We start from the raw sequence: 568,818 nt of genomic DNA, 5'->3' as shown, positions 1-568,818 counted from the left end.
ATTTGGTACATTCACACAGCCATGAAATGATCTCAGCCATATTGAGAATAAAATCATGTTGTAAAAGTAGCCAATTCACATGTAGACCAGGTAATACATCATAGAAGGTTAATATTAGCACCCACAGTGGACAGTTCAGTGGGTGATTGTGATCGTGACATCTGGCTAGAATTGTCCATGCAAACAGACAAGCAACAACAGTCATTCATTTTCCATATTTGAGTACAATGTACAAAATGTATTTCTGACAGTGATGGAACAGTGTAAGTTTGCAGCCACATTTGATTGAACATTAGGACATAGGATATTTCAGCAGATCTTCAAAGGTGTGGTCTGTGCTGGTCTTCAACGAATGACATTTGACATTCAGTTATCTGACTCATATGACATCCTAAAACTCCAATATTATAAATAAATAGGAACCTCTAATAGAAATAAATTTCACCCTACATTTAGTCCTACAGATGAACCCATGACTACATCCACTTATTTCAAGCAGCTTTTAACATTCTGTGAACTAGACATGCATGAACAATGTTTAATACCTTTAGGACTCTTAATGCTGAAGGAATTATTGCTTATTAACTGCTTAAACAAGACATAAGTGAAACAAAAATGAATGTGCAGATCACACATTTAGCAGCCCTTTGTCCCTGGTGGGGGATTCTGACTGAGGAACATGTCTTTATTTTTTTGAAAAGTGAGACTGCCGCCTGCTGGTAGACATAAGCATTTTCCAAAAGATATGGAACAAAGACTTTATTTAACCCACAAGAATACATATAATAGAAACACATTTTAATAATTGACAATGTATATTAATTGGACAGAGTTATGCAGGTAAAAGTCAAGAGTGGATTTACATTCAAGCAGAAGCCTCTGGATCCCCTGGACAGAAAGACAGAGAGGAAAATGTGAAATTTCTTTTAAATATATATATATATATATATATATATATATATATATATATATGTAGTGCATATAAAATTGCATTTGTTACCTGCCCCCACTCTTAACTATAAACTTTACCATGAAATATGGTATGCCTATGCCTATGCCTATGCCTATGCTTTAGAAATATTTTTCATAATAAACTTGTGTCCCTAATATTAGTTGTGTCCCTGGATACATAATATATATATATATATATATATATATATATATATATATATATATATATATATATATATATATATTACTCCATTCACCCCCATTCATTTGGCCTGACTCTCAGTCTCCCTCTAGCGGTTAACACTGGGAGAGCTAGAAAGTGGGTCGGCTTTTGGGGATTTAAACAGAACACATTGCACACAGACATCAGTAGGTAGAAGTGTTTATGCAGCTTTAAAATAATCAAACAATAATCACAGTCACAATTTAAACTCACATCCTTTAACGACATAGCCACAAAAAGTACATTAGTTGGGGGGATTTACGGGAGTAAAAAATACCCTGCTTGTAAAAATGACTTTTTCACTAAATCCACACACCTTTCTCACACATTTTACCAATTTTCACTAAATCCACACACCTTTCTCACATTTTACTAATTTTCACTAAATCCACACACATTTCTCTCACTTTACTAATTTTCACTAAATCCACACACATTTCTCTCACTTTACTAATTTTCACTAAATCCACACACCTTTCTCACACATTTTAATAATTTTCACTAAATCCACACACATTTCTCTCACATTTTACTAATTTTCACTAAATCCACACACATTTCTCTCACATTTTACTAATTTTCACTAAATCCACACACATTTCTCTCACATTTTACTAATTTTCACTAAATCCACACACATTTCTCACACATTTTACTAATTTTCACTAAATCCACACACCTTTCTCACATTTTACTAATTTTCACTAAATCCACACACCTTTCTCACATTTTACTAATTTTCACTAAATCCACACACATTTTACTAATTTTCACTAAATCCACACACATTTCTCACACATTTCACTCATTTTCACTAAATCCACACACATTTCTCACACATTTCACTCATTTTCAATAAATCCACACATTTCTATCAGTTCTTTTTTCAGCATGTCTCTTCCAGGTTATTTTTCAGGGCCGGAGCTGCTGGACTGGCTGGAGGAGCATCACCCCGGTTTCCCCAGACCAGTTTATGCCCGCCTGCACGGTAAGAAACATGAATAATCTTCTTGTATTTTAACACAGAAATGAACTAGAATCAGCCCCGTTCACACAGCACTGCACTCCTGATAGAGAGTAACCCGAGTAAACTCAGAACAGCTAAAGAAAAGCTTTCTGAAGAAAATCCACATTATTGCTGAAGTAGCGTCGTTCTGAGTAAGTCACGTGACCCCAGTCAATCCCGCTGCAGATCACTTTGATCACTGATTACAGCTGCAGCTCCTGATCCAGAATCTGAATACAGATAAAATTCACTTCCGTTTTTACTTCAAAATGCGACAGAAAGCTGTTTCTCTTACACAGTAATGATCAGAAACTCAGTGATAAAGCAGCAGTTTCAGTACTGGATTACAAATCAGCATTTCTACACAAATCTCTCTCAGATCCCCCTATCTGGATCCATTTATTACATATAGAAATGCTGACATTTAGTATGTGCATTAAATATACTGGAATTATGATATATAAAATATCTGATGTTATTGATTACAGGTGAGGGACGTCCTTCATCCGAGGCTTACGTGTTCCTCAGTCCGGATTTTCCTCTGCATGGAGAAGATGGATTTGCTCAGTTCATCTCCCTTCCAGAAGTCGGTAAGTTCCTTATTATCAGTTCCTTATTTATCAGTTCTCTCTCTCACATACATAATCATGGATGAATCAGATCTATATACACATAAAATCTGCACATATGTTACAGCTGTTTGAATAGTGAATGAGTGTAGATGGTTTTGAGCAGCACTAATGAGTTTTTTTTCTCTATTTTTCTATCTATTTACTACCCCTTTTACTTCCCCACCCAGTGTTACAGCTGAGCCGAGTACTGGAAGTGGTTCCTGTACAGCCTGGTTGCTCACCTGATCTGCATGGATCTACAGTGGAACGAGAGGACCAGCTTCACCACATCCACCTGCAGACGCCTGGAGCCTCAACCACCCAGGAACAACAAGCGCAAGGGGCCCTGCGTTGTGCTCACCGAGGACGACTGGACACCACCCTGCAAGAAACATCGCCTGATTCTCTAATATCCTTTTTGCCAGTATCCTTTATTTAATTATCTATATATGTATATGTATATTTACATTTCTGATGTTTATTTTATAATTAATCTTTGATCTTTATAGAGTCGATAAGCTTTATGATAGAGTTGAAATGTTTTCTTTATATTTTTAAAGTTGATGAGTTTTTCAATGATTTCTAGAGTTGATAGTTTATTTTATATTACTTTTTAACTTTCACTATTTACTTGTTGAATCAACTACTTATTTGTTTAATTAATTTGATTAAGTTTAGTTATGTAGAAGTACACATTATATATTTACCAGCGTTTATAGCCGTTTTTTTAACTTCCTGTTGTAATCTAAACATACTCTTTTACATTTGAAACATTAAAGAAACAATAAAATATGACAAAAACATTTAGCTTTTAAAATAAAAAAAAAAATGAAAAAAAAAAACATTACGAAAAATAATTAGCTTTTAAAATAATAAAACATTACAAAAAATAATTAGTTTTTAAAACAATAAAATAATAAAACATTACAAAAAAATCGCTTTTGAAACATTAAAAATAATAAATCATTACAAAAAACTATTAGCTTTTAAAACAATAAAACATTACAAAAACAGTTAGCTTTTTAAATATTAAAATAATAACATTACAAAAACAATAAGCTTTCCAAACATTAAAAATATTTCTTATCTTTATATTTTATGTTTGTTTTGAATTTTCATAAGTTTAAATTGTAATATAAACAATTTTTGTTTAAAATGTTTTTATGAATTTTTGTTATTGTATTTGATTTATATTTGTTGAGAAAAATTAATAAACTCTTTTTAAACCTACATTTTGTCTCATGTCTTTTATTTCTTATACTTGTTTGTAAACATTAGCTACTCAGATGTGTGGCATGTTATTTCAGCACTGATAGCAGATATAGAGTTTCAGGGCTCTACTGTATAGATGCACTAAACATTCATGACTAATTTATTTATGATTTTTAACCTCTCATAAGAAATGTAAGCTAGTAATGCAACCCTTAACATCTATTTACTTTCTAGCAAAATACATCATTCTATTTTCAAAAATTCAATGAATATTATGGCCATGTGGTGGAGACCTGTTAGCTGTGAGTTGTTAAATGGTGAGCATGCAAAAGGTGTAGTTTACTTGGTGACATCAACACAGTATTCAGCACAGGAATAATTAAGGACTTTATTCAGCCTACAGTGTTCACAAATAACATGTAGCAAATATATAAGAAAAAAGGAAAAAATATTTGCATCCATTTACTAAGAAAAGACTGGAAAATAATAATAAAATATGAATCAACTCAAAATATTTAGAACAAAAGAAAGCATTCCTTCAGAACATAAGAATTAGTTTATGAACCTTAGAAAACAGTATACACAGCTGAAGCAATAGTGCTAGGACAGATACACAGTCACAAGAAATAAATAGCACCATTCAGTCCTACATTGTCCTGGAACAATTACACCTTGAACTAAACTCACACTCAGCATTTGTCTTGTAAAAAAATATAAATAGCTATCAAGTACAAAAATATGAATGTATTTCCTTAAAAAACCTTCTTAGCAGTAATAGTGTTTACAGAATGTTTCTAAAATACTCCTCTACATGGTCAAATATAAAATTCAGAAATTAATTGATGGAGTGGAGGGGGAAGTCATAAGTAAACCGATATGCTTCATTGCATTGTGAGGCAGAATTATTTAAATCAGTAATAAGTGTACTGTAATTGTTTTTTTCTATTGAGGGATGCATGGTCAGATTGCCTGTCCTCACTAATTTTAGTGATATTTTTAGAAATGTTTTTTTTTTTTTTTTTTGTCTGTATTTTGGTGTAACGTCCACACAAAAATGCTGGTTTTGGTCACTAAAAAATCGAGCTTTTTGAGAACACTTTCCAAGGTGAAGAGTAAGAGTCGTTTTCAGTGTTCTTCATACAGGCAATGAAAATGGAGCTTTATGAAACACAGATAGCACTAGAGTTCATATCTCAATATATGAATAAAATGTAACTACTGTTTTATTACAAAATGTGACTACCATGCTAATGCCAGCATTTATGTCTCTATGTGGACAGAAATATTTTCAAAAACAAAAGCCTTTTTTTTTTAACTTCAGTATCAGTAGAACACAATTAAATTAGCACTCTGCAGTGGACATATAGTTGGCATATGTTTTCAATTTGTGGATGAATTAATTTTGCATCACAACCTGATGTTGGGTTACTTTGTTAAACAATCAGAACTCTGTTTTCTACATTTGCAACACTCAAACACTTTACATTTCTCTGCAATGCCAATTCATGCAAATTTACCCCTCATTTTTAAATGTATCGGCACTGGCCAATTCAGTGCCTTGTTTTGTTCAGTTACTTACTATTTTGACTGTACTTGTATTACAAGGATTTCAAAAAAATATTACAATCCTAGAAGAATCTTTGGGTTGCTAAATTCACTTGCTTTGGAACATTAATTACATCAGTACAGCCACTGTGAGCTTAGATTATTTTTTAACTGAATATCTAAAAGTTATCCAAATCTGAACTTTGTTTTGCTGCTGGAGTTAAACTGTCTCCATCCTGCTGCCTGAGACAGCTGCTGCCATGATGAATTCCACCTCAGTCTTCGGCCTCTTCAGGGGGCTCTCTGAGCCCTCCTCCTCCTCCCTCTGTCTAACCAGACACCTGACAGCTTCTCTGCTTGGGCTGCTGGTGTCAGGCTTGGAGCTTGAATGGAACTGTTGGTCTGTTGTGTTGAGGTGTGAACTGTGCGAGGATCCATTTGTGTGGTCAGTAACACAGGCACGGGGCTGCTCTGTAGAGTGGGAGTCTGCGTGTATGAAACAGACAGAAATAGAGAAGAAGTAAAACAATTACCATTCCTGTAGATGCAATACAAATGTACAGTCAGTCTAACCATTGTGTGTTAACTGGTTACCACTGCAGCTGGAAGAAGCTGGACGAGTGACTGCTTGGCTGACCTCACTGCTCGCTGTTTCACTCAACAGCCGGTCTGTGGAGTCCCTAAACACAAACACACACCACCAAATATGTTCAACAGACAATATTAAATAATTTATAAACTCAGAAATAAAAAGGAAATTAGATGGGCAATCTGATCTAAAAAAATCTTTTAAATTAACATTTAATAAAAAAATATATATAAAACAGAAAATTCTAAAATATCATAAAAAAAACAAAAAAAACATTTGACATAAAATTTTTTTACAAAATATAAAATAAGTAAATAGATAATAGTAAAAGTAAAGTAAAATATTGAAAATGATAAATGATTAAATAAGTAATAGAACTAAGAACAAGAATGAAAATACAAAACGTTCAAATGAAATAAAAAATAAAAGTAATAATAAATAAACAAAACAAAAAAGATAAATAATATAAGAAAAAAAGATAAACTAATAAAAAAAATAATAAAAATAACATGTAGTAAGTAATTTATCATGCTATAAAATACTGTCCATAAACTTCATCAGCTTAAAAGAATTAGCTTTTTTTTGACAACTTTTCTAGTTTTTAAATCCAAAAATCTATGAACTCCAAGGTAGGGTTGGAAAATGATTTGAAAATTAAGAATTAAGACTTGAAAAATACACTGGCAAAAACTAGACAAAATAAATGCAAATTGAGATGTGTATGCTTACATATTATATCAAACAAAAAAACTGCCAATGTGTAAGCACATTTTCTCTTAAGATTTCTTAAAATGAGTAAAAAAAAACTCACATATTTTTGATATTTAATAGGTACTTGAATTTTTTTAATGCAAAACAGATCAAATATTTAAAGATATGAGCGTCCAAATGAGTCTGTAAACTGTGATGCCTTGAAGGCAAAATGTAAAATACACACATCATTTATGAGAAAGGCTCACTGGAATATGCAAGACTGAACTGTTATAAAACCCGGCACATCTAAGGAATTATGCACAGTTTGATGAATTTTAAACAATGCATTGTGCTGCAGCAAGGATTTTAATATAAAATGATATAAAAAGATACATCATTTTCGTGAATCAGTGTGCATTTTCCACACTGTGCTATGAATATCTCAGAAGGAGATCAGAGATCTGGCTAAAAGAGATGCTGTATTAACTGTACATTACTTAAAATTGACTTACGGGACATCAGGATGAAGGCTGGGTTTTCTTATCCAGAGTTTGATTTGCTGTTAAAAAAAGGTACCTATTAAATATTGGTATACAACATTTTTCTAAAAAGTTAGTTTGCCATGTTAATACTTTAAACAAGTGTTGTTTTTGTTTTACTTTATTATCTTCCGCTAAATTATCATTTCCACAGGCTTCAGCTCCTTGCTTAAAATCTTCGTGTTCCTCCTCAGTCCAAAAGGACAGTTCCTCTATAAAAAAAAAAAAGTCAATTAGGACAAAAAAATTTTTTGTACTGATTTTGTAAAATGAAAGGACTTTAAATACTTTTTGTTTTATGTAAGTTCTTACATATTCTGTATTAAAAAGGTCTTTTAGCATCAGACCTTAATACACATGCGAAAATGCATCTGTCTTTGTATATATACATTATGGTGTTTTACATAAGAACAATGTTGCAGAGAACTACGCATGCCCTCTTGTGGAGAAACTGTTATTAAACCATAGATGTACGCTTTATTAGCAAAGATAATCAATACAAATAATTTCAACAAATACAGTGTCATTTTGGCATTGTTTGTATAATCAGATGCTGTACATTTCTGTAAAAGATATTTTTTTGGAAAATATGAAAAAAATAAGTAAAATAAAACTTTTTGGGCCCTCGACAATATATATTGTCTCTAAAATAGCGTTTAAAGAATGGCACACACTTACGTTTATCAGGCTTTATGTCAAACTTTAGTTTACTTAAAGCTTCTTCCTTGTTAAAATTGGACTTGACCAACTCAAAGAGAGCCTGTAATAGAGACAATAAAAAAAAAAAAACAATTAGGAATTCAGCAACATAAGGAAAGCACGGTCTATTGTCTCACATAGCTTTTTTTTACTTACTATACAAAGTGGTAAAAAACTTTGCTTGGCAACACTAAAAACATTTGGTTCCTATAATAGATGATGCAAACAATTCACACTGTAAAACTGCATATATCAAACATTACTACTCTAAACTATTATTTAATTATTCAAATTCTACAGAGAATGTTTGGTTTTATTATTTAGTTTGAATCATTTTAAATTTGTTAGAATTTCTAGATTTTACTTTAGTTACCTGCTCGTTGTCTTTAATAAGTGGTCTCTCTGAGATGACTTCCACGCCAGGCTCCTCTCCAGTGCGTTTAGAAGCTTCTGATAAATATTCCACCACCTCGTTCTCCGGGAGATATTCCGGTTTCCACAGAAGCTGATCATCATTCTCATAAACTATAATTGCATAAAACAGATAAAAACAGGTAACTCAGATGTTTATTGTTAGCCAAATCATGTGAGCAAATCTGGGTACAAAAAGGGATACCTAAGCGACTGCTTAAACTGCTTTTGACAGATCATACCTTTTTCATTGTCTTCGTATTTGCACAGACCAGCAGGTGTTTCAGCCTGGAACATTGGCCCAACTTTAACTTCCTGGATGTTCAGAAGCACATACAACGTTAATAAAATCTGCATGTACCTGATATCTTATGCAAATGTGACACTGTATTTTTGAGATGCCTAGTCTTTAAATTGTACCTTCTTCCATTCCTCAGAGGGAATATAATCCTCATCTTCTGATTCATCACCATCATTACCTATTAACAATGTTCATTCAATCGTTGATTTCATCATTGTAGATTTTTTCATTTTAGAGACATTACAAAAAGCATTAAAATAGAGACAGTAGAGGCAGTACATCTCTACTATCAATATAGAAGAGATAGTATATGTCCCTGTACAATACTCAGTGATTATTGAAACAGCAGTATAATAAAAGTAGCAATAGGTCAGTATAAACTTGTTGTTGATCATCAACAAGAGTGTAGCACATACCATCAAAATAGCTGCATGGCTCTGAGCAGATCAATTGAGCTGTACTAAGTGCCCGTCTGCAGTGTGCAGACTCATCACTGGACGAATGGATGTCCTCCTCCTGATCACACGATTCCTTGTCCCCCTGAATAACCAAACACACACACAGAGAGGAAAACTAGTGAGAAACTTTACACCAAAAAAAATATAGATGACATTTTACTTTGGGATTTAAATGATTCTTCCTTGCCTTGACTTTTCCTTGAGCTTTGCTCTTCTGGTCACTTTCAGGAACATCCTGCTCTTCTGTGCCTTCATCCTCTTCTTCTGCAGAATCTTCCCCACCATAGCCGTACATCTTGAGCAGCTCATGGATGGGTATCTCCCCTTCCTGTACAACACACAAAGGGTAGATAAAATCCATTAAAAAATGACTAAATCTATTAAAATCTATTCTAATGGTATACCTATTAAATAGTATAACTATCTGGGTTTCCATTCACTTCTTTTTTTTTTTATTTGAGTTTTAGTGCTAATCTTTGTGCTAACTTTTTCACCTTGTCTTATAGTACAAATCTTTCTCTATACTTGTGTGTATTGTATTGTATTATTATTATTATTATTATTATTATTATTATTATTATTATTATATTGTTCTTGATACAGATTTCTGCACATGCTAAAAAAAAAGAAAGAAAAATAACAAGTCATGTAATGCAGGATGTGAATAATCATTAAGGTGATATACAGTACCAGTCAAATATATGGACATTGTATTTAATTTATTTTCCATGTTGTACATTCATATTAAACACAAGAATACAATTAAGGGACAGGTGGAATTACATAGTAAACAAAAAAGTGTTTGTCCTCCACAATCCCCTGACCTAAACCCAACTGAGATGGGTGATTTGCTGATTTTGGATGAGCTTGATCACAGCTTGAAAAGGCTACAACTATTGTCCACCACTCCCAGGAATTCTTTCAAGATGCTGAAAAAACTATTCCAGGTGACTGCCTCATGAAGACACTGAGATTAAAATACAGAGATTGTGCAGATGTGTCCTCAAAACTTAATGTGGATACTTAGAATAATCTAAAGTATAAAACATATTCTGGTTTAACACTTTTTGTTTACAAAATAATTCCACATGTTCCTGTATAGTTGTAATGTTACATTTTAAATGGAAAAATCATAAAAGGAAAAAAAAACAAATTGAATGAATACCAGTCAAAAATTGTGTCCATATTTCCATATTTCTGTAGCTACTGAACAACTGCCAACACATAACCTGCTTTATTAAACATAAGACCTATGGGAAAAGAAGAGGGATTTGTAGGATTTGGAAGATTTGAAGTGGCATGGGAGCTGAAACTCACTCGAGTGAGGTCGTCTATCTCAGAACTGAAGTTGGTCTCTCCTTGCAGCATCTCCTCCTCCTCAAGCGTCTGCTCATCGTCAAAGTCATGAACAAGCATGTCTGCAGACGGCTCAAAGTCAGCATCCTCATCCCGAATGGCTGAGGACCCTTCAATTAAAAACAGGTACATTGTTTTTGGATAAACAGACAAGTGCAGAGTTAATAAATCATCAACAGAATAAGTGACACTAACATGCAAGTTATTAGTAATCAGGAAAGCAAATGAATCTATGACTCTAATCCTGTAGTTATTTAGAAGTTATCCAGTGTAAAAGTAATAAACAGGGAAAATATACAATAATGAAACATACCTTGTGTAGGTGCACCACTTAAGGAAAGCTGCAAAGAGTAAACCAAAAATCACTATGAACAAATTCCTACTTATCAATGCTCTTTAATGCTACCTTAATTTTGGCAAAACACTATATGAATTAAACGTTAGACTAGGTGTAAATACGTTTATTTCTGTCCAAAGTGAACTCATAAAATCATACAAACTGAAAAGTGCAATAAAAAAGTGCAACATATATTTTAAAGCAAAGTAATGCAATATATAGCCTGCCAGCAGCTCACAAAATCCCAAACCAATTGCTGAAATTGACTTAAAAATATTCAGTTAGGTGGTAAACAAGAGAAACCCATTAGCTCTGCATAAAATGTGAGAGGTCATGCTCAACACTGAATATCACTCCTGAGAATTATGTTTCAAGACCTTTTTACGAAAGATGAAAATCTAATGATGATTTAAGACCAATTTCTGCAGAAATATAGAAAAATCTGAAGCTTTGCACCGCTTCAGCTAGCTAGCTAGCTAACTAGCTAACATAGCATTACCTCACAGCCTTCAGATACACAGGTTAACTAGTATATAAGTGTTTAAAGGAACAAAAACAAGTGTTGCCTATTGTGTTTCCATGTGAAATAAAGTTAGTAAAACAACATTTAATATTAAATGTTTGTGCAAACGCTAACATTTTTATGTTGAATCAACATTAAACTTAACCTTCTGCCTTTCATATTAGCATTTTGCATTTCATCACCAGACAATTTCAAAAAATGGTAGGATGAAGAGATGAAAAAGTGTCTTTTTTTCCATTTTATTGCTTTTTAATTTGGCACCAAATCTTCATCTTACCTGGGGGTATGTTTATGTTCTATTTGTTTTACAGTTAAGTAAGTTTATTGTTAACACTCTTTAACCATAGGATTTTCTAGTTTAAACTACTTGTAGTAATTAAGGCTTTTTGTTTGTAGTTGTACAGTTCCTACTTCTCAGAAATGTATATTCGGAGAGAGAAACACAATAAAAACAAAATTAACATTTTCATGGTAGCATACAATTTTGAGCATCCCGAATGTCAGCTATGGTTTATTAAAGGTTGAAGATACCAGGTTAAAACAACATTGCCATATATCAACGTTGACTCACTTTTCAAAATCAACACCATATCCAACGTTAATTTAACCATAACATCAACGTTGATTCAATTTAATGATTTTATATGTATGGTTCGTATTAAACTTTACTTACATTAAATATGAATATACTTTGTATATTTCATTTTTATAGGATGTACTGTGATTGTGTTTTACAGTGTAGAAAGGGACATTTAAATGATTAAATCGAGCATAGATTTAGAGCCCCAACCATTTAAAGCTTTTAAATGAACGTCATAATTTCATCCTTATCGCATACATATTAGGCAATAAGTTAAATAAAGGTTGTTTTTTTCCATTGCCAATATGAAAACATGTTATTTAACCAAACAATAACGTTTATTTAATGTTCTACGCTATCAGGAAATCTTTAAAAATAAAAACAGTTGAATAATTATTGATAAAACATGATAAATTAAACGTTAAACTCAAAAATCATTTCAGCTGGTATGTGGCGCGTATATACATAATTATACAAATGGCATTAATAATATTTCTACAGTTTCACAAACCAAAAATCTTTTTAAAACAAAGCAGATGTGGATAGTTTTTCGTACTCATTTAACGTTACCTCACGAACTATAATACAATCCGAAAAAATCTTTGGTGTGAAAATGTCCTTTACCTTTTTGGAGGGAAAATATTAAAAACAAAAACAATGAGGTGTAGCTTTATTTAACAGAAACGGTGAGTCACCAACTCACCAATACTTAATATTTATAGATGTTTATCTGTGTCAATATCCCAAACCCTGATAGCAAGGAACACTGGGTAAACGTTTTTTTTACTTTTTGCTAATTGCGACAGGCATCGATTAATGTAAACATTCATTGAATCAGCATTCATTCAAAGGTTTTGAATGGTTGGGGCTCTGAATCTACACTCACAATGCTCTTCCCAATAATAATAATAACGCTACATTAAGTAAAGTTTAATACTTAGCTACACTAGCTAGTTAGCTTCGCCAGATTACATAATTATATATATAACTGTTAGCTAGCTAATCACAACGTTAAATCAACGTTAAATCAATCTGACGTGTATTTGCCATCCGTGAAGTTTTTTAAAAGTTCAACAAACAAAGCTACAAGTTCAGCTAAGCGCCAGTTAGCTTAGCTTAGCAAACTTAGCTTGTGCTAGCGTGTTGTGTGAACTTACGGCAGCGTTATCACAGAGCGCGCAAACAGCGTCTATTAGATTTGGAATAAACCTGACTTTAATAAGATTACGGAAAAATAAACCCCTGAGCTGTGAAGAGCAGAAATCAGAGAGCTGTGAATTTTACAGTGTTTACTGTAACAGAAACTGCGCTTTGTTTCTTACCTCCGCCATTATTGATTATTACTAAGAGACAGGGTTGCCAGGTCCAACAGAAATATCCAGCTGAAAGTTAGCATAAAACCCGCCCTTCAGAAACTTAAAACTAGCTCAAAATATGTCTGTCACACGTTTGAAGCTTAGTATTTTGTTTATGAAGGATATATTACCCGTATTGCTATTCATCTTAAAGCCATTAATAATATTGAAACATTAGTGTTTTCTATAAATATAATATATATTTTTTTATCCGCGACTGGATTTTCAAACAAGCCCAATTTGGCGAGAAAAACGCGAACCTGGCAACTCTGCTGAGAGCGCGGTGAAGCGGGAGCCTGGACTATTCAACATAAAAGTCTTACCGCGATAAATTATTAATCACTTACGGTGGTAATAAAAACCCTCACAGGCTACAAAAAGAGCGGAGTAATACAAAGGACATTATTTCGGTGTAATAGAACCAAACGTAGTGGTATATTACAGTTTAATATTAGATAATAAACTGTAAATCCACGCACGACAGAACTGTCAGTCTCAGTAAGACAACCCCGCTCCAGAAAATAAAAATCCATCCCACGTTTTTTTTTTTTACAAACTGCCTGGGCGGCTCTACTGCAGCTGAGCTAAACACACAGAGCCGCCAAGGCAATTGGTAAAAAACTCTGGGATGGATTTTTACGTTCTGGATCTGGGTTGTTCACCTCTAGACACTTTTAGTTCTATAATGCGGAGAACAGCTTAGAGCTCCATCTTTACAGCAAACCCAATTAAAGACAGCCTCGCCGTCATCTGTTCTGTTAGTAAAATGTAGCTTTTAGGTTTTTAAAATGTATATATTGTTCAGTTTTAACTCTGCACAGAAATATCCAACACATTAATTCCCCCCTTGAATATGGAAGAAACGGCCTGCAGGTGGCACTGTTCTCAATGTTTGGAGAGAACGGAAGGTTTAGATAATAAACAGCCTTTAACCCATATTAAACTTAAAATAAAAAACATAGTGATCTATTTTAAGCATTTGTTTCTTTTATTGTTAATAATTATGGCTTACAGCCAATGAAAACCCAAAAAGTTGTCTGTCTCAGAAAATTATATAAAGACCAATTGGTACTATTGGCAGTGTGCTAGATCCTGCTCGAAAATGAAATCTGCATCTCTATAAGAGTTGTCAGCATGAGGGAAGCATGAAAAGCTGTAAGATCTTCCTGGAAAACACAGCACGGACTTTGGACTTGATAAAACAAGTGAAAGACAAAAGTAATACGATCAGATGAACAAACACAGATTCACACACTGTCCTGTAATGTTCTCAGGATGTTCAGTAAGGGAGTGCACTGAGTGACTTTACACAGCTTTTAAAGGGTCTGTCACACATAGGCCACCATGGGTTCTATTGGGTTAATAGAGGCTTAAGTTTTGGATCCTTTGAGTCAGTGTCTCATGATGTGAATTAAATCTTAAGTCTTGGACTACACAGCATTTTAAAGAGGTATACCATTAAAAGGAAAATATAGCCTATGACTAGGCTTAATCTCTGTCTGGGAAATAGACTTTTTGTGTCTTACTAAAACAGACCACAGACCTCATTTTAGACTAGTGTTAAACAGTAATTATTGAATGTTTATCTCACTGGAAGTTACTAAACGCATGACATCTGTAGGTAAAAAACAAGAAACAAACAAAAAAGACAAAACAGCCTAAACACAACAATGAGGTATTTTAATTTCTAAATGCATACAAGCTCAGATTCTCACTGATACAATCACTGAGCCTCTGCAGACATGAACTGAACAGAAAAATAATAAAAAAGTGATTACCGTAAATAGAAATGCTGACTGTCACAATACGTTGTGATCTTGAACTTTACAACTCTGACCAAACAAGAACAAAATGCACAGGTTTGTCTAAACCCACACATCTTTAAAACATTGAAAGTGTTTACACATCCATGTCAAGTTTAACAGCCCTTCAGCAGAAGTAAGCCTGTGTTTCACCAATGTTGCTATGCATTAATCAATAGTCTATGTGAAAATTACATGTTGGTGAAAATACATGCACTGCATACATTCAAAGTTACAAAGGATATTCCAGATGTATAACATCTAGATTCATTTGACAAAACCCCTGAACACATCTTTACATTTTGAACTGGTTCAAAAAAGTACCATTAATATAAATATCTCTCTGCATTTCTTACTTATTACTCAGTTATAGTTCTAAAACTAAGGCAGTTGAGTTAGTCAACAATTTAACAAGTAACAACTTCTTTAATTTACACTGTGAAATACCAGTAAACTGTTAAAGTGCAATAACTACACTGTTCACTTTGAAATGTAAAAAAGAGAATACCATAACAGGGCATCAGTACAAAAACATGTTACTGCATGTCAGCCCCTGCAGCAAATATAAAAAACAGAAAAATGAAACAAAAACAGAGTTGAAATATTTTGTGAAATGTCAGAAGAAACCTTCATAATACTGAGAGTAGGTATGTGGCACCTTCACATACACATTATTCAATGGTTTAGAATATTATGATCATCTCTTAGTATCATGATATTCATAATGTGTCTGTGTATATAGATGGCATAATATATTCTAAGAACTTGGGGAATATTTCTGTAGTTTTACAATAAAATAAAAAATATATGTTTTGAGCATACCCAAAAATGTTTCAAAATACAGTACACATCTCCCTTTGCAGAATCAAAAAAGAAGTACAAAAACTATTTCAAAAAGATTTGACAATAAATAATGACCTTTCAAACTAGTTCAACACCTTTTACGGGGACAAAAATATATGTGTAAAAAAAGGCAAAAAAAAAAAAAAAGAGAGGCAGTGCATCAGAACACTGTACATAAAGGCAAGGGGCTGGAGGTCATCAGGACTGATCACTTCTCCACTTAACGGAACAGCAGTCCTTGCTCAGTTTGTACCAAAAACTTTCAGATTCTTCTATTGATCACCTTGATTTCAAACACCAAAAGAGATCCCAAAACAGCATGACTAAAAAAATATACAGCTTTAACATTCATGCTCGCTGCAGCACAATCCTGCAACCACCCTGTATTTGAGATTATTTGAGCTTGAGATTGTTTTGAGCCGTCCACCACATATGTTCCGTCTTCTTCCCTACCATTAGTCAGGAGGGTAGCATCCTTCCCTGCTGACATTTCTTTCTGAATAGGCTGGTTTTCACATATTACACATTACTAAACCTTGCATTGAATTTTAACAGGTACAGTTCCCTTGTACCTGTGGAGTGTTGAATCGCTGGTCATACAGCCACTTTCCCCTTCACCTCCAGTTTGTTGATGCTCTCTCCCTGTTTGGCGGTCTGTTCCTCTGTGAACGTTATGTAGGAGTACACCAGACTTCCAGCAATACTGAGACAACAAAGACAAACATTTTTAGCAGAGAATAAACTAAGTGTGAGCTGAAATTCCTTAATAACTAATTCCTGTGATTGTTAGAGTAAGTAAAATTTAATTTTATACCTGATGTTCAGCCCAATGAAGTTAGTCCATGAGAAAATATAATCCCCTCCAAACACCATCCCAATGTAAGTCACTAATATGTTCTGTACAGACAGGAGGACAGATGAGTAAATTAATGAATGGCAGATTTAGAAGATCCAAATGATCAAACTAAAGAATATAATTATTACAACGAATCTTACTTTCAGGCACCCAACAATAGTAGTTGTTAATGCAGAGTTGTACTGAGTGCACAGCACAGTGGAGTACATTAAAATAAACCTAAAAGAAAAAGAAAATGAAAAAGATAAAAACACACTGCATTTCTACAGGTCCATTTAGGCAATTTTATGCATGTTAACTGAATTTACCCCATTATGCAAGACATGGTGAACTGTGCAACAAAGAGCATGTCTGACCAGCCATCATAATCCAGAGCCTAGAGAGAACATAGGGGGAAAAGAGAAAATTACAGAAATGTTGTAGTTTTACTAACAGGACAGAATCATCTTATTATTATCAATTATTATTTATTTTGTGCCTGCCAACCCCTTCATACCTCCTTGGAGGACTATTAATACTTTATTATTTCTTTTTACTCTCTATTTTATTATATTTCATTACAACAATCATTGTAGTTTGGCATTTAATGTTTTCCCCCATGCAGACACAGATGGGGGGGGGTTCAGAGTTGGGGGGACCAGGGAGTGAGATGCAGGAGAAGGTACAAGGGTAAATCAGCTAAAACATTTAAAACAACCAAAAATACTCCATAACAGTAGCCTAAGCTCAATAACAACAGATAATTACTGCTTATTTTGAAAATTTCACATTCACTTACTACACAAAGGCAGATTATTTTTGTTAATATCTGGAGCAGACATCCAACCCTAATATCAGATTAGCGCATCCCTCTTTAAAACCCACTTTTGTTTTTTACAATACAAAGCCAAAAGATACATACAGCTTATTTCCATACAGCTGGACACAGATGGACACTTCTGTTCAGTTAAAAATAAAAAAGAAATCTAACTGAAAATGTTGGTCCCCATTTCTTGTGGAAATATTTCAGTTCTCCTAAATTAGTTAAAGTAATATGGGAATTTATGAGCCATGTAGACCAATCACTGCTTCTGTTACACATGAACATTATTCTGAACTTTGGAAAAAAGTATGATAAAAAATTACCTTTGGATTCTTTAACAATATTCAAGTATTTCCTCTGCCTCACAATTAAGAATAGTCAGCTCACTGCAGTACATTATGACAAGTGATCACTGTTAAATATGAAATAAGGAAATTCTAAGTACTCTAAAACCTGGTGCCAGTTTAGTGTGTGCATGACTACAGACTACACAGACAGTGCTACAACCTTGTCTGGGCAAAAGACCAAACAGGCAAAAGCAGGAATTATTCAACATTAAGTGAGTGTGTATACACACTTTTTTTTTAAATACAAAAAGATAAATGAATACTATTCTAAATTCTGGGTTCACATTGTTGTTTCAAAACTGCAAAATGCATTTAATTCACCAGTCCACGAAGCCATAAAGTCATACTATTTACACTAATGGACATAATGGTGGCTTTGTGTATGAGGCACTGTGACTCCTCTGAGGCACAGCTTGCCAAATAAACTGGGGCCTCCCTGTGAACAGGCACAGCTATATAAATAAGGCCATTCATTGGGCAAGGCCTTGACACTCACAGTTGTGATTTGAAATCTGAGAGGATGTTAAACTTAAGCTAGAAATGTGTCAGTAAAAATACAGATTTACTCAAATCTGCTGGTTACTGACAATGGATTCACTTTTATCACCATAAAATTACTTCATTAACCAAGCTGATATACAAAATCCTTGAGGGAATTCTGCCAACCAGCAAAAGGAATCCTGAAGATACCAGCTCTAAAAAAAAAAATTAACGTCTGTAAAGGTCACCTCTATGCAGTCAACCAGATGCTCTGTCTGAAGCTGCCAGATATCTCTGAGGCGGAGGCCTTGCTGGTAGACAAGCACCACCACCAGGGTCATTTTGGGTCCTTTATATTTTAGTCTTTTTGCAGAAATTCAGCTAATTAATGGTTTTGAATCTGTTGTGCCCAACAACTTAACAGCAAAACCATAGCCCAGCTTTCTTACCTTGTCTATGTCTCCCATGACGTGTGCCAAAAGCAGTGTTGGCAGGATCATAAATAAAGCATTGTAATAGAGTAGACCATATTTTCCCAGCTCCTGGACCAGGGAGAGGGAGAGAAGGGGGATTAGAGGCAGGGAAACAGACTGGGTTATTTATGTCAGTGCACTCCTACATTCCTGCATGCAGATGTCATGAACATCTCCACTTCACTCGTTCTTTTACACACAAAACACACCCACAAGCACCTTTACTTTACTTTACAGACAAACAGCTGACAGACATGTATCTGTAAAGATGTGGTAGATATCAAATATCTCAGACGCGCTGACAGAAATGGAACTAAGAGCTTGCTTATAACTAAAAATACCTAAGCTTTCTATGCACACAAACATATTCCTGTTTGACAATGAATACACTTTGAACAGAACGTTACAGCATGCACAGTTAAATATTAACGTGGGTAGCAATTATTCAGACCAAAATAGAAACAAAACAACAGCAACAAGTTGAACTGCTAGCATTCAATGTTGAACGCTGACATTACCAAGATGTTAAAAAACATGAAACATCTAGATTTTAGCAAATTTCATTTTACTAAATTTGTTTTTTTATGTGAGAGTCATTAAGCCACTCCAACACTGTTATAGAAATATATATAAAATATAGTATGATGAGACTGATAAAATCAATCAAAAACACAAAAACTCATAATAAATGTCATCATAAACTAAACCTCTCTCACTCACAATCTCTCCAATATGAAAATATATACAGAAGACCACAAATGCACAAGTGCAGGTCAAAATTAGGTCCTTCTAACAAACAACCTTATATCAACAATTTCCTAATTTTACAAGGAATCTGTTGTTCCTTCTATTTTATTTCAGTTTTGACAACTTTGTAACATTAGAAAGGCAAAAGTAGGCACTATTTACACTTATGTTTTCATTCATGAAGGCATTTGAAACATAGGGAGTGACTTAATAGTAATCAATAAATTATTAAATAAATATCCAATTTCTTTCAAAGAGAGAAATGGTTGATGTTTGGCTATTCATTGGAAGAGCTCCATCAATCAATTATTAGTACTGCTTTAAATACTCTATTCATAAAGAGTCAAAAGTAAACAAAGGAAACAAAAACACTACGTCTTTAACAGACTGAAATTATCTTACCTTAGAGTCAAGCTTCTGTTTCACAAATGCCCCATTTGCAGCAGTTAAAACATCATTCAGTAAGATGAACACATACCCTTGCATGTCAAATGACAGGTCAGCACTGGACACAAAATGAACATGAGCATTAATTAAACTGAGTCACATTTAATGATTTCATTCATTTCAACTGTATCACTCAGTTACTTTGAAGTAAAACTTTGCAGATCCCAGACTTGATTGTGCAAACTCCAAAATTATTTCATTTACTTTATGGCCAATAAAATACACAAAGGGTTGGTTCCAAAGCCTAGAATTAATTTTAGTTCTGGATTATACATCACTGTAAATGGAGTTTCTCCCAAGAAAGAGATAGTCATATGAAAAAGTTTGGGCACCCCTATTAATCTTAATCATATCTTAATCTTAATAAATATTTGGGTGTTTGCAACAGCCATTTCAGTTTGATATATCTAATAACTGATGGGCACAGTAATATTTCAGGATTGAAATGAGGTTTATTGTACTAACAGAAAATGTGCCATATGCATTAAACCCAAATTTGACCGGTGCAAAAATATGGGCACCCTTATCATTTTATTGATTTGAATACTCCTAACTACTTTTTGCTGACTTACTGAAGCACAAAATTGGTTTGGTAACCTCATTGAGCTTTGAACTTCATAGCCAGGTGTATCCAATCATGAGAAAAGGTATTTAAGGTGGCCAATTGCAAGTTGTTCTCCTATTTGAATCTCCTCTGAAGAGTGGCATCATGGGCTCATCAAAACAACTCTCAAATTATCTAAAAACAAAGATTGTTTAACATAGTTGTTCAGGGGAAGGATACAAAAAGTTGTCTCAGAGATTTAACCTGTCAGTTTCCACTGTGAGGAACATAGTAAGGAAATGGAAGACCACAGGGACAGTTCTTGTTAGTGGCAGGCCAAGAAAAATATCAGAAAGGCAGAGAAGAAGAATGGTGAAAACAGTCAAGGACAATCCACAGACCACCTCCAAAGAGCTGCAGCATCATCTTGCTGCAGATGGTGTCACTGTGCATCGGTCAACAATACAGCGCACTTTGCACAAGGAGAAGCTGTATGGGAGAGTGATGCGAAAGAAGCCATTTCTGCAAACAGAGTCGCCTGAGGTATGCAAAAGCAAAAGCAAACCTCAGGCGACTCTGTTTGTGGCGAAATTATGCTGCAGCTCTTTGGAGGTAGTCTGTGGATTGTCCATCAGTTATTAGATATATCAAACTGAAATGGCTGTTGCAAACACCCAAATATTTAAAACTAAAAATGCTTAAAATTAATAGGGGTGCCCAAACTTTTTCATATGACTGTATGTGGTCCAGGACTAGGCTTACTGCCTGTCAAAGAAAGGAATTCTAAGAGCATGCCTACATCTGGCATTAACAGGTGTTTTGGGTGATGCTCTATGGGACAGTTTCCTCACACAGGAATTAAGCCTAATCATGCACTATATTTTCCTTTAATGTAAACTTAATTCTAAATGGTGTGTAATCCAAGGCTTAGTCTAATTCCTTGCTTGTGAACTGTCCAAATATTTTTTGTTGTTCTGCACTAATGCTAAATACTTGCAAATAAGTAATGGGTTGTGTCAACAGATAAACATCAGCCGAGTAATTTACCTTGCAGCTACAAAAGCCCCAAGAATCATTGTAAAAACAGTGAGCTGGACTGGCTGAGAAAATTTCTTCCTGTTACAAAAAAAAGAAGAGAGATTAAAAAGGAAGCAAAAATGTGAGATTAAAATATTTACTGTGTTGATTACTTTTTTCTTTTTTATTAATCACATACTAACTAAAACAGCACTACTTTGGCCGTTTACTGTTGACTCACTTTAACAAGAGCCCCTCAGCCAGCATTGTGAAAAGAATGGAAAACCTCCTTAAAACTGTAAACATTGGTAAACTGGAGAGGGACAAGAAGGGAATAAATATTTGTTAAATGCACTGTTTAGAAATCTCTTAACATCTGTCAACACAAAATGATATTTAAATACATCTACATCAATAAAGCAAGACAAAATCATCAACTTTAAAGAACAGTGTTTCTGTAGTGTAAGTCCATACTTTAGCCTTTTTGTTCCAAACAGTCCAGTTACTTGATTCCCTACATATAGAAGAGGTAGAGGAAATGTCTGAAATGAAAAGAGAAAATCAGTGAGGCTTATCAGAAACACACAACAGATAAAATTCTACTAAATGTCAAGAGTCAGAGTTATCTTTCAGCATCCTCCTGCAGTGTGGTAAAAGACAATGATGTTTCCTGTGATAGATCATGTGAAGATGTACAGTCTTCTTATTAGAAGATTCTAGAAAAGACAGTCACTCTTTAAAATACATACTGCCATTCTACCAAAAGGTTATCATTGGACATGCACCGAATTTATTTGAATATTAGAAAATAATTGAGTAAACAACATAACAAAATTGTGAATACAGTGGTATAAAAAAAGTTTGTGTACCCCTGATAATTTTCAGGATTTTCCTTTATAAACCATTGATTGTCTGCTATAAGACATATTAAACTGAAATTGCTGATCCGAATAAACACAGTGAAATTTGAGAAGTGAAATGAAGTTTATAGGATTTACAGAAAGTGTGCAATAATTCTTTAAACAAAAGTAGGCAGGTGCATAAATTTGGACATCTTTGTCGTTTTATTGGTTTGAATTCCTTTAGCGCTAATTATTGGAACACAAAATCCGTGTGCTAATTGCCCCTTGACCCACATACATAGGTGAATGCAAATACAAGCAAGGGTTAAGGTGCCAAAAAAAAAAAATAGTTTTTTTTTTTTTTTTTTTTTTGCATCTCTAGTAAAGAGTGGCAACATGGGAGCCTCAAAACAACTCTCACATTACCTGAAAACAAATAGTGTTAGGAGAAGGATACGAAAAGTTATCTCAGATTGCAGCTGTCAGTTTCCACTGTGAGGAATATAGTGAGGAAATGGAAGATCACAGGCACAATTCTAGTTAAGGCCCAAAGTGGCAGGCCAAAAAAAATCTGCATTGTCAACCCACAGACCAGCTCCAAAGACCTACAACATCAGTTTGCTGCAGATTGTGTCACTGTGCATTTTCATCTATTCAGTGCACTTTGCACAAGGAGAGGCTGTATGGGAGAGTAATGCAGAAGAAGCCTTTTGTGAGCACACACCACAAACAGAGTCACTTGAGGTATGCTAAAGCACATTTAGAAAAGCCAGCTTTGTGTTGGAATAAGGTGCTGTGGACTGATGAAACTAAAATTAGTTATTTATTATATCTAGAATGGTGCTAGGCTAACTACTGGTCAATAAATACATTTACATTTCTTAGATTTCTAGTTTCAGATGCAGTAGCAAGACTGAATAAAAAATAAGGATTGGTTCAATCAACTTCAATTCTCTATTTAACTGCCACTAATTGAAATCTGTGGTTCTCAACATGGTTCCATATATTTTATTCTTTATTCCTCCTCCAACACACATGCTTGTGAATTAGCTTGTGTAGTTGAATGTTAAATGTGTTGTAGCTGTGAAAAAACACTAAAGTATGCAGGCCCCAAAGAGAGAGTGAGTCTCCCCCGAACAGGAATGAGAACCAAGCAGAACCAATTAAAAGAGAACACGCTGGCACTCTTTTTAGTTGAGCCTGTTGCACCTGGAAATGATCCCAATGTGATCCCAATTCCTTTTTAAGGGTGGAGGAAATAGCATAACCACTGTCAGACACACTGCAGGTGGGGTATGCCCCTTCTAAAATAGGGGGCTCGGAGGGGCTTGGAAGTGCATGACAACCAAGACTTCTCATGACTCATGACTAGTCCAACCACAGGCTGACATTTTCAGTGCACCACCATTTTCTGAGAGATATCAGTAGTGAAAAACATGTAACAGGTATTTTTCGTGTCTACTACTTCAATGTCATTTCATGAGGGTCGCCACAAAACACAAAATATTCTGACTACCATTGATCTAAGTAGCAAACACTACTTTAACTATTAACGTCTGTTAACATTTTGCAACTTCCTCCTTTTTGCAGTTTGCAAATTACAACATGGCCATTTTTCCTTGTTCAGGATCACCACACTACTCCAGATGTCTCACGCTTGAGCAGTTATAAAACAGTAACAAAGTAGAACTACTTCAGTTCTATACTTAAGTACTGAGATGCTGTATCTGTACCTACTGGAGTACTATTTTTATCTACTATTTCAAGGTTTACTTTATTACATATTTTCAATGAGTTATACTTTTTGTCTAATACGTTGTTTAGGTGCTGCATCGCTATTTGTTATAATAATAAAAAGGTTACAATTCTTTCCAAACCCATATTATCACTAAAGCCAGAGCAGTAGATGTTCTGCATTGTCACCAGGTTTAAGGGAGATGCTTATCTCTGAGCAAATAAATCAATCATCGATAGAACTGCCTTATAAGAAGATTTCTTATTTCTTTCTGCTCTTGTTCTGACATTCACTTTATAAACTTTTGACAGCTTTTTGTATTAAATACATAACACTTCTACTTTCAGTACTTAAGTAGTACATTTTAGAACAAACTACTACCATTACTTAAGTACTTCTACTAAAGTGTGGAGTTGAAATCTGGTCTGCCACCTGTACAGTGGCAAACAGGAACGAGCTTCAGTGGGTCACTAAAATGTATATACACACTGAAAGACCTTCAGGCCTCTTATGTCTTAGAAGACCTTTATCTGTTTGATACGTCAAACGTCAGGCAGACGGTTCAGGGCCACCAAAACAAAGAAAAACAGACTAAAGGACATTTTTACTCAACTGCTGTAGGAGCTGTGCATGTTTTGCCATGAAATAGCCTTGTCTTAAAAAAAAAGTGCAGTATCTACAAACGTCATTTCAATGTCACTGAGCAATATGCACTGAGGCTGTTTATTTATATTTGTATACTTGCACTGAAAAAGGCTTTCAGCTTACATTTCAATGCACTTAATGCTAACTACAATGACAATACAAATGCGGACACTTCAACTTCTAATCAAGTCACTGTTTTTGATAGAGAACTTGTACTTTTACTCTGTAATGCTGGGTCTCTAGTACTTTGATCATCTCTGCTCTTGAGAATGCAAGCAATTACAAGTACGGTAACCTAACTTTCACCAACATCCCTGAAGATGAGGATGTTTCCTCACCTTTCTGGGTATGCTGAGGTCCCACTCTGGAAAGGTGATCACCCTGAGTGCCTTTCCCACCCATAACACCAGCACAGTGGCCAGCATCTGAGGAGAAGGAGAAGGTGAAGGAGGAGACAGACTGTTAAAGACCTCAGAGGGTAATAAGATCGTGCACAGGACTGCAGGAATGTTTAGAATAGACTATGGAGTTTCTCTTACCTGGCCAATACCGAGACATATCGAAGAGGGAAACCTGAAAATGTGGGAAAAAGAAATGTGTTACAATTTAGCATCAGCTGTGCAGCTGCACATATACTGCTTTGGCAAAAAAAAAAGTTAAATAAAAACCTCTGGAATATAATCAAGAGGAAGATGGATGATCACAACCACCAAACCAAGCTGAACTGCTTGAATTTTTGCACAAGGAGTGGCATGAATTTATCCAAAAGCAGTGTGTAAGACTGGTGGAGGAGAATATGCCAAGATGCATGAAAACTGTGATTAAAACCAGGGTTATTTTACAAATATTAATTTCTGAACTCTTAAAACCTTTTGAATATTAACTTTTAACGTTTTCTTTGCCTTATTTGAAGTCTGAAAGCTCTGCATCTTTTTTTTGTTATCAGCCATTTCTCATCTTCTGCAAATAAATTAAATAAATGTTCAAAATGATAATATTTTTATTTGGAATTTGGAGTAATGTTGTCCGTAGTTTATAGAATAAAACTACGATGTTAATTTTACACAAACCTATACCTATAAATAGCAAAATCAGAGAAACTGATTCAGAAACTGAAGTGGTCTCTTAATTTTGTACAGAGCTGTACTATTCTGCTCACAGTAACAGACTAATAGACCTCCTGTAGACCTCCTGTAACTCAGTCTAACTAGTGTGCAAGTCCTAAACAGCAGGGAAATGCAGCTCATTCAGACTTTATTAGCTAACTTAGATATCCTAGTTTCATTAATAGGAAGGGACTCATTGATGTGTCTGAACTTGTTCATTCTATAAACCACAGCCAGGAAAAACATGCTTCCCCCTCATACGTGGCTATACATACAGACATCCCCCATCAGCTGGTTAACTTAGCTAGTAATAGGTTTTTTAGCACTTGGTATCCCTGAGTGCTGAGAGGTGGTCTGAGCTGCATGGAGCTCAGTCTCTGTGTTTAATCCCTGCTCTGCCTGTAATTCAGTCACACATGAGGAAACTCTTCTTCTTACCTGTAGTTTGTCAGGACGCTCTTATTCACAACTACTATCAGGAAAGAGCTAACGCCGTAGAAAGCTGCAGCCAGAAGCTTGATCAGGAGTGTTAGCGTTTCGTCAGCCATACCGGAGCGTCCCTCTCCTCCCCAGCTTCACATTCCTCTACTCAGCCCAGCTCTCTCTCTCTCCTCTAACGCAGCTCTCCCTCTTCCGCCATGTTCAGCCCAGCCGTGTCGTCACCAACCTCTGTGAACCCAGAGGAGGAGCTCCGTGTCGCCCCCTGTCGGGAAGATAACACCAAACACCCCCACAGACCTGCTATTTATAGGTTTGAGTAAAATAAACATTGTTGTTTTGTTCTATAAACTACGGAAAACATTTCTTACAAATTCCAAATAAACATTAAATAAATATTTTTTATTTATTTGCAGTAAATGAGAAATGGCTGAAATAACAAAAAAAGGTAGATCTTTCAGACCTCAAATAATGCAAAGAAAACAAGTTCATATTCATAAAGTTTTAAGAATTCAAAAATCAGTATTTCGTGGAATAACCCTGGTTTTTAATCACAGTTTTCATGCATCTTGGCATGTTCTCCTCCACCACTTACACGCTGCTTTTAGATATCTTTTAGGTCTCTCCTGATGTAAAAATTCAAGCAGTTCAGTTTGGTTTGATGGCTGTGATCATCCATCTTCCGCTTGATTATATTCCAGAGGTTTGATAAAATGATAAAATTAACATCATTTTAAGTGCTCTAATGTTTTTCCAGAGCTGTATACAATAGTGCATCTTAAATAATTTTATATAATTAAAAAGTTACTTTATTTCAGTAATTTAGTTCAAACGTGAAACATATATTAGTAGATGTATTACACACAGAGTTATCTATTTTAAGCGCTTATTTGCTTTAGTGTTGATTATCATGGCTTACAGCCTAAGTCAGTGTCTGCTGACAACGTTTATGGAGATGCAGATTTCATTTTCCAGCAGTACTTTGATAAAAAAAAAGATAAAACTACTTTTTAAATAGAGAAAACTTAAAATGTATATTTTCAATATAAATGTATATATTTATGGAAATACATAATTTAAAAATAATAAATATTTTTTTTATTTCAAATTGGAATTACTTTTTAAAAGTATCAAGTAGCTTTTTAAAGGGCTATATCATTTTTAAAATTGATTTAAATTTATGAGAAGACCAGATCCCTCTGGTCTATTAGATAATCTAATAGGAGTCTCTTAAACAATGATTTAAATCTGAAACTGATATCAATTTTTTTTATCCTTTTAGTACACATTTGCAGCTATGACATTTTTAAGCCACCACTAAACTAAGCACTGGTTCAGGGCTCATTTAGGGCTGGTATGCACATACTGTAAAATGTTATATTAACAGGATGGCGTGGGGTCCCCAAATGCCTTAAAATGGCTCTGGAGGGGTATGTCCCAGTTCTTATTCAGTGCACTTCCACGAGGGGGTGTAGATTGGGGTTTAAATTGGGGCAGGGCTTCAGAGCTAGGTTGATTTCATGGTTGTAGGTTTGATACCCAGGTCTACTGAGCTGCCACTGTTGGGCCCCTGTCTGCTTCAGGACAGGGCTGCTGTAGCATGAACAAGCCTCTGATATGATCATGGGTTTCTCCGCTCAGATATGTGAAAAATTTTATTCTGGGGAAAGCTGTGGCCTGACGGTTAGCAAGTTAGCAAAGCAGATGAACCAGCATAACTGAAGTGGGCAGTGGCGGCTCAGTGGTTAGAGCCCTTGGTTAATGGTGACAGGGGTGTGGGTTTGATACATGATATCACTGCAATTCCCATGAGAAAGGCCCTTAGCTCTCTCTGCAATGCCACAGCAGAGCCTGCCCTCTGCTGCAGGCATGTATTCTCACTGTTCACTGAGTGTGTGTTTACTCTTTAGTCTATGTGTGTTCAAATTCCATCTGTGTCAGTGGTGGTCTTTGTCTTTCTAAGTGGCCTTAAGCAAAGGACCCAAACCAAATGACTGCTGTGGCTGACCACTGCTCTGGGCACATGTTCTCACACGTGTGTGAATGCGCGTGTGCGTGTGTTCCCTGCACAAATAATGAAAGTAGTGGTTGAGAGGAAAGTCAAGACTAAAAACATCTTTCAGAATGTAAAATAACACAAAATAACGATACATAATGAAACTATTACACAAGGTCCCAGTCACAAATGGCACACTTGCAGTCGTGCAGTACTCATGTGCACATGCCCGCAAGGACCACAAGGCTTGTGCTTGTGTCCCACTTCTCATTCTGATGATCTTCACACTTATTAAGCTTTTCAGTAAGGCCTAACAATTTAAAGCATTTCTTGAACAATTATTCAGAGATAGATACTAGGTCAGCTTTATCAGACACAAAACTTTTCACAGTCCCCAGGACTATTTTATTTTCCGCTTAAAAGACATAACAACCATTAGCTTCATCCCTTTCTGTTCCTGTGCATGTAAAGCCTAGTGCTACTGTAGGTACTTACTGCTGTATTCACTTTGATTTATTCTTGTTTTTCTCTGTTCTCTCTGTCAGAGATACAGTGGCTGCCTCACTTGTAGATGGTTTAGCTTCAGGATCTTGTGATGTCAAATATCCTGTTTTAACCATTTATCCATGATTATGTAAAATGCATACCACAGGACAACTCAGACTCTCACTAATAACACATTTTGTATTGCAAATAAATTAACCACATGTCTGCCACATCTTAAATTACATTAGCTGAACTATCTACATATTGGAAGAATTTTTAATTGGCAAAAAAAAAAAAAGGTCTATGGTCCACTTAACGAAAAAAAAAAAACATTAACTTTTCCAATCAAATAAACATAATTTTCTCTCCCTTTAGAATGGTTTAAACCAGGCACTCCCATAGCCCCTTCAGACCAAAAGAATCATGGTTCAGGAATTGGTTCAGTTCAGGCTTATAAGAGATTTGGTGCTTTTCAATGAACCAACCTCTGTTTGCACCAGTTTTAGCAGAACCGAAGATACGTTATCAACAGAGGGAGTTGCACAAAACAGCTTTTTCTTCTGGCTGTGACAGCTTTTGCTGGGTACCTGAGCAACTGTAATGCTACTAATGACATGGATACAAGAACTGCTGAAAATCGCAATCTTCATCTGCTCAGAGTCACAGATTGTTAAACCAAAGAAACAAAGAATTAGAACTGAAAATAGCTGGTAAGATATACATACATATATAAAATCACCAGATTCATTTGCTCTACAAGGATCACTCAAGGGCTGAAATGTTTCAAAACACTTATGAAAAAAAATCACAAAATGCTTATTTTGTACATGTTGTATTTCTGGTTTTCTAGCCTTCAGGAAATCCAAATCTTGTAAAGCTGTTTCAGGATGGTTTCATGACCGAAATATTGCTTTATAAGTTAAACAGCACTTTATGCTCCTTTAGTCCACATTTTCAGCAGTTGGAATTTTTATTATGGTCTTAGAACTATGCAGAGAATAACTCAGCTTGTTAAAGGCCTCATTGTCAGTGTGATCAGTGACCACGGCTTCATTTTTTTGACTTGTAGAGTCTTGGAGTCTGTGGTCTTCATCGCTGGTTTGTGAGAAAGAGCTCATCTCATGAGCTTCAAAAGTGTCACAGACACCTGACTGTGAAACAGGGTTTTCATACAGCTCTGTTGGTTCCTTGGAGAAGTTTTCCTTAGATGTGTGTTCTTTGGTGAAGTCTTTCAATTTGTTTTGACTGTACTTGACTGGTTTTGAGATTATTACAAAGTCTGTCTTGTTTCTTGGATTGCTGGCTATAGGCCGCTGCGACTGTGTGGCTGAGGTGTTACATCTGCTGCTTAAGCTTCTCCTTGGGGAGTCATGCAGTGGTTTAGAATAGGCTGAGAATATAGTTCTGGGGTCATGAGTGATTTTGGGGTTTTTGCCGTTAATGACAGGACCAACACAAGTAGATAAGAGCTCTTTCTTTTTAGGCACAATCAGAGGACTTTGTGTACTTTTACCTATAGGTTTAGACACAGATGTATACTTATGGATAGGAAGTCGGCCCAGGTTGGAAGACTTGACCACATTTCCATCTGCTGAGAGCATGCACAGGTTGAGATGATAGGCCCCTGCCCTCTTTACACTGAGAGGTGATTCTAGATCAGGCCTTGAACACTGAAGGTCTTCACTTATATGCTTTCCTCTCAGATTGCGCAGCATGTAGTCTGTCTGCATAGACTCAGTAATGTGGAAGATGGCTGGGTAGACCTTGCTCTGTCGGACTTCAGCGTCTTGGGTCAACGGTTCAGAGGGATCCAAAGAGTGAAATCCTGGGCTTTTAAAGGGCTCATGTTGAGGTTGCTGAGCTCTGTACACCACTGGATATGTTTCACTGACTATCTGTAAAGACAAGGATAATTTGAATACTGTTATTAAAAACTTGGACAGCTTGAAAATACTAAAAAAGTAGACACTGATTTAACATTTCATTATGTGTCTTGCGCAATAGAACTAAGCACTGCCAATTTCATTCAAGCAATTTTACTAAGCAATTTTACTTAAAAATGATGCCCTGCTAGCACATGCCATGTGTTGCATTTGGCCAAATGTCTGATGAGGCAGCATATGTTGTTAATAATGTGAACATAAATTCTTCTTTTAACAAACTGATCCCTGGACCATCATGAACAGTGGAGTCTGGCTCTACTTGTCCATGCAAACCTTTGTGAAATTATAAATTAATATGCATAATATAAATAAATGTAATTAATATTTAACATTAATTATAAGGCCACAATCTACATGAATTCCCCTCCTAAACATAATCTTGTAGGTTGTAAATAAGTAGGCTCTTTACAGAGGCATGTTTACCGGCAAGGCTTTATAAACAGATGCAGGGTAAGGTGTGAGCATTTTCACACTTTTCCTCTTCAGCTCATCTTCAAAGCTAAGAGAAACCGGCTCACGGAGTGTTTCCTCTTCAAATGAAGATACCTGCTCTTGGGCAAACTCTTTGTTCTCCTCCACCCTGTTATAAAAATAATAAATGAATAAATAAATGTGAGAAATGAACGTATAATAAAAAAAATCCTATACATTTATTTTGTCACACAAGCTAAAAGTTTAAACATACCTTTGTTTAGACATGCTGGTGCCAATTTTGGGGACATTACTTTCCACATCAGATAATCCAGTTAATTTAAGTTGTCTATTCTCTTAAAAAAAAAAACACAAACACAGACATACACTTATAAGCCAAAACATTATGAGCATTATTACAGATGCAGTAATAATATTGATTATTTTGTAACATTGGTTAATGTCAAGACCTATGATATGTTACATATCAGCTAAACAGTTTATTCTTGCATATTATATGCTGAATGCAGGAGAAATATGCACACTTAAAGACCTAGCCGACTCTGACAAGGTACTCTGAGAAGGTCATTGACAAGAAAGTCTTGCACGGCTGCAAACTGTTAACCCATGCATACCATCAATCGAATCGGGCCTAAAGGATGTCCTATTGTGTTACCTGGTGCTAGATAACACATAGTACCTTCAGAGGTCCAGGTAGATGAGCTGTATGGCACACCATTATCTATTGAGCTGGAGTGAGAGCACCAATGAGAGGTGTCAGTGTATCCAAGGCTGCTACCCATTGCTCCACAGGCATTTCTACTGTCCTTGTTTAGTGTATACAAGGAAGGTATGTTCTCCACCTGAAAGACAAATAACATTTTCATCAAATGCATAACTGTAACTACTGCTTCAATAAATAAAAGTATTTACACAATGATCATAACTTAATATGACTGAATATGATTTGTTTAATGGTCCAACTGCCAAACAGATGAATGCAGATGTATGCAAAATATTAAACAACCCCACGCTAGCTAAAACATTAAATACAAAGCAGTGTCATTGGAAGAACATGTCAGGCATGACATTTAGATTGAATGTTTTCTGTAAATATGAACAAAATGTGGTAAAGAAGTGGGGTTACACTGTGATCAGAACTATACAATTGTTAAAAGAATATAGGATGTCACCTCTTTTGACCAGTTCATTCTGCGTGGAGATCGCCTGTAAGGTCGAAGTGACTGTGGATTGTTTAAAGATGTGATTATGAAGCTCATTCCCTGTTTCTTTTTCTCTAAGAAAAAGAGCATAGAGTTTATGCTAGAACTGTAAATGTTTATGCAACATACTGTACAACCAGCTTTGTTGATTAATTCTTTATATTTAGGTAGAAAGGCATTTGTTGTTCTTGGATCAAAACGTGACACATTAAATGTACACTTTAAGATAAACAACAAATAAATGCTTATCAAGCTGAATTTAAAATCTATATCATAAATAATTTTGGTTTGGTCTTCAAAACACCAGCAAAGTATATTTCTTACCTTGGTATTCGGAGTGTCCTGTTGAAGTCAGATTTGTCCAGCACAGCAAGTTATCATTGCTTGTAAAAGGACATATGTTAATTACATTACTGATAACCTCCCCTGATTTACTGCCGGAGCTTCCTTTAATGCTGGTTGCCGGGGCAGAAGACTTTAAAAACCTAAACAAAAACACACTAGCATTAACAAAGAGTGGTTCCTGATACGCCTTACTGGGTGAAGGTTCACAGAACTCAGAGAGTCAGTTTTCAGGACAGGGATTAAGACTAGTCCTAGACTATATTTTCCTTTCAATTGAAAATCTCCATTTAAAATGCTTTATAGTTCAGAACCAGGCATAATCCCTGTGTGAGAAACTGCCACATAAGGTATTATAAGTAAATAACCATGACTGCAGCTTGTAATGGAAATTCAATAAACTAAGGCTTATTCCAAAGTCTGATCAAAAAGGTAAGGCTGTGTTCTGATTACAAATTTATGTGCAACAGTCAGTGTAGGTTACTAAACACCAAGGCACTAGCAAAACAGTACAGACTAAAGTTTACTGTTTCAGTCTCAGAGTTACCTGTAATCCAGCATGCACTTTACCTCAGCCTTTTACAAAGGTTGTCTTGTCCCTCAACCACATGTTCAGTCCTGGATGTGGGCTTACAGAAAGATGCTCTGCAACTGATCAAGTCTGAATCATAGGCCTGCTCCATGACTTTGTTCTCCTTATGCCTTGGGACACTTAGTTATTCGTTATTCTAAAATCAAAGGGACGATTTGTACAGGATGCAGAATGATGACTATATGTGGTTTAACTGTTGGGCAAATTCAGTCACTCTTCATGCAAGAGGCATTTAGAAAAGTGTACCACGTCTCTCTCACACTATCCTCCAGTAAGCATTCAAGACACTGAGGGATTCTGGTCATCATCTTTTAGCTCAAGTTTATCTGTTCAAAAATGAAAAAGAAAATAACATGCTTACAAAAAGGAAGATATGATTTACATGGTAGGTCAGACATACATGTATAATAGCACTGAGCAGGTCTTACTTTATTTAATGAGAACATACCTACCTTTATAAATTATGATATGAAGAAAAACTATAATTTTTTAATTTTATTTTGTTGATAGCTGGTTTTACTCTAGATGGATTAAGCAAGTATTTGATGGTTATGGTCACTAAAAATCTAGTCATCCAGGTAAAGATATATTGGTAAAGTAGCTGATTAGCCAGATAGCAAAATGCTGGAACAACATTTATTTTTACATTGATAATACATTATAACCACGTTGATCTCTGACATCAGAATTGATTTTACATTGATTCAACATTTTGGTTTTATATGTATGGTTTGTATTAACTTACATAGTAACTTATTATGTTACTTACATTTTATATAGGGCGGCACGGTGGCGCAGTGGGTAGCACTTCCGCCTCACAGCAAGACGGCCTGGGTTCGATTCCCGGCTGGGGCGTCCCGGGTCTTTCTGTGTGGAGTTTGCACGTTCTCCCCGTGTCTGCGTGGGTTTCCTCCGGGTTCCTCCGGTTTCCTCCCACAGGCCAAAGACGGCACGTTCAGGCTAATTGGAACTTGGTTGAAATTGCCCCTTAGGTGTGAATGTGTGAGTGAATGTGTCTGTCTCTGTCTGTCTGCCCTGCGATGGATTGGCGGCCTGTCCAGGGTGTATCCTGCCTTCCGCCCGATGCCGGCTGGGATAGGCTCCAGCACCCCCCCGCGACCCTTAATGGATGAAGCGGTTGATAATGACTTGACTTGACTTGACATTTTATATATTGTTTGTATTCTATTCTTATACAGAATATAGGTTGTACTGTGGTTTTGCAGTGTAGAAAGGACCTTTAAGTAATAATTATTATTATTTGTGGGGAGCACATTTTACCTAAAAGCTTTAACCTGAGGGTAGAGTCAGAGCCACAACCATTTAAAACTTTTAAATGACTGTCGATTCTATGTAAGACATTAACTGATGCCTATTAGGAAATAAGTTAAATAAAGAATGTTTTTTGGTTATTTTTTTGGTTCATCAGAAAAACCTTAAAAGACACAAATCAACTAAAAAAGGTGTAGGGGTGTGCCATATCGTATCATACTCATTAATATCGCCAACATTTTTGAAAATCGTGAACGGTTTTATACCCTGAAATGTGCCATATCACCACCCCTAATTATCACATCAGGGTACTACTTTTTTCTGTTTTTAGCAAACAAAAAAAATCACACTGTTCTCATTTCCCATTATATATCTAAAGAAAGACAGATTATGCACAGAGTGCATTATTAGAATTATGACATTCTGGATCATTGAGTTCTGTTACAAAGCTAATAAAATTCTTGTGTTTGTTAACTTCTCAATTAGGGGTGTGCCATATCGTATCGTATGCAATAATACAATTTAATATTAATTTTGTTGCAGTAGTGTATTCTTAAAATATTTTAATGTTTTGTCATATCGCCAAGAATAAAGTTATTGTAAAAAATACCATAAAATATTGTGATATTATTTTATGGCCACATCACAAACAGGTACAAACAATTACGTTTATTCAATGTTCTTTGCTATCAGGGACATTTAGTAGATTTATCAGATTAATTATGCTTGTAGACCAGCTGTGTAGTTATAGGTCAATATGTAAGCTTGTTAACCATCTTAACAGGTTGAAACCCATGAGCTGGCCTGCTCGTTTCCTCAGCAGATAGGTTTCCTCACACTATTAACAGGTAGAGATCCAGTTGGACGGGTTAGTTAGCTAGCCCACGGCGCTAACCGGTCACACGGGGTTAATTTCACACAGAGCTGATCTCCCCCACTCACCTGCTGACTCACTCAGCGCTGTGGAGCTCCTGTTCAGACCCTATATTCCTGTTGTCTTCACTAAAGCCTGTATAAACAGCTCCAGGCTGGGCCGCAGGCTCTCTCACAGCTCAGCTCCGTAAACACCGGCCGCTCAGGTACAGACACGCCGCGGGACCTCACCATGGAGACGGGCTCGCCTGAGTCTCTGTACCGATACACCGGGGCCAGCGCACCGATACCGATACTGATACAAATAGGTAAAGTTTAACTGTTCATGTACAAACATAACATTGACATCTTAACTAACTAAAATTGTATTATATTTAAAATAATTTTAGAATGAAAAAAAACTTATTCAATAAAAAAAAAAACACGTTTGTTTATTTGTGTAACATTTACAGCTCTGGAAAAAAATAAGCAACCACTTCAGTTTCTGAATCAGTTTCTCTGATTTTGCTATTTATAGGTATATGTCTGAGTAAAATGAACATTGTTGTTTTTTTCTATAAACTACAGCCAACATTTCTGCCAAATTCCAAATAAAAATGTTGTCATTTAGAGCATTTATTTGCAGAAAATGAGAAATTTATATTGTTGCAAATAATGGAATCACCGAGGGGTAATTTTTAGCAAACAGTTTATTCATTAAGACCTTACTACTGGTAAACAGCAATAGAAATAAACTGAGCTTTGGAAATGGATTTTAAAAAATGTAAATTTACAGAGCCTTTTTGGTAATTCAGTATTGGAACAGATTGTGTTACTGCACTCTTTACTGCAGCATTTACAGTACACAACACATTCAGACTTTTTTTATTATAGTAACTAGAAAAAGATACAGAAACACAGATAACTCTGTAACTATTAAAAGTATAAGTAATTTTCTGAAGCACCGAGCGGTGAGTACTGTTTTTTACACCTGCAAAAGATTGGAACTGAAGAGGTCTGTCTGACCCACATGACAATGCCTTTAGTTTAGCTTAACTCAGCTTTTTTTTAAAAGTTAAAATAAAAAGTGATTAAGCTGGGAAATATTAATTCTGTCTTATAATGACAGGTTGACATGATGAAATCTTGGCATGTTCTCCTCCACCAGTCTTACACACTGCTTTTGGGTACGTTTCTGCAAAAAGTCAGCTTGGTTTTATGGCATGTGATCATCCATCTTCCTCTTGATTATATTCCAGAGGTTTTCAATTTGGTAAAATAAAATAAAAAAATCATCATTTTTAAGTGGTCTCTTATTATTTTCCAGAGCTGTATTGGACATTTCAACTATCCTGTCTACTTGTATAAATCCATTATATAATAATAATAATATAATTATGTAGTGTTAAAAAATAGATATTTTTTACTGAAAGGAAATTAATTTGGTCATACAAGAAATAACTGGCAAACAAGTTGTTATGTCTCAAGAAGTGTATCTCTTAAAAGCTGTAGATCCCTCACTGAACACGGATACCATTATTTTATTTTTACATATTTTATTGTATTTTGCCAGACAGCGCATTCTGTTATCATGGTCAAAAATAGACATTCCTTCCTAAAATATGTGGTTGAAACAGATGGTGACAAATGGTTACCTATAGAAAAACGAACCTACAAGTTCCACCTGAACCAGAATTTGGTCCCTTATACAGTTGTCTCTGGAAAGGCCTTTACCTCTACATCTTATTAGATTATGACCCTTCTGTTTTTAGACTTGGCACCCTAAGAAATTATGTTCTTATGCTTTTTACATTAAGAGATATAAACTTAATTTTATCGTCTGTATTATACTGTTATCCTAGACTTTGTATATTGTATATTTTTATTTTTATATTGTTGCAAATAATGATATCACCGAGGGGTAATTTTTAGCAAACAGTTTATTCATTAAGACCTTACTACTGGTACACAGCAATAGAAATAAACTGAGCTTTGGAAATGGATTTTAAAAAATGTAAATTTACAGAGCCTTTTTGGTAATTCAGTATTGGAACAGATTGTGTTACTGCACTCTTTACTGCAGCATTTACAGTACACAACACATTCAGACTTTTTTTATTATAGTAACTAGAAAAAGATACAGAAACACAGATAACTCTGTAACTATTAAAAGTATAAGTAATTTTCTGAAGCACCGAGCGGTGAGTACTGTTTTTTACACCTGCAAAAGATTGGAACTGAAGAGGTCTGTCTGACCCACATGACAATGCCTTTAGTTTAGCTTAACTCAGCTTTTTTTTTTAAAGTTAAAATAAAAAGTGATTAAGCTGGGAAATATTAATTCTGTCTTATAATGACAGGTTGACATGATGAATAGTCAAAAAATAAGCTTTTGGGGTGAAAAGGTACATTATTCTGTTACAGATCACCCAAGTAAGCAGTAGGGATGCACTGATGTGCGACTTTATAATTAACAGAGAGACTAGATGCCCTGGTAACCCTAGAAATAGATAGGCTTTCGATCAACTGTATGCAACTGTATTTCACATTTATTTAGCTAACTGATCACAGCTTAAAACCATCATGTTAAATTAACAAGTTAAGTAAAACAGTTGAAACTAATACAAATAGATGAGAAAATAGAATGAAATTTGAAGTAGTGCAGTGTTGACCTGAATACAATAAATACATCATGTATTTGACATGTCTTTGAACTATGTAGACTTTGGCTGATGCCAATGATTCAAAAAAAAAAAAAAGGAATTACCGGTCAAAATATGTATAATTTTAATATTATTGTTTATTCTTAGTTCTGCAATTTGTTTTGACTGAGGCTTATATAATAGTACAGCTTAAGCAACCACATTTTTATTTCTTTCATAGAAGTGATGGACCACTCTGAGGAAGATTAAAATGTGTTTACCTGTGTACTTTGCACAGGAGAAGAGTAAAGAGTCTACAATACTGTGAGTTCAAAGCATGTCCTGATTCTGTTTTTCCGACAGAAAATTGAGGTCAACAGACCACATTACCCCTTCTGATTCTGTTGTAGAATCATAAAGAGCATGCACAAAGTGGCATCTCATTTTTCAATAAATGGTGTTGCTGAATCCCATTTGTTAAATTGATGTGCCAACAATTGCTAAACGTTTGCTAAAAGTGTTTTGGCTGGCAGGTTTAAAATGTCTTATCATTTTTTTTTTTCGGTTGCAGGTCTTGCATTAGATTAATACTGTTTTACACAACAAAGCAGGGTTCTGTTTTTATTGGTGAATTGGAAGTTGGGGGGGTAAGTTTTACTATAAAAAGTGTTTTGATTAAATATGATAAAATACCTTAGCTCATACATAAAAAATAATTTGAAAGCTGACAGTGGGCACGAAAGCTACACTAATAGTGAAAAGGGTTATTTTGTTTTCTCTTGTTTTCATTGCTACACAGAAGCCTTTTTTGGCAATCTACAAGGGAAGAAACATTTTTTTACATTTTCAATAGAAGTCAGTGTAAAAAGTATTTTAATTTATTTTGGAGCATTTCAATTAGTCTATTCATTATAAAACCTTCTAAATAATAAAAAGAACAACTGCCAAATTGTTACGTCAAGATATGAAAAAAAAACTATATATATTAGGAATAACCTTTAACCAGGCAAAGAGTCAATCATCCAAATCTTTTTTAATAGTGTATATGATATACAAATATGATAACCTTCTGAACAGCAGTATAAATTAGGTCTATTTACTGTTCAGCTGTTTAATAGTTCAAAATAAATGAGTCACTAATGATAAAAAACCCTAACATACTCAGCAATCAGTAGACTACAAGATCCTACTTGCAGTACTTAACCTGGCTTCAAAATCAGGTATTATTGGGTTTTTAAATAAAACATGTTGGTTGACACTCTGAAAAGGCATCTTTTCTTGTTCAAGAGGGAAAAGGCAGTTGGTTAAGATAACGGTTGATGGAACACAGTGGACATCAGTCAATCAATGATCAAAGCAAGATAATCTCCTACACTATGAGTAATTATTGGGTAAAAAAACGTTTAGCACATTTGTACGAGTAAAATGAAAATAATTTTCCCAGGGAAATCACCCAGGAGGTCATCTTATTTTATCATTCCATCACATTCTAAACTGTTTTAAATGCATAAGAAGAGGCAGAAATATTAGTTCTTTAAATTATAGCTTTTCATCAAACATAAGAGTTACAGTGAAACGATGTAAAAGAAGTTGTTTAGGGAGATCATTATATTATCCCTTTCCAGCTGCTCACCAGCATCAATAGACATTAATTTTAGGTTGAATGTTGGTCATGACATCAGATGACAAAAATTTTACACATTACACATTACTTTGTTATACTGAGTTTTTATTATTATTCACCAATATGTTTATTGCCATAAAGTGTTTAGAAATAGAACTCTTTAGATTGTCTTTAGTTCAGATCAATCAGATATAATGCTGAGGATTAAGAAGGTCAGTAGTGAGGAACAGGATGTTCAGTCTAGATAATTTCAAAATGTCAAAGATTACAGGGGCAAAAAAATAACACACAACATGGGGAATGTACATTTTAAAGGGGCGTGGCTAACACTAAAAAAACATAAATTGATGGATTAGATACAATGAGTTTTAAAACTTTGTGCTATCATTGACAGCAATTTACTTTTTTTTGTACCATCAAATACAGTTATTCACATTGTGAGGGCTCCTATAGAGCACCACATAACATAATAATCCTTTAGCAAAATCCTATAGAGCAACACATCTCTTTTTCTCTACTGGAAAGGGGAACTTATTGCCACTATAAAGGGCACTCTAGAACTTAGAGACACTACGGAAGGAGCAGTTGCCAACCCTGCCCCCCTTGAGGGCACCTGGTCGAAAAACTGTAATCAACCTTATCTGAAGACACATGAAGCACATACACAAATCAGAGTGCAGCGCCGCAGAACAGGAATAATAAAAACTTACACTAAAAACAGAGTATATTATAAAAAATTACAAACTGAAACGCTGAATAAAATAAATATTACTTATAGTTCTATATCAGTTATTTTGCTGATATTGGTAGATTGTACACTTGGACTACAGTAGAGACACAGCCGTGTTTACAACAATTCTGTGGTTTCTTCACGTTTTCATTTTATAAAGAATTGTGGTTATCACCTTTCTGAGGTGTAGCTCTGGGATTCTGTGCCGTACCAACTGCTGCGTTTCACATTGTCTCTGTTTTTATTATGTCACACATTTGTTTTCCATTTTTTAGTGTTGCGTTCCACTGGATTTTGGACAATTACTAATTAGGATACTTTTCCTGATAAACAGTTAACCCACACACTGTAATTTACCTACATGTTTATCTGTCTAAACGAAGGACTGAAAAATCTTTTGGTTTTTAGAGGGGTTTCCCCACAGGCCCTTTGAAGCAAGGATGGGAGTTAAAAGTGAAAAGATCAGAAACGTGGAGTAGACTGGCTTGTGCGCCGTTAGGTTCACATGCTCTAAATGGGACGGAGACACATGAAGACATGGTACAGTAATTCTATTTCAGCCTGCAGTGTATTTTATAGGATTAATCTCAGTTGTAATGTCAGTGTGTAATTACTATATATAATACATGCTTTCAGTAAATTTGTTCATTTTGTCTTATAGGTATTAAATCTTAGAAGGTTGTGAAGTTATTAACTGTATCCTTCCACAAAATCTGTCTGAGGAACTTTGAGGAACCTTCAAGAAAGCTTAAGGTGCGTCAAACAAAATGTTCTTCTAATAATTATTTTCTCGAATGTTGCTCAAAGCACATTAAAGAGGTTTAATTTGAAAAACATTTAAAAGTGCTTTTAACAGTACAAGAAAAGGTTAGTTTTCCTTTCACCTTTTGTTCAGTGTAATCAGATATTTGCAAAACAATCCATGTGTTTGGCTGACAGAAGTTAATGAATTTGTCTAGTAATGAATTAAAATATGTTCAGAAAGTATCAAACATCTGCCTCAAACTTCTGAAGCAGCTTGATCTTAAACAAAAGTGTGATGACTAAAAAAAAGAGGCTGATAAAGTGGGACACCCACATGCTCAAACCCAGCTCTGAAGTTCCAGCCAAGGCTTAAAAGCCGCAAATCTAGGTCATAGCACCTTAAAAGAGAGCACTAAGTGTGAGAAACCATGTAGATGCTAAGCAAAATGACACCAGACATCAGCACGAAATGGTTGGCGAGGATGAGCGCAAACTTTTGGGGGTCTTGTTTATGTTGTTTGTTCTCCTTTTTCCTTTTTATCATCAGCGATAAACCTAGATGCGATCGATTACTGAGTACACGTCCGGGGCTCTCTACATTAACAACGTGTGAGATAATCGTTTCATCAGGGAAGGAAGAAGAGCAAAGAAATGATAAGATGCTGTGGTGATGACCTCTATGTGAACGGTTAAACAGTTCTAAGAGAAGCAAGAGAGCGAGGAGATAAGGAGAAACACTTCATATACAATGTCATTTATCAAAGAGACCAAGAGAAGCCTGACATGGATTTTAGCAGAGAAGTCATGCAGATTGTCTTTCTTGTTCTGCTCTTCTGTAGATTGACAGGTGAGTGATCATAATCTGGTTTTCTATGCAGGGTATCTGCAGATCCTTAAAAAGTCTTAAACCTATCTTCTAAAGGTCTTAAAATGCCACAAACAGGCAATTTTAAGAAATTACCATTGTGGTTTTATTTGTGTGCATTGCATTTTGCAGTTTTCAAATTTGGAATGCACGTTAGCTTACTGATTTAACTAAGCAGAATCAAAGATAATATTTATGACTTTGTGGGGCACTATTTTCAGGTGCATTTACTTTTATCTAGCAGAAACAGAACTGTAAACATAACCCCAATTTTGCATTGGACCCTATACTTTTGTCAGATCATTGCCTCATACCTGCAGATACCCTCCCTATGAAGCTACTGTTCTTTGCAGTTTTGACTTAAACAGCTGTTTTGTCATTCAGTATATTTTATTTCAATCCTGATATCCGAATCTAAATTCTGCTGTTTGAGTTAATCTATTTCTGCTCCTTAGACTGCTATAGCGTCATCTGTGCTGGACATTTGACAGTGGATAAGGACATCATTCCTATGGGTTCCAACCTAACTGTCCACTGTAAGTCCAACACTGAGCAGTGTAACCGACTCTTCATCATCGAGCTCAATGGACAAACCATCCTGCAGAAAAACAGCTGCTCAAGTGTGACAACACAGCTGGTGGTCACCCAGCCCAAATTCAGCCTCCACTGCAAGGTGAAGCAGGGGAGGACAGTTCACAACGTGTGTGGACGGGACATTGTGGCTGACCGTATGTTGCCATTTTTTATTGACTTCTCTATATATAAGGCATTCAAGCTCATACACATTAAGAACAAATCCATATAGAATACATTTAGAGAACAACTTAATCCAAAAATTACATGATTTCTTTTATTGTAATTTTAAATGAGATGTTAGATTGGAAAAAGTTATGTAGGTTTAAATAACTGCCACAAAATAGTAGTAGTAGTAGTGAAAAGTAATCCTAAACCCTTTAGAAATTCTTCTTTGAATCACATATTCATGCCAAGAACTTTTAGGAATAAAGAATCCAAAATTACATTTTGTGTGTATTACATACTTAGGGTAACTACTGTTATTTGTCAAATATCTTCAGTAAACTTTTTTTTTCAAATGCAAACATTTACAATGGAAATATGTGTACACATGCAGAGCCATTTCTGTAAAGTACACATATTATATAACCCCTCTACATTATTTAACAACAACAGCTATACATGGACTGTGTGTAAATTCTTTTAGAGTGGACCAACAGAAATGCTCTAAAAATTGAAAATAGAAACCTCATTGTATTAGTCTAAATTAAAAATGTAAACAAATGATTTTGCTTTCATGACAAAATGTTAGATTTTTTAAAATTTAAACATATTAGAATATTTAATTTAAACAATATCACTATTATATCTCTTTTAATATATATATAATATATATCTCAGTATAAAACATATCATTAATCAGTTATACACACAAGGTATTTAATAAAGAAACAGATGCTTTTAGAAGTGCATAAAATTAGGAGTCAATTGTTTGCCTAAGGTCAATTTTGAAAAGATAATGTTTTGATACTTTACTAAACTCTACCTGAAAACAACTGAAAAAATAGTGTGAAGTCATACAAGCATGAATGTGGTAATAACTGAAATGAAATGATACTCACACGCATAAAAATACTCAAGTTATAACTATGGCTGAATCCTAGAAAAAACAAATACTTACACAGCAAACTTGCCAGTGCTACATTTTGGCACTAACAATTGTAATTTAACATGGATTTTACATTGGCAAATGGATTGTGTAGTCATGAATGTCCAGGCCATCCTGTTAGCTAGTCATTAAGGCTTCATTAGAATGATTACCTATGTAAGACTTTGTTCAGGATAGACCTAATGGTCTCCGCTAAAACTCTTTTTTTTTTTTTACGTTTTATTGCTGTAAAATGAAAATCACATACAGTTTGTACTAGTGAAGCAGTTGACTGTGTAGAATACTAATAATTTTATTCAAAGCTCTGATTCTAATTAGAAAGAAAAGTACCAATGTAAAAGCCTATGTGCAAAATATATAGGACCAGCACCAATTCTGTTCAAAAATGTGTTTTGACTAATGTGACCTGTTTAAATAGCAAAATGACCTCTATGCATAATTAGATTTCTTTTACTGAGTGAAACCAGTTTCACATTTGCAGCAAGAAACCCATAACTAAATCCACTGTTCCACTTTGTGACATTAGATTAGACAAGTCGTCATGTTTTGAATATTTTGGTGGTTTCCTGCTCTAATACAAAGTTTGGGGTTAAGTCTGCTTTGCATGATCTGTCAATTGTCTGTACTAAGGCCTGCATTTTTTAACCATTTGTAGTGATTCCAAGTGCTCCACATATCAAGACCATTGAGTTCACTAAAGGTTCCTTGTCTGCCACCATCCACTGGCAGAGCCCAGACAACATGGAGCTTCTGAAACCCAAGCTGAGGTTCAGGAAAACAGATGGATCTTCAGTCTGGGTAAGCTGTGGATGGTTTATACAGTATATGACTTTTTCTGATAAGTGAGGAGAAGTGTTCAAAGTTACAGACATATAAATATGAAGTCATATAAAACCTTCAACTTCTGAGATCAAAATGTACACAGTTTACATCACACAATCACAATAATGTCCCATTACAGATATAGGCATTCATTTATTAAAGCAAGCTTCTTTTTAGATACTAATGAAATTACTGTTATTTGTATCACATTAGATGACAGGCAAAGTGATTCAGCATTACAAAGGAAAAGTAATGATGCTGGATGATTTGGAGCCGCTAACTTCTTATGAATTCGAGCTGCGTGTCTGCACAATCTCACTGGAGATTAACTGCAGCCATTGGAGTGAACCAGTCAGAAAAAACAGCTCTGGACAAGGTAAAACTGTCTACTATTGCAATGCATTATTGGTCTTGCTGATATTATCGTACACAAAACAGTAATGTAAGCATGTTCATTTTGCTGCTTAGATATGCTTTCATAAAAATGTGTATCATATGTATATGAATATCTATATGAATAAACTTTGCAATACTCAACACATAAATTATTATTGTTAACAGTAAACTAAAGATGCAAAATGATATTTAAAAAAATATTGTATAAACAACACAAAGTACCTGGACACCTCTAATTCAGCCCCTTTACTCAGGCAGACGTTAGGTTTGCAACTTGTATGATCTCCACAGAAAATTACTGTGCTGATTTAAATGATAATGTACCCCACTCTTTGTTTTGATGGGATACTTCAGATTTTCAAAATATGATATTGTTTCTTTTACAATATGTTATATAAGTTTTCCAAAAAATGTATTTAAAACATCGCAACATTTTGTCTTGCTTACAGTATCACAATATATAGTGATATATTAAATCATATCTTCTGTATCATGATACATATTGTATCATCAAGTTCTTGCTAGTGTTGATTGAATTGGATACTCTGAAGAAGCCACATAAAAGCCTAAGGCCAATCATTAGTGTCAGCTAGATTGGCTGTAAAGCCCCCCACAATTGTAATATTGAGACTTTGCAACAATTTGACTTTGTGTTTCAACCTGATTGTCTTCCTCAGCACCTCTAAACAAGCTTGATGTGTGGAGAGTCATAAGAAGAAATGAAGGGAGTGACACACTGAATGTGACGGTATTGTGGAAGGTTGGTATCAAAGTCATAAGTCTAAACATTCTCTACAATCATCTTTTATTAAGAGACAAAAAATAACTTGAAGATAATCGATGTACCCTGGTAGGGTATACCTTTCAAAGAATTATAAACACATGTTTTACTTTCTCTAATGTTGGAGACACTCTAGACGAAGTCATTCAATTTTGAACAATAAAAAGGTTTTGTTGTTCTGTTAATCTGTTCATCTTTTAAATTTAAATTTTAGTTTTAGTTGTTCTCTAATTCATCTGCTCTTCTCTATCCTTTACCTTATCTTTTTCTCATTTCCTCCCCATCCTTGGTTTTTCTGCTCTTTTTTCCTTTTAGATGTTTTTTATTCTTTGCATAAATATATTTAAATTATTTGTTGTTGTTTTTTTCTCTTTTTTTGTATAGCGTTGTTGTATTCTCCCTTTGTTTTTTTTTTCTCCCTTTTCTTGCTTGTGCTATCATTTATTTGAGACCTAACCTTTTCCTCCTTTCTCTTGAATTAAGGATGTGCACACACACTGTTAAACAGCGTATTGATAAATATAGATACGCTGTGTGTATCTTGCACCTTGTATCCATTAACAAATGGATGTAATGAGTATGCAGAGAGGTCTTGACCTCAATGACGTTAGTGGTAATCAGGATCTCAGTCAAAGAGACAGCAGGTCTAAAACCTACACAAACCACAGATAGACAGATTTTCCTCATGTAGAACAGTTACAACATGTGACTTGAATGACAAGAAAGTGGAGCTAGAGAACAACAGCTCCCTCTACTGGTGGACTGGTTACAAACAGCACCACCATCTTTTATAAATTACTGATAAAAGTATTTGCCACACATTAATTTTAGATTTGTTTTTCACATTTTTACCAAAAAATACTGATTGTATCATATGAAAAAATAAGCACTCTATACACCTTTATGTTTTTTTTTTTAACAATGGCTCAACAACAATAAAAAAATAATAACCAAATAAATTAACCAGCCCTGTTGAATATGAACAGTTTTTTCTATTATAATCTCTCAGGCATGTTCAGTATGCTAAAATGTCTAAGAGTAAGAATGTTTTTGAAATAAATTATATAATATATATTTGGAGTAATGATGTACAAGTATTTTGTTACTTTATTTAAAGCAGCAGTTTTCCCTAAAATTTTCTTTCAACGAAAAGCAGCAGAGTTTGGAGAGGGGAAAATATTCAAATGAATAGTATCAGTGTTATGACATGACCCTTCCTGCAACTTTTAATATATTTGTTCAGACAGAGTGGTCTGGTATGTTTGTTTGGTGTAATTGCTCTCTACATTAGGGATAAATGTAGGGCTTTTCCATGGTCTGACAAACAAAAGGTTTCCAAATCTGACTATACAACACTGTCAGATATTCCATCATTATTTTTAATATACTGATTTTTATCACTAGTCTCTTGCTTTTGCAGATGATGTTGCTAAATGTGTTTGTGCAATTAGAACATTCTACTGACTAACACTGTAACATGGTGGTGGTAGTGTAATCATGTGGAAAGGCTTTATTGCTTTATTGCTTTTTTCTACCGAAAACCTTTGCAGGATAATGTCTGGTCACCATCAGAGGTGGAAAAAGTACTGAAAAATTGTAATTAAGTAAAAGTAACTTTACTTTGCTAAAATTCTACTGGAGTAAAAGTAAAAAGTACCCATCTAAAAATCTACTCGAGTAAGAATAAAAGAGAGAAATTTACTTGGAGTAAAAGTTACATAGTTACTTTTAATTATTTGATGTAAAAAAGTACAAATCATAAATTATTTGGACCTTTCAGGCAGTATTTGTTCAGACCACCCCATAAAACATTGTTTTAAGAACAAGTGACATAGGTTTCCGTTTTTTTTTCTTTACTGTTAAAAAGTTATGGTCATATAGGTGACCATAAACTGTATTTTTATAGTTTTACAGTTTATTATTATTTTTTAACTTGCCATTGCTATGCTTTAACTGCTATTTACATGTTATTTTTAATGTTCAAGCAGATTGTTTAATGTTTCCAATAAAAACATAAGGAAATATAATTAAAAACATGAAATCATACAAAAAAAATGTTGGTCGGTGCATGCGCAGTTCCGTTAAGCACATATTGATGGGTAGCATAAATCGACAGAACACCGGTTCCCCCGAGCACAGCTGATTCACACAGCGTCTCTCCCACTAAGCGAAATAAACACTGCTGGGGAAAGTTCAGCTGCGCTGCCATGGAGAACAAAAAAAAAATCAAACTATTTGTTTTTTCCCCAGCATTTAATTTTTTCTCAGTAATGGGGAGTTTTCCAAAGTAGTGAAGTAAATTACTTGTGTCAAAATGAACTTGAGTAAAAGTAAAATTTTATTTAAATTTAAAAACTACTTTAAAAATTCCAAATTACTCATAAAATCTACTCAGTTACAGTAATGTGAGTAAATGTAATTCGTTACTTTCCACCTCTGGTCATTAGTCTGGATGGTGATTTCAGTGAACATTCTTGAAAATCATGTGACTCTAAGTGACTCTTTACTGGCCTCTAGTGCTCATTAACTCTTTGTTTTCCTCAGGCTCTTTCTTCTGAAGATTATAAAGGAGACTTGCTGGGTTATGAGTTGGTTTATAAAGAGAAGAACACCACACACACTCTGAACTGCTCGGTCACTACTATCCAGTATACACTCCAGCTGCACCACGAGGTGACAAGGGTAAATGTAAGTGCGGTCACATCAGCAGGGAACTCTCCACCAGCTCCTGCATGGCTGATTTGTGCAGGTCAGAATCTTCTTCTCTCAATTATTTGTCCACTCCTATTCTACACCCTTTAATACTACTATGCAATTCTTTTTAGAATGCTATATTCTGCATGTGCAAAGTCACATATTTAAAGTATTTTGTGTGATCTTGTTTTAAGGATCAACATAATATATAGGTAAATCATGAAGTTTTTACTGTGAGAATAATTGAACATTTAAAAATTAGGTCAAGTCAAGTAGTTTTATTGTTAATACTGCATATGTACAGGAATACAGAGAAGTTGATCAAAGTACAATTAATAAAATTATAAATAATATAAGAATGAAATAGACACTAAACAAGAGACAATAGTCCAATATAAGAGTGTACCAGTTAGGTATAATGGGAGGATTAAAGAGCGACTGACAGTTTCTGTATGAACAATGTAAACCATAAATGTAACACTTTGCAGGAAACACATTTATAAATATGGACTATATATAGATTAGTTGATGTGTGTAGATGTCCATCTTAACCCTTCTGAGAAAATGCTATGTAAGTTTGCTTATCTGTACAGATTTTATGTGTGATGTGTAAAGATTTTAACTCAGAAGATGCCATGGTGACACATACTTTTTAAAATCTGTAGAAAGTACCTTACAGCACTCTGTTCTTCACTTTAACTCTATTCAGTATGAAGGCCTTAAGTGACATATACTGAACATCCTTGGTTAGTGCTGGAGATAAAACTAGTTCCTTTTAAAGGCACATTTTTGCTTCTACTGGTCTGATTTCATCCATTTTAACTAACTATAAATCCTTTAATTAAAGTTTTACATTCCAGGTACAGTACCTTGGTCTAAACTGATTTCTAGAACAAAATGTTAAAATATGAGTAATTAAATGTATGTTACAACAGGATTTTAATGTAATGTTTTTACAGTCACATGCCCTAAAATAAGAAATTTGTATCAATATTAAGGGAAATTTCACAACTACATGTATCAGAGGAAGCATGTGCTAGTTTTGTGCTAATCACCCTTACTAGTGATAGGGGGAGTCCTGATGAGCGGGTGTGGTAATTGTCTTTCCAAATTAAAAGTAAAAATGCATTTACATTTAATCAGTTTAGCTTTTTACCTTTTGATCCCAAATAACTTTTAATTTAACCATGTTAACCAATTCAACCAAGATGTGTTTGTGTAAGTTGTATGTGAAATGGTGTTTTTTAAACATTTACACACAAACAGTTTACAGCACTTTTCATACACAGGCCCAGTTTCCTATCCTTTGCATGTACAGTAAGAACTTCTTGTGACTCATAGACATCATCAGGTGAATATACTGAATCAGTACCTGTGGCAGCCATACAGGCACCAGCCATAACACCTGATCCACATGCAAGGTGTTCAAGCATATATTTCAAAAGTTTACAGAGTACAGAGGCAAATACAGGGAAATATACCCTGATTCCAAAGCTCAATGGGGGCATTGTGTATGCTGCCATCTGATTCATATGATAATCAAGGCTGTAATATGCACACAAAGCTAAGACGCTTTTATGTAGGGAGTCTTTTTATGTAAATCTATACTTTTATTGCCAAAAGATATATTGAAGATAGCACATTTTGTGACAACACAGAACATTTAAAGCATTTCTTTTTAACAAAACTTTATTTCTGAAATTATTGCAGAAACCCCAGTTCCAACATTACACTTAAGTCAAACAGCAGAGGGCAGAATTCACCTGGACTGGAACTCGTCTCATCAGTCCTACATCAACATCTCCGAGCAAACATCAGGTTTTGTAGTTCAGTGGCAAACTAGCCCATTCGAAGTGCAATGGAAGAGGATTAAAAAAGACAAAATCTCAACATTTATTGATGGTAAGAGTACACACACATCCAGAAAAGCATATTACAGTTTTAATTATTGATCATACACACTTTTTTATTAGGTTTCTTCCACTAAATAGTGTGTAGTTCTTCATGTTCATGAAAAAAAGTAATTGCATCTGCTTTTCTAACATATTATAATTATTTTTATTTCAGACATACCACCTTGCAGTACAGTGAATGTGTCACTGTATGTTGAAAGCATCGAGGGAGTATCACGTCCTGTTTCTGGACAAATTCTTGTGAAAGATCGAAGTATGTTCAACAAGTTTCTTCTGTTTTTACACACATTTACAGTTACAGTTAGAAATATTAGATAATGTATACAATAAAACCTACATTTAAGATTTATTGTAGATTAACTGCACTTTTTTGTGTTATAGAGACACATCAAAAAGTGTTTCAGGATACTCTTAGGCTGAAGCACACTAACTCAGTGATGAGGGCCTTTTTGTGTGTCACTATGGAGTTAAATGCTTTCGTGTGCAAGTGCACATGCAAAAGTGTGAGAGGGAGGGGGAGGGTGATGTGGGAGGGTGTGGGAGGAAGTGTGATGTGGTGTACAGTTTTTAAAAAAACATTATTATACACATTTATTTACACTCCATATCACCAATTCTACATTTCTATGCTTGTTAAAATCAACCCTAAATGCCCAAAACTTGGCCATATAAAATCTCTAGGTGGCACTCGACCTCCTGTGGATAATGGAAAGAGTTTATATTGCTTAGGTTTCAAACTGAACAGAAACAAACCCACAGTGTGACAGCAGGTTTTTCCATCATCGACTGAAAAACTTGACATCCACTTCCAGTAACCTGCACCTGTGAATTACCCGCCTGAGAGCAGTGCTGAACAGTTATGTCTTGTCTGAGCATACACTGTAAAAAAGCAATCAGCTGAAAGATAAATAGAATTCAGACTTTCAGAATCTAAAAAAAAATAAAAAAATTTTACTATTGTACATAAACTTTTGTACATAAACTTTGTTCAAGTTTTAATGTACTTGTCTATATACTAAAATTATCAGTCTGCAAAACAATGACAATAATGTAAAAAAAACATTTTTTTTTTCACTCTAAGCATATACACCATTAAGTTACAAGGTGTGTTTAAGCTTGGTCTGAAGGATACAGGGTAGTCTATCGAAATTTATATGTATCTAGTTAAAAAGTGTAGTAAAAAAAAACATCTTGTCTAATTCTATTAATTCTGTTCATTCAGGTTTATTTTTATTGTTTAGTCTTTATACTAAAATGCTACAAAACCAATGACAGTCCCAACTTAAACAGAGTTTAACTCTGACAGAACTCAAACAGAAGTTCATCTGCTTTAAAGACACAGCAACAAATACTACTACTTTAATAATATATAGTTCTTTTACATGAGAATTAAAATTTTAATAGGTGCTTGTCCCAATTCTTTTATCATGCTTTTGTTATTTTCATAAAAATAAAATTACATGGGTGATGGAAACAATAATTAAAAACAACTCACACCCAAATGGGATTGACCCTAGTGTCACCTTGGACTGACAATGAACAGTTTCATTGATGATACTTGCTTAGAAATCTAACAAATTATTGTGGCATATAAATGTTTTGGGACCCCTTGTTCGTTTCTGTATGTGAATAGTTAAATGAGTGAAAGTATTATTAAATACTTAAGTATTATAGTATTATTTTAGGCCTAATTTTTGCTTCCCCAATCACACTAATTCCGCGCCCCGCAAAACCAGCAAGCTGACTGGCTGTTTCTCTTGAAAGGCAGGACTATCCTTGACCCTGCACCATGATTGCCGTTAAGAGCTTTCCCATTCACACAGCAGTCTCCTGATTAATACTGTTTTTTTCATGGTTGTTCGTGATGGACACTGTCAGGGTCAGTGATAGTCAAAATGCATATACAAACCTATTTAGAGCAACCTAGCCCTTGTTTTGAGGTGTGTGTTGGATCATTGTCCTGATTTAGATCCACCATTTTTTTCACCATTTCTTTAGCTGATTAAAGGGCAAAGTGATGTATGTTCCTAGAATATGCTTTTTTAATAATAATATAAAACACAAATTGTGTTTATACTGTTAAAAAACAATGATTTAGCTTTAATTTTATGCCCTCTGGTGATCAATTCATCATCAACTCATTTAATTACAGTACCAGTCAAAAGTTTGGAAACAACTTCTCATTCGATGTCGATGTTCATGTCTTTATTTAATTATTTAATTGTTCTACATTTTAGATTAATATTATAGACAAAAAAAAACAATAAAGAAGGAATGAAGCAGCAACTATAGTTAAGCACCTCCAGGAACTCCTTCAAGACACTGAGAAAACTATTCCAGATGACGCTACCTCATAAAAACACTGAGACTTAAATACCAAGAGTGTGCAGATCTTTTCTCAAAGCTAAATGTGGTACTTAGAAGAATCTAAAGTATAAAACAAATTTTGGTTTGTTTATTGCTTTTTGTTCACAAAATAATACCACGTGTTCCTGTATAGCTTTAATATAATCTTCAATATTAAATTTACAATGCAACAAAAACTGAAAAAGAAAAAACACATTGAAAGAGAAGGGGTGTGTCCACACTTTTGACTGGTACTGTATTTACAGTAACAGTAACAGATGTTGTGACCAAGAGTACTTTTTCCTGACACTGCAAATTTCAAGTTCTACATTTGTGGCAAGGACAGTTAATACAGAAAGTAAATATTGTGGTATAATGTGGAAGTGTAAAAAGAAGGTTCCTATTGTAAAAGGTTTTGGCCTATTGTGTAAGAATTTAGAAAAAGTATACCACATTTAGTCTAAATATTCAATGATTAATTAATAATGAATAATACTTTTTTGTGGATATGGTGTTTCTTTAAAGCTAGAGATGTTGTTACTTCAGACATGTGATGTTTCAATGCTCTAGACATGACTAAGTCAGTAAGATGCTATTTTTTAACATGTGGTTTGAACTGCAACAGGAAGTAGGGGCAACAACGGAAGATATGTGTGCCTCTACACACTCTATAACTTTTTAAACTGAGAGCAATTCTAACCTTGTCACTTACACATACTATTGTAGTTACTATTGCAGTTGCTGAGGGATGGACTGCTGTGTTAAGACTTTTTCTTCTTTCATGTAAATACAGCAGGCCTGGTGGCTTCCTTTCTGAACTACTAACTGCTAGAGTAGATTTAGAAGACTTTAGTTTCAGTTTCTGAGTACAGCTTTTCTTCACCACTGCATCCCCCTGGGGTCTGTTGTGTGCAGAACCCTACCAGCCATCCATAAATAGATAATTTTCAGTTCCTGTTTGTTCATCTACAAGCAGTGACATGTTCAGTGTGCGTGTAAATACTATTAGAAGAACTAATAATTTAGCAACAGTATCATGTAATTCATAAGAGACATAAATATAGGATTGGTTTCCAGGACAGGGATTAAGCCTTGTCATAGACTATTTTATTTTCATTTAAAATGCATCTGCAGTCCAAGACTAGACTTAATCCCTGTCTTGGAACGTGCCTTATATAGTAATTCATAATTCATAGGTAAGGAATTTAATTATGTAGGCCAGGGGTCTACTTCTACTTCTCAACTTTTAAAATCCAGAAAAAAAATATTTTCTATATGGAAAAATGTATAGCAGTTTAAATGATAAACATTTTAGGCACAAATGAAATTGAAATTATTTAATTTTGCTGAAGTATTCAGGGTGCTTTTTGTGTTCTCACAATCACCAGACTTCAGATGTCATCATCTTTGTAGAATATATGATCTTAAGTCATGTTCCTATTGACTCATGTGAAAGCACAGTATCAGCCAAAAGGTTGGATGCACCCCTTTTCATTTAATGTTTTATTCTTTATTTTTATTCTTTTCTACATTGTAGATTACTATTGAAGACATCAAAGCTATGAACTTTAGATTCTTTAAAGTAGCACCTTTTGCTTTAATGCAGCTTTGCCCACTCTTGGCATTATTCTCTCAGTTGTCTTCATGATGTAAAACCTGGAATGGTTCTCCAACTTTCTTAAAGGAGTTTTAGGGGGCTGAACACTTAAACTGCTTTTCTGTCACTCCAACGCATCCCAAACCACCGGTGTTGGGTTTTCCTATCAGGTGTTTGTGAAGGCCCAACACTTTTTTTTGTCTGTTCCCTAAATGCATGTGTTTCTTCATTTGTAAGTCTTTAATATTGATGTACAATGTAGTAAATAATAGAAATAACAACACATATAATTAGAATGTGTGTCCAACCTAATACTGTATATTTTGTGTGTTGACTGTAAAGCTCCCTTGGGTTTCTTGAAAGGAAAAAAAAACCTTTAAAACAAACTTGCTGTAAAACAACTGACTTGCTTCAATAGACATGGTGTGTTTTCTTTTTTTCTTGTGTGTGCTTTCACTTCACACACATTGAAACCTATTTTTCTTTAGAATAGACATTTATTAGCCAGCCAAACCACAGATTAGCCCCACCCACTGCATTGGAAAACTAAAAATCTGCACACTAAAAGTAAAACATGGTAGCACCTCAGCTGATGTGTTAGAGTAAACACCTTCTCCCAACATTGTATGAGTTTTTACTGAATTGTATACGTTTTTAATGTTAATATATATATATATATATATATATATATATATATATATATATATATATATATATATATATATATATTCAAATGTGTGTAGAATAAAAGAAAAATGATATAGGAATTCTGTTTTTAAAGTTTTTAAACTAAGGTCTGAAAGGGTTGAAATGATCAAGAAAGGTAACTCTGAACCTTCTTATTTACAGAGAGTCCACCTGGCCCAGGACACAATGATAACAAAATACCAAAAGGGGAATATATTGTACCTGATCCAGTTAAGTCTGCTGCTGATGGGCCTGGCGGTAAGATGGTCCTTTGCTGTTTATTCAAGCTCTTGGAGTTTTATCCCTAGTGCACAGAATGAACAAGTTACTCCCTTTTAGTAACACATCATTAACCCCAATTACTGTACTTATTTTATATGTTTTATGGTGTTCTGGTAATAGGACACATTTAAAATCAACAGGCCACGCAAGTTAGATTTACACAAATCCATAGACTACCTCTAAAAGTGCTTCAAACACCTGGAGATACACTGTAATTGTCCTGGGAAAACATGTAGTACTAGTTTCCCAGACATGGATTAGATCATCACTTAAAGATTAAGTTCTCATATAAATAGTGATTCATGCACACTAATCCTGGTTTTAGGCGTAATCCATGTGCAGGAACTGCATATAGTGTACAGAAGACACACAAAAGAAAAGGTCTGAATGAAAGATAATGAGAAGCTCAGGAAAAGTCACAAATACACTGACGTGCCAAATGTTACGGGAAAAAAACTAGCAACATGTCCTATGACTCTAAATAATCACCAGGGGATACATGCCTACACAGTGGTCAGTGTCCAACCTTACTCAAAACAAGATAGCAAATCAGTGTATATTAGTCCAGCAAAACTTCATAGTTTCAAGGCTGACATTCTACTCATATTTATTATTTGATGTAATTATGATTATAATTATGTAAATCCCTTTTTTAAACCCTGTTCTTTTTCAGATATGGCAGTAATTGGGATCTGTGTAATGGCTGTGGTTCCAGTATTCATCCTGATAAATCTGATGTACCTAAAATGTGCTCGAAAAAGGTGATGTATTGTTGTTGTATTATGATTTTAATGAATTTGTAAATAGACATTTCCCAAGGTTTAAAAGTTGTACATATACAGTATATAAATCCCTTTTTATGGTTGTTTTTGTTTGTAGAATAAGGAATGTATGCATGTCAGTGGGACCTTCTTGGCTTTTTCCAACTTTGCCAAAACTTGGAAACAGCAACGCTATCAAACTGCTGCAGGTACGTGCATCTCTTTATATTTAGAATTTTGTTGATTGTTTGATTAGAAAAGATTGTGTTTCTAGACACTTATGTCATTATGAAACAAAACACAACCTACGCTTATTCAGTACTATATGTTTATTACTAATAATAACATACATACAGTAGCAGTAAAAAAAATGGACACACCTCTTTTCTTTATTTTTATGATTTTTTACATTGTAAATTAATATTAAAGACTTTATACGATATACAGGAGCACATGGAATTATAGCCTATTGTACTACTGTTAATGATTTTTACATATTTAATATTAATCTGCAGTGTAAATAAATAAATGAAATAAATAAAGCAAGAAGAACATTCAATGAGAAGGTGTGTCAGTGCGGTAAAAGAACTACCTTGGGTTTTTTTTGTATGAGTGATATGTGTTTGTGTGTGTGTGTGTGTGTTTGATGATCTTTTAAAGCTTTAAAGAAGTAGATTTAAAACTAATGTATTACGTAAAATATTCATCAAGTCACATCTCACGTCACTTTTACAGATATGGTTCTCTATGGATCCAAAAGTGTCTCTTTTGTGGCATTGTGGGATCTTTATTTTGAAAAGTATAAACATCACAACATAGTTTGTGTTTCATTTTCAGAATGAAAAATATGGTTCTGAAATATGCTGGCAGCCACTGGACAGTGATCCACCTTTATCTCCAGTTGAGGACTTCAGTCCATCTGTGGAACTGAGGGATTGTTACCCTGTTACTCATACAGAAGAAACCACAGACGAGAAAAGGGTTGAGCAGGACTGGGCAGTGTGTGCCTATAAACCACAAATCTCAATTGTTTCTCAAAGAATCGAGTCAGTCTCTGAAACAGCAGAAACAGAAGAAGATGAGCATCCTTGGCCAGTCTTCTCACCTGGCTTCTTTCCAAGTCAAGGTATTCATGGACCTCTGAAAAGCTGCTTGACTGTGGACGGAACACCAGTATCTGTGGATGTTGTTGATGGTGTCTTTTTTATAACTCAGAGTACTTTGGAAGAAGATGTGTGGAGTGTGGCAGGAAATGTGGCATTTGCAGCGGCAGGAAATGGTGAAGAGAACTCATGTCAAGGCCAGACCGTGCTGCCCAATGACTTTGTGAAGTGCTTGAGAGAACCTTCCTGTAATGTCAGGCCTCACTTACCAAAAAGTGAGCTAAACCAGAGTTGCATGTCCAGACAGCTCTAAATACTTTACAGACTGATGAGCAATTACCACTGTACTGAGCAGTTGTTTGGGGTCATTGTTTAATATCTGAACAGGATTTTCTTCATCATTCGTAGACTAAGCCTATCTGAGCTCAGTTGTGGAGAAATGAAAAAAAAAAAACATTATGTTTTATAAACTAAACTAGACTTTGTAAGGCTATTAAAACTTTATGGATGTTTTTGGGACCTTCACCAGTGTCACCAGGTCAGATATACAACCACAGTGACACTACTTTTAGCATTAATTTCTGTGGTATTTCTGTGAGGGAAATGTATACAGCCCTACAGGTATTCTGTAAATATAAACCATATGGTGTCCTAAATTCAACAATTATGTTTGTTTCAGAATATTTCAACTCCTATTCACTACTATTTCTGTAACTTTACCTTAGGAATAAGGCATTAAGATGCTGTGATGTAACACTGACAGTGATTGATAAGAGTTAGTATAACATTTGTTTAACACACAAGACGCTTCCAGATGTAATACAACATTATAGGTTTAATATGAAAAGGCTATTTAACAATAAGGTTTTGCATAAGCCCAGACATGGGCAAAAGCAAAGCAGAAACTCTAGAGTGAAGCAAAGACTTCAAAACACAAATTAAATCTTAAATGGGATGCAAAGCAAAAATGCAGAGACAAAACTTGGTCAAATTACAAAGTCAGACAAGGCAAACAGGAAATAACACTGGTAACTATAGGCAGAATGCAAAGAAGCCATAAAAACAAGTGCATATACTGTACATACATATACACGGGTGATAATGATCAGCACTCTGGAGATGATGAGCAGAAAAAACAGTTCCTGATTTTTGGGTTGTGATCTGGTGACCTTGATTTTAGGCTATGAGGGATCTTTGAGTAATGTACTGAAGAAAACTGACAAGGCTGAGGGAGAATCCAGAAGTGTTACACTTAGAGACACAAATAGAATAGTTTGGTTCTTTTTTTTTTAAGGAGGTGAAGATTTAAAGAATGTAAATACTATACATTTGTTTTCATTGTTGTATAGATTTTACATGTTTTTATTTAGGTCTGTTTAGGTTGATTAGGGACATTTCTCATAGTGCTGAACTGAAAAATTTAAATGGAAATCAGTACTTTTGAATAAAGGGTTCTTCAGTTGTGCATTTCCAATTATAGTTTTAGAACACTTTCTTTCAGATGGTTATTTAAGCAATAAGCATATTTTAATATAAATAAGTGTAAAGAATATTTACATTAGTAAAGAACCTCTACATTAAGAGACAGGTTTTATAATAATTACCAAAAAAGATTTTACACTCAAAAAGCCTGTTTTTTATGGAACAAAAACGGTATTATATTGAATACCATAACTGTTTTTTTTTTATTTGTGTACAGTACAGATCACTTGCTGTTTCTTTTGGTTTGGGCGAGTCATAAACGACAGATATTTACAGTAACATGTGACTGTAGTTCTCAGGGTTTGCGTTCCAACAAGTACATAAAGATACAGAAAGTGAAATACACAGAAAGTTGTAATTGTAATTGTAAGAATTCAAAGAAAAGGAAATGAAATCAGTCACAACCATAACCCCAACCTTTTATAACCTCTCATACACTGTTATGTACTAACCATGTTGCTGATTATCATGCAATTAACTTTATTACTTCTGTCCAAATTATATGACTGTATATTCATAAAATATGATTATATTGTATGTGTGTATGAAAAGTAAAGTATATACTTAATATTGGGAATTGCAGATAAATAGAAATAAATTAACATTTATTGCATGATGCAATCTTTTTGAAAATGTATTTGAACACATTTTGAGAGACCTTTAGATTGGCAGCTTGTTTCAGTACACGGTTTTAGTCATTTTCACACTTTGCAGAACCACTTGCCACAGAAGGCTGTTTTCATAGCTTCCTGAGAAAGTTCTCACACTATCCAGAGGCATGTGAAATGCGCAGCTGCCTTTTTCTATATGCATGCCACTCTTTGAATCAAACACAGCAAATGTTTTGCCATGTCTTTTAATAAGTTTAATAAATTGAATTTAAGACTTTAGGTGACTATTATTGACAGAATTTTTTACTTTGACATCATCTGAATCTGCCTGTTGTTCTTTACATTTAGCCCAAATGTCATAATGAATGGACCACAGAAATTCTCAGAATATTTTTTTTTTCTTTTAAAGTTTATATGTTTTTTCCCTTGTCCTGTAATGTTGAGATATTTAGGAGAAGGTTCATGTCTCTCGGTTACAATATTAAAAAAGTATTGTATTTCTTATTCCCTGCATAGTTACTTGAGCAAAGATGTTTATAATATTTAAACTGTAATGTCAGTTTTAAATATGACCTGTCAAACTATGAATTTTAAACTTAGGCCGGGCAAAGAAGCATTGCTTGTGGGTGCTAGCAACTGGATCAGATGCAGGATACAGTCTAAAATAGTTCACTATACTAAAGCATAAAAGGTTTACAGAATGTAAATCTGAATAACTCTTTCAAAATAATCACTTGTTTATAGAACACCAAGGCAAGACCACGATTATTAATTTTATTTTTCTAAATTATTCATTACAATATCAATGACGAATAATATCATTATGTGAAACAAGTAAACAAGTAAAATCTAAAGCCAACAAAAACATCTACATAAAGAGTTATTACTAGGGGTGATTAGTCAGTTGTTGTGTCTCAAATGCATTCTAAACCCAAATTATAATAAAATGAAATAAACTCAAATTATAATATCTGTGCTTTGTGTGGCATCCCCCAATGCCAGTACCTTATTTATATTATTAACTTTGAAAAAAGAATTAAGAGACCACTTCAGCTTCTGAATCAGTTTCTCTGATTTTGCTATTTATAGGTATATGTTTGAGCAAAATGAACATTGTTGTTTTATTCTATAAACTACAGACAACATTTCTCCCAAATTCCAAATAAAAATATTGTCATTTAGAGCAGTTATTTGCAGAAAATGAGAAATGGCTGAATTAACAAAAAAGATGCAGAGCTTTCAGACCTCAAATAATGCAAAGAAAACAAGTTCATATACATATTTTTGTAAGAGATCAGAAATCAATATTTGGTGGAATAACCCTGGTTTTTAATCACAGTTTTCATGCATCTTGGCATGTTCTCCTTCACCAGTTTTACACACTGCTTTTGGATAACTTTATGCCACTCCTGGTGAAAAATACAAGCAATTCAGCTTACTTTGATGGCTTGTGATCATCCATCTTCTTCTTGATTATATTCCAGGGGTTTTGAATTTGGTAAAATAAAAATAGTTTTTAAGTGTGCTAATTTTTTTTCCAGAGCGATATATTGTTATTGTTAAGTGTTGTAATTATAATGTATTTAATTTGCCTTGTTAAGACTGTTTGTTGCTTATATGGTTCAGAGGCACCAACCAAAATCTTGCCTAGGACACCACATTGGTCAGGGCTGGGTTTGGGTGAGAATGCTTTTAAATCTTGAAAAAGAGGCTACAGCTCCTAATAACTTCTACTTACGTACTGTTATTGTTTGACCTTAAAATCAGGCTTTTTAGAGATCGCTCCAAGAGATATTCTTTATTTGTGTAAATCTACAGTCATCCTTTCTCAGAGCAACAGTGAGCTGTAAGGATTTTCCTATTGTACTCTGTGTTGATCAATCCAATGAGTGCTGTTAAAAAGATATTTTTTATGTGGTCACAGAGCAAATCAAACATTGAGGGACATTTAATAATTTATAAGCAATAAGTAAAAAAGTCTAAATATTTGTTTAACTGCATACTGTATGTTTTGAACGCTGACTGATGGCACTTTTCCCTGCTGTGTGGCAACAGTGCCAACAGTTTTGCAGCTGTATCTGTTTTTAGGATGCAAAAAACACAGCTGAACACTGTTGTCTATCATAGCTAGTTAACTGTCATCTGGATATGTTGTGGTAATTTGATCCTCAAAATCAGCAACTCCTTCATCTATGTTTTCATACTCACTGAGGCCCCATCTTTACTATAAATATCCATTAAAGGATATGCCAGTGTAGGAAACCTTCGTACAAATCTAAAATAACGCAAATGTAGATGGCTCTGAATAAGAGTGTCAGCTAAACATCAAATATTATTAATGTTATTAATGTAAAGGTTTTTTTTACCTTGTACAGGCAAAAATTTAGTACTAAAGCTCAATAGCTTGAATCTAGTAATTACATTTTTTATGCAAATTTATCACGTTGCAAAATTAAGAGAGCCTGGTGACGCATTAGCAGTATTATTTAGAGATATAACATAGCAAACTTTACTGTTGAATTCAGAAGGTAGGTTACCATTTATTTATGCTCTCTTTCTCTCTCTTTTTCTCTCTCTCACACTCGCATGTTCATGCACAAACAAACACACACAGCTGATTGCACGTTTTCTCTTTTTAAGCTGTTGAGTGTGGAATATGGTGCTACTCTTAGCATTTATATCCTCCACTTAAACTCTCTGTTAAACTCGGTTACTCAGCTCATTACAATATTCCAGTTTAAAAAGCATCACATCTACCCTGAGATATTATAATACAGTAAAACTACCCTGAGATATTATAATACAGTAAAACTACCCTGAGATATTATAATACAGTAAAACTACCCTGAGATATTATAATACAGTAAAACTACCCTGAGATATTATAATACAGTAAAACTACCCTGAGATATTATAATACAGTAAATGAAAAGGAACTAATGTGCCAGTCTGCACACTATACCATTATATTGTCCTCTTTAGAAAAAAACAGTTAAGTAACAGCATTTAAAAATGTTATCATGATTTTATACATGATGTATTCACAGAATATTGTTGAAAAAGTGTGATTAATTACAGAATACGTTTGTGATTCATTTAATAATTTCTTAAAAAATGATTGACACCACTAGATATAATACTGCAATTCGTTTTCTATAATAAAATAATGCATGGCATGCCAATGTCTGTGCCTAATTTTACATGTGTGTGTTTCGTGCCACAGATGACTGCACATACCTCAGGGTTTGCAATTCTCATGCACTGGTTGTGAGCTGTAATCTCACACTCTCATGCCACACCTGCCATTTCTCACGCACTTTGACAACCACTTATTCCCCTTCTATAAAACAACCAAAAAAAAAACAACTTTCAGAAAAATTTGACTAATGAAACAGTTTGCTACAGGTGCCAATCTGAGTTTCACTGATTGATTTCACATGCTGAACATCTGCTGGAGTAAAGCTGAGCAGTATGACAAAATATTCAGTCACATTCTCTCTATTTATAATTACGTGGTCGTTTTGAATACATCTTGAAAAATGTAATGTTATAAAGTGTACATGAAACTACAGTACCAGTCAAAAGTTTGGACACACCCCTCTCATTTAATGTTTTTTTATTATTATTTTCTAGATTGTAGATTAATATTAAATTTTACTCAACTTTGCTCACACTTGGCCTTATTTTCTCAGTCGGCTTTATGAGGTACAACCTGGACTGGTTCTCCAACTGTCTTACAGGGATTCTAGAGGTGCTGAGAACTTGTTTACAGCTTTTCCTTCACTCTGAGCTCCAACACCTGGTTTGGGTTTTTATATCAGCTATTTGCAGACCTGAGCAAAAGTACAAGTGCTCTTTCAAACAAGTGACTAAAGTAGATGATCTTTAGGCACCACACTTAAGGAGAAGTACTAATTTTTTTTTATTTAAAGCATTGCAAGTAGTTTATTCTCAAACTTTACGTAGAGTAAGGAAGTAGTTCCATGTTGTTACTTTTCATTTCTGGCTGTTTGTAAAGGCCAAACACTGTTTTTGTCTACTACCTACCTGCATGTTTGTTTCTTCAAAAGTTTTAAATAATAATCTACAATGTAGAGCCGAATAATTTGTGCCAGTAGTTTTAACTTCAATATTGGCAAAGTCTATGGAGAAAATTGTTAGTAAACATCTTACCACAATCATAGAAAATCAGTTTGACTCATCACAGTTTGCTTATAAAGCACATAGGGGGCTGAACTCACCATAGTATCCAGTCACTTACAAAAGCATAAGGTCTACGTTCAAATATTATTTAATGATTTTTCTTACATTTTTAACATAATGCAGGTAGACATACTTTTACAGCGTCTTCTGGATTTGTGCACTGGATTGGGGATTTTTTAATTGATCGGCCAAAAAAAAGTTCACCTTTGACGAGATTATTTTAAATACAGGAGCAGCTGTTGAGGTTAACAGACCATGTTGACATTGTAGAAAGCCAGTCAGAGATTGTATCTAGTTCTGGGTTGATAATCAAATCTTGATGAAGGTTTATGCAAACTAATAGAGAGTGTACTGGTGTATAATATATCTATCTGGTACTGACATGTGACAACACTAGGTAAAAGCAAACTGTCTAGAATTATTAAGGTGGTAGGAAAAATAATTGGTTGGCAACAAAAATCAGTAGATATGCTTTATAATAGAGCATTGTCTATGTCTTGCCACAGCAAGAATTTCTAACCCAATCCATCCTCTTTGAGCTTTGAGCTCCTCCCTTCAGGCTGACATTATAGAGTGCCTTTAGCCCTATCCGGACGGGATTAGTTTTTAGGGGGACATCTGTGAAAAATATTTCACACTTCTAGTCAGTGATAAAACTCCTGCGTCCAGTCTGCAATAAAAAAAACAGGAGCACCAATGAGTTTTTAGAGTTTCTCGGTCACATGGCAGTGCGTTCAGTAGCTCCTCCATTTCCACTCTCTGTTGTATTTACGTGGATCTCTATGGAAACGTGCTCCCAAAGTGTAATTGCGGTGCACGGTAGTGGGCAAATAGGTGAGGATACGATACGAGATGTCCCTTGCGACCATGGAGTTCAGCAAGAAACAGTAAGTTATTCTGCCTGAAATTTTCTTAGAGATCTGAGAAAAAATTCATCTGAGAAAAACACATACATGTTTTGTTATTTATTGTATTGTTATTTATGAATCTTTTGTCTGTGTTGTTTGTTCCGTGAATGTTTCTGTTTTTTAAGTGTCCATTTTACGGTAAAAAGTTTTATTCTATTCTAGTCTATGTAGTAAATAATACAAATAAAGAACAAATATAAGACAGAATGTGTCAAAAATGTTGACTGGTGCTGTATGAAGTTGACACATATAATGTTTTTATGGTTGTACTGCCTGGACAGTAGTGTGTAGTGGTGGGCGGGGTCTACAGGATGTTAGCTCCTCCTCCCTGCGCGCGCTCTAGCACGAGCAGGGAAAGTGGACGAGCGCGCACGCACGAGCAGCGATAAGTATGAGAAAGCGGGGTGAGTTCAGCTGAAGGATTTTTATCTCGACTTTTTCGACCTCAACGTGGAATAAACCGTCTTCAGTGTCTTCAAAACTATGGACAGATGATCGGGTAAGTCTCCGTGCTCAGCCGCTGAGGGCTAGACTATAGAATATGGAGGTTATGGTTAATAAAAATGGTTATAACAGGAGGTTATGTTTTTCACCCTAGTACTAGCCAGTACCCCTCCTCACTTAGATCTACAGAGTTCAATATCTAGTCTATAGGTAGGTTATCTAACTGTTCAACAGCTCTTGGTGCAGTATTTTGAAGCTGTTTCTGATTCTCCTCAGCACTCGGCATGCTAGAAGCACAGCTGCTCCTGGAAAAAGTGGGTTCCATGCCTCTTAAATGCAGTATTTGGTCAAACTTCATTTTTCTGCTGGTCTTGGCTACTGCAACACCTGCCAACAGGGCAGGGCAAGACGGTGGGTAGCAGCACAAAGTTCAACACCCTGTTTCTGTTTCTCTCATGTTTTTTAACTAACTATGGTCCTTACATGAAAATGACTAGTTTTTCTGTATGACTCACAGTGTTTTGTCCTGTCTGTGTGTTACCTAGACAAAATATGCACAATCCACTCAAGCAAGGAGGTCCTCATGGGCTCCAGCTTCCAGATCTACTGCGTCTTCAAAAATGAATGCAACAAAATCATCTACCGAGACAATGTGCCTTTGCCTTACAACAGCTCTAATCTAACTGCCGTGATGAACATTGTGAAATTGACGCAGGCCACCACCTTCACCTGCAGGTGCAAGGACCGTCCAGAGCCCTGTGGGATGGACATCACTCCAGGGTGTATGTATGCATATATATAAGCGATTTACAATGTTATTAGTTCTGAAATTAAGTCTAGTTTATTTGTATATGTGCAAAAAAACAGCATAATTTCGTGCTATGACTATTGTTTCTTTTACATTTATTTCCAAGGTAGTTAAAACCATGCAAGCACAACAAAACGTGTCAATTTCAATATAGAAATAAAAGTTTAATTTAGCAATTTTAAGAAAAGCACACAGCTCTCTTCATTCATTCAAGCTGTTTTTTTTATAATCAACAAAGAGCAAAAGTAACCTCCTAATATTTCAGTTAAAGACAATTCCAAAATATGGAAATCACATAAAAAAGGAAATGGAAATCACTCACATAAAAAGAGATCTTCACAGGTTTCTTGACATAAGCACTATCTGCTATTTACTGCTTTCTGGCACCTACTATATGTAAAGTTGTACAATCTCATTTTCTAATTGTTTTGTAAATTGCATTAAAAAGCTCCAAATGCTTCCACTAACCGCATCCATAAAATAAGGTTACAGCTGCAAATCAACATCTGCCACTTTTGGGGAAGTTTTCGAGCTGAACTGTTACCGCTTAGTGAAATAGCCTGTAAGTGCTGAGTGTTACATGAACAGAGAACTGACTCGTGAAATTCTGGACTAAAGATAGGTCAGTGGACAAGTGCTGTAACTGGGTGGAGACTGTCAAAAAATGTTGTTAAACACGCACACTTTCTTTTTCAGATCCACCCCAAGCCCCACAGAACCTTTCGTGTGTGCAAGAAGGAGAACTTGGCAAGGTGAACTGCACATGGAAAACAGGATTGGAAACACACATCCAAACCACATCCCATCTGTGGTTAGTAATGACAGAAATCAGATAACCTTTGACAACACTTATTATATAATATGTGTGATATAGCCCAGGTCAGTATATCTTAGCAGTGTCAGTTTAGACCAAAAAACATATTTAAGTGCAGCATAACATTTACTGGGAACAAATTGTAATCTCTTGCTAAATAAATTACAATTAAAACAGGTAATGTGGTAGTTGTGAGATTAGCAGTGTTCAGTAAGCATAGGGTCAGTAACTTAGTAATGCAAACCTAAATATTTATCATTTTGCCCAAAAGCACGAATTAAAATATGATGCATATTGTAATTGTGAATCTTATTGTTTTGCAGGGTGCAAGGGGATCCTCCTGTAAATTATACAAGTAAAACCGCTTCAACTTTGTTTGCCGTTCCATCCACACAGACTAAACTTACAGTTCGGGCCACAGCCATCAACAGTCTGGGCTCAGCTACTTCGGCTGCACTCACCTTCATGCTCAATGACATAGGTACAGTAGTCTTAAGACACAGGACTAGTATTTTACAGTTTATCGGAAAGAATGATGCCAAAGGCATGTGTGTATTTTAATCATATATTTAGAAAAAGGAAAACTAGGGTCTCCTAAAGTCCTGTTAGTGATTGTGACTGACTAGAGCTGATAGCTTTTCTGTGGCCACATTAAAAGGGTTGTTGGTAGGGGTGTGCGATATGGCCCTAAAATAATATCATAATATTTAATTGTATTTTTGCGATAGCGATACGAATTGGGTTATGATTTAATATATCCCAATATATTGTGATAATGTAAGCAAGTTGTATTGCAATTGTTTAAATCAATATTTAAATTCACAACTCTGTGAGTACAACTCTGCTTTCTAACAGTCAGGATTTGTACACAACACAAACTGAACCACTGTCTGACTCCAATCTTTACACGTAAACTAATGCTTAAAAATCATTCAACCTTTTCTTACACTTCTAATACCAGTTGACATCAGGTAACATCATGCCCTGAAGCTGTTTTGCCTTCAGTTAAACTGATAAATTTCACAAAATGAATGGAATGAGGAGGGCTTAAGATTTGTATATATACATTTGAAGTTTTCAAAAAGCTTAAATAAACATTTTGTGTGGTGCACACTCCGTGCATTGTGGGGAAAAAAATCTGAGATCTCATTAAGAAAGTTAATTCATGTCCATAAAAATGTAAGTAACCCTTTGACCACATCTGCATGGTTATCGATATCACACTTTAAGAAAGGTCTGAAGTAGAATAATGGCCTGTATGCAGTACTGTGATGCAAAATGGAATGTAATATTTGCAGAAATTTAAATTGATTGGATTTGTTAGCCCTACTAACAAAATATGTGTACGATCTGTGTTTGGATTTATGCCTTTCTCCTGTTTTTTTTATTGCAGTAAAGCCTTTAAAGCCGAATATTGTGAAAGTTAAATGCAACTCAAGAGATTGCCAACTTTACACAGACAAAAGACAAAACATTCATCTGGTGGACATCAGGTACAAAACGGATCAGGAGAGCTGGAATTCTGCTTCGTTTAATGTACGTACACCTGGTACACCATATTGCAAATTCAGCCCGCTTTGTTGTATAACATCAGATATATAAACTGATAAATAAAATCATGGTATCACATTTTGAACACCAAAAACCACTTTTTGCGTAGATAAGATGCTTAACACATTATGTAAAGCAGCAAACCGTTGACTCAGGATGACACTGGCAGCCCACAAGACCAACTGATTAGGTTAGTCTGTAGAGCACAAGCCTTTTGTGGCCTGATTCAGATCTAGACAGATAAATGTCAGGGGATTTTGCTATCCTCGGAAGGTGTCAAAACAGCATTTTTTTGCACAGTAAAAAAGGTAGGAGAGTTATGTTTAAGTGTTCAGTTTTATAGTGTCTAAAGACACTAGCACTTAAATAGCCCATTTATTTTAGTGACATTGACAATATTATGTGAGAGACATTTCTTATATTGTAACAAGAAAGATAAGTAAATATTAATATGAAATACTTTTCTTTTACAAGTATTAAGATTATTTTGTCTTTTAACACTAAATAGCATTGGGTCCATCTTCAAAGGTTCATTTAAGATCAATTCTAGCAATTAAAATTAGCTTGTTTTGATTTAAAATAGATAAATTTGTCTGATCCTTAACTAGCCATCATACTACATACATCATTAACAGCATTGGTATTATCGCATTATTGCCATTATATGTGTAATTTTTTGTTGCTACAGGTTCTAGCTGTGGGACTTAAATTATAAATGCAGATCTGGCAGTGCTTCGGCATAGCAAAGGGGAAATGTGACTGAGAACTCAAAACTAAACTGAGACTAAAGTTCATCTTTAGGACCAGATCTTTACAGCTACCTGTGGCTGCTATTTTCCATATCTGATAGAATTCATATGGCATTGGTTGCAAATTAGGTAGAGACAGGAACTGTTTTTCTATTGTCGAGCAGTTTTGATGAATGTAGATGGCTTGACCTATGTATATTTTGTATTTGTATTTTTACTTTTGGAAACTGCGTCTTCGGGTGACTGAAACAGGAACAAATCTCAGAGATTACACTAGAACATTCACCACTAGTGTTTCTCAAGAACAAAATGGCATGTTTGTGGTTTGCTCGGAAGTACCTGTGAAAGTATAAGTTGTGTAGTTTTGTAATAAAGTCACATGGCTTGCATACATTATGCAGATTTTGCTCTGGTATGATGATTAGCTGATGTTTTATGTTCAATTTCAAACCCTGAAAAATGGGCAAAGGTGACTGAAGAATGAGTTATAAAACACTATAATTCACACTTTAAAGAATTCTGCTGCTGTGTCTAAAGTAGAACCTTTATGTAAGGTTCAATGTATGTATTTAAGATACTTTCACAATATTCAGTGTTTTTTATGATACATGTCAACACAGTCTGGCCAACTATAGTTTCCTGTGTTAATGAACACTTATGCGTATGCGGGTAAAGAGAACAAAAATAGAAGTGGATGCTGAGCAGATAAAAATAAAGAGAGAAAATTTATGAGGGCTGTGGAGTTTATCTATCTATTCTAGGCAGAGCACAGAATGCAAAATTAAAGAATCGCATCAGATTTTTATGTCTAAAAAAACTTGGTGTGAAAGAGTCTGTTTGCATGAAGAATGGGACGAAATAACACAAACATTTCATGGTTTGGTATCCTCAGTTCCAAAATATATTTGAAGTGTTTTTAAATGCGAAGGAATATCAATACAAAATGGCAAGTGCTTTATCTTCTATGCAGGAATGTATTTATATTAATAAATTAAATGAAGTTGACAAAACATGAAATTCTGAATTCTATACTGTCTAAAATGACAAAGTCAAAGTGAATACAAGAAACACTGGAGGTTGGGCTTGTTCATAAAACAAGGCAAGAAAGAACTATTATAAGAAATATTAATATGATGTGTGCCACTGATTTTGTTATGAAATACGCTGAATGTCAATATTTTAGATAAGTTCATGTCCAACTACCTTATCTCTTTGCAGCATGCAAATTCAAGCACATACTGGAACATAACGTCGCTGACTCCATACAGCCTGTATACATTCCAGGTCAGGTGGAAACTTGGCCCCTCAAGAGGGCTGTGGAGTGAGTGGAGTGAGGCTAAGGAAATGACTGATGAAGAAGGTAATTCATTAATGATGAGACCACAGATGATGCTTTTACACTGTTAAATGAGTTCAGACTAAGGAACTTCAGTATAAGGTTCATGAAATTGAATTCTGTAACCTTGCTCTGTTTAAGCATCAGCACTGAGTACAAGGTACTATAAGAGCTGATGTGTCTGATGGAAATTGTGTGAGATGTATGATGGTGTTAGATAACTCCACTCTTGTGTTCTGACGTAGGTTTTTTAGCTGTTATTTGTCAGAAAGTCAAAAGGTACAGCTTATCTTTCAAAGGCATCTCTTTCATACATGTATTTGTAGTTAGTAGCTATTTTCTATTATTAGTATAATCTATATTTAAATCCACTCAAAAAACGTAGAGGAACACTGTAAAAATATTTAGCTAGAAAAATAATGTTTTGTATTTAATAACTGATGGAAATTAAACTAAGTAACTTTGGGGATTCAGACAAATGGGAACTGCTGGGAGGTTCTCATGTGGAACAATTTTAGAAAAAATGGCGGATAAAAATGCAAATGAAGCAGCAACAGCAGTTTGAAAGTGGATTATTAGTACATTAATATGTACTAATCTACTAACTATGTACTAACCTGAACCACCTGCACGTAGGGCTGGGAGGTTAATCAAATTCATTTGATTAATTAAAGTATTGTTTAAAGGGATTGTACAGTTTTACATATAGAAGCTGCCAGAGGGAATCTCGGTACATATATATATATATATATATATTTGCTTTGTTAGAAACCTGTAAATAACTATTTTATGCTGGAGTGATTTACATACTATACACTTTTCTTAACTGAAATACAAGGGGGTTATTCTGTTGTTAAGTCAAAATGTTGAAATTAGATGTACTATTAATCGCATTATATATGTAGTTCGCAACTAAGACCCAGCCAGAGATTTTCAAAAAACAATAAGACACACTATGACCTATTGAAAAGAAGTCCTCCTTAGTCCTTTTAAAGCTGAAACTATAGTTGTGTCTTGTGCAAAGTCTCAGGTGAGGAGTGGAACTTAATCACCGCACACAGCCTGTGCTTTTGCAGTCCCAGCTGAGACCAGCAGAAGGAGATATTACAACTACCAATCACATACTCCTGTTTTTAGATTATTTTCTATTGGATTAAGAACTAGAATTTCTGGTGCTTTAACCAATTCTTTGTAGACTTACTTATGTTCTTTAGGGTTAATGTCCCACTTCGGGTTTAAGCATCGTTGTTATGAAATTTCATCCCATTTTTTTAATTAAAGGAGATTAAAGGCGTTCTTTAATTTGCAAAAAAAAATAATGTCCTCGTTTACTACCATTTTCTGATGGTAAAATATTGTTGGCGTGATCAGTCAGTAAAAACAACTGACATGGTAGATTTGGACAGTGAGATACACTGTGAATAATTACCCTGAATAAATACCCTTGTAAAATTAAGGCTATCCAAATAAGGCTTTTAATAATGAAGATTTTTTTGGGGGATTAGATAAACATTAAACCACATTTCAGGCAAAGCAAATAACAAAAACAAAGCATTTGTTAAATAAACGTTCTAGCGAGGTAAAAAGAAATTCACGTCACAGTGACATTTTGTTTTATCTGTATCTACAGACTGATAATGATTGTTGACTGTACTTTTGTTTATGATAACAGACCACTGAAAGACAGTGTTGTGGCTTAGCATGGTATTATGGTCAGAAATTTCACAACACAGATAATAATGAAACTTATCAACATGAAGCGGTAACCTTTACATGAAAAAGCAATATACCTGAACGTGACTACTGTGTTTTTCCCCAGCTCCTGCTGTAATGGTTGATGCTTGGTATTTTGGAGACAGCAAAAACACACATTTATTGTGGAAGGTAAGTGTTACTACCTATTGTATCATTACTACAGTACAAATATTGGCCACATATCAAAAGTTTACGCTTGGACAGTTTTTAAGGAAGCTTTAACAATGTTTTCACTAAAGATGGTAAATTGGTATCAGGGCAGTCTTATGCTGTGCAAAATATTTAGACATCTGCTCACATAAATGACATGTTCAGATGTATTTGGACACTCTTTTTTATTTATTATAATCAGCTACTTTAAATTGCACCTGTTGCTGACACAGCTTGTTTAGTATTGGCAACAGAATATGACTCTCTCAAGCAGATAAAAATAAAAACCTACTGACACCATATCTAATCCCATGCTTTCTTTTACAGCAATGCTCCAAAATCTAGTAGAAAGCATTCACAGTTACACCAACAAAATTAGAGTAAACTCATTTTAATACACTTGATTTCAGAAGAAACAGCAAATAAGAGGTAGTCCTAATATATACTTTGACAATATAATATGATTTAAAACCATGCATTCCAGCAGAAGGACTGTTTTGTATTTTAAAACACCAGATCACTTTATAACAGATGCAGAAAACATAAATATAAAATTCTAATCCTAAAGTGTTAGGATAGTTTAAAATAACACTAGACCTACATTAGAAGAGATTTAAAGAAACATTTTGTGTTAATGTTTTCAATTTAATTAAAAAACCACAGTACAGAGAGGCGATGTGGAGCTAAAGATAATGTAGGAAACAGGTTCTGAGTGTGAGTAGGTTTGATGTGTAAATATGCTCAGTGTTAATGTAATTAACGCAGGGTTGTAGAGCAGAAATGTATCACAGCGGGCAGTGGAGAGCCAGACTGGGCAACATCAGGAACAGGGCATCTCGATACATGTAAAAGAGATAAATATAGATAAAACAGAAAGAAAGGAAAGAAAAAAAGGGATTAGAATAGTTGTTTTAGAAATGTCATGAGTAGAGGGACAGTTTTTTACTAAGCAAATGCACATTTAATTTTTATTTTATTTTATTTTTTCCAATGTTTTACTTTTTTAGTAACCTGGGATATGTATTGATATGAGATTTTAAACATTTAAATATTTGTATTATTTGTATTTGATAAGAAAAGTTCATGACTAGGATAGGAGGATACAGGCCTGAAAAATACAGTAGTGGTTCTGAATGTATGGGAATGCATGGTACAGTCATGCTGCTACTCCAGACAACCCCCTCCCCAGGAACTACGTAAAGGTCAAACCACTACTGAGCAGTGACTTGCATGATGTGAACTGCATCCTTTCAACCACTCTGTTAAAGCAAAAGCAAGAAGGCTTTCAAGTTTCAGTTTATGAAAAATCAAGTAAAGGTTTAGAGGAAATGACGGTCGTGACTAGTATCCTATCCAGAGTTACTGCCTCATTGATTTTTCATGTTTCATTGCTAGAGGCTGCTTAGAAAGCATAAAACGCATGTAGTTACCAAAAATATACAATTATTTTAAATGTATATATTTTTTATTTAATTAAAAAATAATCTTTTATGGTTTGATTAGGAGCTGAGCAAATCGGAAGCAAGTGGAAAAATTCTGGGGTATAATGTGACTGAGTTGGATGAAAGGAAAAAAATCAGCAGTACCTTCATCAAACATCCTTGCAGAAATTACAGTGTGCGGTGCTCCATCTGTACTGTGTCCATCTTTGCCAAAAACTCAAAGGGGCACTCTCCGACCAGGCGTATTCAGCTGCAGCCTATAGGTAGGCCATTAATAACATCATAACAGGCGTTCTTTGTCTTATGTTACTCCTTGTGTTGTGTGAAAGAAAAACAAGCTAATATTTCATGACATTAAGTAAATTTGTATGAGATATATGCATTTTAATCACAGAACTTGCAGAGCTTTTTTTGTTATTAGCTATTAGCATGTTTAAAAGATTTATTACACGTCATTACACGTTTCTGATGTTTAATTCAATCTAAACAGCTCGTTTTGTTCTGTATTTTGCAGGTTCACTTCGATATACTGTTTCACACCAGATTCTGAATGACTCCTCTATCGCCCTCTCCTGGCAGAGACCTAACAATGCACCGGAAGAGTACCTGGTGGAGTGGTACCCTGTAGAACGTAAAGAGCAGCTACAGTGGATCAGAGTGGAGCGCCACCTGCACACCACAAATATTACAGGTTAGTTTAATACTTGTCTTTTATTTTATTTTTTTATCATTGACAGACGTGAATAGAGAGGTTGTTTGTGCCCAGTAAGTTATCTGGTCTACTAATTCATTTGTCTGAGAATAAAGGATGTTCATTTAGATAAATGTAGTGTTGATTGTTTCTGGAATTTAATGCAATGGATTATTGAAAAGCTTATTTTTTTAATTTCCTACTAATTTTTAATTTGTATAGAATAAATAGTAACAAAGGAATTTGTGTGAATACAGTATTCACATTTGGACCCAGACAACCACACTAAGACCCTTTGAGACAAACAACCTTTGAAATGGTTAGTTTGTGGTGGGAAAGTGATCCCACCTTGATCTGACACAACTATCAGATTTACTTTGTAGATTTGTGCTAAACAGCTTGCATGGCCAAATTTAACATTTTATATTAATCAGATAATTACCACAGCTATAAATAGCATCTCTGTTGCTCCACGTTAAGTTACACAGAAATAAATATGCACTAGTCTGGAGGAATACAGGACTTTCTTCCTGTACTTTCCTGTATTTTCTTGGTCTGCCCCAGACAAGTCTGACAGGTAAGCAAGGAGAGTGATCCTGCGTGGTTTGTTGTGTCATATTTTTGTGCTTTTGTATTTTTTACCATGTGAAAACGAAACAAAACCAGGTGGAATACCTTCACGTTTACAAACTCACAAAATGATATGGACCAGTGCAAACTAATTTTATATATGAACATACCCATAAATATGCATTGAATCAGGCCTCAAGGACCAGGGTTATAGATCACTCCAGTTGCCACTCCAGTTTTGTGGCTTTCAGTTTAATAGAGAAATGTTAGACATTTTTGTAAAAGGAGTGTCTTAGGATGTACATTGAGGTCGTATTTCAAGCAATGAGAGATTTTAACAACTTTTGGACCATATAATGGTCTATATGGTATGATATCACTTTTTTCAGATTTGTCAATATACATTTAACACCGTTGTGTACAGTAATGAGTATTATTGTTTTTGGGCAAGCCAGCTTATCTCTCTATCTCTATCTCTCTTTGTAAAGGTTTGCAGCCTGCTAAATGCTATGATGTTGCAGTAGTTTATCTGTTCTCATCTGGGACAAGAAAGGTTGTCTTCAGTGGTCTCTCAACACAGCAATCAGGTCAGAGATTTTCTCTCAAGTTTTATTTGTTAAAGGTCCATCATTACATTTTAAAAAGACAGGTGTCATAAAACTGTTTCCTTGAACCCACAGTTCCACAACAGGGCCCCGAATGTGATGCCACAGTGAAAAATTACAGTGTGGAGGTAAAATGGGAAGACATTCCCCTAGAGAGGAGAGGTGGCTGTCTGACAAATTACACCATCTACCTGCGGGATTCAGGGGACAAAATTAAACGTTATAGTAAGAAATTAATATTCTTTTTATCATTCTTATAGGCCATGGTTTACAAATAACACATGCATGAGTTTTATGTTTTGTGTAGGTTAAAAATACTAAAAGAGCATTGAGAATGCCAGTTTAGTCTGCTACACATTTAAAAAATATATACCATATTATGCTGTGTTTAAATAAATTATAATAAATATGCAATTTGTGTTGCAGGTATCGGTAAGCCCTCCGAGAAAAAGTTCACTATTAGTGACCTTTCCCCGGGACAGCAATACAAGCTCTGGGTCACAGCCTGGACCAAAGCAGGAGAGGGACCCAAAGGAAGAGAGCGCAACATTGCAACACCACCAGAAATGATGTCGGGTATGGTATCGACAGATTTAGACTTTAACCACACACCACTCAAACACCTCCCTTTACTGAGCCATAGACTGTAATGAGCCTATAATGAGATATGCTGCGAAAACTAACAAAAGAGGGGATAACTACTACCCAGAAATACAGAGTGTGTTGCACTACTTTTGTCTCATGCGGCACAATCGAACTACCCCTTAAAAAACAGTTTTAAGAGCTTCATGTTATAGCAAAATTGGCCTAACAAAACACAGCCCTCAACGCAAGAAATGTAATCTAAAGTTTGGATGTACAAATAAAATATCTAAAACTAATCACATTCCTAATACAGGTTTAAACTCTGTTAAAAGCAGTGTGGAAACATGCATTTTATGCCCAAAACGCAAAATGTACTGTACAAGCAGTCCTCCCTTATGTCAGCCATATTTGTTCTTGCCTTTAAAGTGATATGTCTATCCTGTATGTCTATCATGTAATTCCCACCTGATAAGTGCTTGGAAAATTTACCTACCCACCAACCTGCCTACCAATGTTCTAGTGTGCTTCCTCTTTCTGCTTTCAAGTTCAAGGCTTTTACATTTGTCTTACCTATTTTTCACTGATTTCTGACTGGTATATTACTTGATGAGCTAAATGAGCTACCCATCCTCCTCTTTCAGCTGAAAAACCCATGGCTCTGGTTGTGTCAGTTGGTGGTGTTGTTTTCCTGGCCTGTCTTTTTTTCCTTTGCATCTGTCACTTTTCGTCAGTGCACAGAAGGTGAGAATGCATGAATTTTTTTTTTTAAAATACCGTATTTTTCGGACTATAAGGCGCACCGTATTATAAGACGCACTATCAAAGAACGCCTATTTTCTGCTATTTTTCCATACATAGGGCGCATCGCATTATAAGGCGCGTTAAGTGACACTAGAAAGGGTGCCTATATCAAAGTGAACAGGGGTGGCGCCATGTTTCCCTTCCCCCACCGGGGGTGGTCGCTTGCCGGTGGAGCGTCTCAGTATACAAAATATAGCTCTTTCAAAGTCAAACGAGTGCTGGATATTAATCTACACAGATTCCTCTCCTGAAAACTGTTTATTTGGGTGAGTAACGTGCTTCAGTTTATTTACAGTAAGCTTAGATTTCCAGATGTCCACTAAGGCTTGCTGCACCAGCGTTAGCATAGCTATCCGCTAGCACGCTAGCTAGTCACCTAAACTAGTAAAGTTAACCCAAACTTAAACGACAGCGTTACACTGAGTAATCCTGCGTGTTCTGGTAAGACAGTAAGATATTAGCTAGCGATTCGTCCCCCGTAGCTTGTTTTAACACGGTAAACAAGCAGATTACAGGCTGATAAAACTCACCTCTGAGAGAGTTAGCGCTTAGCATCTAAGTTAGCTAATGCTAGCCAGGCAAAGCAGCACAGACTTACAGGCCGATAACTCACCTCTGAACGGTGAACGCTTAGCGATTAGCATCTAACTCTAATAATACTGCTCCAGCAGTATTAAAAGTGCTAAATTTAGAAAATACTGATCTCTGAACAGTGAAAAAGCTAGCTAGCTAAGCGGTTAGCATCTAGCTAATGCTATTTATTGCTGCTCCAGCCTCGGAGCGGCACGGCTCTGCACGGAGTGTGTGTTTACTGCTCCTTACACCTGACGGGTAAAATTTAGATAATACTGATCTCTGAACAGTGAATAAGCTAGCTAATGCTATTTGCTGCTCCAGCCTCGGAGCTGCACGGCTCTGGACTCTGTATAGCACTGAAACTCTGTATAACGCTGCACGGAGTGTGTGTTTACTGCTCCTTACAACCTGACGAGTAAAATTTAGATAATACTGATCTCAGTGAATAAGCTAGCTAGCTTAGCGGTTAGCATCTAGCTAATGCTATTGCTGCTCAGCCTCGGAGCTGCACGGCTCTGGACTCTGTATAGCACTGAAACTCTCTATAACGCTGCACGGAGTGTGTTTACTGCTCCTTACAACCTGACGAGTAAAATCCATACAAAAGGCGCACCGTATTATAAGACGCACTGTCAATTTTTGTGAAAATTAAAAGTTTTTAAGTGCGCCTTATAGTCCGAAAAATACGGTACACATTTTCCACTTAAAAACAAAAGATTAAGAATGACAGTATGATATGATCTGTTCTGCAGGTTTTCACGCTGTTGTCACTGCCTAATGCCTAGCATTGTTCCAGATCCTGCCAATAGCAAATGGGCAAAAGAGTGTGCAAGTGAAAAGGTAAAAATGCTGTTTATATTTGTCTATAACTATACAAAAAAACGGGGATTACAAAAATAAAGGATAAACACACAGTGAGTGGTAATATCTCAAGGAAGCAGAGAGAGAATCCAGGTATATACAGACCTGTTGACTGGGCAAATGAGAGTCGGGTGAGAGTAAGGGAGGAGTCTGCCTCAATAGTCCAGAGAGGCTGACCTCAGATCAGTGGAACGGCAGCTGGGTGTGACAGTATTTGTGTTTCAGACAGGAATATGCATGCATTGTTTCGTCAGCATTTCTATAAATATCAATTTTGAAAAATGTCCAGAAATGTTAAAGTTAAAGAAATAGTTGATAGATTTTGCTCATATTTCTAATCAATATTTGATTATTTATTTATTGTTCTCTTTGGCAACAAAGCATTTATGCAACACTGGGACATTGTGTGATTTACTCACATGTTCTACATTTTGTAACGTGACTAGTAGTACATTTGGAATTTACAGTTGTTTTTTTTGTGATTTTTCAAGCATGAAAATCGGTAAGGATTAAAACAGCAGACATAGTGGCAATGTGGAGGTAATGGTTAAAAGGGTTTAAAAAGAGTTTGTATAAACTCATACTGCTAAGTGAATTGCAAAGCAGCAACCATACAAATGCATTAGCACCATGTGCTGCCTAGAGTTGATTTGGTCCCCCTTGTGACAAAATATCTGAACACTGAACTTTATAAGACCTCTGATGGTTTCCTCAGATTATCAGTGTTTCTTTAGGGCTGATCTGTGTAGAAAGCATACTTTTTAGTGTCCGTTCACAAAATATAAAGTGTAATAAAGCTCCTGATGTTTTTTGTTCTCCTCAAAGGGTGAGATGAAACTGCAGCTGTACCTCAGTGACTCCAGTATGAGTGAGGAGGAGCCAGATACTGTGGAAGTGCAGGAACTTCCACAGGAAAAATTCAAGCAAGAAAACATCCCCAAAGATGGAACATATCACTCAGTCAGCAACCTCAGCGTGCAAGAGCAGGAGCTGGAACAAGAACAGGAACAGAAGCACCACATTCCATCATCACTCTATCAGGCTACCACAACCAGCTCATACCTCAAAAGCTTATCTCATGAGTCGGGCTCCTCCGACACCACTCAGGCCTCCAGGGGCACCGATATGACTGTGGACTACATTTCTTCTCATGGTGTGTTGAGTGGAGATGAAGATGAAGAAGTTGATGATGAAAACTTTTTTCCCTGTCCAACGAGTCCTTTTCTGTCCCCTCTGATGTCTATTGGAGGAAAATTGACTCTGGACACAGTAAAAATAGACTGCAGTGATTTCTTGGATTTCACGTGAAGTTATTTTTCTTCAGTGTAAACCACTAAACTGATCATCTACTGACTGATGTGTGTCTGTAATGTCTTTACTAGAGCAGGGTATCACCAGTAATTTTTCCAAATCGACTTGATTAGTTTTAGAGTTGATTTATATGCTCGATATTTCAGTTAAAATAACAAGGTTGGTTAAAACAAACTTACCAATCTAAAAAAAAAAATCTTACACATTGGCCCCACCACTTAGCCCTACTCCTGTGTTTTGCCTGTGAACGCATAGGGATAGGAAGTTCCAATTCTTGTTAGGGTAGAGGGGTAGGGGGAAGTGTTAGGGTTACAAACTGAGGTTTGACAGAGGCACACTTCAAAAAGAGTACTTAAAAAAACAAGTATTTTCCTTTTAAACAAATTATGATTATTAATAGCTATATAACCATAGTGTAATATGTAGTTTCAATACAATGTCTCATTGGCAATTTTCTTCATAACAAGCATACAAAATTGTTAGTAGTTCATCTCAATAGCTAAACTAGCTAACTTTCCTGTTCCACCTTAAGGAATGGACAATAGTAATAAAATGCTGCACCACATGTCCCCTCTCTGATGACATACAATGCCCTAAAGTTAACTTCAACCTGCAGACCACTGCTTGTGGCCTGGTAATGAAGCAGTATAAATTATATATTATTTATTGGCAAATGTCAAACCCTTGAAGGGTTGTCCCAATTCTTATGGGAGGATTTCACCACTTCCTCTTGTAACTTTTCCAATGGGAAGAATTACACTCAAAGACAGGGGTTAGAGGTACAAAAGAGAAATGGGACTGGGCCTTAGTGTTGGGGCTTTAATAAATCAAGTAAAAACAAAATTACAAAGATTGCCACTTGGAATCATTAAACAATTAGCCTTGCTCTCTGAGTAGTAGATGGTACTTCTTGCCATCTTCCTGCCAGCTTGCACAGGCAGCTGTTGTATTGAAGGTGGAAAAGCACACTTTCTGCAAAAATATACACGTTTATATGATTCAATGTTAGAGCATTTAGATTTTTGTAACTCAGCCTTATTTTTTACACATCATAATCGAATGTTTTTATCAGCCAAGATGACACCATTTTTTATCCAGTATCTTAATGCTTTAAAGTGAATGTTTCAAACTAAGCCACTGCAACACTAGCAAAACACTTCAGTATAAACCTACACTGTTTCATACTGTCATACTTTACATTGAGAAGGCAAGAAGACTGTATTTCATCATCCCAGAATAATCCATGCTGTGAATCACATCATGGTTTGGCTTGTAAATTAAGACCAATGTACCTCAGTTGTGTTTTATTGTATTGTAAATTGTACATATTAGATTAAAATAACAGGTTTGTTATTGGTTCTGTGAATTCAGCGTTTTTATTTTATTTTATTTTTTTGCTTTTTAGGAAGTGCTGCTGCTTAAATGAGTTAAAAGTTATGGACTGTGAAAAACATGTATGCATAGACACATGCTAAAATATTTAGTGATAAACTTTTATCATCAAAAGAATATTCAGTTACAATACAAACTTTAAACACCCATGACCAACATGATAGTTAATGGAAAGGGGACCCAAATTATTTGAGATGGAGCAAAACTTTATGGGTGCCAGATGCGTGGTAGATTCCATTTCCAAAGTAAGTAAAGTTAATTAATATTCATTGATTCACAGTGCCGTGTGTATCTCCCAGATCATAAATCTAATTGTTCCTGAATAGGCGATCGGACACATTTTATAATCACTCTTGCTGTTTGAAGGATTTCTTGCAAAATGCACATTTAGTTGCAAGATATTCCTGGATTGACTGATGCAGATTTTCAGTAATGCTAACGTCAAAGGATGGTGCAAGCTATCAAAATTTCTTGCATTAATACAAGTACTTCATAGTGATTTTGTATCATTGTCTGAGATATAAGTAAACTCCTGCATTGTTTTATGTACCCATGGATATGTTTTTTATAACACTGGCTGCCACATACCCCATGCTTAACACAGTTGGCAAGGGTTGCTTTGCCCGTCTAGCCAGCATGCAAGCAGTTTTAGCAGAGAGCTTTGACTTGCTGTAATAATGAATAAAAGGTACTGTAAGTGAGGAGTAAACTCATGAGAACTTGGTAGCTTCTGCTTTGAGCTATTTTGGGCATGATGACCTTAAGCTCAAGCAGCTGCCACAGGAGTACTCATCCTAATAGCATAACCATCTTTACCATTAAACAGCCTCCCATACCCAACCCATCAAGAGGTTATGATGTTTGAGTCAGTAAATCTGTGACCCTTTTCTAATAGCTCTTTATCCCATTAACATAGGCTGCATCGGTCAATGTATATGGCACCTTTTATATACACACAATGGCAAGAAAATTCCCATTACATGTATAAAAATACATCATACAACAATCGGGCCAGCCTTTAAAATATTGTTTCCTAATTACATGCAGTTTGAGTACTCCAACTGTCGAAAAGTACCAACCACCCTGGCTGAATCATGAAAAATAAATTTAGTCTAAGTTCAAGGGTTTTGACCCAGGACCAAACCTTCCCCTTCATAATTAATTGAGTAACGGTAAGATTAGTGCTGATATTCTGTACATGTTGAAAACCTCTCATTAAGTTCACACACAACCACTCAATATGAATAGACCATCTTTTAATTATGGACAGAGGTCTGAATAATAGCAGGGTTAGAATTCACACATTTTCATAGCACACAGTTGTTCCACATTGAACAACTAGTATTTCTTTCAGGACATCTACGCAGTAGTGCTGTTCTACAAAGCAATGGGGCAGAAAGAAAATGAAATATTGAAATTAAAACTGATTTAAATACAGACTGCTGTATTAAAATATTAACTTATTCATATTGGTATCAGTAAACAGGAGTGCACAGTGTAAACTCGACTTAAAAAAAAGGAAAAAACTCCTAGGGCATTAAATGAGTGCATTATTATCCTCAGAGCAACCTGAATATTGTGAATAGAAACCATTCTCATAATGGTCATTTTACAAACATCACATTTGAGATACATGACTACTCTTTTCAGAGGATTATCAATAGCCATGATGAAGGTATAATCAAATATTTTGGCATCAAGCTACAAATTAAATTTCTTGTTACTTCATTCAAGACATAATCGAATCTGTTAAAGGCCTACTGCAGGGTTCACAAACCAGGTTCCTTCCAAGCCAAAGTCCTGCAGAGTTTAGCACTTCTAACCAGAGTTCAACTCACAAAGAAAGACAAAAAAGAAGAATGCTAACCTCTGTAGTACTCTGGCCAAACACACAGCCTACCGTATACACAGGGACTTCAAATCTCGCTCCAAAATGTACACAACATTTTAAAGACAGAACACTTTAAAGTCCGGTATTCTGAGCAGACACCTGTGAGTGATCCCTAAGGAGAGGAAGAGAGTGTGTCTAAGGCATAAGAAGAAAGCAAGCCAAGGGCCACCACAAGCCAACTGATGCACTCTTCACACCTATTTGGAAACGCATATTTTCAAGCAGCAGTACAAAAAGTATTCATGAATGCATAACCTCTGAAAAAAAATACTGTATGAAAACATCCCTGCTACCTCATACTGAATACAAAACCTCTACCAATAATTTGCTTCTGAGTAGCAAGAAGTCCTTCCTTTTTTTTTGTAAGATTTTTTCCTTTTTTTTCTAAAACAAGTAAAATTCAGTCCTCAGGGGGTGAATGGGATGGATGACAGTCTTCCATCATTTCATCTGCTGAAGGATCCATTAGCATGCAAGCCTCGTAGCGAAGGGCCCTGGGAAGGGGGCTCAGTGGCATGGCTGATCATAGCTACCAATCGGCAGCTTAAGCCAGGGCCGGGAAGGCCTCCGGGTCATCCACATCGGGGACAGAACCTCCGGTTGCCTGGAAAAAAAAAAAAAAAAAAAAGACAGAACTTGTGAAGATGCGGTTCACAGTATTTCAGTAAAGTGCACTGTATTACACTGAGATTGTCATGCGCCTCCTTTAATTGCTTTTCTACAGTATAATTTGTACAAGATTGTTCCTTGTTTAGGCTAATTCCTTACACAATTAGCCAATATAATAAATACACTACCTACCTGGCATTATATGAAATGATATAACAAACAAAATTAAGCTCACCTTATCTGGCCTGCGCTCACGAGGTGGTCTTGCAATTCCACCACCACCACCACCACCACCAGCAGCTGCAGCAGCTCCACGGCCTCCTCTTCCTCCACGTTGGCCACCACGGCCACGTCCAGGGCGGCCAAGGTCCCCAAAGTTAATCTCCAGCTGGGACGTGATGTCATTGGCTGGCTTACGGAAGTGGTGATCACCAGATTCATCATCAGCAGGAGCCTGGTGAGTCGGAATAAAATCATCATTTTAAATTATGCAAAATCATTAAAATTTTGAAGAATCTGCATACATTCTGTACTGATTCAAACAATTAAATGTAATGGCTTTTACAACAGTCAGTGAGTCTTTTGTTAACAATCAGACAAAATTCCAACCCCCCTTAATTCCTTTCCTTCAAAGCTCAACACGCATGTGCATGTGTTCATTTTAAAATCTTACAAAATTAAAGATTAAACTTACATCCTTGGCCTTAGATTTATGCAGCAGGAACCCCTTCTTCCAGTCAGTTCCCTCGTTGGCTTTACGAATTTTGAAGTCTGAGACCTTGGCTCTCTCTTTATCCTGCTGGGCCTTCCATTCATCCAGAGTCATTTCCTTAGGCTCCTCCTCTTTCACCTCTTCAGCCTCATTTTCCCTGAGAGATCACAACAGGTCAGTGAGTAACTGATTACAGACCAGTTTATAAATGCATCCCAGCAACAGCAGCTCTGTTTCTGTTAAGGATGTCTACCTTTTAAAAACCCAAATATCCCCAAAAATACACATCCTCAGAACAGAAAAACAGAGCTAAAGCGTGCCACACAATGATTGCTGCATTGTTTCGTTTTACTTTGTAAAAAAAAAAAAACCCTGAGGTTAAAATTGTAATTTTGTTAATTTGGTGCTTTTCCCTTTCCAGTAAAGCTGATACAATGTATTTGCATGGTAGCTACAATATAGTAAAAAAATAATAATTCTACACATACTTGTTCTCAGAGTCAGCAGGTGGGTGCTCTTCTCCCTCATGGGTGTCCTCCGTGACATTTGACTGGTCAAGCTCACTGTAGAAAGAAAGAAGACATTTTGTTTTCTTCAACATTTATATTATATTGTATAATCAGACAGTTTGTTAAAGCATTTTTGATTTATGCAAGCATTAATGTATACTTAATTGTGTACTTATTCTAATTTATTCTGACCCCATGTGCAGTCAATCAGCCAAGACGTATCTGGTACCTGACATTACTAGCAAACACTGGACCATAACTGTGAATTACCTCAAGAACAAATGCCAAAAAAGACTATTGCACACATTTACATTTATAAGCAAAGAAAAGTGCTATAATTAATGAGAGAAATGTGTTTTCTTTAAAGCAGTATTTGTCTAGCATCTCATTCTAAACCAAAATCAGACACCACACATCTTGGCTGTTGAACTGTATCTAGCTAACTTTTGTTTCTTTAACGGTCTAAATACACATCCATTTACATTAACTATAAGTTTTACTAAATCTTTTACGTGAGCCCACAATAACGATAACCACGTTCAAAACTATCATTCTTTGTCTGTACTTACCTCAATTCATCCTTGACAGTACCCCAGTTGTGAGATCCACTGCCTCCTCGCTTCTCCTCTGCTTTCAGGCTGCTGAAACAAAAATTCACATTTAGTTTTGAGATACTGACACTATAGTTAGACAGTAATCTACCTGAGCAACAGATGAAGAGCTTTAAAGACATTAGATGTCACTGAAATCAGCACTGGAATCACTTACGAACGATCACTGCCGCTGTGCCTGTCAAATTCCCGTTTGCCGCGCACGTCAAATCCATCACTTCGGCCAACACCTCTGCCTCGTCCTCCACGTCCACCTCTGCCGCCTCCACGACCTCTGAATGGCCTCTCTCCACCAGTCCTTGAAAGAACAGATTACACATGTGAATCTTAATTTAGCTTATTACTTTTGCAAAGTAAACATAAAACAAATTTTACTTAATAATAATAATAATAATAATGACAGACTTCATAAAACTTATTTAAACTTTTCAATGATGCAGGACGCTAAGTGTGGAAACTCTTTGCACTTCGTGAAATGGGCAAGGGTAAGAAAGTTGAAACATTGTAGAATGTGCTTGATATTAAAATAGCCTCAACAATTAATCATAATTTAAACTTATCTAATACTGCTTAATTTAATGTCCAGCAATGTTTTGAGCTAACTTCACTTAAGCCAAAAACTTATTTCCACATTGTGTGTGGTCTAAGTAATGAATACCCTCGTAAACTGAAGTATAATAAGCAGTATAATATAAATAATAACTGCACTTAAATTAAAAACCCAAACACTGATTTGCAGAATGTAATTTTAATTTAACAAGCATTTGAATTTAACACGAAGTTACACATGAAAACGTAGGCCTAATAGTTTTAAAACACTTTTCCCATAATACGGTTTTAAGAACACATGTGTGTGTCTGCATCACTCACTTTTCCACAGAGAACTCTCCGCCCTCAGCTGGCTTCTCATCAGCAGGTCTGTCCGGTCTGCGCTCACGTGGAGGCCTCCTGTCAGGCCGCCTTTCTCCCTGAGGCCGACCCTCGCCCTGAGGCCGACCCTCGCCCTGAGGCCTCCCTTCTCCCTGAGGCCGACCCTCGCCCTGACCCCCCTGATGCTGCTGGGAGCCCTGCTGACCATGCTGACCTTGCTGCTCTGGGCGGCGACCCATTCGCCTCATGCCTGAAACACAGACAAAAGTAACTCAGTCGAGCACAACACAAATACATTACCTCACAACCCCTCCCCCCTCTTTTTGTTTTGCTTGTTTTGTTTTAGGGGGGAAAGTATCTAATTAAAACTAAATAATTAACTCACCAGTATATATGACAAAATTATCTAGCTAAACGGCATATCCTATATTGTGCAGCTATAACACAATGCGGGAGGAATTAATTAATTAAATGTAAATACACATTAGCAAAGCAAACATCTACTGTCTCCACTCTTATTACTGCTTTAATCTTCAACACAAGGGGACCAATGGCTTAAGTAACTACTCTGAAAAACGGTGCATGCTCAGCGGAGCATTTTATTTGGGCCACTTACTGAATGAAGAACTGGTTTTAAAAAGGCCATACACCCACTGTCAGCATAGCTAGCCACAATAAAATGGTAAACTGGCTAGTTTATAATGGAGCACCACTAGTGTAGTGCCTGGAAAGGCACCTCCTGCTGATCCTGATTCTCTAGCTACCAAAATAGCAGCACAGTGGAGCTGCACCTGTCTGACTGCCCTCCCTCCCACCCTCCCCTCACCCAACATGCGTGTGAGTCCTCAGAGTGGAGGCACAACACTAGAAATTACTAAAAACCCTCAGAAAACATAAAATTACAATAATTATTCTGTCTAAAAATATGAATAATAATAGCTGATACCGTTTTAGTTTCTCTAGTGTGAAAATGTTTAAATGTTGGAAATGTTTAAAAACTATTCAAAACCTATAATTTAAATATTTACTCCATCTGAAAATGAGTTATGATAGCTGATAATGTTTGTTTCTGGAGGCAAACACTGAAAATGATTAAAACCCTCTAGAAACATGAAATTACAATATTTATTCCATCTAAAGATATGAGTAATAGCTGATAATGTTTGTTTCTCTAGTGTAAGCCATTAAGAGTGGAGGCACAACACTGCAAATGATTAAAAACTATTAAGAACATGAATTTAAAATAATGATTCCACCAGAAAATAAGAATCTGATAATGTTTCAGTTTCTCTAGTGAGAACCCTCTGGAATGGAGGCCTAACAATGGAAATTATTATAAACTATTGAGAACATAAAATGAGAATATTTATTCCACGTGAAAACTGCTTTTCTAGAATGGTGGTAATGCTAGCTAACAGCTAACATGAAGCCAGGAAGCTAGGTTAAGTTAGCTAGCTAGCCAACTAGCTACTTAATTGGTTAGGTTAGCTTTCCATTTAACCAGCTAGCTCAGCTAACGCTAAGTTAGCTAGTCAAATTTGCACGCCTCACCTTCGCAAAAAATAAAGAGAAAAGATAAACTAGGCTAGCTAAGTAACTGCTTTGTGGAAAAATGGAAAGTACCTTCGTGTTTAGGGGCTTTTTACTAAAAGGGTTGAACATGAAAATGTGGGAAAATACTAGATTAACTATTCGCATGTGTCTAATAGCCGGTTAGCCTGGCTAACCCGCTCACTGCTGCTCTCCAACCACGAGGTTTGTCTGTTTGCGCTGATCCGCCCGCTCATATCGCGGTTATCTCCAAAGCGCGCCCCGCCATCTCCAACAGGGCTGAACCCAGGCCTGACAGCAGTGTGCAAAATACACAGCTAGCTAACTACACAGTATATCCACACTATTCGTGTTAATTAGCTAACAGTACACAGTGTCTTATAAAATGTATTAAAAGCTCGATGGAGATCACGTTAGCTAACTATTAACCCACACTTAATAGTCTAACGTTAACTGTATATACAAAGCAAGGTTAACTAGTGTTAACTAGGTTAGCTAAACTTGCTCCCCAGGCATGACAGACAGCACGATCACGACCAAAAGGCCATCACTACCCTCGTGAGCTTGGCTCTTCTGCAGCAACAGGTTTCAACAGGCCGTGTAGCATCAAAAAGAGCCGCAAACAGCTAGTTTTGCCCGCTGCACACGAGGCTTTCTATTGTGTCAGATCACAAACACAAACGTGCTGCTGTTGCTGGATGCGTGACCTCATGGTGCTCAACCTGCACTCACTCCCCGAGAGCCGGAGAAAAGCACACTCTCCCGGCAGACAGGTGAACTCTCAGCTCCCTTCCTCACCTTCCTTCTTCAGGGGGACAGGCGCCTGTGGCTCCTCTTTCTTGTCTGGAAGAGGGGCTCTCCTGTCTTTCTGGGACTCTTTCTTGGGCTGCTTGGCAGCCTGAGCCGCGCTCTTGGCGGCCCCCGGGGCGGGCGCGTCCTTCTTCTTGGTTTCTGCCTGCTTTAATAACTCGAACGGATCCTCTTCATCATCAAATAACTGGTCGAACCGATTGGTTACGACACAGCCGAAGCCTTCTTGCAGATGTCCGGGCATGATGGCGCCCCTTCAGCAGGATTCTCCTCCGATTCTACGAGGCTTGGTGCGAACAGCTCGCTAGTAAAGGCCACAAGATGGCTGGGAAAAAGACTTTCGCTTCTCTTCCGGCGTGGAAGACATCCGGGACCTTGCTGCCGGGGCTGCTGGGAGTTGTAGTTCGAAACGGCCTGACACCAGTCAAACACGTGCAGCTGTTATACAAAATGCACTACTACAAACAGTACATAGCATTTAAAGCAGTGGTGTTTAAATATCTCAATGTTTGTATAATTGCATATATAATTTAGAAAGCCCAGTTTATACGTTCAACACTTTAGTTTTGCAATGATATAGCTAGTAATATATTATACTTAGATACGTAGATACTTCAGTCAAAACAGGCATTTTAATGTGTGGTAGTGTAGTGTAGTGTAGTGGTTTTTTTTTATTATTTTAATCACAGAGGAATACAGCATTTTAAGATATTTATAAAGTATCTATAAAAGAGAGAAATCTTCTATAAATATTGGTTTTCTATTAGAAAATTAGTTCCATGTAAGTGGAGTCACTTAGGGACTTCATGAGTTAATGTGAAGGATAGAGTGTTGTAAAGTGTAAAGTGTCTGGGTCAATTACTTTTATATGGTTGTAATAGGCTTCTGTACTTTGTATTAACATGAACTATGCAATGGTTTTTAAAATATTGTTTTTCTACCTGAAAATGATCACATATATGCATGATGACTCACAGTGTCTTGAAATAATTGGGTAAAATCAAAATATCGAGAGAAGAAGTTGATAATAATGACTCAGTATCACAAAGCCATAAATTAGTATATCAAAATAATAACATAGCAATTCATATATGTAATATATAGGGTCTGTGGCACATATGTCATGGTCCTTTGGGTTACCTTTTTAAATTTATTTATTTATCAATTTATTTTAAATGGTGGGAATGGGCTTCTGTATTTTGTATTTACATGAACTAGGCAATGGTATTTTAAATAAAAATATATATTTGCCGAATTTCTTTGCATTAATTATGTAGCTTTGACAGTGTCTTAACAGTCTTAAAAATCAAAAATAGAAATGTCCATTTTTAGAAACTCCTGGTTGCCTCATAAGGATATATGTGGCATTTGCTTAATGTTAAGCTGCTGCACTTTTGCCATGTCAGTTATGAGGCGTAAACCAATTCCTGAGGTTTCCATGCATGCCTTAACCATGACACTCCTTCAACTACATTACATAAAGAAACTCTAGAGTGCCATATTCAATATGCTTTCCCAAGCTAACCTGTGTGGTCACTGTTAGGCACAATAGTCTATTGTACAACACATTTTTAAATCCCTGATCTTATTATTTCCAGTGCCTGTGCCATGTTTTATTCAGCTTACAAACACTGCTTGTTTTGTTTGACAGCTCTTTGTGTTGTTTTTTGCAGCTGACTCCTACAAAAGCCAAAGAACAGAAAGCCTGAAGCTTTCTGGTTCTTTATCACTTACCCCAGATGCAGTTGATCAGCTACAACATTTGATATCTGGTGTGTCCTTCTTTAGTTAAGAACCAGAGGTGCTAGGTGCTGGAACACTGATAACAAACACTGCACTTGGATCCTATTTTAGTAAAAACAGGCACAAACCTATCATTGTTTTCTTGTTTAGTAATACGTTTATTTTAATGCCTTAATCCTTAAAAATAAAATCTTTGCTTATACCATTTCACTTATGCACCTTTTAACAGAAATGAGCACATGCTGTATAACAGAGGTCACCAATATAATCTGCATATTGCTGGTGTGACTGCTGGTCTTCATTCCAACCAAGCATAAGCACACCCTATACATTTACCCAACTGTTTAAAGGCTGGGACCAGGTGATTAAACAGGTAGGAGCAAGTGTGCTTAGCCACACCAGCCCTTTGAAAATAAGATTGGTGAACTCTGCTGTAGGTTCTTATTTTTAGCTTTTCAATATTTTAAAAATATATCCAGGAAAAAAGTATTATAAAATAGTTGTAATTTTAAGTGTGATGTAATTTGCCATGGTTGTTCTAATGTGTAATGTTCTGTATCGTATTTGAGGTTAAAAGCAGCGTGTACTTTGCAAGAATATGAAAACAAGGTAAAAAGTCTAAATGGTAACATTAACTTTTTTAAACATAAAGTTAATCCAGCTGGTCGTCTAGAGAAAACATACCCTAAGCTGGTCAATATCTAGTCAAAGCGCAGCATAGGGCATTTTTTTCTGGTTGACCAGCTGGTCTTGAGCTGGATTTTTAGCACGGCAGTTTCATTTAAAAATAACTGCAAAAGTTCTTGTTACAGTGTTAAATGCTATGCAAGGATGGGCTAGTCTATTTTATGCAAAACCAGCAGAGCTCTCCAGTTTTCTTCAGTGCCCACCAGCATATTTTATTCTGAGGTCAAATAACAGGGCTGTAAGTATGCTTGTAAAACTGCATATTTTAACCAAATTCCCCAACAAAATTCACTTGCTTTATTTATACAGCAAATAAAACAAAATAATTTGTTTGAAAATGCAAAAAAAAAGCACTTTTGGTGTTCAGCTAAGTATGTGAAAACGCTGAAAAAATCGTACCACTTTACAATAAGGTTCCTTTATAAAGGGTTTAAAAGATAGTGTACAAAGGAGTTTATTAAAAAAGGCAACAGTGGCTTCCGTGTATCAAATAGTGATACCACATTGGTTTGTACGGTTAAATCTCAGATCTTACTAGATGCTTAACTTACTTTGTCTTATCCATCATTCAGCATTAACATTATTAAATTAAAATAACTTTATTATAATAACACATTCAATGACTAAACCAACTTTCTGTATTATTTTATTAAATGTGTTAAACTGTTGTTTTTTTCTGTTTGTGTTCTAAGTGTGTATTAATGTTTTTAAAGTATTTTCAACTTAATTTATAACTCTTTTGTAAACTATTTATAAACCTTTTATAAAGCAGCCTTATGTTAAAAGGGTACTGAACAACTTATACCAAACAATGACGTTTTTGATGATGCAATCCAAACTCATTTAGTTAAAGCTCACCTTCCGCGAAAATCCGATTTTTCTTGTTTTTTGTGGAATACAGTAGGTCTCTCCGAGTTGAATGTGTACACCTGCACATTAAACTGTTTTGCAGCCCCCATTGTCTGCAGGAGCTAAGCAAAGAAATCCCCCCTCCCCCCCCCCCCTCCGAAAAACGGGTGAATTTTGAATTATCTTTCTGCCTACGTAGGCAGAAACTCACAGACCAGCCCACCTTGGCTCGAGAAACTCCCAGAGGCGGAGCTGAAGCGACGCAACATCACCGCTCATCAGTTAGGAGGTGGGAGGCAGTGAGCGGCAGAGTGGTGGAGGGGCGTCGCAGTGCTCCTAGCCAATCAGAGGAGAGATATTTGCATACTGTTTGCATGTATGAATATTCATGGACAAAGCTGGAATCCGGTCATTTTGGACACACCCCTAAAACAGTCCATTAAAAAAGAGCTATACAGAGACACCTGAGCACTTTTTTTTTTTTACAAAAACGGCTCACATGTCATTCATTCATACTAGAGACCACAACTAGACATTTTAAAATGAAAGAAAAAACGACGGAAGGTGAGCTTTAAAATGTTTCAAAAGTTCAATAAATGATTTTTAATTATAGTATTGCAAAAAGACATAAATACATTTAGGCTATGTACTTTATGAAATAAATATTGGGGGAAAAAAAGCAAAATTGTTGAAAACCTGTGAATTGTGTGCAGTAGTTATTATTACAATTACAATTACAATAAAATCTTTCTTTTGGCTTAATAAAAATGTTTTGAGTGAATAAAATGAATGAAATAATAATGCTGGTATATATGTGATCAGTATCAGATGTGAATATGAGACCCAGATAGCAAAAAGCATTCTGGCCGGATCCGGGCCGAGTCTATCACAAGTTCCGCGCCGGATCCGTAAAACGGTTCTGGGCCGGGGTCCAGATGCACAACGGGCCAAAACCGTCACGGATCCGTTTTACGGAGTCAAAAAGATACTGTGCCAGCACCAGTCCAGACCAAGCGTTTCAGGTGTTCCTTTAGACCGAATATGGGCCGGATCCGCGCCGGATCCGCTTACCGTTACACTCGCTGGAACAGGTCCGTTACAGATCTGGACCAGATCTGGATCAGCCCCGGATTAGTTCCGTATTAGCTACGGCCAAGCCACGGCCTTTTCACGTTCCCCAGCCTACTTATTAATGATTATAATGACATATTTCAAAATAAAAGTAGTAAAGAAAGAGCACTAAGCTATTTGACTTCTTTTTTTACATTGATAAATTAAAAGAGTTTAATACAGTACATTAAATTACAAATGCAATATTTAAATAATATAATAAAAAAACATTAGTTGTAAATGCAATCCTTAATTAGGTTAGCTAAATGAAATACAATAATTATAAATGCAATACTTAATTAAGCTAATTAAATAAAATACCATAACTTATATATGCAATACTTAATTAAGCTAATTAATGAAAGTACCATCAGTTATAAATGCAATACTTAATTAAGCTAATTATATAAAATATCATCACTTATAAATGCAATATTAATTAAGCTAATTATATAAAATATCATCACTTATAAATGCAATATTAATTAAGCTAATTCAATAAAATACCATCACTTATAAATGCAATATTTAAGCTAATTAAAATAAAATACCATCACTTATAAATGCAATACTTAATTAAGCTAATTATATAAAATATCATCACTTATAAATGCAATATTAATTAAGCTAATTCAATAAAATACCATCACTTATAAATGCAATACTTAAGCTAATTAAATAAAATACCATCACTTATAAATGCAATACTTAATTAAGCTACTTAAATAAAATTTGATTTCAATTAAACAATTTATAAATCAACAGGCATTAATACAATTATTTTAATAATAAAACCACTTTTAATTCACATAATATAAACATGCAGACACAGACGTTTTTTGCAGCCAGCTGTGCCTCCACTGATGAGAGCATTCTTGGACACTTAACACCACTACAGTGCAGCCTATAAAAAAGACAAAATAAGAAAATATTTTATTTCAGAAACAGCAGAAAAGAAGTGGCTAGAAATGAATATAGCGTACTAAAATGACAAGTGTTTTTCATTTGACCAAATTTCTAAAAGATATATAAATGTCACAGCTGTATTTAATAGGGGCCAGCTAATTTTCATTTATACCATTTCACATAATAAATAATTACCATTTTACTGGAATTATGCACCCAAAATTAAAAGAAAGATAAATAAAAAGTGCACTTATAGCTTTGGGGTGCATTTCCCAAAAGCTTTGTAAGGCTAAGAACTTTGTTAACTCGTACTTAAAATTATATTGTATTTTATTTACAATAGAATATAAGTCAGCGGTTTTTGATAAATGCATTTGTTGTTGCAGTTGTAATTGTGTTTTTGCTAATAAAGCGGCCAGGTGATAAATGTTCAGGTTAACCCTCAAGCCCCCTTCAAATTTTGCACCCTCTGGACACGTTTGTGGTAAAAATGTACAAGCACCTAAAAAATGCTCTTAAATCATTATACATCAATATTTTTTTTTTTACATAAATAAACTTTTTTTTTTCATAAAATCACTTAATCAACTTCCGTTCTACCCAAAACTACCAAACATTAAATAATTTTCAGGATTTTAACCCTTTAAATGACAGTTTAAATATTTTAACTATTGTTGTATTTTGGCAAAAAAAAAAAAAAAACAAAAAAAAAAAAAAAAAAAAAAAACACAAAAATTATTTTCCACAAAACAAACAGCAGACAAATGAGGCATTGGTGACTATTAGAGTCTTGGACATGTAAAAGATTAGCAACAAAATTGATTTGATTGCATTATTATTTTTTTACGTAGTGCCAGATTTAAATTTTGCACCCTCTGGACACCTTTGTTGCCAAAAATGTACATGCACAAAATCAGCAATAAAATACTCATATACATTTTTTTTTGCTATTTTTTCATAAATCACTTAATCAAATCCAGCCCTGATCAAAATGATCAAATATTTAATACATTCCAGGATTTTAACCCTTTAATTGACAGTTTAATTACATTCATGATTAATTATTCATTAAAAACCCCCACAAAAGTTGTACTATTTCTCATATAATAAATATTAGATGTATGGGGCATTGGTAGAATTTTTTTATGTAGTGTCAAATACTCCCTCTGAACACCTTCGTGGCCAAAAATGCCCCATTGACTTCCATTGAAAACACATTTTTACTGTATTACTGTATAAAATTATTAAACAGTTATTTAAATGGTTAAAATCCTGATTTATGAAAAAAAAAAAAGCAAAACAATATTGATGTATAATGATTTAAGAGCAGTTTGTAGGTGTGTGTACATTTTTGCCATGAACATGTCCAGAGAGTGCAAAATGCGTCCAGAGAGTATGAATGACGTGAGAGTAAAAGACATTAGATTTCAAAAATTTAATGAAAAAGCAGGTTTTCTGCAAAAATGCATTCCCCTGGCTGCAACATAGCCAAAACGATCACCAAATGAAAAAAAAGTTGAGTCAGTACATCAGTAGGTGGGCCCATTACATTCTCATTGAAGGCTAATGCATCCAAAATTGATTTAAATGCTATTCTCAGTGGGCCCTGTTTCTTTTCAAAATAGATATTAAAGTCACCAACAATGATAACTCTGTCAGAGTTGAGAGCTACTGCAGCTAAAAAATATACTGAATTTCTTAGTGAATTTTGCATATGGTCCTGGAGGACGGTACATAGTTATCAGCAGGAATGAATGTTGGGTTTTGGTGGCAGTAGATGGGCCTGCGACTATAAGGTTAAACAGTTCAAATGACTTAGCTTCAAACTCTGTATTCTGATTTATTCCTATAACTGACGACTACACCACCACCCTGACCAGTCCTGCATGGGTAGATGAAATAGCTAGAACCTGGGGGAAGTGGACTCATTTAGAGCTAAATATCCATCAGTTTTAACCCATGTCTCATAGAGAGTGCATTGTCAATGATAATTTAACCTACAGTAACTGATTTAGGTGCCAGCGATCTTATATTTAACAGCCCCGATTTAATGTGGTTGTTGCTGTAACTCAGAAGGACAGACGAGTTTGTATTAATTCTAATGGAGTTGTTAAAACAGATTTTCCAGCTATTTTGATAACGTGTTTTATTTACACTATTATGAAGAATTGACATACAAATAGTACAAGCAGAAATACCAGCAAACAAACCTACTTGGCTGGTGTGACTGGGTAGAGACAGTCAGTCTCAGCGTAGCACCGCCTCGATGTTCACAGAGAGAAGCCTGTCTCTGTGGAACGGGGCCGGTCGCTCCCGAAAGCTCATCCCCACGTGGAGGGCGATGGTGCCGGGGTTCCTGCTTTGGCAATGCGCCCCAGGGAGCCGCTTGCCGACTACCAGCATGCAAGCATCTGGAAGACATGAAATTGTGCCATTACTCTTAGATACTTTTAAATGTCTAACAATTGAATCTCCTATAATGAGAGTACCGCCCTTGGTAGTTTTCCTCTGTGCTGGGGGAGGCGAGGGCTGAGGACCTCGAACCATTTTGCGGATACCAAATCCTGCTGAGAAAGTTGTAAATTAAATAAATTATTTTTAAAAAATCATAAATCGTGATTTCCGGATTTTTATTATGTCTCTCACGGTGGACATGCACCAAAGATGAAAATTTCAGACCCCTCAATGATTTATAAGTGAGAGAACTTGCAAAGTCGCAGGGTGTTCATTTTCCTCACTGTATATATGTGTGCCTCTAGGTCAGGGATGGGCAACTGGCGGCCCGGGGGCCGCACACGGCCCTCGTCATCACTCAGTGCGGCCCGCGAATAGATCAAAAATAATTTCATAATTTCATAATAAAAAAAAAATAATGTAATTCTACTTTTGACCGCTAGAGGGCGCGCCGCTGCCAAACAATAGCGGGCACGGGCGCTCTGTGGTCTAGTTTTCTGCTATTATTGAATGAGCTATTTGCAATCAGTTTTTAAATCTTTTTTGTTCTTTGTTATAAACAAGTTCAAATGCCTTTTGCACTTTTATAAGCAAATGTTTTGTCCTTGTTGCTTATGAAGGACTTGTTATAATGAACTTATTTTACACAGAGGAACTACTGTATTTGCAATCAGTTTTTTAAGCAAACTTTTTGTTCTTTGATATGAAGGACCTTTTTGCACTTTTTTTAAGCAAACGGTTTGTCTTTTGCCGTATTAAAATGCATTAATATGCAGAAAATAGTTGTTAATAAATGTTGGCGCTGTAAACATACAGATATAAATTCATATAAAATTTGTTCTTATTGAAAATCATTTGTAGTGCGAGGTCATGTGGCCCTCCAATGGTCATGCTGAAAAAAATGTGGCCCTCTCCATCATGGAAGTTGCCCATCCCTGCTCTAGGTCAACTCAGTTCCACAGAGTTCCACCATGTACCACCTAACTGCCCACTGATTTTATGCTACAGGTGGTTTCCTGCAGACAACTGGTGATGGTCACGGTCTTAGCAAGTGTGCAGACTCCAAGTCTGTGCATTCTGTAACCCAGTCGTTACTGCACCATACACACACTTATATGGAATTCCCAAGGAAATACAGGATTTACAGGAATTGCAAAGGGGAGGAGTCAACAAAGACGCTCTTTGAACTTTTTGCAAAGCTCTATGGGAAACACTTGAAGAACTGGCTCGTTCTTTTCTCACGTCATGCGTTAGTTTGTTTGTTATTCGCTAAGATTGATCACTTTCAGGAAAAACACCCCTGTCCTATTTAGTGTGTCATGGTGACCATGTGTAATTACAGTGAGTCTGGAGAAATCCTGCAGTAGTTCTCTCCAGCTTAAAAAAAAGCAAAACATTTAAAACTGTTATTTTTAGTTTTCTAGTCAGGAATAGACAACTGATTAGGAATTATTTTAGTTCAAAAGGTGGCAATCATTTAAGATAAAGCAAAGGGATGAAAAGTAATGAAATATTAGTACTTGGTTACTTTACTCAAGGGTATAGAGTTAGCACGGACACCAATATCCAGTGATTTTTTTAAATGGTCCCCGCCAACAATTTGATTTGATAATTTGAACCTCGATCTGATAACGCCTGATGTAATTGTTATTATACGTAACAACACAAATGTTTTTAAAAGGAAAGAAATGTATATTTCTTACCTTAACTACTCTATGTATAATGTCACTGCTCAGTGCATCAAGTACTGTTAGGATCCAGGCTCATCCTGCGAGGGGGAGATGCAGCAAGCGCAGACAGAAAACAAAACACAAACTTAAAAGCTATTCTGAACTTCAAAATCACTGTTTCACTCCATTGAGGTGTAATACACTGAATAATATTCCTCTTATGTCTGATCTGACCTCCGGTGTTGAAACGAGGCTGAGAAAGTTCTGATAGCAGGGCACTTTTATTCTGTATATTACAGCTCAATGGAGTGGAACACTAATTTTTATGGTTGTAAATTTACTTCTTTAAAAATGTATATAAATTAATCAAGAAAATCTTACAGTGTCCCTTAAAGTTTTTAGTGCAGTGGCACAACAAACAATTAAAATAAGAAAGTGGATAAATGCTACATTAAGAGCAAACATATCAAATCAAACGTGTATCAACAGACTTAAAGTCAAAATTAATTACAGAACTGCTGGAAAATAGAATTAATTACCTTGTTAGGTGATTTGATGGGTAAATGATTACACCTAAAAAACAAACAAAACAAAATTACATTCAGTATTGTAAGTTAATATGCCCTTTTTTATTATATTCCCCCAATGTTAAAAATGTACTGCAATACAACACAATATTATAATAAACAAGTTAGTTTGACTTAGCAGTGTGTTAGTGACATAAAACATGTTAGTTAATAATAAACTATTAACATAATATATGTTGTATAACAAACAAGACTACCATAATATTAAACATAAAATGCATTAGGTGGATCCAACCTGTAAACATACATTTTATTAGCTAAAATAATTGTATCTCACCTTATCTGGCAGGTCCCCAGCCCTCAGCAGCCCTACTAAGCAAATGCATATAATTAATATATTGTAGTAACTTTGAACAGGTGTTTTTAAGTTGAAATCAGAACAGATATTGTTTAATATTTCTACACATATGCTGATTTAGGCTAGCAAATATTACCCAATTATTATTCTAAAGATTCACATTTTGCTGATATGGACACTGGCCAGCTCCTTCGTGCGCCACGACGTGAGAATAAATTTAAGGTGGAATGGAAAAGTTTATGCTGGAAAATAATAAGTTAAATGCAGCCTCATATTTTTATTGACAGTAACTTAGTTGTGTTTATAACAAATTATAAAATTTATAATTACTTTTTTTTTTTTACTTTTGGCCAGGTTCTTTGTATTTCCCACTCCACCTTAAACAGTGCTTAAATATGTCAATGTCAGTAAGCCATTGCTGCACGATTTAAGGCGGAGCAGGAAAACGTCTGACGAGCTTTATTATAATTAAGCCCAAACACAACTATTTAAGGTTCTAAGAATAACTAAAGTTGTTTATTTTAATAAAAAAAAAGGTGTGTTACTCGAGCAAAATGAGTTAACAGCGTTTATTACAGCTAGTTAGCCTGGTTAGCTTAGCTAGTTATACTAGCTAATACTAGCATAACTAACTGGTATCGTTAACTGAAGCTTTTTGTCAATTTTGCCTACAAATTGACAACAATTAACATTAAATACACAAAAAAACAATTGATATTATCCAACATACACGTGATAAATCAACTTTAGCATATACAAGATTAAAAATGAGCAAAAAATGTAATTAAATGACGCTGATAGCTAGTTAGCTAGTTAACTCACCTGAAGCGCAGATTCAGCAGATGGCAGTTGGTCCTCGCGCTGAGTTTGAATTTCTCCCGCTCCTGTGCCGCTCCGCCGATGCGGCCCGGATCCGCAAAACGACACTGAGCTGACACTGAACTCACATCTGGTATCTGACTCCGTGCCGAAGTCATATGGAAGGCGTGAAATGAGACGGACTGTTATGCGGATTTACCGTCAGTAAAACGGATCTGAACGTGAGTCACAATCATAACCCGAACCCGGAGTGAAGCCGGACCAGATCCACTAAACAGACCTGACTGTAGCGCGGATCTGCCGGAGGTAAAACGGATCCGGATCGGAGTAGTCTGCTATCAGGGGACATACAGCTCTGGAAAAAAATAAAAGACCACTTAAAAACGAAGAGTTTTACCAAATTTTACCAAATTAAATACCTCTGGAATATAATCAAGAGGAAAATGGATGATCACAAGCCATCAAACCAAGCTGAACTGCTTGAATTTTTGCACCAGGAGTGGCATAAAGTTATCCAAAAGCAGTGTGTAAGACTGGTGGAGAACATGCCAAGTATATTTAGTGTATAAATTGTTTTTTTAGGCTATGTGGCAAAATGAATGGAAACGTGAATCGTGTACAGTAGTTATTATTATTACAGTTTATTAAAATGTTTTCTTTTTTTGTTATATGTATATGCAGGTATATGTGTGGTATATGCCGTATTAAATGTGAATATGAGATATATGCTAAGATTCACGAGGCTGTCTGGGGAGTTTAATAAACGCTTCATACGAATCGACTCATGCGAGTCATTTCAGGAGTCACTCTTCTGCTGCGAGTCTTTATGGTAGCAGATTTTAGCAGCTTCATTATTTTCTCTTCACGAGACTTTGTTTATTACCCCGTCTTAAGAGCAGCGGCTCTGACTGAGAGAGGCTGAGATGTCTCACGCTGTGACTGAAGCGATGATCGAGTCCTATGCTCTGATGATCCTGGTTATGTCGACGTTTTTCGTGTATTTCTGCGGCATGGTGTGGGCTTTCTGCAACCCCAAACTCAGCGGCTTAGAGGAGGAAGAGGAGGAGGATGAAGAGGACAGGTTACAGTGTGAGGGAGACACTGGGAAGATTAGTGAAGTTTCACTGGACCAGTTTTTTTCCTTCCCTGCAGAGATGCAGAGCAGCGCAGACTGGTGGGATCAAGCCCCCAGAGCTGAGTTACCGTGGGCTCACACTTGTGGAGATCCAGTGTTTGTGGAGCTGCCTCCTCACAGCTGCTACATAAATTCCTCCTACGACGTGGATTAGTCCAGAAATACACCTAGATATTCCAGGCTACAACAGTGTGAACCAACTGGAAGCCCTACCAACCTAAGGGTCCTGACCTAAGGTAAGAAGAAGAATTACTGGCCATGAATATATTTTAGGGTCATAATCAAACTACTGTGCCTTTTGGTCCTCAAAATAAAAAATTAAAAAATCAAAAATATCAAAAATGTTCACCATGTTGTTAAATTTGCAACCAGAGTTTTGGCAGTTGAGGATAGTAGAAGAGCTAGAGACACATCTCAGACTGCCTTTAAGTTTACAATGCTGTCTAGAGCAGCAGAAGCAAAGCAGATTTTGATTTTGTTTCACCATTAGTCCTATTTAAGTCGAAAATGTAAATAAATGTTAGTTTTGTTAAATTTGCAACCAGAGTCTAGGCAGTGAGATGGTTTAATTCTAAAATGTCAAAAATGTTTACCATTTGGTTGAATCATTGAGTTTACAATGCTGTCTAGAGGAGCAGAAGCAAATCAGATTTTTAATTCTTTTCACTATTTATCAGTCAAAAAATGTCAAAAATGTTTACTATGTTGTTGATTTGCAACCATAGTCTGGGCAGTGAGATAGTAGAATAGCTAGACACACATCTCAGACTGCCTTCATTACGTTTGCAATGCTGTCTAGAGGAGCAGAAGCAAAGCAGATTCTTAACTCGTCTGACAAGTCGTGATATTTAAGTAAAAAAATTCAAATATGTTCACCAAGTCTGGACAGTGAGATAGTAGAAGAGCTAGACATACATCTCAGACTGCCTTTATTGAGTTTACAATTCTGTGTAGGGCAGCAGAAGCAAAGCAGATTTTTGAATTCTTCTGACTATTCATCATATTTACCGGTAAGTCAAAAATGTGAAATATGTTTACCATGTTGTTGATTTGCAACCTTAGTCTGGTCAGTGAGACAGTACAATAGCTTGACACACATCTCAGACTGCCTTCATTGAGTTTACAATGCTGTCTGGAGTAGCAGATTTTGACAAGATTCTTCTGATCATTTATAATATTTGTATTTTAAGCTTACTTACTTTAGATGTTCACTTTGCATGTTTGTATTCATTCGATATTCCCTATTTGATATTGACCCATTTGCCTAGTGTTTTAATATTTAGTAATATATGTCATTAATGTATTTTTGTTGTAGGTGGGAGACACCTTCATCTTCTAATCCCACCCCCTGCTTTGGCCAGCAAAACCATAATAACTCCAGGAGGTGCTAAATGAATCACTGCATTCCAGAAGCATGCTTTCTATGACACTATAGAACAGGAAAACACCACACCTTATTTTGTAGAGTTTTGTTCTGTTTTATGCACTGTTGTTGATTTATCATAGACATTTTGGTTGGGAGTTATGTTTTTATCATGACACATGTTATGGGGTTGATTTCCCAGATAGGGATTAGGACAAGTCCTGGACCAAGCCCTTTTTAATTTAAATGAAGATAAAAATCTCGATTCAGAATGCTAGGACTAGGCTTAATCCCTGTTTGGGAAACTACCCTTTAATATCACTGACCCAAGGGTGAGTTTCCCAGACAGGAAATAAGCCCAGTTCGGGACTAAAGTTTCCTTTTAATAGGAAATGTTCATTAAAAATGCTGTGTAGTGTAAGACTAGGGTTAATTCCTGTTTGGCAAACAGTCACTCTAGGGCTAGTATTGATTTCCCAGACAGGGATTAAATTTAGTAATAGACTTTTTTTCCTTTTAATGATCTCCAATCAAAATGCTGTGTAGTTCAGGAGAAACAAGCCCAAAAGGTTTTGTGACAACCTATTCCAGCCTGGTCTTGGACTACACAGTATTTCAAATAGTGATTTTCCATTGAAAGTAATTAACATAATAAATGTTAGCATTTCATGTGTCTGGACCATGTTATCCATTTGTTAGTACTGCACTGTTCAATAAAAAGGCCAGTGCAGGTCTTGAATAGCTACTCTTGTTTGTGTAACTTTATTCAGAATAATTTACAAATTCATCCATTTTTAAAAATCCTAAACTCAAAGACCACCAACCTACACCTCCAGTGAGAACTGCAGCTCCATACCAGCCCTTTCCAGACTGGATTAGTGATAAGAAAGAACAGATGCATGGCCCTATGTCCAGGGTCAGCAACTGGAAGGTGATGACCCAGCAGATTCAGTCTCCATGTGTGCTATAGCTGCCCTCTATCTGATTTAGGCTCATCTCACACAAAAGGGCGACATCATCTTTATATCAGCTGCCAAACGATGCTTTAGAGAACCAGCATTAACTACTAAAGCAACCACAGACACCAAAGTCAGTTAGAAAATTCGGTGTTTATAGTTGGAATGTTTTAAAGGCCAGATGTTAAAACTAATGATACTGTAAAAAAAAAAAAAAAAAACATGGACCAAAATTCATCATGTTGTCGAGTCTAGGCAGTAGAGACCAGAGAACGAGCTAGACATAGTATCAGACTGCTTTCATTGCAGCAAAGAAAAGTTGTCCATTGAATGCACAGTTTGTCCAGTAAGTGTAACGCTTTAACAGTAAACGATCAGTTAATGTATTTCTAGTCAAAGTCAAAGTGGTTTTTATTGTCATTTCAGCTATATACAGAGTACACAGTGAAACGAAACAACGTTCCTCCAGGGACCATGGTGCACATAAACACAGTTCTTGACATTTAAAAGAAGAAAAAAAAATTTTTTTCAGTCCAACACATCTACACTATCTATAAGTGTTTGTTAATATGACCAAAAGTAAAAAAAAAAAAAAAACAACACACACCAAAACCAGTGATTTACAGCTTTGACTACAACTCTGACAACTGCTACTACATAGCATTTCTTCCAGACAAGGCTGTCAATCACTTTAACACCACTTGGATGGAAATTAGCTCTTTTGCCATTGAAACATTTAGGGATGGGTGGAGCATCACATCATACTGCAAACAGCAGAGGCCCAAAAAACTTTAGTTGCTTCATTTTTGAGAGACATTACGCTGTCTGTGCTTATAATTACAGTCATTGTAACCCATTTAACCCATTTCGGGCATAACTCTCATTTATAGGTTTTTACTGATCAGAGCACCCAAACAGTACATATTTAATATACTGAGCACTGTAATCATCAGTTGTCAGAAAGGTACTATACAGGTAATGACAATATTGTGCATGGAATGTGTAAAGTAAAGGCACTTTTTGCAAAAAAATATCTAACATTATGAGTACAAATATAATAACAAAATACAGATAAGATGTGATTTAACTGATATCTTATGTGTATCTTAACCCTTATTGATTAAAGACATAAGATCCTCCTACTCTCCACCCTTATTAACTTATTAACTATTAGATTACATGATTTAGACAATTTAGACATGTAGACAAACAACCATTCACATGAAGCCTAAACTTATTGGCCAAAGAAATTGGGGGCCTAAAATTGTGCTTCCTACTACTCTTTGTTTATTCTGAACACACTTAATAGCTTATTAAACAGTGTAAAATTACTATTCATTTTCCAATAACCATTTCATTAGTGTATGAATGATATAATTTCCTTTGCACCCTACATTTGGGTGATTTATGCTGCACACTCAAGATACTCATTTTTCAGTTTCTTCCGGACTGTGTCTTCCAGCTCTAGTAATTTCTTATAAAGCGCCTCCGCCATAGAGTCATCAACATCCATCTAAAATCACACACACAAACACAAAGATCAGTCTTCATATTGACAAATGGCAAATTAGACGCAGCTAGAAGGACAATGCTGTAATTTTACTCTGAGATAAGCAGTTCCATCCAGCAGGACAGGCCTGTGCTTTGTGAAGATAAGGTATTATAATGGAACACTTCATGCACAACACAATTGACTCATTTTCAGTGAAATATAACTGAAATGGAATATAAGGCTGAAAGAAAAGACTAAAGCCAGCTCTGACCTTGCGAGGCTGTGTGTAGTTGTTTCCCAGGCCGGAGGTTAAACTGTGATATTTGGCCATTGGATCCAGTGCCTCAGGTTTCTGATTGAACAGCCAAAACTGAAATAGAAAACATACCTTGAAGACTGACCTTGATGTAGCAACACATTCACAAAACTCTGAATGAATGTAAAAGTGCAGCACCAGACACCAGTCAAATTCACCTAAATATATATTGTGTATCTTCATAATTAAAGTGGTGAGAAAAGTGTTTGCTCCCTTTCTGACTAATTGTTTTTTTGCATGTTTGTCACCCGCTCAAACAAATTTAAATATTAGTCAAAGACTAAACAATTAAACACAAAATGCAGTTTTTAAATATAAGTTTTTATTATTAACCCTTGTGTGGTGTTCGGGTCTGTGGGACCCGTTTTCATTTTTCATCAAATGATACTAAAAAAATATTTTTTTCTAACTCAAACTCATTGGCATTGGGTCATTTTTTGTGAAAAACATATATCAAAACACATTTTCGATAAACACACACTGTGTTTAATTTTGCTGAATTAAATACAAGTAACAAAGTAAACGAGTAACAAAAATATGAACACCACACAAGGGTTAAGAGAAAAAAATCCAACCCTACATGGTCCTGTGTGAAAAAATGTTTGTCCCTTAAACCTAATAACTGGTTGGGAGACCCTTATCACCAACATGTGCAATAAAACATTTTTGGTATCTTGCAATAAGTCTTTCACAGCACTTTAGAGAAATTGTGGCCCACTTTTTGTACATTTTTGCCCAGGAGTCATGAACACTTTTTTGGATGATATTGTGAGGCCTTTTGCAAGCTCTTGGACGAGTCGTCGCTGCACTCTTTGGGGTAATTCAGCCGGCCACTTATGGGGAGGTTCATTACTGTTTCACATTTTTGCCATTTGTGGATAATGGCTCTGACTGTTGTTTGTCACAAAACTTTAGAAATGGCTTTGTAACATTTTTAGACTGATAGATCTTAGTTACTTACTTTCTCATTTGTTCCTGAATTTCTTTGGATGTTGGCATGATTTTAAGCTTTTGAGTATCTTTTGGCCTACTTCGGTTTGCCTAAGAACAGGTGTGGCAGTACTCAGGCCTGGGTGTGGCTAGAGAAACTGAACTCAGGTGTGATAAACCACAGTTATGTTTTTTCCGGGGAGGAGGGGTTTCCTGGGGGGTGGGGTAACACTTTTTCCACACAGTTGTTTTTAAGAACTTATATAAACTATTTGTCCGGGTGCTCAGATATAATTTTACAAGCCTGTAATTGTGAATAAAACATTTTCCTGTCACTTTTTTAGTTTTTTTAGTTTTAAACAGCTGTATGTCTGCTGCTGATTGATTACAATATTTTTACCTGTACTATGTGTTTTTTTTTTTTTTTTTTTTTTACCAAATTTTAGACATATATTGTATGTCACCAGTAATAAAGATAATGTAAAACTGCAGTACAAGTACTAAAACTGCTTGGCACCTACCAAAGCTTCAGCTCCATTATAAGGTGTGAGGGTGAAACTGTTTGTGAAGACTCTTATCTGATCAGAAAGAAGAATAACAATAGCTGCATCATTTACTGTAATACTGTAATTAGAGAGGGTATATAAAAGTATAATATAGAGACACATCTATCAAACTTATTAGACATATTAGACACTTACAAACCACATTATGGGCATGATGAGAGTCCAGAAGAAGGAGGGTAGAATGCCATAGGTAAGGTTAGTCATCACCAGTCCAGGACAGATTGCTGATGAATAAAGACCCTGTTGGACAAAGTAGAAACAATCGAGGTAAGTCTTTAGGGGACCAGCATTAATCATTAAAGCAATCACAGACATCGGAGTTTAGTTAGTTTAAAGCAATGATACTGAAGAAAACATGGACATTATGGTTTCATTCCCTTATGTCCTAAAAAATCCAAAATGTTTATCATGTCAAATTTGCAACCAGAGTATAGGAGTAGAGACCAGAGGAAGAGCTAGACATGTGTCTTAGACTGCCTTAATTTAATTTTACAATGCAGCAAAAAAGTTTGTCCAGTAAGTGTACAAAAAAAAAAATTAAACAACATTTGGACCAGAAAATTAAAGTAAAAGGAGAGCACTGCCCGAGTAACTAAAAAAGCCTCCTAAAACCTTGGTACAAAAACATAGGATTAAAATGATTAACTCACAAATTGCCTGACAGCTGATGGATAAAGACCATATTGAACAGAATGTAATAAATATGTTGGGGATGATAAACTATGGTTGTAATTATGTCAAGGCTGTGGAAATAACGCAATATGATAATATATGCTGTTTTTTTAAGCTGCTATCACCTTGCTGTTATAGTGGCGATTGAAGGCCAGGCTCAGCAGGTCTGAGGCATATTTGGAGGAGCTGTAAGGCTCTTTGCCTTGTTGGTGCTGAAGATCATCAAGACTGAATGCGGACCGGCGGGCGTTACTGGACGATGTCCAGATGACCTGAGTGCTACTACCAGGCCGGCACAACAGGGGCTCCAGTTCCCGCACCTGCAACATAAGAGACAGATATATTAATATTTATTACTAGTATGTCCCAAACATTTTACAAGCTGTGTATGTATACTGTTTCTAATATCGACTTGTATGTAACATAAAATTAGAAAAAATCAGCTTGTATGAGAAGAAAAGACAAGTACAGAAACATAAAACCTAAGGTTACTCGCTGTGCTGCTGTGCCTGCAGAAAACTGATACATGACCTACCGGCTGACCTGACCCAGCACAGCTACTGCAACTTTAATGCACACCTGAGCCAGTTTTCTTTCTACCACAAACAGCCATCTGCAGACTAACAGCTCTGTAATTCTGTCTCAACTCAACAAGCTTTTACACTGATGAACAAAGGAAACAAGAACAAGTGTGAAATAAAGTAAAGGAGCTCTGAGTGGTCCACTATGATCAGGAGATCGCAGGTTCGAATCCTGTTCATGTAACTTGCCATCGGCTAACGGAGCAAAAAGAAAGCACAATTGGCCTTGCCCTTTTTGAGTGGGTAGCAATGCTCTCTCCCCACATCACTCCAAAGAGTAATGTCACTCAGCACAAGGCATCTGTGAGCTTTCCTCAGAGCACGCTGTGATGCTACTCAGCTATGCTGCAACAGCAGCAGTTCGAAAAGAGGTGGTGGCTGACTTCACATGTGTCGGAGGTGACGTGCTAGTCTTCACCCTCCTGGTGTTGGGGCATCACTGGTGATAGGGGGAGCCCTAATGAGTGGGTTGGGTAATCGACTGTATAAAATTGGGGAGAAAATGTAAAAATAAATAAATAAATAAATAATGTGAATTTCTTTACTACTCACCAAAATGAAGTGACCGAAGAGATTAGTAGCAAACACTTGTTGTAGACCATCAGAGGTGACTGTGTCTTTCTGGGTCAGGAGACCCTCCCCCGTTGTAAACATGTGGATTGCCTTACTGTGAACAAAGCACATCTGCAAATTGACAACTTTGTACTAGGTAAGTTTGTGTATTTTTAATATGGGCTTTAAAAATCCCATGTAGTGCACACAAATTATGTACCCTAAAAGGATCACTAATTACATTTGTGTGGTGGTTTTATAGAGAAAGACAGTGTAAAATTATTGTTAAATTATCATTTTTCACCTCTCCCTTTTACTTAGAATGAAGCATCGTTTTTTCTTGTTCTTTTAAGACATACGGTACCAGTCAAAAGTTTAAACATACCTTCTTGTGCAATGTTTTCTTAACTTCTTTATCTAATTTATTCTCTACATTGTAGATTATTATTAAAGACATGAAAACTATTAGGGACACAGTTGGAATACATAGTAAACAAAAAACACGATCCCCTGACCTAAACCTAACTGAGATGGTGATTTAGTGATTAGGGATGAGCTGGAGCTTGAAATAGAGGCAATCTTAAGAAGGACTGTCCAATAAAGCCTTCTTTATCGGACAGCCACACATACATGGTTATCCACACATATGAAATAGACTAACATGGCACTGTGGCGATGCCATATGCGTACTTCACGTTGTGACCGTGTTGCACAAAATTGTGTGCTGTTCTATAATCATAATAACTAACCGTTTAAAACAAATACATTAGTGGTATTGTTTAGGTGGTATTGTTTAGGTAATATCAATTGCGTCCTCCAAATCCCTCAGAATGCTGCATTTCTTGGCTGTATACACAGTATCCTTCACTTTGGAACAGCCTTCTATGTAGTGACTGAGATGTGCAGCTCACCTCTGCTACAGCCTAGCCACTGGAATGCAGCTTCTGTTTGACCTCTATGTGAATGGGCGGGGCTATGGCTGTAGGCTGCCTAGGTATTGGTGCATGTTTTTTCAATATTTTCTACAATTTTCATTATGTCAGCCCATATAAGAATATATTTTAACAGCTTTTATACAGGTTACACAGAGAAAAGAGTTCTGAGTTTGTACCTGGAAAACAAGCCTTTGTAGAAAGCTTTGTGATCCACCTGTGGATTAGGCATGATTCCAGCATTAAGGTAAAGGCAGTCCAGCCTGTTGTACCTGTTCAAAACAATCATAACTGATTTAAAGACAACAGACTGCAGAGAACACAGTGTACTGTTATCTTATTTTGAAATATACAAACAGAATAAAAACATATAATACTATAATTTGTAATACACATTGAGCATTGAGAGCCTGTGATAAACATTTTAATTTATTTTAAATGAGTAAATTAATTTTACCTCTGTTTGATCTCCTGGGCAGCTCTAAGAACAGAGCGCACACTTCCAACATCTAGCTGGAATAGGGAAACTTGGGCCTTGGGATGGGAGACCAGGAGGGCCTGGCGGGCAGCTTCGGCCCTCTGTCCATTTCTACAAGCCAGACACAGCTGCAGCTGATCATCGTGGCTCAGGAGGCGCTCACAGAGGGCAAGGCCGATGCCACTGTGCACAGACACAAAGACACAGTGTAAGTTAGAAAGGGTGTCAGAGAGCATAATTAATGAATGATCCTGTTTTGTACAGAACCAACCAAAGGTTTGAACACACCTCTTCTTATTCAATGTGTTTCTGTCTTTTTACATATTTTTCATTGTAAATTTAATATTGAAGATTATATTAAAGCTATACAGGAACACATTTGGTATTATTTTGTTAACAAAAAGTATTAAGATTCTTCTACAGTAGCCACATTTAGAGGTGATGACATAAGTGCACCCTCTTGGTATTTTAATCTCAGTGTCTTCATGAGGTAGAGTCACTCTCAGCGTCTTGAAGGAGTTCCTGGAGGTGCTGAACAATAGTTGCTGCTTTCCCTTCATGCTGTGAACCTCTAGCTCATCCTAAATCACCATCTCAGTTGATCAGGTTAAGATCAGGGGATTGTTGAGGACAAACACTTTTTAGTAAGCAATTCCATATGTGTTCCTTAATAGTTTTTATGTCTTTATTATTAATATACAATAATAAAAACACATTTAATATAGAACCAAAGAAAAACATTGAATAAGAATATGAAATTAAAAACTTCAAAAAAGTATTTTATATATTACTCATTTTACATCTGGTTGGCTATATGAAGGCCCATAAATATGTATTTTTATTTGTATATTTTACGGCTATGATGAAAATACGTTCACGTGTAAGTACACGTGATGCAGTAAATAAAGCATATTATTAGTCGTAACCTGGGTGAAATCAGTATTACTGTAGTATTTATTGGGTTAGTGTTTAGTTTACCTGTTCGCCCCGGTCACCAGCACCACTCTGCTCATCCCCGCCGCTGCTGCTGCTGCTGAACTCTTCATGACAGCCCCACACTGTACAGCATGGCTACCTGCCGGAATAGGCTCCTCCCCCATGGTGTCATTGGATGTCCTTACTTCTTCAGCCAATGAAATCTTTCACACTGTCTGACGTACAAACCCAACGGCCAATGGCGTTGTCCCTACAGTCAGGCCAGCAGTGTGTGTGTGGAATTTGACTCCAGTGCTGCTGCTAGTGTGTGTGTGTGTGTGTGTGTGTGGGTGGGCAGTATTAGAAATATGGAGTGAATTTTGTGCTGCAAGTTTTATAAAATCCGCAATCAAAATTCTAAAAATCAAAAGTAAAAAGTGTATGTTGCAAATCGTGGCTGTCCAATGAAAAAAAAAAAACAGCAAAAAACAGCAATTTTACAGGAGAGAAAAAAAAACCTTCTAAACTTTCAGTGGAAGTCAATGTAAAAAAGAGTTTATTTCAGGTTATTTTGAAGTATTTATTACTATTGGTTCGTTCATCAAGAAATTTTGGCCCAGTCTGAGTCACAATTGGTGTGTTCAAATGATGTATTTGCCAAAAATGGAGATACTTGTTTTTCATTGTACAGCAACGAAATACAAAAGTGAGAAAATGTATAGCAAATATATTTTTTAAATATAGTTATTTCCTTTTTACTATTCTTTGCAGTTATTTAAAAAATAACTTTTTTTGCCAGTCTTTGCTTTCATTTTTGTGTTTTTATGGATTTTTTTGGATTTTGCTGCAAAATACTTTTGCTTCTGGAATCTCTGGTTTGCTCCCGTTTCATTTTTTTTTCTCAGTTTTGGCTCAGTTTTTTTTACGGGTGGACGGGGCTAAGAAGAAGGCCCATCGAATCTCCATTGGTCACCTGATTTTTGACTGACAGGTACCCTAAACCCTCCTCTGAGGCTGACCACGCCCACCCCGCCAGCTTCAAGCGTTCTTCCAAACAAGGTGGAGTGAACAGGTTCCAGTGCACAACAGCAGCAGACACTTTTCCAATTAAATTTCATACAGACTTTATGTTCAATGTTATATTTATTCTCTAAGTAAGTGTTTCACTCCATTAAAAAGCTCACTTTAGCGAGGTGTGCTAAATATTCATGCTTAAAGTATGCTACATTGAGCTTTAACATAACATAAAAAAACACCACACAGGCAGTCAATCCCAAATTCACTTCACTTTATTTCAGTTTACATTAATTCGCTTCAATATGCCCGAAACAAATGCGTTTAACAACAGCTGAAGGAATGAACTGAGAGTACAGAGACTAGAATTACTATACATAATCGTTAATATACAGCATTACCTGCACATTACATAATAAAACAAAGGCTGTAGAGGAAGCTGTTAGTTTGTCTGTGTGAAATCCATGCGTTTAAATAAGATAAAAATGGCGGGAAAAAACACCCGGGTTTGCTACAATATCTACACCCCCCTACCATGAACAATGTCTGAAGAAAAAAAAATGAAAGAAAAGAAGAATTTGAATAAGTAATAAGTAAGGTGAATTAAGGGTAGTTGGGAAAGTTAATTTGTGGGTAAGGCCAAAAAATAGCCAAACAACTGATTAAACCTCTGTGGCTATAAATGATATTTTTGGGATGAAAATAAATCATACCACAATTTGGGAGATTATTTCTTTTTTCAGACACTTTTTTACATTTCATTTTAACTCATCACAGCTTTATCATGAGGGGCCTGACAAAAAAGATCTACATAATGTTGCCCAAAGGTGACAAAAGTTTTACTAAGCTTACAACAATAATGTAAGAATATAGTAAGAATAAAACAGCCAAATATACTTTTTCTTGCACATGTACATATTTTTATTTGTGACTCACTTGTATGCCTCATTGTATTGGGTGTAGATATGCCTTGTAACATTATTTTAAGAAATAAAATAAATTAATTAATAAAAAAGGTATGTTATGGAATGGTGTAATAACGAAAATATGGTTTGTTGCCTGAGGGAAACATCATGCCAAACATAATTTTGTGGTTCCACAGTTAGGGCTCAGCAAATATGAAAATCTTGAAGGCTATATCAAAACTGTCCTATATGACCTTATGTCCCAATAACCCTTAACTCACCCTTAATCTCAACACATACACAAATGATCACTTTGATCTAATTCGTCAGCAATAAAGCAAGAGGCTTTAGAAAAGGTGGTAAAGCAACAATTTAGTTATCAGGTAGACTGATATTCAAATTGCATGCTAATTCTTTCACTGAAATAGTTCAACTACTTACACACTCTGAACTTCCAGAGACTGTCTGTAATGCTATATGGGGCAAAGTTCAAACTGATAGTTTAGAGAAGAGTTTAAAAGTTAACCATAAAAAATGAGGAAAATCTAGCTCAAGGTTAGCTTTTGCTGGTAGCTAATTTCAGATAGGTGTTAGAAAAACATACCCCATGCTGGTAAGCTGGCTATAACCAGGTTTTCAGATACTTTTGGTCTTGCTGATCAACCAATTTGGTCTTTCTGATTGCCCAGCATGATCATGCTAATTGACCACCATTGATGTGCATGTCATACCGGTTCTCTAGCTTTTTTAAGTTGATTATGCTTGTAGATCATGAAACTTAAAAACATACCCTATGCTGCTCAAAAGTTAGGCTGTGACCACCAAAACACTAAATCCAACAATACCAGCACTGACACTGATTACGGTCAGTGACCATAAATCACAACCAGTCAAAATCAGGGGTCTCAAACTCAAACCAGTGTAATTTCTCTGCTTTTATACACCTGATTTATCTCACAAGGTGTGGTTGTTGTGTTCAGAGCAGTGAATATGCCGAACTGCTCTGGACTCCAGTTCTAGATGACCTTTGATCTAGAGGATCAACAACATGCTTGTTTAAGCTGGCATACATTTAACACACTGAGATTTGTATGTACAACATTTATAGCATACCATACCACAACCTACGGTGAGTCTCCCTAGTCCAGCCCAGCAATAGCAGCCGATGATGTGACCCCAATAATCTGTCAGCTGGAGCACTGTTAAGATAACTGTCACCACTTAGACTCTGTCTTATGTTGCACATACTGTTGCACATACTATGTCCGATAACTGTGTCCCACATGAATCACCTTAAAACATATAAATACCCTCTTTGTGTGAACAATAATCTGTCTTCCAGCTTATAGTACTGTGTGGTCTGTGTAGTCTGTGTGTTTTTTGGGGCCTCAATACTGCAGGAGCATTAACAAGCTGGTGGGCACATACCTAAGTGGTTCGAATCCAATTAGATCTGCTCTGAGAGTAAACCTTACAAAAGGACTTTCTGCAACATTTACAAACATGCATCAATGTAAACAGCTGATCTTGACCTTTTTCATTTATTCTCTGTAACAATAGTTTTAAAATGATTTAATATGCATAGTGCATACTTTTTAATTTTAACAAACATCATACACAAACAAAAGACATTAACAGAACAGGAGAGAAAGTGAATAAACTAAAAAATAGATTAATCCTTATCCTAACTTAGTGTACTGATTTTACAAGTTCAAGCTTGCACTTGTAAAAGTAGTAGGAATGACAAGAATTTATTGGTAATACACAAATATGCATACCTATACGTGTATGTTCATATTTTGTGCTAAGATATAGTATAGCTATGGAAAATGGTAAAATAGCAATGTTGCGAAAGAGACCATTAAATATCCTCATGTGAAGTAGAACTACAAACTAAAACAGAAATCACAAAACATACATTAACAAAATGTTTCTCTATTAAATTCTGTATATCCTGCAATGTCACATATTGTCAGAAGTTAAAGGACAACTCCAGCTATTTTCCAAAATTTTTGCCTAACTCAATAATGAATTCAATGGAATCATTCTGCTCACTGAAAAAACATAGTCTGTCTTTTACACAATGATGGTGAAAACAGATGTAAATAGTATAATAATTCTAAATTTATTACCACTAAAATGAATGTATTAAATGAACTTATGAATGGGCCCAAAAGAAACCAAATGCCAAATGTTGTTGGTATGAAATCCTTTTACATTAAATCTTAGAGTAATATACATTGGATAGTAGTACATAAATTGGTTAATTGGTAATTGTAGAGGCATTTGTAAGAATTGTGACTCTTAATCAGCAAGGTTCTCTTTTTATAATGCACAATTTCACATTTAGAATATTTTGCGAATATTTCTCAAAGATTATATTATGCAGAATTTTCTTTTGGAAAGTGTCTTTTTATTATTATAATTTTTTTATTTCCAATAATGAAAGGTTTAGGTTTATGCATGCTTTGGTTTCATCCACTTATTTGAAAGTAGTTTTTTTCAGTTTGCTAAAAAAAAATAATAATAAACTAACAACAACAATTAAAACTAACTGAGATGAAATCTTAAAGTTTGTTGAGATACATGAAAATCTGGATTATAAAAAAAAACTGAAACTCTTATTTACATTCAAGCTGTCTTCTAATTAAACGCAAACAACAATACATAACAATTGCAATCGTATCAAGCTTCACTAAGTTTCATTGTCTTTATATAGGAATCATTTTCTGAGAGATGTCTTATGCATAAAATATTTAAAAATACAAAGTTACAAAGTTTCTTTTCAAAAGTGCCTGAACTCACTGCTACATTTTCCATACCCTCCTAGTCCTCTACCTTGTGCCAACCAAAGGCTTTTAGTTATAGGTGCATTCAATATGATGACCATATGTGTACCATCTATAGCTTTTATTTTTTCAGTCGTGAACAATGCAACTGAAAGAGAGCTGTGGAGCAAATCTGGATAGCTTTCCATGGGACTGTGCAGAAGCAGGTGTGTGTTAGTGTATGTGCGGTTGTGTAGGTGTCTGGAGTCCTGCGGGCACACTAAAGCGTCTCTGACAATGCTGCGGTTGGCAAAGGAGCCTGTACTAAGGTTTGCACTCCAGCAGTACTTGATGGATCTCTTGGAAAGACGGTCTTTCTTTGGCATTCCTGTTCCAGCAACTCAACATGAGCTTGTAGGCGGGGTCAGGACACAATGGTGGCTGCGGCAGGTAGATCTGGGAATGAGAATAAACACATAAATTACAGATATTGCATAGAACTATATGGTGCTTCTTAGTCCCGGTAATGGGGGAATGATTTGTTAGGTATTTATTACTTTAGCTTCCTTTAAAACACTTCTAATTAATTAATTAACTAATTAACACGTTCCTTTAGAGTAGGTGTGTTAAAGAAGAAAAACCAATCAATCATGCAAACTTGAATGCCTTCTGGACCTTCTGTACAATATCAGAATAGCAAGAAATCCAGTTTTTTAAAAATAAGGTCCTATTAAATCCTTAACCTTGCATGTTATCTATTTTTCCACAAATGCAAACTACCTGTCGCCTCTGGTCCCGGAAGAACTCCCCTGTGTTTTCGATGACCTGCTCATCCGAGAGCTGAGAGTAGGGCTGCTCCTTGCAGAACGTCAGTGTCTCCCAGAGAGTCACGCCAAATGCCCACACATCACTGGCTGTGGTAAATTTACCCTGTCAAATACATACAAATCAGATCAGATTCAAGACATTTTTGTGAGATGCTATGGCACATTCAGACCACACACAAAAGCACAAGAGTTCAACCTTAGAAAAGTTTTTTGTAAAAGAAAATATTTATCAGTTTCCTACCAGCAGGATGCTTTCCCAGGACATCCAGCGAATGGGCAGCACGGCTCTGCCCTGAATGCGGTAATAATCTCCACTGTACAGGTTCCTGCTCATGCCAAAGTCTGCAATCTTGATAGTGTAGTTTTTGCCAACCAGGCAGTTGCGAGTGGCAAGGTCTCGATGCACAAAGTTGAGTGAGGAGAGGTACTTCATGCCTGAAGCGATTTGGGTGGCCATGTGATGGAGGTTATTGTAGCTGAAGACACAGGTTCAACAGACATAAAATGATTGAGTATCATATTATAACACTTTACATGGAACACCATAGAGATAAACATTGTTATTTATCGTATTAAAGCATGACTACTTCTCTACTTTACTTCACACAATATAGGACTGTGTATATTGCTTACATTTACAAGACACATTTGCTCCACATTTGAAGTTATTTCATGTGCAAGTGAACACTACTGGTCAAAGGTATCATTTATCAGCTCACTTTCTATATTTAAATACTATAAGCACCATATTCAAATTTAGAATTTTAAATTATAATACTGTCTAATCCTACATCTAAAATAAAATTTAAATTAAATAAAAAAAATAATTGTAATGTTTTATTGGTTTTAGCATTACAGTAAACAGACACTGTTTGTTAGAGGGCATTTTTCCATTTCGCCACAAGCAGTTAATTAATATTAAACAATAGAGCATTATTTATTATTATTAAACAATAGAGGTAAACAGGGAAATCTACCTGACTGTTGGTGCGTTGCTGAGCAGGGCGATCATGCCCTCCGGTTCATGGCGGGACAGGAACTGGTTGAGGTCCCCATTCTCCATGTACTCAGTGATCATACAGAGAGGGTCTGAGCTCATGCACACTGCCAGCAGCCGAATAATGTTGGGATCTTTTAATCGCGACATGATTTTTATCTCTTTCAGAAAATCATTCCTTTAAAAAACAGACAGACATAAAGAGTTGCTTATTAATGTTTGTGCAGCAAGAGCATTCAAAAATGTTCTGAGATTTAAAGAGGATGGTAAATATAAAATAACAACAGCATAAATATTTATTAATATGTAGCATACATATTTATTAATATGTAATAAAGAGCAAGGCATTTAGACAATTTCCAATTGGAAAATAAAAAAAAAACTAATTATTCAGGTTATATCAATATATTGTAAGATAAGTTGATAATGTAATGAAGGCCTAAAACTGGACAAGAATTAGGACAGAATTAGACCTTCAATTTACTGAGAGTTGTGCTTTACCTGGCATTTTTATTTGCATCAGCTCTTAACATTTTCACAGCCACAAGTACTGTCTGGTTGTCACTGACATCAAAGGAAAAATCTTCATCCATGTAGTCCTCCATATCTTCTGCCTCGCACAGATGAACCTATAATGCAGAGAACAATAGAAAGTAGCCATTTACTACACAACACAACTTCTATTGTGTCTGGTCTAAAACTCACAGGACATTATGGCAGATCTAACAGAAGCTATATTGTACAAACCACTGCAAATGTACTTTTTTGTTAATAAAACAATTATGACTCTTGTTAAACATTCCCTTTCTTTTTAGTCGATGCGTGCACAAAAGCAGACCACTGAGTGCATCTTTTCACAGAGCAGACAAGAACTGACCTCTCCAAACTGCCCCTCCCCCAACTTCTCTTTAAAGGTCAGCAGTTTCCTTGGAAACTCCTCCACGGCTATGTCCTTTCCTGACAGCAGATCCATGGTGAGGGCCGGCACAGCATAGGTGTTGCCCCCGGTTACGCCTTGCAAGTTGACAATGTCTGCTTCAGCATAATGGGGGACACCCTCTTGAGCACTGCTCTGAGGAGACTTGGAGGCTGTGCAGGTCGATGCTTTGAGGAGAGAAACGACAAACAGCAGTAGAATTGCTTAAAGCATTTTTTTTTTTTTTTTTTTACTTCGCACAGCATTTGAAACCCACACAAGCAAATATAATATTTATAATATTTTATACAACTGCTGGGTAGCTTATAGCCTAACAATTAACATATACCATTTTTGTTATATTAGCCTCAGGTCTTGATTGACTGATTATATATGGGTTCATCATAAGGCTTAACATTCACAAATTAGATATATATAAGAAATATAAGAACTCACCAGTGTCTTCTGATGTCTGTGAGAACTCAGGCAGTTTGCGGACCAGGCGGGAGGGCTCCTGGTAGTCTGGGCCAAGGGGAAAGATGCGTTCGTAGGTGGAGTTGGACTCCTGCTCACTGGGTGCTGAAGAGGGGTTGTTGTTGTTGTTATAGGTGAAGGTCTCGCTCTGTATTGACAGACTAGCAGTTAGTTCATCGTCCAGCATCCTCCGAGATACCTGTAAAAAGGACGCTCAGTGAAGGAAGCCAGAGGAGCAGAAGAGGGGTGTAGGAACACTCCTGCCTGCTCCACGCCATTTAAGTGTGCAAACATTAAAAAAACTACTCACAGACAATGGATATAGCATATATAATACATTTGCTTTTTTTTTAAGTTCAAGAGTTCTGTATATGTTATACTCAATCAGTAAGAGTGAGGCAATTTATTTTATAATTGTGGAAGTTCTGTAGAGATATTTGATACTTCAATAACTGATGACACAAGTTATGTGTGTTTACATAGACTTAAGCTATCATGTAGCTCAAGTAATCATGTTAACATGTTCCTATTGACAGACATTTGGTCCTAAAATAATTTTGTTTTTGGTTAAACCCCTTTTCAGTAGTAATTGTGTGTCCCTGTTTACATAAGACATATTAATTTAAAATAAAAGCCTTACAATGTTTTCAGTTTGAATCAATTTGGCTTTTACCTCTGCATCAAACTAGCTTGCATTGTCTATATGTACTGGTCCTGTAAATAATATCACAAAGAGGAATTTATATTGTTTAATAAGACAAAAGTAGGTTTATTTTTTGTTTTCTCATGTTAGCATGTTATCAAGTTCAACCTAGCCATTCTATTATGTTTTTATTAAACATTTTACACTATTATTGGAAGAAAACAATCCATCAACTTGACTGGCATGTGTGAGGACTCAGTAACCTAACCTGAGGTGGGAAAAAATATTTTTTGGGCACTTAATATTTCATTCATGTTGTGGATTTAACAATAATAATTGCAACATGGAAATTGCTCCAGTTTCATTTTTTTAAGTATACTTAATTAATATTAAGTACAATTATCATCCTGATTATTTGCTTCATTTTGTACAAAAAACAGGTCTAAGGAAACACTGCAGATCTTTTGTGACAGAAAACCCAAATAATAGGTAATTGTGTCTTTCACCTCAAACAACAAAAAAATAAACAATCATTAGTAAAATAAATATCTGTTTGGCAGAGGTCTGGCTCACCTTCTCCAACATCTTCTGCCAGACTTGTCTCCAGAGTATGATGACAATGATGGCCACCAAGATGAAGATGATGGCTACCAAACAGCCAATCAGAATACGAGTGTTGCTGTCATCTACTTTGTGAATGGGATTATCCCCTGAGGAGGGGATACAAAGGGAGAGAATCTTTTGAGTGAACAAGCACTATGCTTAGGAGAAATGTGTCTATAGAGCCTATTGTCACAAAACACAAAGAGCTTAGCCCCTCAGTGGAGCGTAAAACGAATGATCAGCAGGACGTCTAACCTGGCTGAGTGCTGGTTGGAGGGCCCGACTTCGGGGGGATGAGGGTTGTGTTGTACATGGCCGTATCTGGGAAAGCAGAAGTACATATTGAGGACAAATTATGTTAATTTTTAAATCAGAGCAAAAACATGTATCTCTGTATGGAGCCTGTGCCATTGTTTGCCAGCAGAGGGCGATGGCAGCGAAAAAAGGTGGTTTGTGCTATCTTCGGCATTGGAAGAGCTTTGGGAGATGGACTTTTAAAGAATTACAGACACTGTGGCAAGCACTAAGCTCTCTCTCTATGTTTAATGCTCTTAATGCTAAGATACTTTTGGACCCTTTCTTGCTTTTCTTTTGATTTGGGTCTGTTCCCTGGATGTCACATAAAAAATGTACCAAAATTACATTTCTGGAGTTCTCAAATTAGTAAAAAAAAAACTAATTCGACATTGTTCTTGTTAATACTTTAAGCTCACCTGACTGGAAAGTGATTTCACTGAACATCATCCACATGTCAGAAAAGTAATACTGGCACTTGATGGCACTAGCCATGTGGTTGTTGAGGGAGACGGTGACAAAGCGAGCACTGGGGTTCACATCGTCCACCACAGGGCTGAATGACACAGGGGTGGGTTCCCAGTCTGACTCTGAACGAAAATAACACACCACTTTCTGGAAGGTCTTCACTCTCTGAGAGAACATGTTATTGCAGTGGACCTGAAACAAGAGAAGAAAAAAGAGAAGTGTCAGATAGACCTTTAGCCAGACTCAACAATGTGTCTTATAAAATAAAATCTTACAAGGCTTATTTTTCACCCCCAAATTTACTTGTTCCCAATTCCCACCATCTCATTACCAGTACCCCCCAATTATGCTACCAGTTCTGGGAAGGTGAAGGTCAGCATGTGCTTATTAGAGTCACATGAAATCAGTCAACCTCATCTTTCCTAACTGATGATAATACAGCATCACTGAAGAGCTGAACTTGTAGGAGAATGCTAAATGCCAGCTCTATTACATCAGCTTACATATGCCTGCACTGGTTAGCATCATGCTGAGTGATGATGGGGAAGATGCAAGGCCATCCAACTTTCCCAGAAAGAGAGCGAGAACAAATATGATCTCTCGGACTTCCAGCCACAGAGGGCTGTGGTACTAACAGGATTCAAACTAGCGATCTCCAAATGACAGGGCCAATTCTTAGAGGGCTGCAACATATAGAATACCTATAATAAAGATTGTCTATAAAAACATTTATTAGGGTTGAATCCAATAACAGGGCTGCACTCATTAACAGTATTTGTCTTGACACGACAATTTTTTTTGCGAATGTTGTCTTGGCCCAGAAATTATTGCGATAAATGATATTACTGTGATTTAAAGATAGTTAAATTCCACTAAAATAATGATAAAATAATACACCAAAAAATAGGTTCTGGAACCTGAAAAGTCTCCAAGTGGAACCAAAGTAGTTTAAAGTAGGTCAAGATCTTTTGCGCAACTTTCTCTGATGATAAGGTGAAAAGGACCAATATAAGCCCTTCGGTCAAAAGGGCTAAAAGTGTTAATGGAGTTACTCTAAGTGCTGGTTTTTGCACGACTGTTATATGTAATAATGTAATACTTGTGACAGACATAATTATTATTGATAATAGACAGCACCAATATGCTGAAGCAGTACTGATTGTTACATGATGATTCATGCCAGAAGTGATTATTGGTGATTATTATGCTACCCTACTTGCATGTGTTTTCTTATTTTTTTGTACCTCTGAAACTTTTTAAATATGTAGTTAATTTAACAGTAAATTCTACTATTTTATGCTTATTATATATTTTTTGGGATATACAATATTAAAATAACACCTGTACACAAAAGGATTTATAAGCACCTATCAAATTGTTTAATTTACAACTGGTGTTGCTCTCACAGACACAATCTGGCACTGGTGTCGGTATCAGATAGGAAAAGTTGGTATTAGGGCACTCCTTAAATTTATATGTACTTATTCTCACAGATCTATGGAAAGTTGGACAACTGGAGGCTAATCTAATCAAAAATGTAATCATAATAAACATCTTCTAAAATCAGAAGTAAACACTTTACATGTATGTGCTATGATCAGTTATTTGTAGTAATAATAAATGTTACCATTCTTAATTTTCTTTATTTAAAAAAAGGCTTGTCATATTAATGACTCTGCAATAGGAAGAGATGAGACAGAGCCCTGCGGTAACAGCATACCTTCATGGTGGTGAAATTGCGGGTTCGGTCGAACTCAAACATGATCTCTACATATCCATTGGGGAAGCTCTCGTTAGTCCAGCCCACATAGTCATAGCCAGGCCACACGTTGTAGACATGACTGAAAGTGAAATCGTCCAGACCACACATACCATCCGTCAACTGCCCCAACCCTTCTGTCATACTAGGGGGAGAAAAGAGGGAGCCAGAGAGAGGGAGACTGCATTCAAATCCACAATTACTCTGTAATTTGAAGCATAATTAAGCCCACACATTTTTCTAGAACAAAATTATACAAATTGAGGTGGTGGGAAATATTCGGACAATAACCTCACAATATGTGAAACGTTCACAAAACATACAAAAATATTTACTTTCTCTGCATTAACTGAAAGAAACAAATGCAACAGCAAAATAGCAGCTTTTTAAAAAGGTTATATATAAAAAATATATATATAATGTAAAAAATTGATAGCAGAACATAACAGAAATAATTTGACAGAAACAGTACGATTCAATTTGCTATTAATTAGTGTGCAGTCTTTGTAGGTTTTCTGCACTGGTGATAATGGATTTTTTACTATATCTTATATAATATAGTATAAGTCTTTATACTTTATATAGTACAGTATTATAGTGTAAAAATATGATTATAGTATTGTAATAGAATTGGCCTATAATTGGTCTTTTCTTATCATACCAGCAGTTGGTCAGTTTTCTAAAAGTACATACAAAAAGATATATTCTGCAATATATTTAGTCACATCATTTTACATAATCACTGCCTTAAATACTTTAATATTGTAATTATTGTATATTATTTCTCAATAATGTTTGCACTGAAAAAATGGCATTACAAATGATTAACCTGAATATGTAATAAATTCACAATAATGTAATAAGTTGGTACATTACTTTACTATTTTTTGTATTATATTTATGGATCTTATTACATTTTTGGAAATTACTGCAAAATTGAGTTTTGTAATAATGCAAATTATACCCCATTTTTAACATAGCTGATTCTCTTAGGAACACTATTATCAGTTTCCCCACTAGGTGACAGCACTGCTTCAATATATGACTGGGCTTTCACCCAAGAGAGGTCTTTCAGTTAGTGGTTATATGACTGTGAGAGTGTGGGCTGTTCTTTGTGGTATTCTGCACACACACACACACACACACACACACTGTCATGGAAGGCATTGTTCAGCAAGCCATGAGTCAAATCCTCCCATGAACGTTGAAACCACTCTCTCATCTCGGTCTTTTGCTGTAGTCATAGCAACCGGATGCAATAACAGTGCCTGGTCACTCTTCATCTAAACTGATCTGGGGTCAGTTTCCCTTCTCCCAGACTTTCAGTAACCCACCCAGACCTAAGTTAAACAAAATTAAATTAGTGTGAGAGAACCAAGAACTACTTCAATAAGCCTGTTAACATCAGACAATGGCTTTGACAGTCCATATTGTATATGAGCTCTGAAACAGACAAGCACATGGTTCTTCCTGTTACTGTAACGAGTCATTAAACTCCAAATAGACAAGCTTTTTATGTTTAGTTTGGATTAGTCTAAGCAGGAAGGACAGTTACATAATTCCTGTCCGGCTCTGAAGTTTTGTTTCAGGCTCAAAGTTAAAGAACACTGACCTGTAACTCATGGCACCATCATATACAGAGTCATTGAGGTAAATGGGCTGACTGTGGAGGATCATTTTCTGGCCCAGTGGAGCATTGTATGACACCAATCCATCTGCAAACACACACATATAATGAGAATGCAACAGTGAAATAAACACAATAATAAGACGAGCATACAATAAAGTAATCTGGTATACTAAATAGTTTCTTTACATTTTATTCTATAAAATAAAACAAAACAATAATTTGGATGCTGATATTTTTATATACTTAGGTTAAACAGAATATTTGACTCAAGCAATACAAAATTATCTTGAATAACAGAAGTATTGAATTATAATAATTTTTTTAATAATCTATCCCATGTGGTAAGCTGTACCAATTTTACGCATCTTCCATACTGCTTAATATATGAATATTTTACTTATACTAGTACTATGTGTATGAACAGTCTTTTTAATAAACTACATAAAGTTATCAGTGCCTTGTTTTAAGAATTTAAAATTACACCAGTGAAGTGTAAAGCTACTTTGTGCTTGTTAATAGTGTAAAAATAGCAATTTCTTTGCATGGGCAAAGCTATGTCGCAATCACTAGCATTGTAAGCCTGTTCGGAGCTACTCGACAAAAGTTTGTGCTCGTTATCATGTTTCACTACACCCCAATTCCATTTGACATGGATCTTTTCTTCTTTAAGTAAAAGCTGAATTGCTTTAAATATTATTTATGTTTTTACTCTAGTAAAGTTATAAAAAATATATTCATAAAGCACGTTAGGTACAAAAAAGTTAAAGATCTGTGAAAACGGGCTTCTATTTTCTTCATTGTAAAACATTTCTTAATTTTACCAACAGCAGAGTGTGTAATTAGCTGCCCAAGTGCCCGATTAAAAGTTGCTGGATAAAAAAAAAACTGTTTAAACAAATAAAATGTTAGAATAACAAACCTGTTTTTAAAAATGTAGTGTGTAAAAAGTTCATAAATGTTTTAAAATGAAGAAAATAGAAGCCCGTTTTTTACAGATATTTAACTTTTTTTTTTACCTTAAGTGTATTTTGATGCATGGACATTTTTACCTTTACTAGATGTTTAATTTTATTAATTTTCAGTGCTTGCTGTATATTTTAGCCAAGTGTCTCCAGTGCAGAATTAGTATAAGGTAAAAACTTTGCAAATCGGGATTTGTTGCACAAACTATGTCTTGTCACTAGTTTTGCTGGTAAGCAAAAAGATCTCAGCTGTATTCAAGTTAAATTATCAGAGGATGAGACATGAGGCAATTTGTCATGATAAGAGTCTTGATATAGAAACTAAACTCTGCTGCTATCTGTGTCTGTTTCATTTACAGCAGATAGAAGACAAGGGCAGAGGGGGACACTTTGAACCGTGTATCAGCAGCCGAACAGCAGCTAAACAGTTTCAGCTCATGCTTTTTATGGTTTATGTTTTAATCGTGTTTTACAGTTTGTTGAGCTATTGTCTTATTAGTGGATTCCTGTAAAGCTGCTTTTTGACAGCCTTAGCCAAAAAATTGACTTTACTTGACTTACTGTGGCCTAGTGTACTACTATTAATCGTTAATAACATGCTAATGGTGTGTGGCATTGTGAACTGCCATGTATTGTAATGCTGAATGTTAGTTGTTTTAATGATTTTCCTGTTAAAGATATCCATAGACAGTGTTGTAGTGCCAAACAAACAGCGACTGCTTTTATGGGCTTAATCATTAAGCATCTTTGGATTGGAGTCAGTAGGGTTTTTAGTCAGCATACAAAAAAGGGTGCTGTTAGCACATTTTCATGTTCCATATCTATGACCGTTCAGCCAAAGGGCACAATCACAGTCAAGCAATTTTTGATGAGAATTACTTTTTTAATTAGTGCTTTTTAGATTAACTAAACAAATAAATTCATACCTAGCCATTCACATCCGTAAAGCTCCACGCGCATACACACATTCATGGAGTGGTCGATTACAGGCATGAAGCGCACAAAGCGTGCAATGATTGGCGGCTGCAGGTCTTGCAGAACAACGTCATAGGCATTTCTGTTCCCCTCGATTACCTTAAACACAGAGTCACAGAGTTAGCCACACATTTCTTGAAATAAGAGATAGAGAGAGTATTTTTTATTTTATTTTATTCCCTGCTTACAATGTTTTTGAAACCCTTCCATTGATAAAAATATATGGAATCTTTGAGTATCAGCTAAAACAGCTGTGCAGGAGGGCGAGCAGCACCTCTTTAGCACGCACCTGCTTTCCATGACGGTTGCGCCAGGAGATCCAGCGGCTTCCATCCCGGCTGTATTTGATTTTATAGGTCTGGGCAAACTCATTCCCGATGCCTCCCGCGTGGCGTCCCTGAGTGCCCACCAGAGTGATGAAGTGCAGGGAGCGAAGATCTATCTGCAGAAACTCCTTCATATTCTCTGGTTCTCCAGGGATCTCCGGACACCACGCACCATCCCCCTCTTCACAGTCCAGCCTGCAACAGGGCATGACAGGGCATGACACACAAGGTAAGATACTCTCTCAGGAAGTGGAACTCAGCCTCAGTCTGCTCAATGTTATAAACTAATCTAAAGCTGTTCATTTGTGGCTGAAGGAGGAGTATTGATGGGATACTTTAGTCAAAATGACATCAGCATTATTTAAGGGGAAACTAAATTACATCCTTCCACTGAGGTTTGGTATAGGCCGCCCACATTTACCGTGATGTGATTTTCTTCATAATGAGACCACTTAGAGGAGAAAAACACACACACACGCTCACACAGTTATATAGACACACATACCTGCCATATTTTGCTGCTGTTGAATCAGACCACTGACTTGAAGCTGAAATGTCTTCATCTAAAATCTGCCCTCCGGACATGCCAAGAGGGGATCGACAAACACCTGCAGAGGGAAATCAATACACAGGCATCAACTTTGCTGTTTATACTTGCCCAAGAAAAACAGTTTTAAACATTTACAGACAAAACAGCAGGCTAAAAATATATTTACAGATACAATTTGTGAATAAAGTAGATTGTGGCCAAATTTTCACACTGCTTTTGGGTGACCTTATGCCACTCCTTGTGCAAAAATTCAAGCAGTTTAGCTTTGTATGATCGTATGTGATCATTCATCTTTTTTGATTACAGAATTATTCAGATTATATATATATATATCAGAATTATTCCACCAAATATTTCTGAATTCTGAACATTATTATTGTTGTTGTTTCTAACTGAATATGAACTTGTTTTCTTTGCATTTGTGGTCTGTGGCAAATAAACACTTTAAATAACAATATTTTCATTCGAAAAAAATTGTCTGTATATTATGAAACAACGTTAATATTACTCAAACATATACCTATAAATAGTAAAACCAGAGAAAACGATAATTTTTAAATGGTCTCTTACACTTGCATACTCTTTTTACAGAGCTGTATATCTATGGCAAACAAATTTGATTCTGATTTTGTATTACACCCATGTCACATAACGTTTTCTGCAGAATTTCCAGTAAAAAAAGGACTATGATATTTTAAATATATGATTTAGATTATTTCTGCTTAATCCTGGTCCTGGAGATCCAGGAGCAACTGATCATCAGAGGTGAGTGTCTGAAATCTCCAAGACTAGGATTGTATACCCTCCATACCAACTGCACAACATTATAACAGAATTTAGTCTCTGTATTTAACTCATCTGTGGCAGTGAACACACACATTAGTGATCACGGATAGCAAACATACATACACCCAAATGGATAGATTAGGAAGCTTAGTTGCCTTGCTCATGCAGATTTTAAAACTGAATAAAGCCAAAGTCTTAAGATTATAGTCCTAATTAAGACTTATAAGTCTTTATTCACTTTGGTGGCCAAGTTTGAGATACTGCCAGGCAGTATTTTAGTTCCAGTTCCAGGCTCCTATCTCTATGAACGGAGAGAGACCAAAATATTCTAAACTTAAGTACTGTGTCAAAAACATATTTTAAAATCAAGATTAAAGTCTAAAAAAGGTTTATAGCTAAAATTTATAGCATTTGACTCAGTTATGCACAAAAAACATCCTTTTCATAAAACATAATCAAGGGAACAAAATCACCAATCCTCCTCCACTTATCCGTTGTGTGGTGTTCATATTTTTTGTTACTCGTTTACTTTGTTACTTGTATTTAATTCAGCAAAATTAAGCAATTTTACATTAAAATGCTTTATACAGGCTTGCTTCACCTAAATTGCAAGCAATATAAACAGCTTACATGGATAATATTTGCCCTTTACCTTTCTTATGTTACATTTCTTTTAAAAAGTGCTACTCTTTTTTATTAGTTTTTTAATAAAATGTAAAAGAAAATGAATTTAACTCAAGATATGAGTAGAAAATTTGTTTAGTTTCAAATTTACAAAGGAAGCAATGTTTATTAGCCCTTGGCCAAACATACTGTATGTAATATAAATGTGTGTGTGTGTGGGGGGGGGGGGTGTACAGTGTGTGTTTATCGAAAATGTGTTTTGATATATGTTTTTCACAAAAAATGAGCCAATGCCAATGAGTTTGAGTTAGAAAAAAAAAAATGTTTGTATCATTTGATGAAAAATGAAAACGGATCCCACAGACCCGAACACCACACAAGGGTTAAGAGAAAACTATAAAGTTGACTGGCTCTTCTAGATAAGGGCGTGACTTAATCATAAACAGACGGCATTTTGAGCGTACTTATGACTCCTATTCATATTTTAACTATAATTTCCTCACCCACATAATCTTGCTCTGGTTCAGAGGATTAAACCTACAACCTTTTGGTTTCAAGCCCTTCAGTTCTAACTCCTCTAACTTTAATAAAAAATAAAACATGTTTTCCTGTTAACCCCAAAACAAGCAGAAATTGTATTTAATGAGTAGTGTGTAACAGGGTTAATGAGGTGATGAACTGAGTCAAATGTGTTGAGAGCACAGAGACTAAAACAGGCCCACCCAGGGTCGCAAAGAACTCGGAGAGTGGTATGACTGGTCTACAGAATAGAAATTATGTGTATGTGATTTTATGAAAATATTCCTAGCCCACAGAATATATAATATATCTGACAATGAGCAAAATCGGAACTGCAATAACAATAAATAAACCATACGTCTGAGGGCAGCACATGTTACCGAGGGAAAGGCGTGGGCACAGTTTGAGGTGAAACTGAACAGCACTCTTTCCTCCCATCCCCAACAATGTGGTTTCCCTATAGAAATGTGGTGGGAGAAATATATCATACTCGCTGGCTCGTACAATTAGTGCAGCCGCTAGACGTCCTCGATTGGATTGAAACATTGGTCAGAACTTCACGGCATCTCCTGTGTGGTCTCGGCTCTCTTATTTACTTTACAAGGACGCGATTAAAGCCAACCCACCTCCTGAGAAAGTCTTTAAGAGCCTTTCTGTAATTTAATCTAGTTAGTAGCCTGCCGTGATTCTGGGGTACGCTGTTAATGTTTATGAGCAAGAAATAGAATGTCATTACACGTGGATGCTGCTTGCTGTAAAAACAAATGATGGTGATTCTTTGATCAATATTATTACAGTATGGCACGGAGGAGCAGGAGGAGGATTTTTATAGCTTTACGATTCATTTCCGTGTGTCTGGCCGTGCCTGCGTGAGGCATCACTGCTGGGTGGCACAGTCAAACACCCACACTCAGCAGGATGTGCTGGAAGAGATGAAACACCTCACTGGAGTTCTATTGCTCTCTGATGGTTTGAAACACCAATGGCCAAGGCTGCTTTGACTGTTTTGGTACATAAACCTACAATTTTTTTTAAAGAAAACCCAATTACATGCAAGAAAAACATACAATAATAGACAAAACATATTGTAGAGTATGAGTCTTTTAAGTTTACTATATATGATTCTGGTTAGATGACGACTGTTGTACTTTTAAGTCAGTGCTCCTTCAGAATCTGCGCCTCCCAAATTCACTCACATTGAGATACAGCAAACTAAATGTTGCTGCTATACAACCAATTGTGTTTATTTACAGTATAACCAATATTCTCAAACAGGACAAAAAATACAGACCTGTGAAACAACAAAAGAAAGTAAACGTCACCCACCTACCAAATTCAAGAAAAAAGCCACAGAGCACCACCTCAAACTTACGAATGCCTCACCTAAATGTTTACCTATTTACCCTATGGTGTATTGGTTTGAAATCATATTCAGAACTGTAAGCTATAACAAAATAAGACTACCTTTATAAAGGGTTAATAAATGGTTTACAATTTGTTTATTAATAGTTACTAATTAGGTTGTAAATGCCTTAAAATGATTAATAATCAATTATAACACATACGTAGAAAGGGCAACAATATAGATGGCTGTGGGTTCACTATTTGGCAAACAACTACGTACATTTCTATGAATGTGTTATAACTGATTATTAACTTTTTTAGGGCATTTACAACCTAATTACTAACCATTAATAAACTAATCGTAAACCATTTATAAAAGTAGTCTTATTTTAAAGTGGTACCTAAGTGGTATTAGAAATGTATATGAAGTGGACATTTTGAGTTGCAGCATCTTTGTGATCTTTGATACACTGTTAGGCAGTGAGTAAAAAAAAAATCATATGTTACAATAAACTGCAATGCTGAAATGCTAAAATATTACACAATGCAAACGGATGACTCTGTGTATGTGTTTGTGTATCACGGGCTGGACATTAAAAGTGCAGTCGGAAGTGCACCAGGCCTCTGCTGGTCCGAGCGGCCCCTCCATCTCAACAGCAAGCCTTTGTGCTCCTGCCAGCAACAGCAAGGCGAGTGGAGAAGGCCTTTTTTGTCTTCCCTTTTCTTTTTTCCGGCTCTCCTCCAAATGTTTGCTTAAAAGTCAAGATGGGGGAAACCTCATGGGCTTGGTTTTGGCAATGACAAGCTGATATGGTCCAAAACGAGCCCAATCCCCCCACAAAAACTTCTTCCAGATGTGACAGAGCTGCCTCCTACACCCTATCTCCCTCACCACGCCTCCCGCTCTCTGGCAAACACAAGCCAATACACACAACTCACACAGAGTATAGACATTATACACATACTTTTATTAACCTAGAATTTACACATATTTGAATCCAGCCACTGCTTTGTGAAAGCTTGACTGCTTCAACTACTATATTAAAAATAACAGTAGTTCCAAAGGTTCTTTGAGCAATGTTGTATAAAAGACATATATAGATGTGTCAGTGTGAATAATCCTAAAATTTATAAAGAAATAGATTTTTTTCACTAGTTTATTAGGTCTGGTTATCAGGTCTGTACAGAACCAAAAGTGATTAATTTATGACATTGCTCAAATAACCTTTATAACCACCATTATTTTTTAAATAATACTTGCATTCATGAAGGAGTGACTGAATACAAATACGTGAATACACTACTCCATACTGCCTATACTTCTTCATACTGCTGTATACTCCGTACATTATCCTTTACTACCATAACCTCAATATAGTACCCTACACTCCCTATTCTACTCCCTATACTATTTACTTTAATATAGTCCCTGTACTACACTGTACTGTACTACCAAATGATTCCATATTATCCTATACTCCTTATACTATACTATAGTCTATATTTCCTGTATGATCCTGTACTACATGCATTACTCTATACTCTCTTAAACTCCCAATATCACCCTATACCCTTTAACATTGTAAAAACATTATTTTAGACGTTCTGAAATGCTGAACCAAAAGCTGGTGCGTTTGCACTAGGGGTGTGCCATATTGTATCCTTTGCAATAATATCGCCAAAATTGTTATTGTATTGTATTGTAAACAATATACCCTAAAATATCGTGCCATATCACCCCCACCCCTAATTATCACATCAAGGTACTACTTTTTTTTTTGCAGTTTTTAGCAAAATAAAATTTTACACTGTTCTCATTTCCCATTATATATCTACTAGAGACAGATTATATCAGTCCAGTATCATTTATTTTACTTTAGTCCTGGATATACAGAGATATTTTGAGTTCATTATTTGTATCATGACATTCTGGATCATTGACTTCACTGACTTTTGTTACAAATCTGATCAAATTCAGAATTCAGTATTTTTTTAATATCTTAGTTAGGGGTGTGCCATATCATATCGTATGCATTAATACAATTTAATATTAATTTTGTTGCAGTAGTGTACTCTTAAATATATATATTTTTTAAATCAATGTTTTTTCATATTGCAAAGAGTATTGTTATAGCGAAAATATCAGAAAATATTGTGATATTTTTTTATGGCCATAATGCCAACCCTTATTTGCACTCCCAGATGTTTTAATGTAGCTCATAATCAAGGTAGAATACAACATCTAAAGTTTCGCTGCATTACTGTAGTGTATAGCAACATTATTCTCAAAATTTTAGAAGTGGCTATAACTTTTGTAAAACTTTGAAAACTTGTCTACAGGTAGAAGAATGTATTCAGTTCTCTCAAGGCAACATAATGTATTATGTATTTTCTAGAAGGAAAAATGATTGCAGATCATAACTCCCGCTCGATGCTGTTCAGAAAAGAGCCTTCACTTGCAAACACATTTTACTTGGCCATACGCTATAGCATATGCGCTTGGAGCTTTGTTTACTCAGTATCTGTTTTCTTGCCCTCTCGGACTGACCCCCAAGGGAACGAGCATGGTTTTTATACAGCCCGAGGAGCAGGCCCTTCTAGCGTTTAGCTAAAAGAGCTAAAAATACCATGTGCTCCTGAAAGGTGGAAAAATACTAATATTGTCTGGACAGAAGGCAGGCTTCAGCCTATTCGTCTCTGTCTGTGTGTATGTGTGTGTGGCTGGCTATGGAGTAGTAGCTCATAGCTCCAAGTGTCCCTTTTTCCCCTCTCACCAAGGCAGCTTTTTTCCATGCCCTGGTCTTGTGAATGGCACATTTGTTTCACTGTGTTTGCTGTCTAACCGCTGGCTCCAAAGCATCTCACACACACACACACACACACACACACAGAATATTCACGTATGTGCACATACACAAAATTCTGGGAAGCCCATATCAATTTTTTTGCTAACCAAATTATTTTGTATACCAGAACATATAATTATTATCAATATTTAAGCGAGATTAGTGAATAATCTTTGCTTTGTACAATTTAAGCCTAAAAAACTAGAAAAAGACACAAATCCAGCACACATAAAATACACAATGAAATACCTTAAAAGGGTTGAAGGGTTTGCCATGGCCGCCACAGTACCCCGAACTAAACATCAACAAAAATCTGTGGCTAGACCTCAAAAGAGCAGTGCATGTTAATTGACCCAAGACTTTCACAGAACTAGTAGCTTTTTTGTAAGGAAGAACAGAAAAATCTGTCTTACAAGCACCAAAACAAGTCATGAACATAACAGATTATATACTTTCCTATGTTCTACATGTGTTACCGAGGCTTCCACTGTAGGCTTTCACTTGCTACAGCTGCAAGGACACATCATCTTCAAAACTTTCCATCACACTGATGCTGCTGAGTGGTGCACTGCCACTAGCGTTTTTGTGTGTACTGTTCTGGATCGCGAACACATCTAATGTTAGCTGCTACAAAAAGTGTTTTCAAGCTGAAACACATGCAAAGAGGATGTTACTAAGTACTGACCATTTCTGTTAATTTGAAATAGTAAAATCTTGCTTAACACAAGGATAACTGAAATATCAGGATCCTGAGGACATCCCCCCCTCTTGCCAAACACCTCTTACTGTCAGTCAACTTTTGTTATGTAAATGCATATGAGAGCGACCAGCATCTCCTTTCCCTCATCACCCAGTTCTCTGTCTCTCTCTCTCTCTCTCTCTCTCTCTCTCTCTCTCTCTCTCTCTTTCTCTCTCCCTCACAAAATTACAAAATAAATGACAGCTGTAGTGAATAAAAATCAATGTGCGTTGATATGCTGTTGGTTATTAGCATAACAATTGGGATTTTGTTTCTCTCCAAGGATTGAGAGCCCAAGTTCCCTTAAGAAAAACTAGTAGCTTTAGCCGTTCTAGTATTACAATATGAAGATTTTTGTCATCATTTTGATGTCTTCTGCAATCAGGTTATGTTTTACTCTCTTATTTTGTTTCTAAACTGAAAGCAGAGGCATTTCTAAAGGGAGAAGGGACAACATATTGTGTTTAATGGTACCAGTGTGCTGGAAAGACAAATATATTAATTCTAAAAACTGAGGTGTCGGGTCACTTTTCGCAGGAGTTCGTCTTGTCATGTCCCGCATCTTTATATACTTAAGTCACAGACTTTAAAAGAGAATCCAGCTCTGTTTTACTGAATGTGAGCGACTGGTGGAGCAGTGGAGACTTCAGAAGGGGAAACTCAGAGCTTAGTAGCTCATTCACTCATAGTAAAAACAGAGTGTGTAGTTGAAGTGAAGTTTCTGACTGAGTGCGCTCTCTGTCTCTGACTGAACATAACCTGGAATCGGATTCATCCGCTCTGAAAGGAGACTGCATCACACACACCCGCCCAGTTTAAAAATATTCTTTTCGCATGCTTGGTGAAATTACCCATTCTCACCAGAGAGGGCCCTAAATCCCAAAACTTACAGAAATCATTAATTTAAATCATAGCTTTAATGCAAAATAGATTTTGGCCAGTTGTCAAACATATACAGTCTAACCCATCAATATTAGGAAATTGCTAAAACTATTAGTTAAAAAAACAGATCATTAAACATATTTAAGCATTTGTAACAGTATTAAAATAATGGCTCAGCAACTCAGTGGTTAGAGTGCTGGGTCATACAGTCATATAGCAGGTCATATAGCAAGCATATAGCACTTTGGCCCCAGCTTTCTTAACTGAGATATACAAAAGCTGTTGTCTTTGGGTTATTAGTGACAGGGTTTGCCAAGCTGCCACTGTTGGGTCCTTGAGCAAGTCCCTTAACCTTTCCTTCTCTCTGGGCACCAGAGACACCACAGTGTGCTTACTATATCAATGTGTGTGCTCATTAGTGTGTATGTGTTTACTTTATAGATGGGTAAAAGGTGGAGGTCAAACATAGAGCAGAAATAGTGAAACTGAAAAGTGCACACCTATTATTCCGAAGGGAAAGAGAAACTGAAAAAAAATAGTGATATGCTGCTTACTATAATGCTTGGGAATTTTAAACAGGGGAAAATTGGCACAAAAGCACATGCCATAGTTCTTAAATTCTGCAATGCACTTTTCCTGCTGGAAAAAAACCTTACAGTTTAACTTCAGCACAAATACGATGGAGCAACTTGAGATTACAGCACGTTGGATTCCAGCTCATATTAAAGGTATGTTTAAAACAGTGGAAAATGACACAAAATGTCATCCTAGCTGGGAGCAAAAAGATGAAGAGTAGACACTAGCCTTTACATCTTCGAATTTGAGAAACCCCTTGCTTCCATCGCTCACAAACCGGGCAACAAAAAATCTGGGAAACATACAGAGGCTCTGGAAAAATTAAAGAAAGAGAAACCGATTCAATGTACTTTCCTGTTGTCAAAATGTCTGGTATGCAGTAGCCACAGACTCCAGCCTGATTGCTGAATCCACTGTAAACAGTCATGCTTGCTCTCTTGCTTCATTCAATAATAAACTCTAGGCAAGGTCACAATCCTCTAATAGATCCCAGGATTCTAGGTGCAGCCAAACATGGATTTGACGTACTGAATGATGGAGCCTGACCTTTTTACACTCCAGTGTTGCCATATCCTGTGGCCTTGCTCCCTTAAATGCTAACAGGAACAAACTTCCCATTCATCCATAACTGTCTATGAACATCCCAGCTAAACAGCTAGTGTTAAGCTACACAATCCAGCCAGATGCTAGCAGACATAAAACAATGCTTCATTTTTAAAAAGACCAGGCCGTATAACAACAGTCAGAGCATAGACCAGCCAAAAGGCCCAAACCATAGCAAACAGGACAGACAAGGGCATAACCAGAACGCTAATCTGAAACACAACCAGGAAGACGAAAAAGCAAAAAGCAAAAACAAAATACACAAGAACTGAAACATGATAACAAAACAGAAAGAAACACCCAGTACAGTATGACAAGAGTTAGCAATGTTTGTTTAGAGGTTTAAATTCAAAGAGCTTAATAAGACAGGGGTGAGAGTAATTAGTACAAAGGGGACTGGGAGCAAGGAAACATTTAATCAGTGACAAACTGGGGACATGGTTGGTAATTTGGTGGTATTGTCAGATGCAATGGGATTCTGTGAAATCCAGTCTAAAAGAGTTTTAGGAGGCACTGACAGGCATTATAGGAATAACAGTTAGTTTTGTGTTGCTGAAGAGAGGTTACCTTCTGTAATATTATGTTTGTAGCAGCAAAATGTGAAAGAATAGTCATTTAAGTGTAGCATTAGAGATTTTTTTTGGTAAAGAAGAATAGCAAGGTCCTAAACAAGATATTGTGTAACAATAAGCGACCCATTAATAGTTTGTAGTTTGTGGACTTCTTTTGAAATATTTAGGAAAAGTTAGAATTTCACTTTTACTTTCATTTAAGGAAAGAAATGGCAAAAAGCAAAAGTTGCGTTTGCAGAAAACAACTATAATGATTTATACTAAAAGAGATAAATATTTTGGTGGCTCAGCTTCAGTTTTCCAGTTTTTCTTTTTCTGTTTTTACTACAGTTAAATGCATATGTTGAAACTGTTTGGGTGTAACAATACCTAAAAGACTCATTCCAGCGGCTGGATTACCTGTCATGTACCAAGAGTTTTCAGTGAACTGGGAAAATCTGCTTTTAGCAACACTGCACCAGCAAGCTGGAATTCTTTACAGGAAAAGTTCAAGCTTGCTGGGATTACTGAACCTTTTTTATTTATTTTTTTTATTGATAGATTTTTTTTATTCAGTTTTTTTATTCTTATGTTTTCATTTTGATTCATATGTTCTTAGCTCATTATTATTAATTTGATAATTTCTTATCATTCTTATCATTTTACGTTACTTTTACTAATATTATCTTTTCTTAATTTTATATTTTATAATTCATTTTTTATGGTCTTTTGAGAAATTTCAAGTTTCATTAAATATCCATTTAAAATTTGTATTTCTTTTATTAATATTTCTTTTTACTATTTTGTTCCTTATTATTTCTAATTTCTTGATACATGTTTTCAATCTCTTTTAACCTTTAAATTCTCATTGAATTGTAAATGAGTGTCACCCTCAATGTATTCACAAGTGAAAATAAAGGTTGATTAATTTATTGTTCGATTAAAGGTAGTTTAAGTACCTGGCAGCTTTGAGAGCTAGCATCACAAAAAAGATAATGCATAAATGATGTCTTATATGAGCTGACAAATAAGTATAATGATAATGAATCATAATTTAATATGAACAATAGTGTATAGTTACTTTATAAAGCCTTGACTCATCCATGTACACATGGCAGAGCTAAACGGAATAAGATGGCTGTCTCTGGCAGGTCATGCTCCTGCAGCGGTCACAGTGGACTCCAGCATGATAAAAAGAAAATACAGATCTGGGCCTGCTTTTGCAATCCAATGAGAGCACAGCGACTGAACCGAAAGACGTAGACCTGAAATGACACATAGTCATAAAACCACAGAAAGCTGGGAGAGTTTTCTTTTGTTCTTTTGTTTGAATTTTTGGACACCTCTCAGATCAGCGATATAAAAAAAAAGCTAGCGGTGCTTCATGCTGAGCTACATATAATCATTCTAGCTTTGTGAACTGGTGTGTGGGGGTGTTGTCCAATCTCCAAAGTTCTCCAAAATTCTCAAAAAGTAATGTTAACCCAAAGTGCTTGTTGAACACCATATGTCAATAAACTTCCAGCATGAGAAAACAGTATTCAGAACAGCTGTGTGTGAGGCTTTTTCACGAACATGGAAAGCCATGAAGCCTTTAAAACGACCTCAAGTCCTTGACCAAAACCCCCAGGGACAGAACTTCTTTACCTTAAAACACACCAAACATTTGCTGGTAGCAAGCCAAACAAGGCAGAAATTAAACTCTGCTGTTAATCTGTATGAGGAACTGTACATTTTTCGTCCTTGCCGTGCCATAAAGCAACCTGACACGCAGCTGTAAAAGCAGCCATTAACCTACACTATACATTCCACATGCATTGCCCAGCCATGCTCTTACTCCTCTGTAGCTTCTCTGACTACAAAAATAACCTAATATACCTGCTAATAGAGCTTTTATATTGATATACTGTAACAGAATGGTGTGATTTTCATCCTCCAGGATCCGTTCTCTTCATTTCTTTCCCTTGGCTCTACTGTATCTTTGCCTGCCATGTCACTAGCTTCTGGTTTCCTTGTAAAATATAATTGAACCTCACATTGACATCACACTTTCCTCCCCACAAACCACCCATGCTGGAGTAGAACGGCACGGATCAAAGCTACGTAGAAGTTTCACATATAATCCAGAATAGAACTTAAGCAGCTTCCAAACCCGATTCAGGGCAAGTGGTCTGCTCTATTACAGCCAGTCCAAAAGCTGCACGGATGTAAAACTTTAAAGCAGCTGTCCATAAGAGTTTTTATCTGTTAAATTTAAAGCAGTAGTGTTGCTGAGTGGGGAGGGAGTAAAAAATATTAGAATAAATGGCTTAAATGTGCTTCTGCAGCCATTTCTGCAATGCCATGTGTATTACAGTAATTCTAAAAGCAGAGTGTCTGGTTGCTCCCAGGACTTTTCTGGCTTTAACAGCTTTTCATAGTTAACTTAGCGACCATGAAGTTATCTTACTGCAGACAATAAGATATCAGAAGAGCAAAATCAGTCTTCATCTGCTCTTTTACACATCATTAAACCAAATAAACACAATCCTTGCTAAAATCACCAGATTCATCCACTCTGCACATTTTAAAAGTTTGTTTTTGCATGCTCAGTACACGTTCTTACCAAAAATGTACATACAGTTTTATAGATTTTTTTTTTAAATAAAATTGTAAACTCACAATCAATATATATATAAACATCTACACTTAAGAAAACTTAAATTAAATATAAATTACTTTTTGTTTGGTGGGGTATGAGGCACGGTATTGTGGTAACTAACTGATAACAGTACTATTCTTAAACTAGTGTAGGCCTAGTCAGGTAAAAGCAACATTACATAGCATTTTTATGCTAAAATAACACATTTAAAATGCAAACAGAAGAACTACATTTCTATTGTTGCTACACTTTATTTCTATTGTGATAACAGCAATATATAACTTTGGTAAGGCAGGCAGGAAAATGCTCAAGGTTCACAAAAACAATAAAACACTTTAAAAAACAACTCAAATCATATTTATGCAAATCCTTGTAATATTACTCAACTGCCTCAGCCCACATGCTTCTTTCAATAAAGGCTTAAAGTGGAAAGTACGGGCAGCAAGAATTACGAATTCTCACATAATGCTGCTTTAATTTAATAGCAGAATCAATGTTGATGGATGTTTAAAAAAAAACACAATTTTCATCTGAATGGGAATTTTAATGACTGACACAAGCAGAAATGAAAATTAAATGAAAAAGTACTCAAAAGTAAATACTTCAGTAAAGTATAAATTATGTGAGGCATTTCCAATCATAAAAACTGTACACAATATAATGCACTGTAGAATGTAGAACATATGTAAAATAATTATTTTAAACCAAGGCCACTGATTTTCTCAATGTTTTGTAAGAAATTTGAGAGCACACTGAAAATATATCATGAAATAATAAAAAGTAAAACGTAAGCAAATGGCTTTACTTGGATTCACTTGGGATTTTGCAGTCCCTAACAGGTAAAGCAGAAGTGGTAATGGAAAGGGCATCTTCCAAAGGTGGTTCATCTCCTTTAAAGACCAGGCCTTCATTGCTGAGGAAGAGAAAACAGACAACAAACATTAATATAAGACCACAACCTAAACCAGTGTAGGAAAAGGTATATCAGGAACAATTCCACTAAATCTATCCTGCAGTTCTGTTGTAATGAGTTCTTCAGTACTATGACATTAAGGCACCAAGTCATGAGATAAATTTAATGGCAAAACAAACACATTTTACTGAAACCATGATTTTACTTGGGCCAATAAAGATGCAATAATTGCCTGCAGAGGCTGGTGGAATTTCAATTCATTAATCACACCACAGCCATGTGAGCTGAGCTTCTCACGACAAAATGGTGGGAGCATTTAAATTGATACACAGCACTTTGGACTGAGTTGATTAATTACCTCAGTACAAAAAGCCACTTACTAGATGTCCAGATTTATTGCTCTTCATAGTCATGGAATTATGCGGGAGGAGATGTATTTAGGTATGCAGGTGGAGGGAAATAATGCAGTTATAGACAGTAACACGCGTAATTAAAACTTAACTTGAGCGTCATAAAAATATTATATGAAGACAATGTTGCTCATGGCAATTTTTATGTTGCATTACAAATGTGTTGGCTTAGAGTGCTTGGCATTCCGTGCAAAAACAATCTAAGCAGGGGACTTAGAGCAAGGCGCCTGACAGTGACTCAGACATTACCTCAGCTGGACAGTGCTCACAGCACCAAAAAGAGCAACCATTTCAGCTTTATTAATTAGTAAACACGTGGAAAACAATGAAAACTGGCCAAGATATTCTAGAATAATAAGAATAAGGAATTGAAGCGTGAATTTATCAGTGGTTCATAGCCTTTTAAAGGCTTTAAGCTGTTGAAATATTTTAATTAAACTCAACCATGCAAAAGTATTTGTCCACAGTAAAACAAGTATTTTTACAAAATGTTCACACAATAGATGTCCTTTACTCTGTCTTAACGCGTTATGATGAATAGTCTGACAGAAAAGTGAGAAAACATGATTTAATATATAAAGAAAATTATGAAAGATGGATGCTAAACAGAATATAAATAATAAAAATATACTCTCGTAGATAGACCCATAGTCTTTTTAACAGAACCCTCAAAAAAAAAAAAAAAAAAAGAAATTTAAGCATGCATGATTTTTAACCCTCTATGGCATGGTGTTGCCCTCAGGCGACAAAACATCTTTTTGGTTATTATCCTGTACATTTTATTCTTTAATGTAGATTTTAAAATATTGTGGCAAAACTATATGGCTCTGTCCTCCAAAGCCACATGGGATGCAATGCACAAAATTGGTAAAATAAATATACTTTTAAAATGTTTAATTTAAAATACTTTTACCAATAAAATATGTATTGTTGAACTACATGTACTTGAATATGTAAATAAACACAATGAGCTATTAAAATATATATTTTGTTTCCATTTACTCACTAAAGCAGTGTTTTTCTTTTGTTGCCTTTGCAGTTGGGACATAATGCTAAAGCAGTACTTGTTGTCCTCTGAAAAATAAAATTCATAGAGGGTTGATACTTTCACTCTTGACAAAAATGTGCCACAATTTATTTTTTGATGGATATAATAGAAAAAAAAACACTGGTAGGATCTTCCAATAAACATTTGACACCCCTTTTTCTAAGAATGACGAAAATTATGTACAGTTATGTATTTGTGGAAAAAAATTACCCTTTACATTTTTGCTGTTCACAATGTTGTTATTTACTGACATTGAAACAGCAAGAAAAAAGATCAGAAGGTCAGACTTAAACCTGTGGAATATAAATTGAATGTGTATGCAATTAATACAGTGCTATTGTATTAGGAAATTACAAAATAATATCACTTTTGAGATCTTTGAGTTTTAAAACAATATTTATAAGGCATATTTAATTGAGCAAAACACTTTTTAACCATATCCATATAGATGCGAAGTAGTTTTCAAACATTTGAAAACTGCCAATTGCGGTTGGTGTGACGCAGTGGATAACACCACCTCCTACGACACCATTTGAAAGACTACGGTTCAATGCTGTGCTACACCAATAAGAGTCCTTCTGGCAGACTACTAGCACTACATCGGCCCACCTCTGTAATAGAAATAAACTTGTAAATCACTTTGGATAAGAGTTTTAACTAAATGCCATAATTGTAAATGTTATTGTAGCTGACCATCATCAAATTCATTAAATTCTAATGGCCTGTAAATTAACCTACCTATTTTAGTTACTTACCATCATAAGTACAGTATTACCACTCTACAGTTCAAATAACAGTAATTTCATAGTTGTCAACAAATGAAAGTGCTGTAGTTTAAATGTCTAACAGTTTATTTTTAAGGATCTGCAGGAAGAACGGGCCTTTCTGTCGAGAATGAGTGGAAAACAATCTGATCCCAACATGTTCATATATGGGCCACTCCTACGCAGCCCTGTGAGGAGAGTTGTGTTTGGCCGTGGATAAATACTTTTGGGTGGAAACTCTTCTGAGCTATCCAACAGGGATCCATGTTTGTGTTGCCCTTCAGTCACTCACCCTTTAGTCAGGATTTATATAACACTCGTAAACACACTGCTGGGCTTTACTTAAACACTCTGTGGTAGGAATTCCTAATGTATTGTCTAGTAGAGGATTAGTGATTCATGATAGCTAATTTACGTATGCGGCTTACATAACAAAACAAAAAAATATTACTATTGTTTGTAGGGTTGGGTGATATGGCCCTAAAATAATATCACAATATTTCAGAGTATTTTTAACAATATTTTTGTAAATGAAATGTAGTATAACATTTTCAAACATTAAGTAGAAATAAAAAACACCTGTCTTATTTGTAAACAGCTATAACTTATCAAAAACTGTACAAATATAAACAGCAATATAGACAATTATACAAAAATCTTTAAAATGTTATGGTAAATAAAAAAAACAAATACAAAATAGACTTTTTGAAACATTTCAGAGTTAGAGGCAGAATGCAAATGCAAAATTGGTTTTAGTAGTATTCATATTGAAAAACAAGCAAAGTAACAAATAACACTAAGACTAGAAAACAAGCAAAATTAATATTTGATAGACAAGCAAGGATCAACAGATCACAAGTCAAACAAACAAACCAACAAAATAAAGATAATAAACTACAACAAACGAGTAACAGAAGAAAAAACACCAAAGCACAACTCTGGGTCAAAAAGCACAAAAATGATGGGGTATATATACATAGACAAGGAACAGCTGGGGCAGATAATGATTGATATTAAATGTAAAAAGGGTGAAAATCTAAACTGTGTATGTCAGGATTGCTTATTCCTGGCCCTGGAGATCTACCACCCTGCAGAGTTTACCTCCCCCTTGTATCTCACAGCTAATCCAGATAATTAAGGCCCTTTGGGACATATGAACATTCAATACTCATGTGTGTTAGATCTGAAATCTCCAGAGTTGGAAGATCTTCAGGACGAGGAATGAGCACCATGGTGTATGCAGCAGCAGTGACATCAGGGCTACAGATCTGGATGGACATGAGAAATTTAGCAAGAGCCTTACCTTACATCCTTACACAGAAACAAAAATCTATAAGAAATCAAATATGAGCTTACATTTGTTGCTTAGTTCAAAGAAATGACAATGAACCACAAAAATTAAATGTTTGCTCATTTTTCTTTTTATTCTGCTGTTTTTGCTTTGAGAGTTTCTATCACAGCTGGATAATTGTGTGATTTGTTGATTTCCTGCCTTGAATAACCCATTTTCATATGCTTTCAGTTCATATGTGGCAGAGATGCATGAATTATTATTATTTTACACTTCAGAACACATGTTAAATGTCCTACAGTTATAGTCAGGTCTATTTGTTTATGACAGACTTTAAAAGTGCACCTTCACCACTTCTTAAAGCACAGTCACATCACTGCCATTGAGTGGAAGGAGATTTCAACACAAATGAGCTAGTGGGAAGCTAAAGCTCAAACATAAAGTTTCCTTTCTGGCCTTCATACTCTCCAACTCCATGGCTCAACCCTATATAGCTTCTCGTAGACTCCCCGTACAATAAACATGCTTTACCCCTCCAATAACACCAGTGACCCTGAGTTAACTCGTGTGAACTCGTCGGCATTGGCCATACCAGACAGAGAGAGAAGCAGCCATGACCCAGGTTATGAGGGACCCTCAATTATTCAGTGTGGTGCATGCTGGGGTTACAGCACAGTGGGGAGAAGGTTCTCCACTGTGCTGTACTACCAGCACTTCCCACAGCCACACACAGGCATGCTTACACTCTCACATAACTGCTTTCACACAGACCTGCGGTTCAAACAGACATATTTTAACTCTGTTAAACTGCAGGTTTTATTGTACAGTTATTAATCTTAGGGCTTTGTTATATCAATATAAAAAAGGGAATTTTCCCGATTTTACAAAATTTTCCCACAATTCACTGGTGGAAATGTAAACAATGTCATTCAGCATGGTTTAATGTGGAATGCTTCGTTCTAGAGAAACTCACTGGGCTAGATTGTTCTTAGCAGTGAGGAGAAAAAACAGTCGTTTGAGGAGTTTGTCTCCATAAGCTCTCCATTAAAAAGGTATTTACTGTGGAGGGGTGTGTACCAGTAGTTGTTACACATGCAAAAAAGTAGCCAAATTCATATAATACACGGGCCAATGACACCTGTCCAATTGAATTGTATGCAGGTTTAAATGCAAGACATATAGACATATATATATATATATATATATATATATATATATATATATATATATATATGTGGTATCTCTCCTATATATGTAATGTTATGTAATTAATTCTAATAAAAAATATTTGTTGTGGCTGAAATATTAATTACTGATATATTATTCTTAAATTGATGATATTTTTTTTTACTTTCTATCAATTTCATTTGATTTTCAAGACAAATATGTCTGATAAGTGCTGTCAAGAGGGCAACTATGAGATAAACACATTACACTATTGAAAATGTATGAAAAATGTTAAGGAAATAAATTATGCTGTGGTTGCACCACATGACATTTTGTAAGGCCACAGTAAATGCGTGTGGATGATCACCTAATGCAAAATAATACAGAAATGGGAAAAAAAACCCTTTTTTTAATGATTTCATGACTATGAACATTGGCCTTGTAAAGGCCTTTTGGCCTTTTTTTCAAGAATACACTACTGCAACAAAATGAAAATATGAAAAATTATTTTTTTTTATGATATGGCACACCCCTAACTAAGATATATATATATAAAATATATGTATTAGTCTTTTGCTAAAAACAGTAAAAAAGTAGTACCCTGATGTGATAATTAGGGGTGGGTGATATGGCACGATATTTAAGGGTATAATATCGTTCACAATATTCAGAAATGTTGGCGATATTATCACGTACGATATGATATGGCACACCCTTAAATATTAGTATATTCTTTCCGATTTATTTAATTATTCCACTATTTCACCATAATTAGCATTTTATAGAAAAACTAAAGACATCTGCAATTTTACTGGCTCCGTTCAATGAAGCTGCAAAGAAATACTATAGACTTTAAACAAGTCTAAAGTGCAGGGTTATAAACCCTGCATTCTCTAAAGTGATGGAACTCCATCTACTAACTTCTGGAAGTTGGAAAGATGTTTCTTATCCAGGATCAATTATCCACCGCCATCAGCACATCAGCACCTTACTGTTGCTCTTGTAGCTGAATGCAATCAAAATCTTACAGGTGTCTACTAACATCTAAACACATAGTGTATGTACTGTATGAGAGAGGGGAACTTGAGACTGGAGCCACATATGGATCTTACACATAGAGACATGAAATTAAACAAAGTTTTGGTGCAATCCCTCAGAACTATGCATTTATGTGACTCCGTCTGCTTCAAAATAATGCATAAAATGAGGGCTGATGGACTGTGGATGGAATTCACATTCACCTCCATTACTGTAAAGCCACAGAACCATCTGTCTTTGCTGTACTTGTTTCCATGGCTACATTGGCACAGGGCTAACATAAAAAATCTGCTCCAGTTCGGTTTAAAGTTGCCAATTACTTCAAATCCCTTACAGACATACGCTAGAGGAATTTTACTGAATGCACAAAATCAATGGGCAGTATCCATAGAAAACAGATAATACATTCTCTGAAAAATCTTAATGAATAAAAGTATTGGGATACCATTTACTGTTTCTACTAAAATCAAATGTATTGTAAAATAAGTTATCCTGCCTTTTTAAAGGTACTATCTCTAGAGGTCAAAAAAAACTTTTAACAAGGTTGTTAAGCACTGTTGTGAGAATCTGATTGCATTCAGTGAGAAGAGTGTTAAAGATTGTTAGGATGCTGGATTATCACAGCCCAACCTTATTCCCAATTTGTCAACTCATCCCAAAAGTACTGGATGGAGACTCATCATTCTAGAGAACACAGTTCCACTGCTGTACAGCTCTGTTCTGGGGGGCTTCATACAATTAAGCATGGTTTCTAATTTGGTTTTCTATTTGCAGTTAATAAATAAATGGCTGAAATAAAAAAAAAGATGCAGAGCTTTCAGACCTCGAAAAATGCTCAGAAATCAATTTTTGGTGGACTAACCCTGGTTTTTAATCAAAGTTTTCATACATCTTGGCATGTTCTCCTACACTACTTCTGTATTTTTAACTTATTAAATATTGCCCATATCAACTTTTCACCTCTATTTTCTTTCCAGATAGCATTGCAATCTATTATTTCCCTCTTGGTGCAACAATTTTTTGATGATATATACTTGAAACCACATAAAACTGAAGAATATAATTAAAAAAATGTAATCAAAGAATATGCAATTTCTCAGGACATCCTACCTTTTAGGGCTCTTATTAGCTGCATATGATTTGGACATTATGGACGGGACTTTTGTTGTCTATGCTGCCATAGAATGCAGTGTAGTGTAGTGTAGGTCTATGAATCAACTGATTCACAAAAGCAACAATCCATCCTAACATTGCCATGACATTAGCAGTTTACTGCTATATATGAGTTGTTAGCTGTGTAGTCATTATCGATTAGCATTTTTGCCCAATAAAACACAAGGCTAGATTACTATACTTCCATTCAAACATGACTGGGTGCCTTCCTACCTCAAAATCCTGTCTGAATAGGACACATTTCTGATATTTTTGATATAGCTTTAGTTTGGTTAGCTCTTGGTCTAAGGTTTCAATTGGAAATAAGGTTTCAGTTTCAGATGAATTTGGGAAAGGATTTGGAAATAAACTCTCAATATTGTTAAAATCAAGATCATATGGTTCATATGGTTAAATACGTAAAAATGTATGTTTTAATAAGGTTTTCTATTTTTTCCTGTGAGAGTACATAGACAAACACAGATGCAGAAAAAAGGTCATTATATAGCTGGGTCAAATAAGTGCAGAATGCTTCCAAATATGCTATACTGGCCAGTGTGGCCCTTCCCTCATCCCAGGCCTGGTTTGTGTAAGATTCCTGAGTCATTCTCCATCCTGACAGCTGCTCTGAGCTTGGGTAAATCTCACACTGAGAGATTTCTCACAGGTATTTCTGTACAATGCAGTCACACTACATGCATAAGCTTTAAATTCTAAAACTAAGACCATTCAACTTCATGTGTACTTGAAAACCTAAATATTGTACAACTAGTCATGTTGCTTGCGACATGTTGTGGCAACCAGTTTGTCGTGTGCCTTCACTCCTCTACCTCAGTCTACTGCCAGCATAGTTGTGTCATGTAAGCACTGTCTGCAGTATTAAAAACGTCCTCTGTTGCTGCTCAAATGTAACACCTGATTGAGGCTACACACTGGCCATCGTGCTCATGGTAAGGCATTGTGAATTGTCAGACTTTGAGCAAGGCCTGAAAGTGGATGCCAGATGGATCTTGGACATTTAATTTCTTGTTGTGCAGGCATTTAAAACTTTCATCAATCCACTGATGAGTGTCTTGCTAAAATTGTCCATGTGGAAAGACAAAGACATTCTAGACTTTCTACATGAAAAATTCCAAATATATATTTCCAAAGACATGTATTGAAGGTCAATGCTACATTCGTTAGCTTTCATGAGACAGAAATCATGGGACACAATAACAGTTTCTTTTTTGTGACATTTAACAGATTTGCATGCCTTTTTTATACTCTTCTCAAACCCTGTTTCAAAAATCAGTAGGACTCCATTTAAAAGTTGCTTATAATTACAAGGGCTATTAGAAGTTAAGAATCAATTAGTTGTTTGCTCAGTTTGCAAAATTATTTTAAAATGGTACTGATTGCTAGAAAGGTAAATCAGAGCACTTGTTTGACTGAAAAAAAAATGATGCACTTGTTCAAATTTACTGCCCAAATATACTCTTCATGAAAGTGACAAGTTATGACAAATTTTAGAAAAGTTATATGATGAATTTAAAATTTAATTTTGCAATTTGAAAAGATATGTGCAGTTTTTGATGAGTGCAGGATTTCATGGAAACAACTCATCTCCAACTGTTAAGCATGGGTGTGGATCAATTATGTTTTGGGTTGTGCTGCAGCCAGTGGCACAAGAAACATTGGACTGAAAAAAACAAATTCAATAAAATTGAACTTGTACTGAAATATCACACCGTATGTAAAGAAGCTAAGTATAAAAAGATTATGGCTTCTGCAGCATATTAATGATCCTAAATACACATCAAAGCCCACAACGGACAAGAAGAAAGCTGAAGGTTTTGAGGTGCCCATACAGTGCCCCAGCCTAAACATCACAAAAAATGTGAAAATCTGTGGATAGGCCTTAAAAGTACTGCGCATGGAAAAAAGCCTAACTACAAATCTCAGAGTTTGATGCTTTTTGCAAGGAAAGAAATGGAAGAAAATCCCCAAAAGAATTATAAGACTCTTTGCTGACTATAAAAGAGCATTTACAAGTGTTGCTTGCCAAAGGGAGGGCCAAATACTGACCTTGCAGAGTGCCCAAACTCTTTTGTTATGTTAAAACGGTATAAGAGTGAAAAAAAAAACTCTACCTAGCATACAATATTTAAAGAATGTGTCATAGATTTCTCACACTTGCCAAAACGACTCTCCTCAAAAAGGGGGAATTCCACCATTCCGCATGTTTTTCTGTCTGTTTTTTTAAGGTTTCAATATGAGTGTCTTCCACCCTACCTAAAAGTAGGACACGATAGTATAATGAAAAACAAGACATAATAATGTACAATAATAATAATCATTATCATTATCTTTTCATGCAGTATAAAATATAAAGTGACAAAAAGGTTCAGTGCTTTTCTTTATAACTGATGAACTGTTGGATCTGTGTGAAGCCTCCTGCCTTGAATGTAGATGAGAATTTCTTGTCTGTTCAAATGGCCAATTTGTTGTACACTGTGGGAAAAAATGTCTTAAATGACATATTCCTGGTGTAAACATGACACTGTGGATACAGGTGTGGGCATATCCAAGCTGTCCCCTGAGTTAATATTTCATGATCAAATTACAAACTGCTATCACATGACTTATGGCATATGAGTGGAAAAGGCTAAATGCAAAAATAAAGGTTTACATTTTAGTTAAAATGATTAGAAAGATTAGAAAGATGTTTTTAATTGTTTCTTAAAAGAATGCATTGATATGATTCGAAAAAAAAAGAAAGTGAGGTACTTGTAAGTTTATAAATAAGTCAACAAAAACACTCCCATTTCACCTTTAGTCCTTACCACTTTGCCCTCCCTTAATGTTAGTGTTAGGCTGGAGAGGTAGGGAAAGGTGTTAGGACTACATGGCCCTTCAGACAGAGATTTTCTAGAGGCACACTCCAAACAGAGGGGTATGAGAATTACTGACAAGATAGAGGCATGTATTTTAATATTAAAGTATATTTTATACAAGTATTTTCCTTGTTAAAAATATTGATAAACACTATATTACTATAGTTTATGGACATTTTATTCAAAACAAGCTACTAATGAAAAAATTGTCAGCAGTTTGTCTTAGTAGCTAATTTTCCCATTCCACCTCAAATGGTGCAACAGATGGCAAAGGCTGCAGCATTTAAGGTGGAATGGAAAACATTCAGTTCCTCATCACAGAGGAATTAAGGAATAGACAATAATAATGAATTGCTGTACCATCTGCCCCCTTTCTAAAGACATACACTGCCCTAAAAATATTTAGTTAAGCAGCAGTTGAATTGCTAAACTTTAATTCTCTGAGGCTATATATCAGTATCAGGTGCTTGAAGGGTTGTCCCAATTCTTAGAGGGGGGCTTACAATCAAAAACAAGAGGTATAGGTACAAAAGAGAAATGTGATTGGGCCTAAATCTATTCTAAAAGACACAAAATTGGTTGATCTCCTCTTTTTCTTTTTGTTCTGTTTTACCATATTTTATTATTCCGGTTTATTAGGAAGAATGTAAGAACACAAAAGTACCTTATGAAGGACTAACTTATGAAATCAACATAATGTTTTGGAATCCAACCTTCTCCACAGGACAGCTCACAGCTGCTGGACCTCAGCCTGGCTCTCTCCAAAAGTACCGCCACTCTGACGTAAACAAGTATTTTGTGTAATAAGGCCTTGAATATCACTCCTGAAAATATCATTACTGAAAAGCAAACAGGAAAAGCGTTGGGGCGGAAACAATCAGCATTTAGAAGAAATGGCGCTTTAAAAACAACAACACCTCTGCAAACAGGGACTGATGGTGCGTTACGAGGCAGTTCCCTCGAAGAAACCCTGCAATGTCAATAGTAGAGGATCTACCTGATCCCAAAACATAATACTGCCCCTCAGTGGGGCATAGAAAAGGGAACAAGTACACAGTTCATGCCCTCTGTGTGGCCGCTACAGTCAACACGGCTCTCACGCGAGTGGCAAAGGACGAGAGAGAGAGACAGAGAGAGAGTTATGAGGTGTGCAGGTTCTTTAGCAACCACATGCAAATAAAATATGGGGATGATGAAGTTAGTGCTGAGTGATATGAGTTAAGAGGACAGTATATGAACACACACAGTGGGGAAAGTATTAAAAAAGTGTAGAACAAAGTAACAAAGTAAGAGATTTAAAAGTCTTTAAACTTAAATTCAGACGTTCTGAATGCCATGATACATGAAATGAAAATGCTCAGTCTTTGCATAAGAGTGACCTTATGAATATATGGTATATTCAGATACATACAGTATGTCCTGGCATGCCAGCATATTTAGTTCTTATTTACATACTGTCCCTTGCAAAGGAAATTAGTAATTTTGTGGCCCAATTATGACCTATTGTCTCCAGTAGAGCAGAAACAGAAAGAGCAGTGTGGGCTCTAGGTGTATTGGCCAAGGGTTCAAACCAGCTGTTGGACCACCCTCCTTGCCACTTTACTTTTAGCCACCCCATATGCACAACCAACTATACAAACAGCAAAAAAATCTTGTACACGCATCCTGACTGTCAGAATGAGCAACTTATTTACGTCAGCAGATTTTGCTAACTCACTACTCTGTTGCTGTTTGTATTGTAGGATATGCATGAGTCAATCCCTTGTGGAAGGAAAGATGAAATCTGCATCCTGTAATAGATTTTCCTTTAAAGATGATACAGCAGTCAAGTCCTGCCAACTGTTACCCAATATGTTGGATAAAAGCCTAATCACAGGACCACACAATTTTATCAGTGAGGCCATGACGCATATTTGGTTAGTGAGATGTCCAGGTCTGTTTCTACCAGTTACTGTAGAAAACATGGACGCTGTGGTTTTATTTTCTTCCGTTCTTCTCATTTGGTAGACCCACCCCCTTCTCCCAGACCAAGTGTGCCTTAGGGTGTTTTCATACCTGGAAGTCGTGCCCAGTGTCCCAACCACCAAAGCTTATGTGTTTGTTACATTGTAAAAAATTGGTCTGGTTAATTTCGGTTTGACACTGAAGTTTGGTGAGAGTCACAATAAATGTTCCCACCGGAATTTTTTTTTACCGGAAAAATAAAAAATATCGCAACTGAATTGCTGCTGCATCAGCAGCGGTTCGAAAAGATGCAATGGCTGACTTCACATGTATCGGAGGAGGCATGTGCTAGTCTTGACCCTCCTGGTGTTGGGGCATCACTAGTAATAGGGGAGTCCTAATGAGTGGGTTAGGTATCTGGCCGTGTAAACTGGAGAGAAAATGAGCAAAAATTTGAAATAATAATAAAAAAGGCCTAGAGGTACTAAACAGTATGAAAAAAAATTATGCAATTTCAGGTTTTACATAAAAGTTGTATAAACATTGTGTTCTGGCTGTTTTTTTAATTGCCTGTGTTCTTTAGCTCTTTTAAATAGAGGAAAGTAGAAAGTATAGATAAACATCATACTTGCAGGGAAGAAGGGTCAGAAAAATGGTTCACACTTTTTTCAGGGATAAAAAAATAAATAGATCCTTGTTTAACTGGGATATAATAAATAAACTTTTTTAAACCTTTCAGGGCTGAGGTGACTGGGTGTTAAATAATGCATTAATGATATAAATATCTAAAATATATATCATAAAAAGCAGCTTCTGAGTACTTCTGATTTTTTCTCTCACGTTTTATGGCAGGCATTCATTATCTAAGGCTTCGGATTAACTTGCAGCACAGCTCAGCGTCAAAGTCTGTTAGCAATTAGTGGCACTGGCTGAAAATGCTAGGGAGCCCGGGCTTTCTGAGCACTGTAATTGTAATAATTGAGCCGAAAATGACAGTGAGGGCCCTTTAAACACCCGTCTTTAAGCATTCTGGTTACATCGAAAGTCTTCCACAGCTCATTTCATCTCATTACAGATGACAAATCAATAATTCCTCTAAACCATAAGAGTGTAAGAACACTGGAATTATCATGGAATTATCATGATTGTTGCAGAGAACTAGTAGTTTTAAGCTTACCCAGACATGTCATGAATTACTATAATGGCCGTTGGACACCTACGGCAATACTTTGAATGTTAGACATGTGTCTACATAATTACACGTAAATGTACATGTGCACTAGTATATACATGTATGCTTTTAAAAGGCCAGTTGAGGCCCTCAGTGTATGGTTAAAGCAAAGATTCCTGGTATTGCTACAATTTGGAGGGCACACAATGCCTCAAAGCATTCCAGTGCCAAACAAACACTTCTGACTGTGAGAATAGCTTATTAAGAAGGCAGCACTCAAGTTAGCATGACCCAGAACAATGCACTTTATTGGGCCTGCTACATGGTGTTGGGTGAACGCCTCATACTTGAGCTGATATTCACACACCCGTACACTTAAGCATGAAGGGAACATGTGCTTTTCATTTGAGGGCTCTTTTATTTCCCCCCTAAGGCAATGGACATAGCATTGTAGATATTTTATTTTTACGGGAATGCATGAAATCCAAATCAAATGGCAGTTCCAGCTAAAGTGGATCCAGGTGATTGCAAAAGAATGGCAGTGAAATAACACAGTCGAAGTAAACTGACTGACAGGCCTGTGTGTATGCATTAAGATTACACTATGTATTATTTTGTTGTTCAGAAAAACAGTATGTGTGGATTTATACAGTGGATGTAGTCTACAGCCCACTGTGGCATATGTCTGTGGAAACTCTTTAAATCTATGCATTCAGCTACTTTAAGTGGTACCTATTGCTGATAGATACAGATGTGCAAATGCACACACAGCTTGTCTAGTTCCTGTATTAAAGTATTGCCAATAGAATAAAAAATGATATCTAATGCAAGGCATGGGCTAGAAGGGTATAGAAACCCCCAGCATTGAGCTGTGTAGCAGTGGTAGAACTGTGTTCTCTAGAATGATGATGATTTCATACTTTTGGGATTAGCTAGATAGTTAGGAACAGTGAGTGGGACTAAATCTCATTTCATTAAATGCAATTTTTAATTGCCTACAATAAGTTAAGTTAATGTCAACCTACCATTGTGAAGAGCAATATAACCTGTATGGTAATGTCTTTATATTTATATTTATTTATAATCTTTTTAGGCCTAATCTAAGTCTGGAAAACAACTCCTAAAGTATTTGAAAGTTTCTATGCTGTGTCAAAAACAAGTAGAAGTGGATGCTTTAGACTAAAACATACTTAAGTAAAGCCAAAATGTATATAAAAGTAAAAAGTCCTCAAACAAAGACAAATAATCTTATTTTTGTAGGGTTGGGCGATATGTCCCAAATGTCAAGCATTATATTGTATGCGTTACATTATTACTTAGATTTACAGTTAGATATTTAGTATTTAGACAGAATTATACAGCATGCTATTTTTGGTTTTAGAAATACATACTATATCATTACACTTTGTTAAACATCCGCTGTGGGCATTTATGGTAGTTTTTCATATCATCCAGATTTAATTTATGTAGTTTTTTATTTTATACTGATATAAATTTGGTTGAAAAATCTACAGTAAAATCAACTGACTAGCAAGGATAAAATGGTAAAAGCTCAAGGCCTGTGAGCTGTGACTTCGCAATAAAAGGGATAAAAAAGTAAAGAGTGTGTAAAGTATAAAACACATGATTTTTTTTATTTATTATTTATGTTCACCCTAAATATACTAAATTAGTAGAGAAAAGTAAAGACTCTTTGTCCACCTCATCATTTTCTTTAAACAGTGCAAAATACTACCTAATTAAAGACGTTGTGTGCTAGGATCATACACTGACCTGACCTACTTTCTAATCAGTCGCAGTATCAACACCCAGTCAAACTTCCACAGCTGCTAACAGTATATTTTTAAGCCCCAGTTTAATGAAAAGCTGGTGTCAAACCCAACATCGATACAGGAAATCCAGCTGTTTGGTAAAAATACATGCCTGTGAGTTGTGGTTTAGAATGAAATAGTGCCTTAAGGGAATGCTAGTAGTTCTGCCTTTGCACCTGCAGAAACCAGGCCTAGCTGCCTGATCAATTCTACCTCGAGTTTTCAGAGTTACGTTAAACCCAGCAACCTTGCCTTGTGGAAAAAGTGGTCCTGCCAAGAAATCTTGTTCCATTTCCTTTCATAAAAGCAACACTCTCCTCACACATGGCTGCCTGTATGATGTGTGACTGAGACGTGGTGAAAGCTGTCAATGTCTTTTAATTACTCCTTCAATACATAATCTATAAAAAGCAGGTGGAGTTCAACGTATGAATAGCAACTTTGAGCTGAACAGATACGTAAAAACTAAACTGTTTAAGACTGTAGATTTTAAAGGAGGGACAGTTGCATTATGTGGTAGTAATGGCTTTCAAAGCTCAAAACACACAATTAACCACATATACACTGTAAATCTTAACTGCTCCTTAGTTTGTTTAGCTTATTTAAAATTAATTTGCTCTTTTTGAAAATCTTCCTGATTTCCGAGATTTGTGTGTGGTGCCTACAATAAAATCTTTAGTTCTCCAATTTTTCCAAAGCAATCAGGGCCAGACTGATCATATACTTTAATCAAAAATATGAAACGTCAAAATTTACCACTGAGATTTATAAAATACTGTAGTTTGGGCCAGGCAATAAGTTAATTAACTCAAGATAAATCATAAAAGAAGAGTTGAGTTACACACCCCATTCATTTTTGCAAGATCATATTTTAGCATATTTTGACTTAAGGTGAATGTATTTAATTACGATATACTGACTGAGTGACTTATTTTAGTGAGTGCTGTTCAAAGACAGATTTAGTCAGTAATTCAGTCTATGTGCCCTCAAGGTGACATTAACAAACATCATTACCCAGCCGGAAGCACTGAGGAGAATTCTCAGAAGGTAAATTAAATGGTTTGGTTAGAATCTGCAGTTTAGAACTACTGTACAGAGGAACACAATAATATGACCTCTGATACAATCTAAATCTAATGTGTCTTTGTTTTACAGAAGGGGGAACTATATGCTGTTAGCTGCACTGAACAGCTAATACTAATACACACAAGCAACACATACAAATCTATTTCAAAGAAAGAAATGTAATTTATTTAAAGAATTCATTAGTTAAAAACAACCCCCAGACTGTGTGCACTGAATGGACTGGATTTTATATCTATATATTCAGTTATAACCTACTGTGCATTGCCATATGTCTATAGTGTAAGTTATTGTAAGATCAATTAATTGTACATTTTCTATTTTATTTTATTTTCTACTCTGTTGTAAATTTTGTTATCTGCATACTAGCGGGAACTTGCACCCACGTTCTTCACTCACCTGTACATCTGTGCTCTTGTGATGTGAAAATAAATCTGACTTGATTTGTTTTGTTATGCTTATACAAGTATCCGATCAATGTTAATTAGCATTAAGAGGTTTAGGCAAAACTAATTTTAGTACCAATCGCAGAATAACTGAAAGCTCAGATGTCCAATATAAATGTACAAGTTTAATTAATTAATTAACCGTAAATTATCACAATTTTACGTCAGGAAGATCACATTTCCCACCCCTGGTAATCATACTAATAAACAGGCTTAGTTTAATTTTAGGCTTAATGAGAGACAAAGCTCACGTCATATTTAACCCCAGATTTCTGCTACTTTACTGGCATCTTTTATAGCCTCATCATGGTCCCATAGGGGAATGTAAACCATCTCATGCTGTTTTTATTAGCATTTCGCATCAAAGAAGCTCAATCCATTATATCCCTTTGGTGAAGGTGGGGCAACAACAGCAGCTTGTAATGGCTCAATTTCATCAGGCACGTGGCCCAGGCAGTTTTCTTATGTAAGTTTTTTGTACACCCAGTCTCAGTGTCGGCTGGTGTACTGAAGCTATGCTTGTTAAAGCTGGGTGGAGAATATGTGTGTGGGACACAAACCTGGTATTTTCTTCAGTAATGCATTCGACTTGGTTGCTATTTATACATGCAGAACAAGTTGTTGTTAAGACGGGGAATACTTCCCTGGTGTCCGCATTCAGCTGCTTTAAAATGGAAAATGGATTTGTCAGATGGTAAGCAGCAGAACCGTGGAGAGCTGGGTGCCTCAGATATTTTGAAGCTCGAATTCAAATTACACACCAAGCTTCAGTGTATCATTATGCCGGATATCACTGACGTCCCGCCAGTCATTCCCAACTGAGCTCCTGCCCAAGAGGCCTGCATCACTAACCTAAATGTCCATGATTTCAGATGAAAACAACTCTGAAACCTGTCATCACTCATGCTTATTCTTAAAAGTTTTGATGTTTAACTAAATGTTTAGGACTGGAAAAAAGATTTCAGATTTTGTGTTTCAATGAAAATATGTTTATGAGTATTTGCAAACATGTCACTGACTGTGGGCTTGCACTTTAATTTCTCGCTCGGCAATCTTCAAATGGTTAGAAGTAAGGATGGGTGATATGGCCCTAAAATAATATCACAATATTTCATGGTATTATCGCGATAACGATACTCTTGGCAATATGACAAAAAAATACAAAAACTTTAGCAGATTTGTAACAGATGTCAATGATTCAGAATGTCTTGATACTAATAATAATAATGCACTCCAAATATCTCCATATATCCAGGATTAAAGTAAAATAAATGATACTGGACAGATATAATCTGTCTCTAGTAGATATTTAATTGGAAATGAGAAATGTGTAAATTTGTTTTGCTTAAAACAGCAAAAAAGTAGTACCCTAATGTGATAATTAGGGGTGAGTGTAATGGCACGATATTGCAGGGTGTAATATTGTTCACGATATTCAAAAATGTTGGTGATATTATCGCGTACGATACGATATGGCACACAACTCACTTTTGTTTCCTTAAAGAACGTGTTTTTAAAGGAGATGTGAGTGTGAAAACGATTTTTAAGGTCTACAGATTTTTATTTATATGATGTAATAACACATCTATTATTAGTGTATTGTAAAAGTTTTCTATTGCAGCTTGCGATATCGATTAGTCCTTTATGTGACTCAAATTTAGGGGGAGCTCAAGAGTAGATATTTCAAATGTCCATAGTGTTGCTTTAACTACCATAATATTTTCTTTAATGAGGTTGTCAAATAAAATAAAAATAAATATCGAAATTATAAGTGAATGGTTCGAAACAGTTAACTTGCTAGTTTTTACTAAAGTCATCAGTAAATTTGTAAAATTTTGTAAAATTCTGTATCTGAATGTGTGTAGCATGTAAGTACAGGTAGTGTATTGAAATTTACAAACCTGTTGTATGTAAGTGTGATCATTTAAAACACATGTAAAGGCCATACCGGGTGCCTTTGCCTGTTTCCAGCAGTAAGGTCATGACCCATGTCTAACACAAACGAGAAGCATGCCATGACACACTAGTGCACCTTGTTTAAACCAGACCTTGGCCATAAAGACAGTTTTACAAACACAAAAAACTTTAAATCAGGCTAGAATTCCACTTATAAACATCACAACACTTTAATGTGATAATGTGCTGGATACTTAACTAGTGATCATTAACTAGTATTCAAATTTGTTGACTGGCAATGAAATGTGGGTTTGATTTAATGAATGCTAAACCTGTCCTTACTCTAAACAAAATCCTAAATCTAATAATTCTGACATTTACTAAATTGGAAACACTACAAACATCTTTAACTCTATATAGGGAATTACCAAAATTATGTGACCATAAACATTATTATTTGGACCAAAACTATTTTTTTAATTAGTATTGCATTACTACTCAAAATGGTCACACTAAAGTACTAAACTAAAGTTTGCTGTAAATTATTTCATTGGAATAATTGACACAATTGGAATTGTGTCAAGGTCTAGTTTCTCTATTCATTTTATCATTATGAACCGTAAAGTGGTTATGTTGGTGAAACTAATGTCACTTGTGGTAAATTACTGTAACTATACTAAACAGAAACCTGAAGAATGCTACAAGAATAAGAAAAAGGGAAAAAAAAGAAAAGTAAGACTATGTTTAAAAAAAAACCTAGTGAATGCATTTTCTTTGACTTTACTAAAAGATTAAAATTATATAGAAATCTGAAGCAAGCACCACATCTTGCAAGCAATAAACCAAATTAAGCACTATGATTTACAAAGTTCAGAGACATAAAATACTCTTACAGATGGCGTCCATATTGGTAAAGCAGTCCAAAACAGCTGGGTTTGCATCAGTTCACTGTGCAGTAGGGATCAAGTATCCGTTTGCTCTGGTATCCACTATTTTAGCCTGCCATGCAAACACTAGCCCTTCCAGAGAAAGTTTTTTTAGCGCAAAGAAGAGAAATTATGGCAAAATAGAGCACAAGTAATGTATGAAATATATGAAAGTTCTCAGACAAACAAAGAAACACATACCCTTTCTCTAAAATCCTGCTGAAGATGTTTAAAAAATAAGAAAGACAACATTTTCCACTGTTGTGAAGAATAAAAATAAAACTTACTGTTTGTACTCCACTCTTCTCAAACCATTTGTCCAGAGAGATCTTAATCCCAACCAGCGTAAAAGAGGACAAAGATAAAATCCAAGCAGTTCCTTTCTCTCTATATTCTCTCAGACCTCATATCCAGGCACACTGAGCTGATGTAAGACAACTCTGGAGAAGAAAAAAAAGAGAAGGGGCAATGAGAGGGAGAGAAGGAGGGAGGGAGAGAGAGGGGGAGTAAGAGAATGAGAGAGAGAGAAAAGAAAACTAACATACTGAGGATTCTTGGGTACATGCCAAAGTCCCAGAATTCCTCATGCCATACAGCAGGTTTCAATTAAGTCAGACTCCAGTGACCAATCAGAGAAGTTTTTTTTTCTTAAATGTATTTTTTTTGACAGCCAATAGAAAACAGAAAAGATCATTGTACTAATATTTATAGAGAGCAACTAGATTTTTAAAGCAATGTTGTGAATCACTGTTGATAGACACTACAGTAGTGAATGACTAACACTGATGTATGAATATGCAGAGTTCCAGAATAACCTTTTTCACAACAGTCCCAGAATCGTTCCAAAGTTTTCTGGCAAAAATCGCCCGTTTAAATTATTTTTCCCATTATTGTTGTATTATTCTACAAATATTCCTGACTATAGGCCCCTCCTCCTCTTGCAACATTACCAGCAAGGTGGTTGGCTCTATTTTGAAAGCCGTAATTTTAGCCGAAACAGACTATTCGCTAAGAATTAAGAAACTTTCCTCATATTTCAACCTCATAAACAAAACAACAATTTCACCTCACACAGATTCACCATACTGAAAGCATCTGAAAAGAGCTTTAGTCTCATCCAATGCGCTATTTTTGACCGTCATTGGGACCATGTTATTCTGGAGCCCTGAAAACATACTGGAATTGTTTGAAATACATTTTGAAATTAAGAAAAAAAATGTGTAGTTTTTTATTACATTTAGGGACATTTCTCAGAGAGGCATTACAACATTTTAAATATCGATTTTCAATTGAAAGGAATAAATAGTAGACTCTATGATTAGACTTGTCCTGTAAACTGAACCATAATCATGTTCTGGTCCTGTTCTGTGTCTTTCCTAGTCTGTCTCTGTCATTTCGGTCCTCCTGTCTATTTATTTTCCCTTAGATTCCAGCAAGTGGCTCTGTGTTTTCCCTGTGTCTCTTTCTGAGTGTCCTCACCTGTGTTCCCCCACATGACTGTAATCTATAGTTCCACCCCCTCGTTATCTGTTTCCCAGGTGTCTTTTGGTGGATATATACCCCAGTGTTTCCGCGTTTCCTTTGTCTCTTTGTTGGATTGTATTTCAAATAAAATTCTAGCAGCATTTTTTTATTTCAGAATACACTGACATGGAATAGAAGTACATTGATAATTAAGTGGAAACCCCTGACACTTGTATAAGTTGTGAGGTGTTCTCTTGTGAGTGAGGCTAAACACTAGTCAGCATGCTCATGGCAAGGTGACGTAAATGATCAGAGAGACGCCTAATAGTTGGTGACCGATTAATTAAACATTCAATTTCATAAGTTGTGGCAGAATTTTAGCATGCTTCGATCCATGATGTCATGTGTACTGGGAACATGTCATAAAATGGCAGTGTCTACATCTACATTCAATGTAGGAGATCCCACAGGCATAGGTCAATACTTTACCTTACATTGAACATGGCAAAAGTCATGAGTGGTACATATTTGTAACTTGAAAAAAATATAGATAAGGCATAAAATTAATTTAAAAAAAGCAAGGAAAGAATTTTTTTAAAGATACAGACCTTTCAAAAACTAGTTTTTCCATACACAGTACTGCTTACGTGAGATTTATGCAATTTCACATTTTCTGCTGGAATTCCTCTTTGACCTCTCTTTTATTCCCCAGAACCCTACAGCCCCCATTTTTGAGCCGTACTCATACTCCAACGTAATGCGAAAAGCACATGGCAGTCCCCAGCACCACATTTTTCTTCCCTTCTTTTTTTCTAGCGATCACGGATAGTTATGGCCAGGAACATATACTCAATTATAATTTATGGATAGAAAGCAGATACAGAATAACTGTTCAGTGCAGAAAAGGAACTGCAAATGTAGAGTGGGATTGTGTTAAACGTGCTATATATATATATATATATATATATATATATATATATATATATATATATATATATATATATATATATATATATATATATATATATATATATATATACACACACAATCCTGTGTAGAGTCAAAACCAAAAATTTCTTAATGTACCTTTTACACAATAATGTACTCTCAGAATTGGGTTCATTCTGTGTCATTTTCAATGCATTGATGTTTTTTTTCTGTACATATAAGACTTGTGCTTACACAAAAAGATATCATATATTAATGCTCATTTAAGGATATCCAAGCAATAGTGGTCATATTTATGTGAACTAGCAAATACAGGAGCTCTTTTTTATTTAACAATGAGCTCATTGACTTTGTGCTTAAAAAGGACTACATGAATATATGTGTAACTTCCATCAGTTGCTAAGATGATGAGATTTGTACAAATATGTTGCACAAATAATCAATTTAACTATAATGCAGGGTTCACATTACATGTTTATACATAAATGGCAAACTGCTTTTTTTATGTGTTTGTTTTAATAGACACTTTACCCTAAAACTGTAACTTTAGAAGACATATATATCACCTTTAAATAGTTTTAAAAATGTAAAAATAAAAAACATAAAAGTGTACTTATTATAGAGCCACAATCAACATTCATTCTGTTTGACAAAGTGGTGAGCTGAAAAATCCATACTTGAATTTAACAAAACCTTTTCTAAAGTTTATTTGCTAGGAAATTTTACTGGGCAATAAGATGTACTGCAAAGGAATAACAAAGAGGAGATGCAAAAAGGAGCTACAATAGAGAGCCAAACAATAGAGAGAAAAACCAAAAAAGAAAAGAGTGAGAGAGCACAAAAAAAGAGAAAAGCAGAAAGGAAGAGGGAAAAGGGGTAGAGAGAGAGAGTCTCAGACTGCACGTTGCTGAAATGGCTGTAGCGTGTGGTGGCTGTGCAAGCACTGGCCAATCATAACCTACCTCATAAACGCTGTGCTGGAAAATCTGATTCCACTCAGTCTCAGATGCAAAAAACATACCTGTTAAACATGCACACACAATAGGAAACTACCAAAACCTTTTTCAGTTGAGTAAAGAATGTATTTACTTTATTTACTTATTTATTTGTGAAAAGATTGATCAGACAGGAGGAGTTTACAGTAGTTCTCATGCTAGAAATTCTATTTAACCATTTTCTACTTTGTACGATTCTGTTATTTGATAACAGAAACAAAGCCAACAATCATTTATTTGTAAAAAACAAAAAAAAAAACAGAAAAAAACAACAACTTTGCATACTTGTCAGAACAAGTGTGTCCTTCCTATGAAGAACATTTAAACAAAGTAAAGAATCAGCGTATAAAAACAGAAAACAAAGAGGCACAAAGCATTTACCCCTAAACTTAATCAGTGTCTTGGAACATAATTTCAGATGTGGTAAAGCCCTGATGATGAGCTGCACCAATTCAGAGAACCACACGGTCTGTACCGAAAGCTTTTTTTTTTTTTAACCCATGTACCATACTTTTCATTGCATCACATTCATTCATTTATTCCAAAGGTGTGTACACATATAAATTAACAGCTACAACACATATCCCCATTCTAAGAAACGGAAGGAATTGATATAAAAATATGTTTTAGCAAAATAAATAACTTCCTTCATATTATTGCACTAGAATGTCACAGTCCTTTCAGCCTGGCAGGAAGAAAGTCGAAGGAGATGAAAATTGCTTCCAAACAGCACAGCAGCCAGCTTGCAGTTTACAGTCCGTTTCTCACTTGCTCATGGACATCGCTTTCATCGATGATCAGTGCAGGGTGGAATTCTCTGCCTTTCACAAGATCCTCCAGTCCCTGGGGAACAAGATTTGTAATGGCACAGAATACGTTACGGATACTGATTCCAGAAAGAACACTTTTATTCTAGCTTTTTAATAAAAGTTACAAAGAGAAAATAGAAGAACCAAAATACTAATTTAAGGTGTCATTACCATTTAAAAAAAAATATTTTGCTAGTTTGGAACCTCAGTTTGTAATTATTTGGGAAGAGACTGAATAGTGGGGAGATCATTTGAAACTTGCAATGATTCCACTGTTTAGCTCTGAAAAACTATACTAATTTTTTTGAGCCAAAAAATCCATACTTGTATTTAACAAAACAACAACCTTTTACAAAGAGAAAACAACAACAACAACAACAACAACAACAACAAAAGATCAAAAATACTAATTTAAGGTGTTATTGCCATTCATAAGAAATATTTTGCTAGTTATTCAGGAAGAGACTTAATAAAGGGAGGATAACTCTGCGAACATTAGTCTGGAGTTTAGGTGACTTCTGTCTTAGGAAACCGGTTCCCGTCTCTAATAAGTGGAGTCAGGAAGAGGAGCTTACAGTTTTAAAAGTTGGGAGACTGGTTGTGGTGGAGGGTTTTGATCATTCGATGTAAACATATGAATGAGCTAAAGATCGTATTCAAAGGATGTTAGATTAAGAAGAGAGACTTTGGGTATGGTGCTCCTTCCAAAATGTTGTTATTTTCATCTTAGTCCTTTATTAAAATATATGGACAATATTTTGGACTGTGGTATATTTTGGGCTTAACTTGCTTAAACAACCTTCACTGGCCATGTTGGTAGTTGTTTTAAATGTTCTCCTCTAGTAGCATTTGTTTTCCAGACAATGCTGCATTTGTATTAATTTAATTTTATTAATAACTAGTTTCAGATGTTTAGATACAGTACCTTCACCTCTTAGATACTGTTAAAATAAAGATCAAATATCCAATCCAGATGTTTAAAAAGATAAACGAACACACAAACAGAATCTGATCCCAGGCACCCCTTACCTCTCCTCCATAGGACACAAGTGGAGAGATCTCACATTTGATTGGCAGGTCAGTGCCGTCCTTCAGACTGTAAAATATTGAGAATTAAAACCATTAAATCATATTACTCACCACAGCTGAAAGACAGAAGAAATAATTAAACAGATAAATCGGAAAGAGTTGAAGTCGGATAAACTGGGTAGAAAAGGAGTCACTGGAGCCACCTAAAAACCCATTTCACTCACAGCTGAGTAAACAGAGGTGTATCAGTTATGAAAGACAGGAACAGCAGAAACAGTGATTTCACATCATTCAGAATATGCAAAATCTAAGCTCTGTTACTGGTAACTGAAAAGATGCGGTTTCCATTGGCAGTTAAGAGACGATTGATAAAAGAAAACTTGATTATAAGCAAGAAAGCAATTATAAGCAATGAAAATCTTTCTATTACAGTACTGAATGTATGAATGAAAATATTTAAAAAGAGCCAGCGCTGATTGCAAAACAAGCAGTGCCCTGTTCCCAGCATGCACCATTCTGCTGTTAGTATTTAAGGTCTGGATGAGAACGAGTCAAAGGCAGCAGGTTGAGAACACCAATCCCCCCAGCCCCCATCAGGAGAGCAGAGATCTCCCCTGCAGGCTACTGCATTCTCTATGGCTTACTAAACTGAGTAAGGGAGAAGCAAAAGGCCCATCACCATGCACTATATACAACTGTGGAAATAGTTACTTCTGGCTGCCATCAGGTGTGTGTGTCCCTGCTGGTCCGTGTCTAGAAATGTTACACAGGAAATAAAGTGTGAAAAGTGTGGACTGAGCCATAAAACACTGTGGACATGTGGTGAAAACTGAAGGGAAATGTGACTTGCTGTGTATAAACATTCATTCTAGGGTTATGTTGAACCTGTTTGGACCTCTCTTCTACATAAACGTCTGCAACACTACTTATTAACACCAGAAGGAGATGAGTGTTTGGTCAGTCAATGTTCAACTGCACGGGACTGTGAGAGAACAGAGAACAAGCTACAGAGCGTGTTTGTGTGTGAATGAGTTACAGGGTAGATAAACAGTAAAAGTGTAAAAAAAAAAACAGTAAAAGTAAAAAAAAGAAGAACAGGTGGAACTGATATGAATGATAAAATGTGTGTGTTTGGAAGAAGATGAGAAAGAAATGGAAGGAAGAAAAATAGCTGATGTGGCTATTTACCTGAATATATTAGACCTATGTGGATGTACAATGAATATTTAACTTTAATTGTTAAGTTGTCTGACCAAAGGAGGATGGGTCCCACTTATATATTAGCATTGATAATATATGTCATAGCACAAGGTACATGTGAGCTTTAGTTCCTCCCAAGGTTTCCTCCTCCTTCAGAAGAAGTTTGTCTTTGCCACTGTTGCTCACTGGGGGTCCTATGTTGTATGTTAAATTTCTTTTGTCTGTAAATGACACTGTAATCATGGTGATATATTGCCATACTTTGCAAAGCGTTATATTGTAAAACTCTAAGCAAGGCCAAATACTGCATTTGTCAAATTTTACCTGTCGAAATATAAAAAACACCATCAACCTGATAAAAATAAATGTTTTTATGCAGTCAGCACAGTAGGATCTTAAACAGAGTACAACACTGCTAAACCACTGTCTGCCACAAATCTTTACATTAACAATGTTAATTAAAAATGAACAAATTCTGCATTCAAAACCAGGCATGAACAAAAATGCTAGGACGGTATTAGTGTGCAGAACTGCATTCTAGTGTCCAAGTCTACACTCCTAAAAAGAAATGTTTCTACCATAGTGATGCCATAGAAGGAACATTTTTGGCTCCACAAAAAATCATTTTTGTAAAAGAGATATAAAGAGATCTATTTAAACCTTTTTTCCAACCTATTTAAACACACACACATGCATCTCTTACAAACAATCGTTCCTTATGGAGCTAAAAGTGATTTTTCAATAGTATTATTCAAAGAACCATTTAAATTACCTTTATATCTCTATACATGTACATACCTTTCATGTATATACGATTGAGTGTATGTGAGTGTGTGTCTGTAAACACATTCATCCAGCATACCTGGGAATAGCAGGCAGGCGCGTTCCATTTTCGTCAATAAAATGTCCGCCTGCGTTGAGGATCCAGCGGTGGTGCAGGGACATGAGTGCTTGTCGAGCGGTGGTGGGGTTATCCTTCCCCTCCTGACTGTCTGCATTCTTCAGAGGAGAAAACTCATCCTCCCTCAGCACCTCGTACACCACAAACATCCTGTAATACACACACAGGCATACACCTCACTAACGGGTACTAAACACTCAATAGTTTACCATCATTTACAGGGACAAATAGATTGCGTTTAACAAACATAACAAGAAGGCTGTAAATGCTAAAGGAAGTGTCTTAGACTTTGATGTGACAAGTGACATACTTATTTTCAACATAAGAAGTCATTTTAAACTATTTAAATTGTTAGCCCCTTAAGCTAAACTGAAACAAAACACTATATGTGTCACTTTTCTGGACAGGGATTTAGACTAGTCCTAGACAAAATTTTCTCTTTAGTGAAGAATAATTTTTAGCATTCACATTTAGCTGTAATCTGTTAATTACAGATTGTTATGTACAGTACTGTGCGAGACTAGCATTATTTATAGTTATTATACAACACTGGTTTGGTAAATCAATGTCTAATTGTGTAAAATCAGGCAATCAAACTAGTGATAGACATAACCACATCCATGCGCTGGACCAGATCCATATCCAAACAGCTAAATATGATATTTTATTGTGTATTCTGTTTATCGTTGGAGTAAACATTGGGTTTATGTACCAAAAAATGTACAAAAAATGTTTTTTTGTTAAAAAAATAGCAATATGCTTGAAATGTACCTAAACACACCTCACTTCCAAACTACCATGCACATTTGTGTTGATCAATTCCTATATAAGTCTTAATTGCTATATATAATTGCTATTTAAACAATGCATTCCGAAGGCGTGAAAATAGCCCCAAAAAAGTACTGTCTGTGCTGCAGTATTAAAAGGACATGGTTAAGTTTTGCAAACCATTCCAACTCTAATGTAGTACAAATGACTCATCCACACCTGCCATTTCTCTGAGACAGGTTACAGGAAAGTTTACCAAAAAGGAACAAAAAAAGGAATAAGACACTAACTTGGCAAATTGGAAAATGTCGAAAACAAATTTTTCCATCTTAATTCCGTTGGGTTTGTCAGGTGAAATTAGCTGTCCTCGAGTGTCCACAAAGGGGATTTTCTTCTGGGCCACATGGTGCTGCAACTGCGGCTCATGCATACTGACAAACAGACATAGAGGGAGACAGACAGACCAAAAGACAGAGAGAAAGAGACGAGCAGGGAAGTGAAACATGTTCTTTCTATTAGAATATCATAAAAATCACAATAAGAGAACAAATCTGGCAAAGTCATCATGTGTTTAAAATACCAGACACACAAAAACTGCAGATGTTCCTTCCTTGACTTTACCTCATATTCTCTGAGCACATTAAAGTCCGTTCCATTCTCCTACTATTTACAAGATGGCAAAGCTCATTGGAAACAGCTCATAGAAATAGCTGTCCAGTTTAAGACGTTAATGATGCATTTGTATAGAAACCAATTACACCCTGAACTGCAATTTAAGCCAAAGTATGAAGCAATTAATTCATATTTTTACTTATTTCAGTTCATTTACTATAAACATATAGATTTAATCAAAATAAATAAAAAACATTAATATAGTATGTTTTTTTCATCAAAAATAGTTTTATGCAATGTAGTGACTGACTGACAGCTGACTCACTTGACGACATCTTTCAGGAAGGGAAGGCTGAAGAAATGATTAGCTACATTGCTGGCACTGAACAATAACCGGCCGTCGCTGCTCCGCTTTTCTGCTGTGGACAATGTGATTTCACTGTACTCAACCACTTGGTAACGCCCATCCACTTTACAGACCACACCCACTGCCTCAGTCGGATTGGTTTTCTCCACAACCTGCAAAAAAAGCCACAATAAGAAGAAGCGACCATGAATTTCTTAGCATTTTATAGCAAAATACACATTCTGAATAATTATTTTTGAGAGATGTCACGTTAGAACCGCTTTCTTTTAAAAGGAGATGTGGGAGTATTACACATGTACCCGCATATCTATCACAAACAAACATATTATATTACAATAAACCAAATGAGCCCTTCCAATTAATAACCATATATTGAACATTTCTCCCTTTTGGTAGAAAGCTGTTATTCTTTCCTTTTTAATCTGAACAACAGTTTTTACAAACATCATTTATTAAGACATTAACAATAGTAAAGAAAATAACTGATTCCTCCAAAAGGAATCTAAAATATGGTTCTGCTATGCTTTCAATCAATTAAGCATTTGAAGCACATTTTTTAATTTTAAAATTGTATATAAGGAATCCTTAAATCCTTAAATATATTTTAAACTTCAGAAAGTACCGTATATAATCTCTTATTTGATTCACAACGCTTGGACCAAATCCTGGTTTAGCCATTATCTATGATGAGCAGTCTGGTTTCTTATTAAATACCTAGAGAATTCAAATATTATTTTAATGGCATCCAAACAAATAGTAACTTTGTATATAACTAGCCTCTAAAAAGTGTTTTAAGTTGAAAATATGAGAAAATAAAACTTTTAAAACACTTCCAGCTCTGCTCATTAAACTCTAACAACTGTTTTGTTCTCATACGAAAAGTAAAAGAAGACGTTTCCCACTCTTGCAACTTATTGCTCCTAAGCCCAGCTTCAGACTTGAGTGAAGAAGAAGACCACACACTTCATCTAGTTTTCTCCATGCCCGGAGTCTGCATTAAATTAAAGCAAAGGCAGAAGGGGAAAAAACCCTCCATCCATCTGCAAGTAACAAATTACAAAGTTCTAAGTTGATGATGGGTTAGGATGGGGGAGGAGGCTAAAGCCACATTAACTGCATGCTTCACAATTTATGAGGGGTGGGTGGGTTCAACGTTTCTTACAATCGTGCCTCTGACATGAAGGGGCTGTTTAATTACTAGTGGAATTCAGAGACTTGTAGTGGTCTGCTTTTTTTTTCAGCTAAATTGAGGACCGTATAAATCTTAGCAGACTGTCAAAAACCAAATGTTTATATTCACTATAAATTTTAACTTGAAGGTCAACAATAACATCTACAACTATTGTTGCTTAAGCAAATGTTAGGACACTGCAATAAAATCCATTGGAGGAACTTTGACACTGAATAATATTACACAGCGGAGTTTTCCATTTTTTACAGTGTGATGTGAAGCTGCCAGATTTTACCCTCGATTCACTTTACTCCATTTAAAAAAAAAGAAAGAAAAATCCACCGGAAACGTTGGCAAGCTGTTTCCTAAGCACCTCACAGGGTAAAGCACATCATAAGCTGACTGACATTTTTAAACCAGTGGGGACATTTTCCTCGCCTGCCTTTCTGCTCCAATAAAACCGATATACAAGAATGACCTACAAAACATCTGCGTATGCCACGAAGAAACAAAATAGGGAATGTATTGGTCTCTCTCTCACTCTCCAAGCCAAAGCTCTGCCAAGGGTCTTAAAACGATGTAAAACGATGTGCCAACTACACTTTCAAAAGAGAGGACCAACGGACAAATGCAAAGAGACATGGTGGAAGGGAATGTTTTCAGATGAAGAGTATTTTGAAACTAATTATGGCTAAGTAAGTTTAATCATATCAGTTCCAGACCAGTGCATTCATGCTGAAACTTCCCTGACAGTTATAAGGAGAGGCATTACCTGTCTTTGCAAACAATTAGAAGAACATTTAAAGCTTCGTAGCGTCATAACACCGTAGTAGCACTGTCATAGCACATAGTACTGGTAAAACTTGCCGATATGATATGCAACAATATACAGGATTTATATTTCAACATATCACAATATACTGTGATACTTTACCATATAGTGATACCGTATTGTAATATGCGATTGTTTAAGTCACATTTTCTACACTATTTTTTTTTTTTGTATAAAAAGTATTTAAAAAAAAAAACACCAAATATTTATAAAATCTGAGTAAAAGAAAAGTTTACTTTTTACCCAATCAGAATAGTGGGATCTAATGACAGAGTACAACACTGCTCTCTAGTGGTCAGAGTTTAAACACAACACAAAACAAACCACTGTCTGACTGTCAATAAAATTCAATACTGTGTTTTTAAACATTCTACTTCAAAACAAAATATAGCCAAACTGTCTAATATTAAGCTAATTATCAACATATCAGGGGAGTCTGCACTTACTTAATGCTCAAACGCCTTGAGATTGATAAGGTCAAGCAGTTTGTAGGACTCAGAATTTGTACTAGCTGATTAGTTAACCTGGACTACTCCTCCCATAACAGCTTCCTCAATTATGAATCACATTGATACCTTATACAGGACGACTGCTACAACTTAAGCACTGCAAAACTAAATGCTAAAAACACTGTTAAACCAAAACAAAGTGTACATGCCGGTTATGCATGCAAACACCACAAGGGCCAAATAAATTTGAGTTAGAACATTTTTTTCTATAATAACCACAGCACACTGTAAAGTAGTTTTCCTTCAGCAGCCCTGGAACACAAAGACACTATCCATTGTTAGTGGCTAAGTGCTTACAACGAACCACAGACTACCTTCTATTTATTCCTAAGGGATGAACATTTGCTTATTAAAGAACCAGTGTTCAGTACGGACTAATTGTTTCCCAGTTCTACTGGCCATCAAACATAGTTAGTCAGACAGCTGTATTGAAAATCAAAGCTTTTGTAAAACTACTAAAAAAAACAAAACAAAGGGTGTTATTGTAAAATAATCTTCCAGCCCCTGAAACAGAAAAGTCTAAAGAAAGAAAAGAAAAGAAAAGAAAACAAAGAAAAGTATTATAAGAGAGAAAGTGCCCCACCTAGTGACACATCAAGGATTGTGCAGGTTTCTTTTTCACGTTTAAAATGAGCTTAGGGTAAGTAAAAAGATTTGTAACTGAAAAAAACATTTTCATCTGGCGGGTAACTAGAATCATTGTAATCACAAGAACTCATTTTGATTGAGAAAGACCTCTGTGGTTGTGCAAGAGACCTCCTGCTGTTCAAACCACTTCTTTTCAGATGCCCGGAAGAATAGAAGAAGTAGAGTCTGGTAGAAGTCACATTGTTTAAACACACTGCCCCAACCAACCCACATAAAAAAGGACAAACAATTCCCCTCAATATTATTGATAATGCCTCAAAATTGGATTAGATTATGAACAGTTTAAATATCTTTAAAAAAACAAAAAAACAAACAAAAAAAAAAAAAACACAATACATAAATGTTTAAACAGCTAACATACCAACACCCTCAGGGTCTGAAAAGAAATTAGGTTGATTTGTTAATATCTACAATAAGTCTAATCATCTCATGGCTTTAAACAAGGCTTTGTATGTTGCATTCTGCTTTAGAGTTAAATGTGTAATGTCCATTTATAATGAATTCAGGTCTAACCACAAATTCCATTACATTCCTTTGAAGATGATGAATCACTTTGTGCTTAACATTTTTAGCTCCACGGAAGTCCTCCCAGTGTATTTTTACCACAGAAGTCTTTTCATGGTATTTCTGTGTATGTAAATATAAAAAAAAATACAATGCACACTGACTGAGGAATGTTGAGGAGTGGAAATGTGACTTAAACACCAATTGTGTCGGTTTCCTCACCAGGTATATTAGGCCCTGACCTGCACTACATTTATTTTCCTATTCATAGAAAATCTCCATTTAGAAAGCTGTTTGGTCCAGGTTACGCATACCCCCTTTCTGGGATTATTCTTTACAGAGAGAATAGGCTGTTTTTGTTACTCTGCCTTTAAAACTGAAATACGATCACTGTTCAACAAAAAAAAACATATCAATTTCCACCTTCAAAAGGGAGACTTTACAAGAGAAATGTCAGTGTCGTACAGAAAAGTTACTGGGTTCACAATGGGAAAACTAAAAAAAATAAAGGAAACAAAGGAGATACATGTTTTTAATTAAACTGTGGCAATATGTTCTGATGGATACCTTGTATTGTGTCTCATTCAAAAGCAGCTGGGTCTGAAACACTCCTTCAAACACCAGTGTCAATGGAATAGGTTAATATGTATACATATACATAAATTCACTGCTTTTGTCATATAACGAGAATAATAGCAGAAACTTAGTTATGTTTAAAAGTTATCAAACTTTCACTTCCTCAAATAGTGAGAAAAATTTACTTTATGATTTATGATATGGAATTTTTAAAACAATGTTTAGTCCCTGTGAAAACTCTGTTTTGTGAAAACTGGGTATTGGCACTGACCTTCGCACCACAGTCTGCTCCCTTACGCACACAAAAACCAATAAAGGCTGGGTCTGCCACTTTCACCAGGATATTGTCCACGCAGTAGACATAAATGTAGGAGATGCCTCTCCTCTCCATGTCTTCCACAATCTTATTTGCTGCCAGTGATCTGTAAAGACCTCCATTGCCATCTAAAAAATATTTTTTAAAAAACACAATTTTTTGTTAGACAGCAGCAAACAAACTACAGATTGGAGAATTTATCATAAAATAGTAAATAGTATGCTTGATGTACAAAAAAACAACTGTCAGTTATATATTAAGTAAAAAAAGGTTTTGGCCAGACTGACATTATGTATTGAATTAGAAAATAAGACAATAGAACATAGCAGTATGTGGAAAGTAACATTGCTAAGCATTATTATAACAGAAGTCTGCTTAGGTCTGTAGTTCTCAAAAGCAACTCAACTTTAATACAGTGATGATACCAAATGTGGTTTTAAGAAGAAAAGTTACAACAGACCAAACTATCTTTGCTACTTAGCAACATGATAAAATATATAAATCCAGACTGTTTGAACACATTTCAAAATATGACTTTTTTTGAGAACTCTTTTGAGAATATGATGTTTTTGAGCCCTAGAGAAGAGCCTAGAGAAGAGCCAGAGCCCTAGAGAAGAGCCAGAGCCCTAGAGAAGAGCCAGAGCCCTAGAGAAGAGCCAGAGCCCTAGAGAAGAGCCACAGCTATCACACACTTTATATATATATATACTGTACCTGGTGCCATGGCCAGTTTCCCTTTGTCCTCAAGTATAATTTTTCCATTGAAGTCCATGGCTGGAAGCATGCCTTGCTGAAAGAATATGACGTTCTCTTCTTTAAGGCCGAAATACTTGTGTTTGGAGAAGAACTCTTTAGTGGAGTCCATTGTTCTGCCACTCGTCATAATGTACCTATGAAACCAATTACAGTTACAATTAAATAGAATGTGATTTCTAATTCATACAGTTCATACACAACTGTATACCGGTATGTGTGTTTGTATGTGTTTATAATAGTATCAAATACATTACTGTTGTTAATTTGAAACTGATATAATTCTTTAAATACTCTTTACACTCCAATAGCAACTAATAAATGCAATGCCCTGACAATAAAAGAAAATGAATTGTTTCTGTGGAGGCCACACATTGGTCTGTCATGAAAACTGTATATCGTATGGACAATATACTGTTCCAAACAAAAAAAACAACATTGTCACTTTAAGATAAATTCATTGCGTTAATAATACTATAATACTCCAATACTATAATAACATAATGATGCAGAACACATTTTAATGTACTTTTAGTAATTACGAATATTCAGACCATATAATTGGAATATAATTGTTTACAAATATTTGAAATAAATAAACCATACATTAAATAAAACGTACTGATATACTAATTCATAGTAAAGAGCTCTAGTTGCCAAGAAAACACACTGGGTGATACTGAGGTCAGCAAAATGATTAAGGTTATGTTTGTACATTGTGCGGTAAGTCAATAACATAATGTTTGTGACAGGCCTATCCAAAAGACTGTTAAAACCTGGTCCAAACAGTTTATTTCAGAATTACTGGAGCTTTCAGACCAAATAAAATGATTGAACAGACTACTAAAAGCACAAGGAACAGATTACAATCACAGCCTATTAATGAATAATGCATAATCATGACTAACAGAGTGGGCGAACAATCCTAATGACAAACTGAATTACAATGCATAGATAATACATGCACACACCAAGATTAGCATAAGGTGTTTCCTCATTCAATGCAGATTTGAATAGCTAATAAATACAGGGAATTTCAGGGGAAAGGTCACAGAATGTACTTCCTTATGAGAATCATTGTGCACTGAATGATAATACAAGTGCACATCTGGTGATAAGGATGAACATTCACTGTTAAACACTGACACACACGTCTGACCTTCAGAACATAAGCCTGCTTTTATTTTTTTTTATTTATTTTTTTATTTTGTTTTTTTTTAACACAGCCACACTTTTACAAATCTTACTAAAGTGCAATGTTACGTCTATTATGAAGAGAAATTACCTTCCTTAACTATAAAAATGACTTGTCAAATACAATAAATGTTGAATAGAATTGCTCAGTTTTTGGAATAAATGGGGTCAAGGCTTTGCTTTTAAAATAAAAGGTGACTAGTTTTGTTTATAGATCACATTCAGTCAAACAAGCAAAAATATAAAGTACAAAATATAAAGATATATAAATATAAACCCAAAATTCAGACTTATTTTTACTTTACAGTTTTTTCACTGTAATCAACCATTTATATTTTAAACCATGTCTGTATCCCTGGTACCATTAAGGTCTACTTGAGATGTCCTCATAATGTTCTGAAATAATTTTGTTTGCAGTTTGCATTAGGCTAATTGGTGGAATATTGACATTCATTACTAATTAGCCATGTCAGCCTTCAACCTTCTAAAAAGGTATACACCACAAATATCTTGGTAAATTGACTACATTTTGACCACTTTATCATTTAATCACGTGCAAACCCCAAAACGTGCATCTTACCATGGAATGCAGCACTTCGTCTTGTGATTGTTCTCTGCTAGTTGCTCCAGTTTCAGGATGCGCTCGGCCTGGATCTGAAAGAGGGTTTTGTGGGATGGCAGGCCTACGTCGTACATGCCTTTGGGGTATGGAACCCCTAGTCGTGTTCCCTGACCTCCAGCCAGCAGTAGAACTGCTACTTTGTTCTGAGAGATACAGTGCAGGCCTGTGCAGAGGGATGAGAAGTTAGGTCAGTACTGGACTGAAGTTGTTGCTGTTGCTGCAAATTTATATTAAGACAGACAGTATGGGTTGCGGGTGGTCAACCTTTCCCTAATTTTCTTTATTAAACTAATACTGCAGAGTCTGTAAAGTGTTCTTTGGTAACAGGGCTGAAAGTACTAGTACTAATTATTAGTACTAGTACTAATAAAATAACACATACTAAATATAGAGTACAGAAATGAGTTCTTCAGAAGTCAACCTCACTAAAATGTATTTATTCTTATAGCAGAGAGGACTCCATTGTGTCCACTAAGCATATACTGCGTAGCAACAGCCCTGCTTCAACACCTGGTCCAAGAAGGACCAGTTTATACACTGGGGAGAACATTCAGGTGAGTAAAAACAAGGCAGGCAGCTAACCAACTCTATTTTGCTCAGCAATTTTAATAACGTTAAATGACTTTGCCATAGAAACAAGAATAATTTTTACTACATAACAGTATTTTAAAATGGATCATTATCACCATAGATAATGACATTTATTAGACCTGGGCAGTTTATATTTCAGCTGACCTATAGTCCCTTAAATCTTTGTATTAGTGTGATATAAAAGCATAACTGTCTGTTGTTCTGATTTGTTTCCTCTACTTTATATGCATCTTTGGGTTTATCAAGGAGTCATTACCTTTTTCATGTTTTCGTAACGTTGTTGTTAAAGAATTGGCATGGTTCTTAAATCATACATTTCATAATTTATTGTTATTAGTTATAAAAAAAAAAAAACAGGTTGTGCCAATCAATGTAAAGTTAGTCAACTGTAGTGTCTATTATTCTTGGATAATAATCAAAATCAAACTGAAGAGGACATCATGTAAATAAAGAAGAAAAAGACCACAAATCCTTTGAAAGCATAAACTCTCCTGGAATGAAATTCATAAACCATGCATTTCTGAACTTTAACAACACAGTATGACACGCCTTGATAAGATGGTACATACTTATCTTACATAAACTGCAGTTAAGTTTATTACTATCCAGTCCTACTTAACCTCTAGCACGTAACCTAGGTTTCCCTTCCTTTCGAGAATACACGCACACAGAGAGAGAAACAGGGGAATTTTGCATTCGGGAAAAAAATCCATGACCCTTAGGTCTTCAGACTTTGGGTCTTATGAAACTATGGAGTGATTAAGGCTTCACACAATGCTGAGTGACCTCATAAACGCAGAGGCAGGACCCCACTTACGTCAGTCCTAAAAAGAACCAGATGTTCAGGTCTTATAGTGAGTCCAAGCACAAATGGTGTGGGCTGCTGGGACAAAACCCAGAGAAGGATTCAGCTCTTGTAGTCACTTCAATTAGGACTTTCTTCCCTGACGTTAATCCTGCTATTTCACAATTGTTGTTTTTTTATCCCACTGAGGAGGAGCTTTTGGCTAAAGCGAGGCATGAGTAACAAATTAGGCCAGATAGATACTACTTCAAACTAAATGACTGAAATGGGACAAGAGGGTTGTTCTTATAGCTCCACTACACCCATGTAGACAAATAACAAACCCACATAGCTACAAGTATACAGCATTCAAGTATGCATTTAATTAATATGTATTTTTCTGAGATTCGCAATATCTAACCTTCCTCCTCCCAGTCTTTCAGAGACTCTCGATCTCGGGTCACACTGCCCAGGATCTCCCGCGGCACTGGCTCCATTCTGGTGTCCACATTGTCCTGCTTGGTCTGGGTAGAAGTCTTCATAGCATTCGTAAAAAAGCAGTTGATCTCTTTAAAGTCCATGTTCTCCAGATCAGAGACCAGGTCAGCTTGTTCTTCAGGGCTGAGCTGGTCCCAGAACTGCAGGAGGTGGGACTGCCCAGCCTCAGCAAGTCTCTGTGTGAGTCTGCTAATGTCCATGTCTCACAGGGTCAGATCTAGAAGAAAAACAAGCAAGAAACTATCAAAATACAAGCACTAACTATATATAATATCCAACAATTGTTAGTAGTAAGGAGACATCCATTTGTTTTGTTGATCCAGATTAATATAATAACTGAATCTTTTGTTTTTGTGCTGTTCAGAATTACTCATAAGCAGGACAACTTTTTAACTCTCCATGGCATGAATTATGTTTTTGGGGAGGAAACTAAATCACACCACTAATCGGGAGATTTTTTATTTTGATAACAAGCTGACTATTTGAATCACATCTGCTTTATCAAGAAGGCCTTAACAAAACTGATGTACATAATGTTGCCCAAAGGCAACAAAAAAAACTCACTTGTTTTAGTAAGCTTACAACAACACGAATGTATAAATATATAAACAGCCAAATGTGCTTCACTACATATCATTGCACATATATTTTTATGGCCCACTTGTATGCCTCATTGTATTGGATGTAGAGATACTGTGTAATAATATATTTTAAAAAAATTAAAACACATAAATAAAGTATGGTATGGAATAGAATAATGCAAAAACCAAGAGATGGTTTGTCGTCTGAGGGCAACATCATGCCATGGAGGGTTAAGAGATTAACAGTCAGTAGTTTAGTACATGTCTATGAGAAACAGTTCTGACAGTTCTGGCTGAGCTAATGCTGATTATAATGAGTCCTAATGGTGACTATTCATTCACGAGAATCAGCTCAACCAACTAGTTACATCTACATCTTTAACAGAGTCTCAGACATACGCCAACTGTAACTACATTAGGTTAGCTAGCATTATATCTACTGTACTGACACGTCTCCACTTAACACAGTCAGGAGGATTTACTAGACATAGATTTCAGCACCCCACAGCAACCAAAATACAGTATAACTAGCTTGTTGTCAGTGTGAAACCACAGCCTAGCCAGCTGCTGTTATCAATATAGGTGAACAACATCAATAATGATAATAAAACTGCTCTCCGACATAAACTCGAACTGGTTTACCAGCTAACCTGATAAGGTTTGCAAGGAAATACAATCTGCCTGTATGAGCTGAGCTGTGCTGAGGCGCGTGCTCTCTCAAAACACAGAGATTTTACACCCCTCATCTGAAATAACACAGGTTTTCTAATAATGTTCTTACCTTCAGTGTAGCTGACAGTCTCTAAAGCAGACTTCGCTTTCCCGTCTTTCAAAACGCGCTGAGTTACATTACACTACGAGAAAAGCCGCCTCCCGTTTCCGTCATTTGACGTGGCACCGATAGCGTGTGGGAACGCCCTGAAAAGAGTCACAAGGGATGCGCTCTATTAGCGCACTTGAGCCCTACATAGGGCGCCTATCCAGTGTTTAGCCGTAGTTTTTGAAACGTGCCCTGTGGAGTCCCTAAAGTATGTGATGGCAATACTTAGAGACACAAACCCTTTAACTGTTTAATTTAAACTAAGGTAACAGGTTTGTATATCAAGCGAGCAATTTAACAAATAAACCGTGGGAAGGGACTAATAAATTTATGGAGAGATGTATTAAATTGAGCAAATGATTAAATTAACAGAACATTTGAAGCAGCTCTAAAACACAAACAATATGGAGCTTGTAAGATGGCATCATGTAAAAAAATACAAAAAATAAAATAAAATACTGCTTGGTCACAATTTATTCAAGTATGGGAACAAGACAATTAAGTCGACAATTAATTATATATATATATTTTTTCACTTCGTTTATTTTTTTGTTTTACATGATGTCATCTTAGAGGGGAATACTTACTACTTAAGTATCTCTTACAGGTTTGTGCAACTATACAAAATCATAGTTAATGAATGTTTTATACTTTTAAATATAGAATTTTCAATATAGAATAATTCACATTTATTCATTATATATATATATATATATATATATATATATATATATATATATATATATATATATATATATATATATATATTATACATACTTTAAAAAAGGTACAGTATGCAGTATTTTCCTATGTGTCTGTTTACATTATGTTACATTTTTGTTTTGCTGACATGCTGCAGACTCTCCATGGTTGCATTTTAAAGCTCATAAACTGCAGTGAGCCCTCACAACATCACTAGGTAAGATTCAGCAGGTGCTACTTAGGTAATATTAGTTTTTGTAGAGTATTTACAGAATAAAACTATGTATTGCTCCTTTGACTATCCAGTTATAAGGTGTTATAGGTGTTACTCCTGCATCAGTTCACCAACCAGTCAGCTTACATTAGCAGTGATACTAGCGTCTTTTCTGCCTAAAACCGCTTGTTGTAGTAAGATTTACACATTATATAAATACATATACGCCATACATATTTGTATTTCCAAATTTAAAGGAATATAACGGACATGTAGTTAGACAGTATTTAAAAGTTGTGGTTTTAGCCGATTAGCTGTATTAACCCCATTCACTGAGGTCTCTCTCGAGGGCTCCCTCTAGCGGTTGGCGGTAATTATCTAGTACAGTGTAACAGGGGGGAATGGGGAGTGGGCGGGCTCTCTGTAAACTGGCTCTAGTAGTCTGAGTGTAAGCCTTTACTTCACTTCCGCTGCAATGGCCGCCAAAACAATGGCCGGAATTTTAAGTTTTTCAGCTCGTGAAAATAAGTTTATTCAGCAGCTTTACGTTTGAAAATAAATTTATTTCGCCTCTGGGTTTTTCTTACAGTAACCTTTAGTGCTAGGTATGCCGTGAGAGGTCAGACTGCGTGTGGCGGCGCTGTTTAAACCCCTGCTGCAGCTTTCCTGCTCCCTCAGAGTTGAAGCTAAGATAGCTAAAAACAGTCAGCTGATCCAGATTACTGACCCCTTACTTAACACTTAGCTTTTTAACTAACCCGCTAGACTGCCTAATACTTTAGTTGTATCAAACTAATGGGAACAGCAGTCCTTAACACCCGCATACTGAGCCGGTGTTAGTGTTAGTAAGCGGACTGAATTATTATTATGCAGTAGGTTCAGCAGCAGCGCAGCCGCTTCTTTCCTCTCGGACTGAAATGAACACCTAGCCGCTCCGTTAACTATGGCCTGTAGTTCAGGAACCAGCCCCGTTGGCACCGCGCAGCCGCCGCCGCAGCTCCCCGTAGCTTCGCCCTCGGCCGAGGCCATGAAGCCGGTTCTCTTTGAGATATTCGGGGAGATGTGGAAGGTCCAGGCCCGCCTGGGTCAGGGAGGCTCTGCCTCAGTGTACCGGGTCAGCTCGGTCAGTACGGGCAGAGCCAGCTCGGCCGCAGTGAAGGAGTTCCAGGCGGACGCACAGGGAGGGGATTACGGGTATCTGAAGGAAAGAGCCGTGCTGGAGGAGATCCAGGGACACAAGAATATCGGTAGGTGGGAGAGATTGCTAGCTAGCAAGTTCACAACAGTAGACTAATCTAGCTTCTAGTGGTTCCCAGGTCACTTCTTCAACAGTGTTTTTGAAATGGGTCCTGGGAGTCCCCTGTCCTGCATACTGTTGCCTGATCCAACTCACATAAAGCATGTCATAAAAATCTTCATGTGGAATAATGCAATGGCAGGGAATAGCTGAAACTGCTCAGGGCAGGTGTTCCTCATGACTGGTTGGAAAGTTGAGCAGAGGTTCTGAACCTATGCCACTGATGCAAGCCCTTTTTAGGGTTTAAAATATATTACTACCCATCCTAAATCTTAACACAGACCCTGAAGACTCATCCACACCCTTCAGTTCAGTCACCCATCCATTCCCTCACCCCATCTCATCCCAACACTTCCCCCTTTTCCCATCTCAACAATCACTGGCCCTTCCCCATTCCAAAATCACTCACCCCCCATCCCATCACTTACCCCATACAAACACTCATTGACTCATCCTCCATCCCAACACTCACCCACCACTCCGTTCCAACACTCACCCTTTCATCCTAACATTAATCCACCACCCGGACACTCAGTCACCCGACACTCAGTCACCCGTCCATTCCAACACTCATTCTTATCCCATCCCAACACTCACTCACCCCATCCCCCCCCATTCCAAACACTCACTGATCTTTCCCCAATTCGAAATAACTCACCCCCATCCCAATATCTCACTCCCATACCAACACCCACTGACCCCTTTATCTGAAAAATCACCCCCTCCCCCAAGAACAAGTACCCCTGTCACACGTGGAAGTGTTCCATCTGTACTAACTGCTATATTTTGTTTTGATCTACAGTGACCCTATATGGTGTGTTCACCCATCACAACCCTCTGGGCATAGCCACACGATGCTTGCTGCTGGAACTTCTTGACGTCAGTGTTTCAGAATTGCTGGTCCGAGCAAGCAACCAGGGTCACTCCATGTGGCTGATCCAGCACTGTGCCCGTGATGTACTGGAGGCCTTGTGCTTCCTGCACCGAGAGGGCTATGTGCACGCTGACCTGAAGCCCCGCAACATACTCTGGAGTTCTGATGACGAATGCTTTAAGCTCATTGACTTCGGGCTCAGCTTCAAAGAGGGACACCAGGTGAGGAGCTTCTTTTGGGCTGAGATGAAGGAATTGTCTGAGTTAAAGAAATGATCATATATCAGTACAGGAAGAGGATAGAGATATGCAAAGGCTTTTCATTCGTTTGCACAACCTGCAGGACGTGAAGTACATCCAGACTGATGGATATCGGGCTCCTGAAGCAGAGCTGCAGAATTCGCTGGCACAGGCAGGTCTAGAAGGAGACTCAGGCTGCACTACTGCTGTTGACATGTGGAGTCTGGGCATTATTCTGCTGGAAATGTTCTCAGGAATTAAACTGAAAGAAACTGTCAAGTCTCAGGAGTGGAAGGTCAGTAAAGATTGTTTATAGATTTTTGATTTATGTGATTTATATGTGGATTTAATAGTTGCAGCAATTGCTGCTCTCAATCAAATAATAATAATACAGTAAATTCACAATAAACCTCACTTCCAAGTTATGCTCCACAGGTTTGTAAAGGGCATTTTACATTTACAAAGATAGATTGAAATTGAGGTACAATTAATTTTTTCAACTGCAATTATATGTAATGTAACAACTTAATAGAATAAACTTAAGAAAATTAAATATCATGCTTACTGAGATACTGCATTCACACTATATGCTATGCTAATCCTTTTCAGGACAACAGTGCTGCAATTGTAGACCATATCTTTTCAAGCAATTCAGCGGTGTACCCTGCTATCCCTGTCTATCATCTGAGAGATCTGATCAAAAGGTAAATAATGAATTGAAAGTCTCACAGTACTATACATTCTTTGTCAGTTTTTTGCTCACAAGTAACATCAGTGTCTTTCTGCACTCAGCATGCTTCACAACAACCCAAGCCGCAGAAGCACTGCTGAAGCTGCACTGATCAATCCATTCTTCAGTATTCCTTTTGGTATGACCATTTAAAATAGGACTTATTTCACAGTGATTCATTAGCCAGATACATTGGCTTGGTAGGTAATTAAGAAAATTGCTCTGTTCTCAGCACCTCACATTGAAGACTTGGTTCTCCTACCGACACCTGTCCTCAGACTACTCAACGTAATTGATGACTGTCATTTACACAATGATGATGAATATGAAGGTGAGTGCTTCTGTCAGCAGTTTTGTTAAGTGTTTGAAATGAAAGTAACACTGAAGAAGGCAATGGTTTAATCAGCCCGTAAATTTTTGAGTGGTCGCTGGGGCATGAGATGAGTTTTTTCAATAATGTCTTGTTCTGTCAGTATGAGTTTTTCTGTGATTTGTCACCTAAAAGTCTAAGACAGATATGTTCCAGATAGACTGGCTGTACAAATGCAGAGATGGGGATTAATGTAGCACATTATTGGATTGATTCTTACACTGTCCGTCAGACCTATTTTGTTTTGTCTCTTTGTTTCAGAAATTATTGAAGACATGAGGGAAGAATGCCAGAAATATGGCTCTGTCATATCCCTGTTGATTCCAAAAGAAAATCCTGGCAAAGGCCAGGTAAGTCTTGTCATCTAACAGCACATTTATTCATCAGATAATCTGACAATTGGGCTAATTATTTTGTAATCAGTGTCACTCTATTTGGCACTCTTTCCATTGTAATTAGCTGCAATTATGCTTTCATTTGTAACTAGGTTGTAATGGCCCATCTGCTTGCAGGTGTTTGTAGAGTATGCAAATGCTGGAGACTCCAAAGAAGCCCAGAGGCTGCTGACGGGCCGAACATTTGATGGCAAATTTGTGGTGGCCACTTTCTACCCACTGAGTGCCTATAAAAGAGGGTATCTGTATCAAACTGTGCAGTAAGGGGCTACCTACACATAAAACACAAAAATGCACACAATCTGTTATCTGCTATTATGAGCGTTGATTAGCAGCCGTGACGAACACGCTGTGACTGTCAAGATAATCTCCTGTACTACATGAAATGTTTACCTTTGCAAGCATAGCATTATAAAAGGCACATACACTTACGTAGCATCAAGACTGGCACCCAGTTAGGTCTCTTCCAGAGCTCACAGATTACCTGGCAGCTTGCTTACACCATGCAATAACGACTGGTCGTGTTTTCACAGTTACAAAAGAACACAAGTGATCAATACTGCTTGCTTTTACATGCGTTTATGCTGTGAGAAACATAACTTGGAGAGTAGTATGTATGCTATATTAAGTGTGTTGGTTTGCTGCTTTGATCCTTGAAAACCATTGATCACTTTAAACTATGTTTACTTAGTCCTCCCTGTTAATTGCCTAAAATGTACAAGTTATTCCAGTCTGCACATATTTATGAACTACTGGCAAAAACATACTGCCTTTGCTTGCATTATAGTGTATATGTCTGTTTTCTTGAGAATTGCAAAACCTTAATCAAAATTGTCTTTGATAACACACTCTGAGCACAAATAACATTTGAAAGATATATATTAGCTGTGTTTCGTTTTCTGTTTTTTACTTGTTCTGCTATTATTAAGGGTTTAAAAAGGTGTAACGTGCAAAAACTACAGTATATTCTTTATGACTAGTGTAAAACCTTATAAAACACCATCTGTTATTCTTCTTTTTTTGTTTAGAATTTGTAGCTTTTTACTGTAGAGTTCTCAATGTATCATGTCTGTTTGAATACACAGTGGTACAAAGTTATTATTTTTATTTTTTTCTTTAGGTTCTTGCAATCTCTGTCTTTACAAGTCTAGGTTTCATGTAGGACCTTTGATAGCTGGTGGTGTTAAAGAGAGCAAATAGATGAGTTTGCCTTTTGCATTGATCTAGACTGCAACTGTGAATAGCCTACTACCTTGACTCATGGAATTATGGAGCTTTTTTATATTTAAGCTTATATTTAAGCTTAGTTACTTGTGTGCTCTGATCCTGAGGCATATTTCATGTTCTGCTGCATTTGTGTGTGTTTTTAAAGGTGATTAGTCCTAATTAAGATGCTGGTGATGCGCTGAATGCCTCTAGATCTTTTCATTTTGAATATAGGCTGATTTACAAAGTAAGAGAATTAATCTTTTGGCAGTTTTTTATTGTTAACTATGCTGTGGTGGCTTATCTAGTTGAAATAGTTGTATTGGTACTCAAATTAACAATAATCTTAAACTTAGCCACAATCAGGGATTTTTGGTATAGCACAGATGCAAAATCTAGCATTGAATTCAAAAATAGGTAAAAGTCTGACTGAGCCTTTTGACAGAATACTGCATATGACTGTGAGCAGCCAGATTTTACAACTGTAAGTGGTTTGTGAGGAAGAGAAGGCAATTCGAATCATGCCAGTTTGCATTTATAAATGAGTGATCTGTATTTGTTAAGAATATGAACAAATGTCCCTCTGTTGCTTTGCCACACTGTTAGTGTTGTGCCAAATTTTGACTTCCCATTGCATGTGCACATGTCATACAACAGTATGCATAAGTTCTGTTTGCTGTAAAGGAAAACAGAATAATAATAATAATTGTTTCTCATGAACAGAAACAAATAGGAATTGAGAGTTCCTAATCTGTTGTGGGAGTCAGGTTCTATTGTGGAGCCACAATTTTGCACCACACCAATACTGGCATTAGATGCATACGTACTGTCAAAAAGATGCATGTAATTCAATTGGACTGTTCACATTCATGTTGCATGTTCAAAAATCAGATCTGTGTATCCATATCCAATTTAGGGCTTATATACATAGCCCTAGAAATCAGATTAAGGCAAAAAAGTCACTTCAGCCTGGTAATGTGAGCACATGCTTCTGCCTACTGCCTTTAATAATAATTAGAAATACATTTTCAGTTTGGTAGAATTTTTTTTTAAAGTCTTGTAGCTTTACAAATTCCATATTGTGACAGGTATGGTATGCAGTAATTGTTTGGTATGCAAGTTTCGAATTTGAGAATATCTGTGGAAGCTCTCTTAAATCTCTCTTAAACAGTAAGCTTATGCAGTGGATTTGTATCATTAGTGTTTACAGGTGCTTTCTGGTAGAGATGAGCGCACTCTTTTTTTTTTTTTTTTTTTTTTTTTCTCATTGTGGTTTATTTGGTCTAGTCTTCAGAGCTTTATTTAATAATCCATCCAAAAAGCAAAGCTGTTCCCTCCATTGTCCATTAGTGCAGTATAGAAGTGTACAAGTATGAAAATAAGTTTGTTAAAGGCTGTTTTTATAGATGCAGTTTTCTGTCTGAATGCAAAGCGTGTTGAGGTAGACATTTCGCACATTGGTACTAATCAGAACTTGCGATTGTAGTGTGTTAAAGAGCGTTATTTGGAGAGATTTGAGGGTTTTGCTAGCATATATATATACGTATACATATATACATATATATACGTATATATATGTATACGTATATATATGCTAGCAATACCCTCACAACAATACCCCTATACATATATATATATATATATATATATATATATATATATATATATATAATTTCTTTTTTTTTTTTTTTTGCAAAGGTTCATTAGTCGAACATTAGTTAAAGCTTCTGTGGGAGTGTGGGTAAAGTAAATGTCTGTACTGTGCTCAGTGAGTACCAGCATTCTGATTCTGACCTGAAAGTCTTGTAAAGATAAATGAACTGAATCATGTGGTATAGGTCAGGGCTCAACACCCCTCACTTTAGCAGATTACATTCAAAGCCCATATCTTTCATTGTTAAGTAGGTTTTTTGCTGTCATAATAATGATTTAAAATAGCTTGAGTCACTGAGCAGATTACTGGATATCAGAGTAAGCTTCTGCTTGAAAGAGAAAAGTTCACTGGCCTTGTTGGCCTGGACGAGAACTGACTGAAATGTTGTGAGCTAATGCACAAGAACGATATATTCTGTTCCACACTCCCACCTTAACGTGTTACAGGTGATCTGCAGTTAATGATAAGCACATGAAAAGAAATGGGAAAAGGCCATTTATGTTCGTTTTTTTTTTTTTCAGAAAATAATACCTCAAAATACTACCAGCTGATATTTGTGATGGTCATAAATCTTTTTACAGGGTGAGATCATGGGATGAAAGGGTTTGCCATAGTTTAGATTAGAAAAGAGATTTGTAAAGAATTGGCTGTGACGTAATGATCTGGCCCATTTCTGCACTGGTGGGAAGGAGAAGTGAACATATTAACATAATAGTGGCAAAACCGGGTGTTCTGAGATTCTTTAACAGCTAATGAGGAAGATTCAATGGGGTAAAGAGTAAAGGTGTGTCATTGTTTCTGTGTAGAATATTTTTACACCAAATTCTTTAGATGTTTTCCTTTTACAGCACTGTCTGTCTATTATGGTAACTAGAACATCTAGAATGTCTGTTAAAAAAACATACTGCTTGTATGCCGGTCAGCCAAAACAAAAAAAATCACACACACACTAACACACACGCACAGTCAGTTCAAGAAGTTTAAGTTCAATCAAGCACATGGATTTTGACTGATTTTGATTGATTTTGACGAGAGCCAAAGTGTGATATCTCACAACTTGATTGGATCTCCAAAACAGCAGATTATATTATGTTCACAATAAACCAAGAATCTCAATATATTGTCTGGTTTACAATAGTGCAATATTTTTGCAATAAATGAAGACAGATAACTGCTGTACCATGATGCATTTCTTATCGCCAGGTCTTAAAAATAGACAGCTCTAGTCTTTAAATAAATTAGTCTAAATAAGTCCACGCCTTATATTATTCAGAGCACAAGGAAGACCTATACAATATTAGGTCGGTTTTATTGTTATGGCTGATCTGTGTAAAGTGCTTAAAATTATCTTTTTCTACTTCTTCTGGATTTACCGGTGTACCTGTGTAAATTTCAGCCTTCTCTGTAGAATTGGTCTGATTCATTCCTGAGTCAATTCTTTGAATTTTATCTGGAAAAGCTCAGTAGGTTGTGGAAAAGCTGGTCAGACCAGTCAGTTTAGATCATACATTAGGAGGGGGCGTGTGTGTGTGTGTGTGTGTGTGTGTGTGATGATTAACATCTAGTCGATACCAAGGATCTAAAAATACCACAGAATCATTTTAAATTAGTACAGCGTCTGCTTTTTCACTGTGAGATCCACTACGCAACACTGATCCTTTTTTTTTTTCTTCTTTTTTTTAAAACACTGACTTGATGGTGCAAATTACAAAAATACCCTTGAGAACATAGAAATTAATTCCCTCAGAAGAATTTGTTTGCTCCCCTCTTACTTTTTGTCTACTGCCGAAATTTATTGGGGGATTTCAGGATTGAAAAGCACAAAAAATACTAAAAATAAAATGTTACCCCTTGATGTGTAAAACTGTAAAGTTACCAACTATGAAAAAGTGCCAAAAGAAAATCTGAATTTACCTGACTGTTGAGAGTTGACCAATAATAGCAAAAAATGACCCAAGGCTGCTGTAAAGGTTGCACTGTGGATTTGTGTTCATTTTTATTTCCTTGGGTCTTTATTTATGTTTAAAAAATGTTTTCAGCTGAGCTTCAAATGCAGCTGCTTAGTGCTTTAACACCCTGAGCAGTTTATAGGGTTGTACGGGCTGTTGTGTGTTGTGCATATTGTGAGAGAACAGCGAAAGTTTGTAGGAAAATCCATGGGAATTGGACGTAAACAGGCAGCCGTGAGAGTAAAACGCCCTTTCTCTTGCCTGCGTCTCTTCAGAAAAGGTCGGGGAACAAAGCTGCCGGTTTAAATGCAACGTTCAAATGTTTTTTGCTGGGTAGCAGCTATTCACTCCCATGTCCTCTCACCTTTCTGGGTTTGCTGTTTGGCAATGCTGTACAATGAGATTATGAGACGTTTGCTTCTACTCCAAACTTGTCTTGTTTCAGGGAAACTCCAGAGATTATTTTAAGGGGGCTTGTCTCTAAATGTCAGAATGTTGCAGAGTGAACAGAAAGAGTTTTACTGAATGTTCATGTGCTGCTTCTCCAGAGGCTCATTAGGCCATGAACTACCATTGATGGTCAGGTTGACCTGCTCCGGAGGTTTCAGGTGTGGTTTTTGCTGACAGGAAGTGCGCAGGTTCTGTGAAAAACAGGTTTAGCTACTGAGTGCTTGTGTGTGTGTATAAAGGGCAGAGTCATCTTTGGATTTGGGTTTATGTTCCTCTGAACAGTCTGAAATAGGGGTGGGCGATATGGCTCTAAAATAATATCACGATATTTCAGGGTATTTTTACGATAATTGATATAATTGGCAAATAGTAAAACAGAATAATAATTAATTAATTTCAGGAATATAGTATAATAGTATAACTGTATAATCATAATGTGGCAAAATAAATAATATAGCATATAATAATATAATGCAGTAAAAATATTGCAGAATATTTTCACGCATATAAACTGCAAACAAAAAGTATAAACTAAAACAATTATACAATAAATACACAAAGCTTCACAGTAAATAATGGACTGCTTTTAAGACAAACCATCCCTATTATCACGATATGGATTTTTAATATCATGATATTTCTTTGTCACAATATATTGTATACGATATAATATTGCCCACCCCTTGTCTGAAAGCATCAAGCAGCATTCTATTTTTTGTATGATCCAATGCAGAACAAGAACAAGTTTATAAAATGGCATCTTGGTGCTAATATGATTACTAATTAGTTGAGTGAGCATAATTGCATAATTAATCTCTCTACCAGTTAAGATGATCTTCTTAACACTAAGGATGGTTCCACACCTACACTTTCTGCTCCACTTAAATTTGTCTTACATTTATTTTTATCCTTAATGTAATTAGTCTGGGCAGGTGTGTATACAGTACTCACTCTGATCTGGACCCAAATAACCAAACCAAGACCCTTAAGATCAGGTGGTCTCGGTCGGTCCTGTCCCAAATAAAGTGTGGAGGTTAGTTTGTGGTGAGAGTTTAATCAGTCCTTGATTTGTACTCCCCAAATTTAAACAAAAAAAATGTAGTTTAACCCAGTTTGTTTTTGTTGCACATGGATCTTTCCCTGTTTTAAAACAAACCGGACCGAAGAGAAAAAGTTGTTAAATGATTCGGACCAGAGCAAACAATATTTTTGTATATTAATAAAATAGGTATTTTTGTTTTTTCTTTCTTATGTGGATTCAAAAAACACCAGCTTTTTAGACTGTGAAAAAAAATCATGAAAGACTAATATAAGACTATATATGGTGCACAATCTTCCATTAAAGTTTAAATATGTTTTTCTTCTTTTTACAAAGTGAAAAGTCTTGTTCTGACCTTGCAAGTGGATTTCAAATCCTTTTTTTATTGAATCTGAAATGTAGTTCACAACTAGACTTAATCCCTGTTTGGGAAAACTAGCTCTATATGTATTTCTATTATTCTATTAGTCCTGATTTTTATTTTATGATTGCCCGAGTTGATTTCAATGCAGCATCCATTTCATTGTATGTTTTTTTTTTATTGAGTAAAAAGTTACAATATATACCCTGCACATTAAATGGCTTTAAGGCTAAGATTGTTACCAAAACATGTGTGATTAGTAGTGATAACCTCAGTATAATTTAACTGCAGTCTCTCAGACATTAAGCACCTGTTTGCACCTGGTCGCTACATACATTTGAGTATCAGGATTATTTATGGATAAAGAACAAGTGTAAATGAGTGAAATCTGTTCACTCAATCCACTTCAGTGGGTGCTTTGAGAGATACGCACATTTGAGCCACATTATAGCAGTGGTAATTCATCTAACTCTCCAAGACACATTTCACAATAAAAACTCATCCCAGTTTAACAGAAACCAGAAATAATAATCAAACAACAAGCGACTTTCTTCTCATACAGAAATCAGGATTCAGTCTGACTAAGTGTAAATGCATGTGGTTAAATCTGATCAAGATACAATCTAGATAATAAATAACATGACGTGACCAGGTGTAAACTGGGTCTAACAGAAATGCAATGTGGAAGGTACAACTACTTAACACTGTTAAAAATCATGTTAGTTTTTGTGTATTCAGACAATCACTAGTTTCTCCACTGCCTTCATTTATTAGTAATATCATATCCGTTTGACAGCTGTGTTAGACCATTGTGGCGAAGGCCTGCTGAGATGGGCAGAAAGAATGCATTTTTATGGAAGTTTCACCTTATGGCCCACATATAGCCTGCCTTATAGTGCTGAGTTTGGTGGAAAACTTGAATTTGAAGCTGTTACGGAGTAGAACATTAACCAAATGAAACATGTACACCTGTGGTGGTATGTTTACATACACTAATAATATACATAAATGCCCTGGATATTGGACTTTCAATGATTTCTTTGACTGCGTGGGCTAGCATTTCTTGCAGGTAATAACATTTAAAAAGTGGCTACCCATCCCAATAGCTTTACTTGCATACAATTTTAGAAAAATGTTTTTATTAAAGAGATGACTTCCAATAGACATTCCTGTTCCTTTTTTAGACCTGAACTGAGCAATTTGGACTTTTACCATTAGCATTTTTCCATTGTTCTTTTAGTAAATTTATATATTATGGCTGGGTGATTTCCATTTTCAAATATATAAGCGATTCTTATAAATTATTTTTTTTATATGTAAACAGACAGCAACATTTAAATTGATGCTCAAGCTTTTGTTTTCTTTACATTTATTCAGTAAATATTTTTTCTTCAAATATTAAGCAGCCCTTACCTTCAACCTTCCATGCAGATTTTATTTTAAACCTGGTGCAGACATTCCCTCTGGCAGCTTCTATTTAAAGATGTACGACTATCCTAATTTCAATATAATCCTATAGTCAAATTATTTCAGTGAACTTCCCAGCCCTCCTTCATTGTAAAATTTGGACTCCATGTAGTTCTTTGTTATTTTTTTCTATTAAGGATGTATTTCTTTTGCCCTACAATGATTTAAAAGAATGAACTGAAAGTCCAATATTGCCACGGTATTCCTGTCCATGATATGTACATGTAAACTTCTGACCACAGCTGCTGATTGAATGTGAAAGTGTGTGTAATATTTTGTTGTACTGAGTTGGAATCGAGTCTAAAAGGACTGCAGCCATAAGGTCATATTTACTATGAGAGAAGTGCTCTACTGACTCACAGTGACTAACTGATAGAGAAAATGTTTTAATAAAATGTTTTTACAGTCAGCTTAGAGCCTTTGGGGAAACTTACCAGAGCAGATTGTATATGCATTATAGATGATTTTGTCTCGCAAGACTCTGTACTGATTGAGTGATGGCCATGTTTCTCACAATAAAAATTCTATAACTATCGCATTGGTTTTATGTTTACTTGGCTGTTATCTACAGGACATAAATTCTTCCACGTTTATAACAGAACCTTTCTCCCCTCCTTGTTGTTTAATTGGCCTTGGACACCTGAAGAGAATTTATAGACAAGGCAAGGCAAGTTTATGTGTATAGCACCTTTCAAATACTCCCTGCTTTAAAAGCTCGATTCAGAGCTTACTGTGTAAATGCACTCTCTGCTGAGCCAAAGAACCATGATTCAGTAAGGTAAGGTTTATAAATATGAAAAACAGAACTAATTCTGAAAATTCTGCTGTTAGTATGTATGTATGTATATATACAGCTCTGAAAAAAAAATTAAGAGACCACTTCAGTTTCTGAATCAGTTTCTCTGATTTTGCTATTTATATGTACAATAAACATTGTTGTTTTATTCTATAAATTTCTCCCAAATTCCAAATAAAAATATTGTCATTTAGAGTGTTTATTTGCCGAAAATAAGAAATGGCTGAAATAACTAAAAAGATGCAGAGCTTGCAGACCTCAAAAAATGCAAAAAAAAAATCATATTCACAAAGTTTTAAGAGTTCAGAAATCAATATTTGGTGGAATAACCCTGGTTTTCATGCATCTTGGCATTTTCTCCTCCACCAGTCTTACACACTGCTTTTGGATAACTTTATGCCACTCCTGGTGCAAAAATTCAAGCAGTTCAGCTTGGTTTGATGGCTTGTGGTCATCCATCTTTTTTCTTGATTATATTCTAGAGGTTTTCAATTAGGTAAAAAGAGAAACTTCCCATTTTAAGTGGTCTCTTATTTTTTCTAGAGCTGTATATATAAATTATCAGTAAAAAGTTTGGACACACCTCTTCTTAATGTGTTTTCTTTCTTTTCATGATTCCTTAGATTGTAAATTTAATATTGAAAACATTAAAGCTATAAAGGAACACATGGAATTAATCTGTAAACTAAATGTTTACAAATACTTTAGTTTCTTCTAAGTACCACATTTATCTTTAAGGACAGATCTGCACACTCTTGGTATTTTAATCTCACTGTCTTTATGAGGGAGTGTCATCTGAAATTGTTTTCTCTGCGTCTTATGAGATGTTCCTGGAGGTGCTGAACAATAGTTGCTGCTTTTTATTTACGCTGTGAAGTGTAAAATCAAATCACCATCTCAGTTGATCAGGTTTATATCAGACATTTATTATTTTATTGTTTACTACGTAATTCTATGTGTTCCTTAATTGTTTTCATGTATTTAATATAAATCTACAATGTAGAAATTAATCAATAAATTAAAAATATTGTCCACTCAGTGGAATGTATTAACTGCTTTCTGACATATGGGGGCAGCACTAGCATTCTAATGGGAAAAGCTACCCAGAGGATATTTAACTGTGGTATTTCTGTTAGAGGCGGGACTCGGGCTGTTTTAATAGTAGAATTGAAACAAAAAGGGCTCCTGCTGCACAGTATAGAGCCCTGTCTGAGTCCAAAAGTTATGATGCACCATGTATGATGAAATAGTCTTTATTATTATATTTATTATAAACTTAATCTGTACAGCCTCAGAGAAAGCTTGCTCTATTACCACAACACACCCGCAGCAGGGTGACAGGGTTACAACTCAGACTGTATTAGGTTCCTCTAGCACCTGTTCATCCTAAAGGGGGTGTATCTTAAACTGCAAACTTAAATTTGATTAATAAATGCATGTTTAACAAAGTCCCATGTACATTTTATTGTGTTTCCTACCACATGTTCTCCTCTGAAGGGGCTTTCCTTAGGAAACTTCCCCTCATTCTCACTTATCTCGGGACACCCTTTACAGCTCTACATCACAAACCTGCAGATTCACTGACGTGGCATTTACTTCTTAATTAGTAAAGCACACAGCTGAATGCTTCATCATGTTTGTCTATCTCTAGGGGAACTCAACACGGCACCATGTTCCATTTTATCTACTGGAAAGGGCGCTCTGTGGGACTGGGACAACACTCTCTAGAAGGGGTGACAAAGAGAGCAATTCATAACAGCACCCGTCCTCTACTGAAAGGACAGCAGGACACCCATAGAAGGTCTTTCATGAAGACACACTATGAAATTATGAAATTATTAGTTTTATTGCAAAAAGGGCCACATAACTAGGCACTCATTTTTCTCTCTCTCTCTCTCTCTCTCTTATTTGCCACCGTAGAGGGCACTTTAGCTATCCTTTTTTTAACCATAGGCTCCAGAACTGCCCCAAAACTTTATCAAACTGAAAATTGTCCATCCCAAAATACATTTTCTTTAATTTATTTATTTCATTACTGTTGTATTTATATGTATTTTGTTGTATGTATTTTTCTACAGCTGTAATGCTATCTATTGTTTGGCTTTTTTCATCCTTCTCTTGCAGCATTACCATCAATCTCATTGGCTCTGTGGTAAAAGGTGTGACTTTATATGTAAACAGACTCCATGCCAAGCATTAGGAAAACTCTGTTATATTCCAATCAGCAAGCCATCTCCTGATAAACAGCTCTTAACCAGTTTCTCCGCTCCAAAAGCTTCCCAAAAGAAGTTTTGTTTTGTTTTGTCCTGTGTGCTATTTTTACAGTTCCCGGTACAGTGGGACAATGTTAGTCTGGAGCTGTCTGGAACTGTATAAAAAATCATTAGTTTCAAAGCAATTTGTGTATAACGGTACTAAGACTCAATGCTCAATTACGTTTTCTATTTTCTATTTTAGGTCATGGGACATCTTTTCTTCCTGTTAGTTGAACAGATTAGGCAAACAAATAATCAATTTTTGTAACACTGAAGATGTTCATATTGAATTTGTGGTTTCAAAGCAAGGGCTCAGTAAAAACATGTTTTTTACTTTACACAAGAAATTAAACCTTGTGTTAATAAACTGTCCCAATCACTCTTAATTTGGCGTACAATAATAGAAAAAATACACACACAAAAACAAACATGTAATAGCCGTTACATTGGAAAAGGAAAAACATTCAATAGATCAGTTAAAAAGGTATGTAAATATGATTTTGAAGCATTTCTACTAATCAATTCATTATGAAATTTAGATTCAGTATAAACAGGGTTTGTACGGTCATGAAAAACCTGGAAAAATCATTTGAATGTGAAATTACAATTTCCAGGCCTGGATATGTTTTGAAAAAAAAAATTAAAAATTCCCCAACAGTTTTGGTAAAATCATGGAAATTTGGTCTACAAACCTTTGTGTTTCAGTTCATCAATGGAGGAAATCTAGCTTATTTTGAGCTGACAAATACGTTAGCTCAGAGTTCATTCAGTAATTTAGCTCTACACAAAGAAGCACTTAGCATCTGACACATTTTATTATTGAATATTGTGTATCATTACTTTTATTAGATTCATTTTAGGTCTACTATAAACTATTTGGATTATAGTTTTAGTTATAGTTTTAGATTTTTAGTTGTATTGTCCATGTCTGCACTTTATAAATATTTAAAAAATCGTATGGGCAAATAAAAAATGGCCTGGAAGGCAATGGAAAAGTCATGATTAAATCATAATGTATTGAAATGTATTAGATAAAGGTGTATGAACCCTGTATAAAAACAAAACACAACCATGTCAAAAACAAAAATGTCAAAAACAAAAATGCAAATACACACAAGATTTTAGCTGTTAACTTATCATACGGACAGACCTTATATAGAAAATGTTTTGAATTTGTAATCTCATGTTTCTTGTAACCCCTCTCTCTCATTTATCTGCCTGTCATGTTGTGTAGGTTCACTACAGACGGAGAATGCAGTCCAGACCCTCCCCTGTAGAGCGTCTATATTACTGGCCTCCTGTAGTTCCTCTGTAGAGCTACATACATGCCTCCTGTTTATGGCCCCACATTTTACAGCTGGTCTAATAAAAGAAGCTGAGAGTGTCTGGTCTATTTGCGGGCGTACAATCACTCTCCACATCTGCAATTGAAGCGAATGAATGACAAAAGGAAAGGGATCACTAGCTGTTTCACCGTGGCAGCTCGAATGCCATAAATATTCACTGGAGAAAATGGCACGGCTCTATGCAGAATTCAGGAGATAGATCTTGCTACTGCATTACTTGGCAACCCTCTGTTCTTGCCTCAGACTCAGGCATGACTGCACAAACCCGTCTGTGCTGGAATTGTGTACACAAGCTGAAACGGCTGCAGAGAGAGAGAGAGGAATGCAGGATCCGTTTTGGGTCAGGTGTTGCCTGTTGATCACCTGAGTACCTATTCACTCCTCGCTTCATGCTCGCTGCACCTGGTCAATACCTCAGGTTCAAACTCTGAGGCTACACCTGTGGATTATCATGCATCTGAACAGCCACCTGCTGAAGCTGCACTGAACGTGTCTCCTCACACACCAGCCACCCATTTTTTACAGCTGTTTTCTTGTAGATTATGGCGAGCAAGCAAACAATCTGCACGAACGTACGCTGTCAGGATCAAGAATTCAAGGCTGAGCTGAATATCGATGAACAACAATTTCAGAAAGTGCTTGTTCTGACAGGCAGCGAATATGTGGAGTCTTGGCATCTGCATTAAAAATAAATCGCACTCATATATTCAAGCATTGCCCCCTTTTTTTTTACCAAGAGTTTAAACAGAGTTCTGTTATATTAACTGCAGTGTATAATGTATAATTAAAATACGAGGACGTCTATGCTCAAGAGATTCGCTGCACAAATGATGTATTATTAATGCTAAATGATCATGTGATGTCAGCTCAGAATGCTTTTTTTTATAAGAAATGTTGTGTTTTTGTGTTCATTCTTTTCTAATGAATAAAAATAGCCTGCCTGGCTAAAAAAAAAAAAAAAGTAAAAGTAAATGATCTGGGGTTAATTGCTGCAGTTGGTCAGGTCTAGGTTCAACAACAGTATGTGCTAAAAGAATGAGGTCAGCTGACTACCTGAATATACTGAATATAGACCAGGTTATTCCATCAATGGATTTTTTTCTTCCCTGATGACACGGGTATATTCCAAGATGACAATGTCAGGATTCATAAGGCTGGAATTTTGTAAGAGTGATTCAGGAAGCATGAGATCATCATTTTCACCACAGAGTCCAGATCTTAACCTCATTGAGAATGTATGGGATGTGCTGGATGGAGAAGGATTTGTGCAGTGGTCAGACTCTAACATCATCAATGCTGCTAGATCTTGCTGAAAAAATTAGTGCAACACTGGATTGAAATAAATATTTTAATCCAGACATTGCAGAAGCTTATCGAAACAATGCCACAGAGAATGCATGCAGCAATCAAAGCTAAAGGTGCTCTTATAAAATATTAGAGAGTGTGTGATTTTTTTGGGCCATGCAGTGTAGTAAAATATTATATATAAGTTTTTTAAATATGAAAAATCACAGTCTCTATAATATTTTTACAGATGTTTACTTTTTCAAAATTATTTAATTTATTAATATAAAAAATAGTGATGAGTAGTACGGCAGTTAATTTGGTATGTACCTTGATACATACACACATGCACACTCACACTTTTTCTCTTTTGTCTCAAACTGCTATGATGCTGATTGCACATAAATATTGTCTACATTCTACAACTGTTTGATTCCATTATATATATTGTTTTGTGTGAGGCCATGTAAACCCTATAGTAGTCAAAACTTAATTTTATAGGTTTAATTGTTGTACTTTAGACCTAATCACTTGCTGGGAAAATCCTAGTCCTAGTTACGGTTAATACATTAATTAAGTAATTAATACATATTCTGTGGTGTATTATGAAACTGCTAGAATCTGAATAAATACAGTGATCCACATATTAGGACGTACTGCCCTGGACTATTATGACCAGTAAAATAGAAGACATTTATGAAATCGTCATTTTTATTGTTAAACGTTTCAGGGAACATTTATTAACATTATTATTTATTAACATTCTAAAATAACTTGCTTTAGAAAACCTGTTAAGTTTTATTAATCTGTTAATTCATCCAAATATATTTCATTACCAAATGATATGTGAAAGAGATGCTTTGAAAATTCCAACATCAAGTATTTGATATAATGCAAACCACTTAAGTTAATCCCCCTGATGATTGAGACCTTTATAACCTTTTCTCTTAATTTTCAGGATAATTTTTTCTTTTCTTTTTACTGGCTGTTTTTAGATGGATACGGCTGAAAAAAAATAAGAATTTCATTTTGGACAGCATTAAATAAACAGGCTGTAGTCAGAGGCTTTTCCACTTTTGAGTGCAGAGACTACAGATCAGAGTGCAAGACAAAACATTCATATAACAGCATATACTGTATATATATATATATATATATATATATATATATACTTATACTGGCATTAAATACTGCTTAAAGTGCACTTTGGTGTATTTTTTTCAGTAGCCTTAAGGTATACACAATATGTGCATCAATATTCAAAGTAGTACATTTACAATATACTGCAAGTGTATTAAAGAAGTTTTAAAAAACTGTTTAAAAAAACATACTTAAATATACTTAAGTTGCAGAAGTTGTACGAAAAAGCACAATTTAATGCTTTTAGGTTTAATATAGATTATTTTGTATTATTTTGAAATATTTTAAAGTCGACTTAAGTCATTCCAAAATAGTAGCTTTAGTGTGTATATAAGTACATGTTTTAATTTTGTTGAAAACAGAATTCTGGGGGAAGAAACACTACTACCATTAATAATAATAATAATAATAATAATAATAATAATAATAATAATAATAGTAATAATAATAAGAATTAGAAAGAAATGCTGTTGATGTAGAGAAATGAAAATATGGAAATTAACAGGTGAGATTAATCAAATTCTCTTGATCAGTAAAAAAAGCATCATACTCTGCAGGAATCTGGCTCTAGATGACCAAAAATGCTCAATACAACATCTAATTTTATTATTTTTACATTCTCAAGAATGTGAATACAATGTCAGGAACTTGGGTCATAGACCTGCCCCAAAGCCATTTTTTCCTAACCAAAAATGATGTTTGAGAAAGTATTAGATATAACTGACTTTGTGTTTTTTTTTTTGACCTACCACATATACTGTATTTCTACAGAGTGTTGTGAGGCTGCATAGATGCACCTTTTCTGTCAGAAAGTTTATAGCCTGCTCCCACTCTCTGCTAATTGCTTTGGGCAGTAGCGTAAAGCATGAGACAGAGCCGAGCTTTCTCTCTGCAGCCTGCTGCACTTATCCAACAGCTTCTCTTTGGAGTTTGCCGCAGGCTGTTAGATCACACATGAACGCTTATGAAGGCAAGTCGTCAAAGATGAAGCTTGAAGGAACAATCAGTAATAAATGTGAGTGTGTGAAATGGCTTCAGAAGTCCAATTTTCAAACACTGGATAAGAGTTTTCCGGGGCACACACAGCTGCAAGCGACAACTCTGAGTCTTACTCTGTTGCTGATCGGTGAATATATATGTTTCAATGTCCAAAATTAATGTTTCAACTGCACTAGTGGTGGTGGTAAATTATCTAGCTATGGTTAGTGAACCTTACTGAAGCTCAGTGATTACCTGTTCAGCAGAAAAAAAGGCCATAGCTCGCCTGTTTCCGTGACTTCAGCAAACTGTTCTTCGTGCTGTTGATTATACCTGGCTAGGGCTGCAACTAATGATTATTTTTTTAGTCAACTAATCTGATGATTATTTTTCGCGATTAGTTGCGATTATTTCTGCCATGTACACAATCTCTAAAAACAACAGAAACAGCTGAACATGAGGTAAACATAAAGGCCTTTAAATGTCAAAATTTTGTTTAAACGTGGGAAGTACTAAATTTAGTAATTAAATATGTAATTTGTTGTGTCTGGGCACTATGGAAGCCCATTTCCGCCACCTGAAGAAAAAAAAACGTCCTCAACTAAGTCATAATTATGAGATAGAAAAGTCATAATTATGGGATAGTAAGTCATAATTATGAGATAGTAAGTCATAATTATGAGATAGTAAGTCATATTTATGAGATAAAAAGTCATCTCATAATTATGACTTACTATCTCATAATTATGACTTTTTTATCTCATAATTATGACTTAGTTGAGGACGTTTTTTTTTCTTCAGGTGGCGGAAATGGGCTTCCATAGGGCACTTTTGCAAACACACTGAGTTGAATTTAGACTGTTTGAGCAAGCCATTTACCCATTTAGCTGAAGTTTTGCTGTTTTTTAAATATCTGACAATATATCTTAACCATGGTATTGGTTACTACAGAAAATAAACTTCTTAATTAATGGTCCTTTAAATCAATCCAGACCAAACTAGAAACTAAAGGACTATTAGAACTGGAGTCGGGCTTCTGAAGAGTAGCATAAACATTGTGCGAGTTCCAGAGGAGCCAGTTTTGCTGTGCTACTGGATATTATTGCCTCCTATAGCTCACTATTTCCATTATGGTGGTGGTAATGTGATGGAAGGTAAAAATAGATCGGGCCACATACTCTCTCTTTCAGAAGGTCTCATAACACCCCCCGCCACCAACCCCTCCCTCACTACGCATACTGTACACACACACACACACATCACCTCAGCCAAGCTGTGAGAGCTGCACGACCGCACAATCGCGCGCTGTCTCTCTCTGAAGTGGAGCTCTCTCTGAAGAGCGATGAGAGTCTGCTGGGAAACGGTTCTCCATTGAGCAGTCACCTTATCTACAACAATGAACATGCGCTCCTGATCAATAAGACTGATGAAACTATACCTCACTCCACTGGAACAGGACTCATCCCTCCTCGCTGTCGTCCTTCTCCAGAGCTCAAGAGGTCGCAGTATCGCTGATGGGAATCTGCGTGAGACTCGGGCTTCTCTGACATTGATTATTACGAGGGGAAGGAGCGAGATGGGAGTGTGTCCGCATCTGAGGGGCTCAAAGCCCTTCTTGGTTGGGTATGACTGCTTATCAGATCGGCCGTCCCCTTCTGCCGTTTTATCTACTTATTTATCTCCACTGGCTGGCCGGTCCTGTGGTCAGCATTTCAGGAAAAGCCAGACCAGTCAATGATTTGCTCTGAGCGATCATCAGTATAATCTCAGACAGGCTTAGGCACATGTAATTTCTCGCAACTCTACTAATCTACCCATCTGTTTTGGGGTAACTAAGCAGATACAGTAGCATATGGATGAACACAGCGGTATGATGCGCACCAGAACTCACCTGGCATTGTAGTCTGGCTTTTCAAGGTCATTTGAGGACCATTTAATGTTTTAAATCTTTCTTGGCCTAGTTAAAATACAATAGGCCACGCTGAGTTGCAAGAAAAACTGTTCTTCTACCCCCACTGCCTGCATGAGCCAATAAAAAAAAAGAAAATAGACAGAAAAATGAGTGAACCAGGAAAAGCCCCCGTACTGACGTCAACCCGTAAATTAAGATTCACAGCCTCCCCATATTCTTCACATTGACCAATTGCAGAGCTGTGGAGGAAGTGATTGTCAGCGATTGTTCAGAGACGAGACTTTTGCATGTCATGAATATTCATGAGCAACAGCCGAAATCCTGACACTCTTCCCCGCCCACTTCTCCACCAAACTGAAATAGCCTAACAAAACAAAACACAAAATAAAATAAATCAGCTTACAGGGCATTCATTCATACTTGAGGCCACCACAAAATGTATGAAAAACCATGGAAGGAGAACTTTAAACATATATAGTGGCATAAAAAAGTATTTGCCGCCTACAGATTTCTTTTGTTTTTGCTTTTTTGTCATACTGATATTTTCATAATTAACAAACAAACTTAAATATCAGACAAAGATAACCTGAGTGAATATAAAAAAGCACTTTTTAAATGATCATTTTATTTATTAAAGGAAAAAAAAAACAATCCAACCCAGTCTAGCCATGTGTGAAAAGTGTGTGTCCCCTAAATCTAAATTAAATTACTTTGTTGTGCCACTCTTTGCAGCAACAGCTGCAGTGAAGCTTAATCAACAACTGGCAATGAGTCTTTCACATTTCTGTGGAGGAAATTTTGGTTCCACTCTTCTTTAGAGAATTGTTTTAATTCAGCTACATAGTAAATGAGTTGTCCGTGCCCTTTTGGAAAATTGTGGTTGGCCAGCCAGTCACTCCTGGAAAAGTTCACCAGTGTTCCAGGTTTTCTCCATTTGTGAATAATGTAGACTAAGGTGTAGGTTAGACACAGACATATAAATTGGTCTTTATTCTACAAGGAGGCGTCCATGCTTGATTACTTTGTGTTGGAACGTTTCGCTGCAACAGTGGACCATCCATATAAATCATAACCACAGTGGTGATAAACTTGAGAGATCACATCCAAGTCAACTGTGCTCAAGTTAAATGTTCAGATATTACCTAGCACTGTTTGCATTGTTCCATGTTAGCACTGTTAGTGATACCAGTTGATATCAACACAATATGGTGTTGTCATGGTGCATCCAAGCAGCAAACATTTAACATTCTACATAAAGTCACACACCCTGTGTGTGTGTGTGTGTGTGTGTGTGTTGTTCTCTGCTCTTTATGTTCATATCAGGACCAGGCACTCGTGCATGTTATTCCTGCCCTGTGAAATGTTAGTCCTCCCCTAGAGACTCTCCTGCATATCCAGTAATCTACCCATCTGTTTTGGGGTAGGTAAGCATATGGATGACTACAGTGAAACTCTACACACCAGAACTGACCTGTCTGTCTGTCTCTTCATCGAAGCCTGGCTTTTAAAGGTCAATCCATGATAGTACAAATCCACATACACGATACAGTACACATGCACTGGTCTGTTTGGCTACATATAACATATTACGGGCTATTTTTAGATGCTAGTAATTCTCCTAGTTCTAATTCTAGAAGTTAGAAGTCTTCAGTCATCTAATAAATCATTTTTTCTTTCTTCTGTTTTAAAATCAGTGTGAAAATACTGGACATTTTTTAAGTATAATTGGTGCTTCATTTAAAAAGTAAAAAAAAAATCAGTTTCTAGCCCTATTTTTTTGGAATATTTCATTACTAACTACTAGTAATATAATCCATGACTAAGGAGGGAATTCAGGGTCCAGTTTTAAAGAAGTTTGTCTAGGAGATCAACTAGTTATCTTTTAAATTATCTTTGTCCTCTCTACAGGAAAAGCGTTATCTTCAGAGAAGATTCCTGTAAAAAAGAAACAATGCAAACAAATAATTGATTTATATTTAATCTCAGGTTCATCCATATCTAAGAAATCTATACCTTATTAAAACAGTTTTTACTAAATTCTACATTTTTTTTTTTCATTTTCTGTTTTTGTTATTGTGTCGTTTTTTTGCCCAAATTAACTGTATTTGTTATTAATTTGTATTGATAACTAAAATATGACTAATAATTAATCTAAACAACTTTAGTTTCATTTAGCAGTTTCACCACAAGAGCGCTGAACAAGTAGCACTGATAGCTGTGGTGCGCACCATTTGAACTCACTGAGTGCGTGTTCGCAGCTATAAAATAAATGTACAGAACACCCTGTGTAAAAGCCAACAATAATATTCCTCATTAAATATATATTTAATTGGAATTTTAATTCAAATAATTAGTAATAATACAAACAACATGTCTGCAGTTATTATAAGCCATGGATGTGTCTAAGAACTGTTTCCATGCATTCAAAGAAAGAGAGAAAGTATCTTCTTCATTTGAGTGGTGTGTCTAACTTGGAAGAGCAGACTCCCTGAGCTTAATTCTACCCTGCTTTTGATGTGTTTTGGATTTAACATGCTTGCTGCAAGTGACTTTAACTTTATAAAATAGCTGTTTCCATAAGCTGATTCCTGAAAATCATTGGGGTGCTGCTGTGTTCTGCATTCTGCAGTTACTACTACTTTTTTTTTTTATGCAACTGGGATATTAAAATCTAGTCTGTTCAGTGTATTTTCCACACAATTTACCTTAGGAGTGCAGAAACATGGAAGCCAGTCAGTAATAAAGTTTTTAACATACACATTGTTTTTATTTTAATACTAAAATCTGACTCAGTTCCCGCAATTCTGTTCATCTTTTACACACTGTGGAAATCATAGGGCCTCACATATGGCAGAATGAAGTACTCATAAAGTTATTTATTGTGATATATTTTAGAATATCTCGTTGCTGGTGCTTGGTCCTTCTCTGCTTCTGTCTTTGCTCACTTTGTGAAGTAGAATTTTATATGACTTGTCCTACTACATTTCTGCAGATGCCTCTCAGCTCATTTTCCTCAGTTTTGTGACATGGCTGACAGACATCCCATCATCGATGGCAGGCCATCATCTAAAGCTAAATCCCAGGATGCAGAGCTGCCTGCTATACAAGCCCTGAAAATGTGTGTCCTCAGTGTGAGCTTGCTGTGCCCTTTTCTGGATGGTCAGTTTGTTTTCTGCTAAAAAAAAAATAGACTCATGCTGGATTTTTTTTTACCATTTTTTCTAGCCAATTGTCCGAGCTGCTACTCAGGTGTATGTCTCCCATTACTGGTGATACCACAACACCAGGAGGGGGAAGACTAGCACAGGCCTCCTCTGAAACATATGAAGGCAGATTCAGCACACTCGGAAGGAAAGCGCAGCGATTCAGACACATCAGCTCACAGATGCCTTGTGCTGATCGACATCACCCTAGAAGTGATGAGGGGAAAGAGTGCTATCTACCCACCCAGAGAGAGCAAGGCCAATTGTGCTCTCTCAGGACTCCGGCAGCTGATGGCAAGCTACTTTAAAGGGATTCGAAACAGCGACCTCCCGATCATAGTGGCAGCGCTTCAGCAGTAGTTCGAAAAAGAGAAGTTGGCTGACTTTACATATGTCAGAGAGTAGCAGCTGAATAGGTGGGACAATCAGCCTAGCTGAATTGGGGAGAAATTTTTAAATAAATCTTGAAAAAAAAAAAGAACTGAAGTATCAGCACTGACTGTGAGCACTGACTGTTTCCGGCTAGTATTGTTTCAGTTTAAGGATATCTTTGGGCTTATTTACACAAGCTCAAAGATAAATTCTGAAAGCACACAGCAAAGCACTTCGGTAAGCTAAACCTCAGACTAGCCTTTGCTTAGTGTCATAAAGATAATATTAATGTTGTTATAACTCCTGCAGCCCCTAATCTCCATAGGGGTATTGTAACAACAAAAAGCTTCATAGCGTTTGAGGGTTTTTCCATCTCCTGAGGTCGTCTGGCCCCGCCAAGGAGAAGAGTCAAAGCTGGAGAGTAAATATAAGACAGACTGGTGAATATTTATCAGCATGCCTGCACACTATCGAATGAGCTGCACCACCCTATCCCTCCACAATCTTACCTTGAATTATGAACGGGGCAGGAGGATAGATGTACTAGAAGATGACCCTGTCTTATTGAGGTCTGCCAGAAGACTGAGAACGACTGTGAATAAACATACTGCTGTCGTCTCCACAAGAGAAACTCCTCAGACTAGAAGAGTTCCAAACAGTTCATCATAAAAAAAAATCCCTGAAAACTCAAGGTCTCTGGAGTTTAAAAGCAGCGTGAAGTGGAAGTGGCTGTCAGTTCATGTGAGAAAATCAAAACGGACAAAAACAAAGTGCTGTGCGGCTGATGTGCCAGGGTAAAGTGGAATGGCGTTCGTCATCGTGCTTCTGAAGGAGTTTCAGGACAGATTTTGGGAGGCATTTGTTTCTACAATCACTGTTAATCATATCAGATCCACGGACAATACTGGAGCTGTACTCTGAATACTTTATTATTCTCCTTATACCCTGTTCTCTAATGACTGGACCCCACAGAGAAGCATTCTCTTGAGTGGATGATGAAATAATGTTTTTTTTTAAAAAGGTTTTGTGGGTGGATTAGGACAAAATAAAAGTTTTTGCTTTAGATGAAAAGTGTTTTGTTTGGAGAAAGGAAAACACTGCATTCCAGCATAAGACCTTAATCCCATTTGTGAAACATGGTGATGGTAGTTTCATCCCTTCTGAAAAGGAAGTATACTTACGAGCATTAAAAGTATGTTTAAATTAGGTAAAGAATACTGAAAGTACATTATCAATTTAATATACTTTATGAAAATACACATTAAATATACTTTCTCTGTATTTCCATAAAATGTATTTTTAGCCATGCTTTAAATTATACGCTGTGTTGATAGAAAACATATATAATGGCATTAAATATTGCTTAAAGTGCACCTTAGTGTATTTTTTTCCAGTTGCATTAAGGTGTACACAATATGTGTATCGATACGCAAAGTAGTATATTTACAATATTTACAATATCAATTATATTAAAAAAGGTCTTTAAAAACACAATCTTTAATCTACTTAAATTCGCAGGTGTTGCACGAAAAAAGCACTAAAAATGCTTTTATGTTGTGTTTAAATATAGCTTAATTACAACTGAAATATACAAGTCGCCATAAGTTGTTCCAAAATAGTACATTTAGTATGTATTTAAGTACATAATTTAATTTTAGAAAGTATTTACTTTTCCATGTTAAGTATACTTTTAAAAAATATATACTTAATACACTTTTCTTTTACAAGGGATTGTTTGGGTCTATTTTGCTGCATCTGGGCCAGGACGATTTGCCTTCATTGATGGAAACATGAATTCTGAATTATATCAGAGATTTTGAAAGGAAAATATCAGGACATCTGCCCATGAACTGAATCTTAAGAGAAGGTGGGTCATGCAGCAAGACAACGACCCACAAGCACACAAGTCATTCTACCAAAAAAAGGTTTAAGAGGAATAAAGTTAAAGTTTTGGAATGGCCAAGTCAATCTCCTGACCTTAATTCATTCAAAATGTTGTGGAAGGACCTGAAGCAAGCAGTTAATGTGAGGAAACCCACCAACATCCCAATGTTGAAGCTGTTCTGTACGTAGGAATGGGCTAAAATTACTCCAAGCTGGAGAGCAGGACTGACCAACTGTTACTGGAATTATTTAGTTGCAGTTATTGCTGCAAAGGGGGACCACACCAGACACTGAAACCAAAGGTTCATATACTTTTGCCACTCACAAATACTGTAATATTGGATCATTTTCCTCAAAGAATAAATGAATACAAGTATAATATTTGTTTCTTATTTTTTTGACTGGGTTCTCTTTATCTACTGTTAAAATTTATGCAGAAACTTATAAAATCCTAAAAGATTTACAAACGTTTAAGCACCACTGCATAGTCAGACCAGTAGTCACACTGAGGTGTTTAAAAACTCCAGCAGCACTGCTGTGCATTCACTGCTCTGCTTTGATGAATGGTATTTGAAACTGTGCTTCAGTCTGAAGGAGTTTCAGGACAGATCTCTGGGGGCTTTTGAGGAAATTCAGAAGTGTTGTGGGTTTTAATGAGATGGAGGTATAAAGAGCAGGCACTGTTAGCGACAGGCATTTCTCCAGGATAGATACAGATATCATTTGAAATTGCTTTAATTGATTTTTTAAGAGGATTTCAGGTTTTGTGTGTTCAGGTAGTAAAAAATGAAGCCATGCACGGCTGCCCTCGAGCCTCAGTCTCCGTGTTTCTGAACGAAAACAGAGGTAACGTTCACCAAAACACCGGCCGGGTCCAGTCTAATCATGGAGAAGAAGAATGAAATATAAATGACACGGACTACTGGAATCACAGCCTACTGAAGCTGCATTTAAAATGCACGACGACTCATTATCTCTCGCTTCCTCAGAAAAGCTAATTAAACAGATGCTGATCCTCTTTTTGGATGTACGATAGGAAACTCAATAAGAACCGAACCCTTCAAAGTACTTGTCCTTTTTATTCATGTGTGCACAACGTGCAGAACACGGTTATCTGCAGCACATTTCTTGAGAGCGCTACTTCTTTATCACAGCTTACCTAGATAGCAACACCCAGGAGACAATGTCTGGAAGGCACATGGCCTCAGTCTCTGCACGATTGTAGACAAATGCAGCAAATGATGTGGATGTTCACACATTTACATGTACGTTTATATATATATATATATATATATATATATATATATATATATATATATATAAATATATATATATATATATATATATATAAATATATATATATATATATATATATATATATATATATATATATATATATATATATATATATATATATATATATATATAAAGCACTGAGCATTGGCTTACAAAAGTGATCAGTCATTCAGACAGAAATTCCCAAGCTAGTCTCAAGCAGATCCAGACCCAGAATTGAAGCTAACATGATATATGACACTGCCAAAAATGAGTCACACACAGGATGTGTCTGAAACGTGAGAAATGCTGCCCATTCAGGCAGAATTCTGAGACAGGAAGACACCCAGTCATGTCTGAATAGAGATTTAGCAACTTAGACTTCTATTGCACAGGGCTAAATGCTAATAAGCTAATGATAACACCAGATATCCCAAGTTGCAAAAGTTGATTTCAGGGAGGTTGAGTTGTCCATACTTCAATAAGAAAATCTAGCCCACACCTAGAATGAGGGTTGGTGCCTAATTGTCTTTTCTGTTGGCAATAGTTTTGGCGGTGTGCCAAGTCCTGCTGGAAAATGAAATCCACAGAGAAAAAACTGCACTGACTTTTAGATGTGATATTACACAGTGGACCAACACCAGCAGATGACATGTCTCTCCAAACCATCACTGATTGTGGAAACTACACCACTCTTCCTCCAGACTCTGGTCTCCTGATTTCCAAATGAAATAATAAATGTACTGATGGTCAGTGATGGTTTGGTTTGGATGGTTAATTTGTCTTAAATAATATTCTAACAAATGCTTAAAATAGATTACTCTGTGCGTAATACATTTCTATAATATATGTGTTTCACGTTTTGAACTGAATCACAGAAATAAAGTAACATTTTCATGATATTCTATTATATTATAGAATGCATTGTATGTTATAATTTATGGGTATACAAAGACCTGCACCTTCTTAAATCATCAACATTCCTTGTGTCCTGGATTTACCTTTTCAATATGCTCATGATGCTAATGTGTTGGCAGGTAAGAAGAGTTTTTTCCAAGTAAAAGGTATAAGCATGGACGTAATTAAAACCCTTTTTTTTAATGGGGTCTTCAGCAAAGAGACCATCCTAGTACTAGTGAGTATATTATATTTTCTATTTGCATAGACAAAAGTGAGACTCATTACTGAAGATGAGCCACTGCCATTCCAGTGTTGTCTTGTTGGAGGTAACCAACAAATGTCCTCAGCACCAAGATGAATGGTTTGTTGTCATGCATCACACATTCAGAAGGCCTGATGTCAGTGTAACATTTCAGTGTTATATTAATAACTTCCTGTAACCAGTGGCCCTGTCTTTCCTGAATACACACTTAGGTGCACATTTTCAACAGGACAATGCTCATCCACATACTGCTGTCGTCTCAAGAGCTTACCTTAAAGACACAGAAGCTACATCTCTCCAAAACAATTCTTGATATAAAATGTTCAATAGGATGCTATTGAACAATCAATCAACCCTACACTCCTACCGCAAAATTAGCAGGAAATGTGTGTGAGAGAAAGTTGAAGCTGTATAAGATGGATTATCAAAGGACACCATTAGGAACCTCTACAACTTAATTCAGAGATGTCTGGCACCTTTGGTTATACACTACGTCCGTATGTGTAGCTCAATAAATATTGCCTGTATCAGTCAATTTGGTTTTATAATTTATTCTTCCTGGTAACCAGCATCTTCCTTCCAAATGTTTATAGACGACGAGTGTATATAAATCATCTCAAAATACTGGAAATTGGAAAGTTCAAAGGAAGGTTTACGTACTGTAATAAATGCATCACAGTGCAGTAAAAGGTAGACTCTAAAGGTAGAAGTGGCAGTGTTATTACACTGATATAAATTATGATGTAAACAGTTCACTCCACAATCTCCTTCACCTCCAGATACATCTTCTCATCCATTTTTATTACCAAATAAGCCTCAGCAGATCAAATAAATAAATAATATTACAGAAGTTGTTTGTTTCCCTATTCACACTATTCACTCTGCTGTGCAGTCAGGTTTTGATTACTACGCTCGACAGCACCGGAGCTCTAGATAAACTCCTCATCTCGGGCTTTTGGTGAAGCACAGGAGGAAAACTCTCCCTCATAAATCTGCTCAGTCTAAACAGGATGTCTGGCTGGCAGTGATTAATAGGACACAAGCTGCCATGGTCGCTCTGCACCAGGGAAAGACACAGTAAAACACAGGATATGCCGAAAATAGGCAGCGAGTCTGCCAGTCACTGAACTGAGCAGAGGATGGAGAAAGTTCAGCTTTCTGTGCTTCCTTCATCTGCTGAAAGGCTTTTTCAGTTTTTCACTCATGCTACTGTAAGGTTTCAATATTTCATTCCACAGACGTTACAGCTTGATTACGAGTCTCATCTCTCACAGACAGTACTGTCTGAAAAAACGTCAATACGCACATTTTCCCAACACTTGGACGAGTCACTCCCATTTCATTACAGATGATTCTGTTGAGCCAGGGCTTTACTGTTCAGACATGAGCTCTATATTCAAATTTAATGGAGTTTAGCAAGAGATTTCCTCAGTCTGATGGTGCTCTCTTATGATGCATGTGTTTATTAGTGTACAGATCATCCAAACCTGCATTCAATAATATTAAATTAATGGCTCTATTCATGTATCTGGTTTGCCTTATATATTGTTATTCTATGTGCTGCCTGCTTATTGCGAAGACCTGTATGTGGGGGGGGGGGGGGTCCTGTGTTTTGGACATCAACAGAGGTGGAAACATTTAATAAACAACACAAAAATCGATTGTCAAAAACATCTCCTGTCTCTTCAAATCTTTTTTTAATTCTTTGTACTTGACGCTGAGACACATTAAAGGTGCCAGCCACCTCTGCAGTGGATCTGGTCTTCAGCCTCTTGATAATCAAGGCTTTGGTCGCAGGGTGGATTTTTGGCATGTTGTCAGAGGTCAAGTTGCAGTTCAAGTGAAGAACTGGGGTGCTGGGGTTCTTTTTATACACACCCACTAATTAAATCGATTTTTTGTTGTTGTATCAATGTGTCTTGGCAATTATATTACATTACATTATGCTTTTGTAAAAAGCGACTTACAATAATAATGTACATATAGTAATAGAAAATCAAGGTTAAATTTTTTTTTAATTAAGACCTGCCCTAAAGAAGGCCAAAGGGTAATAGTGGGATAGAGGAGAAAAAGAAAGGAAAGAAGGAAATGAGGTTAGAAGTAGTTAAGAGGTGTTAGGAGATTAAGTGCTTTTTGAAGAGCTCATTCTTCAGGAGTTTCTTAAAGATCCTGATCTGGTAGAGGAAGGTAGTTTGTAATAAATCAATAAATCTTATATTGTTATTTCTCTTTTAAATGGATTTATAAGGAACTGAGCAGAGCTCAGTATATGTGTTGCTGTCATGAAAAAATTGTAGGATCTTCTCTGCCAATGGCAAAAAGCTTATTTTGCTGTTGCTATTAAAACTTGTTTTGGACTTCTGGTACTGCTAAACTTCCTCCTCAATGTTGTGCAAACTGCATTGTATGTTTGGTAGCAAATCTAATTTCAACTGTAAATATTTACTGTAAGAACAATGTAGTAGCATCTGTGTGGTTTTAGTTTAGTTAGACTGTGTTTGTTTATAATTGTAATAATCACAGCTTACCTTCTATAATAATCAAACCACATTTAATTTGTTATTAATGTTCTCTACTCTCTTCAGAAAACTCTAGAAGGAAGACTTTCCTGTCGCCTGGTGTGAAGAGACAGCAGACAGGTGCCCCAGAAATGCAGATTCCAGCAGACAAGGGAGAATCCTGAACCGTTTCGCACAATTCTGAAACACATTTAACAAATCTGCATAATAAACACACACATGCTTTCTTTAAAAAAAGAATCTTTAATAAAAAAGCCTGAACATTTGAGGTTCCTCTAACTACATTTTAGTGCGCTTATAATAAACCCTTCATAAACAGGAGTCTTTCCTTCAGCAATTCTGTAATTCCTTCATTTCAGAACATTGTGAAAGTGACCAGACCACAGATAATTAAGCAGTTAACAAACTATGAAAATCACTGTAATAAAAGAAAATACAATCATTCTTTTTGTGATAAATTCCCATTATTTTACCACAGCTCTGTATAAAAATCATCTTCAAAACTACAATAAACTAAAATAGAAATCTCATTTTTTTTTCATTGATTTTTTTTGTCCCCACCACATATACATAGCAGTCTTAAAAGGTATCATAAAATAGATCATAATAATAAAATAACTTCACATTTTATAACCCAATATAACATTACAATACAACAGTGAGTGGCCAGCATTAGTACAGCATTTATCTAATAGTGTTCATCATTTTCTCTATTTCTAGTGTTCAAATCTGCAGAGAACATCTGACAACTCATCCCATCCCATCCTGTTACAACACAGTAGCTCTCATTAACAATGACATAACAATATGACAGTGATAAACACATGAAATGCAGGACATACATGATAAGATATTTGCCCTTAAGTTTAAGTGACATTTATAGAACATTTCCATTGTTATAATAATGTGCTTAAAATGAACAACACATCCCTTTGTTACTTTACCTTGAGCATTTCTCACTTACACTCATTACCCTGACCTGCACTTAACTGACATTCTGTTAACCCTCTTCTGACCTGCTGCAATTGCACAACCCTCTTCCTGTAAAACACCTGATAAAAGATAACTGAATATTGCATATTTCTTATAAAACTGTGAAATGAATGCTATTTGTGGCTATAGGCACAGTGTACTGTACAGTGGCTTGCAGATGTTTGGGAATCCTTGGTCAACATAGAATATTTGTTACTGTGAAAAAGTGAGTGAGTAGACTATTCATGCAAAGAACGCCCTTCCAACTGTTAAGCATGGGGGTGGGTGATTTATACTGCAGCCAGTAGCAGGGGAAATTAATTTAACTAGCAGCAAGATCTCTAAAAAGCAAACACTACTCTGTTTGTTAAAGATTTTACCATGATCCTTAGTACTGCAACCTAAACATGATCGAAAAAAGATGACCAGGTGATTTATTTAGTGCTGAGCATGCAGAGTGCTTAGTCTTTATCTTTGGGCTTTTTTTCTTTTGAAATGGTAAAAAATTAAATCTGTGACTTTTGGGACTTTTTTGGAAATCAAGTTACGTTTTATTTACTTTAGTTGTTCATATTGTTCACAATGTCTACATAATTTCTATATAATATCTGTATAATTTGTGAAACTACACATTTTGTTGAGATAATATTCCTTGAACGCAGTCTATTTTGTATTTGTTTTGCAATTTACTGTGATGTTTTATGGGTATATTTTGACATTCATATGCATGCACTAAATATACTGTTTTGATGCGCAAACCTTAACAATGGTTTTGTTTCTACTGAATGTTTGAAACTAATCTACTGGTACTACATATGTTGCAGTACTAAGTTTTTGAAATTAGTAAGTAAAAAATATATATTTTTCAACATTTTGCCATATTGCCAACAATATCGTTATCACAAAAATAACCTAAAATATTGTTATATTATTAGGGTCATATCGCTCACCCCTAATTCACAGTAACAGAGATTTTACCTAAGGATGCCTGCACTTTTTTGTGCACCACTTTTTATGTATATATGATCTTGAAGTGCGTCTGAAAGACAAAAATTAGTTCAACACTGAAAGCATCTCTTGAGGGTTTGGGGAATCAGTAGCTGCCTCTGAAGACAAGAGGTCAGCTGAGATTCGTGCAGAGTTCCGACATTCCTCGGCTACTCTGAGCCTGTTCTCATACCTTTCCGCTGACGGACGCCTCATTAGTGCCATTTCACAAGCCTGCCATCACTTTAACGATTATTGCCATGACAAACCCACAGCCACTGTAAGATCCTATAAACTCGGTCATGCAAAACCAGTTCTAACGGTGCCAAAAAACCTGCTCTGAGCCTTCTATTCCAGTGCTGCCTTACCTAGTGTGTCTCAAAAATGACTGAAATAGAGATTCTTCTTTCCAGTTATTAATTTTCATTAGAGTCACATTACACTGTATATTCATACTGAGTAATTTAATTACTAAGGGCGTTTTCACACCAGCACATTTTATTCTGGTTTATGTGAACTCAGAATTAGTTTGGACAGGTGTGAATACAGTAAATGCACTTGGATGTGTAATTTGTTTGGTCAGGTGTGAATACAGTAATTGTATTTGGATGTGGACCAACACAACCACACTGAGACCCTTGACAGGAAGTGATCTCAGTCTGGTTTCAAACTAACTCTGGAGAAGTGTGTTTGAGTTGAGGAGAATGTGATCTGGCCTCAGTTTGACCCATCTCTATTATTGCTGTGTTAAACTGAACAGAAATAGGCCCTAGTCCAGAGCACAGGACATTTTTCCTGTATTTACCTTCTTGCTCCTGCCCCAGACAGATCTGACCAATAGGAGGAGAGAACATTCTCACGTTTGTTGTATTTTTCTATATATATTTTTTCAAACACGTTTAGTTGAATCAAATGATCCACCCATTTACGCATTAGGACTATCACAAGTAATGCTTCAAACACTAGGAGGGTGAGGGCTAGCAAATGTCTCCTCAGATACATGTGAAGCCAGACACTCACTTTTTTTTTAAACTGTCGCCAATGCAGCAACACTAGGCAGCCATCTACCATAAGGCCAATGGCAGCACCATTCCCAGCTCTGATACATATGCCAACAGAAGCCTGTTCTAGCTAAACCATAACAGAAGTGATGAACTTGTGATTTGAACTCGTGATTCTTGAGCCAGCATCCTAAGCCCCCTTTCAATACAGCAACTGAAATCCAGAACTTTTCTAGATTTATCTAGAGCGGTGGCATGTGTGAACGCAAATGTTGGTGTTAACTGCTTTGGACATCGTCCAGATCTCTTTCTGGTAGTTCCCTAACAAAATTTGAGGATCATGTCTGAGTGAGCTCATGCATGTGTGAATAGAGCAGGGAATGTTCCAGAAAATTTATTGTGGGTATGAGTCAAAGTTCTTCAAAACATCATCTCAGGGCACCGAGTGGTCCAGCGCTCTAAAGAGCTGCCAATTGTGATCGGGAGATCGCTGGTTTGAATCCTGGTCATGCAGCTTGTCATCAGCTGCCGGAGCCCTGAGAGAGCACAACTGAGAGAGCATGGCTCTCTCTGGGGGGCTAGATGGCACTCTTTCCCTTCATCACTCCTAGGGTGATGTTGATCAGCATAAGACGTCTGTGAGCTGATGTATCGGAACTGAGTCACTGCGCTTTTCTCCGAGTGTGCTGGCTAGCTACTCGGCAATGCTTAATCCTTTCCATTCTACCCCTAATATTGTGGATTTAAACATTTTGTTGTTTGTTGTTGTACTCGTACAAAGTCAAGACCTGATTCTCCAGATATTTTCTGAAGTGTATGTGTGGATAAGGGTTTAGTCTGTTGTGACACACAGCCTCAAGTGTGCTGGATTTTTTTTCTTTTCCTTGGTGTGAAAAACAAAAAGAAAAAAAAAACGCACCAAGTTTACAAGCTCATTAACTGATTCAGACCATTGCAAACTGACTATTGGCGTGAAAACACCCTAATACCTAGTACATTATACAGACTCCATGTCAGTATATTGTTCAGGTTGTTTGACTCTTTCAAAAGCGTAAAGACCTTAACAAAGCCTTCTCTACCCTTCAGGAATTCAGCCCCTACATTCCTCATGTGTCCTTCTAATTCCTCCCGCATGTTCTGCCTGACTGCGAATGCATAGGCCTCCATCAAATTAAACAGTCAAAACACAAAACAAAGCGCCACCATCAGCTATTTTATGCTTTACCAGGCTTAGCCCGGGGTTGGAGGCTTACTCCTATAGCTGGTGATGGGAATTTCTGGGAGAAGCTGAGCTTGTAGTTTTGACGGAAGCAAACTTTGGTGTGAAACAACGTATCCAATACAGGAAAGCTGCCTGCAGAGGATATGTGATGTGATGTACGTGAACAGATTCAGAGGTATTACAACATAGGAAATGTGCTTTGTTTTGGCTTTGGTTTCTATTGACGAGCTGGCAGTTTCAATTCTTTAGCATAAAACATGTAAAACTAATACGATTTAAAGCTAAAATACACAACTGACGGTAATAATACGTGATTGAACAAATCTAAAGTAGTGATTTTTTGTTTTCTAAGAAATTAGATCTGTAAAATATAATTTAAAAATACATCTGTAGTAGAGATAAGCTATAAAGCATAATAAAGATGTTATAGTGCATACACAGGAAATATAGACTGGTTCATAGAAATATTAGAAAGACAAAGCCATGTAGCATGTTGCTTGGTTCCCTCATAGAACACATATGGAAACCTGTAGAATTGTGCACCATCAGCACCAGCACCTCAGAATAACCTCAGTTGGGGGTTGCTTGAGAATGACTTTCCACTGATGATGCTGGTGCTGTCCTCAGCATGATAAGACTTACTACTACTCAAATGAAAGCAGGTCTGGGTGTGGTTCCTCGTTCTCCATGTTGGAGCTTCTCCTGGAGCTTTTATAGTCCACTGAACCGTTTTCCAGGAGCTCCCCCTCGCTCAGGCTGATGCGACAGCCTCCTTTCCCCGGGCAAGGTGTGGAGGCCATTCTCGACTCCATACTGTTCAGTTTTTGTTTCAGCTCCAGGTTATCCTTGTGAATGAGGTCAGGAACGGAGCGCAGCACCTGAGACTGGTCTTCCTTCGCAGCGTCAAGCTCCTTCAGCCCGTCTGCCATCTGCACAGCATCTGTACTGCCACACTGCCCTTTCACCTCTGCTGATCCACTCTCCTCCTTTATCTGGATCTCCAGAGGCGTGCTGGCTGCTGAAGGTGTCTCTGGCTCCAGGCCTGGCTCTTCGAGGCAGGGCTGGAATTGATCCTGGGCCTTGCTTGATGATATGAGGCAGCTCTTATCTGGGGAGGACAGGAGGGAGGAGTCGGAGACCTCTGGGGAGGCTACCACTGGGTCAGATGAGATCATCATGTCCTGAGTGGTCTTTAAAGCTCGAGGAAGCCGCTTCTTGCTGGTGGGAGGTGGAGGATCCAGGCGCGGGAAGGAGTCCAAAGACATGTGACTGTTGGAGAGAAAACAGAGGAAAGAATAAAGATTACTCTCAAAATCAAAACCTCAAGCTTAAATACTGTTAAATACATGTCACAGTGTGGATACACAGAAGATACATAGAAGATAAGCACTAACTTAAGAACTTCTTGAACAGATGGGTTTTCAGTCAGCATTAAAGGACAGCATGCGACTCAGCTGTTCGAACACCCAGTTGTTATGTCAGTTTGTTATCCATGCTAGCACTATCTAATGGAATGCTATAGGGTCTGTTTTTGTATATTTATTAAAGTTAAGAATTACAAAAAGCAAAATTACACACTGGAGCTGAAATTACGGTACAATTTAACAGTTTTAGACAGTTTTTGGCATACACTAAATCTGGCAGTTGTTTTAGCCATTGCGATTATGATAAATAGACAAAAAGAAAGACCCCTAAATTATTTATTTTTATATTGACTTATATTGACTTTGCTGAAAATTACAATTCACTTGTAAGAACCATCTTAGACTGTTTTTTTTTATTTATATATGAAGACTGATCATCTGTGAACTAAAGATTATTCCCTTAAAGCAGTAGTTCTATAATAGTTCTAAACTAGACTTGGGGGATCCTCACTTGCAGTTTTATTAATAAGAAAATGACACTGTTCACATTCATTTAAAACTCCTTTTTAAAAGGATTTAGATGTTGGTTTGGAGGGCTGCAGAACTCTGACTGGAAACTGCTAATCAACTTTACCAGCACTAAACATTTTGGAAAATTCAAAGCAAAATTCCAAAAAGTTGGTAAAAGATAAAGCAAAATATGCACCAAAATATTTTATGTAAAAATAATGATAGGGTAGAGACTCAAGCTGCATGGTATAAAGGGCTAAAGGTTCATAAGGAAGTAACAGCAATTTTTGTTCTACTTGCACTGTTCCTACTACTCCTTTATATTCTGTTATACCAAGTTTTCCTATTTTACTGATGTAAAAACTATTGTTACATTGCAGGACTTGTAGGGGTGACCTGCCTTGTGTGTTTGTGAGTTTGCCTCTCTTTATGGTAAAAGTGGTAAGTTAGTATATTTCTAGTTTGTTATTTTGGCATGGGGTCACTTTAAAGCCATTTAAATCTGCTTCCTTTATTAATCAATTTCAAAAAGCTGGCAAACAAGTATAGCTGAACCCCAAAGGTAATAAATTATTGTCTTTATTGGTTGCGTCCAGTGATGTCAGTAACGCGATACTTATTAACGCGTTACTCTAATCTGACCCTTTTTTTCAGTAACGAGTAATCTAACGCGTTACTATTTCCAATCCAGTAATCAGATTAAAGTTACTTATTTAAGTCACTGTGCGTTACTCTCTCTCTCTCTCCACCTCACACACACACACACACACACACCGCTCCCTTACCCATTCCCCCTCCGCTCTTCCCCAGTCACACGCGTCTCGCTTTCTCCCCTGTCTCTCTCTCTCGCGCTCGGCGTTTTTTTTGCGGCCGCATCCCAATTCACTAGCCAGGGCAGCGGTCTGCCACAAACTTGATTGGCAGAGGAGAGCATTTAAAGATTTTACACCACACGTGATTGGAAGTTCACTGTGGCGCAGAGCGCACATACCGTAAAGACAAGAAAAGTTCCGGTGCTTTAAATGAACACTGTCAGAATTAAATCCTTCTCAGTTGGGTCCGGTATGGGTCCGTATTGGACAACGTCTGGGTCCGGACCCGCACCGCAGTCTGCAAATATGTGATCCCTGGCCTAGACCATATACACGGTTCTGTTTTATAAAACCACTCCTTGCTGCCCTGCAGAGAACAACAAGTTCAATGTTCAGTTTTACAGTGTTAAATATGTCAGGTCAAGAAACACTTTCTTTATTTTATATAATATATATATATATATATATAATAAAAAGACCATATTTTATTTTTTATAAAAAAAAAATATTTATGTTAAGTTAATTTTTTTATTTTTATAAAAAAAAAACTTTTTTTTTAGGAAATAGTTCAACTTAATAGAGATAAATTGTTGCTGTTAAAAATGCATTTTCCAATAAAGGGAGTATTGGCAAAACTGGTTATAATTTTTATGTTAAGGTGGTGGGAGGTGGTGTCTGCAGCTGCTGAAAGCAACTAATAACGTAACTTGTAAAGTAAAATCAAGTAATCCATAAAGTAACTAAGTTACTTTTTAAAGGAGTAATCAGTAATCGGATTACTTTTTCAAAGTAACTATACCATCACTGGTTGCGTCACATTGTTTCTGTTTGGTCTGTGGCTGAGCGAGCATTCACTTACAAAAAATTACTGCGTCTAAGCCTTAGAGAACATAGCATTTAAGCATTTTCCTGAAATGTTTAACTTTTCCATTTCACATTTTCACAATTAACAAAAAATAAATAAATAATCTATTCAACAATAAAAGAAGATTTCAGTGATGGTAAACATGGTAGCACATTGAATGCTCATATTCTATATACACTGATCTACTTCACTTGGGTTAGTCTCCACACAGTCCATGGTATAAGACCTTGTTTTGTTTTGTAGGACAAGAAGATGAAATTACACATTGGAGATTAAATGAAAGTATTGGCAAACATATTAATAGGGGTAGAGTGCTTAGAATGAACATTTAATCAACAATTTTAAGGTTTTTCAAAAATCGTTATAATGATGACCTTTTCAAAGGTTGTGGTCATACAGATAACTGAAAACACTGCATGTGTTTATGACTGAAGGTTTTAGTCATGGCCTGATGTGGATATTAAGTTTAATAACAGCCATAAAGCAGCCTGCTGCTAGCATGCTCAATTGATCGTAATATGTAATGGCTATGCAAAAAGGCAGAGTGTGTATAAACCTGAAAACCTATAAAGCCTATACCAACTCATCTGTCCCTAAGCTATTTAAAATCTCATCACATAATGTACTAGTCAACAAGCAAACCTAAAGCACACAAATGAGAGAAATGTGCTTATTAAACAACACATAGAAGTTGTTTTTTGCCAGACAATTTATAGGATTATCTGAATATTGTGCTTTTTAGCTCCCAAACTGAGACTGAAGGGCACTGAAATAATATTTTCCTATTTTAAGTTATGGCAAGCTGAACAACAGGGCAGACAAATAGGAATAAAGAAAACAAAAAACAAAAAAAAAACTAGTTAACCTAGAGCTACAAACAACTTTAATTTGTTTATGGTGAACTGATCAGTTTAAAGATACATTTTGATTTTCTAAAAATATCTTATTTACCTTGATATGTAACACTTAACAGCTTAAGCTTTACTTCTGCTGTTTGGAGACAATGAGAAATAATAAGCATTAATTGACTCAGTAACAATTTTTTCCCAAAAACAATTAATTATGCCACCAAGTTTGACCCCAACTTCGTAATCGGCCCCACCCCCCTCCCAACAAGAGCATTTTTTTTGTGCTTTTTTTTTTGCTTGAGAAGGTGATCTGGTCTCGATCCAAACCAGCTATCAAATTCACTTTTTTAAAATTAATCTAAACTAATGATGAGGCATTATCATTAGTTTAGATTAATTTAAAAAAAGTGAATTTTATAGCTGGTTTGGATCGAGACCAGATCACCTTCTCAAGCAAAAAAAAAAGCACAAAAAAAATGCTCTTGTTGGGAGGGGGGTGGGGCCGATTACGAAGTTGGGGTCAAACTTGGTGGCATAATTAATTGTTTTAGGAAAAAAAATTGTTACTGAGGTAAAAATTGTTACAATGATTTAATCTAATATACAAGTCAGATAATATACTGCTATGAACAAACGCTGTCTCTGCTGTTCCATGCAGTTTACACGCACAGTATGTGCAGCCTTCACTGCTACGGCCGCACTGCATGTCCAGTTGAAAAGACTTCTGTTTGAAAATGCGGCAGAAAATTTTCAGCCTTCTGTGTTAAAGCAGCTTTACACTGCACAGAATCTTCACACTGTATTTACTTTCCTGCTCCCGTGCCAGACGGCGCTGAATGATCAGAGGAGACAGCGTGCTTGCGTGGGTTATTGGTGCGCATTTTCGTGGTTTACACTAAAGTAAAAAAAGTTTCCTCTATCCAATTTGCAGCACACAACGTTCGCTTTATCTCCCCTCAAACATATAAGTATATACAAGTATTTTAACGGACACCACTAATATAAATATAATTATACATTACATACATTCATTCTTTTATTTACATTTAAATATCCACTATGAAAACTCGCATCTTAAGAAGAACAAGTGGAATTAATTGCAGTTAATTAGAGAATATTGTTGTGATTAATTTGATAACATTTTTAATTGACTGACACCTCAATTGGCACTTGTGAAAGCTATGTGAAAGCTATGGAGCAGTGTAACTTGTATATGGAGTAGTATAAATTGGCTTTTTGACATGTATTGTTACACAGCAGACAAAAAAAGGTACATTATACTGATATGGAGTTTGTAAACCATCACACACTGTTTTATAACAGGGCTTTTATAACAACGGCTGGTCACGGTCTCACTCAGGGATATATTGTGAATGACTGCCTAAAATTCTCTGGCTAAGAGGTTTCCTCCACTCCAACAGTTGTCGATCACAACTTCAGTCAATGCCAGACTTGCTCACATACCAGTTTTCACATTCCTGCTTCCACATTCACTACGCAAACACATGATTTGATGCACCGGTGAGAAATGGAACCAGGCAAAATGAATGACCCTCCCATGAGACACAAGCAGACCGATCAATGCAGCAGCAGCAGCAGCACAGGATTAGCCGCTCTGCTTCGGTGCTGCTGCTGTGTAACAAAGTAGATGAATCTTCAAAGTAAAGCAGTAAGCAAAAAAAATGATTAAACTGACAGAGCAAAACAACAGCAGCTGTAACCCAAGCAGCAGTAGCAGCAGGATCCTCGGAGAAGCCCAATAGCAGAGACAGAACTTCAGAATACACACTTATCATAAGAAAGTCCATTATGAAATCTTCTTTTTATTTGCTGCTAAGTTATTCATTCATTTTATCTGGGGAGAAAACCCTCATGAATTTTTCACACATGATTTTTCTGTTTTAATTATACATTCTCAGTTTTAACTTCTTATGCTGCTGTTGTAATAAAATATGATGAAATGGCTATGGAATTACAGAGTCAATGATCCTTAGTGCCTGTGTGCAAATTACTCATCAAAGTTAATGTGTGTGTGTCCTGAGCAGGGGTTAAATTGTATTTCTGATTATACAGAATATTTTAATATTTTTGCACTCTGGATCTCTGTGTGTTCCCAATGCATATGCTCACTTGGCTACGCTAGTAGCAAGCTGCTTTATGGCAATTATTCAACTGACAATTTTATTAAAACTGAATAATTTAAAAGCAGCATTTTAATAAGACTTTAATTTTTGTTACACTGGACTTTATTTTATCCATTGGAACCTATTCAATGTAATAATTCAGAATGATCGCAAACAACATCTAAACTTGGCATGGCATATCTGCCTTACTCTCATTTTGCTGAATTTTTAAATTAATTACAGGGTTCATGCACCATTTTAAAAGTCAAATTCCATGCTTTTTAAGGCCACAATAAATACAATTTAAGACCCAAAAATGTAGTCATAATTTCTTCAGTTCTCTCCCTGGTAACGTTAGCTAACTTTCTGCTGACGTTAGTATGTTAACTACCTCTCTGCTAACCTTAGTTCTATGCCTGGTTCTGTTAGCTAGCTCATTTGAGCTAGCCAGTTAGTATGTTAGCTAGCTCGCTGCTAATGTTAGTTAGCTTGCTGTTAACGTTAGTATGTTAGCCAACTTGCCGATAATGTTAGCTAGCTCTCTACTAACCTTAGTTCTATCCCTGGTAATGTTAGCTAGCTCGCTTTAGCTAGCTAAACTTAGTATATTATCTAGCTCGCCGCTGAAGTTAATATGTTAGCTAACTCGCCACTAATGTTAGCTAGCTCTAATGCTAACCTTAGTTCTCTCTCTGGATTAGATGTTTACGATGGGCCACTGTGTTTTCCCATTGGCATTAAACGCAACATCTGAAAATGTAAAATTAAAATTTAAAGCTAAAATTTACCTACAGCAAATTTACAGTAAATTTAAAACAATTTAAGACCTTAATTACCCAGATTTTAATTCATGCCATTTTACGACTTTTTAAGGACCTGCGGAAACCCTGATTTAAGCATATGTGCCAACTGCAGGGTGTGGGGGGCTGGAGCTGTACTGGATAAGTCAATGCTCGAAAACATAAAGCAAATTCGAAGGATGAGGATTGCTACAGCAGCCAGAAACACTGACCTGTTTTCATTAGGCATATTAGGTTGCTTCTTTCTATTAAGGGATTGCCAGATTTGTTATTTTCCAAAAAAAAAAAAAAAAAAAAAAAAAAACTGGCAACCTACAATAGATGCGTACACTGATGAGTGACAAAAGAAGCAGGCTGGAATGTGTAAGTCACCAGCAAAGAATGAAGCTTAGCGGAATTCATTCAGTGTATTGAGCTTGAAATAAAAATTTAATTCTGAATTAATAATGCCATTATTTTTTTCTCCGAAGGTATGCAGCCAATTTAATCACCCTATTAATACTATTTTCCTGCTGAATGGTCTGCTCAAGATACTACAAGCGAGAGAACAATGCAGGGCGATCACAATCTCTTTATTTTTATATCTTCAGGTAGTTAGTGAACGGTTTGTGTACTTAGATAAAACAACCTGGCATACAAACCTGATCAAGCTTGAATTAAACTAACAAGAAAAAGATACCGCGTGTGAGAACTGTTTAACTCAATTCATTCATCTAATAATAAGATAGATACTTTATTGATCCCGAAGGAAATTTAGCAGCCAGTAGCAGTTACACAACACAGTAGAAACAAACAATACACAGTAGAAACAAACAATAGGTGTAGTACAATACAAGAGCACATTGAGGGATAAAAGACACTAAACTATAAAATTCTAAACTGAGACTTACAAATATATACATAAATATATAAATACAAAAACCTATAGAAAGTGTGGAAGTAATCAGTCGTAGATATGAGGTAGTGCAGTAAAAGAATAAATTAAGTATAGGAGATATCAGCAGACATGACAATATTAAAAATAAACCTGTGCAAGTATTGTATTTAAAGTTAGGTGCGAAGTGTAGTGTCCAGGAGTGCAAATGTACAGGATGTACAGTAAAGTGACAAGTGTCCAGGGGTGCAAATAAACAGTATATACAGTAAAAAAGCAAAAGAGTCACAGGGTGTAGATGTGTAGGGTGTTTAATAATGTAATAATAATAAAAAAATACTTCAGTCGATAGGCTTCTTTCAAGTTCAGTGACTGTGTTGCATCTCTCACCCTGTTCTGAATTGCATGTGTATCGTATGATAGCTCTAAATGCACACTACAGCAGTGCAGGGTGATGTTCTCATTATTTTGTCTGTTAGTTTGTGAACATTTCTGAGTTGAAATAACCTGGAAAAAGTGGGTTACTGTGTAGCTAGAAAATCTTTTTTAAAACTAGCTTTAAATATTTTGTTATTTAATTAATTTCCTTTAATGTTTAAAATCTCCATTTACGAGCACAAATTAAATAAATCTTGTTCCCACGTTACTGGCATCCATGAATGAAGCAAGGCTCGCCCACTCCTGAATCTCAGCTAAACCCTCAGGGCCTCATTTATCAAACTGTGTGTAGAATGTGTTCTAAATCTGTGCTTAAGAAGTGCCAGAGTGCACTAGAAAACTGGCGTCTACCAAAAGGTGTACACACAAACACACACACACACATTTATATACACACACACACAGCTGTACAGAGTGAACATTGATAAATTCCACACTGTCTGCATTGCTTATGCATGGCCATATTTAAATAAACACCTACAAATTAAATCTGTGGTCAACAAATGATCTTGAAAAGGCTCTGGTACAGTAGACTTACTGTTTAGGACATGTTTTACACAGCATTGGAGCTTGTTCTGTGTAGTTTGCACAGAACCAGTTTTTGGTCTGCCTGTAAGTGAATATACTGCGTAAGAAAGAAATAGCTGTATTTGCATACTTAATATAATGTTAAGGGCAAAATATTTGAACTACTAAAAAAATTATTATAATAAATAAAACATTTCTGACTAATCAAAAACACAGTGAACACCCTCTAGTTTGATCTGATCTGACATTAGCCGCTGCAGTGTGAAACCAAACCAACCTAATAAAAACATGAAATACACCAAAATGTGTAGTCTGTAAGGGTTTGCCCAGACTGACTACAGTTGGAAGTTCTACAGTACTTACTGGAACTACGAAATATTAGTGTTTTAAATCAGCTTAAAATCATACTGATACTCCACTGTAAATGCAGTATGTTAGTCTGGAAAATCTGACTGCGACAATTGCGTAACCAGACTCACATTTATCTAATAATACTTTAATGCTACTCTACGACATCAGTTTCACTTTTAGTGACAGTTCTGTATGTCCTAGGTTGCCCAGAAATGCATGTGTAAAGTGTGTTATTCTGGGGAGGATAAAAGGGCAAATTCTTTCAAATTCTTCCTTTTCAACTGTTTTTTTTTTTTCATTTTTACTTAATGTTGCTTTAAATCACTGTAAAAATAAACACAAATGTTTGCTGCGGGTTTGACTGGACTGTAGTGGATTGAGATGTTTTATTTTAAAGTTAAAACACACTCCAAGTGCAACCCACCTGTGCAAAACCTTTGTACCTTTTCAGCCATTGTATCATTGTATCAGCAGAATCTATTATTTGTGCTTTTATGCAACTTTACCTCACATTTATTCTGAGCTTATATCAGTGGTTAACTGTAGTACCCATCAGCATCTTGCACATATATGCACCACATTTTGAAAATTACTATTATGTAGAAGTGACCAAAAATAAGTGAGCTATCTCTTATGATTATGATTAGTTTTTCCACAATTGCAATAATCTTCTGCTAGAAGATTCTGCACATGCATTAAAAATAAATAGTTTTAAATGTGTGCACACACACTCACACACAGGAAAAAATATTTAATTTAGTGGTTATGCTGCGTCTGCACATGGCTGCTTAATGAGATCTCAGGTCTTGTGTCTATGTGAGCACTGTTACCTGTTAGCGGTTGTGCCAAGGCCCATCTCGGTCAGGCTGGCCCACACTGCCTCCACGTTCTTGTTAACCTCTGTGACCCCGATGTCCCCCAGGCTGCTGGGGTCTTTGCGGCGCAGCAGGTCATTGACCTTAGCTCCGACGGCCTTGCCCAGGTTTTTCAGGTGCTGGCTGCTACTGCCTCCACTCTTTTGTCCGGCAGGGCTGGAGGAAACGACTCCGGCCATCCTCAGACTCTGCTTCTGCTGCTCGGCTGCATTGGAATTCTCAAACATGCTTTGGTCAACTGTAGACAGAGGACAGAGACAGAGAGAGAGAGAGAGAGAGATAGAAAACACAGGTCACCAAACATGTTTGTTCAGAAAGTGCTGGAATAATACAAAAGACATTTACAGATCCATCCACCATTAAAGTCCATCACTAGACCACTTTGAATGGGAATGAACAACACTATAATAGGGATTAGGGGTAATAGAGAAATTCCACCAGTAACAATCAGACAAATGCGATGGTATGAAGAGCAATATGGCTTTAAGGCACAGCAGCATTCAAGCATCAAAAAGAAAACAAATGACAAAAGGAGGGAAAAAATAAAAAATAAAAACACAATTACATGCAAATCAAAGCTCACATAAAGATCAATCACAATATTGATACAACAATAATGAACGGTAATGAAGGTAACATCAACATGTCTGATCCATTCTTACCTCAGAACATTATTTCTCGGAAAGCATTAGAATGAAACATAGAGGACACGTCTTAATAACTACATAAACATACACAACACACAAGAGCTGCTGTAAAGCTGTAATAGTTTTATGCAACAATATTTGTTCCCATACAGGTAAAACACACACATACCAGTACACACTTACCCATGTGTACCCATAGAGTCAAGGTCATTCACAATATATAAAAAATAAAAGAAGCTGAACAGGTGCCTCCCACATGGCCATATATTACAGGCAGAAAACAGGAGAAAATAAATGTGCCTAACATCGACCATGTGAGAAGCTGAAAAAGCGAAGTTGACATCCTATTTCGACTACAATTCAACATGTTAGGAGTCACTTAGCCAGCCAGGCAGCAAATATTAGCCTGGCTCTAATATACACAAGCCATTTTCTGCTTGTTACGCTGTGCTGCTTTCTGAGAATTCGCTGAAGAACAAGAGCACAGTCATTATCACAACTCCATATATAAGCAACAACAAGACTTTTAAAAGGATTTTGGAGGCAATATGTCAACAGAATTAGACATACTGGGGAGTGACTCCGCTTGACAAGTCACTGAACGGCAGACGTCTTTAAGGTCTATATATATATATATATATTCCATCCAGAAGTATTAGAACAGGGAGTTCACGCTCCTTATTTCTGCTGTAGACTGCAAACATTTGGGTTTGACATTGAAAAATAAATATTTCAGCATTTATTTCCAAGTATTTACATCTGGATAATTGGATATACAGTTCAGAAGATAACACCTTCTGTTTAAAACTAGCCATTTTTCATGTGATAAAAAGTATTGGAGTCAGACGATGTAAGTAAATAAAAGTACAGAGACTTCACCAGAAAATGAAAACCACTACTTACTAATAAACATGAAGAATAGGAAGGTCAAGCTGGAATTTGCCAAGAAGCACAGAGACAAACCTACAGACTGATTATGGACTGATGAGACAAAGATTAACATTTGTGGACCAATGTGATGATAAAAGCAAAAAAAAAAACGAAACGATCTGCTCATGATCCTCAACATACCAGCTCATCTGTGAAACACAGTGGAGGTAGTGTTTATTTCAGGTACTTTGGTAGAATTTATATTGGTCCATTCAGCAAGACATTTTGACACAGTGTAAAGGAGATATTGTGTTCAAATAATGCAATAAACAAAAAACTGACAAAAATAGAGATATTTGATTTTCATTGGACAGCGACGATATATAGTGTATATAACAGCTGTGTACTAAAATTCAGTTTTGCTTCTTGCAATGATTTTTTCAATTAACTTCACTTAGAAATTCCACAAAATGTGCACTTTACCCAGAGGCACCCAAACTTGAAGCTCCAGTGCAAAACTAAAGAAACAAACCATGGCTACTTAACATTGGTTTGGCTGATTAATTACATTTGATTTGGCAGAGGCGATGCATTAGGTTGGAGGGGTGTTGGAACAAGATCTATAAAAGAAAGATTAGCAGTGGAGGGCCTGAAGTAAGAGTAAGAGAGAGAGAGAGAGAGCATGGAGAAAGAGTGAGTGAGTAAGCTTGAGTAAAGAGAGAAAGTGACTGGGAGACAGAGCAAGAATGAACGTGTATCATGTGTTCAAGCGCCCATTATAGCAGCAGAGCAATGATCAGCATTGCCAGTCCTCCTCCACAGGGCTCACTGGCATCATAACAAACATGCAGCTCCGGGCTGTGGTTCAAAATATCTAGCGGAGGCTCCAGCACAGTAGTCAAGGCCAGTAGTATGTCTGACAGGGCCTGTTTCAGGCTTATTTACAAGCTGCTGGCTGCTCCTGATCTCTCCCTGTGGGTGGGAAACGTCTGGAACAAACTGCAGCTGGACTGGGCATGCTCTGCTCTCACAGGGTCACTGCTTATGACAGATTTCTGGCTGGGGACGGGTGGGCACAGGATGGAAAAGATTGGGAAGAAATAAACCTCTAATCCAAACTGGCAGCATATGGGTGAATCACAAAGTGCCAAAACAGCTTTAGTGACCTCTGGATAGCAAACTTAGTGCTTTTTGCATCAGAGTTTTAGAGATAATAGTAGCAGCAACAAAGTAGCTACTAGTTGGTCAAATAAATAATGTTATAGTGTTATAAGTTGAACAGGCTCTGAAAAGGAAGGAAGAAATAAGAAAAGGAGGAAAGAAATAAAGTTTTATTGAGCCAAAGCAAGGTCAGAGACAAGTTACAGAGTAAGTGCACTTCCACTCCAACAGATATTTACTGGACTGTTTCATTTTGTAAAAGTTTGAACTTTTGTTTAAAACACACAGAAAGAGAGAGAGAAAGAAAGAGAGAGAGAGAGAGAGAAAGAGATGTGATCATATGCATGTGATGTTGCAGTGAGCGGTAAACAGGAGGAATCTGGATATTCATCTGGATAGTCTGTGCCTCCCAAACACCACAGGATTCCCCGTTATCCACCATTCCTGCTGAGTTCACATGCACACTCAGACACGGTCCACTGACCACTCAGTCAACACAAATTATACAAAAAAAAAGGGGTCATTGGGTTTGGAGTGCTGAATGTACAGCTCCTCTCATTAAAACAACGGCCAAGGTTTCTCAGACCAAAGTCTTTCTCTGTTAAACTGTCTTCCGCTTTGAATAATCCATACTAGCCAACCCATGTTGACTAATACAATTAGGGTTTATAGGACAATAAAACCAAAGGACAGTATGGTATGGCACAGAACAGAACAGCAGAACAGAACAGTTCCAAAACAGCAAGAAAAAAAAAGGCAAATCTGATCCCAATAACAAATCTTGTGGTTGTGATAGGTTGGGATTTGATTTTCAACATAACTAGTTATATTAGTTTATACTTCACTGCTTACTTAACACACTGCAACCTGTATTAACTACCTCAGGGGGGCGCGATACAGCACTAGATGAAGCAAACTGTAATGTATGACTGTCTTTTCAAATTAAACATAGGTTTAGTTTTTTTATGTCTTTTGTTTTGTTTGTCCCCACAGGGTACTGTATTGTACCGGATTCTGTGTACATTTTCCACTCAGTCTGCTCTACTTTCATGGTCACAGACCAAACAAATAAGGATCAAGATGGCAGCAGAACAGCTCATCTTGTTTGTAGCAGAAAACAAAATACATATATACGATGAGAAACTGACTTCAAAATTGCAGATGTTAAAGTAAATATATAATGAAGCAGAGCTGAAAGACTGGGGAATGATGGTTCTTCTCATTGTTCTTTACAGAGACCATGTTTAAGTTTGCAAAGTGAATCCTAGGGTGTTTATGTCCACAAAGAACGGCAAACTATAGCTTTTCTCAGTAATGAGCTCTTTACACTGTGTAGAGGGGAATTAAAGAGAGCAGAAAGCAGACTAGGGGAAGAGAACAAGTAAGAGGGGACACGTATGAGAGTTAGAGGGTCTCTGCGCTGTTTACAGATCACACAGCAAAAAAAATGCATTAGACATGATGTGAAGGTTTGACCCGAGTGGGATGGGTTCCTCTGACTTAGTCTTGGTTCCTCCTAAGGTTTCTTCCTCTTAATGTAAGGGATTTTTTTTTCTTGCCACTGTTGTCAAGCATCTTTGTGGTGCTGTGCATAAGAGGCATGGACCTGTTCTCTCTGTAAAGCTGCTTTATGACAAATTTTGTTGTAAAAAGCGCCTCCATGTCTATGTTACCTTCTGGCTCTCTGCCTTTAGTTCGGCTGTTTTATTTAGATCTGCCGGAGTCATTAGCCACACTCTGATAATGTTTTATATTCTCGGTTTTACAAAAATCCAGTCAAAACTTATTCCATCTCTCTGCCTTCCTCCGAGTTACTGACTGCCCACCGGTCTGACCCGATAAAGATGGATGTTGGACCCTCAGGCTCTCGCGTCTCCTGTCCGACCAGACTGTAAGTTCTGAAGTCGGCTCTTCTCCATCCACCACCCACAACAGATGAGCCACTTATCATCTATCTCACTCTATTAGCCATTAGTGGCGCTGCTTTACTCCTGAATATATAAAACCTATGTGGATGTATGAAAATTAATTTGAAAGCCATTTGACCAGTGGTAGGATGGTCCCCCCTTAAATGTGAGTCTTGGTCCTCCCAATGTTTCTTCCTCCTCCTGCAGCTCTGAGGGAGTTTTTCCTTGCCTCTGCGCTCACTGGGGGTTCTGTATTCAGTATTTTCTATGTTTAATATTTTGCCTGACTCTTTGTCCTGTGACCACGTTTTTGTAAAGCTGCTTTGTGCCAACACCTGTTGTAAAAAGCGCTATACAAATAAATTTTATTTGATTTAATATATAAATAAAACTGCACTGAAATGAATTGAAGGTTCCTGTACATTGAACATGTCCAGCTGTTTGATACATTTAGATTTGATACAACTAAAATTAAACAACTATTTTACTGCTCTTTTGACTTCACCCTCTTATTTCAACTTGTAAAATCAATGTGGATTGGACAAGGACAATGTTTCAGGATTTGTGTGTGTGTGAGAAAATGGTAACATTAACATTTTACTGCTTACTGAACAAAATACTGGCTGTATTAATTACATCAGGGTGGTGCTATACAGCACTAGATGTAACAAAGGTGTGATGGAGGTGTGAATCAAACTGTGATTTTTGTGCATCATTACACCCCTATAGGTATTGTGTTTAAATTGATTTCTAGTAGAGGTGTAGAAATGCATTAACTGCTTATATTTAAGAACAGCTTAAGCTTTAAAAGCTTCTTAGTATTAAAAATCCAACATTTTACCCAATTAAGTGAGGCCAATTATCTCAATCAGTTAGCTGTATTCCACCCTATCACTAGCAATGGCCTAACACCAGGAGGGTGAAGACCTTTCGAACTGCTGCTGACGTAGCATTCCTGATTAACCAGCACTTTCGGAGGAAAATGCAGCGACTCGGTTCTGATACATCATCTGACAGACGCCTTGTGCTGACCAAGATTATTGTACGGAAAGAACATAATCTACCCATTTACAGAGAGCAAGGCCAATTGGGCTCTCTCAGGGCTCTGACAGCTGATGGCAAGCTGCACGATCAGGAATTGGACCAACAATCGCCCAATCACAGTAGCAGCATCTTAGTCTGATGGACCACTTGGAGCCAAAGCTTATAAACTTTGACAGAAAAAAAACCCCAAAAATACCTAACTAAATATTGACTGAAACTCAATATCGTTACGTAAGAAAAGTGATCTTTTGCGATTTCCTAACACAACACAAAAACTTAATCTACTTAAAGTAGGTACTGGTACACACTTCCAAAGAACAACTTGCCATAACTCAACAGCTTTATCTGTGTCAAGAACCGTACAAATAAAGCAAGATTGTTAACCCATTCTCTACATCGTGGGTGGCCTAATGGATGCTCAAGTTGAGAAAAGCTGGGTCAAACATCAATATTTTAAAGGTGACCTTCTTTCTAGATATGAATATTTAACTAGCATGTTCCTGGGATGGGGGATAAGAGATGGGGTGAAGGCTGAACTGCATTATGACATTTGATGAAAAGTAGCTTTGGGGGTCTTTAGAGTTGAAAGGTCAGAGTGGGAAGTCCATAGGCAGTTCATAATGAGATTACAGAAAAAGAGAGAGACGCTCTTGCCCTTATCAAGTCTGTCCCACGCAGGATTGGTCTCTGAAGGAAGCGATATCTGGAATATAACCTCATTATGCTTAGTGAAAAGACCTTCAGGCAAACCCTGAGAACGACTATTATAACAAAAAAAAAGGCACATATCTTTGTCCTCGATAGGAGTTTGATCTTTCATCATGCGTTTCCTTCTATCTTACAAAGTTCTTTAATTACATCACTTCTCTCTAGTATTTAGGATACAGAGTATTATCAATAATATCTAGCCAAGAGAAGTATGGAGATACTGTGCATCAGCACATTAGCCAAGCAAGACTAGAGGCCTGACAGAAACCACAGGGGACAGTAGTAGCTTGCCAGACTGACTTCAAATCAATATTTCATTAAATGATTTGCCCATCTATGTCAGTCGGTGCCACTTTATCGCCCAATGAGAGATCTTCTACATGTTTATTTCATGCTGGGTGAGGACGAGATTTTGTTCCAATTAGACTCTGATGCAGAAGATTGCAGCATGTCCTACAAATGAGGTGTGGTACAGCAGCTGTACGGTAGAACAGAAGCTGCCATTACAAACATTACTTTGACGCAAAGAAAAACTGACATGTGTACGCTGTGATGTACCTGATGTAATACGCACACTGATATTAAACGTTTGATTTACTAGCGGTGTAGCTAATTATGCAAACTGAGCAGTGACAAGCTAGGACAAAAGAGAAAATGAAAATTTAGCAGAACAGTGAACGCTTGATGCTTAATGACAATAAAGAACAAGAAAGAATGCTTTAAACTATAATGTGCATCATGAAGATATGAAAATGCAATGTGTATTCTTAGTAGAGGTGGGAAATATCATCCTATTTTTTCAATATATCATCTTATTCTTATTGGGATTACGTAACAGTGTTACTGTACTCTCTACTGCAGCATTTACACACTTACACACAGCACATTCACACTTTCATCATAATAACTAGAAAAAGACACAGAAACACAGAGAACTCTGTAACTATTACAAGTAGAAGCCTTTAGAAGTCTCTTTAGATAAATTACAGAAAAGACAGATAGCAATGCTAACGGTTTCCTACATCTTCAAAAGACTCTTTGGAAACTGAAGAAAACTGGTACAGAACAAGTTAGGTCTGGCTGACCCACATGGCAACAGTGCCTTTAGCTCAGCTTTACACTTGACTTAGTCTCAGTTCCAGCAGGTCTGACAGGTGAAGTGCCGTAATAAAGCCATCGCTGAGATGAGAAAATAAAAAGCAGCTTGTTTGGGGCATACAGCACTGCTATTGGACTACTAAAATATAGGGGTGTTCTAAAACCTTTAACTGGTAGAGGGATGTTGGGATATAAACACACAAAGCGATCTACTTAAAGTGTTTATTTATTTTACTATTGATGATTATGGCTTACAGCCAATGAAAACCCAATAATCAGTGTCTCAGAAAATTTGAATATTATATAAGACCAATTAGTACTTTTGGTAGTGTGCCAAGTCCTGCTGGAAAATGAAATCTGCATCTCCATAAAAGCTGGCCATGTCATCCAGGCCTAGTCACAATATCATGATGTATCGTAATGAGTTTTGCTATGCTTTCAACTCCCAGGCTTTCTATTAAATTGGATATCTAATGCGGATGCATTGTTCAAATACAACAAATTTGATATGATCAATATCAACTAACAAACCATATCATTATTATTTTTTAATAAAATGGAATAAAAAAATACTAGTATTCAAATCTTTTGGCACTCTAATAGAGCTGTCAAAATGTGTCAAATATCACAAACAATTAGGAAAATATGTTATAACCAAAGTAATAAGCTTTGCCGTTCTTTTCATACATACCAGCCCTGGCCTTCTATTGAATGAGATACTGAATGCAGCTTCATTGCTTGAACTCAAAAAAAGTTGAAACGACAAGTACCAACTAACAAACCTCTTCATCATGGATTTTAACAGTTCTCTCTTTTTCTACCTAAGCATCCTACGTAGCTCTAATTGTTCTCTGGCTATAACAGAAATGGTGAATAACTTGAACTGTGAGTGGATATCACAGCTGTACACAGACACATACTGGGCCATATCTTCTCAAACACACCTAATTAGAAGAGCTGAAATGGTAACATATTTTTTGAAATGAGCTCCCTGCCTGTTATGTGTCATCCTTTAAGGAAATTATACAATACTGCTTTTGACATAAATCTTAAAATGAAGGTCCAGAAAAACACATTAAACAAAAAGAAAACAAAAAAAAAAAACTCCCGAACTAAAGAAAACAAAACAGAACAAAACTAAAAAGCTGACATCAGACGGCAGGTGGAAAAACATTAGAGGAAACTGAGTGAGTTAACAACATATCCACCCATTTTATTTGCGATTCTACCTCATATCGAATTTATATGTACAAGAGAAAGATGATCTATGATCTCTTGTATAAGTAATGCACAAACTCTGCCAGTTTCATACATAAACTTCTGAATAAATGTGTCTGATTTGCTACTAGAAGTGGCACAAACGAGTCTTGGAACATAGAGCCCTCTGTCTAATTGGCTCCAAAAATTAATCCTTCAAACTAGACAGAATATGTGAAACTTCAGAACAGCGCTTTGTCTAGAACTGGATTCTCAAGAGTTTTCTGTTTCATAATAGGAAGTATTAGCCTGTATTCCGAGACAGTGGCTACTTGTCTCCAAGAACAGGCAGCGGTGCTAAAACAGGACGGGTATTCTCAGAGGATTTCAGTGCTAATCCATGGCCACCAGCAGTTTAAACCCTGATCCTACAAGAGCATCCTTGAAGATAAATAGGAAGACGCTCTCTATGTAGCTGCTCATTTCTTCAGGTGCATTTGTGATGTATTGGTTCTTGCCATTATGGAAAAGCTATGCCGGAAGTCAAGAGAACACGGCTCTTGATGTAACTAGATCTTCTCTGCAGGGATTATCTCAAGCACAGGATGACTATGATGGAAACTAATGAGAGAAATTCCACAGAGAAAAAAAAAAAAAAAAAATGCTTCATTCAATTTCTTTCTAGCAGAACATTCTTTGTTACATTAATAATTACATGATCAACTTATTGTACAATATATGGACATAACTTCAAACGAACTTTACAATATACGGATATAATTTCTGCTGATGTTGATATTGCCTGTTTTATTTAGTTGTTTTTTTTAACTTGTTTAAAACAAGAGGGTTTTATTTTGTTTATTTTATTTATTTTACATGTTGTTTATATTAGGATATTAGGATACTTTTTATATTCTTGTTCCAATATCCAAATATTATTTAGTAATTAATTATTGTATCATGATATTAGTGGCTTAACAGGGTCTTAACAGATATTAGACCAGACCCAGTTCTAAATTAAATTCATGTTTTTGTTCCTATTGGGATAAAGAGAGCACATGACTGTAAATATCTTAAGGTTAAAATCCTGATGCGACAAAATTGAAAACTATTTAATATCTTGTATTTTAACATTTTGAGTTATAGAAAGCAAAAATACACTGTTAAAAGAAGTTATTTTAGTCTCTTTTGTCTGACTACTAATCAAATACACCTCTATTCTGTAAAAAAGGTGAATCAGAAAAAGACACAAAGTGTCCTGTGATGCATTCAAGATGTTCAATATACTAGTGAATCTCAAAATATTCAAAGAATATAATTGAAAAGTTACTTCATTTCAGTAATTCAGTTCAAAATGTGAAACTCATGTATTATATAGATGTATTACATACAGAGTGATCTACTTTAAGCATTCATTTATTTTATTGTTGATGATGTTTATGGCTTATAGCCAATGAAAACCCAAAAATCAGTGTCTCAGAAAATGTGAAAGTTATTTAAGACCAATTGGTATTTTTGGCAGTGTGGGCAGTGTGTCAAATCCTGCTGGAATATGAAATCTGCATCTCCATAAAAGCTGTATGGAGCTGCAGTTATTGAAGCATTGGTCTGGTATTGTAAGACCGGCTAAAATACTGTTCACTGTTATATATGCGAACAAACATACATACAAACAAACAACTGACGAGATCACGATTATCAAAAATGATTGGGGTCTTGTCCATTTATTGTAGGATAAGTCGATAATATAATTACCACGACAGGCCTACTTCAAAGTAACTCATGCTTCATCAGACTTTTACATTATATATACTGATAAACACTGCTTTTTATACAGAGCCAAAAACTCTATAAACTCTAAAAGTTCAGCATGCATTAGAGAGTGCCGAAAATCAGAAGTTGACAGTCAAATCTTTCTCATTCTCTTTTCATGTTGATTTAGCTTTCCCAGCACTCACCCATCTCTCTGATTAGCTTTCAAACAGCAAAGTCTATTAAACTACAAAAAAAAACTTTCCTGTTCTCTGCAGAAACAAACAAACAAAATGTCCATCAGCAGCTCTTACTGAAGCATGAAGGTAGAGCAAGGACATCTCCAACTGTATTTATTAGGCCCACACAAATATATTCATCACAATTTTGGACATTGAAATGAAGTAACAGTGAAAGGACACAATTAATAAATTCCATTAGTTAGCATGTCCGCTGAATCACAAACATTTCTACTCGCACAGAGCATTACAAATCAATAGAGCGGCCTAATGAATCACAGGAACGCTCACTGTATGCGCTGACCGGCCACAGATGCTGTGCTTAATGAGCGCCAGTGCGCATTATAAAAGATGGTAGGTGTTTCTGCTGTGTATAAATTATAATAAATAATCACAAACACTACGCTTTTATGACCAGAGTCCATCTAATAATCAAATGCTGGAATAGACATATAAGCATATGAGCTAAACCTATGGTATGAGACAGTAAGAAAATACAGTAGTAGATCAGATCAGAAAGTAACAGATGGTGAAGATATCCTCTACACTTTCCCTGAAGGCCAATGAAGACGCACAGCTGTCAGCTCTTAGTCACAGAGAAGCTTGCTCACCTTGGAAGCAGACAGTTTTATAAGCCCACATTAAAGCAAATAACTGCCTACCTGCCAGCACAAAAAAACTGTAAAGAAAGAAATAAAAAAAAGCCGCCCACCTCATTTTAACAGCTCAGACATGCTGACATTTATTATAATATTATTGTATATGGCTTTACACTTTTCTACATTTTTTTTTCACCAATCTTCTAGGGCTGTTTGTTGATAAGAACTTAAGATTCAATTTTATTATAATGCACTGCATAAGTACAGTGGTATGAAAAGGTTTGGGCACCTCTGATTTCTCATTTGTATGCCTTTCCTTTATAAATAATTGGTTGATCAGGTAAATATATTATATAGCAAATGAACACAGTGATATTTGAGAAGTGAAATAAAGTTTATAGGATTTACAGAAAGTATGCAATAATTCATTTAATAAAATTAGACAGGTGCATAAATTTGGGCACCCCAACAGAAAAAAAAAATTACATCAATATTTAGTAGATCCTCCTTTTGCAGAAATAATTGCCTCAAAACTCTTCCTATAGCTTCCTATAGCAATGAGAGTCTGGTTGAAGCTTCTGGTTGAAAGTATTTTGGACTATTCTTCTTTACAAAACATCTCCAGTTCAGTCAGGTTTGATATCTTCTGAGCATGAACAGCCCGCTGTAAATCACACCACATATTTCCATATATAATATTCAGGTCTGGGGACTGGGGACTGAGATGGTCATTCCAGAACATTGTACTTGTTCCTCTGCATGAATGCTTTAGTAGATTTTGAGCAGTGTTTAGTGTTTAGGGTCGTTGTCCTGTTGAAGTATCCAGCCCCGGCGCAACTTCAGCTTTATCACTAATTCTTGAACACTGTTCTCAAGAATCTGCTGATATTGACTGAAATCCATGCGACCCTCAACTTTAACAAGATTCCCAGTACCCGTACTGATCACACAGCCCCACAGCATGATGGAACCTCCACCAAATTTTACTGTCAGGAGCAGTAAAGTTTTTGTCTTGGAATAATGTGTTATTTTTCCTCCATGAATATCGCCCTCCAAATACTCAATTCAACACAATTTTAGTTTCATCAGTCCACAGCACCTTATTCCAAAATGAAGCTGGCTTGTCTAAATGTGCTTTAGCGTACCTCAAGCGACTCTGTTTGTGGCGTGTGCGCAGAAAAGGCTTCTTCTGCATTACTCTCCCATACAGTCTTTCCTTGTGCAAAGTGCACTGAATATTAGAACGATGCACAGTGACTCTATCTGCAGCAAGATGATGATGTAGGTCTTTGGAGCTGGTCTGAGGGTTGACTATGACTGTTATCACCATCCTTCTCCTCTGCTTATCTGAGATTTTTCTTGGTCTGTCTTCTTACCATGTTCCTCAAAGTGAAAACTGACAGCTGAAATCTCTGAGATTTTTTTTTCTCTCTGGGATATTTTTTTCTGTAAATCCTATAAACTTCATTTCACTTCTCATATATCACTATGTTTGTCTGCTAAGGTATATTTAACTGAAACTTGTGATCCGAACAACCAATGATTTATAAAGTAAAATCATGAAAATTATCAGGGGTGCCCAAACTATTTTTACCACTGTATATGCTGTAAGCAATGCAATATATTACAATTGTTTAAATCAAATTTTAGGAAAACTGTTTAAAAACAGTATAAAAACACAGTGAAAGAAAAGTTGGATATAACAACAGAGTACACCACTGCTGTCATATAATGGGTGGGATTTACACACAACACAAAATGAACCCCTGCCTGATACCAATCTTTACATAAGTAAACTAATAATTAAAAACTGACTGTGTTTTTAAAAACTGCTACGATACGAATTACGATACTTCAAAATACTACATTCTTCTCAAACCGCAGTAGAAACACAAGCACTCAGAGCTGCATTGTTCCAGGCTTTAAACACAGAACCACTTAACAGCCCAGCACAACAAACAACTTCAGTGCGCTTAACCCTGCGTTTCAAACCGCCAATCTAAATCAAAACCGCATATTAAAGAGCTTTAATCTGATTCTAACTGATTTTTATTTCATCAAAAGATGAAATCATTAAATACGCAGAAACTTCAAGCAGAAGTGTCGCGCTGGTAGCGAGGGTGAGGCCAGTTTATGTGGTCAGATGCTGAAAGTTACATGAGCTTCATCACTTTCAGAGAGCCTTGATCTGCTAATTCAAAGTGCCGCCTGCCTCTGTGGAGTCGCCTACTGTACAACACTGCTGCCTCCCAGGAGCACAGCACAACACAACACGCCTCGTCACAGCTCACACCCCCCCACCCCCCCCCCCTCTCTTACACTAGCAGCCGCTGCTTCAATTAGGGAAATGACACTGTGGGGCTTACATAAATTAGGCATTTTTCTATGAGCCTGTAAATGAAGAGTTATTAATTACATCAGTTTGATGTGACTTTCAGCATCCTGCAAATGCATTTTCTGCTTTCTGGACTGAAACAAAAAAAACATCTTTTTTTTTGAAGTAGTTAGGAACATGGGATAATGCTAGGTCATTGATTTCTGGCTGCTGCTAAACACTTGATAGTTTTCTGTAATCTGGAAAGAGCTTCTGTAGATGTGCTGAGCTGTTGCCGGACCACTGCTCATTAATCCTACATCACATGCAGGTGAATGCTAAACTGGAGATAGTAGTGGTACACAGGGAATGGTGGATGCTGAAGTAAAGGTACTGGGTATAGAAGATGAAAGCTAAACTGGAGGTACTGGTGTTACACAGTGGAGACTAAACTAGAGATACTTCCTCCTTCAGCTCTGAGGGACATTTTCCTTGCCTCTGTTCTCACTGGGGAATCATTATTTTTATGTTTAATGTTTAGCCTGATTTTCTGTCCTGTGATCAAATGTATGTAAAGCTGCTTTGTGACATCATTTGTTAAAAATAATTGTGTTATACAAATAATTGTGATTTGATTTGATTTGAAAGCAATACTGGAGGTACTGGTGATACACAGTGTAGGCTATACTAGAGGTACTGGTGGTGCAGGGCAAATGCTAAACTGGCAATACTGGTGGTACCAAGTAAATGCAGAACTAGAGGTTGTGGCATTACACAGTGGCTGGTGGATGCTGAACCAAAAATACTGGGTGTACAAGGTGGAGATTAAAAAACTAGAGGTATTGGTGGTACACAGGACATTAAGAAATGGAGGTATTTAACATACAAAGTGAAAGCTTAACTGGAGGTACACTATGTACAAAGTGCTAAACTGGAAGTATTAGAGCTACAAACTGAATGATACATTTGATAAAATGCAGGAAATATAGGCACATGGCAAATGCTAAACTGAAGGTAAACATTGAATGCAAAACTAGAGTTACTGGACCTATAAAATCTTCAGTGGACTCCAGCCAGTGGCTTTCAGTCAGTTACATCCACTCATATAATACCAGTCTTCCATCTCTCTGTATAGGGAGAGACCAAAATACTTTAAACCAAAGGTCATACTACAATTTCAACAACATACTTTAAATCACAAATAAAATCTAATCAGAACTTTATGAATAGTTTGTAGTGTAGGCTCTAAATGATTTTTCGGGCTTGGTATTGCTACTGCACTTGCACAGATCTTCTCATTGATCTCCTCACAGCATAAGCAGCAAGCTAAAGGTACTCATAGTACACAGTAAATGCTAAACTGGAGGTTTTAAAGGTACAGTGCAAATGCTAAACTCGAGGTTCTTCCTCGAGTCAGCACCAACACAAGACAGAATATGAAAGCGATTCGGTCACAAAGGGAAACTAATAAATCTTATTCTAAGTGCTGTTTCTTGCTCTGTGCCATACCAGCCTTGCTGGGCCTCTACACACGTTTGCATGGGCCTCAAAAAAACAGCTAAAAGCTGATGGAGATTGGCACCACACATCAGCTGATTTATAAGGAAAAGTATTGAGCTGAGAGAAGCAACAGACAGTATCAGATGAATGTAGATTGTATTGCTTTTAGTACAGTATAGAGAAATTACAGGTTTTGTGGGCTGCAGCTGTGAAAGCCCAAAAACACTGACAGAGAACTTTTTTTGCGTACTGATGAACCAAGGGGAGGAGGGCTGATTAAGCTTTCACACGGCCAGCTAATTGGATTCCCTGATGTGAAGAGTTTAGACGCCTTGTTACCCTCAGGGCTCAATTACAGCAGAATATGCTTCTGTTCTGCAATTACAGTTCTGTCTTTTGAAACAAACCTAAACCTTCATGAATAGTACAAATCTGCCTCTTGAAATCAAAGAAATATTTCTCATATATCAGACTTTCTGACCATTGTTCATTCAAGGGGCTGCATTCTGTGATTAAAAAAAAAAAGACCCAATGACCTCAGTAATAGAAGTGGATTGTGTGCCAGTGTTCACATGCATTACTCTGTACAGTAACAAAACCACAGGCGTTGTAAAACTAACATAGTACATTTTTTTTTCTTTTTTTTTTGGTCCTGTACATATATGGTATATTTTTCTCTGCAAAATAGAACTGTATGAGAATACTTTAGGACAAGCCTACTGTTTAGAGACTGTGAGAAATCACACAGTAACAAGTGAATTCTAAACTTGATACACGTATATCTTGTTCTCACATTTCTACTAAACGTCGGTTCACGTATCATCACCTAGACGGTTCAACATGGAGAAATTACACTGCTTTGGGACAGCGTGGTGCTTTCGAGGTTATGACGCAAGATGTAACGCACAAAACTCCACCAAAGGTAAAAACACCTGCCTCTCTTTGTGAGAATTTGGAGAGTTTTTGTCTGTTGTCTTTTGTTTCGCAGTACGGACGAGCATTTAACACAGCTAGCTTTTGACCATTAGCACATCACCACACTAAACCGCTATCTCATCTTCCAGGCAGTCGGAGGGTCCGTGTTTGTTAAGAACGTTCAGCAGGCGCAGGGTGCTCTCGTCCTGCAGCCCCCAGCTGTCACGTTCGTCGCTCTCGTCTGTGTTAGACTCGTACTCGGAGGCAATACCTGACTCACGGAACTTCAGCAGCTCCAAGCTGCCCAGGAGCTCATCCCGGGACGAGGGGGAGACCTCCTGCGAGGATGGGTTGGAATTCTGCTCCTGTGGCGGCCCCGGGAGAAAGCGAAAACACTCAAACTTAGCCAAGGCCTGGTCCATACCTAAAGGACTGCCCAGCGGCAGCGAGAGCTGAGTTCCGTCATTCAATGGTGGGAAGATGGAGTCCTCAGGCCGCGGGGTTGTGGGATCGCAGATGACTGGGGGGACGTTCGCGCGGAACGTGATCTCCAACAGACTATCCTGAGATCCCACTGTAGAGAGACAGAACAAGAGGAGAAAAGCTTTAGAAAATGGAGCAGATGTTTTGGAAAAGCATATTATTTATGAAAAGCACAATGAATCACAGTAACAAATGTGCCTTTATAGTGCCCGTCTCTAGCTAAGACAAATTTAAAGTCACTGTAAGATGCTCATTATATTCAGCGCACATCATGAGTTAAAAATGCTAAAAAGATATTATTTATTTTGTTCATCATAATTTATATAAAGGAATAACATTTTGAAAAACAGTTTCCCTTCTGCTTCAAGTTATGATAAAACACCATTTAGCCTCTTGAGGCCTAATTGTTTAGTATTAAACCACAAGGACTAATAAAGTCCATTAATAAACAAATCCGTCTTCTCAAAAGCCATTTTGATTCAGTCAATTTTGCTTACTGCAGGGGTGAAAAGGTGACATGCAACTTTTTTGAAAGGCACATGCTCAAGGACTGTCTTTTTTTACCGAGTTTTAATAAGAAGAGGTAAATGTTATTATTAGTTCGGCTAATTGTGTTGTGATTATTTCATTTTGATTTATCTGTTTATTTGCTCGAAATCTTATTGTAAAGGAAAGCAGTGTGATTGAAATATATGGTCTAGATTTACCAGGCAGGGTCATATGCCATAATTTTGTACCAGAGCCCCTTTTCAAAATATAGAGCACCACTATTGCTGAAACGCCATTTACAATTCCTTTTTTAAAATACATTTATTTAATTTCTTTCCCCATTTTCTCCCAATTTTAGCTTGGCCAATTGTCCCACATATTCAGCTGCTACTCAGCTGCATATCCCTCATCCCTAGTGATACCACAACACAAGGAGAGTGAAGACTAGCACATGCCTCCTCCGACACGTGAAGTCAGCCACCGCCTCTTTTTTTTAAACTGCTGCTGATGCAGCATTGCCAAATAGCATCACAGCTCGCTTGGTTCCTATACATCAGCTCAAAGATGCATCGTGCTGATTGACATCACCCTAGGAGTGATGATGGGAAAGATCACCATCTACACACCCACACCCAGAGAGAGCAAGGGCAAAGCTGCATGACCAGGATTTGAACTAGCGATCTCCTGATCATAGTGGCAGCTCTTTACACTGCTTATCCACTTGGCGTCCTGCCATTTAAAACACAATGGCAAAACTAGGCTTTCCTGGTTTTCTTGATCTTAATGTGAAGTGATTCTGATGTTTAACAGAAAGGTCCAATACTTTACTGAATAAATAGACTAATAACAGAGCAACATTAATATTAAAGATAGAAGAGGTAGATAAGATAAAAATCCATTTCCCTGTTAAGCCATTTTACACTCTACTAAACAACAGATCACAGGAGCTTCTGCTTGTCTAGAGTTAAAAGCTGCAGCTACACCAGCACAATATGGAACGGGGTTGACCCCTCTGGTGTAAAATATGGCTGATCCCTCATTAATATACATATATAAAGTTTTCCATGGAAGGAAAGTACATAGCATGGAACACTATGATCTGACCTGAGAAATGAAGCCACAAATGGCATTAACAAACCAACTAAAAGCCACCTACTCTTTATCTATTTTACATTGCAAATATATAGCAGAGTGCTTGCTGCATAAATCCTGAACATATTTTTTCATAAACATATGGATGATTCACACATCAGCAGGTCCTCCATATTGGAATGGATGCAGAAGAACTGCTCTAGATGTGTTTGGGTAATGTGATGGGCACTACACAACTCTGCTGGCTAACCTAGGCGAGGGTCTGCTCTGCTGGACTGCCTTTCAAGGTAATAAATCGAGCCTGATGGGTCATGATAGAGAGGAAATGAGGAGAGTGGAGAGAATTGAGAGAGGGAATGAGTTTATGACAGAGGGGGAGAAAAGAAAAAAAAAACTTCTGAGTCTCTGGATGGAGGAAGGAGAGAGAAAAAGACAGATTTAGAGGTATATAGAGAGAGAAAAAAGATAAATTGCCAGAAAAGAGATGTATAGCCCAATGGCATTTATCATGCAAGACTCCAGAAACTGAGCATTATTTATTCCACGGATATTAATGAATAATAAATATAAAAGTACTGAAGGAAAGACTGTGGGTGTTTTCTGATTTGAATGGACAAAAGCAATTCCTCCAGTCTCACATAGAGACACAGTGCATTTAAAGGAAATGAAACGGAACAGAGTCAGGGAGCCTCAGACAGGCTGAACGGACATGCTGGCGGTATCGGGCCGGGAGAGAATATGGCAGAGATGGATGAGGCGGATAATGAAAAGAGAGAGAGTCACTGACAGATGGAGTGATGGAATGAGGAATAGCTGAGAAAAGCAAACTCACTGGAGCCGTGACCAGCCATCTTTAGCTCCAGCTCCTGGACCTGCTTGACCAGCAGGGAGATGTGCTGGAGAAGATCCTTATTCTGCAGCAGAAGCTGGTGGACACGTGCCTGTGCCTCAATTCTGGCTGCTGCTTCTGCTGAGAGCTGGTCTTTCAGTAGGTGAACCTGTAAGAAAATAGAAAGTATAGTTTTATTTTAAAAGTTTTTAATAAAACCATGTAGAGCATGTGTTCTCTGTTGGTTGAAAATAGATAATTCATTGAAGGCTAACTGGAATATAATTGCAAATAATGCAATAACCCAGACATTTTGCACCCTTGTTATTATGTTGGCCCTTAAACTTTCTAGGTGTTTAAACTGTGTGGGCTCAAAGAATTTCAATTTGTGCTTTTCTAACAATAATCTGGAAACGAATACCCTCCAATCATTACATAAGGAAAACATGCTGCCCTTAAAGAGGAAGATTTTCCTAAACTGAATGTGAATAAACACAGATAATTGAAAAGTTTCAGCTGAACTTTAAAATTAAAATACCTAGACTCTATGTACACCTGTTCACTCCATGTGATCAGTATATGGATTGATCCTGATACGATTTTAGCCACAAGCAATTACACATTTGTAGTCTAGTTTTGGTGGTCCTGGGAGGAGTTTTGGTTGCACTTGGAGGAGTTTAAGTTGATGGGTGTGTTTACACTGCTATAACATGGTGTAGATGCATCTCAGGCACCCCTGAAGTGGTTTGAGCTTTCAGATTGGAATCTACTTTAATATTATAGTTTTTGAGTGTGTGTACACTATTGAATGCATTGTTATGTGGCTTGGGCTTACATATAAACAGTCCTGATACTGAATACACACAAAGAGATCTAGTTAGAGTATTAGTTTTTACACACCCACTGCAATACAATACAGGGCACATGCACACATTTTAACTTCAGATGTGTATTATGTTCAAAGTTCACTATCACTAAATTTGCATGATAGCATATCCTGATCCTTCAAATCTTTTAAAAGACAGCAGAGAAATGAATGAACAGGCATAATTCATCTTCCAGCCTCTCAGCGCCTAAAGTGAAAAAGGAAATAAAATGAAACAGACAGGCAGGAACTGAGCATTACTTTCTAAAACATTAATATTTTATGTTAGAGTTAGAAAACACACTTTTAATATATAAGATGCATGAAGATTTTTAATCCTAAAAGCAAACAAACACGCATCCCTATTTACAATATTTAAGTACATCAAATTTCAGTGGCTTGTAAATTTAATGTACACCAAAGAAAATCAAAAGTTCCCTTTTGAAGTTAAATGAATAATAAGGAATTTTCAGGATGTGCACATTCAGTGCACTTCACCTATTTTAAAACTGAATGGCTGGAGTGAAGATTGTGTTCTACCAGAGATCTATTCCATTAATATAAACTGAAAAGCGTTATGGAAATTTAATGCCGTAGTCTCAAAGATGAAAAGAAAAGAAAGTTCGGGTTTCCATTAGAAACAACCTGCAGATGTCAGTCAATAAATCATTTAAATCAAGCACGGCAAGATTCTGCAGCGGAAACCAGACAGGTTCAAATACAGAACAGTGCAGATTCCAAATGATATAGCTCACGAGTAGACAGTTTGGACAGGGCTAATTCTGTTTTTTATTTAAAAAAACACAATTGAATAAATTAATAAATAAAAACGTTTAGAATACTAATACATAGGAATGTAAGGGAACAGAAAATTCTTGGTTCGGTGCACACCTCCCAAGGTTCGGTAGGTTTTCGGCACATTTGGTGGAAAAAATAAAGAGGCTGGGCATTGTGTATAGCTTCACCTTTATTAACTTCATAATAACAATGGAACTTTATTATAACCATGTTTTGTTTTACACTCCTCCTCCTGCATATTTATACAAGTTTCCAGTAGGCTTCAAGCTAAAAAAAAACAAAAAAAAAAAAAAACAGAAAGTGCTTAGAAAATACTTCAGGAATGGATTGGGAGCGGTCTGATTTTACATCTAGAGGCGGATTAAAAGCAGTGGGGATAAGTACTTGGGTTGAGTTTTTTTTTTTTTTAACTTTTTATTAGTTCTGGTTACTGGTAGGTCTGGATGATGCCACTGAATATGCGTTGGCATGTTAAGTTCAATTTATACTTCTGCGCCAAAACTAAAATGTAGTCTACGTGTTTTAGCCATAGTGTGCTATGCAGTGAAGCGCATTTATACTTCTGCGTGCGCATATCAGTGATATTGTTTCAATGGAAGTCAATGTACAAATATATAATTACAAGTAATTTTAGAGCATTTCTGTTTTATTAGTTATATGTTCTATTAGTCTATTAGAAACAATGTAACTCACACAATGTAAATAATGAACAAGTCAAAACATGAGATTTTTTAAATCTGACAACATTAATATTCTGCAACATAGCCACAACACAAATCTCCTGACACACAAAGGCAAATGCTTTCCTCCCAATCAGCCTTAATGACACATAAGCAAAGCATACTAGTTCAGATTTTTAAACACTGGATTGTCAAAGATATCTGCTATTCCCTCCCAAACCGAGAACTCGGTTATAAACCAAGCTGACTCCCTTCAGTGCAACCACAGTGACCACAGAAACTGAGAGGATTCCTTTCTCAGTTTTTTCTTCCCTAGTCTTTTCTTATAGCTGTTAATGTCAGTGCTACTATTAACGTATTAATGAATTAAGTTGAGGTGCAGGTAAAGGATGAAGGAAAAAAATCTGGGGAAAAAAAAGTAATGACAAAAGGACTGCAGTCCTGTGCATTTCACTTACACATAAATGCCTTCATTAATCAATGGGGTTATGTGGATAACAGACAGCTGCTTTGAGGGCTTTTTTTAATTAGGGACCTGTTTTCAAGTACTCTCTTAATTAGTCACGAATGGTTCAGTGGCATTACCTCTGCTTGTAGTGCACTTACACCCAAAAGCTGTTCTAACTGTGTCAGAGAAATAAAAGCCTCTAAAATTCTACCAGGAGACTCCATGCTATATCATTTCATCTCTCAACCATCATCAATCATCATCAATCATCTCTTGCCTATATAGACAGATTGATGTTATCTTTTTTTTTTTAACCATCGAAACATGCCTCTGGCTAATCTTGTAAGCTACCTATCGACCCACCTGCTACTTTCTTCCATGCTTGATTTTTCTCCAAATTGTCGCTGTTTATGTGCAAAGATGCATCATGTTAAACAGAAAAATATGAAATGGCAGCTGTAAACCTCTCTTTGAATGAAGTGTGGTAGGAACCAAAACTTTCCACAACAGACGGTTGGGATCTTGAACCACAGTGTTTGTGACTGTCAAATTTGTGTAATAGAGGGGCTTCCAATTTGTCACCAAATCGTGGCTACAGATCATGCTCTCCCAGAGTATAAATGCAGGGTTAGTTAGTCTAAATGCCAAAACATATCTGCTGAATTGATAATGAAACAAGTTATTACATGCTCAAATTAATGGCAGTTGGGTTCAACAGTTCATGGACATTGATATGTGACCAGAAACTGGATTTCTTGACAACTACAGGACACTAAAATCTGTACTTCTGGACACCCCAGTATAACTTTAAAGCTTTAAATGAAATAAAAATGACTAAAAACTAGCTTAAATCAATGTATTTTAAAGTAGTGCAGCCAGCATTTGCCAGTTGTAGTAGTGCTGCCAGTGTTGCTTGATACTTTAGAGCATTTATTTGCAGAAAATAAGAAATGGCTGAAATAACAAAAAAGATCTTTCAGATCTCAAATAATGCAAAGAAAACAAGTTCATATTCATAAAGTTTTCTTTCTCTTGATTATATTTCAGAGTTTTTCAATTTGGTAAAATCAAAGAAGCTCATACTTTTTAACTGGTCTCTTATTTTTCTCCAGAGCTGTATATATATATATAAAAATAAATTATTGGGTGATAACTATATAATTTTGATATTATGCTATGATATGACAAACAATAGAGGATACCTGTTCACACCTGTTTGTTTTAGCATAATGCTCTGAAATGCATGCTGTGCTTTTAAAGAGAAAATTATTAAATGAAAAAAAAAATGGATAAAAGAGATTTGTTCATATTTGTCATTATTATGTTGAAATGATTAAAAATAAATAACAAAAATAATGTTACACTAATTGAGAAAAATGTATTAGTGTTTTACAAAACATTAATTATAATAGTAATTTTGTAGCTCTACTACAAATTAAACAAACAAAAACAAAAAATATAATAAGCCAAAACTACAGACACAAAATCTGTTCTTCTGCCAAACCCAACAGTGTGGTTGTGTACTGCTGCACTGTAAATCCATAATGACTCACACCTTGCTGCTGTCCTTCCTGATTATGCAGCACTGCTGTGTCCTTCAGGCATCCTAAGATTCAACAAAATGATAGCTGGGAGAACCCATTTCCTGTCATGACTTATGCCAAGCAGTCTGAGTGTCAGGAGCTGTTAAAGGGGCATGACAGGCTCCTCCTCGCACACAGGGGTCTTGGGTGATTTATGACACAGCTTATAGAGTGTGTAGTCTCCGTGCCGCTGGCCTTTAGGAACAATACGTTCTCCAGCCAGCGCTGACGAGCCGTCAGGAGCCAGGAGGCGAGCAGAGGGGAAAGGGCGAAACTGAAAAAATGACCACCCTCTAAATGCAGTCAAGTAGCTTAGTGCAGGTTCAGTAGCTCCAGAGCAACTCTTTCAAATACAAGAGTGTGTGTGTGTTTCTCCATGATAAACAGGCTGTACTGCACTGTGATAAAAGACACTATTATTTAGAGGTTATATGATGAAGATCTGCACCAGTCTCATACTTTATGGTGTTATTGTTTTGTTATCTCAGTCTCAGCATGTGCAAAAATAATCAGTCAGCTGTGTGCTTTGTTGAAAACAGAAGCCTCCGGAATGGAATAGGGGGTTCATAACAAGGTGAAAATAATGCGGTGCCACCAAAAATCATTTATCTAATTAATACAATTTGTTTAAGGAAATACGTCAATGTAATAACGTTAATTAATGTGTCGAAAAGATGGCTAAACCCCCACTAAATCCACACTAAATAATGTTAAAAAGGCCTAGTGGACTAAAGCACTACTACTACTGTGTGATCCTAGTGTGATGTAGGTCAGCACAGGCATCTGTTAGCTGATGTACTGGAGCTGAGGTGCTGCACTTTCCTCTGAGCATGCAGGAGGTGGTATCTAACTTCACAAGTGTCGGAGGAGGCATGTGCTACTCTTTACCCTCTTAGTGTTGGGCAATTGGCCCTTTCAAATTAGGAAAAAGAATAGATTAAATAGATTAAAATAGAAATAAATTATAAAATAAACAAATAATGCATCTTCATTGGAGGGTGTTCATTAATGCAGTAGGTGAAGTAAGAAGAAGCATGGTTTGTATACACCCCAGGCATGGTTCAGGACAGAAACAACATTTCTGATGCATGTGGAAAGCAAAGTAGTTATTCTGTGGTATACTGAACAGCCTGTAGTCTGTTTCTACAGTCTGTAAATGGTTTTACTGTAATTATGTTCCTTATATTACACTGATGCAAAAATATACTTCCCATAACTGCATATTACCACAGTGAGGAAATAATTCAAAATTATAACTATTTTAGGTTTCAAATCTAGTATTTATTATGAATCAAAATTAATATCTAAATTTTGGTAAAGAATTGCTATTAGGGATGCACCAATGTGTGAATTCTGAGCTAATGTTGATATCCGATATTACACGTGCACATCCGACGGTGCTGATACTGATATACACATTCATAACTTACAGAAAGACTAGACACCTCAGTGTGTGTATATATATATATATATATATATATATATATATATATATATATATATATATATATATATGTGTGTGTGTATATATATGTGTATATATATATATATATATATATATATATATATATATATATATATATATATATATATATATATATATATATATATTATGTCATAGCAATTAGGGATTGGAATATACATATATATATATATATATATATGTATATTCCAATCCCTAATTGCTATGACATAATATGGAGGATACCTGTTTTTTTTTGGTTTCAGCATAATGCTCTGAAGTGCATACTGTGTTTTTAAAGAGAAAACCTTCTAAATAAAAAAGAATAATAAATTATTAAGATCATTTTTTATATTTGCCAATATTATTCAGACATTATTTTAAACAAGTATACACACAAAACTACTTTAGAACAACTGATACATTAGTCATTCAGTTAACTGACTAACTGAAAAAAGTCAGATTAATAGAGAAAAAAAGGAAAAAAATATGTAAAAAAAAAAAACAAAACAAAAAACATATTATTGATAATAGTAATAATTGACCTGGGAAAAATGATGCTGATTAAAGGTTCTGAATATCTTATAGTTTAATTAATTAATTTGATTAATTGGTCAGCTCTAGCCACTCATTCCATCTCTTTAAATCACTTCTCCCGCAACACCCTCTCGCTGCTCAGCACACTTTAAAGGTGCTAACTGCTCATTTCTATCGACAAGACCCAACATATGCCCTCCATTAGCCAGCACACCGGTCAAGAGCCCACCCAGGAGAGCAGCTCTGCTATCCGTTCCTGCTCTCAGAGTCCAGGAAATTGTACTCTTGACCAGGTAGAGACCTCTGACTCCCAGTGCTCTCATCTTTTTCAATTACTGCATGAGCTGCCCTCCCATTCAAAAGCCATTCTCCATCCTCTAAGCACTTCTAATACGGATGATGAAAGCAAATGCGAGATATGGATCATCTGGCGTATCCAAATCATTTACGGAGACAAAAGCCTCATGGCTATTTTGAGAGCAAGAATCAATAAGGGCAGGGCTTCAGACAAATGCAGCTTGTGTACAGAGTAATGTTTCAAACTAGGAATATATTCTTCTCTGCTGTAAGAAAAACTTCTGTTTTATCTTCTTTTTCTTTTTTAGTCACATTTTTTCTGGTCTTGTTTTGAAAGATATGGCTTAAAAAACTGTCCTGACAAGACTGTCCTGCATTGTTTTCACCAAAAAGATTCCTGTGAAAAACTGAAACTAGCTGAAAATCAGCTGGAAATAGGGGTGCACATTGATGTGAACTACGATAAATTAAGACACTAGTTTAGTTTAAACTGCATGTAAAATTGAGACCTCTACCTCAAGTGTTGATATTGTCACGTACACATGGGCAATGCAGTTTGAGTTAGATGTTATTCACAATGTTTTTGCAGCCCTCTTACAAACTCATACAAATCATACAAACTTTCCAGCCCTTGCTTCAACTTTGACATTTGACATTTGGTAAGTATACTTTTATCCACTGAAATCTACAATGCCAATAAAGTACAAGTCAATGTTGTGATTAACTATGTATTGTACAGTACTACTGTTTATATGCTTATATGTTTTCCTGATTTCCAATATTAGGTTCACAGACTTTACAGTAATCTTGTGATTCCCATATTTTTGAGGGAAAACAAATATTTCAAACTAACAAATGAATAGTTTTGCACACAAAAAAAAATGGAAATGTTCATACACTGAAAATAGGGTCCAATGCAAAATTGGGGTAATCGATCCATCATGCCTACAAGGCCACCTCCTGTAGCTACAAGCAATTAATCAAAGCACCTAAACAAATATTGAATAAAGTTATTGGCTCTGCTTAGTTCAATCTACTGTTGAATCGGTAACACAACTTGCATTAATCAAATCAGGAAATTAGAAAATTAATAAATGCAATGCTCAAGCAAAAAAACTAAACCTGTATTTACAGTCAGTGGCTTTAAAACATATTTGATGGATTTATGTCATTTTAAAAAAAATGAAGGCCTTTGTTTAGATATACAAATTTAAGACGTTTTTTTTAAGAATCTGCAGATACTCTGTAAGAAGGAGAAAATCTGATTATATATTTGAGACACCGCTCACTCTTTTACAGTTCCCACACAGACATTTCGATCTCATTAGCTGCTTGACGAGGTTTGCACAGTAATTCTCAACAGGGCCCTCATCAAACAGCCTCTCACTGCACTGTGTACATTAATGGAGAGCTTCCCCTGTCTCTCTGAAGTGCAGAATGAACCGCTCGGCTGCTCTTGCGAGGTCTCGGAAAAGTGGGTCCACACAGAGCTGACGACCTGAGCTGAGCCTCATCTGGCTCTGTGCCGAAGTCAAGTGGGATCAAAGGATGTGCCCGACTTATCTGGACCGAGCTAACAGATCTAATACAGGGGCAGAGGTCTTTTTTTTGTTACACGATGGAATGTAATTGAATGAAATCTCTCTCTGGTGCATTGAAATGAATACTCTCGATATGGTCATGACTGAACATTCTTTTCACCTGCCTTTAAAGAAGAGTAGAGGTGGAACGATATTTCTTCCATGTATTGGTATCAGACAACTGTCAGCTAAAAAACATTCGATTGGCATAATATTTCTCTAATTTAGCCGATCCTACAAGTATATTATCACATTCAGGAGTTAAGGATTACAGAATATCTAAATGACGGTCACTGTAGAGGCTCCTTGTTAACAGGAAACTGCAGTGCCTGTAGTTCAACAGTGTACATATGCAGTTGCCCAATAACTGTAGGGCTGCAGGGTTGGCTTGTTTCTGACTCATTATTTCTGTCTGTAGAATGTATAAGACTAACACACCTTGTGGAGAAAGCAAAGTAAAGACTTTTACCAACACAAACTGTATCAGTCTTCTTCCAGACTGTGCAGTCAGTAGCTATTAGCACAGCAACACAGCAAAACTAGCAAACGCCTCTATTCACACAAAACAGTAAATGGTGCAGTCCACACTTAACCATGGCTAAAAATACAGCCTTAATAAATTGAGTTTTTAGCACTAAATAGGTATCACTTTTTAGTTGTTTCTATTTGAAGCTACGCAGATTCAAACACTCTAAGCTCAACTCAAGTTGATGAAGTTTGCTGGAGGGGTTAATGGGATATCTAGCCCAGCTGCCAAACGCTATCAGCCATTGAACAATCAAGCTAAAAGAAATTGGCAAGCAGTGACAGCTCTAAAAACAATCTCTACAGAAAACCAAAAAATAAAATATGGTATCAGTTCAATTCTACAATTCTGCACAAATGAAGGAATGTGTATTTTGTAAGCAGTTCCTTGTACATTAAAAAATCTCATTATAAATAGCTTTAATTTGCCAGTGGCAAAGACTCAGTGCCATCCTGCCCACGTAATACAATTAATGAACCATATGCATGCAGGAATATTTTAATCAGAATGTGTTTTTTTTGCTTTGCTTTTTGACCCAAGTCAGCTAACTTAGGTGCCATGGCTGGAGGTGTGTACAAAAAAGATGTAGAGCACTGCAACTTAGCAAATAAGCATTTTAAAATGATACAAGAGCTAATCTGAAGTAAAAGCTGCAGTGTTTCAGGATGACAAGAAGCATCTTAAAATGTCCAGCATGCTGAGATTCTTCTATAGCTTTCTGATGTCCATAGAGCGAGAACTTTGAACTGCAGGATGGAAAAATCAAGCACAACCCTTTCAAAGGAAAGTGTTTTTTTCCGAAGCAAGAGGGTCACTGCTGCACAAAAGGAAAAAAGTGAATTAATAAACAATGACTGTCAAGCATGTACTGCTTTGATAGCTTACTTCAAAGCTCGCCATTTGTTTTCAACAACTGGTGCTATGACTGAGCAGCTGGAATGTAGTCACAGCTTGTTTTCTGTGAGTTTGTGGATCTTAACAATGACAGGGGTCGTGAAAGACCTCTCCTGACAGCCCCTCCTAATCAAACAGATTACAAATCAGATCAGGAACACAAAACTAGCAACTGAAAAACTGAGAGAAGCACAAACCTATCAACAAGAAAAACAGAAAAGAGTACAAGTCCATAAAACAGAAAAACAAAGAGCAGAACAAATCTATAAAACTGAAAAACTAAGATGACAAAAGTCTATCAAATTAAAAAAACGCAGAGGGTACTAGCCTATAAAAAAGAAAAATGTAAAATAACAAAACAATCGGTACCACTTTAAAATAAGACTACCTTTATAAAGGGTTTTAAAATGGTTTACAATGAGTTTATTATTGGTTACTAATTGGGTTGTAGATGCCTTAAAATAATTAATAATTAGTTATAACACATATGTAGAAACGGCAACAATGATCTGTTGTTTGCCAAATAGTGAACCTACAGCCATCTATATTGTTGTCCTTTCTATGTATGTGTTATAACTGAATATTAATGATTTTTTTAGGCATTTACAATCTACTTAGTAGCCATTAATAAACTAATTGTAAACCATTTATAAACCCTTTATAAAGGTAGTCTTATTTTAAGTGGTACCCACAAGTCTAATAAACTAAATGGAGAGGAGTACTAGCCTATCAAATATAAAAACAGAGAGTAGCTTAACAAAAAGAAAAACAGACAGGAACACAAGCCTACCAAAATGAAAAACAGAAAAGAGAACAAGTCACTCAAAGTGAAAAACAGAGAGGAGCACTAGGATATCAAACATAAAAAACGGAGAGCAGTACTAGCCTAACACACATAAAACCAGAAAGAACAACACAAGCTGACAGACTGGTGTACAGTCAACAACCTTCACCTGAATGTGGACAAGACAAAGGAAATGGTTGTTGACTTCAGGAGAGCACAACACACCCACTCTCCACTCAACATCGACGGGTCCTCTGTGGAGATTGTTAAGAGCACCAAGTTCCTTGGTGTCCACTTAGCAGATAACCTCACCTGGACCCTGAACACCAGCTCTACAGCCAAGAAAGCCCAGCAGCGTCTCTACTTCCTCCGGAAGCTGAGAAAGGCCCGTCTCCCTCCACCCATCCTCACACTCTTCTATAGAGGGACCATTGAGAGCATCCTAAGCAGCTGCATCACTGCCTGGTTTGGGACCTGCACCGTCTCTGACCGCAAGACCTTCCAGCGTATTGTGAGGACAGCTGAGAGGATCATCGGCGTCTCTCTCCCCTCCATCACGGACATTTACACCACCCGCAGCATCCGCAAAGCAACCAGCATTGTGAATGACCCCACCCATCCCTCACACGAACTGTTCTCCCTCCTGCCTTCAGGAAGAAGGTACCGCAGCATCCGGTCCAGCACGACCAGATTCTGCAACAGCTTCTACCCCCAAGCCATCAGACTCCTTAACTGCAGAGACTGAACTGATGGTTTTTCTGTACATGCACACACACTCTTACCCCACTTACCCCAGAAAATGGAAAGCACTAAAAACCCTACTACCTCACTGGACTCTATTGCACACTGTGTAATAGAGTAATTACTACCTCACCTGGTCTTTTTTGCACACTGCAAAATTTGCACACTGTCGTGTTATTTATTATTCTTTGTCTGTATGGTGTTGTATTGTCTGTCTGCACTTTTGTACTGTTGCACTATTGTTCTGTCTACACTGTGTTTATGTGCACCATGGTCCTTGGAGGAACGTTGTTTCGTTTCACTGTGTACTCTGTATATAGCTGAAATGACAATAAAAACCACTTTGACTTTGACAAGCCTATCAAACTGAAAAACGGAGAGGAACACAAGCCTATCAAACTGAAAAACAGAAAAAAGCACAAGCCAATTAAGCATCTTTGAAAAATCTTCTCAAACTGAAAATCTGAGAGGAACACAAGCCAATCAATCAGAAAAATGGAGAAGAGCACAAGCTTATCAAACTTTAAGTCTTAAGTCTGTCAATGTGAAGTAACACAAGTCTACCAACTGGGAGGATCACAAGCTTCCAGTTACCTTGGGATTAGACATTATGCTTATGCATTATGCTCCTCTTCCCGAGAGCTTAAAACCATGGCAGAATGAGATCACCTCAAGCTTTTCAAAGGCCAGATTACTACATCAGCCTGCAGGGGTGAAAATGCTGAAGGCATACAAAACCTTCAGCTGTTTATGCCCCCGGCAGTGCAGCATCAGTTCTTATGTTTGGATTACGAGGGATGAAGTTCTGCTTGGGGGCTGGGACAGTTGAGAGTGGAAGGAAGACAGGGAAAGAGAGAGGAGGAGATGGAAGACAAGAGATGAAGAGATTCATCTAGGTCAGTAGCTAGAGGGAGAAAGATCAGTGGGACTGGTGGGACTGTAGCTGATAGGGTAGTGGAGCTCCATCATAATATCGCAGCCACCCTGATCTCATTGTGATGTATAAACAATAAGATATATGAGCTTTATTTCAACCTCAAACCCCACTCAAATCTCTGCTTTAAGAATGAATCAAAAATAGAGGGCAAATTAAAGCTGGCAATGATGTGATTATGGATTTGTATACAGTGCAAACTGAGATGAGCCTATTTCTGGACAGTGTAGACCAATGACAACCCAACCCATCCTTTCCTTCTGATCAGTGAATAGTGCAGAATGTACAGAATGTGTACAAAAAGGAAAAACAAACAGCCCCCATTGAAATAATGAACTTAATTACAGACATCTGAATCTCTTACTCCTCCCAAATGAATTGTAATAATATTCTTAGCCTTTTGTTTCTTCTCTTTCATGTGTTTCCAGTTGTTTACACTGAAAACACTGCTGGAAAAGCCTTGTAGGCCTCTTCAGATGATGTAAGTTCCATCTTGCCACTGTAAGGCATGAGCTCGCTGAATATCAAGGGCAGCTGTTGTTTTAATAATTACACTAGAGGCCGGTTTCCCAGATGGGAATTAAACTGCTAAATCACTGTCTAGGAATCTATTTCTTAATGTCCAAATGTTTGTGGTCATGGTCCCTATCTAATGAATGCATGAAGTTGCAGCCATTGCTGACACAGATGTGCAATGGCACACACAAACACACATCTTGTCTACTTCCTGTAGCTGAGCCCTTTCAATAAAATCTGACTCTCTGTAGCAGATAAACATGAACCTTCTGGCACCATGACTAATGCTAAGCGTGGGCTAGAGCAGTATAAAAGCCCCTCAGCACCAGAGATGTGCCGCAGTGGAAGAACTTTGTTCTCTGTAATGATGGGGCTCCATCCAAAACTTCTGGGATCGATTGGAGAGTTTGTGTTGAATAGGGATAGTCATAATCACCCAACATTCTGACCTCACAAACTTTTTTTCCATTTAGGCTTTCACAATGACTAGTTTTTCGCTGGAATGTACTAATGCATCATTTAAAATGTTCGTTTTTTTTGTCAGTAATTCAGTTCAAAATGTGAATCTGGAAATCTGCATCTCCGTAAAAGTTGTCAGCAGAGGGAAGCATTAAGTGCTGTAAGATTTTCCTGGGAAAACACTGCACTGACTTTGGACTTAATATAACACAGTGGACCAACCAGCAGATGACATGACTCTACAAACCACCACTGATTGTGGAAACTTCACACTAGACCTCAAGCAGCTTGAACTGTGTGCCTCTCCACTCTTCTTCCAGACTCTGGTCTTTTGATTTTTAAATGAAATGCAAAATTGACTGATAATCAATAATTGTTTGCTGACAACTTTCGTGGAGATGCGGATTCATTTTCCAGCAGGACTTGGCACACTGCCAAAAGTACCAATTTGTCTTAAATAATATTTTTATTTTCAAAGACATTTTTGGGTTTTCATTGGCTGTAACACACTCATCAACAATAAAAGAAATAAAATCATAAAATAGATCACTCTGTGTTTAATACATCTATATAATATATAAGTTTCACATTTTGAAACACATTTTGACACTGAATTACTGAAATAAAGTTACTTTTCAATGATATACTAACTTTTTGAGATGCACTAGTATCATTCCAGGAAATGTATCTCAGAAATAATTGCGAAATCAATACTGCTGCCATTTAAAGATAATTTAATGCCACAGATATGATCACAATAAAATATTTTTTGCAACACAATGACACTGCAACTCACAGAATCAAGCCCCACCTCCCAGAGTAGGCAGGCGAAAGAAAAGAACAGCATGACTGGAAAAAATGTTAGCAAGGTAAAATCTAATATTTAATGTAAAGAAATATATAAAACTCATTGGCAATAACAAAGTCAGCAAAACATATTGCATTTATTGTACTGAATGCCTACAAATCCTCACAGCAACGCTCCAAAATCTAGTAGAAAGTTTTCTCTGTATAGTAGAGACAGTTATACTCCACCAAAGCAGGGTAAACTTGTTTTAATACCCTTGATTTAGGAAGAAACAATGAATGAGCAGGTGTCCCAATACGTTATTTCATACAGCAGATAATCACTGGTGTAATACTTTGGTGTTATTACTCTGTTGGTGTTTGAACTTACCTGAGCTACAGCCACGTGGGTCTGCTGCTGCTGTTGAGTGAGCTGCTGCTGCATAAGCTGGAGCTGGTGGTGGGAGGACAGTGGTGTTCCGGCTGGGAGCTGACTGCCCGAGGGAAGCAGCATTTTAGGAGAAGCCAGCAGGATGGACGCATCTTCAGAGAGCTGTAGAAAAGGACAGAGAGATAGAGAGGTGTTAAAATATTGATGGATTTTGCCATCACTATTATTTTGTCCAAATATGTCACGGTGGGACAATCTTTATTAGCAATATTTATTATCAATTTTATGTTTATATATTGTGTGAAAATGTCAAAAGGTAATGATAATAAAACAAAACTAATTACAATTTGTTTGGAAAAATTCAAAAAAGAATTTTTGATACAGATATTGTGTTATGGATAGATAGCTTGTCTGGTTTAAACGCACCAAAATGCACACCAATAAAACACACAAGCACACCGTCTCCTCTGATTGGCCGGAGCTGTCTGGTGTAGGAGCAAGAAAGTAAATATAGTGAGAAGATTCTGTGTTACAGCGTGTATTAGGGGTGGGCGATATGGCTCTAAAATAATATCACAATATTTCATGGTATTTTCACGATAACAATACTTTTGGCGATATGACAAAACACTAAATTATAAAAAAAATATTTAGAATTTTATTATGGCATGCAATATGATATGGCTAACTGAGATACTATAAGTCAATAATTCAGAATGTCATCATACTAGTAATGCACTCTAAATATCTCCATATATTCAGGATTAAAAAGTCAAATTAATGATACTGGACAGATATAATCTGTCCCTAGTAGATATATAATAGGAAATGAGAACAGTGTGAATTTTTATTTTGCTAAAAACGGCAAAAAAGTAGTACACTGATGTGATAATTAGGGGTGGGTGATATCTCACGATATTTCAGGGTATAATATTGTTCACGATATTAAAATTTTTTGGCGATATTATCGCGTACGATACATATGGCACATCCCTAGCGTGTATATCTGTGCAGTGTGAAGCTGCTTTAATACAGACCACTGAAAATTTGCCGCTGCTCTTTTAAACAGTGTTTTCAATGGAACATGCAGTGTACATGTATTTAATGGACTGGTGCGGCTGTGAACAGTGAACGCTGCACATATCGCACTTAGTATGTAAACAGCATGGAGCAGCAGAGACAGGGTTTTTTTTATCAGTAGAGCAGTATTTTATCTGGCTAATATATCAGATTAAACTGCACCTAATGAGCAGATTAGCTAAATTAAAAATACTAATATTTTAAAGCTGGATCAGATAGAGACCAGATCAGGTTCCCGCTACAAGCGAATCGCTCCAGAAAAAAAAGTCTGTGTGTTTTGGGGGGATTGGGGGAGAGATGGAGGGCAAATTACAGTGAAAGTTGGGGTTTAAACTTGTTGGCATAATACACTGCAATTTAAGAAAATAACAAATTACTGATTCCATAATTCCATAATCACGTGTGTTAACTCTGTAATGTTGACAGGCCTAATGATAATTTTTTAAGTCATATATATGCAATGAAATTCCAAGGCCATTCATAAAAAAAAATGAACAGATTTAAATGATCTCCACATCTCCACATAGCCTGTTCCCATAAGATTAAAAGAAACGAACTGAGACACAAAAAAATATATAAAAAATCCAAAAATAGCAACAAAACCTGTCAAAGCACTAATCCAACTAACTCAATTAATCTAGATCTCCAAAACTTTCTGCACGGAACTACATTTCAAAGAAGGAAATACAGAGCGAAAACATCCCAGCTGATCAAAAAGTGCGCAGGAACAGCCTGTGGAAATTCTCTTTGAACATAAAATGCAATGTTTAGTTGGCAGAGGCTTTGGTGTCGGATAATTGCATCGGCGAGACAAACAACGTGGGGAGAAGCTCCGGCGACTGACAAACAGTTTCCTTCTTTTAGAATGTAGCTTTGAATGCTGAGGTACAGTCATTAGTGGGATCCGTGACTGTGTGCTGCTCTCTGTGGCCATGCAGTGAACTCACAAACTACCCCTTTGCCTCTTCTCCAAATTGCCTCTTCCTTGTCAGACCAACGAAATGCAGCAATGTTGAGTCACAGAACACCATAGTTGTTAGGATCAACACTGGGCCGTTCATAGACAGTGACATTAATTAGAGCAGTGGCTCCAGGTTGCAGAGCTGTGCTGAGGGACAGTAGGGAACAGACGTGGTAGCTGTGACCAACAGGCCAGAATCTTCCCTCAGGCGGACTTGTTTACTTTCCCCAGTGCTCTGAGATGAAATTATAGCAATGGTGGCAGTCCCGTCTCGCCACATGCTGGGAGCTGAGAGAGTCTGGCTGAGTGAGGGAAGGCACACACTGTACCAGCCGATGGTGGAAGAAAGGTCTTAACATTGCCAGCTCACTTCCTTTTGGATGGAAAAGCTGCCAGTGGAAAATTCTGACATTGCCAAGGAGAGCAAAGTGCTGACTCACTACCAAAGATCAGAGAAACGATCCGAGTGGTGCTTTTTGTTCAACACCAAACAGACCTGCTCTGACAGCTCCATTAACTGTGCTTAAAATCGAGGAGCACCGTACTCTCATATTTCAGAGATCAGTTTTTGAAAAATAAGCTGGATTCCTCTCTGAATACATACATAGCATTTATAGTACACTCTCAAAGTTTTAGGAAAAATCTTTAATTAATTCACATACATGTTTATACTATATGCACTGAAAACAATACAAAACAAAAAATTGTGTGCACATAAAATACAGGTATCTGGAGGTCTTATCAATGTTTGCAGGCTTCCTATGCTTAAAAACTCCTGTTCTTACATCAATGGCAGACAAACACACAATTCTACAACTACCTGTATTGTGTTTTCTCGCAAACCCAAGGCTCACCAGCATTAAGTCAGAAGCTAACAGTGAAGTTCTATTGTGGGCTGCACCAGGAGCATCACCAGCCCCTTTTATAGGTATGTTCAAGCACCATGACTTACAACTTATAAAGGTGGACAACTATAGAGTTAGGAGTCTTGTTCAAGGACTCTTATTGTGATGCTGCTGTGTTCCTGCAGAGCTGGGGAATTGAATCCTAGTTTTCCACAGAGAAGGCAGTGAGGTTATCTAATGTGCTGCACTAGCTGATACAACTGTGCAACAACTGTGCTACATTACAAACTGGCAGAGTAATGCTTCAGTTACTGGAGTGGAAAGGTTTTAGTCAACAACTTCAAACTATAGGATTTTAGCTCTTGCTGATGAATTTTCACACATGCAAACATCTTCTCAGTTAGAAATGTTTTAAAATAAAGACATTTTAACTCTAATAACAGTCTTTGCAATGTTATATGTTGCTTTACAACATGTGTAATACTCTGCTAAGTGCAGTTCAGCCACTTCAGACAAAGTCTTAAAGTCTCTGTAAAACGTGAAATCCACAGGAGATCCTATATAAACCAATGTAAACACATAGAGGTGGGTAGTCCAGGTTTTTTTTAATTTTTTTTTTTACATTTTTACTTTTACAATTTTTGGGCAAAGCATACAACACTGATCTGTTATGTGCACATGGCGAGGCCATGAACTCACGAGTTGACGTAAATAGTGCTTTTTCTGATCAACTTGTTTTTCTGAATATTTTATTTTACTAGCTACTGTAGACAGTGGAGGTTGAGGAAGAGTTTCATGTGCAGCATCATATACAACTCGCGAAAGGGGACCTTTAAGATTCACTGCTGACTGACGTGTCAAAAACCTTGAGAGAATGAATGAATTAATTACTATGCTTCATTATTTCTCCTAATTTCTCCTGCTGCTAATAGAGATAACAGTACTAAAATATGCCTTTTTAAACGAATGCAATGCTAGGGTATATGTAGGCAGCATCAAGTCACATTTTGTTCTGCACCTTCTCACGTAAGAACACCAACACTCAGCTTAAGAATTTAAAAGGCTGAAGGTTGTCACAACAACACAATACTCTGCTCAGCTACTTATGCAAAGCATTCTATTACAGAAGTGTCTCATGCTTTTACACCCATGACAGATGACTGCAACTTTCAAGGTGTGAGGGCTAATATGCGTGAACACACACACACACACACACACACACACACACACACACACACACACACACACACACACACACACACACACACACACACACACACACACACACACACACACACACACACACACACACCTTCTCTAATCTTCTCCTCCTCCCGCCAGAGCACGCTGCTAAAAGCTACGGCTCTACACACTCACTGTCATTCCTCATATCCCTGCTAGGATTAACGCGGGCGAAACAAAAGCAGGCTGGGGTCTTGCTTAGCATGTTGATGAGAGCAGCTTTTTTTTGCGAGAGCGTACTACGCGACAGCTGTTTATTTGGGCAGCCCTGCAGAACGCTACATTGTAAACAACACCTGCTCCCGCAGATGACTTCTTGAGTTGGTGACTTTCCTTCACACCCGTGGCCAGAGTCTGAGACGACGGAGCCAAAAACTGATCACGGAGAAAATTACTCTCCTCCAAACTCTGCCTGGATAAATGGTGGACACTCGAGGGTTCGAGCTGCCAGTATGTGTTACATCACCTTCACTAGGGCAACACTTGCAAAGTTAAATCCATTAGGACTTTTCAGGTTAATGACTTTAAGGCCTGAAACACAATGAAAAACATCCATTACTATAATAGCTATTTGATTTGATCAAAACCACCCATTACAACTAGGGATGCATTGATTACTTGGCAACCAAAGTTATTTCTCTGAGAGTGGCAAAACTTTCAGTCAGAATAATTTCTTTCAGGGTCAATATTAATTAAAATGTTTCATTTTGATCAATGTTTTTCATGTCCGACAAAAACGTTACTTTTCATTTTGGTGCATCACTAATTACCACACTGTGTTTTCGGGAAACTTTTGCCTGGTTGTTTCGAACATTTTGACCATGGCTTGCATACACTGCATTAATTTTTGAACAATTGCAGTGCCATGCAAACGTCTGTGCATGTATTGCTGCACAGTAAAGCAGTGCTTCATCACTTGAAAGTCTTTTATAAGCAAACAGAGGTTTTAAATTGCCCCAAGGAATTCTGTAACCAGGTCACTTGGTCTTCCAGACCCTCAATGTTTCTGTTAATAGTTCTTTCTTTTTGTGACAATTTGTTTCTAATTTTATCCGTTTTTATTCCATAATCCTATTCCTCTTTTGTGAACTGTTCCTGTTGCAGCATCCCTGGGTAGCCAGTGCACTTGGAGGAAAGCGCTGTTACATCCATTACATCAGCCAGCAGATGCATGTCCTGACCTACATCACACGGGGAGTGATTTAGAGAGAAAGCACCTTCTAACCCACCCCTGAGAGAGCAAGCCCAATTGTGCTCTCTCAGACTCTGACTGCTGATGGCAAATAGAATTTAAACCGAGGCTCCTTGGACCATGCGTTTGCTGGATCACTCTAATTATGCAATAGTTCTTTCTTAATTATATTATAAACTGAAGACATGACTATCTTAAGCTGCTCTGTTATTTTCTTATAGCCCCTCTCTTCTTTGTGGGGACCAAATATTTACATTTTTAGAGAGCAGATTCACAGCTGCTTAGTGAGCCCATTGTCACTTAGTGTTGAGACAAAGTGTGAGGAGAATGTATAAAGCTATTTCTATGAAATTCCTATGACATGGCCTCTTCTAACAATGACTGTGAACAGGCCATGATTGTAACTGGCTAATTAAAGTCTGAGCTTGGAGTAAAATTTCCCCCAAAAGCTCAAATCTCTTTGGGTACCAAGAACTTGCATAATGAGTCATCTCTTTCTTTTGGTCTAAATTTGTACTAAGAATACACTGATCTTGCTTATAATGCTGTGAAGAAACTCTTTGGTATTCCAGCATTTTAAGGACACTGTTAAAATAGGGAAAATGCTAGATTTAAGAATAGGTCTTATATTAGGACAAGTTGCAATATTACAGCCAAATCATTTGCAAAGCGGAGAGCTCTTGATTTTAAAATAAGATACTGAAGATTTATACTTAAACTTTTGTTGGTTTCAACCAATTACTGTGTAAAATATTGCTTATCTATAGTGCTTGGATTCTTCCTCAAGCTCTGATCCATCAGCACCAGACTGTTATTAGTCTAAAAGCACTGAAATGGCTGTGCAAAAAAAGAAAAAAGAAAAAAAAAGAAAGAAAGATGTGGTGGACAGGATGGAAATTGTCTCTTTTGTTAAAGCAGAACTCTCAGACAGCAGTGGACATCTACAAGGCTATCTGTGGTTACATCTCCAAGCCATTCAAAGTAAAACATGTAGCTTCACAGGACACAACGATAATCAACATGACAGATCCAAAAGGAGTTGGACTCAAGTGTGATCGAAGTCTTCATCACCTACAGGACATAATGCTTTATGAGATCATAACACTTTATAGCATATGGCCTTGTACTATAAACAAACAAAACAAATGTATAAATGGTTATAAACATCATTATAAATGGTTGCATTGATGAGTTTAGTCCTCTAAAGACTGCCCAAAAGTAATCACAAGCTACCACACATCTACAGTAATACGTAGAGATTTAACCGTCTCCTTGTAGATGGCCATTGCCTGTAAGACAAGTGTTTTTATAGTTTTCTGATTTACTTATTTTTTTTTTTGTGAAACTAATAAGAAAGCAACCCTTTACCAAATCACCTGCATCACTCATTTTAACATGGTGGACTTGGTATCTTCTTTATCTTGTATTAATGCCTCATTTTTGAAATATTTTGTATTTTACATTTTATTCAGTAAAATGTAATTTTATTACTTTATTCTCAAAATATTATGGTTCTATTGTTAAAGCAGGACTAGGTGATACTGTAAAAAACAAAGTCTTGATATCCTTCAATTTTATTTTTAGTTCTTACATCACAAATGGAAAAAACACAACCCTATCTACTGTTTCAGGCTTGAGAGACGCCCTTTGGCATTGGTTTATATATGTAAATGTTTATGTATGTATGTAATGTATGGAAGTGTTTAATTAAAACACTAATATGATTAACTGAATTAATTTGATTAATTAATCTCAAAACCCACTTTTTTTATTAAGTGGCCCTAAAATGAGGTTGTATTTTAGAGATGGGTTCTTCTAATCACTTAACTTTAAACAGGAAGACATTGTCATTTTGAGTGTTTCCAAAACAGATGAATATGTCCATCAAGAGCTGTGTATTGGCAAGAGCTTAGCAATAAGATGTGTATCATCATACAATAGATTCGATTTAATATATCACAATATATTGTGATACTGTAAGCAAATCAATATATTGAAATTGTTTAGATTAAGATGAAAATGAAATGAAAACTCACATAGTAAGGAAAAACCTTGTCAAATCTGAGCAATAAAAAACACATATGCCACCAATGTTAACATGTAAATGAATAATTAATAATCGATCCTTTATTTTTTTAAATCAATACTGTATTGGAAAACATTGGAAATACAGCGATACTTTGATATTTTATTACACCACCATCATTTAAGCACCAGGGCATGAGACCCCTTTTCCTAATGCTAGCCGTAGCATCAGGATTTAAATTCAGCTTTGGTTTTAACTGATTATTACACATCTTTTTTGTGTAAGGAGAAACCATAAGCATTTATTACACATCTTTTTTGTGTAAGGAGAAACCATAAGCATTTTCAGTCCACTAAACTGGCCTCCTCTTCTTTATTTTGTTAAACCTCTACTGAGCGAAACAGAATCAGAAAGCTCTGCTGATTCATGATGTCCCATTCCAGTAGATTGTGCTCTTGCATGCCAACATGCTCCACACTGCTGTAGAGATGTGCCAGCTGTGATCATGTAGCTTTTGGAGGGAAATATGAGAACCTAAGCTGCTGTTCAGAGGGAAAGTGAGATAGATGTCTGATGAGAGATAAGAGAGATACACCCTAAAGCCAAGAAGCTTCTGTCACACATACAGAGCCTGAGGGCAAAGTACACACAAGAACAGGGGATTAAGGAAGCTGGTATTGATTACTGTGATCCACACAACTGCCCTAGAACTGTATATCAGTCTAAGCTGCAGGACAATGCTTATATTATGCTGGGTGATTGTTTGATATGATCCTCTCTTGCTGATTTTGACCAATTATTGATAATACAATATATACAAGGTTACAGGGCATTAATAATCCAAAAGACTACCAACAGCTTGGTGCATTTTTAACTATACATTTACTTTAGCAGTGCAATTGTAATCACATATTTAGCTAATAAACTAATACGAAGCATGGAAGTGATGCTAAACCCCTTTATTTAAATACACTGCCTGGCCAAAAAAAAAGCCGCCACCTGGATTTAACTAAGAAAATGATCTTGGGGTTAATTGCTGAAGTTGGTCAGGTCTAGGTTCAGCAACAGTATGTGCTGAAAGAATGAGGTCAGCTGACTACCTGAATATACTGAATATAGACCAGGTTATTCCATCAATGGATTTTTTCTTCCCTGATGACACGGGCATATTCCAAGATGACAATGCCAGGATTCATGGGGCTGGAATTGTGAAAGAGTGATTCAGGGAGCATGAGATTTTCACACATGGATTTTTCACCACAGAGTCCAGACCTTAACCTCATTGAGAATCTTTGGAATGTGCTGGAGAAGGCTTTGTGAGGTCAGACTCTACCATCATCAATGCTGCAAAATCTTGGGGGGAAAATGATTGCAACACTGGATTTAAATAAATCTTGTGACATTGCAGAAGCTTATCGAAACAATGCCACAGCGAGTGTGTGCTGCAACCAAAGCTAAAGGTGGTCCAACTAAATATTACAGTGTGTGACATTTTTTTTTGGTCAGGCAGTGTATTTGGTTAATCCCCATTCCTTTATCCAAGCCCTACACATTTGTTTACAGTTCCATGTCTTTCAATATGTGTCCAATCCAACTACCCAAACCGACATCATGTCTTTCAATGCATAAAATAATCAGCAGAGTGGTCATTTCCGATGATATTTAACGCCCTCAGTCTGAGGTGAGAAGTAATGGCGGTGATAGCAGGTTATTGCACCAGCATCCATCTCTAGTGTCTCTAAGGTTCATGGGGACCTGTGGCAGGTTGGCCTGTGGACAGCACTATCAATAGTGGTCAGAGGGTAATGAGGTTGGATACGGTAAGCTCCGTCAAGCTGGCCAGACTCTACTGCCTCACTGGGGCAGCTGCATTACTCACTAAGCCATGCATTAAACAGTGGGTTGGACTCCAGATTTCGCCTTGACTGCCCGCTCTCCTCCAGGCTTAAGAGTTTTAATGAAGTCCGTAACGTCTGCGGGGTATTTCGGACTTCACAGAGAGGAGGAAATATTAAGGAAGAAGATAGCTGGCAAAAGACAGAAATAAAAAAAAACTGCAGTTGGATAAAAATGAATTCAAATGAGAGAGTAAGACGTGGAAGAGGGGTGAGACAGACAGAGAGAGAGAGAGAGAGAGAGAGAGAGAGAGAGAGAGAGAGAGCAGGGTGAGAGCTAGAGAACCAAAACCTGATATCATCCAAGTTAATACTGGGGTATTTTTTACTTTTCGTTTTAGGGAAGTGGGTTAGGTTACTAAGTGTTTTCCACTACAATACATATATGTGAAAACAGGGCTTTGCTAGACAATAGACAATACATAAAACAAGCACACACACACACATACACATACTGGGAAGAACTTGCCACAGCACAATGTGAATTTAGTATGTGCAGTTTTTTTTTTAGTTTCTCTTCTGCAAGACCTTATTTCTCATTCTGCTACTTTAGCTAGCACTACCAGCCAACCAGAGCATGAAAATAAATGATAGGCCTCTGCTTTTTAGATTAATCCGAAATGTTGCCCTCAGAGAGCATGCTCGGCCCTTGGCTGTCAGCAGTCATTATGGCCCCCATTGATTCTTTTCAGCAGCATCAGTGTTGTTCAGCAGCTTGTGGAATCACCTGCTTTTATGAACTTCATGTTGATGAACTTGTAATGAACTCTACCCTTGAATCTGTAGCAAGTCCTGAGACGTCTCTGGCATTAATGTATTAAGTCTTTTGTGTCAGACTGAGGTGTAAATAGTCAGGACACCCCTACTAATTGTTGAGTTGTTGGGTTGGGTTGAATTGAGTTGAATCAATGATTTAAAATAATGTTCAACAAGCCCATGCATTCATATCACGTGTTGGCCTCATGTACACACACCGCGGACGAACTCGCACACTGACAGACACTGGAGTTATACTTCAGAACACGGGTTTGTGACTGAAAATAAAAAGAGAAATAAAGAACTAAACGAGTCAAGGAAGAACCTTTAAAGGAGAGATTATAACTTTTTTCCACCATTAATCAAGGATTCTCACCGGATGGCGATGATGCTGAAGTTCTTAGAAACGGCAGGATTTATTTTTAGCTAAATACTGAAGATTTACTGAATTCAGTAACTTTACATGTAGTATTGTCATAGAACATGCCACAAAAATGCAGTACATAATAGGGATGGAATTTGTAGAAACTTCACGATTCGATTATGATTAGAGATCTGCTATGCAATTATAAAACAATTATTGGTGCATCTTGATGCATCTTTTTCTTCTATACAGGATTTAACTTTCCGCGTTGCATGACTACTCGGTCCTTTTTAAATTAAAGTATCTGTAAAGATCCATAATGCATGCTGCTGTTTAACAGCCCCTTTGACACATTTCTATTTACTTGAAAAAAGAAAAGCATAGTGATCTGGTCTGTAAAATGCATAGATTTTAGTGGCAAATTGTGGCAGGTTTAACAATTTTGGCTTCATTTCTGTAAAATAAAATAGAACGAATCCACGGTGTCCATGTTTTCTACAGTCATTTTGGTGTGCAGTAAATAACTGATTTTGTGTGCTGTTTAAATAGCTAGAGTAAATCAATCTTTAATTTGGGCACATATTGGCATCACATCGAGGCACGATGCATCTGTGCTTCACTCGTACATCTGGCCCCAGGTTGTAAAATAAAAACCACAGTTTAGAGCACAAGAGCCCGAACCATGGCACAGCCTGTCCAGTACATTTTAGTGCTCCACCATGCCTACTTCTACTCAGAACGGGCTTGTTAATTAACTGATTGGTTGGAGCAGCTGTGTGGGGAGAGGGGGTCAAGACAAGACTGGGAAGCTGTGGGTTAGAGAAAATGATTGTGTTGTGTTTTGGTGTGTATTTCCCCAAGGGTTTCTTCAATTATTAATTTAAACTGTTTATGTGTTTATGTTTATCTCCTGTGGGTTTGACTAAATGTAGATGGGCAAATCCAAAGCCAAGCATCTTAATAGAGTAATATCCTTTTAAATGAGTCATTAAAGAATCATAACACTGTAGCGTGATTATGAATATAATTTAGGAAAATTTAGAACCAATTTGCCATACTTAATGTATATGGACATATGGACAAAAGTATTGGGACACCTGTTTTATGAAATGAAATTATTGATCTTAAAAAAAAAAAGAGTTAATCCTGCTTCTGTTAGAGTAACTGCTCCAGAGATACATATTTTTAGATGCCCTATTTTGTATTTAGATGTTTATTACAATGAACTCAGTCTCTAATCTACCTCTGTGTGTGAGTAGTAATTAGTGAAATCAGTAATAATCACCATTTTAAGCATGATTCATATGAATCTCCTGTCATTTTAACCTCAAGTGGAGGTATGTAAAGCACTGTGATCGTATAAAACTATTTCTAGGTAATCTTAAACTAAAACAAACTAAATCAAGATCCAGGCACAATTATTTTTACATGGGAAGGTGGGGTAAAGTAAATATTTTTGGACAGTTCTTAGTGATTTTAGTTCTGTCTGAATGTGCCATTTCAGTCATTTTTACCATGTCAAAGCCTTTAACTCAAATATTCCTGTAAAATCAGCCATAAAATAATCCCAGGTTATTTAAATTATTGCAAATTGAAACATGGGTAAACATTTAATCAAATATTGTGGAAAAGTGATTGAGTAGCAAAGCCTACACAAGGTTCATACAGTTTTTTCCATGAAATTTCTATGACTTTTCCATGCCTTCAAGGCACATTTTCATTACCATATGATTTTTAAAACATCATTGCAGACATAGACAAAACCAAAATCATCTAAAACTATAATCAAAATTGATTACAGCAGGCCTAAAATTAATTTTATTAAAAAAAAAAAACATTTCTTTAAGCAGTTTTGACACACAATTTTCAATAATAAATTACTAAACTAACTGTAAGCTGATGTATTTGTTAGCTCAAAATAGCTTTTCTACGCTGATACCTTAAAAAAAAAATCCTGTTAGAATAGAGCCAGAATTAAGCCAGTGCTGCTAAAGGACAAGTGCAACAAAGTGTACAACTGTGTACACCATTAAAAATATTCTAGTACTCAACTACCACAAGCAGGTCCTCCAAATAATTGTCAAAACAACTCTTCTAGTTTTATTGCAGGACAGCATCTTGCAGAGGTAAATTCACAGACTAAATTTGAATCACAAGCATGTTTCATTTAAACTCTAACTCGCTGCCACTGCAAACAACAGCAGCATGAAAACAAGCCCTGAAGAAGGATAAGCTAAGGCCGACACAACAATAGAAGACCCAATGTGACACTGCTTTTCACTGAGTAAGCAGAGCAGTGCACTCTGTTCTGCAGGTAGAGCAACTGCTCTGTGTGCTCCAGTGAAGCATCTTCTCCCTTGAGGGGAAATAAAAGAAAGTGCAATCTGTAATGTTCCTCTTTGATGTACAGCATGAACCTGGCGAAAACATGCACCAATGCTTTCTATCACTCTTCATTGAGTTTGGTGTAAACAGCTGACTGCTTCCTATGAAGGCTGTGCCTTAAGCCCAGTTCAGTTCACACATGTCCTTGACACTACTCATTTGAACCATCCATCTGAAATCCATATGGCAGTGATGGGCTACTACAAGGCAAGCAGACAAATAGACAGAGAAGCAATAGACTAGTAATTAGTTATATTTTGTATATTCCACATCCACTGAACTGTTTAAATCAGGGGTCAGCAATTAAGTTTGGCCGAGGTCCAGATATTTTCCAAGCCATTACGTGGCGGGCTACAAAAAAAAAATCTGTTTTGAAAAATGCAGTATAATGGGATGGAGTGCTAAAGACTAGTAGCTCTCCAGCCCAGAGGGTTGTTGAACCCAATTTCAGAACAGTGTATCGGAACATGGCTGGGAAAAAAAACCCTTATAAGGAGATAGGGAGAACAGGAACGAAGCGAAACTAATGTCACGCCAACCGCAAAGGAGACACAGGGGATTAATGTAAACAAAAGCTCAACAGAAAAACATTTTTTTTTTATTATCGTTCAATATAGTTCAAACAACCTCATGGGCCAGAGGTTTCACGCCTATTGGTTTAGATGTTCTGTTAAAACTACTGATTCTTAAAAAAAAAGAAGCTTTTTTTCCTTTGCATTTTCCCCTTTCAGGAAGATGCAATGCAACAAGCATATTTTTAAGAAATTCCAAAATTAATAAAAAAAGAAATGTAACATCAGGACCACATTACACAATGGTATAAGATTTTCAGAAAAAAAAAAAAAAAAAAAAAAAACAATAAAAGGGGACTAAGGGGTGGGGCCGAAGGGAGTAAGCTGACTTTTCAAGTCAGGTGTTTTTTTTTTTCTTTCAGTATGTGGATGCTTCACAATAGTTGTATGAACTATTTGACATCAAGGTGGACTAAGGCTGGATGTGGTGTTTCATTAATTTCATCACACTAAGTAGAGTTTGCTGAGCTGCTGAGGTTTAAAGTGGAGAACATTGTCTCATTCACTCACTCGCCCACCTTATTGCATTCTCACTCTCATTTTTTTTACTCGTGTCAACTCCCTTGCTGTAAATCTGGGACTAAATATATATAATTCCGACTTGAAAGATGACGTTGGTCGTCAGCGCAGCAATAGGCACTAGGCATACAGTATCAGCTGTTGCTATCAGAGCCTCATTTGTGGTTATGAGTACAAGTAAATGAGCATGGTATCGGTCAGTGGCCCAATACCTGTACTGGTAGTGATGCATTTCTACCTGTCAGCTTTGGTCCGAATAAAAAGTGTGAATGCTGCCAATGAACCAAATGCATCTAAACAAACCAAACACAGGACATTGTCACCAAATTGTATTATTAGTGTTGGTGCAGCTCAGCTAAAGTGCACAGTCTCTGCAGACCTGCTTATGTTTCAGTCCTTAAGTTCAGCAAGGCTATATCCCAAACAATACAATACCACACTTCATGTTTTACAAATATTCTACATTAGTTGATGTAAAGACATGTGCGAGTTGGGACACAGCCCCAATAACGTCTTCAAATTTCACAGCTTCAACATTTGTTGCTCTGTGGCATTAATGTGTCAATATGAACATTAAGTAAATCAGGACTAAAATGTAACAATATATCCATTTTCCACAGCCTTTAACTTAAAAAAGGACAAATTAACCCTTTTTTCTTAACATTATGTTATATTATGTTCGGAATGTCAAAAACCTCATTTTCACCCAATTTGGAAGGTCAATTACACAATTTCAGTTCATATGATCCATCCCCATCTCTAACAATGCCTCCAATACTAGAATGGTGAAGCCATGCCTCCTTTGACACTTGAAGCCATGCCTTTTTTTTTAAACGGTTGCTGATGATGCACAACTTAGGAGAAAGCAACAGAAAGCCAGTTATGATATATCAGCTATTAACCCATCGTTAATAAAAATAAAAATAAAAATTCTGCTTAGACTCTGGCGGTTAATCAAAACGTGATTTTTAATTACCTGATTCAAATACTGTAGTTACTGTTGATATGTGAAGGTGTTCAAACCTACACGACAAAGCAAGATCACAATGTGGCAGCATAGTAGGAGGCTGTGAAACGAGAAACTATCAGAAAAGTCTCTGGTCTGGTGAAGCTCCAACTTGTTTAGACCATACAGGAACATTTGAAATGTCCATTATCCTCATGCACACCTGCAGGAATAACCCTTAAGGGCACTCACAGCCTTTCCATCTGCAGTACCCGTTCCATGCTGAACGGAAAACAATAGGGCGACTGAGAGGAAGTGATGTTCAGTACATTTTAAAAGTGGGAAGCTTTTAGGTGACCTAACCTCACAGTAGTATAACAACAGTGTAACAACATTTTCCACTTTCCAGAAACCCGTATACAACGGGAGGGGGGCACTCTGTGTATTGTGAGCTGGACAAGTTATCTAAAAATACAGTTTCCAGCTAAAGCACATTATAAAGCATTAGAATCATAGTGTACAAGAGCAATAGCACAATAGCAACTAGTGCTTCAGAAATGGAGGCACTCAGAAGTATGGGCTGTATTATCAGAATCAGCTCCAATGTAATACCTTTTATACTCAACTCTTAGATTGCACAGATAAACAATATCACAGACAGTCTAGACTAGAAAACACTGTTAGAACAAAGTAAGAACAGTGCAAAAGTACCCTCAAAGGTTCTATGTCTGGTAAAAGGTGTAAAAAACAACTGCAAAGTTATTTAGCACAAATATGTCCCTTAACTAGGGCTGTTGCAATAACTTTGCTATAGAATTACTGTACGATAAATGACCATGACGTACATATTTTTGCTTCACTTGATTTTTCCTGTTCCGTTTTAGTGCAATGTTGCACTCCAGCTCTTCTTTCTGGTAAAGAGAACCAAATTTGAGAATTAGCCCAGATCAGGTTGGAAAAAGTTTACCTCATTGGTCATGGAGCTGGCGATGAAAACGGCTGCCCTGAAAATATATTTTTTAATTTTTTTTATTAATATAACACTGTAGAGCTGGGTGGTATACCCCCCATACCGCTAGAAGTGCTACAAAGTGCAACTCACTAGCTAACACTAGCTATTTAGTCTGTCTTGCTTTGTCCTGTCTGGAGAGAATTAAGAACAGCACTTAATCTGAGAAGCTCCTGTTGCTGTTCCATGCAATATGAGTGTTTTTATCAGAGTAACATAAAGAAAAAACAGCAAAAAGCAATTATTCACTCAAAAAAAGAGGAATGGAAGTGCGCAATCCATCCACGGCTTGGAAAACAAAGTCTCCTCTTGTCACCCAGATGAGCCCAGAAATGGTCCTGGTTGTGGAAACATTTATTCAGCACAAGAGATAAACCTCCATAAAAATCCAGTATATGAGGTTCAAAAAAGATTCAAGAGCAGTAACTACAGTCCTTTTGAATATATTAATACTGTAGAATTATACTTGAAGTATAATTCTAATGCACACTGAATTAAATGTATTTGTAAACTAGAGAAAGAACAGTATTTTGGCAGAGTTTGATACTGTAATGCCTTTTTCTTCAAAGGATATGCAGTGAAACAGCCAGAATTCGGAGAAAATATTTGCATATACATACTTGGTTCTAGCGACTTTTTGTACAAACCTACAGCTACTTCCTAAAGAGGAGAATAGTCCAACATGCACAGTGAGGGATCTCTTTCCCTCAATGCCATGCTTTCACTGTATCTCCTCTGCTCTCAGTAGCTCATTACCTGATCCCAAGACATTAATAAACTTAGTAGTAAAGAAAAGAAGCTGTTCTACCTCCAAAGGATATTTAACAGTTGTCTATAGCGAATGTAGCCTATTCTTAAGTTTACTTCAAAGTAAAGTAAATAAGTAAATACGTAAGTATTTGTGTGTGTATGTGTGTGTGTCTATATGTGCATGTGTGATATATCTATCTAAAATTATTTAGAATCAATTAGATGTTAATGTAATATTTGATGGATTGCAGTTTGGTTTATACAGTAAAATAACACATTCTCTGGCCCCTAGTTTTTTTTTTGTTTAATTATGTTTTCCTTTGAGGGAACCACCCAAGTGACAGTTTTGTATAAGATGTAAAAAATAAATAAATAAATAAATAAATATATATATATACTTGTATATATTTTTTAATTAATCCGCTACTTAAAGATTCCACATTTGAGTTCAGTCTGTGAAACTGTGTGTGCTGTTTTGATTGACCTTTTTTATTCTCTAGAACTCAGCAATAAACCCATTTATACAGCCCACTCACTTATGTACACACACATACACACACAAAAACTGTCCTTAGAATTCTACAGCAGAGTTTCAATGTCCCTCAATACGTTACATAACCTGTAGTGTCTGGATCCATTCACTCATCTTTTCTCCCAAACGTACAGCAACACAGCACTGTGATTAACCTCCATGAGACCAAAGCCTGAAAGAGACTGAAAAGACTCACTGTTCGTGCTTAAAACAGGGTAAAGTTTGAAGCCTTTGATATTAAGTAGCTTAACACTCCAGAGATTAAAAGCCCCATGAAAAGGCAGACACTTCTACAGCCTTCCCAGAATTCACATTAAAGTTAAATGTCATTGTGCTGCATTAGCATGGAGGTGGCTGCGTATCGGTCTATCACGCTCGGAATAATTATTCATTCCTTAGAAATGCGGTCCACATCTCTGTCTCAGAGAAATGTGAAAACAAAAGAACTTTTCTCATGATTTTGAAAAAGATCTCTTGCAGTGAAATGTCAGATTTCTACGCAGAGCTGAGGCTATTCACCTGAGCAACAATGCCAGAGGTTTTGTGGGAGGTATCGGGTCTTTTTTGCGACCTTAGATATTTAGCGTTCTAGAGACATTGGACAAGGATGAGTCAGAGTCTGCTCCGGGGGTTGCAGAAAGATCAAGGACAGCTATGTGCTCTACAGCTTACAGTGTACGAGACATCAGTTTCCATGCTCTCATATTCCTTCATTCTTCTGTCTCTGATCATATATTGTACCATAAATTGTTAAATTGTACCTTGATTCTTTCTTTATTCATTTAAAGACTTAGTTTAACATGGGCATAGCTAGCCCTTTTTTAAATTGAGTCCTAGCACCCATAAAAGTGAAATAAAAAAGTCAATTAAAAACGTACGTTTACCTCTGATAACATGAAACAAATGTTCTAACCTCAGAAAGTATTTAATTTAGCACAGTTTTAAGATTGAAAATGGTATGGTGCATTTTCTTTCTGCTCTGCCCTGCAGTAAGCATGTGCACGCACAAACACACACACACCCGGGCTCACCATCATACAGCACTCTTAATGCTGTTAAAATGTCTGAGACTTTTTTTAGTAAGCTAATACTGCAGGTTGTCTATCAGCCACTGTCCACTGTTTAAACTGGAGTGACAGAAGCTAGCTGTTAAGCCACTGGTCGGCCAGTGAGTTTATATTAAATTAGACAAGGTAATTGAGGTTGCAGCTGTGAGAGGATTTTTTTATTTAAATAAAGATATATATATATATATATATATATATATATATATATATATATATATATATATATATCTTTATTTAAATAAAAAATTCCTCTTAATTTTTAAAAATATGTTCCAGAAAACAGTGCATCGTTCACAGAGATTAATAAATGCTAGGGGTGTCGATCGTTTACTTTTACCATAGTTTTTTCCTCATTACCACTGAAACATTTAACAATGGATTTTCACTGCAAAATAAAAGAATCAATGTAAGATCATCACATTCAAATCTGTATGTTTAATTGTATCTTTAACTTTGAGCAAAGATTGACCTTGGTGAGCTCTACTTGAACTACAAAATGTCAAAAAAAAAAAAAAAAAGTCACAAAATCAATCCAAAATATGGTAAAATATAGGAAAGCTTTATCTCGAATTCAGATTGTTGAACTGTATTGGTCATATACAAGGGTTGGACAATGAAACTGAAACACCTGGTTTTAGACCACAATAATTTATTGTCCACACGGACAGTTCTGGTGGAAACAGGAGAGTTGAGATGCACATTGAATTCTACCGTGATTTGGGCAGCCAATTTAGCCATTAAACCTTCTACAATAAAATGACAGGTGTTTCAGTTTCATTGTCCAACCCCTGTATGTGTGTGTGTGTGTGTGTGTGAGAGAGAGTAGGAGTAAATTAGTGTATTTAAATGTATTTCAAAATAATAAGTATCTGTGTATATGTCGTGTTGACATCTCCAACTATAGGTAAAAATACTAATACGTCACCAGGGTCTGTAAAATGAGTGTGTGAGTGTGTGTGTGTGTGTGTGTGTGTGTGTGTGTGTGTGTGGGGGGGGGGTGATGTTAAGGCCAAAATTGGGAAAGTGATTAATGCATTTAATTTCCATTTTAATGTACGTTAACCTGTTAAAATGCAATAAATAAAATGAATAAAATAAAAGAAATAAAATCTTATATATTTAATATTCTCTTTTTTTTTATTGGTAGTGCCAATCATTTGTTTTGTAAAGCAGATGAGGTGAGATTGTTAAATATTTTGATTCCTAAAAAGGGAAAAAAGCAACGTAACTTTAAACTCTGCAGAACCTCCAGCAGTTCCAGCCTTTATTCTCCTCACTGTTATAACTTAGTAACAACTCAGCCAGTGTGCATTTCACTGCATGTTGTAATCTTTGGGATGCAACACATGTAATGGATCACAAGAGGTTAAAACAATTCTCAGTAATAAACTCATCACATCTGAATCTGATGTAAACATTTGTTAGGACTTATTATAAATAAATCTTAGAATAAATTATGAGGAATATATTATTGAATGAGGCTGGATGCTTCTATATACCAGTATTACTCAGGCTGCTCTCAAAGTGAGTCATTTGAGAGCTTATTCATTCAGAACTAACATTAGACGTAAACACGTGCGTCAGCACTCCTCGACTTTTATTGAAGCCTATTTGAGAAATAACAGGAAAAGCTATTAATATGAGCACTCATCTAGAGATAATGTGATTGTGTGGAAAAGTAATTGTTCAAAGCAACTAAAGGGATAGTATATTCCCTTTAGATATTTTGATTTGATTTCTATAGGCCAATTTAATTTGACAGTTATATCAAAATAACTGGAAAGCAACTTAATGCATGCCCACACTGTTTTCCATCCTTCAACAACATGCTCCAATATTTGGCAGACTCTTTGCGTGTCTACCTCTATGATTCATAACAGCATTGGAAATCTGTCTGAGACACCACACTTGGGCAAATTCAAGGTTGCATGAGCACAAAAGCTGAATTCAGCTCTTTATAAATAATCCACTGGACGTGTCATTACTTTTAAATGATGTTCCTGATTCTCCTCCTGATCCAGCAGCACACCACGAAGCACATCTCTGTGTCTTTCATTCACCTGGAGACTCCAGACTGGGCAGATACATCATTATGCAAGTATTGCATGTGATTCAATTTCATGTTTTTTTCTTTTTTATTCCGCATGAGTATTTTTTAAGTAGACAGTTCACATGTTCTTTCATAAATAGTTTGGGAAAAGCGTAGCAAAAATACCAGTAATAGAAGCTCATTCCTAAACACTTGCCGCACACGCACACACACACACACACACACACACAGTATATATTAGGGCTGGGTATTACCACTATTTTTCCGATTTGAAATAAATATTGATTCATTTAGGAATATTTTAGTTACAACAGTAGGTTTTTTTGATGTTTGGTTTATCTACATGCATAATTAATGTAAGTTCATTTTGTTCAAAATAAACTTTTTAAAGATTAATCTCAGGTTTATATGAATCAATAACCAATCAAATTTTTAAAACTGAGCCATACGCCCAATCCCATTTCATCCCTTGCCCCTACCACTTAGCCTAGAGGTAGGGTGTCCCGATTCTTGTTAGGCTGCAGGTGGAGGGGGAAGTGTTAAGAGTCACATGACTCTTTAAACTGAGATTTTTTCAGAGGCACACTCTAAACAGAGGATTATGAAAATCACTAGTAAGATGGGGGAACAAGGGACTAAAGGAACACACAAATAAAGCATTTTCCTTGTCAAAAATAACTATTGCCAATTTATTACCATAGTTTAATGTGTAGTTTTAATATTTCATTCATAACAAGCAGAACAAAATCGCTAGGAGTTTGTCTTAGTAGCTAGTTTTGCCATTCCATCTTAAATAGTGTAACTCACTGCAGAGGCCACTGCATTAAAGGTGGAAAGGCCAAAAATAAAATAAAAGCTAATAAAAGCTAAATATAAAATTCTGCCTCACATCACAAATTACTTTAATTACATTACATTAATTATTGGATAATAATAATGAATTGCTGCTCTACCTCACCCTTTCTGAAGACATACAATGCCACAAAGTGTAATAGATAACAAGCAGCTAGGTTGATAAACTTAACCTCCATTTTTATAGCTTTTTCAAATCAGGTGCTTGAAGGATGGTCCCAAAGCTTAGGGAAGGATTTCACCCTGTCCCCTTTCTAACTCAATTTGAAAACATGGGGTAGGGGTACAAAAGAGCAATGGGACTGAGCCTTAGTATATTTGTTAATTTTAACTTATATAATCATGACATTTTAAAGTATATTGTAGCCACTTTCCACAGAGGCCATTCTACCACTTCATAGAATGTAAATAAAGTGTGTGAATTTTTATTTTTACTGGATTAAATCAGCCACCAAAGTAAAGCTTGCATGTTTACAGTACGCAGTAAAATAGATCAGTGTGTTAAATAAGTGCTTCTGTACAGTATGTGTATGTTTATGCAATATACTAAGTAGACTATATTTTTAACATTCCATGTTCCCCCAGTAAATTATGTCATGTGATAATTGTGATAAACTTAATATTTAACTTCATGACAGTCACCAGCTATGATTTAGAGATGAGATTTAATGAAATCACAATAATTACACATGAAATGCATCATTAATAGAGCTTTTTATACTTAACACAAGCCTTTAGATTAAAGATGTAAACAATTCTAAAGAACAACTATGAGTATATGAACTCACCAAACAAACAAACAAACAAACAAACAAACAAACAAACAAACAAACTATGCTTTCCCAAATTTATTCACACTGCGGGTTACTAATGGGAACTGGTGATTTAATGCCTCTGTGCTTACCTATTACCAACATTTTAAAATGAGAAAAAACAAACTACTGACCTATTTCTGTAAAAATAGTGAAAAAATAAATGTTACCCAACAATGGTGGGTAAAAAAAAAAACACTGACCTATTTCTCTGATATACTGAGTATAACGTTACCCAACAATGTTACCCATCTTTTAAGCAGGAGTAAAGCCACATCCTCATCTATTTTTCAGTGTTCGGAGGTCTTCCAAACTTCCTAAACCCCTCACAAATGTTTACAGGTGCCTTTGCCCTTGCCTATGCTCCTCCAGCAAACTGGAAAGACTCTCTGGAACAGTGCTGTGTGGCTTGGTGTGAATCTTTTAGTTTATTTCTTATACAAAACCAAGGCTGAGTACAAAGAGCAGCCTTTTCTTCCAGGACACAAAAAAACAGGAGAGTCCGGAGAGTCTGTAAACCCTGAGGAAACATTAGCTGAATTTATGAAAGGTGTATTGGATATAAATCATACACAGCACCTTTAAACTGCAGAAATGGCTGCTACTTTTCATACTTTGGGAAAGTAAGGTTTAAGAGACAGTTTCACACACCAAAATTAAGTCTAGAATAAAACTATTTTCAAATGTGGTTTACCAACCAACACTGTACTGCAATATGAGGCTTAACCAACCTTCAGGAATCCAGACTCAAATGTGGTTTTGACCGGCCCAAGTAGTAGATCACATGATTAAAAAAACGTCATTTTTTTATTATTTCTACAACTTTGTTTTAGTAGCCTCATTAGTCTACACTGGAAAACTAAAACATAGAGATGGCACACATTAGACATCAATACACACATTGGCTGATGTACAGCTCTGGAAAAAGGTTAAGAGAAAAGAACACTTCAGTTTCTGAATCAGTTTCTCTGATTTTGCTATTTAAAGGTATACGTTTAAGTACAATGAACATTGTTCTTTTAATCTATGAACTACAGACAACATTTCTACCAAATTAAAAATAAAAATATTGTCATTTATAGCATTTATTTGCAGAAAATGAGAAATGGCTGAAATAGCAAAAAAGATGCAGAGCTTTCAGACCTCAAATAATGCAAAGAAACAAGTTTAAGTTCAGAAATCAATTTTTGGTGGAATAACCCTGGTTTTTAAATACAGTTTTAATGCATCTTGGCATGTTCTCCTCCACCAGTCTTACACACTGCTTCTGAATTACTTTATGCCACTCCTGGTGCAAAAACTCAAGCAGCTCAGCCCTGTTTAATGGCTTGTGATCATCCATATTCCATTGATTATATTCCAGAGGTTTTCAATCTGGTAAAATCAAAGAAACTCATCATTTTTAAGTGGTCAATAGTTTTTTCCAGAGCTGTATTTTTAGACAAAGGATTTTTTTTTCTTTTTGTGAATTCTTAAATGACAGTCCATATACAGTGCATTAATGAAGAGCAGTGGTCAGAATTATGAATGTTTAATACAATCTTATACACTATATAATACAACACTTCTGCTGTCCATTTTCAGCAACAGTTTGAAATCCATGAGCACTGCACCAAACACTGGACTCCTTCATATTAAACTTGACCTCACTAGTGTTCTGGCCTGAGGCAGCCTGACTGGGTGTGTGAAGTTGGCAGCCGTGGGGTAAAGTTCAGCACCCTCAGTGGTGAGAATAGACCATCACTAATGAGTAATTCAACATATTTTGTGATAAAATGTTCTCTCTTGGAGAATGTGGACTGGTGGGGGATTTCACATTCAGTTTTTGGGATTCCCCAAAACGCCTAGAATTCTGGGAGAGTGTTCTTAAAGAGACTAAAATGGATTAAACCTACTTTAAATCCAGCATTTTCTCAGATGATATAGCATACAGTAATGTGTCCTATATATTGAGAGTTTTTCTTTAGTAAAGAATTAGCAAAGAAAATGATCATGGTTTCATGGCTGAAGCCACAATTCCTTATCATAGCACAACATGGAGAGCAGGAAAAATGTCTTTATTATAGAAAAGCTACAGTAAAACTACAATAATGATTGTGTGTGTGTGTGTATATATATATATATATATATATATATATATATATATATATATATATATATATATATATATATTTTTAGCCCTCCTGTTATGTTATGGGTCAAATTGACCTATTTAAAGTTTGAAGATCTAAGAAAAATAGTTAAAAAGTATTATTTTTCAGTATGGAACTTCTTCTGCTTGCCATTCGTTTAATCAAGATATAATATGAAAATTGTTCATCTTATATATTTGCAACCACCCCTGCAAAAACAAAAACAAACAAAAAAACTTATTGTGTTTTATATGTTGAGCTTTCAAAAGTAATAAAGTATTATAAAAAACTTTGATTTTTTTTTATGACAAATAACTGAATTATCCTAATTGAACCATTACCTGTTAGAGGTAAGGAACAGAATTGCACTAAATATTGATAGATTAATAAATAAAGGCAATAAAACAAGTAATAAAATATTATCACTGTTTGTTTTTAAGTTTTTTTTTTGGTTTCATACATCTTTTGGATAATGCATCGGGTCAAATTGACCCAGGAACACTATTGCTGTTCCTGTCAAATGAACATAATAGGGGACTTAATGACAGCTTTGCCTTTATTAAATAGAATTGTTTAAAAGAAGATAAAACCTATTTAATAGATTTAATAATATACATGCTATTGATTAGGCATCTTGCTGGCAATGTATGTTGTACGTCACTTTCTACATGTACTGCGTCATCAATTAGACTGACTTCATATGCTTTTTGCATTTAATTATTTACCAAAGCAAATTGGTAAAAAATATATATATTCATTTTATATTCCTTTTCTTTTCAGGGAGCATCTGACATCTCTGTGTAAACAATATTATGAGGTAAATTTACAACAACAAAAAAATTACTGTAAACATGCAAAGGCCTGCTTTTACGTTTTTGGTTCTGCTATTTTGCTCATCAAACATGAGCAAGCACACAAAACAGAACCTCTGCAGGCTGTTTCTCTAAAAGAATACAAAATGTATTCACAAAACAGAAAAATCAGGTGAAGCTGTGAAAGCACCCATTTACTCATTTATGAAGAATATCTTTTAATGTGGATTAGGCTGCTCATTATCAATTTATCAGGGTTTTGTACAGAAACGAGTCACATTAACACAGGCAAGACTTATTTTCACTGAAAAACAGACACTGTGTTCACTTCTTTTAAAATTAACATGGCGTTCCTAATTAGTTTAATGAATGATAAAACATTATGGTCAGAGTGCACAAATGTAACAGCATATTTAAACTCCTTTAAAGCTCCTGTTTCAAAGCAAAATAGGTCAACATGCCCCAATAAACCTGATTATCAACAGTGTTTGTGAGAAGTCCCATTCCATCCTTAAATGGAGATGCAGTGTTTTCTTTCACTCCTTTCGCAAAAATGAAGCTTCTGTTTGCTTTTGCCTCTAAATGTGACTCTCGGTTCTCCTGCCTCTATCTAAAAAAGACTATGTTCACAGTAGAAGCCTCATAAATTAACTGTAATTGTACTCAGATCAGATTTCATCCTGATCAAATTCATCCTGACTGTTCACATTTTAGACAAATACTTTTAAAAGTCGCTTACATTTATTAATGTGAACGAATCTGTGCAATAGTCCAGAACACATGATCCTCTTCCAGTATTTACTTTCATGCTCCTGCCATAGACAGTTCTGACCAATGAGCAGAGAGAACAATCTCCCGTTTTTTTTTCGTAATGGATTTTTGATGCACTTGACTTTTTCCTGTGTGAACACAAAACAAACCAAGAGTACAACTCTACAAATGTACTCAAACTTATTAACTGATTCCGACGAGAACAAACTGAATATATTTAAAGACTAGAGGTGGGAATCAGAGAGAAACTAACTATAACTGTGATTCAGCAAAGCTCAAAATAACAACAAAAGCTCTCTATGATACTGCACAGCATTGGTGTTACTGAAGATGATAAAATGCTGCTAAACAAGCAAATACCAGGAATTAAGGATTTATATATTTAATAGACATTTTTCAAACTTGCATGTTGCATAAAGAGGAAGCATATGTTAAGCATATGTTAGCAGCTTTAAGCGTTTTCCGGTCGTATTCTAATCAATGGCTGAGGCCATTTCCTATTTGAGGTTTCTAAATACACCAATAATTCAGTCACACACAGTGGGTGACTTAATGGGGAACCTGACCTTTTTTCTCTTCTCCAGAATGAAGCTCAGTAAGCATTATCTATCTATTATCTACTTCTGTTCAGAGATGTGATGATCATAAAGAAACACTGTATTTTGTAAAAAAAATCGACCGTCATCTGAATGCAGTGGCAGTGTCACACATATGGAGTCAAAAAAGGGTCATAAAGATTTTGAGTTTGTAAAACAGAAGTCACAAATGTACTGAAACTTGTAACTGCGTTTAAACAACTGCATGCACGAAAATCCAAATCCACAAATTAACTGGAATGTGCAAACTTGAAACAGAAAGTAATATTAATAATAATTCAAATGTACAAATGCGAAAAAATATTTTAATTATATATAAATATATATTTTTTAATTTGTAAATCCAATCTCTTGAATGTGTGAATCAGTACTGCTCAAACGGCTTAAGCTGGGTCAGACCAAAAATCACATTGAATTTGTGAGGTTGTAAATGTGACAGTGGGTGTTTTTCACTGTGGAGCTAAAAATCCTCTCATTCACCTTCGCTGCGGGTGCGAAGCTCTAGCTGCAGTTGCGAATTTTGACCCTGTTTTGACGCCTGATTGATGAACCAATAGGAAAGCTTTATCTGGACCAATCAGATTACGGGGTTTGTTTAACCAATCAGAACAATGGGTGGGTCTCTGCAGCTCAGAGTACTGGGCATGTCGAAAGGTGGTCGTCTATTGGTCTATTGGAGCTGACGTTCCACGTGGCCGCCATTTTGGAGTCGGCCACCATGCGCCCCCCAGTGGATCAATTTACACTGAGGAAGGAGTTTAATAAACCGATAATATTCACAACTCTACCAATTTACACACGGTTTGGTTTGTTACAAACAGCAGAGATGTAGTAATGATACAGGACGCTGTCACACATTACAAATATGTGCTTTCATGCTGAAATACTTTACATTATGCTCTTTATCAAAGACAGACATATGGTATAGCATATTAATTAGTACATAAATTAATTAATTTATTAATATATATATATATATATATATATATATATATATATATATATATATATATATGTGTGTGTGTGTGTGTGTGTGTGTGTGTGTATGTGTGTGCATCTATGTACATAAATATAAAATTAATTCATATAATTAGAACATAATATAAAGTATTTCAGCATGAAAGCACGTATTTGTAATGTGTAAATCAGGTAAAAAATTGGTAGAGTTATGAATATTATTGTTTTATTAAACTCCTTCCTCTGTGTAAATTAATCCACCAGGGGCGCATGGTGGCTGACTCCAAAATGGCGGCCACACTTTCGACACGCCCACACCTTTCGACACGCCCAGTACTCTGAGCTGCAGAGACCCACCCATTGTTCTGATTGGTTAAACAAACCCCGTAATCTGATTGGTCCGGATAAAGCTTTCCTATTGGTCCATCAATCAGGCGTCAAAACAGGGTCAAAATTCGCAACTGCAGCTAGAGCTTCGCACCCGCAGCAGAGAAGGTGAATGAGAGGATTTTTAGCTCCACAGTGAAAAACACCCACTGTCACATTTACAACCTCACAAATTCAATGTGATTTTTGGTCTGACCCAGCTTAAGCCATTTGAGCAGTACTGATTCACACATTCAAGAGATTGGATTTACAAATTAAAAAATATATATTTATATATAATTAAAATATTTTTTCGCATTTGTACATTTGAATTATTATTAATATTACTTTCTGTTTCAAGTTTGCACATTCCAGTTAATTTGTGGATTTGGATTTTCGTGCATGCAGTTGTTTAAACGCAGTTACAAGTTTCAGTACATTTGTGACTTCTGTTTTACAAACTCAAAATCTTTATGACCCTTTTTTGACTCCATACACACACGGCTGAAACGTTTTAAACTTTAGTGCGACGAGGTATTCCCAGCACACACCAGCCTTTAGACTGTGCTGGAGGAACGTCCCAACATGTAAGCTGTGCTCCTTTTGGCTGTGATGAAGCACAGTAAAGACATTTGAAGGTTTGAGTTGAATCTTTGAGCGTTCAGATTTAGTGCAGATTTAATCGGAAATTCAATAACGCTGCTATTCAGAGCCGGACATGATGACGCGGCAACTGTGAAAAAGGTCCTTTACAGTTCATTTAATTTGGTAAGCTTGGCAACAGCTCTCCAAAAACCACGCTGTTAAACAAGGTGTTGATTAAAATGCAAAAATAAGTCCTTCTTTAGCTCAAGATACAAGGGTTAATTATGAATCTCATTTTCATGCTGCAGAAGCAGAACAGCAATATTTGTTTTTGGAACTGTTATACACTTCACACTTATTTCATTGGGAAGTTGGATGAGGCTCCTAAAAGCCCATCTGAGCTGACTGTTGGGAACAGGAAGGTGGAAAAGAGCTAAAAATTTCTTTTGGCATTCTCCAAACATTTAGAAAGACCATCAGACAGAAAATACACACCTGATTCATCTTGGCCTCCAGATTTTAAGTTTATTACCAAATTATATTACTTTGCTTCTAGTTATAGGCAGGTTTTCTCTAAGAAGTTCTTGCAAATTTTGGGGAAAAACTAGCAAACAAAATAAACAAACAAACAAAAAACGAATTAAAAAAGCATACAAAACCCACCCAGATATTGCAAAAAAAGAAGATATTTACACAAGGATGATGTGGACTAGTTAAAGTATGATATATCAATCAGTAAGCCTAATGTGATTCTCTTGGCATATGTGGCCACTGTCAATAAATTGGCTACAGCTCAATGCGGCAATAATTAATTTCCTATAAAAAAACGATAAATATCATTTTTTTTCAAAGATTGCTTTAGAGATTCTGATATGCTCAGTCAAAAATGAAAAAGGAAAATGGAACAGAGATTTCAGACCCTTATTAGGTGGTTCAATGCTGATCCAGCCTGGATACAAACACTCGCCAACAATGTCAAACAGACACAGAAATACCGCATAGCTTTCTGGATTGCCTGTAGCCAGTTATGTCTATAGTGTACTCTTATAAATATGTGTATACAAACACGAAATATCTAGAAATGCACATCTTTTAATACTAATGCATAGTGAGAAAGATAGAGGGAAGAATAGAGGATTTTGCCTGACTAAAGAAAAGACACACACTGTGTTATCTGGCCAACTTCTACTGAGAAAACAGCAGAATCATTGAAAATAGGCCAGGTCACTTTTTATAAAGCACATTTAAAAAATATATCAAGTGTCAGTTTTCAGTGCTGTACAATGAAAAACACAATTAAAAAAATCCAAATTAAAAAAGACAATATTATGCAACCATCTGTTTTCTGTGAATCAGCCAAACATTTCCGCCGAGTTTGGTGTCAGGAATCATATAGAGCTTCTATGAGTCGTTTGAATTTCTCTCTCATTCTGCAGTCACAATAAGGAAACCTCATACCTTATAGAACCACCTTGGTACCACTTCTACCCCATCAACCCCCACCAGAGCCACTCCCAAAAGATCAGTTGAAAAACTGCCATTTCTGTTATTTTGTTTGAGAACAACAGGATTAGTCAGCAGACTTTGTCTGACGGAGGAATCTGTACCTACTGTCCGTGGCCATTTAATACATACTAATGTTAATGTGTGCTAAACGCTGAGCAGATAAATGGCGTGACCAGCAACAGCTAATTTGCATAAAAGTGACAGAGCCCTTAAACGGCTCATTCTGAAAGGGACTGGAACTGGCAAGAATAGAACTGGTGAGATCTCTTTGTGAGAGTGATTCTGTGCAACTCTAAAATAAAATTTTCTATTTTGTTTGTTTCAATGATGCTCCAAATCATAGCAGCCTATCATATACAGTTTTTTAATCACATATACAAATAGTAGATGAAAACATTCACTATTTAACATTTTGTCTGCCAAAATGTTGTAACTAAGCAAAGCTTTTGCAAAAATACTTGTGTGGAAACCTGTCCAGTCATAAGCTAAATTCAATTAGATCTAGATATCAGCTGTGTGAAGCTAATTATGTGTAACAAGTGCCAATTCTGCATGTAAAAGAATAGATGTTCCGTTACATTATTCCAAACGTTCATTAGAATATGTTTCATGGTGGTATAAAATCAGTGCTATAAAAGGCACTGTGCAGAGCAGATGGATATAGTTTAGCATTTATCACACGTTCAATGTGCACACTAGCACATTAGTAATTAACTAGTTATTAATTATATTAATGCCTCACTTTGATGCTCGTGAGCTTATTTAAAGACATATGATTAGGGATCCACAGGGTATCTGAGCTTATGTTTAATTATGGTCAATTTCAAAACAAAAGAATATTTCATGCTAAAAGAAAAGGCAGGATTATATTACAAAAGCCCTACACGATTAGGCATAACTAAGTGTAACTGTAAAGGTTAATGTGGCATCCATCCTAACCTTAATATCTATCGTCAATCTACTGATAGTACTGACAAGACAATCACTGATCAGTGATCAGTGGCCACAAAAACAATGAGCAGTCTATGAGCAGTCAATGAACAGTAGTCTGGTATTACAATGCTTTAGGTTATAATGCAGTGAACTCCAGCTAAAAACAAACTCAAATGAAGAGATATTACCCTTTTCTCAATCATATCTAAATTATGGCATCATGATGGGAACAATATGCTAACATATTGGCACATTGGCTTATATGAGGTTTAATCAGGAGAAAAAAAAATAGAAGAATTAGCACATTCTACTGCTGCACTGGTAGGTGCTAATGCTAGCAATTAGATAAATCAAGGCAACATCTGCTACTTTTTAGCAGTGACTGAAGTATTTAACTGTGCCTGCTTTTCTCAAATCAGTTGCTGCTAGTTGTTCAATGTTCCCAGTTTAAGTTTAAGTGAGATTTATGGGTATTTTCAAGGCACCTTAACTTTGGAACAGCCTTCCAACTATTGTTCTCCTCCAAATTATAAAAAAACATGATTGATTATATCCTCAGATTTATATTGGATTTCTTATGGGTCTTAAGTGGGACATATTATACCTCATTATTTAGAGTGGGCTATACAAAATATGTTCATTAAGTTCTTTGCACAGAATCACTCTCACAAAGAGATCTCACCAGTTCTATTCTTGCCAGTTCCAGTCCCTTTCAGAATGAGCCGTTTAGGGGTCTGTCACTTTTATGCAAATTAGCTGTTGCTGGTCACGCCATTTATCTGCTCAGCGTTTAGCACACATTAACATTAGTATGTATTAAATGGCCACGGACAGTAGGTACAGATTCCTCCGTCAGACAAAGTCTGCTGACTAATCCTGTTGTTCTCAAACAAAATAACAGAAATGGCAGTTTTTCAACTGATCTTTTGGGAGTGGCTCTGGTGGGGGTTGATGGGGTAGAAGTGGTACCAAGGTGGTTCTATAAGGTATGAGGTTTCCTTATTGTGACTGCAGAATGAGAGAGAAATTCAAACGACTCATAGAAGCTCTATATGATTCCTGACACCAAACTCCGCGGAAATGTTTGGCTGATTCACAGAAAACAGATGGTTGCATAATATTGTCTTTTTTAATTTGGATTTTTTAATTGTGTTTTTCATTGTACAGCACTGAAAACTGACACTTGATATATTTTTTAAATGTGCTTTATAAAAAGTGACCTGGCCTATTTTCAATGATTCTGCTGTTTTCTCAGTAGAAGTTGGCCAGATAACACAGTGTGTGTCTTTTCTTTAGTCAGGCAAAATCCTCTATTCTTCCCTCTATCTTTCTCACTATGCATTAGTATTAAAAGATGTGCATTTCTAGATATTTCGTGTTTGTATACACATATTTATAAGAGTACACTATAGACATAACTGGCTACAGGCAATCCAGAAAGTTCTTGACATGCCGAGTGATTCAGGTCTACTCCTACAGAGGTAGTCTATTTCAGTTTGACTCAGGATGAAATCATCATTATTATTATTCATACAGTCACAAATGAGCCCTAGTGGAGTATTCTGGATTGCAAGCATGCAAATCAACAGTTAAGCAACAACAAAGTTCTGCGGCTGTCTGACTGAACCCACTCACAGGCTTCAGAACTAAAAAAAAAAAAAAAGCCTAAAACAATTTCAGAACTGAATGTAATGTTCATAAGCAGATGAGCTAAAAAGATTGAAGACTTCAATCTATTTGCAATTAATCTAAACTGGCAAAAGAACACACTGGCCAAGGAAAAACGGAGTGGGTAATTGGAACACACTGCAGTTACTGTCTTTTCAGACTAATAGACATGTTCTGCCATGAGAAGCTCCATGGAATGGTGAACATCAGCAGTTTCAAAGAGTCAATGGCTTTCCCAGAAATGGAATGTGTTTTTAATGGGACTCGGCCTCGTTCCCATCTTATCAGCCCCTCACTCAGCACCATGTCCCAATACAAAAAAAAAAAAGTCTGAGCACAGCAAAACGTCCAATATAGAGTGATATGACAAGCAATACACACCGAAAAGCGCTGTTATCTGGGTGTACACACTCTCAGCACACACACACGCACGTTACCACATTTATGAGTGTAAATCACTGCAGCTCTCCAAGTCTCTACAGCCAATAGGTCATACATACTTATGTGAAAACAGCTTGCTTGTCAGATATGCTCTTTCAGGGTCACAGGCTCTCACTATTCCGTCTGAATGACCAAACCCCTATTAATGCTGAATTATGCTCCAGGCAAATCTTTATGCCTACAGGGGTCAGCGCCTCATTACAGAAAATACCAAGGGCACCACTGTCAGTCAAAGGGCAGGCCGAGGTGTGTCACAGCGGCTTGTGTTTGATGTGAAACTCTTCTAGATTCGTATTACTGCTTCTTTCTAGGGATGCATAATAATATCATCAGCAGATGACTATAAAACCATTATAATTCTTACAAAATGATATGCAATCGCATTCATTTATTCATGATTCATTTTGACACAAAAGTATGAGTATGAGTATTTTGACACAAAAAAAAAAAAAAAAAAATATATATATATATATATATATATATATATATAACAATATATAATTAAACAATGGTTGAAGAGGATAGTTTCTCATAACAGAAACAATTCCAATAAAATGTTTTTAAACATTGATTGAAAAAACAGAAAACAGTTCACATTTTAAGAGCCACAAATTGTACAGCATTTCTAGCTAGCTTTATGGACTTGCTATTTTGCTGACTATATAAGAACTTAATAAGAAGATTGAACAACTATGCAATATTTTCAGCTAACAGCCTTTATTAATAATAAGTCAATAATAAACCCAATCTCATCACTTACCAATTGGGGATGAGCCCTGAATTGTGGAAATCAGTCACATTTTGTTTTGGCATAATACATTTAATTATGTCACACTCTTGAAATAAGCCATTATTGCAAAGGGTTAAAATCAAAACAACTGATCAACTAAAAGTATAGGTTATTTTACTGCAGGTGGCTATAGCATCATGAGGAGAAAAAGTCAATTTTACAAAAAAAAAAAAAAAAAAAAAATCAAACAATAATTAAGTAAAATAAATCATATTGGGGAAATATAATTTGCTTCAGCTAGATATAGAAGATGAAAAGTTGTCTCTTTTGTGTAAAGTTGTAGTAAGGATTGTAAGAATTAATTTGCCTTATGTGACACTGCACATCCTGTAATGTTATAAATGGTAGCTGAGTCTCCTTCTCAGCTCATAATTCTGTTCTCATAAAAAGCTCCTCTGCAGAGCTCTGTTTGCTAAATCCTACAAAAGTGCAAGTTCAGTCATTTCCACTAATGGCTTTTACAGACAATAAACTATTTTACTGTGAAATAATCCAAATTAATTAAGTACCTAATTGGCTTAATGTGTAAGAAAATAATTTAGCAATCAATTGCCCTGTACAAGCAATAGGATGTTCTGAATAACTGGCTGGTATTGACTAAACAGAGTTTTGTGCAAGTTTTGGTGTACTCCAGCAGTGCTAGCTGGGGTTAGGGGCAGACTACAGGCCAATATAAAACCCTCTGAACAGCGAAAGAGCTAGTACGATTAACATGTAAGGCTAATGCTGCTCCAGCAGTGGTAGCTGGGGTTAGGGGCAGGCTACAGTCCGATATACCCCCCTCTGAATGGTGAAAGAGCTAGCGTGGTTAGCAGGTAAGGCTAATGCTGCTCCAGCAGTGCTAGCTGGGGTTAGTAGCAGGCTACAGGCTGATAATACTCAATTTCATACATTCAATTTAAAATGCAGTCATGTCAAAGGACACTTTAAGTGGCCATAACACATTATGCACACATGTTGACAATACAAACACTGTATTAAAAAATGCGAGATTTTATTAATGAGACCTATGCAGTGCTGTAATCAAGGCAGAAAAGGCACAGCGAGTGCTGTATGTGCTTACGTTTTTGTCTATAGTGACATCATCCTCCTTTTTGGCAGCATCCAGGTCAGTCACCCCACGGCTGAATTCATCCACAGTGCTGTCAGGCAGAGGCAGCTCCTCGGCGTCAATGTCCGTCTCCTCCGCCGCCGTCTTTTCAGCCCCGGTCAGCTCACGATCTGCACACACATTCATTACAATACTTAGTTAAAACAAAGCAATCTGCACATATGCAGAGGCTGAAACCATGTTCAGGGAGGTGTGTGATAAAAAGTGCAGCTTTCTGGCGCCCACCAACATAAGGCCTGAGGCGATAACCAGAGCGAGCATTCAGGCCCAGCGAGAAGCTTTTGGCACTTAAACTAGAAATTCACTGTTCGCCTCGACGACAGTTCTGACAATTAGTCCCTTAAGTGGCTTGGCTGACATTGTGCCAGCGACCGCGCTAACAGGACTGAGTCACATCCCTGCGCATGCGGTTGTAGCGCTGCCGTCGGGGCTGGGGGACCCTCGCGTGGCTGTGCATTGGCGCGTGGGTGAGATGGCGCACATCTGCATTTCAAAAGGAAGAATCCCCAGAGGCAGCAAGGAGCACGGAGGAGGATAATCAGCCTGAACTCACGGCCTGAAGAGCAGTCGCATCTCAGCCTCTGATCGTCACGCATGCTGAACAACGGAACCTATCAAAGGCCTGAAACGCAGAGGCTGGTTTCAAGTGCACCAGAATACGTGGGGTGTCACTTGAAAAGTATTTCATGTTGTTCAAATGCTCCAGGCCGTGTGAAAAAACAAAAATAAAGAAAAAAAAAGAATGGACTCATTTTTATATAACCTTACGGTAAAATTTTAAAGAGGCTATGCATATCTAAAAATTTCACAACTGATTATTCTATATGCTGTAAAAGAGAGTTTTAGAGCACAAGAGCTAAACTTCTTTTATCGCCTAAATTTCAGCTAATGCTGAAATTCCTGCTGACATACAGTATGAGCAGTATTAGGAAATTACTTTACATTGCAACAGACATCTCTGTAACATTATTTTAATATCTAGATCCTTAAAAAGCATCCTTATATAATCATTATATAATAGTCTGGTAATAACGATTACCTATTAATAAATACAGCCTTTTGGAATACTAACTAATTTGTGTGTGAAACAAATAATAAAAGCACTAAAAGTGTTTTTTAAATATGCATTACATTTAGTGTGATGAGCAATATAATACAAAGCACACGCATATGCTTATTAAAACAGTCCCAATGATCATAATTAAAAAATTAGAAATTCTAAAAATAAGTATTCAGATTCTAAAATTGAAAATAATGACTTTAAATGACATAATAAATGATTACGCCTACATCACAACGTAAAGACAAATTATTTAAATGGCTGCATTCATTAAGAGTTTATAACAATAATTAAGTTCCTGTTTCCTTTTCCTGTTTTAGAAAGTGTTACAGATGCTCTTTAATGTGAGAAAACCGTTTAACTAAAGTTTTAGAAACTATTAATTTCTAACATGACTCAAATTAACCAGAAATTGTGAACCCACAACCATGTTGTGTTATTTCCTCAGTTTAGTTATAGTGGCATTATGTAACTCTAGGGTAGGAAATGTGTTCGAAAAAATTGTTAAAGAAAAAAAAATTATAGTTTAAATTTTTTTCTTTCATTAAAAAAAAACGTTTTTCATTAAAATGACTGGGGTCTACTTCTTTCTTTTAACATTCAATTCAATTGGCTAAAGTTATTTATCTAAATTTGTAATTATAATCTCTAAAAAAAATAGTTTTGATCATGCAATATTAACACCTTTCTAGCACAGATGTGTGTGCAGGCTACCTTGTACTCCGGAGTCTGTGCAGGTCTTCTGGCTGTCTCCATCCTCCTGGCCATCTGCATTCTGCTGGGTGTGCTGCAGGCTAAGCTTGTGGCAAACCTCGAACGCCTGACCCACTGTCCGCACAATCCGCATGGCCTGGCTCTACAGAGGGAACAAATGCAGGTCGGTGCTTATTTCAGCTAACACAATACTGATAAAAGCTTTAGATGAAGCTTAAATTTTTACAGAGCCCTGAAAATCCATACGCGCAGTGAGGAGACGGCTGCTGCTTGGTTGGTTCATTTACCCACGCTGGCAGCAGGAAAGCCTGAAAGCGCTGATGCCAGTCACGTCAATTACAGAGATGAATTTCAGATGGCAGCAGATATTTGGACCCGGCTATTTTACCCTAAGTTGAAGTCAAAATCTTGAGGGCAAACCCTGCCATAAGAAATGTTAGAGAGTGGAGATGTCAGTATGATCTTACTTGGAATGCTTTTGGACTGGCCTGAATGCAGCTCATCTCAGTTTCTTCACTTGGGAGCTTCTTTCTGTTTCTAAACTAAGAATTTCATCAGTGAAGGAATGAAAGCAGTTAGAAAAGGATTAATGGTTTTATAAAGAGCAGATGACTGAGAGCGCACTCACGCCCCCGATAGTTAATAAAGTGGAAAATTAAATGATTAACATTCAAGGGCAGATTCTATGCGTGGGAGAAAAACAAGTATTTTATTAAGGGTGGGTTTTTAAAAAAAAAAAATCGTTTTTTCCTCTTAAATCGATCTTCATTTAAATTATCTGCTATCGATTGATATAAACACAAGAGCGATTTTTAAAATGAGCTTATTTTGCTGCTGTTCTTGTGTAAGTCTTTAATCTCCATTTATAGTGCGCCAGCATATTTACCATGTTATCAGTAAGGATGCACAGATACTACTTTTTTCCATTGGATACTGATTGTCATACATTGTCACAAGGCAGCAACACATGAAGTGGATATGGTGCTGGTTTCTAGTGTTATGCATGTTAAGCAGCAACTGCTATATGATATTGGTGTGTCATTTCTTATTGTACGCAATAATATTGCCTACATTTTTAAATGTCGTGAATGATATTACACCCTGAAATATTGTGCCATATCACCCAACCCTTATTATCATATCAGGGTACTACTGTTTTTAGCAAATTTTCCTTATATTTCCGTATATTTTCCATTATATATCTACTAGAGACAGATTATATCTGTCCAGTATCATTTATTTTATGAGATTTGAGTGCTTTATTAGTATCATGACATTCTAGATCATTGACATCTGTTACAAATCTGATAAAACGATTGTATTTTTTTAATATCTCAGTTATGGGAGTGTGATATTACATTGTATGCAATAATAAAATGTTAATTTTGTTGCTGCAGTGTATTCCTAATTTTTTTATTTATTCAGGATTTTGGCATATCGCCAAGAGTATCGTTATCACAAATATACCATGAAATATTGTGATATTATTTAGAACCATATTGCCCACCCCTTATTGCCGATACTAATACTGTGTGTGAGTGCCAGCACTAATACTGATGCAGTATCTGTATCAGTTACACTTGTTATTAGCTGGCCTCTATCTGTGATAAAAAGCCTCTTCCAGCGTTACTACCACAGTGTTAGCATCGCTACTGTAGCATTAGCATATGCAATTGCACCAGCTACTGGCTTCATCCAGCATTACTAGCCACACCCTTCAGATCTTCATTAACTAGTAAATCTGTGGTATTAATTCTGTAAAAGCAAAACTTGAAAATGGTACATCAAATATAATAAAATGTTATTTTATGCCACAGCACATTTTTTTAAACCTAAAAAGCATTTATTTTGGTCCAAAACTCCCTATTGTTGAAATGCTGTTGATGATTTTATGCAGATGGTCTAGAAAAAAATAGGCACGTCTGGTTCTTCTAGATTTGCTGAACGAGATTTGTTGCTTGTACAATTACAACATTATGAATGTAATCTAGCTAAATATGATCTTAATCTATTCAGGATATCATTGGCAATACCCACCCCTAGTGTGTATATATATATATATATATATATATATATATATATATATATATATATATATATATATATATATATATATATTTTTTTTTTTTTTTTTCCCCTTGTGATTGCAAAACATCCATCAGGACTTAGCACTGTAGACTGTAGATCAGAGGGCAGCTGTATCTCAGCGAAGCAATGATGATATTCATTCCTGTAGCATTCAGCTCAGCATGTCAGGTATGTGAGGCAGGGAGGATTCAGGAGAACAATGGGAGCATTGTGCTCTCTGAGCTCTGCTGCACCAAGTGACAGTAAGATTTCAGCTACTACCGCTTCTACTTTTAATATTCAACACTGACCTACTGTGATCAGGAAGGCAGGTTTTTCCATGTCTTTCTTTGCTTAAAGATTGACTGTGCATAGCCTTATAAAACAAAGCACAGCTTGCTGAAGCATTTTGTTTATAATTACTCTGGATTACTAAATATATATACACTCAAATTTCTATTTACTGATATGCCATATGTCATGGGGCAGGAGCTAGTATTGGGTCCCTTGGCTGTTGCCATGGCCCATTGTAGCTACAGGACACTCTGAAAAGTGATTTTTTCCAATTCATGCAATGCACCATGTAAAGAATATCAGTAAGTGACATATGCAAACAATATATTGTCGTAAATAACAACATATCAGAAGTTTGTTTAAAAGTCATACAGCTGTTGAAACATTAGGTATTGATTTACATATTGATACTGAACTTGTGGGTGTCAATGCCTTCTATTATGTATTTCTGGTATTCTGCAGGGCTGCAACTAATGATTATTTTGGAAGTCGACTAATCTGGTGATTATTTTTCCGATAACATGATTGGGCGACGATTATTTCTGCCATGCCCTCAATCTCTGCTTGCTGTGGGTATGGCTCTTGTTTTAAGCTTGTTTTAAGCTTTTCTCTTCACTTCAAATTGATATAAAGAGCTAAACATGGGATTTAAATGTCCTTTAAAGTGCTGCTATTTAGTGAAAAAATATGTAATCTGATGTGTTTGGGCACTTTTTGAGACACAGGCTAAGTTAAGTGTAAATTATGAGTGTCCCTAGTACGTTGTGTAGTGCTGCAAATTAACGATTAGTTGACAATAAACATTTGGAGTTGAAAATGTTTTTTAATTCACATTGTCGATTATATCGACTAATCGTTGCAGCCCTAGTATTCTGTAGAGCAAGTATTGAACTTCGGAAATAAAATGTCAACACATGTGGCAGAAACATATACATGTACAATACATGTGGCCTTGATTAAATGTGGACAAATTTACATGAATTAGCTATGAGCATTAGGTTTTGGAATCACAGTTCAACTCACAATACGATATCCATCACGATACTTTGCTGTGATGATGCTTTGAGTTTAGTACACGCATGTTTAATTAAAAATAATGATATATGACGCCAGGTTTCGATATGATATAATACAATTGAAACGATATATCACAATACTAATATACTGTCTCACCTCTAATAAGCATGCTAGCCAGTGTTCAACCTCACTCACAAATCATACCTTACAACTTTAACTGTCCTCAATGGTATCACTTAATGCTCAATCTATCCCATGAGTTTTGGAATAACATTCCATAATGTACACACAGATTAAACAAGCAAAATGTCACAATCATAAAAACTAGGGCTGCACGATACCGTAAAAATATATTATTGCAAATGTTCTTTTTTCGGCGATATATATCGCGATTTTTAACAATGCAGGGCCCATGATGTCACCAGCCCCGCCCCCACCCACACGCTGTCTTGCGTCCGGACCGATCAAGAGCTGAGCCAGCGCCGAGCACTCAAGACCCGAGGAAAACAGCAAAACAACAGTAATCAGCCCTTTAATCAGGCATTTAAATGGCTTTTTAAGTGGGAAATAAGAGCGTTTTTCTGGGATTAAAGCGTGACTAGACTGAGGCGCACAGCTTTCCACACGTACATTTACAAGCCTGTGCCCAACCATGTGGATGGAGGCCATGCGGTTACCTGGTGTTTACTCCTGCAAACTCTCCCCCCCTCCGCCTCGTGCTCCCCTTCCCTCTTGCACTTCTCAGGCAGCAGCAGCCTGTCACTTACACAGACACAGAGACAACGCTGTGCATCTACTTCTTGTGTCAAGAATCAAAACGCTGCACGTGTTTGATTTAATTGCCTTTAGTGACATCGCACGTCCTGCGATGTGACTATTGCACATGCGCACATCGTGATGAAGATGCTTAAACGATATAACGTTTTTAAAATTATATTGTTTTTACTAGGGATGCATGATATATCAAAATTCTATTATGAACAGACCAATAATAATGTTCCAAAATTCCTTAAAACTAAATTCTCTTGAAAATAAAGGAATGTTTTCTACACCATTTATGATGCCACTATGGAGATACAAGGCCAACAACGTGACAGTATCAAAATAAACAACTGCAGAGTGTGTAGGAAGCCAAATGGAGCCTCAAGCTAAAGTTATGAGATAAATACAAGTAGAAAAGCTTGGCACAATAACCTGATGCAATCAACAATGCCATTGTCAAGTTTGTGCCTGCAGGTCAGTGACAAAGGCTTGAGAAGGCGATACGCAATTCTTCAGAACTGCAGCAAGAGCGCTTTGCTTTGAAGAACAGCGAGCGATGCTGGAGAAAGACAAGAACCAGGTGCTGCTTTCAGCTCTGAAGAGCAATTACATTCCAGGGAGTCTTGCGTAAAATAATGGGACACTTCTGTCTAAATTGTTTTCTCAAACGACCATATTTCTGCCTCAACAAATCAATAGCTGAAATCGCTCATTTGTCGGAATAAAAATATGAGTGGAGCTTTGTCTAAGACTGTCGTGATGGCTTTCCATCACTTTCATCTTTCCTGCTTTGTGTTAAGAGTAGAGTTGAGACGATGACAGGACAGTGCTCCTATTCTCTCTGAAGACAGTCAGCTAATGAGACGCTCAATTTCCCTAATAAATACGCAATATTCACACAAAGTGTGCAATAAACTACAATCACCAATATTATATATTAAATATTAAGTAAAGAAAGAAGAGAAAAAAAAGTTTTGAGAAGAGAGCTGTAAAACAAAGTGTATCTGAAAGACATTTCTTTTTTTTTTCTGTCTCCTGCTCTTCTGCTTACAGATGATGAAAGAGATGCTCCTCTAGCTCCAAGCAATTCTTAGCAATATCTGTGGCTGTACCGAGTACACGCACTGCTGAGCTGAAACTGGATTTCAATTAAAACACCTGTCCTCCAGACACGCTCGTCTGAGGTCTCATCATCAGCCAATTAAAACACACTAACATGAAGAATCTGCTGTGCTCAGAGTGGTCAGTCCCATTATGCTTAATCAAGCAATGCTGGACAGAGAGAGAGAGAGAGAGAGAGAGAGAGAGACAGAGAGAGAGACAGAGAGAGAAGGAGGGGCTGTTGACAACCTCAAATGTTTTTAGTTAAATTGTGTTAAATTATTTTTCCTGTTTTGAAGTTCCAGCATCACAGTAATCTAAACACATGTGATCCTAATCAGAATAATTATCAGCAAAAATAACAAACCAGTCAAGCAAAAATAAATAATTAAATAAATAAATGGATTCTGAGTGAAAAGAGAAGCCAAACATCCCATGCCTTTAATCACAATCTTTAACAAGCAATTTAGCAGCTGCAAGTCAAACAAATTGTTATATCTTTTGCATCTAATTAATTAGAGCTGGACGTAGGCAAGATCATACGGTATAAATATTGTTTTAAAATTTCACACACAGAAAAAAACGCATTAGTAGTGATAGATACTTAAACAGTAATTAAATACTACAAATATTTAAATACAATGGAGTATGTAATGAATCGCGCAGTTGGTCAGTGTGATTGTAAGCACTGATAAAAACCACAATATATGATATACAGCTCTGGAAAAAAAATCAGACCACTTCAGCTTCTGAATCAGCATCTCTGTTTTGCTATTTATAGGTATATATTTGAGTAAAATTAACATTGTTGTTTTATTCTATAGACTACGGTCAAAATAAAAAGGTCATTTAGAGCATTTATTTGCAGAAAATGAGAAATGGCTGAAATAACAAAAAAGATGCAGATCTTTTAGACCTCAAATAATGCAAAAAAAAAAAACCCAAAAAGTTATATTCATAAAGTTTTAAGAGTTCAGAAATCAATATTTGGTGGAATAACCATGGTTTGTAATCACAATTATCATGCATCTCCTCCACCAGTCTTATACACTGCTTTTGTATAAATTTATGCCACTCCTGGTGCAAATATTTAAGCAGTTCAGCTTGGTTTGATGGTTAGTTATCATCCATCTTACATTGATCATATTCCAGAGGTTTTCAATTTGGTAAACTTTCAATTTGGTAAACTTACCATTTTTATGTGGTCTCTTAATTTCAGAAAATTCCAGAGCTGTATATAGATAAATACAGGCAGTTATTTTTATGTCATATTTAAATTTCATTATGAACAGACTGATAATAATATTCGGAAATCCCCGACTTCCACTGAAAACAGGAAGGATTTTATGTCTATTGTTATGCTGCCACTTTTGCATGACAGCAACAAAATCAAACAACTGCAGAACATGTAGGAAGCCAAATAAAGCATCATGGAAACTCAGAGATTTGTATCATTTATCACAAATTTAGCACAATACCATAACATATTGTATATCATATTGCCAATCTTTAGCTGGACAATATGGTAAAAAATATTATATAACAATATTTAAAAACATGTTCGATACACAATATATATTATGAAATGCAGACAAAATGCATCAGCAGTGGCAGATTCTTAAATACTGCTATTCAAATACTGTCTCATGTAAAGAAATGTAATTTTTATTTAGTCTCTGCTGCACACCATCCAATTAAACATGTTTTTTTTTCATGTCTGTTAAGTCAGTGTATTTTAACGCTTATATTGTTGATTTGATAAGAAAATGCATCACGATATGATTAAATATTGACATATTTAATTTTATATGCCCAGCCCTATAAATAACCCAGTTCATTATGATTTTATTCAAACACATTTTTCATATAGAAGATAACAGTGGCTGTTTTTCCCAGATGTTGAATAAAAGAAGGCGACACTTTGGCCAAAAACAGCAGCTGATCCTGGCACAGATGCTTCTAGTCAGAGGATGCAAAGTTTTTGGCAGCGTCCTCATTATCTCAATCTCCTCTCACTTTTCAGGGCCTGCCTGTATCCATCACTGGCTATTAAAATGCACAGGCCTGCTTCCTGCGCTCTGGCTTCTGCTCTTTAATTGATTCCCCAGGGTCACACCTGCATTTAACAGCTCATGATAATGAAAGGCCAATTAATAGTGTTCCATAAACCACAGCCTTCCCACAGCACTGGCTCTAAGACTGAGAACAGAAGAGGATCCCAGTTGGTTTCAAAGTCATCCTGAACCTGATTCCTAAATCCGTTTTAGGAGACCTGCTCCCCTGGACAGCTCTAATCTTAAGATGTGCCTGAGGGTCCTGATTAACTGGATGAAGTGTGTGCAAGATAAGGGTGATCAGGGTCTGAGAACTGGGGTCTGAAGGACAGTAGATGAGATAAACTGTTATAAAGTCTTTTCTTTGTTAGAGTTTAGTCCAGTACACAAATGGCAGGACCCCAACCTTGTCCTCTACTGCTGGGCATGTTATCTCTGACACTGTTTGATAAGCCAACACTCCAAATTATGAAGTCTGATACTTTAAATTTCTGCTACATAATTCCACATAGCTTTTATTATTCAGGTTAATAAATCAACCCAAAAACTATTTTTTTTAACTTTGGGAAATAAAAGCAAGTACATTTTTTAACATAAAATCAGATTTATCCACTAATATAACAAAAACACCACTGATGAATAGAGAAGCACCAACACAACACAGAAATTCAGTTTCCTTAAAACAGGGTCAATACTGCTACTACTACACTACTTTGAGATAAGCACACTGCTAATTGCACTATGTAACTTTGAAAGTTTTAACTTAAAACTGTGATTTTGTGTAATAACCACTAATATTACTGTAGCCCATCAGTACAGACTAGGGGTGGGTATCACAGGGCAACTCACAATACAATATCATGATACTGTATGTTGCCCACGATAATGAGATCACATTACTGTGATTCTGTAATACTGGATATATATATCGCAAGACAATCCTTTACGATATTTTGGGACATCTGTGTCATTAAATTCTCCAAAATAAGCAAATGCCAGGAATTATGGATTTATTGTGTCAGTCTAACAAAGTTTAACAACCATTATTCTTTTTTTTTCTTTTTCTAATTTTCTCTGCCGATGGCAAGCTAAAAGACGGGGATTCAAACCAATGTTCTTCACTGCAGGTTTACGATATTCCTTAGATTATTGATACCATGTTGACTGATGAAGCAGTAACCTTAAGTCAAACTAGGCGGCAAGTTTTACGTTTCAATCAAAATTTTGATATTTGACGCCACAAATTAATAAAATATTGCAAACAGAAACTACATGCTATATTGCGATATCAATAATTTTGTCACACCTTTAGTCCACACGTTTGTTTCACATTTAGTGACACTTCTCAAAAGTCCAGAAATCCATGTCGTTTCAGGGGGTGGCTCAAAGCATGAACCCCGCTACCGGACAGTAGAGGTTAGATCGGGCCCAAAAAATCTGACCCGACCCAGCCCGAGCCCGTGCACGTACTGCCCGAGCCCGACCCAACCCGAACCATGAACTGTCATTATGAGCCCAAGCCCGACCCGATCCGCCCCATAAACTGGCTGTTGTTGGGCTGTTTGAATGAGCAAAATATGATCAGAATTATGTTAATTAACAATTTAACATAGAAGCATAGAACTATTATTGAATTAAAATGATTTTTAAGAACAGCTACACACAGTGCTGCAAGTCAAACGCGGAGGAGTTCACGTGCGAGAGAGAGAGACACACAGAGAGAGACAGAGAGAGAGAGAGAGAGAGAGAGAGAGAGATTTGCGTGTTCTGGTGTATGAGTTACTCACAGGTAAAGGTTCTCACATACTGTATCTCCTGTTTCTCTTTTATCTCCTCGTGCTCATATTCTAGTCCTGTACATAATTCTGCAGCTCCCTCAGTGTTTTCTGTCGTATTTTGTGGCTAGCATGAGCGCTTACAACTAACACCGCATACCCTGAGGTGCCGCCGCGCTGCCGCTGTTGTGCCGAATCCGACTCCCTGCTGAATCCGACTCCCGCTTTGCAGACAGAATCGGCACAAACAGCGATTATAAATAAATTTGTTTTTTCACTTTCAGTTGTCGTTATTTGGTTCATTTTCGTTGACAATAATAATTGGTTACTTAGCAACATTGTGATTATCACACCAGAGCTTTATTTTAAAATAAAAATATATTTAAAAAAACAGATGCCTACATCTCAGACTATTTTCTGGAGCCCGACCCGACCCGGCCCGAGGAATGTGGTGGGAAATCTTTTCTATTGAAAAATAGAAATACTATTATGATAAATAACTATCATAAAGCATCTATCGTTAATTAGAAAATAGTATATGGCTATATAAGGCTAAAAGCACCTTGTTGGTAAATACCCCTCACTAATTAAACAATATGGGTACTCTCTGTATTTAATTTAAAATAACCAGTAATCCCTCTTTTTTTTTTAAATACTGATTATGAATATGAGCAAAGCCTTATTAAAGAATCCTGTAAGTGAAAATACTGTCTTTACGAGCTTCCATTGCTAATGTTTATAAACTTACATGGTTAATTTCTTTCATCTACAAGTGAGAGAAATTTAAAAAATTAAATAGTATTAAAATATAATGTTTAAATATTAGATAGTTGTGATGAGACTTTCATCCTGCTGAGCACTTCTAAACCTGTACTGATCTGTCCCACTGACCCAGTGCTGAAATACATTTGTTGATGGTCATGTTTAATCCTTACAGAACAAATAAATGAACCTTTAATAATAATAATAATAATAATAATAATAATAATAAAATAATAATTTCCCTCTGTCCCTTTAGAGCTGTTGTAGTTACAAATTATAGCCTTGAGCAGAGCTTCATCTGCATACTTGCTTGCGGGCAGTTTGTGTTGTTCTACATGAGGAAGAGACTGGACAGAATGATGCACCGGCTCTGGACAGTGTGTTACAACATGTCCTAAGGCCTACTGCACTCCAGCTTAGACTGGAGTTTTAGCTCCATACCCTGAAGGGCAAAGGGAGATGAAGAGGGTGAGTATTGTATGTTTAAGAGACTGAGGGAGAGAGGAAGTGAGAGAAATGGAGAGAGAGAGAGAGAGAGAGAGAGAGAGAAGAGAAGAGGGAAGAGACAGAGAGAGAAGAGAGAGAGAAGAGAGAGAGAGAGAGAGAGAGAGAGAGAGAGAGAGACAGAAGGAGAGAGTTCTTCACAACACAAGCCTCTATAATCAATGACAAATTACAGAACTGACAATCTTGACTGTGAATGATTTGTATCTGTGATGTGAACAAATGTGAATGCTTTGCCTCTGCTAAGACAATATAAATGAGGATGCAAGAAGGTTGGTGCGCTAGTGGGGGACGATCTGGGCATGCACAGTATGTGGAACAAGAAAAAAATCCTTTAAAAAATTACACTATTGAGCCAAACTTTATTCACTATTCATGATGTTTTGAAATATTGACAATTTAATATGATTTAGAAAGAGTAATTTCTCACAAGTGATGAGAATCAACTTTCCTTTAATACTGAAAAAATTCTAGAACCACTAGTTCATAAAAATCCAGAAAAAAAACAAAAAATATTTTAGGCTGGTTATGTGAACGCAGTCTAAGAAAGAGGAATAAAAGAGAGAGAGAGAGAGAGAGAGAGAGAGAGAGAGCCTCTATACAAGCCTCTATAATCAATGACAAATTACAGAACTGACAATCTGTACTGTGAATGATTTGTATCTGTGATGTGAACAAATGTGAACGTGCATCGCATCTGCCAAGACAGTATAAATGAGGATGCAAGAAGATTGGTGTAGTAGTGGAGAAGATCTGGGCATGCACAGTATTTGGAACAAGAAAAAAAACTTTTTGTAACTATATTATTGAGCCAAATGTTTTATACTATTCATGAAGTTTTAATCAGATTGTATTGCCAATTTAAAATGATTTTAAAAGAGTAATTTCTCACAAGTGTGTGATGAGAAATAACTTCTTTGATAGTGAAAAAAATGATATGTATCTGGTCTAGAACCAGAATCCAGAAAGAAAAAAAAAGATTTGAGTCATTTTAGGCTGGTAATGTGAACGCAGTCTAAGAAAGAAGAATAGAAAAGAAAGAGAGAGAATGAGAGAGAAAGAGAAAGAGAGAGAGAGAGAGGGAGAAAGAGATGGAGAGACAGCTGTACAGAGAGGTATTTCATCTCCTCAGTCACCTTCACTCACTGCCAAATGGTGCTTCAATGACAGGTTTCTGTCATCCTCTGAAATTTTCAGGGCATTTCAAGGCGTAATCTGACATAAGCACTCAGGGGTGACTTACCTTCTTCTTGGATTTGAAGACGTTGCATCGGAACACGTTGCTCTGCCCATCTCTGGCTATATAACTGAAGATTTTCAAATCTTGGGAGTCGTGGGATACGTAGAATATCCTGTAAAACACGAGAAATTGATCCATAACAGCATGGTACTTTTGGAGCTAAATCAATAAGAAAAATGCAAAAACTGCAATTAATCTTGCACTCTGAAAGCCTGCAATCAATAAGGTCTAAAAAGCACAACAATGGATCTAGTCTATCTGGCCAAAAGTATTGAGACAATGTTCTTAAATCAGTGAATTCAGTTTAATTCAGTCCCACTGCCACAGGTGTATAAACCCAAAAACCTCCAGCAGCATTGCAGTTTCTGATACACTCATACCAGCACAACACACACTAACACCTCATACACCACCACCATGTCAGTATCACCTTAGAGCTAAGTCCAAATGAAGAACAGGGTGAAAGGAGGATAGTAAAGTTCACAGAGAAATAAATACATGAAAATAGCCAGTAATTATAGATTTACAAAGTGCTCCAATGTGCAAGGTACAACAATGAAGAGACCACTTCAGTTTCTGAATCAGTTTTTTTTTTATTTTGCTATTTATAGGTATATGTTTAAATAAAATAAACATTGTTGTTTTATTCTATAAACTACAGACAGCATTTCTCTCAAATTCCAAATAAAAATATATTGTTAACCAGAGTGGTTTCAGACCTCAAATAATGCACAGAAAACAAGTTTATATTTATAAAGTTTTAAGTGTTCGAAAATCGATAGTTGATGGAATAAACCTGGTTTTTAATTTTTCATGCATCTTGGCATGTTCTCCTCCACCAGTCTTACACACTGCTTTTGAATAACTTCATGCCTGCACTCCTGGTGCAAAAATTCAAGCAGTTCAGCTTGGTTTGATGGGTTGTGATCATCCATCTTCCTCTTTATTATATTGCAGAAGTTTTCAATTTGGTGGAATCAAAAGAAACTCATCATTTTTAAGTAGACTCTTAATTTCAGAAAATTCCAGAGCTGTATATAGATTAATACAGGCAGTTATTTTTTATGTTTTATCGAAATTTCATTATGAACAGACTGATAATAATATTCGGAAATTCCCGACTTCCACTGAAAACAGGAAGGATTTTCCATCTCCTGTTATGCTGCCTCTTTTGAGATACAAGGCTTTTGCATGACAGCAACAAAATCAAACAACTGCAGAGTGTGGGGAAAGCCAAATGAAGCATCATGGAAACTCAGAGATTTGTATAATTTATCACAAATTTAGCACAATAGCTTTATGCCACTCCTGGTGCAAAAATTCAAGCAGTTCAGTTTGGTTTGATGGTTTGTGATCATCAATCTTCCTCTTGATTATTTTACAGAGGTTTTCAATTTGGTGAAATCAAAAGGAACTCATAATTTTTAAGTGTTCTCTTATTTGTTTCCAGAGCTGTATACATATAAAAATGTAACAGTCAGGACAATGCTAGTTGTATCCTGGTCTGCCCTAGCCCTCTTAGCATCAGTATGCATGTATATTAGTGGGTAGTCTATTCAATCAATGAAGGTTATTTTCGTCTAGAGATTAGATAAAGGTTTATTTTTCCCCGGATCATGATCACACTGATTGCGATCAATCACCCTCACGGCAATGCGCTTCTCCAGTGCAGACGAGGCGAGAGAGAGCTTTTATCCAGAGCTGAATCGAGTAATAAACAGCGCAGCTGCTCGCAGCTTTAAAAGAGTGCACTGGGCTGAAAAATCCCAGGACGTCACACCAGTGACAAGCAAAAACACTAAACGTCTCCATCACCAACACTCTCCCCAGCGCACGACCACCAGAACAAACAAAATCAAGCATATCACAAGTGATTTAAATAAATAAGAAAAGTGTTACAACTCCTCTAGTGGAAACGCAGAAGCTGGGCTATGTGTGGACGTGCTGGAAAGTGGTGGGTCGTGTGCAGTTTTGTAATTCAGTGAAGCCTGACGGGATAAATTAACAGCGCAGACGATCTCAATGGGCTTTGTGTCAGTGGAAGAGAAATGCTGGGAGAGTGCGCGGAGTGAACGGCAAGCAAAACGCACTGGCCTGGAACAGGCACACTCTAATAGGCGACGGTGTTTAGAGTGTTTAGAGCTCAACCACTGATTTCAGCGCTACATTTACAGCACTTCACTTTTAGCTGTGAGTAAGATGAATGGGCTGTGAAAGCATCTAATCATTCATACTAATTACTTCATAAAGTCACGTCACTGATGTTTTGCCTGTGTGCTGATGTAATGTCAATGAGTGCGTGCGTGTGTATATGTGTGTGCGTGTGTGTGAGCACGTCCCAATTCTCAGAGTAACTCCACCAGCCTTTCACCTTGCTGAGTCATGCCTCATTATCTCAGGTAACATACTGATACGAAATGCATCCCATCACAGCAGAGCGAGAACTGCCTGACCTTTTCAGTCGGCACTGCAGCACTCAGGAGATCCACTCTCAGACTTGGTGCTCTTGACTTTAAACACAGAAACCAATGACCTGCGACCCATCAGACTAGTCATATTCATTCACTCACACCCCCCTGCAACCTCAACGCAGATCAGAAACGCAGATCTCTGCCTGACCGTGCAGTCAAAAAGAAGACACCCAGGAATAACAGATGGTAGTTATTTGGTAAAATAATGTTTCCTTTCGCTACTTAGAGCACCTTTAAATCCCTGTCTGAACAGAATTAGTTTTACCTGTGAAGGTGGAATAATGTATTTTCACTATAGATGCCTAAACATTAATACTGGTATCAGGTATTTGCCCAATACTAGGAATGCATTTATATAGATACCAGCATCGGTTGAGAAACCACGCGATTGTTCTCGTACTCGCCAACAAGGTAATGTGCCCATTGCACAGAGAGACAGAGAGAGATGGAAAGAGAGAGAGAAAAACTGGAGAGAGAGAAAGAAAGAGAGAAAGAGAAAGAGAGAGAGAAGGGAGAGATAAAGAAAGGAGGGGGAGAGAGAGAAAGAGAGAGAGAGAGAGAGAGACATCACAGGATGATGCAAAAAAATTACCATGCATACACAGAGTAAAACTAATCTCTATTTTTAAATCTAAGCATAATTTCTTTCAAATATGTTTGTTTGGAAAGCTAAAAAAGAGTGAAAAATGTGACTCTCACAAGAAAACTTAAAATTAACTGTTGCATTGCACTACTTTATTCTAACAACTAAACTACACAAATTATATAATGCTCCTTATTGCTTCATACTAAGTAGGTATAGCCTTCTGTATCAGCAACCGGTACAAAAATGCATGTACTCCGCTGAAAAAACATGGTAATCGATGCCCAATCCCTTCCCAACACCATGCTCATTTCTTCATACTTTTTAATGGTAAACAAGAAAAAGCCAGAGAGAGAGTGTGCAATAAGGAGAGTGAGTTGGGGAAACAGTAAACCAGTAAGAAACTGTTTAAAAAAAAAAAAAAAACTTTCATTTCGTTTTTTTAAAAGGTAAAAACTCATAGCCTTAAAAAATGACTGACATGGTGACATTGCATTTAAGTTAAAATAGAGAGCACAATAGTATTTAAATGTAAGTAAATATATTTATAACAAGAGCTGAAATTTCTGCTGAGCCAACAACCTATCAACCTGACAATCATAAAACTCAAATCTGCAATACAACAGTTTACTGCTGTATTGAAATAAATTGCAATAAATTGCATTATTTGGTCGTCTCCCTTTGACCCACTCATCAGAAGATTGCGTGGTAACTCCCCCGTACTGTCACAGCCAATCACATCTCCTAAGCATAATTCTTGTGATTACGCTTAGAGCTAATTGTGTAGGCTTTTGTTAGCTGATGTAACACAATTGGTAGGTAGTGTAATCAATTCATTTTATATATTAGATGTTAAAGGGTGATAAACAAAGACTCTTTTCAACATTCAGGCAACATTTAGCAAGTAATGAAAGTGACAATATTTTTGCTCATTAAGGGTCACTGTATATAAACTGATATAAAGTTAATTGCCAAGTGGGTCACTCACTGCTCTTAGATGCTTTAATAAAAGTGCCACACTTGCTGCAATATTGCTGCAGTTTTATGCTAGGCAGGCCTGAGCGTTTAACACTGGCAGAAAGATGTAGTTTGCCAAAGCACATTTGCATTAGCCTATCAGAGAATTGATCTAGATTAAATTGAAAATCAATAGTCCCTGACTACAAAGTATTGTGACTACACCTTCAAGGACAAGAATTAATTCAAGGATTCCCACTTAACAGAAGAGCAGTGCCATGTAGTCTCTCAATACACACCACTTACCATTCTACTCAACACAGACCGCTCTCTAGAGGCTACTACCAGCATGTCATTATTGACTGTGGACAACTACAACTGTGTACGACATCGTAGATCTCAGTGACATTTAAAAAACAATTTAATGTAAGATTTATATATAAAAAAAAATACCCATCTTTACTTGATGGATTAGGCAGAAGTTAAACATAAGCTGCATTTTCTGTAGATTGTATAGGAGCTGAGGAAAAACAGAGACTATTATTAACCAAAAATGTATTACAACCAACCTTCAGAAACTTTTATTAACGTACTATTAAACCACACTGGTTTTTATTATTATTATTATTATTATTATTATTATTATATTTTTTTGCATTTTGATTTAGCTCCAAAAGTACCATGCTGTTAAGGATCAATTTATCGTATATATATATATATATTTAGCGCTGCAAAATGTACTCTTATTACAAACAGCAAAAATGAGTAGACAGTTTTGCATCTGCCTGATTTAAAGAAAACTAATTCACTACTAATGGTGAACTAATGATGAAGATCAAAAAATATATCGCCTATGTATCGCATTGTGCATTTCTCAGCCAAAATATGCTAATACGTATCATCTGATATTCCTTCATTTAGCGGTTCAGATCATATTTGCGAATTAAGGATTACAGAATCTCTGTGCAAGTTTCACTAAAGGAGTTCCTCCATCACAGGAGGCTGCAGTTCGTTGTTTATCCACTAAATGAAAATACAGAGCTGACTCAAGGTTACAGGTCCTAATTAAAAGCCAGTGTGTGTGACACAAACCCAAATCTGTAGAATGTGTAAAACATGTCTTGTGGAGGAAGCAGAGTAACAATTTTAACACCACTGACAGGATACCCCTCTTGAGAGTGCATCTTATAGCCTAAACAGTAAGTAGCTATTAGCACAACAACACAGCTGAGCTAGAACACATAAAAAAAATGCCACTAACACACAGCGCAGCAGATCACATTTCACCTAGAAGTACAGCAAAGTTCAGCAGCAACAACTGAAAAGCTAAAGGTGTTAAATACTCTAGCAGCTGGTGCTTGGAGTTCCAAATAGTTAAAATGTAAATGATTCCAAAATAAGAAAAGCTGATTTTATCATGAGAGGTGATGTACAGAATATTACAGAAGCACTGAACAATGATGCACCTGGCCCATGATATCTTGATCTGTATTGTGTATCTGTATCAATCGATTGCACTGATCTGAGTCTGTCAGCGATTGTATTGACTCCACAAAACAGTGACTTGTCCTTGTTTTGCACAGTAAAAAAAAATATATATATTCGCCTCAGTTGGGCAGTGGTCTGAGTATGAGTTCTTTAGTGTGTTCACCAGCAGCCTTTCCAGCTCCTGAAATATTAAGCCTGTTTTGAGAACTAGAAGACAAGTATTACTGTAGTGTCCCAATGCTTAAACTGACCCTTTTGGTAATGACTTTGCATCATTGAATGTAGCCTCTTGCTGCTGCTGAAAACCACTCCTTTAGGTGCACTGACACAGAATGACCCTTCTCTAGTCCTAAAAGCATATACCAGTGACAGCCCCTCATGAAACTTTCAAAGGCCTAGGGTAAGCACCATCAAAGAGCTTAGTGCTACAAACTGCACACAGCGAAACAAACCAGAGCCGTGTAAAAAAAAATGCAGGGATTTATTCTGCTCATGAAACATAGTCCAAACCCCCTGCGTCAAGTGCTTTCAGATCAGAGCGACAAAAGGCAAAGAAATGTCATCACGACAGTTAAGGAGGGAAGTCCTCAGCGGGGGAATGAGATTACACACCTCTGGAGGATAGCGTGAGGCCTTGTAAATGCCATGACTCTCATATGCTCCAGATTTTTTGAGTAGGACCACCTGCAACTAGTCTTGGTTTAAAAAAAATAAATAAAAACTCCATTCTTCTGTTGTAATGCAAGATACACTTTTACACAGTTTAAATTGCAGCTATTAGCACTGCTCTTAGAGAAAGGATTATTATCTTGTGTCACATCCAGTACTGGACAATATTAAGGTCAGCTGTGAACGACCCAGATAATGTATTGGTTATGGTTCAGTGAAGACGAGTAGCGCGGTCAGCATGGATGAGCTAAAATGCAATAACTCAAATACTCTTTTTTCCTTTTTTTTATTTCTAATGAACTCACTGAATTTGTACATTACATTATTGGCCTTGCTTCTGCTGGCTGTACCAGACAGAATGTCCAATTACATTTTTTGTCCTTCCATTCTATAATCCAATGAAAAAGTAAAAAAAAAATGCATCAAGGACGAAATACCCGAAAAAGTTTAAAAGCAGCATTTTGAAGCTTTCAAGCTTAAAAATATTAACTATTATTACTCTACCAAGCATGTCCTTCAGGTGTGTCTAAAAAAAACACATTTTCTGACTGTAGAAGAAACCCAGAAGCAAGTAATGCAGATTCCATAATGTTGCTTTAATGGTCTATGGAATTACTAAAAAACCTTTAAAGCCACATTCAGACAGAATTTTTTTTTTTCAGTTTTACATGGGAAGGAGAATTAATGTATATTTTTACCACAGAATATCTGTCAAATGTATGACTGATTTACTCAGGATAAAAAATCTACATATAAATGGCTGAGATGGGAGCGATTCCTCGATTTACAGACTGCACTCACAAAAAAAATGTGTGTGATATCCGATCTTATAACGCACTTTTAGTATTAATACAATTATAATTTGAAATGAGCTACATGTTTATAAAATGTATGTAGGCTACAGGCTATGGCCTCTAGGCTATATTCTATAGGCACTGACTGTACACCCGAACCTGCTAAGCCTGGCTGGTAGCATTGTGGCTACCATGTTCCAAACCTTCACACTTTTAAACAGAATATTTCTAGATAACTTAATACATAAAATAGTATCAAGTATACATTTTGGGTAAAAGAATTTGACTGGTTGCTTTCCCCTGAATGTTTTGTACTGCACTCTGCCATCTTGCATGCACAGTGCACTGTCTTGTCTCTTAGGGAGGGTGGGACTATGATCATTATAAACACAAACAGCATAGCATAAAACACACAGAGGGGGTGTGACCTATTTCTCCGCTCAGAGTTCCTTCACTCCACTACGTCTTTAGAGAGAAATTAGTTGCTTGCTGCTATAAATGTCAGGTTTTAAAATACACCTTTAAAGGTCTTTCCAAAATTATATATTTTCAGAAAATGTGACTGGTATACACTCCCCACAGTCACTTGATTTGCCTTATTTCCCCACACACATGCCTACAGCATGCACAACCTTATATTTATACATTCTTGACTATTTTTGGACACTGGAGATTGGCAATTAAAAGCAGGAAGTCTTGCTATAAGCAATTTCCGCAGAGAATTCCCACCCAGCAGAATGTATACAGTAACTCATTAAGTGTCCTCCCCCCGGCCTGATAAAAATAAACACTGCTCTGACATTTCAGCCACCTCATCCCCTGATGTCAGGATATTGGATGGACATGTTGTCAGGCTGGAGAATGAAGGTCTGTAAGGATGATTAATGCGAGTTGATTGGCTTGGCAGAGTCTGAGGGTGGCTGTCCACAAATGTTCTCTATTTGTGGAGGAATTTAGATTGGACTTATGAGGATCTCTGGTCTATTGCAGCTAAACTGATCCAACAGATCCTAAAAAAAATAAACCCATTCAACAGCAATGTTCAAAGAGTTTAATAAAAGTGCGCAAAAAACAACAAAACACCATGTGTCGCACAAAGCCTATCCAGTCTGGCCTGTGAAATATTTTGGTATTGTATTAATATTAGCCTTTTTCATAATCCAATGCTTTACAATATCCAGCCTGCACTGTACATAATGTGTGCTTTACCCACACTCCCCATAAAACAACAACAAATCTATAGAACAGAGGTTACACCCAGTGTTGCTAAATATAGTGCCAAAATTGCTATTTTCTTATTTATTTATTTAATTTTTTTTTCCAAAAAAGCAAACATCTGGTGACTTTTTTTTTCAAATCTACAGCTACATCCCACAGAGGAAAATAATCCAAACTGCCCAGCCTGCTCACTCTGTCTGTCTGTCTCGCTCCCTCTCTCTTCTTCTCTGCCTCTCTAGAGAACAAGCAGCAGTGCATTTAGTATGAGGGTCTCAGCAGCTCAGAAACTGATCTTAAGAATGAATGAACTTGCATCACAGAAAATATGCCAGTTGTTAGGTTTAAGCAGGTAGACACATTTAACATGTGTCCGTAGCCAAAGAAGACTTCTGTTTTGTAAATATATATTTTGAATTTTTTGAAAATAATAAGTAATAATATAATATTAAAGGTTTTCAAGGTTCAAGTGTCAAGTGTGTATTTTGAAAATATGAAAATATACAGCGGCCAGTTTGGGTTTATACACCAAAATGTTAAATTAAATATTAAAAAACGTACATGTCCTCTGGCATTGTTATTTTTTTTATATGGCTATTTATGAAGTTGAGTTTGACACTGCTGGTCTAAATCATCAGTAGTGTCTAGCAATGACTCACTGTCTAGTTCAGACGTTTTGTTCTCTGTCCACTGCCTTTAGCAGTGCATGCAGTTCAGTGTAAAAGAGGCCATGAGGAGTCGATCCGGTGGGTAAATAGGTGTGTAAAAAGGTGTGATGAGCTTTTTCATTAGTTAAATGAGAAACATAGTTAAAGAACATACATTATATTGATCGACATTGTGTTAAACACACACTAAATCAACAAAAGTATTGGGACACCAGCTCCTGCAATGTTTCTTCCAAAATCAAAGGAATAACAGAGATATAAAAGCAGGTTAATTCTGTTTTGTTTGGAGTTACTGTCTCTACTTTGCATGATTTTGCTGTGATGCATTACTGGGAATTTAATGATATTTTTTCCCCTCTTCTAGTCCACACCAGGCATTAGAGAGGGTACCAAAGGAGACCCATTTTACTGACAATACTGTATTACAGTGAATAGACAAGCTGTAATGGTCATTTGTGTATTGTTTATCTGTATAAGCAATGGGTGCAACTTAAAGTAGCTAATTCTTCACATAGAACTTGATAGTGTTGAATTTCTAGGTCTAAGATGACTAAGGTCAGCTGCATCTATGGTGACACATGAAGGATGAAGTGAGAAGGTGACAAATCTATAAAGTGGAACATTAGAAATCACCCCTTTTGACATTTCCATAACACTTTTATCATATTCAAAAAAGACACAGTGACATACTGTCTCAAAAAATAACCAATAAGCTGAAATTAGACACGGATTCAGAGGGCTGACACTTCTACACCAGACACTTCTATGCTACATTATGCGACTGGATTTGGGCAGAACTACTGCACTGCGCAAATCAGTGATGCTAACCAGAACTGCAATAAAATCTAATATTGGAAAAAAATAGGTTTTATTATAAACAGTAAAATATTTTACTGTATATTTATTAATATTGACAAATACTTATTTATTTGAATTTTGTTCAAGTAATTTAGCAAATATATTGACAGTTCACATTACCAAATTCATAAATTAATAAATACATTTACACTACCGATCAAAAGTTTTAGAACATACTTCTGCTTTTTGTTGTTTATCTTTAATATTTGTTTTTCTTGCTATATTTAATCTTTTTTCTCTGCTCCATTTTTTTGTTTTCTCTTTGCTTATTTTTTATATGCACAGTAAACAGAAACTATAGCTCTGTATAAACACAAATAAAGCTTAATTAGTCCTCCAAAGAGGAGAGGTGGTGACGGGCAACATAAAAAAAAGAAGAAGAACACAGTGAGTACTTTTTTTTCTCCTTCAAAGGACTCTTGGAAACAGAAGAAAAGGTCTGAATAGGTCTGGCTGACTCACATGGCAACAGTGATTTTAACTCAGCTTAACACTGGATTAGGTCTCAGTTTCAGAAGTTAAAAGAAAAATTGGGAAGTCTGACAGGCTTGTTTGGACCAAAGGGAACTGCTATTGGGCAAAATAAATAGAGCAGTGTTCTAAAACTTATGATGGTTAGTGTTGTATACAGAGATGTCCTGAATAAGAACACCTGTCTGTGGTTAAAATACGACAGGGAGGGTTTGGGGCGCTTAACATGGCGTCTGTTTACAGATTATTTTTGTAGTTCCACCCTTCAACAAAAAGAGCCAATCAGCTTGCTGGTTACGCTTTGATTCAAGCAGGTAGCCCCCTCCCCTTAGATCTGGTCTAGCAAAGAAGCCTGAACAAACAAAAAAAATATGTTTTTCATGCATTAGTCAAACTCTACAAGGTCTTCTTAAGGTTTTTATCAGATTGTACCAGTGATTTAATTCCTGCGTTCCTGAAATGCTAATTTAGCTTTTTGTTTCAGGTATTTCTATGACTTTATATAACAGAAATTCTACCTGAAAGCTCTTTTGATTTTAGACAGTAGATTTGCTTTTGAACAGTCGTCTGAATAGTGTTTTGATTTATGTCGTAAAGGACTGGCCAGACCAAGGTCCTCAAACTCAGACATTCTTCACTGGGGGCTGGAGGAGGCTGTTATTAGGAGGGGAGTGACAGAACCATTATGTGTTTCATTAGCAAACATAAACTACCACAAGTCATGAACACAGCTGACAGTCCCTTTAAAGCCCTATAAATTGTGGCGTCAACAACAAAAAACATCCACAAAGCCACAAAAAATGCACCATTAAAGCAGAAAAATATGCTGTGTGTTTCACAAGACCTCTGCTGCTTTCTTTTCCAGCTGCAGTGTGACTGGAATAAGTGATAAGAGGTCAATATTGTGAATATTTGTATTTCTTGAGCTGAAAAAGACTGAATAGCAGCCCCTTAGAACATAAAGGTCATACAGTGAATGGATATGGGTGAATGAAACGGACAAAACTGGTGATGTGTGATGAAGCTGTTGGATATCGATATTGATTCTTAATATTGATGTGAAACTCGTTAAATTTATTAAAGTTTGTCATAGGTTTTTCAGCTCTTGTTTTGGCTGCACTCTTTTTTTACCAGGATAAGCAAGATAGTAGTTTGGTTACTGTGTTCATTGTGGACCTCTACCTCACTCTACCTCCAGTCTCATGTTACGTGAGTCTGCAGTGTGAAGAGCTCCCCCTGTTAATGCAATCGGGTAATACTTTCCTGTTATTTGCGATGTTATTGCAGCTCTTTTTATGTGCTTACCATATAAACTGAAAAACATTGCTGTTTCTGACTTGTGGATTTGTGTGTTCAATGCCTGCCTCTCATCTGTAATTGGCTGATTCTGTAAATGATTATTATAAAACTAACCAATGGCCTTCGTTGTGCTGGGCGGTATTCCGGTTCATATGAAGTGCTGTGTAGAACAGTGCCACCAAAAAAAGCACAGTAGCAGAGCTTCTGCTGCTGCTCTATGCAGTTTGAGTAACTATAGCCCTTTAAATATATTAATATTGTAGCTAGAAGGATATTAATACACACTGAATGTATTTGTTAACTGGAGAACCAAGAGACTTTTGATAAACTGATAAATAGCTGCATAAATACTTTAATGCATCGAATGGCTTTAATAATAATATATTGTAAATTGATATTAAACTTGTGTCTTAGAGTTTTTGAGAAACATCTCTTACAATACTTACATTTTGTGTATTTTAAGTCTATTTATAGTGTTTATAGAACTATTTAAAATATCTCGTTTTAAGGTCTATTATTTCCTTTTTTAGCTGTTTTTCTGCTAATAAAGTCTGATTATTTTATTATTTTGCGTAATTGTTTAGGACAATTTAAACAATAGTAATCAAGGCCTTAATTTAAAGCTTTAATGTTTTATTTTATATGTGCTTCTAACAGTAGAGAAAGTCACAAACCTATATTTAAGCCCAGTCTCGCAAAAAAATAAATGAATAAATAAATAAAAATAAATAAATAAATAAATAATAATAATAATAATAATAATAATACTGTGATATACTGTGAAATCTTGAAAAATACTGTGTTATGCATTTTGGTCATATCGCCCAGCAATAGACCCTCGGAAAAACAACTAAGGACACACCCATCACATCAGAAACCACTAAACCAATGCTTTTAACAAGATAAATTATTAGTTCTTTTAATAAGACTTTCAATTTTATAAATTGAGGTTCAGATTATCTCTTTTCACTTGTTCTAGGTCATACGAAACCTCGGAATTGTGAAAGCTGAGATTGTTCTAAACATTTCCATATAGAACAACAGGGTATGTGTAGAAATGAGTATTATAGTATATGCAAGTGCCTAAATAAATAATTAAAAAAAAAACATGCAACAGTAAAAAAAAAAAAAAAAAAAAAATACCTTTGGCTCGCAGGGGTTTAATCATACATCCCTACAGTGTAAATGATGAACAACACATTCTAGTGGGTAAAGCAATGCTTAACCCATCTTTCACACCTGGAGTTCCTAAGTGGACAACATCATTTTACATTACAGCTCCAGAGGAAAACATAACCTCTGCAGTGTGTGCATTTCTTCACACTATTCAGCAAACCAGAAAAAAAAATCCCTTCAGGACATTAGATCCACTTCATCACATCAAACAGTGCAGAACAGCTTGAGCTGTAATCACCACTTTTGTCTTTCACTTGATTGCCACTAATTCAATGTGTCCAGTGTGAAATAACAGAAGAGAGGCTGGGAGGGATCTCTGGCTTATTGTGCTGCGCTGGCCAGCAGATCACTAATTAAGGGTCTCACAGTCACTCCTCTGCACTCCCACTGATGCATCTAATGAGCCCTTCTTCTGCCCTTTCTACTCATCCTCCTTTAACACATATAACTGTCACCATCAGCCACTGCTCAGCCTCGACACACAGGTTCACTTCCTAACCCTGCTGCTTTAGAGAGAACATGAACAGACTGTCCTGATTTGACTGCAAATTATCAGGAGCTTTAGAACTGCCCAGTCACCACTGTTTACATCACTGTTCTAATAGAAAAATAATGCAATAATTCAATGCGGTGGAATTCTTGGCATCGAGTAAAACTTTGTGCGTGAATGTAATAATATACAGCTCTGGGGGAAAAAAAAAGAGACCACTTAAAAATGATGAGTTTCTTTGATTTTAACAAACTAAAAACCTCTGGAATTTAATCAAGAGGAAGATGGATGATCACAAGCCATCAAACCAAGCTGAACTGCTTGACTTTTTTGTACCAGGAGTGCAGGCATAAAGTTATCCAAAAGCAGTGTGTAAGACTGGTGGAGGAAGACATGCCAAGATGCATGACAAATGTGATTAAAAACTAGGGTTATTCCACCAAATATTGATTTCTTAACTAACTTCATGAATATGAACTTGTTTTCTTTGCATTATCTGAGGTCTGAAAGCTATGCATCTTTTTTGGTATTTCAGCCAATACTTATTTTCTGCAAAAAAAAACACTCTAAATGGCAATATTTTTATTTGGAATTTAGGAGAAATGTTGTCCAAAGTTTATAGAATAAAACAACAATGTTTATTTTACTCAAACTTATACCTATAAATAGCAAAATCAGAGAAACTGATTCAGAAACTGAAGTAGTCTCTTAATTTGTTCTAGAGCTGTATGTACAAGATCACATCAGAATACAGGACAGCTGTACATTTGAGGCTCTTAGATGGTGGCCAATTTGTTAAAATGACCCCTCTTAAAGTCTGTCAACTGGGCAAAATGTTTTCAAGTCTACCAGCAGCTTCTGATTGCCTTTTTATAGGACAGAACACATTTACACTCACTCTTGCGGCAAGACCCAGTTTCCAATCAGAACACACTTGTGCTTTTTATTTAATTTAAACTGACAGTCATGCAAGCTACATATTGTTTCATTGAGTGCTGTACAGTTGCCTTATAGTTATACACCATGTAGTGTGTTAAGTAAGTATTATTCAAAGAAAAACTCTGGTGTGAAATGAATTTGGTTTGTAGTGAAACAGGATAACGATACATAACTTTTGTTGAATTGGCCAATTCCTTTAACCCCCAGCATTCCCAAATACAGCACTTTTAGCCGAGGCTACAAACAAGATTTACAATGGTAGAGGTAGCAAAGAAATGCAAATAAATCTCTATTTTTACACCATTAACAAACTCAAAGTAGCTCCACACTTCCTGACATTTAAAACTAGGCACTGAGAACTTTAAAAGTGCACACAGTTTACTAAAAAACACTGTTTAAACACACTGTACCTTGAGGTAGATCTCCGGGCGCCGTAATCTGGAAATTCAGTTACAAATTTTGACTGATGAGCATGTATGAATAGATAGAAAATGGGGAACATTGAAAGTTGTCAGTGCCACGTTTTAAATGTCAGGGTCCTCAGAATTCTACCAATGAAGCGTGGAACTACTTTGAGCTTGTTAATTGTGTGTTTCTTTGCATGAACAATGCTATACACCTGTCGCTAGTACTGTAAACCTGTTGGGAGCATCGGCTAAAAGCACTGTGTAAACTCTGGTGTGAAATTGACTTTGGGTGTAGTAAAATATGATAGAGTACTAACCTTTGTTGAATAGCCCACCTCCATTCTCCTGCAGCTTTCCGACATTCAAAAATTTTGTTTAATTTGTTCAAAAAGGCTAGAATGGGTTTTAATGGGGCATATTTTCCCCTGCAGATAAATCGCTTTTTACACTGTTAACCAGGCTCAAAGTAGCTCCACGATTCATTGTGGAGCTGACATTAAAAAACAAGAAAACAAGAAGCCTTTCCAGGCTGCAACGTTACGTGCTCGTCACTGTACTGATCATGACTTTACTTTATGATGGCGGTGCCCGGAGATTTAGGTTACACTACAGGTTGTAAATAGTGTTTTTTACTAAATCTCTTGTGCCCTTTTTAAGTTCGTACTGCCTCATTTTAAACGTCAAGGCTCTTTGGATTCTACCAATGAGGTCAAGCTGGATAACAGTGTAAAAAGTGATTTATCTGCAGGGGCAAAATATGCCCCATTAAAACCCATTCTAGCCTGTTTGGACAAACTGCATAAAATTGCTGGATCTTGGAAAGCTGCGGGAGAACCAAGGTGGGCTATTCAACAAAAGTTACTACTTTTTATCATGCTTTACTACACTTAAAGTCAATTTCACAATAGAGTTCCCCTTTAAGTGTAAATATTATCACACATCAGCCTCGTCAAATCAGCTATTATTTATGAGTTGAAATATTAAGCCACAATATCGGTCACAATTTTTCAATCAGATCAAATTCAGGATCAAAGTTAAAAACAGTGTGAGATAAAGAATTAACAGATCTAAAGCGAGAGGAGGAGAACAAGGTAAAGTAAGACTAAGATCACCATACCATGCAAATCCAAGCACTTTCAGCTTAAGGTTTCAGGCTGGAACAGCTCTAGCTCTAGTGAAATTTCACCCTTCAAATGTTTACCCTAATTACATGTACCATGTATTCTCCATGCGACTGTGTGCACCAAATCATAAACACACAATACCCAGCTGTGCAGCTCTGCCGAGACTTTAATAGGCTGGATTTAGCTTTGCATACTAATTTATGTAGCTAGCCACCTTTTACTTTGTATGCCGCAAGCTGTGCACTAGGCAATGCAAGCAGATCATTCCTCACTCCCTTATTGCTTCATTCAAGTTTAGTAGGTGGATGATTCTCCACAAGGGAAAGCATTAGCATTTCGAGTGCTATGTCCTTGTTAAAATCAATATTTATGGCAGCGGTGTACCTAACAGCACTGTCGGCATGCTACCACTGTTGCGTTGACCGCTGGAGCCCTAGGCACAGGAGTGGGGCTCCTCTGGGAGAAGGAGCTGGTTGTGTGTTTCTGCAAACTGTATAGAAGTTCAAAAGTTACTGCATTAATGTCCACATTAGCCGCAAAAGCACTTAATAAATAGCTAAATCCCAAACAGCTAAAGGCCATGCAAACTTCAAAAAGCATCCAGCAACAGTCTAATCAGCAGTCCCTGCGTGCAATAAACTCAAATAAGAAAATTTAAAAAGATTTGTCCACTTAACAGCAGCATCCAAATGACCGTTACTGAGCAATTCCTGTAGAAATATGCTCCTATATCATGAGTTCACAGTGAAAAACGCACGATTTTCCTCAGGGAAATCGTCCTCTGCCTCTACTTTATCATCCGCCGTTCAGAGCATCCAGACAATAATCGTGCTCACAACCGCAGGAGCTGCTCCCCGCGATTCATTAACTATGCCCCAGCGTACGCTCTCCTGTGGCTAATTTACTAGCCCCGTGCGAAAGCTTTTTACGCATTTACAGAATTGGGAATGCAACACCACATGTTAAATGTGCTTGCTGGGGAATTCAGATTAAAATGAGAGCAAAGTGTAATACACTAAAAAAAACTAATCATTTATGCAGGAAATTCACTGTATCAACACAAGCTCCCAGAGGACTACAGAAATGTACCTTCAAGGTAGTTTTTCCCCTCAGTCTAATTTAAACTGTTTCTTCTTCTTTTTTACTTGTGCTAAAATTTAAAGTAAGCAACAGCTAGAGAAAGCAGGGAAGTCAGAATGCAGGTTAAACACACCTAATACTTCACGGTTGTAACATATATAGGTTATTAGTTCTCACATTACTAGCAGTACCGGGTAACTCCCAGCCGACAGACTAAAACAGAAACAACAGTCTGCTCAACTCATGACTCAAGGACTACAAGGAAGCATTAATTTAATGTGTTTGTGGTAAAGATGTAATTAATATATTAATATATATATATATATATATATATATATATATATATATATATATATATATATATATTTTTTTTTTTTTTTTTTTTTTTTTTTTGTACATTTTAGCCAATACCAATGATTCCCAACAAAATGCAAGAACACATTTTTTGTTGTTGCAGGTTTTCTTTCATTTGCCTAGACGAAATATTTGAATATATGAACACATAACATTATATAACATTTTTAACATCTCAGTAAACAAACCAACAAAACAAATATATATATATATATTTTTATATAAATTATTTGATCTTTTGATCAAAATTTTATCAGCACTGAAAGTCTTTTTTTGCCATTTGGAAAGAGTAAATTAGAACTGAATATTTGGTGTATTCTTAGTTTGTAGGAACACAACAGAACAGTAAAGAGGTTAAGATACAGAGTTTTATGATGGCACTATATTTTATATATATAGTCCATGTTCCAACATTTTATGATACTGATAATGCACTCCATGTATCCAGGATTGAAGTAAATATATGTTGCAATATTTTAGGGAACTTTTGCCATAGCAATATTTTTAAAGATATCAATATAATTGATATTTCGACATCTCTTTACACCACAATTGATAGTGAAATATCTAGGACTAAACCATATATCTATTACAATACCATGTTGGAGCTTTTTGGAACCACCCTTTCTTTCACTAATGTTTGTTATGACAGACTGCAACAATAAGTGCCTAAAGCACAGAAACTAAACAACTGAAATCAATAATTAAGCTGTCATTTAAATATGTATTGTTTGTATAGTGTTTTTTTTTTCAAGACTGATATAATGAATGCAGATTTTAAAAAAACTCAAAAACAATGTTTGCACACAGTATGCACAATGTTTGCTTTCCACTGTTTTCCTCCAGTTTATTAATTTCTAATTCCACCCACTCCTCTATCACACAATGCTACCAGTGTTGGGAGGGTGAATGCTCATGCTACTGGCCAACCAACCTTACTGAACTGCTGTTAATGTGATTTCATATTGCGCCTTTCAGACACAAATTGCTGTATCTTCACTGAGAATCTCCCTTCTTAGGAGCAAATTATCTTAATTATGTAACTGAACTTTAATTCTTCTTTGGTTGCACTCTATCCAATTAATCAGGACTAATTTTGCTACTTATTTTTAATAAGAACAGCCAAAATCTGACACAATAAGGATAACATTATTAAACACAATAACAATACTGTTCACAATTAAACATCACATTCCACACATTTAGCTGCTAGTTATCCTTAACCTGAGACCCTCACATGTCAATGCACTGGAGATGACTACTGTTATCTGTTTCTGGCTCATTTGTAGGGCAGCACTTGATCCACCATTAATTAGGTAAGAAAATAAATGACATGACACAAAATATAACCCACATTGACTGATAGCTAACCATCATATAAAAGAAACTATCATTTCAAAACATTCAGTGTGCCAGCCATGACCTTGTTTCTCTTCTCTCGAAGAAAACACAATCTGCTCATACTGAACACTTAGACCCTTTTAAAGCAGACCCAAGGTTACCCTTCAGCTCTGAAAAATCACAAAAAAAAGAAGGATGCCATCGTCCCCAAGCTTAACAGAGGTACGGCAATTCTCCCCACGTTTCACTTACAGCAGCAATGTTAATAGATTTTAGGGCTTAACATAATCAAATAATTACATCCCGTTCTAAAGAAGCCCCATTCTGCTGAAAGACTCCTGAAAGGAGATGATTTAATGGCCAAGCTTATTGTTGCTTGCGACTTGGAACCTTACCAAGAGATTTAATAAGACGAGGCTGTTACAAATGTCTCGTGCTACTGGACTGTGAATTTTCCCAGCAGAGCATGCAATCCTTCATTCCCTCAGGAGGCAGCGCAGGATTCCGGGAGAAAGAACACAACAAAAAAGAGAAATGCTCTTCCAAAGGTAAACAGCCAACCCTTTTCATCACCTCATGCAGAGTTCAGCATGACTGCACACAGTGTGCCGCAGACAAAGCTGCCCAGTCCAGTCTGCGCTACATGGAGGACACTACAATTTCACTTTGCTGCCCGCTTGTACTGCTTGTAAGTGGACAGCTTTTCTGCAAAGTGAACTGTGGATTATTTTTAACCACTAAAGCTATTAGTGGATAACACTTCAGCTATCAAGACTGTAGTACTAAAATGCTATTGGTTGTTAACTGTACTATAAGTAACTCAATTGACTTGACTAGACTGGTGACTGAATCATTAGTACTAAAAGTACTAAAAATGAACATTAACAAACCATATAAAGCCTAGAGGTGGACTATATTCAAGGCTCCTAACATCCTCCCATCAAGCTCAAATCTGACTCTTCATAATCTAGTAGATTTGCACAATAGTTCTATTTCACAGCTATGTTCTCCACGCACACAGTTAAAACGTGACTATGAGAGAACATGGTGAAAACATTCAGAGCATGCGGTCAGAGAATCCCCGCTCTGGCAGTAAAGCTCTGGCTCTTACGCACACATTCTCACACAGGTCAGGGTTTAATGATCCAGCCTTTCATCGGCCTGATGAAGGGGAGGATGTGGGGAGGATTAACACTTGGACAAGTTCTACCTCTGACATCTGTTATCAGGGTGTGTTCAAAACCACGATGCCAGCAGCCTGTAGTATGTCTGGAACAGCGCACGAGAGGGACAGAGAGGGACAGAGGGAGAGAGGAGAGAGAGAGTGAGAGAGGGTGAGGATATAAAGAGAGAAAGAGCAAAAAAAGAAAGCATCAAATAGACAAAGTGAGAGTAAGTGTGAGAGAAACAGAAAAACTAAGAGAAAAGTAAATAGAAGTGCGAAGAATTAAAGAGAAGTATATGGTCAGGTCTGGGTTCAGCAACAGTATGTGCTGAAAGAATAAAGTCAGCAGACTACCTGAATGTAATGAATATAGACCAGATTATTCCATCAATGGATTTTTTCTTCCCTGATGGCACGGCCATATTCCAAGATGCCAAAATTCATAAGGCTGGAATTGTAAAATGGATCTTAACCTCACTGAGAATCTTTGGGATGTGCTGGATGGAGAAGGCTTTGTGCAGAGGTCAGACTCTACCATCATCAATGCTGCAAGATCTTGGTGAAAAATTAATGCAACAATGGACTGACATAAATCTTGTGAATCTAATTGCAGAAGCTTATTGAAACAATGCCACAGTGAATGCGTTTCACAATCAAAGCTAAAGGTGGTCCAACTAAATATTAGTGTGTGACCTTTTTTTTTTTTAGGCGGCGACTTTAGAAACAAAAACAGAGACAGGGACTCATTCAGAAATAGCAAGGATTAGAACAATATAACAGTATATCTATAAAATGAGAGAGAAATACAGCATTAGAGAAACAGAGAAAGAGAAAATAGCGAGAAAGAGTAAGAACTAAAGAAACAATGAGAGAGAAAAAAAGAATGCTAAAGACAAGAATGAGAGCCAGAGAAAAAGAGAAAGAAGAAAAAAGAGAGCAAAAAAAAAAACTACGAATAAAAGAAAGAGAACCTGGCATAGATAAGAGAAAGATAGAAATATATAAAAGTGAAAAATTATACAAGTATACAGACACATAAATAAAACAAGCAAAAATATATATATACTGAATGAGAAATAGAGAGGAAAAATAAAAATAAAGGGAGAAAGAGTGAACAAGAAAGAGAGCTAGAAATAGATGGAGAGAAATAGAGGGAAAGAGAAAGTTAGAAATACTAAAAAATAGAAATAGAGGGAAAGGTAGAGCGAGAGAGAGGGGGTTAATTTGTACTTGGCAATGCTGTAATCTGGCTCTGATTGGTCACAGAGGGTTAGTGGGGTGTTGCTGATGTACAGTGGGGAACTAAATCACACTCAGCCATGAACATAATCTCTACTTAATGATCACGTTTACATAAAGATCAAAGCAGCCACCACCCGTGTTCCGCTCCCTCGCTCCTTCACTCTCTCACACCCAGTCCCTCAAGACCCCTCAGTGTCCACTAAGCCTCAGCACACACACACTTAATGAAGGGCTGAGAAACCCAACAGGAATACACTCTGTTTCCAGCGTTAAAGCAGAAGTTTTGGATTTTTTTTTAGTGTAAAGCCTCTCTTGTAAATAGTAAATGCCACTGCCACCCCTCCAAAGTCCTTCCCAACTGTCCTTCATTTCATTTCTCTCGCTTGTCTTACCAGAAACTTGTCTGTTTTGCCAGTTTTCTCCACAACTACGGCTGACCTACTTGTACAAGAGCCGTTATGGTCAATTATGTTACAGATAACTCATCAAAATGGTGTTGTGGATGGTCTGTGTTGGGTTGGGCTAGCACATATTTCATTTTCCCTATTTACACTTAAACTTACACCACAAAGCCGGAAGAAAACAGATTTATCAAAAACTGCACATCATTGCTCCATGTAGTACACTGCATTATCCTCCTTTCAGCCTGTTCTTTTGTGGTCAGGACCCTAACCCCTTTATGGGTTTTTGTTTACTTGGAGGGTTTTCTCCCTCTGTTTGGTTTCACACAGGCATAAATCTAAAAGCACCAAAATGTGCACCAATGAACCACGCAAGCACATTGTCTCATTTAATTGGTCAGGCCTGTCTGATGCGGGAGCAAAAAAAAGTAATCATAGCGAGCAGATTCTGTGTTTCAGCATGTGTATCTGTGCAGTGGGAAGCTTCAGTAACTCAGAACGTTGAAAATTTGTCAGACCGCGTATCGTATTAATCGACGCTTTATCAGCAGTTTAGCTCAAATAAAAGAAGTATATTTGAAAGCTGGGTCGGATCGAGAACGGATCACGTTTCCATCACAAACAAACTGTTTCAGAGTTTGTTTGGGACCGGACCAAAGTGGTCAGTAGGGGTGGGAAAAATTATATCGCATACAATATATCGTGACAGAAATATCATGATATTAAAAATCCATATCGTGATAATAGGGCTGTTCTGTCTTAAAAGTAGTATATTATTTACTGTGAAGCTTTAGGTGTATTTATTGTATAATTGTTTTAGTTTGCAGTTTATATGCATGCACTAAATATTCTGCTACATTATTTGCTGCATTATATTATTTTATGCTATATTATTTATTTTGCCACATTATGATTATACTGTTATACTATTATACTATATTCCTGAAATGAATGAATTATTTTAGTTTTCCTATATCGCCAAGTATATCTTTATCACAAAAAATACCCTGAAATATCTTGATATTATTTTAGAGCTATATCGCCCACCCCTAGCAGCAGTTTGTTAGTTAGCAGTTTTCAGTACCATATCAAGTTACACTGCTGAGGTGCTTGGTTCTCTTTCTCAGGAACATGGACGATGAATACCTAGACAAGACATGTTTGCATTCCACAAAACAAATCAAGCAGATGTATATAAATGCATGCTAAAAGAGTGAGCTCTAAATCAAAGTTCTCCTCCTCAAAACACTGACGAGATTACAGGAACCAAGAGAGAGAGAGAGAAGTTCATAAAATTGGCATTACAAGAGTGTGTCTGATGGCATTTAGAATAAAGCCTGTGGAATTTTCCTTTTAGATTTAAGCAAACAGTGCCGTGCGAGAAGCTGAGGGCCACTCTGGTGGTCTCCAAGCAGAGAGAACTCCCAGCAGCCCAGTTGTTGTGGGAATTTCGTGAGTTGATTGTGTGTTGTAACTGGAACTGTAATGATCCTGCCATTATAAATATGTATTATGCAGTAGATGATCTTTGATGGGTTGTCTACATATAGCTATTGGCAGATTTTCAGCCAAACTATGTGATCAGCCAATATTTCTGTAATTTTGCTGATACGGAGAAACGAAAAGATTATATTCAGAAGTTAAGGCAGATGTGTAGAGCCCACTGTTGGGAAGCTGTAGTTCAGGGGTTGGCAATTAGTTTTGTCAGCGGGCCAGATATTTTCCAAGCCATTACGTGGCGGGCAACAAAAAATATCTGTTTTTGGAAAATGAAGCAGGTAAACCCAGGAAGAAAGGAATAAATAAATAAATAAATAAATAAACACACCGCTCCTCATGTGGGATCGAACCTGTGTTGTCAGGTTATCTGCCCTAACTAGTGAATTGGTATACAGCTTGGGAAAAAGGCCATATAAGAAGATAGGGAGTCAGAGAACTGCCGGAAAAACGAGAATGGGCGGAAACTAAAGAGAGACAGGGCAAACTAAAGTTCACCAGAGAAGCGTTTTAGTTATTAGTTATTTCATTATCATTCATTGTAGTTCAAACAACGGGCCAGACGTTTTACACTTGTGGGCCACATCTGCCCTGCGGACCACCTATTGCTGCCCCCTGCTGTAGTTCATTGTTTAACCTCTTGGTGGAACTTCAGAGCTGGAGCACGGCTGCAGCCACTCAATTATTAACAATTGTAAGCAGCCCATGTTGTAGAAGGTCAGGGTCAGCTTGGTTTAATCAGGTTGATTTGTTTCTACTGTTCTTATTTCTAGCTTGTGGAAACGTTTTACAGATGCATTTCATTGAGGAAACTAACTGTATACCCCTCTCAAAAGAACACTTTCAGCCCATACGCTGAGTTAGCTAGTAGCTAACAACCCTGTTTTATGTGAAATATAAAAGCTTTAATTAATCAAACACCCTGCTGCACTTGTAAAATAGCTTCTCCAATGCTGGGAGCAGAATATTAGACAGCTTCTGTAACCACCAACTAATGCAAAACAGTGAAAATTAAGATTTTAGTTCAGTTCTTTTCAGGTTCATAACACACCTGGACAATCCAAAATTACTACATCAACTTAATCCGTACAGTCAGCCATCTAATGCAGACCCCAAAGCATGGTGTCATTAAGAAATACTAGCTGTGAAAATTCCTAGACCCAGTTTTGATCCAGTTCAATTCTCCAGGGTAATATGCAAGGTTAAATCATGCCATTGAGCAGTCAGCTGTCTATGCAGCCTCTGAATGTGTATGTGTGTGTGTGTGTGTGTGTGTGTGTGTGTGTGTGTGTGTGTGCTTGAGTAAGGGAGATAGGAGTAGGTCACACAGTCCCTGTGTCCATTTTCCCCTGATCAAAGGGTTTCTGAGACATATTGACTACAAGCCTGCTTTGTATGCACTGTGTGTAATCCGCTAATTCCCTTTTTTAAGGTTAAATAAAGCACACCTAAACCGTGCAGAATACAGAGAAGGTATTTCCTCAACAGACAGCCAACACTATACGATATACACAGAGAACACAGCCATGCAATAACCCTAAAAACATCATTGATCACAGCCCATGCGCAGAATAAAGCACACCTGTAATTTATCATCCGGGGATTATGGGCATTCCTGCCGGAGCGCGCAGTAATTTATTCCTCCTTCTGCAGTTGATGGCTGGGTTAAGCATTTCCACTGATGAGGTCTGCAGAGGATGGAGTGAGAGAATGGGGAAAATGACTGCATCTACATGACACTTTGCAAAGAGCTGGTGGGCATTAGCAATCTGCTGCACGCTCCTGAGTGAGGCATTAGTAAACAAACTGTCTAGCAAGCCGAGAAGAGCCCTACGGCTTTCAAAAAGCCAGGCCATCTGTGGCTGGGGGTCCTGGGTGCTTCGTATTGGCCCTGTTTACACCTGGCATTAGCATGCGTCTTGGGTGATCTGATCATAAGAGGGCAGAACAAAATACAGGTGTGAACGAGTTACAATGCATCTTTAAGAGGTGGGTAGAGACGCATTTAACAGTTAACAAGGCTGGTTTATTCTTTTGCCCTGAGTCAACGCATCTACTTGAAAGCAGCCTGTACCCTATGCTTCTGTGAGCATTTATACTTGTGCATCATGCACGAGACTCACCGAAACACAATCACAATTGCTGCCTTTTCTTGATTTGGGCTAAAGATTTCAAACTGCATTTCACACTGGCATACGGACAGGCGAACATTCACTACCCATGGGAAGACGCAGAGTTGAAATTCTCTCAACTTGAAAGTCTCTCAAATTTACGCAAATTAATTATGACGCGGTGAAGCAACATTCTAGATGATTCAGCAGATCACAAACATGTAGGAATGTGAACCAATAAGATATACCATATTTCTCTGGGGCACACATAAAATCCTTTCATTTCAAAAATCGACAGTGCACCCTATAATCCAGTGCCCTTTATGTATGAATTTTACCAGTCAGGTATTAAGGAGCAGTAATGCCACTCAGCTAAAATACAGCGTCATACAGGAGTTTCAGTGAAGTTTCTCTATCACTGGGGCTGAGTGCAGCAGTATTAGCATTAGCCGCTAACCGCAGCACTAGCTCTTTCACAGTTCAGAGGTGGGTATATCGGACTGTAGTCCGTGTGTTTACTGTGTTAAAACAAGCTACATGGGACAAACCGCTAGCTGATAGCGCCCTGGGTTACCGGAACACTCGGGGTTCCTCAGTCTACTAGCACTAATCGTGGCTGGCTAGGGCTGCTCACCGCGGCTGGCTAAGGGCTTGCTAACCACAGCTAGCGCTCACCCAGTGAGAAAATACTGTAAATCTAAGCTTATTGTAAATAAACTGAAGTGCTTTACTCACCCGAATAAACAGTTTACAGGAGAGAAATCTGTGTAGATTTATATCCAGTGCATGTTTGACTTAAAAATTATAGATTTGCTTAAAGTTTTATGAAAGCTCCATTTTGTAGGGCTAAATTACTGGCTCAAAATAGATTTTCTCCATTCATAAACGGAATACGGAAACTTATTCAGGCCTGGAAATCACTATGTTTAAATTCCATGACTTTTCCAGGTTTTTCATGACCATTTTTCAAGACCCTGTTTATAATCTGGTGTGCCTTATAGCCAGAAAAATACTTCAAATCTAATCTGAGCCAAGAAATTGTCATTGATTAAAGAGGTAATGTGAACGAGGCCATATTATGTGTTAATAACATCATTTGAAACGCAATTTAGGAAAAGAAAAATTAAGCCTGCTCTAGTTTTTGTGCATGCCACAATTTTGTAGGTTTAAGTGTATGCATTTGTGACGTACATTAGTCAGCTGCAATATTTTTTTAAGGCAAATTACACTGAAGTTTTTATAGGTTTTTTTTCCCTAAAAGCTTAGGTTACTCAATTTCCATCATTAAAATAATGACAGACTACTGTTACTAATCTAATGTAATGTAATGTAATGTAATCTAATCTGTAGTGTTAGCCCCAAGCGTTACTGTAAGATAAATGGTGGTTATGATGGTTAGCTTGTAATGGAACAAAGCCATTAATGTGAGTCATAAAACGCTACTGATGCTGAGCTTGTCCTCCAAACACAAGCATGTGCACACACACAAACACAAACACCCTTGAGCAAGGACAAGCAAGCTCATCTTTTAATGGGGACGTGCAGCTCACATGTTGCCTGGGAGATGAACTATACTCGGGCTACACAGACTGTGTTACAGAAGGCCATGCTGGAGAGGCTGGGAGGTGTTGCTAAATGAAGTAAATGCAGTGGAATGTTCAGCTTTCTGCTTACAATGAAGCTTGGCCGCTCCGGGTCCGTTAAATGGTGCTTTTGTGTTACTATTTGTCGTTTTTTCCGTTTATTTCCTGCAAATATGTGCATCGGAACACCCGTGCACATGTTCTACCACCGCCAGACCCTGCTACAGTGGAGAAACCAGCCAGAAAACACGCTACCGGACGAGGTTCTGCAGACGCTGCTTGAGCTTAGCCTGCTAAGAGACCCAGGCCGCAGCCCGCGGTGTTTCCTGACGCCGGAGCCCAGCGGAAGTGCCATCGCAAGCGGTGCGAGCGTAAGCGGAAGCGCGGAAAGAGAGCCGGGATCCGCGCGAGGCTAAAGGCTAGTCCTAGCCGGCCGGCTATACCATCGCTCTTTCTGGCAAACGTCTGTTCCCTTGACAATAAACTGGACTACATCCGACTCCAGCGAACTACCCAGCGTGAGTTCAGAGACTGCTGTGTTTTAGGAAGCTAAGCTCGCTCGGCCTCAACACCCCCCTCTGCACTGGAACTGTTAATATTCTGCATTTATTAAATATTATTCTAGCTTTTAGTAAAAATAATAATAAAAAAGAAATCAATAAAATCAAAGGTAATGAACACAGACTTAAAACTAAATGAAACTTATTTTATATTATTGTAGTTTTTTTCAGATTTGAAAGCTAGAAGAGAAATAACAAAATAAAATGACTAATATAAAAAACAAACACAAAAATCCAACACAGCCTTAAAACGGAAAAAAGACTAAACTGAAATAAATCATAAAAGTGATAACCATGAACTATATATAAAAACTTGTTATATATAGTTATGTATATATAAATTCTTTTACTGAATACTTGGCAACTCATTTTTTTGACCAACTTAATTAATCACTTTCAATTTTAGGCTGATTAACTAAAAATAATTACATAATAATTCATGACAAACAACGACTATTTTACTAAATTACTATTTTTCAATGTAGAATATAAACATTTTTCCTAAAGCATGGATTTATAATATTCGATAATAAGATGTTTATCAACATCAGTGCCAACAGGGTTTCCCCCTCAATATTGTAGGGATGCACTGATTAATTGGCAACTAAAACTGCATTAGGCTGATAAATTAAGAATCGTAATATATTAGTCATTTAAAATGAACAACAGCTTATAGCTTTCCAATTTATTTATTATTTTTATTTTTTTATTTAAACATTTTTAATTTTTAATTTTGAAATTGCATAGTCTTTGAAAAGCACAACAAAACATGAACTGAATTTAGGCAATGACACAGACACACACAGGCACACAAACACACACATCACACACACCTATAGCAATGCCAATTCTCACTGGTATGTGACTCATTTCAGAGAATTCACACTACATGCCATTCACTGGGTGGCCTTGAGCAATCCGAGGCAGAAGAATGTGAGAACATGCTCGTACGTCATTTTTCAGATATGCTCTTGTGTAGCCGACACAAAAGAATACAGTCGAATTTCATATTTCAGCTGGGCTGCATTTTATTCAGCCAAGATCTTACAGAAAGACCCCTCTCAGTTCTGTCAGAGCCTGTGCAGAAAGTCAAGTCTTTGTGTGAAGCAGTCTGATTCCTCTGCTGGTCATGTCTTCAGTCTCAGAGGACAGTCTAGCGGATGGTATGTGAAAGATGTTTCAGTAATGCAAACTTCATCTTCATGACATGCTGCTGCATGGCCATGGTGAGAATTCAGATTAATGTGGATGACCTGCACTGTACTTCTTTCATTCTTCTACCACTCTGACAGTCCCCAAATCCCATGTGTGTATGTGTGTGTAAGTAATCTGTAAGGCCAGACTGGCTGACTACATCTCTGTCTGTATTCTCCACTCCGTCACAGCAGTCTCTGCAGCCACCTTGAAGGTTTGGGCTTCTTTTAGCTAATCCCGAAATTTCAACCCCGGCCACAGCTTCTCATTATCTGAGCTTTGTAAAACCCACTGGGCAAACACCCCCCGCAGCTCCACTCCTCTCAGTAAAATTTAAATGTGGTGTAAACACTGTGCAATATCCTAGAGAATAAATATCAACACAGCAGCACAGCACAATTCTGCTCTACCTTTACAGCTGCTAACAGAAGTTCTTTATAGATGTGACACAGGGATATGTGCATGCTGGGAACACAGCGTGCTGCATTTTAGACATTCACTGGTATACAAAACAAACTTAAAATAGGCAAAAAACATGGACTGAAAAGTAGGACACCACTATAAATGATCCTCATTAAGCATAAACCATGAAACTGCCACACATTCACACACAGAGCAGGAAGCAGAGCACAGTGGCTGAGGTTACACCTCATTCACACCCCATCACAGTAAAGGTGACACGTTTGGTCAAGTACATATCCACTGCCCTTTAAGAACCTTTAACTGACACTTATTTACACCTGCTAGTGTCAGTAGATATGAAGCTTAAGGTGCTGGCCACTTGTTAGTGAAAGGTATTTGGACTTGTGATGCCACTAAAGGTTCAAAACTTTCCATTAACAATGATCAGGACCCAGGGTTTCACTTCACACATTTTCATCTGCAATGACAGCAACGTGGAACTGTTATTTTAGGTTACAACTATGTTTCAGCAGCTTGATATCTTGTCATAATAGTACAAGTCATTTAAACTGCTTACATGCACAGTGTGATACTGTGTCTTTAAACTACAGTGAAATGTACAGAAGAAAAATGTTTTAAAACTGCTTAATAAAATAAATAAATAAATAAAACATCAGGTGAGCAGCAGTTCGGAAGTTCAACAGAAATGCAGTATTCATGAAGCTTGAGCTGACAAAAAGGTTAAAGTAGCTCAGATAACCACTCTGTACAATTTTTGGTGGTAAACCTCGAAGTAGATGGGCTACAACAACAAAAGTCCATGCTGGATTCCACTTCTCTCAGCCAGGAACAGAAAGCTGAGGCTGCAGTATGCAAAGATTTACAAAAAAATTCAACACCTAAATTTTCTTTAGCATTACTACAGTATGTAAACTGTTGAGTAAAATTGCATAATTCAAGTTTTTTCTTTTCCCAGAAAAGCATGTCCTTTAGGGGTTAATCAAACAATAAATTGCACATCCTGAATGTAGGGGGAGCCCAGGAGCTAAAAATTTTTTTTTTGCTCTAACACTAATCAATTGCGACTTGAGTACAACTGAATGATCAGGATAATTTTTTGTTAAAAACATTATAAAGGGGATATATTATACCTCTTTTTACACAAGTTGAAGAACGTTGAAGAACACACAATTTTGCACTTTGCACACTCTCACCATCTCTATATGTTTGCCAGTTTCAGTCCTCCACAGAATAAGCTGTTTAAGGGCTCGGTCAATTTTACGCAAATAAGCTGTTGCATGCCACACCATGTAGCTTATACATTGAACATTTACCACACCTTAGTGTTAGCTTGTGCTAAATGGCAAAACATGAACAAGCTTAACTGTGATAGAAGCACAAAACTCGTTACTGAATTGTACTTATATCACCCTCATCTGCTCACTTACCATAGACAGTAGGTACAGATTCCTCCATCAGACAAAGTCGGCTGGTTAATCCTACAGTGTACTGTCTGAATTTCTCAAAGAGCAGACCGACCCAGAGAGGCGGCACTTCAACTTATCTAGTTGGTGGCTGGGGCTCTAGTGGGGGTTGAAAAAGGTGAGGGGTGGTGCTAGGGAGGTTCTATGCAGGTTTTCTTATTGTGACATCACAATGTAGGGGCCATACAAACAGCTTATAGAGCAATATGATTCCAGACACAAAACTCTTTTAGCTGACTCACAGAAAACAGATGTTTTTGTTCTTACAGGGGCAGTCGGGACCCAAGTGGAAATACAAAGGTATGCAAAAAGTAAATTTTGCATAATATATCCCCTTTAATTATTTATTATATTACCATCTCCCTTTTTACTTATAGAGAGTTACAAATGTAGGAAAATTAATATGATGAGGACAATCTATTACAATGCATCAACACTGCTTAATGATTAGAAATAAAATAAATGAAATGACATATTGTTTTGAAATGTTGATTAATGCACAGATAAGCCCGATTCAGAGAGAAAAAAACAAACAAAAAAAAAAAACTAATTGTAACAAAAAAATGACATGAACTAAATCCTTTTTTCATGACTGGAGGAGGTGATGTGTGTATAAATATTATGCAATATACAGGGCATATATATATATACTATCAGGTTTCCCAACTGTGTATATTTTAACATACGTTATCTGTCACCAACATCTGTCCATCTTTCACCAAACTGCAAGCCAATAATATGCAGCTACACTTAATATAGCTGATTGATGCTTGCCGAAAATGTTGAAAAAGTTACTAACAAATTAAAGTACTGACAAAGAAAAAAAGAAGAAAAAAAAAGTAGCGACATGTTCTTTTATTACAATAAACACTGTAAAACATGGTGGTGGTGGTGGTATATCTGTTCACAAGAAAAGTGCAGCACCATAGAACTTCTATGAACAGGACATCGGTAGCTAAAACATGTATTGCAGTGCCTCAAAAGCTCAATATTTCTGGGAACCCTGCTTGTAGACAGAAAATTTGACTAACTATTTGATCCTTCTGAGGAGCAACTGTCTAGAATGCAAATAATCTATCTTTCTAAGTAAAAACCTCAAGCTGTTAAGAGATACTGAGAAGTGCTTTCAACACTGAATTGCAACTGTAATCTCAGTGACTGAGAGGCTCACCTGTAAATGGGATCTTGCATTACCATCATCTTGCTCTCATCCCAAGTCCATTCTTTTTTCTACAGGGAAAAAGAGCAGAAAAGATTTCAGAGAGATCTAATGCCGTCATTCTGCCTCTACAGGGCAAGACAGAAAAAAGGTTTGATAGACTGGCACGGCCTTCATGTCTTCTAATAGCATCACAATGATAGAGTTTAAGTGGATAGATCAATTCAGAACTGAAATGCCTGTCCAAAGTGCACCTCCTTATGTTCACTCAGAGACTATTAAAATCTAAACCATGGGTCTTAGTCAAACTACCTGCTGCCAATTCAGAGCTAGAGCTCAGTTCAGATCTGGCCGAGGTAAGAAAGACTTGTAATACAATGTACAAATATAATATAAAAAGCTAAAAATGTAAATACATTTAAAATATAGAATGCAATGACTTGCAGATTGGATAGAATTACATTTTATTTTACAATATATTGGATAGTACAGGTACATCTAAAAAAAAAAAAATAAATAAATAAATAATAATAATAATAATAATAATATAATTAAAAAGTTACTTTATTTCAATAACAAATTATTATGGCTTACAGCCAATAAAAACCCAAAAATCGGTGTCTCCGAAAATTTGAATATTATATTAGACCAATTGGTAATTTTGACAATGTGGGCAGTGTGCCAAGTCCTGCTGGAAAATGAAATCCACATCTCCATAAATGTTGTCAGCAGAATGAAGTGTGAAGTGCTGTAAGATTTTCCGGGAAAACACTGTACTGACTCGATAGAACACAGTAGACCAACACCAGCAGAAGACATGTCTCTCCAAACCATCACTGATAATCAGTAAATTTTACATTTCACTTGGAAATCAAGAGACCAGAGTCTGGAGGAAGAGAGGAGAGACACACAGTTCAAGCTGCTTGAGATCTAGTGTGAAGTTTCCACAATCAGTGGTGGTTTGGAGAGACATGTCATCTGCTGGTGTTGATCCACTGTGTTCTATCAAGTCCAAAGTCTAATATTCTAATTTTCTGAGATACTGAATTTTGGATTTTCATTAGTTGTAAGCTATAATCATCAAAAATAAAATAAAAACTTTTAAAATAGATCATGCTAAGTGTAATACATCTATATGATATGAGTTTCACATTTTGAACTAAATTACTGAAATAAAGTAACTTTTCAATGATATTCTATTTTTTTGAGATGCACCTATATAGCAATTGTTAAAAGCAAACTCATTAACTTATTTAGAACTTGATGACTGAAGATCACCAACACTCAATATCGATTTACGGCCCGGCATTAGGCATAGTGCCACTAGGTTCAAGTTTATTTTTATCTGCTCTGGAGAGTCTTATTCTATTGAGTGCATCTCAAGAGGGACTAGACAAGCAGTGTTTGTGTTTGTGTGTGTGTGTGTGTGTGCATTTGCACATCTGTTAGCAATGAATGTAAGCTTAATAGTGTAGAGTAGCTGAATACATTCATTTACAGAGATGTTTTGATAGACATGATTTGTCGGCACTAAAATCTGTGAGAGCAGATATCTCAGAGATGTGATTAATTTATTTTGCTTCTCAATGAACAAAAAATTTAATTGTGTTAAATTGTTCATGGGAATCCATGGCATGACCTCTCGCGCCTCGTGGGTGGTTTAGCATGGTGTGACCCATGGGTTAAACAGCAGCATGCGAGCGTGTGTGTACCCCTGGTCAAAATCTCTGATACTGTGAATAGCTAAGTGAGGGAAAGCTGGCCAGAAAGTTACAGATGAAACACTTAACTGAATATTTTAAGCAAGATTACTTTTTCTTGCCCTTTTCTACAGTTTTAAAATGGCAAAAAAACTCTTTTTGTACCAGCTAAGTCTTTCTGTTCCTGTTTCAGGAAATTTCACCTATTCTCTCTTACAAGAAAGTTTCTAGTTCAGTGAGAATCTAAGGTAATCTTGCTGCCTTGCTCTTTTGAGGTCTATCCACAGATTTTTTGTGATGTTTAGCCTGAGGCACTGTAAGGGCATGATAAAACCTACAGTTTGCTCCTCTTGTGGAAGTCCACTGTGGATTCTGAGGTGTATTTAGGATCATTGTTCTCCTGTTGAAGCCATCATCTCTTTATCTGTAGCTCTTTTTATAGAAGGTGTGATTTATGTTTTTGTTTAAAATTTGATTGGTACACAGTGACATGGAAAAAGTCATGGGAGAGCAGCATGTAAACTCATTATGAAGTGTTAGCTCGGACGTTAACATATGCAAATGATAAAATCTGTATAGGTTATGAGGTGTTATCTTGTGAGTGCGGTGGTGTACATGATCAGAGTTGGAGTAAGGTCAGATAGTGGATGTCAGATGAATGGGACATTGTATACTGGGAATACATCATAGAAGGGTTATGACCAGCGTTGTTCACAAACAAAGAACCATGGTTTAAAAAAGCAAATAAATAAATTAAAAATAAATCACACCGACATTTAATGGACATGACCCCAAATACATATTCCACAAGTCAATGGCGTGTTCTTTAGCATTCATAGGACATGATCCTAGTTTCCCCATGTCCCATGATTTTTGGCATATCAGTGTATAATAATATATAAAACTGTTATTTTAATTAAAATCTGCGCATTTCTTAATCCACAGGACTTGGTTAAATGTTACTTTAATAATTTACCCAGAAAAGATTTTTTTTCAATGACTCCTAGACAAAGAACATACTTGTGCATTGAGATGGACAAAATTAGTATAACCCTAAATCAATATCAAGATTAATTAAATATTTTACCGGTACCAGTTGTTTCTGAAAGTTGTCTTGCTCTTCTAGACCCCACCTTGACCTTCTAACCTAAGTTACATAAAAAAAAAAAAGTTTGACTGTTGAAGCAAAGTTTAAGAACTCACAGTATTTAAAATTTGCATCACCTGACCTTTCCTAATGATGAAGATGAACAAGTTATAGGCCTAATAAGCTCAGTTCTTCAAGCTTGGGACCTTCAGGGATTTTATCTGAGAGCTCACATCTCTGGGGTGGGGGGTGGTGGGGTGGGGTGCCTGGGATTTTGCTTAACATGACAAAAAAATGTTTCATCCTTAACTTTAAGACTTATCAAAGTAATAGATGCTTTGACCAGAGATTCACTTCATCATGGCCATACTGATGTGCTGCACTCACTTTTTAAAAGTGCTCAAGTTTCCTATTAAATACAAATCGCAAGTGCTGGAGTATATGGCTGTGAACCAAATAAGCAATTTGATTGGTTTCTTCCATTACATTGCATTTGTGCCTACACCAATTGCATTTAAAGGGGCACTAACCCACCTGATTTTTGCTGACTCCACCCTCAGCTTAAATTTAAAAAAGGCTAAAAAATCTGGAGGGGTAGTTTGGGAGGGGCTCTGGGTGATGTATGGGTGTAGGGGCAGGGCAGGAGGTAGAGCTGATTGGCTGAACTGAGACACAGATGGGTGGACGTTACCAGGGTGGCGGTATTATAAACTGATCTGCATATTATGATGTGTCTGTGTACCAAAGTACCAAACCATCCACGCCTATAGCACAGTTGAACCTGTGAGGGCGCTGCAGATGCGAAAATTCTCACAATAATAAATGCGTTTTAAAGGTTAGGAAATGTTTATAAAAGTTTTAAGCAGTTTATTAAAATTTTTACATTTCAGCTATTAATAAAAAAATATATGGTTTTGGGTTTAGTTGCTCTTTAAAAAGTACACATATTCAACTACTCTGATGATTATCTTTTCGATTAGAAAACAATAATGTATTTCATGGCCTCAATTGCTTTAAAATCAAAGAAACAGCTGAACAAAGGGTTTAAATGCCCTTCAAAATTTCCAGAAGATGTATGAAAGGGGGAAAGTACTGAAATTTAAGCAGTAAAAATATGATTTGTTGTGTTTGGGCACTTTTAGAGATACTGTGTGAGTAAGCCCATTATCACTTTCCCATTATGAAGAGTGTTTCAGAAACACTGCAGAACTAAACATGCACCTGGGGAGGTTGATGACATTACACATGTATAGCAGACAGACTGCTCTGCACCTGCCCCACCGAATTATAGCTGATTGCTTCCTCTTTATGACCAGCCTACGCCACATCATCTATACTATAATTATTCTTCATTTGGGCAGACATTTACAAGCAAAACACTACAATCATTCTTCACCAGACTGCATATGTTTGAGGGAAGCTAACTCTACTAATGGCCATCCTCACAGAGCTCAACATTGTACACTGGGAAGCCATAGAAGAAAAGTAAATTATAAATCAATCAATCTCAAGCAATTAAACCCAGAGAGAAATTAACTAATAAGAAACAAATACATGTTCATTTAAAAAAGTAGACAAACGTACCTTTTTCTTTTTACGCAGCACAACTTTGACCCCGTCCACAGACACCATGATGTTAACCTTTTTCTTTTTGATGTTCTTTACCTTAAATTCATACTGTAAAATAGGGAAAGAAGAGCAGAGAAGAAAAAACAATTACTTTCCTTTTGTCTTTTTTTGGACGTGATAATATACGTTCATAGTATATCAACCTCATCATGATATTGACCTTCATCAGAGACATTATAATAGATGAGAGGATGTGTTAAAAAAGGTACACATACCAGACGAATACTTTGAGGACCACAAATGCAAAAAAAAACTACTTGGTATGAGTACATAACGCTAAAATCAAGACCTTTTCACTTTTGTGTCTTTTTATGTTATTTGCACCAATAGAAATTCTTTTTAGACTGAATTCCACTCAAAGATTTCCCTCTTCTGTAAAGTTGCTGTTTTGGAGATAGATGTTTTTCATTGGATAGCACCGATAAGAGTTTACTCTGGCCCTGTTTTGTGCGTGTGTGTGTTATGTGTTTGTTTGTTTTTTGTGTGAAAGAAGGCAAGAAAAAAAGAGGGAATTATATTAATGAAAGAACTGCACTTCTTCACAGTGTTCTTTTCATTCTGCACACGGAAAAGGATATAAAAATATAGATTTCCCACACTGCAATGATCTCTGCCAAACATTTGCTGATCATAAAACCTTCAGAATGATTTATTCATCTAATGATTTCAAAGCCTCAAAGCTAAACTGAAGAAAAGGGAACTAATCTCTGAACTAGTACAGCAGAAGTTCATAGACTAAAGGAAGAGATAAAGAGATGAAGAGGCTTTCAGCAACAAAAAACACTCAATTCCTGCAGATCCTTTTAGAAGATGAACACAAACAAGAGCCTCTCTCTTTTATCTCCCTTAAATTAATCTGATTAGCATAAGCCTGAGCTTCTTTTAAACTTAATCAGAAAGAAACCGACACTAGCGTCATGACCGCGACACTGAAACGGCGCATCAGTACAGAACAGTTTTCAGTCCGACACACGGCAGCAGCTCCGCAAAACAGCTCCCACTCAATAACATGTTGTGCTCACTGTTGCCAGGTACATCGCGACACTGACATTAGCCAGGTGACGCCACTTGTTTGCCGCACCGTCCCCATCCTCCCCATTATCTGTGATGATGCCTCTCTAATTGAGTTTATTTTAGTCACCTGCGCTGCATTTCTCATGCTGCAGCAGGTGCTCAGTGCAGGAGACTGGGCCCTGTGACCTGCGTGGACAAAACACGGAAACAGAGCAGCTAATGAAGGGTTCTGTGGTCATATGCACACTGCTGCTGTATAAGGTGGTCTGACCAGAAAATACAGTAATGAGATTAAAAATTATCCTTAATGACCATCATCATATAAACCACATTATTTTACGCCAAACAGGGAATCAATCTTCAAGAATTTAACAGAGTTAATAAATTAAAGATGCAATGATCAGTTCTCATTGGAAAGTTGAGGATTACAACAGCACTGGGTGGTTCTCTGTCAGGGCTGCTCGGTCGCAGGAAGCTGCAGTTTCTTGTTCAACCATTAGATGGAACACTAGAAAGTCTGCAGATACTTAAGGCCAATTTATACTTCAGCATCGAATCTTCAGCATAGCCTACGCGGACCCTAGGGCGTACCCTATGCGTAGATGCGGACCCTATGATGTAGCCTAACACGTACCTGTCCAGAAATTTAACACAGTTTAAACTGCAGAGCGACCTGGAATCACAAACACACGCATGCAGAGGCAACGTGTTAAGATTCAGTCATGGGTTTCCTGGTCTGTATGTAAACTTCAAGGGAGATTGGCAGCTGAATACAGATTCCTCACCCGGAGGATTCTGACAATAAAGTTCTAAAGGTCTAAAGAGACTCATGTGAGATCATACAGGAGAGGGGCTGTTGGGTTTATGGTAAAACCAGCTTCAGTTTTTCCATACTGTTCTGTATTTTACTGCATATGATAACTCATACATAATTCATAATCAGAGTAAAAATTATTGACATCCTTTACAAGATGAATACTTACAAAACATTTAAAAAATCTTGTTTAAAAAAAAAAAAATCTAAACATACACAACAGCAAAAATTTAACTATTTTTAACAGTTTTTGTCTATGAACAACAACTAGTTTATGGTGTGTTTAGTCACTTTGTTTAGCTACAAGGGATTTACAGATAATCAAGACGACAATTTAAGAAGACAATCAGCCATAAAACACTGATTAAATCATCTCTAAAATAAGTGCTCTTTATATTAGCAAATCCCTAGAGTTTCATTTAAACTGTGGGTGAGGGGGGGGGGACCTGGCCCAAAAATAATTGCCCCCAGCCAATAGGTTTATTAAAATGAAAATTCCACTGTAAAAAAACATAATCAGTGCATCCCTAACTCAGATTGGTTTGGCTCAGACTGACTGGTTTTGGCTCAGACTGGTTTGGCTGTGCTAGACACTCTAACACAATAAATACCACAAATGTCAGCCCCTAGAAGGTATAAATAATTTCAGAAAAAAATCCCACAAAACCCTGAAGAGCATGGAGGCAGCAAAGAAGTTAAATGAGAGTACCAGAAAACAGACAGAGGGGTGTGTCACAGTTTACGATCAGACCATTACTGAATACTGCTAAAGTTCTAATATCAATCTGACTATCAATCTTCAGTGTTCAGAATGCCCTTAACTAGGGCTACACAATACTGGAAAGAACTGACATAACAGTATTTTGTTGTTCTGCAAAAAATATTGCAATACTGATACACAAATTAATTGTCCTCAGATTTCTCCAAACTGGGACAATATAATCTGCATTTGGTGTAGGGTTGCACGATAGTGGATAAAAACTGACATTTTAATATTTTGCCATAAATTTTGTTAATAAAAGAGTGAGAAATACACACAAATAGAGTGCAATAAAATGCATTCCAAATGACTTTTTAAAATATTATATCTGGGCTGTAAATGTACCAATAGACTGTGAAATCCACTATTTACCATTAAATTCAGGAATTGGTCATTGAGTTACTTAAGCAATTCTCTGTAATCCATTTTATTCATTGTTTTTTTCTGAAGGCTAATGTTTTTCTGCAAAGCATATGGGCTAGCATGAACTTCTGGAACCATTGCGTTAAGTCTCTGCAAGTGCTTGATTAAACAGAAAAGTTATACGACAGCCGTATAGGCTGGAGCTCCTACAGCTTAGTTAGCACAAACTCCTAGTACTGTGACAAAAATAAATGGTCAGGTCTTGATTAAACTGGTTAAATTGTAGATGAAGCCTTACCTACAGTTTTGGGAACGGCAGATTTACTCACATTACACATTATACTAAAATATCTCCAAACAAAGAACTTTTTAGCCAAAGCAATAGCTAGTTCTTTAAGGCAGGAGCTGCTGCAGGTTTATGCTATGATGTGCCTCGTTATGTACAACAGGATGATGCTAACTTTTTGAAAGTTCATAGACAAGAGCAAGGTGTAGACTGATATCTGGACCAGTAAGTGGACAGTAAGTGCTAAAAAGCCTTTAAGAAGCTTAAAATAATGTATCATGTTTCACATCAATATTGAACAGCCTATACCAGACATTCTTAACCTTTTAACCCCCTTGTTTTGGGTTCAAAATACCCTAAAACCAAAGAGATTATATCAGGATCCCTTGGGGGTCGTGCACCCAAGGGTAAGATCATAATACTGCAATATAGCAGTAGTACAGTTATTTATTACTGCTCAACCCAAGCTAGACCTCTGATCATGACCTTCATTATCATTATTTGTGAGTTCTAATGACGATGTGTTGAAAACTAGGGGAAAAAAGCCCAGCCCTTTTCTCACCCCTGAACAATGAGGCAGATTGAGCGTGCACTGAATTCCACTCCACTCTCAACCTACAAGGTCACAATGACCTTCTGACACCTGAGTGTCATTAGGAGGAGATTCAGAGACCAATAGCTTCTCTTTTCCAGGTCAGAAACACAGAAGCATCAGAAATGCAGTGCAGTGCAGTGCTGAAAACATTTATGTTGTGCATGCTCCATCAAAATAACAGCAAATCAAGTGATTCACTGACTCGTGTTAACTGCTTAGAAATTTAATCTCAGGTACATTGTGCTGTTAAAAATATTATTACACAATTATCTGATATCAAACATAGCTCTGATTATAATAGCACGGTGAGGTATGAGGAAAAGGAGCAATCAAGCCTGTTTGTTTAAGTGTTTTTATTCGCTAATGAAAGGCTGTTCTGTTTTTTTTTTCTTCAGCTCTTACACAAGACAAACGTGGATAATAGAACATTATCTCAGGCTCGAACTGGGTGGAAATGTCATGAAAAGCTATTAATTTTACTGATTTTTGCCACCTTACGTTACTTCCATTTTTTGAGAGTGTGTTTTTCGCTGGGGATCTCATACCTCAGACCAATGCAGCAAAAGCTGAAGAGAATCTTAACTTTCCATATCCAATTTATCTTTATAATGTCAGGCTCTTTGTGTTCGCTTCAATAGAAGCCATCCAACAGCACCATAGTTACAACTGAAAAATGGCATTCCTGAATGCAGAGACATTTACTAGTGCTGCTGTCAGACTAAAACTTCAGAGGCTTAAAGCACAAGTCCTTAAGATTTTTACTTTTAAAATGAAAACAGTAGCATTCCTGGGTGAGAAGGAGACAAAATATTATAATAAAATGCATTTGTGTGAATATGCAACTATCTCTGCTATAAATTTAAAATCAGAGTGGTCTGGTAGGTCCTCCCGTGAGTTTTTCTGACATGAACTAATACTTGGGATAAACTGCTTTCTATCATGAACAATGATAGTCACCCACTTCACATCACCATCATGAAGCAGAGGAGTGTGTTCAGTGGCAGACTGCTGTCACAGAGCTGCACAACATACAAGCTTAGAAGATCCTTTATTCCAAGAGCCATCAGACCTTTTAACTCCTCCCATCGGTGGCGGGATGCTGCTGCTGACTGAGTTTAAATCAGTCACACCACATGGACATTATTCAACCACTTAATTATTTATATTAACACTTCCCCAACCTCACTTACATTCAAGTACACTGCAAGAAAGACTGTGCATATAAAAAAAACCCTTTCCTGTCCTGTAAAAAAGGATTTACATTTTTTGTTTGTTTGTTTCTTTTTTTTTTTTTTTATATTTGACACTATAATATCGGTACACCATTTCTGAAACAATTAAAAAAACAAACAAAAAAAGAAGTTATGATAACAGCAGCATTCTTAAATCAGAATATGTTGTGTTTGTTAAGGATTACTGTATTTTTATATATCATTGTTTATGTTTGCAGTTTTTATGCATGCACTAAATATTCTGCACATCTGTGATAATCTGTTTTATCTAAAGTTATTTAAAGTTACTACTGCTTACAAAGAATAAAAGTTTATAGTTTTTTCATTTCTACTAGATGTTTAAAATGGTGACAATTATATGAAATAAATGGTAGTGATGGCACAATCAGGTTGAGTTCAGTTTCACACTTTCTTCAATAAGATACAGTTTGTAAAATGTGCTTTCTCAAAGTGTTGATCAGAACTTAAAGGGTTAAGAATGGGACTGAAATAGAGCTCTTCTGAGATAAACATCCAAATACAAGCATTACAGAAAACAGCTCTTATTGTATCAGTCACCACTCAACCTGAAGGAAAAGAGAAAACACACACACACACACACACACACACACACACACACTATCCCCACCACAATGAAAGCACTCACACAGATGCCCCACATCCCACACACACACAAAGGTTAGTCAGACATTACATCACAGAAAGAAAAGAGAGAGGAAAAAAAAAACATAAATAATGCTCTCTGGCTGTTTTAAGGTAACAGATGTCACACTGCTTATTCATTTAACACACGTCTGCTGACGTCTCCACCGGTACAGACAGAAGCAGACAGACGTCCACACAGACAGTGTGTCAGCGTGGTCTCATCAGCCGCTATGGATCTTGGTGATGAAAACCGCTGGCTAGCAGGAAGATGTAGCTCTTCAAGTGGGCAAGTTTCCAAAGCAGGAAGAGAAGATGAGTAAAAAGATGAACAGGGCTGCTGATATAGATCTCTATAATAGTCTATAATAGAGTCTGACAGATATATATTGATCTGCTGATAATCTTCCTAATGGAACAATGTTTTAGTTGTTTAAGGCTTTAGAGCACGAGTACAACAGAGGTTCTGTTATATTTAATAAGAAGCTCATGACATTTATTATTTATTTATTACTCACTGAATAAGTTTCTCAGGCCCTGATGAGATTTTTTTTAGCTCTGTATTAATTAACTTGTCTTTTAATTTATCCCTAATCTATCTGGAATTAGTATAATTTAATTATTTGCTTATTAATCGGCATGTGATTTAAATAGGAATTAATCAAAATATTTTTTTCCCCAACAGAGAATGAGGACATACATTTTGCTACCGATACCTATCTAGAATAAAGCAATCAGGAGCATTGTGTAACAGTAAAGTGGTTAGTACAAAGTAGTGCAATGCAACAGTTCATTTGTTATTTTTAAGTTTGGTTGTGACAGTCACATTATATGAACATTTTAGTTATAGTTAATCAAAAGGTTAATTAATGTCTTACGCAATTACTAATTGACAGTAGTTAAGACAATAAACCACACTATTTTTTTATACTTGAAAAAAGTTCAATTAAATTATTTTTTAATGATTAATAGTGTCTAAACTCATGTCAATTAATAATTATTTGAGGCATTCTGTAGCAAGTACTGTTAATTAATGTACCCTTATTGTAAATTTATAACATTTTATTACTTTGTGAGCAGTGTTTTGAAGTTAGCTTCACTTTTTTCCCACTATTTTTAAATGACTTTGAAAACATCACGTTGAACATACAAACTTTGACTTCAAGGTGGAGGACTTCCAACTAGAGATGGGGCCGATACTGATATAATTAACTTATGGGGTATTGGGCGACCGTGGCCAATCCCCTTACCGATCTATATTCCAGTCCGCAGCTTGAGCTGGACGATAAACTCGCAATAACTTTAATAAGAAACTTGGGGTGGGCGATATAGCCCTAAAATATTATACAATATTTCATGGTATTTTCCACGATATTTTTGGTGATATGACAAGTCACTGCAACGAAATGAAAACTCACCTTAATTATTGCATACAATATGATGTGGCACACCCCTAACTGAGATATAAAAAAAAAATACAAGAATATCAGAATTTTTCAGAAGTCAATGATCCAGAATGTCATGATAGTAGTAATAATGCACTCCAATTATCTCCATATATCCAGGATTAAAGTAAAATAAATGATACTAGACAGAAATAATCTGTCTGTAGTAGATATATAACGAGAAATGAGAACAGTGTGAAAAAAGTAGTATCCTGATGTGATAATTACGATTACGATATTTAATATTGTTCATGATATTTAAAAATGTTGGCGTTATTGTTGAGTACGATTCCTGTGATCCGGATTCCAGTTCCATACTTTACTCTAAACACCCAGCAGCTTCAGTCTGTGGCTGACTGAGTAAACATTAGCTTTAAGTCAGCGTCCCGAGGGGGCGAGAACAAGTGCATTACAACGGTACCTGGACCAATACCACTACTGGTATTCATGCATCGCTAGTTTTAATTAAATTCCTCCTGATACGGAGTTATATAACTCCATATAACTTAGCTTACTACTGTTGTAATTACAATTACTACACAATATGATGCTGAAAAAAAATATTGAAATTCATATCTTGTAAAGACAGTGCTCTGTGAACGCCATCAGAGCAGCGAAAGAAAAGAAAAAAAGCCACAGTACAAAAAAAGAGAAACTAGTACAAACACAAGCAAGAGAGCATGACAGCACCAAGCTTAAACAAACAGCTTCTTTTCAAAGCAAAGAGGAGGAAAACTAAAGCTGCCACAGCTCAGAAACTAAATACACTTCTGCAGCAGATTCAACATTCAGGTCCAAAGCTCCCTCTCTTTATAATTTACTGAACTTCAGTCAGTTTAAACACACTTTAATGTGTTCAAACTCAAATTCTGCCCATTTTTCTTTAAGTGATCATTCAGCAGTGCAGAATACCCCGTTCTGTCTGGATTATACAGACTGTCACAGGCTGTCGTTTAACAGCATTTTTAGATCAGTCACCCGTCCAAACAGATTTTGCAGAGGGTAGTTTTGTTGCTGCTCATCTCAAGCAAGACATATTTCACAGCGCTGCTGCCTTATCACGAAAAACAGTTTTTAGGATATCTGTGTTCTGTACAGCACACACTGACACTGAAGTTAAGCAGATATGGACTTTTTTTTTTTTTGCAACCTACTCTAATAGGTGATCATTCAATTCATTTTTACATTAACAGCTTAAATGTGTTGCTCTGTAATAATAAAATAGACCAGCTTAAAAGTCTTAAAAAATAAGATCTATTAAATATTAACAGAATTTAAATATTTGACCATATGTTGATCAAGTACAAATAAAATTAACTGGATGTTCTTTATTATTTTAGTCAATACAGTCATGATTGATTTTAGTATACATCATTACATTTATATTTTCTGCCCTAAGGCTTTTATTATAAAGCCCAAAATTAAACAAAAGTGCTAACTGTTTTCCAAACTCAATTAATTGCTGATGTTTAACAGATCGACAGCCATGTGCTGGTTTGATTAGTAGGGTCTGGGGTTCAATAACTGATAGATGGCACTGTACTGGTTAGGGCTGCATGATATATATCATTTAAGCATCGTCGCTACGATGTGCACATGCGCAATAATTACATCGCGGGAAATGCAATGATATTTAAGGCAATTAAATCAAAACACATCATGTTGCAATGTGCTGCTTCTGAGAAGGGCGAGGGGGGGGGGGGGGGCACGAGGGGGAGGGGAAGCAGGTGTAAACACGAGGTAACGGCATAGCCTCCACATGGCTGGACATGTAATATAAACACAGCTCAGACAGCCTGTCCAAAGCTGTGCACTTCTGTACCGCACAGTTTTGCGCAGATATTTCCAGTTGGTATATACATTTCTCTCTCTTTCCTCAATTCTGTGCTTCTGGCTGTGTTATTGCACGGCCCTCCGGGGTATAATTTCTGCATCGTATTGAAAATGTATCCTGTATCATGAAAATGTCTTTATATATTGTGATACAATATTTTTTACTGTATTGCCAAGCCCTAATGCAGACATAAAAGTTTGGGACAGCTTTGAAAACCCTACAACCCTAAAATCCCTCTAGTTAGGGTGTACAGGACTACAGTTTTTGTTGTGTCCCTGGACAAACACACTAAGCAAAATACAATAAAGGGCAATTAACACAGAACACATTAGGATTGTAAGATGTCTCCAAAGTGCCATTATTCAGAATGACAAATGAAGTGATTAAAATATATTTTTGCTGATGCTGTGAACTGTGCTGTGAACTGTTCTGTGAACTTTCAGTTCTGCCACTCAGGTAAACCAGCCACAGCTCACACCCTTTGGGGGGGGGGGGGGAGGGGGGGATCGTTCTGGGTTTCTGTGAAACAAATTAATTTCCTCTCCCTGACAAAGAAGACGAAGGCGTAAATCGAGAACATAATAATAGAAGCTGATAGGGCTTGGAGAGATGGGAGATTTGTTCTGTGTCCATGGCTACTAAGGACACAATAGTGGATGCCGTTTCCATAGCGACCCATTGAGCCATCCCCAAGACATCCAGCAGAACAATAGGAAAGGAGAGCAATTTGCAGAAAATTGAGTTCATTTGATGGAATGAAATCCTCCAAAAACTATACATCACTTTGATTTAAACAAGCATTGCGTGAAGCACATGACTTCAAATAAGCAGCATGAAGCAGGATCAATGTAATCACTCTCCGAGAGGCAAAGCGAACAGCCTGGGTTTGAAATTCTATATCACAGGGTTGGGGAAAGAATCTGGTCCATTTCAGAAGTGGGTCGGAATGAAATCTCTCTGCCAGATCAAATTTGCAGCTCATCACATTTCTCTGTTTACAGCCTCACCTTGAAGACTGTGTTCAATAACATCCGCCTCACCCAAACAAAGTTAGAGATGAGGCAGATAAAACGAGGAGAAGAGCCTGACAGGGTGCCTCTGTGATACTTCATCAAAATGTTAAATTATGGAAAACCGTCTTGCAGTGATTTTGATCAAGATTTCCTGCCAACAATTCCATTATAAACTTGAAAGTACTGGCCTTTGGGTTAATCCCACAAAAAAGCATTTCATCACATAGTGACTCTCAAATCTCATAACTGAACTGAACTGTGAAAAGGTTTCCATAACTTAGTCCTAACAGAGTGATGCTGTCTCTTAGATACAATTTTACCACACTAGTGGCAGCTCAGGTTCTGTCCACAAATACAGACTGAAGTGAATCAAATCTGTTTTTTTGCCTTACTGCCTTACACAGATCAGGTTTCTTTCAGGGCCATGTAGACATATTACAAATTTTATATTTTCTAATCAGATTTGAGTGATTTGTTTGTGGTCCTGGATCAGATATGTATCAGATATTGGCATGCAACATGAATGTGAACTCTCAGATCGGATTTCATGTGTCTTATTGGAGGTCAAGGTTCTGATCTCTATGAATCTAAACAAAATATCAAATTAAAAACATAATTTAAATTACCGCTTAAAAACATCTGATAAACTCATGAACCTTAAGAATCATTGGCTACTATTTTGATCCAACAAGCAATGTGACTGACATTTTGCTGAAAAGCAGGAATTTATTAGTAAACAGAAGCCATGTTGTGCCTAAAATCAGAAGTGATTAATGAGGCTTGTCTTGAGATTGTAGCTTCAGCTAGTACACATTTTAGCAAAGTCTATTCAGACAAGAGTAGTGTTATAAGCGGAGGGGAGGTAATGTAATTATGACCAGTATATCAGTAACTTTAATCCTGTCTGAATTTGCCACGTCAGTCATTTTGACAGACTGCCCACTGATGCCTCAGTAAAGATTCCAGCACTTCTGTCTGCTATAAGACAAGGAATTGATAGCACTCCCATCGTGGATATCTTGGATTACTGTGTTAAATCTGTGGTGAAGCTTAGTCAAATCCTCTGGTAGGTTTAACTAAGTCCTTGTGCAGTGTACCCGACATGTGGGTTATAAATCTGTAGGTGCTAATTTTGTACTATTGCTATGTTTTTGGAGGTAATGGAAATGCCTAAATCAAGCAGCCACTCCCATCCCAGTCACTGATGCTGAGATTTCTTATCCTGTGCAAATCATTACCTGTGTAAAACTAATCTCATTAGTAATGGGCGTAAGACCATAAAAGAGCTCAGAATTAAAGCAGGATCAAAAACAACCACTTATTACTTTACTGTAATATTACTGAATGTATTCTGTAATAATGGAATTATATTAATTAAAAGGAAACTTAATAAGCTTAAAAACTGAGATATTATGTGATCCTGTGGAATAGAAAATAGTGAAGGAAAGTGAAGGAATAGAGAACCCACTTGTTCTCTATTTTCACCTGCTTTATGCTTTATCCCCCTTCAAAGGGATGCTGAGGTACAGTTAAGTTTGCTTGTTTGTTCACTATTTTGTGTGTGTGGGTGTGTGTTTGTGGTTTCCTCATTTTATAATCAGATTAATTCAGGCACACAAGGATGGTACACAATCATCTGCAGGTAAACTCTGCAGTGGCAGTAAGCCTTCCACTACTCGACTGAATTCTGACTGATGTCAATGGTCAAACAAACAGCTAATTTAGCATACAAACAAACATCTGTGAACCGGTTTGACGCACTGATGACTACAATGGAACACACTTGTTTTCCTGTAGGACTGCACACAGCCACTATAAACTGCTTATATTAGAGTTGGTACTTGTATGGACGGTATTAGTGTTGGGTCGATATCAGCACAAAAAGCTGGACTGGGTATTAAAGGGGTGGAAAAAAGAATGAAATAAATCCTTTAACAAATAGAGCTTAAAGCAGCACACTCACTGTTAGCTCTGATATGCTGGAGTTTTCCTTTCAGGTTGAAGAGTGCTATAATAGTTTGGGCATGACATTTTAACTAGGCGTGTAACAATGCATTTTGCTCATGACTCGATTCAATTCACAGTTAAAGATTACATTTTCTCATGATATTTGTAACAAATAAAGTAATAAAGGGGGGGGGGGGGAATGGTGGCTTTTTCCTTTAATTCGACTTCATTCCAAATTTAAATATCTGACTTTTTACTCCACTGTGTCATTCAAAGGATGTTGTTTCTTTTGGCTTGTGAGGGGTTGCTGACGTTCTCTACCTAATGGTAAAGTTAGCTTAGTAGAACTGGTGTATACAGCACTGGAGAGAGCTGACAAACAGTACCTTCAAGTTTATTCCAACGCTCTGTTCAAAGATTTTTTAAATAAATAAAGCATTCAGCAGCACTTGCCTTGCTCTGTTTCAGTTTACTTACTACCTTAAGACACTTTACTGCCTCTTTACAAACTGCTGCTTTCCAGACAAAAGACACAAGCCGTACAGGGCTAGAATAGTAATGTTGACTGAGCTAACGAAAGTATGCCTGCCTTTATCTGTGTCAATTAAACTCACACGTGACTTGAATGGCACTGCTGAGGGAAATTTCTGATAAGAAACACAGTTCTGAGGTACATTATTGGTATGTCTGATGAGAATCTACAAATGATATGTTCTTATAATTATTTTTTAAATTGTAGATTTGTAACTGCATTTTCTTTACTAGGTAAGACATAAATACAGCAATTTAATTGTTAAATTAATGGTGGAAAAGTAACAAAATGAATGCAAACAAAAAATGTAAAATGTACAAAGCTAAAATTAGTAATATTTTACTTACAAATATTTGATTCAATCCTTTAACCTTTTTAGAGGCTATTGCAAGGGCTACAAGAGTTGCAACTAATGATTTAATCTGGCAATTATTTTTTCAATGAATCAACAGCCAACCCCTCAATCTCTGCTTCATGTGGGTACAGCTTCTCTTTCTAAGTTTCCCCGTTCTTCAAAATGAAGCTCTTTAAATTCCCAGAAGTCATTTAAATGTGAAATGTTCTTACATTTAGTGAGAAAATATGTAACCTGTGGTCTCTGATTACATTGGTGACCATGCTTAAACTAGCGTGAACTGACTGAAGAAGCAGATCTTATTCCTCCCCCATTGCACATTGCAGTTATAAACTGCTGATTGGTTGACACTTTTGTTGACTAATCATTATAACAAAACATACCACTCCAAAATCTTAAGTGATTGAGAGATCTGAGATTCCTAGGTAGTTCAAAAGCACAGTGATATTAAAAAGTGTTGGACTTTAATTGATTATGACTGACTGACAACAGTAGCCTCTCACTCATTGGTTGAAAAAAGTCTGTTCTATTATATAGGCTGGATGATCTCACCAGGATTCTTCCCAGTGACACAGCAGTGAAAGAAGAGGCCCTGGAGGCCATGGCCATGCGTGCACTGCTAAAACTGCAATAACACCTGGATCAGACTGATAATGAGCAGTGTTACGTTAACAGAGCCCACTGACGTCTGTCTCATTTTCACAGCTGTGATGATATTATTATTATTACCCTAAACGGCAATGCCTCCCATCCCACTCATCTGCTCTGTCCATTCCGAATAGGAAAAGGTGGGAAGAACAACATTCCGCTGTCAGCAAAATAGAGCCACTCCAAGGAGACAGGAGCTGGATTTAAATCAAGCTCTCACACCCACGGCTCTCAATCACAGGCTCTGCAGCCACAGGCAATCTTTCAGCTATCTTTGCAGATTGGAATATAAATATAATTTGCTATTGTTTCAGTCATTTTCAATCTCAGGGTCGTACTTGAGCACTTATTCTCTTACCCTTCAGACAGAAGGGAATTGGTGGATGGTTTGAAAGTATAATGTTTGATAACACCAAAATACACAGTGTAAGTGTGATCAGAGCTGCCTGATGAACGAGACTTCAAAGCTGCAAATACACTCGGGGCAAATACGAATGGGTACTGCCTTCCTTCTTGTTTTAAAAGAGCAATTTTAGAATGTCAACATGGCTGAATTTCAAAATCCAGACACAGCAGATCCCTGTGTGTGCATACATTTCATGTTCCCAATTTTCCAGACCTCATTTGAAGCAAAGTGTGCGCTACATTGTAAAAACCAGAACAGATTAACAAGAATATTATACCCTTGGCTGGCAATACTTTAGCAAACAAATGTTAGTTAAACTTCTTAGGGTTTTTTTTTTATTTCCTGTCACCATCTGTTTAAATATTGGGTGTTTGTCCCCCCTCATCAGTTGACAGTGTGTAGTCACTCCCCCTAGGCTAACTTCCCTTATGTGTGTGTACATATATATATGTACACATATGTATATATATATATATATATATATGTATATATATATATATATATATATATATATATATATATATATATACACGCACACGCACGTCTTGTATCTTGTAATCGGCCTGGCTTTATTGCTGTAGGCTACAAGAACAAGTTACCTTTTTTCTGTTTTGCTGAATGTGACTGAAATACTTTTGTTTAAAATATTTTGTTGGAACAATAAATGAGTTTGATCAATCTAAAATGATTCATTGACATACATTTCTTTTTTGTCATGAAATTCTATAAAGTTGTCTAGATATATAATATGTTTCAAGTTGGTCAGACTGTTTTTTTTTTACAGTACATTTGTAATACATTCAGTAAAATGAGCAAGTTAGCAACCATTGTTTGGAATTCTCAGTATGTAAAGGTTTTTATACATATAAAAGATAAATTATTTGAACAACTACATATGATCCTCAAAAAGTAGAAGTTTGAGTTGGCCTCAAAACTTTAAAAAAAATATTAGTGAAATTGCCCTTATAATTAAGAATTTTCTCAACTTTTTAAAATTAATTTTTACAGTGTACCAACAGCCGCATTTACCTGGATGTGCAGATGTAACGTTTCTAAATTCACTGGAGGAATGAATACTGCACGTTTTTTTTTTGCATGTATTTTTCTTCCTGAAATTGAAGCCAGGCCTACAATAAGGTTTTTGAAGCAAAAGGGCACACCCATAAAGAGTCACTGGACTATCTAAAATGTGATAGCAGTTTGAAAGGTTACCAAGCCAAAATCTCAATGAGGAAAATTACAATAATTATGAAAATATCTATTTTTAACCACAGAATGTTTTTTCTGCTGTGGCTCTAAACCACATTTATACCATTCCTGAGTAAAGGGAACTGGAGATAAAACTGTCGAAAATACATACAAACGAAAACAGTAGAGCCTACATAGTCTGTGCTCACAAACAAAATACATTCCTGACATTTTCTGAAGGGGAAACGTTTTTTTACTGAAACAATTTTATCTATTTTCTGTAAAAAAAAAAAAAAAAAGCAGTACATAATCAAGACATGATCATTTAAGTAAAGTGCTTTTGACTTTCTGCTCACACTGAAACCCAGCTCCATCACTTCCTTTTAAACTGCCTGCGAAATCAACCCTCCTGTGCCAGTAGATCAGCTCTATTGTTCAGATGTCTGTTGGATCACAGTCAGGAATATCACACACAGCCTCTACCAAGCAGTCAGACAACAGAGCGTTAGTTGGTAATTATAATGTAATTATACGGCCATCAGGGGAAATTCGAACCTCCTGGGTACAGCTGTGTTACTCTCTCATGTTGTTCCAATCTGGATCCCAAAAAAAATTATTTACAATAATAATTCTGGTGCGCATAATTTATTTAATAGGGACAAAAATGGATTGCGATTTGGCGCATGCAGTCACATGCAGAAAACATGGTATGAACTATTAGGGTAAATAACTCTCTCACTGTTGCTGCTGTATATAAACTTATCACATCGGTTCTCTTCTTAACTTATTATTTATCTCTCACTGTTCTCAGTGCTGCTTTGGATTTAAAAGGACTGGAAATAAACAAGTATGTCATCAATATTCTGCCTTTAAAATCTTATTTAAACTCCTGAAATCATTCTGTATTAGATGTGGATAATGTTTCTGCAATTTGTGGAAGTTGTGTGTGTGTGTGTGTGTATATATATATATAAACACACTGAACATGCTAGCAATAATTCGTGTTGTATTAACTACCTCGATTGGGACTATACAGCACTCAGTGGAAACTGTAACTTCCAGATCAACTCTTTTTTTATTCAATAAAAATAATTCTTTATACTTTTTTCCCCACAATGAGTCATCCAGAGATCACCTTTTATAGAATTAAAAAAAGATTTCCTGAATTTCTCCACGTCCTTGCATTTTACAGAACATACAGAACATTTCTACTTCTGGCCCGAATAATGAGGATTTTAGCAGTGAATGGTGCTGCGCATTAAATAAAGCAACTGCAGATCTGGCTGTTCTCATTACAGACTTCACGCTAAGAGACTGAACATATCCTATTGCTGCAGTAAAGTCTTTGAGCTGTCTTGAGAAACTTGTAGGCCTTTGATCATTTTTTTAGAACTATAGAAACTTTGCAGAGACAATTGATAATAGATGGGAGAGTGTCTCTTGGGAAAGTCATTTCTCCATTTTCCTACTGCTGAACACTTTTCTAAGGATAGAAACTAGTAACAGAAGTAACAGAAATATTTCTGCATAACTCCTTGTACAGACTACTAAAGCATGGGCTTTACAAGATCTCTGAAGGTATCTTGTGGTATTTGACACAAATACTTGAGCATTAGATCAAGTACATCCTTTAAAGGGGACATGAAACATTTCAGTTTGTACAAGTTTTCTAAGGTATTAAATATAATGGAATTTATTTGGGGGGGGAATTTTTATATAAAATGTTTACACACTAAATTATAATATATTTATGTTTGTTACGTTTGAGCTAGGGCGCCGCCATGTTGCCCGTGCAGCACTGGTGACGTCACGAGGTTGGTTGGTTTAAGATCCCAGGCATATAGCTAGAGGAAAAGAGCTTATTGTTTGTGGAGATTATGGATGAAGACGAAGCTAAACGAGGCTAACATGGAGCATTTACTCAGAGATCTTTCCTCTATAAACCTGAGCAGGACTTTTCAGATGCTTTTCTGAGAGAGAGACATTTGGGAGTGTTTATTCTCTCTCTACGTGGAGCCGTGCAGAACCCTGCAGCCTGTCAACAGCAGGTACTGCCATCCCGTTAACCAGCTAGTTTATATACATTTAGCTATTTAACATGTAAAGTCCAGAGTTCATTAAGACTGAATGAAACGTACGTGATTTAAGTGGATATTGAAACACCCAGGCGCTGTTTGGTTAATAAACCGTTCAGTTTAGAAGTTAGAAAGCTTACTGGGTAGCTTCATCTAGTTAGCGTTAGTTAGTTCGCTAGCGCTGGCTAGCTATGGTAAGATAGCAAGAAAAGTAGCTAACGCTAGCTATGTTATCTTTAAATTGTTAGCTTATCTAGACTTTCGGTAACGGTACCTCTCGCTGAGTGCGTTGTTCTCGTTCCGTTCGGCTCACAGCTGCCCCTCTCATAGTAACGTTACCCTCAGTCGGACGGTCTGTACATTCCAGCTGATCAGAGGAAAAAAAAAAAAACGGAGGAAAAAAGCCTCGGACTGCAGCTTATTTATCCAGCGCTAATGCTCCTGACTCAAACCCTTCTCCTTCATATAGTCCTGGTCTAGAAAGTCCTCGCCACTAACCCCTAGCATTGCAGCTAACCGGAGGATTCTCACGCTTCAGCGCTGCGAGCCCCCGCTGAAGAACAGCTGTCCGCTTAAGAGGTATGAAAGTGAAAGTAAATATTTCTCATTCCTCACCCTATTAAATTTCACTACTTCCAGTATTACTACACACAGGGGCAATACAAAAGTGCCCCCCCACTCTGCATTGAGTTTTGGTTTGGATCTTATTATCTATTGAGGAATTAATTTACGGTAGACTCATAGATTATAGTAGTGAGGCGTTCGAGAACCAACCTCGTGACGTCACTTTCAGCGCTGGGACAAGATGGCGCTGCCCTTACTTAAAAAAATGACATTTAGATTGCTCATTATTTTAATTCCGCTTCACTGACAACTGTTAAACTTATCAGATTTGTTAGAGTGAAAATACATCTTGTGAATTATACTAAATACTTGAAGTGTTTCATGTCCCCTTTAAGTCCCATAAGTTGTAAGGTGGAGTCTGTAAGAATCGGGTCAATAAGCCTTGGGCACCTATACTCTTGTCACTGGGTTGCCAGTTTGGTTCTTTTTGGAAACTTTTGGGAAATAGTGACCACTGCATCCCAGGAACACCCCAAACAGCCTGACGTTTTGGAGACGCTTGGTCTCGGTCATCTAGCCTTTACAAAATGACCCTAATCAAAGTTTTTTTTGTCAAATCAGTCAGTGTTTTTTATATGATCCTTTGAAATCCCAACAAAGGTGACGAACAACACCCCCACCCCAAAATGAAGAGCCGCAAATGACTTTATACCCCACATACCAAAGTAAATAAGGTCCTTTAGAGATACCCTAATCAGACAGATAGATATAGAAAGATGAATGTAGGCAATTGGACCAGACTGTTGACAAAGTTGACCAACTAAGCTGTTTCTGTGTATTATTTCTTGTCTGTACGTAAATAAAATCGCTATCTATACATCCAGCCTCCTGGATCCTAAATCAGACTCCTGATTCCTGAAGGCCAAATTTCTAACAAGCAGCACTAGCATGCTGGCTATGGGCTTTGTTCATGTCGCTACCAACCTGATGAAGCATGGTTAATGCTGTGTAAACACAAGACAGCCCAGCTAGCTAATAGGCAGATCCTCAATCCTTAAGCCCTTCTGTATTTCCAAGTATGGTTAGCTAACCATGCTAACAAACAGCCAGAACAGTTATCCTTCATGCTCAGAACCATTGAGCACTGTAGGGAAGTTTAAAAAAAAGCAGTCAAAGTAGCTTAGTTCATTAATCCTGACCATTTTTCCAGCTTCAAGATCTGACTACTCACTTACTGCCTCCTATAGCTCACCACTTGACAGGTGCCACTGTAATCAGATAAGCAATGTTTTTCGCTTGTCAGTTGTTGTCAGGCTGTCAGTGATTTGACATATTATAGCTGATATGTTTATATACCTTATTTGCCCCAAATTTCTCACTTGCTGCTGCTTTTCGATTTTAAACTTTTCAGCACCAAACAACAGTACATCACATTACACAGGTCTATGAAATCAAAATGAAAAGGCAGAACACTAAACAAGACACTGCTGTAAAATAGGTCAGAACCCAACCAGGGTTCTTTTCTTGTGTGCTGTGAAAATTCTTGGTGAGAGGGATGTTGGAATTCTTTCTTAATTAAAGAGGCTGAATGTCTTGCTTTGTTAAACAGTCTAGAATTCCTGGTGTGAATGTGAAGCTGAATGATTAAGGTGATAAAAGGGTACTGTCTTCATAAACACCAGTAACTCCAGTGTCTATTCACTGGGAGGTAGAGACATTAGACTCACCATGGAAGCTGCAAATTGGATGCCAGACACTTTTCTGCTTCTCACTGTTTGGGTTCTACAGCTTTTAAATGTTTCATTGAAGGAAGATGTGAGAAAGCACCACTCTGCAATGTTTTAGCAGATATGGGCTCTTTTCTACACTGCAATCTTGGGTAACACTTTATAATAACTTTCATTAATATACCATTAACTAACGATTAATAACTGTTATTTTTCACATATTTACTAAAAAGTTGCTATTAAATTTGTAAATACTAATGAACACACTGGCAACATGAACTGCAATTGATAAACATTTGCCTGGTTTAAAATTCGTATTTACTAACGATTTATTAATGTTTAAATTCTGATGAGCTAATGATTTGCTAGCATTTTTAATATAAATATCCATGCTGATAAATAAGTGTCATGTGTGAGCATTTGTTAATATTTAAATTCTAATGAACTACTGCTTTGTTTTCTTCTATTGCTCATTAGTTAAAATATATTAATGAAAGTTATTAGAAAGTGTTACCCAATCTTGAAAATAAAGCTAAATAACCACGTTTTAATAAAGGTGTGTAACTCTAAATCTGGCATAGATCCAATAATTATTTTAAGCACCTAAATATTTTACAGTGTACAACAATAACACCAAATCTATGTTTACATTACTAGGCTGAAGTGACTAAAACATATATATTTTTTGCATTAATGTGACACTAATTTCAGATTTAAGTCACTTTCATATGTGGTATGTACATGGACATGCAATATGAATGTGAACACTCAAATCAGATTTCATGCCTCTTACTGCATCTTACACACAGGTACAGATTTGTTTTAATATATGAATGTGAACAGTCAAGACAGCCAACAAAGCAAACATTCAAAAAACTGATTTTAATTGTGAGAAATGTAAGGTTATTATTTGTGAAACCATATGTTAGTCACTAACTGTCCTTGTTTTAACTATAGTATCAGGATACAACAATATGTGAATTATTAAAAGATAAAAAAAAACATAGAAAACATTGAACAGATATTTAATGAAGCACGTTTAAAATTCAAAAATCTGATTAATGAATCTAAAAGCTCATATCACTTCTTTTAGTGCCCCAGCTGCCTTCCACAGTTTCCATGGCAGATTTGCAAACTTAGGCTCTTCCTAACTAACTGATAGGAGTCAGTAGTTCCACTGAAAGGCAACAGCTGAAAGAAACATCCCCAAATGGCCTCATACTGCCATTCAAACCTCTTCATCCTCTTCCCACCTCCTGCCTCAACAAGGTCCTGAAACCACGCTGCAGACGAGGCAGGAAGTCTGCGATGCAACTCTACAAAAGAAAAGCCATGTAATTGGAGTGCTTTTCAAAGACACTTCTGCTATGTGTGAGTAATGTATCAAAGCAGTCAGCAGGCAGAAATTCTGCTAGTCATAAAGCATGTCAAAGCTTTTGACACTGAACCAAAAACCCAAAAGATGAGAGAGGTGTATGCAGGCATGTGGAACACACACATCTACAAGACTCTACTAATAAGTAGAGAAGTTACTGTAAGGGATTTGATTGAGTCTGTCTAGTACAATATCATTTAGCTCAAAATCATCAAGCTCATTGAGTGCTTTTAAGTGTGCTTTTAAGATGACCACAAGGTGAGGGTGCTATAAGAGCTCACTAATTGATGCCATTGTTTTCTGAAAAAAAGCCCCACTGTAACTGAGAGTTTAGCAACTTGCCAAGTGCTAATAAAAAATGAAGTGACTAAACCTGTATGAACCAGTCTGCAAAATATGACTGGAACAATAATATTAATATTGAGATATCTTGTACTGTTTTTGTTTGCAATATATTATCGATATGTGGCGTCAAATATCAATATTTTATTGCAACATAGACGTTCAACTCCCTGTGACCCCCAAATTTGACTACCTAAAGTTACTTCATTACTCCATGTGGTGATGCTAATTAAATAAATAGGGTAAACATACCATGAATTGGTGGTTAAATTCTGTGAAGCTGAAACCAAAAAATCCATAATTACTGGTATTTGCTTATTAAGGACTATTTCATCCTCATCATTATCACTCTTGTAAAGTATCGTAGAGAAAAACACAATTTTGAACATGTGCCCGAAGCGGAGGGCAGCCACTGTTGCGATGCCCAGGGAGCAGTGATTATCAAAGGCCTTGCTAAACTAGATCAACACTGGCAGGTTAGCAACGATGGGTATTGAACCCACAACCTTGTCATCAATAACCAAGTGCTCTAACCACTGAGCCACGAAAGCTGCAATTAATCTTTCATTGTAAAATCTAAAAAAAACGAACAGAGTTGTCGGTTTTTCAGCAACAATAAAGTTATAATTTAAGTTATTAGCAAAATGCCTAATCTCAAACCAGAAAACGTTGGGATCATTAAACAATAGTTTACAATATAATTACCCTAATTTATTTATTTGCTTGATGTTAATGGGAGTGAGAAATACATCTAAAAATGTTTGGTGGCACAGTCTACTATAAAATTCACACCCGACCACACTGCAGTTGTTACTAAAAGAAAATAAGTAATTTCAAATATACTGCACAGATGGTAGTATATACAGTACATATAATACTGCATGTACAGTAGAACTGACTGAAGGAATATTTACATTTTACATTTTAATCTGTATTTAATCTGTAATTTGATGCTCGCATCAAATTCAAAGCTCTTACAATCGCCTACAAGGTGATGACAGAACAGGGTCCTTCCTACCTGCACTCGCTCCTGAAGGCTTACGCTACCTCCCGGCCGCTGCGCTCCTCCAATGAACGTCGCCTCGCTTTGCCAAACATTCACACAAAGCAATCCAGACTGTTCTCATACAGAGTTCCCCAATGGTGGAACAAACTACCTTCCACTACCAGATCAGGAGAATCTCTCGCTATCCTTAAGAAACTCCTGAAGACAGAACTCTTCAAAGAGCACTTACTCTCTTAACACCTCTAACACACTAACTACTTCTAACCTCATTTCCTTCTTCTCTTCCTTCACTCCTCTATCCTATTATTCCCCTTTGACCTCCTTTTATCCCTATCCAAAGATGTTTTACCTTTAAACTTATTTTACATTGTACTTGACTATTGTAAGTCGCTTTGGACAAAAGCGTCTGCCAAATGTAATGTAATGTAATGTAATGTAAATGAGAATTCACAGAGCTGGAGAGCTCTGATTTAGAGACACTGCTTGCTTGCTGTGTAACTGAGCAGCGTGACCGGTTCTGACGGCCCTATCCGTCACTGTCTACACAGCTAATCAGTAGAGGCCATATCATTCACGTCTCCATCGCTCCTACTGGTATTGTACGGAGTTTCACTCCTGGTTACCATGGTTACTGCACAAACCCCCACTGTAATCATCTAGATTTAATTCCCACGAGCCTGTATTTGCATATCATCATGCATGTACAAGAGGAAAGATGAATGGATGATATTTCATGTCTCAGGCCCCCGTCAGGAAATGCCAAATCCCAGCCCTGTAAAATTCACAAAGGTTTAGCTGCAGTTGGCCTCAGTGACATATCCTCATTTTGCCGAATTCAAAGAAGAATATTTTGATTGCCCAGAACACCTCAAAAGACTTTCTAACTGATCAACACTATATGCTGTAAACATCTCAGTCCTACAGAGGTCTCTGAAGAGTGAGATTTTTGGCTTTAAAGATGCAGAAAGCACTCTTCTGATGGTGCATATTAAAGGGAGAATCATTTTTTCAAGAACTACAGCCGCTTCAGGGTGGACTGCTGGAGGCACAAACTGGCAAATGTAGCAGGAAGTCAATCAGTTAGCTAACACTGCTGCCAAGGCTCAATTTAATTTATGATTTGTACCTTTACTACTATTTTTGGGGAAGCAAACCATAACTGAGTTACAACAGGAAGTGTTTGAAACCCTTTACCCTTCAGAAATGGAACAACCCTTTAAAACTTGTATTTATTAATCTGTTATCAATAAATACATCAATAAATAAATAAATTGCTTCATTAGCAGCTGCTAAAGGTGCTCTGTAGGCGATCCTGCCAATCTGTTGTTATGCAGGACATTTACTTATTATCGTCCACCTCAAATTCCTCTGTGACAGGGACCCCACATTATCTATTCATTAGCTTTTTGTTAGAATTTTCCTGTCCACTCTAAAACATTTAGCAACCTTAGGTGCCAGAATGTAAGGTGGAATATGAAATTTAGCCAGTTAGCTACCAGGACTTAGTACTAGAGATTTTTATGCCCTGTTTTAAGGGGAAAAAAAAACATGTCAGACAGTGATTCATTTAGTGATGTGTTTATTTTGAGATAGGACTGATCTGAGCTAATATCTGCATCAGTGCAGATATTGACATAATTAACATATCAGATATTAGGCAAACACAGCTGAGCAGATGACAGTCCACAGTTTGCACTTGACCATAAACCATCTGTGACGTTAACGAGACATTACCACAGTTTACCACGAGCCTGCACCAGCACCAGCCTCAGTGAGCAATTTCAGCTCTGGAGATTCACATTTCTTGATTATTGGCGTAGCAACAGGTGATAGATGGCACAGTAAAATATTTAACCATACTCATTGCGATGCAGCCTTATTTTACTCTCTATGCATGCACAAGGGCGTAGTCAATACTGATTTTGCAAATTATAGGTAAATGTTTAAATAAAACGAACATTGTTGTTTTATTCTATAAACTACAGACAATATTTCTCCCAAATTCCAAATCAAAATATTGTCATTTAGAGCATTTATTTATCATAAATTTTCAAAAATCATTCCAGTTCAGAAATCAATATTTGGTGGAATAACCCTGGTTTTTAATCGCAGTTTCCATGCATCTTGGCATGTTCTCCTCCACCAGTCTTACACACTGCTTTTGGATAACTTTATGCCACTCCTGGTGCAAAAATACATTGTGATCATCCATCTTCCTCTTGATTATATTACAGAGGTTTTCATTTTGGTAAAATCAAAGAAACTCATCATTTTTAATTGCTCTCATTATTTTCGAGAGCTGTAAATCGCTGTGAGAAACCCTGAACTTCACCTGAGAGAACCACTTGTTCATGCTCTCCATAAAACTAAAAAAGCAGACAATCTCACTTTATATTATACTTGATGATCAGTTACTTTGTTTAGTAAAAACGATTATTAATTTATTTAAACAAAATCCCAATGCTTACCTTGCTTACAGTATCACAATATATCACTATATATGTAAATTGATGTGTTGTATTGCCACGTTCTTGCCAGTACACAGCCCTATTTTAAACTGTCAGTATATTTGGATGAGTTCTTGTTTTGCCTGCTGCTGCTTTCGTCCCTCAGGGACAGATTTTATTGAATCTACTAACACCTGAAATTATAATACCTCCAGTGCGGGAATCTGGTCTGCGCTCCTGTTAGGATGCATTAAGAGGAAAGGTGTGTGTATATATATATATGCAAGATCACAATGTGACTACAGTATATAGTCAGTTTGTTGAGGAGCCTAATTCGTTCCGGGCAATAAGTCCTGCAAAAACTGTTAATATGATAACAGACTGAGCCAAAGTGTGATACGATTATGTAGGTCATAAAAACTGCATAAAATGGGTTGATACGCAATAAAAATGACGAAGTTATGAGTTAAATTTAAGGTGAGTGACATTAAAAAATGACCCCCTGCCAGTAAAATGTACAACTGCAGCAAATGTCCTGCGTTAGTGTCTAGCTGGATGAAATTAATGAATTGGCATCAGTAAGAACTGCTGAAACTACAGACTGAAGACCTGAACTTAATATTTTAAATTCTTTTTTATTAAATATTGCTGTGAGGAAAACTTGGAGAGGAATTCTCAAGCATGACCGGCAGCTAATAATCCAGAAAATGAATAAGGAATTATAAAGAGCTTCTACAGTGAACAGAAGAGCGAAAGAGAACAGAAATGGTTGATCACTTGAAATGAGCATGGTGATATTTTATAATTCTGATTCAAATAAAATTAAGAGCACACCAATTACATTTACATTAAATTAATCTCTATATTTGTCATATTGCACAATTTACTTCAGCATCACCATTGCATGGTCTGAATGTTTAATAGTCATATTGTGGGTCATGCCATGTTATTAAACTCGTCATGTTCAATAACATACAAAAGAAAAATGTGCATTTTTCTCATTTTCCATGAGATATCTACCAGAGAAAAAAATCACATGTATACAGTATCTGCCCAATACCATTTGTTTTACTCCAGTATTACACACACAAAGTGCATTACTGATGTCATAACCTGTTGGATCATTGGTGACTTCTGATAAAATTAGCTGAGAATCACAATATGTACTGCAGAAAAATACATTGCAATGTACAGCTGGGCAAAATTATGAAATTTTATCATATCGTAATACATTTCCTATCATAGAAAATACAATTTTTAAGCATACAATTAAGCTGATATAATTGTACATTTCATTACAGAGTGTTTTATCAGTTCCGTTTTATTGGATGAAGAAAAATGTAATACAAATCACTTCCGATTATTGTATTTGAATAGCAGCTTTAAGAACCTGCCACTGCTACTGCATTGTGTCAAAACATAGTGATAAACAGTTTGTATCGTGAAAATGTCTTTAAATACTGTGAAATAATGTTTTTACTATATCACCAACTGCAATGTCAGTTTTTTACAATGTCATGCAGCCCCATCAAACTTCATGTGGATGGAATTAGTTTAAGAATTATTTAAGTCCTGTCCAAATGTGCTGTGTCAGTCATTATTACTGGACTGTGTGCTCCACATCAGTAAATAGAACAGTGTCTTTAACCTTGTGTAAAACGAGCCATACAAACAATGCACGGTTACGGTTAATCCTAAAGGTTACATTAATCCTAATAATGAAAAGGTAGTTTTTGTAGGTTATTCAACAACTACTCGCTTCTGGCAAATGATTGTAGACTATGAACATGTTACTAATTTTCCAACTACAATTTTTTTTCCTACATTGATTATAAGTGGGTTACAAGATTGGAGATAATCATCATCACAGGATAACGTAAATCAAGTACCAACTTTCATCTCAGTCATTTATGTTCTTTTCCTGATTTACAGATGCAAGGTAGTAAAAAGAACAGTACCCAACCTCCCCAAGTAAAACTAATGCAGTCTAAATAGAGCTTTTATCACTAAATGCCAACATGCTCTTTCAGAATGTAATTTAAAGAACAACTGCACTGTATTTTCTTACTGTATTAAACTCACTGAGAAGCACTGGCATAAAGGTGAAACGCATAACTTATACTTATACTAGGCTCTCTACTGTTTCTACCCATTACAGATCCACACATGTTGACGTGTAAAAGAGCTGAAACCTAAATAAAAGTACGATTTACATTGGCTGGACACTGTTTAACACACAAAATCCTGTCTGGCAGTACATGCTAACTGTCCTATGTGGTATTACTCACAGAAATAATGAGACTATGGTGTTCAAAAGGTCTGTGCTGTCCAGTAAAAGCCTTCGAGATTGAAAACACTGGGCCTAAATTCCCACAGGGACTGAGCAGGGGCTTTTGAAATGGGTAAACAAAGCAGAAAAGAGAACAAACACAAACGATACAGTACAAACAAAAACAGTTCTACTGACAGCAACCACAGCATATAAAATCTGCAAAAATCATATTCTGAAGTGCATTATTTGTAAAATCACAGTAGCAATTTCAGCTTATGTAAATGTTTGGCAATACAAGCAAATACTTATTTTAAGAACTGAAATAGAGGAGATGTGTATAGAAAGAACATTTCAATGTAATTTTGTCTCAGTATAAGGTAATATTTTTATGTAAATTGATCTTAAAAGATAATTTAATTTAAGATTTCATGATTTGCTACTTAACCATTGTCCGGCTTGTTTGAAGTGAGAAAGCATTAAGCTTTAGATGGAATTTGGAATTTCATATCAATTACAGGAAATCGCAACAGGTTTTTTATTAACCATTCGACAACAGAAAAAGAATGTTTTCTGCAGGAATCCAACAATCCAATCCAGCAATACGGGCACAAAAATTATGCTGTTGGTTTCTGTATCTACTGTAAATGTAGATTAACCCATATTTTTAAATAGAATATGACTCTAAGGATAATCAGTTACCCTCATCCTGCTACATTTGGTGGGAATCTGGTTCTGGCAGAGAGATGAAATTCAGCACAAATCCTGGAAAAGTAACTCCATGTTACCATGCAACAAATGCCCTTTCACAAACCACTTAATGTCATGTCTGCCTTTTACCACCACACCCAATTAAATTCAAGAGAAAGCAGTCTAGAGAAATTAGCACAAAAGCTAATCTAAAAGCCTGAAATGCACCTTTCAAATCTGCTTCACTGGCGCTTTATAACCAAGCCATTCTTGGGAATGGATGTTCTGGTGTTTTTTTTTTTTTTGACTCAACAAACTAGTAAGGGATTAGAAGTATGGATGTTCATGTGGCTTTAAATCTAGTACCTTCATAGACGCTTGTCCTCGTCTTCAGAAGCTGGTAGATATACGTAATGTAGAGCTTCACATTAAAATAACAGTGCAAAACTAACCATATCAAATGTATACAATGTCACAAAGACATCAACAATGGATCAGACTTTTTTTTAGGACTTTCAGGTGTGAAAATGTCAAGCATAGTCTTAATATGACTGGTTATGCATAGTTAAATTACAAGAGATTTAGGAGAACAAAACCCAAACCATAGGCTTAATATGACTGGTTGTGGTTTGCATTTATTGTTTGCACTATTTTCCATGTTTGACGTTTTCTTTAAAATTTTATTTTTAAATCTCGTCTCGTTCTCGGGAACCCAGTATTGTGTCTCGTCTCGTGATATTAGTATCTCGTCACACCCCTATTGCTCTGTGATATCTGCTGTGGGAGGAGCTACTGGGCTTAAACATTATGATCACACCTATCTGAAGCCAATAATGGTGATCTTGTAACAACAGTGCTTGTCAAAGTGTGGGATTTGTTAGAAGAACTGCAAACAGAAGTGTCTTATAGTCAATGTGTTAACCACAAGAAAAGGCCAAACCATTGGTCACTGAGTACTTTTGAGATTGCAAGGCTTGTAGTGTGCTCTGGTACATACTGGTAGAAAGGTTACTGTCTTTAAATCAGTACTGTCTTCTTCAGTGCATAATGTTACATTACATTACATTACATTTCATTTGGCAGACGCTTTTGTCCAAAGCGACTTACAATAATGAAGTACAAAAGTAATAGGAATTTAGATAACCTATTTTTAGATAGGGCTTAAAGGAGGTCGAAGGGAAATAAAGGGATAGAGAAGTGAAGGAGGGGAAGAAGGAAATGGGGTTAGAAGTAGTTAGTGTGTTAGAGGTGTTAGGAGAGTAAGTGCTCTTTGAAGAGCTCTGTCTTCAGGAGTCTCTTAAAGATAGCGAGAGATTCTCCTGATCTGGTAGTGGAAGGTAGTTTGTTCCACCATTGGGGAACTCTGTATGAGAACAGTCTGGATTGCTTTGTGTGAGTGTTTGGCAAAGCGAGGCGACGTTCATTGGAGGAGCGCAGCGGCCGGGAGGTAGCGTAAGCCTTCAGGAGTGAGTGCAGGTAGGAAGGAGCCTGTTCTGTCATCACGATTGTAAGAGTTTTGAATTTGATGCGAGCATCAACTGGTAGCCAGTGGAGCTCAATGAGCAGCGGGGTGAAAACAATTGTTATTGTGTAACAATTGTTATGAGAGCAAAGGATCACAACATATAGTGTAGTGCATCAAACCCAGTTGTGTGCAGCCATTGGCTGGTGGTCAGGGTGGCCATGCCAACACCTGTCCACCATTAAAAGCACTGAAAATAAGCCCACCAGTATCAATAGAAGAAGCTTCCTCATGGACACCTCAAATGAAAATATGCTGAGGCAGCAGAGAGCGCTGTCCTCCAGCCCTCACTTCCGGCCGGTCCAGGCTATCTAAATGGTGATCTTCCGGTCACAACCCTGCTTCCCTAGCCTTGAGGACATGGCCGCCCCCAAGGGCCAGAGTAAGAAGTAAGACATGTGAACCCACGCCTTCACCACCCAAAGACCACATGTACTGTAGGTGCAGCTTTTGGTGGTTCTTTCCAACGAATATATTGTGGGCCAAGATAACTAAAGTGAAGTCACTGAGCCCTTCATCCCCTTCCTTCCTTCCTGGCAAGCCTGATGGCCTAACCCTCCTGGGCTGTAACTGTATGTATCTACACGCCTTCCCTCAGCTTTCTTTGGCTTGTCTCATTGTTCTTCCACTTCCTCTCCTTGTCAAGCTTTCCTGCGCCAGCTCCCCATATTCTAACCCCCAAAGAGTACAGCCCTAGCAGATGGATTGGGGGCTGGGCAACATAAACGAGGGAGATTGTGTGTGTGTGTGTGTGTGTGTGTGTGGAGGGAGAAGAGGTAATGCTACTCTTTCATTCCCCTGGTTTGTGTTAAATCTGAGAGCATCTGCCAATGCAATTACTTTATCAAAAAAGGAGGGCTTTACATGAGCTTGAGCTACTTTGGGCTGATGTCTGGGTTATCATTCAATGCTAATTAAAGAGATCAGACACCGGGCCTGTCTGGTATCATTAATGTGCCAAAATCAATCACAGTCAAACAAAAAAACACTGGTTTTAAACAGACCAGAATATCTCTTTAAATGATACGATTTAAAAAAAAGATCCTCAGATTAAAATATGAGATGATCATTATCATCACTACATTCAGTTATTTTTGAAGTTAAATCCAATATCCATGTGCAAGTTCATGAATTTCTTTCTGGGCTCTAGGAGGACGCTTGTAGGTGCAGCCATGCTGGCATACACATGGACAATATAAACCAACAAAACAATAAAATAGTAAAATATAAGCAATGAAGTCAAATTACCAACAGATATCTTTAGATGTGGCCAAAACAGGCTGAAATGGATGGGCTCTTGCCTATTAATTAACACCAAACCAGGCTTTCTGAATAGGTGTGGTGATGTATTTTTTGAAAATCTGTATTAATGTGTCTCACTATAATCTCACTGTAACTGAATTATGTAATAGTGTTGTGTTATCTAACAGTGTTATGCAAATATTAGATATCAAACTATTGTTAGTGTTGCATTTGGATTTTTAACCGTAAAATATTACAGTCATGTGCCAACAGTAAAAAAAAAAAAAAACATTAATGAGCTGCTCACTCAATTTATCTGATTTGATTTTGAACCTGGCATCAATATTTAGAAACAGGGCTGGGCTCTTATGGGTTAATCTGTTAAATAGCATATATCATTTAAAATTCTTCCTAAAGTCTGTGTTTCCTAAAAACACATAAGGCAGGAAAATAACTGAGTAGGCTGCATAATTGAGACACGTTACAAACAGCATAAATACTCACCATTGTTTGTACTGCTTGCAATAAAAGGCTAGCACACACATGTTCCCTAAGAAAGGACACTAAGGCAGTTTTCATATCTTGAAGATTTACAGTAAACCCACTCGCTACTGTCAGCAAACTCCTGATTACAGAGGAGATTAATCCACCACTAATATAACAAACCTGCAATTATGTACATATTATCTGTATATGCAAGTTAATAAACAAGTGTCCTTGTGAGACACTCAAACATAGAAGTTCACATTTAAAAAAAAATTAGCTTATTATACCACAACGCTTATGTAAATAACTCCTAATAAAATAAAGAAAAAAAAGGAAAAATCTTTATTATTGCACATTTTTAATTTCTACATACTAATCTCTATCTGACTGATTACAGTATTTATAAGTGAACTGTGATTGAAAGACTTTATTCACAAAATGAAGCCTGCAGCTAAATTAACTCAGCTCACACTCCTTGTTACATTTTACATTTTCTATGTTCTTCATTCTACTGCTAGGTTTTAAATTAATCTAAATGACAAACTTTGTTTCAGAACTAATACACAGTTACTGCTGTTTGTGGATGGCTTGTTATGGGCTGCTTGGATATAGAGCTCCACAGTCAGCACCCTTGTGCCAATGCAGCTTTTTAATCAATGGTTAGCAGTCTCCTTGAAGCAGAGGTGAGCTCTCAGGGAGGCACAGCAGAACTAGGCTGGCACAGAGGCTGATAGTCACACTCTGCCAGCTAGCCTCTAACTCCGCATGTCAATCATAGCCAGCGGCTACAGTACGATCTCCCGTCCACTAAACTATTATAAATTAAAAGCGCTTCTCTTCCTCCTGTGCAAACGAGACAACAGGGGAATATGAATCAGGCCTGTCACACAATGGTGATGGGGGACGAGTGATGGCGTGGCAGGCAGTATGAGTAATGTGAGGAAATAAAAGCCTTGCCCTTATTCTGCTCAGGCCCTTGTGCAGATTACAGGAGCACTGAGGGAGTGTACAATACACCCTCCCACAGACTGGCCAATGGACATTTTTTGAGTTAACTCGACTTGGTTTCATCACACAGTCTCCAAACTCACTTATTACCAGCCTAATGTGTTTTGCTGAAGAAGCTAAGATCTACCCCAGACTGGTCATCTTGACAAAAAAATAAAGAAATTCAAGAAATTCTAAAATGATACAGTAACTGATTACAGCACTTTTTGTGAGATAACTCAACTTAGTTTAGTCAAATTATCTCCTAACTTATTTGAGTCAGCTAAACTCATTATGTATTGTTGACCAAAATGATATCTACCAGGCACTTGTCACCCTGTCACACATTGTAAAAAAAAAAAAAAAAAAAAAGATCAAGTACCTAAATGCAGAGATTTTTTGAGTTACTCGATATGTATTGTTGACCAAACAGATCTCCAAGAGACTGGTCACCCTGACATGTACTGTAATTAAAAAAAGGTCAAGTTAACTCTAGTTAACTGAACTTATTTAATTTTTTAAGTTGACCTGAATAAAGTTTTTTTTAAATATGGATCTTAATGTTTCTGCAGCAGGGCAGAACTGATGGATTCTACCAACTTAATTATGACTGCCATGGCAATTCACATGACAACAATTTCACTGCAGTCTTCAGCCACAAGAGTGAGGTACCGATTACAGCTGGGCAACTGTAAATAATTCAAGTACCAAGTGATATAAAATACCTTCAAACATGTAGCTGCTTTAAAAACAAATATATTAATAGAAAAGCAATCTTCATAACTGTACATAACTGAAACCAGTCATCCATAAACATTGTAGAAGGAGTTTCTCAGGCCTAACAGAGGAATCCAGGAGGTCAGTGAATAGTGTAATGACCATGCTTCCACTGTATAGCATCCCTTTTCTGCTCATGTATGGCAACAAGAACAAGAAAAAAAGGCGATTTCTATATTAACCACAAGCAGCAAGCATTTTCATCCAATCAGACTGCACCACGGGTCAAGAGGAGGGGAAAAAAAAGACAATAGCTGCATTACACTCTTTTTATGTGTAAAGGCTGTACACTAACTCCCTCAGGGTCTTTCTCTTGACAAGGGTGCTTGATCTGAAATGAATTACTTCATCATTCACTTCAACAGCAGCAACAGTCAGCCCTGTTGTGAGGAAGCTGTACTAGCAGCAAAGGCAGCATAAAACTGAGTGACAGCACTCCTTTCAAGACCAGCAAACCCCTTAGGATATTCTTGCATAGCAGGATTTGCTGCAGGCATATTTAAATCATTAAATACTTTGCCAAAAAAAAAAAAGGTTCTGTAAAATTCAGAGTCCCATAACCAACATTTGTGTGGATTCAGTATGTGTGGTGTCAGCTGTACTGTAGCCATTAAAACATCCTGGTATCATATTAAGTTTAGTGGTCGTTTCAATCTGTTATTAAAACAAGAAGAGGTAACAGAAACACAACACTATTACACATACTGGCACTTCCCCACCATTACAAGGAAAGATTACTGGGAATTGATTAGAGATAAATACTTTTATAAATAGTCATTCTATGTATTATTTTCTGGAACAATAAAAACTAAATGCAAATGAATGGCATAGACAACCTTTCATTTTCTTTAATTTGCCATTAATCTATCTATTCATTCTTTCCGTATTATATTTATTAAGTTGCAGTAATTTCTAGAAATTATTAAAAATGATTTACGTTCTTTCCTAATGTCAAATTTATTACTTCTCATTTGGCAACTACTTTTGTGTTTTACGTATTTCAGAGACGTGCCAAAATGAAAATTATGGACGAAACTGAACAAAATAAAAAATAAAAATAATAAAAACATTTTTTTATTATTTGCCTTTTTTTTAACACAGAATAAATTAAATAACCTGATGTGTTTTATTTGTCTTGCTTTTTAACAAAAAAACAATTAAAAAACGTTAATATATTTTATACACTGGAGATTATTTCAATATCTAAGTATTTCCTATTAAAACTTCAAAGGCTTTTCATTAACATTACTTTATAAAACTGCCTCTAGTACATAGTTGTCTTGAGCATAAGGCCTCAAGATTGGGTGTGCAATTTTAGGTAGAAAATGGCAAAAATGGCTGACATGTTAATACAATATGTGATAACCTTTTTCAATATACCAGCAGACAACCCAATACAGAATAATACATTTACTTTAGCAGGGCTATTTTAATAATTCTTTAATAATAATTACACCAGGAAGGCAGTGAGTCTTTTGGTAAACAAACAAATGCTACGGCTTAATTAGCTCAGCTAACATTACTTGCCCTAGCCGTAGTGCTTTCCTATTTTCTTGATTTATTCTGAAGGAACCTGACAGCTGATATATAAAGCTGAAGTTTTTGACCAGCCTGAAACGACTAAAACATCCTCTGCAGACAGACTAAAAAGACTTAACACCTTTAGTCTGGAGCTTTATTACCACTTCAAAATTGAACTGCTATCTCAGAATGGCCGTCTTTTTACTATAATGACCTGAGCTTCACTCTAATGTTCCTGTCTTCCACAAAATGTTCTGTTTTCCAACACATACCCTGATCGTACCTTTATTCTGCTGCCATTACCCACAGGCTGTATTTTTCCCACCACCAATGAGAGCAGATAACATTTTGCACCTCAGGGCATTTAGTTTTAATTCATGTGGGTTGTGTGCCATTGTTGTGATTAGTTAAATGCTGCCTACGCTTTGTATATTATGTTTAGTGAGCTAAAACTCTTCTTGAGCTTCCCTATTTGCTGCTGTCACTAATCATTTACAGTTCTCACTCTGCCAAAACACCTTTCTGTCTATGAAACAACCAAATCACAGAAGTCATTAGAGGTGTAATAGAACAGAAAAGATACGGTTCGGTTCACATGGTGGTTTGGACTACACAGTAAGACAAAACTGCAAAAAATACGAGTAAACCTACTCTCTATTTTTTTACCTAAGCATAAGTTTAAAATTTCTGAAAAATATACTTGTTTAGGTTTTTTTTAAATTACATAATGCGACTGTAACAACATAACTCAAAATTAACAAATTAACACTTGCATTGCATCACTTTACACTAACAACTGAACTATTACATAATGCTCCTAATTGTTTAATTTCTTAGTGGGTCTCTGTATTGGTATTGGCATATGTTACAATGGGATGGTATGATCAAAATATTTGCAAAATACTTGTTTATTTTCACTCAAGTAAAGTCCACAAGGTGGGAACAATGAGAGATAAACTATAGAGACTTTGTCAACTATCTGTACTTTTTAAACAGTGTTTTTTTTTAACACCTACCTAAACATCTACTTCCTCAAGTGTGCTTTATGCAAAACTGTGATATAACTGTTCATTATGGTGGTAAAACTGCTACAACACAGCACAACACAGTAAGTCAGTTCTGTGGTGCTGGCTCGCCTGATGGCTGAATTGTGCTCTGCAGAGCAAGTCTGTCAGAAACCCTGAAGCTACTGTAAACACAATGAATCAGTAAGGAAGTTAGCAGGTGGCCCCTCACTCTGAGAAACTGCTGATGAAAAAGATGCAGCACTGTCAGAGGGAGAGAAGGGTCTGGGCTCTTTTAACACTGACAAAGAGATTCACAACTTCAGATAAGTGCTTTGTGGGCAAAGTGCACATTCTCAAAACAAGTCTGTTCTTCTGTATTCACAACGTATTTTAAAGAACACAATTTTTGTACATTGTGTATTATTAGACGTGGGGTTTTCTCATTTTATTGCGTCACAATTGGTCAAAGTGTACAATTTAAGAGTTACCCTTCTGATCTTTTTCCTCTAAATTACACATCGATTCAGATACCTGAGTTACAGGTCTTTATGATTTTCTAACTGACCTGTCCTACACTGAAATGCACCAGACACCATAGGCCTTGAAAATGAAAATAAAACCACACAGACTCCATGTCTGTTGCAAACACATAATCAATTCAAAGACAATAATAAATCATGCTTCTGTTCTATACAACTATATGAAGAAACTTTAGGTGCTGTAGGTTAACATTTATTCCATATCTATTCTATTCATTTCCCAAATTCACATTTACAACTTGGAGGAAAGGAAAACACGCTACTGCTGCTACCAAACACACAGAACATTAAACACATTAACACAATCTCTAAGGTCAATAAATTTCATTCTAATCTTGGCTGCACCTAACTATTTTTTAATCAGTTAATTTGTGTGTCCAATTAAAACCATTCAAACTGAATAATAAACAAGATATCAAATTAACAGTTTTTATTTTTTGCAACCAACTAAGGCTTCCTAAGTTAACCCCATGAGAACCACTTTCTGAAACAACAAATAGCGCTTTCCAAAAAAAAAAAAAAAAAGCAAAACAGACAGCCCACAAAACTGCTGTCGATTCGTGCTGTAGAATCTACTATTGTTTGGTTATAGCTGGGAATTCTGGAAAACTGGGTTTCAATTTTTTTGCTCTGTTTTTTGGAAATGCACTGAATGGTTCATAATTAGGAGTTCACAATATACAAAGTGCACAGTAAACAAATCTCAAATAATAAATAAATATAAATCATGTTTTCTTTTAATTTTGGCCTGTTTGAAACCTTCCAATGTACATGATTACTTTGGCTATAAAGTGGCATTAATGCTCATATTTTATTTGCATATTTTCATTTATTTTCATGCCATAAATATCTTACACTTAGCTAAACCCACTCCCGTAAAAAAAAAAAAAAACTTTGGTTGAGATGACTGTGGTGATGATTATTATTTAGTGCAATAAATCTTTGCAACAATATGAGTACATCTTACAGTAACAACAGCAGGCCATGAGGAGCAGCAGCAATTAAAGTAATATATTGCTGATGGTTTTACAGCATTGTTAAAATGCCGTGTCCTAATGGCTCATCCCATACAGTAAACAGAGTCTGATACATAGCCCAGAGAGTGTGAGAGAGTGTGCGAGAGAATGCGCAAGAGAGAAAGCGTGAAAGAGAGGAGACTCTGTTGTACCTCTAAATCATTTGTTCAACAATGCTCGGCACATGGCTATTGCTCTGAATCACACTTCCCTCCACAAGAAGAGCCTTCTTCATCCTCTGGAGCGTGATGCATGCTGCTGTCCTCAACTAAAATATCACATTCTATCCCCAGCAGAGCAGAGAGCTTCAAATAAGACAAAACATTTCAATCTACACAACAACAAAGCAGCTGAATTTCCAGCATTCCATTTTACTGTACTGTGATAAATTGCCTAATTACATCAACAATAAAGCCTTTTTAAGCACTTCAAGGATTGATGTGAGAATCACAGGGCATTTTATTATATATCACAATACGTTGCTTACAATAACAATGACACCACAATACTGTGACTATATATATATATATATATATATATATATATATATATATATATATATATATATATATATATCGCAAGACAATTGTCTACAATATTTTGCAGCATGTGTTAACGTTTGTAAAATACTTCTAAATAAGTAAATGCCAGGACTTATGGATTTCTTGGTGTCAGTTTCAGAGAATTTGAAAAACAACTTATTTCCCCACAGGTTTACCCTATTCATTTGATTACTATTTGAAAGTAACTTTAATAAGTCAAATAAGGGCGTGTCTTGGGGAGTTTAGACCATCTATGTTTCAATAAAATACTGATTTGACGTATCAACCTTATCAAGGATTCCATCAATGCTTAAAAAACACTGACCCAACAGCAAATTGCATTACAAATGGTATAATTAGTCCTGTTTACTTGGATAAAGGACTGGATAGAAGAAAAATAATGATTGTACTCAATTTGTGTGAGACAATATTGGTATTGTATTGTATCTGCATATTTTGTTTTGCAATACTGTATTGCTTTTTAAAAACACAGTAAAGCTTTTAAATTATTAGTTTACATTTAAATACAGTAATAGTAGTGTTGTATTCTGTCGTAAGATTGCACTGTTCTGACTGCATAAAAAGTACTTTGCTTGTATTTAGATATTACAAATATGATACTGTGTTTAATACTATGATGTTTTTTCTCTAAATTCTGATTTATACAATTGTAATAAATCGCCTTAATTGAATCGCAACCCCTGTATTGTGATACGTTTCTCATCATAAAGTTCTTGCCAATACACAGCCCTATTTGAGAAATATTGTGTAATGTGAAAATATTTGTAAATATTGTGGTATATGTGTTTCATGTAACCAATGTGTACATTAATGCTGGTTATGTTTGAAAATCTATTATTTAAAAACTATTTTTATTAAAATTAAGTTGCAGCTTGTCAAAAAGGGTAAAACTGCATTATTATGATATCTATATATCAGTTGGATAAAACATATAGGTAAAAAATAGGTATTATGACAGGCCGCTTGATGTTCATTTTTATTTTCTAAATCATTATTCAACCATTCTGTAAACAGAAGGTTGCACCTTATTACATTCACACAGTAGAACAGAACATGAATACAGGCATGACGATCAAAAACTAACACAAAGAAGCCCATTTATGTGCAGGGTGCAAGAGAGTCTTCTCCTAATTTATGCATTTATTAATTCATTCATTCGTACATTAATCAGGCATGATCACAAATACAACAGAATCTAACATCAGCATTATGTAAAAACAATCTGTCAAAATTCTGACTGTAAATTCACAGAAGCGCTGAGATACAGAAACTCATATCAGTCTAAGCCTAATCGCTAACCATGTTAGTTTAGCCTTGAGCAAAGAGCTGAAAGAGCAATACCACGCTATGAAAAATGAATGCGCTGCATAAAAATGGACCAGGTCTGGAGAATCATGAGAGAATGGGAAATCGCCACTGGGCAGGTAAAAGCATTAATATAGAGTAGGAGGGCAATTTGGTCTGTGTTAATTAACACCCCCAAATGGACCAACACAGCAGCATCAGTTATATTGCAAAAGACTCATAAACAGCAGATGTAATGCATCCAAGCCGTGCATATGCCAATGTTGTTTAATGATTCTTATGTAAATAGACTATGTTACTAATACATCAGTGAGACTAATATATCTGTGGTGATGCAGAGGCACTGCAGGACCACCAGGGTCTAAAGCTACATATGGTACTGGTTGGGACATAGGCAGCCTGGAAGAGAACATTGCATTTTTTCATTTATCAAGTGATTTCTTGGCAGCAAGTGGATTATTAACCTTACTCAGAAAATTTGAATATGCTGCAGGGTATAGGGTCGGCATATCAATCTCTGAATAGTTAAAGATTCCAAAAGAGAAATGAGATCACAGGGGATCAGCTGTAATTCTATGCACTGCATAATTAACACATTTAAATAATAAAAGGATAAAAAAGGCTCTGATAAAAAGCAATACATTAGGAGTTTTCACTGTTTATTTGATTCAAGAAAACAAGCAGATTCATATGTTACTATGGTTAAGCAGCAAACTGGCTGGACAATGCACTGGCTCTATTCTGTATTCTGTGTGCAGAGGAAAGAGAGGGGGAAGAGTTGAGGGGGGCAACTGGAAGTGGAGCTAAAGTGGACTGCACTTTTAGACAGCTGGTAGTTGAATGCTATGGTGTTGTTAGGTGGACAATATAATGCAGTTAGGTGGTTACAATGGTGCTCAGAAGTGGTTAAAATAGTGCTGATTAGGTATCCCAGATGTTTACTACACTGTTGTTAAGTGGTTGTTTTAAGATTGCCAACAGGGCTGCAGAATACTGGAAAATATATGCCAATGTGATACGCTGTTTTGTAAGCAGTTTATGTTCATTAAAACTGTGGTTTGTGGATCAGACAACGGTGGAGCTACGCTAGCAATGCTACGCAAGAAAACTGCGCCAAGGATGGCTTCTAAGATGAGTAGATGTGGATGGATATCCGTGCATCAAAAAAAAAAGATCACACACTCAAAGAAAAACAACTGATTACATCATGGCAGGGAAAAAATAAATAAATCCAACAGTAATATTAAACTAATGTTTGCTAAGGTCATATATGTAGACACCATGATGTTTGGTTTTATTTTATTTATTTAGGACCTCTAAAAATATATATATTTTTTTCAATTGCAAGGTCTAAATATTCTTAATTACCAAAAGTGTACCGCTTTTTAAAAGGTCACTATAATTGCATCCTTATTATGCTCAGGATATCAGTAGCATATTACAATGGTCTTAAAATTTCCATTTTAATAACATCTGTTAATGCAATTAATTCTGGGACAATATATTATTACAACAACTATCATCACAGTCATGTGTGAGTACAATTAAAAAGCTGTATAAAAGCAACATCATACAAATAAATCTAAAGATAGACAAAAGAATATAATTTAATTTGCAATGGGCAACCATTAACCGATTAAGAATGACAGAAATAGAGAGCCACTAAATGAGAGGAAGAAATAGAGTTTGAGAGTGTACAAGAGAGTGCAAGGGTCCAAAAGAGAGGGAAAAAGGAGCGCAGAGAGCATATGCTGTATTGAAAGCTGGAAAAAGATGTAAAGAAGAAAAGGTGCTGTAACAGAGACAGCCACAGAGTGAAAAAGAAATAAGGAGAGGGAGAGAAGAACAGCACAAGAGAGCACACATGCAAGAGACCACAGATTTACCATAGTAACTAAGTTTGAGCGTGACACAATCGGCAAATGAAAGAAAGACAGCAAAAAAAGATTGAAAATGAGAAAAGAGGGCTAGAGAATGAATGAGAAGGGGGGGGGAGGGGTTAAATCAAAAAGAGGCTTTCTGCAGAGTAAAGAGGGGGCACTCATGAAACATGGGATCACCGCCAAGAGATGATGATCTTTCAGTGCGCAGTAATCCAGCGTGCCACATATTCAACAACATAAACACAGCACAGCACAGCAAACGTTGACTAATGCATCCATAACACATCACAGCAGTACCGTAGCTCAATATCTCGCACTCTACAGTCATTTACACACTATGTTAATTAGTCAACAGCAAAATGTATAGATCCATGTTATGACTTTAATACAGAATCGGTGGGTAGGACTGGATACTAAAACAATTATTAATTTCATCTCAATATTCTTTTATTTTTTTTCAACTGAAAAAATCTGATTACCCCATTTATTTTATTTTAAGGTGTGCCAATATAGCTACATTTAAAAGCTTACATTTATTTTCAAAGCACAAACAAAAAGTAATTTAAAACCAAGTGTAAAATATAAAAAGCAATTCCACATAAATCAGTTCTTTACAGGTATCCTAAGAGAAATACAAGCCTATGAACTGAGATGCCGTCTGACAGGTTCTATATGTATGTATATGTACCCTATTTTAAAAATCACATTAAAACAGTAATTTGATTAACCTCCCAACACTCCCAGCACAATCTTTTAGAGTTCCCTCTATCTGTGCAAGTGGGCTGTAGAATGAATCCGACATCTGAGCCATTAGCAAGCTCCCCTGACCTTTCAGCTTATATCAGAGTAGATCGGAGTGCAGTGGATGGCAGAAGAAACACCAGCAGGGTGAAATTGACTCGGTTAGTAAAGACAACAATCTGGCACAATCAATGAAGCGTGATTTGAGACTGTGTCTTTATCGAACACACAGTTCCACACGCCTCCATTAAAGTCATGCAGTCAATAACCAGCGCTCAACAAGTAGCTTGTGTTACAGTTTACAGCACAGCTATACTACTGTTCTGTTAACATTACATATTATCCTTTTAACTGACAGAAAGGAAACTAATTTAGCATGCTGCATCATTTTCTCCAGTTATTCTGACAGAGACAAGTTTATTTTTTTTTGTCCCCAGCCTGACCCAAGTCTAATACAGAGTATCAGCCAAAATGAATCTGATTAGATATTTGTGTTTGTATTACTAATATTGCAGCCAAAACGTTTACATAAGTTGCGTTGCTGATTAATATTAGAGTAAAAAAATAAATGCATTTACTGGTGGTTCAAAAAAAAAAAAACATGCAGTTCTCATGCTGGTAACACAGAACATTTTCAGGATAGCTTTATATAGTTCCAGATGTTATGAAAAAGCCAAACTCCAGCTAAACTCTGTAGACTTTCTGCTTTAATAATAATAATAAAAAATATCACCAATTTAGAAATTACAGTCATTATTACAGATACTTTGTGGCAAGTAATTAGGCAATTATCTTACAAGCAGTTTCATGACCATGTGTGATCTCATTTCCCATTACTTCATGACATACTAAGAAGAATAAAAGAGTTAATTCAAGATGTTAGTAAAACAGCACAAACCATAAGAGCAGCCGATTTTAATGAAAGCATAATTTAAATGAAAAACACCAATAAACTCAAAGAAGACAGAAGACAACAAAAGTGGATGATTGAACTTTTTCTCTAATAAAGAAACACCTCTTCACAGCATCTAGTCAAGTCAAGAAGCCTCTTAAGGAGGTAGGTTTATTACGGTCAATCAAGAGGGTTCATTAATATAGAGAAAAGAACTACCAGACACACCCACTGCTCTCCTATTGGCCACATGAAAGTTAAAAACCTCTGAACTTTATCTGACCCCACAAACTGACTTTGTACATCTGTCTGTGCCATATATCCTTTTGGGGAGAAAAAAAGAAAGGGTTTGAGTGCACATCTCTCAGCTTGTTTGTAGGGCTGGATGACATGAGTTAAAATAATATCTCACTATGCCCAAGATACATAGAATATGATATGATATGGTAGGATATGATGAAAACTATCAGTTTTTATTTGCAACATAAAAAAGCATGCTTTATATTTTAATACACCTTAACTAAATATCTGTGTGTTTTATATAATAGGTTTTTTTATAATAAACACAAGACAACTTACACTGTTTGAGATAGTTGTGTCAATGAGTGAAGTTCAGGTCATGCTCACGCCTCCTTTTAATAACTAATAATGTTTCTATTAGGGGTTGACAAAAAATATCAGTTTTGTGATATATTGTTTTGTTTTAGCTTGCAACACTTTATTGATATGTGGTGTTAAATATCAAAATCGTTAATGAAACATAGGAGCAAAACTCCTTAAAACTCACAATCCTAATTTGACTTAAAGTTACTGCTTAATTACTCCATGTGGTAACACTGAAACATGAGGTATAATAGAGAACTTGCAATATATTTAAGATGTCACAGTATGACAATATTGTCATTATTGTGGGTAACGTTTCCTGAAAATATTGTATCGTGAGATGCCCTGTGATTTATACCTCTCATTTCTGCATCTTTGGTGAGTATCATCCCTTCCTAAACCAAACAATTTCCACATATAAAGCCCATGCAGGTGTTAACTTGTGTACCATGGGTTTTATTACTATATTACCATGTTTTACATCTTGCATAAGACAGTTTCAGTGTTTACAATAAAATGACCAGCCCTAATTATGTTTCTGTTCGTATAAGCATCAGCAGATATAAAATACAGATGTAAAATACCTGGTACTGGCATCATTTCACACCACTACACTGGTGCAACAATCCTGCAAATAACGTGTGATTGAGTGTAAAACAAATACAATGCTTATAATCCAGTCTATATTTCTTCATCCATATCACCTCATGGGAGTTCCAGACTTAATGATAAGGTGTCCGTTCCTGCTACTGGCCTGGTTAAGGTCCACCTTATGACGAGTTCTTATGATAAGTTGTAAAATGACAAGGCACTGACAGAAGACTGAAATAGAGATTACATAGAGCAAAGGGCACACGAATAAAGCTAAAAACTGTTTTTTGCACACAATACAGCCTCACCCGAATCAGACTGTATCAATAATAATCCCTATAAATTGAATGTGGGGATTTCTTTCCCCATTTCACTTCGCTTGTCTAAATGTGTCTGCCAGGAACACACACACGTCAAACAAGAAAGAGACAGAAACAACAGACAGCCAGAGCTTTAATTAATGAAATAAATCTGAGAGGCAGAACTCTCCGAGCTGCTTTCCACTACATGCACCTCCGACATGGTGGGTTTAGAAAAGCTCCACTGCTGCTTAAATGAATCCTCCATAGTTAACTCCAGACAAAGGAATTACAAGGGGGGTCTGAAACCCTCCTGGAAGGGCGCCGCAGGTTAAAGCCAGACAGCTTTGGAGCCACGCTTGTTTTGTAGCTTCCAGAAAGAGATCAAAGAGAGGAAAAAGGGGCTCTGTAGGGTGGTGCAGATTGATAGCGCAGAAAAGAACTGTATAATTCTCCCATATCACAATGATTTCAGATGCTTTTTCCATTTCAAAAACAAACTTTGAAGGCAATAATAAACAGAATACATATCCTGTCCCATGATTTTTTGCCATGTCCCATGGAAGCTAAAGAACACTGCCCTGACCTGCTGTTTATAAATGTGGGGTCTCTTCTGCATTAAAAGTAGATGTGACTTTTGCATGCGAGTTGTTTGTCTAGCCAGGCCCCATCGTTTACTCTCATTAAAACTCCCTGTGCTGTACACATGTGACACTGTGGATTGAGAAATGTTGCATACCAGCACAACTTTGCAAATAGAACAGAATGGCCTTATTCAAACTAAAGAGAATTCATGTACATCACTTTGCCATGATCACGCTGCCCTCTGTTCAGCCTCACTCACAACTTACACAGGTGCAAGTGGTCCAAAAAGCAATATAACAATTATCAGAAAGACATTTCAGAAAGCAAAATGGATGATATTGATGTTTTGTGTTTAAAAAACACAATGTCTATAAAAATTGCAAACTGCAAATGTGTCTTGAAAAACAGTTCCCTTCAAGGCTTTTAAATTCCCAAAAGACTCTTCTCCTTCCTGCGTAAAGAGATTTGAAAGGCCTTTTTACTGGTTTTAAATATCAAATATTTAATTATACTCATCCCCATTCGCTTTCATTCCACAGGCCTGCTGACACTTCCATGAAAAACATTATTTGATCAAGTATCCAACCTTAATTTAACCAATTACTCCAAAGGCAGAAGAGGCGCTCTTCTCTCACCCCCCGCTGGACTGTCTAATCTCTTCATCCCATGTTGTTTTTTTAAACTCAAAGGCAATTAACAAGGCATAGTTAGATTAGACCATAATGAATCCCTTAAGCCTATAAAAAGCTCTCCTTCCACAAAGTGCACAGGAATCAGCTCATTCAATGCTGCATTGAGGAACAGATGATTGAGCCAAATAATTTCCTACTTCAAGTTAAAATGAAAGCACACTTGTTTAGCTGATTTTCACAGAAATTTTTCTCCTCGCACTCTGAAACTGGAATAAAGCATGAGGCATGTGTAGGAGAATAAATGTAAAGATAATACTGAGATTAAAGTCGATTTATTCACTATACACCACAAATCCAACAACGTATTCAATACTTTTCAAAAGCTTAGACATAGCTTTTTTTTTTTTATCATTTGTGCAGGTATAAAATAACACTGTGCAATGACTGAAGCAGTAATAAAGAAACCTAAGCTAATTGGTGTCAGTTTCACATAAAATTTACCCTATTACATTTGATTAACATCACAATGTGAAGTAATAAAGCTTCAAGTTAAACAGGGGGGTGAGTTTTAGGGAGTTTGTAGTTCGTATTTTTCAAATAAACTATATTGATATTTGACGCTACATATTTATAATGTACCACAAACTACAACAAAACAACATATTGTAGGAGATGTACCATCTCTATACATTATCACAACCTCCTCTACCATCACTAGGTTTAAAAACAAAATGTTTCTAAATAAATCCAGCACATTAAGTGTGATGCTGCACTTTTCAACACTGTCCAAAAGACAACAAGCCTAATGTTAGTGCCGTGTAAGCTAGTGCGGATGAATCAACCTCCAAAACCTCTAATTATCCACGCAGGTGCATGTCATCAGAAAGAGAAAGAGAGTAAGAGAGAGAGAGAGAGAGAGATACATTCTGCACACATTCTATTCAAACATAAAACTGACTACTACATTCTGTCTCCATATTACATAGCAGTTGTCTTATAACAGGTATACATGAATGGAGCATTTCTATCCTGGTCTAATTATACATCAAGTACAGTATTCCTCAAAACACAGCCCTAATTTGAGCTTCAAAAGGTTCACTGTGCTCAAAAAACAAAAGACCTTTCCCCTGCTTTAAATGCATGTGTTACAAATGCCTGTCCCTTTCCCTGCAGCTGCCAAGGCATGGCAGGGGGTCCGACACATTGAAAAGGTTAATAGGATCATTTGCACCTAGTGTGAGCTGGTGTGATGGAAACCACAATGCTGCAAAAACAAAGCCTTTACAACTATCTCATTCCTGGCACATATTCACCTCACACTACCTGACTGCACAATCATTCGCTCTCTTACAGCCATAACAAGGTTCTGGTGAAAGGGGAAGAAATCTGGAATAAGTGCACAAAATGGAACAAACACTCAAACAACAACAACTGACTGACATTAATCTTCCCACAGCTGTCAGATACATACTACTCAAGAATGTCACTTTAGCTAAAAATGAAGCAGCAGGAGTGCTTCACGGATCTCTAGGAGTGCTTTTTGCATGTAGACTGTGAAATAAGTCAAGACACACAAAGACTTAACAGTCAGCAAGCAACAGAAAATAAGGAGCTTTTATATCGTGCATGCAGTAAAGCCAAGGCAGCAAACAATACAAGCAAAAAAGCAGAAAAGGAAAGGAGAATCTGACTGCTTATGGATATATGCGTCTAACTTCCTGCATGACTGCCCTCAGATGCCAATACATCTTGGCCTGCTTTGAAAAACGTCTTCATACGGTCCCTGTAAAAGACAACACTGCCCTAGTCCACTGATATACTACTGCATATGCTTAAACCCTGGTCTCAGAGTAGACACACATCACTACATGTTACCTTTGGAGAGTGTTGTAAATTAGCTAATTGGTTGGATCAGATGTGTGTCACAGGGAAAATAAAAATAAAATTATTACTTTTCGCATTTCATCGCGAAAAAATGCTGCATCAATTTCAAATTAAAAAGATCAATCTGAATTGTCAACAAATCTACTCTGTAATAGTACACAGTGCAAAGAAAGAAACATAGGTAACGTATTGACTTTAACTTACAATACTACAACAGCAAGGTTGGATAGTAGAGTGTTTGCAGATTTTGCGCATGGGTTATAAATATTAGGAACAGCATGATATAACTACTGCAGAGGCCCAAAAACTCTGGTTCTGAAGTTCCCCCATCTATAATATAACCGTATTCATTAGCAAATGCTGTTTGTAATAGTTCAGAGTAGCCTATAGTTTACAGCAAGAAAAAAAAAAATCATGTTATAATATCAAGATAAGCAAATTTGGATAATACTGTTTGGAAGTTTGAGCATGGTGTATAAGATTCATCGGGAATGGCCTGATACTACTTTTCATTTCTGATAGGATACTGATGAAGCTAATATGCTGAAAAAGAAGTAGAAGAAGACCATACTATATATATATATACACACACACACACACACACACACACACACTACACCTGTGCTGATGTGAACACACACACATACAACAGAAGTACACTCAAAAGAAGCACACAGTGCTACAGTGAGAACACATGCCCAGAGCAGTGGTGCGATGCCCAGGTATCAAAGACACAACCTTGTTGATGATGGCATGGTGCTCCAACCACTGTTGGCCACATTTTTTGACTATTTTTAATTAGAAATTACAAAGTTTTATAATGAGCCAACTTTAACTAAAGCAACTAATACTATGCAAACATACAACCACAAATTGGAGCTGGGCAATATGACGATATTTTAGTGTATTGCGGTACATTTTGTTCTTGTGATAAACAATATAAATACTTTTGCCAGCATATTTGGGATATAATCAGTGTTTAAAGAACAGTTACAACTGATCACATTTAATTACAAAGAGTGCAATCAATCCAGTTCAATTAGATGGAAGTGCTGCTTTATTTACTTATTTAACAATAAGAACTAAAGTGATAGATATGGGACATTATATTAACATCAGGTTTTAAGAATCTGCTGAATATGGTCTATAAATAATAATGACTTTTGCTTATTTCTCATTGTTAAGCTTCGCAATTTCTAATAAAAGCTATCCAATATATTTTCAAACGGTGTGCGTTGATGCTGTTCGGAGCTACCGGTAGATTTGTTTGCTGTATCATTCAGCTTACGCTCCTAAAAATATGTATTAAACACTTTTTGCTGTTAATTGCTGATATTCAATATTTAATTAACTAACTTACCTGTGTATCAGCAAATTATAAAAGTTGGTTCATGTCGTTTTTTCCTATGTTAGCTAATTAGCTCGGTTAGTTAGCTAACGCTAGTTACCCTGGCTAACCTAGTTTAGAGCTAGCTAGCGTAAATAAACCTAGAGTTGTTTGCCCTTTAAATGGCATATTTAGTATTCTTGCTGTTATATGCTGATATTTATGTTACAAAAGTTTACCAAAGTTGTAACTACATTAGTTAGCTAAGTGATACAAGTGATACAAGTTTTGTCAACTTGTTGTAACGAATTAAAACGCTTTATTTGGACCAGTCGGAAAAAGCTCCTACAGAAAGGGTAACGTTAACTAGTTAGCTAACTGTTAATGGGTAATTAGGTATAATTGAGTCTGACTTACCCGTATCCTTCTCATGGCTGCAACTATTTCCACACGGCTGTTGGGTCGCGCCACATCCAGACTACCAATATACTGTAAAGAAAAATGACAAACGACACGTTATGTCTAGATTCTGCACTAAGCTTATCTTACACCAAACACGATAAGTAAACACAAATATCTAGACTGTACACAGTATTTATTTAGCGTTAAGCGTAAGTAAACTTCCCGTATCCTGCTTAATGTGAACAGGTAACGTTAAATGAACTAACCTAGCTAACCTAAATGAACTAACCTAACAGCCCTGAGAACTTAAACACAGAAAGGACTAACCTAGGTAGCTTAACACTGTTATGTGTGTTTAATTGTTTCTGTATTAAGTAGCTAAATAAATAAGTTAAAGCCTCTCACAGTCAACACTCACCTTTGCCTCGAAATTAATGCCATGTTGGAAGGCTTCCTCGTTATGCAAAGGAATCCGCAGGTCGTGCCCATCGTCCACTAAATTGTACTTGGTTTTCGCCGGCATGTCTGCTGCTTTTTCAGTCAGTCAGCACGTCAACAAAAACACAAACACGCAGAAAAGGAGCTCAGAAAGAATGAAACAGAGAGAGAGGGAGAGAGTCGACGTGGGAAACTCCAGTTCAGCCCCACCGCTCCATATCGTCTCTCCGGGTCCAGCTCAACTTTCTAACGGCTTTGAAAATCAGCCTCCTCTCAAAAGTAGTTAACTCTAGGTTAGTTAGCTTGTCAGGCTGTTCCAAGTCTTTCACTGCTCCGCGGTCGTTTCCCGTTTAAACTAGCGTTAAAACTAAAGCTCTCCCGCTCTCCATTCACAAGTGGGCTTTTTCCTGTTCCGCTGTTGACCTGGGAAGCTTAGTTAGCTAAACAAGAGCAGCAGCGAGAATATCCTGCTTCCTGGCCGCGTCCATGCCCAACAACTTCACCCCAGCGCCATAACCCACACACACATCCCTATCCCCGCGCGCAGCCACTCACTGCTGGAGAAAGAGAGGTGTTATTCTTACCGCACCCGTATTCCGGCTAGAACCGCCCTCCGTCAGTCTAATTGGCTGCTAGGTCCCAGCGGTTGAAAAAAAAACAAGTAGCCAATCACAGAATACAAAACGCTGAGCGTACTAGCCAATCATGTCCCAGTAGGGCGGGCTTTATATGAATACAGGTGGTAAATAAATAAATAGAAAGGGAAACGGCAGGAACTGAGTGGGGGGAAATTCCAGCTGCTTTCACTGGAGCTTTCATTACAGCTTTCTGTGGGAGGTGGAGGTGGAGGAGGACGAGTAAAGAGAAGCACGCCGCTTTTGTTGAACTCTCGCTCGGTGTAGGCGAGCTGAGAATGGCACCTAGTGGTAAGATATAAAACCCCGGCGGTGTGAGTGCGGCTGGGCTGTGGGAGGAGGATCTGAAATGCTGGCCGAGCCGCACGTAGCTGAAGCTGCCATGTGAAAACCCATTCAAGAAAATAAAGCCCACTGGCAGCGTCCTTACCAGTGTGTAGTAGAGACACTTGTTCTGATTTATCCAAAAAATCTAAAACCATTTACACTGGAAGCGCTCAGAGTTTGCTATATAATTAACTTCAATGTGTCACATACTAAAATAATGTATTTAAGTGGCTTCATGAAATATGTACAGGTTGCAAAATTGATTTAAATACAGCCAGCATTGGTTTAATAGTCCATTTGGTTGTTGACTAGTTTATAGGCCTAATACATAAGCTTATTGTACATTGTTTCATTTATCTAACATTAAACCACCAGCCATGAATTTGCCTCATGTGAACTAACCAGACTGCTTAATTTTAATTTAATTTTGATTAAGCAGTGAGTTTAGGAATACTTGTTTGGATTCCTAGAGATTTGATCCTAACAGTATCTAGAAAATACCTTTTTTTAATAACATTTTGACCTTAAAAAAAAAAAAAATCTTTTTTAATTTGGTGAGTTTCATATGTGGCTTATTTACATAGGACTATAATAGGGTCAGGTTATCCCTTCTATTAATGCAAATCTCAGTAATGCAAATGCAAATTATTAATGCAAATCTCAGTATGATCTCTATGGTGTGTTTGGAAAATATTAGGATTTGCATTGTGTCAATATCACAGCCTTAAAACAGGAAGCTGTACATGTACCAGAAACACCATGATAACGAAGCCCGGTAGCTTTTAACTAACTTTAGGGCCTGTCTGTGGATTTGTAGCCACTCATGAACACACTCATGGCATTTTAATGAATCTTGTAGACAGTAAGAGTGGCTTACTGGAACAGAAGTGTCAAAGTCAGTCCTCGGTGGCCACAGCCTTGCAGAGCTGTTTTCCCTCTTTCTAACACATTCAGCTCAGCTCATGGAGGCCTGAGGAATGAGCTGATGCGCTAAGTCGGGCGTGCTAAATGAATGAAAATATGGAATGCTAAATTCTTCAGTACTGTGGCCAATCATGGCTGGACCAAGACAAATGGACAGAATGGCAATGTCTACTGCACATTTTGCACCTTTTCCCACTCAAATTTAATCACATAAAATTTCCAGTGTAGGGTCTGAGTTTTAGCTCAAAAGATAATAACCTTTATCTTTATGATCATGTGAATGTGTTATTAAGTATTTGTAATGGAACCAGCTTTCAGTAAGAGCTCCATGTCTATTTTTTTTATGCCATCATGCTATGGTGTTCGCAATTCTTTTTTACAGATTTTTACAAATTAAAATGACAGATTACAACATTTGAACATTTCACTGAAATTAATTGATCTCCTTAATACCAGCCATAATTATTAGTTATTTTATGTATTCATCTAAAATTAATTTTTGTATTTAAATTGTATTTAGTACAAATGATCCAGTATTGTTTTTCGCTTTCACTTTGATCCCAGTACCACTGATTTGAGTCCTGGATCATACTGCTTGCCTCAGCAGCCGGAGTCTGAGAGAGCACAACTAGCCTTGCTTTTTCTAAGGGGTGTGTGGATGGTGCGCTTTTCCTATTTCACTCCTATTGTAATGTTGGTTAGCACAGGCGTCTGTTAGCAGTTTTATAGAAGCTGTGGATTTAGCACTTTCCTGTGGTGCTGCATTAATGGCAGGTGGAAAAGAAGCAATGGTTGGCCTCAAATATATCGGAGGGGTAATGGGTAATAGGGCTTTCAAACTAGGTAGAAAATGGGGGAAGTAAGCACTCTTTGCACATTGTTGCTTTTGTAGCAGACCAATACAGACAAACCAAGTCTCCCTGAAGCCGCGGGAGTCTCCTGCATTTCGGTAGCGGCTCCCTGATGCCCACGAGTCACATATAATCTCCCGGAATTCAATGACAGAACGCTGACGACGCATCTACACCCCACTCTGTCAAGTTTCACTGTGCATCTTTCACTGCTACTTCTATAATCCATACTGATAATACTTCTAAAATACTTTTTCAATACATGTTACACATTCACAACTTACTTCTTGATAGAAGCAGATGAACAGAAAACACAGCAGAGCTTCGTGTGGGATCAGGGAAAAAAGCCCTGGGTTAAGTGATATTTTCAGAGGTCTTGACATAATACCAGATTAATGGCATAATACCACAGAAATCAGCTGTCCTCGGCATTTGAGAGGGTTTGAGTGAGTGTGTAATCCTGCTTTAGAATGGAATGCAGATGCTGTACGGTGTACTCATCACCAGTTCACTTTAAGAAGGGATTGTATGGAACTAGTTATAGTCAATGCTGGATCAGCTGATCTCAGAAGAAGAAGACAGGCTTGTAAGAGATGTGTTTCTGTATCCAGTAAATGTGTAGTACATCTGAAAACAGAAAACATAACATTTGATATGAATGCAAAATGAGAGAGGCGTACAATTTATTTCAACCTAGGCAGAAATAGAAAAAGATAAAAAGCAATAACATGCATTGATTGATGTTGGCATCAGATTAAATATGAAATAATATGAATTAAAATAATCTAAGTAAATCAGGGTGGAATACACAGTTTTACGGCTGTTTTACTGCTACTGGCTGCATACCTTTTGCCAAAAATAATTATCAACATTGAATTATATGTTAAATCTGACCATGTTGCAGTTATAATTTAAAACATTATTTTTTTTGCTCTAACCTGTCAGACTTATGATGTAACCTCACTAGAGAAAGATTTAAGAAAGACAGTGATATGTAGTATTAAGCCAATGGTCCAATCTGTCTTTCATATCTCAGGAGCTACAATTTATGTACCAAGAGATTCCTAAAAACAAAAACCACTAACTGAATTGTCAGGCCTGGACTGGTCATTGGAGGAAACGGAAGATTTCCCAGTTGCCTGAGTTATCAGCTAACCTAGATGCCTTGACTAGCTGCTGTTATGATTAACTGAACATCACACAGTACTGCTTGTGAACAAACACAGACTCGTTTTAATGCAGATGTGGTTCTTATTTAATACATTTTTAAAAATAAAACATATTGTATTTTATATCATATAAAGCTTAAGCTACTTAATATTAATTGCATACAATGTATGGTGAATCTATATACAATAGCTTTGAAAAATAATGAGCCCCTTATAAATGTACATTTTTCAAAATATCACAAAAGATAACCTGATTTATCTCTGACAAAGGTAACCTGACTAAAAATACAAAAATGCCTTGTATGATTATTGCCAGACCCGTACAATCAATAATGCACTTAAATAAAACCTGTCTGACAACATGAAGCAGGATAAAAGATCTCAAAAAGCAGCACATTATGCCCCAATCTGAAGAAAATTCAAGAACAGATGAGAAAACGAAAAAAAAATTTAGTGTGTTACATTATATCTGGTGTCAAACGTGGCGTTGGCAGTGTGATGGTCAAGGGCTACTTTGATGCTTCAGGACCTGGAAGACATGCTTTAAATTGATTAAACCATTATTTCTGCTCTTTACCAGTAAGAAAAATATCAAACCATCAGTTTGTGACCTTAAGCTCAAGCTTATTTGGGTCCTGCAGCAGGACAATGATCCAATCCACCCAAGCAATTCCACCTTAAAAAAATAAATAAAAAGAATGTAGGTTTTGGACTGGCCTAGTCAACGAGATGCTGTGGCATGATTTTAAACAGCCTGATCAAAAACACCCAATGAGGGTGAATTCAAACATTTGTTTAAAGAAGAGTGGTCCAAAATTCCTCCACAGAGATGTGAAAGACTCATTGCTAGTTATGACAAATGCTTGATGGCAGTTGCTGCTGCTAAGGGTGGCACAACCAAGTTATTAGATTTAAGGGGCAAATATTTGGAAAACGGCCAGGTTCGTTTGGATAGCCTTTTACTTTAATAGACAAAATCATAATTAAAAAAAAAACATTTTATATTTACTAAGGTTATTTTTTGTCTGATATTAAAATGTCTTTATTAATCTGAAAAATGTAAGTAAAAAAAAAAGCTAAATCTTTAACGGGCAAATACTTTTTCACAGCACTGTATTGCTGTATAGATTGTGTAAAATATATATGCATATTGTTATGCAACTTTGCGTTTAAATTTGTCTTGCAAATGTGGAGATTTTCCTGTAGAAACACTGGTAGAAAGAAAACATAAATAAGGTAATTAATGTAAGTGTGTAAGGATATATTATATTGTTCTAAACACGCATATAAAAACCCATACTAAACACCTATTTTGGCAGATATGTTAGCTGTGGGTATGTGTGTGGCCTGGCATGATTCCCAGCCTGAACAACTGTCCCTGCTTGATGCGGTCATGCAATACTGCCTCTTTGCCAAACCTTTCATAAAACTGAAAGCCATTGTATTCACCTTTTCTCCACACTGTAATTTCTACCCACAACCCAGTTCTAACGAGAGAAGAACTGGAGCAGATCAAATGCTTATCTTTAACACATCACTGACTGAGCACAGTAGAGAAGATTGCTAGTCCTACAGAGTGAATGGGCACCAAGATGAAACCGTGATAAAGGGTTTACCTTTTGAATTGTCTTTCCAGAAACTGTAAAGTGAGGGGAAATAGATTCAGAATTACATAAAAAAATAAGAAAACTCAGCTGATTCTCCATTAAATACTTAAAAGTATTTTAATTAAGAATAATAATACACTGACAAGCGCATGTACTGTAAGTCATTTTACCATATCCCATAGAAGCCATTGAACGCTGATGAGTTTCTTTGATTTTACCAAATTAAAAACCTATGGAATATAATCAAGAGGAAGATAAATAATCACAAGCCATCAAACTAAGCTGAACTGCTTGAATTTTTGCACCAGGTGTGGCATAAAGTTATCCAAAAGCAGTGTGTAAGACTGGTGGAGGAGAACATGCCAAGATGCATGAAAACTGTGATTAAAAAAACAGAGTTATTTCACCAAATATTGATTTCTGAACTCTTAAAACTTTATGAATATGCATTTGCATTGTTTGAGATCTGAAAGCTCTGCATATTTTTTTGTTATTTCAGCCATTTCTCATTTTCTGCAAATAAACGCTCTAAATGATATGACGCTCTAATATTTTTATTTGGAATTTGGGAGAAATGTTGTCCTTAGTTCATAAAACAAAACAACAATGTTCATTCTACTCAAAGATCAGAGAAACTGATTCAGAAAAGTGGTCTCTTATTTTTTCTTTGTGGAACATTGTGTTTATGCATTTCAATATTTTTTTATGCATTTGTTAGACACTGAAGATTCCTGTATGCTGCTTTTGTACACAATCACGATTACAATCAACTGTTGATATTACCTGTTTGAAAATCACAACACATTTTTTGTCTCATCACAAGCCCAAATTATATTAGTAAGGAAAGCTTACCACTAAAAGCATGTCTAAAAAGCAAGAAGGTGGATGTATTTTAATAAAATAAATGTAGCTGAGCTGAAAAAAACATTAAATATCTTGGGTTAATACTATCTGCAGTTAAATAAAAGCCAGAGGAAATGGAAGTAACACTGCTTTTTTAACTGTTTTGTATTTTCTATACTTCTGTCCCAGTGTTTTCGGATTTAGGGTTCTAGTTAATAAATAATTTCTTTTGATGAAACTTTTTTTGAAGTATTGGCCTCAGTTCTATCAGCATATTCATATTTTTTGATTGCACATTAAAATGCCTTCAGTGTAGAGGTCACACAACCCAACTTAACTATAATTTTATGTACTATATTATTGACTAGGTCACACCGAGGTCAGTAGGCCAGCAGCAACACAAACATGCTTTCATTGGGTTAAAAGTCTGCTCATAAGATCCACTCCAGCAGACGCTGTTTAAGACACAGACAAAGTTTAATCTGAATTAATCATGATGTTTCTCCAGGAATGTGGGGCATATAAGCTGTGAAAACAGTGTAGGCTTCTCTCTTGAGAGCGACCTAACCACAACACACTGCAAACACTCAACATAAGCAGAAGGAGCTTTCCTTTCTGTCTTAATGATTTATCACCATCAAGGACTGTGTGTGCATACGCTGCCATCTATACTTTCATATTGTTATTTTGCTACTTTCTAAAGACATAACAATGCCAATCAAGCATAACATCAGGACCACCACCTTATTTCTACACTGTTCTTAAATAATTAGGACCCAACAGGACCACCACAGAGCAGGTGGTATTTGGATAGAGTTGGTGGATTATTCACAGCAGTGCTGCTGCAGTTTTTAAATACCCGACAGTGTCATTGCTGATCTTAGTGATCACTGATCAAGTCAAGTCATGTAGTTTTATTGTCAATACTGCAAATGTACAGGATATACAGAGCATTAAAATTGTGTTACTCTCCTACCCAAAGTTACAGCAAAAAAAAACAAAAATACCAAACACAAAGCGATAGGTAACTAAAGTACAACTGAAGAAAATTATAAATTATATAGAATGAAATAGACAATAAACAAGTTTTTTGCATTTTGCAGAGAGAAATAACTATTTCATCCCCTACCAACCAGATAGACGCTCCTAATCAGCTTGTCTATATTAAAGACAGCTGTTTTAAATTGTCACTTGTATAAAAGACTCCTGTCCACAGGCTCAATAAATCAATCAGACTCTAACCTCTACAACATGGGCAAGACCAAAGAGCTTTCTAAGGGTGTCAGGGACAAGATCACAGACCTGCACAAGGCTGGAATAGGCTACAAAGCCATAAGTAGGACGCTGGGTGAGAAGGAGACAACTGTTGGTGCAATAGTAAGAAAATGGAAGAAATACAAAATGACTGTCGGTCTACATCGATCTGGGGCTCCAGGCAAAATCTCACCTCGCGAGGTCTACTTGATCAGGAGGAGGGAGAGAGATTAGCTTAAAAGTACACAGGAGGAACTTGTTAATGATCTCAAGGCAGCCGGGACCACAGTCACCAAGAAAACAATTGGTAATACATCACATCGTAATGGATTAGAATCCTGCAGTACCTGCCAGGTCCCCCTGCTCAAGAGGACGTCTGAAGTTTGCCAATGAACACCTGGACGATTCTGAGAGTGATTGGGAGAAGGTGCTATGGTCAAATGAGACAAAAATTGAGCTCTTTGGCATTAACTCAACTTGCCATGTTTGGAGAAAGAGAAATGCTGACTTTAACCCAAAGAAAAGCGTCCCGACTGTCAAGCATGGAGGTGGGAACATTATGTTTTTAGGGTGTTTCTCTGCTAAGGGCACAGGACTACTTCACTGCATCAATGGAAGAAAGGATGGAGCCATGTACCATAAAATCCTGAGTGACAACCTCCTTCCCTCTGTCAGGACATTACAAATGAGTCAAGGCTGGGTCTTCCAGCACAACAATGACCCAAAACATGCAGCCAAGGCAACAAAGGAGGGACTTAACAGCAGCACATTAAGGTCATGGAGTGGCCTGTAGCCAGTCTCCAGACCTTAATCCCTAAGAAAATTATTGAGGGAAAATCTTAATGATTTAAAATCTCAATGATTTAGAGATGATTTGCAAAGAGGAGGGGACCAAAATTCTGCCTCACATGTGCTCATGTGCAAACCTCGTCATCAGCTACAAAAAATGTCTGACTGCTATGCTTGCCAACAAGCGTTTTGCCTCCAAGTATTAAGTCGTGTTTGCCAGAGGCATCAAATAGTTATTTATCTCTGCAAAATGCTAATAAATGTATATAATTTATACAATGTGATTTTCTGGATTTTATTTTTGATATTCTATCTCATTCTGTATTCTATCTCTAAAATGATCCTTCCTCTAAATTGAACCCATAAAACATATGTGAGACAAGAGACAAAAGACAATAGTGCAGTTTAATGTGCGTGAGATGTCTTCTCTGTCCCTGTCTTGTCCACATACAGTATACTATACAATAAATTCTCCAAGATTTGTATTGACGTAATAGTAGAACACATAATGCTGACCAGCCTTTTAACAAGTGTGACATTAGAAATGATGTAGTGCCACTGAAGACCACAGTGTGGAGCTAAAACATAAGCTAAGGAATATCAGTACAGATTCCATAGCCAGAATCTGTATGGGTGCTTGAAATCCTGGAAAATGCTTGAGTTTTAACATTCTGTTTTCCAGGCCTGGAAAATGCTTGAAATTCTAGCTATATGTACTTTACAATAAATAACTATCTGACTAAATAAATTCACTTAAAGAAAAAAGGCTTTAATTTCTTCTCCTTCTGCTATCACGAAACACAATTCTGGTTGTGTTTACATAAACATAATACCATCTCTTGCAGTGTGACAAAAAGCAAATCAATCATTTTGAGTATATGTATGTTTAATGCTCTCAGCTCATCCTCAAATTTGACATACTAACTGCTCAATCGAATGATTACAGTAAACATGTGGTGAAGAAAATTTGATATTTAAATTGTGTGAACTGACACATATAAACCCTTAATTCCTGCTATTTACTTAATTAGAAGTATTTTTTTCTCAACAGCATAGTCTCTGTGAAGATATATTGAATATCGCTGAATCACAGTTTTGAAATGTCACCGCTATCATTAATTTACGTCAGCTGAAAGGTGCTGGAAAAACTTGAAAATGGGCCTTGAAAGTGCTTGAATTTTACCTTGTAAAAGGTGTATGAACCCCGCACAGCTATTACAGCATTTGAAACTCTGGAAAATTTCTGGAATGGTACAGTCACACTGTCAATAAAATACCTTTTTTTCTCTAAGAAAAGTCATTAGGTTTACAACATTTTCAACCCAAACTGACATCTAAATAGTCACTGTTTAAATAGTTGTTGCCATGAGGGCAGGGCTTTCAGCTCCTATTCACATCACTAACGTAATCTCTGGGCCAGATTCTCCAGCAGAATTACGTCAAGTTAAGTAGAAACAGTATCCTGCTACCAACAGTTTCACCAGATGTTTTTCCATGAATTTTAGCAGCATTTGCATGTGCTCTACGTGATGCCAAGCCCTCTGAGAATAATAATAGGTGTTGAAAATGAACGAGTCAAAGATCTTGATGTCAAGGTTCTTTACTTCTCAGAAGATTCTTTACACTCCTCATCTACTGTACCTGATTTTTTTTTCTTTTTGGAACCAAACAGGGGTCTTCTACAGTTTCTCCTCAAATAATTATTTGAACTACCCGTATGTATGCATTTATGTATGAGTTGCGTAAAGTGTATTTTTAACAGTTCTGATCTGATACATGACACATTTCAAAAATATGCTATTGAGATGAACACAATTCAGAAACAGCGCCGTCTTCTCTGGGCCAAAGCCCTAATTAAAACAAAATCCCAGTATATTTCATCGCTTATTGAGAAAAATAGAGACAATCCTAGATTCCTTTTCACTACTGTGGCTAAACTCACCGGCAGTCAAAAACAAACTAGCTCCGTTATCCCTGCCGACATTAATAGTAATGATTTCATGAAGTTCTTTGATGATAAAATTAATAGCATTAGACAAAAAATTCAGTATCACCCCCAACATTTACTTATAGATATCGATGAATGCTGCTCCAGCTCTGAGACACACCTAGAGTGTTTCAGCCCGGTTACAGAAAAAGATTTACTTAGTGTAATTAACTCATCAAAATCAACATCATGTATATTAGATCCAGTACCCACACAATTATTGAAACAGGCACTGCCAAAGGTGGGAAAATCATTACTAGAAATAGTAAATTCATCCCTTAGCATGGGCTACGTACCCAATTCTCTTAAATTGGCGGTCATTAAGCCCATTATCAAAAAGCCAAATCTGGACCCCCGCGAGCTTGCTAATTATAGACCAATTTCTAATCTTTCCTTTATAGCCAAAATCCTAGAAAAAATTGTGTTTAACCAGCTGCGCTTGTATCTACAAAGTAATAGTATGCATGAGGTTTTTCAATCTGGATTTAGACAAAACCATAGTACTGAAACAGCTCTACTTAGAGTAACTAATGATTTACTTTCAGCTCTTGATAGGGGCAGTAATGCCATCCTTGTACTGCTAGATCTAAGTGCTGCCTTTGACACCATAGATCACGCTATTCTACTTGATAGGTTAGAAAATCTTATAGGAATTAAAGGATCAGCCCTCACCTGGTTCAGATCTTATCTGAGAGATCGATTCCAGTGTGTTTACTTAAATAACGAATGCTCTTATCAGTCTAGAGTAAAATATGGTGTCCCTCAAGGATCAATACTGGGTCCATTACTCTTTACTCTTTATATGCTACCACTGGGTAAAATTATCCGTAGGCATGGTATTAACTTTCTAAAATTGGATGACACACAACTTTCTCTTACTTAATTCTGATAAAACTGAGGTCCTTCTATTGGTCTATAGGTCCTAATATTGATAAAAACATAAATGTTAATACTGTAGACATAGACGGTCACTTAATTATACCTGGTAAAACTGTGAGAAACCTTGGGGTCATCTTTGACCCAATTCTTTCGTTTGATGCTCACATATGTAGCATAGTCAAAATTGCATTCTTCCACTTAAGAAATATAGCTAAAATCCGCAGTATACTCTCTCTCGAAGATGCTGAGAAGCTGGTACATGCATTCATAACCTCCAGGCTGGACTACTGCAACGCGTTGTTGGCTGGAAGTCCACATAAATTACTCCATAAACTCCAGCTAGTTCAGAATGCAGCCGCAAGAGTGCTTACCAGAGCTAGAAAGTTCGATCACATTACACCTATTCTTTCATCCCTACATTGGCTACCTGTTAGATTTCGTATAGATTATAAAATACTTCTCCTGACGTATAAATCCCTTAATGGTCTGGCCCCGCATTATCTACAGGAACTCCTTACTCCTTACAATCCGCCGCGTTCACTCCGCTCCCAAGACGCTGGCCTGTTATTAGTCCCGCGTATTTGAAAAAACTATGCAGGAGGAAGAGCGTTCTTTTATAAAGCTCCCCAACTTTGGAATAGCCTCCCTATTAATATACGGGCCTCAGACACACTCTCAATCTTTAAATCTAGACTCAAAACATTTCTATTTGCTCAAGCTTTTGAGTAATGTCTCATTACAATTTTCTTCCTCTTACAGCTTATCCAGCAAATATAAACCCTGTCCTAATCATCTGCTTTCTCTTTCTCTCCCCATGTCCTGAGCTGCTGCTACCACTGCCCATCCCACTCCAGCAGAGTTTTATAAAACCATTCTAACCCCTTTTTCTTCCCTCCCCTCTCTGTTCTCTCTCTCTATCTTTCTCACATGTGCTGAGACGCCTGGCCGGCCAGTCTTCCTGGATGCGTCCGTCTGTGGTTCCAGCTTTCAGGAATCAGCCCTGTCCTTCTACTCAGAATTATTACACAGCCCTTCTAACTTCTGCTTTTTTTTCTCTTCCTTTCCTTTCTGTTTTCTCTATCTATCTCTTTTACATGTATGGAGATGCCCTGTTCCTGATGTTCCCAGCCTGGCTCTCCACTGCCCGCTGTGTCGTTCTCCGGCTCTGCAACCCTGCACTGATTACCATTTACACACTCAGTATCTGTTTCTGTATTAGCCATAGCTCTATAGTTTGTGCCCATCACATTCTTATATTCATAAATTAGTACCTGTTATATTAGCCATAGTTCACATTAATTCTCTGTACTGTTTTTGTTCTGTTATTTGTTTGTTGTTTGTTTGTACTGAGCGGGTCAACCCGAGTAGGATGGGTTCCTCGGACTGAGTCTTGGTTCCTTCCAAGGTTTCTTCCTCTTAAAGGGAGTTTTTCCTTGCCACTGTGTCACCATAAAATTGGCATCTCTGTGGTGCTGCTCATAAGAGGCATGGACCTGTTTTACCTGTAAAGCGGCTTTGTGACAACCTTTGTTGTAAAAAGCGCTATATAAATAAAATTGAATTGAATTGAATTGAAGTTTAATGTCAACCATTTCTGTTCATAAAAATTTTGATTCAGTTTAACTCAATGTATTTTTTTTTACCACAAAACATTTTGCCTCATAGTAAATGAGATTCGGCCCAGAGAAGATGGCAGTATTTTTTTACTTTGTCTTTCTCTAAGTATCTCACAATAATGACTTAGTATCTCACAACAATAAGATAGTATCTCAAAATAATGAGACAGTATCTTGCATTAATGACTTAGTATCTCACATTAATGACTTCATATCTCGCAATAATGACTTAGTCTCTCACAATAGCGAGACAGTATGTCACAATAATGACCCAGTATCTCAAAATAATGAGATAGTATCCCACAATAATGACTTAGTATCTCAAAATAATGAGATATTATCTCACAATAATGACTTAGTATCTCACAATAATGAGAGTGTATCTCACAGTAATGACTTAGTATCTCAAAATAATGATTTAGTATCTCAAAATAATGAAAGTAGTCCACAATAATACTAATAATAATAGTAACTCAAAATAATGGTTTAGTATCTCAAAGTAATGAAATAGTATCTCAAAATAATGACTTGGTGTCTGAATGACTTATCTCAAAATAAAGAGACAGGAACTCACAAAAATGAGTTACTATCTTAAAATAATGAGATGGTATCTCATGATAATGACTTGGTATATCAGAATTATGAGACAGTATGTCAAATTAATGACTTAGTTTCTCAAAACAAAAAAACAGTATCTCTAATTAATGAGATAGTATTTCAAAATAATGAGACTACCTCAAATTAATGACTTAGTTTCTCAAAATAATGAAAGAGTATCTCAAAATAATGAAACAGTATCTCAAAATAATGAAACAGTATCTCAAAACAATGAGATACTGTTTCAAAATAATGAAACGGTATCTTACAATAATGACTTTGGGTCCTCTTTTATACTTTAGACCCCGTCAACAGTCTATTTTCACGCCTTGTGCCCTCGCCCATTAAAATAGCGTCAGAGTTTAGGAATAAATCTACATCTGATGGATGTAGTTGTCTGGAAGTGAGGTGAGTTCAGGTACATTTCTGACGTGTTGTTATTTTGGTGGCAGAAAACATTGGAGATCCACTGACTGAAATTAACCTAGACAACGGTCAGTGCATTCCTATAGGTGCACCATGCACATTTTAGAGTGCAAACCTGACTTTTAACTCAACAATAAACAGAATAAAATAATGTGTTCCCTTAAAGTCAGAGCGCATCTGCTAAAGGGAATAACAACTGGCTTATGTCACGTTACACGCAAGACACACTCATGATTAATTAAGAAAATTAGTACATGCCTTTTTACACATTTCGAGCCACACAAGGTATACTATACTAGTGTCACATCCTGGCCATGTTCTGTCTCTGTGTTTTTACTGCTCTCTCTGTGTTTGTTTACCTTTCTTCTCTGTGTCTCCGCCTTAAGTGTTTTCACCTGTGTTTCATTTGTAGATCCGCCCCCTCGTTACCTGTCCTCAGGTGTTCCCAGTTTCCTTTCCCGCCTTGTGTCTGCATTTATAGTCCTGTGTTTCCTGTTTGCTTTGTCGGTTCTTGTACGTTTATCGTCAGTTTAGGTTGCATGTATTTTCTTTTGTACTCAGTGATTCTTTGTTATTTAAGTTTTGTTTTATGGTTTGTTCATGTTGTAAATAAATTAACTTGCATTTTGCATCCGATCTCCGCGTCTTCTCCTTGCCCTTGCTGCACCGACACGCCCTAAATCCAGCTACGCAATTCACAATTGACCAGTGTGTCACTATAGATCACTAAAATAGAACCAACCGTTAGTGTCTCAAAATAATGAGGTAGCAATTTACATAATAATGAGAAAAAAAAGACGTTTTTTTTTAAGGTCAACTCAAAGTCAGACACAGTCAAAGTATCTACCTCAGCAGCCTTCACCCACATTGACCTGATTATTTTTGGGTCTTTCAGGTGAGTCATCCTGAGAATCTTTTTTGGTCCTCATATGCTCTGTCATTACTCATGTTCTGCAGGATTCAGACTGTGATGCATTCATTACCTTGAGGTTTTTCTGCTTTTCTGATTTTAATACAGTGAGGTGGCAGTGGGTTCTAGCTGAAGGCAAAGTGTGTGCTGACCCGTGTGTTACATAACAAGGCTACCGGATAATCAAATAACTTGGTCTCGCTCCTGTAGACACAGCAAGGGCAAAGTGGATAATTCAATTATATTTGAGTGGCAGAATTTTAAACGATGGCACTTCAAATAAGCCGTCCTTGTATCCGTGTACCTGCTTTAGGAAATAAAGTGAACAGCACCTGCATCTGTTTCCCTGACAGGAAATCATTCTAGAGAATGGCACACTGTGATAGGCCTGCAGCCTTGACCTGAATAAAACCCCGGTTTATGGCCATGTCCAAACACACACTCCGGGATGTAATGGTTTATATCTGAGGTTATATAATACTGACATCAAAAGCACCATCTAACCCCATTAAACCAGAACACAAGCAGCTGCATTTTGAAGCATCGCCACAGGATGTCACTCAGGTCCTAATGAATTTGTTGTTCCCTGAAAAACAATTGCAAATACTTTGCCTAAAAGCATAGAGCAATAAATCTCAATAAACTTCCTCTCAGGGTTATCTGAAAAGGAATAAATAGACTCTGACGTGAATGATCATAAACGTGGGCGCCACTTCTCTCAGACACGTCACACCTCGCTTTATCAACAATAGGACGACAAGCTTGACGATTATTCTTGTTTCAAATTCCTCAACTTTGAGCAGAAACTTGTTTAACACAAAGAACAGAAAAAAAAACAGAACTGGAACCTATTAGGGCGGTCATCAAAAATCATTACATTTGCATTAAGATATTTTGTATGTATTGTAAAGTTCAGACTTCAGCTCCTATACATTAATGAAGCTTTTGTTTTGCTATGTACACACATCTTGGCTGCCATGCACTTAAAGAAGTGTTGGGAAAACAATGTCACTACAAAATAATTTACCTGGCTTTTTTTTCTATTGAGAAATTAATGGACAGAATATCAGAAAGTTGGTTAGGTTTGGAGTAAGTTTTAGATTAAGTCTAGTTTAGGTTAATGTTAGAATTAGATAGAGGTACAGTAGGTTATGTTCAGATTTGTGTTGAGGTGTAGATTAAGGTTAGGTTTAGGTTTAAATTTAGACTTTGTTAAGGTTAAGGTGTAGGTTAAGTTTGGCGTGAGGTGTAATTTAAGTTTAGTTGTAGGTTAAGGTGTAGGTTAAGTTTATGAGGAGGTATAGGTTAGGTTGAGGTGTAGGTTAAGTTTATAATGAGGTGTAGGTTGAAGTCTAGGTTAAGTTTAGTTGTAGATTAAGGTGTAGGTTAAGCTTATGGTGAGGTGTAGGTTAGGTTTAGTTGTGGGTTAAGGTGTAGGTTAAGTTTATGAGGAGGTGTAAGTTAGGTTGAGGTGTAGGTTAAGTTTAGTTTTAGATTAAGGTGTAGGTTAAGCTTATGGTGAGATGTAAGTTAGGTTTAGTTGTAGGTTTGGGTGTAGGTTAGGATGAGGTGTAGGTTAGGGTTAAATGTTGGTTAGGGTTTAAGTTAAGTTTAGTTGTAGGTTTGGGTGTAGGTTAGGGTGAGATGTAGGTTAAGTTTATGATCAGGTGTAGGTGAGGTTTATTTGTAGGTTTAGGTGTAGGTTACGTTTAGGTTAAGGTGTAGGTTAGGTTTAGTTGTAGGTCGAGTTTAGGTTTAGTTTGAGGTGTACCTTACGTTTATGTGTAGGTTAGGTTTAGTTGTAGGTTGAGTTTAGGTTTAGGTTGAGGTGTATGTTACGTTTAGGTTTAGGTGAAGGTTAGGTTTATGATGAGGTGTAGGTTAGGTTGAGGTGTAGGTTAAGTTTAGTTGTAGGTTGAGGTGTAGGTTACGTTTAGGTTTAGGTGTAGGTTAGGATGAGGTATAGGTTAAGTTTAGTTGTAGGTTGAGGTCTAAGTTAAGTTTAGGTTTTGGTGTAGGTTAGGATGAGGTATAGGTTAAGTTTAGGTTTAGATTTAGATTAAGGTGTCAGTTAGGTTTAGTTGTAGATTGAGGTCTAGGTTCAGTTTAGGTTTAGGAGTAGGTTAGGTTAAGTTTAGGTTTAGATTAAGGTGTAGGTTAAGTTTAGTTGTAGGTTGAGGTGTAGGTTAAGTTTAGATGTAGGTTAAGTTTAGGTTTAGGTGTAGGTTAAATTTAGGTTTAGGTTGAAGTGTGGGTTAAGTTTAAATTTAGAATTAGCTGTAGGTTCAGGTAATACAATTACTCTGGTTCCTTTATTTTTTGTTTGAATCGTTAATTTTTTTTCCCTGTCTGAGTTGCGTCAGTAATTTGTGCATATGCATGAGGGTCAAGGTTCATTTAGTACACAATTTACCAGTTCTAAAATTGTCTTTCAGTTGCATACTAATGAAATTCTCCAGGAGGCTTGACAGGATGTCAGTGTATCTGAGTTTACCACACACCCCTTTACTTACACTCTTACGCCTCACAAGGGCAATTTAGCATAGCCAGTTTGCTTTAGGATGTGGGAAGAATCCAGACGCTTGAGGAAACCCAAACAGACCCAGAAAGAACACACCAAAACTCCTCCCAGACAAAGACCAGAGCAAAGATCAAACCCAGCACTCCTGGATCTGTGCCAAGCACACACTACCTGCGGTGCCACTGAGTCGCCCATAAATGTGAAAAATGACCAACAAAACAATGTAATTATTCAGAATCATTGTCTGCCTCAAGATTTGATCTCCACTTTTGAAACATGAGGCATTGTGGATATTATTACTTTTTTAATTATAACTTTGTTCTTGACATTGTACTATGATTTTAGTTATTGTAGTGTCATCTTTAGCTTTAATCGTTTTTATAAAAAATGTTTAATATTAGTTTTTTTAATATAATTATTTGATATCTGTGAAGGTAGACACATTATATGTACAGTCAGTTAACCCAAAATATTGACCACATTGTAGATCCATAATACAGGCTGGAGGTATTATTTTGTTGGAGTTTTTAAACACTGTGTTCACTTACTGTCCACTATATTAGACACTCGTTCTTAGCTGCTTTTCCTCCTCCTTGACCTTGGTTGTTGTTTAATTTTGCATGTGTACAAGTCTACAAATCAGGTCTTCTGTAAGGCTATGTTAATAAAGCATGTAAAAGTGGCCAAAGTCATATGTGACACAATTGTCTCATTTGTTTGACAGTGTCTCAGAGTCTAACATTTATACGATAAGGATCACTTTAGTATTTAAGATTGAAATCTGATACATATCAGATTTGCAGCAATGTGGCTAGGTGTGAACAGCCACACTGCAAAAAAATCCATTGGAAAAAAACTAGACAAAATATATTCAAATTAAGACAAATGTATATTAAGCAAAAAAAATCTAATTGGCCAATGGGGTAAGCAAAATTTTCTTAGTAAGATTTCTTACAAAAAGCAATGGCAAAGTCTCAAAATGAGTGAAGTAACACCTAAATCAAGAAAAAAAGTCACTGTTTTTGGACACAAGAATCAGAATAACTTGATTGCTGCTTGATTGTGCTTATTTTGAGTTCAAATTACTTAAAACAATGTACAAATTCTAAGTAAAAATTATTAAGATAATTATCCCTAAAATAAGCAAAATAACACCTACAATGCTTTGTAAGAAAAAAGTCTTATCAGAGAGGAAAAAAAGATTTATTGCCTTAAATTTAGAAATTTTCACTTGCTAAGATTTAGTTTTTTGCAGTGCAGATTGGAAGTCATAAGACTTTACCTCATTGAGAAGCAAAAAAGACCACAAGGAGAGGGGACAATGACTATGAGAAGAAAAGAAAACAGACAGTAATAGATTGCCGACTATCATTACATCTAAAAACTGTGGCTGGAGTGGATTCTCTGAATTCTCTCTCATTTATAGCTCTTAAGATTCTGACAAGGATTAAAGTGAAACTTAATGTGAAGCATTACATTGTCGCACATGCGTGTCAAGCACATACATTCAGACAGATCTCAGATATTGGTCACATTAAAAATATTGTGTGAACAACCTAAACTAAATATCAGATTTGATCAGAAAATCAAATTTGGGCTACTTTTACCTGCTGTTTGAACATATACCTTAGAAATCCAGTTCTGGTGATGGTGGGCCCATAGTTAATATCACAATATTTAAAGGTATTTTTGCACTAATGGTATTGTTGTTGAAGATATTTTATTAATTTCAAAAATATACTGTACATGGCAACGCGTGCACACGCTGGGGCTCACCCTGTCTTTTTGTCCTGTGGATGGGTTGATGGCTAATTGTGACCATGTGACAATAAAGGCAATTCTGATTCTGATACACCATATTGGCAAAAGCATCCACTCACCTGCATTGCGTTGAGTGATGTAAGGCTTGGATGGAGCTGTTCAGCCATGGAAACCCTCCTTCTGCAATTACCAAACACAACTTTAATTGTGTTCACATAAACATAATACCATCTCTTGCAGTGTGACAAAAAGCAAATAAATTTTTTTGAGTATATGTATGTATAAATGCTCTCATCTTATCCCCAAATTTGACATACTACAGTAACTGCTCCATTAATTGAATAGGGTAAACATATGGTGAAGAACATTGGTATTTAAATTGTGTGAAACAGACACCAACACATCCATAATTCCTGCTATTTACTTAATTAGTAGTATTTTTTTCTCAGTAACATAGTCACTTTGAGGTGTGTAGAATATGAATATGAATCGCAGTTTTGAGCTATCACCATTATCATTAATATAACACAGCTGAAGGATGCTGGAAAAACTTGAAAATGGGCCTTAAAAGTGCTTGAAAAGTGTTTGAATTTTACCTTTCAAAAGGTGTAAGAACCATGTAATTCATATGGCAATATAGTGTACTACTGTAATTATATAAACTATTTCTACTACAATACTTGTGCAGAGTATCTAGTGCATTCATACAAACTGCCAATCTAAACAATTATACAAAAAGTAGCTCTCAAGAATAGTGCTATTTTCACAAAAATATATTTAAATAATTTTTCATAAAATTATTACAATATTATTGTGTACAATAAGATATGGGTAAGGTTCAAGGTTGAATTGTCACATACACTGTCACACATAGTACAACTTGCAGTGAAAGCTTTAGAAACAAAATGTTCATCTACCTAAGCTTTATTTGATTTTTTTTCCTCAGTGACGCAACATATGACTCACCTTTAGTGGAGGGAATTGTCGAACATGTTGCTCTAAAACCTCAGCTTGGTTGAGACATGGTGACTGTGAAGGCAAGGGATAATGATTTCCATCATTTACTGTACATTCACATCAAAGCATCCAGTGCCCCCTTGTGCCCTGTGGATGTGGACATCCTGGAAGAGACCACCTCCATCAAGTTAGAAATGTTTCCTCATGAGATAAAGGTGAGCAAGGGTCACACATGAAGACCCCATCTGTCTCTTGACATGCGCCGTGCATGCTCTTGTAATGAGCACGTTCCACTGCAGTCCTACTATAATATTCCTTCATGTGTTCTGTGGATGGACTGTTACTGCTGACAGTCAGATCACGTCACGCACGGATGTTCTCAGACACCTGAGGAACATTTTCTCCTCAGTTTTTTCTTACGTATCTCAGTCCTGCACAAGGATCACGCTCATTGAACACGTGCTTTTGATCACAATTGCCGTCTTATTTTACTGATTTCAATCGCAGATGTCACAGACGCATCGGAGCATTAGTCACATATGCAGTCACTTAGATCTTTTTTCTTTTTTCTTTCAGTCAAGGTTAACCTGGCTGACTCCGACATTACAGAGCATTAGATTAAGATGAAGAAAACACGCAGAAGTATGTGTTTATTAAACATATTTTTAATACTCTTGAAGTATATTGTAAATGTAACATTTTGCGCATTGATGCACATATTGTGTACACCTTAATGCTACTGGAAAAAAACAAAAATACACTAAAGTGCACTTTTAAGCAGTATTTAATGCCACTATATATATTTTCTATCAACACTATGTATAATTTAAAGCATATAAAAAAAACACATTTTATGAAAGTACAGAAAAAGTATACATTGCAAAAAAACTAAATCTTAGCATGTGAAATGTTCTAAATTTAAGGCAACAAATCTTATTCTCTTCTCTGATAAGACTTTTTGTCTTATTAAGCATTGTAAGTGTTAGATTATTTTTATTATTTTAGGGATAATTATCCTAATCATTCTAACTTAAAATTTGTACCTTATTTTAAGTAATTTGAACTCAAAATAAGCACAATCAAGCAGCAATCAAGTTATTCTGATTCTTGTGTCCAAAAACAGTGACTTTTTTTTATTTAGGTTTTACTTCACTCAGTTTGAGACTTTGCCATTGCTTTTTGTAAGAAATCTTACTAAGAAAATTTAGCTTAATAAACATATATTTGCCTTAATTTGCATATATTTTGTATAGTTTTTGCCAATGGATTTTTTGCAGTGTATTAACCTAAAAATGCACTTTTAGTATTGTTTCCCAAATTAAAACATACTTTTAATGCTCTTAAGTATACTTCCTTTTCACAAGGGTTAACTTTAATAGAGAAACAGCCCCAAAGCAGAATGTTTCCCCCTCCTTGTTTGGCAGTAGGGATGATGTCCTTGGGGTGATATCCAGCATTTCTCTGCCTAAGGGGATTTAGAAGCATTGGGGACACATGTGGGACACACACATTAAAAGCCACATTTTTTTTTATGAATTAGATGACATTTCCTGCATTCTGGCTGGTGTATTCTAACAGGTTGATAAACACCTAACCTTTCCTACAAAAGTAGGTAGTTACTATTTAAAAAGACCGATTCAACAATTTAACAATTCAGTCCATATTCTCATAAGCCTCTTTTTAAACCCACTGCTAAAATTATCACCAAAAGAGACTTCATGGGTGCATTTTATTTTTAATTTGTGAATATCCTAATATTTTAATTTTATGTGTTTGTTATCACTTTTCTTCAACGCACTCCGCCATGCCGGATCTCATGTCTCTCCGTGTGGATGTGTCTGTGTTGTTTTTTTTAATTCAAATGAAGAAACAGAATTAGGCAATCATAAGTTTAATATTTTTGTAATCTATAGTTATGGAAATCAATATTCGGCTGTTTTCAGCTTCTCTTACATGGTTAAAAGGTGCATGTTCTGAGTGTGAGAAGTAACAGCCTACTCCTCCACAACTGGCTGGGTGCAGCGTGGCAGAAAATATTTTTTTTAAAATAAAAAATTACAATTTTAATTCTAAAATTTTTAATAGGATGGCGAGGCTGACTTCAGCGCAACCCAGCTTGCACTGCGGCATGTGGTGGCTCTCTCCATTGAAATGAATAGAATGTGTCTAATTAAAGTAATTAAGGCAAATCTTACTCACAATACTTCATTGTTATTTCAAACATTCCTTAGACATGCCATTTTGAGGACATATAATAAAAAAAAGAAGCCCCGGAAAGGACTTTCAGTGGTATGTCTATTTTAACATGAACACTTGAGCACCAGATGGACATTACACTTTTTTCTTATTCTTTCTCTGTGCACTGCCACTTTGTTTAGTCCCTGTAAGATTAGGCATTTATTTATCTATAATACCCTATTCTGTTTAGATTATTCATATATTTCTACACACACACACACACACACTCTCTCTCTGTCTGTCTGTCTGTCTGTCTGTCTTGAAGGAGACACATCCCCTTCAGATTTAATGGCAGCAACACCCATGCTTTGCCTCTGCTCTGCGGTGAGTTGAGCTCATTATTGGTCTCAAATCTTCTTCCAAGCCTTCTCCGAATCATTCATTTCTTCATCTGCAACTAGTCTCCATTACCTCACCTTTCTCAGAATCTTCCTTACCCCACAAGGTGAGATCTTGGCATAAAGGTCCAGAGCGAGGGTGATTAACTGTTCCAATTATCACACCAACAGTGATCTCTTTCTCTGCAAAACTCAACATGCAGTTATGTATCAGGATGATATGTAAATGATAACAGATGTGGTCTGATTAGACACCGGGTTTTGCCACAAAAAGCCATAAAAGTGTATTTAAGATGCTTCTTTTTTGGTAGAGCACCTCTAGGTGAGAGATTTTAGACTGCAAGACATGCTTCTATGATGCACTCGAAGACATTTTGCCATTTGCAGTTGGCAGACATTAAAAGAGGACACATTATTGGACTGAAAGCAGCAGGTTGGTCATTTCACATAGTTGCCATTCATCTTGCACTCATCTTCCAATGAATCCAGGGATCCTTTATTTGTGATCTGACGACGACCGAGTACAAGGGACACACATGTTGCTTCCATCTGGTTCACAGTGTACTACAGCACCTCCCTTTAATTGTACAGTTTTTTCAGTCACACTGCTTAAAGGATTTAATCGCATTCAGGCCCAAGATCATTAGTGCGGTCAGTATTGATGCTGGATGATTAGTTATAGATCCCAAACGAACTCCAACTCATCCCAAAGGTATTTGATTGTGCTCCATCACACAAATACAGGTCCACTGCTTGACAGCCCGGTTCTGGCAGGCAGTAAGACAAGGCTCATGTGTGGCTGCTCCTAATAGTCTAATTTCATTGAAGTTTAACACAGAGACAGTTTGATTGGACTGCTGCTCTCCGGAGGACCGTCATGAATCTTCCTATGTCAGCTACTTGTGCTTCAACCTTGATGTGACACACATTTTAAATGCATGCCCACTGACTTATCATCTAAATAAAAAGCCAGTGGGCATGCATTTAAATGCTGTGCTATTGACTCGGAGAGCATATAGAAATGCTCATGTTAATGATGTCAAAGACCTGCTGAAAAATCCACCAAAATGGGTGTTTTAATCAGGGTGAAAACATACCCTATACTTGTAAGCTCAATGGTTTGCCAGCTATTCACCAGCATATGTTTGTTGCAGTTGGTTTGGTCTTATAAAACTGAAGTTCACAAAACTAATTTTCTAAGAAAATTACATTTTATATAACAATGATAATGTCCGCTGTCTTAACCATGCCACAAATTGTATGTAGTGCTATTAGAGAAGAATGAATGCATGTCTTAAAGTTTACAATACTAATAATTGAATTAAATGTTTTCAATTAAACATAATTCTTCCTTTTTTAAATCTAGTTTAATGCATTCATTCATTAGTTAATAATAAATATCTACTGAACACAGTATAATCCTATGGTAGCAAAGAAAATTATAAATCGCTCCTACAGTCTACAAAACAAGGTCATGCACTCAGCCATTACGTATGATATAGACCCGTACATAAGAGAATCAATGACAGGAGGGCATGCCCAATATGCAAATAGATGGTGCCAAGAGCCAATGCATCTACAAAAGCTTGTATTGCACTTAAAAATACTCTACAGTTCATTGAATATTGTTTATTGCTGTCCATGTTACAGTGGAATAATGCACACAACTAATCTGGAAAGTTTAACATGTTAAATTTACATTTTTTTTTGTTAATTTTAGCAGCATTTAGTGATGTAAACACAGCATGACAACTGCTTAGAGGTTCAGAAGGTAGATTACTTTTTATTCATTATGGTATAAATATCCCCCTCTCACTCTCTCTCTCACACACACTGCTGTTGCTGTTTTTGTAAAATTTGCCATTTTTTCTTCAGCCTAATTCACCCATTTATCTGTTTCAAGAATAATCACGTCAAATTGTGCGATTAAATGATTATTTTTTTATCGATTGACAGCCCTAATATTATTAAATCAAAACAGCTGACTCAGTTGTACATGGTACTTCTTCTATGATAAAATCCAACAAAAGTGTAGATTACACTTATGAGCATGCCAATGGCAACAGATTAAACTCAATATTATAAGTTTATTTAACTCGAAGATCCTATTTGAATGTATAAATTACCACAAATGTAATGTGTAGGACTATCCAGACTGATATACAACAGATTAAACTGAGCTCTTTGAGTTTTGGGTTTGGGGGATTTAGGGCGGGTGTGATGCGGTCTCCTTTCATAGCGGATGAATCAGATTCCAGGTTATGTTCAGTCAGAGAGAGAGCCCTTTCAGATCACGGAGCTCTCTTCACCATTTAAATGCCAATCCGATATTAATCCCTTTTTTGGCTTCAGATTTTTGGCTTCTTTTTTGCTTCACTCGCTTCGTTCGTTTCTTTGTTTTTATTATGAGGGAATGAGCCCTTCTGAAGTCTCCATTGCTCCACCAGCCGCTCGCATTCAGTAAAACTGAACCAGATCCTCTTTTAATAGGCTGTACGTGTGATGTAATTACATTAAGACGCGTGACATGACTAGAAGAACTTCCGTGAAAAGTGATCCAACACCCCAGTTTCTAGAATGAATATATTAGGCTTAGCAAGGATGATTGTCCCAGGACACTGGTACCATTTAACACAATGTTGTATCCCGTCTCCACTCAGAAATACTTCTGTTTTCAGTTTAGAAGCAAAATAATATGGACTGCCACTGTACGATCAAACAACTTATGGTTTACAGTTTGGTCTAGCTGTTCATGCTGGCCAACCAGAATGTTCTTTTTGGTCATCAGTATGCTCTGTGTTTGTCAGGAGTTAAGCCGGCCAGCTCAAGCTTTCCATGTTTTTTTTTCAGGTTTGAAGATGTGTAGCAGGGGCCTCTATAGTTATATCCTAGAAAGAAAATGTGCAGTCACTGTAAATCTGTAAGTCTGTCGGTTTGTGCACTGCACTATAAAGGAGAAGATGCAATAACACTATCTATACTTTCCAGCTTTGAAACCAATAATAAAATATGATGGATACTGGGGGATACTGGGACACACTTCACTTTTTATATGTGAGAAAGCACCATTCTAATACCAGGTAGGGCCTCACTTTGCTTTTAAAACAGGATCAATCTTCATGACAAGGATTCCAAATAATCCTTTCAGATCCTGCTCAGTGCTGACATGATTACATCACACAGTGCATCCCTGCAGGTTTTTTTTTTCAGGAGCAATTCCATGCTGTGTATCTACCACATCCCAAAGGTGTTGGATTGGACTGAGATATGGTGACTGCATAGGAAGGGCACTGAAGAACACTGAACTCATTGTCACATTCATGGGAACAGTTTGAGATGACACATTAGATTACCATGGTGAAAGTAGCCATTAGACGGGTAAATTAAGGCCATGAAGGGATATATATATTATCAGCAACAATCCTCAAATAGTATCTGACCTTTAAAGCAATTGTTTTATACTAACATGCTCAGTCTGTACCAAGAAAAGGATCCCCTCACAATTATACCACCTACGCCGGTCTGGACTGGCTACACAAGGGGAGATGGGTTCATGGAGTTTATAAGTCCAGGCTAACTGTCTGGTTAACTGTCTAATTTTGGTGATCCTTTGCCCCCATTGCAGCCTCAGCTTTGTGTTCTTGACTGACAGAAGTGCCACCTAATTCTTTACATCAATTAATCAATGAATGAATAAGAATACACTTCCATAGCACCTTTGAGGAAACTCAAGGATGCTTCACAATAAAAACTCCACACACAGCAAGAAGGATCGGTCAGTTACACACATACCATACATACAAGGGCAATCAATTAGAGTAATCAAGTCACTTGATCTTCATGTTTTTTTAAACTGTAAGTGGAAACCATAGTTCACAGTCATGAAGAGAATAAGAAAACTTCACCCAGCTAGAGACTTGAACCGAAGACCACAGCACTAAAAAAGCTAACAGCTTAACATCAAGCCAATGTTCTATTGTGCCATCTGAGATGTACAGTACAGGCCAAAAGTTTGGACACACCTTCTTCTTCAGTGCGTTTTCTTTATTTTCATGACTATTTACATTGTAGATTCTCACCGACGGCATCAAAACTATGAATGAACACATGTGGAGTTTTATGTACTTAATAGAAAAATGACCTGGCCTCCACAATCACCAGACTTGAACCCAATCCAGATGGTTTGGGGTGAGCTGGACCACAGATAGAAGAAGGCAAAGGGGCAACAAGTGCTAAACACCTCTTGGAACTCCTTCCTTCAAGACTGTTGGAAAACCATTTCAGGTGACCACCTCTTAAAGCTCATTGAGAGAATGATGCCAAGAGTGTGCAAAGCAGTAATCAAAGCAAAGGGTGGCTATTTAGAAGAAACTAGTATATAACTAGATTGCAGTTCCTACAGAAACTGCGAGTGTGATTGCAGAGCTGACCGGGGTACCCAAACTTTTGACCAGTTGCTCCATTACACACAGTACTGGGGCTCTGGGGTGTCCAAACTTTTGACCCGTGGCTCCATTACACACAGTACTGGGGCTCTGGGGTGTCCAAACTTTTGACCGATAGCTCCATTACACACAGTACTGGGGCTCTGGGGTGTCCAAACTTTTGACCCGCGGCTCCATTACACACAGTACTGGGGCTCTGGGGTGTCCAAACTTTTGACCCGTGGCTCCATTACACACAGTACTGGGTGGCCGGGGTGTCCAAACTTTTGACCTAATGCTGTTTTATCCCATAGCTGCTCCATACACTCACAGTACTGGAGTTCTAGCTACCTGTCCTTCGATCTAGCTGCCGTCCTCCGATTGGCCCCATTCATTCCAATGGGGCCACTTCGTACGACATTCGTACGAAATCCGTACGTCGTAACTTTTCGTAACGCATATTTTCGGAAAGAGCTCAATAAGTTCTACAGGTCCTCAATTGGTTTCATCTTCGTATTTCAAAAATTGCGACGTCCACGGGCGTGCAAAGTTCTGCCCATTCATTTTCAATGTGCAAAAAAACGCGTACTTACGAAGTTTTTACGAAAAACGTAAGTCCGATCGGAAAGCTGTATACAAGCCCACCATTCCCGATATGGACGCACGTTTTCTCTTTTGAACGAAGTCGATATTTCGAAAACTGCGGCACTAGTTAACCGGACAAAAAACAGGTGGAATAATAATAATAACTAGATTGCAGTTCCTACAGAAACTGCGAGTGTGATTGCAGAGCTGACCGGGGTACCCAAACTTTTGACCAGTTGCTCCATTACACACAGTACTGGGGCACTGGGGTGTCCAAACTTTTGACCCGTGGCTCCATTACACAGTACTGGGGCTCTGGGGTGTCCAAACTTTTGACCCGTGGCTCCATTACACACAGTGCTGGGGCTCTGGGGTGTCCAAACTTTTGACCCGTGGCTCCATTACACACAGTGCTGGGGCTCTGGGGTGTCCAAACTTTTGACCCGTGGCTCCATTACACACAGTGCTGGGGCTCTGGGGTGTCCAAACTTTTGACCCGTGGCTCCATTACACACAGTACTGGGGGGCCGGGGTGTCCAAACTTTTGACCTAATGCTGTTTTATCCCATAGCTGCTCCATTACACACAGTACTGGAGTTCTAGCTACCTGTCCTTCGATCTAGCTGCCGTCCTCCGATTTGCCCCATTCATTCCAATGGGGCCACTTCGTACGACAATCGTACGAAATCCGTACGTCGTAACTTTTCGTAACGCATATTTTCGGAAAGAGATCAATAAGTTCTACAGGTCCTCAATTGGTTTCATCTTCGTATTTCAAAAATTGCGATGTCCACGGACGTGCAAAGTTCTGCCCATTCATTTTCAATGGGCAAAAAAACGCGTACTTACGAAGTTTTTACGAAAAACGTAAGTCCGATCGGAAAGCTGTATACAAGCCCACCATTCCCGATATGGACGCACGTTTTCTCTTTTGAACGAAGTCGATATTTCGAAAACTGCGGCACTAGTTAACCGGACAAAAAACAGGTGGAATAATAATAATAACTAGATTGCAGTTCCTGCAGAAACTGCGAGTGTGATTGCAGTGCTGGCTGGTATCTGCTAAGGTGTTGCTAGGTGGTTGCTAAGGTGTTGCTAGGTGGTTGCTAAGGTGTTGCTATGGTATCCGGGGTGGTTGCTAAGATGTTGCTAGGTGGTTGCTAAGGTATTGCTAGGCGGTTGCTAAGGTGTTGCTATGGTATCCGGGATGGTTGCTAAGGTGTTGCTAGGTGGTTGCTAGGGTGTTGCTAGGCGGTTGCTAAGGTGTTACTATGGTATCCGGGGTGGTTGCTAAGGTGTTGCTAGGTGGTTGCTAGGTGGTTGCTAGGCGGTTGCTAAGGTGTTGCTATGGTATCCGGGGTGGTTGCTAAGGTGTTGCTAAGTGGTTGCTAGGTGGTTGCTAAGGTGTTGCTAGGCGGTTGCTAAGGTGTTGCTATGGTATCCAGGGTGGTTGCTAAGGTGTTGCTAGGTGGTTGCTAGGGTGTTGCTAGGCAGTTGCTAAGGTGTTGCTATGGTATCCGGGGTGGTTGCTAAGGTGTTGCTAGGTGGTTGCTAGGTGGTTGCTAGGGTGTTGCTAGGCAGTTGCTAAGGTGTTGCTATGGTATCCAGGGTGGTTGCTAAGGTGTTGCTAGGTGGTTGCTAGGTGGTTGCTAAGGTGTTGCTAGGCGGTTGCTAAGGTGTTGCTATGGTATCCGGGGTGGTTGCTAAGGTGTTGCTAGGTGGTTGCTAGGTGGTTGCTAGGGTGTTGCTAGGCGGTTGCTAAGGTGTTGCTATGGTATCCGGGGTGGTTGCTATGGTGTTGCTAGGTGGTTGCTAGGTGGTTGCTAGGGTGTTGCTAGGCGGTTGCTAAGGTGTTGCTATGGTATCCGGGGTGGTTGCTAAGGTGTTGCTAAGTGGTTGCTAGGTGGTTGCTAAGGTGTTGCTAGGCGGTTGCTAAGGTGTTGCTATGGTATCCGGGGTGGTTGCTAAGGTGTTGCTAGGTGGTTGCTAGGTGGTTGCTAGAGTGTTGCTAGGCGGTTGCTAAGGTGTTGCTATGGTATCCGGGGTGGTTGCTAAGGTGTTGCTAGGTGGTTGCTAGGTGGTTGGTAAGGTGTTGCTAGGCGGTTGCTAAGGTGTTGCTATGGTATCCAGGGTGGTTGCTAAGGTGTTGCTAGGTGGTTGCTAGGTTGTTGCTAGGGTGTTGCTAGGCGGTTGCTAAGGTGTTGCTATGGTATCCGGGGTGGTTGCTAATGTGTTGCTAGGTGGTTGCTAGGTGGTTGCTAGGGTGTTGCTAGGCGGTTGCTAAGGTGTTGCTATGGTATCCGGGGTGGTTGCTAAGGTGTTGCTAGGTGGTTGCTAAGGTGTTGCTAGGCGGTTGCTAAGGTGTTGCTATGGTATCTTGGGTGGTTGCTAAGGTGTTGCTAGGTGGTTGCTAGGCGGTTGCTAAGGTGTTGCTATGGTATCCGGGGTGGTTGCTAAGGTGTTGCTAAGTGGTTGCTATGCGGTTGCTAAGGTGTTGCTAGGCGGTTGCTAAGGTGTTGCTATGGTATCCGGGGAGGTTGCTAAGGTGTTGCTAGGTGGTTGCTAGGTGGTTGCTATGGTGTTGCTAGGCGGTTGCTATGGTGTTGCTATGGTATCCGGGGTGGTTGCTATGGTGTTTCTAGGTGGTTGCTAGGTGATATATATGCATAAATTAGATTAAATGGTGTTTGCACGTTGCTACGCAACGTGCAAATACATCAATCAGCTATGCACGCTAGGTTGCTCTGGCCGTTCGGGGGTGTCCAAACTTTTGACCCGTGGCTCCATTACACACAGTACTGGGGGGCCGGGGTGTCCAAACTTTTGACCCGTGGCTCCATTACACACAGTACTGGGGGGCCGGGGTGTCCAAACTTTTGACCTAACGCTGATTTATCCCATAGCTGCTCCATACACTCACAGTACTGGAGTTCTAGCTACCTGTCCTTCGATCTAGCTGCCGTCCTCCGATTGGCCCCATTCATTCCAATGGGGCCACTTCGTACGACATTCGTACGAAATCCGTACGTCGTAACTTTTCGTAACGCATATTATCGGAAAGAGCTCAATAAGTTCTACAGGTCCTCAATTGGTTTCATCTTCGTATTTCAAAAATTGCGACGTCCACGGGCGTGCAAAGTTCTGCCCATTCATTTTCAATGGGCAAAAAAACGCGTACTTACGAAGTTTTTACGAAAAACGTAAGTCCGATCGGAAAGCTGTATACAAGCCCACCATTCCCGATATGGTCGCACGTTTTCTCTTTTGAACGAAGTCGATATTTCGAAAACTGCGGCACTAGTTAACCGGACAAAAAACAGGTGGAACTAGATTGCAGTTCCTACAGAAACTGCGAGTGTGATTGCAGTGCTGGCTGGTATCTGCTATGGTGTTGCTAAGGTGTTGCTATGGTATCCGGGGTGGTTGCTAAGGTGTTGCTAGGTGGTTGCTAGGGTGTTGCTAGGCGGTTGCTAAGGTGTTGCTATGGTATCCGGGGTGGTTGCTAAGGTGTTGCTAGGTGGTTGCTAGGTGGTTGCTAAGGTGTTGCTAGGCGGTTGCTAAGGTGTTGCTATGGTATCCGGGGTGGTTGCTAAGGTGTTGCTAGGTGGTTGCTAGGTGGTTGCTAGGGTGTTGCTAGGCGGTTGCTAAGGTGTTGCTAGGTGGTTGCTAGGGTGTTGCTAGGTGGTTGCTAAGGTGTTGCTATGGTATCCGGGGTAGTTGCTAAGCTGTTGCTAGGTGGTTGCTAGGTGGTTGCTAAGGTGTTGCTAGGCGGTTGCTAAGGTGTTGCTATGGTATCCGGGGTGGTTGCTAAGGTGTTGCTAGGTGGTTGCTAGGTGGTTGCTAAGGTGTTGCTAGCCGGTTGCTAAGGTGTTGCTATGGTATCCGGGGTGGTTGCTAAGGTGTTGCTAGGTGGTTGCTAGGGTGTTGCTAGGCGGTTGCTAAGGTGTTGCTATGGTATCTGGGGTGGTTGCTAAGGTGTTGCTAGGTGGTTGCTAGGTGGTTGCTAGGGTGTTGCTAGGCGGTTGCTAAGGTGTTGCTATGGTATCCGGGGTGGTTGCTAGGTGGTTGCTAGGTGGTTGCTAGGGTGTTGCTAGGCGGTTGCTAAGGTGTTGCTATGGTATCCGTGGTGGTTGCTAAGGTGTTGCTAAGTGGTTGCTAGGTGGTTGCTAAGGTGTTGCTAGGCGGTTGCTAAGGTGTTGCTATGGTATCCGGGGTGGTTGCTAAGGTGTTGCTAGGTGGTTGCTAGGTGGTTGCTAGAGTGTTGCTAGGCGGTTGCTAAGGTGTTGCTATGGTATCCAGGGTGGTTGCTAAGGTGTTGCTAGGTGGTTGCTAGGTGGTTGCTAGGGTGTTGCTAGGCGGTTGCTAAGGTGTTGCTACGGTATCCGGGGTGGTTGCTAAGGTGTTGCTAGGTGGTTGCTAGGTGGTTGCTAGGGTGTTGCTAGGCGGTTGCTAAGGTGTTGCTATGGTATCCAGGGTGGTTGCTAAGGTGTTGCTAGGTGGTTGCTAGGTTGTTGCTAGGGTGTTGCTAGGCGGTTGCTAAGGTGTTGCTATGGTATCCGGGGTGGTTGCTAAGGTGTTGCTAGGTGGTTGCTAGGTGGTTGCTAGGGTGTTGCTAGGCGGTTGCTAAGGTGTTGCTATGGTATCCGGGGTGGTTGCTAAGGTGTTGCTAAGTGGTTGCTATGCGGTTGCTAAGGTGTTGCTAGGCGGTTGCTAAGGTGTTGCTATGGTATCCGGGGAGGTTGCTAAGGTGTTGCTAGGTGGTTGCTAGGTGGTTGCTAAGGTGTTGCTAGGCGGTTGCTAAGGTGTTGCTATGGTATCTGTGGTGGTTGCTATGGTGTTTCTAGGTGGTTGCTAGGTGATTTATATGCATAAATTAGATTAAATGGTGTTTGCACGTTGCTACGCAACGTGCAAATACATCAATTAGCTATGCACGCTAGGTTGCTCTGGCCGTTCGGGGGTGTCCAAACTTTTGACCCGTGGCTCCATTACACACAGTACTGGGGGGCCGGGGTGTCCAAACTTTTGACCCATGGCTCCATTACACACAGTACTGGGGGGCCGGGGTGTCCAAACTTTTGACCTAATGCTGTTTTATCCCATAGCTGCTCCATACACTCACAGTACTGGAGTTCTAGCTACCTGTCCTTCGATCTAGCTGCCGTCCTCCGATTGGCCCCATTCATTCCAATGGGGCCACTTCGTACGACATTCGTACGAAATCCGTACGTCGTAACTTTTCGTAACGCATATTTTCGGAAAGAGCTCAATAAGTTCTACAGGTCCTCAATTGGTTTCATCTTCGTATTTCAAAAATTGCGACGTCCACGGGCGTGCAAAGTTCTGCCCATTCATTGTCAATGGGCAAAAAAACGCGTACTTACGAAGTTTTTACGAAAAACGTAAGTCCGATCGGAAAGCTGTATACAAGCCCACCATTCCCGATATAGACGCACGTTTTCTCTTTTGAACGAAGTCGATATTTCGAAAACTGCGGCACTAGTTAACCGGACAAAAAACAGGTGGAATAATAATAATAACTAGATTGCAGTTCCTGCAGAAACTGCGAGTGTGATTGCAGTGCTGGCTGGTGCTAAGGTGTTGCTAAGGTGTTGCTATGGTATCCGGGGTGGTTGCTAAGATGTTGCTAGGTGGTTGCTAAGGTGTTGCTAGGCGGTTGCTAAGGTGTTGCTATGGTATCTGGGGTGGTTGCTAAGGTGTTGCTAGGTGATTACTAGGTGGTTGCTAAGGTGTTGCTAGGCGGTTGCTAAGGTGTTGCTAGGCGGTTGCTAAGGTGTTGCTATGGTATTTGGGGTGGTTGCTAAGGTGTTGCTAGGTGGTTGCTAGGTGGTTGCTAGGTGGTTGCTAAGGTGTTGCTAGGCGGTTGCTAAGGTGTTGCTATGGTATCCGGGGTGGTTGCTAAGGTGTTGCTAGGTGGTTGCTAGGTGGTTGCTAGGGTGTTGCTAGGCGGTTGCTAAGGTGTTGCTATGGTATCCGGGGTGGTTGCTAAGGTGTTGCTAGGTGGTTGCTAGGTGGTTGCTAGGGTGTTGCTAGGCGGTTGCTAAGGTGTTGCTATGGTATCCGGGGTGGTTGCTAAGGTGTTGCTAGGTGGTTGCTAGGTGGTTGCTAGGGTGTTGCTAGGCGGTTGCTAAGGTGTTGCTATGGTATCCGGGGTGGTTGCTAAGATGTTGCTAGGTGGTTGCTAGGTGGTTGCTAAGGTATTGCTAGGCGGTTGCTAAGGTGTTGCTATGGTATCCGGGATGGTTGCTAAGGTGTTGCTAAGTGGTTGCTAGGTGGTTGCTAAGGTGTTGCTAGGCGGTTGCTAAGGTGTTGCTATGGTATCTGGGGTGGTTGCTAAGGTGTTGCTAGGTGGTTGCTAAGGTGTTGCTAGGCGGTTGCTAAGGTGTTGCTATGGTATCTGGGGTGGTTGCTAAGGTGTTGCTAGGTGGTTGCTAGGTGGTTGCTAAGGTGTTGCTAGGCGGTTGCTAAGGTGTTGCTATGGTATCCGGGGTGGTTGCTAAGGTGTTGCTAGGTGGTTGCTAGGGTGTTGCTAGGCGGTTGCTAAGGTGTTGCTATGGTATCCGGGGTGGTTGCTAAGGTGTTGCTAGGTGGTTGCTAGGGTGTTGCTAGGCGGTTGCTAAGGTGTTGCTATGGTATCCGGGGTGGTTGCTAAGGTGTTGCTAGGTGGTTACTAGGTGGTTGCTAAGGTGTTGCTAGGCGGTTGCTAAGGTGTTGCTACGCGGTTGCTAAGGTGTTGCTATGGTATTTGGGGTGGTTGCTAAGGTGTTGCTAGGTGGTTGCTAGGTGGTTGCTAGGTGGTTGCTAAGGTGTTGCTAGGCGGTTGCTAAGGTGTTGCTATGGTATCCGGGGTGGTTGCTAAGGTGTTGCTAGGTGGTTGCTAGGGTGTTGCTAGGCGGTTGCTAAGGTGTTGCTATGGTATCTTGGGTGGTTGCTAAGGTGTTGCTAGGTGGTTGCTAGGTGGTTGCTAGGGTGTTGCTAGGCGGTTGCTAAGGTGTTGCTATGGTATCCGGGGTGGTTGCTAAGGTGTTGCTAGGTGGTTGCTAGGGTGTTGCTAGGCGGTTGGTAAGGTGTTGCTATGGTATCCGTGGTGGTTGCTAAGGTGTTGCTAGATGGTTGCTAGGTGGTTGCTAGGGTGTTGCTAGGCGGTTGCTAAGGTGTTGCTATGGTATCCGGGGTGGTTGCTAAGGTGTTGCTAGGTGGTTGCTAGGTGGTTGCTAGGGTGTTGCTAGGCGGTTGCTAAGGTGTTGCTATGGTATCCGGGGTGGTTGCTAAGGTGTTGCTAGGTGGTTGCTAGGTGGTTGCTAGGTGGTTGCTAGGGTGTTGCTAGGCGGTTGCTAAGGTGTTGCTATGGTATCCGGGATGGTTGCTAAGGTGTTGCTAGGTGGTTGCTAGGGTGTTGCTAGGCGGTTGCTAAGGTGTTGCTATGGTATCCGGGGTGGTTGCTAAGGTGTTGCTAGGTGGTTGCTAGGTGGTTGCTAGGGTGTTGCTAGGCGGTTGCTAAGGTGTTGCTATGGTATCCTGGGTGGTTGCTAAGGTGTTGCTAGGTGGTTGCTAGGTGGTTGCTAGGTTGTTGCTAGGCGGTTGCTAAGGTGTTGCTATGGTATCCAGGGTGGTTGCTAAGGTGTTGCTAGGTGGTTGCTAGGTGGTTGCTAGGGTGTTGCTAGGCGGTTGCTAAGGTGTTGCTATGGTATCCGGGGTGGTTGCTAAGGTGTTGCTAGGTGGTTGCTAAGGTGTTGCTAGGCGGTTGCTAAGGTGTTGCTATGGTATCCGGGGTGGTTGCTAAGGTGTTGCTAGGTGGTTGCTAGGCGGTTGCTAAGGTGTTGCTATGGTATCCGGGGTGGTTGCTAAGGTGTTGCTAAGTGGTTGCTATGCGGTTGCTAAGGTGCTGCTAGGCGGTTGCTAAGGTGTTGCTATGGTATCCGGGGAGGTTGCTAAGGTGTTGCTAGGTGGTTGCTAGGTGGTTGCTAAGGTGTTTCTAGGTGGTTGCTAGGTGATTTATATGCATAAATTAGATTAAATGGTGTTTGCACGTTGCTACGCAACGTGCAAATACATCAATCAGCTATGCACGCTAGGTTGCTCTGGCCGTTCGGGGGTGTCCAAACTTTTGACCCGTGGCTCCATTACACACAGTACTGGGGGGCCGGGGTGTCCAAACTTTTGACCCATGGCTCCATTACACACAGTGCTGGGGGGCCGGGGTGTCCAAACTTTTGACCTAACGCTGATTTATCCCATAGCTGCTCCATTACACACAGTACTGGAGTTCTAGCTACCTGTCCTTCGATCTAGCTGCCGTCCTCCGATTGGCCCCATTCATTCCAATGGGGCCACTTCGTACGACATTCGTACGAAATCCGTACGTCGTAACTTTTCGTAACGCATATTTTCGGAAAGAGCTCAATAAGTTCTACAGGTCCTCAATTGGTTTCATCTTCGTATTTCAAAAATTGCGACGTCCACGGGCGTGCAAAGTTCTGCCCATTCATTTTCAATGGGCAAAAAAACGCGTACTTACGAAGTTTTTACGAAAAACGTAAGTCCGATCGGAAAGCTGTATACAAGCCCACCATTCCCGATATGGACGCACGTTTTCTCTTTTGAACGAAGTCGATATTTCGAAAACTGCGGCACTAGTTAACCGGACAAAAAACAGGTGGAATAATAACTAGATTGCAGTTCCTACAGAAACTGCGAGTGTGATTGCAGTGCTGGCTGGTATCTGCTATGGTGTTGCTAAGGTGTTGCTAAGTGGTTGCTAAGGTGTGGCTATGGTATCCGGGGTGGTTGCTAAGGTGTTGCTAAGTGGTTGCTAGGTGGTTGCTAAGGTGTTGCTAGGCGGTTGCTAAGGTGTTGCTATGGTATCTGGGGTGGTTGCTAAGGTGTTGCTAGGTGGTTGCTAAGGTGTTGCTAGGCGGTTGCTAAGGTGTTGCTATGGTATCCAGGGTGGTTGCTAAGGTGTTGCTAGGTGGTTGCTAGGTGGTTGCTAAGGTGTTGCTAGGCGGTTGCTAAGGTGTTGCTATGGTATCCGGGGTGGTTGCTAAGGTGTTGCTAGGTGGTTGCTAGGTGGTTGCTAAGGTGTTGCTAGGCGGTTGCTAAGGTGTTGCTATGGTATCCGGGGTGGTTGCTAAGGTGTTGCTAGGTGGTTGCTAGGGTGTTGCTATGGTATCCGGGGTGGTTGCTAAGGTGTTGCTAGGTGGTTGCTAGGTGGTTGCTAGGGTGTTGCTAGGCGGTTGCTAAGGTGTTGCTATGGTATCCGGGGTGGTTGCTAAGGTGTTGCTAGGTGGTTGCTAAGGTGTTGCTAGGCGGTTGCTAAGGTGTTGCTATGGTATCCGGGGTGGTTGCTAAGGTGTTGCTAGGTGGTTGCTAAGGTGTTGCTAGGCGGTTGCTAAGGTGTTGCTATGGTATCCGGGGTGGTTGCTAAGGTGTTGCTAGGTGGTTGCTAGGGTGTTGCTAGGCGGTTGCTAAGGTGTTGCTATGGTATCCGGGGTGGTTGCTAAGGTGTTGCTAGGTGGTTGCTAGGGTGTTGCTAGGCGGTTGCTAAGGTGTTGCTATGGTATCCGGGGTGGTTGCTAAGGTGTTGCTAGGTGGTTGCTAGGTGGTTGCTAGGGTGTTGCTAGGCGGTTGCTAAGGTGTTGCTATGGTATCCGGGGTGGTTGCTAAGGTGTTGCTAGGTGGTTGCTAGGTGGTTGCTAGGGTGTTGCTAGGCGGTTGCTAAGGTGTTGCTATGGTATCCGGGGTGGTTGCTAAGGTGTTGCTAGGTGGTTGCTAGGTGGTTGCTAGGGTGTTGCTAGGCGGTTGCTAAGGTGTTGCTATGGTATCCGGGGTGTTTGCTAAGGTGTTGCTAGGTGGTTGCTAGGGTGTTGCTAGGCGGTTGCTAAGGTGTTGCTATGGTATCCGGGGTGGTTGCTAAGGTGTTGCTAGGTGGTTGCTAGGTGGTTGCTAGGGTGTTGCTAGGGGGTTGCTAAGGTGTTGCTATGGTATCTGGGGTGGTTGCTAAGGTGTTGCTAGATGGTTGCTAGGTGGTTGCTATGGTGTTGCTAGGCGGTTGCTAAGGTGTTGCTATGGTATCCGGGGTGGTTGCTATGGTGTTTCTAGGTGGTTGCTAGGTGATGTATATGCATAAATTAGATTAAATGGTGTTTGCACGTTGCTACGCAACGTGCAAATACATCAATCAGCTATGCACGCTAGGTTGCTCTGGCCGTTCGGGGGTGTCCAAACTTTTGACCCGTGGCTCCATTACACACAGTACTGGGGGGCCGGGGTGTCCAAACTTTTGACCCGTGGCTCCATTACACACAGTACTGGGGGGCCGGGGTGTCCAAACTTTTGACCTAACGCTGATTTATCCCATAGCTGCTCCATTACACACAGTACTGGAGTTCTAGCTACCTGTCCTTCGATCTAGCTGCCGTCCTCCGATTGGCCCCATTCATTCCAATGGGGCCACTTCGTACGACATTCGTACGAAATCCGTACGTCGTAACTTTTCGTAACGCATATTTTCGGAAAGAGCTCAATAAGTTCTACAGGTCCTCAATTGGTTTCATCTTAGTATTTCAAAAATTGCGACGTCCACGGGCATGCAAAGTTCTGCCCATTCATTTTCAATGGGCAAAAAAACGCGTACTTACGAAGTTTTTACGAAAAACGTAAGTCCGATCGGAAAGCTGTATACAAGCCCACCATTCCCGATATGGACGCACGTTTTCTCTTTTGAACGAAGTCGATATTTCGAAAACTGCGGCACTAGTTAACCGGACAAAAAACAGGTGGAATAATAATAATAATAATAATAATAATAATAATAAGAAGAAGAAGAATAAGACTTAAGAAGAACAATACTGTGATTGCATTACTGCAATCACACTAATAATAATAACTAGATTGCAGTTCCTGCAGAAACTGCGAGTGTGATTGCAGTGCTGGCTGGTATCTGCTAAGGTGTTGCTAGGTGGTTGCTAAGGTGTTGCTAGGTGGTTGCTAAGGTGTTGCTATGGTATCCGGGGTGGTTGCTAAGATGTTGCTAGGTGGTTGCTAGGTGGTTGCTAAGGTATTGCTAGGCGGTTGCTAAGGTGTTGCTATGGTATCCGGGATGGTTGCTAAGGTGTTGCTAAGTGGTTGCTAGGTGGTTGCTAAGGTGTTGCTAGGCGGTTGCTAAGGTGTTGCTATGGTATCTGGGGTGGTTGCTAAGGTGTTGCTAGGTGGTTGCTAAGGTGTTGCTAGGCGGTTGCTAAGGTGTTGCTATGGTATCCGGGGTGGTTGCTAAGGTGTTGCTAGGTGGTTGCTAGGTGGTTGCTAAGGTGTTGCTAGGCGGTTGCTAAGGTGTTGCTATGGTATCCGGGGTGGTTGCTAAGGTGTTGCTAAGTGGTTGCTAGGTGGTTGCTAAGGTGTTGCTAGGCGGTTGCTAAGGTGTTGCTATGGTATCCGGGGTGGTTGCTAAGGTGTTGCTAGGTGGTTGCTAAGGTGTTGCTAGGCGGTTGCTAAGGTGTTGCTAGGCGGTTGCTAAGGTGTTGCTATGGTATCCAGGGTGGTTGCTAAGGTGTTGCTAGGTTGTTGCTAGGTGGTTGCTAGGCGGTTGCTAAGGTGTTGCTATGGTATCCGGGGTGGTTGCTAAGGCGTTGCTAGGTGGTTGCTAGGCGGTTGCTAAGGTGTTGCTATGGTATCCGGGGTGGTTGCTAAGGTGTTGCTAAGTGGTTGCTAGGTGGTTGCTAAGGTGTTGCTAGGCGGTTGCTAAGGTGTTGCTATGGTATCTGGGGTGGTTGCTAAGGTGTTGCTAGGTGGTTGCTAGGTGGTTGCTAGGGTGTTGCTAGGCGGTTGCTAAGGTGTTGCTATGGTATCCGGGGTGGTTGCTAAGGTGTTGCTAGGTGGTTGCTAGGTTGTTGCTAGGGTGTTGCTAGGCGGTTGCTAAGGTGTTGCTATGGTATCCGGGGTGGTTGCTAAGGTGTTGCTAGGTGGTTGCTAGGTGGTTGCTAAGGTGTTGCTAGGCGGTTGCTAAGGTGTTGCTATGGTATCCGGGGTGGTTGCTAAGGTGTTGCTAGGTGGTTGCTAGGTGGTTGCTAAGGTGTTGCTAGGCGGTTGCTAAGGTGTTGCTATGGTATCCGGGGTGGTTGCTAAGGTGTTGCTAGGTGGTTGCTAGGCGGTTGCTAAGGTGTTGCTATGGTATCCGGGGTGGTTGCTAAGGTGTTGCTAGGTGGTTGCTAGGCGGTTGCTAAGGTGTTGCTATGGTATCCGGGGTGGTTGCTAAGGTGTTGCTAAGTGGTTGCTATGCGGTTGCTAAGGTGTTGCTAGGCGGTTGCTAAGGTGTTGCTATGGTATCCGGGGAGGTTGCTAAGGTGTTGCTAGGTGGTTGCTAGGTGGTTGCTAAGGTGTTGCTAGGCGGTTGCTAAGGTGTTGCTATGGTATCTGTGGTGGTTGCTATGGTGTTTCTAGGTGGTTGCTAGGTGATTTATATGCATAAATTAGATTAAATGGTGTTTGCACGTTGCTACGCAACGTGCAAATACATCAATCAGCTATGCACGCTAGGTTGCTCTGGCCGTTCGGGGGTGTCCAAACTTTTGACCCGTGGCTCCATTACACACAGTACTGGGGGGCCGGGGTGTCCAAACTTTTGACCCTTGGCTCCATTACACACAGTACTGGGGGGCCGGGGTGTCCAAACTTTTGACCTAACGCTGATTTATCCCATAGCTGCTCCATACACTCACAGTACTGGAGTTCTAGCTACCTGTCCTTCGATCTAGCTGCCGTCCTCCGATTGGCCCCATTCATTCCAATGGGGCCACTTCGTACGACAATCGTACGAAATCCGTACGTCGTAATTTTTCGTAACGCATATTTTCGGAAAGAGCTCAATAAGTTCTACAGGTCCTCAATTGGTTTCATCTCAATTGGTTTCATTCTCAATTGGCGTGCAAAGTTCTGCCCATTCATTTTCAATGGTCAAAAAAACGCGTACTTACGAAGTTTTTACGAAAAACGTAAGTTCGATCGGAAAGCTGTATACAAGCCCACCATTCCCGATATGGACGCACGTTTTCTCTTTTGAACGAAGTCGATATTTCGAAAACTGCGGCACTAGTTAACCGGACAAAAAACAGGTGGAATAATAATAATAATAACTAGATTGCAGTTCCTACAGAAACTGCGAGTGTGATTGCAGAGCTGACCGGGGTACCCAAACTTTTGACCAGTTGCTCCATTACACACAGTACTGGGGCTCTGGGGTGTCCAAACTTTTGACCCGTGGCTCCATTACACACAGTACTGGGGCTCTGGGGTGTCCAAACTTTTGACCGATAGCTCCATTACACACAGTACTGGGGGGCTGGGGTGTCCAAACTTTTGACCTGTGGCTCCATTACACACAGTACTGGGGGGCTGGGGTGTCCAAACTTTTGACCCGTGGCTCCATTACACACAGTACTGGGGGGCCGGGGTGTCCAAACTTTTGACCTAATGCTGTTTTATCCCATAGCTGCTCCATTACACACACAGTACTGGAGTTCTAGCTACCTGTCCTTCGATCTAGCTGCCGTCCTCCGATTGGCCCCATTCATTCCAATGGGGCCACTTCGTACGACAATCGTACGAAATCCGTACGCCGTAACTTTTCATAACGCATATTTTCGGAAAGAGCTCAATAAGTTCTACAGGTCCTCAATTGGTTTCATCTTCGTATTTCAAAAATTGCGACGTCCACGGGCGTGCAAAGTTCTGCCCATTCATTTTCAATGGGCAAAAAAACGCGTACTTACGAAGTTTTTACGAAAAACGTAAGTCCGATCGGAAAGCTGTATACAAGCCCACCATTCCCGATATGGACGCACGTTTTCTCTTTTGAACGAAGTCGATATTTCGAAAACTGCGGCACTAGTTAACCGGACAAAAAACAGGTGGAATAATAATAATAATAAGAATAAGACTTAAGAAGAACAATACTGTGATTGCATACTGCAATCACACTAATAACTAGATTGCAGTTCCTACAGAAACTGCGAGTGTGATTGCAGTGCTGGCTGGTATCTGCTATGGTGTTGCTAAGGTGTTGCTATGGTATCCGGGGTGGTTGCTAAGGTGTTGCTAGGTGGTTGCTAAGGTGTTGCTAGGCGGTTGCTAAGGTGTTGCTATGGTATCCGGGGTGGTTGCTAAGGTGTTGCTAGGTGGTTGCTAGGTGGTTGCTAGGGTGTTGCTAGGCGGTTGCTAAGGTGTTGCTATGGTATCCGGGGTGGTTGCTAAGGTGTTGCTAGGTGGTTGCTAGGTGGTTGCTAGGGTGTTGCTAGGCGGTTGCTAAGGTGTTGCTATAGTATCCGGGGTGGTTGCTAAGGTGTTGCTAGGTGGTTGCTAGGGTGTTGCTAGGCGGTTGCTAAGGTGTTGCTATGGTATCCGGGGTGGTTGCTAAGGTGTTGCTAGGTGGTTGCTAGGTGGTTGCTAGGGTGTTGCTAGGCGGTTGCTAAGGTGTTGCTATGGTATCCGGGGTGGTTGCTAAGGTGTTGCTAGGTGGTTGCTAAGGTGTTGCTATCCGGTTGCTAAGGTGTTGCTATGGTATCCGGGGTGGTTGCTAAGGTGTTGCTAGGTGGTTGCTAGGGTGTTGCTAGGCGGTTGCTAAGGTGTTGCTATGGTATCCGGGGTGGTTGCTAAGGTGTTGCTAGGTGGTTGCTAGGTGGTTGCTAGGGTGTTGCTAGGTGGTTGCTAAGGTGTTGCTATGGTATCCGGGGTGGTTGCTAAGGTGTTGCTAGGTGGTTGCTAGGTGGTTGCTAGGGTGTTGCTAGGCGGTTGCTAAGGTGTTGCTATGGTATCCGGGGTGGTTGCTAAGGTGTTGCTAGGTGGTTGCTAGGGTGTTGCTAGGCGGTTGCTAAGGTGTTGCTATGGTATCCGGGGTGGTTGCTAAGGTGTTGCTAGGTGGTTGCTAGGTGGTTGCTAAGGTGTTGCTAGGCGGTTGCTAAGGTGTTGCTATGGTATCCGGGGTGGTTGCTAAGGTGTTGCTAGGTGGTTGCTAGGTGGTTGCTAAGGTGTTGCTAGGCGGTTGCTAAGGTGTTGCTATGGTATCCGGGGTGGTTGCTAAGGTGTTGCTAGGTGTTTGCTAGGTGGTTGCTAAGGTGTTGCTAGGCGGTTGCTAAGGTGTTGCTATGGTATCCGGGGTGGTTGCTAAGGTGTTGCTAGGTGGTTGCTAGGTGGTTGCTAGGGTGTTGCTAGGCGGTTGCTAAGGTGTTGCTATGGTATCCGGGATGGTTGCTAAGGTGTTGCTAGGTGGTTGCTAGGTGGTTGCTAGGGTGTTGCTAGGCGGTTGCTAAGGTGTTGCTAGGGTATCCGGGGTGGTTGCTATGGTGTTTCTAGGTGGTTGCTAGGTGATTTATATGCTACGCAACGTGCAAATACATCAATCAGCTATGCACGCTAGGTTGCTCTGGCCGTTCGGGGGTGTCCAAACTTTTGACCCGTGGCTCCATTACACACAGTACTGGGGGGCCGGGGTGTCCAAACTTTTGACCCATGGCTCCATTACATACAGTACTGGGGGGCCGGGGTGTCCAAACTTTTGACCTAATGCTGTTTTATCCCATAGCTGCTCCATACACTCACAGTACTGGAGTTCTAGCTACCTGTCCTTCGATCTAGCTGCCGTCCTCCGATTGGCCCCATTCATTCCAATGGGGCCACTTCGTACGACATTCGTACGAAATCCGTACGTCGTAACTTTTCGTAACGCATATTTTCGGAAAGAGCTCAATAAGTTCTACAGGTCCTCAATTGGTTTCATCTTCGTATTTCAAACATTGCGACGTCCACGGGCGTGCAAAGTTCTGCCCATTCATTTTCAATGGTCAAAAAAACGCGTACTTACGAAGTTTTTACGAAAAACGTAAGTCCGATCGGAAAGCTGTATACAAGCCCACCATTCCCGATATGGACGCACGTTTTCTCTTTTGAACGAAGTCGATATTTCGAAAACTGCGGCACTAGTTAACCGGACAAAAAACAGGTGGAATAATAATAATAATAATAATAATAATAAGAAACAGACTTAAGAAGATCAATAGTGTGATCTGCAATCACACTAATAATAATAATAATAAGAAGAAGAAGAAGAAGAAGAATAAGACTTAAGAAGATCAATACTGTGATTGCATTACTGCAATCACACTAATAATAATAATAATAATAATAACTAGATTGCAGTTCCTACAGAAACTGCGAGTGTGATTGCAGTGCTGGCTGGTATCTGCTATGGTGTTGCTAAGGTGTTGCTATGGTATCCGGGGTGGTTGCTAAGGTGTTGCTAGGTGGTTGCTAAGGTGTTGCTAGGCGGTTGCTAAGGTGTTGCTATGGTATCCGGGGTGGTTGCTAAGGTGTTGCTAGGTGGTTGCTAGGTGGTTGCTAGGGTGTTGCTAGGCGGTTGCTAAGGTGTTGCTATGGTATCCGGGTGGTTGCTAAGGTGTTGCTAGGTGGTTGCTAGGTGGTTGCTAGGGTGTTGCTAGGCGGTTGCTCAGGTGTTGCTATGGTATCCAGGGTGGTTGCTATGGTGTTGCTAAGTGGTTGGTAGGTCACTCCTAAGCAGTTGCTAGGTGGTTGCTAAGGTGTTGCTATGGTATCCGGGGTGGTTGCTAAGGTGTTGCTAGGTGGTTGCTAGGTGATGTATATGCATAAATTAGATTAAATGGTGTTTGCACGTTGCTACGCAACGTGCAAATACATCAATCAGCTATGCACGCTAGGTTGCTTTGGCCGTTCGGGGGTGTCCAAACTTTTGACCCGTGGCTCCATTACACACAGTACTGGGGGGGCCGGGGTGTCCAAACTTTTGACCCGTGGCTCCATTACACACAGTACTGGGGGGCCGGGGTGTCCAAACTTTTGACCTAATGCTGTTTTATCCCATAGCTGCTCCATACACTCACAGTACTGGAGTTCTAGCTACCTGTCCTTCGATCTAGCAGCCGTCCTCCGATTGGCCCCATTCATTCCAATGGGGCCACTTCGTACGACAATCGTACGAAATCCGTACGTCGTAACTTTTCGTAACGCATATTTTCGGAAAGAGCTCAATAAGTTCTACAGGTCCTCAATTGGTTTCATCTTCGTATTTCAAAAGTTGCGACGTCCACGGGCGTGCAAAGTTCTGCCCATTCATTTTCAATGGGCAAAAAAACGCGTACTTACGAAGTTTTTACGAAAAACGTAAGTCCGATCGGAAAGCTGTATACAAGCCCACCATTCCCGATAAGGACGCACGTTTTCTCTTTTGGACGAAGTCGATATTTCGAAAACTGCGGCACTAGTTAACCGGACAAAAAACAGGTGGAATAATAATAATAACTAGATTGCAGTTCCTACAGAAACTGCGAGTGTGATTGCAGTGCTGGCTGGTATCTGCTATGGTGTTGCTAAGGTGTTGCTATGGTATCCGGGGTGGTTGCTAAGGTGTTGCTAGGTGGTTGCTAGGTGGTTGCTAGGGTGTTGCTAGGCGGTTGCTAAGGTGTTGCTATGGTATCCGGGGTGGTTGCTAAGGTGTTGCTAGGTGGTTGCTAGGTGGTTGCTAGGCGGTTGCTAAGGTGTTGCTATGGTATCCGGGGTGGTTGCTAAGGTGTTGCTAGGTGGTTGCTAGGTGGTTGCTAGGGTGTTGCTAGGCGGTTGCTAAGGTGTTGCTATGGTATCCGGGGTGGTTGCTAAGGTGTTGCTAGGTGGTTGCTAGGTGGTTGCTAAGGTGTTGCTAGGCGGTTGCTAAGGTGTTGCTATGGTATGCGGGGTGGTTGCTAAGGTGTTGCTAGGTGGTTGCTAGGTGGTTGCTAAGGTGTTGCTAGGCGGTTGCTAAGGTGTTGCTATGGTATCTGGGGTGGTTGCTAAGGTGTTGCTAGGTGGTTGCTAGGTGGTTGCTAAGGTGTTGCTAGGCGGTTGCTAAGGTGTTGCTATGGTATCCGGGGTGGTTGCTAAGGTGTTGCTAGATGGTTGCTAGGTGGTTGCTATGGTGTTGCTAGGCGGTTGCTAAGGTGTTGCTATGGTATCCGGGGTGGTTGCTATGGTGTTTCTAGGTGGTTGCTAGGTGATGTATATGCATAAATTTGATTAAATGGTGTTTGCACGTTGCTACGCAACGTGCAAATACATCAATCAGCTATGCACGCTAGGTTGCTCTGGCCGTTCGGGGGTGTCCAAACTTTTGACCCGTGGCTCCATTACACACAGTACTGGGGGGCCGGGGTGTCCAAACTTTTGACCCGTGGCTCCATTACACACAGTACTGGGGGGCCGGGGTGTCCAAACTTTTGACCTAACGCTGATTTATCCCATAGCTGCTCCATTACACACAGTACTGGAGTTCTAGCTACCTGTCCTTCGATCTAGCTGCCGTCCTCCGATTGGCCCCATTCATTCCAATGGGGCCACTTCGTACGACATTCGTACGAAATCCGTACGTCGTAACTTTTCGTAACGCATATTTTCGGAAAGAGCTCAATAAGTTCTACAGGTCCTCAATTGGTTTCATCTTCGTATTTCAAAAATTGCGACGTCCACGGGCGTGCAAAGTTCTGCCCATTCATTTTCAATGGGCAAAAAAACGCGTACTTACGAAGTTTTTACGAAAAACGTAAGTCCGATCGGAAAGCTGTATACAAGCCCACCATTCCCGATATGGACGCACGTTTTCTCTTTTGAACGAAGTTGATATTTCGAAAACTGCGGCACTAGTTAACCGGACAAAAAACAGGTGGAATAATAATAATAATAATAATAATAACTAGATTGCAGTTCCTACAGAAACTGCGAGTGTGATTGCAGTGCTGGCTGGTATCTGCTATGGTGTTGCTAAGGTGTTGCTAAATGGTTGCTAAGGTGTTGCTATCGTATCCAGGGTGGTTGCTAAGGTGTTGCTAAGTGGTTGCTAGGTGGTTGCTAAGGTGTTGCTAGGTGGTTGCTAAGGTGTTACAATGGTATCCGGGGTGGTTGCTAAGGTGTTGCTAGGTGGTTGCTAGGCGGTTGCTAAGGTGTTGCTATGGTATCCGGGGTGGTTGCTAATGTGTTGCTAGGTGGTTGCTAGGGTGTTGCTAGGCGGTTGCTAAGGTGTTGCTATGGTATCTGGGGTGGTTGCTAAGGTGTTGCTAGGTGGTTGCTAGGTGGTGGCTAAGGTGTTGCTAGGCAGTTGCTAAGGTGTTGCTATGGTATCCGGGGTGGTTGCTAAGGTGTTCCTAGGTGGTTGCTAGGTGGTTGCTAGGGTGTTGCTAGGCAGTTGCTAAGGTGTTGCTATGGTATCCGGGGTGGTTGCTAAGGTGTTGCTAGGTGGTTCCTAGGGTGTTGCTAGGCGGTTGCTAAGGTGTTGCTATGGTATCCGGGGTGGTTGCTAAGGTGTTGCTAGGTGGTTGCTAGGGTGTTGCTAGGCGGTTGCTAAGGTGTTGCTATGGTATCCAGGGTGGTTGCTAAGGTGTTGCTAGGTGGTTGCTAGGTGGTTGCTAGGGTGTTGCTAGGCGGTTGCTAAGGTGTTGCTATGGTATCCGGGGTGGTTGCTAAGGTTTTGCTAGGTGGTTGCTAGGTGGTTGCTAGGGTGTTGCTAGGCAGTTGCTAAGGTGTTGCTATGGTATCCGGGGTGGTTGCTAAGGTGTTGCTAGGTGGTTGCTAGGTGGTTGCTAGGGTGTTTCTAGGCGGTTGCTAAGGTGTTGCTATGGTATCCGGGGTGGTTGCTAAGGTGTTGCTAGGTGGTTGCTAGGTGGTTGCTAGGGTGTTGCTAGGCGGTTGCTAAGGTGTTGCTATGGTATCCGGGGTGGTTGCTAAGGTGTTGCTAGGTGGTTGCTAGGGTGTTTCTAGGCGGTTGCTAAGGTGTTGCTATGGTATCCAGGGTGGTTGCTAAGGTGTTGCTAGGTGGTTGCTAGGTGGTTGCTAGGGTGTTGCTAGGCGGTTGCTAAGGTGTTGCTATGGTATCCGGGGTGGTTGCTAAGGTTTTGCTAGGTGGTTGCTAGGTGGTTGCTAGGGTGTTGCTAGGCAGTTGCTAAGGTGTTGCTATGGTATCCGGGGTGGTTGCTAAGGTGTTGCTAGGTGGTTGCTAGGTGGTTGCTAGGGTGTTTCTAGGCGGTTGCTAAGGTGTTGCTATGGTATCCGGGGTGGTTGCTAAGGTGTTGCTAGGTGGTTGCTAGGTGGTTGCTAGGCTGTTGCTAGGCGGTTGCTAAGGTGTTGCTATGGTATCCGGGGTGGTTGCTAAGGTGTTGCTAGGTGGTTGCTAGGTTGTTGCTAGGGTGTTGCTAGGCGGTTGCTAAGGTGTTGCTATGGTATCCGGGGAGGTTGCTAAGGTGTTGCTAGGTGGTTGCTAGGTGGTTGCTAAGGTGTTGCTAGGCGGTTGCTAAGGTGTTGCTATGGTATCTGTGGTGGTTGCTATGGTGTTTCTAGGTGGTTGCTAGGTGATTTATATGCATAAATTAGATTAAATGGTGTTTGCACGTTGCTACGCAACGTGCAAATACATCAATCAGCTATGCACGCTAGGTTGCTCTGGCCGTTCGGGGGTGTCCAAACTTTTGACCCGTGGCTCCATTACACACAGTACTGGGGGGCCGGGGTGTCCAAACTTTTGACCCGTGGCTCCATTACACACAGTACTGGGGGGCCGGGGTGTCCAAACTTTTGACCTAATGCTGTTTTATCCCATAGCTGCTCCATACACTCACAGTACTGGAGTTCTAGCTACCTGTCCTTCGATCTAGCTGCCGTCCTCCGATTGGCCCCATTCATTCCAATGGGGCCACTTCGTACGACAATCGTACGAAATCCGTACGTCGTAACTTTTCGTAACGCATATTTTCGGAAAGAGCTCAATAAGTTCTACAGGTCCTCAATTGGTTTCATCTTCGTATTTCAAAAATTGCGACGTCCACGGGCGTGCAAAGTTCTGCCCATTCATTTTCAATGGGCAAAAAAACGCGTACTTACGAAGTTTTTACGAAAAACGTAAGTCCGATCGGAAAGCTGTATACAAGCCCACCATTCCCGATATGGACGCACGTTTTCTCTTTTGAACGAAGTCGATATTTCGAAAACTGCGGCACTAGTTAACCGGACAAAAAACAGGTGGAATAATAATAATAACTAGATTGCAGTTCCTACAGAAACTGCGAGTGTGATTGCAGTGCTGGCTGGTATCTGCTATGGTGTTGCTAAGGTGTTGCTATGGTATCCGGGGTGGTTGCTAAGGTGTTGCTAGGTGGTTGCTAAGGTGTTGCTAGGCGGTTGCTAAGGTGTTGCTATGGTATCCGGGGTGGTTGCTAAGGTGTTGCTAGGTGGTTGCTAGGTGGTTGCTAGGGTGTTGCTAGGCGGTTGCTAAGGTGTTGCTATGGTATCCGGGGTGGTTGCTAAGGTGTTGCTAGGTGGTTGCTAGGGTGTTGCTAGGCGGTTGCTAAGGTGTTGCTATGGTATCCGGGGTGGTTGCTAAGGTGTTGCTAGGTGGTTGCTAGGTGGTTGCTAGGGTGTTGCTAGGCGGTTGCTAAGGTGTTGCTATGGTATCCGGGTGGTTGCTAAGGTGTTGCTAGGTGGTTGCTAGGTGGTTGCTAGGGTGTTGCTAGGCGGTTGCTAAGGTGTTGCTATGGTATCCAGGGTGGTTGCTATGGTGTTGCTAAGTGGTTGGTAGGTCACTCCTAAGCAGTTGCTAGGTGGTTGCTAAGGTGTTGCTATGGTATCCGGGGTGGTTGCTAAGGTGTTGCTAGGCGGTTGCTAAGGTGTTGCTATGGTATCCGGGGTGGTTGCTAAGGTGTTGCTAGGTGGTTGCTAGGTGGTTGCTAGGGTGTTGCTAGGCGGTTGCTAAGGTGTTGCTATGGTATCCGGGGTGGTTGCTAAGGTGTTGCTAGGTGGTTGCTAGGGTGTTGCTAGGCGGTTGCTAAGGTTTTGCTATGGTATCCGGGGTGGTTGCTAAGGTGTTGCTAGGTGGTTGCTAGGTGGTTGCTAGGGTGTTGCTAGGCGGTTGCTAAGGTGTTGCTATGGTATCCGGGGTGGTTGCTAAGGTGTTGCTAGGTGGTTGCTAGGTGGTTGCTAGGGTGTTGCTAGGCGGTTGCTAAGGTGTTGCTATGGGATCCAGGGTGGTTGCTATGGTGTTGCTAAGTGGTTGGTAGGTCACTCCTAAGCAGTTGCTAGGCGGTTGCTAAGGTGTTGCTATGGTATCCAGGGTGGTTGCTAAGGTGTTGCTAGGTGGTTGCTAGGCAGTTGCTAAGGTGTTGCTATGGTATCCGGGGTGGTTGCTAAGGTGTTGCTAGGTGGTTGCTAGGTGGTTGCTAGGGTGTTGCTAGGCGGTTGCTAAGGTGTTGCTATGGTATCCGGGGTGGTTGCTAAGGTGTTGCTAAGTGGTTGCTAGGTGGTTGCTAGGTGTTGCTAGGCGGTTGCTAAGGTGTTGCTATGGTATCCGGGGTGGTTGCTAAGGTGTTGCTAGGTGGTTGCTAAGGTGTTGCTAGGCGGTTGCTAAGGTGTTGCTATGGTATCTGTGGTGGTTGCTAAGGTGTTGCTAGGTGGTTGCTAGGCGGTTGCTAAGGTGTTGCTATGGTATCCGGGGTGGTTGCTAAGGTGTTGCTAGGTGGTTGCTAGGTGGTTGCTAGGGTGTTGCTAGGCGGTTGCTAAGGTGTTGCTATGGTATCCGGGGTCGTTGCTAAGGTGTTGCTAGGTGGTTGCTAGGTGGTTGCTAGGGTGTTGCTAAGGTGTTGCTATGGTATCTGGGGTGGTTGCTAAGGTGTTGCTAGATGGTTGCTAGGTGGTTGCTATGGTGTTGCTAGGCGGTTGCTAAGTTGTTGCTATGGTATCCAGGGTGGTTGCTATGGTGTTTCTAGGTGGTTGCTAGGTGATGTATATGCATAAATTTGATTAAATGGTGTTTGCACGTTGCTACGCAACGTGCAAATACATCAATCAGCTATGCACGCTAGGTTGCTCTGGCCGTTCCGGGGTGTCCAAACTTTTGACCCGTGGCTCCATTACACACAGTACTGGGGGGCCGGGGTGTCCAAACTTTTGACCCGTGTCTCCATTACACACAGTACTGGGGGGCCGGGGTGTCCAAACTTTTGACCTAACGCTGTTTTATCCCATAGCTGCTCCATACACTCACAGTACTGGAGTTCTAGCTACCTGTCCTTCGATCTAGCTGCCGTCCTCCGATTGGCCCCATTCATTCCAATGGGGCCACTTCGTACGACATTCGTACGAAATCCGTACGTCGTAACTTTTCGTAACGCATATTTTCGGAAAGAGCTCAATAAGTTCTACAGGTCCTCAATTGGTTTCATCTTAGTATTTCAAAAATTGCGACGTCCACGGGCGTGCAAAGTTCTGCCCATTCATTTTCAATGGGCAAAAAAACGCGTACTTACGAAGTTTTTACGAAAAACGTAAGTCCGATCGGAAAGCTGTATACAAGCCCACCATTCCCGATATGGACGCACGTTTTCTCTTTTGAACGAAGTCGATATTTCGAAAACTGCGGCACTAGTTAACCGGACAAAAAACAGGTGGAATAATAATAATAATAATAATAATAATAATAATAATAATAATAATAATAAGAATAAGACTTAAGAAGAACAGTACTGTGATTGCATACTGCAATCACACTAATAATAATAAGAAGAAGAAGAAGAATAAGACTTAAGAAGAACAATACTGTGATTGCATTACTGCAATCACACTAATAAGACTTAAGAATAACAGTACTGTGATTGCATACTGCAATCACACTAACTAGATTGCAGTTCCTACAGAAACTGCGAGTGTGATTGCAGTGCTGGCTGGTATCTGCTATGGTGTTGCTAAGGTGTTGCTAAGTGGTTGCTAAGGTGTGGCTATGGTATCCGGGGTGGTTGCTAAGGTGTTGCTAAGTGGTTGCTAGGTGGTTGCTAAGGTGTTGCTAGGCGGTTGCTAAGGTGTTGCTATGGTATCTGGGGTGGTTGCTAAGGTGTTGCTAGGTGGTTGCTAAGGTGTTGCTAGGCGGTTGCTAAGGTGTTGCTATGGTATCCAGGGTGGTTGCTAAGGTGTTGCTAGGTGGTTGCTAGGTGGTTGCTAAGGTGTTGCTAGGCGGTTGCTAAGGTGTTGCTATGGTATCCGGGGTGGTTGCTAAGGTGTTGCTAGGTGGTTGCTAGGTGGTTGCTAAGGTGTTGCTAGGCGGTTGCTAAGGTGTTGCTATGGTATCCGGGGTGGTTGCTAAGGTGTTGCTAGGTGGTTGCTAGGGTGTTGCTATGGTATCCGGGGTGGTTGCTAAGGTGTTGCTAGGTGGTTGCTAAGGTGTTGCTAGGCGGTTGCTAAGGTGTTGCTATGGTATCCGGGGTGGTTGCTAAGGTGTTGCTAGGTGGTTGCTAGGGTGTTGCTAGGCGGTTGCTAAGGTGTTGCTATGGTATCCGGGGTGGTTGCTAAGGTGTTGCTAGGTGGTTGCTAGGGTGTTGCTAGGCGGTTGCTAAGGTGTTGCTATGGTATCCGGGGTGGTTGCTAAGGTGTTGCTAGGTGGTTGCTAGGTGGTTGCTAGGGTTTTGCTAGGCGGTTGCTAAGGTGTTGCCATGGTATCCGGGGTGGTTGCTAAGGTGTTGCTAGGTGGTTGCTAGGTGGTTGCTAGGGTGTTGCTAGGCGGTTGCTAAGGTGTTGCTATGGTATCCGGGGTGGTTGCTAAGGTGTTGCTAGGTGGTTGCTAGGGTGTTGCTAGGCGGTTGCTAAGGTGTTGCTATGGTATCCGGGGTGGTTGCTAAGGTGTTGCTAGGTGGTTGCTAGGTGGTTGCTAGGGTGTTGCTAGGCGGTTGCTAAGGTGTTGCTATGGTATCCGGGGTGGTTGCTAAGGTGTTGCTAGGTGGTTGCTAGGTGGTTGCTAGGGTGTTGCTAGGCGGTTGCTAAGGTGTTGCTATGGTATCCGGGGTGGTTGCTAAGGTGTTGCTAGGTGGTTGCTAGGTGGTTGCTAGGGTGTTGCTAGGCGGTTGCTAAGGTGTTGCTATGGTATCCGGGGTGGTTGCTAAGGTGTTGCTAGGTGGTTGCTAGGTGGTTGCTAGGGTGTTGCTAGGCGGTTGCTAAGGTGTTGCTATGGTATCCGGGGTGTTTGCTAAGGTGTTGCTAGGTGGTTGCTAGGTGGTTGCTAGGGTGTTGATAGGCGGTTGCTAAGGTGTTGCTATGGTATCCGGGGTGGTTGCTAAGGTGTTGCTAGGTGGTTGCTAGGTCGTTGCTAGGGTGTTGCTAGGGGGTTGCTAAGGTGTTGCTATGGTATCTGGGGTGGTTGCTAAGGTGTTGCTAGATGGTTGCTAGGTGGTTGCTAGGGTGTTGCTAGGCGGTTGCTAAGGTGTTGCTAGGGTGTTGCTAGGCGGTTGCTAAGGTGTTGCTATGGTATCCGGGGTGGTTGCTATGGTGTTTCTAGGTGGTTGCTAGGTGATGTATATGCATAAATTTGATTAAATGGTGTTTGCACGTTGCTACGCAACGTGCAAATACATCAATCAGCTATGCACGCTAGGTTGCTCTGGCCGTTCGGGGGTGTCCAAACTTTTGACCCGTGGCTCCATTACAGACAGTACTGGGGGGCCGGGGTGTCCAAACTTTTGACCCGTGGCTCCATTACACACAGTACTGGGGGGCCGGGGTGTCCAAACTTTTGACCTAACGCTGATTTATCCCATAGCTGCTCCATTACACACAGTACTGGAGTTCTAGCTACCTGTCCTTCGATCTAGCTGCCGTCCTCCGATTGGCCCCATTCATTCCAATGGGGCCACTTCGTACGACATTCGTACGAAATCCGTACGTCGTAACTTTTCGTAACGCATATTTTCGGAAAGAGCTCAATAAGTTCTACAGGTCCTCAATTGGTTTCATCTTAGTATTTCAAAAATTGCGACGTCCACGGGCGTGCAAAGTTCTGCCCATTCATTTTCAATGGGCAAAAAAACGCGTACTTACGAAGTTTTTACGAAAAACGTAAGTCCGATCGGAAAGCTGTATACAAGCCCACCATTCCCGATATGGACGCACGTTTTCTCTTTTGAACGAAGTCGATATTTCGAAAACTGCGGCACTAGTTAACCGGACAAAAAACAGGTGGAACTAGATTGCAGTTCCTGCAGAAACTGCGAGTGTGATTGCAGTGCTGGCTGGTATCTGCTAAGGTGTTGCTAAGGTGTTGCTATGGTATCCGGGGTGGTTGCTAAGATGTTGCTAGGCGGTTGCTAAGGTGTTGCTATGGTATCTGGGGTGGTTGCTAAGGTGTTGCTAGGTGGTTACTAGGTGGTTGCTAAGGTGTTGCTAGGCGGTTGCTAAGGTGTTGCTAGGCGGTTGCTAAGGTGTTGCTATGGTATTTGGGTTGGTTGCTAAGGTGTTGCTAGGTGGTTGCTAGGTGGTTGCTAAGGTGTTGCTAGGCGTTTGCTAAGGTGTTGCTATGGTATCCGGGGTGGTTGCTAAGGTGTTGCTAGGTGGTTGCTAGGGTGTTGCTAGGCGGTTGCTAAGGTGTTGCTATGGTATGTTTGGTGGTTGCTAAGGTGTTGCTACGTGGTTGCTAGGTGGTTGCTAGGGTGTTGCTAGGCGGTTGCTAAGGTGTTGCTATGGTATCCGGGGTGGTTGCTAAGGTGTTGCTAGGTGGTTGCTAGGTGGTTGCTAGGGTGTTGCTAGGCGGTTGCTAAGGTGTTGCTATGGTATCCGGGGTGGTTGCTAAGGTGTTGCTAGGTGGTTGCTAGGTGGTTGCTAGGTGGTTGCTAGGGTGTTGCTAGGCGGTTGCTAAGTGGTTGCTAGGGTGTTGCTAGGCGGTTGCTAAGGTGTTGCTATGGTATCCGGGGTGGTTGCTAAGGTGTTGCTAGGTGGTTGCTAGGTGGTTGCTAGGGTGTTGCTAGGCGGTTGCTAAGTGGTTGCTAGGGTGTTGCTAGGCGGTTGCTAAGGTGTTGCTATGGTATCCGGGGTGGTTGCTAAGGTGTTGCTAGGTGGTTGCTAGGTGGTTGCTAAGGTGTTGCTAGGCGGTTGCTAAGGTGTTGCTATGGTATTTGGGGTGGTTGCTAAGGTGTTGCTAGGTGGTTGCTAGGTGGTTGCTAAGGTGTTGCTAGGCGGTTGCTAAGGTGTTGCTATGGTATCCGGGGTGGTTGCTAAGGTGTTGCTAGGTGGTTGCTAGGTGGTTGCTAAGGTGTTGCTAGGCGGTTGCTAAGGTGTTGCTATGGTATCCGGGGTGGTTGCTAAGGTGTTGCTAGGTGGTTGCTAGGTGGTTGCTAGGGTGTTGCTAGGCGGTTGCTAAGGTGTTGCTATGGTATCCGGGGTGGTTGCTAAGGTGTTGCTAGGTGGTTGCTAGGGTGTTGCTAGGCGGTTGCTAAGGTGTTGCTATGGTATCCGTGGTGGTTGCTAAGGTGTTGCTAGGTGTTTGCTAGGTGGTTGCTAAGGTGTTGCTAGGCGGTTGCTAAGGTGTTGCTATGGTATCCGGGGTGGTTGCTAAGGTGTTGCTAGGTGGTTGCTAGGTGGTTGCTAAGGTGTTGCTAGGTGGTTCCTAGGTGATGTATATGCATCAATTAGATTAAATGGTGTTTGCACGTTGCTACGCAACGTGCAAATACATCAATCAGCTATGCACGCTAGGTTGCTCTGGCCATTCGGGGGTGTCCAAACTTTTGACCCGTGGCTCCATTACACACAGTACTGGGGGGCCGGGGTGTCCAAACTTTTGACCCATGGCTCCATTACACACAGTACTGGGGGGGGGCCGGGGTGTCCAAACTTTTGACCTAATGCTGATTTATCCCATAGCTGCTCCATACACTCACAGTACTGGAGTTCTAGCTACCTGTCCTTCGATCTAGCTGCCGTCCTCCGATTGGCCCCATTCATTCCAATGGGGCCACTTCGTACGACATTCGTACGAAATCCGTACGTCGTAACTTTTCGTAACGCATATTTTCGGAAAGAGCTCAATAAGTTCTACAGGTCCTCAATTGGTTTCATCTTCGTATTTCAAAAATTGCGACGTCCACGGGCGTGCAAAGTTCTGCCCATTCATTTTCAATGGGCAAAAAAACGCGTACTTACGAAGTTTTTACGAAAAACGTAAGTCCGATCGGAAAGCTGTATACAAGCCCACCATTCCCGATATGGACGCACGTTTTCTCTTTTGAACGAAGTCGATATTTCGAAAACTGCGGCACTAGTTAACCGGACAAAAAACAGGTGGAATAATAATAATAATAATAATAATAACTAGATTGCAGTTCCTACAGAAACTGCGAGTGTGATTGCAGTGCTGGCTGGTATCTGCTATGTTGTTGCTAAGGTGTTGCTAGGTGGTTGCTAAGGTGTTGCTAGGTGGTTGCTAAGGTGTTGCTATGGTATCCGGGATGGTTGCTAAGATGTTGCTAGGTGGTTGCTAGGTGGTTGCTAAGGTATTGCTAGGCGGTTGCTAAGGTGTTGCTATGGTATCTGGGGTGGTTGCTAAGGTGTTGCTAGGTGGTTGCTAGGTGGTTGCTAAGGTGTTGCTAAGGTATCCGGGGTGGTTGCTAAGGTGTTGCTAGGTGGTTGCTAGGTGGTTGCTAGGCGGTTGCTAAGGTGTTGCTATGGTATCCGGGGTGGTTGCTAAGGTGTTGCTAAGTGGTTGCTAGGTGGTTGCTAAGGTGTTGCTAGGCGGTTGCTAAGGTGTTGCTATGGTATCCAGGGTGGTTGCTAAGGTGTTGCTAGGTGGTTGCTAGGGTGTTGCTAGGCGGTTGCTAAGGTGTTGCTATGGTATCCGGGGTGGTTGCTAAGGTGTTGCTAGGTGGTTGCTAGGGTGTTGCTAGGCGGTTGCTAAGGTGTTGCTATGGTATCCGGGGTGGTTGCTAAGGTGTTGCTAGGTGGTTGCTAAGGTGTTGCTAGGCGGTCGCTAAGGTGTTGCTATGGTATCCGGGGTGGTTGCTAAGGTGTTGCTAGGTGGTTGCTAAGGTGTTGCTAGGTGGTTGCTAGGTGGTTGCTAGGCGGTTGCTAAGGTGTTGCTATGGTATCCGGGGTGGTTGCTAAGGTGTTGCTAAGTGGTTGCTATGCGGTTGCTAAGGTGTTGCTAGGCGGTTGCTAAGGTGTTGCTATGGTATCCGGGGAGGTTGCTAAGGTGTTGCTAGGTGGTTGCTAAGGTGTTGCTAGGTGGTTGCTAGGCGGTTGCTAGGCGGTTGCTAAGGTGTTGCTAAGGTATCCGGGGTGGTTGCTAAGGTGTTGCTAGGTGGTTGCTAGGTGGTTGCTAGGCGGTTGCTAAGGTGTTGCTATGGTATCCGGGGTGGTTGCTAAGGTGTTGCTAAGTGGTTGCTAGGTGGTTGCTAAGGTGTTGCTAGGCGGTTGCTAAGGTGTTGCTATGGTATCCGGGGTGGTTGCTAAGGTGTTGCTAGGTGGTTGCTAGGGTGTTGCTAGGCGGTTGCTAAGGTGTTGCTATGGTATCTGGGGTGGTTGCTAAGGTGTTGCTAGGTGGTTGCTAGGTGGTGGCTAAGGTGTTGCTAGGCGGTTGCTAAGGTGTTGCTATGGTATCCGGGGTGGTTGCTAAGGTGTTGCTAGGCGGTTGCTAAGGTGTTGCTATGGTATCCGGGGTGGTTGCTAAGGTGTTGCTAGGTGGTTGCTAGGGTGTTGCTAGGCGGTTGCCAAGGTGTTGCTATGGTATCCGGGGTGGTTGCTAAGGTGTTGCTAGGTGGTTGCTAGGTGGTGGCTAAGGTGTTGCTAGGCGGTTGCTAAGGTGTTGCTATGGTATCCGGGGTGGTTGCTAAGGTGTTGCTAGGTGATTACTAGGTGGTTGCTAAGGTGTTGCTAGGCGGTTGCTAAGGTGTTGCTAGGCGGTTGCTAAGGTGTTGCTATGGTATTTGGGGTGGTTGCTAAGGTGTTGCTAGGTGGTTGCTAGGTGGTTGCTAGGTGGTTGCTAGGGTGTTGCTAGGCGGTTGCTAAGGTGTTGCTATGGTATCCGGGGTGGTTGCTAAGGTGTTGCTAGGTGGTTGCTAGGTGGTTGCTAGGGTGTTGCTAGGCGGTTGCTAAGGTGTTGCTATGGTATCCGGGGTGGTTGCTAAGGTGTTGCTAGGTGGTTGCTAGGTGGTTGCTAGGTGGTTGCTAAGGTGTTGCTAGGCGGTTGCTAAGGTGTTGCTATGGTATCCGGGGTGGTTGCTAAGGTGTTGCTAGGTGGTTGCTAGGTGGTTGCTAGGGTGTTGCTAGGCGGTTGCTAAGGTGTTGCTATGGTATCCGGGGTGGTTGCTAAGGTGTTGCTAGGTGGTTGCTAGGTGGTTGCTAGGGTGTTGCTAGGCGGTTGCTAAGGTGTTGCTATGGTATCCGGGGTGGTTGCTAAGGTGTTGCTAGGTGGTTGCTAGGTGGTTGCTAGGGTGTTGCTAGGCGGTTGCTAAGGTGTTGCTATGGTATCCGGGGTGGTTGCTAAGGTGTTGCTAGGTGGTTGCTAGGTGGTTTCTAGGGTGTTGCTAGGCGGTTGCTAAGGTGTTGCTATGGTATCCGGGGTGGTTGCTAAGGTGTTGCTAGGTGGTTGCTAGGTGGTTGCTAAGGTGTTGCTAGGCGGTTGCTAAGGTGTTGCTATGGTATCCGGGGTGGTTGCTAAGGTGTTGCTAGGTGGTTGCTAGGTGGTTGCTAAGGTGTTGCTAGGCGGTTGCTAAGGTGTTGCTATGGTATCCAGGGTGGTTGCTAAGGTGTTGCTATGGTATCCAGGGTGGTTGCTAAGGTGTTGCTAGGCGGTTGCTAAGGTGTTGCTATGGTATCCTGGGTGGTTGCTAAGGTGTTGCTAGGTGGTTGCTAAGGTGTTGCTAGGTGGTTGCTAGGTGATGTATATGCATAAATTAGATTAAATGGTGTTTGCACGTTGCTACGCAACGTGCAAATACATCAATCAGCTATGCACGCTAGGTTGCTTTGGCCGTTCGGGGGTGTCCAAACTTTTGACCCGTGGCTCCATTACACACAGTACTGGGGGGGCCGGGGTGTCCAAACTTTTGACCCGTGGCTCCATTACACACAGTACTGGGGGGCCGGGGTGTCCAAACTTTTGACCTAATGCTGTTTTATCCCATAGCTGCTCCATACACTCACAGTACTGGAGTTCTAGCTACCTGTCCTTCGATCTAGCAGCCGTCCTCCGATTGGCCCCATTCATTCCAATGGGGCCACTTCGTACGACAATCGTACGAAATCCGTACGTCGTAACTTTTCGTAACGCATATTTTCGGAAAGAGCTCAATAAGTTCTACAGGTCCTCAATTGGTTTCATCTTCGTATTTCAAAAGTTGCGACGTCCACGGGCGTGCAAAGTTCTGGCCATTCATTTTCAATGGTCAAAAAAACGCGTACTTACGAAGTTTTTACGAAAAACGTAAGTCCGATCGGAAAGCTGTATACAAGCCCACCATTCCCGATAAGGACGCACGTTTTCTCTTTTGGACGAAGTCGATATTTCGAAAACTGCGGCACTAGTTAACCGGACAAAAAACAGGTGGAATAATAATAATAACTAGATTGCAGTTCCTACAGAAACTGCGAGTGTGATTGCAGTGCTGGCTGGTATCTGCTATGGTGTTGCTAAGGTGTTGCTATGGTATCCGGGGTGGTTGCTAAGGTGTTGTTAGGTGGTTGCTAAGGTGTTGCTAGGCGGTTGCTAAGGTGTTGCTATGGTATCCGGGTGGTTGCTAAGGTGTTGCTAAGTGGTTGCTAGGTGGTTGCTAAGGTGTTGCTAGGCGGTTGCTAAGGTGTTGCTATGGTATCCGGGTGGTTGCTAAGGTGTTGCTAGGTGGTTGCTAGGTGGTTGCTAAGGTGTTGCTAGGTGGTTGCTAAGGTGTTGCTAGGCGGTTGCTAAGGTGTTGCTAGGCGGTTGCTAAGGTGTTGCTATGGTATTTAGGGTGGTTGCTAAGGTGTTGCTAGGTGGTTGCTAGGTGGTTGCTAAGGTGTTGCTAGGCGGTTGCTAAGGTGTTGCTATGGTATCCGGGGTGGTTGCTAAGGTGTTGCTAGGTGGTTGCTAGGTGGTTGCTAGGGTGTTGCTAGGCGGTTGCTAAGGTGTTGCTATGGTATCTTGGGTGGTTGCTAAGGTGTTGCTAGGTGGTTGCTAGGTGGTTGCTATGGTGTTGCTAGGCGGTTGCTAAGGTGTTGCTACGGTATCCGGGGTGGTTGCTAAGGTGTTGCTAGGTGGTTGCTAGGTGGTTGCTAGGGTGTTGCTAGGCGGTTGCTAAGGTGTTGCTATTGTATCCGGGGTGGTTGCTAAGGTGTTGCTAGGTGGTTGCTAGGTGGTTGCTAAGGTGTTGCTAGGCGGTTGCTAAGGTGTTGCTATGGTATCCGGGGTGGTTGCTAAGGTGTTGCTAGGTGGTTGCTAGGTGGTTGCTAGGGTGTTGCTAGGCGGTTGCTAAGGTGTTGCTATGGTATCCGGGGTGGTTGCTAAGGTGTTGCTAGGTGGTTGCTAGGGTGTTGCTAGGGTGTTGCTATGGTATCCGGGGTGGTTGCTAAGGTGTTGCTAGGTGGTTGCTAGGTGGTTGCTAGGGTGTTGCTAGGCGGTTGCTAAGGTGTTGCTATGGTATCCGGGGTGGTTGCTAAGGTGTTGCTATTTGGTTGCTAGGCGGTTGCTAGGGTGTTGCTAGGCGGTTGCTAAGGTGTTGCTATGGTATCCGGGGTGGTTGCTAAGGTGTTGCTAGGTGGTTGCTAGGTGGTTGCTAAGGTGTTGCTAGGCGGTTGCTAAGGTGTTGCTATGGTATCCGAGGTGGTTGCTAAGGTGTTGCTAGGTGGTTGCTAGGTGGTTGCTAGGTGATGTATATGCATAAATTAGATTAAATGGTGTTTGCACGTTGCTACGCAACGTGCAAATACATCAATCAGCTATGCACGCTAGGTTGCTCTGGCCGTTCGGGGGTGTCCAAACTTTTGACCCGTGGCTCCATTACACACAGTACTGGGGGGCCGGGGTGTCCAAACTTTTGACCCATGGCTCCATTACACACAGTACTGGGGGGGGCCGGGGTGTCCAAACTTTTGACCTAATGCTGTTTTATCCCATAGCTGCTCCATACACTCACAGTACTGGAGTTCTAGCTACCTGTCCTTCGATCTAGCTGCCGTCCTCCGATTGGCCCCATTCATTCCTATGGGGCCACTTCGTACGACATTCGTACGAAATCCGTACGTCGTAACTTTTCGTAACGCATATTTTCGGAAAGAGCTCAATAAGTTCTACAGGTCCTCAATTGGTTTCATCTTCGTATTTCAAAAATTGCGACGTCCACGGGCGTGCAAAGTTCTGCCCATTCATTTTCAATGGTCAAAAAAACGCGTACTTACGAAGTTTTTACGAAAAACGTAAGTCCGATCGGAAAGCTGTATACAAGCCCACCATTCCCGATAAGGACGCACGTTTTCTCTTTTGGACGAAGTCGATATTTCGAAAACTGCGGCACTAGTTAACCGGACAAAAAACAGGTGGAATAATAATAATAATAATAAGAAGAAGAAGAAGAATAAGACTTAAGAAGATCAATACTGTGATTGCATTACTGCAATCACACTAATAATAAGAAGAAGAAGAAGAAGAAGAATAAGACTTAAGAAGAACAATACTGTGATTGCATTACTGCAATCACACTAATAATAATAATAATAAGAATAAGACTTAAGAAGAACAATACTGTGATTGCATTACTGCAATCACACTAATAATAATAATAAGAAGAAGAAGAAGAATAAGACTTAAGAAGAACAATACTGTGATTGCATTACTGCAATCACACTAATAATAAGAAGAAGAAGAAGAAGAATAAGACTTAAGAAGAACAATACTGTGATTGCATTACTGCAATCACACTAATAACTAGATTGCAGTTCCTACAGAAACTGCGAGTGTGATTGCAGTGCTGGCTGGTATCTGCTGTGGTGTTGCTAAGGTGTTGCTAAGTGGTTGCTAAGGTGTGGCTATGGTATCCGGGGTGGTTGCTAAGGTGTTGCTAAGTGGTTGCTAGGTGGTTGCTAAGGTGTTGCTAGGCGGTTGCTAAGGTGTTGCTATGGTATCTGGGGTGGTTGCTAAGGTGTTGCTAGCTGGTTGCTAGGTGGTTGCTAAGGTGTTGCTAGGCGGTTGCTAAGGTGTTGCTATGGTATCCGGGGTGGTTGCTAAGGTGTTGCTAGGTGGTTGCTAGGTTGTTGCTAAGTTGTTGCTAGGCCGTTGCTAAGGTGTTGCTATGGTATCCGGGGTGGTTGCTAAGGTGTTGATAGGTGGTTGCTAGGGTGTTGCTAGGCGGTTGCTAAGGTGTTGCTATGGTATCCGGGGTGGTTGCTAAGGTGTTGCTAGGTGGTTGCTAGGTGGTTGCTAGGGTGTTGCTAGGTGGTTGCTAGGTGGTTGCTAGGGTGTTGCTAGGCGGTTGCTAAGGTGTTGCTATGGTATCCGGGGTGGTTGCTAAGGTGTTGCTAGGTGGTTGCTAGGTGGTTGCTAGGGTGTTGCTAGGCGGTTGCTAAGGTGTTGCTATGGTATCCGGGGTGGTTGCTAAGGTGTTGCTAGGTGGTTGCTAGGTGGTTGCTAAGGTGTTGCTAGGCGGTTGCTAAGGTGTTGCTATGGTATCCGGGGTGGTTGCTAAGGTGTTGCTAGGTGGTTGCTAGGTGGTTGCTAGGGTGTTGCTAGGCGGTTGCTAAGGTGTTGCTATGGTATCCGGGGTGGTTGCTAAGGTGTTGCTAGGTGGTTGCTAGGTGGTTGCTAGGGTGTTGCTAGGCGGTTGCTAAGGTGTTGCTATGGTATCCGGGGTGGTTGCTAAGGTGTTGCTAGGTGGTTGCTAGGTGGTTGCTAGGGTGTTGCTAGGCGGTTGCTAAGGTGTTGCTATGGTATCCGGGGTGGTTGCTAAGGTGTTGCTAGGTGGTTGCTAGGGTGTTGCTAGGCGGTTGCTAAGGTGTTGCTATGGTATCCAGGGTGGTTGCTAAGGTGTTGCTAGGTGGTTGCTAGGGTGTTGCTAGGCGGTTGCTAAGGTGTTGCTATGGTATCCGGGGTGGTTGCTAAGGTGTTGCTAGGTGGTTGCTAGGTGGTTGCTAGGGTGTTGCTAGGCGGTTGCTAAGGTGTTGCTATGGTATCTGGGGTGGTTGCTAAGGTGTTGCTAGATGGTTGCTAGGTGGTTGCTATGGTGTTGCTAGGCGGTTGCTAAGGTGTTGCTATGGTATCCAGGGTGGTTGCTATGGTGTTTCTAGGTGGTTGCTAGGTGATGTATATGCATAAATTTGATTAAATGGTGTTTGCACGTTGCTACGCAACGTGCAAATACATCAATCAGCTATGCACGCTAGGTTGCTCTGGCCGTTCGGGGGTGTCCAAACTTTTGACCCGTGGCTCCATTACACACAGTACTGGGGGGCCGGGGTGTCCAAACTTTTGACCCGTGGCTCCATTACACACAGTACTGGGGGGCCGGGGTGTCCAAACTTTTGACCTAATGCTGTTTTATCCCATAGCTGCTCCATACACTCACAGTACTGGAGTTCTAGCTACCTGTCCTTCGATCTAGCTGCCGTCCTCCGATTGGCCCCATTCATTCCAATGGGGCCACTTCGTACGACATTCGTACGAAATCCGTACGTCGTAACTTTTCGTAACGCATATTTTCGGAAAGAGCTCAATAAGTTCTACAGGTCCTCAATTGGTTTCATCTTAGTATTTCAAAAATTGCGACGTCCACGGACGTGCAAAGTTCTGGCCATTCATTTTCTATGGGCAAAAAAACGCGTACTTACGAAGTTTTTACGAAAAACGTAAGTCCGATCGGAAAGCTGTATACAAGCCCACCATTCCCGATATGGACGCACGTTTTCTCTTTTGAACGAAGTCGATATTTCGAAAACTGCGGCACTAGTTAACCGGACAAAAAACAGGTGGAATAATAATAATAATAATAATAATAATAATAACTAGATTGCAGTTCCTACAGAAACTGCGAGTGTGATTGCAGTGCTGGCTGGTATCTGCTATGGTGTTGCTAGGTGGTTGCTAAGGTGTTGCTAGGTGGTTGCTAAGGTGTTGCTATGGTATCCGGGGTGGTTGCTAAGGTGTTGCTAGGTGGTTGCTAGGTGGTTGCTAGGCGGTTGCTAAGGTGTTGCTATGGTATCCGTGGTGGTTGCTAAGGTGTTGCTAGGTGGTTGCTAGGTGGTTGCTAAGGTGTTGCTAGGCGGTTGCTAAGGTGTTGCTAGGCGGTTGCTAAGGTGTTGCTATGGTATCTGGGGTGGTTGCTAAGGTGTTGCTAGGTGGTTACTAGGTGGTTGCTAGGTGGTTGCTAAGGTGTTGCTAGGCGGTTGCTAAGGTGTTGCTAGGCGGTTGCTAAGGTGTTGCTATGGTATCTGGGGTGGTTGCTAAGGTGTTGCTAGGTGGTTACTAGGTGGTTGCTAAGGTGTTGCTAGGCGGTTGCTAAGGTGTTGCTAGGCGGTTGCTAAGGTGTTGCTATGGTATCCGGGGTGGTTGCTAAGGTGTTGCTAGGTGGTTGCTAGGTGGTTGCTAGGTGGTAACTAAGGTGTTGCTAGGCGGTTGCTAGGGTGTTGCTAGGCGGTTGCTAAGGTGTTGCTATGGTATCTTGGGTGGTTGCTAAGGTGTTGCTAGGTGGTTGCTAGGTGGTTGCTAGGGTGTTGCTAGGCGGTTGCTAAGGTGTTGCTATGGTATCCGGGGTGGTTGCTAAGGTGTTGCTAGGTGGTTGCTAGGCGGTTGCTAAGGTGTTGCTATGGTATCTTGGGTGGTTGCTAAGGTGTTGCTAGGTGGTTGCTAGGGTGTTGCTAGGCGGTTGCTAAGGTGTTGCTATGGTATCCGGGGTGGTTGCTAAGGTGTTGCTAGGTGGTTGCTAGGTGGTTGCTAGGGTGTTGCTTGGCGGTTGCTAAGGTGTTGCTATGGTATCCGGGGTGGTTGCTAAGGTGTTGCTAGGTGGTTGCTAGGGTGTTGCTAGGCGGTTGCTAAGGTGTTGCTATGGTATCCGGGGTGGTTGCTAAGGTGTTGCTAGGTGGTTGCTAGGTGGTTGCTAGGGTGTTGCTAGGCGGTTGCTAAGGTGTTGCTATGGTATCCGGGGTGGTTGCTAAGGTGTTGCTAGGTGGTTGCTAGGTGGTTGCTAGGGTGTTGCTAGGCGGTTGCTAAGGTGTTGCTATGGTATCCGGGGTGGTTGCTAAGGTGTTGCTAGGTGGTTGCTAGGGTGTTGCTAGGCGGTTGCTAAGGTGTTGCTATGGTATCCGGGGTGGTTGCTAAGGTGTTGCTAGGTGGTTGCTAGGGTGTTGCTAGGCGGTTGCTAAGGTGTTGCTATGGTATCCGGGGTGGTTGCTAAGGTGTTGCTAGGTGGTTGCTAGGGTGTTGCTAGGCGGTTGCTAAGGTGTTGCTATGGTATCCGGGGTGGTTGCTAAGGTGTTGCTAGGTGGTTGCTAGGTGGTTGCTAGGGTGTTGCTAGGCGGTTGCTAAGGTGTTGCTATGGTATCTGGGGTGGTTGCTAAGGTGTTGCTAGATGGTTGCTAGGTGGTTGCTATGGTGTTGCTAGGCGGTTGCTAAGGTGTTGCTATGGTATCCGGGGTGGTTGCTATGGTGTTTCTAGGTGGTTGCTAGGTGATGTATATGCATAAATTTGATTAAATGGTGTTTGCACGTTGCTACGCAACGTGCAAATACATCAATCAGCTATGCACGCTAGGTTGCTCTGGCCGTTCGGGGGTGTCCAAACTTTTGACCCGTGGCTCCATTACACACAGTACTGGGGGGCCGGGGTGTCCAAACTTTTGACCCGTGGCTCCATTACACACAGTACTGGGGGGCCGGGGTGTCCAAACTTTTGACCTAATGCTGTTTTATCCCATAGCTGCTCCATTACACACAGTACTGGAGTTCTAGCTACCTGTCCTTCGATCTAGCTGCCGTCCTCCGATTGGCCCCATTCATTCCAATGGGGCCACTTCGTACGACATTCGTACGAAATCCGTACGTCGTAACTTTTCGTAACGCATATTTTCGGAAAGAGCTCAATAAGTTCTACAGGTCCTCAATTGGTTTCATCTTCGTATTTCAAAAATTGCGACGTCCACGGGCGTGCAAAGTTCTGCCCATTCATTTTCAAGGGGCAAAAAAACGCGTACTTACGAAGTTTTTACGAAAAACGTAAGTCCGATCGGAAAGCTGTATACAAGCCCACCATTCCCGATATGGACGCACGTTTTCTCTTTTGAACGAAGTCGATATTTTGAAAACTGCGGCACTAGTTAACCGGACAAAAAACAGGTGGAATAATAATAATAACTAGATTGCAGTTCCTACAGAAACTGCGAGTGTGATTGCAGTGCTGGCTGGTATCTGCTATGGTGTTGCTAAGGTGTTGCTAGGTGGTTGCTAAGGTGTTGCTAGGTGGTTGCTAAGGTGTTGCTATGGTATCCGGGATGGTTGCTAAGATGTTGCTAGGTGGTTGCTAGGTGGTTGCTAAGGTATTGCTAGGCGGTTGCTAAGGTGTTGCTATGGTATCTGGGGTGGTTGCTAAGGTGTTGCTAGGTGGTTGCTAGGTGGTTGCTAGGCGGTTGCTAAGGTGTTGCTAAGGTATCCGGGGTGGTTGCTAAGGTGTTGCTAGGTGGTTGCTAGGTGGTTGCTAGGCGGTTGCTAAGGTGTTGCTATGGTATCCGGGGTGGTTGCTAAGGTGTTGCTAAGTGGTTGCTAGGTGGTTGCTAAGGTGTTGCTAGGCGGTTGCTAAGGTGTTGCTATGGTATCCAGGGTGGTTGCTAAGGTGTTGCTAGGTGGTTGCTAGGGTGTTGCTAGGCGGTTGCTAAGGTGTTGCTATGGTATCCGGGGTGGTTGCTAAGGTGTTGCTAGGTGGTTGCTAGGGTGTTGCTAGGCGGTTGCTAAGGTGTTGCTATGGTATCCGGGGTGGTTGCTAAGGTGTTGCTAGGTGGTTGCTAGGTGGTTGCTAGGTTGTTGCTAGGCGGTTGCTAAGGTGTTGCTATGGTATCCGGGGTGGTTGCTAAGGTGTTGCTAGGTGGTTGCTAAGGTGTTGCTAGGCGGTCGCTAAGGTGTTGCTATGGTATCCGGGGTGGTTGCTAAGGTGTTGCTAGGTGGTTGCTAGGTTGTTGCTAGGGTGTTGCTAGGCGGTTGCTAAGGTGTTGCTATGGTATCCGGGGTGGTTGCTAAGGTGTTGCTAGGTGGTTGCTAGGTGGTTGCTAAGGTGTTGCTAGGCGGTTGCTAAGGTGTTGCTATGGTATCCGGGGTGGTTGCTAAGGTGTTGCTAGGTGGTTGCTAGGTGGTTGCTAGGGTGTTGCTAGGCGGTTGCTAAGGTGTTGCTATGGTATCCGGGGTGGTTGCTAAGGTGTTGCTAGGTGGTTGCTAAGGTGTTGCTAGGCGGTCGCTAAGGTGTTGCTATGGTATCCGGGGTGGTTGCTAAGGTGTTGCTAGGTGGTTGCTAGGCGGTTGCTAAGGTGTTGCTATGGTATCCGGGGTGGGTGCTAAGGTGTTGCTAAGTGGTTGCTATGCGGTTGCTAAGGTGTTGCTAGGCGGTTGCTAAGGTGTTGCTATGGTATCCGGGGAGGTTGCTAAGGTGTTGCTAGGTGGTTGCTAAGGTGTTGCTAAGGTGTTGCTAGGTGGTTGCTAGGTGGTTGCTAGGCGGTTGCTAAGGTGTTGCTAAGGTATCCGGGGTGGTTGCTAAGGTGTTGCTAGGTGGTTGCTAGGTGGTTGCTAAGGTGTTGCTAGGCGGTTGCTAAGGTGTTGCTATGGTATCCGGGGTGGTTGCTAAGGTGTTGCTAGGTGGTTGCTAGGGTGTTGCTAGGCGGTTGCTAAGGTGTTGCTATGGTATCCGGGGTGGTTGCTAAGGTGTTGCTAGGTGGTTGCTAGGTGGTGGCTAAGGTGTTGCTAGGCGGTTGCTAGGGTGTTGCTATGGTATCCGGGGTGGTTGCTAAGGTGTTGCTAGGTGGTTGCTAGGTGGTTGCTAAGGTGTTGCTAGGCGGTTGCTAAGGTGTTGCTATGGTATCCGGGGTGGTTGCTAAGGTGTTGCTAGGTGGTTGCTAGGTGGTTGCTAGGGTGTTGCTAGGCGGTTGCTAAGGTGTTGCTATGGTATCCGGGGTGGTTGCTAAGGTGTTGCTAGGTGGTTGCTAGGTGGTTGCTAAGGTGTTGCTAGGCGGTTGCTAAGGTGTTGCTATGGTATCTGTGGTGGTTGCTATGGTGTTTCTAGGTGATTTATATGCATAAATTAGATTAAATGGTGTTTGCACGTTGCTACGCAACGTGCAAATACATCAATCAGCTATGCACGCTAGGTTGCTCTGGCCGTTCGGGGGTGTCCAAACTTTTGACCCGTGGCTCCATTACACACAGTACTGGGGGGCCGGGGTGTCCAAACTTTTGACCCATGGCTCCATTACACACAGTACTTGGGGGCCGGGGTGTCCAAACTTTTGACCTAATGCTGTTTTATCTCATAGCTGCTCCATACACTCACAGTACTGGAGTTCTAGCTACCTGTCCTTCGATCTAGCTGCCGTCCTCCGATTGGCCCCATTCATTCCAATGGGGCCACTTCGTACGACAATCGTACGAAATCCGTACGTCGTAACTTTTCGTAACGCATATTTTCGGAAAGAGCTCAATAAGTTCTACAGGTCCTCAATTGGTTTCATCTTCGTATTTCAAAAATTGCGACGTCCACGGGCGTGCAAAGTTCTGCCCATTCATTTTCAATGGGCAAAAAAACGCGTACTTACGAAGTTTTTACAAAAAACGTAAGTCCGATCGGAAAGCTGTATACAAGCCCACCATTCCCGATATGGACGCACGTTTTCTCTTTTGAACGAAGTCGATATTTCGAAAACTGCGGCACTAGTTAACCGGACAAAAAACAGGTGGAATAATAATAATAATAAGAAGAAGAAGAAGAAGAAGAAGAAGAAGAATAAGACTTAAGAAGATCAATACTGTGATTGCATTACTGCAATCACACTAACTAGATTGCAGTTCCTGCAGAAACTGCGAGTGTGATTGCAGTGCTGGCTGGTATCTGCTAAGGTGTTGCTAGGTGGTTGCTAAGGTGTTGCTAGGTGGTTGCTAAGGTGTTGCTATGATATCCGGGGTGGTTGCTAAGGTGTTGCTAGGTGGTTGCTAGGTGGTTGCTAAGGTGTTGCTAGGCGGTTGCTAAGGTGTTGCTATGGTATCCGGGGTGGTTGCTAAGGTGTTGCTAGGTGGTTGCTAGGTGGTTGCTAAGGTGTTGCTAGGCGGTTGCTAAGGTGTTGCTATGGTATCCGGGGTGGTTGCTAAGGTGTTCCTAGGTGGTTGCTAGGTGGTTGCTAGGGTGTTGCTAGGCGGTTGCTAAGGTGTTGCTATGGTATCCGGGGTGGTTGCTAAGGTGTTGCTAGGTGGTTGCTAGGGTGTTTCTAGGCGGTTGCTAAGGTGTTGCTATGGTATCCGGGGTGGTTGCTAAGGTGTTGCTAGGTGGTTGCTAGGTGGTTGCTAGGGTGTTGCTAGGCGGTTGCTAAGGTGTTGCTATGGTATCCGGGGTGGTTGCTAAGGTGTTGCTAGGTGGTTGCTAGGTGGTTGCTAAGGTGTTGCTAGGCGGTTGCTAAGGTGTTGCTATGGTATCCGGGGTGGTTGCTAAGGTGTTGCTAGGTGGTTGCTAGGGTGTTGCTAGGCGGTTGCTAAGGTGTTGCTATGGTATCCGGGGTGGTTGCTAAGGTGTTGTTAGGTGGTTGCTAGGTGGTTGCTAGGGTGTTGCTAGGCGGTTGCTAAGGTGTTGCTATGGTATCCGGGGTGGTTGCTAAGGTGTTGCTAGGTGGTTGCTAGGGTGTTGCTAGGCGGTTGCTAGGCGGTTGCTAAGGTGTTGCTATGGTATCCGGGGTGGTTGCTAAGGTGTTGCTAGGTGGTTGCTAGGTGGTTGCTATGTGGTTGCTAGGGTGTTGCTAGGCGGTTGCTAAGGTGTTGCTATGGTATCCGGGGTGGTTGCTAAGGTGTTGCTAGATGGTTGCTAGGTGGTTGCTATGGTGTTGCTAGGCAGTTGCTAAGGTGTTGCTATGGTATCCAGGGTGGTTGCTAAGGTGTTGCTAAGTGGTTGGTAGGTCACTACTAAGCAGTTGCTAGGTGGTTGCTAAGGTGTTGCTATGGTATCCAGGGTGGTTGCTATGGTGTTTCTAAGTGGTTGCTAGGTGATGTATATGCATAAATTTGATTAAATGGTGTTTGCACGTTGCTACGCAACGTGCAAATACATCAATCAGCTATGCACGCTAGGTTGCTCTGGCCGTTCGGGGGTGTCCAAACTTTTGACCCGTGGCTCCATTACACACAGTACTGGGGGGCCGGGGTGTCCAAACTTTTGACCCATGGCTCCATTACACACAGTACTGGGGGGCCGGGGTGTCCAAACTTTTGACCTAATGCTGTTTTATCCCATAGCTGCTCCATTACACACAGTACTGGAGTTCTAGCTACCTGTCCTTCGATCTAGCTGCCGTCCTCCGATTGGCCCCATTCATTCCAATGGGGCCACTTCGTACGACAATCGTACGAAATACGTACGTCGTAACTTTTCGTAACGCATATTTTCGGAAAGAGCTCAATAAGTTCTACAGGTCCTCAATTGGTTTCATCTTCGTATTTCAAAAATTGCGACGTCCACGGGCGTGCAAAGTTCTGCCCATTCATTTTCAATGGTCAAAAAAACGCGTACTTACGAAGTTTTTACGAAAAACGTAAGTCCGATCGGAAAGCTGTATACAAGCCCACCATTCCCGATATGGACGCACGTTTTCTCTTTTGAACGAAGTCGATATTTCGAAAACTGCGGCACTAGTTAACCGGACAAAAAACAGGTGGAACTAGATTGCAGTTCCTACAGAAACTGCGAGTGTGATTGCAGTGCTGGCTGGTATCTACTATGGTGTTGCTAAGGTGTTGCTAAGTGGTTGCTAAGGTGTGGCTATGGTATCCGGGGTGGTTGCTAAGGTGTTGCTAAGTGGTTGCTAGGTGGTTGCTAAGGTGTTGCTAGGCGGTTGCTAAGGTGTTGCTAGGTGGTTGCTAGGTGGTTGCTAAGGTGTTGCTAGGCGGTTGCTAGGTGGTTGCTAAGGTGTAGCTAGGCGGTTGCTAAGGTGTTGCTAGGTGGTTGCTAAGGTGTTGCTAGGCGGTTGCTAAGGTGTTGCTATGGTATCCGGGGTGGTTGCTAAGGTGTTGCTAGGTGGTTGCTAGGGTGTTGCTAGGCGGTTGCTAAGGTGTTGCTATGGTATCCGGGGTGGTTGCTACGGTGTTGCTAGGTGGTTGCTAGGTGGTTGCTAGGCGGTTGCTAAGGTGTTGCTATGGTATCCGGGGTGGTTGCTAAGGTGTTGCTAGGCGGTTGCTAAGGTGTTGCTATGGTATCCGGGGTGGTTGCTAAGGTGTTGCTAGGTGGTTGCTAGGTGGTTGCTAAGGTGTTGCTAGGCGGTTGCTAAGGTGTTGCTATGGTATCCGGGGTGGTTGCTAAGGTGTTGCTAGGTGGTTGCTAAGGTGTTGCTAGGCGGTTACTAAGGTGTTGCTATGGTATCCGGGGTGGTTGCTAAGGTGTTGCTAAGTGGTTGCTAGGTGGTTGCTAAGGTGTTGCTAGGCGGTTGCTAAGGTGTTGCTATGGTATCCGGGGTGGTTGCTAAGGTGTTGCTAGGCGGTTGCTAAGGTGTTGCTATGGTATCCGGGGTGGTTGCTAAGGTGTTGCTAGGTGGTTGCTAGGGTGTTGCTAGGCGGTTGCTAAGGTGTTGCTATCGTATCCGGGGTGGTTGCTAAGGTGTTGCTAGGTGGTTGCTAGGTGGTTGCTAGGGTGTTGCTATGGTATCTCGGGTGGTTGCTAAGGTGTTGCTAGGTAGTTGCTAGGTGGTTGCTAAGGTGTTGCTAGGCGGTTGCTAAGGTGTTGCTATGGTATCCGGGGTGGTTGCTAAGGTGTTGCTAGGTGGTTGCTAGGTGGTTGCTAGGGTGTTGCTAGGCGGTTGCTAAGGTGTTGCTATGGTATCCGGGGTGGTTGCTAAGGTGTTGCTAGGTGGTTGCTAGGTGGTTGCTAAGGTGTTGCTAGGCGGTTGCTAAGGTGTTGCTATGGTATCCGGGGTAGTTGCTAAGGTGTTGCTAGGTGGTTGCTAAGGTGTTGCTAGGCGGTTGCTAAGGTGTTGCTATGGTATCCGGGGTGGTTGCTAAGGTGTTGCTAGGTGGTTGCTAGGTGGTTGCTAGGGTGTTGCTAGGCGGTTGCTAAGGTGTTGCTATGGTATCCGGGGTGGTTGCTAGGTGGTTGCTAAGGTGTTGCTAGGCGGTTGCTAAGGTGTTGCTATGGTATCTGTGGTGGTTGCTAAGGTGTTGCTAGGTGGTTGCTAAGGTGTTGCTATGGTATCTGTGGTGGTTGTTATGGTGTTTCTAGGTGGTTGCTAGGTGATGTATATGCATAAATTAGATTAAATGGTGTTTGCACGTTGCTACGCAACGTGCAAATACATCAATCAGCTATGCACGCTAGGTTGCTCTGGCCATTCGGGGGTGTCCAAACTTTTGACCAATAGCTGCTTTATCCAATAGCTCCTCCGTACACTCACTATACTGGTGAACTGGCTCGGGGGGCCGGGGTGTCCAAACTTTTGACCAATAGCTGCTTTATCCAATAGCTCCTCCATACACTCACTATACTTGTGAACTGGCTGGGGGGGCCAGGGTGTCCAAACTTTTGACCTAATGCTGTTTTATCCCATAGCTGCTCGATACACTCACAGTACTGGAGTTCTAGCTACCTGTCCTTCGATCTAGCTGCCGTCCTCCGATTGGCCCCATTCATTCCAATGGGGCCACTTCGTACGACATTCGTACGAAATCCGTACGTCGTAACTTTTCGTAACGCATATTTTCGGAAAGAGCTCAATAAGTTCTACAGGTCCTCAATTGGTTTCATCTTAGTATTTCAAAAATTGCGACGTCCACGGGCGTGCAAAGTTCTGCCCATTCATTTTCAATGGGCAAAAAAACGCGTACTTACGAAGTTTTTACGAAAAACGTAAGTCCGATCGGAAAGCTGTATACAAGCCCACCATTCCCGATAAGGACGCACGTTTTCTCTTTTGAACGAAGTCGATATTTCGAAAACTGCGGCACTAGTTAACCGGACAAAAAACAGGTGGAATAATAATAATAACTAGATTGCAGTTCCTACAGAAACTGCGAGTGTGATTGCAGAGCTGACCGGGGTACCCAAACTTTTGACCAGTTGCTCCATTACACACAGTACTGGGGCACTGGGGTGTCCAAACTTTTGACCCGTGGCTCCATTACACAGTACTGGGGCTCTGGGGTGTCCAAACTTTTGACCCGTGGCTCCATTACACACAGTGCTGGGGCTCTGGGGTGTCCAAACTTTTGACCCGTGACTCCATTACACACAGTGCTGGGGCTCTGGGGTGTCCAAACTTTTGACCCGCAGCTCCATTACACACAGTGCTGGGGCTCTGGGGTGTCCAAACTTTTGACCCGTGGCTCCATTACACACAGTACTGGGCTCTGGGGTGTCCAAACTTTTGACCCGTGGCTCCATTACACACAGTGCTGGGGCTCTGGGGTGTCCAAACTTTTGACCCGTGGCTCCATTACACACAGTGCTGGGGCTCTGGGGTGTCCAAACTTTTGACCCGTGGCTCCATTACACACAGTACTGGGGGGCCGGGGTGTCCAAACTTTTGACCTAATGCTGTTTTATCCCATAGCTGCTCCATTACACACAGTACTGGAGTTCTAGCTACCTGTCCTTCGATCTAGCTGCCGTCCTCCGATTTGCCCCATTCATTCCAATGGGGCCACTTCGTACGACAATCGTACGAAATCCGTACGACGTAACTTTTCGTAACGCATATTTTCGGAAAGAGCTCAATAAGTTCTACAGGTCCTCAATTGGTTTCATCTTCGTATTTCAAAAATTGCGACGTCCACGGGCGTGCAAAGTTCTGCCCATTCATTTTCAATGGGCAAAAAAACGCGTACTTACGAAGTTTTTACGAAAAACGTAAGTCCGATCGGAAAGCTGTATACAAGCCCACCATTCCCGATATGGACGCACGTTTTCTCTTTTGAACGAAGTCGATATTTCGAAAACTGCGGCACTAGTTAACCGGACAAAAAACAGGTGGAATAATAATAATAACTAGATTGCAGTTCCTACAGAAACTGCGAGTGTGATTGCAGTGCTGGCTGGTATCTGCTATGGTGTTGCTAAGGTGTTGCTAAGTGGTTGCTAAGGTGTGGCTATGGTATCCGGGGTGGTTGCTAAGGTGTTGCTAAGTGGTTGCTAGGTGGTTGCTAAGGTGTTGCTAGGCGGTTGCTAAGGTGTTGCTATGGTATCTGGGGTGGTTGCTAAGGTGTTGCTAGGTGGTTGCTAAGGTGTTGCTAGGCGGTTGCTAAGGTGTTGCTATGGTATCCAGGGTGGTTGCTAAGGTGTTGCTAGGTGGTTGCTAGGTGGTTGCTAAGGTGTTGCTAGGCGGTTGCTAAGGTGTTGCTATGGTATCCGGGGTGGTTGCTAAGGTGTTGCTAGGTGGTTGCTAGGTGGTTGCTAAGGTGTTGCTAGGCGGTTGCTAAGGTGTTGCTATGGTATCCGGGGTGGTTGCTAAGGTGTTGCTAGGTGGTTGCTAGGGTGTTGCTATGGTATCCGGGGTGGTTGCTAAGGTGTTGCTAGGTGGTTGCTAGGTGGTTGCTAGGGTGTTGCTAGGCGGTTGCTAAGGTGTTGCTATGGTATCCGGGGTGGTTGCTAAGGTGTTGCTAGGTGGTTGCTAAGGTGTTGCTAGGTGGTTGCTAAGGTGTTGCTATGGTATCCGGGGTGGTTGCTAAGGTGTTGCTAGGTGGTTGCTAAGGTGTTGCTAGGCGGTTGCTAAGGTGTTGCTATGGTATCCGGGGTGGTTGCTAAGGTGTTGCTAGGTGGTTGCTAGGGTGTTGCTAGGCGGTTGCTAAGGTGTTGCTATGGTATCCGGGATGGTTGCTAAGGTGTTGCTAGGTGGTTGCTAGGGTGTTGCTAGGCGGTTGCTAAGGTGTTGCTATGGTATCCGGGGTGGTTGCTAAGGTGTTGCTAGGTGGTTGCTAGGTGGTTGCTAGGGTGTTGCTAGGCGGTTGCTAAGGTGTTGCTATGGTATCCGGGGTGGTTGCTAAGGTGTTGCTAGGTGGTTGCTAGGTGGTTGCTAGGGTGTTGCTAGGCGGTTGCTAAGGTGTTGCTATGGTATCCGGGGTGGTTGCTAAGGTGTTGCTAGGTGGTTGCTAGGTGGTTGCTAGGGTGTTGCTAGGCGGTTGCTAAGGTGTTGCTATGGTATCCGGGGTGGTTGCTAAGGTGTTGCTAGGTGGTTGCTAGGTGGTTGCTAGGGTGTTGCTAGGCGGTTGCTAAGGTGTTGCTATGGTATCCGGGGTGTTTGCTAAGGTGTTGCTAGGTGGTTGCTAGGTGGTTGCTAGGGTGTTGCTAGGCGGTTGCTAAGGTGTTGCTATGGTATCCGGGGTGGTTGCTAAGGTGTTGCTAGGTGGTTGCTAGGTGGTTGCTAGGGTGTTGCTAGGGGGTTGCTAAGGTGTTGCTATGGTATCTGGGGTGGTTGCTAAGGTGTTGCTAGATGGTTGCTAGGTGGTTGCTATGGTGTTGCTAGGCGGTTGCTAAGGTGTTGCTATGGTATCCGGGGTGGTTGCTATGGTGTTTCTAGGTGGTTGCTAGGTGATGTATATGCATAAATTTGATTAAATGGTGTTTGCACGTTGCTACGCAACGTGCAAATACATCAATCAGCTATGCACGCTAGGTTGCTCTGGCCGTTCGGGGGTGTCCAAACTTTTGACCCGTGGCTCCATTACACACAGTACTGGGGGGCCGGGGTGTCCAAACTTTTGACCCGTGGCTCCATTACACACAGTACTGGGGGGGGGCCGGGGTGTCCAAACTTTTGACCTAACGCTGATTTATCCCATAGCTGCTCCATTACACACAGTACTGGAGTTCTAGCTACCTGTCCTTCGATCTAGCTGCCGTCCTCCGATTGGCCCCATTCATTCCAATGGGGCCACTTCGTACGACATTCGTACGAAATCCGTACGTCGTAACTTTTCGTAACGCATATTTTCGGAAAGAGCTCAATAAGTTCTACAGGTCCTCAATTGGTTTCATCTTAGTATTTCAAAAATTGCGACGTCCACGGGCGTGCAAAGTTCTGCCCATTCATTTTCAATGGGCAAAAAAACGCGTACTTACGAAGTTTTTACGAAAAACGTAAGTCCGATCGGAAAGCTGTATACAAGCCCACCATTCCCGATATGGACGCACGTTTTCTCTTTTGAACGAAGTCGATATTTCGAAAACTGCGGCACTAGTTAACCGGACAAAAAACAGGTGGAATAATAATAATAACTAGATTGCAGTTCCTACAGAAACTGCGAGTGTGATTGCAGTGCTGGCTGGTATCTGCTATGGTGTTGCTAAGGTGTTGCTATGGTATCCGGGGTGGTTGCTAAGGTGTTGCTAGGTGGTTGCTAAGGTGTTGCTAGGCGGTTGCTAAGGTGTTGCTATGGTATCCGGGGTGGTTGCTAAGGTGTTGCTAGGTGGTTGCTAGGTGGTTGCTAGGGTGTTGCTAGGCGGTTGCTAAGGTGTTGCTATGGTATCTTGGGTGGTTGCTAAGGTGTTGCTAGGTGGTTGCTAGGTAGTTGCTAGGGTGTTGCTAGGCGGTTGCTAAGGTGTTGCTATGGTATCCGGGGTGGTTGCTAAGGTGTTGCTAGGTGGTTGCTAGGTGGTTGCTAGGGTGTTGCTAGGCGGTTGCTAAGGTGTTGCTATGGTATCCGGGGTGGTTGCTAAGGTGTTGCTATGGTATCCGGGGTGGTTGCTAAGGTGTTGCTAGGTGGTTGCTAAGGTGTTGCTAGGCGGTTGCTAAGGTGTTGCTATGGTATCTGGGGTGGTTGCTAAGGTGTTGCTAGGTGGTTGCTAGGTGGTTGCTAGGGTGTTGCTAGGCGGTTGCTAAGGTGTTGCTATGGTATCCGGGGTGGTTGCTAAGGTGTTGCTAGGTGGTTGCTAGGTGGTTGCTAGGGTGTTGCTAGGCGGTTACTAAGGTGTTGCTATGGTATCCGGGGTGGTTGCTAAGGTGTTGCTAGGTGGTTGCTAGGGTGTTGCTAGGCGGTTGCTAGGTGGTTGCTAAGGTGTTGCTATGGTATCCGGGGTGGTTGCTAAGGTGTTGCTAGGTGGTTGCTAGGTGGTTGCTAGGGTGTTGCTAGGCGGTTGCTAAGGTGTTGCTATGGTATCCGGGGTGGTTGCTAAGGTGTTGCTAAGTGGTTGGTAGGTGGTTGCTAAGGTGTTGCTAGGCGGTTGCTAAGGTGTTGCTATGGTATCCGGGGTGGTTGCTAAGGTGTTGCTAGGTGGTTGCTAGGGTGTTGCTAGGCGGTTGCTAAGGTGTTGCTATGGTATCCGGGGTGGTTGCTAAGGTGTTGCTATGGTATCCGGGGTGGTTGCTAAGGTGTTGCTAGGTGGTTGCTAAGGTGTTGCTAGGCGGTTGCTAAGGTGTTGCTATGGTATCTGGGGTGGTTGCTAAGGTGTTGCTAGGTGGTTGCTAGGTGGTTGCTAGGGTGTTGCTAGGCGGTTGCTAAGGTGTTGCTATGGTATCCGGGGTGGTTGCTAAGGTGTTGCTAGTTGGTTGCTAGGTGGTTGCTAGGGTGTTGCTAGGCGGTTACTAAGGTGTTGCTATGGTATCCGGGGTGGTTGCTAAGGTGTTGCTAGGTGGTTGCTAGGTGGTTGCTAGGGTGTTGCTAGGCGGTTGCTAGGTGGTTGCTAAGGTGTTGCTATGGTATCCGGGGTGGTTGCTAAAGTGTTGCTAGGTGGTTGCTAGGTGGTTGCTAGGGTGTTGCTAGGCGGTTGCTAAGGTGTTGCTATGGTATCCGGGGTGGTTGCTAAGGTGTTGCTAAGTGGTTGGTAGGTGGTTGCTAAGGTGTTGCTAGGCGGTTGCTAAGGTGTTGCTATGGTATCTGGGGTGGTTACTAAGGTGTTGCTAGGTGGTTGCTAGGTGGTTGCTAAGGTGTTGCCAGGCGGTTGCTAAGGTGTTGCTATGGTATCTGGGGTGGTTGCTAAGGTGTTGCTAGGTGGTTGCTAGGTGGTTGCTAGGGTGTTGCTAGGCGGTTGCTAAGGTGTTGCTATGGTATCCGGGATGGTTGCCAAGGTGTTGCTAGGTGGTTGCTAGGTGGTTGCTAGGGTGTTGCTAGGCGGTTGCTAAGGTGTTGCTATGGTATCCGGGGTGGTTGCTATGGTGTTTCTAGGTGGTTGCTAGGTGATGTATATGCATCAATTAGATTAAATGGTGTTTGCACGTTGCTACGCAACGTGCAAATACATCAATCAGCTATGCACGCTAGGTTGCTCTGGCCGTTCGGGGGTGTCCAAACTTTTGACCCGTGGCTCCATTACACACAGTACTGGGGGGCCGGGGTGTCCAAACTTTTGACCCATGGCTCCATTACACACAGTACTGGGGGGGGGCCGGGGTGTCCAAACTTTTGACCTAACGCTGATTTATCCCATAGCTGCTCCATACACTCACAGTACTGGAGTTCTAGCTACCTGTCCTTCGATCTAGCTGCCGTCCTCCGATTGGCCCCATTCATTCCAATGGGGCCACTTCGTACGACATTCGTACGAAATCCGTACGTCGTAACTTTTCGTAACGCATATTTTCGGAAAGAGCTCAATAAGTTCTACAGGTCCTCAATTGGTTTCATCTTCGTATTTCAAAAATTGCGACGTCCACGGGCGTGCAAAGTTCTGCCAATTCATTTTCAATGGTCAAAAAAACGCGTACTTACGAAGTTTTTACGAAAAACGTAAGTCCGATCGGAAAGCTGTATACAAGCCCACCATTCCCGATATGGACGCACGTTTTCTCTTTTGAACGAAGTCGATATTTCGAAAACTGCGGCACTAGTTAACCGGACAAAAAACAGGTGGAATAATAATAATAATAATAATAATAATAATAATAATAATAATAATAATAAGAATAAGACTTAAGAAGAACAATACTGTGATTGCATTACTGCAATCACACTAATAATAATAACTAGATTGCAGTTCCTACAGAAACTGCGAGTGTGATTGCAGTGCTGGCTGGTATCTGCTATGGTGTTGCTAAGGTGTTGCTAAGTGGTTGCTAAGGTGTGGCTATGGTATCCGGGGTGGTTGCTAAGGTGTTGCTAAGTGGTTGCTAGGTGGTTGCTAAGGTGTTGCTAGGCGGTTGCTAAGGTGTTGCTATGGTATCTGGGGTGGTTGCTAAGGTGTTGCTAGGTGGTTGCTAAGGTGTTGCTAGGCGGTTGCTAAGGTGTTGCTATGGTATCCAGGGTGGTTGCTAAGGTGTTGCTAGGTGGTTGCTAGGTGGTTGCTAAGGTGTTGCTAGGCGGTTGCTAAGGTGTTGCTATGGTATCCGGGGTGGTTGCTAAGGTGTTGCTAGGTGGTTGCTAGGTGGTTGCTAAGGTGTTGCTAGGCGGTTGCTAAGGTGTTGCTATGGTATCCGGGGTGGTTGCTAAGGTGTTGCTAGGTGGTTGCTAGGGTGTTGCTATGGTATCCGGGGTGGTTGCTAAGGTGTTGCTAGGTGGTTGCTAGGTGGTTGCTAGGGTGTTGCTAGGCGGTTGCTAAGGTGTTGCTATGGTATCCGGGGTGGTTGCTAAGGTGTTGCTAAGTGGTTGCTAAGGTGTTGCTAGGCGGTTGCTAAGGTGTTGCTATGGTATCCGGGGTGGTTGCTAAGGTGTTGCTAGGTGGTTGCTAAGGTGTTGCTAGGCGGTTGCTAAGGTGTTGCTATGGTATCCGGGGTGGTTGCTAAGGTGTTGCTAGGTGGTTGCTAGGGTGTTGCTAGGCGGTTGCTAAGGTGTTGCTATGGTATCCGGGGTGGTTGCTAAGGTGTTGCTAGGTGGTTGCTAGGGTGTTGCTAGGCGGTTGCTAAGGTGTTGCTATGGTATCCGGGGTGGTTGCTAAGGTGTTGCTAGGTGGTTGCTAGGTGGTTGCTAGGGTGTTGCTAGGCGGTTGCTAAGGTGTTGCTATGGTATCCGGGGTGGTTGCTAAGGTGTTGCTAGGTGGTTGCTAGGTGGTTGCTAGGGTGTTGCTAGGCGGTTGCTAAGGTGTTGCTATGGTATCCGGGGTGGTTGCTAAGGTGTTGCTAGGTGGTTGCTAGGTGGTTGCTAGGGTGTTGCTAGGCGGTTGCTAAGGTGTTGCTATGGTATCCGGGGTGGTTGCTAAGGTGTTGCTAGGTGGTTGCTAGGTGGTTGCTAGGGTGTTGCTAGGCGGTTGCTAAGGTGTTGCTATGGTATCCGGGGTGTTTGCTAAGGTGTTGCTAGGTGGTTGCTAGGTGGTTGCTAGGGTGTTGCTAGGCGGTTGCTAAGGTGTTGCTATGGTATCCGCGGTGGTTGCTAAGGTGTTGCTAGGTGGTTGCTAGGTGGTTGCTAGGGTGTTGCTAGGGGGTTGCTAAGGTGTTGCTATGGTATCTGGGGTGGTTGCTAAGGTGTTGCTAGATGGTTGCTAGGTGGTTGCTAGGGTGTTGCTAGGCGGTTGCTAAGGTGTTGCTATGGTATCCGGGGTGGTTGCTAAGGTGTTGCTAGGTGGTTGCTAGGGTGTTTCTAGGCGGTTGCTAAGGTGTTGCTATGGTATCCGGGGTGGTTGCTAAGGTGTTCCTAGGTGGTTGCTAGGTGGTTGCTAAGGTGTTGCTAGGCGGTTGCTAAGGTGTTGCTATGGTATCCGGGGTGGTTGCTAAGGTGTTGCTAGGGTGTTGCTAGGCGGTTGCTAAGGTGTTGCTATGGTATCCGGGGTGGTTGCTAAGGTGTTGCTATGGTATCCGGGGTGGTTGCTAAGGTGTTGCTAGGTGGTTGCTAAGGTGTTGCTAGGCGGTTGCTAAGGTGTTGCTATGGTATCTGGGGTGGTTGCTAAGGTGTTGCTAGGTGGTTGCTAGGGTGTTGCTAGGCGGTTGCTAAGGTGTTGCTATGGTATCCGGGGTGGTTGCTAAGGTGTTGCTAGGTGGTTGCTAGGTGGTTGCTAGGGTGTTGCTAGGCGGTTACTAAGGTGTTGCTATGGTATCCGGGGTGGTTGCTAAGGTGTTGCTAGGTGGTTGCTAGGTGGTTGCTAGGGTGTTGCTAGGCGGTTGCTAGGTGGTTGCTAAGGTGTTGCTATGGTATCCGGGGTGGTTGCTAAGGTGTTGCTAGGTGGTTGCTAGGTGGTTGCTAGGGTGTTGCTAGGCGGTTGCTAAGGTGTTGCTATGGTATCCGGGGTGGTTACTAAGGTGTTGCTAAGTGGTTGGTAGGTGGTTGCTAAGGTGTTGCCAGGCGGTTGCTAAGGTGTTGCTATGGTATCTGGGGTGGTTGCTAAGGTGTTGCTAGGTGGTTGCTAGGTGGTTGCTAGGGTGTTGCTAGGCGGTTGCTAAGGTGTTGCTATGGTATCCGGGATGGTTGCCAAGGTGTTGCTAGGTGGTTGCTAGGGTGTTGCTAGGCGGTTGCTAAGGTGTTGCTATGGTATCCGGGGTGGTTGCTATGGTGTTTCTAGGTGGTTGCTAGGTGATGTATATGCATCAATTAGATTAAATGGTGTTTGCACGTTGCTACGCAACGTGCAAATACATCAATCAGCTATGCACGCTAGGTTGCTCTGGCCGTTCGGGGGTGTCCAAACTTTTGACCCGTGGCTCCATTACACACAGTACTGGGGGGCCGGGGTGTCCAAACTTTTGACCCATGGCTCCATTACACACAGTACTGGTGGGGGGCCGGGGTGTCCAAACTTTTGACCTAACGCTGATTTATCCCATAGCTGCTCCATACACTCACAGTACTGGAGTTCTAGCTACCTGTCCTTCGATCTAGCTGCCGTCCTCCGATTGGCCCCATTCATTCCAATGGGGCCACTTCGTACGACATTCGTACGAAATCCGTACGTCGTAACTTTTCGTAACGCATATTTTCGGAAAGAGCTCAATAAGTTCTACAGGTCCTCAATTGGTTTCATCTTCGTATTTCAAAAATTGCGACGTCCACGGGCGTGCAAAGTTCTGCCCATTCATTTTCAATGGTCAAAAAAACGCGTACTTACGAAGTTTTTACGAAAAACGTAAGTCCGATCGGAAAGCTGTATACAAGCCCACCATTCCCGATATGGACGCACGTTTTCTCTTTTGAACGAAGTCGATATTTCGAAAACTGCGGCACTAGTTAACCGGACAAAAAACAGGTGGAATAATAATAATAATAATAATAATAATAATAATAATAATAATAATAATAAGAATAAGACTTAAGAAGAACAATACTGTGATTGCATTACTGCAATCACACTAATAATAAAAATAATAATAAGAAGAAGAATAAGACTTAAGAAGAACAGTACTGTGATTGCATTACTGCAATCACACTAATAATAATAATAAGAAGAAGAAGAAGAATAAGACTTAAGAAGAACAATACTGTGATTGCATTACTGCAATCACACTAATAATAAGAAGAAGAAGAAGAAGAATAAGACTTAAGAAGAACAATACTGTGATTGCATTACTGCAATCACACTAATAATAATAATAATAAGAATAAGACTTAAGAAGAACAATACTGTGATTGCATTACTGCAATCACACTAATAATAAGAAGAAGAAGAAGAAGAAGAAGAATAAGACTTAAGAAGATCAATACTGTGATTGCATTACTGCAATCACACTAATTAGTTTTTTTTGTTATTTATCCTTTTTTGTTAAGTACACAAAACTCCACATGTGTTCATTCATAGTTTTGATGCCTTCAGTGAGAATCTACAATGTAAGTAGTCTTGAAAATAAAGAAAGTGCATTGAAAAAGAGAAGTGTGTCCAAACTTTTGGCCTGTACTGTATTTCTGCTCAAAGTGGTACAAAGGGCTCGTCCGAGTTAATCTAGCCTTCCTGTTAGCTCCAACCTGTACAACCCATCCATTCTTCATTGAACTGTCTTATCAACAAAGCACGTCCATCTCCTTGGGTTTTTCTTAAAAGCTCAGAAGTACTACAATATCAGCAGTTCTACAAATACTCAAACTAGCTTCTCTGGCATCAACAATTATTAGTGCCAGACTCAAAAATAACATAATAAATCACATTTTCTTCAATTCAATATAATTAAAAATGCATGAATGAGTAGAATTTACAGACGTGCCTAATAAAGTGTCTTTTCAGCCTTCATAAAAGTGGGTCATTCAGGATTTGTTTCAGACAGTTTGACTCAGTGTGTCTGGTGTATTATGTTTCCTGTCTCATTCTGGCTCATGCTGTCAATGGCCCGAGGTGAGACGATCCTGAAATAGCCACATTAGTGTCAAATAAAGAAAGACACTTTCAGAAAGACAGAAATACAACACACTAAATTACACTCTTTAAATCCTTTAGAAATCAGTTTGGCCCATGCATGAAACAGACCCAATGTAGCCATTTTGGGGTCAAAATTACCCAATTAGTTTGAAAACACAAATATATCTTTCTATAGTAAGTTAATAAACTAGTTTCAAATGGCTCATCCGCGCTCCGAGTATCTCGCGGCTGAGGCCCCGCGCTCCGAGACCCCCGCGGCTCATCCGCGCTCCGAGAATCCTCCGGGTGAGGCGTCGCGCTCCGAGAATCCTGCGGCCGAGACGGCGCGCTCCGAGAATCCCGCGGCCGAGACGCCGCGCTCCGAGTATCTCGCGGCTGAGGCTCCGCGCTCCGAGTATCTCGCGGCTGAGGCTCCGCGCTCCGAGACCCCCGCGGCTGAGGCTCCGCGCTCCGAGACCCCCGCGGCTCATCCGCGCTCCGAGAAGCTCGCGGCTGAGGCTCCGCGCTCCGAGACCCCCGCGGCTCATCCGCGCTCCGAGAAGCTTGCGGCTGAGGCTCCGCGCTCCGAGACCCCCGCTGCTCATCCGCGCTCCGAGAAGCTCACGGCTGAGGCTCCGCGCTCTGACACCCCCGCAGCTCATCTGCGCTCCGAGAAGCTTGTGGATGAGGCTCCACGCTGCCTTTGCCCCCAGTACTGTTGCTGGTCCTGGGCACCCTCCTGTGTTTTTGGTCCCCCTGTCTCTCCCTGTCCTGGTCCCCGTATCTGTGTTCGTTCATGTTCCTGTCCCCTTAGGTTTTTCTGTTCCTGTCCCCATCACTGTGCTAGTTTCCGTCCCTGTAAGTGTATTTGTCCCGGTTCTCTCGTCCACAGTCCAGTCTCTGTCCCAGTCTAACGTCCAACCCCCTGTCCAGTCTTTCGTCCAGTCTCCAACCCCCTGTCCAGTCTTTCGTCCAGTCTCCGTCCCCTGTCCAGTCTTTGTTCGTGTCCCCTGCCCTGCCTGCATCCCTGCCCGATGTACAGCCCTCTGTCCAGTCTCAGTTCTCGTCCCCTGTCCGGTCTCTGCTTTTCCCACCTCCCCAGTCTCCATTCCAGTCCCAGTCTGTGTCCCCTGTCCTGCCCAATATCCAGTCTCCATTTGTGTCTAGTGTCCAGTCTAACGTCCAATGTCCGTTCACATCCTTAGTCCAGTCCCCTGTTCGATCTCCAGTCCAGTCCCCTTTGTTGTCTAGGGTCCAGTCTGTGTTTCAGTTTCCTGTCCCGTCCTTTGGCCAGTCTCCTCTCGTCTGTGCTCAGTCTTAGTCTTGTTTGGTATCCTGTTGTGTTTTCCACCCCCTCTTGCCCGGCTCCTGGGGTTCTGTTTTTTACGCGCCCCGGGAGTTGCGCGTTAAAGGGGGGGTTCTGTCAGGTCTTTAGTCTGTCTGCTTCTTATGTCTGTGTTATTCTCAGGTCTGTGTTTCATTCCCAGTGTTTTTCCACTCACCTGTGTTCATTTGTAGCTCCGCCCCTTCGTCCCAGGTGTTTCCTGTTCCCTGTGTGTGCACCTCTATTTAAGGTCCGTGTTCCATTTCCCCGGGGTCGATCCATGTACGTTTATCGTCTGTCAGTGCTCCATGTTTTCCCCAGTTTCCTCAGTCCAGTTTTCAGTAAATCCCTGTGTATTTTGTATCTTTTTTCGTTAATAAATCCCTTTTTGTTTGCATTTGCGTCCGCCTCCGCGTCCTCCCTGCACCCGCACCTGACAGTTTGATGGTTTTGCACGTTTTAAACTAAATTCCATTCCAGGGATCCAGAGAAAAAAATTTTGAAATTGTCATGTTAAAGAAAATATATGTATTTTGTATAAAATAGCCTTTTTTCTCATTTCATTTTCTCATTTTCATAACTGAAAATCATATTCAAATACATAGTTGGGATTTGTGGCGTAGATGAACATGTTTTCATCAACAGTTATGAAGCATTCCTATAGTAATGTTGTCACTTCAGGGTGAAATTTCATTCAGAAAGTGTCCTCTAGTGAGCAGCAGTGGAATGTAAATGACTTGTGTTAACCTTGTGTTCAGTGGTTAGGGTTTGGGTTAATCTGCACGGTGCTTAGTGTTTTCTGGCTGATACCAGACTGACTGGTTTCTGTATGTATGTTTATATTGAGTATGGATGAAAGGCATGGCAAAGCCATATTTGGATGTGGTTTCGAACAGGAAGTAAGTTCAGCTTTCAGCCCTGTCAATAGAACAGTTATTTACCCTCTTGATGTTAATGTGCAGGGTGAATAAAGACCTCTATTGCCATTTTAGGAGAGAACTACTGCTTGTTATGTGGGCATTCCTGTTTCTCCTTGTTTAAATAAAGTTGCCAAATGGGACTAGGACTTATTATGTTATTGAGCAAATTAATACTGTCAGGAATCAATAGTTATATTGACCTCTGTAATATAAGTTTCCAACATTTAGAAATTACAATTTAGAGACAACTTATAGATGCAATTTAAAGTCAGTATGACTCGACTAAATTAAGTAAATAAAACTGTGATTTAAAGCTCACCTTCCGTCGTTTTTTCTTTCATTTTAAAATGTCTAGTTGTGGTCTCTAGTATGAATGAATGACATGTGAGCCGTTTTTGTAAAAAAAAAAGTGCTCAGGTGTCTCTGTATAGCTCTTTTTTAATGGACTGTTTTAGGGGTGTGTCCAAAATGACCGGATTCCAGCTGTGCTCATGAATATTCATACATGCAAACAGCATGCAAATATCTCTCCTCTGATTGGCTAGGAGCACTGCGACGCCCCTCTGCCGCTCTGCCCCTCACTGCCTCCCACCTCCTAACTGATGAGCGGTGATGTTGCGTCGCTTCAGCTCCGCCTCTGGGAGTTTCTCGAGCCAAGGTGGGCTGGTCTGTGAGTTTCTGCCTACGTAGGCAGAAAGATAATTCAAAATTCACCCGTTTTTCGGAGGGGGGGAGGGGGGATTTCTTTGCTTAGCTCCTGCAGACAATGGGGGCTGCAAAACAGTTTAATGTGCAGGTGTACACATTCAACTCGGAGAGACCTACTGTATTCCACAAAAAACAAGAAAAATCGGATTTTCGTGGAAGGTGAGCTTTAAGTAGACCTAAATAGTAACCATTAAATAAGCACAACTTAAATATAGCTTTTGCAATGCAAACTTTTTCCCACATTTTAGGAAGTAAAATTAACTTATAAAATTGTACAGTGTAAAATATAATTGTATGTACTTTAAAAACAGATGAGAATATTATAAATTAATTTATCACTTTTGAGGCATAATATATTCTGAACATTAATTCGATTAACTAAATAATATCTCCATATTAGTTCATCTTACAAGGCTTATTGTTGAAACTATGTAAACTCACTCCATCTTGTGCTTCGAAGAGCTTTAATGAGACATGTAGAGGACGGAGAACTTGCAGTAGCTTCGTCAACAAACACACACACACACACACACACACACACACACACACACACACACACACACACACACACATTTACATAAGACCAGAAGGCTCCAGGTAGGAGATGAAAAGAAGCAATGCCTCCTTAAGCACCATGTGGTAAGATAAGGATCTCTCCTCTGTATGGGAAAGCACGTAGCTCTTGGCGCACATGTGTTTTCCATCTAATACATACACATCTAAGTTTGACACACACACACACAGATGTTTTTATATCATTTCAGGATATATTCAATGGGGGGGAAAAAAAAAAAACATAATGTCCATTATTTTGACTGTGGCAAGAATGTTGGTGCCAGACAAGCTGGTTTGAGTTTTTTAGAACTGCTGATCTCCTGGGATTTTCAGCACAAAATTCGATGTGAGAAGTCAACAGGCAATGGCCATACTGGTTTGAGCTAAAAGCAAACAGGCCACCGTAGCTCAGGTAATGACTTTGTGCACATTTGGACAAGCAGCATGGGTTACTGCAGCAGAAGACCACTTCAGAATTCTACTTCTGTCAGCCAAGAACAGAAAGGTGAGGCTGCAGTGGCCACAGGCTCATCAAAATTGGACAGTTAGACAGGAAAACTGGAAGAAAAAAGGGTACCACTTTAAAATAAGACTACCTTTATAAAGGCTTTATAAATGGTTTACAATTAGTTTATTAATGGTTAATAATTAGGTTGTAAATGCCTTAAAAACATTAATAATCAGTTATAACACATACGTAGAGAGGGCAACAATATAGATGGCTGTGGGTTCACTATTTGGCAAACAACAGGTCATTGTTGCCCTTTTTACATATGTATTATAACTGATTATTAATGATTTTAAGGCATTTGCAACCTAATTAGTAACCATTAATAAACTAATTGTAAACCATGTATGAACCCTTTATAAAGATAGTCTTATTTTAAAGTGGTACCGAAAGGATGGTCTAAAATAAGGTGAGATAAGATAATCCTTTGTTAGTTCATCATCGGGAAATTCAGGGTCACAGCAGCAAAAGGACAGCGAGGCACACAAAGGTAACAAAGTAGGACTACATCAATATTTTAGTAGAGCACTTGTACTTTTACTCAAGTCTTGGCCTCTATTTTGTACATGTCTGATTGATTATAATGATAATACACATTGTTATGGTGAGTAAATATTAAATTCTGCATCCTGTAAGTGTGTGTACAGTATTTTTGGACTTATAAGGCACACTATCAATAAATGTCTATTTTCTGGTCTATTTTCATACACAAGGATTACTGGATTAAAATGCACAGTTTAAGAGACACTATAAGGGTCTTCTAATTCAGCAGGTCTCACTGCTAAGTGGTGGTGAGGGGGGTAGCTAAGTTAGGTAAAGCTAAGCTAAGTAAACAAAACTGTAATACAAAAGCCTTTTTTTCAAGTCAAACGAGCACTGAATGTAAAAACTGTTTATTTGGGTGAGTAAAACACTTCGGTTTATCTACATTAGACTTAGATTATCACATTTCTACAGCACTAAGGCTAGAGCATTAGCAACTAACCGCTCCAGCAGTGCTAGGCAGGGTTAGGAGCAGACTACAGGCAGCTAATACTCCCGTCTGATTGGGGAAATAGTGTGCACAGTTAGCGGGTAATGCTAATGCTACTCCAGCAGTGCTAGCCAGGGTTAGGAGCAGGCTACAGGCTGATAATACTCCCCTCTGATTGGGGAAATAGCGGTTAGCAGCTAATGCTATTCCAACTAATCTGAAACTCCTGAATAACACTGCAGTTTGGTGGAGTGGCTTTACTGCTCCTTACAACCTGACTGGTGAAATTCATGAATAAGATGCACTGGATTAAGGCGTGCTGTATTTTAAGTGTGAATGAGAGTATTTCCTATTGGAATCAGTGCTGGTTATATAGTCTAAAGTCTGGTTTATACGTTCTCTTCAAGTCAACGCAGAGTCGACACCATAGCCAATGCACGTAGCCTATGCTATATTGAGCGTTCATATTTGTGTGTTTATGTCACTGTGTCACTTTGCAGTTTAACTGCAAAAGCAAGAATGTGTAGATAGGAACAATGGGCTTGGTGGACCAATCACAGCGTCAGGTCTACTATATAGAGTGTGCGTCAGGCTTCTATGTTTGGAACTAGTAGGTTATGACATACATTTGACGGAGAAGCATAAATTGGTCTTAAATGGAAAGAAGTACCTGCAGCAACGTTCCTTCATACACCTCGGATGTAGCAGCTGGTCACTTAAGCCACATGCATAGGGTGAGAGTCATGCTCCAGCATTAATTTCTGCTGATTTGCAGAGATTGTACTGTCAGAATGCCACAGCCAATTTGAGTATTGTTGCTGACCATGTGCATCCCTTTTTAACCACAGTAATTTCTTCGATTGACTACCTCCAGCATGATAATCTAACATATAACATTGAGGAAGTCACCCTATATTGATTAAATGAACATGACAATGAGTTCACCGATCTTATTGACCTTCCCAGTCATTGGATCTGAATCCAGCATCCAGTAACACCTTTGGGATGTGTTAGAAAAAAAAAATTCTCTGCAGAAAAATGCTGCAGCAATTGTGTGAAGCAGTCCAGTTAACATGGTCCAAAGTCTCAAAGAAGTTTTCAACGTCTTGTGAAAGTCATGCCACAGAGAACTTAGTATTTGTTTAATATTGCTGATCAATTGCATGGTGAGTCTGTAAGTATGTAATTATTGCTGTCAGAGCAAACTCTTTTAGTCTAAATGGAAATTGATCGGAGCCATTGTCCAAGCACAGTGTATCATCAAAACAACAATTTAGAATGTCCTGAAAACTGGTGTTTTAACAATCAGATTGAATGAAAGAATAAAGCTTCACTTTAATGGTGCCTTTCACAAACCCACTCTCTACATACAATCCATGGTAAACACAATCTGATTTTTGGGATATCTAGATTGTGTACAGACAGATTTTTTAAGAAATCAAGAAATCAGATTTGTGCAAACCGGATCCAAACTACATTTAAAAGTGGTTTGAAATGTAATTACTGTTGTATATTCACGTTAAATAATACCACAAAGATTGAGTCAACACCTGCTCTTTATTTGCTGACTGTAACAACACAGCATCTTCTAGAAGCGCTTAACACATCACTAGGGTGCAGATGCAAGCTGATTGGTTACAACTTTGGCTTTGATTATCCAATCAAAATACAAATTAAGTTGCCTCCAAATAAAAAAAAATATGAAAAACCCCAGAAAGCCATTTCTTACATATAAAAAAATATATTTTTCACAGCTTTCTCTTTAACATTTTTGTTTATTTTTTCAAAAACCTTTGTAAAGCCAATAGATTTAATCAGGTGGCTTTACATGGCTCCTTGGCCTACCACTTAATAAGCTGGCCATATTAGCTTAAGCATGCATGATAGATCCATTTTCAGACACATTGTGAGAACCTCATTCATCAATTTCTGTTCTAGGTCCTTTGTGAAGATCTCTGGGGACCCTTTTAGACCCATCATTTCTGGAGTATTTACAATGTCACATGACACCTGGTTAGACTCTTTTGAATCATCGAACATAAGTAAAGTGATTGAAGCCTCACATAAATCAGTAGAGATGTCTGTACTGATAACCTAATTTACATGCCTCTTGTAGATTTTCCCATACAACTTCACCAAGGAAGTAACAGGACCCAGCACTTTCACTATGCAGCCTGGTAGCCACTTAACACTCTTCCCCTCCCCTGTGGTTTTAAACCAATACCTGTTGCTTGGGCAGGAAGTGCCTACCAGTCTTTTTTTTCCTGCAGTGCATCTTTTTTCCCCAGCATAAAGGAAATTGTGAATGCAACTACTTCCCCCTCCCCCAGTGCTCTTTTTACATTTTGCATTAAACGTTCTGCATTTGAAGCAGAATGAAAAGCTGAACTTTGAAATTCCTTTGATGTAAATTGGGGTCTGTTATCCAAAACTACTTAGTCGGAAAGACCCCAGGTAGCAAAGTACCCTCTCAGCATTTAGCTGTGTGGTCTTATCTGCAGTAGTACTAAACATTAATGCAAACTCAAGCTAGAGAGTAACTGTTAGTAATCACCAGGAAATGATGCTTTCCTTTTTGTGCAGAATCTAAATGGATCCTTTGTCATGGCCTTTTTGGACAGTTCTACTGGTGAACAGGAGCTTTAGCTGGCTGATTTCTGCCTGGCTGACATGTCTGACAGGTACTGACGCAAGCCTGTATGTCTGAATCCATTACATTACATTACATTACATTACATTTGGCAGACGCTTTTGTCCAAAGCGACTTACAATCCAGATGTGGCCACCAAAAATGGCTACAGGCTAAAGCTTTCACCTTGACAATTCCTGGATGACTTGAAGGCAATTCTCTCAGCATTTGATCGTAACACTTTAGGTACAATTACTCGCAACCCCCACAGCACACATCTTTTACTGTCACGAATGACCCAGACAGGGAGATGAGGAGACGGACACAAGTGCAGGTAAGAACAAAATAAATAATTTATTAAATAAATAACAAAGGTCAACAAAAGAAACAAGTAAACAAGAAATAAAGAAATAAACAAGAAACGGAGGTGAGAAAACTAACAAACAAACAGGGAGGCTAATAAACGAGAAACTAAACAGAGCTAATAACAAAAACAAACAAACTAGAGAATATAATAATAAACAGGGAATATATACAAGGGAAGGACTAGAAATAAACAATGAAATAAACAAGAAGCTAAGCTAGACAAGGGAAAACTAAACTAAGCAGGGCAAGGGAGAAAAACAATGGATAAAAACAGGGAACTAGAAATAAACAGAGAAAAACACGGAATAAGGAGCAAGGGAAACAAACTAGGAATAAACACGGAACTAGGGCTTTAGCAACACAGAAACGCGGAGAGACAGACAACAGGGGTTAGTGCAAAGACCGACGAGAGACAAGTGGCACAGGGGATCTATTTAACCAAACAGGAAACACACTAGGAGTGGAAACACATGGGGAAAGGGGCGGAGCTACAAATGAGACATGTGGTGGAAAACTACTGAGACAGGAGACACAGAGGAGCACAGGTCACGTGGGGAAAACACAGAGAGACATGAGACAAGGCCAGGACGTGACATCTACTGTCAGTCAAGTGTTTCTCAAAAAAATATTGTTTAAATTCTTCCTCAAGTAATCTGTTTTGGTCAGCTGTTTACGGTAGAAAAAAATGTGTTTTACCCTGGATAATAATAATAATAATAATAATAATAATAATAGTAATAATATTTTACACTGGATCAAACTTGATGTTTCTAGCAATCTCTGCTAAGGATATGGGCGCCATGTCCAAAAAAGATTTAAAAAAATGGATTAAATTTAGGGCTCTCAATGTTTAGGGGTTAATGAGATAATGCATCAGCATTACCATGTTGCAAGGAAGACTTGTACTGTATGTACTTATATTGATATGTGGCTAGAATAAAAAAAAACATCATGGCAGTCTAGCAGCAGCTAAAAAAGGACCCCTGGTTTTTGGTCCTAGGATAAGTCCTTGAATAGAATCCTTGAATCTGCAGTTAGTTGGTGCATGCCCTCTTCTCAGGCCTTGGTGACACTAGCTAAGGGCATGACTCACTCGCCTCGATTCACTCTAAAAAGCTCCAAACTGTCTCTGTTTCATTCGCTGCAGACACACATGGTAGCAGTGCATTCGAAATGATTTGTTATATCAAGCAGTTTTTGTCCATGACAGTCCCGCATCACTGACGCCATGCAACAATTTGCTACACAGATCCTTGCTCATAGTTCCACACACAAACTGATCTCTCAGCTCGTCTCTAAGGTTATCTCCGAATTCACAGGTGCGAGCTAGTCCCTTCAAAACAGCGATGAATTTGGCAAGTAATTCCCCCACATATTGTTTGCGATTATGGAAAGCGCTCTCTGCCAGCACATTCGTCTTTGGTGTGTAAAAGTCCTGCAGCCCCTTTAGCAAGTCTTTAGCAACTATTCTAGGCTCTTTTTTATTTTATTGGCAAGTAAAAATTGCTGCAGCATTTCTTCATAGTTTTCAAAAGACTCCACGGTCTCGTCAAACACTAATCCAGTTTCGCTGGTATAGTGCCATGTCTCTTTGTCATATCTTTACTGTTTCTTCTCGATAGTTCACAGTCAAAACAGGTAACTACCCACCGCACATAAAGGCAGACAATTCTATCCTCATCACCAGAAGCTGTTGTGTATTAACATTAAATAACACCACAACGCCTTATTAGGATCTTCACTAATTTAGGATCTTAATTTAATACCTTTCACATCATTATTGCACATCAGATTTTTTGTGCACCCTCAAGGTTTGAGAAAAAAATGAATAAAAAAATGAGTGAACCAGTAAGAATGCTACAGAATGACACAATACAGTCTGAAAGAACTGAAAGTTCAAAGTCTTTAAAAAAGTTGTTATTTTGAAACTATGAGTTTTTTGCTTGACAGTGGCAATATGTAATTACCTATATATCATTATAATGTGGCTCTTGAAGGTCATAGTGGCTTTGAGACAGCTGCTGCTGAAGTGCTCTTCAATTAGAGCTCTCTGAAATGACTGGCCTCACTTCAAATCAATTCAGACTGGCCAAGAAAGGAAACTTGTTAGCTGCAGTTGTTCAGCTTAAAATGACTAAATCAATTTGTCTTCCTGCAATTATCGTATATGTCATTAACAGGAAAATTATATCAGAAGCAGAAGCTGTGTCTTGTAGCCTGTCCACTTTACAGACTGCAGCCTTACTAACCGAGAATGCTATTGCATCAGTTCCTCAGACAAAGTGAACTTTACTCTCTAATAAGCGATAGCTTCTACTACCTTTTATCTGCTCGACTTCCGGCAGCGACCGTAGACTGTACGGTGGTGACCTACAGTGGCACTTAACCGTAAATAGCACTGACTGGAAATACCTTGCTGCTTGAAATGTTGGTAAATATAGTAATTCTGAGAGTTGCGGTGCCTTTCCTCGAATTTGTTTTCAGCAAAACGGATGAGTGTAATATTTTGCCCTCATGTGGAGAAGTGTGTCTATAAACAGTGTGATGATTTTCGCACCCTGCATCCGCGTGTGAAACGTGCCTTCAGTGAGAACAAGTGATGCTTGAGGATTTTTTGGGACTTGCCACTATTGCTGTTATAATGAAAATACATATTGCACACAGCAAAAAGTTTAGGATTATAAAGCTCAACATTCTTTGAGGTAAAATCAACACTTTCAAAATAGTTTAGCATTTAACACCTTGTCAGCGTTTCTCTTTTAACTTCAGCAGTGTTTATTTAACTCCCGAAATTGTTAAGCTATCACTGAAAAGAAGATTAGTCTGATGACTTTTGTTTTTCACAATACAGGATAAAACGGCCTTGCATCCCATTAGCCAGCCTATTATTGTATTAAATCAGAAATTGTTTTAGTTTTTTTCAATTCTTAGTCAGCATGAAGTCTTTACACTTTACAGTACAGAAAATTGTAACTTGCTCTTATGGCCTAGAATACGATAATAAAACATGGGCATAAAACATAATTAAATCTCTAAATTCCAACTTTCTAAATTTCCTTCGGGATAAATAAAGTATCTATCTATCTATCTATCTATCTATCTATCTATCTATCTATCTATCTATCTATCTATCTATCTATCTATCTATCTATCTATCTATCTATCTATCTATCTATGTAATACATTTTTTGTTGGGTAAAAATTAAAACATTTAACTGAACACCAGTTTAGTTTGAATGTGTTAAAATTGCTGACTGTGTATCTCTATTTCTGAAACTGCAACTTTAAGTAAAAAAAAAACTTTAATATAGATTAAATTAATACAATGTTTACCAACCAATTAAGAACATTTTCTAATGGCCCACTCACTGTGGAGGTGTTAACCTAAGGGGTTGCACAGCGAAAAGGTTAAGAACCCCTGCTTTCAAAGCTGAAAAAAACACTGACACTGTTTCAGGGAGACCAAAAAACAACTGGTGTGGTTTAAGAGAGGGAAAAGGCATGTGCAGTACAGTGTTATGGCACTTCTGCATGTTATGTCAATACAATCATGTTTATTTCATAAATTGGATTATGTCTTGTTGTCAGTACTGGCATAAGCTAAATATCATAAATATTGAGAAACGATAAACTTTATAAACTGAGTAATGCATATGCATGTGTTATAAAGCCCATATATAGGTACAGTACCTTTCAAATAAAATACTACCAGACTTTTAAGTCATGCTTTTATTTTTATTTTTCGTCACAGCAAAAAACAATACATAGCATTTGGAACAACTGAATGATGAACTTTTGGAATTAGACATGAGACATTAGAGTTCATGTGTGTACGTGTTAGTGCGTATGCCATTTGGTTCCGACAGTGAGGAATGAAGATAAGCTGATGGAGAAGCATGCATGCTCACCCGCAGAGGTCAGAATACGGGGAAAAATCCATAGCCTGAGAGACTCTCTTTTCTCATCTGGCCTCCAGACAGGTGTGAGGCAATCGTTGAACATTACGGCCCTGACAATCTGTGATTAAGCTAGCCTTCTCTCGGACAGACTGTGATTGAGTGCTGAACACTGTGGTTCTGTTTGTGGCAGGCAGGCCTGCTTTCTCTGGTGATAAAAATCGAGCGTCTGAATAGTGCTCGTTTCTCCCAGAGTAGACACTGAAAAGCAGTGTTGATCGGTAGGTGCTGCCAGCACAAAAGACCTGATTTGGAGTCTGAGTGAAGTGTGGGAGAGAAAGAGAATGGGAGGCTGATTTTGTAAAGTAAAAAAAAAAAAAAAAAAAGAAACTTTATGTAATCTAAAAACACACAACACACAATTAGCTTTAATGGTTCGGCCCTCTCTGTTATCTTCTCTCTGATGTTTTATGACTTCCTCTTTTATCTGCTAAGGTAACACACTGTTCAGCGTGTGTCACGTCTCGTCCGTTGTCTTGTTGTTAACAGATGTTAGTAGTCAGCAGTTCGTTTTTCTCACTCAGACTTATCTCTGAACCTCTACAGAAGCATCAGGTAAGAGTCAGTCAGAAGAATGAATGAACCCCGTGACACGATTCCACCAAAAGGCCTCACAGCTGGAGCTGATTTGACCCAACAGCATCATAACCTAGAGGTGCGTTCGAACCAAGAAGACGAAGTCACGATCCAACAGGCGGAGCCGTGGTGTGACATTAAGCGTGCAGTGCGCACATGAAGAAGATGAATGAGCTCACGGGCCTCCTCCTCATTGGCCTCATTGGCCTGCACTTGTGCTCTTTGATCAGCTCACCGGATCTCCAGCGGTTTAGCTATAATCTGAGTACGGCACGGAAACGGCGTATCGTTCCCAAATTAATTCAGTTCCCATGTGCCGAGTGAGGCCAGGACAATCTCCAGAGCTGGATCCTAATTGATTCAATCGGAATTGAATCATCGTACACGCTGAACTGTGTCTGGAAGCCCTACTCTACGAGGGGGTTCCTCTCTTTATGCTCGGGGTCAGTGGGCAGCCACAGTAAGCAAAAGCCCCCCCCCACACGTAAACAGAGAGCCTGCCAGAAGTTAATGGCTATTCCAGGCTGATGTACAGATACATCTCACGACGTGCTGAAACGCATGGCCCCTCTCCCGGGACGGCAAGAGCACACCATTTCATTATTTATTTCATGTTTGTTTAAAGGACAGAATTAGATGTGCATATATAATTACAAAGAACAGACTGATTCCATATGTCACAACATCTAAAGCTTAATGCTAATTTCAAATGTTTATTACTAGATCAGTCTTTAATAATAAAAAAAAAAAACATTTTCACTGGAGTACATGATTGGCAGCCCTTCAAATACATTCGTTTTCTTTTTAAGAAGATCCTCTTTATGCTAAATTTTAGTACAGTTTTAAGCGAGTTCCATAAGTTAGTATGAAAGAAAGCCTTACTAAACTTTAAGGAGAACATGCTTAGATGCATGAAAGCTGTGATTAAAAAACAGGGTTATTCTGGCAAATATTGATTTCTGAATATAATAATTGTTTTCTTTGCATTATTTGAGGTCTGCATATTTTTTGTTATTTGAGCCATTTTTAATTTTCTGCAAATAAATGCTCTAAATGAAAATATTTTTATTTGGCATTTGGGAGAAATGTTGTCCGTAGTTTATAGAAAAAAAAAACAACAATGTTCATTTTACTCAAATATATTCCTATAAATAGCACAATCAGAGAAACTGATTCAGAAACTGATTTGGTCTCTTATTATTATTATTATTATTATTATTATTATTATTTTTTTTTTTTTTTTACCAGAGCTGTATTTAGCTGTTAAAATGTTGAAAATGATACAAAACCTTTTATTCATTTTACAATATTTTACTATTTGTAATTTACAGTGTTAAAATACATGCAGTAATGACTTTTAAACTAGTCTGACATGTGTGAAATGTGTATTTTGCAGGTATTGTGATAAAATGTGCGGTATGCATACTGTACAATTTACTAGAGCAAGTTATGGTAACATTTTAAAATAAGGGTAACTTACAAATAACATTAAGTTATGTCTCAGCTCATTTTTAATTGACACTAGCTAAGACATTTTTAAATATTGCTAAAAATTTAACGCTTAAGAAGAAGAACTCAGAGGTTTTGGGCTGGAGTTCAGAGCAGCTTTGCTGGGAAGCGTGAAGCTGAAGCCCCCCATGAGAAGAGATACAGGAAAAAAGGAAAAGTAATGAGACATTAGTTAATTTGGTTAATGATTAATGTAATGACTAGTGTAAATTAATAATTCATTGAGACATTGTAAAGTGTCATCCAAGTTATTGTACTGTATGTTTCACAGTGTTTTTTTTTTGCAATATAGTTGTATACTTTAATAAAGAATCATTTACAGTAGGGGTGGGCGATATGACTAAAATAATACCACAATTTTTTTATGGTATTTTCACGATAATGATACTTTTGGCAAAACACTAAATTAGAAAAAATATTTAAAATTTTATTATTGCATGCAATATGATCCAGAATTCTGATCCAGAATGTTATGATATTAGTAATGCTCCTAAAATATTTCCATATATCCAGGATTAATGTAAATAAATGATACTGGACATATATAATCTGTCTCTAGTAGATATAATGGGAAATGAGAACAATGTGAATTTTTCTTTTGCTAAAAACTGCAAAAAACTCGTACCCTGATGTGATAATTAGGGGTGGGTGATATGGCATGATATTTCAGGGTATAATATCGTTCACAATATACATTTTTTTGGCGATATTATCACGTACGATACAATATGGCACACCCCTAATTTACAGTTTGGTTCACTTTAGACCATGAGGTAACAGAGTAACGTTGAGTAGGAATGAGACTAAACGATGTAGCACGCAATGGAAGGTAATACGGAAAACCCACCTACCCGTATATACCCAATAATTCGCCCATTTTCCATTGCGAGCATCTTCCCCCTAGAAAGTCTGTGCATAGCCCTGGGCAAGTTCACCAATTAGCCCTGCATTTGTCTGTGTTTCAACAATACCTTTTTCTCTTTCACTCAGGCAGTGCCATCAGACAACAATTTCCAGAAATAGGCTCCATTCTGCTGGACTGCAGCGTTTTACCTCCCTCTCTGTTTCAGGCTCGTGTCCAGCTTCCAACATCTGTATCCTCTCTCCAAAAAGAGATTCAAAGGTAAAAAGCCTGCTGCTTTCTGCGAGATCAAAGCCACACTGGGATTGTTTGGATGGAAAGGTAATGTGAAAAATCTCCTCCACAATGGGAGGATGCTGTAGAGAAAGTAATAGGAAGGCATAATTTGAATGACTTCACTACTAATAATTGCATAGCTATTAGAGCAGAATTGTGTAACGTTTTATTTTCCACTGAAGTATTTCCATTGAGTCAACTTATACATAGCACACATGTTCAAACACAGACTGCTTTAATCCCATTGTTATCAATGTTGAATAGATCTATGCAATACTTCACAATGAGTCATGAATTCATTTCATCAAGAGAACCAGGTTGAACTTCTGAAGATGTTCATTTTACATAATGTAGAAAATATTTGTGTTTTTGTGCTTTATTATAATTTACTATGAATACTGTATGTCTGTTTGTTTAGTGTCCATACGCAAGTCATGTAATCAGTGTGTGCCTTTATGTGCGGCACATATATTTCCCTCCTCCATAATCTTCGTGTCTCTGGTATCTGTAAATTCGATGATATGTGTGGCAATACCATGTGTATATAATATGTAGAAGGTCATTTATACCGGAATTCTAGTGTTTTATTTAATTTAATAGAAAACTGAACTACATTTCAGTTTAACATTTTAAACTTTTATTATCGTAATAAAATATACACACACTAAAAGAGTATGAGTGGACTTACTTCTTATATTTATAGTTTTGTTGCACTGCTTCATTTAACAAGACTATGCAGTTTATATATATTTTCGATCTATTATACTGTACATATGTAAAGTGTCTCACAAGTAAAGAAATAACATGAAAATGGATTGTCAAATATACAGCTCTGGAAAAAATAGAGAAAAGAGACCACTAGCTTTTGAATCAGTTTCTCTAATTTTGCTATTATAGGTAAATGTTTGAGTAAAATGAACATTGTTGTTTTATTCTATAAACTACAGACAACATTTCTCCCAAATATCAATAAAATAAAAATGAAAAATGGCTGAAATAACAAAAAATACCTTAAATAATTTAAAGAAAACAAGTTTAACCCTGTTTTTTAATCACAGTTTTCATGCATCTTGGCATGTTGTCCTCCACCAGTCCACCAGTCTTACACACTGCTTTTGGATAGCTTTATGCCGCTCCTGGTGCACAAATCCAAGCAATTCAGCTTGGTTTGATGGTTTGAGTTCATCCATCTTCATCTTGATTATATTCCAGAGGTTTTTATTTTGGTAAAATCAAGGAAACTCATCATTTAAGTGGTCTCTTATTTTTTTTTTTCAGAGCTGTATATGGTGCCTACTTGTCATCAAAAATAGTTGCAAATATTAGGACGTGTTAGATTGCAATTCTATTTAGAAACAAAATCATGGTTATATTATTTAAAATATATTGACTGATATGGGCAATATATGTATTAAGCTTTAAATACAAATGTAGTGTGTAATGATGTATGGAGTTGTAGAGATTCCATGATAGTCCTATTATAATTAATCCATTCCATGCAGTGTTGATAGTGCATTCAATAGCATCCCACATATTCTTAATGTGGGATAGATCTGGAAATGCAGATGGCCATGGAATAGCATCTGTTGCTAAGAAGGAAAATGTATGTGGACAAGCATTGTCTTATTGGAATAGTGCACTAGAGTGTGCTGTCAGAAACAAAGGATCACTTGTTGCAGGACCTTATTATCATAACATTGGGGTGAAATTAAATGGGTGCCTGTTATAAAGACAAAAGTGGATTTGGCATAAAATTGTACAAGAAATTGTACATGTTAAAGCTCCACTAGGTAGGATTGAGATTTTGTGCTTTTGGGCTCCCCCTACAGTTGCAGAGTGTAATAAATGTTTCAGGCGGATTAGTTTCTCTTTCTCGTTTTCTGGCTTTTACACACATATTCTGTCTCTTTCCAGCTTCTGCCAGAGTGTCTGTATGTTAGTTTGTAAAGAATGAATCAGTAGTTCTTGTAGAACTGTTAGAACTAAAGGTCGGAAAGCAGGACGCAGTTCTCGCGAGCGCTGGTCGCGGCCGCCTCTGAAAACTTACAGAGTCTGGTTTGAGCTCAGAGGAGCTCCGGCACAGACACGAGAGCACCGCTATTCCTCCAATTACACCTCAATGCAGCGCTGCAGTGAGTTTCAAGCTGTAATTTTACTTCTTTAAAAATATAAAAAATCAAGAAAATCCTACCTAGTGCTGCTTTAATATTGGCACTGACCAAGAGTTAATATGTTATCTAACTGTTCACAAACGGGAAAATGTTGGACATACATAGGAAATGAATGAGAGTTGGAATCAGTATAGAAATTCAATATGTGCACATGTATTCTACGTAAACATACTTGTTCAATATATGTTTATTGAATATTTTTATTCATAAGAAGTTCTCAGTATTGTATACGTCTATTTTCCCGCAGATCATCTTTGTCAGTGGTGAAGTGATGAGCGCTGCATTCTGTTATGTTTATGAAGCTTCGCACAACGGCGAGATGCTGAGCACCTCTCCATGCTTAAGAAATGACATTTCCTGAGAGGATGCTGCTCTGCTTAGAGACAGGGACCATGCTGTGTCTCTTACTAATTAAAACACACACAGAATCTGGGCATGGCACGCATGGTACAGGCTTGTTTCAAACCCTAGTGGTTGGGTTGATCTCCAAACATCATGATGTACCTTTATCAGGGATGGTTATCCTGGAGAGCAGATAGGCCTATAATTCTCCTTCAAGGTGCCTACATGTTCTGAGTCACATCGTGTTCGGGTCAGGTGATGAATGATAAGAGATGATGGGACATATGGACTCCAACCCTGTGTGTGTTTGTGTGTGTGTGTGAGCTGCAGCACAAATGATTGATTATTACCTCCTCCTACTGACCCCTCTTGCACTATTAGCAGTGGTGTTATCAGTGCAGAGAAGGCCACACTGCTGTGATTGAGAAAATTGCCGGTCGAGCTTAAAGTCCCCGATTTGTTTTCAGCTGGAGGAATGTAGAAGGGAACAGAAAAACAAGTTGTACTTTCCCAAAACTGTGGCTGTCTCTTTATATTATAGCAAACTTGCCTTAACAAGTGGCATAAATCAGAAGCAGAAGCAGGTTTTAATTTTGTTCTACTAGCACTGGCCAAGTAAGATATCACTTACAAGGAATTTGTCTTGGCAGACAAATTTGTTTTTGCTGTAGAAGCAGTGGGCAGTACGACTCTCAGCTTGGCTCGCAAATTATATCTGTATTTTCCTCTTGCTTGTTTGTCAACTCTTCAAATATACAGCCCTAGAAAATAAAAAATAAGAGACCGCTTAAAATGATGAGTTTCTTTGATTTTACCAAATTGAAAACCTCTGGAATATAATCAAGATGACGATGGATGAACACAAGCCTTCAAAGCAAACTGAACTGCTTGATGTTTTTGCACCAGGAGCGGCATAAAGTTATCCAAAAGCAGTGTGTAAGACTGGTGGAGGAGAACATGCCAAGCTGCATGAAAACTGTGATTAAAAACCAGGGTTATTCCACCAAATAATGATTTCTAAACTCCTAAAACTTGTTTTTTTTTTTGCATTATTTGAGGTCTTTTTTGTTATTTCAGCCATCTCTCATTTTCTGCAAATAAATGCTCTAAATGACAATATTTTTATTTAGAATTTGAAAGAAATGTTGTCTGTAGTTTATAGAATAAACAACAATGTTCATTTTACTCAAATATATATCTGTAAATAGCAAACTCAGAAAAACTGATTCAGAAACTGAAGTGGTCTCTCAATTTTTGCCAGAGCTGTATTACTGTTACAGAAGATAAGACTTGTGTTTAAACAAAGGCAGTTTAATCCCAGAGCAATCAGTATTTAATAGTTCTATGCTATACAGTATTCAGTACACTTAGGCACACATTCCTAGACCCAAGTTAGACTTAAGCACCACTGTATTGGTACGTACCAGTCTAAAGTTTGGACACACCTCTTTCAATGTGTTTTTTATGATATTTTAACATTACAAATTTAATGTTGAAGACATTAAAGCTATAAAGCTGAAATATGTCTTATACTTTAGATTCTTCTAAGTATCCACATTTAGTTTGATTAGAGATTTTCACACGCTTGGTATTTTCTTAATTGGCTTCATAAAGTACTTGGAATAGTTTTCTTGGCATTTTGAAGGTATTTCTGGGAGTGCTGAACAATTGCTGCTGTTCCTTCATGCTGTGAAGCTCCAGCTCATCCCAAATCACCATCTCAGTTGGGTTTAGGTCAGGGGATTGTCCACATGTGTCCCTTAATTGTTTTGATGTCTTTAGTAAGATATATAGTTTATGTACTGTAGAAAATGTAGGAAGTGTTAACTGTGTGGCTGTATTTCATGCTTTATTTTGCTTTGACCATGCGTGATCATAAACATGTCATATAATCAGCGTGTGTACATTTATGTGTGGCATTTTCTCCTTGCCCTTGCTTTTTTAGTCACTGGCCTCAGGAAACAAAATACAATTAGAATTTCTTTCACTCGCTTGTTTGCCACATATTTAGTACATTTTGATTTAGTAACATACCTGTAATAAACTATGTTCACTGTATATAAGACTGTGGTATGTGTTTTTTAATAATTAAACTGTGTGATTAAAGTATGCCTATACAGTTATCATATCACAGAGATTAAATCAATTATATTGTCTCTTTTTGATCAAGTTACTGCTGATCTATTAGTTCGTTAAGGATGGCTGTTCTTTGCTATCATGATCCATTACTACATTGATCACAATGTATTTATACAGCAGTAAGATTTAATTTATTGCATGACAGTGATGATTTAGACATGCTATAGTTTATTAATAATGAATGGGAGATACTCTCATAATGTATATTGTGTAAATATTTAAGATATTGTTGGTGTATTCTAAACATTTATACCAATTAATAAAAGAACAATTTTCACATGTCTCGTAGACTCCCACATGTTTCCCACTAGAGGAAGTCACATCACTAACACTAACACATGCTGGCTGCAGGCCAAGTCCCATATTGCAACAGCAGTGTAAGCACAATGTCTAAGGACCTCGTCCAACATCGCTATCCTGCCAATAAACAGAAAAAATAGACATTCTGTGTAATAGACTTCATAACTGATAATAGATTATGCGCAAAACAAGACAATATGACTTTATTAACCATAGAACACTAATTTTAAAATTAGTAACACCATCTCTAACGTTGGGTATACACTGTATGACACGTTCTGGAACCCTTCTTTAACTTTATAACATGTAACATCACATAAAAAAAAAAAAAAAAGTAACATGGATGACCCTATAAAAAAGCAGAAAAATTATTGGAAAATCAGGTAATCCTTAACAGGTAATGTCCTAATAAAAAAATAATGCTGCTGAGAACTTGGTGTTTGGTCCACCTATTCCTGGGACATGTGAGCACCTGATTTAAACACACAAACACTAACATCAGGTAAATTACACCCATAAAATATGTTAATCTCTCAATAACGTCTTATGAAAATCACCCGAATGCATGCCTCTTGAAAAAAACACCATAACAATAATGACATCAATGAGCTTCCTAAAGCTAGCCAAAGTTCTATTCAACTCAGAGGGTTAATCCATGTAAAGTTTGAGTTCAATGGCTGAGTACGTTTTGAGAAAATTTGAGTTCAATGTTTGAATCTGGAAGAAAATTAAAAACTAAGTAAAGATTGTTTTTTTGTAAAATAACAAAAGCTCCTTTTTTTAACACAGAGGGCATGGAAGAGCACAGCAGAAAACTGAAGTGTTGAATCAGAGAATACTTTCCTTGGTGAAAAACAAAACCCTTCACAGCTGTCAAGATCACAATCATTGTCACAGTTTGCAATCAAGAGAATGCCTTCATGAAAGTAAATACAGAGGTACTTCAGTATGTAAACCACTGGTGACTCTCAAGAACAGAGAGAGAGGCCAGATTAGACTGATAGAAACATCGAAATAAAGTCTGCTCCATTCTAGAACAAGATGAACTTGAAATTCAACAGATGAACAACAAGATTAATGTGAGTATTAGAAAGGAAAGGAAGGCTACCTGATCTGAAGCTATATCACATCATCTGACAAACATGCAAACACTGTGGAAGTAGTGCATCACTGGTGGGTCACTGGTGTTTATTAATGATGTGACTGCTAAAAGATGTAGCAAGTTCAGAGCTGGTCTATAGTGTAGAAGAAATGCTAGTTGTCTAGAATGTTTATTACACCACAGTTAATTCTGACTCTGCAGTGTGATTGGCTGAGAGGCATTTTATGAGTGACATTATCAGCTGGTAATGCACTGTAACTGAAGCTCTCCATGTATTAAGGTGCTTACACACTGAACGCGGTATACCGCGGCTCTGCTCCATAGCAGCCCCAAAGTGCTCTACCACTCTAGAAACAATTAAATCCTATGGGGGGTCAGCATACCGCGCCGCACCTACCGTGTGCAGTGTGTAAGCACCTTTACTTTACCACATACAGGTAACCTAGCAACAATGCAGCATTTTAAATCTACACACTGAGCAGCAATGGAACTATTTTAAAACGCAGAGTGTTTATAACTAAACAGATTGTATTGTTTTGTCCTTTTTAACTTAAACTCTTTCAATAATCAGTGATAATGGAACTGTGGTATAATCGCAATAATACACTCAAGGTTCTTGCTATAACATGTAATATTGGCACTGCTGTGCTGATCTACAATATTAATGTGCCAATATTACACGTTATAGCACTCCCTCTCGTGTATTGTTGCTTGCTATGGTATCCTTGGGGCTGGGGATACAGATAAACTGTTGAGGATTGTGCATAGAGCACCAAGCACTCTAAGACTCCTTAAGAATTCTTTTTTTGTCTAACAAACATTTGTTTTGGTTACCCGTGCACAAGTCTCGTGAGATACTGTACATATAACAACTGACAAGAACAATTGTGCCAAGATCTTGTGGCACGAGATATCGAAACAGCAGAGGATTCCTGAGAAGATGACTCTTTGTGTGTGGGTGTTTTTTTTTGTCTCTAGATATTAATCATGCAGCATTAATATAAACATAAGCAAGCAAGGTTCAGGCTGCTACTTACTGACAGGGCCTCTTGTTTGCCTACAACAAGTGAGCAACACAGTCACCCTATTTCAGTTTCAGCAATGACAATGCAATATCACTGCTGCGGGGGATTTCATGTAAAAATACAGAAATGTCAAACATTCCCAGAAAGCACAGTGCATGCAGACATTGAGATGTTGTTCTCTGCCTAAAGGCTTGAGATGATTGTCTAAAAACATGAAATACTCTTGTTTTCATGTTTTTAAGAACGATTTGTTCATACAATCCCCCGTGCCAGTGATGTTACTCTTAAGGCAGGTGAAACGGTGAGCAGTTGTTTGTATTGTCTCCATGTTTTTTTTTTCCCAGCCAGTGTGTGGGTGGGTTCAGTGCAATCACCAACAAACCATTAAGCACTGATCTATGTAGCCTAGATTCCCATGAGGAGAGCTTTGGAGATGTTTTAATGAGGACAGTCAAAGCCACCAGCATTGTGGAAGACCCTTTTCATTGATGCCATCTGGCAGGAGATAATGGGGCATCTGAACCATCACTGCCAGGCTCTGCAGCAGGTTCTTCCCTCAGGCCATCAGACACCTCAACATTCAAGGACTGAACTGAAAACCCTCGGTCCTTGTGTGCACACACACATACTTACTCACTTGCTTAAACACTGTATTAGCCTATACCTTCTTTTATACTAGACATTATTGCTGCTAATATACTGTATTCTACTAAAATACTGTGTTCATGTATGTTTTAAGCTAATTGTGTATACCTATTTATCAGACAGGGTTTGTACAGTCATGAAAAACCTGGAAAAGTCATGGAATTAAAAAAATATATCTATTTCCAGGCCTGGAAAAGTTTTGGAAAAATAGAAATACCCAGAAAGTTTTGGTAAAATCATGGAAATTTGCAACCTACAAATGTGTGTTTCCATTTAGTCAAGTCAAGTCAAGTCATTATCAACCGCTTTATCCATTAAGGGTCGCGGGGGGGTGCTGGAGCCTATCCCAGCAGGCATCGGGCAGAAGGCAGGATACACCCTGGACAGGCCGCCAATCCATCGCAGGGCAGACTGTTTCCATTTATTGACTGAGAAAAGCTATTTTAAATACATCAGTTCAGAGTTAGTTTAGGAATGTAACTCTGAAAACGTAAGCTCCCAGGATCTGACACATATTTTATTATTAAAGATTGTGTCAACATTGCTTAATTTTTTTTTTTATCATTATAGTTTTAGTTGATTTTTGGTTTTATATGTCTGCAGTGATGTATTAAAGAAACATCCAGGAAAAGTCCTGAAAAAGCCATGAAAATGTATTGGTTAAAAAGTATATGAACCCTGATCATAGCATGTTTCATACCTCTACACACTATTCTCACCACACACACTTTAAATAAAAAAAGTGCTGTGTCAATTCTGCACTGTACTATCTGTTAATTCTTTAATGTCTGTCGTATTCATAATAATTATTGTCTTGCTCTAGTTTTATATTGCACGTTCAAGTTTGCACGTTTGCACTTACTGTTACTGTTACAGTCTGTACTGTGCTGTACTGTTTGTTCCATGTTGCATCATGAGGCCTGGAACATAGGATAGAACAATAAACTCCTTCAATCATCTCCTCCTGCCTTATGAAAGACATGATTAAAGGAATGAAATATAACCCATGTTAATATTTAAACACAATATGATTTCTGTGAGTATATGATTGCGATTGCAATAGTTTATCTGCTACGAATCAACAGTGGTGGGTGGGGCAGTATAATAATAGTTATAATACAGTAGTACATTGTGTTCTCAATTAAAGTTATAGCACTGTACACTGATCAAGCGTAACGTAATGACCACCTCCTTGTTTCTATGCACATTTTTCTTTTTCTTTTTTTCAGCTTCCCTGAGAATATAGGACACGTTTCAGTTCTATTATTGCAGACTGGAGTCCTTTATTGGTTTCTCTGCATACTTTATGATTATCCTCCTTTCACCCTGTTCTTCAATGGTCAGGACCCCATAGGAGAGACCATTATTAGAGACCATATTATTACCTGGATGGTGAGTCATTCTCAGCACTGCAGTAACGCTGACATGGTGGTGGCGGTGTGCTAGTAGCGTGTGTTGTACTGGCCTGCATGGATTGCACTGCTGGACTGAGACTTAATTGATTCACAGCTTCTGTCTCTGACTTTTCAACTTTACATGGTGGACTAGCAGTGTTTAAAAACTCCAGCAGCACTGCTGTGTCTGATCCACTCATACCAGAATGATACAAACCACCACTATACCAGTGTCACCTCAATGGTAACAATGACCAATAGCCATACAAAACCAGCTCTTGTGCTCCTGACCATTGAAGAACATGATTAAAAGAGTATAGAAATGTAAGCAGGGCAACAGGTACATGACTGCAGTCTGTAATTATACAACTGCACAATGCTCCTACAGCTCTGGAAAAAATTAAGAGACCACTTTATTTTCTGAATCAGTTTCTCTGATTTTGCTATTTATAGGTACAGTTGTGGTCAAAAGTTTACATACACTTGTAAAAAAACATAATGTTATGGCTGTCTTGAGTTTTCAATAAGTTCTACAACTCTTATTTTTCTGTGATAGAGTGATCGGAACACATACATGTTTGTCACAAAAAACAGTCATAAAATTTGGTTCTTTCATAAATTTATTATGGGTCTGCTGAAAATGTCACCAAATCTGCTGGGTCAAAAATATACATACAGCAACATTAGTATTTGGTTACATGTCCCTTGGCCATTTTCACGGCAACTAGGCGCTTTTGGTAGCCATCCACAAGCTCCTGGCAAGCTTCAGGTCGAATGTTTGACCACTCTTCTTGACAGAATTGGTGCAGTTCAGCTAAATGTGATGGTTTTCTTGCATGAACCCGTTTCTTTAGCACTGTCCACATGTTCTCAATGGGGTTTAAGTCAGGACTTTGGGAAGGCCATTCTAAAACCTTAATTCTAGCCTGGTTTAGCCATTCCTTTACCACTTTTGATGTGTGTTTTGGGTCATTGTCTTGTTGGAACACCCAACTGCGCCCAAGACCCAACCTTCGGGCTGATGGTTTTACGTTTTCCTGCAGAATTTGGAGGTAATCCTCCTTCTTCATTATCCCATTTACTTTCTGCAAAGAACCAGTTCCACTGGCAGCAAAACATCCCCAGAGCATAATACTACCACCACCATGCTTGACAGTAGGCATGGTGTTCCTGGGATTAAAGGCCTCACCTTTTCTCCTCCAAACATATTGCTGGGTGTTGTGGCCAAACAGCTCAATTTTTGTTTCGTCTGACCAGAGAACTTTCCTCCAGAAGGTTTTATCTTTGTCCATGTGATCAGCAGCAAACTTCAGCCGAGTCTTAAGGTGCCTTTTCTGGAGCAAGGGCTTCTTTCTTGCACGGCAGCCTCTCAGTCCATGGCGATGTAAAACACGCTTGACTGTGGAGACTGACACCTGTGTTCCATCAGCTTCCAAATCCTTGCAGACCTGCTTCTTGGTGATTCTTGGTTGACTCTTGACCATCCTGACCAATCTCCTCTCGGCAGCATGTGATAGCTTGCGTTTTCTTCCTGATCGTGGCAGTGACACAACTGTTCCATGCACTTTATACTTGCGTATAATTGTCTGCACAGTTGCTCTTGGGACCTGTAGCTGCTTTGAAATGGCTCCAAGTGACTTCCCTGACTTGTTCAAGTCAATAATTCGCTTTTTCAGATCCACACTGAGTTCCTTTGACTTTCCCATTGTAGCTTTTGTAGCTGAGTCTAATCACTGGGTCAAATGAGCCCTATTTAAATGGGCTCATGAGAAGTCAACAGCTGTAGTCAATCAGAATCACTTACAAGAAGTGAAGAGGCCATGACATGAAGCTAATTTGATTGACACAACTCGCTACATCACCAAAATTGACAAATTTTATTGCTGTATGTATATTTTTGACCCAGCAGATTTGGTGACATTTTCAGCAGACCCATAATAAATTTATGAAAGAACCAAATTTTATGACTGTTTTTTGTGACAAACATGTATGTGTTCCGATCACTCTATCACAGAAAAATAAGAGTTGTAGAACTTATTGAAAACTCAAGACAGCCATAACATTATGTTTTTTTACAAGTGTATGTAAACTTTTGACCACAACTGTATATGTTTGAGTAAAATGAGCATTGTTGTTTTCTTCTATAAACTACAGACAACATTTCTCCCAAATTCCAAATAAAAATATTGTCATTTAGAGCATTTATTTGCAGAAAACGAGAAATGGCTGAAGTACCACACAAGATGCAAAGAAAACACGTTCATATTCATAAAGATTTATGAGTTCAGAAATCAATATTTGGTGGAATAACCCTGTTTTTTAATCACAGTTTTAATACACCTTTTCATGTTCTCCTCCACCAGTCTTACACACTGCTTTTGGATCATTTTATATCACTCCTGGTCCAAAAAAATCAAGCAGTTCAGCTTGGTTCGATGGCTTGTGAACATCTATCTTTGTCTTGATTATATTCCAGAGGTTTTCAATGTGGAAAAATCAAAGAAACTCATAATTTTGAACTGGTCTCTTACTTTTTTCCAGAACTGTATATGCTCAGAAGAGCTGAAAAATGATAATGCATGTAGAATGAGTAAGAGTTGATAGCACTGCATATTTAAACCAAAAACATCCTCCAGGTCAAATCAGGACTGAGGACCTTTCCCAGCACCCTCAGCCTCAGTGGTTCATTTTTCAACAGCATCGTTGATGATATGTGTGTGGGGGATACGTGAGTCAGTGAGCTGGTTTATTCTGAGGAAAGCTCTGCTTTATTTATGCACACTTAATAGATCACTTTGCTGAGGCAATACGGGCTGTCTAATAATGATATCATCTCCTGGTCTTGTGGCCTGTGTATCATAATTTTCTGTAACTCAGTCAGTTTTCCATCTAGGGATGATTTCGAGGCATTTGTTATTTTCCGTAAGTATCACTGCAGCGCTATTATTCTGCCTAAAGGTGTCAGTCGCTTGACTGGTCACAGGCTGGTTATTGAAGGTCACAGGAGACGCATGCTTGGGGTCACAGAACATTGGCGAGTTAACAGATGTTCCACCCTTAACCTTAGATACAGATTGCCCTCATTTAACACATCCGCACACTATTATGGGCTTTGTTTTGACACTCTTTGTGTCAGAATAATTACAGAACATATTGTAAGCATTAACTGCATTTGTTTGGTCAAGATAACTGAACAGCTGAGCAGAATGGTCACAGCAGCAGCTGGACCCTCAGAAGGTCTGTACAGCATTGCTTACTTTTTAGGTCAATGGTTCTCAAACTGTGTTACAGGAAGCGAGGTGATATTCCAGATGATTTCCAGGGTGTGTCAATATCTAAGTCTGCCATAAAGAGAAGACTTCATGAGAGCAAATATAAAGGGGTTCACCACAACAGGGTCGCCATCAGTACTGTAATTTCTGGGCTATTAAGTGCACCTGAATGTCAGCCACTGCCACTAATTTTAAAAAGAAAAAAAATATATACATATACAGGCCGCACATGACTACGAGCTGCATTTGTCCACATTATTTACCATTATATATTTACAGAAAAAAGATGTTACCAAAAGCAGTCAGGCCTTTCGAAACCCGTTGTTGATTTTGGATTTTTTGACACTGCTCCACGCTGTCAGAATCCACTGGCAGACTTGAGCAAAAGTTGCTTTTCGCATGCATCCAGTTTTGGTAAATTATTTCTCGCCGCTTTTCATCAAAGCCTTCCACTCAGCTCCAAGCATCACTTTAAATTCACAATTCATGCTGATGTCAAGTAGCTGCAAATACTTTGTTGTCCTGATAAGACCTGAATTAATTTACACGCTTGTTTTATTGAAAACTGTTTGTTTGGGTGAGTAAAGCACTTTAGTTTGTTTACAGTAAGCTATAATATCCAAACTTTTGATTGAACTGGTGTTATTTTGGGAAGAAGAAAGTATGGACACAAAGCAAACCATATCCTCTGTTAACTGTGTAATGGCAGGGGAATGCATGGCGTCCAATAGCACTGGGTCACTAGTGTTTATTGAAGATGTGACAGAATTAAAAAGATGAATTCTGATTTACTTGCTTGTTCAGATTCAGCCAAATGCAGCAAGGTTAATTGGATGGTGTTTTAAAGTACAGATGTACAATAAGATGGATGGAAAAAGTTTTTTGAAGCACAGATATAAAATATTCTGTATTGGCCAATTCAGTCACCAGATCTCAACGCGATCAAGCTGTATTTCACTCATATAAGACAACACTAAACGCAAAATAAGACCCACAAACCAGCAACAACTGCAGCAAATGAAACATCATAAAGGAGGAAACCCAGTGCTTGGTGATGTCCATGAGTTCCAGACTTCAGGCAGTTGTTGCCTACAAAACATTCTACAGCATTTGTCCAATTATTTTTAGCCCCTGGAATGACGAGAAAAATGGCTTTCTGGTTTTCTTTCAAATCCAATGTGGTGGCGTACAATGTGGAGCCCAAATAAAGATTGTTTCCCTGTCCAAATATTCTGATATGGCCATGCCATCAAAACAATTAACTGCCAACTAACCATGTTGGGTCTGATGAGTGCATTTCTAGGCTTGGATATGAATTTATTTATCTTTTGTTTTTGTTTGGTCAGGACAACAGTGATAATTAAACCCCAAACCTCCTCACTCACTCCTCTTAGCTCCTGGCACCATTTAACGTCCCCCTCACTTACCTTCATTGTGTAGTCATTCCCCCAGGCTACCTTCCCTTACGTGTTTGCTTTTAATCTATATTGTATTGTATTGTGTTGAAAGTTGTAAGAGCGTTAAGAGCAATTATTCTGCTGTTATGAGTGTGGCTTTAGGTTGACTCTAGGATGTTACAGTGAACACTATACTAATACTATAGTTAGGCTCTTGGTGTATACTAATTACATAGTCCAAAATATTTATATTTTAAATAAGGCTATGCAGTATGACATATTACATTCTTCCAATGACTTGACTGATGTTTCAGCAACTTACCCAACTTTATTGTGAAGTTCTGATATTTAGAGGATAAACACTGATCTCAGTGGGATAATGACCTAAGAAGTGTGTCATGATGTGTCGCATTTACTCCTGCAGAACATGTTCTACTAGTTTCTTCAGAATCTCCAAAACAAAAGCATGGAAACATGTCTGTGTATTTTTTTCTGACTTTCTGTGTATACACACGTGAACCTTTTTTTTGTGTGTCCAGGCCACTTTCATTAGTTTGTTTTAAAATGTTTTTGTAGAGCCAGTTGAAAAGCAATGTCTGATTTTAATTAGTTGATTATTGTTATTATTATCCTGATTATTGCTGTCAGTTTAAATTTATTTCAGTGACCATTGTGTTTTTTTTTACCCTTTTTTCTATGTGTGTACTTTTGTATTCCATTCTTTTATTTCTTATCTCTACATTTCCATGTTTTTAACTTTATGTCAGAGTTTTCAAAGCATACCGCTACTAGTGATTAGGTGTGGGTAAAAAAATATCAGCGCATGATATATCGTATTGTTCTCGTTTGTTATACAATATCAATGCATTTTAACTCAAAAATCTATAATTTTATTGAAAAATAGGCTGTCTAATCTATCTGAGACTCGCCCCTCAGTTTGAATTACTATACTTACTGCTTCATTACTTCACATTGTGGCCGTAATCAAATGAATAGGATAATCATTACCCAAATTGGTGTCTGTGAAACTGACATCAATAAATCTATAATTCCTGCTATTTGCTTATTTAGGAATATATTATCCTCTTCAGTAACACAGATGGTATGAAGTATCACAGAGAAGAGAGTCTTGTGTTTTTTTATTTATCATGATGATATCATATGATGATTTACATCCTTAATACACTGCTAAAAATTCTGATAAAATATAAAAATTATATTCTGATTTTAGGAACAACAACCTTAATCAGCCTTGTTTTAATTTTGAGTAAAACTAAGAGTCAAATTAAGCACAAAAAGACACCAATAAAGTTATATTTTAATTTAAAGGTAATTTATTGTGCCCAAATTTAAGATACAAAATCAGTGACTTTTGCTTGATTTAAGTCTTTTTTTTTTTGTTGCTTATTTTAGGAAATCCTATTAAGAAAAATTACTCACTCCTCACTTACCTTCATTGTGTAGTCTTACTTTCCCTTACATGTTTTCTTATAATCTATATTGTGTATGTTAAAAATATGCTTGTTTTGCTTAATATGGTCGTATATGTCTCAGTTTTTATGTATTTTTTCTAGTTTCTACCAAATAATTTTTTGTAGTGTATTTAGTATACCATGTATGGCTTTGTATGTTACATTACATTATATTACATTACATTACATTTGGCAGATGCTTTTGTTCAAAACATATATCGTCGCTTTTGTCGATTTTTAGTTTACTACATAATTTGAAGGGACAATCTGTCCTTTATACTGTGCCAAAATTTCTTGGTGAATGGACCAATAAAAAAACTTAAAAATGACCTGAAATAATCTTTTTTTTACATTTCGTACATTTTACATTACGTTTTTTCTCTCTCCTGTAAAGTTGCTGTTTTAAAGATGCTTGTTTTTCATTGGACAGTGACGATATACATTATAATCGAGGGCTGTTTTTCTCACATTCTCAAATAAACTCATCTTAAACTTGCCAACATTAACTCAAAGCATTAAAGCAGTTCAAGTAGACATTCCTGAAACAGAAGTCAGCATCTTCTACACAAAAATCTATAAAAATACCTTTTCATTCTGAAAAGGACTGAAACACACTTCAAGTTTCTATTGCGCAGCAGTGTGTAAACACACACGCTCACTCACACACACGCTCACTCACACACACACACACACAAACACAGCACCTTGGCTGTGATTGGCTCGCTGCGCTGTAGTCAGGGCTTCAGCAGTATAAAACAAGAGATAGAGGAGGAGGCTGCACTAAGACTGTGAGGATCCTCTGCTCGAGCGACGTTAAACGCTTCTCTTTCTCTTGGTTGGATTTTTCTCGCTCACTGCCAGCATGTGTAAGGGACTGGCTGCACTACCTGCGACCTGCCTGAAAAGGTGTGGAGCTCTTTACGTCTTTCTGCGTCAATGCTTTTGGAATTCTTTATGGATATAAGTGTTTTATTGAAAAGGCAGATGAAGGAGATTTAGATGTAGAATTCTCTATAGAAGATATAAAGAGAGATAGAATAGACCATAGTCGTGTGCTGATTGTTCTGACTGAGTAGATGATAAGATCATGATGAAAGAACACTTATTTTCTTAAAACTTTGTTTGTTTTTACTTTTAATGTCATTGATTTGATTGATTTATTGATTTTTTTGGTTGTCAGTTTTGTCTAATGCATTTTTCTCCCACAGCGCTAAAGACATAAAGCACAAGATCGGCTTCTTGCTTCAGAAACCTGAACCGGTTCAGGAGCAAAAGCTCGCGAAGGAAAAAGAAAAGGAGAAAGCAACTGTGGTGAAAAGGTGAGGGTTGTACTTTGAAAACACTTTGTCATTTTGATCGAGAGTGCAATGTGTCGTTTCAGATGATTTTTGGTGCTTTTTGATGCTGTGATTTCATGGCTTTAGGTGTTGAATAAAATGGATAAACATCTTTTTGAATTCTTGAATTCAATTGAAAATATAACAAAGCTAAATCTAAACTTAACACATTAAAGTACATTCATTTGTCAGTTTTTTTTTAAATGCATCTTCTACAATATATTTGGTTAGATAATACTGCAACAATAACACTAACACACACAAAGTCATTTGATTACCAGTGTTAAATCAACACTGCTTTCTGATGCAGTGATTTACTGAATGTTTTAGGTTTCAGCTGCTGAATAAAAAAGAATTAGGATTTTTTAAGAATAAGCAGCAAAACTAGAATTGAATTCGACTTTAATTGAATTGACAAAAATAATAGTGCAAAATATTACCAAAGAAAATAAAGTGCTGTAAATTCAGTTTTCAGTTTTTCTTTTTAAACTAGGAATCACTACAATGTTTACTGCTAGATAGTAATTTAAGAATAAATACTAATATCTTATAGATACACAACATGTGTCAGTGTTAAATCAACATTGCTTTTTGCTGCTGCTATTTACATTGTTTTAAGTGCAGAATAAAAATTAGGGCTTTTTAAAGAATTAACAGTAAATAGTAGAATTATTAATGTATTAGACTTGATTTGAAAAAATAACAAAGCAAAATTTAAACTTAACAATCTAAACAATATTTTCAGTTTTTTTGTGAAGGTTATATTTTGTATCATTTTAAATGTTTATTAAAGGTCTAAATGTTTATTCTTTTCTATTCTTTTATAGCATCGCTCCTGTTGAAGCTGAGAAATGGAAGACATCATTTAACAACTTGATTAAAAATGATGGTAAGTGTCCAATTCATGAAATGAAAGATACTGAGTCTTATACAAACAAAGTGAGACTGATTTCAGTCACAGTGGGACTGAAAGTGAGCGACGCAGTGGTGAGCTGATTGTGGATTAATGTGACGCTCGGATTCGCAGTCACGGTGCCCTTGACACATTTAATGTTCTTGTTTTAAGAGAGCGTGTGCTTTCGGCACTGACGCAGCCGGCTGCCTTGCGGCTGTTTTCTCAGGCTTCAGGACGTGTGCTACGTGTCCACAGCCTGCCCTGGGTGGCCCCTAAATAGCCTGTATGTTCTGCTCTGTTAGGCCCTTAGGGGTCAACCACCAGAGGGACAGAGCTGAGGAGCCCTGACTTTCTGAGAATCTGCCCAGAGCCTGGACACTGATCTCTTCAAGTTTTCCAAACATCCTTAGAGGCTTCAGACTCCCCACTCCACCCACCCCGTCACCCAGCCTATCACCCGTCCCGTCACCCGTGTCTTCCTCAGAGAATAAAGTTAGATAGTCTGAGGCAAAGTCCATTCACGTGACGTAAGATTTTATGACTTGCCCTTGAGTTAATGGAAACAGGGCCTGGTCTGCTGAGACATGAATCATGTAGGCAGGTGTAAATGAGTGACAGGATAGTAGAACTGACGGCAACTTTGTTTCTTCTTTGTTTTTAGTTGGACGGGCCGCATTTACAGCCTTTTTGAAGTCGGAGTTCAGCCAGGAGAACATTGAGTTCTGGGAGGCTTGTGAGGACTTCAAGAGGACGCCTGCAAAACAGATGGAAGCCAAAGCCAAACAGATCTTTGAGCACTATGTCAGTGTCGACTCACCAAAAGAGGTGAGACACCACCCTTTCTACTCTGATCAACCAATTAATAAAACAAGTTTAAAACCATATAGCATGTTTTCTTTGTTCTCTATGTTAAAAATATGCAATTGTTCTTCAACACTTCAGGTCAACCTGGACTCAGCAACAAGAGAAGAAACCAGAAGCAATCTGGAAAAGATTGACGCTAGCTGTTTTGAAGAAGCCCAAAACAAGATTTTCACACTGATGGAAAACGATTCGTACCGGCGCTTTCTGAGATCCAAATTGTTCCTTGACCTGTGCCATTCTCCCACAGATAAAAAGCCCTGCGGCCTGGAGAGAAAAGGCAACCTTCCCGAGTTCAGTCCGTTCCTCCTGCCTCACTGCGCTTAAGCTACGGTATCTACATATCTGAGAACCTGAGAAGAAAAGCTCCCTCTCAAGCTGACATTGGTGGACTAATTTCACTTCTTTGAGAAACAAAAAGCTGTTAGAGGCTTAAGCCAGCGCTTAACGAGCTCCATGACATACGAAGCAGACGCAATGGATGAAGATGCTCATTGATTGTTTTCTCAGCTGTGCTTTCTGGCTTTAAGTATTTTCACAGTTTGAGCAAATAATTCACTTCTGTTTCTCATCTTTACTGTTGTTGCAAGCAATTTTCAGGTCATTTTACAATCAATAGGAAATAACACACTAAACAGCAAGATGAATAAGACACCTTCTAAAGCCCATCAGATATCAAAGTGGAAATACTATGAATAACCATGACTGAGTTTACAAACGAGTGACTGTTACAGATTGGAGAAAAGCAGGCGAGTGCAGTATCTGTGTTTAATCGATTTCATATGCGTTTCAGGCTTTCTGTGAGTGGAAGGACTGTGGTACACACAGTAAAAATACCACTGTTAAATCAACACCATTACACTAATAGTATTGATTTAACACTGAGCAGTGCTAAAGAAGGAACCCGTCTAATACACACATATACACACAAAGACACACACGCGTCAACTTCATTTTTTTTTTCTTTTTTTTTTTGATATAGTGAGTTGACACATGCTAGTACATTTATTAAGAGTTGGGCATTTTCAAATGAGCAGAAAAAAAAAAAAAAACATCTGGTCATTATAAATAAACCCTAAAGCAAAACGAATGTTATCTGTAAAGCTGTACTTAGGCAATGTGATCCCGTCAGCTCGTCCTGCAGTGCTGTGAATCCTGTTAATGTTAATTCTGTCCTTCTCTTGTAATGTCACTTTCTTCATCTTTACTTATAAGAATAAATGGCTGTTTATATGTCGTTTACAGACTTGTTTACTGATACGTGTTACACATATTTATTGTAATATTTATGAATAAAAGAAAAAATGTCTCACTCAAAAACGGTCTCCTAGATGTGTATTGTGTATGAGATGATGTTATAATGAAATAATACAGAAATAATTATTTACAGAAGAACAAAATAAATCTGGCAAATTTAGCAATGGTTTATGATTCAAGGTGAGGTGTGAGATTCTTACATATTAATTTTATGAACATGAATAAAATGCTAAAATAGTAAATATTAAAAATGGACTATAGCACAAAAGTGGAAGTAATATGTGAATTTTAATGCTCTATTGCCTGCAAGCTATACTTCCTTTATTATTTCATTTTTGTGGAGAAGTATATGCTTATTAGAATATTAAATATTGAAAAGTTTCATACCACTTTATTTGGAGTGATCCTATTTGAATGAAATAAACCCTCAGTTCAGTAACTTATCAACTCTTTATTGATTGATGGTGTAACAACAGTACATTCTTTACTGAAGACTAATATTGATCGATATTTAGTTGTTTTTCACTATTTGGTGTGTCCACCTTAGTATCTGTAGATGTTAAGATGAATTTTAGGATTAGGTTTTTGGGTTGAGGTCAATACTATTTTTTTTGGATTAAGTTTAAGGTTAGAATCAGGACTAGGATTGAGATTAATGTTAGAATCAGGGCTAGGATTGAGATTAATGTAAGAATCAGGGCTAGGATTGAGATTAAGGTTAGAATCAGGGCTAGGATTGAGATTAAGGTTAGAATCAGGGCTAGGATTGAGATTAAATTTAGGATCAGGGCTAGGATTGAGATTAATGTTAGGATCAGGGCTAGGATTGAGATTAAGGTTAGGATCAAGGCTAGGATTGAGAATAAATTTAGGATCAGGGCTAGGATTGAGATTAATGTTAGGATCAGGGCTAGGATTGAGATTAATGTTAGGATCAGGGCTAGGATTGAGATTAATGTTAGAATCAGGGCTAGGATTGAGATTAAATTTACGATCAGGGCTAGGATTGAGATTAAGGTAAGGATCAGGGCTAGGATTGAGATTAATGTTAGGATCAGGGCTAGGATTGAGATTAATGTTAGGATCAGGGCTAGGATTGAGATTAAGGTTAGGTTTAGGGCTTGGATTGAGATTAAATTTAGGATCAGGGCTAGGATTGAGATTAATGTTAGGATCAGGGCTAGGATTGAGATTAATGTTAGGATCAGGGCTAGGATTGAGATTAATGTTAGGATTAGGGCTTGGATTGAGATTAAATTTACGATCAGGGCTAGGATTGAGATTAAGGTTAGAATCAGGGCTAGGATTGAGATTAAGGTTAGGTTTAGGGCTTGGATTGAGATTAAATTTAGGATCAGGGCTAGGAAAATCGTTAGAAATAGGTTTTGTGTTGAAGTTGAGGTTGGGATTAGGGCCAGGGTGAAGTTTCAGGTAAAAATATCCAATAAAAAACAGGATCTCCATTTTTGGTGATTTTTAGTTTACTATATAATTTAAAAACACAAACTGTCCCTAACACTGTGTCAAAATGTCTTGATGAATAAACCAACAGAAATTGTGTTTCCCTGAATCAATGGTATACAAACCAATTCACAGGGACCACCTAGATGATCCAGATTTCTTACAACACAGACTTGTGACTCACAAGCACTAGATTTGAGAATAGCTGCATGATTAAGAAGAATTATTTGGTTTATATTATGAACCTTTCACTGCAGCATCAGTTTAATATGAGGGTAGAAGCAACCCCCTCCCCAAAACACACACACACTCAAACAATGGTCCTAATTCCATTATTCCACTGGAACTAACAGTTCCATTCTTTCCACAGCTTTCATTGACCCCAATTATCAAGTTTCCATTGGTTATTTTCATACCCCGAGTCATACACCACGAATAGCTCTAATTTGTATTAGTTCATTTATTTATAAACAGTGGAAAATTCTAGCAACAAGGCCCGGGATGACCTGCGCACCGCACACAGCCCGAACATTACCTCACACCGCTAACTAAGGGCTCTTCAGGAGCTCCAGCGAGCTCACTGTAATCATCTGTACATTTACACACTCCTGAAGGTCGCCACCTCCCTGGAGTGTGGAGATAAAGCAGCAGCGTGTTAAAAAGCTCAAGATTGATCCACACACAATCCTAGAAGTGCATCTGGGGATTTACAGAGATTTGATTTAAAGGTTAGTATTTTAGTCAATTTAACAAAGAGAATAAACAGAGATAAAACAGCACCAACAAAAATCCCACTTAGTAGATTCCATGAATTGGAGTCCTGTGAATAAAATCACATTTTGGATGGAATGATTCATTTAATTCCAATGGTTTTTCACTAGTGCAGAGCGCTCTGCTGAAGATAGACGCTGGGTTATTCTTTCCTGTCTTAGGTTACGGAGAGGTATCTGCACAGATGTGTTTTATAGACACCTTTACTTTTCCTTCCTGTTGTTTTTCAGCCTTTCCTTACATATCTATATATCTGTATACAACTACAAAGGCTCACATTCAGACATCCTAAATCGGATTAAACGTAATTTCTAGCCCGTGAATACCGCCTGTGACATTTCCTTTCCGAATGACGTACACGAGCAGAAGTCTAATGCATGAGTTGTGCGCACCCTCAGGATAGCTTTTTCCAAAAGCAAAGAATAGACAAAACTTAATAAAGATATTAACCTATTCTGTAATCTCCTGAAATGCCAGAAACCTGGAAAACATTAACCCTTTAATGTCCTTATTGAGGAAAAAGCTTTGAAATATTATTTTTGTTTACATTTTGTTTGTTTAGGGCAATAATTAAAACTATTAGTGGTTTTCTTTTTCTTTTTTAAAGGCCCCAGCTTTTGAAAATACTATACGTACACCTTAACAAATGTTTGAGATAACATACAGTATGTAGTAAAAAAAAAAAAGCATGTTTCATATAAAGTTACATACAGTAATTCCATTCATTAAATTCTCTGAATTTGTTCTGTATACCTCTATGTGAATATTCTATTTGTGAAGTGATTTACAGATGAAAACTAAAAAAAGGGTATACATTTAAAAAAAAAACACAGTGAACCAATGTAGATTTTATTAGCCTAGCATACTGTATTTCCACTGATTGGTAGAAAGGGCACAATCAGGTTGAGTTTAGTTCAACACATTCTTCAATAATGTATAGTGACTAGTTACCTAACTGCTGTGGGAACAGCAGTCAGGTAAACTTGTCATCGTTGTTCTAATACAAAAGGATTTTTAGAGGTGCACACAGGCCCGTTGCAACAGGGCAAGCATACCAATCAATTACCCAGGGCCATGAGCTGGCCTGGGCCCCTCAAGGCAATGACTGGTAATGAACTGAATGCAACAACATTCAGTGTGGGGTGCGGAGGTATGGGGTCCATTTTGCTTGGGGCCACCAAATGCCTTGAAACCTTGGGTGCACAGCAGATCTCCACTACCTGAACAGCTTCTCAGCACTAAAGTTAACATGCATGAAAATACAGTAATTTTGAATCAGAAAAGTGAATAATGATCTCATAATAGTACTCATTCAAATTCCCCTAAATACACCAACACACTCTAAATGTTCCTTACTATTCCATTCCACCTTAAACAGTGAAGTTAGTTCTAGTGTTAATCAATCAATCAACCTTTATTTTCACTCGGTAATACATTGAGGGTAACCCTCATTTTTTAATGCAGTCGAGCCTTTACAAATTTAAAAGGACTGTAAAATAAGTTTAAATGACAAAAACAAGCAAACAGTATAAGATTTAATTAAGAAAAAATAAAATAACTCATAATAACAGGATATGCAGACAGGCTAAAATGTAAAGCAGTAAAATAAAGAGATGAATAATTTGAATGATAAAATATAAATACAATAAAAAAAATAGAGGACTAAAATAACACCAAAATTCTAAAAAAGGTAAATGATGGAAATAAAATGAAGTTAAAAAGGTAAAAGGCCAAAAGTAAAACCAGTAATAAAACAAATAAAAGCATTAATAAAATGAATAAAATAAATAAAAAGGCAGGTAAAACATGAAATTAGATAAATAAAAAGACAAAATAAATAATATAAATAAAAAAGTTGGGTTCTACAAAGTTTCAGTAAATACTGCTGCCATATTCATACCAACACACTAACACCAGCTTATTTGACATTTTTGTTACACTTTGTTAAACAGTAAAACAGAGTCAGTAAATTAAACAGAGTCAGTAAATACAGGAGCCTAGACTAAACTGTTTAAATATATATATATATATATATATATATATATATATATATATATATATATATATATATATATATATATATTATTGAGCTTATACTGTATATCAAGCTTTATTGATACTAAAGATTGAACTGAAGGTGCTGAACTAATTTTTCAATAGCTGTGCATATTGGTATTGCGTATATGTGGCCCCATATTTCCTTGGATACGAGAGTTTAAAGGGGTAATAGTTAGACGTTTTTTTTTAGAAGTACAGTGTTGTGCAAAAGTTTTAGGCACCAAAGCAATTTACACTAATCCATTTGTAGCCAGCATGTGTATATGTTCAGTTCCGTCAGCAGCAGCTGAGCTAATAAACAATTACTTCGCAGATAAGAAGCTCTTTCTTTACTGAAATGCCCACAGGTGCATGAAACATTTGCACAATACTGGATGTAGACAACAACATCAGCATATTTATCCGGAGGAACTTTTAAACATATTAAGACATGTTGAGTGGGCATGATGTGGTCGGATGTTGGCTTTTAGAATGTTTAAATACTGTTGTTGGTTTGACATTTATGGAAATATGTCCGTCTCTCAGATTATAGACACTGGTGGGTGGCAGAGAGAGGGGGAAAAAAAAAGACGTCCGTGGGCAAAAAAGGCATGAGAAAAAAACTCAGTTTTAATGAGAGAAGCCTCTTAGATGGGAATGTTTTGATCCAAGCTTCTCTAGTGTTTCCTTCCTTTGAATTTGGAGAGGGAGGAAAAAAAATAGCCACGCTGTTTGATGATTCAGTGACGGTAGAAAGGTCTGAAGATTTGTTTTATTCACATAGACGGAACACAGTCCTTCTGCTGGGAATGAGACTTGGGCTGTTTAGAGTGCAGTGTGTGATGAATAGTGAGTACTGCATCAACACCTACGCTGCTTCCAGAGAGTTCTACACACAGTAGCCAGTGTCATAAATGAACAGCAAATGAATACAAAAACATATTTCATCCGAGTGTGAAAGCTTTTTACATAGACAGACACTCTTTGTAACACTTTCCTACTGGAAAATATGTCAGTAGAGCTAAGAATGACCTTGTAAAGCCCTTTTAAATCATTGTTGAGCCAGTAGCTGATAATTAACGTGCTGCTAATTATTACACGATTACACCAGGGCCAAAACTGCTAAGCATTTCCCAGAGCACAGACTTGTAGATGTAGATCACATGAAGACCACAAACAAATCAATCTGACTGCCTAATCTGGTCTTGTTTACACGTCACTCTGCTGTATTACAGTAATGAGCAGCCAGTTATTATTGCAAAGTTATTGGCAGGATAATATAGTTAGCAACTATTGGCATGATAAAACTTTAAAGGAGAACTCCGGTGTAAAATGGACTTTTGATGTAGTAAAACATAAAAAAAGTACTTACCTTTGATGAATAGCACACCTCCGTTCTCCCACAGCGTTCCAAGATCCAGAAATTTTAACAGGTTGTCCAAACACCCTTCGGACTCGATGACACGGGGCATAATTTGCCCCGATAAATCGCTTTTGACACTGTTATCCACACTGTAAACCCGGATAAGTTGAATTTACTTTAAAAAAATTGAGGAAACCGGTTGCCTTAAAAAGTTAATGAAAACTTAAGTTAGCATAACTTAAAACATCAAGTTATTACAACTAAAGGAAAATTTGATTTAACTTTTTTGTTTTTGTTATAATGTAAGACCGGATAAGGGGAATGATAACTTGAGTTAGCAAAAATAAAATCAAATTACTACAATTAATGAGGAACATCATTTATTTCTAAGGTAGCCTAGAGGGAATCATTACACACTGATGGTGAGTGTTAGTCAGAAACTGTTGGACACACCCAGTATGCAAATAGATTGTGACAGAAGCCAATGGAAAAGATGCTGTTAATGGCAACAGACTAAACTCAGTTATTATAAGTTAATTCAACTCAAAGATCTGAGAAGTTTATATGTGCCCACAAATGATCAACTAACTCAAAATAGTTGAGTATTGTTTAGAAATCTCCAATTTTATGTAACACTGACTTAAATAATTTGACTTTTACCAACTTCTGGGTTTACAAAGTGGCTCCACACCTCCTTGCTAGAATCCGGAGAGCACTAACATTTAAAACGATGCATTAATAACTAAAAAAGTGCACAAGAAGCTACGTAGACTCCGCATAGCGTAGCAGCCGGTGCCAGGAGTAATGGCAGTGGTTGGCACTGAAGCCCACGTTATGGGATGTAAATAGTGGTTTTTAATAAGCTACTTCTGCACTTTTTTAAGTTTTTAATGCCTCATTTTAAATGTGAAGGCTCTCCAGATTCTAGCAAGGAGGAGTGGAGCCACTTTGAGCTGGATAACAGAGGAAAGAGCGATGTATCAAGACAAATTATGCCCCGTTTCACCCAGTCTGAAGCGTGTTTTGACAAACTGTTAACATTTCTGGATCTCAGAACACTGTGGGAGAATAGAGGTGAGCTATTCATCAAAGGTAAATACTTTTTATCATGTTTTACTACATCAAAAGTCCATTTTACACCGGAGTTCTCCTTTAAAGGGGACATACAGTATTATTCTCAACTCACATTTTGTGTACTTTTGCATTTCCACTTGGGTTTCGACTGCCCCCATAAACACAACAAGCACGATAACATCCATCCATCCATCCGTTTTCTGTGAGTCAGTGGAAAAAGAGTTTTCCACTAGAGCCCCACCCACTAGATCAGATGAAGAAACACAATCTGAGAGACTGATGGAGGGATCTGAACATAATGTCCTTGGCTAAGAGATGTAATTACTTTCAAATAATGCGTTTTACGTTTCTACCGCAGTAAAGGCTGAACTAGCTTGTTTGTGTTTTGCCATTCAGCAGAAGCTAACGCTAACGCTAAAGTGTGAACCTGTGGTAAACAGCATAAACAGGGCTTGGCGTGAGTTCTCTTTATGAGAACTTTATGATCATGTTTTGTATGTATAGCCCATAGACCTACTCTAACTATTAAATACCTATTCTAAGAGTATCATTTTAATAAAGAAATACCTTACTGATTACTGACCTTAGTTACTGATTGCTGTTGACTAAACTGTATAGTTTACTCAACATTTCTCTATCAATATTAACAACATGATCCTCACTGATGTTGTACCATTTACAGTAATTGTTCGGTAATATATGAGAGTTAACAAGCCTAAAAAGTCATTTTAATGTCAAAGACTCTCATTTTAAACAGGATAAAAACACTTAAATAGGAATGTACAAAATGTATGTCACTCATTTATTATATTGTGTGTCAATACCAACATAACGTGCCTTTAATTCTGATTGAATACATTATTACAATTATAAAGGATTGTTAACCTTCACTTTAAAGCAATTTTTGAACATTTTATACAATTTCCTTTGCTTTGGGAGGTAAATGATTATTTAAGTGGTTAAAAAATACTTTTCTTAAGTTTTAAAGATTTCTAAAGTTTTCTTACTACATTTCCCAGAATACCCCATAACATGACATCATTAGCACAGGTGTTTCCACTACCAATCAGAGAAAGATTGCTTGCCCAGTTTCTCCAGAGTACTTATTTGTAACACTTGTGTTATGAGCCTTGCGTGTACCTTACACCAGTGAATTTGCAAGGTATTGCCAACCTCGATAGTTGTGTACTTAGCATTTTTGACTTAATCTTCTCAGATAATCTCTGTTGTTTGCTTCATGAATTTGATTTTTGTTTTTTGGCTTTGTGTTATTTTCTGATAATTCTTTCTGTCTTTGTACATGTCTGTCTTTCACTGTGGATCCTCTGGCTGGTTTCGATTCTTGCTATGGTAAAATCCCTCTGTGTTAATAAGCACAATGTACCTTTTTATATCCGCAAGAGTCTGGTTGTTTGCCTCTTGTGAGAGTTCAAGCATATAAGCCATGAATCTAGCCAAGATTTATCTGCTTATTAAGCACCTACCAAAAACATAAGCTGGTAGAAGTTCTCTCAAAATTGTAACAGTTGGATTATGTTTGTGAAATACGCAGATCATTAAGGATTAAAGGTCCCTGACCTGGGAACTTTTAAGAACCCAGTGGTATTGTGACCTCCAAAGAACCTTTCTTTGCTTCTACAATTTAGCTGTGCAGATCCTGGAGTGTTATTAATTAAATAATGAGCTGAATAATAATTGAGAATGCATGTTTCTTCAATATGTTTCTACCACTATATAATATGTTATTAAGCTTATTTTTAATAGAAGTCAGTATAATCAGTCACAGTCAGTGCTTTAAGCACCTTTGTTCGGTTAATATCACTCTGTACAGCTTCAGAGGAAGTAAGACAGGCTGAACAGCTAAGTGGATGAATAAATAGGGGTCTGGCAGAACAGAGGGTCTGGTTGTGTTTTTTTTTTCTGAAAGGCTTATCTCCCTCTGTTCTCTATTCTCTGGCTGGATGTTGCTGGAAGACTGCAGGCTACTCATTACAGTGCAACACAGGGCCTGATGTAATTACACACTGCCCTGTGGCCTTAGGTGTGACAGGACCTGCTTGATCACTAGAAAAAGCAGCTTTTGAAATGTCAGCCTGCAACACACACACACACACACACACCGAGAGAGATAAGCTTAGTGTACATGGGAACTTAGAAATTGCATGAATTGTTCATTTTAAGCAGCTGAAATCTATCTACACATGCATCCATTTGTCATTCCTAACTCCCGAAAAATCTCATAGACCCACATTAAATTTGCTGCCGTTTTTGAGCAAAAGATAATTAAACATGAACTGAGCCTAAAAGAAAAAACTTTTTTGTGGTCTTCAATTTATTCAATTTGTCTCAGAGACAGTGGTGTTCCTTGATAGAATTTGATGGCTATACTATCGACAGTGTTCACAGACAATACTTTCTTGTGTTTCTAAAAAAAAAAAAGCAGTCATTTCCAGTACAGAATCACACCTGTTTTAATGTAGTGTGTCATGAGGGCCCAAAGATCACCAGCATTCAATACTGACCCTTGGTTTTATCTCTTTTACACAGTGATGTCTACAGTTTCTCAGATTGTTTTATTATATTATGTACTGTTGATAGTATGATATCCAGAGTTTTCATAAGTTTACATTAAAGAACATTTTCTGAAAATGTTAACTCGTTAAATGAGTTAAATATCTCTCCTCCAACATCTGATATATATTCTATGTTCAATTGTGAATAAAATATGTAAAAGATTAGCAAAGAAAGAAAAAAAAAAAATATATATATATATATAAGCCCAAGGTCTCTTTACATGGGGGGATGAGGTTGCGTTGAAAAAACAGACCCATTACCCACAAAAAACAAACACCAGATTTGGACAAGAAAAATAATATTCAGTGAAGGCCAGGTCAGTGTAGACATGGCTATAAAGGGGGTTACATTTTTAAAAGGTTATATATAGCACCTAAATGACACCACTGATGCTATGTGTCAAAAGATGCTTTCTTTGTTTTACATGTTTATACATTGTTCTGTTAGAGGGAAAACTTCTATTATTTTATAGCATTAAAAAATCAACCATTTTAAGAGTATGAGTAATCTGTAAATTAGTAAATAAATCTTACATAAAATGAGGTTTTACATTTGATATTTTTATTATGTGTAATATAAAATGAGTACTCAATTTATGTTCATGAATATGATATTTACCCATATATTCAGTATTCAGATGCTGCTTCACTAACATTCTGTTGATATATTTATTGATAGTCTGTTAAAAGTTTCTTAATAATTTACAAATAACAATTTAGTACTTATTTTCTTCTGCTTTAATGTATAGATTTTAAATCATTGTTTTTTGTGACCATTTTTTATGTTAAATCATTGTTAATTAATAAATAAACAATGTAAATAATGCAAATGCTGTAAATAATGTAATGTACATGAATATTAACTTAATTGAAGTAGTGTTCCAATCTGATGTTGATTCATTCATTTGAATACTAAATTAATTTTAAAAAATTATATAAAAATAAATAAGAATAAAAACCAACACTTCTTCAATCATCTGTAAACATTTTAACAATTCTACTACTATTAAGTCAACCATTCTTTATGTACAATAATGATCTTTTTATGTTTAATAAATAAAAAATATAAAATATAAGAAAAAAGAAAGTTTTTTAAAAGTGTCATTTTTTATTTTGTACAAAAACAAAGTAAATATCAGAATAAAAAAGTAAATTAGTTCATAAATCAATTGAATATGTTGAGGTACCTGTGTTTTATTCCAAAGTAAGAGGAATCATTTAAGCCATCTTTCACTAATAATGACATTAAAGCAGTGCAGCTTAGTCAGAAAGGCTGTCCCAAATATGTTACTGTAATCCTAGAATATCATCATAAACTCATGAGGCATAATTGAGATCTCATTTTAATCTTTTTAGTCTGAATACAGTAAACCACACTGGTAAGCAGTAAAATCCATGTTGTTGCATCCTTCGCTTTGCACAGTGAGTGGTCTGGTCTTTATACGAATGAAGCAGGCGTTTACAGCAGTTTATCTAGCCTCACATCTGGCCTCTGTGCATTCTCTGCCCGGGTTCTGGTTCTGGTTTTGTTTGTTTGGGACACACTGCTTTCTATTTGTGAGGTCTCATAATGAGTATGTCATGCACAAGCTTTGGTTCATGATGGGAACCATGCATACAAACACACACACACACACAAACTCCTGCTCACATCAGACATCTCAAATCTAATCTGTCACAATCTCTTCTGACCTTCTTTCTGTGTGCTTCCTAACTTCTATTGATCAGCCTGGTTGCTGATTGAGTGAGAGAGAGAGAGTAGGAGGTGGTTATGGAAGCTCAGCTTTGATTGCTTTGTTTGCTTTAGCCATCAAACAGGACTCTTTAAATTAAAATATACATCTTACTCCAGGCTACGGGAACTATATTGATGGATGTAACCAAACCAAATGACAAGCAAAACGTGGCAATGTGCTGATGTTGTAGAAAAAATGGCAAAGTGCTGACTTAGGGTGTACTCACACAAGGCAATCCGTTGTTTTTTCCAGAGCACCAGTGTGATCTAGTGTGAATGCTTCAAACCATGCCCGTTCGAAAAGTTGGACTCGGACACAGAGTGCAGTGTGAGTGCTATCCGTGCCCAATCATGGAACAAGATGATATCAGTGATGCGATGTTCTTGTATACAAACATGGCGGTATTGTGCCGAATTCAGCACCCCGCCAGGAAAATCATCCCCCTCTCGGGAGCTTGCGCCAAGTTGCTATGTATGTAACTGTGACTTTGGCGCATATTTCTAAGTAGGTTAAGGCAAATGATCTCTGCTTTTATCAAGTACACAGTGCTTACATGCTCCCGAGAAAGGGTGCTTTTCATGGCAGGGGTTCTGAATTCGGCACAACACCGGCAAGCCCACTGAGCAAACAGTAAGTGATGTAAGCGTGCTCGGGCACGGACTGTTTAAACACGGTGTGAGTGCAGGCCATTGGGGGAGTGGGGAGGGGGCAGAATCATGCTCACAATAACATTTAATTAATTTAGTTTTGCCTAACATTGATTCTTATATTTACATTATAACACCCAGGGGTGTAGCGTCAAAGTCTGGACACCCTCAATGTCAGTGGGCTCATGCCACAAGGAACATGAAAAAAAAAAATCTGGATTTTCATGGGCCCCTCTTTCTGCTTAGGCCCTGGGTAGTCAGGTCCACTTTTCCCCCCACTACCACGCCCATTATTACAAGATTAGCCTTTAGGAGAAAAAAAATGTGATTACTTGTGATTATGCTGATTAATTTCTTCAGTCGATTTATACAACTAAAAACAAGGTAAATTAACCGTATTTTCTTTAAAAAAATATTTATACCATTTTATGTAAATATACAAAAATATGCACTTTTTTCTATTTTTATTATTTATTATTATTATATCATTACATTTATTAATTCTTGGTTCTGGAGATCTTCTATCCTGTAGAATCCCCCCATCCCCCCCTCCAAAATCTCTCACACCTGATCCAGGCAATTAAGGCCATCAGGGAAATGTAACCATTGTAGACTTAAGTGTGCTTAGATGTCCAGCAGTAAGGGTTCGATCTTCAAATGGCAACTGGCAACAGGAAGTGACACCCACTGGCACCTGCCATTCAACTGTGGCAACAGGTAGTGACACCTACTGGCACCTGCCTTTGAGGAATGGCACAGGCCACGAACGCTACTGGCGGCGGCGTTCGCTAGCGGCATCTGCCATTCAGAAACGGATACATGCCGCTTAGCAAAGAAACTTGCCACAGCTCCTGTGGCTTTGCACACAGCCATACGCGATCGGGCATATTAATTTGAGGACTTGGTAGTTGGATTTATTAGTTTTAAACGAGCAGGTCCAGGACCAGGAAGGATCATTCCTGGTACAGAGGTACTTGTAATGAACAAATAGAGGAAGGTCGCTTGTGCAGAGTGGATTTATTAGGGTCTTTCTAGTAATGATCATTATACAGGCAGGGGTCAACAAACAGACAGGCAGGTACAGAGCAGGCATATCCATAATCCAGGTTATAAACAAGCAAGGGGTCAAAACAGAGGAGGGCAAACACAGGGAATAAGCTCAGAGCTCCAGCAGTAAACACAACAGAGACTTCACAAATGAGCAGTGCAAGATCAGAGGCTTAAAATCTGTACTAATTAGTCATGAGATTAGGCACAGCTGAGGCTGGTAACGAGCACACTGAGCTAGGTGCAGAGCTCATGATGTGTTCCGTTTGAGCTTTCATGTTTGAACTTTTCATGATGTCAGTAACGCAGTACTTAGTAACGTGTTACTCTTATTTGACCATTTTTTCACTAACAACTCCACATGTGTTCATTCATAGTTTTGATGCCTTCAGTGAGAATCTACAATGTAAATAGTCATGAAAATAATGAAAACGCATTCAAAAAGAGAAGGCCTGTACTGTATATAAACTGTATGTATACACAATATATCCATACATACTGTATACATATACACTTGCTGTACACCTAATTGAAGGTTAATGTAACTACAATGTATTATTTAATTAATTCTGGAGAATTTTCAGAAATAAATATACTTTTTTTCAAGGTTTTAATATGAGAAAGTTGGTATTTTGTGCTGATATATGCAGACATTATATTTTTTCTTTTTATATTTTATTGCCTGTCACTGCTGTGGCTCAAAATGAGGATGTAGAGATTTTCACTGAATAGAAACATGTAGCCTTCAGAGTGCCTGTCACAAATTGTCTTTCATCATCTGATTCAGAGGCAGCAGAAATCTCTACTGCTCGCTCCCGCAGCACAGAGGGGAGTCCGTCTGCAGACGCAATTTATACATGCATTACTGCAAGACGTCTGCTTAAGGAATGAGTGCTGTAATGGATGTTGTGTTCACCTCAGATGCTGTTTGTGTTGGCAAAGTCCTTTTGTCCGTCTGCTTCATCTCATTTCCCTTTCTCTCTCTTTGTCTCTCTCTCTCTGTCTCTTTTTCTCCCCCTCTCTTACCCTCTGCACACCTTTCTCGTGTCACATTTACTTTTTGTTCCATGAAAAACTCCACCTTGTTAGTGTGGGAAATTGAGGAGACCTAACAAGAAGCCACTTGGTCAGAAAGCTGCCTGTTTGAAATTTTCTGAGATTCATATCAAAATATGAATTCCAGAAAGAAAAGCAGCAGCAGGCACAAAATAAGATTTTAAGCACATTTATCTGTGCTATAAGAAACTGGGATAATTATTTTTTCTTATGTGACGTATACATGACCAGTCAGTTCCAGTTTTCTTACAGAAATTGAAGAAACACATAAGGAACCATTTAATAAAAGTTATTTTAATTAAAGTGTTAAACAAACCAGAATTGTGTAGCATTTATGTGGCTCTTCTATCTGAGGTGCTGTTAACTTGCGGCTGATAACCCTTGAGGCTGATAACCCTGATGAAGGTTTCTTGTGCAACAGATGTAACTCTTGGTTTTCCTTTTCTAGGGTGATCCCGATAAGAGCCAGTTTCATCATCACATTTTTGATGGTCTTTGTGACTGATTGACTGACCTTCATTTCTATTTTTCTTTACTTAGTTGAGTAGTTCTTTCCATAATATGGATTAGAACATTACAACTGATGCTCTTAAGCACATCAAGAGACTAGAAATTTAAGTAATTAACTCTTGAGGAGTTCAGCACAGCTGTTAACTGAAAGCCATTCCAGGTGACTCTACCTCATATAGGTGCCTACTTTGAATAATCTAAAATATAAAACATAGCAAAACACATTTTTGTTTGCTTAATAACTCCATATATTTTATATATTGTTTGGATGACTTTACTATCCATCTAATTCAATTTAAAATCATAAAAAACACAGAATTAAACTGTTTTTGACTGGCATCGTACTGTATATATGTGGGTTGTGTTGAGTTAAATTTCACCTCTTCAGATGAAATCCTGTTCTAGCTAAAAAATCAGGCCATTTTTTGAATACCCCATGCCGAGCTTGAGTGCCAACACCCCGGTTGCCAAGTATAGTATGTGAATCGGCCCGCAATACTTTTGTAAACTCTCTGGTTGCTGAGTATTAACCACATTTAGCCCGATTTTGCACGCTCAATGCCGAATGTCAGCTAATGCTGATTCCTTGTGTTTATAACCTGGGCTTCAGGGAATTGGCCAGTAAACAGTAGTATTTTATGCATTTTGAGAAATACACTCATATCAAGTAGACATTTCCTAGAGGCACCACCTAAACACCAGACAACCAGTTCTCTCCATCTTATTAGTTTTAAGGCTGTGAAAGAATGGACTTGAGTGAGTGAGTGAGTGAGTATCCTCTGAATAAGAGCGGAAGCCCTACAAAGGCTTCTTTTGAAACGATGTTGCTGCAGCAGTAAGACATTTAATTCTCTAAAGAACCCTTCACTGGATGATTCCTTAACAAACGGCTTTAGGTAATGAAATGTGTTAAAGTGCACTTTCCATGTTTGAAGAACATCTACAAATTCTATACAGATTCTATTAAAAAAAACTTTTGAAAGTACTTCCATGCCTAGATCAGTTTAGGAGACCATATTTTTTAGAGATAGTCAGTTTAGGTTATGATGTACTACTAATTAGAAGCAAACGAGGCAAAATCATATTCATTTATTATGGCATTTAAGGTGAGATCAACTGAGAGAGATTGCTATGTTCTGTATGAGTGTCAGCATTGTGTGGTCTCACTGTAACCCAAATGCAAAGTGTTTGCAATGTTTCAAAATACATTTAGGTTTCTTTAAAACTTGTTTAAACTTGTTTTAAATGTAACCTTTTTTCTTGCAAAGAAAATATAATTCTGTACTGTAAATTGAGCCATCGCAATACTCAGTTTAGCCTGAGTCCCTATGATATCTATCCCTTGCCCATCCTTCCCCTATCATTTCCCACCCATGTTATTACATGTGGACAATGTGAAATAAAAGTATATTTGTGCCCAAAAATAAACAATATCTGCTGTGTAAGAATATGAAAGTGGGGCTAAAAAGGCAAAAATGTAGGTTAATCAGGTTAATAAAAAATATTGGTGTGACTGTATTTGGATGGATCATTCAGTCATTCATAGATGCCTCATAGATGCTTATCTGATATTCAACCAATATGCAACTGCATGTCTAATGCATTAAATGAAACTGAGGTCTGAGGTGAAAATAAATGATTCTCTATTGAATGGAACCCTACACCAAACTCTTACCCAAACTCTAATCTTAACATTTTAGGCTTAGCTTTAGGGTTAGATTTATGGTTTAAGTTAAGATTTGAAGTAGGGTTAGGTTCTATAAAAAATAATTTACATTAAACTTAGCATTAAGTTGCATTTAATAGACATTCAGTTGAATGTTAGTTTAATGTCACTTAAGCATCTATAAGACATCTATAATGGATCATCCAACTAAATTGTTACCAATAAAAAATAATTATGTTTCTGCTGATAGAAAAACCAAGCTGAGATATGCTACGTGCCTATAGTTATCTGTTGTAGTGCGATAAACAAGTTAATTAATGCAGAGCATTTATTTTTCACCAGCCCAACTTAAAATGAGTCAAATCAGTGTGTTAACAGAGTTGGTGGTTGTGTTAAACCACCTCTGAGCATTTTTCACCCTCAATCCAAGTCACATAGGTTACGTTCACATTAGCAGGCTGAAGTAACTCAAATCCGACTTTTTGCTCAAACCTGATTTTTCATGGCTGTGTGAATGTGCCAAATCAGTTTTTTTAATCAGATTTAAGACACTTACATATGTGGTCCTAAATCAGATACATATCTGATCCATGGACATGCGACATGAACGTGAACGGTCAAATCGGAGTTCATGCGTCTTTTTGCTTTTACACATGCGCTACGTGCTTCTCTCTCGTAACCACACATCTCTTGGTGCAGCTGTGCAGCTATATCGCAAAAACAGCAAAAGCAAACCGCCTGGGCCGTTTTCTCCTCCTCGACCTGAACATATACTTCAGACCAGCTGTTTGCTGTTTCTCCACTCCAACAAATGATGGTCCACATATGAGCTGCTAACACATCCATTTCCCTTTATAGAGCTACGAGTCATCTCTCAAATATGATGTTTTTTGTTGTTGGTGAAGAAGGTGGCGTTTATACATGTATCAATGTGCGCACGTGAGGCGTTTTAGGGACAGATTCATTCACATTACACTCTAAGAAATATAAGTACAGATTTGTACTTAAAAGAGTACAAAGCTTGTCGCTGGGGCTGTACCTTATATTAAGGTTCAAAAAAGTACCTTTCAGTGAAAGTCCTTTTTTGTACCCATGGTTTTTGTGCCAGTATAGATTATAAAGATTATAAACATTATCATCAACTAAAAATGGCTCAAAAACTTGATGATACAAAATTGTCTGGCTTTCAAATAAAAAATGTGCAATTTAAATATATACTGTTCATTAGTACAGTGATGCAGAATACTGAATGTACCTTTTGGCTGGTTAAATGGTACAAATTTGTACTTATTGCTGTTAGAAATGACTTTGTACTTCAGAGGGAACAAATCTGACCCTGTAAAGACCAGTATTGTACCTTTGAGGGTACAATTATGAAGAGTGTACCTTCGAGTACAAAAAAGTACTCATATCGTACCTCTGTTTTTTAGAGTGTACACACAGATACAGGTCACTTACATTTGTGAATGTGAACCGTCAGGATAGCCAAATCCGATCTCAGCAAAAAATCTGATTTGAGCAATGTGGCTTATAATGTGAACATAGCCATAATGTTGATTTATGAATCAAAAACACTGTAAAATACTCAATAAATGCATTCTATGGCACCTTTAATTACATAATCAGTGATCAGTGCAGACTTGTTTTGATGACACATCACTTCATACTCTAGAATATGATATTTTTCTAGTATGACTCTAAATAGATAACGCAGGTGAGAAAAGAAAGGAACAAAGGAACAAGCTCTCCTCTTCATTCTCTGCAACTTGTGTATTCACAGACAAGCAATACTGAATAACTTAAAATCAAATAGTAGTAAATTATTTACATATGAAAAATAAATACATCTTCAGATCTTTAATGGTATTTATGTGATCAGCTACAACAGTACATGCACATATATATATATACTGTATACGTTTAAGCAGCTTTGCTATAAATGACAGGTACTGAATAAGCCCTTAATTATAGTTAAATATAGGCATTAGGTGTGAACCTTTCTATTTAACTTTAAAATTGATTTAACTTTTTAATTGGATACAATTTAACTTTTTCTCTTTAGTCTCCTTTGCAGATGCTTGTCAGATCTTTAAACTGGACTTGTTTGTTCAAATTTGGATTTAATCTTAAGGTAATAACTAATTTGAATAACCATAGATTGTTCTACTTCTGACCTGCAGTGTTCTAATACTTTTGGTTCTGTTGGGTAACTGTAAGGACTTATAAAGCACCTGTCATTGTTTATTGTTTATAATCATGTATATATGTAGGATATATATATATATATATATATAAAGAAAGGGAAACAGATATACCGGTAGATATACTATAATATATAGTGAACAATGACAGGTGAAAAAAGAGAAACATACAATAGTAGTATATATGTATGTGGTGGGATCACAAACACACACTTTAATATATCATTTTAGGGAAATCACTTTAGGGCATATTACTAATACACAACACAACGTAATTAAATCATGTTTAAGACAACATGAAAAGTCTCAGGACTGTTTTAAAGTAAAGGAACTGCTTAGGAGCAGCATAAGAGCATGCAATATTTGAATGGAAATTGTAGATGGTAACACACACTCATGCTGGTACAATGCTTTACGTTTTTAGTGTCATATAATATTGTAATATAATTGCACAGTAAATGTTTCAAATATGTTTTGTATAATTTGTGCATAAACTCATGCTAATTCTTTTTGAATGGTGATCATTATCGTTATTGTGTTGGGGTCAAACACATCCATTAATATAGGAAAAAAAAATAAGGAAATAATTTTAGGGCTTATTACTAATACACACAATATAATATGATGATGTCAACATGTCTGTGTTCTGTTTTAAAGTAAATGAGCTGCTTAAGAGCAGCATAAGGGCATGCAATAATTTAATGGAAATTACACTGTATATCTTAGCATACTTACTCATGCTGGTAAATGCTTTTAGTCTGTTATTATTATAATTACGCCTTTATAATTGCAGAGTAAATGTTTCAGATTTGTATAATTTGTATATAAACTCTGGGCTAATTCTTTTAAGTGGTGATAATTATTGGATGTACTCATCAGGGGGGCCTTAGGGATGGTTTTTTTTTTCTTTTCTTTTCCACTGAAATCCAAACAAACGGTTGGAGAAAATTTGCGTTTGACATCCCTTGGGAAAGCTGTCCCTCTGGCTGAAGAAGACACTGTTTTCCAAAGCTTTATGAAGATCCACTCCTACTTGATATTCCCATCTTAGCAACTTACAATGTAGCTGTTATATTGCAACAAGCCTCCTCTCTGGCATTTCCCAGGGACCCAGTGCATTTAAACACGTCTCTTTCTTTCTTTCTCTTACTGTGACTGATGGTGGGCCTTTCAAGATTAATGGCGACACAAACCAGCCCCCCCTTCCCAAACCCCTACCTCCCACCCCCCACCCCTTCACTGTGCTATACCATATGACTGTTAATATTTGTGTGGACGTTTCCAGGAAAAAAAAAGCCCTCGCCGTTAGCTTCCCCCTCCCCACACTGTCCTGTTTCTACTCTCCAAGCAGTCCATGAACTCGCTGCTCAGAAACTTCTACTAATTGCACCTTAGAGGTCAGATTACCCTCTTGAAAAACATGAGCCACTTGTCGTATTTCCAAGAAAAAGCACAGATTACAAGAGGGGATCAGTCTGGCTATGTTTTTCTCCTCTTTTATTTAGTCTTGAAGGGAAAAATAGAGAAGAATATCATTCTAATTAACAGACTGTGCATTCCAAACTGTACCCAATTAATAGCATCCTCTATTAGCTTATTTGCATGGTTCATCATCATCACATGTTTTTGATTAATGACTAATAGTAGAATTGCCTTTTTTCAGTCATCATAAAGTAGTTATGATTATGAAAAAGACAGTTATTAGCAAGGGAATAGAGAGCTGCAGGGAGACTCGATTTTTTGTATTTTTTTCCAATTACAATATCTTTCAAATCTTTCTAACAGATTGTCATGTTTTTACACAATCGCTTCATATAAAGGACTTTAGTTGCCTGAGGCCCGTAAATGAGGTGCTGGGAGCTACATAGATTAAACATCGATTGATGCTGGTTGGTCTGTTTTGTCTCCCTGCAGCTGAATGACCCCGTTTACTTGATCAGTTCTTGGTATTGCTCAGATCTGAGAAAGCGACCAAAGGAGTCTTTCTCCATCAGGGTGTAGATGCGGCTTTGGGCCAAATCGAAGGTGGTTGGGCTGAGATCCACCAGGTTCCTCAGGGTCACGTCTTTGGTAAAGTGGTCAATGTTCACCTAAAAAAAAGGGTAGAAAGGTAAAGATCACACTTCATACTTCACAGAACGACTAGCAAAGTGGGCACACAATGGGCTCTATGCATGGTAGGTGTGTGACAAATTGATTTTTTTTGTTTGTTTGTTTGTTATACTGGACACTCAGCTTCCGATTAATAAAAAAAATAAAGTCTGTATGAATACACAGCTTTTTTAAACTTTATCACATGTTTTAGCTTGACGTTCATCAGCACCGTCAGCATGTTATGTATGTTATAATATCCTGAGTTTAAGGCTCTGCTAGCCAATAATAATAAAGAGCTTAATACTCCTCATTCAGAAGCTCAGCTGACACCTACTTTATTTATTTACATTGTAAAATATGAATATCCAGTTCCTGTCTTACTTCTTACTATATTTATATACTGTAGCTAAAACATTATGGGGCAATTACCCAGACCAGGAATAGGCCTAGTCTGGGACTACACAGCCTTTTAAATGGAGATTTTCTATATCCTATCTGACTAGGCTTAATTCCTGACTGGAAAAACAGATTTTATATAACTGCTTTTAATAATAAAAAAATAAAAATATATATATTAGCTTCTACTGAGCTTTCATTTCATTTTCTTTATTATTTGGAAATTATACAAAACATTTCAGGTAGTCCACTCGAATAGGAACCAATCCCTATGTGTATATATAGCATGTAAATACTACACAAAGTCTATTAAAATGTGTAACTTTCCATTTATACCGACATATTATGCATAAGACATTATTCATACCCAGATCAAACACCAATCAGCCACAAAATTAACATGATGCTCCTTGTCTCTACACACTGTGGCTGAAACTTGCCTAGCCATTGCCCTAACCACATTGTTCCTACTCTAAACTGTGGCTTTTCATGGTTTATATAAAAAAAAAAACATATAAAAACTTGATATGTTTCTCTGCAGGTAAGCGAAGAGTTGGAGGATGAACCTGCATAGAGCCGATTAATTGCTGAAGAAATGGAATTCTAAAGTCATTCCGAACATTTCATAGAAACAAAAGCTTCTAAGTAAAAGTGCTCATCTTTAATTGGTTCAATTGGACAGCAGAACAAGAGAGAAGAAAAATGGCAGTTCTCACTTTCTACAAGAGCTACAGAAAGACAGTGGAACAGCTGCCTAATCCGTCTGCCTGCTGCACACAGGAGGCCAGTCGAGAAGCCAATTAAATAAGGCTGCCTCTTAAACACAAAGGCCCAGTCAATAGAAACTGATTACCTCTACAAGGCTAAAATGCTAAGTTTTCAAACCCTTAAAGGTGTTTCATATGTCCACCTTAAAGGTGTTTCTGGCGTTTCTGGAAAACCATGCTCTGAAGAAGCTGAAAGGAATCAACCAACCTCTTTAGGTCCACCAGTTTGGATGAAGTCCTCATAAATCTTCTTGGCCTTGGTGGCCATTTTCAGGGGGGACTTGGTCTTCTTGTAATCCTCACAAGCTGCCCAGAACTCGATGTTCTCCTCACTGAACTCGGACCTCAGGAAGCCACGGAATGTAGCCAGACCATCTATAATACAGAAGCATAGGTATATACATGCAATTTATGATCAGGTTATATTTAATATGAAGCACACATTTTATCATTTCCTGTGGTTAACAAATGAGCAATGACTACATAGTCTAATACAGTGATCCTCAACTGGTTGGTAAGGACATGTTCTTGGTGGGTCACGGACAGCTCGTAAACAATAAATACATATAAAAGATATATAATAATAAAATAATGCTCATTTGATTTTGTACTCGTCCTTCATATTGGGAAAAAAGGGGAGAGAAAAAGAGAGAGTTTTTTTTACTAATGTTCTCTAAATGCAGAGATATGCAGATAAGTGAAATTTCTAATTTTGTGGCCTTATTTAATTTGTGAAATTTTGATAATATACTACAATAAAATATATCTTTTATATATGTAGTTGTCATGTTCCTCCTCATTTAAAAAAAATAATTAAAAAATGTTCGTAAATTCACTTTGCATTAAAAGTTTTTTTTTTTTTTTTCAAAAATTAATTTGTTTGGTTTGTATTCTATAAAAGTGGGCCGTGACTTAATGACCATGAGAAAATGTGAATCCCTGGCTGTGACCAGTTGAGAACCTCTGTTCTAATAAATAAAAAAAAAGCATGTAGAACATAGACAACATATCACATATAGAAATTACGGTTTGGATTAGATATGTCTAGAAAGAATTCAAAAAATATATGTTTTTTTATAAAATGATGCATGAGGCTTAGTGTTTAACTGTTTTATGCATTAGTTTCTGCTTCCACACACGGACACACCCAAACACACACACAGTGCTAGCACATTCAGCACTCATGACATGACTAAGTATAGCCCAGTTGATGTACTTTAATGTTCAATTAACAGGATGAAACTGATTGCAAAAACGGCCGAATGAATTTTGCTTCAAATATAACCGCAGACATAAAAAAGGCATTGTGTGAGATCTGACGGTAAGTGTTTTATTTTATTTGAATCTAATGCATGACTGCTCTATGTGAGCCCAAAGAGAACACAAACCGTGGCCATATTACAAATATCAATTATCACAAACAAACCATTTCTGCTGCTCATCTGGCATGACAAACCCTCATCTGAACCATTTCCATGGGGACTTCATTCTATTATAGCACTGCAGTGGGGATGTTTCCTGAAGCTGCACTGATTCAGACATTGTTTACCTTTATCTGGCTAAAAGTATTGCATCATTTATATATGCATTAGATTATGTGCTCTATAAATGCTCAATTGCAACAACTTAGAGTGGTTTAAACCTCAGAGAAAATGCTGTCCTCATCTGAATAATGTTTCTTTACTTTTAGCATTAATAACTTTCATCTATTGGATTTTTTTTTTCAAGTAAATGACATGCAATATTAATCATTGCATTATTAGCAGGTCATTAATCTACTCATATCATGCAATTAATGTTAATTGAATACATTCTTTTAAATGTAATTACTCTTTTAAATATATATGTAGATCAGTATTCTGATTTGGGTTATATTTCCCACAATTCAGTCGACATGTCATTTCCTGTGGGTGACAAATGAACAATGACTATAAAAATTGCACGTTACAGGTTAGCCGCAGGCTCTGTCGCATGTATTCTGAAAAATGAGCATCTCTCCAACAGCAGTAATAATAAAAAACAGTCACATTTCAGCTTGCTCTGTATGGTACTGTGTAAAGCTCAATATTAAAAATACTGATGCATTTAAAGACTAGAAATAGCTGTGTTCCAAATTGTGGGCTGCAGTCGAGATTTTTCCACAAAAATGCTTCCTTTTTAAAATTCCAACTTTTTAATCATAATTAAAAACAAACATTGTTTGGAAACATGTTAATTTGTTGTTAGGCTTATGATACTTATCATTGGTTTATCAGTCTTATTGTATAGTAATGAGTGAAATTTACTATGAAGTTCTTATGTAGTTCTGCCACGCCCACCCTTGCAACCTCGCAACCTCAAATCTACTGTTACATGCAAAGTTGTGTTGTCGCAACAATGCAAGGGACCTTTTTGTAATTATCTGTAAAATTTGAAAGAGCTATCATGCTACAATCTACCAGTTTTAGTCGTCTCTACCCTACAAAAGCCAAAAACGAACTTAAGTTGTGCTGAGAGATTTGTGGGCAATGAGGGCAACAAAGGATACATCAGTTGCATCCTTCAAATCTCACTGAACATCAGCTGTTCCTCTCAGCTCTTGTCTTAATTTTGGAACAGGCATTTATGACGTATGGCAATCGAGAAATGTAGCCCACCTCGGCTGCAGCCAAGACTTATTTAAGCCAAGAAAGCAGCTAGTGATTGTGCATATTCAAAAGACTGTGCGTTTTTTTAAGCAGTGGAAAGAAGGCACACCCTTAATTACTCATGTAATCTAATTACTCCTCCCCATGGTTAGAGCACCAGGTGCAGCTTGTTAGGAGAAGTGTGGCTCTTTACAAACAGCCTCTGCAACTGGAGACCCACTGTACCTTGACTACGTTGTGGAACCTTGATCAGTAAATCTGTACTTGGATTAAAAAGGATTTGTTATGCTCATCTGGGGCAGTTGGATCAATTATACGAATGTTGAAACGTCAGCTAGTTTTATCAAACGTGCATACTTGACCATACATGACATTTCAAGTGGTAGTATATTATAAACACACTGGGTGTCTCACTCTTGCACACTTGAGTTTATCAGATTTCCATGGTGAAATGCAAAAGTAGTGCTGGACGATATGGCCAAAATTTATATCACGATATATTCCTTAAATTTCGGTCGATACGATATAATTTTGATATCAATATAAATACTTTGAAGGCCTCAGAAAACTGCTAAGAATCTCTGCAATCCCTGCAGCAGTGCAAATTTAATTATATATTTAATTATATAACTGTGTATTTGCACTTTTTGTATGGCTGGCAACAGATACCCTCATTATATGCACGTCTATTTATCTATCTAATGGAAATCTGTACCTACTACTGTCTGAGAATTTAATTTAAGCCTTTGAAACCTCCTTTCACAAAAACTTTAATACTTTAGAAATAAAAGTAGTCAAAATAAATCAATGCTCAATATTATTTGCATACAGCAAAATAATAACATGACATCCCTGTCAAACATAAGCCTATATAACTATTACCAATAAAAATAACTTTAAATTACAACAGAGGCAGAGCTTCTTATTCTTTGTGAACAAATTTAACAGATTAAAACAAAAGTGTTTCAACTAGGACATAGAATACAAGAAGCCATTATATACATAAAAGCAACAAGATTTTCCCGTCAAATAAACAAACCTATGGGCTTTATCAACTATGAATAACTTAGTTACAACATAAGCTATAAAAGTGGTTCAGTCAGTATAAGAAAAATATTGTATGTAGATGTATTAACATTACCGCTGCTGGTCGGCTCCACTCTCCGGCACAATTTACAGCAAAGCGGCAAGGTAGCGGACTCGAGGATCCGCGGCTGACCGAACCGAGTCTACCTTAGCCTTGGATCCGCTCGTCCCGGCTCCGTTTGGCTCCAGCACGAGATATTTTAGCTGCGTAGTGAAGCGGACCCGAGCCTAGCCATTTTAACCTAGCCTTGCCTAGCCTAGCCTATTTGGCTACGTGCCTGTGTGGTTACGTCATCACGCACTGACGTAGCCCAGCTATGGGGGCTGAATGTGTTCAGCTCTGCGGCGAGCTGACGCCAGTAAAAAACGCCTGTCCGTGACCGATTCTGTAAACAATACATACCGATATACCACAAAACTGATATCACCGTTATTGAAACATTTCTTATCACGATAAATACCGATATCGAATTATTGTCCAGGCCTATGCAAAAGTAGAGGTTGGTGAATGTGAGTATCACAGCAGAATATGGAGGCTATGCTAAAAACGAGGCAGATCTTAGATTCATACTTTTTCTGTTCCACCCTAAATGGTGCAGTGGTATTGGATATGTAGCAAGTACACTCTGGTGCTAGTACATCATTTAAGGTGGAACTTTAAATGAAAATAAGAATCTGCCTAATAAGAAGCCAACTTAAGGTTTGAGCACAAAACGTCAACAAAGTAAGTAGATAAAGAAAAGCAGTAACACTTGACCTGGATGGTTCATAGTTGATAACTCATATGTAATAGAATTTTTTAATTGAATTGAGATGAATGTAAATGATTCTTTATCGAATGAAACCCTACACCCAGCCATAATTCTATACCCTAACTTTAACATGTAAGAGTTAGATTAAGGGTTAGTTTTAAGTTTTCTAGAGTTGCATTAGAAAAATGAAAGTTTTGTTATGTTTTGATTGGTCTGATCCACAATCAGGAGCCCAAAAACCAGAGTCTACCCCATCACACAATGCTCGTTTTTTTCTCCAACGGTCGACTTTGACTGAAGAAACAAACTGTAGACTGGGGGTAACTAGCACAGACACAGCCAGACTGAGAATCTGGGCTAAAATTGGAGCAAAAATTATGTAAGGTAACCCATGCTTAAGAACCTAATAAGTTAACATGTCTAAACTTAACTCTAACTTGACAAGTACTTGATCTTGCTCCATACAAATCAGCTTAGTTTTCTAGAAATAATGCTGATTTTATAAATGAAATAGGCTTTGATTTGATAAATGATTTCCGCTTTAATCATAACTTTGTTTTAGCTAATCTACCCTATAAGGTGCACTATCAATAAACGTCTATTTTCTGGTCTATATACAATGACGCATCGTGTGACACCACTAATTCAGCAGGTCTTGCTGCTGAGTGGTGGTGGTGGTGGGGTAACTAAAATAAAGCTAAGCTAAGTAAACAAAACTGTCAATCTTTAAAAAAAAAAAAATCTCCTAAAAAACTGTTCTACTAAGGCTGGGTGCAGCAGCATTAGCATTAAGCGGCTAACCGCTAGCCACGGTTAGAGCTAGTAAATACAGCCCGACAGCGCTACACTGAGGAACCTTGAGTGTTCTGGTAAGCCAGGGCAATATTAGCTGGCGGTTTGTTGCACGTAGCTTGTTTTAACATGGTAAACACGCAGGCTACAGTCTGATATCCTCGACTCTGAACAGCAAAAGAGCTAGTGCTTAGCGTGATTAGCAGCTAATACTAGTGCTGCTACAGGAGTGCTAGACAGGGTTGGTTAGCAGCAGGCTACAGGCTGGTAATACTCACCTTTGAATGGCGAAAGAGCTAGCACTTATCGCTGTTAGCGGCTAATACTAATGCTACTTAAGTCTCGGCACTGGAACTAAAAACTAAACTGAAACTCCTGTATACTTCAGCGGAGTGGTAGAATTCATATATTTTTGGGGGGGGGGGGGGGGGGTGTGTAGCGTTGTGTGTGTTCTTACTGTGAGACTGCACCGGAAGGGGGGGAGGGAGGGCTCCACGCTGTCTACTGCTTTCTGGTCCAATTAAGGTAATTTAAAAACCAGGACATTTCCTCACTTTTTGAAAAAAAAAAAGGATGTGAAATACGGACATGTCCCGGGAAATACAGACGTTTGGTCACCCTAATTAAAGCATTTTAAGTACGTTTTATAGTGCGAAAAATACAGTACAAGAAGAAGCATCCAGAATAAACCTCTGGCAGTGTAGAAAGCAACTCCATGATGAAACCACATTTTAATTTAAATATAGAAGCACTGAATTCAACAAATTTCAGTTCCCGCAAAACAGTGCTTGTTTGCCCTTTGAGGCATCGTGCAGGACAGGGTCATTTGGAAAGAGCTCTCTGGAGATCCTGGCCTAACAGCTGGAATTCAACAGTTTGACTTATACAGCCGGCTGCAGTCGTGGGCTGGTTTATTTATGGGTACTTGAATACGGAGATGAACCCGTAAACCCACTTAGAGTCCTCTCTTAAATATTCCTCGGTAGCTTTCCGGTATTTAGAATCATAAACTTTACATCTCACCTGAAAATGTCACGCTGTTGACTAAACCATGCTTAAGAGCGCATGTTTGCATGTGTTTGCACGTGTGCTGTCTATGCATGTGGGAATGCATGCATGCACACAAGCAAGCAGGTCCACTTCTAGTAAGTGAATTCAAGACTCAGGAGAAGCTTTTCCATGAGTTATATGGCCTTTAAAGGTCAACCAGTCTGCTTAAAGCCTCAGCTTGTTACATACAGAAGCAGGAGGTTTACGCATACTTCTCTAAATACACTCTAAATAGTCTCTTCTTATGAATGTCTGCAAAGTTTACCACACGCACTCGTAAACACGGTGCTCTGTACAGCCTGCTGACCTTTAACAGTCTGTCTGAGCTCTCTGAGCATCAATACTTGGTTTTGCCTTTCTGAAGAAATCCGATGCACATTTAAAACATAACGTGTTTCTTTACGTCAGCATTTGTAAGGGTGTTTTTACACCTGCAGTTTGTTTTTCTGGTCTGAACCAGTTAACAAATTTGTTAAAATGGAGTGTTTCACCCAAGGATAACAAATGGAAATGTAAACAAAATGTGTCGCAAAAAACATGCAAGCAAGGCAGAGCTAGAAAGTAAATACAGAAAAAGGTCCTGTGTTCTGGACTATTACGGATTTCTGTGCAATTTTGCATAAAGCATCAGCAGAGATGGCATTAGTTTATAACTATCAAAGTATCTGAGTAATAAATCAGTTTAAACTGCACCTGAACAGCATTTATAACTGAGAAGCTGATCTGAGCCAATCACAGATCAGCTAACCTGCTGAATCTAAGATTAGCCCTATAAAGATAGAATTAGTTTCTAGGGGGTCCTGGGGTAATTTTCTCTTTTACAGGGTAAAAGAGAAAAACAGGGAGTCCTCTGTGATTTTATTCCTATCCGGAACGACCATGTACGTGTGTTTTCCAGACGTCCTCTAAGAAAATTACAGGCAGAATTATCTTCTTTTTTTCGGTGAATTCCGTGGTCCTCCGGTAATTTTAGTCCCGTCCGGATGCACTTGTCAGAGTTTCGTCTCCTTGTGTTTAATAAAATAGCTATTTGTCCACTGACATGCACCGTTATTACACTTAGGGCACTCATTTCTACAGAGATCTAGGCAAACACAACAGTGAGTGGAAATGGAGGAGCTACTGAACGCGATGTCACGTGACCGAGAAAGCCTTAAAAAAAACTCACTGGTCCTCCTGTTTTTTTCAACTGAAGTCCAGATGCAGTAGTTTTATCACTGAGTAGAAGTGTGAATAATGAGAAACTACTGTAATCCTGTCCGGATAGGGCTATTGTCTAGTTCCAGTATGGGGAGAAGATATTGGAAAACAGTCAGTACTTCCAAGTACTGTAAACAAGTGAAAAAAAATTGGGTAAACACTTTGGTAGGAGATGGGTAGACGAGTATGTGTTTTATGCTAAAAGTATTAGACCCAGCAAATTCAGATGACATTACATCATTACTCATTAGTTCTTTGTGAATACTTTTTCATAAAAAATAGTTGCAGTCGAGAAATTACAGTAATAAAAGTAAAAGAATTTCACATGATTTTTAAGTTAACCTTAAACCTTTGGTGCAGTAAAAAGGGAAACATTTTCTTCTTCCAAATGTGGCATGCCAGAAAAATGATGAGAAACACTGCTTTACATTATGTGAAAAAAACAAGGACGTACAAATATACACTTACAGCTGTTGTTGAGCACTCGGTCCAGAGACTCACGCCACTGAGAAGCCTCTTCGGGGGTCGGCCTGTGTGACACAAACCACAGCACAGCACAGCTGTCACTCAGTACTCACATTAAAAACAGTCCAACAGCAGCAGGCTGCCCTCCTAATCAAATTTGGTGCTTTCATAATGGTTTATTTTGACTTTGCTGAGGTCATTAGGAGACGGCGTGCGTTTCAGTTTTATCTTCCGGTCGAGAGTGACGGGTTTGAGTAAAATGTGAACAGCACCGAGGCACTGAGGCAATAAACAAAATAAATGAAGTTTTACTGCCAAACTAAGCACTTAACTACACTCTCTGAAATGCATCAATTATGTCGTAAGGCTGTTTTTGTGACACACATTAAGCCTTTGGCAAGTTTTAATTCCAGCAATATCAGATTTTGTTCCCATGTTGAACTGACTGAGCGATGAGTCAAATCTGCCCTTTGACTCCTCGACATTTTATATTTGTTTTTTTATTCTTGGCGTGCTACAGAGAATGCACACAGCTGACTAGCCAATGTACCAGATTTTTGGTGCTGTTGCAAACCAAACAGGGCACTCTCTTCTCATGTTAAAATGTTCTTAATGCTAAGAGGCTTTTATGAGTCTGGGCACAGATTCAAAGAAATTTTCCAAAATTGCATTAAATAATTTCTCTCCACATTTTAAGAGCATTACTCAATTTTCTCTTCCTTTTCGTACTAAAAAAAGCATGAAAATGTAGAACATTGTAAGTTTGATGTCTAAAAAAAGGGGAGAGGGGTTATTACACATACAACTTTACAAAGAGTCTTGTTAATCTTATAGTGTTGTAAAATTCATATATTATATAGATGTATTACATACAGAGTGGTCTTTTTTAAGTGTTTATTTCTTTTATTGTTGATGATTATGGCTTACAGCCAATGAAAACCCAAAAATCAGTGTCTCAGAAAAATTGAATTTTATAAAAGACCAATTGGTACTTTTGGCAGTGTGGGCAGTGTGTCAAGTCCTGCTTGAAAATGAAATCTGCATATCCATACAAGTTGTCAGCAGAGGGAAGCATGAAGTGAAAAGGAAGATTTTCTGGGAAAACACTGCACTGACTTTGGACTTGATAGAACACAGTGGACCAACACCAGCAGATGACATGTCTCTCCAAACCATCACAGACTGTAGAAACTTCACACTAGATCTCAAGCAGCTTGGACTGTGTGTCTCTCCCCTCTTCCTCCAGACTCTGATCCCTTTTTTTCCAAATTAAATGTAAAATGTACTGATAATCAGTGATGGTTTGGAGAGCCATGTCATCTGCTGGTGTTGGTCCACTGTGTTTTATCATCAAGTCTAAAGTTAGTGCAGTGTTTTCCCACAAAATCTTACAGCACTTCATGCTTCCCTCTGCTGTCAACCTTTACGGAGATGCGGCTTTCATTTTCCAGCAGGATTTGGCAAACTGCCCACACTGCCAAAAGTACCAATTGGTCATATATTATTGAGATACTGACTTTCGGGTTTTCATTGGCTGCAAGTCATAATCATCAACAATAAATGTTACAAATGTTTAACACTTGAGAACTCCTTCGAGTAATACCTTGATTGAACCACCTTAATAGAAATCTAAGTGATTTGGTCACCTGCAGATAAAAAAAACTAAAAACTAAACCTCTAACACAGGTAGTGACTGATAGTCAGGGGAGCTCATTACAAGGAACTAAAGAACTACGAGAGTTCAATGAATACATTAAACTATTATTACAGCAGCAGGTTGTTTATTTGCTATTATTTATTTGGTATTATATAGGGATCAAACTCAATCTTAGACTGTGCAGCATATGGATGGAAATATTTCATCCATTGAAATGACTAGGCTTATTTCTTGTCTGGAAAACTGCTGCACTAGCAAGGAGCAAAATGTTGTAATAGCAGCATCATAATATATCAGGGTGAAATGTTATCTCCATCACGGACCCATATCCTGAAGAGCTAGCTTGTGTATAGCACGATTAGACTAAAAGGTTCTCTGAAAAGAGATTTTAGAGAGCTTTGGGTTCATTACCCGGAATGAAAGGCAGGTTTAAAAGGAAAAATGGTTCTGATGTTGTGTTTCCTGAAACGGTGCTAATGCTCCTTTAAAGAATATTGCCCATACCCTGTAAAGTCACTATTTTGTAGAAATGTCACTTTTGATAGCACTTCCAGGCCAGGCTAGCCTGTGTATCAGTGTGTGTTTTGATGCTGTGTGAAACAGCCCACGGATGATGCTTGCCTAATCCATTACAGAAGACAGTGGGAAACAGTGGTGCTGTTAGGAAAAGCATGCTTTTGAACATGATTTATATTATAAACAACCCTTCTGCTCTTTTCCATTACCGAATGCACTCAACACACACACACACAGCCTCGCTCTCTTCAGACGTTTCAGAATGGGGTTGTGCAACCTCACTCCCAATCTACTGCTGTTGATCAGTCTGTTGGATGATTTTTACTTGACGCTTCTCTGGCAGCATAGATGATGCAGATTCCCATTTACTAACCACTTTATTAGACACACTATGCTCATGAAAAAAAGGATTCTCCCAGAGTTCATTAGCAAACACAATGTTCCATAAAGACAATAAAGAACCACAAGAACATCTAAAAACAAACAAAAAAAAACAGGGTTGGGCCAAAAAAACAATAGGGCCAATATTTGTATTACAATACATATATTGGAAAAATAAAGAGACCACTTCAGTTTCTGAAGCAGTATCTATGATTTTGCTATTTATAAGTATATGTTTGAGCAAAATGAACGTTGTTGTTTTATTCTATAAACTACGGACAACGTTCCTCCAAATTCCAAATAAATATATTGTCATTTAGAGCATCTATTTGCAGAAAATGAGAAATGGCTGAAACAACAAAAAAAATGCAGAGCTTTCAGACCTCAAATAATGCAAAGAAAACAAGTTCATATTCATAATGTTTTAGGAGTTCAGAAATCAATGTTTGGTGGAATAACCCTGGTTTTAATTACAGTTTTCATGCATCATGGCATGTTCTCCTCCACCAGTCTTACACACTGCTTTTGGATAACTTTATGTCACTCCTGGTGCAAAAAAAAAACAAAACAATTCAAGCAGTTCATCTTGGTTTGCTTGCTTGTGATCATTCATCTTCCTCTTGATTATATTCCAGAGGTTTTCAATTTGGTAAAATCAAAGAAGCTCATCATTTTTAAGCGGTCTCTTCTTGTTTTCCAGAGCTGTATATTTACATTTTGGTTGATACAGATAAACTGTTATTCTAATTTAAATATGAAGAGTATAAAAGCCAATGTATGTGGTGTATGTCTTCGCACGCTGATGTTCCCAAGCAATGGAAGGAATGGTGCTCAGCCCTTTATGCTCAGTAAACTGATGGCAGTGTTCTGTAATGAACATCAGTCAATGATAGATGCTGTAAATACTGTATCTCTTAAAACCCAAGACCAATGTTTTATAGTTTAATGTACCATTTATTTGTCTAAATATACAGCCAAAACTGCCAGATGTTATTTTCAGAATATCCTAAGCCTAATATAGCAGAGTAACCTCAATGATATCTGTTGTTCTGAGCTGGATTACTCACTAATAGCTAATAACAGATTGATGGCACTGTTCTTTTTGGATTGGGTAAGTTTGGCTGTTTGATATACTGCAATATATGTGTTATTAATATTGATATTGTTATTGAATTACTGTATAGTGGGCTGAACAAGCTTCACAGAATGTTGGGTAAACACAGTGCGCATTCATGACTGAGTCATTCTCTGCCATTACAGAGATTTAATGGGGCTTAAGAGTTTTTATTAAGAGCTACAGTTTCTGACACTGCTTTATTGAGTAGAGTGATTTAATGCTGTGTAAGAGCAGTGGAGCCAAACACACAGCCTCAAGAATAAGGGTTCTAATCCGGGCCAGAAAATTAAACTGGAATCCATGCGCTCATGGCTGTAGGAACACGGGAAAAGCAGGCATTTCATGCAGCACTTTCAGCGCAGTGATGCAATGCCTCACCACTTCTTGATTAAGTTCAGGCTTTTATTTAATCCGCTGGACTCTGAGGCCTGTCAGACACTTTTAAGATAGTTTGAAATGCTTTAAGATTGTTAAAACCTTCACTGCTGAACATATCGTTGCACTTTGCACTTTCATTACGCAAAAAAAATGTGTCTCCAATCTTTCTGTTTTTGACTGTTTGACACACTGTAAGTGTGGCAGTTGTCCTTAATATTGTTTCCGAATTTTGTGATGAATGGACCAAATAAGGCCTTACAAGGACTTATTTTGATTTCTCTTGCAATTTACGAGTTTTCCTTTTTCTGCAAAGGCAGATTTTTTTTAAGAATTGACTTTTAATTGTGTCCCATTTGGAAGGCCAATCACCACATCCAATCATTAGTACTCCACCCATCATTAGTAAGCCCTTCAACACTAAAAGGATGAAGGATGAAGACAAGCACACACCTCCTCTTACAAATGTGAAGTCAGCCACTACTAATGCAGGGTAGCCAGCACACTCGGAAGAAAAGCGCAGCGACCCAGCTCTTATACATCAGCTGAACAGATGCCTGTGCTGACCAACATCACACTAGGGCTGATGTGGAGAGAGAGCGCCATCTACCCTAAAATACACTTTGCAAGAGCTTACTTAAAAATCTGTTTTTGAAGAAAAAATACTGGCTAAAATCTGCTGTCTCACCAAGGTAGAATTTTATGTTACTTAGAAAAGGTAGTACAATTTGCTACCTGAGCATATGATTGAAAAAGTTATTGCTATCAAAGTTGTGGCTATTAAAACCATTTTTGTCCATTCTATATTGAACCATTTAGCCTTAAATCTAGTACAGATTGCTAATGCTAATGAAAGTGTAAGTCATCATTAGCAAGCAAAGAAGCTGTAAGTATGTCTTTCCTAAAATATTAATAATTAATTAAAGTAATTGCACTTAATAATATTAATATTTTGACAAAATATTAATCAAAAGTTTGGACACACCTTAAATTTAATGTTCTTTAAATACATATATATTTGTATAATTTCTGTAGACTAATACTAAAGTCATTCAAACTACAGTATGAAGAAAAACAAATGGAATTATTTAGCCCTCTTACTGTGTTTGAGACCATCAGTTTTAAAGTTGTAAATTACTCAACTAATTCAAGAAAAGAATCACTTAAATCCGAAAAAATACAAGAACTTTAAAAGCATCTTAAAAGTGCAGTTGCTAAGACCTTGAAAAACATTATAATGAAAATGGCTTTTATGAAAAAAGCTTAAGGAAAGAAAGACCAAGAGTTACCTCTGTTGCACAGGATAAGTTTATAAGAGTTACCAGAGTCTTTTAAGTTATTACATGGGTAATTGTTTCCTCATAGTCTGGATCACTTCAATATTAATTTACATTGTAGGAAAAAAATGTGTCCAATCTTTTGACTAGTACTGTATACTCATCAGGAAAAAATGACTTTCGACAACATTCTGTGAAGCTTATCACCAGTAAGAGTGAAAGACAGAACTGGACTGAATTGACTGCAGCGTGTCTGTCAGTGCAGCCATTGCAGACATCTTTCATCAGCACCATGTCTGTCCAGGTGCCAGCTCTGTGTGTATTTTACATAAATATTTATAAATGTGTCATTATTTATTAATATAACAACTCTTTATTGGGCTTGCCTGCTGTTCCCATGAGCAAGTTGTGAGTGAGTGTATGTGTTTATCTGTGTGTGTGTGTGTGTTTGTGTGTGTTTTTGGTTGTGTGTGTGTGGGAGGAGATGTATAGGTTTATTGCAATGACATTGTTTTAATTTCCTCTTCTCTATTTATTTATGACACAAACACACGTCAGACAGATTGCAACATGGGTTTTAAATCTGTATATTCACACTGGCTTTTTTTTTTGATAAATTCATTTAATATTTATATCCAGATATACAAGTTTCTGTGGGTGACATAAAAAAGTCTAATAAGGAGTAATATCACTATCTACATTTTGTAGCCACTCTGCTTAATTCTAAATACTGGTGTAGTTGATTACATGTAAGGTAGTGATGATATTGGTAGTATATTAGACTCCTTTATAGGAATATAAACTATAGAATCTGGGAAATGTGATTTCTGGCAACTTGTTTTAGGGGGAAAAACTATTTTTAGAAAGGCTCAAGCTTTTATTGAAAATAAGTTTTGTTTATGAAGTAAAACTTGAATGAATATTTATTTTATTTTCATGTACTTTTCGTTTGATAATAATCTGTATTGCTTTTGTCTCTGGTTAATATTTTATTCATATGTTTTGTTTTTACCTTTAATTTTATGTGAAGCCAACTGAAGCACTATTGTGTTTGAAATGCATCTCTATATAAATAAATATGGGGTGGGGGTGTGAAGAATGGTAAAAGGGAAAATTAGTGAGAAAGAAAGAGAGACAGACAGATGCAGACGGGCGGGGGAAGTGAGAGAGTATGAGGAGAGAGAGAGAGACCAGAGAAATAGGAGAGAATGAAAGAGCAGAGAAAGAGAGATGAGAGAGAGAGCACAGAGAGAGAGGAGAGAGAGAGAGAGCAGAGAGAGGAAAGAGAGAGCAGAGAGTAAGAAAGGGAGAACAGAGAGAGGAAAGAGAGAGCAGAGAGAAAGAAAGAGAGAGAGAGGATGGAGCGCAGAGAGGAGAGAGAAAGAAAGGAGAGAGAGAGCAGAGAGAGAGGACAGAGCGCAGAGAGGAGAGAGAAAGAAAGGGAGCAGAGAGAGGAGAGAGAGCAGAGAGAAAGAAAAAAATTCAAAATAATTCGTTTTTCTTAGAAAAATAATGTGTATTTAGATGTGTACATATTTTTTGTATATTTAATGTGTCTAAAACTTTTTTTTTAAAAAGAGGGGAAATAGAGAGAGAGAAAGAAAGAGAGAGAGCAGAGAGAGGGAGCAGAGAGAGAGAAAGAAAAATAATGTGTTTTTAGATGTGTGTACATTTTTTAATATATTCAATGTGTCTAAAATTTTTCTTAAAAAGAGAGGAAATAGAGAGAGAAAGAGAGAGAGAGAAAGAGGAAGAGAGAGAGAGGAAGAACAAATAGGAACTCACTTCTGGAGTTTTTCTGGTTTCTTCTCAGGCTTCTCGGGGTAGGGGATGATGAGGTCAATGGCATTCTCTGGCTTCTGCAGCAGAGTTCCCAACTTAGTCTTGATCTCTTTAGCCCTGAAGCAGAAAACCAAACCCTTACGTCAGAAACGCACTTCCTCAGATCATTCACCCCATTATCAGAGTCACAGCTCAACTGCGCTTTTTTACAGATTAAGTGTCAAACGTGGACTGTTTTCAATTTCTCAAAATGTACTGTTACAAAATGTTTAAAAATTAAAGTCATTAATATCTGTTCAATATCAACTCTGCTAGTGTTAAATTAATACTGGAACTGTTAATTTAACATTTTAAACACTATTATTGTTTAACAAAATCAAACATTTTAAATGAGAAAGTGAACAACAGTTGCTTCACAGTGGATCCTACAACATCTGCTGATGAGAAGGTTATATTTATTCATGTTCTAAGAGTCTTGCTGCTTGCTCCCTCCATTAACAGTCCCCAGTTTCAGTAGAGCTGGCCTGTGTCCCAGAATTCAGTACTATGCTACACCCTTACAAATGGGTGTTCTTTAATTTCTTTAAGTACTTTGACAGCTATTGACAACTAAAGCCATTTAAATCTTAAAGGTTCCCTAAAGTTTTTGTTGGTCAATGAGCCTCAAAGTGTATATTTAACACTGTCAGATTAGCTGTGTACGTATAAGTGTAGTTAGTTAAGATTATGGGTGTTTCTGAACTGCGCTGCAACACAGCATCCCAGAATGTGCAGGAGTGGCACAGACCTCTTTACTATGCCTTGGCTAAAGAAGTTAATTTCTTTGTGTTTATTTATGTGAAAGCCTTTGTTGTTGTGTATTGTGAAAATTCTGCGCTATTTTAAATAGAACATTTTCTTCTATTATAAATAGATATTGATTTCCCCCTTGATCCCTTATCGCTGATGAATGATTTTACACACAGAATACAGTTTAGTACAGAGCTTGTACCAGAATTTATCATATATATATATATATATATATATATATATATATATATATATATATATATATATATATATATATAACATAAATTAAGTAAATATAAAATATACATGTGAATATATGTGAACTGAGACCTATATGCATATATTACCCAGCAAATTGTTCTCAGAAAGATTTCTTTAAAAAATAAACAATCACAGTAATGTAAGAATTACTTCAAGCAAAAAACAAACAGATTTTTAGGATTTAAATTGAATGAAGTATCATAAAAGCTTGAATTTGTGACTTTTAATGCTTTACTGCCATAATGACATGTTGTACCTTGCAGAAATATTAGTTGCAATTAAGGAAGTTAACTTAATCATAGATTCATTCTATTTCCCATAATCAGTCAACAAAAGGGCATTCTATGATTATTTGCTCATAACTTTATCATAAAGTACATGTTTAATGAAACTCAACATTTTAAGGTAGCCAGGTCCCATATTTAGTTTTTTTTTTAATCTGAAAGAACAGTTTATTTAAGGCAGTATTAATTCACACACAGAGACACAGAGGTGCAGAGGACACAGAGGTTTTAAATCCAAATCCAAACAGGAGCAGCTTGTTCAAAGCTTACAATCAGAGGAAAACGTATTATTAACTAATTACCGCAAAAACTCAAAACTCAAAAAAACTCTAAAGAAGCTTTCCGCACTAGCACTCAGCAGCGGGACTGATTAATGAAGCTTTAAGGGCATTATCAAAACCTGCAGGAGACTTATTTGAGAGACAGGGAAAAGAGGGGAAGGAAAGTATTCAGATTATTAAAAAAAAAAAGTCTGTTTAGTTTTTAAATAAGTAAAATATTTTACTATAACAATGTTCTTTTTTTTTTAGATTTGACTCTACACAGCAAAGTTGCCAGTCTTAAAGCAACACTTTTAGTGTTAATAAATTAATAAAACAAAGGGGGGCAGTTTCCCCAGACAGGGAATAAGTCCAGTACTAGATTATATATATTTATATATTACAAAAAAAAAAAAAAATCTGCATTCAGAATACTATGTAGTCCAAGACAAGACTTAATCCATGTCTGGGAAACTGTTCCTTATTGTTCTACTACTTTTTTTGAGACTAATTTAACACTAACATTATTGATTTAACACTGATAAATAATTTACTGTCATAAGTACAAGTGTTATAAATAAGTTACAAAAGAAAATAATAGCATTAATTTGTAGCATTATTTGAATAACTCTTTATATAATGTGTCCAGTAGTGGATTAAAAAATAGTGGATTATTTTCTAACCTATAGGAAGTTACAATTAGACAGTTAGACAACAATTAGACAAGGATATAACCTACAGAATAAAAGTAAAATCACATTTAAAATAAAAACTTTTGATCTATGTTTGATCTACTTTCTCTTCTTTCTCTTTAGTAAATTGAACCCGAAAAGCCTGAAGCAGACTGTGCTTACCTTTCCAGACATGTCTGAGGAAGGGCAGCTAATCCTTTACACATTTTTCAGACTCTTTTAGTATTCGTGCTCAGAGTTACTCCACAACCATGAGTTCCTGTCTCCGCTTTCCTTTTGAATTTGTCTCCCGGCTCTGCGCTGTTATATGGGGATGACTTTTTGGCCCCGGGCCAGCAGCTCCAGAGCCAATCAAGCGGCAGCTCACAATTACAGCCAGTGCCAAGCGTGTTCTGGAGATGATCAACAAGTGCAGAGACACTGTAATCTACTTAAACCCGCCAGAACCGGCCCAAGTTCTGTGACGTGAATATCGAGGGGAGAACAATAACACTGGAAATGTGGTTTAAATATTCAGCCCAGTCTACATAAAATGATGGAATGTGCTTCCTGTACTTATGAAACTTAATATTAAGCAAACTGATTACAGTGTGCCATAGAGTATTATACTGTTCTACATATAATAATTATCAATCCAGGTTTATCTCAGAATCAACTTTTTTTAGTCTTTAAGTTTGGGAGTGAAGTTACGAAACAGCCCCTAAGAAAAGAACATCACTAACAGATGGTTACTTATTAATCCACATATAGATCTGAACATACAACTAAACAAATCAATAAGCAGACAAAACAAAATATCAATCAAATAGAGAATTTTCTTTATCGAAAAAACTGAACAGCTGTGCACTTTCACTCGCCCTAAGAAAAAAAGAAACAGAGGTATTTGAGTTGTTAAAGCCAGTTTGAGTCAGAATTTGAGTTATAACTAAATAAAAGTTCCCTTAAATTCCACATTAACCACTGTGGACCTTCAAGAAAAAAGCCGAACAATAGAGTTATTTGAGTTGTCAAAGCAATTTTGAGTCAGAATCTTCGTTTTCACCTAAACAACCCTTAAAGTTCACATTACACACTATGGACCTTTATTCCTATAAGATAAAAAAGCAAAACTATTTGAGTTATCAAAGCCATTTCGTTATTTTGATTGGTTAGAGTCATTGTGTTTACTACAAAATAACCACAATACACCCTGTGAATATATATTCCTTTAAGAAAAAAAGATAAACAATATATTATATTTGAGTTATTTCAAGTTATCGAAGCCATTTTGATATATTGATTGGTCAAAGTCTGTGTGTTTATTACAAAAGTCCCTTTAAAGTCCACATTACACACTGTGGAACTTTATTCCATCTAAGACAAAAAGCTAAACAATATGAGCTATTTGAGTTGTCAAAGCCAGACTGAGATTTTGATTGGTCAGATTCTTTGTTTTAACTACAAAAGAACCCCTACAGTCGACATTACACACTGTGGAACTTTATTACAATTAGAGAAAAAGCTAAACAATTTGAGTTACTTTGAGTTGGCAAAGTCAGTTTGATATTTTGATTGGTCAGATTCTTTGTTTTAACTACAAAAGAACCCTTACAGTTGACATTACATTACACACTGTGGAACTTTATTCCTATTAGAGAAAAGGCTAAACAATGAGTTATTTTGAGTTGGCAAAGTCAGTTTGATATTTTGATTGGTCAGATTCTTCGTTTTAATTACAAAAGAACCGTTAAAGTCCACACTGTGGACCTTTATTCCTATGTAAAAAAGCGAAGCAATTTGAGTTATTTAAGCCATTTTAATATTTTGATTGGTCAGAACCCTTAAAGTCCACATTACATGCTGTGGATCTTTATTTCTATGAGAAAAAAACTAAACAATGAGTTATTTGAGTTGTCAAAGATATTTTGACATTTTGAGTTTAAGTCAGAATCTTAGTTTGAACTTAAGATATTTCAGAATCTTTTTAGAATCTCTGTCAGAATCTTTGTCTTAATAAACAACAAAGATTTGCGTTGGCGAAGCCATTTTCATATTTTGAGCTGTCAGAATAAATTATTTCAAATATAAAGAGCCCCACACTATATAAAACGTTCACAATGTTATGTGTTAGTTATGTGAGTTGTCAAAGCCATTTTGACATTTTAAGTTTGAGTCTGAATCTTTGTTTGAACTAAAAAGATCTCAAAGTACCTCAATTTATACACAGAGTGTATATATGTATATATATATATATATATATATATATATATATATATATATATATATATATATATATACATATATATATACATATATATGTATATATATATGTATATATATATATATATATATATATATATATAAAACCTTACTTCAGTTTCTGACTATATTTATAATATATAAATAACCCCTCTCAACCTACACATGATGTTTATAGTACTAGTATTATGCAATTTATCAAAATTATTGAAAAATAAGCCTTAACCTTAACAACGCAATGTTAAGCCTGGGGTTCAAGGAGTTAACTGAAAAGGTACAAGAGTCTTTGTACTTTTGTTGTGTCTTATTCACCGTTCAAGAATTCAGGGGTCATTTTAATCTAAATGGAAACAGATGTGAGGAAACCTGGCTGGCAGAGATCTAAGATTACACTATAGGCTCTGCTGGACCTCCTAAAGCACATAATACTGACATAATGCTGATATGGCACTATATCAGTCACATCTGTTGGTGTTATGTAGAGCACAGCCAGTTATTGCTTAATCACTGATGCTTATCATTCCAAACTAAAAACAAAAACAAAACATGGCTAGAATGGTAAGTTTCTCAATGCCTCTGAATATATATGAACAGAAATCTTGCTTTAAAACTGGAATATAGAGTTGATTAAATATGTAATATTTATTTAAATCTCTAACATCACTACTTTTGCACTGTTCTGTGATTATACAGCACTGTACAAAAGAAAAACAAAGGTAAAAAAAACTAAAAAGATCATTAGAACAGATGTCAATAAATAAAAATGCAGTACCAAAAATATGTAGTTCTTTTTTTGAAGAAAGTAATTAATTACATATGAGCTACTTTGTAGACAAAAGCATGGTTCTAGGTTTCTGCCAGCCTGAGCTTGAATTTGCTCACTCATGATTTATTGGTGATGTCAAAGCCAATTTGATATGTTATTTTGTCAAAATATTTTCCTTTGCTCAAAAGAACCCTAACAATACATCCATTTATAAAAGTGCATACATAGCCCAGCCTTCAGCTCAGTTCCTGACTTTTTATATACTGTATACTGTAACACTTCTTAACCTGCGAAGTTTTGAAAATGATCCAGGAAAGGAAGCCTGTAACATTACAGAAATAATGTTCCAGGGGATACCGAGTGGTCCAGCAGTCTAAAGTGCTGCCACAATGATAAGAAGATTGCTTGTTCGAATCCAGGTCATGCAGCTTGCCATCAGCTGCCAAAGCCCTGAGAGAGCACAATTGGTCTTTGGTTGGTTCTATTTACTCACCTCACTCACCTGATTTAACCAATCAGCACTCATTTTGTAACACAGAGGAGGAGGCCGGATGCAAGCGCAAGTCGGTTTTATTTTCCATTTTCCAACAAAATAAACAAAGAACAAAACACTATGTAATAATGTAAAAAAAAAGGTAACTAAAACAAAACACTATGAAACAGAGGACAAACTAAAAGACTGAAACAAACAAAACAAATAAAGAAACAAACTACATAAAACAAACCTGAAACACTGAAAACACGAAAACACAGCAGGTCAAAGGCTCAAAAAACACAGCTAAACGAGATTCAAACAGAGTACCAGGAGGAGGTCAAACAAAAAGCACAACAGAGAACAAAGGAGCACATGGGCTATTATACACAGGCACACACTAGGGACACCTGTGGAGGTAATGAGGGGGCGGAGTTACAAATGAGACAGCAGGGGTTACAGATGACAAGGCGGGGCTAAGGCAGAGACAAGACCAAAACAAAAACAGAGCCATTAGAAGCACGAATGACACGGGGAGGTAAACAAAAGAGAACAGAGGACAGGAGCAGGAAGGAACCAAAAAAAGGAAAGACGCTAGACAGACACAGGCTAAGGTGTGACACATTTAACAAGCTAGCTGTTTAATTACAACTATAGCAATATTACTAGACTCCCATGGGGATTTTTTTGTCTAATTTCAGTGTTTTACTAAGTACATTTGAGTCCATCCAATGAAAGTGTTTTTTCTGGCCAAGACCACATTGTCAGAATGCAATTTTCTCCTACACACTAAGAGAAGGATGGTATGAGAAGCAGAACTGCTCCAAGGATGAACAGAACAGCTGCAGAAAATTGAGGTCAGCATTTTTGTGATACTATAATAGTAGAGGTAGCCTATAGTGGTCGATGGGTAATTATGTGAACCTAAACAGTGCTGTAAGGTGGATATCTGATCCACAGATAAACACAAAACCTGTTGGAGAACTTTTAAATGGAGGAATATACATAACATGACACAACAAATAAATGTTCTCATACCGCTGAGTGCTGCACTGCCCCCTAACATATTTGTGTGTACTGCACCTCACGTATGCATATCTGTTGCATCAAACAGACGCAGGATACGCAAAGCAGCCGTCACACGTACAAGAACACATAGTTAACAGCAAATAGTTTAGCTATATCTCTATCCTGGTACTGTATATGTTTCCCCAACTCATCCAGCCTTAGAAGATAAAGACTCTATTGACTATTGGCTTGGCAGTACGACAGTTCTTCCTGCTGCCAATACTTCTCAGTTTTTCAAAATAAAGCTTGTTTTCGATATGCGAGCCACAATCATTTAGTTCAGAAAGACATAATATCTACTCTGCTACACCAATGCTATGCTCTGAACAATGAAGGCTATAAGCTCTGTATGAACACCATTGTATTAGGAATGGCCTCTCCAGACATTTAGCTAATGATAAATAATAATAAGTTCAATTTATATAGCGCCTTTCACAAACCCAAGGTCGCTTTACATTGTGAGGGAACAAAACAAAAATAAATAAAAAAGAAAATAAAAGTCTCCAACACATGAATATAGATGAGCAGAGAGAGCTGAAGAGGAAGGTTTTTAGTTCAGCTGTTCTTTTTATTAAAGTAGAGCCATAAGCTAAAACTAAACATCATTGTTGTGATTATGAACGCATTAATTTAATTTCCATACGAAATGCTTGGCAATCCACAACTGGCGCAACTTTACTGCACAACAAGGTGTGCGGCAAAAAAAAAAATTAGAGATCAAAAATATAAAAAAAAACAGCAGTTGGCTGCTGTATATATATATAAAAAAAAACTACCAATGCATTTCGGTACTGAGGCCATAAATAGGGTTAAAAGACAGTTTTTAAAACATACTTGATTAGCAAACAACCAATGATAACACTCCAAGTACTATTAAGAAGTATTATTTGCATGAGAGGAAATTACATCATATCAAAACCATTCAATATGTTTTTAATATACCTGGCCAACTTATATGTAAATGGTAGTTATTAATGCTAAATGCTCTCTCTCTCTCTCTGTCTCTCTCTCTCTCTCTCTCTCTCTCTCTCTCTCTCTCTATATATATATATATATATATATATATATATATATATATTATAATAACAGCAACAACAACAACAATAATAATAATAATAATGATAATAATAATTCTTGTTAGCAGTTTTTAAAACAACAAAGCAACAGTTTTACAAAGAAATTAGAGAGAAAAACTCCATAAGTCCAAAAGGAATTTTAGTGCTTTACAGTAATGTAAACAAGCCTAATAATAAGCCGACAGCTCAATTCCACAGAAGAACCACTTCCACTTAAAACTTTTTAAAAGTTCTTCTGAAATTCACAAAACACAGTCATCAGTTTTACCGAAAAAAAGACAATAACGCAAAAACACACATACAGGAAAAAAACAATGCCATCACCAAACTGACAAATTAGACCCATTTCCCCAAATTCTCTAAAAAACTCTTTAAGCATACAATTTTTATTAAGCTTTTCTATTTTTTCAGCTCTGTACTACCCCCTCTTTGTGTTTTTTGTATTTGTTTAATACCCAAAAAAGAAAAAAACTATATCTTGACTTGTGAAAAATAAACAACCAAACAAATACTCAACTACACACATTAATAAACACTGTACACTTGCACAAAACATTAAAAAAGGAATTTTGTAAAATTGGAAGATTGATGAGGTTTTAAATTTGATTCCCTTTCCAAACAGGCTGATTGCTTTTGGCTGTGGACGGATGGCTTTGTAACAGGAACAGCTTTTGGCTGTAGAGTATATTTAGTGAGCAAACACTAGTTAGTGAGTACACTGGTGCCCATTTTTGTTCAGGTCTACACAGCCACACTCCCCTTACATAACCTCAAGTCCTGCATGATATCTGCTTTACATACCAGACACTGGTGGTAAGATTAATGCAGCAGCCTTGATTGTTAGCTTCCAAAATGAGTCCAACTTTTTCTTGGAGGCTAGATCTTTAGCTTCAGCTTTTGCTTTTCAGTTGTATGTTAAATAATAAATAATAAAATAGTAAAGTTCTTAGGTTTCTGTTTAAATGTTTGAAAGGTTGCCTGGTTTGAGACAGACTTGGCTCACCCTGTACAGGAAGTGCTGCTCCTGGTTAAAGTATTGAGGGAGGAGTCTACAGTTCAAACGCAGAATCCAAGATGGCTGCTGGAGAGAGAGGACTGTTGTCACACTCTGTTTTTTAGTTGAGTATAAATTATCTTTTATTTGGTATTTTACTAGCATGTTCTCCGAGTTTGTTTTGTAATGAGTTTTCACTATTTATTTTTTGTCTGTGTTTTGTTTTTTGTAAGATATTTTATGTGTTTTACTTAACATAGTACTTTATGTTGTTTTATAAGATATTTGTTATTGCCACATGGGGTTTCAGGCAGGTAAGAAAGGTGCACTTATTTATTTCACACCATATAGTGCTCTACTCTTTAACTTCCCTAGAATAGAAGACAGCAGCAACACCCAATATATTTTGATTATTGGCCAGAGAAGTTAAATGTAGTTTAGCTTTTGTTTCGTTTTATGTTCTAGATAGTTCTTTTGTAACTCAGAGTAAAGAATTGTGATGTTTTGTTCTGTTCCTTTTTTGCTGTTTGATTCTCCCAGTGCTATACCGTACATGAAGAATGTTAGAATGTGTGACTGATTTTTTTTTTTTAATAAATAAAGCTCTTTCATATTTTCAGGTCTTTTGCCTTATTTTAGTGTTTTTATTTAAAAAAGGCTACATGCCATTGATCACACAATCCCTAGATGGGCTAGAAACAGTTTTTTTTTTTTTCCAGATAAACACTGCAAAAGGAGGACTATTTTGAAACACCAGCAAGATGGCTGTGCAAACAACCAAAGAATACCAGCACACAGTGCAATGAACTTACATTCCTGCAGCACCATATTGCATTATTTAACAAACAGTACAATAGACAACATATTATACATAATGTATTTTCTTTGTTAGACAATGATTACCTTCTATTTTAGCTCTTTTTTTATAAATAGCACAAGTAGTTTGACTCAGTAGCTAACTATATAAATGTCCTATTCCACCTTAAATAAAGCAGCAGCAGTTACTGATTTAAGATGGAGCTAACATTGTGAACAAGAAGATCCTAAATAATAGCTTATTTTCGCTTGCCATTAAATACAAATTAGCTGTAGATGATGATAAATAATAGTCACATTACCTCCCCACCCTCCTTTTTAAAAGATTGTATGCCTTAAATATATTCAAGTCCAGCACAGCTAGGATCTCCTAATGAAACAGTGATTCTTTTATTCGTTTATTTTGACAGATCAGGTTTTTGAAGGTTTGTCCCACTTGTATCAATCAGAAAATGGTGACACACACAAACAAAGGGGTAGAAGTGCAAATGAGAATTGGGATTGGGTCATATAAAGGGTATTACAGTTAGCCAATGGGATGTATTTAGAGCAGTACAGTGTTGGGTAGGGTTAAACTGCTGAACTGTGCTGTGCAGAGCAGCTACTCCATTAATGGACATTTAGCATTTATAATTTTTTTTTTTCTCAAAGTGTTAAAGGGTTTATCTTGATTTCATACAAACAATGCGTCTGAGGCACCACCCCGTCGCCTTCAAAGCTCTGACATTGTGTGTGAAACAGAAACATTGTGTCACAGACGATATAACCTTTCCCGTGAGCGGACTGTTTTTTTTTTTTTTTTGGGAAGTGCAATAACAAGGAAATAATAAAGGTACTAAGTTGCATAAAGTCATTGAAGTGAAGGCAGGAACTCACCGCGTGTAAGCAATCAATGTACTACAGGGCAGTGTTTTTCAGCCAGTGGCTCCAGTCACGTAGCCTAGATAAACATAGAGCAGTTGGCTAGCGAGTGGTTTGTTTGCTCCTTTGCAGAGTAGACCAACCAACTTACTGCCACAATAGGCCATTAGTGGAGGTGTGGACAGATTCTGCTTTTTGAATGGATTGGTGCCTTAAAAGAGTGAGTGCATAAATAGAAAAGGGCTGCCCGGTGAGCTTCCGTTCAACTGTGAAGTGTCTGCATTCACAGAGCACAGGGGAAAAGTGTTTATCTTCCACTTTGTTTAGATGAGCAAGCGAAGAAAGCTTGCTCTTATTTTTACCAAACAATTATTTAATTGATAAGATATTAATTAGAACATTAATATTTTATTAAAGATAATACATAATAAGTCTAAGGCTTACATTAACAGCTTTATTAATACATCTATAGTTTTATAATAGTATATTTTGCAGACATTATTAAGTTTAAAGCTTATGCCCTTAACTTTATTGTCTAGAAAGTATTCCAAACCACACTTACATCAAACCTTTGCACTGGAATATACCTCTGGAACAAACCTCTGGAATATAATCAAGAGGAAGATGAATGACCACAAGCCATCAAACCAAACTGAACTGCTTGTATTTTTGCACCAGGAGTGGCATAAAGTTATCCAAAAGCAGTGTGTAAGACTGGTGGAGGAGAACATGATGGCAAGATGCATGAAAACTGTGATTTAAACCATGTTTATTCCACCAAATTTTGATTTCTGAACTCTTAAATCTTAATGAGTATGAACATGTTTTCTTTGCATTATTTGAGGTCTGAAAGTTTTCCTTTTTTTGTTATTTTAGCTATTTACCTATGAATAGCAAAATCAGAGAAACTGATTCAGAGACTGAAGTGGTCTCTTAATTTTTTCCCGAGCTGTATACAGAAACAACTTATCTTCTGAAGCTGAAAATTCATCCAAACCATAGCGCAATCAGAGACATCTGTTTGTGCAGATATATATCTATATCTATTATATATATATATTATATATACTATATATACACACACACTATATATATATATATATATATATAAATATATATTCTAGCTTTCACACTTTGTTAGGTCACGATTTGAGAGAAAGGTGTTTAATCAATATCTACCCAGATGTGTTATCATTTTTCATTTTTCAATGAAGAATTAGTTGAATTCTTCCAGCCAGCTGATTTGTTGTGTACTTGTTCTTTATCTTACTTTCAGCCTGAAGCATTGGGACATGATGTACTGAGATATGTCCTGGATTGTGAATAATTAATAAATGCGATGAGTGGCATTGTGGTGCTGCAGGCAGTGTGTGTGGGCTGCTCTGCTCTGGGGATCTGGGGTTGTGGGATTGATCTGTGTTCTGGTCTCTGTCGGTGTGGAGTTTGATGGTGGTGTTCTTCACATTGGTCCTGATTTTTCTATGGTCATTGTTTTTAGTCTTAGTCCCTCACGTCCTTGAAAGCTGTGTCCGAGAAATGAACTCGTTATTATCATTATTGAGAAATCATGCGTCATGTCTGAGAGTCAACAGAGGATTCTTTTCTGACCCTTTTTCACCCACTGCAAACACATTAGAAAAATGGTGAAAATAGCTGTGTGTGGGCGAGGAAACCAAAATCACAAAAAAAAAAAAAACTTTTCTATTGACAGATCAATATACAAGGTCTAGCGAGAGCTTTCAGACATTGTGTTCACCCATGCGAGTGACCGCCAGCAGAAATATATCTAAACTACAGTATCAATTTACTAGATAAAACCAATGCTTCAAGCAAAAATGTTCTCAAAGTTGGAAAAAAAGAAATCTGATTTCTGATTTTTGTGATCGACTCACATTCGTATTTCCTGTGTGCGTAAAAAGTAAAACAAACACCTTTAACTTTGTGACTCTGTGATTAGATCATGAGTGGTTTATGAAAACCACATTTTGAGGAGGGAAAAAAAGAGGTGAATGTGTTTTCTGTGATCAGATAAAGATGTGTAAGGCAAGCGGAAAGAGCACTGTCAGTTGATCCAATGCATTTTACTAACAAGCTTCCAGCACCTGTTAAAGTATCAAAATTGTCCAGTTGTCTCAAAGTCGGCACCATATATTTTAATACTAGAAGCAGAAACATTGCAAATGCAACTTCCATTCATATTGACTATAAGTTTATGACTTGATCTAGGGCGTGTCAGTGTGTCTTTGCTATCGTAACAGCGGGAAAAGTACATCTTTCACAGCTCAAAAAGCATGTACTACTTCTTTTAACCTTTTTATGGGTGTGTTTTGGGCGTAATGTGAAATAAACCAATCAGCATGTCACTTGCCATTCTCTTTAAGAGCCAGGTGTGCTCTGACTTTGGCGCATTGCTATTTCAGGGGCGCAGCTGCCTGGACGCATCCAACGCTTCTCAGCAGAGGAAACTGACCTGCTCGTTAACGCTTGTTCATTCTGTTATTGTTGATGAAAAAGTTTGATGTTTAAGTTGCATTCAGACAGTAGTCAAGATAGAAATATGCCAGAAATTTGCCTGAACACACTTCATTTACAGACTGTTGGCAGGGTGTAAAATAACAATACGCATTGCAACGTGCCCTGCACAGGGTGTAAGGCAGAGCCCTAATTCTTCTAAATGATCTGGATTGAGTTGATTTACTGAGTTTGATCCAGCTATCTGAGCTTTATTAATATTCATTCTCTATTAATACACTTTAAATTTCTTCTCAAGAAGCTCAAGCTTGTCACAACTATTGTGCTTATTATAGTACTTGTCAAGATGCTTGATCCTATTGGCTCATGTTCCCTGCTCCTCAAGTGTTTATCATTCTGTTTTATCCTCATGACCATATATTACTATATATATATTTTATATCCCAGCATTATGAATAAAACAGGTATAGGTTCTGCATTTTTAACCATAGAGAAAAACACACAGGAAGGCTTTGTGTGCTGTTGTTCTGCAGTGAGATATAAATGTGGAGCCTCTTGTCTGTGTCTGTTTATTTATTTATTTATTTATTTATTTATACTATCAAACAAACAGCGATTGTACTGCTTGTGTAACAGGACTGTCGTCTTCAGGGTCATTGTGAATGATTAGCTGATGATTTGGATCAGATGTGTTAAATGAGGTAGAATGATAAACTCTGCAGTGCTGTGACCCTCAGAGAGTCAGAGGTGGTGGGATGGATGTGCATAGATGCTACATTTAGATGATACATTTCCTCATATAGCTGCCAGCAGTGGCTTGCACAGAGCTGTGTGAGCTGATTTCAGGGTATTCTGCTTGCACTCGTTTTTAATCGCTCAGGTTTTCAAAAAATCATTTCAAACCGCCCTCAGTAAAATCTTAATAATAATATTATATATAAAAAAAATCGAAGTTTCAAAAGGGCACTTTGGTTGATAAAGGGCAGAGTTGGTGATGTCTATGTCTGCACGCCTCTGGCTGCCAGGGAAACATGTTGCCATGTTTAGCACTTACAAGAGATGATGTCCAGTTTTGTTTTTCGCTGGATGATTTTGATGAAAAGACTAATTCTTATCAGTAACTTATGACACATGCATAAGTTATCTAATACTGTGGGTGTGGGAGCAAATAGGCTGCGAGAAAACAGCATCAATCCAAGCTTTTTTAGATGTGAAGTGGTAGCCACTCCATGTTCTGCACTGCAGACGCTTTCAAGTGCTCTTTTGTTTGAATTACGTTGGCTGCATGCAGCAAACCCATTCACATGCATTACAGAGAAGTATCAACAGTAAAAGGACACACTGACCTTGTTAATCAATCCGGATCATTAAAATCAGAACAAATTTAAATAAGAAGTCATGTCCACCTAAATAATAATAATAATAATAAGGATACTAAACACAGGGCAAAATGTTTGTAGTAGTGTATCAATTAGCAGTTGTATCAATGAATCATAGTATGTCAATGCATTTGTCAAAGGACATGATGGTACATTGATTAAAATTATTTTAAAAATAATAATTAAGGACTTATTTCACACACAAAAAAAAAAATTGTGGGAATCTGTCTTTTTTCGCTAAAGTGTGACATTTGCTTCTTATACTAATTTTATCTTAGCCAAATAACTATGTACTGTATTCTATGGTTATAATACAAATATCTGTTATAATTATCTGTAATAAAAAAATATAACCAAAGGGCAAATCCAAATCCAAGTCAGATAGCCAAAAGACTGTGCAGTATGCAATGATAAGGTTGGCAATACTTTGCAAATTATTATTTGGAGGAATTGATTTCATTGTTAGATGCATTCTGGGAAGTGTAGTGAGCCCCATATTTAGTATATTTACTCGACAGGAGGAGAATGTAAAAGAAATAATAAAAAAAAATGAGATAAAAAAACTGACCTCAAACAATTATCAACAATTATCCTGATATTTTGAAACTACAGATTTTCCATTCCAGCAGAATTTCCACAAACAAAATCTATAAAAGCCTATAAAGCTTGTGGTAAATTCTGAGAACAAGAGTTTCTTACAGTGTGCAAGTTTCAATTCACACAATCTCCCACTCAAGCTACAATTTTTGCTAAGAAAATAAGGTTTTGTCATGGTGTAATATACATGCATCACAAACATTGGTAGGCAATTACAATGTGCTAGTTTTTCAAAAAGCAATGTTTTGCCCATGCACACAAAATCTCACCCATGCCCACATCAAAAAGTCTCTGTCTGCAGAGGGTTTTCAGACTTTAAGGCTTAAATGTTGTGCTAGTGTAGACATGAGAAAAGAACAGAAGAAAAAGTTATTTTTTTATATCCAGATATACAGGATACTTACTGGCTTTAGTTTTAGGAAAATAAAGACTGTGGTGCAGCTACAAAATACTCACAGGTGTGCCAGTATCATTGTGACGGTAAGAATTATTCATGATACAAATCAAGGATGTCTGATTATTTTAAATAAAGAAAACTCAAAGGTTCTTTATAAAATAGTTCCATTTTATAACACCAGAAGAGTTCCACTATTGTTACAAATAAAAAAAAATAGTTTTTAGAACTACGTATAACAACAGTGCAGAGTAAAATGTTCTAGTTTATTAATCAGAATTAGCCCTTCATTATTTAAACTGGAGGTGTAAAACCAAAGTCAGGCTTATTCAAAAAGGCAATGAGGTTTTAAGGTCTTAGTTTTACAAGGGAAGCTGCAGTAATAAAAACATTCTTGCTATTTCTCAGTGAAGTCAGTTTTTCCTCATGGACTTCACATCCACATGTTTGTAAAGATTCCAGCTGTTTTTTTGTTTGTTTGTTTTGTTGCTATTAAAGTGTAGAAATACACCAGGTTTGATAAAATTCTTATGTTGGAGAATTTTCTATTATATCCTCTGGAAAATAAGGCATTGTGTTTTTGCTAAAGCAGCAGTCCTTACATTTTTTTTTCTTTTAAATTCAAAGCAGTAATATTTCTGAGTGGACAGTTGGCACAATATTGTAATACATGGCATCAGTGAGCGTTTGCTATCATCCCTAACTAGCCAAATATATTCAATCTGAAAACAGGGTGTCTGTTGGGTCTTCATGGGTGACCTTTATGTCATAATAGATTATGCTAGTTGCATGAGCAACTTTGCTGCTGCTAATGCTGCTGATACAAGAACTGCTGCAGACATGTAGATATCAGAACAACAAACTCATCGTCTTCATCTGCTCATTTACACATCATTAAACAAAAGAAACACAGAATTAGAACTGACCTAGTAGGAGAGTGCAGGATAGAGTTCATCCTCACACCACAGTGCACATTTTAAAAGTACATTTCAATTCCATGCGCAGTGCAGTTACACTGCTTTTTTACCAGGGAGGTTTCTTCATCATCAAAACGTATATACAAACAAGCAGTCTCATTCTCTATACAAAAACTGAAGCCAATGTCTTTTTTACCTGAAGCACAAACCATTTTTATAAACATGTATACATGTTGACTTAATTTTCCAGTTTAGTTTTAACAAATTAATTAATAGTTATGCTTTTTTAATATATATTTTTATTAGTTTTAACAAATTAATGATATGGGAGGACCCTCTCCTCCCTCAGGGTGAATTTCTTTGTGCCAAACACATGTTGTCAACAGCACGGTCAATCGATATAGGGATTTTGATCCAACTCTGAAAAATAAAATGTTTTTTTACACTCGGATGAAGAGTATTAAGTGCTTTATCTTCAAAGAAGAAATGTGAAAATTGTCCTATCATTCGCTTCTATCAGACCTTCACCTCCGAACAGGTTTAAACAGCCCCTCTGACTGTGATCTTACATAAAATCCTCTTACATAAGCTACTCGTTTTTCTCTTGTCTGTTTGCTTCTTAAAGTTTAACAGCAGAGCTTAACAAGAAAGTATGCAAGAAAGTATTTGTTTATTTTTTATTTTAATGTTGAAAGGGCAGTTACCCCACCCACTTTCCCAATAGGACTCCCCATCACGACTACTGTCCCCAACGCTAGAAGGGTAAAGATTAGCAGATGCTAGTCTTCTCTAACATACAGCTCTGGAAAAAAAAAATAGAGACCACCTAAAAAATGAAGAGTTTCTTTGATTTTACCAAATTGAAAACCTCTTGAATGGATGATCACAAGCCATCAAAACAAGATGAACTGCTTGAATGTTTGCACCAGGAGTGTTTATAAAGTTATCTAAAATCAGTGTGTAAGAGAACATGCCAAGTTGCATGAAAACTGTGATTAAAAAACAGGGCTATTCTACCAAATCCAGCATCACTAGACCGACCAGAACACTTAGAGGAAAGTACCAGATCCCTAGTTCTGATACATCAGCTTTGAGATGCCTGTGCTGACCAGTACTGGGAGTATAGATGAGTATAGAGAGCAACATCTACCCACCCAGGAAGAGCAAGGCCAGTTGTTCTCTCTCTGAATAAATAATTACTCCTCATAACACCCACCAGCTCCGTGATGTCATTATGAAGAAGTGGAAGAAGACTCCAGTGACAATCTGTGAAGCTCTAGTTTAACATTAAAAGAGCTGTAACACCTGTAAAGTTTAAGCAGTATCTATAAATATCCTTAAATTAAACCTGCTGTACTTGTGTACAACATTAGGTTAAGCCCTCTTTTAACATGTAATTACATTATGTTACAATACTTTTGAGACAGATTTGAACATTGTGTACTCTCACTCAGGCCAAGTGTGTACCTATTTTGACAGCACACTTATTCCTGAAACCTGCTTGAGATTTTATCTTGTTCATGCAACCCTTCGGTTGCTCACTGCTCCAAATATGGTCCTGAACCTTCTCACCGACTTTAGCGCATTCTACATCATATTAAAATGATGATGTCAATTATGTGCACAAATTAGTGTGTACCACAATTACCGTCCCGCTCGCAGCTAAATAAAACATGCTGTTATCAGATACAAACTACTTCCACGTTCGCCATCGAGGAGAATGCTGCCAAAACTTTGTTGTAACGTGTCTTACAACACACCGGAATTCCAGCCAGTTTAAACATCGCCATCAGACTTTTCATTTCCTCCTAAATCAAATGTAAACAGCTGGAACTTTTGATGAATAGTGAGGATTTCTGCGGTGATATGGGGAGGTAGTGAATCTGATTTAACACAATAAAAATGATGCTAAAAACAGCCTTAAACTAAAGCCCTAATCTAGACTGACTGAATCAGTGCTATACTGGAAAAGTATCATATTAATCCTGATTTTGTGCAAAGTAAAAAGATCTTAGTGCTAAGGACAACATTTGGTTCCTAAAACTCTTTGCAAAAACAGGTTGATTGTTACACACACAAACAGCATGCAAATTCAGCTTTTACATCAACAATAAACAGAATAAAGAATAAAATACAATAACATTGATGCTCCCATAAGTGTTAAGAATTAACAAAATTTTGGGATATGAACCACGCCTCAATTTCCCGAGCTCCTCCCCCTGATCCTATATATATATATATATATATATATATATATATATATATACACACCTTCCAGGTGCTCACCTACATGACTATCGACCTCGCACCCACCTCCACCCCATCACCACCCTTGTCTTCATCACTCATCTTCATTACTCACCTAGCTGCAGGGGGGGACCTGGCTTGAGAACCGTCTCAAGCTGTTCTGAACTGTACCCCAAGTAACATCATCACAGTTCCCCTCCCCGCATCGCGTAGACGGGGTTCATTATAGCAAAATGAGCTACTGGTGTACCTTCACAGTATGAAAGTGCAGGTCAGTATCTTCCGCTGAAACGTGCTAAAGTGCCACATTGTTAAGATATCAACGCGCCAAAGTCAGAGTGCACCTTGCTCTTAAAGGGAATGATAACTGGCACATTGATTGTTTTTTTTCACATTATAAAATTAGTAAATGCCTTTAGCACATTTTGAGCTGCACAAAGCATATTTATTTGCAACCTCACAATACCAAAGACACACTGACACGCCCCAAATCCAGTTTAGCGCTATAGATTGCTAAAATAGTATATTCTGCCTGGAATATTCTTTATTTTTGAGGTTCATAGTTTAAAACACTTGTTCTTATAGATAAGTCAGCAAAAAAATAATAAAAAAAAACAGACAGTACTCCAATACATTGTGTATGTTGTAGACTTATTTTGACCAAAGTCTCTTTTCATACCTGATCTTTTGACTCTTATTCACCCAGTCTGCAATTCTTTTAGGTTCTCTGGCAGTTAAACGGTGTGGGACACCCATGTCTGTGTTGCTATGAGACCCGCCAACCCCTGTGTTAATAGGACAGAACATGTTTCAAACAATCGTCTCCATTTCGACTGTGCTACGAAGGTGTGACATAAAGCTATGCAGAAAATAAAGGTCAGTCCAGAGTTAATGATGAAATGGAGCATAAAATACTTTGAGGAATTTTTACACCTCTGCCCACATTTGTTTCTAACTGCTCCTGTGTTACAGCTGGAACGCCACAAAAGCAGCTACATGACTCATTATTTAACTACAGGCTGTGTTGTGTGTTTTAATGATATGACTCAATAAACTCATCTTTATTCCAAGGCCATCTAAATAATGGTCAGGCATTAAGAGTCAATATTAATGTGATATTCCTTTTGTGTTTCAGCATAGTTGTTTAACTTTCATACAAACACTGTGTAGCAATAGATCTTTCAAGATTTACTCTGAATGAATACATTACTACATATATAAAGTTTTCAGTTTCAGTGTTCAGTTTTCTATGATGTGTATGCAGTGCATGGTTAAATTGAATGATCTTTTTTTAAGTAGACATTTATCATATGTCATCTTTGGATTACTCTGCCCCTTTAAGAAAGTAACCTTTGACTGGAGCTATGAAGACACTTGCTACATGTTCAACAATTATTAACATTCATTTCACCCAATATCCATCATATTGTCTCTGTATTTAGTTAATGTAAAACTTAAGCTTTCCACCCTGTGGTGGTAAAATATCAAGGTAACTGATGTTGTTTGCCATGACAGAGTGGATGCATGCGTGATAGCAAAATAAATAAAGAAAATAAAAAGTGATTAAATGTAATTTAAAATATTATTTCTGTTAGGGCCAAAACGCACATTATTCAGACAGAGACCAGATTATTAAGCAGATATGAATGCTAGAAGTAGTGTTTTAGTAAGTAAGTGTTTTTGTGCCAGTTACTAATTGCCAATCGTCTCTTAGCTCACTTGGTTGAAAATCGATAATCGAGGGCGGGGCTGGATGCAGCATTAAACTTTTCCAGTCAAACTAGGTTATACATAATTGTGTATAGCTTCTGTAATGTTCTATATATTGTCTATCAAGATACAATAGTACTTTACTTTTTGGAATCATCCACATTTAAAATGCTGTCATTGACAAATGACATTTAAAACTCCTTTCACTAGCTGTGAGTAAGTGTCAGAGTGATATACTCTTAAAAGGGGAATCTGGTTAGTACTGTTAAAAGCTTTTAGGGGGTGCCGAGTGGTTTGAATCCCGGTTATGCAGCTTGCTCTCAGAAAGAGCACAATTGGCCATGCTCTTTTTGGGTGGGTAGATGGCACTCGTTCCCCTCATCACTCCTATGGTGATGTTGATCCGCACAAGGCATCTGTGAGCTCCGAGTGTGCTGTGATGCTACTCAGCAGTTGGAAAAAGAGGTGGTGCCTGACTTCACATGTGTCGGAGGAGGCATGTGCTAGTCTTCACTCTCCTTGTGTTGTGGCATTACTAGTGATGAGGGATATACAGCTGAGTAGCACCTGAATTGGTGGAACAATTGGCCAAGCTAACTTAGGAAGAAAATGGGAGGGAAAAAGCTATTAACCTGCTTTTTCAACAAATACAAAAATGACTGTAGACTGCAGAGTCGATTTCTATCTAGTGGTCCAATGAAGACTTGCAGCACCCTTTGAACTTTGTTGACCTTTGTTTGAGCAGCTCCAAAATAAAATCATAAATCATACGATCTCCCCAGCTCTGATGACAAGCTTTTCTGATCAGAAATTGGGGCTTAAAATCCTCTGCTACTGATATATAGAAGAATCTAAAAATGTCTCCATTCATGTAACTCCCTCAATACTATCTGTCATTATTTGTTCTCATGAGAGCTTCTATTATGTGGTACTTGTGCTGTAAAGTCAAAGCTGTTGACTGAACTTTAATACTTGCAGTAAATAATAACTTATGTTCTTATGCAGTAGAGATGGAAGAGGCTCAGGCCAGCAGCAAAGTTCAGATAAACTGCAAGCTGCCAAGAATTTGAGCTTCTTTATTCCAGTTTCCTTCATGCTTTAAAGTTTACATGCTGAGAGGAACCCACAGTGTCAGGGTCAGCGCTGAATGCCTCTCAGTGTCAGGAGTCAGCACTGGATGCTCCTCCAAGTCTCTGTTCACACTGTTCACAATCACATACCACTCGGAGGAAATGAAAATCGGTTTCCCACAGCACCAATAATTGCTTATGTTAAGGCGTTTATTTGCAGGGATTTTCCACTGGAACCAATCCTAATAAATGAAGAATTCACCTCACAAAATTATTTGTTTTAATTAAAAATGCTGATCCATTATGCAAGAAGATAAAGGAATAAATAAACAAGTGGATAGGAATTAAGGCCAGTTCCATCCTTAGAGAAACAAATGAATTCCAACTGCATGGAATAATGAGTTTCCATTAGAGGACATGTGCAGCGAGATATCCCTAAATGTCTTTGGCATGTTTTTGTGGCTGGTAGAAATGGAAATATTTAAAGTGAATAGGAAGTGAATTTTAAATATTTAGCTGTGCAAAGTTTTTAAATGTTCCAAGGAAATGATCAAAAGTTAAAGGCCAAATACATTTACATTTCTTCCCTAATCTGAACAAAACACTTAGCTTAATGTCATAGCAAGTTACGTCTTGATGTGCAGAAATAAAGCCTACATTTTTAAAGCTATAATTTACATTAAGAAAATAGGGAGCCCATTTTCCTCTTAACTAAGTGACAAAGGGTATTAAAAACAACTGTCACCTGGGCCAGGACAAAGTGAGACATGTGCGGATTATAAAACACAGATTTATTGTTAATACACACCCCAAAGGGATTGGTGTACACAGTACAACTAGTGAACAACAGGGCAGCAATAAATAGCAACATACCAGAACGTAGTGAGCCAAAAGCAGAGTCGGTACACGGTTAAACAATCAGGAGTAAAGGGATAAGGCAAGAGAGGAAAGGTCGGTAACTAAAGATAAACAGCAGAACCATAGGGCTAGACAAGAGAGTAAACTAACAGCAGAAAAGGGTTGATAACAAGAAGGCAAGAAAGCAGGGTAAACTCGTTGTAACAGAGCTAGTAAACTAGATAATACTCGGCAGAGAACCAAGGGAATAAAGGGCTATTTATACAAACACAAACAGGTGTGGAAAGTGAGCAATCAGAAAGAGGGAGAGGCTGAACGCTGCAGAGTCACGAGTCATTGTAGTCCATGAGCTGAGAATGCTGGGAAATGGAGTCTTTAGTAGAACAATATTCCAGAATGGGCAGACTGACAGCATCAGGACTGACAACAACAGCAATTAAAGAATAGATTATGAAGATTTTTATAAGAGCAAATCCAATGATAAATAATTTAACACTTAAAGAAAACAATGCACGTTTTAATTAAGAAATATCAACAACAATTCCCTTTAAACAAAAAACAAAAGAGCACATAACAAAAAAAAAACAGATACAGATGGAAATATAACAGCAATCAGTATCAATGCTAAAGTTCCAAGGGCTGATAGGTTAAAACTGGGAGAAAATCAGGCTGAATAAGGAATCGTGTACGCCAAATAGCAGCAAGACCCTTTTAACATTTCACATTTGATCTTGAAATAATCTGTGATGATCTGAAAAAATATCCCTTATGTTGCATATATAAGCCATTTTGCAATGACACTTAATGTAGGACTAAAACAAAATGTTCTATTGGGCTTAAGCTGAGATTGGAACCCTAAACCACTAAGCCAACAGACTCATACTTTATTACTTAACATCAGTGTTGGGAGTAACGGCGTTAAAACTAACGGCGTTACTAACGGCGTTACTTTTTTCAGTAACGAGTAATCTAACTAATTACTCTGACTAACTATAACGCCGTTACCATTTCCGACACCCTGTTACTGCACGTTACTTTAGCCGCTCTATGAACTTTTTTTTGTTGTAACTTTGCTTTGCCCTGGTTAACCCCTCCTCTGTCCGGTGAACTTGAGTTTCTGGCCGCTGTGCCTGTGGTTTGGCGTGGTGAAGTGAGGCACAATTGTGACGATTTGCGTGCTCTAATTAATTCAGTGATTGCCGTGGACAGGCCAAGTTCCGATTTAAGGACGTTAAGCTTTTTTTAGCTGCTCCGGTTTTTGTGGTGCTGCTGCTTTCTATTTTAGAGCTTAGATTCTCTGCCTGAACCCGACCTGACCCAAAGACCGTCCCAAAATCG

General features: G+C 37.8%; 13 protein-coding genes and 1 long non-coding RNA gene across 29 annotated transcripts; 4 read left to right on the top strand and 10 right to left on the bottom strand.

Moving 5' to 3' along the window:
* Window positions 1-4,377: 4,377 nt before the first annotated feature.
* mier1a (mesoderm induction early response 1a, transcriptional regulator) lies at window positions 4,378-13,466 on the bottom strand. Of its 2 annotated transcripts, none has more exons than XM_022675835.2 (13): window positions 13,357-13,466; window positions 10,908-10,935; window positions 10,556-10,704; window positions 9,426-9,566; window positions 9,197-9,320; window positions 8,900-8,958; window positions 8,722-8,794; window positions 8,442-8,593; window positions 8,048-8,129; window positions 7,490-7,581; window positions 7,343-7,389; window positions 6,122-6,228; window positions 4,378-6,034 (listed from the first exon to the last, which is right to left on the bottom strand). In XM_022675835.2, exons 1-13 carry the CDS (start codon window positions 13,363-13,365, stop codon window positions 5,769-5,771), a joined length of 1,329 nt encoding a protein of 442 aa, XP_022531556.2. In that variant the 5' UTR covers window positions 13,366-13,466; the 3' UTR covers window positions 4,378-5,768. The 2 variants fall into 2 exon arrangements, with proteins under 2 accessions (XP_022531556.2, XP_007258413.2); XM_007258351.4 differs by having other exon boundaries at window positions 6,143-6,228; window positions 13,357-13,461.
* A 1,582-nt stretch (window positions 13,467-15,048) lies between these two features.
* Window positions 15,049-26,739, bottom strand: slc35d1a (solute carrier family 35 member D1a). Its single transcript, XM_007258350.4, has 12 exons — window positions 26,514-26,739; window positions 25,509-25,542; window positions 25,308-25,394; window positions 22,222-22,289; window positions 21,989-22,060; window positions 21,778-21,846; window positions 20,142-20,244; window positions 18,969-19,061; window positions 17,199-17,266; window positions 17,031-17,109; window positions 16,849-16,931; window positions 15,049-16,737 (listed from the first exon to the last, which is right to left on the bottom strand). Exons 1-12 carry the CDS (start codon window positions 26,621-26,623, stop codon window positions 16,629-16,631), a joined length of 975 nt encoding a protein of 324 aa, XP_007258412.1. The 5' UTR covers window positions 26,624-26,739; the 3' UTR covers window positions 15,049-16,628.
* A 2,978-nt stretch (window positions 26,740-29,717) lies between these two features.
* On the bottom strand, window positions 29,718-35,849 carry LOC103042225 (uncharacterized). Of its 3 annotated transcripts, XM_022675833.2 has the most exons (8): window positions 35,721-35,849; window positions 33,485-33,832; window positions 32,897-33,057; window positions 32,543-32,646; window positions 32,050-32,212; window positions 31,624-31,705; window positions 31,362-31,518; window positions 29,718-30,890 (listed from the first exon to the last, which is right to left on the bottom strand). In XM_022675833.2, exons 2-8 carry the CDS (start codon window positions 33,595-33,597, stop codon window positions 29,937-29,939), a joined length of 1,734 nt encoding a protein of 577 aa, XP_022531554.2. In that variant the 5' UTR covers window positions 33,598-33,832; window positions 35,721-35,849; the 3' UTR covers window positions 29,718-29,936. The 3 variants fall into 3 exon arrangements, with proteins under 3 accessions (XP_022531554.2, XP_049335319.1, XP_049335320.1); XM_049479362.1 differs by lacking the exon at window positions 35,721-35,849 and having other exon boundaries at window positions 33,462-33,577; XM_049479363.1 differs by lacking the exons at window positions 33,485-33,832; window positions 35,721-35,849 and having other exon boundaries at window positions 32,543-32,576; window positions 32,897-33,443.
* A 3-nt stretch (window positions 35,850-35,852) lies between these two features.
* il23r (interleukin 23 receptor) lies at window positions 35,853-58,775 on the top strand. Its single transcript, XM_049479361.1, has 15 exons — window positions 35,853-35,959; window positions 41,035-41,166; window positions 41,288-41,379; window positions 41,918-42,217; window positions 42,691-42,963; window positions 44,575-44,717; window positions 44,955-45,117; window positions 45,815-45,897; window positions 48,463-48,667; window positions 50,323-50,514; window positions 50,680-50,778; window positions 55,318-55,413; window positions 56,111-56,198; window positions 56,317-56,407; window positions 57,036-58,775. Exons 4-15 carry the CDS (start codon window positions 42,154-42,156, stop codon window positions 57,612-57,614), a joined length of 2,076 nt encoding a protein of 691 aa, XP_049335318.1. The 5' UTR covers window positions 35,853-35,959; window positions 41,035-41,166; window positions 41,288-41,379; window positions 41,918-42,153; the 3' UTR covers window positions 57,615-58,775.
* A 6,099-nt stretch (window positions 58,776-64,874) lies between these two features.
* il12rb2 (interleukin 12 receptor, beta 2a) lies at window positions 64,875-80,920 on the top strand. The gene is made up of 16 exons (XM_007258353.4): window positions 64,875-65,004; window positions 65,226-65,360; window positions 65,495-65,731; window positions 66,454-66,568; window positions 66,895-67,052; window positions 67,965-68,107; window positions 70,090-70,231; window positions 72,027-72,091; window positions 73,616-73,817; window positions 74,069-74,245; window positions 75,304-75,402; window positions 75,496-75,645; window positions 75,847-75,996; window positions 76,647-76,746; window positions 78,135-78,222; window positions 79,069-80,920. Exons 2-16 carry the CDS (start codon window positions 65,234-65,236, stop codon window positions 79,549-79,551), a joined length of 2,436 nt encoding a protein of 811 aa, XP_007258415.3. The 5' UTR covers window positions 64,875-65,004; window positions 65,226-65,233; the 3' UTR covers window positions 79,552-80,920.
* Window positions 80,921-82,185: 1,265 nt separating this feature from the next.
* On the bottom strand, window positions 82,186-88,861 carry serbp1a (SERPINE1 mRNA binding protein 1a). 2 transcript variants are annotated; one of them, XM_007258355.4, is made up of 8 exons: window positions 88,498-88,861; window positions 86,149-86,398; window positions 85,436-85,576; window positions 85,237-85,308; window positions 84,647-84,721; window positions 84,141-84,315; window positions 83,682-83,900; window positions 82,186-83,441 (listed from the first exon to the last, which is right to left on the bottom strand). In XM_007258355.4, exons 1-8 carry the CDS (start codon window positions 88,751-88,753, stop codon window positions 83,382-83,384), a joined length of 1,248 nt encoding a protein of 415 aa, XP_007258417.3. In that variant the 5' UTR covers window positions 88,754-88,861; the 3' UTR covers window positions 82,186-83,381. The 2 variants fall into 2 exon arrangements, with proteins under 2 accessions (XP_007258417.3, XP_007258418.3); XM_007258356.4 differs by having other exon boundaries at window positions 85,237-85,305.
* A 4,791-nt stretch (window positions 88,862-93,652) lies between these two features.
* On the bottom strand, window positions 93,653-99,977 carry LOC111197533 (uncharacterized). 3 transcript variants are annotated; one of them, XR_007439159.1, is made up of 6 exons: window positions 99,636-99,977; window positions 98,793-98,827; window positions 98,468-98,501; window positions 97,962-98,026; window positions 96,019-96,371; window positions 93,653-93,802 (listed from the first exon to the last, which is right to left on the bottom strand). It is a non-coding gene; the product is annotated as an uncharacterized LOC111197533 (long non-coding RNA). The 3 variants fall into 3 exon arrangements; XR_007439158.1 differs by having other exon boundaries at window positions 98,793-98,824; XR_007439160.1 differs by having other exon boundaries at window positions 96,019-96,368; window positions 98,793-98,824.
* Window positions 99,978-103,220: 3,243 nt separating this feature from the next.
* Window positions 103,221-110,677, bottom strand: hsd17b7 (hydroxysteroid (17-beta) dehydrogenase 7). Its single transcript, XM_007258357.4, has 9 exons — window positions 110,584-110,677; window positions 109,585-109,788; window positions 109,307-109,399; window positions 108,196-108,310; window positions 107,188-107,382; window positions 106,526-106,630; window positions 106,346-106,402; window positions 104,850-104,948; window positions 103,221-104,599 (listed from the first exon to the last, which is right to left on the bottom strand). Exons 1-9 carry the CDS (start codon window positions 110,649-110,651, stop codon window positions 104,492-104,494), a joined length of 1,044 nt encoding a protein of 347 aa, XP_007258419.4. The 5' UTR covers window positions 110,652-110,677; the 3' UTR covers window positions 103,221-104,491.
* A 1,116-nt stretch (window positions 110,678-111,793) lies between these two features.
* On the bottom strand, window positions 111,794-159,141 carry ddr2a (discoidin domain receptor tyrosine kinase 2a). Of its 3 annotated transcripts, none has more exons than XM_007258365.4 (17): window positions 158,966-159,141; window positions 139,548-139,655; window positions 126,587-126,689; window positions 126,045-126,276; window positions 125,707-125,854; window positions 123,801-123,903; window positions 122,150-122,333; window positions 120,381-120,621; window positions 119,923-119,988; window positions 119,638-119,774; window positions 118,404-118,620; window positions 117,909-118,135; window positions 117,533-117,660; window positions 117,012-117,209; window positions 116,276-116,510; window positions 115,988-116,137; window positions 111,794-115,663 (listed from the first exon to the last, which is right to left on the bottom strand). In XM_007258365.4, exons 2-17 carry the CDS (start codon window positions 139,651-139,653, stop codon window positions 115,532-115,534), a joined length of 2,607 nt encoding a protein of 868 aa, XP_007258427.2. In that variant the 5' UTR covers window positions 139,654-139,655; window positions 158,966-159,141; the 3' UTR covers window positions 111,794-115,531. The 3 variants fall into 3 exon arrangements, with proteins under 3 accessions (XP_007258427.2, XP_007258429.2, XP_007258428.2); XM_007258367.4 differs by having other exon boundaries at window positions 118,404-118,569; XM_007258366.4 differs by having other exon boundaries at window positions 119,638-119,750.
* A 3,040-nt stretch (window positions 159,142-162,181) lies between these two features.
* Window positions 162,182-200,518, bottom strand: uap1 (UDP-N-acetylglucosamine pyrophosphorylase 1). Of its 3 annotated transcripts, none has more exons than XM_049479364.1 (11): window positions 200,355-200,518; window positions 176,693-176,986; window positions 174,855-175,059; window positions 173,042-173,217; window positions 172,283-172,455; window positions 167,730-167,923; window positions 167,083-167,223; window positions 165,986-166,174; window positions 164,635-164,676; window positions 163,924-163,990; window positions 162,182-162,928 (listed from the first exon to the last, which is right to left on the bottom strand). In XM_049479364.1, the coding sequence occupies exons 2-11, from the start codon at window positions 176,967-176,969 to the stop codon at window positions 162,836-162,838; spliced, it is 1,557 nt and encodes a 518-aa protein (XP_049335321.1). In that variant the 5' UTR covers window positions 176,970-176,986; window positions 200,355-200,518; the 3' UTR covers window positions 162,182-162,835. The 3 variants fall into 3 exon arrangements, with proteins under 3 accessions (XP_049335321.1, XP_007258424.3, XP_007258426.3); XM_007258362.4 differs by lacking the exon at window positions 200,355-200,518 and adding an exon at window positions 178,132-178,250; XM_007258364.4 differs by lacking the exons at window positions 164,635-164,676; window positions 200,355-200,518 and adding an exon at window positions 178,132-178,250.
* uhmk1 (U2AF homology motif (UHM) kinase 1) lies at window positions 179,568-196,454 on the top strand. 3 transcript variants are annotated; one of them, XM_007258359.4, is made up of 10 exons: window positions 179,568-180,333; window positions 181,186-181,478; window positions 181,600-181,791; window positions 182,106-182,200; window positions 182,289-182,365; window positions 182,459-182,557; window positions 182,858-182,946; window positions 183,109-183,251; window positions 193,565-193,714; window positions 195,403-196,454. In XM_007258359.4, the coding sequence occupies exons 1-10, from the start codon at window positions 180,030-180,032 to the stop codon at window positions 195,443-195,445; spliced, it is 1,485 nt and encodes a 494-aa protein (XP_007258421.3). In that variant the 5' UTR covers window positions 179,568-180,029; the 3' UTR covers window positions 195,446-196,454. The 3 variants fall into 3 exon arrangements, with proteins under 3 accessions (XP_007258421.3, XP_022531550.1, XP_007258420.3); XM_022675829.2 differs by lacking the exon at window positions 193,565-193,714; XM_007258358.4 differs by having other exon boundaries at window positions 193,565-196,454.
* A 12,246-nt stretch (window positions 200,519-212,764) lies between the features above and the next one.
* nos1apa (nitric oxide synthase 1 (neuronal) adaptor protein a) lies at window positions 212,765-391,791 on the bottom strand. Of its 4 annotated transcripts, none has more exons than XM_049479357.1 (13): window positions 391,201-391,791; window positions 390,798-390,869; window positions 342,365-342,457; window positions 340,781-340,840; window positions 338,006-338,064; window positions 306,815-306,923; window positions 295,236-295,377; window positions 293,414-293,571; window positions 258,939-259,100; window positions 244,661-244,826; window positions 242,189-242,338; window positions 225,769-226,051; window positions 212,765-216,694 (listed from the first exon to the last, which is right to left on the bottom strand). In XM_049479357.1, the coding sequence occupies exons 1-13, from the start codon at window positions 391,303-391,305 to the stop codon at window positions 216,070-216,072; spliced, it is 2,184 nt and encodes a 727-aa protein (XP_049335314.1). In that variant the 5' UTR covers window positions 391,306-391,791; the 3' UTR covers window positions 212,765-216,069. The 4 variants fall into 4 exon arrangements, with proteins under 4 accessions (XP_049335314.1, XP_049335315.1, XP_049335317.1 ...); XM_049479358.1 differs by having other exon boundaries at window positions 340,787-340,840; XM_049479360.1 differs by lacking the exon at window positions 340,781-340,840.
* A 113,398-nt stretch (window positions 391,792-505,189) lies between these two features.
* On the top strand, window positions 505,190-508,759 carry rgs4 (regulator of G protein signaling 4). Its single transcript, XM_007258374.4, has 5 exons — window positions 505,190-505,339; window positions 505,642-505,752; window positions 506,598-506,659; window positions 507,327-507,490; window positions 507,608-508,759. Exons 1-5 carry the CDS (start codon window positions 505,296-505,298, stop codon window positions 507,851-507,853), a joined length of 627 nt encoding a protein of 208 aa, XP_007258436.2. The 5' UTR covers window positions 505,190-505,295; the 3' UTR covers window positions 507,854-508,759.
* Window positions 508,760-526,566: 17,807 nt separating this feature from the next.
* Window positions 526,567-547,907, bottom strand: rgs5a (regulator of G protein signaling 5a). Its single transcript, XM_007258375.4, has 5 exons — window positions 547,708-547,907; window positions 545,263-545,376; window positions 538,158-538,219; window positions 530,391-530,557; window positions 526,567-529,015 (listed from the first exon to the last, which is right to left on the bottom strand). Exons 1-5 carry the CDS (start codon window positions 547,749-547,751, stop codon window positions 528,854-528,856), a joined length of 549 nt encoding a protein of 182 aa, XP_007258437.2. The 5' UTR covers window positions 547,752-547,907; the 3' UTR covers window positions 526,567-528,853.
* Window positions 547,908-568,818: the final 20,911 nt, after the last annotated feature.

Source organism: Astyanax mexicanus, chromosome 5 (assembly GCF_023375975.1).
Source record: "Astyanax mexicanus isolate ESR-SI-001 chromosome 5, AstMex3_surface, whole genome shotgun sequence".
NCBI classification, from domain to species: Eukaryota; Metazoa; Chordata; class Actinopteri; order Characiformes; family Acestrorhamphidae; genus Astyanax; species Astyanax mexicanus.
Note: the sequence above shows the minus strand (reverse complement) of the source record. Positions and strands in the feature narration are given on the sequence as shown.

What these genes read in the sequence shown, in the direction of transcription:
- rgs5a (XM_007258375.4), bottom strand. Translation starts at nt 547,751, where the DNA reads ATGTGTAAAGGATTAGCTGCCCTTCCTCAGACATGTCTGGAAAG. An exon ending in CCGAGTGCTCAACAACAGCT is followed by an intron (nt 530,558 to 538,157) that starts GTAAGTGTATAT and finishes TCTGTATTATAG; the next exon opens with ATGGTCTGGCTACATTCCGT. An exon ending in AAACTGGTGGACCTAAAGAG is followed by an intron (nt 529,016 to 530,390) that starts GTTGGTTGATTC and finishes CCTTTTTTTTAG; the next exon opens with GTGAACATTGACCACTTTAC.
- uap1 (XM_049479364.1), bottom strand. Translation starts at nt 176,969, where the DNA reads ATGGACATTAGCAGACTCACACAGAGACTTGCTGAGGCTGGGCAGTCC. An exon ending in CGCCTGCCTGCTATTCCCAG is followed by an intron (nt 164,677 to 165,985) that starts GTATGCTGGATG and finishes TAACATTTCTAG; the next exon opens with ACACGGACCAGCAGGGACAC. An exon ending in TTGTGTCCTATGGAGGAGAG is followed by an intron (nt 162,929 to 163,923) that starts GTAAGGGGTGCC and finishes CTTGTTCCCCAG; the next exon opens with GGACTGGAGGATCTTGTGAA.
- il12rb2 (XM_007258353.4), top strand. Translation starts at nt 65,234, where the DNA reads ATGCTAGAAGCACAGCTGCTCCTGGAAAAAGTGGGTTCCATGCCTCTT. An exon ending in GCACACCACAAATATTACAG is followed by an intron (nt 74,246 to 75,303) that starts GTTAGTTTAATA and finishes CTCTTTGTAAAG; the next exon opens with GTTTGCAGCCTGCTAAATGC. An exon ending in ACCACCAGAAATGATGTCGG is followed by an intron (nt 75,997 to 76,646) that starts GTATGGTATCGA and finishes CTCCTCTTTCAG; the next exon opens with CTGAAAAACCCATGGCTCTG.
- uhmk1 (XM_007258358.4), top strand. Translation starts at nt 180,030, where the DNA reads ATGGCCTGTAGTTCAGGAACCAGCCCCGTTGGCACCGCGCAGCCGCCG. An exon ending in ATTCTTCAGTATTCCTTTTG is followed by an intron (nt 182,366 to 182,458) that starts GTATGACCATTT and finishes CTCTGTTCTCAG; the next exon opens with CACCTCACATTGAAGACTTG. An exon ending in TATCTGTATCAAACTGTGCA is followed by an intron (nt 183,252 to 193,564) that starts GTAAGGGGCTAC and finishes GTCTATCTCTAG; the next exon opens with GGGAACTCAACACGGCACCA.
- hsd17b7 (XM_007258357.4), bottom strand. Translation starts at nt 110,651, where the DNA reads ATGAAGAGTTCAGCAGCAGCAGCAGCGGCGGGGATGAGCAGAGTGGTG. An exon ending in CTGGTGACCGGGGCGAACAG is followed by an intron (nt 109,789 to 110,583) that starts GTAAACTAAACA and finishes GTCTGTGCACAG; the next exon opens with TGGCATCGGCCTTGCCCTCT. An exon ending in GCCCAGGAGATCAAACAGAG is followed by an intron (nt 109,400 to 109,584) that starts GTAAAATTAATT and finishes TGTTTTGAACAG; the next exon opens with GTACAACAGGCTGGACTGCC.
- ddr2a (XM_007258365.4), bottom strand. Translation starts at nt 139,653, where the DNA reads ATGAAGGCCTGGTCTTTAAAGGAGATGAACCACCTTTGGAAGATGCCC. An exon ending in ACAGACATCAGAAGACACTG is followed by an intron (nt 118,136 to 118,403) that starts GTGAGTTCTTAT and finishes CTCTCCTCAAAG; the next exon opens with CATCGACCTGCACAGCCTCC. An exon ending in GGGAGGGGCAGTTTGGAGAG is followed by an intron (nt 117,661 to 117,908) that starts GTCAGTTCTTGT and finishes TCTGCATTATAG; the next exon opens with GTTCATCTGTGCGAGGCAGA.
- LOC103042225 (XM_022675833.2), bottom strand. Translation starts at nt 33,597, where the DNA reads ATGGAGCAGGCCTATGATTCAGACTTGATCAGTTGCAGAGCATCTTTC. An exon ending in ATCTACCTGGACCTCTGAAG is followed by an intron (nt 31,706 to 32,049) that starts GTACTATGTGTT and finishes TTTTTTTTTAAG; the next exon opens with AGAATAGACAACTTAAATTA. An exon ending in ACCAGCATGTCTAAACAAAG is followed by an intron (nt 31,519 to 31,623) that starts GTATGTTTAAAC and finishes TTTTTATAACAG; the next exon opens with GGTGGAGGAGAACAAAGAGT.
- serbp1a (XM_007258355.4), bottom strand. Translation starts at nt 88,753, where the DNA reads ATGCCCGGACATCTGCAAGAAGGCTTCGGCTGTGTCGTAACCAATCGG. An exon ending in TGTCCCCCTGAAGAAGGAAG is followed by an intron (nt 86,399 to 88,497) that starts GTGAGGAAGGGA and finishes TCTGTGTTTCAG; the next exon opens with GCATGAGGCGAATGGGTCGC. An exon ending in CCTGCTGACTCTGAGAACAA is followed by an intron (nt 84,316 to 84,646) that starts GTATGTGTAGAA and finishes GTGATCTCTCAG; the next exon opens with GGAAAATGAGGCTGAAGAGG.
- slc35d1a (XM_007258350.4), bottom strand. Translation starts at nt 26,623, where the DNA reads ATGGCTGACGAAACGCTAACACTCCTGATCAAGCTTCTGGCTGCAGCT. An exon ending in AGCGTCCTGACAAACTACAG is followed by an intron (nt 25,543 to 26,513) that starts GTAAGAAGAAGA and finishes CCACATTTTCAG; the next exon opens with GTTTCCCTCTTCGATATGTC. An exon ending in TTCATTGGGCTGAACATCAG is followed by an intron (nt 16,738 to 16,848) that starts GTATAAAATTAA and finishes TTGTTGTCTCAG; the next exon opens with TATTGCTGGAAGTCTGGTGT.
- rgs4 (XM_007258374.4), top strand. Translation starts at nt 505,296, where the DNA reads ATGTGTAAGGGACTGGCTGCACTACCTGCGACCTGCCTGAAAAG. An exon ending in AAAGCAACTGTGGTGAAAAG is followed by an intron (nt 505,753 to 506,597) that starts GTGAGGGTTGTA and finishes ATTCTTTTATAG; the next exon opens with CATCGCTCCTGTTGAAGCTG. An exon ending in GTGTCGACTCACCAAAAGAG is followed by an intron (nt 507,491 to 507,607) that starts GTGAGACACCAC and finishes TCAACACTTCAG; the next exon opens with GTCAACCTGGACTCAGCAAC.
- mier1a (XM_022675835.2), bottom strand. An exon ending in AAGCTCAAGGAAAAGTCAAG is followed by an intron (nt 9,321 to 9,425) that starts GCAAGGAAGAAT and finishes TTGGTTATTCAG; the next exon opens with GGGGACAAGGAATCGTGTGA. An exon ending in TAACCAGTTAACACACAATG is followed by an intron (nt 6,035 to 6,121) that starts GTTAGACTGACT and finishes TCATACACGCAG; the next exon opens with ACTCCCACTCTACAGAGCAG.
- nos1apa (XM_049479357.1), bottom strand. Translation starts at nt 391,305, where the DNA reads ATGCCGGCGAAAACCAAGTACAATTTAGTGGACGATGGGCACGACCTG. An exon ending in CAGCCATGAGAAGGATACGG is followed by an intron (nt 342,458 to 390,797) that starts GTAAGTCAGACT and finishes CCTATTTTACAG; the next exon opens with TATGAATTTAAGGTAAAGAA. An exon ending in CCCACGTGGCTGTAGCTCAG is followed by an intron (nt 244,827 to 258,938) that starts GTAAGTTCAAAC and finishes ATTTTCTTACAG; the next exon opens with GTTCACCTACTGAAAGACCA.
- il23r (XM_049479361.1), top strand. Translation starts at nt 42,154, where the DNA reads ATGGATTTTAGCAGAGAAGTCATGCAGATTGTCTTTCTTGTTCTGCTC. An exon ending in ACGGGACATTGTGGCTGACC is followed by an intron (nt 42,964 to 44,574) that starts GTATGTTGCCAT and finishes AACCATTTGTAG; the next exon opens with TGATTCCAAGTGCTCCACAT. An exon ending in TGCATGGCTGATTTGTGCAG is followed by an intron (nt 48,668 to 50,322) that starts GTCAGAATCTTC and finishes AAATTATTGCAG; the next exon opens with AAACCCCAGTTCCAACATTA.